The sequence below is a fragment of the Balearica regulorum genome, chromosome 2 (genome assembly GCF_011004875.1).
Source record: "Balearica regulorum gibbericeps isolate bBalReg1 chromosome 2, bBalReg1.pri, whole genome shotgun sequence".
In the NCBI taxonomy this organism is placed as follows: domain Eukaryota; kingdom Metazoa; phylum Chordata; class Aves; order Gruiformes; family Gruidae; genus Balearica; species Balearica regulorum.
This window is the reverse complement of record NC_046185.1, coordinates 45,020,356-45,597,071: the sequence shown is the minus strand read 5'-3', so window position 1 is coordinate 45,597,071 and position 576,716 is coordinate 45,020,356. Positions and strand designations below refer to the sequence as shown.

Genomic DNA, 576,716 nt, shown 5'->3' with positions numbered 1-576,716 from the left:
GTGAGTGTGGTATGGGAGCGCACAAACCGTTTCATTTGGATGAAACTCAACTGGAAGCTACATTCCAGCCATTAGTGGGTGTTCAGTTCATTAGTTTTGGACTAGTCCAGTGCTAGTCTTTAGTAGAAACATTTGAAGCACATTTAATGTGGTTATATTCTCAGCACATCTGTTTCATGCTACAGACGTGCTCCTGGGTAATATTTGTCCATGCAGATGTAGCCATATGATGCCTAGATTTCTACTTGTATTGTGTCTGAATTGTCCAGAATATAGTTAAGCTCGACCAGATGGAGGATCTCAGTCCTTGTATCTAGAAAGTCTTTTGTTTCTTACACATTGTTATTTCATGTAAGAAAATCCTGGAATGTAATGATATAATGCCAAAGGGCATAGAATATGAAGACATATGTTTTAACTGAGTTTATTGATTTAATGTGAAAACATGAATCAGATTTGTTAGATCTGTTTAAAGTACAAGTTCTATTTCAGCAGTAGGAAAAAAAAAAAAAAAAAAAACAAACCCCAAAACAAACCAAAAAACGCCAAACCCACAAATAAACCAAAACCCAAAACAAAAACCCAGTCCTACTTTCTGTTTTGATGAAAGTTGACCTGCAAAGGAAAACAATCTAAGTTTGTGACCTCTCTTTTTTCACCACAATGTAGTCAGGGAGGGAGTATAGGGAGAGAGGACATAGTGTGTTTAAATTGTATTTGTTGCTTAAATCTGAGGTTTTACCTTAAAATCTGCAAAAGGAAAAAATGTCATTTCCTCTATTTTTTCTATAAGCCTCTCAGAAATATAAAGAACAGTTCTAGGGGTTTTTAGGTCCATAAGTGAAAGGGCCAGGAACTGAATAAGAAAGAGGGAAATGTCTTTCCCCTATGTCCTGGTTTCCAGCTGGGATAAAGTTAATTTTCACAAGAAGCTGGGAGGGAACGCAGCCAGGACAGCTGACCCAAACTAGCCGAAGGGGTATTCCATACCATACGATGTCAGGCTTAGTACATAAAGGGGAAGGGGGCTGGCTGGGGAGGAGGAGTTGCTGCTCAGGGACAGGCTGGGCATTGGGTTCTGGGCAGTGAGCAAATTGCATTGTGTATCATCCACTCTGTATATTCTAACTATTGTTATTTCCCTCTCCCTTTGCTGTCCCAGTAAGCTGTCCTTATCCCAACCCACGAGTTTTACCTTTTTCTCCTGATTCTCCTTAAGTGGCCATGTGGGGCTTTGCTGCAGACTGGGGCTAAACCATGATACCCTATCAATTAGGCAAGTATTCAGATTAAGCAACATTAACAAAACCAAATAAATTATAAGGTTTAAATAGTCACACTAGCGTTATCCCTCAATTTTCTGTTTTCATTGCTTCACTGCAGATATACACTTCAGGAAAATGAACTTCATCACATTTGAATTTCTTCAGTTTTGAAGGGTTGAATCTTCCCTTTGCTACTGTACCAGTTGTCCAAGCTTCCAAGAAAGACTAGGAAAATAATTGTTCATAGAATCATAGAATGGTTTGGGTTGGAAGGGACCTTAAAGACCATCTAGTTCCAACCCCCCTGCCATGGGGACAGGGACACCCTCCACGAGACCAGGTTGCCCAAAGCCCCATCCAACCTGGTCTTAAACACTTCCAGGGAGGGGGCATCCACAACCTCTCTGGGCAACCTGTTCCAGTGCCTCACCACCCTCACAGTAAAGAATTTCTTTCTAACATCTAATCTAAATCGACCCTCTTTCAGCTTAAATATCTATGGTAAAACAAGACGAAAAGCCCAACACATAATTTAGATAGGCTTTATGTACCAGAGGCATGTAGAAGTAGTAGAACTCGATTCTGGCCCTCTCCCTAAATTCCAGTTGAAGATTAAAAATCTTTTTTAAGCCACTGATTTGTTTTCCTTTACAACTGTGAGGTTTCCTTTCTTTGTGCACAACAAAATAAGATTGCTGCTTGAATAAGAGATTATGTTGGATTCATCTGTTGGGAGAGATGGAAGAAAAAACTTCTGAAAAGCAAAAGGACTTAGTATCTTAAATATTTCTAATAGTAGATGTTCCTTCTGTCTGTGATTATGAAAAAATTCTACTTTGTCTCCCAGTTGCATATGATAGAAAACTACAAAATAAAACTGTACACTTACTGGATTTTAAACTCAATAAAAAATCCACCGAAATATGTGTTTTAGGAATGTCTGAGCCTTAGAGATCAAAGTGAGGGATGAGGCAGTATGCACAGGCAACTGCATTCTAACACCTTGAAATGAAAGGGACTCTGACCTAATCACAAGTCTTATTAGGAAGGCATAACTAAAGAAGGGGCTGCTCAGTTCCTACTGAGAGAATGGTGCAGACCCCAGTTCAGGCTTCTTTTCATCCCCTCTCTGTCCAACCATGCAGGTAAACACAAAAGGGATCACATAGCACTACCATCCTGATTTGTGTGAAGTCTCTCTCCACTGCACAGGCACTTTATGGCAGTGATTTTTTCACGCTATTATAAGCATTTTGTAGTAGTAGGCTTGATCTGTGCTAGCAATAGTAAGAATAAAACCTAAGACATTTTTCAAATTAAACCCAAACTTTTTAAAACTTTTTTTTTTTTTTTTAAAAGATTGCTGTTGTCCACTGGTATGTTTGCAATTTCCAATTGGTTGCCAGATCTACGAATATTTTACCTCAAAGTGCCCTAATTCAATTCCAACATTGGCCATTTAATGTTATGGAAAACCTGACTGAACTCCACTCTGCATTTGTTATCTAATTGTGTGGCTAGGAACATTAACTGTAGCTTGACCTAGCCTTTACTGATTGCCCAACATGCATAAGCAGTCTCTGTACAAATAACTTCCTAAGATCCACCCATATAATGAAGCTTTAACATCTAACTGTACATGAAGTTGAAAAACAATATTCTGCTTTCTTTAAATCCACGTTCTGTGTAACTGTTTTGTGTTTGCTTGTCATGAATAATGCAGTCAGTTGCAGCTGTCTTCAGGTTCCACCAAGCTTTCATTTACTCAGCTATAAGTTCAATCAAGATTCTAAGCTCTTTTGTAGTAGCTCTTTTTGTAGTTTTAATTTAGAAATGTTTCTTCTATAAAAAGGTTTGCTTTTGCCAGTTGGATATGAATGACTTCTTTTCTTCTATTTATATTAAAAATCAAACATACAAACAAACAAACAAACAAAAAGCCAACCCCAAAAAACCCCAACCACAGAAAAAAGAAAAAGAAGTATACCCAAAGAGATGCAGGAAAACTGGTATTTACGTACTACATGAAACAATTCAATGAGTAAAGGGGCTCAGTAGTATAATTTTTAGGATGAAGCCAATAGACAAGGAGGTGCAAATGAATGGTTTGTAAACTCTCTTGAGTGTGAATCAAATATTTAGAGAAAGATTATCCTATGAATCATTACTTTGACACATATTGATTCACCAATCACCGTACATTCTTTCAGAGCACTTTATTTATGAATCACTCTAGTACACTTTCACTGTTGTTAAAGTGTCATTTAAGTTTGATTTGTAGTTAAAAGGAGTAATTTAAGAAGTAGAGGACACAGCTACAATGACTGAAGCTAATAATGTGAAATTTACCTTTTAGTAATGAAAACTAAATGCATTCTGATTTTCATAAATTGACCTGGATTCCACTGTAATTACAATTAAACCTATTGAACAAAAAATAAGCTTTCTTATATTGAAGGAAAAATCCAAACAACCAAACAACCCCAGGCTTTATAGAAGTCCCATACATGAAGATATGGAATGGACACAGAAAACACGGCAATTTCTGTGAGATTACTCAAGCTCCCAACCCAGCCCACAGAAATATTCAGCTAGAGAGTGCTTTGACCTATCATGGCTCAGAGCCCTGAATCAGGTCAGTTCCTCTTTCTCCAGCTCTAGCCAGGTAGCTCTTGCTCTCCTGGTTAAGCACACAACCCACCTCAAGGCTTCTCACCTCCATTCCGTCTGCAACAGTCCCTCTTCCCCAGGAATTTAATTCCTGCAGAATCTCTTGCCAATTCCAGCCAAATTTTCCTAAACCCATAGCCCATTTTACACCTTCATCTATCCGCTGGCATTGTACTCTTGGCAAATGCAGGTTTTCTTCTTGACTACTTGTTAGATTTTAATACAAATTGAATTTCTGTTTCAAGTGGTTTACATTACTTCTACTTATATCTTAAAGTCATTCAGCTTTAAAATAATGTAAATAGCCTTTAAAGAAAGTATTCTTTGTTTTAACAGTCCTACAAAATGTAGTTCTGTATTTCTGAGCTTAGCAAAAGGGTTTTCTAAACCACTGCCAGATGCTTAATATATTTTTCAATTGTTATAAACATTCTGAATTCACATGGCTGCTTATGTTACTATAGAGTTATAATAAGGTCATTCAATTCCACATCTGTTCATAAAATAGCTCACTACTCATGTAGCAATAGCATCAGTATATTAGAATTTTTTTATATAGACTTATGATGCAAACCAAAACCATCACAAAATGGGTTTATACCCTACTAAGCATGTAAGAATAAATCCTTTTTCTCCTTTGAGAGGAAGCTCAATTTACAAACCCATCAGTTATTTGAAATACAAGAATAATCCATTGAGACATTTAATGGTTAGAATAGTGGGCTCATCCAAATGTTTAGAACCAGATTGTATGAAATATTTAAGAAAAAAAAAAAAAAAAAACAACAACCACTTTACTGTCTAGAGCATGAAGGTTCTACAAACTATTTTTTCTGAAGGAGGAATTGTCCCTTAACCTTGCTTAGGAAAAACCTCAATTTCCTTAGAAATTTTGTGAACATGATAAGAAACATTTATATATTTTGCATTGCTCTCACTATGCTGAACTACATTTTCCATGATATATCACTGGTATTTTATACATATATATATATACACACACACACGTGTGTGTGTGTGTGTGTGTATAATTGGACATTTTATGGGTTAAAATTAGACTTTAAAGATCAGAATTTTAAAGGAGAGATTCTTTGGTCATTATCTCAGTTGGTTGAGAAAATCAATATAAAAATTAATTCTCCATCTCCAAAGCAGTGAGCCATTTACCTTATTTTCTAATATTGACACCAAGTGTCCAAATAGAATAGAATTGAATCACTTCAGTGTTTTTATTATATTTCACTTTTTACAACACCATTTTCTGGTAAGAACTTACAGCTTATACTAAAAGTAGAAGGGTTTTTGGAAAAGTGAGGGGAGTGTATGTGCTTTATCAGATTGCGAACAAAACATTTTATTACTTTGCTATATTTATGGGTATTACTTCAATATGATGTATGAAGATTCACTAATGGAAAAAGAACGAGTAACTTTTGTGAATTTGATTATAAGTCACAAAATTAGTCCCTTACACCTGCTTTGAGTATGTTGGTAACCTATTCCTGAAATAGAGCCACAGACCAGGACACAGGGAACACAGGTTTTTCTGCCATGCAGAATCCTTCACTCCTCCTGATCCAAACTCTTGCTTCTCTGGAAAGAATTGTAAGCTATGCCTGTAATGTTCCATGGGTTTGGCCCATTTTTTCATAATTACTCTTCATTAAGTATTAGTTTCTGCCTTCCCCTTCCTGTTTAGTTACTCTTCTTGTCAGTTTATTTATCTGTGATCTTATTCTGAAATAACCCCTCCTGTTACTGGAACATTTGGTCAACCTCCCATGAATAAGAAGGCTTTCCTGTAATTTATGGAGAGTTTGTTCAGATATTTATATAGACCAAGAAAGAAATTTCATTTGGATTCTACTGGTTGGTACTGAGTGATAGAATGGAAGTGTCTAATTAAACTTTGGTTTGGATTTATGTGTAAAGTTCTACCACAACCCCCGCCCCCCCCCCCCCCCCCCATAGGTGGGTACCTGAATCGTCGGGGAGAGGGGGGGCAGGGATGCCCAGATGTAATGCTGACCACATTGTTCTTGTGTGCTGCTGACCAGAGAAACTGTTGTGACAACAGTATTAGTTCAGTGTACCCATGGAACAGACCTGTAATTATTACTATTATTTTCTGTATTTTTATTGGTGCACCTCAGAGTACTGTCAGCTGTTAAGAAAGTTAAATACAAAGCTTGCAATTATGTTCTTGGTTGAGGAATGAGCATGAGGATCACCATGCCACATACTTTTGAGTTTATTTGGCTTCCATTCATGTAGAATCTTAAACACTGAGAGAATAATTTACTAATTCTACGATGGCTGCTGTTTTGGCTAACATACAGGTGAGCAAATGGAAGTGCCTGAGGTAAAATGCAGGTCTGCTGCTGAATGAAAAAAGCAAGCTTTCATTCTGTGTTCAAGCACTGATACAACAACAGGAAAGGAGTCTTTAGCCTGTCCTTTGCCATTAGCACTGGCTGTTGAAATACTGGTATGAAGCCTGCTGTAGAATGGATTCTACAGATCTTTATGCTGCCTTTATGAATGATCACAGCTTCAGACTATTTGTGGAGGAGGCATGGTAGAAACATATAGGATATACACAAACTGACAAGTTGCTCATATGTACCTTTTGAAAAGAGAAAACGTGTAATGCACTAAAGGACAAAATACTTAAATTCTGGGCAAGCTTTTAATAGTACAAGTCATCGCTGAGGAATAACCTGAATGATAGGTCAACATGACTTTAATTAAGAACTTATGATTCAACTATAGGGGTCATGACAGTTGCTTTCTCTGTGGACTATGCAGAGATTTGGCTACAGAAGAACCAATGATGGGTAGATTATACTGGCAATAACTTCTAACATAATTTACCTTTTATTTTCCGCATATTTCCTCATATTTACCATGTATTTTCCTGAATCAGAAGGCTGAGTCAGTCACAGAAAGTGAGGTAAGTGGGAAAATTACCCAGAAAACTAGCAGCTTGTTTAACATATAGCACAAATCAAGTCTGAGGGGTTTTGGACTGTTACCTGCAGAGATAAACATGTGGAAAAGAGCAAAGTCAGTTCATGTGTTGGGTTTGCGTGGCAAGATTTTGGTAGTGGGGGGGCTACAGGGGTGGCTTCTGCGAGAAGCTTCTAGAAGCTTCCCCTGTGTCTGACAGAGCCAATGCCAGCCAGCTCCAAGACGGACCTGCAGTGGCCAAGGCCAAGCCAATCAGCGCCTCTGTGATAACATATTTAAGAAGGAAAAAAAAAACAGCTAGAGAGAGCTTTTGCAGCCGGAGAGAGGAGTGAGAAGACGTAAGAAACTCTGCAGACACCCAGGTCAGTGCAGAAGGAGGGGCAGGAGGTGCTCCAGGCGCCGGAGCAGAGATCCCCCTGCAGCCCGTGGTGAAGTCCATGGTGAAGCAGGCTGTCCCCCTGCAGCCCATGGAGGAAGGATGAGGGGGTTTTGAGATTCCACCTGCAGCCTGTGGAGGACCCCACGCCGGAGCCGGTGGAGGCACCTGAAGGAGGCTGTGGCCCCGTGGGAAGCCCACGCTGGAGCAAGCTCCTGGCAGGACCTGTGGCCCCGTGGAGAGAGGAGCCCACGCCAGAGCAGGTTTGCTGGCAGGACTTGTGACCCCGTGGGGGACCCACGCTGGAGCAGTTTGCTCCTGAAGGTCTGCACCCTGTGGGAAGGACTCACGTTGGAGCAGTTCGTGAAGGACTGTCTCCCGTGAGAGGGACCCCATGCTGGAGCAGGGGAACGATGAGAGGAGTCCTTCCCCTGAGGATGAAGAAGCGGCAGAAACACCGTGTGATGAACTGACCGTAACCCCCATTCCCCATCCCCCTGTGCCGCTGAGGGGGGTGGAGGTTGAAGCTGGAAGTGAAGTTGAGCCCGGGAAGATGGGAGGGGTGGGGGGAGGTGTTTTAAGAGTTTATTTTATTTCTCATTCCTCTACTCTGCTTTGCTTAGTAATAAATTAGATGAATTCCCTCTCTAAGTTCAGTCTGTTTTGCTCATGATGATAATTAGTGAGTGATCTCTCCCTGTCCTTATCTCGACCCACAAGCGTTTCGTTGTACTTTTTCTCCCTGTCTGGTGAATGAGGGGAGTGACAGAGCGGCTCTGGTGGGCACCTGGCCCTCAGCCAGGGTCAACCCACCACAGTTTAGTAAAAGGAGGAGCTTGAGATACGGACAACATTTCATGAAATGGACATGAATATGTTTAAATTAGAAATAAGAAGAAAGTAAAGTACGTTAAGTCAGTAAGGTTACAGGATAACCTTCCAATGGGAAGAGCACAGGGCAAACCTAAATAATTTTAAGCTAAAAATTGATACTTTTGTGAAGAAGTTGCATATGGCAAGGCTGCAAGAAAATTACCACAAAGTTCTGTTCTAGTTGTGCGCACCAAAAAGAATACCTTTTCTCTTATTCTTGGTACAAGGAGCTGGGCTTCTGACTTTTAGTTTAAGGCTTTTTCCATTACTGTGAAGTGTATTGCTATTAGGTTATGCTATCAAAACACCTGCTGGCTTCTTGTGGGTTTTTTTGGTTTTGTTTTTGGGGTTTTTTTTGGGGGGGGTTGTTGTTGGGTTTTTTTCTGTTACAAAAAAAGTAATTAGTATTTAATCAGACCAAAGAGGGGAAAAAAAAATTAAAAAGAAGGGAAATAGGGACAGCTGATCAGAACTTGTCATAAGCAGCTGGAAAATTGAAAAAGTAATTTAACAAAAACAGTGGAAAAATTAAACCCCTTAGTCTTAGCATACACTCACAAAATTTCAATAAATTTAAGCAGAAACAGATCAAAACATTGGGATTTCTGATAAGAATGCTGTACGTCAGTATACCTGCAAGCTATTTTGAATTACTGACAGGAATATTAACATTCGTGATCTTCCAGTTTATAATTGAAGAACTAAATGGGTATACTACATTAACCTGAGAGAGAGTACATTGATTGTGGAGATTTAGGACAATTACAAGGTGTTTAAAACATCAGAAACATAGAAACTTTTGTTATTGGAGAAGAATTGTGACGAGATATGCCAGCTCACAGCTACAAAATTACTTTTTAATGTAAAGTAGTGTTAAACAGATTCTATTTTGCAAGAGAGGAACCTGAGGAAAAAAACAATTTAGTAATAGAAGACCATGTCTTATTTCTTATTTCTCAATATATGCTAAGAATTTAGAATATCATAAAGACCTGGAGCTGATAAACTAACTTCACATCTGTTGAAAACATACTCAGGAATAAAATCTAATTGAAAATCATATTCCATGATTTTATAAAATAGTTACATGACTTACTTACTTTCTCTTGTAATTTGTTTGCAATCTGGCTTGTGTTTTATGGCCCAGTCATGTTGTCTTTTTCACCAAACTACAAGAGTAGTGCTTTTATTTTTCAGTGAGATAAGATGAAGAGTTCAGCAGTTCATTGGCAGGATGAAATAATGGATTACTAAGTGATTTCTGTATGAAATATTCAGATTAGGTTATGTCTGTTTCAGTAGGCACTGTGTAGAAGATCTGAACATGGAATTATTTTCTATTACTTTCTTTCTCTCTGAATTATGCATGAGGTCATACACTCAAAGTAAAAGCATGAAACAAAGAAAAAGCTGTCTTTTCTCTCACTGATAACACTATGGGCTAAATACTTGACTCAGTGCTGGCTTCATGCTAGAGATCTGTGCTTCCCCTATGCTGCAAAAAACTGTTTTCTAGACCTCCAGAAAACAGTTTTTGTTTTCCACACAATGTTCAGCAGGTCCTGTGAAGACTGGTGTTCCCCAGTAACTTAACCTAGGTGGAATAAAAAGAGCTGTGGGGAGGGAGAAAAAATGGAAGGGGGAAAGCCAGGAACTTTTCCCCATGTTAAAGGACGCTCACAGAAATGGGAGAATTTTGTTTACATACAGCTTTTGGAGGGACCTTGGAAGATGTGGTGGGTTGACCCTGGCTGGGGGCCAGGTGCCCACCAGAGCCGCTCTATCACTCGCCTCCTCAGCAAGGCAGGGAGGGGAGAAAGGAAGATGGAGAAAAAACAATCCCAAACTCGTGGGTCGAGATAAAGGCAGTTTAATGTAGCTAAAGCAAAAAGCCGCGCGCGGAAGCAAAGCAAAAAGCAAAGATTATTCTCTACTTCCCATCAGCAGGCGATGTCCGGCCACTTCCTGGGAAGTAGGGCTTCAGTAAGTGTGCCCCTTACTCCGGAAGACAAACATTGTAAAAAAAAAAACAACGAATGCCCCCGCCCTGTTCCTCCCCCTATTCTCAGTTTCTTACTGCTGAGCATGACATCATATGGTATGGAATATCCCTTTGGTCAGTTTGGGTCAGCTGTCCTAGCTGTGTCCCCTCCCAAGATCTTGCCCACCCCCAGCCTGCTGCTGGGGAAAAAGAAATGTTGGAAAGCCTTGATGTGTGCTGGCACTGCTCAGTAGTAGCCAAAACACTGGTGTGTTATCAACAGTTTGCTAGCTACCAATACACAGCACAGCACTATGAGGGCTGCTGTGGGGAGAATTAACTCCATCACAGCCAGACCCAATACAGAAGAAAAGCAGACTTATCACTTGAAAGAGATGATGGTCACGTGGATGATTCAGAACTGTGGATATCTGCAGCAACCAGAAGTATTTTTTTTAATTTTTTTTAATAAATCTTATCTTATACATAGGATAGGGAAGTTTAACTGTAGTGAATATATTCTATGAAGATATTCAGGGGAAATGTTTAATAGGGAAGGTAGAGATCAGAAATACACCTGAGAGAAATAATAGCTACTTATTTTAAGCATAGCCTGGTGAGCTGTTTACAAATGTCATGTGTCCCAAAGTGATATAATAACAAGCAACACTGTCAAATGACTCAATGAGTGCTCTTAAGTACAATCATTTTTTGTACATGTTTAAACAGCAAGGTTCAAAAAAAATTTATTGCAAACATTTTAATTTATAACACAGAAATCACAAAAAAAATGGCCTGGGTTTTTTTTGGATTAGATTCAGTGGGAGAATGCCATGAAACACCACTTGGAATAATATTTCATTACTCATGATGCATACATTCTGCTCTTCATGTATGTTTAAAGAGATCATTATATTTTCACACAACAGTTTAAAATATATGTTGTATACATAAATGCAATCATGTTTGAAATCCATTTCAATAAAGCCTGATTTGGGTCTGTGCAAGTAAACCGCTGAGAAACAGAATGCTTACACTTTTCTTTATGTAAAAATCTTTACTGTGACAGTTCTGTCCATTAGGAGCAATAATGGATTGGAGTATTCAGATGGGAAAAGACTAACTCTCCTCTGTCTGTACAGTTGTGTATGCTTGTTTCTGGCTTATGTCAATACAGATGTTAGCCAGACCAAATCACCTCCATTTGCTCATGCTTCATTACCGTATATGTATTACAACCTTCATCCACACTGCTGCTTCTGTGCTGTACGAATATGAGATCTGGATTTTAAGGACTTTCTCTGATTTCTTATTTTTGCAACAGGTTATGTCTTTCTAGAAACAGTGTTATGCTTATTGTTGGATAATTTGTCCATCCTTTATGACTCTAAGTAATGACAATATTTTAGAAGCTATGACATGGGATTGAAGCTATGACCTCTTGCACAAATATGTCTATGGAATTCCATGCAAGAATGGAATTCTTCCAGTACCTGAAGGGCACCAACAGGAAATCTGGAGAGGGACTGTTTATCAGGGAGTGTAGTGACAGGACAAGGGGTAATGGGTTTAACCTGAAAGAGAGTGGATTTAGATTAGATGTTAGAAAGAAATTCTTTACTGTGAGGGTGGTGAGGCACTGGAACAGGTTGCCCAGAGAAGCTGTGGATTCCCCCATCCCTGGAAATGTTTAAGACCAGGTTGGATGGGGCTTTGGGCAACGTGGTCTAGTGGAGGGTGTCCCTGCCCATGGCAGAGGGGTTGGAACTAGATGATCTTTGAGGTTCCTTCCAACCCAAACCATTCTATGATTCTGTGATTCTATGATTCTGTGATTCTGTGATTCTATGATTCTGTGATTCTAATTCTATGATTCTATGAAATGTGACAGCAACCAGGACTGCCTACAAAAGTAACACCTGATTAAACTAACAAGTATCATAAGAAAGCAAAAACTGTGTATTCAGAAAAGCTGCGTGCTAACAATTGTTGCAAATTTTCATGCTTTTGTGATTTTGTGCTTTTTGAATATAATTGGAGACACTGGCTGGAAAAGTTAAATAGAGAGAGGGATAAGCAGTTTCAACTTCTTAAAATAACCCTTAGTGTAATCACATTTATTGCCTGTGGTGCTCCACTTTTTTTCCTTCCCCTTCCACTGGATGCATCACATGTTCTACATGATTACTTTACAGATGAAAAGAACACACAGGACATGGTGACCATAAAAATAAAAATCAGTTGGTTTTGAAATGGACATTGCATTTCTATTCAAAAGCAAATATGGAATTCTAGCTTAGCTTGTTCTGTAATAGGTGGTCTGTAATAGTTGGTTCTCACAGGAGGAGGACAAGAGAGCCCCTAAACAGTGGGAATAGCAATTCTGCCTTACCATGACGCTTCAAACTATAAAGAGAATGACAAAATGAACATGTGATTTTATTGTCAAGAACTACAGTATATATATATACACATATGTCAAATTGGCTCTATATCTGTAACAGAGAAGCAGTTATCTTCTGCTGAGATTTGATGATTTGATTGAGATTTGATCAGATTTTAAGTGTTGCCATAGGAGTGTCTGACTTCTCATGGTGCTTCTTTTGCCCTGGTGGTGTTCTTCAATTTTGTTAGATCAGGACTTCCTTTTGATTAAATTTTTCACTGCTCTCAATCCTCATAATTCACTTTTCTGAGGCTTATAGATGCTCTGCAGATCTCATTGAGTCAGGGGTTTTATCACTTCATTTTATCACATTTCCCACAGACAGCCAACAGTCACTTGATGTTTCCTCCTACTTGTTCCAGACTTCAGACCATTTCAGTGTGGGTTTTTTTTGTTTTGGGTTTTTTTTTTTTTTAACTAGTATTATAATCACTGAATTGGATCAGATGTGAGTATTTAATTCTTTATTACAAGGTCAAATAGTTTTTTTTTTTTTTTTTCCATTTCTTTGTGGGTTTTGGTAATTTTCCTGACTGGGTTTTGATGGGATCTAAAATGATGTCTGAATAACAATTCTTTCCACTGATTATGTAAAACAGATTGCAACTGGTGATGTGTTGCAAAAGATTTCAGGAAAAACTGTCTTCATTCTAGCATTGTAGTACTGCTACATAAGGTCTTTGATTCATTTTAAGCTCTGGAGGCTAGTTTGTTGCCCAGTCCAACATATAGCTGATCTAGTTCTTCATTCTCTATATAAAATTATGGTATGTGAACATGTCCTCCAGATGTTCCTCCCTCTAGCCGCCTGCTGTGAATATTTGTGTTACTTGACAGAGCAAGGGTTAGTTATATTTTCAGAGCTGAGGGCAGCGCAGAGTGAAATGAACAAATAATATAAGGTACTATGCATTTTACAAACTGAATGGTACTATGCATTTTACAAACATGGGAGCCTTGTTACCTCCAGCAACATTTCAGAACAATCCACAGAATCATAAAGTTGTGAAAACTCTAATGTAATCTGCAGAAATTCAAGAAACAAATACAAGGAAATACTAAACCACGAATTCAGAAAAAGGTTTATGATATTCATACTGGAAAGAATCCAGCAAAGGCCCATGAAGATGATTAAGGGAATGGAGCACCTTTCCTATGAAGAAAGACTGAGAGAGGTGGGACTACTTAGCCTAGAGAAGACTCAGGGGGAATATCATCAAAGCGTATAAATACCTGAAGAGAGGTTGCAAAGAAGGCACAGCCAGACTCTTTTCAGTGGTACCCATTGACAGGACAAGAGGCAATAGGCACAAACAGAAAAAAAACAAAATAAGATGGTCCCTCTGAACATCAGAAAACACTCTTTGACTGTGAGGTTGACCAAGCACTGGCACAGGTTTCCCAGAGAAGCTGTGGAAGCTCCCTACTTGGAGATATTCAGAAGCTGTCTGAACATGGTCCTGGACAAGAAGTGCTAGGTGGCCCTGCTAGATCAAAGGAGTTGAACCATATGCTCTCAAGAAGTCCCTTCCAGCCTCAACCATGCTGCTTTTTTGATTCTACTTCTAAAATATTTTTTCTTTTATCATTCATTCAGTATCAATATGCATACATTGTCAATATCTTCTATTGAACTTCTATTCTGCCTTTTATTTGTGAATCTCAGCAGACAGATGACAGGCATTGATTGACCTTGCTCACAATTCCTTTTAGAGTTTTTTTAAGTATCCTGATAAAGAGCTGAAACACCACAAGGTAGAAACTGAGGGACTTGACTTACAGATCCGTATGCAGTATATTTGTTAGAGCTCGGTGCACATGCCCTGACCCTCTGTCTGTGCTGTAACCACAAAGGGATGATCTATTATCATGATTGCTTTTCCTTTCAAACTAGCAGCATAAGAGGCTGACATTCTTTTCTTCAGTTCCCTTTCTGTCTTCAACCTGGTGAACTTTATAAGGTACAGACCAGTAGAAATGTTGCTATTTTATGAGCAGAGGTATTTTTAAACTACTAATTTGTTATGTCATTTTTTATAGTGTCAAGGTGCTAGAGGGAGGCTACCACATTCTTCATTTCCCTTCTCCCAGTCTGGGAGATAGGGGAGATATAAATAGAATTTCAGACTTGTTTTCATGGCAGCTTTAGGTTATATCTCCAAATGATCTTTTCTGTTATTCATTTGTTCATTTTTTTTCCCCACCGCTACTTAAAAGGGAACCTCCACACTTCTTGCATTTCCATGTACATCCAATGGGAGATGGGGTATTTTTATTTCAGGCAGATGTTACTTTTCTGTCATTACACAAAATGGCTCAAAAGCATTTACCTCCCAAAATTTGTTGACAAGAGCAGTTTTCTTAGCTAATTGTCTATTTTCCATATCAGTGCCGGTAACTATATGGTCTACAATATGTTTGAAGTCATGGCCCTTGCAGAAGACACTGTAGTGGTATGGGGTGCATCTGATGCAAAGGCTGCAGCAAGCACAGTTTTTGACATTTCCTTTTTGTCCCTAATTGACTGGTAGTCTTTAAAGCAGGCAAAGGCAGCCTCTGAAAATGAGGCAGCAGTGATTGGTGTTATGTGGCTGCTGCTGAAGCTTCAGAGATCCTCCTCAATAAACATTTTACTTCCTGATCTTTCTGTATTTTTAGGGAAGATATTCCCTTCAGATGGAATGAAAAAGTCTTTTACACATAAAGCTAATGTTTCCTCTCTCACATTACTGCACTCATGTTTCTTCATTCTTCACAATGAGCAAAACTGTAGACAGCTGTAGGGTCTTTCAGAATTTACTGGTCTCTCTTGCTCCTTTTCCCCAGATTCTTTGTATGTGTTACCAACAGGAAAGAAAAGAGTGCTGCCAGTAACTGCTGCCTTTTATCTGAGAGGCTTCACAGAACTTCCACAAAATGTTGGTACTCTCCAGGGGCAGCTTTGACTTCTTCTGGCAAAGAGAGTCTAGTGCAATGTAGTGGCATTTGAACTCCACTGTACAGAATGTGTGAGGAAAATTAATGTGTAGTTTATAAAAGTAAGGCTGTTCTTTATATTTTTCCCTTTCCTTAGTTATTGGCCTTGTTCCTGAACTAAGATGAAAAAATAAATCAAAGTATAAATTCATCACAAGGAGAAAAGTGTGTTGCTGTTGCAGTTCAAGTTTTTGAGTTGTGCCAGCAAAAAAAGTGTCATATAAATATAGAGATGTCGGTATTAAAAAGGTGTTGCGATACAACTGCAAAGACCTTACTAATTTTTTGTAAACAGAAGTGGAGGGATGCAAGCCAGATGAAAACTTTTGCAGAAGAAAAAATTAAATTACTTTTTTTGTATGAAAATACAAGACTTATAAACAGTAATGCATACTTCCTCTCAGAAGATCCAATGCTATTGAACTGAATTTTTTTTAAGTATAAAAGTACATTTTGAGGCAAATTATAACAATTTTTGAGCTCGACCATCTGCAGCATGCAATCCAGGTGTTAGAAAATAAGTATGTGGTGGAGTTATTTGTACTCCAAGTAGGAAAAACGTTCATAACACAATGCCCGCGAAAGAAGCAATAGTCTTCAGTGTTGCCAGAATCAGCAGTATTTACTACACAGGGCGAAAGAGATGGAGTTATCCTGTTGGCTGTATGAGATGTGTATCTTATTCAGGGTTAAATGTTTGTCCTCAGAGTCACAGATATTGCCATATTACAGCAGAACTTGGTAGCGCTGCAGGTCCAGCCAGTAACAGTTCCATGGTCAACAGATGAATTCACCTTCAGTGTTGCCAGAGCCACGCACTGGCACTGCCTACAGCTTTTGTTCTAGGGTAAAAGTTTTCTACAAGTTTTTCATTTTTTTTTTAAAATAATGCATAAGATGAAGTCAAATCCTTCAGATAACTTGAAGGAAATGAAAGCAGAGTAAAGACTAAAAAGTACAAATTAAATAAGCCACATGCTGGCAAAATTGAAAAAAGAAGCTTTGGGAAAATGAGACGTTGAAGATGGAAATTCAGACTTCTGCATTTACATTCTAAGAATGTAACAGTCTGTCAGACTGACTGTTTAAAGAAAATTCTCTTGAGTGAATGGAACCTGGAAAAAGTCTGCTCCACTGGCAGCCCGACATTAGGACTTAGAGACTGTGAAGACTTACTCTAACTGTTATATATATGCCCATAAATTATAAATCATTATATGCTCAGGGAGGGCATATAATCCTTACCTTAACTGCCAGAGCAAGTAAGTAGCCCTGAAATTCTGCAAGACTGACAAAAATGAAATGTAGAGGAAATACACTTGCATCTAAAGGCATCTTTTCCACCTCATATACTGGATTCAGAGATAATTAATGCAATGGGAAAACTCCTGCTGTAAAATAGTAATACTGTAGTGAGAAACACCATAAATTCGAATCAGGTTTTAACACATTAATTTTTCATTCTCTTACTAGTATAATCTTTTTGAAACTCAGTGTGAAATTTCAATGTCAGGTCTTGTCCTGTTTTATACCACTTGTTTGCATATGCATCTGGAAAAGGCATTGTCACATTCTCTAACCTGCTGATTTCATCAAGCAGTAAAGGAGAACTGTGTTCACTGCTCCGAAAGCCACATACTCTTTGCTCTCCAGGAAAGAGACACTTTACTCGGTTCCCCATTAGCAACTGACTACCACTGTGCAAATTAGATTATTTCATATTGTCTCACTCAATAATCTCTCTTTAAAAACTTTTGATTCGTTTCTTACCTTTTAAGTCACAGATTTTGCATCCACTGCTACCTGAACTAAAGGTGGGATTTATCTGCTAAATTGCATCTGCTAATATGCAGTGTGAGCACCTAGTCTATTCCCTTTATACTAAGTGGAGTAGGTGCTTATAAAGCATAATTCATACAATCTCTTTTAGATTACCACTTTGGAATAAAATGAAGGGCCTTCTAGCAATATCAGTTTGGCCTTCATTGGCTCTCAAAAGAGTATAGACATCTAACCAGAATGTAAGTGTTGGAACTTAGGCAAGATGAGTTCCATCTTTATTTCAAATATAATTTATGCTCATACACATACATACATGCATGTTAACTTCTAAAATGAAAAAAAAAAAAAAGAAAAAAAAAGAGAATTCTTTCTTCCAGTTTGCTGTCAAACAAGAAATGAAGCTTTTAGTTGCATATACAACTGAGCCCCATGTGCAAGTAATCATTATCATTAATGATTACATTGCAAGTAATCGTTAGTTATTTCTGTCTTTCCTTGTATCCAGTATGAAAAGAATAGGCTAGAAGTTTGAGAATGGATAAATGTTTTCTTTAAGACATTCTCTTCATTCCAACATGATTTTCTTTGAGAACTGTAAAACGTAATTAAAAGATTTATGTGGTCATTGAACTTTCCAAGATGGTGAAATTTCATCTTATCAGAAGGAAAAGGATGCTCAAACAGCAGAACATAATGAGGTGTTTCTGCTTTTGTTTATGCAATTTTGGTCTGGACATGAAGAGTTACTTTGTAGAACTTCTAGTTTGTTTTCTCTTTCATTCTTTTTGCAATGTCATTTGGCTTTAGTAGCTACCCCAGTGATTCTGCTCCTTGATTAATATTTTACTAATGCATATGGTACTGTGTTCTTTTAATTTACTATAACTTCTGATATCCTTTTGTACAATTATTTTACTAGTGATTGTACCCCAACCCTCTCTATTGTGGTTAATGTCATTGATGTCTTTCCTAAGACAGTTGCAAGAAGTTTTTTATTTGAAAATATTCTGACCAGAATGTATTCTGTTTTAATGGTGGAATGACTTCTGGTTTCTTACATGCATCCTATGTCTTTCCACTGTTATAACTTTGCAGATCAATGTTTCATTTCTTATTTGTATCCAGCATTGTTCTTTGCACACAGTACAAACTCATATTTAAATCACTGCCATATAATGTATAAATACTGTTAATCAGCATAACATGATTGCAATTTTTTGCTCTTAGGTATTCAGTTATGTGGAAAAAAAAATAATCCAAAAGTGTTTCTATAAATGGTATAAAAGAAAAAAGTTATTCTCTGCTATCCCATCAGAGGTATGTCATGTCTAGATCATTGTTTCTGAGATTTTAGTTTCCAACTATTCCATGTACAACCTAACTTGTCTGTTTAAAAGCTTGGACAATTAAAATCCTCTTCATAAAAGAGCCAGAAGATTGATTCAAGAACCTCATTGTTAAATACATATATGCACACATATACTTATAAAAATACTCAATATTTTTTCATATCTATATCATGCTACAAATATCAGTGTTTACTAAGATTTGCCTTTTTTTAATATTAAAAAACTTTCTTTAGGCTTTATAAAGTTTGGTAACTCTGGGTATATAATAGGAACTAAAGATCCTTCTGTAGGCAAAATTTCTGTACAGGGAACTGCTTGAGAATAAGTCTTACTGACAGTGCTGTGACACTTCTGCTTAATTCATTTCATTTTTAAATAGCACTCTTAGAAGTCAGCATGGAAATTTACTTGCTATTCACCAATCTACAACTTCCTAAGCTGTTATCCATAGCTGAATCAAGGAAGGATTTAGAAACAAGACCACAACTTTAGTTTTCAAATGGCTGCTTGTTTACACCTATATTATCTAATTAGCGAGGACATTGTTCATGGTTTGTTTTTTCCACATCCTCCCTGTTCAGTTACTACTTCATATACATATGTCTTGGTTTCAGCTGAGATGATAGAGTTAATTTTCTTTCTAGTAGCTGGTATACTGGTAGTACTGGTTTGGGATTTAGTATGAGAATAATGTTGATAACACACTGATGTTGTTTGTTAGTTGTTGCTAGGTAGTTGTAGTCCCTACACTAAGTCAAGGCCTTTTCAGGTTCCCACGCCCGGCCAGGTGCACCAGAAGCTGGGAGAGCACAGCCAGGACAGCTGGCTCAGACTGGGCAAAGGCATATTCCCTGCTGTATAACATCGTGCTCCCTATGGAACTGGGGAAGCGAGCTGGGAGGCAGATTCGCTGCTCAGAAACAGACTGGGCATTGTGTTGCTTTTTTCCCCTTCTGCATGTGTTGAGTGATTGCACTTGTGCATCACTTATTATTATTATTGTTGTTATTATTGTTATAATTGTTATTATTATTCTCTTTCTTCGTTATACTATTAAACTGTCTTTATCTCAACCCACAAGTTGTTTTTTCCATTCTCCTCCCCATACTTATGGTGGGGAGAGGGGTGAGTGGGCAGCTACGTGGTGCTCAGTTACCGTCTGGGGTTAAACCACGACAACATCATTCGCTTGAATAGCGATTGATTGGAAGACTATTACTGTGTGAATCAGAATGCCTTTCTCATTTGTCAGATGACAACAAACAGAAATTGTGTCGTCTATTCCACTCTTTGATTCTTTTTTAATATAGCAATTTTTCTACCAAAGTGTAGTACAAAACAGTATCTCGGTTCCAATGTTCTAAGTGGTTTTTCTTCATATATTTAGGATAAGATTTATTATAAGCAATCTTTTAGCTGTCTACTGGTTATCCATTGGAAGTCTCCAACAAGAGTCCTTTTTGATCCTTAGCATCCTTCATTCCTTGGTACTGGAAAGATGTGACAGTAAATATGCTTCTATAGCCCTTCAATTCTTTGACTCTTCTATTTATTTCTCTTTGCTGTTTATGGCAAGCGTTGTTGCAACAACTGATGGAAACCCTGAGAGCTTGGAGGATGTAGCAGCATTTTTAATGCTGGATTTTTGTTTGCTGTGCTCATTGTTGACTCTGGGGCTGTACGAATGTGGCTCCAGTGTGACATTGTTTCCCCAGTCATCGCATGGCAAACTGCTTTCTCTCTGAAGAGAGTAAATGGAGTAGTCTGGCTGTCTGGGCTGTGTGTGTGCTGTTGTCTTTAAGATGTTTTCTCACGACCTACTATCTATTGCTTGGTTTCCTTTACCCTGGGTCTGGAGGGACTTCCTGGTGTTTTATTTCTGACAGCATTTCTTAATCCTTGTGCTCCCTAGCCGTTTCTTGTCAAAAGGATTGAATCTCCCTTTATGTCTCTCATAATCATTGTGAGATTGGAAAAGAGTGTCGTACATGAGCTGGCAGGGGGGCACATACGGAGCACTCTCTTACTGACTGCTAAGCTTTGTTTTCCTCTTGACTTGGCGATTTGCATCCTTTATGAAAAAATTCTTAAAGATGCTCCAGCTAGTGGGAAGCTCAGAAAAGACTAATTTTTCTTTGACAATGCATGACATTGTTTTTAATAGACTGCTGATCAATTTGTAGGAGTGGCAATAGGGTCAATTCTTTCACTTGCCATTTCATTACAGTGTGTACTGTTGCACTGTATCCATTGCAATATTACACTTTGCAAAAGGGCCTAAATGACTTTATTTCCTAAATGTAAATATCTTCTAGGTTTCATCATGACGTCTAAAATTGCAGCATAGTCAGAGAAGAGCAATCAGAGTTCGTATTTCCCCAATTACACCAAAGCAACACTTGCTCATTGGAAATGTGGCTTATTGCTAAACTTTTAGGTTGTAATTGTTAGGTAACACCTTACCTATTTCTGAAATTTGTCAGATCAGAGACTCTTTGTATATTTAATTATTCTGGAAAAATTTCCTTGCTTTTAGACAAAATATCAGCCAGTTATCTGAGGACAAAAAATTTCAGAAATTCTCTTTTCTTGCCTCTTTTGGGGAACTTATACAGAGAATTGCTGGCTCCCAACACTCATCAGCCTTGCCAACTTTATATATAGGATTCATTTTCAGTAGCATTAAGTAAAGCAGAGGAAGTAATGTGGGTACCTGCAACAACAAAGAATATAAAGTTGGTCTCTTCTGGTTTTCAGTTCCTAAGTCCCACCAAAGATGAAATAGTTTCCACTTCCAATGCGGTGATCATGGTTGAAGGGAATCACAGGATCGACAATGAATTTCTGAATCACAGTGAAATTACAAATTGTTCTTTGTTCACTTTGTTACTTAAATTGAGTATTTTTGGTATTTTTGTCTTCTTTGTCATAAAATGAGCCTTGGTCTCTGAAGAGACAACAGTCCCTGAGAGGAACCTTTCCATGGGCCTGTGTCTGAGGACTGCTTGTTAACCTCCATGGGGCTAAGGACAATTCACACTACGAAGAGAGTAAGAAATGCACATAATGGAGGTGTAACTGTTTATATATCTATAAGGAAGTAATGACTTCCTGTGTCATTTGCAACATCACTGTATCTCTGTCCACAGTCATTTGGGAGTGTTTATCTTCCAGATTGTATTTTCTTCCAGAACGACGCAGAAGACTGAAGGTACCATCAGAGGCTACCTGAGGGATGGGCAGCCAAGAGCCCAGCACCGTAACAGCTCAGCCAGGAGCAGGGCAGTTGGGGAGGGGGCAGCCACAGGTACTGGGCACCTCCTCGGGGATGGACTGAGGTTGGGCCAGGACATGGGCTAGCGTGATGGGGCCCATGGTTTGGCAGGGCAGGGCTGTGTGGAGCTGGAGACCAGCACCTCTGCAGCATTGCTGGCTGGGGCAGGGACTGACAGCACTGGGGGCTGCAATGGGGTCCTGGGACCTGGGCAGTGTTGGGGGGAGCCTCAGGGGGGTTGGGCGGGTACAAGAAGGCCATTCTTTCATGAATTTGGTCTAGTCCTTTTGTAAACCTGATTGGTCTGGATTCTGTCTGTCATGAGTCTAATTAGGCTGTACCTTTCCAAAGAGAGGGGGACTTACAACTTACTGAAACCTTCTGTGGTTTCCAGTGAAGGGGATGTGGATTCTTCCATGTCTTGACAAAACCTGAATTTGTTTCTTTGATTATTTGGAGTTGTTATAGGCTTTTATAGGATTCACAATACAAGGATTCTAGATTCAATGTAATTCCAATAATATTTGGCAAATTCTTTTCTCATTTCTGGCCATCTAGCAGCAATAATGATGTTCCATTGATATCAATGGAGAAGTTGTATCATTCATGTCATTATTCATGTCAGTGTAAAGTCTCACTGTCTGGATTTTAGTGGTAATGGAGCTACCATAAATAACATATGTGTCTGTTACAGTAAGCTGATGATAAGGCCAATTGAAGCTGAACTTCTGTCAAATAATGAAGTGATTACTTATGGTCAGTAAGGTACTTGTTCTACTTAATTCCTTATACAATTAACAAGATCCATTCTTCTCTAAATTTCTTATGCTGAGTCAGGTAATGATTACTGGCAACAGCTAGACAGCGGTCTAGGTTATTGCCTGAGTCACAACTTAATATGTGCTACAGAGGAAATAGGAGGAAAACTATCACTGTAAAGTCTATAGCATCTCAAATGTTCTGTTTCTTATATTGCTGAATCCAGTAATTATTTCCTAATGAAACCAGTTTTGTAGTCATAACCAACCAACCACCACCAACCAAAAGACCCCACACTAGAAAAACATAGAGTGCATTTAAAAAGTTTTTTTAATTTTTTATTTTCGCATTCTTGCTGAAATCTGTACCTGCTTAATAATGGTGCCTGTGCCCGCAATATATTTTGTTAGCTCTTTCTTTATTTTAAGGGAGTTAAATCCTTCTGCATTGTATTAGGTACAAAGATATTGTGCACCTAAAGGCTTATTTAAAACAGAAATGCCATGAAATGTTATAAATATGCATTAATTGCCTGCATTACAGTGTAGGGAAACCTCATAAAGCAGAAGAGTCCATAGAAACATGATATAAATTTAAAATTAGGAGGTGGGTTTATGAAACTGGTAGAACTGTAGCTCTATAAGCTCTCTATTACATATGTGTATGTATATATGTGTGTGTGTATGAATTCTAAATATAAAAATCATATGTGTAAATTATCCTTGTAATAGTGTTATGACTTTATGAAATGCCTGTGCATTGCTTATTAAATTTACTAATACAGGTTTATCTGTGTCATGTTAATGTCTCTCCCATTTACATGATGTTTTCTTCTTGCAAGTTAAAGATTGCATGCTTAATTAATTTTTATAATAGCTATGATAAAAATGACAGGGTTTTTAAATCAATGTGTTAATCACAATACCTTTGACAAAATGTCATTGGGCACACTTTCACTTACAAAACAGAAATGTGAATCACTTTTTCTACATGTCCTTTCTCTGTACTGAATTCAAAGAAAGTTTTAAAGTCTTTGTACTGCCTTATCTCTAATCGTGGAAGCAAGTATGACTTCACAGAAAAGATTCTTTAGCATTGGTAGCACAAAGACTGGTCCCAAAGTGTTTTAAAAGGTGCTCTATTACTATTTTGTGGGAGGTAGTCTTGTCCTAAATAATGCTTGTCAAGGTTTTTTATTTCTTTGTAATTGCTGTTGAGGTCTCATGGTTACTCAGACTCTGTGAACACGAAACATCTTTCTGGATGTATTTGTTTAGGCTTCCAGAATGAAAGGATAGTTCATAAACCAAAGCTAATATACTTTTCTGCTCTTATTTTCTATGCCTAGCAGGAATGAGCTGGAGATATAAGCAGCGGTTTCCCAATTAGTTACGAAGAAAATACATCCTTTACCCAGTAACACTTCATTTCTTAATACTTGCTCAAATTCTTGATTTAATAATTTCCACTGTTGTAAAGAGCAAGAAACAGAAAACAGTAGGCATGCAAAAGGTCTGGTTCTTACATTCATTTCACTCTTGGTATTGAAAAATTTGAATAACATTATTGACATGTATTTTATGAATCATCATCATACCTAGGAACCTATTGTTTAATAAATTAAGATTAAATATTGATTAAAAATGTGTAAGTTCTTTAAAAGTCTTTTTAAAAAGTCTAAAAATAACTAACAAACAGGTTAAATGTAGTGTGATGATTTATGTTAGCTTATACTCCTCATTTTTCAAAGACATCATAGGAGGAGAAAAGTTTCAAGCTGATTCTGAAAGCTGACAATATTCTCGTGTAGTCGAGGTTTGCAGAGAATTCTTCCCAAGCCAAAGGCAGCCAGGGAGAAAGCAGGAGAATGCTTGTTTGAGAGTTAACATTTGGGCAATTAAGTTTGGCAAATGTGGTAAGCAGAGCAAGAGTTAGCATTATGACTATGAATGAGAGATATTGTATAAAACGGGTTGTACCACCGAGGATGGCAAGTGACCAACAGTAATGTAGTAGAGAAGGAGAAATCAGTGGGGTAAGGCAAAAGAACTGACATCGTCAGCAGAGTTCTGGACTGGGATAATGACTTTTGCATCAGCATTCTGAGCTAAAATGATTTGGGCAAAAGGTATGAATGCAAGGGCAGCAGTCCAAGATTTCACAAAAGAGAAGATATTATTTAAATCACTATAGGCAGCTGTATTAAATAGAAAACTCAGCAGAATAGAACTCCTAACATGGATCTTTAATCACTGCCCTGTACCTCATGAGGGTATAAATTTCATCAAACTTCATGAGGAAAATGCTTTAACTAATTGCTTGTTCTTTTAGTATATTTACTGATAGGTGTTTTTTGTGGTTTTAGGAGGAATCTGTACCTAATTAAGTACTTTGGAATAAAATACATAATACTAGAATAAAAATGCAGCATTTTGCATTACATAAACTACTTCTGAAGCTGCATTTTTTGTAACAGCAACACTGTAACTGACAAGGAAGCTGTACCACAGGAGAAATTGCTTGTATTATTTACATTATCTGTGTGCATTAGAATACATTGGTCCAGTATGCCTGTCCATCATCACTCAACAGCTGAATGGAAATTGCATTATTCCTAGCAACTTAAAATAGATAGTTAAAGACCTGAAACACACACACATATATAAATAATTGGAGTATGAAACTCTGCAAAAGGTCAAATCTTGACTGGATAATGCTTTCTGAAATACTTCAAGGGAAAGAAACATCAGTAAAAGAACCACCCTGATAAAAGTTATAAGCACATTTCCCTTGACCTGCAGTGTAAGCGCTACTGAAATATTTAGTGGCAGAGACGATCCTTTCACACCAGAAGCTGTCTGATGGACTTCTTATATCTGATCTTGGAACATCAACTGATGACGGATTCTGAAATGAAATGGAGTAGTCACAAAAGCCTTTTACAGCAAGATCTCTTGATAGCACGTCCACTCCCTCAAGTCGAGCAACCATAAGTGAACACAATAAGTAGCACAATTTTTATCCATGATCCTTCCCAAAAGGAAAGTTTGACACTCCTGTATATATTTGCATAGATCAATAAATTAAACCTAGTAATACCCACTTCTAATGTTTATTTCCACTATCAGATATTCCATTTAGAGATTCAAATGTGTGTTTTAGAACCCAGAGGCTGGCAATCACTGCTGCTAAGAAAAAAGCTGGGGTTTTCATGGCATTGTAATTGTGAAGAATGTACATGAATAGTTTCATGCCATTTTTCCCAGGACTGCTAAAGGAAAACTACACTAAATAGAAGATTATTCTTTCTGAAACCCCATTTTATTTTTCGTTAATGTCTCCAAAAGGCACTCTCTCCTCGGACCCCAGCAAGAGTACTAGCATGTAGCTGGTAATTCTGTCCCCAGCCCCCAAATATGTTTTTTGTAGCATTTCAGGCATGGAGATGCATTCAACTTACTCTTAAGCAACACTGCCTCATTTGGCATCAACAGCCAAACCTGATGCTTCGTCTGTTCAGGTGTGGAAAACAGGCTAAAAAAATCAGTGTGTTTCCTTGGTTTCTTGCTGAATGAAAGCTTCCAGCTTCTGTTACCTTTTTTATTTGGCAGCTTTGAAGATCCAGTGAAATGTGTACAGCGTTTCCTAACAAAAATAGAACAACGTTATTGACATAAAGCATATGTCAATAGTCATGGTGGCATAAATAGATGACAAAGATGTAAAAAAAGCCCTTTTCCATCTTACTTTACACAGTCGTCATGGCAAGATTGGATCTATTCGTTTTATGGTTGAGATTCTCAGTTGCAGAATCTGGAGGGCACTGTGACTAAACTCTGTAAAGGAATATGCAATTATGACTGAAAATGAGGACAAAACTAAAGATTACAGGTAAAAAAATACTATGGCTCTAAAGATTATTCCAAATCTGGTATCATTACTTTGCTTTCCTCTGATTTCTTTGTTGGTTTTTGTTTGTTTGTTTGTTTGTTTGTTTTGTTTGTTTGTTTGTTTGTTTCTGGTCTTTTTTTTTTTTTTTTTCCCCCTGGTCCTGCCAAGACCCTTACTAAAGCATTATTGAAAGCTTCAAAAGATTTGCACTTGCAAAGTAAGTCTAGCATCTGCATTTGCAATGAAGGGTACTTTCTGCAGCTGGACTTTCATGGTTCAGCATCAGTCAGTTTCTAATTAGGTAGTGAGATAAACCAATCTTGCCTTAAAAGAGAGTACTGTTAGGGCTAAACCCACTTTTGGATGACATTTTCTTAGTGGTTGGAGCTTTTTCCTTTTTTTTTTTTTCTTTCTTTTTTTTTTTTTTTCTCCTTATACATGTTCAGAATTAAGGTAAATTTGTATTATTTTGAAATTTGTTAGTTGAGGATTTTGGGAAGACAGATAATTTAATAAAGTGTAAGTGATTAAAGTACCAAAGGACTGAGAAATCTAGAAATAATAAAGAACAACAGTCACCAAAATGCTTTTAGGGAATTTTAGGGATTCATAGACATGAAAGGTGATGGTAATTTACAGTCTCTCTCTGATACATATATTTATGACTATTTACCAGTCACCACATATGGTATTATGACCAGCCACAATATTAATAAGGTTACTGTTCTCCTTGGAAATTGTAGACTAACCATATCCATGTAAAATAAGGAATAACATATTAAGTACTTCGCATGACCTAAAAGCTAGATCTTACTTTTGGACACAATTTTGGGAGACTTTTAAAGACAGTCATCTTCACAAATAATATTTAAATCACTAGCATGGCCATTTAAATATGAGAATATAGGATTCAGTTGAAAACATAAAAGTTACATTTCTAATACAAAGTGAGGATACAAAAGAAGACTGGATCTATTCAATGAATGGAAGAGGGAACTGATTCTCACACTTGAACTCCTTTCTTGACACTTTTGCCTCCACATGGAACCTGCTGAGAGGTGGGAATCGTGACATTCCTATATTTCTTGTGCTTCCATTAATCACCTTTCTTCCATGTTCTTTTAGTAAATGAGGATACTATAGATGCAGTATTCCTATTGCTTAGCTACCTCCCTTTCTCTTACCTTTTTGAAACTTTTGAAATGAGACTTTATGTCTATCTGATATCCGCTTCGTAGGAGAGAATTATAGCAAAAACCATCAGCTTTTTCTTCAGCCTAAAATATGCCTAAGTCTGCCTATACAAGACTGAGTTCTTTAACTGTCCACACTGAGTGGCTGTGTATTGTGAGATGCTCCTAGAGCGGGATGCTTTTTCCTCCATGGCATCTCGTTCCCTCCGTTGTTTGCTTGCATAGTTTTTCTGCACACTATAACAGTGACTCAGTATCTACTAAAGAGCAAAAGCGCTTCTGGTAACTTCTGCTTTTTTAATAAAGTAGAAAGCTGTCTGTAACACATTCTTTATCACTGCTCCTGTCTCAAAAAGTCTATAAAAGAGGGTATCCTGAACCATTTTGCCAAGTGGAAGTGCAAAAGCTTTGAAGTGTTACAGAAGCTTTGAAGTGTTACAGCATTCCGTCAAAACAACAGTATATTATTCTGCTCAAGAGACTTAGAATATCTTCTTTTCTCAATCTCTTCAAAGCTGTGAAGTAGAAAATATACTTAGATGTTCTTTAAAATACTTGTGTTGACTTTGTGCAACCTGTACAACAGAGATGTTTCAGAGAAATAAGAACAGTACTGACATAATGAATTAAACACAGGAGATCATCCTTTGTGTGGCCAATAATGAAGAATCATATATTTAGAAATTTAAAGTTTCTTTGACATTCTGAGGTTATGTAACAGATAGATAGAAAATCAGTGAAGCATATATCGTTATCAAGTTGTGGAAAATGTTACCAATACAGAAAAAATACAACAAAACATTAAGAGCTAACTTCATAGGTTAGGCTGTGGTGGACCAGACATTTTACAGCAAAACCACAGGTACCATCATTTAGAAAGCTTCTACAGAATGGCTTTTTATGGATTTGACATATGAAATAAAAAGTCAAGTGAGTCCAACTAAGCTGAAGAGCATTCAGTATGACTGTGGGGGAAAAAAACCACAAAAACGCAGTCTTAAAGATTCAACAAGGGAGGACAAAACATGGGGTAGAGGAGGATGTTGGAATTTAATACATTCATAATCTACCTTGCAGCCATGAAACCAAAATTGTTTTGTCTATGTATTCTACACAAATATTTGCTTATTCAAACTACCTGGAATGCTCACAATAGTATATTAAAATCACTAGAGTGAGTAAAAGTACAAAGATGCTGATGCAATTTCATTATCGTACAGACATTATTTGGAAGAAAAAAGACAAGCTTTCCGCATTTAAGCTAATGGTCCTCTTTAATGGCAAGGATAATGGGACTGCAAACCTACTGATACAGCCATTGCCAATAGGTACTTGCTATATAGCTCAGATGCTCTCTGATACAATAGGTGCCAGTATATATTGCTGAAGGATTAATTGCAGGGTTTATATGTAATTGTTAGTGGAAAACATATCATGCCAGATCTGATAGCATGAGAGAGGTGAGGCTGCTGCAGTCCCATGCCATCAGGTTCAACCAATAGCAACACTGAAGATGTATTCCTCATAGGCATATGCACACAGATACACCATGTGTATACGTGTATACATATATACATGACCTGCCACGCAGATCACAGGCAGACACACAGGGCACTCATGCAAACACAGACAGCACCAATGACCTCATTCTGCTCCCCTTTCTGGCTAAGCAGGGGGGAGGTCTCCTAGTAAGAATATGTATAATGTACGTGTACACACACATATGTATAAGTACATAATATATATATTTATGCATGTTCAGTGTGGATGCCTCCAGGAGCTGGGCTCAGACACTGCGGCAGTCTGCTCAGCAGCTGTCCCTGGATCCCAGTCTCCCCAGTTGCTGTCACCTGGGCACACAAGCCCCTGAAGTTGCAGCCCTACTCCAGCTGCTGGTACAGAGCATCTCACTGATCTGTACCAGCGCACACACACATGTGTGCGCACACACGCACAGAGAACTGGGCAGGATTCCCCAAGTCCCATAGCCAACCCATAGCTGGTTCTCTACATTAAATTTATAGTCCTAAGCCACATCAGGATACTACATTCTGCTGACTGGCATAGATAAAAGGTGGCTTGATATATCGCAGATAATTTTAAAACTATTGAAATTATTGCTGGAGAGAAATGACCTCATGCCTTTTGACAACAAAAAAATAATTAAAACTTATTGTTCTGAACTTTTGATTATGTTGCTTATCCTCTTCTTAAAACTCTGAATAATGACACATATCATGCTGTAAATTTAACAGAAATTTCCCTGAACAGTCATTCTGGCTGCATTCGTATTCACATTATCTTGATCTGTGTTCTTTATATTTTCATGCAAACTTTCCTTACTTGTATTGCTGTTGCAGCAGATCAATGCCTTGTGATGCCTTTTGTTGCATAGCTGCAGTTTCTTATTAATGAAAATATGAAATGAAACTGCTCTCAATCCATATAGACATCCATGTTGTTAACTTGAAGAATACTGAAATTCCAGTTTGCCCAAATGCCAATTGTGTGCTTCACAAACAGGCATAATGGCTGCATTGCTGCAAGGGGAAGGCTTGCAGGTTGGAGATCAATTGCTTTTATGGTGCTTGCTTGCTCTGGACAGGGAGATGGAAGGACACAGGGTGACTTATCTCTTGTAGATCTTTCAGATATTGCAGATCTGTAGGCTGGCATGTAAGGTAAGATGGAACTCTGAACCCAGAGTTTCACTCTCAGTCCTTCCTCATCATTCCTTGACCAGAGAAAAAATGCTGTATAGCTGCATGGCACTCTAATCCTCTTCTTCTTATAACATCTGTGCAACATCAGGAGGATGGACTGGGGACTCAGCAAGTTTAGATTTAAGACAGAACTAAAGTGTCTGGTTCCCTTCTCCTTCTCACCAGACATTTCCTGACAGAATATGTAGGTTCTCAAATCCTGTGACACATTTCCAGCCAATCAATCACCCAAACCTTTCCTCTTTAACCTCTATTTAGGATTCAGGTCCCATCTTTTTATTTCTTTTATTGGCACAGTTCGTACCAGTCACCATGTAGCCCTTGAAGTCATAACTTGAACTCCTTCCTGAAATAATCACGTGGTATCGGTGTCCTGGCTCACTCTGTTTTAGCTTTGAGTTCAAAACCAGCTTGGATTGTATGAAGGTGATAAGACAATTAAAGTTGGCAAGACCAATCACATAGACAAGTCTCCTAGTGCAGGAAGTGTGCAGGGACCAGCTATTCCAGTCTCTTCTTGGTTTTGATTAGGCATTGAATGTGTGCAGGCAACTTCTTCAACATTGCATTTCTTTTTCTTCTGTTGAAGCCAGACTGATTATTCTGTAATTCTGCATATAGCCTACAACTAAGAACAGACTTAAAGGAACATCATGCAAGTGGGATGCAGTGTAGTATCCTGCTGCTCAAAAGGAAGAAGTAGGAGGCAATCAGCCCTGAGAGGAAAGCAGTTCGTCCCAGTGCAGAGGGAAACATTTATCGTCCTGCACTTTGTAGTGGAATGCCTTGTATTTTACCTGCTCCGTTCCTTTCAATCTCCCTATGTAGGCTGTGCCTACTGAGAGTGGTGTTGCCTCTGCATGTCTGACTACAATAAAGACCATAACTCTGCCTTGCCATTATGCTGGTAATACACACACGCACAAGGCAAATCATCTGTGTGTGCTGAATTAGGAGCTTGAATCCTTCATTCCACTCTTTCACCACCCAGATTGCCCGAGCAGAAGGGAACTGGAGCCTCATCTTTACCTTGTGAAACCAGTACGCTGCATTGCTTCTGTGACCTAAGGGAGGATCTGAGGGCCCACCAATCCTTACAAGGAAATCAACATGCAAGAGCTGCCATAATCTGTACAGCTACTGCTTATTATTTCCTTTATTTTCATCTTTTCCACTGGGCTCATATTTCCTACCAACAGAAATTCTCTCCACAGATTAATACTAGTACAGCATACTTAAACTGTTGCATCAAACACCTGCAATCCGTTGTCACCCCGAAGTGTTTTCTGGCATGCAGTAAGATACTGAAAAACACACAGCACTTGAACCCTGAAAAGCACAAGGAACATGCCGCAAATACTTTTGCACAAAATCAAGAGCAAACGTAGTATTTCTGGATAGAGAAGTGAATTTTTCTATGTTCAGCTAAAATCTTTAACGTATCTACCCGATCAGCAGCAAAAAATTGAAACATACCCTGTCTGACCAGTCACAATCAAACACTACAGAATTTAGATATTCATAATCTGAAAAAAGAAGTAAAATAAATTGAAAAAAAAGCCAAAATATTTAATAATATAAATACAGCAAACTACATGCTGCTAATGTTTTTCTTATATTTACATTGTCATAAAACTGTATGTGCAATCTTGTTTTCATTTGAAGCAATGTGAGTGTATTTGGTCTCATAAGGTCACTGGGAAGGTGTATGAGCAGATACCTTGAAAAATTATGTTGCTATCCAGGAAATTTATCAATAAAGAATTTAGAAGCTATCCTGGAACAAACAGCAAACATTTTTTGTCTGCATTCAAGTCTCAAACACTAGTGAATACTGGAGCTGACCATGCTTGTATGCAAGCCTAAATTTGTGTTTGCCAATATTAAGATCATAACGTCTTTTGTGAATGTGCTGTGCTGATCAAGAGTATCATGTTTATAATATGATTTTAGCTTAGATATGAGTAATTTTATTATGCTTTATTTTTTCTTTTTTTTTTAAATTTTTTGTGATACTAGTGATCGTTATTTTACATCTCAATATATTCTTTCATTTCTTTTCCCTTACCACTTTCCTTCCCTTCCCCTTCCCCCCTCTGTTTCACTTTGCTTTCTATGCTGAAAAAAGACATCGTGGATTCAACATTCAAACATGGACTCAATATTTAAACATATACCCAATGTAAAATGAGATGGCCAAACAATGCACTGTACAATCTTCTTCCTTTCCAGGAGTAGAAAACTGGCAATGACGCTCAGTTGTTGAGAACCAATTTCTCAAGAAAAAGTGGTGAGCAAATTATCTGCCTCAATATTCTTCTACATATTCTCAATACTCTTCCTACATAGAATGCTGCATATTTCCATAGCCTATGTGCATAAGAATGCTCATATATTCAAAAATATGTGGAATATCACATCTAAGTTATGAGAGTTTGATGCATATCACATCATAACCGATGCTAAGTTCAGTAAATAAAAGCAACTGTTCTCCATGCAGATATTAAAAAAGTAAACTTCTGCACAAAGATGAACTATTGTGATTGCAGTTTGAAGCAGTCATTCACAAAAGGACTCACAGTCACTTTCTTATAAGTGTAGCTAAGCTTTCTTGAATTAGGTTTTGCTCAGTCTGTATATTCATAACTATCCCAAAACCAAAGTTGCAGAAAGCGATTTCTGCATAATTTATATGTAAAACACCCACACTTTTATATCTATTAGATATATGTATGTCTGTGTGTATAGATATGTATGTTGTTATGTGTGGATAGGTGCATATATTCACATTATCAGGCTATTTATCATATATATATATAATGAAAATATTTAATTAATAAATGTTATTAAATTGTTGGAATGATTTTACTTAACAGCTGCTTTTCTAATGATTTTTTTGTTTTGATTAAACTGTGCTGGAAATCTTCATAAGATTGTGGAAAATTTTTCCAAATGCCTGTAAATTTTCAGTCATGATCTTTACTTTGTAGTGAAGTATACTTATTTACAAGAATAAATAGTCATGACTGCATGGCTTTCAGAAAGCTTCGGGCTCTAAAATTGGCTATTTCCACCTGAGGACACAAATGAGCAAGGAATGATGCCAGTAAAGAAAAGCGAGTTGCAGCTGAACAGAAATAGATACCAAAATGCCTCGTAAGCATTAGCTGTGGAGCCATGCTGCTACCATCCTCAAGCAGAGCAGTTGTTTATCATCTTCAAGAGGGAGATCTGAGAGTGGGTTTACTTGCCCACGTCAGACACTTCAGAGAACTTTCTAATGGAGTCTTGAGATACCATCCAGCAGACCAACTTCATGGCAACAGAACATTTCAAACATTTTCTGACAATGTCATCTGAGAAGGAGAACTCCCTTTGCTCAGGATCACAAAGGAAAAAAATGAACACAAACATTTGAATTCGAATAGTGCCCCATATTTGTTCAATATAGAGATATGTAGTATTTCATATCTCTTCAGCAGCATATTTTCTCTGAGAATTGCAGTGCAAATTGTCTAAATATGATTTTAGATTTTCTATTCTGTCTTTACAGTTATTTGCAATAAATGCAAAATCTACTAACAAACATTTCATCATTACTGATGCACTGCAGCTTTTACTAATGGAATAAAAACTATAATCATCTGATGAAAAACACCTCCCATGTGAAGCTAATTCATCCTTATTTTGAGGAGTCCAAGGGGAGAAATCATGCAAAATCGTAGGACAGGAAGATGTAAAATGTTTTCATGATGGAATTTTTTAAAGTTAATTCTGTCACGAGAACAGGAAATTTCCACCTCCAAAATAAAGCTTGTTTATATTGCCAAGCTCCAGTAATTTCACTCTGCACTTTTTTCTGACCTCCTCTTGCCTTAATCAGCGGTAGTTCTCTGCAACATAAACAGTGGTCTTTTCTTCATGTCCTTTTTTAACACAGTTTTAACACTCCAAATCTCCCCTCATTTATAGATATGATTTATCTAGCTATTATTTATGTAAGCGGACAATCAAATACTCTGTAGATAGACAAAAAGGAAATATTTGTGTTTATTTGGTACTTGTTTTCTTAAATGTGTTTTTTCTTGACTAGCCAAGACTGGGGATGGGTTGAACTTTTTAAAAAATTTTCCCCCAAAATATTATCAATGAACACAGAGTATAAAACAAATCACCTGTGTAAGGAAGGGAAGGCACATCATTTGCATATTGCTACTTAATAATTCATCATATGGAGATGACTAATGAACAAGAGTTAACTTTTATTTGTTGCTGTATGAACACAAAGAGATTACTGTCCAAGTGATAGATAAGAAATAATAGGATAAGGCAAACCGAGTGAGGAGCACACAGACACTCCTTATTGTTGATTGTACCTTCCATAGATTTAATAGACTATGAAGTGCACTGGGGATGAAAATTTTGGGAAGTCTAATGGATATAGAGTAGCTGCTTTTATTATTTTTATTATTTATTTTTTTACATTATCTTAATTCCAGGACCTTAAAGCTATGTTGATAAAGATTCTGAGTACAGACAAAAAAAAAAAAAAAAAAAAAAGGCAGCGGTTCTCCATAGAGCTCTCTGACCCATTCCCAGGGAAAAAAAAAATAGATAGAAGGCCAGGTACATTATAAAGAATGTATCACTCTATACAAATTACTTAAATTAAATTTCCATTAAAGTTAACTGTGTGAGACAGCTGCAGCTATAAGGTAAAGATAAGTTCAATCCCTTTAGGCATCCTTTAAGCAAATGTTTCCAGTGACTCAGGGTTTTTAATATTGTAAATTTGGACTACCTCCAAAACAAAGGAATTTTCTATATTTCTCACATGATCCTACAGGTGCATCCACAGAATAATATGGGGGGTGGGGGAATCAAGGTTTTTTTCTAGAGGCCAAAATGAATATGCTACCTGTTCATGCCTCACATCAAGTCACATTGAGATGATTATAGAGTGTTATAAAAATGAGCCAAAATTACATGCACAAACTGTATGCATGTTTGCACAGGCATATAAGCATTATAAAATAGTATGTGTTTGTAATTAAAATACTTCCTATTAGCAAAAGTAGCATCATTGCTCTGCTCTGCTGAGCAGATAAAAGGATTTGCCACTAATCCCCCAATTCCCTACCCTATTTATCCATTCACCCACTTGATACTACAAAGTGCTTTCACCTGAATCTGCTGGGATAATGCGCTGGCCAAGGAGCAAAAGGAATACCATGTTCTGCAACAGGTACCCTCAGTCTTTTTGTACCGCTCACTTATCCACCATCCCTTCTGCTGAAAGTTGCCCTTAGTTTTCCTTCAGACAACTTTCTAGCCAACTTTTCTAACATTACTGAAGAAGAGGAAAGCGTCTGACTTACTTAGAAACTATGTTTGAGGTGCCTAGTTTATGGTTTAATAACAGAGGGGAAAAGTGAACTAGATGGGTCTCACACCATGACAAATGCATTAAGCAGTATATTTTAAAACTCTTCATAGTAATGTCTATTGAAGAAGAGAAAAAATAAGAAGGGTTTTCTCCTCATCATCATTTTTCAATTAAAAAATGTATTCAATAGACTGTATGTACCAAGTTTTGGGAAGCACCCAGCTCTCCTCAAGACTTACAACTTCACTACCTTAAGGTAACTCTGAGAAATTAAAGCTAGCTGTGCTAATCATTAGAGCTGTGTTTTATTTAAAACCAGCAGGTATTAATAAGTTTGATTTGCTTAACAGGTGAATCTCATTAACATAGCATGTGGGAGCAATTTCATCTACTACTTTTTTTCCTGCATTTAGGGTTTTAGCTATAAAGGCTGGTTTTCCTATTTATTTATGTATAGCGCATAGGTAACCTAGATGTTGCTGCTGCAGCCTATATTATAAAAGTGTACTTTCTAATGAGTCAGTATTATGTATTTCTAGTGTGATTATTTCTATAAACAACTGAAAAAGAGCATGTTAGAGAGGTTGTTTTTTTTTTTTAAATGCAGAGGAATCTGGTACAGCCTGAGGATAGAACTTGTGCCATTCAAATAAAGTGATTCAAGGAAATATTGATAATTAACTACAGTAAGTTCAAAGGGCTGCTGATCTAATTTGATGGTTTTATATCTTTTTTGTAGCATTTGAAATCATTATATAAGATAAAATATATTTGGGAACTGGGCTGAGTACATAGTCCCCTTCTAGCTCTTTTGAAACATGAATAGTTTTATTTGGCACAATTTTCTACATCAATGAGCTCATTTAACATGCATTTACAAAGGCAAGTAATGGTTTTGTTGATTTATTTTGGTTTTATACTCTTCAGGAAAAGTATAATTGTTATTCTTTCATTCTTTATAAATTTGGGGAGAGTGACTGGTGTCACACAGACATTCTGGAAAGATTAACAAAACCATACACTTATACAAATGCTTTAGTAGATTTAGTATTAGAGATGAAAACACAAAAAAATATTATGCCTGAAGAACTAAATCAGGGGCAAATGAGGCAGTGTAAATGTTCATCTTGTTTTCATATCTCCACATTGAAATGAAGGAGAAACACTTGCAAGAAGTTGGGAATGAAAAGAGGATCTTTAAAACCAGATATTTCAGTAGGGCAAACTGCTTCTTCCTAGTTCAAGTTTGTGGCATTCTTAGACGTAGGGGCTGACAAGCATTGTCCATTCAGACTGGAAGACCTTGAGAACTTAAACTGGATTAAGTTTATCAGTATACAGTGTAAGGTCAGGCTGTTTTGGAATAATAACATTTCTTGTGACTTGGAAATTTAATTGCTGAATATGTTTTCTGTCATATAGCAAGGTAAAGCTGAGTGACCGTGTTTGCTGTACATAATATAACAGAGAAAAGATCTACTGAAATTAAACAAATTCAGGTGCCTCAAATAAGGTAATCTCATGCAATTATATTAATTTGTGAGCAGTAGTGCCAGCCTTGGCACCGACAAATTTGGTTTGGACCCAAGAGTGGTTTATAAATATAATTTTAAGTAAATAATCAGCTGGGCAACAAGTACCAGTAACTGTTAAGACTTGATTTTATTCTCCTCTCACCTGCGGTAATACTTATAGCTTCTGAAGATTATATGTGGCCAAACATTTTGACTAGCTCTATGGGAATAATTTTAACATATCTGACATAACATACCAGTATGAGAATGTCCTGTCCTTTGTTTATCTAATATTCATTTGTCTAAATGAGAAGCAACTGTTTCTGCTGCAGTTCAAGTCTTGAATTTATAGGTTAAAAACTTCCTTTACTGACTACAGTGCAAGTGGCTCTAAGTGTAAATGTTTCTTTTTTCTTTTTTTTTTTTTTGAGTTATCAGAGATGTAAAGTTAATACCAAAGGATTGAATCAGGAATAGTGTGAAGAAGGGTAGGAGTTCATATGCATTATGTTCATATGCATTGATATACATTATGTGCCTAATACTGTGCTATAAAGCTTTCTGTCACAGTGACCTTCACATTCTGTCATACCAAAGGGAATTATTAGGCATAAGGCAATGGCATTTCTTTCTCAGTTTCCTCCAGTCTGTCACATTCAGAACACTTTTCTAAACTTCTTGATTCTGAATCAGATTATTGATGAATATTTGAATAAATCTTTTTGAAGTTAGCTCTTCAGTATCTAAATCTGTGGGGTTTGTCTCCTTTCTAGCTGTGATGGTGCTGGACAGAATTTGTATTCTTGTGTGCACTTAGGGACTGTAGCATTAGTTGCCTATAAAAACATTTTGCCTCAAACATCTTATGTGAGATGGTGGCCTTGAATTAAATGTTTCTGGGGAAAGCTTCACCAAAATTGGTTCTGTTTTTTTTCTGTGAACTGGATCATCTGAGGAAAGTATTACGGTTCTCCAGGCACTGGGAAGATGTAGAGGATTTACACTTTGGACCAAGGATTTGAAACAAGTAAGATTCAGCTTATCGACTTACTACTGAAAATACGAATTCTAAGACTGAAAGAAAATTCCTGTTGTATGTGATGGTTCGAGTTTGACAGCAAAACTTGCAAAACTCCAACTGATGTTAAATATATTCTGTTCAGATGGTTCTGGATGAATAGCCCCTTTCCTACATTTGGTGCCCCTCATTATACTCAGAAACTTTCATGAGTGAAGAGGAAACAACTTTGAAAGGACAAAAGATCTGGTCTCTGATAAGGAAAAAATTATCTGAATGCCACCACAAAGGATAGGGTTCCTTACCTGCATATAATGCTGGAAAAGCCTTCTGTATGTCATCACCTGTTTTCTGCAGTTCACAGCCTGTTGGCCTCGTGGGCTTGTGGAAATTTTTTAGGCTTATAGCTGTGCAGATAAAATCAGTGCTTAACCTTTTATCCTTGTGTTATATCATCTCACAAAAGCACTTGATTGGGAATTTGGGGGTTTTTTGAGCATGATTTAACAACAGAGAGTAATAAGATCTGAGGCTTGCAAATTGAAGAAGGAGAAAAATCAGTAAATTTGTTTATTAACTGAGCACTATCCTTTTTGTGTACTGGACTACTGTGGTTATGGGAAAAAATTTGCATCCTAATGCTTATGCAGAAGTGAATGAGATCAAGACTGTACTCTGAGTAGTTACTTCAGAGAACACAAAGTTTGTAAATTAATATCGTACGTAACTATATACATAGCATAGGATGAAGTCTACAGATATGGATAAGTATGTGCACTTGGTTCAAGCTTCTTTTGTACTGCTTACTTGAAATACCTAAATGTGGAACAAGAGGAATATTATCTAGACAGCTAAAATTACTACAGTAGAAAGTTTACTTGCAGTTGACAAGAGTAGCTTAGAAACAGTGTATTTGAATTCTTGATAGATGAAATAGCTTAGTTTGCGTGATACCTTATGATCTATTATATTTTTTAAAAGTTCCGATTACCATAATATTTTTAATATACACAATATTTCTTCTTTGTTAAGTAATGAAAAAGATAAAAATTGAGCCCTAGACAAAGTTATGATTAGTGCATTCAAAATTCTTTAATAAAGCAAATGTACTTTTCAAACAGTTAAGGATAAAATGTATTCAGTGAAAACATTCTTCACAATAAAATGAATTACACTTTGGTTTGAGTTCCAATTCAGCCTCTTTATATCCACTATTAATAACAGAACTTGCTAATGTCTTTGCATTCATAAAGCTCTATCTCTCTCTAAGCCTTGCCTAATTGTATATGTAATGACTGTCATGATCAAAACACAATTTAACTGGATAAGAAACATTTGTAGATGTTAACTGTATTTATTTTCCTTTTTTTGGCAAGCTCCCTTTTTAATAAGGCAAAGTATTAAAGGGCTCTTATCTGTGGATATTATTGTCCTTTAAAATAAAAATCCATCATAGAACTGAAACACTCCATCTTAAAATGCAGTTCACTATAAAGAACAGTAACTTATGAAACAGAGTCCTTGAGGACTTTGATTGAGTTTTAAATACTTAGTGAAGTTTCTTCTCCATCTGCCCTGAAGACCTAAGACGTACGCTAACACCCATCTAATCCCATTTTCGTGGACTGTCATATTCTAAATTATTCTCTTCTTTGATATAAAAAAGGTAAATGTTGACTCATTACAATTTATTGCTATTCCTGACTGAATTCTGAGTTTGAATTACAGAAATAGAAACTATTAGAACTACCAAAAGTATTAGGTGATATATTACCATCATGGATTCCTAATTTCATAGCACTGACACTAAGTTTGCCTATTCTTCAGGCAGCCATGGTAGCAAAAGCAGCTTTCACAGTGCAGAAGGTTGGGGACCATGGAATATCTAGTATTTTTCTTTGTGGGGTGGGATCCAAGGACGTTCAAGGCTCAGAGGTAGCTCTGCTTTCTTTTGCTGTACTTGGAAAAAGGGAATTTAATTGGCATGGGTAATTTTTATCAGCATGTACACTAGAACCACCAAAATTTTCAGTAAATAAAATTCAACTATACTTTTTAGACTGAAAGAAAATGTGTAAAATCAAATCCTACCCTGCCCATTATCTTTCCAGAGTGCAGGCTTTCTTCTGAGTTTACTCCCACTCTAACAAGCTTATCTAGCTTAGTAACCTCCTGGTTATATGACATTGTTTTTGACAATATTACTTTTAGAAAGGCAGTCAGTACTGGTGCGATGAGCAGACAGCTTGCAGGTAGCCCTGACATTGATTGAACCTGTGAACAGTGACACATTTGCAGCTGGGGCCTCTCCAAATGACCATATGGGTTTAATGGAGCTGAGCAAGGAGCGTGCTTGTCCTTTTTGGCACTGCTGTATGAAGTCACTGTAGAGGAACCAGAGATGGTTTAAAACAGTCCTGCTGATACCCTCAGCTACCTCTAATGAGGCAAATGAATTCTAATCTCATAAAACTTAAACTTTTTCTGTCCTTTCATTGATTCTATAAAAACTTTAGCAATCAATCATCCTATTCTGCCTTCACTCAGCTTCCAATATTGAATTAAAATAATAGATTGGTTAATTGAGGGCATAATGACTAATTTTATCTCTTTCCTTAAGAAAACTTAATTCTCCTGGGCATCCAACATAGAAATAGCTCTGCTGTAGTAATCTTTTGTTTACATCTGCTAACGTACTGCCTTTAGAGGCTATTCAGACAGTCCAACATTACTGCTATAAATCCCCACTATCCTTCTTACTTTCCCACAGAAATGTCTAAGAAAAAATAGCACACTAGTAAATTACATACTTAGCATAACAGTGATTAAGGCTAACTTCACTTTCATCATTCTTCTCCATGGACCTATATCAATCAGGAGAATTTCCTGTCTTGTCTACAGTCTTGTAGATACAGAAGGTGAGTCAGGTAAACATTTATGTAACTAAAATATATGACTTCTTAAGCCAGAACATTCTGAGTCTGACCTTTATAGTATATTTGCTTGAATATATTTTAAAAAATATGTCTCTTATTTTTTCTTATAGGTAAATGTGTAAAAGCTGATCAAAGTATATTTAGCCTTCTTGTTATTTTTCTATAAAATATTTCCTTTTCTTCTGGCTTTTTGGAGTCTGGCTGTTAATATGTGTCAGGGTAGCTCTGACAAATAAAACTTGTCTTACTACAAAAGAATATATTTTTCCCTTCTATAATTTAAAAAAAAACAACCAAAAAACCCAAACCCCACAAAGTTCTCTGGAGACAATGAAACCTAAGTAAAACACGTGTTCTGGATACTGTTAATATCTGCAGTGATACTTGGAAAAAACCAAGTTGGAATAGCTTAGCGCCCCCCTCCCCTTTTTTAAAAAAAACAACAAGTGCTGAAATGAGAAGAGCTCTTATCCACAAAAGCCAGATTTTATTAGAACAGAAACAGGCATGAGTAATACTTCTAAGCAACTCACTTTTAAAATACCTATGAAAAGAGAACTCAAGGTGAAACAGAGCAGGAATAAAAGATTTTGTAAATAAATCTCTCCCAGCTGTGTCATCCTTTGGTGCACGTTCCTTCTTATGGGTTTATTCCCAGTCTTAGTGACTTATGACTTGCAACAAACATCAGTTCCTTATATCCCAATGAACCGTTTCTTTCTGCCTGCTGCTTTGCTGTACGCAGGAAGGCTTCTTCCCTAGGGAGTAAGTGACCACGAGGGGAAGAAGGTCATTCTCGCCTGCTGCTCTATGGAGCGTGCTGCTCGACACAGGGTGCGGGAAAGCTGGCTGCCCGTCCACGCCACTTACACAACCTAAGGTGACTGCAAATAAAATAACAAATTGTTACTGTTCATCACAAGGTTAAACTGAAACACCTCTGATTTTCTTTTAAATCATCACAGAAATATTACCCCTGGAAAAAAAAAAATCCTTCTGATTTCTGCTTCTCAAATCTACACCTAACTGAAAGGAAATATAACAAATTGCTGCAAAGACCAAATCGCTTTAGGTGCATTGCTTACAGCTAACATTGAAGCTGCTGAGAAATTGATATTAAAATTTTCACTTCCCTGGCATTTGCTTTGCTATCTTCAGTACAGACAAATCTTGCAGTGGAACATCTATATTAATGTAATTTATTTCAAATGCTATTAGATTTATTATTTTTTTAAGGATAATGATTTTTAACACTTCAAACAAATTATCAAGGTATTTTAGATGAGAGTCAAATCCTTTACATGTTTTTTACAATAATAGGAAACTGTTGGTATGATTAATTTATGTCTACCCCTGCTTCTGTTTCTGCCAGTATTTGAAGATTCAGCTCAATGAATGCATGATTCTCTGTGACTCTTAGGAGTCCTACCAAAGATGATGATGATGGTAATTTGAGCTACTTCACGCTGTAAAACAGCCTGACAGTTTTTCCCTTTTTCTTCTCTTAGTTTGTCATCAGTAAAACCTTGCAAGGGAAAACAGTGATAGCTGACAAAATCCTTGAAGAGGTTTTTTTTTCCCAATGTGCAAAATTTAAATTTATTTTAAACAAGTGATTTAACTAACTAAATAGAGAACCCTTAGCTTTCACTGATCCTACCATAAATCTAAAAATTTAGGAATTTTTTCCCAAGATGGTTGGAAACCAAGCCCCATTAGCCACTTTACTGTGCCTTTTCATGCAATCATTTCTCTGTCCCTTTGAGTGACACACAGAAAAGGCAATTATATATCATACCCATACTTTTCAGTGTCTCAAAATTGTACTCAGTTTGGAGCTTCTCTTTGTTGCTTACCTGTCTAAGTATGATGAATCCCCAAAACATGACTCTAATTACAGCTTTGGTTTTAGATATTCTGAAAATAAATAATTTTGAAGATAATTAAGTGTCTGGATGCTATTGTCAAACTAAACATCCCCTGCTAATCTGTAAGTAAAATAATGTAAGAAAGATGTGTATACCAGATCATATTTCACTGGAGTGTTTGGAAAGGAAGTTTGCTCCCTATTTTAGTAATAATAAGTGGTAAAGTACATGCTTCAAGATTTTTGTGAAAAAACAACCAATAGCTCGTTTACAATCCCTTTCCATTACCAGTTCCTGGACTTCCTCTCTACCAGTAGACTTCCACAGGCCATTTAAAAATAACTCTTTAAAACATATTACATATAAAAATAATAATTAAAATACTTTTAATAAAAAAATAACTTATTGCTTAACTTTTCCATATTTATTGTAAGAAATTAGCACGTTGCCACTTCAAAATATACAGAACATTTTTGTAAAATTGTGAGCAATATTTTTTTATGAGCTGCACCATGACAGAAAGTGCCATGCTCTTCTCTCAGTAAATACCAAACACAAGAAGATCTCCAATACTGAAATGGGGGAGTAGACAATAATCTAGAAAAACTGTAGAGGTTTTTTGACAAATTTGACATAATTTTTTATCTTTGATCTATTTATATATCATATATTGTTATATAACATACTCTGAAATACTGCAAACCTCAACTCCTTTTTCTGTGTGTTTGCTTAGTAGATAAAACTTGATATATAATATTTTTAAATTGGTTATGTATTCTACAGAAGATTATCTGTTTGAAATGACTACTTCTAAAGTTTGTTAAATACCCAGAATTGGCTAGATTTCCTTCACTGAGGTTACTTAGAAGTAATGTAGTTCTGAAAGTCTTTCCCTAAGCTGATTATCCCTCACAGAGAAAAACCACTTCTCTTGATTATTACAAAAACCACCACTGACATCCTACTGCTTCCCCTTTTTTGTATTAAAATGTGTTGGACTAAAGAACCTAAGAAATGTACTTGCAACAAAGGCCATTCTGTAACTTGGATTTTCATTTCCTGTTATTCATGTTGATCAGTAATTATGAGAATGAATAGGTGAGCTTAAAAGCCTGTGCTAAAATTGTTCACTTCCTTAGTCTACCTATACAAAAAAACCACAGCAGGAACAAGTGAAGGAAGTTATAAGAACCATCAAGTTAACAGCTTCTACTCTGGCCTTTCTGCTGTGTACAGGAGTAGCTCCATTAATGCTGATTTACAACGATGTAAATAAAAGTCTTCCTGATTGTAATCAGGCTCCTTATGTTGACAGAAAAAAACATTTAAAACTGTACTTTCAAAAAAACTATGCTTTTATGATTTTCCTCTACATCCTCTATAAAAATAAAAATTTCTGATTTTGTGTTAGTAATGTTACGCGCTTTAGTCCTTTACTAAACTGTAAGTCACCATCCAAATCTGCTAGAGTAGCTTGGGGATTTCATAGAAATCATTTAGGCAAAATAGTTTAGTTGTATCAGAAAAGCTGTGCTCAGGCAGAAATAGCAGCCTTCCAGTCCCTTAAGAGGGGCTACAAGAAATCTGGAGAGGGACTGTTTACAAGGGTATGGAGTGACAGGACAAGGGGTAATGGGTTTAAACTGAAAGACGGTGGATTTAGATTAGATGTTGGAAATATAAATTCTTCACTGTGAGGGTGGTGAGGCACTGGAACAGTTTGCCCAGAGAAGTTGTGGATGCCCCATCCCTGGAAGTGTTTAAGACCAGGTTGGATGGGGCTTTGGGCAACGTGGTCTAGTGGAGGGTGTCCCTGCCCATGGCAGGGGGGTTGGAACTAGATGATCTTTAAGGTCCTTTCCAACCCAAACCAGTCTGTGGGTCTAAAGAGGGATTAATAGGTAGCAGAAAAAGAAGAGTCTAAGGAGGACATAAATGCATCATTGTCTTTGACAAAACTTGATGACCTTTTAATCATTTGACAAGCACAACTTAACTGTCCTGATAATAGCTTTTCTAGCTCATGCAGGTTAGCTTTCCCCTGTAAAGGCAGAGTTAGTGTACAACATGCTTCATTTTCTTCAGCCATCAACACTGATTTGATAATATTTAATACTGAAGTTGACAGCTTTCAGAGTCAGACAACTCCACGGCTTTTGTAAAATGTTGCTCAAGAACAGATGAAAGCAACGCATAATGTATCTAGAGACTTTAAAAATAATTATAAATATGATACCCTACAGTCATTAATTTGGGATATTCTATAACCTTGTCTCTGAATTGCAAGACCTGTCAGTCATATGCAGGAATAAACCTTAACTCTTCCCAACTGATGTGTAGGTAGCAGATGAGGAAAAATACCACACTAGCAAGAAAATAAAAGTAAACTTACTGTTTCAAAATTTGTTTTAATCTTCGAGCAGGTCCTTCTTAACTCAAGTTGGACTGCTGTGGCAAAGCAGTCAGAACAGTCATTTGCTTGGTCTCAGAGATCAAAGCCGTAGAGGTAAACACACTGTTAACTTGTTACAGCTTAATCAATCACTGTAAATAGTAAACCCTTGAGTAATAAATTATGTAAGTACATTAAGCATGTGATGTTCTTCAAGTTCTGTTGTTTAAGTGCCAAGAACTTGTTAGTCTGTGCCTGGAAGAAATGACAGGTTGAAAACCTGGTTGTCATGTACATAATGTAAATTGAGTCAATGTCGGTGCAAAATACCATATGGCAGAAACTCTGGAAGTTCAAATCTGAAAAGCAAAACATATGCATTCATAATTTTTAAATTTCTTTCAGCCTCTCTCCCCTAATACCAGCAGTGATTAAGTTGCTTGCCCAGTACCTCAGATATTAGGTAATGTTTGATTACCTGCAAATTAACTCAAGCATGCTTTTAATGAAATTTGCACTGTTTTGAGCATTCAGGCTCAACCCATTTGTTCATAGGAAACATGAGCATGTCCCATGCCTTTGAGAAGGATCGGACTCTTCTCTGGTATTATTGCATATCTTACCTTATTGTTGCATACTGGATCGTTAAGTAGTAATGCTAAGTGAAAGCCCATGGTACAGTGCATATCTTTACTCCAGTGTGAATCCCACACATTCTACATGACAATACTTTACTTTTTTACTTCTTATTGTTTTCCTACAATAAAGGTGGTACCTGATGCAATACACTTGTTCTTCATGACCCAGGTTTTTGCCAGTTGGTTTTCTACCTTTGAAAGAAGACTGTCTCCTGCGGTCTAGTTAGAATAACAAACATGTGTGCAAGATACTTCTTTCAGTCTTTGGAGAAAGGGGGGATGGGGGGCACATTCCCTATAATGAAAGAAAGCAACAGACAATCTTGCAAGAACTGTCTTGGCATGATTGTGTTTTAGAATTGCCTGTTTGGGAGGGAAAGGTGAGGAAATTGTTTCTCAGCATTGTCTTCATTGCTGGATATTGTCTTCAATCCCCATTCACCTTCTATTATTGCTATATCTGCAGCTACGGTAACTGTTACTTGACTCATTTAGGTGAGATTGTACCTGTATGCACATACACAGTTATTTGTCTCTTTCAGGTTTTTGGTTTATAGTCTTTAATTTTTGGTCATTAATCCACTAATATTTTTTCATTAACTGCAATATAGTTCTTAAAACAACATAGAGCAGCCACATATTACATTTCTTTTTGTTCTGAATTATCAAAATTCCTTGAGTGCAGCTTAACAATATTTCAGTGCACTGTATTTTATTTTACTTTGTGTATACATTTTGTACAATAAGTGAAGCAGTGCAAAATTTGTGGATGAAAATTATATTAATGAAAGAATGAACATTCATTTTGACCAAAACCACTAGATAAACCCCCAATGAAAAATATGGCTGGAAAAAAAAAATCAGAAACAAAAATATTTGAAAAGTTTTACTTCTCAGGAAAAATAAACAAACAAACAATGTTTTGGAACTAGGATTTTATTGTGTTAACAATCAAAATCTGTTAAGAGCTCAGCATTACTTGTAAGACATTGACCTGTCTTGCTTTCACTTTTCTGTGGTTTCATCTTTTCCCCATGTAAATATCTTTGCACTTGCCACACTTGAGATTCAGAGAATAAACTACAGAGATAGAGACATTTATCCTCTACCTGTTTTTACCATCTTTCTAGTAGGAATATCTAGACGTAAGATCAAGGATATCTATTCTAGACTTGATGTATGTGCATAACTCCTGTAAGGTTTAATAGGAATTATGTACATACTAAGTGAAACTTACCCCTGTGGGGTAATAAAAAGGAGTTTGGTAAGCTCAGAGGAGAGGGAAAAGTCAGTTTCTTACATTTGAAGAGATCTGAATTATCTGGAAAAAAATATCTCTCCTTAAAGAATATTGTGAATTTCCACATTAATGAACCCCATGTTTTCCTCCTTTAGCAATGATTTCCTTATAATGGCTTTTCTCTGCAACTTCTCTGAAGGAGGTAATTTGTATTTTGACTTTACATCTGCATTCCCACATCACATAAAATGGGGCCATGAATTGTTCAGTGCCATCAATTTCATGTGTATTCTACTTCTGTGGAGGACTGTTGCTTTCTAGTCTCCAGTAAGTCACTTAACAGAATAGCAGCAGTAATAAAAATCATAGGTTTTTATTCTTTTATCCTCATGTTACATTCTGAAGGCAAACTATGTCACTGAGTACTGTGGTTTGAAAAGTTCAACTTCACCATTTGTCAGAGCTTAAAATTTCATTAAAGAAAGCTTGAATTAAAACTCGGAAAAATTTTTTAATAAATACAAATTCTGGGTCATATGTTGTTTTCCAGTGGAAATATATCATTGGTTTCTTTTACTTTGGGGCTTTTTTTTTCTTTTTCCAACTGCCTGCTAAAGAATAGCTTACAGTAATATATGAGACACTGTTTTACAAGGTATTTATTTTCTTTTGTCATTCTAGCCTCATATTCTAGATTATTATTGTCTCTTTTTGATATTTTTTGCATAATTCAACAGTACAGTCTGTGTTGGGTGAACTATATTTCAGCAACTTTCCAAAGAAAGAGAACATCCAAATCCCCCTGCTCAGGGATGGTTTACAAGAACTAAATGGCAGGTTGTGTTCTGTATGTTAGATTTCAGGGACTGAAGAGCAATGAAGAATGGTGATGGTAAAGTAGATCTAAATTACCTGTTCCCACTGCATCAGAGCCTCATGTAGTCAGTGTTGTCCATGCTGCTTTGGACAGTTCATGTGACAAAACTTCTGTACATGCGTAGCTCTTCCAAAGTTCTCAACTGAAACTTCCATATAGCCATTATCTGTTTGGTTCAACAAAGTCACAGCAGATATTTTGTAGATGTTTGTTTGCAAGATAACTATGCTTCTGATGCTGCCCATTTGGGAGAGACACTGAGGTGTATTCGTAATGTACCAATATGTGCCAAGACCCTTGTCCCTTTTCACAAATTGGGCATCTTTTTGTAACGTACATCTGTTAATGAAGAGATAATAAGAAAGATGACCCAGCAGCAACCTGGATTTCTTATGCTAGTGACTTTCTTTGGGAGGGGATAAATACATACCTCTTTGGAAGAGAACCAGAGAGAACTTATAAATTCAGTAATGTTCTGAATTTTTACCCATCCTATGCTAAACTTTCCATAGTATTTGCTTAGTCTAAGATGAAAATACACAGAGATTTGAAAGATGATTCCTCAAGGATGCAGTCGAGGTACAGACTCAATCCTCATGAGTCAGGCAGCTGAGGACACAGCAGATTACTGTCAAGGCGCAGCAAGGGCAGGCTGCTCCAGAGAGCAAGGTGAGCCAGCAGCTGAGGACGACGATGAGGCAGGCAAGGATGGTGACAGGCCTGCCAAGCTCTGTCCCCACAGTTCCCTCACCTGTACGTGGTAAGCAAGGCAGGTCTGATGTCAGCACCTGGGTTTACCCGGGAGATCAGAGCACTGCACAAGTCTGTAGCAGAGACGTACCAGCACCACTGTGGCACCACTTGGCCAGGACAAGGGACAAGTAGCCCAGCTAAACGCAGATTCAGAGCAAGGGGGATGCAGGCCCCAGTTCTCTTGGGTCTTTCTCACAAAGCTCTTTCATCACAGCTGTTTGAACTGAGGTCACACATCTGCACCAAAATCTAGACCAAAGCCCTGGCAGCCAAACCCCAGGGGGAGTGAAGGAAGAAGTTGTACTCATGGCTTAAGGACATTTGGATTTCAAAAGTTACAAAAGGATTTAATCTCACTCATGTTGGTAGATACTGAAAACAGAACTAAAGCGAATGTATCTTGTCCTTCAGTCTTTATGCAACTGCATAACTCCAACTTTATACAACCTGAAGGTGCTGACAATTTTAGGTATTTTGTAGTTCTTGTTACCAAGAGATGACGGTAAATGGTGTGAGGTGGAAGATGTGTGGCTATATTTTTGAAGTGCAGAAGGAAGAATATTTTTGTGAAGTCACCTCTGCAAGTCAAGCCTGAAAATTCTTATATAATGATTAGAGAAAGAGGAAATGCAAAATTTAACAAGTTAGTAATTAAATTAATCTGTTATGAGGAAATCTAGCTTGTCAAATTGTATAATCAGGACACAACCATACATTGTTGTTGCATATTTTTCATGCTTCAAACAAATAGGTATAAAGGAATCGCAATACTTGTTAAAGATGCTGATAACTGTGATCAAACACAGGTTCAGAATGGGATATTTTGCACAGTTTGTCTAAAATACGAATTCAGATTGGATTCACTGACTCAGTGAAATAGGATGATCTCTTCAGGACTGCTGGCATATGTACCACTTTAATGTGTGACACTTGACATTTTTCAGGCTAGAGAAAGATGAGAAATCATATGTATTGTCTTTGCAAATCAACAGACTTATTTTCAAAAAAATGGGGGAGCTTTTGCCAGAGCTATTCTAAAGGACCGTTGTAATTCAAGTCATCTGCATACCTGTATAAAAGGAACAGCTGATATCATTGAATGTGGTTTTCAACTGGTCTGCATCAAAGGATGAAACTGATTCCAGCCAGCTTCAGCCATGGACTCAGCTATGTACTGAATGCAAATTCCCAAGCAGAGGTTTCGAGAACATTCGTGCAATATGAACCTGGTGTTCACAGTCCAGTAAATTTATTGCTGAATAACAGATGCTAAAAGTAAATTTAGGCATTGGGGTCCAAGACTGGATTATCAGCTCCCAAAACTGATCTGGGCTTCAAGAAATGCAACGGCGTTCCTGCCAAGTCAGTGAATGTATGATATGCATTTGGCGTCTGCTCAAGTCTTTCTATGTGAAAGCCAACAATCTGTGTCAATCAAAAGACTGATGAATAGCAAAATGGTGTGCAAATTTAATTTGATGAAAAGTTGAAGATGAATTTTGATGTCTGAAGTATACATTTACTGTATTAAGGCAATGTAACACCAAACATGAGAGCATTAGAAAGAAAAATATGAAGGTTTTCAGGTTATGGTATACTGAGATAATTAACAATGCTGGACTTCTATTAATATCTTTATGAGCAATAATGAAAGGAAATGTGCTATCATGCAAAAGTATATTCATACCCAGACTGGGAGGGAAGGGGGATGCTGTCACTAAAAATACAGCTAACGCTACTAAGCTTCCCATCATTAACATTTTCATAGTAGGCACAGAGTTTTGTTTAGGTACTACTACATTTGAAAATTATTGCCATAATTTGTCACTTCAAGCGGCAGATTCTGATGCCTTTATCCAATGACTACTTTTATGTACCTTTATTGTATAGCAACAATAGAAAGAATTTTGCCTCCCCTGATGCACTTTTCTACTAGTAGTTCTCTTCTTGCTGTCCTCCAGATTGCCTCCTCTGGGATTTATTGCCCAGAGATTTTGATTGGGAATACATATTCCATGCTGTCTTAGCTACTTCCATTAGTGATATGGGGTCATAACAGGGAAAAATGACCCCAAAAATTGTAGGTATTCTCACTTTCTACTGTGGAAAGTTGATTTTTCGAGATTTGCAGACAAAGGCAATTTTAAGTAAAATATTTCTATTTCTGGTTATGTATAGAGGCTTAACTATGAATCTGTGGATTCTTTCACTCAACTTGTGTATCATAAAAAGTGCTAACAGGTGACTGCATACTGCAGCAAGTAGGTTTTTGGCAGTGGGGAGGCAGGGAGGAGGCAAAGAGTTATGGTCCTGAAGGTGTGGAGAAGAGAAGAAATACATTGGGGAATGTAATCTTTTATCATCTCAGTTGTTTTGTAATTATTGTAATAAGCAAAAAAGCCAAATTGCATTACAGTATCTTGCAAGTATCTTCTTATGCAAAAAAGTTCAATTTTAACTATACAAGCAGCAGTCCTGCTGAAAACATTTGATAGCAGATTTATCAGCGGTTTCAGAAAGACGTTAGGTATCCCTGCTTTGGCTTCTCTTTTCTGCTGGTTCAGCAACAAACCAATTATCAATCACAACTTTGCTAACTCACACTCCCATATATACAGGATAGGAGTATATAGGATAAGAACGTTTTAGGATGGCTCCAGCCTAACTTAACTATACTGATGTAAACAGTAATGTATTTGCATTTTTCTAAGCTAACCATCATTCGGTGCAGGCACCAAGTAATTAAACTCATCTGTTATGCTGTGTTCTTGTTGCTGTGTTTCTGAAACAGCCCCAGCTGAAATGTGTTAATCTCCTAAAGAGGTGCTCACCTATCATTGATGGAATTATTGCTCTTGGTGTATTTTAGGGCAAAATCTAATTGAGTAGTTTGAGCTATCTACAGTCCTTGTTTAAATTAAGCACGTTCAGATATTTGCTTTGTTTTGAACTGGAACCTGACTAGAGTTAGAATGCAGCTGGGAGGGTGTAAATTACAGCTGACTGCTGTTATGCCCTCAAAAACCCATAACAATTGAGATACTTTAATCCCAGTCTCCTGTATGTGACGGTGACAGTCCAGATAAATAGTGTACAATTTGCTGCCTAATTGTGGAGCTTGACTAGAGAATTTTAAATACAAAATATGTTAGGAATTTTGTAATGAAATTAATGAAAATACTCATAAAATCTCATGCAAGAAACCAAACCACCCCATAAAGTATTTGAAAAGGTACTGCTCAGCCTCTCATCAACATAGGAAAAAAACCCCAAACAAACAGTTTGCTTTAAAATCTGCTTCTTGTTATACCATCATTTTGTATGTGCATATACTTCTGTAAAGGTATGCTCAAACTTTTTTACTATACGTACACAAAATTACCTTCTGTGTGGGTACTTTGTTACTAGTTTTCACGTGCCAACTGTGCAATAGCTTTTCTAAATCGAAACTACGTGTGAGTATCTTTTGTAAAATCATGTCTCCAAGTGCTCAGATGATAAAGGATTTAGAGAACAGCATGAGTGGTTTGTTTAAAGAAAGACTCTTGCATGTAGCCTCTTGGTGTAACGATCGAAAGATGTCCATCTGGGTCAGGAATCAGCTCCTACAATTCTAAAGACGTTGCTGCTCTTGTTGCCAAGACAAAATGTAGTCTAGTCAGGCTTTAAAAGTGTTTTGTTGAAGAGATATAATGTTATTGGCTGAAAATGCCTCAGATGGACCCAATTCCTCAGTCAGTTAAATTCTAAAATGGAAAAAGAAATGTTATACCACACTCAGAAGGACATGCCATATCAATTTGATCTGCCTGAGATAAGAAGATTGTTAGAAAAATAGTAAAAAAAAAAAAAAAAAAAAAGAATAAAACCAAAACCATACCCAAACAAACTTGCTCAGTGTAGAAACTATAAATTTAAACTTCCATGTCCTATTTAAATGCACAATGTAATTTTAATTTCCTGGAAGGAAACCATACTCTTTATATGTACTTGATACTAACATAACATTACACTAGAAACCAACTAATTGCAAATGGATTATGAGCTATGATGAGTTCTTTTATTGGAAAATTAGGTGCAGCATGTACTGAGGTACATTGAAGACAGTCTGAGAAAGAGAACAGTATCACCTATTAATTTCTGTAAGGGAATGTGTTCTTTTTTGAAGGTTTCCTGTGTGAAATTAAGAAAAAGGAAAAAAAAATCCCAGGAACCTACCATTTAGCTTAGTGCAGTATATCAGTCATCATTAGCAGACTGTATTTTGTAGCATGATTTTGTCGAACCTTTTTCATTAGCTTTCCTTACCGTGGGATTATACAACTAATCTTCAGGTAATTAACCTCTATTTACCTTTGTAAAGTTCTCTGTGGAACTCATCCAAAGGAGTTGCAGATATTATCTATCTCTAATCACAGAGTATCAGTGGATGAGCTATTGTACAATAAGTATTAGTTGCAGAAGGTATGCTGACTTAATTTAAGAGCTGTGTCATCAGAAACACTAGTAGAAAGTCAAGCTTTCAAAGAAGTCTGCCCAGAGTTATTAAAAGGAGCAGAATCACAAACCCAGATTTTTGAAAGAGTCAGTTCTTTATGAACAATCCTGAAACTGTGAACTAACAAAGCCAGAGCTTTTGGAGGAGTTTAAATCATATCAGTGGGGCTGTACGAAGCCAAACATGTGACAGCCTGGAACTGTTTAGAGATTATAGGCCAGATTCACTAATAAGATATCTCTGTGCCACTCAGATGGTTATCAGTAGGTGAGATGCAGATACAAACTGTAAGCTAAGATCCCTGACATAATACAAACTACCTGTGCCTCCAGGACCTCCAGGAGTGGTGTAGTGTGCACGTGAGGGGGTGAATTGTGCAGTGTTTCTGTGCTGGTTTTGGCTGGGATAGAGTTAATTTTCTTCACAGTAGCTAGTATGGGGCTGTGTTTTGGATTTGTGCTGACAACAGTGTTGATAACACAGGGGTGGTTTCATTACTGCTGAGCCGTGCTCACACAGAGCCAAGGCCTTTGCTGCTCCTCACCCCACCCCACCAGCGAGCAGGCTGGGGGTGCACAAGGAGTTGGGAGGGGACACAGTCGAGACAGCTTTGTTTGCACACGCAGCTTTTACTTTACCTATTAAACTGTCTTTATCTCAACCCACGAGTTTTTTCACTATTACTCTTCTGAGTCTTTCCTTCATCCCACTGGGGAGAGGGAGAAAGCGAGCAGCTGCATGGTGCTTAGTTGCTGGCTGGGGTTAAACCACGAGAGTTTCTCAACCCTTCTTAGCACTGGGAATCTGTCAGTCAGATGATAAAGGGTCCATTAAGGATCTTGCAATGCTCTATGAGCAAAGCTACTAAATAAGAGCAATAAATGGTGCATAATCACAGAGGCAGAACTTGTTTCTGGATGTCCCACTGAGCTTGGAGCACAGGCAAGTGTCATATTAGAATTCAGTAGTTAATACTCTTTGTGGCTTAACCACATTGGACATTGCATTACTCTCTCACCATGAATTCTAGCTGATCAGCTGCTAATGTTTATTCTTGACACTTCAGTAGAATATGCTGTGCCTCAAAACATCTGGGATATAATGTATTACTCTTTTATTGAATAGGTAAAAGCTTTTTAGAGCTTCCCAATATCTCAGTGAATGTAGTAACCCATGTTTTTTTGTGCTTTTGAATGCTTTTTCCCCCTCCTCCAATGCAGGAGAAGAGGAAGAGAAATGGCAGAAGATGGATGCTGTTACTTCAGTCTATGAGAACTAGAGGCGATTCTTTCCTTGCACAGGCTTCCTTGCACCACTCCGTCAGGAAAGCAGAGGACACTGGTATCAGAGCTGATGCTATTACAACATCAGTTATTTCTCCTTTTTAATTTTTTTAATTTTTAATTGCCTGTGGCTGTGAATCCTGAATCTGACTTGATTTTTATCTCACAGTGCTGAAACCCTATGAGTTACTGTGAGTTTCAAGCATCTTTACTTCACCTTGACCATACATGGAAGCCATAATAGCTTGATAATAAGACATTTTAAAATAATTTTGTTAAAAACCTGCAAAGCCCTGGGGTAGTTTAAGAAAGATTTACAATATTGTTTTCAACTGGAATTAAACTAAATGATATTGATATGACCTAGATATAGATTGAATCACAATGTCCATACAAGGTTTTGTTGTGGTTTAACAGTGCATTACTAACCTAATATAAAAAGTAAAATAATTTAGCTTTAATCATACCAGAAATATGGTTTAAAGCCATATATGCTCTGAAATTTAGATTAGGTGCCTGGATTCTTTACTGGTTTTCAGTTCACACTTTCCTCAGTCTATATACCAGCATATTCCTTAAACTGTCTGCTTTACAAATGAACATTGTGTAAATACTTCACTAACAAGTCTTAGAAATAATTACAGGCAAAGAGGTGATTTAGAAAGGAAGCCATAGAGTTAGAATTCTGGAGAACATGGTAAGAAAGTTAAGAATGTTAATGGTTTGCCAAACAAATTATTTCATAAACCTCTATAGTTGGAAAATTAATTCCTTTTTGTCATTTCTCTCTTTCATGGAAATATATTAAATTCTACAGAAAAATAATCAGCCAGCTAAAAATACTGAATTGAATATTTCCATTAGGGAAAAAATATCTTAATGATTTACAGTGTTTAACACTTAATGAAGAATTAGCAACACTATTTATCTTGCAGCACCTTTAGGTCATTTACAGTTCTAACAATTCTAAGATTATTTGGCTGTGTTTCACAGTTTTATCTCCAGCTTCCATTTAAAATCAGAAACTGATTTTTTTATACATTTTTAAATTAAGCTATTCTTGTTCTAAAATAGTTATCCATGAAGATTAAAACAAACAAACTAACCTCCAGAATTAACATACACTGAATGCCTAACTGCTGTAACTTAAAAATAAAAAAGAATAAATTTACATGTTAAGAAATCCTTGTGAATGTGAATCCTTACAAATATTTATAAAAGACAATATAGGTTGGGTTCCTTAGACTGGAGTTCACCAAGAACTCCTCATATGGAGGAAGGAGCACCAGCAGTGCTGGCAGAGGGGAAAAAAAAAGAAGTATAAGGTGAAACAACAGTGAAGCAACATCCAGAGAAAGCTCATACACAGATTAGAGCTGGCAGGGCTTCTAACATGCCTGCACTGCCTTGGAGAAAACCAGGCAGAGCCTCGAAGGTCAAAGCTAAAGCCTCGGAGGTCAAAGCTAGAGCCTTGAAGGTCAAAGCTAGAGCCTTGAGGTGAACTTGCTGCATCTGTGGGTTCCCTGCTGCACACCTGGACGCCAGGTCTCTAGTGCTTACACTTTTAAGCCCCCCCCTCTGTGGAAAGGAAAATCTTTGTTCTGGTGAGGCTGCCCAAGCTTTTTATATGGTGATTACAATTCTACAAGACGATGATCCTTTGGGAAGTCCCTATGTTAGGACTGCTCCAAGGGTAAGTACAGCTTGTCAGGAAGCTGCCTTGTGCTGTAGGAGTCTTCAGTCTTACTTGTGTTCTTCAGCGTTGTATGGTACAAAACCAGTTCTTTTGGGGTCTCATGTTATAAAACAAGTTCATTATTGTAAGGCGGTTGATTTTTCCTTTCCTTAATCTTCAGCCCCATCTGAACAAATAATTTAAATGTAAAAGAAGAGTATATAACATTACTACCAGCAGGTAGAATTATATGGTATCCCTGATTCAGGGATAAGATCTTACCTGCAGGCTATAATAAAGAAAGGGTAGCTGCATTCCTGTGATGTAATGATATTTAATTGTTGACCTTTGAAGCACATTAGCTGTTACATCACTATTTCTTTGGCTGAATCTGTTCTTTCCTGGTTGAGGAACAGAGGAGGGCAGGGGTACGTAAACGCAGAATCTCAATCTTCCAAGAAATAGCGAGGCTGCAGGAGCATGGAGTGCTGTTGTGAATATCACGCCCCTTCAGTCAGAATAATATAGCGTGAAAGCAGTAAAGCCATTTTTACTGCATGGAGGCTGGGTGAGTAGGAAAAGATGATCTCACTGGGAAAATTACTATTCTGGAAGTAATTTCTCTATGAGGAGGCAGCCACCTTCAGAAATGAATTATTGTCATCATAGTCGACATAAAAATAATACCTGATTCAGAATGTATTACTGGCATTAATGACAATTCTGAGAATTTAAAGGTAGTAAACTCATAAATCCTATACAATGGTGATTGCACAATGGTCACCTACTGTCAGTGTAATGGCTGTTATCTAATCAGATACATAATTTGTTTGAGTATACTAGGCCATTCTAAATCCATTAGGTTTATTGTGATTGCCTATAATCTAATTAACCTATAACTTGTCTCTTAACCTAGAAATTAAGAGTAATTTGTGCAGTGTAGTATAAATCTACTATATTAAATAAGCATCTATTTGAAACAAAGTCTCTAAAACCAGAATAACTGAAAATGGATACATTTCTGCTGTTGGAAATTACTACATCTTACTTCTAGAGACAAGTACTGTACAGGATTTGTTCTGGACATGGTGTAAATAGGAAACCTAACTGAAACCTAGGTGTCCGGAAATTCTTAAACTGAGCAATTACTTAGTACACTGTGCAGGGGGATGCAGTTCTCATAAATTCATTCCTTTTAGCTGAGAGCTAACCTGTAACAGGACTGCATCTTTTGTTTTATCATATCTGTCTTTTTTGCATTCCCAAATTTCATAACATTTTAATCTGGGAAAAGATGAGTTTCCTTCCTAAAATCTTTCCTGTGGGCTCAGCTGGGTGCAGCATTAAATAGAAATTTCCTTTCCGTATTAGTGCATAATGCTCTCTGCATTTAAACTGCTGTGTTCTAGCTGTAACCACATGCCAGTATGAGTGAAGTAATTTTTTTTCAAGAAACTTCCTTTTAGCAGTAAAATAAAATAACAGCAGGCCATCTCATCCTGGTAATTAATGTTCTCCTTATATTTCCACTGCTGAATAACTGCTACATATCTGAAAAACATCTTGAAAGTAAAAAGTTCTCTGTCCTCTTTTTTTTTTTTTTGTAATATAATTTTCCCATTTTCTCCAGTATGCTCTATTTTTCAAGGGATACCCAGGCAACAGTTGCAGCTCACTTTCACAGACTGATACTAATTATAGTTGCAACTAAACCTATTGATTATCTTAAAGAACAGAAATCTCTACAAATAAGGAAAAACACTCAACTGCAGCAGTGTGAAAAGACAGATTGTGCTGCAGTAGATTGGATAGTAAAAAACTACAAAATACATATGTGAAAGGAGTTGATGGGTATCAAAAAATGTGTAAACTACTGGTCTTTGTCCATGTAAAGACATACATTAGAAGGTGTATCTTTGCACAGTCTTATTGCGATTTATCACTAACTGAGTCATCTACACTAAAGCTAAATTCTGGCTATTCTCCGTACAACATAGCTTGGTGATAGTAATGTTTGGCTAAGCTTTGGCTTCAACCAAAGCTATGCGAGGCTTTCAAGTTCTGCCAGTTGCTTCTTTTAACTAGGAATTTGTTTGTAGTCTTGTTTTCTGCCAGCAGCCTAAATAATGACCTTTTCTTGCAGTCACTCTTCAGATAAAAGGTTAATGATATTTCACATCTTCTCTCCTAATGTAAGTTGATCAGAAAAGAGGGCAGGAACTCCTTCAATAGCGGTCCTGCTCTTCTAACGTTGCTGTATGGAACCTAACTCAGTAACTTCTGTGAGCTTGATACCGATGGCAAACGAGCTCATGTCTGAAGCTGATCATCAGTAATTGTTTCCACCTGGTCTGAATCATGAAAGATCCTTGAAATTACAAACTTTCTCATTATATCTCCTAGCTCAAAATTCTTGAACGGGTTCACCAGTGTCTTGCTAAAGTATTGAGAAGTTAATCACCCTTAGATACTTATAAATCACTGACAAGGATGTATATCTCTGGTATATGTAGGCTTTTCCTGTGATTTCAGGATGTCTGAATTGTGGGGTTTTTTTCTTTCTTTCCCCCCACCCCAATGGATTCACTAGACATAATTGTGTCATATAGAAGTATATTGAACTTTTATCTTGTGCCTACATTTCTTCACTGTTTGTATTAAAGAATTTGTTATACTATCAAAATTTCTGTCCTCTTATTATACCTCATTGACTTTCTTTCACTGTCTAAAGGAAATTCAAGAATCCTTGTCACTGTTTAAATCTTAGATTCTTCCAAGTATAGCATTTCATTGAACCAAAGTGAAAGGACAGCTCTATTTTTGATAGCACAGTAAATACATTGCCTTAAAAAGACTGTATAAAAAGTATGCAAGAAATTAAAGCAGAGGTCCTTTTTAGAAGTTGTTGGGGTTTTTTCAAACTACCATTCAGTTAGCCAAAAAGAGAATATCCATGTCTGTTCCTGTGCAAGTGGAGAGGGGCAGAACTGACTGAAACTCTTAACAGTGGTATTCTGTATGTAAGCCATTCCATGCTATGCAGTAGCTTACACACAACAAACACAGTACTTGGGTGCAAGTCATTGCTGTGCAATTTGTGGTTAAAGGTACATAAACCAACAGAAAAGGAAACTGGGTAATTTTTGTACTTGGGAGATGAAAGACCCCTCATCTTTCAGCAGAAGCTTGGAACTTGAAGATGTCCTTGACAATACCTTAGTCTGACTGCCCCTTGCAAGTAACTGAATGCCTCACTTATTACAGCTGAAAAGCATTTTTTTTAGTAGTTTAAAACAATGAAAAAGCCTTGCCTATTTGTGAAAGCTGAATGCCTCTCCCTCCACCCCCCCCACCCCCCCCAAGAAAGATATCTGCTCAATGAGAGGTGACCCAGTGTACTTAAACTAGTACTCTAGTATATATCTTACATGTTAGGCTAAAAGAAATTCAGGCTCAAGAATGAGACTGGGAACCATCTGCTCTCATTTGAAATGTCTGCAATAAACTGATCATATAAACTGCCTTTATACTCAGTGGAACAAAATGAGCACCCTAAGAGAGCTATTATTCCTGAAAGATTTTACACATTACTTTTGGGATGCTATGAACCTCTTCCTGCAAGTTTCTCTAATTTCCCTGATGAGACCAATGTGACTCTCATCAGCAGATACAGCCTTTCTCCCCATGTCGCCTGTGTAGGACATACTGTCATTAGACTGTATGAAACACTTGGAGCATGCACTCGCTGCGTGGAAGAGTGAACTCTGAAACAACATTTATGATTCTGGATGAAGAGCTGAGCTGTAAGGGCACCACATCAGCCTGTCCTGTACCAGCACTGAACACTCTGTTTTCTTAAAAATTAATCAGGGAAAAAAAAAAAAAATCTTCTTCCCCTTTTCTATAAATAACAAAAAGGTATTAACAGATTTTAAGGCAGAATGAAATTAATAAGTAATTTGAATGGTCAGTAGTGAATGTCTTAGACTTCTAAAAATTTCACTATTTAAAAATTACTTTGAATAACTTGAGGTGTAACTGTGAAGTCAAATACATTTTTTATAGGATGAATCTGGTTCTGTATTCATGGCCTTTTTTCTCAGGTGTCAGTGAAGTCAACAGTTAAGCAATAAAGAATTCTGCCATGCCTTTTCTCGTTCTTTCCTCTGGCGAGTATTTTGCCATGAATTGAATAACTTAGGCAAAATGAATGGGAGAAAGAAGGATTCTGCATTCTGGTTGCTGGTAAATGCAAATGGCCTTTACTTAAAGGAGTATCTTACTATTTATACAGAATGTAATGTTGTGAAGAGACGAGATTGGGAGCATCCACATAAGCTCCAGAGTTTCCAGTCTGAGTATGACACTCATGAGACGTGTAAACCATGTGTTTACATACTCATAAAGAAGGGAAAAATTAATTTTCTGTCTTCTACACAGGTACTCTTGTGCACTGAACTCTCAAATGAAAAGGAAGGAAAACACTCCAATCTTGGGAAAAATTTTCCTCACAAAAACTATTTGGTAAACATTAACCAAATTCACAGTCCTGTGATTAGTAAAGCAATGTTTTTCAACAAAGCTATTATTTAGCTTCTCTGAAATTAACCTACCTGTAATAATAAGTCTTGTAAGTAGTACCGTGCCACTCAGAGAAAACTTGATGGCAGTGAAGTTGGTCGTAAACACAAGTAGACATTGAACAGTATAATTGTTATCCAAAGTATGTAGCATGCATTATAGAAAATGTACAAAATAGTGATATGTTAGCTGCAATAAATATTATTTAAGATTATTGGTTTAGATTTAAGCATTAAGATTTTAGTAAGTTATTCAAGAAATTTTATTATAGTGTCTTTCTAAAGGCATATTTGAATGGTATTTTATTACAGTAATAAAACATTATGTAAAAGCAATATACACAGCTAGAACATAAACAGGATTTTGCCAATTAGGTGGGCATATGATAACAATATACATAAGGTTTCAATTGCTCATCTAAGTTTAGCATCAGCAAATAATTAACATCTGTGCTAGACTCTGTCAGATATTTCATAACGATATTTTTTTGGCTAAAACCTTGAATTTCTAATGTTGCTTATGACCAAACTTTACACTATTACTTATGCATAATATTTTTTTTTATCGATGTAAATCAGAATCTTTATAGGTCGCTTCCACTAAGCTGCAAATTTGTGAATAACCTATTTCAGAATTCTCTTCCTGTAAACTTTAGAATGGTTTCTGCATGAATGGGAATAAAAGTTTTCTAAACTTCCTTTATGAAATAATTACTAACAAAAGAAATTTTTTTAAACATTAGCACCCAATATTTCTGTTATTAAATAAGCTCTCCAGATAATGGTACTGGTCTGTGATATCAAGATGGTTTCCTGTTTAGCTGGGAAGTTCACTGGGATCACTGGGTATGTGTCTCTGAAAAGAGAGGGCTGGCTGGCTGTTTTCAAGGCAAGATCTGTGGGATCCCTAGTCCACTGCCAAGGAGGTCTGTCACAGAAATCCTCATAACGGTGGGGATTCTGCCTGTGAGAGAGGAGAAGAACTGTAACAACCGATAAAGGTTTCTCTTGAAGTCCTGCTTTCGCTGTGGCAGGTATCTGAGTTTTGATGAATATTCCAGCCATAATGTACTCTTCTTCCCAGAGTTAACCAGTGCTGACTGCTGTTTCAATGTTGTACCATCTTTGGATGAGCTAGTGCCTTTCAGATGAGTTCTTGCTTGGAAAAACCTAAGCAACATATTTAACTGACCTAGTGCCCATGTATGGCAAAGAAGTTTCATTCAAGTGCCCTGAGATTTTTATTCTTAACTAGATCTCCATGTGGTGCTTTCTGTTTGTTATAAGATACCAATATTCTGTAACAGGAACTTCACAAGTTTTCATAAAATCACATGGGGAATTTAGTACCTTGGGATTTATAATGTGTTATTTATTTTAATTATTAGATCATGAATAAAAAAAGGAGGGGGAGTGACATGGAATGAGCTGTTTCAATTGTCCATCCTGGAAAAGTATGACCGGTGATCAGCAATCGCTGATAGTGTAAGTACTATTTGATGAAATATCCTGTGATCATTCAAAAATCATTCATCCCAGATCTTCTGTTTGAAGATATATGTGCCAGTTCATTTGTAAAGTGAGGATGCTGGTACTCCCTTGCAATTCAAGTGAAACTAACATAAATATAATAACTATGTCAGAGCATGTTAGCTGCTTCAATAATTTCATCTTTATTTGGAGATGAGGACATATACGTGACATTGTAGATATAATGAATCAAGGTAGATATGATTAAAATAATGTTATATCTGATAATTTATTCATTCAGTGTTGTATCTTATGACTAATTTTAAAAAAGGCACTGGTTCCAGCTGTCACCTACATCTGCAAGGTTTAAAGGCCCCTCTTTAAAGATCCTTTTTTCTGCTGTTCAAAATTCTGCCAATGCAACCAGCAGTTGTGCAATTGTGGTTTGTTTTTTTTTTTTTTTTTTTTTTAATACTGATCAGAGTAGTTCTCTGAGGGTTAAAGAAGGATGAGATCCTGCAAATGGCATTTTTTTTGTTCATTGGCTCCATAATTCTAAAATGAAGACCATAATCAAATACCTCCCTTTTTGTATATCATAAATATATAGTAATCATAAAAATAAAATTTGTAGTCAAATAGCTTTATGAAGATATTAATTTGCAACTACAGCAAAGAATATTTGAAGGTTGGATTGTTGCAGTTGTCTCCATACTTTCTCCTTGCTTGATCATAAGTCTGCTGCTATCACCCAAGTTTTGCGTGCATTTCTTGGTATAAACAAAATTAATCACATTATGACAGCAGTTGTAAATACATTTGATCATTTATTACAATAACTTAAGGAAGTATATTTGCTGTTCTCCATAACATAGTTTTTCATGTTTAAAAAGGAACATTGTTATTTATATACATTTTTGGCATCTATAAATCAATGTTACTTACCTTTTTTTTTAAATCAGAAACAATTCTTAAGGTCTGACTCCCTTCTTTTTAATGCGACTTTTCTTGTTCATAATTTTATTGAGTAAAATAAAATTTGCTGAATGTCAGTAATGTACTGTCTCAACTGTGTGTTAATAAATCATCAATCTTTGATCTAACAGATGAATACCAATTTATATATTTTTCCATAACAACTGTCTAATGTAAAATACAAAGAACCCCCAAAGTTTAGCTGTGAAAGCTCTTCAGCAGCCTGTGTTAGTGATAATAGGCCAGTTTTCAGTCACACCTCTAATCTATTGTAGTTTTCTTATTCATAATGAATTTAACCTTTAATAGCTGAAAAATTCAAGCTACTTATAGCAGGTAAAATAATGGATTTTCCACAAAGTAATTTTTAGTTCCTAATATCAAATTCACTACTTCCGCTTTTAAAATGCAAGTTATTTTGGAAGAAAATTATATGAGATGACTCATTGCTAAATTTTATCTTCTGTGAGGTGGAGCGCTTTCAAAAAAAGTAGCTGATAAGGTGTAATCACACATACTTTATTTTTAACCCATTTTCTCCTAATTTCTTTGCCCACACTTCTGTGCTCTGAGTAAGCATTGTCACTTTTACACCATAAAGGACAGTAGAATTACTAAGGGTTACATTGTGCTAACTTTTTGTTTTGTTAGAAATCATTTATAACTTTAATCTTTCAGGATCTAAATATTAGACTATTTAACATGGGGACTTAGAAAAAAATTCTTAAACAAAACCTCTGTGAACACTAAGGGTGCATGCTACCTTTCATTGCCCAAATGTTAGCATTGTATCCACTTGTTTAAAGCCTCTGGTAGTAAGCTTTATTTAAATGTCTGTTCTAACACGTTTGAGACATTATAGAAAAGAGCTATTAAGACTTGCATAGAAAATAGTACATGGTGAGTCTGTAAATTTAAAGATAATTCCAGGTTGGGGGGGGGGTGTGTATCAAATGTTCTTTTGATGGTTTATGGTTTCTTTCATATGCATCTTCTTGTCATTCATCTTTCGTCTTCTGTTTTCACTAATTTGAAGAGCACCAATGCTTTTGAAAGGCTGCTATACCTCTATGCACAGGTAACAGTGCAAAAATGCAAAATTTCAACCTAAATATGAATAAGCTTGGCTGAGGGAAGTGTTTACTGCTGCACTTTTATGAATACAATTGATCTAAACTTAGCTATGTCTTACAGAAGAGCTAACATTGCCAAATGAGAGGTTTCTCCTCGACGGACCTTCTAGTAAAATCTTACCAACTACTATTATCTATCAGTAATAATATGGGAAATATTTGCAGGTCCTCAGATGGTAAATTTTTATCTTCCTCCAAAGATCTGGTAGGACATTAACTACCTCTAGTGAAAAGAAAAGTAGTGATGATTCAATGAATCAATCCTTGTCTTGATTTTTAATTTTTTAAGACTGGGCCATGAGATAATTGCAATAAAGCAACTTTGGAATTTTCTAGTTATTTCTGCTTTTCTTGACCATTTGATTTCCTAAATAATGCTACTTGTGTTGATAATGTTGTGCTTTCAAAGGATTTCCCACTGTCTTTAATACCACATTGCTCCTGATACAGGTGTGATTCCTAACCGGTGTGATTAAAGAAGTACTTTTCTGGGTCACCTTTCAGTTATCCCTGAGTATAATTTTAGCAAATTATTTTGTATCTCTGGGAGAACTTCTCAAATCAGATGAGACCCAAAATCTCTCTAATAACCTGCTACAATGATATGTGCTTTTACATGATAACTAGTTAAGTACAGCTGCTGAAGTAGTTAACCAGACTGCACCTAAATCACCGTCCCTCAAGAAATGGTATCTTTGTGGTTATGTAAACTTCAACAGCTGTAGCAAGTAAATCTTGGCATTTCACTAGATCCAACATTGCCGATGAAGTGTACACATCTCCCCTTCCTACTGTACTTGCTAAACACCACATTGTCTTTTCTTACTTGGTGCAGATCTACTCATAATTATTCAGGCTGATGGCACCACAAAGTTAGACTACTGAAACCCATTCGATTGTGGGCCCTGTTTTGACACCATTTGAAAACAGCAGTGGTTTCAGGGTGATAATGTGATTTCTATTCTACCTCATCCTGGAGAAAGCATGCAATACTGTTCCACACTGTTCCTTATTTGTTTCAGATAGCTACCTGTGATTTCAGCAGCATGGAAAACCTCACATAATTTCATTCATTTCAACAACTCATTTAAATAAACATTGACTGATAGAAATCTGTTAGATATTAAGAAACTGCCCACTTTGCTGATTGTTGTTAGCTTGTACCTGAAGCTTGATGATTGTCTTCAGTATGGGTGAAGCTATTAAAGGCAACAGATATTAAAGATATTAAAAATGTTACTGTTCATTCCCACTATCCATGTTTTTGGCTGCTTATCAATCAGAATCAATTCGTCCAAAATCCTGGTTCTTATGTAGAAAGCATTACATGGTTGGAGACGTTATTTTTTTTCTTCTTTTATTAGAAAGGCTGTTTTTCTATAAATGTACATGACTTAGAGCTGATAATACTTGATGAAATGTTAATGTGGCAAGCATGCATCTGGCTGGATCCCCCTAAAGGCCACAAAATTTTGTACACCTTAAGCATTGCTCTGTTTGTTGAAATATATGCTTCTAACTTCACACAAAATTCCTGTCTAAATGTTCACGACACGTTATTAAAAAAAAAAAAGTAAAGTTGTATATCAAAGCCACTAATTCCTGACCATTCTGAGAACATCACCATGCAGATCATTTGTAAAGGAATATACTCTGTCTCTCTGATGCTTTTCAGCAAGGTATATTGTAAAATCAGCAATAGGAATCAAGTTCATGATTCCCAAAATAGTTGTTCTCAGAGATTGCTCTCTGGTTTACGAGTACTTCACAAACCTCTTTGTGGATGTGTGTAGAGTGGAATACTTTGAAAAACCACCATTAAAAGCAAGGGCTGAGAAGGGACATCAGATATATAAATTCTTTTTCATTGAGTGAGCTATACCATAAGGGGAAAGGAAAGAGTTCAATAATGAAACACTCTGTTCTTGAAGCTCCTGTACCTTGATTTCTTTAGTGTAGTTCATTACTGTTTGCATCTGGCCAGACATCACAAGCTCATGCCAATAATACAATGATCATTAGCTTTCTTGAGTTGCTGGCTAGAAGGAGGTAATAGTATTACAAAAGTCACAAAAAAAAAACCAGGAAAAAATTGATCTCTCTGAGATACTTACTGCCTGTCCTGGTTTTGGCTGAGATAGAGTTAATTTTCTTTCTAGTAGCTGGTATAGTGCTGTGTTTTGGATTTAGTGTGAGAAGAATGTTGATAACACACTGATGTTTTCAGTTATTGCCAGGTAGTTGTAGTGTCCACACTAAGTCAAGGACTTTCAGCTTCCCATGCCCTGCCAGATGCGCAAGAAGCTGGGAGAGCACAGCCAGGGCAGATGGCCCAGACTGGCCAAAGGGATATTCCCTGCCATATGATGACATGCTCCATATATAATTCTGGAAGCGAGCTGGGAGGCGGGATTGCTGCTCAGAAACAGACTGGGCATCAGGGTTTTTTCTGCATGTAGTAAGCAATTGCATTTGTATGTCACTTGTTTTATTAGTATAGTAATAATGATGATGATCATGATGATGATGATGATGATCATCTGCTCTTCCTTTTTTACCCTATTAAACTGTCTTTATCTCAACTGACAAGGTTTTTTTCTATTCTCCTCCCCATCCTCTTGGCGGGAGGAAGGGTGAGTGAGCAGCTGCATGATGCTTAGTCACCAGCTGGGGTTAAACCATGACACTGCCTTATATAGGGAATCTATTGATTGTATTATTTAAGTTCATGCTTGAGAAAAATTTGTTGCAGCAAATGCAAATTCCTTCTAAATTTCCTCAAATTAGTGATCTCACAGTCTTTTGTTGTATGCACAGAAGGACTCTTTTACCCAACTTTAATTTTATTTTAGTATCTTCATGCTACGTAAAAGCTTGTGTTCATGTGTGCGCATGTCAGTTTTGTAACTCTGAATTTGCTCTTGGGATTTCAGTCAGTATGCTATAGGAAAAAAAAGGGATGTCTTTTTTGTCCATTCTTTTGGAAAGACATAGACTTTCCATCTTTAGTATAATGCCATGCTTGTTATCATCAATACAGACTATAAACAGCTGTTTGTTACTGCTTTCTTTGGTGGTGTTTCCAAAGTTTGCCATCCTTTTAATTTCACCTTGTTCTCAGTCAAGGTTTCTGTTTCTTAATATTTTTAATGTATTTTTAATTAGTGAGTTTTTATTGTATAATTATATAGCAATGCGTGGTGGAGGGTTCACGGGCAATTACTCCTGAACTCTCTTATTTTGAAAAGTGGTGCTTGTTCAATACCTCCAAAGTCTTTAGTCTAGGAGTCATCTTTGGTTCACTACCCACTCCCCCTACTGTCTTCTGCTGGAATAGTTAGAAATACTCCCTTGGAAAATATGCTATTTTCCCCCTCCATACAGCATTTCTAAAATGTCTTATTCTTCTTTTCCTCTTTCCTGACCATAATACTAAACTCCCTTCCCACCTCTAATCTCGATTTTTCCATTATGTGTAGATGTCACGCTCAGGGACATGGTTTAGTGGTGGACTTGGCAGTGCTAGGTTAATGGTTGGGCTTGATGTTCTTAAAGGTGTTTTCCAACCTAAACGATTCTGTGATTCTGTGATTCTGTTTTGCCCTTCTTTTGGAATTTGAAATAGGTATATTTAACCTGTAAAATTCTGTGGTATGGGTGGGTATACAGGTGTATTGTTTAAACAAACATGTTGGGGTTTGTTTTTTCCTTCCTTGCTGCTGGCTCTAAACTCTACCAAATATTACCTTAAAACCTCTCTCAAGTGTTTATGATTTCAGGGTTGAAATTCTTCTGCATAATTTTGTGACCAGCTGAACTCGGCTTCCCTGTCCTTCTGTCTCCCCAATGGTTCTTGGCATGCCATCATCAATATTTCCAGTCTCCCGTGGCCAGCCTTGTTGCTTGCCTCTTTCATCTCTTCTGCAGCCATTAGGATGTTTCCTTCCCTAATTTTCTGCATCGATGAGCTGCCCATTTCTGCCTCACTAGCACAAAAAAACCCCAAAAATAAAACAAACATAAAAACCCCACCAAAAAGCCAAGTGGCTGTCCCTTTTCTCCTGTGTACCTACACAGAGAGCAGAAAGATAAACTATTTGCTTCCAAAAAAAAAGAAAATAGTGGGTTATTTGAACGGATTTTCATACACTGAAATACAAACTAAATTATCAGTGTGCTTGAATGACTCAGTACAAACATGGAAACTACCTCTTAAATTCCTGCTATACCTTTTCACATCGATAGAAATACAGTATGAAGTACTTGTAACAATTGCTGATGCAAGTATCTTAATTCCTCTTGGGGAAATTGTTGTGTGGAGGTTTTTTTCCCAATGTTTTAGAACTTGTGAAGAATAGATGAATAAACCGAAAAAATAGCTTGACAATCTCTAATGATGTTTTTATATTACAGATACTTGAAACAATTCATATAATATTCAATAAAAATGGGTTCTCATATTTTCTTACAGTTGTGGTGTTTATTTTCTTGGGGTTTTTTTCCCTGTTGATTATGGAACATAGCTCATGTTTTGGATTTGTGCATGTAAACCTTGACAGCAAGGAAAGATAATTGTACGTGTTAAAAATAAAGCAGATTTGAGTGCCATGCTTTCTCAGTTAAAGCTTCCCTTGCAGAGAAAGAAGTTATAGCTTCACTTTCCGCAATATTCTAGGTTCTATTTAGTTTGGGAGGTTTAAATGGAAGGATGTAAATTAATGAAAATGGAAGAATGTGCTGCTTCTTCGCAGGGGTTATTTTTGTCATCTTTTTCAGTTGGTAGTGGTATGATTTAATGACTTAAATTTGAGTTAGGGAAATGGAGATTTCAACTGATAGGTAACGACTTGCGAAACTGACTTGAACAAAACTTTTATGATGTCCCCATGACAATTCTTGGCTTTAACTAAGGGTAAAATTAACAAGTGCTTTGAAAAGGCTTCTTTAGATTACTGACTGTGGCTGGGAAGGAAATTTGGTAGACTTAACTTTACAGCTCTTTCTCTACTTATTGACTGCTGGTCACAAGACTGGCTCAGACATAAAAAAGTCCATAAGGAAGTGGTCAAGAACAGTAGTAATTCTACCTTTCCATTATTCCTGTGAACATTACGGTCACCAAAGTTGGTACAAAGACAAAATGCATCCCTGGTCTGAACAGTGGAACTTGCAGACATGCTGTCCTATCACCTGCTGAGTAATGCAACTATGGGATATGAACTACAGTCCATTTCTATTGCCTTTTGTCATGGTTTTACCCCAGCCAGCAGCTGAGCACCACGCAGCCGCTTGCTCACTCCTCCCCATCAGGATGGGGGAGAGAATTGAAAGTGGAAAAGTGAGGAAACTCATGCGTTGAGATAAAAGCAGTTTAGTAGGTAAAGCAAAAGCCACACGCACAAGCAAAGCAAAACAAGGAATTCATTCACCACTTCCCATGGGCAGGCAGGTGTTCAGCCATCTCCAGGAGAGCAGGGCTCCATCACTTGTAACGATGACTTGGGAAGACAAATTCCATCACTCCAAATGCCACCACGCCCCACCTTCCTCTTCCCCAAACCCCTTATAAAATGAGCATGACATCATCTGGTATAGAATGTTCCTTTGGTCAGTTGGAGTCAGCTGTCCCAGCTGAGTCCCCTCCCAACTCCTTGTGCACCCCCACCCCACCCCCTGGCAGGGCAGCGTGAGAAGCAGCAATGGCCTTGGCTCTGTGTAAGCACTGCTCAGCAACGACAGGTCCATATAACAAAAACATCTCTATATTATCAACACTATTTCCAGCACAAATCCAAAACAGAGCCCCATACTAGCTACCATAAAGAAAATCAACTGTCTCTCAGCTGAACCCGGGACATTATCCACCCCTTTTTGGTGGCCCATATGGTGATCGAACTGCATGTGTGGCTTCTGTTCTAGCTCTTCAGTTGTGGGGATGGATAGCACTGAAATGGAATCCTGATGTTAGACTGGTAAGGAAAATTGTCTTTTTCATGTAGTCTGCATTCCATGTTCTCATGTTATAAATCCCTGATTTTTCACTTGAAAGTGTTCATAGTACAAGCCTTCTATAATTTTACATTTGTGTCTTGGTCTGCAGCAGTACTGAAAAAATCACTATTCTAGAATTAACAGTTTTCCTTGGTGGCACACTTTAACAGCTTGGTTCTTTTGTAGGCAAAAGTTTCTCATGTATGAACAACATGTAATTCTAGGTGAGTCATTACTCAGTTGAATGAATCACAGAATCACAGAATGGTAGGGGTTGGAACAGACTTTTGGAGATCATCTAGCCCAACCCCCCTGCTAGAGCTAATGAAGCTCACAATTATGTGGAATACTGAATGGCACATCTCTTTGAGAATAATTTTTCTGGAAATGCATTTTGTCTTGAGCTCCCCAGCCAACAAGAAATAAGATTTCACTGGTTTGCAGTGACCGTGACCAGTTTAGAACATGGGTCTTATTTTCAGCTATGATATAACCAATGTTTTGAGAAGTTACTAGGAATACCTGTTAAACTATTACTATACTGGAGGGAAGGAACCTTAAAGTGTCAAAACATGGTTAATACAAAATATAGTCTTGCATTTGTCCAAAATTAATATGTGAAGAGAAGAAAAATGAACAACTGGTGGTCAGAATTTCTTAGGCCGCACCAGTCTGGGCTGGTAAAGTCCTGCAGTGCATATGAAAGAGGATGTACTGCTTCTGAGTCCAAACTGCTGCACCAGCTCAGGTGTTTCTGCAGCAGCTGGGCAAGAACGGTGCACTGAATGCCGAGGTGGAACTGGGGAATGCTTGAATGGAGGAATAGGGATGTGCTTTCTCTTTTCTTTCTCAAGTGACGTGTTAAGGAAGACCTCCGTTAGCATTTATATTTCACACTCGCCAAATATACAATAGAGCACTTTGAGAGCCAAAGTGGTTAACATTCTTCAATGTCATAGTTTTAGGACAAGAGTTTCAGTGAAATCTATAGCAATGAAAACTAAGCCCAGGCTGATATGCCTTGTTGGAGTGATGGAGAGGCATGTGTTGGGAGGATGTATCCTAGACTGTCTGAAGAAAAGCTGTGTGCTTTCAATGAGAAGAAATGCCAAGGCTATGAATGGAGCTTCTGTGTCCATCTGACACTTCCAAGTACTGTGTTCAAAAGCACATTTAAGAATTTCACAGTAGGTAGAAAAAAAATGCTTTAGCAAATGGGAAATAATTAATCCTTTGGAAAATGTACAACCTATGCCAGCATTGAAGATGGTTATAATTTGCCGCTTTAATAATTTTTATTATATTTGCCTCAATCATTATATGAAGAGAGGAAGTTAATTCTGGATTCCAGGAAACAACTATTGGAATAACTCAGACATATTTTTACCTGAAACATTAAAAGCACAAGGTTTTTCAGTGTGGGTAATTTTCAATTTAGCTTAAAAAAACTACAATTTTAATAATTAGGTTTATAACTGATAGTGTGGAAAGGATTTTGATAGGAAATTTGAAAACTGAATAAGAAATTATGATCACCTTTTGCAAAGTCCTTTATATGCAAATCCTTACCTATATGCAACATTATATGCTTGCTCAGACTTTTAGGCTTTGGCTTTTGAAATCACCAATCTGGAAACGTGATAGTGAGTTTTCCTAAGACTTTTAGATATTCCATGCATTTCTGATAATGTTGTAAGTCTTTCTAGAGAAATGGATAAATAAATAATCCATCTGTCTCCTGACCTTGTTCCTGGTCATAAATTCCTTAAAAAAAGAAAAACAGATTTTCACTTTCTTGCAATAGTGATGAATTTATATGGTGCGACAGAATGTCCCTTTTAGTCCTGTGGTTCAGTACTGCTTTTGTAGTTGACCTCTGCTTTTTCTGCCTGGGTCACTTCCATGTAAGAATGATTTCTGCTCTGTGAAAATGTTTCTTATAGGCTAAATTCAGTTTAGACTCAATATTCTGCAGCTGTTTTATTCCTTATAGACTTTTCTAAACAATAGTTTAGCAAATGCTGTATACTTAATGTTTAATATGTTCTTCATTTTTAGTTGCTTCAAATTAGAATGTATATTACTATATATTCTACATGCACAGTAAGGGTAAACAGGGAGGAACTAACCCATCATATTTTATTGAAAACACACAGAAACACATGCATAGAAGACTGGAAGCAGAATTTTACAATAAATAGTTTTTGATAGACTTCAGCTCTTTCTGAGGATCTTGAATGCCAGTGCTGTTGAAAACTGATAATCCTGTTGAACTAGTCTTTTCACTTTGCTTAGGAAATAGCCTAAAATTTGTGAACAGAATGGTCTGCTTCTGTCTAAAACATGTTTCAGTGAGGCATTTTGAGAATGTGATGCATGTATACTTGGGAGGGGTTTTTTGTTTGTTTAGACCGTAGATAGTGAAAATGAAGCAATTATCTGGAGATGATCTTCCTGTCTTTAGTATAGGAGAACTACCAGCTAATAACCTCTGTTTTTGAAGTAAAGAGGCTTGAAAGAAAAGGAGGAACTTATCCTGGAAACTTGAGTTCTTGAGGGAAGGTAGCAAAATGGATACAATCTAAAAAAGGAGAGAGAAAGACAAAGATGTGGCTATTGATAGATAGGGATTTTCTGAAGAATCTAACTGTAAAATTGAGCCTACAAAATGTGAATTTTAAAAGTTTAAGAAAGGGGAATTTTCTTCCATTCTCCAGAAGAAATAATGCTTACTTCTAATTGGTATAATAGAAACGGCTTAATCGTTCATCTCAACTTTCCATTCCAGTTAGGTTAGACCAAGAGCACACATTCTTTCTCTCTCTCAAACTAATATTATGTTGTTTTTAAAAATGCGATAATCTGGAATCCTTGTAACCCATATATTTGGGTTCACACAGGGAGTTATGAACCATGCAGATGAGCTGGCAGGAAAAAACACATGCCCTTTGTTCTGCTGGAGGATTTGATGAAAAGGAGTCACCACTCTGAAAAGTTGCAGTTCTGATAAATCACCATCTTCTCACTTTCCAAGTTTTCCACGTGACATAAATAGGATGCTCTTGTCAGCACAACTGGGCAGAAGCCTATGCCACTGCGTGATCCTTTTCCCTTGTCTTAAGTGCAATCAATAAAGAGCTTGTAGAAATGGCTGGGGATAGAAGCGTGAAAGGAGATTATCAATCTCTTTCTGAATATAATGGCTCAATATTGTGAGAAATTAAGTACAGTAAACCCAACAATTATTTGAATTAACATGTTTCTCATTGGTTCTTAATATTAGATTAATCTTTCAATACAATACGAACATCATGCAAACTACAATGCAAATACCTAAAGGTATATTTATTTAAATATATCTTTTCCTCTAGAATTTCCACTGACATCTATTGAACAAATAAGTTATTATTTTTCATACAAGCAGCAGGTATGAATTGTCTGGGAATATCGTGATAACATCCATAGATGCCTCCAGGAATTGTACTCAAATTTTTTCTGTTTAACTGTCTGCTAAGAAGCCTTTCAAGTTCCCTGCACCTTGTGGTTCTTGTGGAATAGTATGTATTTTGGGCATGTGTTTTGGACCAGGAGGTGCTGCAAAGAATCATTTAAAGTAGTAGTTCTTCCAGCTAACATGATAAAGAGAGAATAGTAGAGATAATTTTGCATCCCTTCAGATACTAGGAACTCTGAGTTATGCAGCATTGAATGGTCTCGCTACCCACCCTGTAGACTCCATCCATAGGAAGGGTTACCCAGTGTTGGTCATTTGAGCTATGATAGGATTTTCTTACAAAAACCAACCCTGCTCATCATTTCTACTGTCAAACAGAAATGATGTTCATATACGAACTTCTTGCTGCAATTTTTAGACAAAGGCAAGGACATGCAGGTGGCATAATTGTTTGTACCAAGTGGGAGCTACCTGCAGGCTCCTTTTGCAAAGAGCTGCCCAAGCTCATCCTGTAGACAGGGGATATGGACTGACTGCACATCACAACCTGAAGGCTAGGGACAATGCAGCCCAGCACAGACCGAGGGGTACTCAGTTAATACCTGTGTGGGTGATTAACTCCTTGATGTACGATGGTCTCTCATTTAGGATCACTGCAACATGATAGATGGAATTATCACATCCACACAGAAGAAGTCACATGAATGAAAAAGAGATTTGTGTTGAAGGTAAAGGAATTCCACTGTGGTGAAGAATTATGGGAATTAGATCAGTTCTGTGATAAGCAAATTGTCTAGTTGTTAGACCAGAATTTACCAGGGAGGAATTGAAAAAAAAATAAATTTCAAAATCTGTTTCATTCTAATATCAGTTTGTGAATTCCTCTGAAAGTACGACTTCCTGGCATGCCCCTATCCTTAAGTACGGGTGATTCTGTTGCCCTATATTATGTAAATAGCTATTGTATTGTAGTAGAGTGTGAAATAAGATGTGAGTGCAGCACGAATGGCAAAACTTATAAGGGATCACGATAACCTTAGGCTATCATTGTAGTCAGAAGGGGATAAAACGGGACATAAACATCGGGATGTTTAGCTTCATAGCCTAATAGTCTGCTGTATATGAGAGGTATAGCTCAATAATAAGGTTCTGAAGAATAAAGATTCTTTCCTACAAATGCTGGTAAGCTGGTTTGGCTTTGGAAAGCTTATGTTTTGTTTCAAGTTCCTGTTCACAAACTTTAGTCTTCTCCAGCAAAGCTCTTACTGCAGTCTCTTTAAGAGCTAAGTCTGTGTCCACTTTAAAATGTTAAAATTTCTTGTAAGCAGTTTCAGGTTGTGTAAGCACTTGCACAATTTTCGCTTAAGGTGTGCAACGTAGCTTGTGATTTAAAATGCAATAAATGGTCTTATTGCATGAACAATTTGTTAAATAAGTATCAAGATATAACTATGTTGAATTAAAAAAAAACCAAACAAACCCAAACACTCCATAAACAAACAACAGTTTTGTTCTACTCCTTATTATCACATTTAATTAAAATGTGATAGTTTCCTACTGAAGTACTTAACTCTGAGGAACAACTGCAAACAGCTGCAAGCAGTAATGCATAAACTTAAGAGTCATACAATCTACTAGTAAACTACCAAATTACTTCTGAAATTAAAATCCAATATATGGAATTTCAAATAAACCAAATAAGACTTAATGTTTATCATCTGTCAGTCATTGCTGTTAAAATAGTGACAACTCCAGGTAATTTGTGAGGGAATTTTTGAAAGAAATTATAAAGCAATTAATATTTCATTGTCCACGTAAATATTGAGGGGAACAGATGACAAAAGGAAAGCATTTAAATAAGCATCTCCAATTCATCTTTCCTGCTACAATCATGCATATCACAATATAGTTTTGGAAGTGAGATTTCTCTTGCTACGTCTGATATGAGTAAACTACAAAACCAGCCAAGTAAATAGAAAAGAAAGTCTTGAGGAGAGCTGGTGAGAAAAGGAAGGTACTGCAAACACTTGACTAACAAGCATCTTAGTATGCAACTCAATGTGATAGTTCTCTCCATCTGAGGCTTCCTAGAGAATATCAGTGCAGAGGAAACTTCTCCTTCAGCTTCATCATGGACCTTCCTCTCATGATTTTTATGAATGCTAAAGGCTGCATGGAAGAATCAGATGTCAGTTATGTTAGAATAAACCCCAAGTAATGGAAAGTTTTTTTCAGTTTTATATATGTGAAACTTTATTTTGTATGTTTTTATTTGCTGCCTTTTGTAAAAGCTTGCTTGAGTAACCAAAGATGTGTAAGGACATAAAGCCTATAAAGAATGCAGCAAATATTAGGCTAACTCTAAAACTGTTTAAGTAATTTGAGAAATGAGTTCAGATTTGAGGGAATGACAGTGTATTATTATTATATTATTATTATAATATATTACAGTAACAATAATACATAGAGGATTTTATATCTTAAACTACCTAATAATTTGATAGGAAAAAAGGCATTCAGTTATCCTTTCTTTATACATGGTATCCACAATATATAGCATAGCCTCCATTTGTAACCTTCTACACTTTCCAGATAGAGAGGAATATAAACATTGGTGGAAAGATCACAACATGGATTTAGTGCAGTAGCTGGAGTGAGCAAGGGTGCAAACAATGTGAAATGGTAGAACAAGCAAAAGGCCCTGTTCTCCAAAGTACAATGTTCTTTCCTACTGCAGAAGCAACCTGAGGAAGAATCACTTGCTTAACCAGAAAGGCAGTCTTTTTATATTTTGTATGTGCAATAGGAAGGGATTGCATATAAGGCATGGAATAACTACAGTATACTAATGCTTATCTCTAGCAATTGCTCACAGAGCTTTGTAAACACTTCAAATAAAAAGAAAATGGATTATAAAGACTTGGGAGAGTTTGGGAGAAGGCAGGAATTAGAAATTCTGGGAATTAATTCATAAGAACACCATTAATCCAGTTGAAATGGGGGAAGATAGAGTAGAGGCAAATACACGTTCAGAACAAATAGCCTCAAAGAGTATTCAAAGAAGTACTATAGAACAATCTTCACAGTATTCAAGTTTAAACTTGTAATTAGATAATTGCTATAAAGTGAAAAAAATATCTAGACTTTCAAATTTTTAACTGCAATGACGTCTTTTGCACAAATTCTACTACAGCAGCATATTGGTTCTTATTTTCTTAAATTAATTGCAAGTTCTTAACACTGCGTATATTAGCTAAGTATTTAGAAAACAACAAGGTCTACAGAAACTTGATGACAATTTTATACTACCTAGCTTAATAACTTAAGTCTTTGGGACCTGAAGTTGTCCCTGATGTAAAATTTTCTGATTGTCCTTTTGTATTGGGTCTGGCTGGGATGGGGTTGATTCTCCCCACAGCAGCCCCCACAGAGCCATGCTGTGTATCGGTACCAGCCAGGTGTTGGTAACACCCCGGTGCTGTGGCTGCTGCTGAGCAGTGCTGGCACAGCACCCAGGCTGTCTCTCTCCAACATCCCCCTCAGCAGCAGGCTGCGCCTGGGCAAGATCTTGGGAGGGGACGCAGCTGGGACAGCTGACCCCAGCTGACCAAAGGGATGTTCCATACCATATGACATCATGCTCAGCATACAAATCTGGGGGAAGAAGAAGGAAGGGGGGATGTTGGGAGTGATGATATTTTTCTTCCCAAGTAACCATCACGTGTGATGGAGCCCTGCTTTCCTGGGGATGGCTGAACACCTGCCTGCCCATGGGTGACTGAATTTTCTGTTTTGCTTTGCTTGTGTGCACGACATTTGCTTTCCCTATCAAACTGTCTTTATCGCAGCCCACGAGTTTTCTCACTCTTCTGATTCTCTCCCTCATGCTGCAGGGGAGAGTGAGTGAGCGGCTGTGTGGTGCTTAGCTGCCAGCTGGGGCAAAACCACGACATATTCAAAACATGGTGACTTTCGTGACTTCCTCTAAACTTATTTTTGCTAAATCCCAAATCATGTGCAGAAATTCCTTGAAGAGTGCTAGTTCATGTAGGTAAAAACTATGTCTGGTGCAATCCTAACTATAGTATAGATGATTAAGTCCCAATGCCTCGAAATGTTCCCTGCAACATTAATTTACTGATCTAGGCAAAACTTTATATTATTCAGCTGCAGGTGCACTGAGGGAACAATTCCGTACTATTGTTCTGACTCTTATGCAGCTATTTTGAGGCTGACTCTTTATTTCTCAGGGTTAATAGTGGGGACATAGTTAAATGGCGCTGAGAACACAAAGAGAGATGGCATCAGCAAGTCATAGTGGGTGTGAGAAGCACACTGTATCAGAGGGCAGAGCATGGCTTTCCATCACACTGCTGGTCTTCTAGTTCTGCTGGAATTGGGGCAATGAGGATATTAAGGACCTCCTATGAGACGTTTAGCTTCATGAAAGATCTGGTCTTTAAATCGTATGCATGACTGCCATCGTAACAAATATTGTTGATGTTTTTATTTTATTTTGATCAAAAGTTCCCTTCAAACAACAGAAGACTGACCTGGCTTTTCTTTTTTAACTCTTTTTCTAGTTTGCATTATGCCTATGACCAAGTCTATCCATTTTTTTTCTGTTTCTTCATTCTTTATTTTGTCTTGTTACAAAACATTCCTTTTTGGACAGATTCCTCCCTGATATCTGCACATAAAGTGTCTATTATTTTAAGATTCTGATTTTGAGGGAGATATTAAGACATTGAGGTGGTCGTTAAATAATGCAGTGTGGAGGATAGCCCAAAGAATGGTGACTTGCGTCAGAAAAATGACTATTTGTCAAAAAAAAGGGATGCTAGATAATGTTCAGAAGCATGCTTAGTTATGCAGTGATGGCACTCGCCTGTGTCTGATGTCTTCAGGCTCTTGATTCAAGCTATGCTACAGTACGACAGTTGGTGTGGAGGGGGAAGATCTGTGATACATGTGAACAGGAAATGCAAAAATATATACAGCTAGATATATTATACAGCATTCAATCCTTTCTTTTATGTAATAGTCACTGACAGAAATGGTGACACAACACTAGATAAATTAATGGTATGCTATAGTATGGCGGTTCTCCAATTTGACACTTTGTTCCTTTCCCCTTCCTTTACATAGTGCAATCTACAGGGAAATGAAATCTCTCCAGTCCCGCCCATGCATTTCTTTCCCTCATGGGAAACTGGGCCCTTGCAATGGCTCTGCTCCCATAAGTGATCCTAAATACGCATAGGCAGCCATTGCTCTGCTCTGTAAAAGCCACTGGCTGATTCATTTCCTTGGTTGTGTAACTACTGATTGGCATTTGTTGCAAAACCCTTTTAGCCTAGCCTTTTTCCTCTGGTGTATGATTTGGCCCAAAGAAAAAATAGCCTAGTTTAGCACTGACCTACTTGTAATTAAATTGAGAGCTTGCTCTTTGCATAGGCTTCCTCGTTAAAATTAAAGAGTGCCCTTAAGTCACCAAGATTTGAACTAACCCCTAAAGCTGTCTCAATATCATTTATGGAATTACAGGGCAATTGCAGATATATAGCATTTCTAAAGTATTTTGTAGGAGAGCAAACTGTAGCCAACTCAAAAAGCTAATAAGCATATCATAAATATTAATAAAGGAGCAATTCTCTATGGAAGAATATTTTCTGTAAGAACATCAATATAAAATATGTTATAATCTTTCTTTTAAATGCAAAGTTAGAAAATATCCTTAATTAACATGGATGATTTTTCTCCTAGTAACGGTGACTCTGAGAGTTTTTATAGTACTGTTTTCCATAATCAAAATTACTCATTTTTTTAATCTAATTTTTGTTTTCATCTTGCTTCAAAAAATATAAAATATGATGATTTTCATATTTTAATTGTTTACTTGTAGGGTTTTTTAATTGCTATTGACAGAGAAAATAAAAAGAGATTCCTCCCATCTAGTTACTTCTTTCTTGTGTAGTAGCAATGCTTTATTTTTTGTTTCTTTTTTTTGTTTGTTTCTTTCTTTTTTCTCTTCAGCAACCTCTCTGCAGGAAAATTTAATGACAAAAGAAAACTGAACGCATAAACAAAAAGCAGCGTATAATGACCAGGTGATATAGTGTAAGCATATTCTTCTTGTATGCCTGGATTTTGCACTGCATAAGTCAGAGGATTTTTGAATGCAGACTGATTGGCATGATATTTCCTTTAGTGAGCTCAACCCTTTTTATTAGTTTTATCCTATAATTCACTGTTAACAGTGACATATTCATTCTGTCAAATAGCAAGAAAAAAGCCTTTCCTTTGTGATTTTTTTTTTTTAAAGACTCACTGTCTCAGCTAAAGTTGAGTTCTGAGGTGTCTCAGTTACTAAGCAGAGAGAAACTTTCTTTTTTGGATACCTATCACACCACCTTATTGTCTGACCTCTTTCCAGGAATATGTTAAGCTGTGTAAGTGTGTATTGTCTATATGTTTGTTCCTTTATGCTCTTCTGTAGAAAAGATAAAGTACCGTGTCCAGTTCTAGAAGCAAGGGTTTCCTTTGCAGATATTTCAGTAAATTTAGCTAGGAGAAGGAAGGAGGAGAGATGTTCTGCCCTGGAAGTGATGAGGTTTTATGGTTCTTAATTTCTAGGTAGGTTAGTTAATTAGTCTTGCACTCAGAAAACCAAGAAATTCTTCTTTTACTTGTTAACAAAGTATTCTTGTTATGAAGAGTCTCATGGTGCCAGGGAAACACAGAGGTTAAATTATTTATTTTTTTTAGAGCACTCAAGGGTCTTTTGGGTAGTCATCTGGATTTAGGTGTTGCTAAATTGTAATTCCTGCTCTGGCCATCTCTTAAAAGGATCAGTAAGGAGCAGGACACGTACTAGCATTGTGCTACACTAGCTGAGGAAGGTTCCTTACTGATGCAGAGAAGATGGCCTGATGTGTATTTTTAGTTAGAGAGAATGAAAACTTGTCGGTGTCCTGTATGGTTGTGCCTCCTTGTTGCTGTAATGAATAGAAGAGCAGGAATTAGCAGGCAGAGACACTGCTACGCTTTACCTTATGGAGGGACCAGAGGGAGTGGAAGAAAAAGCAGCTTAAAGCCCACCCTAGAAGGAATCAGGAACATTTTAGCTTTTAAGAAGCTCCAACTATAACTGCAGTGATGAGAAGCGTATTGATGGGGTGTCTCTCAGCCAGTTAAGAAAAGGAATTTGTAGGTTTTGAGTTGAGGCAAAAAGGGGTTTGTTTCTAATCTTTTGGTTCTTTTAACTTCTAATCACGTATTGATGACAGTAGTACCAGAAGCCAAGAAGGATATTGCTGCTACTCTGCTTCTAGAGTACTAAACTATAAGCGGCTTCAGAAATATTTATAGCATTGATTTTGTTTTTCCTAACAAATTCCATTTCCTCTAAGTTTTGAGAGTAAGGAAATGGTTCTCTCTTTATTGTGCCATCTGTTCATGACAAGGGACAGGAAGGGTTTGAGAATGCTGAGCTTTTGTTGTAAATGTCAACCTAATGCTACCTTAGGGAAAAATAATTTGAAACTGTCCTTGAAGTTACCATGATGGATTAGAATTGTAACAAGGGGAAGGTTACATGAGAGAGCTGACAGGCTGCTGACCTGCTTTGCTGAAATAACAATGATCAGAGAAGCTATTTTCAGTGGTTAAGTTTTCTGACAAGTATGAAGTATACATGTTGGATAGTCTAAGGTCAAATTCTGCTAAAAAGCTCTGATATGCTGCTTGTGTCCAGAGATCTAGCAGCAATTCTAGTGGAGGGTGACCCTGCCCGCGGCAGGGGGGTTGGAACTAGATGATCTTTAAGGTCCCTTCTAACCCAAACCATTCTATGGTTCTATGATTCTATGAATTAGAGATCAAAGTCTAATGTCTTTCTCTCTAATTGACAACAGTCTCACACTAATGAAATTCCACTTATTTTCTAAACTTATTCCAGATTTACACCTCATACTTGTAGAACCAGTCATCTAAGTAGGTACAGAAGTTTGCTGCATTATACTGTTACAATATCACTAAAGTCCCATCTTCTCACTGAAAGAAAAGTAATGTTATTCCTATTGCTTCACATCTCCACTATTCAAAAACTATTAAAAATATTTTTTTTTCTTGTTTATTTCATAAATTCACTTTCTCTGATAATTTTTTTTTTTCTTCCCTGAAGGATGGTATGGGAAGAGTTCCTATTGACATTTGTGAGGGTTTGGTGGTGGTGTTTTTTCATTTTTTGTATACCATACTTTCATCTTTGCATATCATCCTACTGAGCAGAGTCAGACGCAGAACTTTGCAATCAGATTGGCTTCATGGACATTCAGGAACCTAATCCTTTCTTCTAGTCATTTCTTTCCTCTCTTTCCTGTCATCTGTTTATTCTTGTTTCCAGGTCCAGCTTTGATTGTGTAGCCTCTCTTATCCTAAGATTCCTTTGTTTATCAAAATCAACCTAAACTTTCAGATTAATTTGCTGAAAATTTTTCATTTGGAATTTTTAATGTTACATTTGAAAGGAGGAGGTAACAGTGTTATCACCCTTTATTTACAAAACTCTTCCTTTGTTGGAGATAAAGAAATATACCTGAGAAGATCCTAATCATCATCATCCATCAGCAAAGCTGTAAGTACTGTGAATTCAGTTTTTCTCAATCTCTCCTCTTGGGTTTCATTTCAAAGAAAACCTTGAGATCTAAACCTTAAAGACCTATGTGTTGCATCTTTCTATTTTTTCTTCTTTTGTTAGTTATGCTAGTTTTTTATTTCACTGCAATTTTAACCAACTCCAGGTGTTATTTAAGAGGTATCATATTTCATGAAATAATTGGACATTACGATGCAGCTGAATTTAGGCAAATATGTATTGCCTATTTCTATTTTCCTTTCTCTAACTTGTTCATTAGCAAGATCCTGACCAGTTTTGTAAAACTACTTGAAGACCAGAAAATGCCATGTAATTTTATTCAGCTTTAAATCTAAGCTCAAGAGATGCTGCTCAAGTTTCCAAGATAATTCTCCTCATTAAAAACATTTTAAAAAGAAGGAATAAAAATTTGTGTGGGAAATAAGTTGTTTTGTGAATAGTGAAAAATTACAAAAGTCTGTGTGGACTAGAGAAGCAGACTCTACTCTCTTGTTTTTCTTCATACCCACACATTTTAATATACATACATATATATGTTTATTTATAACAATTTGACATAGGCTATGTTTCAATTTAATTTTTTTTCCTTCTTTCAGCATTTTCCAGGCCACTTCACATGTACCTGCACATAGATGAAAGAGAGACAGAGCTCATGCTTAGGAGAAGATTAGAAGGTAGAAAAAAAGTCTCCCTATCATCCTATATCTGGTATGTATTTCATTCTTGTGAAACACAGGCTTTAGGCATGGATGCCAGAGAAACTTGGGCTTTTCTGCCCCTTCCCTTTTTTCCTGTATTTGACCCCAAATTGTAAATTCCAACTTGAGGCTGCAAAGACATTTACAGATGAATGCCCAGAGATATGTTATTAGCACTCCAGTCTTCAGTTTATGTATTACATGAGAATTATTGTAGCTTATATTGAGTCAGTACTGAACACTCAGAGAAAGCTGCATTGGTAAGCTGCCTCAAGCCTGCAGAAATGTGAAAATAAATTCGGTTTCAAATACAATTATTTTTTTTAGGTAACAAACAACTAGCTCTAAGCCTTTGCTTCTGAAGTTGATTTTGCTTTTTTTGCACTGGTTCAACTCTGTCAAGCCAAGTAAGCTTCTTTTCTCTTGGAAGGAAGATTGTGCTGCAGGGTTCAATTACAGAACATCTTTGAGTTTCTAATTAAATTGTCTCTATTATAATTATATGACTTTTGAAAATAAATCTTCCAAATGTCTTTGAACATCTGTGAAAAGTTCAACATTTTATTAGGAGTTTAGCTGCAAATTATTAGAGATTCCTAACATTAGGAATTACACATGGCTTATAAAAGAGCAGGCTAAATGAGTAGTGCCATGCTATACTTGATACAGCGTTAGTAAGAACACTGCAGTATGATGTTTTTCTTTTTCATTCATTTCATTGTCAAGATGGTTCATTTCAGAGGTGACTTTATTGCAGTTTATCGTGTGGGCAGAAGGTAGCTGTGACTTGGGACACCTTAATGTAACAGAAGCACGCGTACTGCATCTGCAGTAATACTCAGTGGCTAACTGTCACAAACTAAAAGTTCTTGAAACAGTAAAAAACCCAAACAAACCAAAAGCCAAGCCCGTACGCATTGGATCAGAACATGACCATCTAGCCTACTGTCCTGCCACTGCCCCAGTTCATACTCAATGTGTTTTGAAACACCCTGTGAGCATGTAGTGGAACTTTTCCATTTTCTGGTAATTAGGGCTGGAGAGCTTCATCAACAGATAATTCTTTGTATTTGGTAGCCTTCGAAGCTTCCTCCTCCTCATTTTTTTTTTTTTTTTTTAATAAAAAATTAATCTGGTTGAACTTTTAAACATGTGTGTGCATTAAATTTCAGCGCATTTGGTAATGGACTGTGCCCCATTAACCACTCTGCAATTCTCTTGTTCCAAGGCATTTTAGTGTGAATTTTACACTCCACAAATAGCTATTTCATTTCTGGTCTGGTCAAGAACTCTTTACTGAATACCTTCTAGCCCTAGTGTTTTGTTGCTGTTCATTTTATAAGTTTGCTTAAAGCCTTTTCTACTTACATTTCAATCTGACAGAGAACTGTTCAGCACCCCTCCTGGAAATAAAAGTTTCTGGCATGGGAATCTCTCCAAACTTCAGCACAGCAAACAGGGAGACAAATATTTCCCTTAGTCTTCTGGTGTAGCCTTACCTCCTCTGAATGTTGTCTTTACACTTTGATAATCTATTGGCCGTCCAGACTCTGCTAGACTTTCTTCTCCCAGTGCATTTAGAAAAGAATTTATCATTTCCTTTCTTAGAGGCTGTTCCTCAGTCCTCTTTTTTTTTTTCTTTATTCTATCTTACTTATGTTAATGTATAAGCTACCAGTGTCTGATTGTCTTTTTCTTGTTGGAATGGCGGGAGAGGGAAGAGTATGCATATTTTGCCTATACACGTGTATATTTTCTGTATATGTGTGTGTGTGTAGCTATATATACATATAAAAATATTTCCCCCCAAGGATGTTTTATCATTTCTAATATGCTTCCTTATCTCTCTTATTAATGACAATGACAGTTTTTGGTGTGAAGTCTTTTTCTCAGGCATGTGGTATGTTTGCTGAGAGATTCCACCATCTGGGCATTCATCTGTAAATATCTTTGAATTGTACATTGTACAATGTACAATTTGGGGTCAGATCCAGTAACAAGGTGACTTCATCGAGCAACTAGTCAGAAAACCTGCAGAGTAGTAACAACTCTTTCACCGATTTTTCAAAAAATACAATTAATTCAAACTACTCTGAAGCAATTACAGGGTGCTTCTTCAGGAACAATGACATGTAGGCTCAACATGCTTTCAAGAGTCAGAAAAGTTGCTTCAGCAGTGCTTATTTTGAAGACAGGGAACTACATAAGATTGAAAAACCCTTCAGGAAGGAGGAAGCAGACACAAGGATAAAGTCCTGCCAATCTGCTGGGATGCTGTTTCAAAATGGTTTATGCTATTTATTGTACTAGTAGCATAACATAGTTGTATGAAGTTGTTGATTTGTGAAGAAATTAGATACATTCTACCCTTAGACAGATGGTTGACATGATAGGTTGTTGCTTACCAGGCATAAATGCCTGAAAAGTTGTAGAACACAATAATGGGTAATCCCTGTTTGAGTCCAGTGAGAACCTGTCTCCTTGTCAAGACATGCCTTTGTCTGTAGACAGATAGAAGATATACGTCTATAAATATTGTGTGTGTGTGTATGTAGTCATGCACCAATAATAATTTCAACAATTGCAACCCTCTTACCTCTTACAAACAGAATGGTTTGTAAATTAAACAAGAAATTAGAATATCCCCTTAGTTTATACTGTCTATGGAAATCAAACACAATGACTCCTGAAGTACTTTACTGCCTGGGTGAAAAAGGAAATAATATTCTTGGATATGTAAATGTCTTCAATTAAACAGTAATGACACTGAAGAGATATTTTTTTATTACTATTTATTTCAGTTATAGTTTATTATAGAGGCATAACTTAAAAGCTTGAGTAACATACAATAGATTTAAAGCTATATTTCAAGACAGAAACTCATTCTATTTTTAATGATATTTAATAGATGCTATCTAATCAGAATGGGGAAGAATTACTTGAATAATAAGCAGATACTTCATAACATTATTCAATGCATAACAATGCTAAATTACTGTATAAATAATACCATCAACTTAGCCAGTGAATGGCACTCAACTACTTTTTAATATGGACTCTCTAGTATAATTGCCTTTCTGATTGGTAATGGTCTCTAGATTAATTACCATTTACTCATGTCACACTGACAGTCTGTGCAGTGGTTCTTCCTCTATTATCTAGTACCTCTTAGATTATAGATTTGCCAAAAGGCTCCCTTCTGCAAGTATTTCTACATTGTAATATGTCCTATACAAAAATTCTGTCGTTGCTATAAAGTCACTTTTACCAATATATTACAAATATACTTCAGGTCTTTATAAATTGCTTTTCTTACTGCATCTGACATGTTTAGGTATAAGATTACTTTGGGGTTTTTTAAATATAGATTTTTTGCTGGTTTTCTTTTTTTTATTTTGTTTTGTTTTGTTTTGTTTTTCTCATAAAGCAGATTTTAAAACAAATATATTATTTATAAGAAATAAACATTTATTACTAAAGGTGTGACAGAAAACATTGGTCTTGTAGAAACAAGCTTACTTTCTTATTTTCCTACTCTTCATTCAATTTCAGCCATTGTCATTTGGTAACCAATTTAACATTGCAAAGAAGATATTACTCAGTAATCAGAATGTAATGTTTTTAATTTACTAAGTAGAAAATAGAAGTATGAAAAGAAAACATAAAACATTGCTAGCTGAGTTTTTCACAGTGAAGAGAGTGTTATTCTGCTAGTTTTGGTGTGAAGTATTCCTGGGTTAGTGTAGGTTTTTCCACAGAGGCAATGCAAGTTTGAAACTTTTCTGAAATGGGCATGCATTCTTGTTGCCCTTTACTTAGATTACAAAAAGAGAAAATATTTGTTTGGGGTTTTTTTGGAAAAGATGATGAAGTCACTGAAAATCTATTTCATGCAGAACACAAGGCAGGAAGTGTGCTATTAAATACTGTTATAACTGTGTGGGGGGTTTTTGCGTTTTGGGTGGGTTGGGTTTTTTTGTTGTTGTTTTGTTTTGTTTTGTTTTGCTAATGTGCTAACTGTAGATGTAAGTTGAGGCAATGAGTTCTTCAGCCTAGTGAATTCTGTTTTGAGTTCTCCCTGGTTTGACTGGTTATTTTTTTGGTGTTCCCGAATATGGCGTGGTTTTGTCTAACGAGTTTGTGAAAAAAATAAAATAATCTTGTTCACAATGACTGGACTGTTTCTCAAGTTGTAGTGAATTCTAAGGTTTTAGGTGGTTTCAGAAAGGACTGGGCAAATAAATGGAAGGAAAAATTCACCAAAACCTATTTAGCCAAAAGTCATTACATAGTTTATGTGCTGATTGAGACACACATCACTGGATGCAGAGGGGGAGAATTGCTTATTTGTATTTTACACACTTTACAAATCTGCTGTTTGTGATCTGTAGAGATAGGAAAGTTTGCTGACTGGACCTTTCTTCTATTAGGATTTGTATGTTTGTTTGTTGATAGTAATAATTTAGATACTTTTGTGAAAATGTTTTTGAATTCCCATTATCTGGGAGGTTTGTATTTAAAGTTGATATCTGGTTCTTTATTTCTTTTGTGTCATATTTATTTTAGCTGACTGAAAATGTGGATATAGACATAAAAACCAAACCAGTTTACAGTTGCTATTTCCACTTTTTTCATAGTCTGTAGGAATAGTAATCATAGAAATATCTCAGATTCCTGCTGCTGGTGTAACATAGGAATATAGTACTTTAAAAGAAACAAGTTATGGGGAGAGCAAAATATCAGAAATAATTATTGCTTTGAAAATGTAATCACCCCACTTTCCCTCTTTAGTACAACCAAGACACTTCGCGTCTTGTATCTCCATTGACTTTAAATTTTCTTTGTTGTTTTTTTTTTCCTAACTCTAATATTAATTTGAATTTCACAAGAATTGCAGAACTAAATTAATCTTTATTCTTTACACCCAGATCCTATGCCTGATTCCAGGTTCCCAATGCAAGTTCAGAGCTGACGTAAAATACTTGAAAAATTTTGATCAAAGCATTGCCATGCTCTCTTCCCTTCAATCCTCGTTCATTCATATGTACTAGGTCCTAGACATATAGGGACATACTTAAAGTGCTTTATCTCAGTTGGAAATTTTCAAGAACTGCTTTTTTTTAATTTTCAGTGTGGAGAATGAGGATAATCTTTGAAGGTGGGGGTTTTTTTTGGTTGGTTGGGGTTTTTTACCAAGTATATATTTATTTTCTGCTGTAAATTATACTTAAAAAGGGGCATCTGTCCTAAAAAGGGTAGTGGAAATTTTGAGAGCATAAAGAATATCTTATCAGTATGAGAACAGGACAGGAAGAATTTAGCGTCAGAATTCCTGATTTTCTAGCCTGTAGAACGAAAAAGAGGACAAAAAAACTATCATCTCAGTCAAAAGAAGTACTCTAACAGAAAAACTCCTCCAATCTGCCATTGCTTTGTACTTCTTTTTCTTCTTCTCTAATTTCAAAATTATATCAAATAGACTAGTCCATTACTTAGCTTAGTCACAAATATTTGTTGAAAGTTCAGGACTACTTTGTGTTCAAAGACATGTCTAATCACACTCTTACCCATAACTCCACAGATGTCTATGGAGATATCTGTATACTTGCTAATTATCTTTGGAAAAAATGACCTAATGGTTCAATTCCTTACTTTAATTGGCTTGGTTTTATATCCTACTGACTGTTATAATTTGAAGTACCTACTGCTCTAATCTTCCTCTAAAATGGAACTGTATTTTAAAGCTTCAATAGTTGATAATTTTTTTATCAGCTACATGCCCTGCTGTAACTGGTAAAATGATCCCCTCATTCTGATGCAGAGGGATGATACAAACTCTCTTCAAAACATTTCAAGAATTAATGTCAACACCTGGCTTGGAATTGCAGAAAAGGATTTTGAGCACAGCAACTGACCAGCAAAGAATGTCAGGGACCCTCAAAATACTAAAATTCTTCAAAAGTGTTTCTTTATTAACACCGTGATGTTTTAATCAGCAGTGAAGCATCTGAATATGGTATAATTACAAGCAACAAAAACATAGCTTTGAAAACCTTAACTCCAGCTTTAAACTTCATAATCTAAACTGAATAACTCTTTGTAATGACTCAAAGTCATATATTCCGTTGAAATATGAAAATATTATCCTGTTTATATAGGATATAAACAGGTTGTTTATGGGCTTGATATTGTTTGTTAGGTTTTTTTCTATATAATGCTTTAGTGATTTATTGGAATCTGTGTCTCTGAAGTAATCTATATAAAAGTATATTTGTTAAATTTATTAGTATCATCCAATGAATTCTGCTAAGTGCTTACACTGTATTTTGAACAACGTTGCGATAACTACTCCACAGTTTTCTGGTCCAGTGCTCTTTTCCATATACTTAACAAAAGCAGTGTATACGTAATGAAAAGCTGATCACAGCCACATTTGATTTGGACCTTCACAAATATTTTCATGTGAAGATGGACAAAAAAATGTCAGCCAGGTGATTTTGTGGCCATGCTCTTAGTGTCTTTGACCAATTAGGTCATTGATTCTAGCTTATTTATTATATAATATTCAGGTAGGTCAGGTTTGTGTATGCATAAACTACTTGTACATGGTACATGCTGCCTGCTCCAACTGTGTGATGTTGAACATCTGGGCAGTCACTTTGTGTTAGTCTGTTGCACAACACATTCAGGAATGTTAAGTAGCAAATAAGCTCTGCCTCAGGATAGTGTTGCTGATGTTGATTATATTGGTGTGCCCAAAGGAATTAGCACGCTTTCTTAGACTCTGGTCCAACATGTTTTTATTCATGTGAGTAAAATTTTCTCGCTGGAGTATTCCTATGGTAATCAACAAACCTTCTCAGGGCAGTAAAAAAAATAACAAAATAACAAAACCATCTAGCTATTCACCAGAAAAAAATCCTTCCATTTAGAATTCCCATAGTCAAGAAATGTTTTTTAATGTGGCTCCCTGAGGAGAGGGAGATAAGGCTTATACAATTGTGCTTTCTCTTTCTGCCTGTGTCTCCAGGTATCTTCTTCCTTATAGTTTTGAGTACATTCACTATGTTGGTTGAAATTAGCAAGAAGGGCAAGAGGTTCCTGAGTATCACATGCTTTATAACTATAATCAGCCCAGGAGAAAAGAAATTAATGAGGCTGAGCTCATACCAAAACCTTCATTTCAATAAGCACTAACAATCTACATGGGCAGGACACAGAGAATGACCTATCATCAAGAAAAGCCTTACTTGGTATCTACTTAACAGCCATGTACAATCTAAAAAAAATTATTCCTAATGTGGGAAACCAGTCATCATTATTTCTGTTGCTCACTGAACTACTCTGGCTGAAAAATGGGCACTATGTGAAATAAATTGTATACTTCTAACTAGGAATATACTGAAAGAAATTTCATGTGTTTCAATTTTGTCAAAATGATAAATATTCTTTACGTTCTTGCTAGTAGCTGCTGGCAGGTTCCTGGGAACTTCTGAATATCCCAGTGGAGAACAGGACTCACAATCAAAAAAAAAAAAAAGCCAGACAATCTTTACATTTGTATTAAATCAGTCAGATTTAGTACGTGAACTGCAACTGTAGAGCCCTACAAAGTTAGGTGAAAGGAGGGAAAAGGAATTGAGCAAAGGTTCTCTATTCCTCCTGGATATGTGGGACTATCTTGTGGTCCCAGTTATATATGAGATGTGTGTCTATGTCACCTGATGTTATCATGCTATCTGGTTTAGCAGAAAATACAGTGCCTAAAAAAAAAAAGCCACAGAATTAGTGGGCAATTTGTTCATTCTCATTAAATTTAAATGATTGGGTATTCCTTTTATATATATATACACACACTACTTCAGTTTAATTTAGTCTTCATCTAATTTCAATTTTTCTTTGTACTGCTTTCTTACATTTCCCACTTCTCACTCAGCCCTTTACTTTCCATGTGTTATAGAAGTCAAATAGCTCTTGGCTCTAAAAACCTGTTGAGCAGTTTTTGAAATATGCAGTTTCGGAAAAGAGTTCTTGGAGGGTGATGGTGAGAGAGAGAGAAAGCAAATAACTTCTAGTCCTCTGATCTTGTATCATGAAAAAAAAACCTAGTAGCAGTTTTTTGCAGCCAGAGAGAGGAGTGAGAAGATGTGAGAAACTCTGCAGACACCAAGGTCAGTGAAGAATGAGAGGGAGGAGGTGCTCCAGGTGAGGGAGCAGATTCACCTGCAGCCCGTGGAGAAGACCATGGTGAGGCAGGCCGTCCCACTGCAGCCCATGGAGGATGATGGTGGAGCAGATTTCCACTGGCAGCCCAAGGAGGACCTCATGCCGGAGCAGGTGGATGCACCCGAAGGAGTCTGTGACCCTGTGGGAAGCCCACGCTGGAGCAAGCTCCTGGCAGGACCTGTGGACCCGTGGAGAGAAGAGCCCACACTGGAGCAGGTTTGCTGGCAGGACTTGTGACCCCATGGGGGACCCACGCTGGAGCAGTCTGCTCCTGAAGGTCTGCACCCTGCGGAAGGGACCCATGCTGGAGCAGTTCATGAAGAGCTGCAGCCTGTGGGAAGGACTCATATTGGAGAAGCTGGTGGAGAACTGTCTCCCGTGGGAGGGATCCCACACTGGAACTTCCCGCCCAAGGAGGAAGGAGTGCCAGAGACAACGTGTGATGAACTGACCACAACCCCCAATCCCCATCCCCCTGTGCTGCTTGGGGGGAGGAGGTAGAGAAATTGGGAGTGAAGTTAAGCCCAGGAAGAAGGGAGGGATGGGAGAAAGGTGTATTTAAGATTTGATTTTATTTCTCATTCCTCTACTCTATTTTGCTTGGTAATAAATTAGATGAATTTTTTCTAAGTTCAGTCTGTTTTGCTCGTGATGATAATTGGTGTTATATTTTCTCTCCCATGGCCAGCTGAGGAGGTGACTGATAGATCGGCTTTGGCGGGCACCTGGCCTCCAGCCAGGGTCAAGCCACCACAGGGAGTTTGACTTTTCCCTTTAGAATGAGATTTACGCAAACCGGCCAATTCTGTGTATTTTGTTTCTGTTTATTTTTTCCTAATTCCACTTCATTTGGCTTAGTTGCTCTAAGTTAAGCTACACTATGCTTATACAGGACAGCAGGTAACCACTTGGAGCTAGCTGAAACTTGTTTTTACATCTGCTTTAATGGTAATGAAAGCTGGAGAGGGACTGTTTACAAGGACATTTAGTAATAGGATGAGGGGTAATGGCTTTAAACTGAAAGAGGGCGGATTTAGGTTAAATATTAGGAAGAAATTCCTTACTGTGAGGGTGGTGAGGCACTGGAACAGGTTGCCCAGAGAGGTTGTGGCTGCCCCCTCCCTGGAAGTGTTTAAGACCAGGTTGGATGGGGCTTTGGGCAACCTGGTCTAGTGGAGGGTGTCCCTGCCCATGGCACGGGGGTTGGAACTAGATGATCTTTAAGGTCCCTCCTAATCTAAACCATTCTATGATTCCATGATTCTGTGATTATTTTTTTTTTAGTGCAGAATAGGAGTCTGTATATATTTTTTAATTGCCCTCATAGCACTTAAAATTTTCGTGAGAGGCTGAAACAATGTCTTTTGGAAATAAATTTAGCAGCTACTGGAATTTTTTTGTTCATACTCCATTATGATGTTCATTCTAAAAAACATTTTTTGTTGCTTTTATTCACAGTGGGCATGCAGTATCTCATTATACCTAAGAATAACTATTTGCTGTCCATATTTCTTAGCATTTGGATTGCAAAAAGATTGAATTTTGCTTTTAATCCTTATTTCCAAAAGATTTAGGAGAAGAAAAGAAAGGACATAACTCCGTCCTTGGATTGACAGCGATCATAGGGAAATTAGGCAGACATTTTATATGTAAAGGAGAGATTCTATTTAGCCTTGCAGCTTAATTTCCCTTCTCTCAAAAAGAAAGAACAAAATAAAAACTACTAAAAACAAAAAAAGAAGAAAAACACAAAAAAAGGAACATCATTAACACAGTACAATAGTTTTAAAAAGACCTTGAGAAGACCACTTCCCACTTCAGGGACATGTCCTTCTGGCCTGTTTATGTCCATGAGCCATCTTTTTACCAGCTCGTCCTATTCTTTCACTTCCCATAATGCTGTCAGTGGTCAGGAGTTTAGATTGCTGTCCATCTCCCTTCAATACGTAGGGTCTTTATTTGACCTAAGAAATAATTTATATGAAGTGGAAAAGAAACATTGTACATGTGACTCAGTGCCCGATCTCACATTTTTTTGTGCTCATTGACTGGGAACTACTGAACAGGAGTGCAATCATGGGCAGTTCCTCTGACTTAGAGTTTTGAGATATTTGCTCTACAGAGCCTTTTGGAAATCTGTTTACTTTGCTGTTTTTGGTTTGTTGGTTTTTTGTTGGGTTTTTTGGGTTTTTTTTTTGAATCTCAGTTTTCTCTTCTACTACTTCCTATTTATTCTTCTCACTGGAAGGATTCCATCTTTCCTTTTACTATTTTTCATTTTGTCCTTTTCCATTATTGCTGCAGCACTTCACTGTCTGAAGTTGTTGGTTTTTTTTTTCTCCTCAGTCTAAATCTTCATCTCTCAGAATTCATTCCATCTTCGATTCAAATCCATGTCTCTTACAATGAGTGTCATAATTACAGATAAGACTAATGAATTTTAGGTAAATCAAAACTTCTGCAAAGAACCACCTCTTTTGCAGCATTAGGAGATATCTATCTATCTATCAGGAGTTTCATGGTTTTGGAGAAAAAAGTACTTACTCTGCTGTCTCAGCTAGGCTTAATTTCACACTGTTTCAATTGCTTTATGTACAATAATAACTCAGTAGTTCATCTTTTTGCCGCTTCTTTCTTTCTGATATCCCACTATATCCATGCTTGAATCTATGCAGGGCATCCAGTGAATTTTGCCTGTGAAATGGCTTTAGCTGCTCCTGTTTTCTCACTATCAACATTATTTTTCCCAAACCTCACTTTTTTTTTTGTAATTTATTTCCCAAGTATCTCTGTGGATACCACCTTTTACAGAACATGATTTTAGCTAGGCCTCCTGCAAGAAGAGATTTATTAGCAAGGCAACTGCCTATCTGAATTCAGTTATTGGTTGCAGCTCCCAGCATATTCCCAGCATCGCTAGGAGAGGATCTTACCAGTTCTGTTAAAAAGACTATACTGTATTCTTCAAAATGTCATGGGCCAATTGTAAGCCCCTCAAATAGGGACAGTCTCTTTCTGCACTTCAGTCCTTCATCTAGAAACCACATGTGAATCTTATTTAAGCTCTATGTATGTTCCTGTCATGTAATTATGCCAGAAGAGTTGAAAAGTTTAAGAAACTATATATAACCCAAGAGAGATTTTCTTTTACAGTAAGCCCTACAACACCTATGAAGAATAGAATAATGAGTTTATTATGGTGATAAACATGTAATTAATGCAAACTAGACTTTCAGCAGATGTGGATGCAGGATACAAAGGCAGAGATTCTGACACCTTAATATCTTTGACTCTGTATGCAATTTCCGATTCTAACTGCACTGTCTCTAGTGTGTAGGTGCTTGTATGCCATGAAGCGCTGAAGCAACAGCCAGTGATACCCAAGCTCTACATTTTTTTCAATCTGGAGAATCCACAGCCAGCTGTGGATGCAACAGTACAGTGGGGCCAGTGCTAGACATACATAGATTGTATGTATACTTGAAATTCAGCTAATTATGTGTGATTATTAAGCCTTACTATACATGTATGGAGGAGTACTACACAGTGAGTGCAATGTTTAGGCAAACGAGAAGTGTCCAGGTAATCCTGGATTCTGGAGACATCTCTGAGTAGTACTTACAAGTACAGTTCTGAGAGCTGAGTGTTGTAAATCACGTACCAAAAGAAAGTGCTTGCAAAAGAAAATTTCATAACTGTATCCATGGCTTGGCTACATTTTAATGCCTTTTCACTATTAAAAAGCATCTTCTTCAGAAAACAAAGTGGGAGTGGGTGGGAGGGGATTGGGGGTGTGTTGGGGAGACTGTGCTTTACTACAGTGTGTCACTCATGCAAGGCTTCAAAATAAACAAACCATAGAAAAACAACTGGTATTTACACTGTTTTCTACTCTTGCTTGTCCTAAAAACAAATCCTGATAATTTTGGCGCTCTGTTTAGACTCTAATTCTCTTTTACTCCTTTGAGAGCAGGATACAGACAAAGAAGTGGAAAAGAGGGGTAGATTCATAGAATCAGAGAATGGTTTGGGTTGGAAGGGATCTTAAAGATCATCTAGTTCCAACCCCCGTGCCATGGGCAGGGACACCCTCCACTAGACCAGGTTGCCCAAAGCCCCATCCAACCTGGTCTTAAACACTTCCAGGGAGGGGGCAGCCACAACCTCTCTGGGCAACCTGTTCCAGTGCCTCACCACCCTCACAGTAAGGAATTTCTTCCTAACATCTAATCTAAATCAACCCTCCTTTAGCTTGAACCCATTACTCCTTGTCCTGTCACTACACTCCCTGATAAACAGTCCCTCACCAGCTTTCCTGTAGGCCCCCTTCAGGTACTGGTAAGCCACAATTAGATCTCCCCGGAGCCTTCTTTTCTCCAGGCTGAACAACCCCAACTCTCTCAGCCTGTCCTCATAGGAGAGGTGCTCCAGCCCTCTGATCAGCTTTGTGGCCCTCCTCTGGACTCGCTCCAACAGCTCCATGTCTCTCTTGTACTGGGGCCCCCAGAGCTGGACACAGTACTCCAGGTGGGGTCTCACAAGAGTGGAGTAGAGGGGCAGGATCACCTCCCTCGACCTGCTGGTCACGCCTCTTTTGATGCAGCCCAGGACATGGTTGGCTTTCTGGGCTGCAAGCGCACACTGCCGGCTCATGTTGAGCTTCTCATCAATCAAAACCCCCAAGTCGTTCTCCTCGGGGCTGCTCTCAATCCATTCCTCGCCCAGCCTATAGTCGTGCTTAGGATTGCGCCAACCCACGTGCAGGACCTTGCACTTGGCCTTGTTGAACTTTGGTTCACACGGGCCCACCTCTCCAGCCTGTCAAGGTCCCTCTGGATGGCATCCCTTCCCTCCAGCATGTCGACCACACCACACAGCTTGGTGTCATCGACAAACTTGCTGAGGGTGCACTCGATCCCACTGTCCATGTTGCCGACAAAGATGTTGAACAGTGCTGGTCCCAGTACTGACCCCTGAGGAACACCACTCGTCACCATTCTCCACTTGGACATTGAGCCGTTGACCACAACTTCATAGAAGACAAGGTTTGCTTGTCTTATTGTAGTACCAGAAAAGTACTCTTGTACAGAATTTGGTGTCCCACTGGTGTGTATAAGAAGACAAAAAGGAGCAATAATGGATTTTGATATTTATTATTGTGTATTTTGAGTTCCATTGTCATTGGACCAGAGGCTTTGCTATTTTTCAGTATCTGTAGACTTGTAGAAGGAGCACAGAAAATGCACACATTATGCATATTTATAGGTTTTCTTTTACAACTAGCACGAATATTTCATTAGCTAACTAGCTTAATTTTGTAAAGAAAAGTGATTTTTTTTTTTTAATGGCAAATGAAAGAAAAATGCAGAGAGAACTTTCTTCCTGTTTTGATTCTTGAGTTTTCCCATATATGAAAATATTGTTTCTGAAAATGATTGCTGAATAAATAGGAAACCAAGATTAAATCTCAAATTACTTATCCAAGTGTCAGTTGAAAAAAAAAAATCATGAAAATGATCCGTGTGAACCAGCTGAAGTGCTGAGAGAAGTGAACCAAGAGAATGAAACTCTTTCATTGAACACTTTACAGCAAAATCAGACCAACTTCCTCGTCATTCTAGTAACATTTATATTTCAGTATCTTGATAGTTTGCTCTATTGCCGAGGAATTCAAGTATGACATTTTTCACTCACAATATTTATTTTTCAGAGAGCGTTATTAATCTTTTATTACATTAATATTTCTGTGTGTTTAATGTATTCATGTAATTTTAAAAAAACCTTCAAAAGAGTGGAATTGATTTAGCTGGTTTAAAGCATTTAGGGAAAAAACAAAGATAAAATCCCTTTAGCAGCCAGAACTCATTTGAATTCATATATCTCAAGTTGGAAAGGACCAGTAAGAATCATTGAGTCCAACTCCCTGCTCCTCGCAGTACCACCTAAAAATAACCAGATGACTAAGAGCATCGTCCAGACACCTCTTGAACTCTGACAGGCTTGGTGCTGTGACCACTTTTCTGGAGAGCCTGTTCCAGTCACCGACCACCCTCTCAGTGAAGAACCTTTTCCTAATGACCAACCTGAACTTCTCCTGATGCAGCTTCATCCCATTTCCTCGTGCCGTATTGCTGGTCATCAGAGAGAAGAGATCAGCACCTCCCCCTCCACTGCCCCCCTTAGGAAGTTGTAGACTGCGATGAGGTCACCTCTCAGCCTTCTCTTCTTCAAGCTGAAAAACCCAAGTGACCACAGCTGCTTCTTTCAAGTCTTGCCCTCAAGACCTCTCACCATCTTGGTCTCCCTCCTCTGGACACACTCTAGTAGCATGATGTCTGTCCTGGCACCATGTTGAGGCAGCCAAAAATGCACAATCACCTATGTCAACCAGGTAGCTATTCCAGTGTGCATAGACAACATGACTCAGTGTTGGTTTTCGAATTGCATTATATTACTTTTAAAATAAATGCAATGCCAGTAGAAGTCCTGCAGAGAAGTAAGTTACTGTGTAGACTTTAACTCTCAATTTTCCTGACTAAAAATCTGTTACAATTCTGAGGTTTTTTCTTCTGTAGTCCTCAATATTCTTATTCTCACTTATAATGATACACAAGAAAAATGAATTGTATGTGTTTAAAGTACGGTGGTTTTTTTTTCTTGCAGCCATAAACAAATAATTTGGTTTATTAGGGTAACCCCAACTTAATTTCACAGGTCATTACTGAAATTCTGCTCCTTTTAATAACAAACCTCTCTTAAATCGCATGCACTTTTTTATTTAGATTTGAGATGGTGTTTTCCATCTTCTACAGCTACTTAATGTGCTAGTGAGAGGAAGAGAGCTGCTGTCCTTCATTTCTTTCTAGAGACAATATAAAGAAAATAATAGACTCAAATTTTAGGAACTTGGTTTGTAGAAAGATAAACATTCCTTTACTTCTGTGCCATTTTTCAGTGTTTTATGGGCAGCAAGACTAACTTCTTCCTACATGTCTGACAAGCATAAGATGTGGTGGGTTGACCCTGGCTGAGGGCCAGGTGCCCACCAGAGCCGCTCTATCACTCCCCTCCTTCACTAGACAGGGGAGAAAAGGTGCAATGAAAGAAAACTTACGGGTCGAGATAAGGACAGGGAGAGATCATTCTCTAATTATCATCACGAGCAAAACAGACCGAACTTAGAGAGGGAATTAATCTAATTTATTACTAAGCAAAACAGACTAGAGGAATGAGAAATAAAACCAACTCTTAAAACACCTCCCCCCACCCCTCCCATCTTCCCGGGCTCAACTTCACTCCCGGCTTCAACCTCCGACCCCCTCAGTGGCACAGGGGGATGGGGAATGGGGGTTACGGTCAGTTCATCACACGTTGTTTCTGCCGCTTCTACATCCTCAGGGGGAGGACTCCTCTCACCGTTCCCCTGCTCCAGCGTGGGGTCCCTCTCACGGGAGACAGTCCTTCATGAACTTCTCCAATGTGAGGCCTTCCCACGGGCTACAGTCCTTCGTGAACTGCTCCAACGTGAGTCTCCTCCATGGGGTGCAGACCTTCAGGAGCAGACTGCTCCAGCATGGGGTCCCCCATGGCATCACAAGTCCTGCCAGCAAACCTGCTCTGGCGTGGGCTCCTCTCTCCACGGATCCACAGGTCCTGCCAGGAACTTGCTCCAGCGCAGGCTTCCCACAGGGTCACAGCCTCCTTCAGGTGTCTCCACCTGCTCCGACGTGGGGTCCTCCACAGGCTGCAGGTGGAATCTCTACACCCCCTCATCCTCCCTCCATGGGCTGCAGGGGGACAGCCTGCCTCACCATGGTCTTCACCGCGGGCTGCAGGGGGATCTCTGCTCCAGCGCCTGGAGCACCTCCTGCCCCTCCTTCTGCACTGACCTGGGTGTCTGCAGAGTTTCTTACATCTTCTCCCTCCTCTCTCCAGCTGCAAAAGCTCTCAGTCTAACTGTTTTTTCACTTGAACATGTTATCACAGAGGCACTGATTGGCTTGGCCTTGGCCAGCGGCGTGTCCATCTTGGAGCCGGCTGGCATTGGCTCTATCAGACACAGGGGAAGCTTCTAGCAGCTTCTCACAGAAGCCACCCCTGTAGCCCCGCCCCGCTACTGAAACCTTGCCACACAAAACCAACACAAAAAGGAGCGAAGGGTTGTGGAAAAGGCTGGTGAAGAGTGGTAAGACAGGCTCAGAAGGCAGTGGGGTGGCTGCTGGTAAAGGACTGCCTCGGAGCAATGGTAGCGTATTCCCCCTGCCAACCCCTCTGTCCCTCCCTCACCTGACTCTGGCAGTACTTAGAGTGAGACACACAGTACTTTTACTGCGAGACACACAAAAAGCAGAAAAAGTAGTATCGTGGTTTAACCCGCCTGGAAGATAAATCATCCACACAGCCGTGTGCTCAAGCTCCAGTGAGACTGGGAATACCGGAATTAAGGTTGTTTGTGCAGTCTTATGACTCATAATTTCTTCTTTCATACTTAATCTAGGTCTCTCCTCCAGTCCTTTCCCCCCCCCCCCCCCTTTTTTAATACAGGGGGGTGGTGGGAAATCTTATTAATTATTAAATCTGTCTGTATGGATCATTACTCTGGTATCCAAGCATTTCAAAACCATTATTTATCTTTATTGTCTCTTTTCACAAGGGGCTCGTATTATTTATATCATTTACAACAGGAATGCTTAATCACTAAAAAAAGAAAAATGTAAAATATGTTTATGATTTTCAGTGCCATATGCAGTTTCACATATACTCTGCAAAATGAACACTTTATCTAGCACTTTATTTATTCTAGCATGGCTTCTGTTGAGTGTTATTGCAGGCAGTGGTGTAGTGCTCAGCAGTTGTGTTAATTTGGTATTTGAGACTTGCAGTGGGCAGGAAGCAAGTGTGGAACATAAAATTGACAAAGATAAAAAGCCCAATGGTAAGTCTAGCAAGTTTCCTATTCTATTTTATTGGTACTTCCAAGATATGAAAAGAAAAAGGAAGTTGAAATGAAATTAAAATAGACATTGAATTGAATTGAATTGACAATGACTTTTTCAGAATGTAGTACTTTCCATGAGGTTATTACAACTCTTTCTTATGCTTTAAGGTATTACTGGTATGGGGTCTTTTAATATTCAAAATGTAAAAAAATATTAATTTTTTTTAGAAAAGTATTTCAATTGAGACATTTTTCTTAGAATTTCCAATATTTCAAAAAATAAATACTGACATGCACACACAAAAGTCTAGTTTTCAGAGTTAGGTGTAGTGAGTTCTTCACAAAGAAGTTCAATCTTGACATGTTCAGAAACAGCCTCTGACGTGGCTTTGATATTTTATGCACACAAAAGATGGGAAGTGTAAATATGTCCTCAGGTCTGAGCAATGGATATTAATAAATTTCTATTGCTCTCTCTGGTAGAGCAATAATCTAGGAAATCAGCAAGAAAGAGTTAAGAAAGGTATTTTAGTGCTAGTTCACAGTGGTTCTTGTTTCATATGTTGAACAGTGATAAAGATTCATACCAGGGCTCCCTTTGTCCATGGCTGCGGGGACCTTCCAGTTGCCAGGGAGACCTTGAAATCAAACAGAAACAGTGGGGGGTTCAGAGATCCCTTTGCCTGCAGCTGCAGGGATCTTCCTGCTGCCTGTGAGACCATGACAGGTTTCAGAGGCTGTGGATGGTGCAGCACTTCCTTTGTCCGTGGCTGTAGGAACCTGTGAAGACCATGACAGGTTACCAAGGTGGTGAATAGTTCAGAGCTCTCTTTGCCTGGGAACCTTCCAGTTGCCTGTGAAGACCATGAGACCATGACAGGTTACAGAGATGGTCAGTGGTGCAGAGCTCCATTTGTCCAGTGCTGTGGGAGCTATCCAGCTGCCAGAGAGACTATGACAGGTTACAGAGAGGGTGGGTGATGCAAAGCTATCTTTGTCAACAGCTGTAGGGACCTTCCAGTTCTGGAGACCATGACTGGCTACAGAGACGGTGGGTTGTGCAGAACACCCTTTGTCCATGGCTGTATGGACCTTCCAGTTCCCCGTGAAGACCATGAGACCATGACAGGTTACAGACATGGTGGGTGGTTCAGAGCTCCCTTTGCCTACAGCTACAGGAACCTTCCTGTTGCCAGGGAGACTTCAACAGGTTACAGACATGGTGAGTAGTTCGAGTCTCTCTTTGTCCACAGCTCTGAGGGATCTTCCAGTTCCTGTGAGACTATGAGACAATGACAGGTTATAAGGAAGGAAGGTCATGCAGAGCTCCCTTTGTCCACACTGTGGGGACAACCCACACGCGTATAGGACCATGACATGGTACGGACTGAGGCTGTGTGTTTTCTTTGATTAAGGTCAATATCCTTGTACAAAGTTACGACACTCTCTGTCTGACTGGCAGAGGGGGAGGTCAGGAGCATGTCATGATCTGGTCGTGTTCCTGTCCACAGCTGAGTCTGTCAAAAACAGGAGAATCAGTAACCAGAGCTGATACTCTCTGTCACCACAAACAAACCCTTCCTCCCTGCTCAGGATTCTTTCATCTTCAGGCTGATGTCCATCCCACATCTCCCAGACAGGCAGGAGATACCCATCCTGAGCCAACCACCGACCCCACTGGGACACAGGCCACCTCAAGTGTTCTGCAAGTTGTGACATGGCCATAGCATCACTAAGGTTTGTGCCAGGAGCTCATGCAGAGCCCATCCCTCCCTTGGCCACCAAGGGAAAAAGGTTGTGAGCTCCCTTTGCCCATGGAACTTCCAGCTCCCTGCAAGATCATTACAGGGTACAGGCTGGGGCTGTCTTACCTGTCCAATAGAGCAAAGTCCTCTCTTTGGCTGAGTTTTGGAGGAGGTAGAGGACAGGAGCATGTTGTGAACTGATTATGTCCCTATGAAGGCATCCAGCTGTAATACACAGAATAAGGAAGAAAAGAGGAGCAGCCTGTCTCCCCGCCTTCGTTCACGTGCATACTGTCCTGTCAGCCTTGCCTGGTGCAGCCTTTTTTATACCTATCCTGGGCTGGCCATGTTACCAATCCTCACTGTGACATGGCCACCACCAACATTCTGCCCATTGTGATATGTCCAGAGCTAGTGCTAGGAGCTGGTGGCAGCCCTCTGTGACATGGCAATGACCCTCTGAACATCAGGAAAAACTATTTTGCTGTGAGGGTGACTGAGCACTGGTACAGGTTGCCCAGAGAGGTTGTGGAGTCTCCATCCCCAGACATATTCAAAGGCCATCTAGACATGGTCTTGGGCAACCAGCTTTAAGTGGCCCTGCTTGAGCAGGGGGGTTGGACCAGGTGACCCCCAGAGGTCCCTTCCAGCCTCAACCATTGTGTGATTGCTTGAAAACCCAGAAAATAGTTAACTAATGATTTCCCTCCACACTGCTACTCTCTTGACGTTGGTCTTGAAAAAAAAAAAAAAACTATTTTAATGACTTAACACAAGAATTCTCTAGTAGAATCAAAGACATGCTCTCTGGATGCTCAAAATGCTTGAAATGGAAGAGACGTCTCTTTTTTCTGTTGGTTTGGGTTTTTTTCTTTTCATTTTTTTCCCCTGCCCATAACGAATTTGTCTTACCCACTACCTGCCCTTTCAATCTGAGGACCAAAGAAAGTTCTGCAGACAACAATATTTATTATAAAGGATTTTGATTCATCTTCTAAGGAGAGTCCATACTGTGCAGTGAATTTGATCTTGGAGAGATATAATATGTGAGCACTTCACCTAAAGCTTGAATGAGGAAAATCCGCATTAAAGCTTGCTTTCTTTAACAACTTATTTGCTCAATGTCGTTTAAGTGCAGTCCTTGAGCATTACGCAGATTCCCAGCTTTAAAACAAAATGCATCTTATCACGTGACATCATATTGATACACAGATGGATCCTGAGCATGGATTGATGATTTTGCATTCACTGCAACAAGGCTTCTGTCACCTGAACTGAAAGAGTAGTGACTAGTAGTACAGGTAATCATTCTCTGATACATCAGTGTTAGCAAAAATTGCATACCTATATTGGACTGCAAAAGTTACTGCTAGCCAGAGAGCAATAGGGACAATGATCAGGGAAACCACTGTTGCTGTTGAGAACTACTCACTCTTGAGCATAAAGTACTCTTGTGAGAAAAGTACTCTTTGCTGCATCATCCTTTCTACCTCTCCTAGCAAAGCTTTTTTCCTTGTCCTTTGCCTCTCCTATCTCTCTCCATCAATCATCATTTCCAAACTGACAGTGTAAATCTCTGTGTGTGACCTCTTTCTAGGCTCTCCCCCCTGCCAAACACAATGTTCTTTCAAATCAAATCTCTCTAGCTTCTTTCTTGACTTGTGCTCTATCTTGACTTTACTGTGCACTGACTGTTCATTTTCCCTGGCTTTCCATTCAGTTACTCCTTTTCTGGTGCCAGTCTCCTTTAATTGTGTAGGTAACTCCAGTTCTTCCTGTACAGTTGTCTTTCCTTACCCTGATTTCAGTCCCCTCTATTTCCTCATCTCCCATCCCACCTCTCAAACAGATTTTTTATTTCTTCCCTCTCAATCTCATTCTGAAGTCGTTAGTACAAACTGACCCTCCTGTGATACAGTGTCAGTCTTCTTTGATCTTTTATTTTTTTTCCTTAATTCTACCTGGGTACTAAAATACGAATCTGTGAATACAAGTAGAAGGTGGCTCTTGGTCTGACTTTTTTTTCTTTTTCTTTTTCTTTTTCTTTTTCTTTTTTTTTTTTTTTTTTTTTTTTTAAGAGGCAGAATTAAGCAACTTTTCAAGGTAACTCAAGGTTTGCCACTCTAACACTGTAATAAGTAATTTACATCTAGGGATTTGTGAATGTGCAATTTGGTCAATTGCACAAACCTCAGGTCAGAGGTTTGAGAATCCTTAGTGAGAATAAAATGTTTGGTGACTTTTTTTTTTTTTTAATGTGAAATTATAGCAACTTTGCATTGATTATGCGTGAAACTGGATTCCCCAAGACCCTACCAAGATTTATCACACAGCTAAGTTTGGCCAGATTATTAAAAGGAACGTGCCCTGATTCACAGTCCCCTAATTCAAAGTACAAAATACCTTGATCATTTTGAAATAAATTTGCTTGGATTTGTTTTACATGGGCTTACATCTTCCAGCTTCATTAATAGGAGAAGGGCAGAGGTAACTGCAAAGTGGTATTTTAGAAAGATGACTGTTATCCAGCCTTAATTCTAGGCAACTCTAGCAAACTCTCTTATGATAATGTGAAGGACACAAGGAATATATCTATGTAGCCATTCACTAACAGGTCCACACTAGCTTTGACAATGGTCCCAAGAGAGACCAGTCTCTTGGGACCCAAGAGAGAGGTGAGACCACTCCAATCCGAAATATGTATAGCGGCTTGAGCGTGACACTACCCTTACTGTTCACCCAACCTAGCCCATTGATAAGGCTTTTTAACACATTATCAGATGGCTATCCTACATTGCAGGAGTGTTATGTTCCTGGCCAGCTTGGATCATGGGCAAAGCAAGCTGGGGTCTTTTAATGCAGACTGGTTCAACTTCACAAGGATTGTGGCAATGATATAATAAAAAGTACAACTCGTTCTGAAGAACCAGCGCTCTTGTTAGATGAGGATCAAAGGGCAAGAACCAACTAACACACGTACTCTTAACTCAAGTGCTGTTTTACAGTCTTACAAAATGGGTTTTTTTGTCAAATGCCAAAGTTTACCCAGGTGCTCTCAAAGCAAATGAAAAAGTAGGCCATTTTGGGAAGCTTAAACTGAAACATTTTGCATACTTCAAGCTGCTTAATCATGCACTCACCAGTGAGCATGTGCCATCACTGAAATGTAGTATTTGCTGAGAGACTTCCTTTTTTTGAAAATCTAAAATACAAATATGCATCTAGGGAAGAACGCCTTGGAATGAAAATCAGGGAAGCTAAATGTGAATTTTATTGTTTCCATAGATCTTTATGTTGACTCATGCAATGTAAAGTGTCTTTTGCATTCATAATATGCTTGCCAACTCTTTGCCTCTATCTTGCAAATAACTTTAGTGGTAAAAATTAGAGAGGATAAAAAGTGGCTTTCCTGTCAAGAATATATTCAATAACTGTTATCCAATACACCAGCTATCATTTGCCATAACAGTGCAGGATTTTTGTCCATGTAAGAAGCAGATACAACTCTGTGTCCCTGAAAATACATTTGTTGGTGCCCTCTTATTACTCTAGTTACTTTTTAGAAATGAACAGTAGAATTGAATTCTTCTTTGAGAAATCTCTCTTGGTATTTTTGAGAGCTATTTTTAGGTGTTGCAGTGCTGCATATGGAAATACCTGCTTAGACCTACTGTGGGACTGTGTACCTTTCTCATTTCTCTTGTGTTGACACATGATTGATATCCTCACTTATCAACACACACACCACTGATACCTTGGAACTTTTAATTTTTCTCAGTCTGAAGATCAAAGAGAATTATTGCCTCAAACTGAACCATGTCAATATATATCAATTAACTGCTAATTTTTAGCTAATTAGCTAATATTATATATAGTTTTATACACACACACACACACACACACTGGTATCTTTAGGTTTTTTGTTACTGTAGTGATAAGGGATAAATAAGATCTTCAAAGAAAAAAAGAGGTGTGGACAGGGAAAGTAAATTGTGAAAGGATTTGGTATTTATTATTTAAATTCTGGCATGGATTACTTTTTCTCTGTGACATACAGTGTCTTTAAATGTATAAATAAAGTAACATCTTTATATGCCAAAGAAAATAATTACTCAGTAGCTAAAGCAAGAAAAATAATAAATATTGGGTGGAAAACAGTTTAAGTCATGTTGATTTTTAAAATATGTGTTATAAAAGTAATTGCTCTTATGCGTAGTTTGTTTTTAATTTAAATTCTTTCTCTTGCCTCTCAATGATATTACCTTTTTTGGACACTATATGTTATTTGTTTCGCCAGTAAAGTGTGAAAAGTTGCTTTGGAAGAACTAGCTGTGGTACATTAGGAGGGCACAGTACAAGTTAAAATGTTTTGAGGAAAGAACATGGCAAAGGAAAGTATTTTTGATCTTTGTACTATATTCTTCACTTCCTTTTCCTGCTGCAGAGGAGTGATCAGTGTAAGAAAAACTCATGACAAAGAAATAGGAAGCACTGGAAGGAAAAGAAGGGGAAGATAAAGAGAAAAGGAGGAATCAAAGAGTATGATGCTTGCCTGAGAAAGCATTATTTCTCAAAGATAGACTATACCATTTATGATCTTCTAAGGTGACAAGGGGTGCAGGTTTCAGCTGGGATCACTAAGAAGTTAGTGATTTTTGGAAGCCCTTTGAATCCAGGAATTTTTCCAAGTTAACGCTGGGGGAACAAGAAGCAGAATAGCTTTTCAGTGATGATTTATTTTATTGCTTAAATTCTACGAATGTCTCTCATAAGAAACACACTGGTATGTTATTTGATCTAAAAGAGAGATATTGGCACTGATAGCGAGCATACAGAGCATCTGAACAAATTAGTAAAGAGGTTACTGCATCCATATGTGTGTTGCTTAAGGGATAAGTTGAATCTATTCAATAAGGCAAATGCCTAGATTTAAATATTCCCCAGATTTGAGCAGATTTGTGGGGAGCTGTCTGTGTTCAGAAAGGGCATTTACTAAAGGAATCAAAACCTGTAATAACCCAGTACATTTTAAATCTGAGTCTGAATGCTTGTTTCAGCAATGTGACTCATCTGCTAACAGTGCCTATTGAGGCAAACAGATGCCATTTTCAAAACTAGTAATTCAATAAGTAATCTCTGAAGATTTGTAACTATCAAAAACTTGCAAATTTTGAATTATTATCTCTAATGACTTTTGTGTCTTTTCAAAAGTTTAGTATATATTAATGCTCTTTTCCATGAATAACAAACAAACAAACGAGAATATTTTTGGTTTTAATTGTCCTTTGTTGGAAAGGCTGATGTTCAAGAAAAATCTCAGAAGAGCATAGAAGTGTTTCCCAGATATTTTGAGTTATAAAGTCCTCTGGTGGGGGATTGTATGCAATAGTTAAGAGATATCTAGGAAGAAGAAGCTGAGGGTATGTCAACATATTCCCTTGTAAAATAAAGCTGATGAATGAATGTCAAGACTAATTGACTAATATTTCCAAAGGGCTGTCCCAGGCCAAATCCTGCCAGGTGCCTATGGACCTCAGCCCAGATGAACTTGATGTTCTGGACATGTTGGTGGTTTGCCCTAAAGGAAGTAGTATTGCTAATGCTAGTCACCGAAAGAAAAGCAATAAAACCTGTGGTTCCGTGTTATCTGTTTCATAATCTGTCATTTAAATTCTTGGAAATTTCACATTTTCCCTTGACTTCCTTCTTTCTTCTTATTTTTAAATTTTACTTTTGTCTTTTCTGTTTCTACATAAATTTTTTTGTGATATTTCAAATTTTTCAAAATTCAAACCATATTCTACTGATATTTTCAGATTTTGTGTTATGACACTTTCAAGAAATAAATGAAAATCCCTTCATTTGTATAAGTCCCTTCAGGAATTAGACTGGGTGTTGACTTTGAAGTTTTTATAGGTACAAAAAATTTTACCCATTTTCAATGATGTTAGAGAACTGGATGCTGCTGAAAAAAACCCTAGAAACTGAAAGTGTTAGTGTAAAATGGGTCAGCTCAATGAACACAAAATCAAATTCTGAATTTTAAAACTTGTAGGTAGGATTATAGGATGTAAATCAGTGCTAATGGCAATCACCTGAATAACATAATCTGAGGGTCTTTAAGAATTAGCCAAGCATAACAAAAGGTGATGCATTCATGGTAATTTTAACTATTTGTGTCTGAAATTCATAGAATCATAGAATGGTTTGGGTTGGAAGGGACCTTAAAGACCATCTAGTTCCAACCCCCTTGCTGCGGGTAGGGACACCCTCCACTAGACCACGTTGCCCAAAGCCCCATCCAGCCTGGTCTTAAACACTTCCAGGGATGGGGCATCCACAACCTCTCTGGGCAACCTGTTCCAGTGCCTCACCACCCTCACAGTAAAGAATTTCTTTCTAACATCTAATCTATACCGACCCTCCTTCAGCTTAAACCCATTACCCCTTGTCATGTCACTACACTCCTTGATAAACAGTCCCTCACCATCTTTCCTGTAGGCCCCTTCAGGTACTGGTAAGCCACAATTAGATCTCCCCGGAGCCTTCTTTTCTCCAGGCTGAACAACCCCAACTCTCTGTGATTAGTTTGCCTCATTTTATTAATTTCTAATTCATAAATGGAATAGAAAACATTTTTATATGCTTATATGATTTTAATCTGCGTAGGTTACAAACAACAGAGCTCTTACAGCAAGGCCACTGTCAGTTGATTTAATACTTAGACCCCACTAGAAAGTAGTCAGAAGACCAGCCATTACTGTATGACTTACTTCACATTGCAGATATAGTGAACTACTGCAGACGTGCACATTAGAACTCCAGTTGTCACTAACTTGTGACTGATCATATAAGATGGCTAAATGATTAACTTGATGTTTGCATGCATTGAAAACAGATAACTATGAAATCTGACAGTATATTGAAGGCAACACACATAAAATACACTAACGTGGCATTTAAATTGGTAAAAACTGTCACCGTTACAAGGGAATGCTTTTCCATGTCTTCTACATCCTGCCATAACTAAAAGTTTCAAGGTCTTATTTTTCACTGTGTGATCAAAGATCACTGACTTAGTGATTGACTTAGAGTAGCATAAAGATTTCAGGTGCTCAGTGCTCTGCACTGTGGCTAAACAGGAGGGAGGAGGGTTTTACTTAAGAGAACTTTATTTTGCCCACCAATGCTGCAGCAATGCTGTGAAAGTAACCATAACTCCACCTGAACTCAATCTCAAGCTATGAAGCTGACATTAAGAAAAGCTAAAACTCTTTGGCAAGGACTGTGTGCTTTACATCTTGCATTTTCTGGTGATGTCATGCAGAGAAAGAAGACATCACAGCAAAGTACTTCAACTTCAGTGTGTGGTGGACCATGTCGTGGTCCTCCTATGTACATGTTAAATAAAGCTGAAATTACATCCCTGATTTAGGTGGCAGAACCAGGGAGTAGAACCAGAGTGTTTCTATGGGAGGTGAGCAGTCCTTTCCCAACATATTGTTGGGAAATATTCTTGGCCAATACCACCAAACACTGGAAATGCACAGCTGGTGATCAGGACAGCACAAGTGTCATCAAATATGAAAGTTTTGGGGGTTGTTTTTTTGTGGTTTTGTTTGTGTTTTTTTTTCTTTGTATTTCCCAACATCGAGTTGAGATAATACACTTCTGACAAAATGGCAATACTGTATTTTAACATTCATTTAAAAAAAAAAAACAAAAAAATAATCCTGGTTAATGATCATAGTTATATTTGTAAATTCTTCAATATCACTTATAAAAATATGGCAGCATCTGAAGAAATATGTATTTTATGTAATTTACTTTTTAAAAAGATTATAGGCTTTTCTTTCTGGACCCCCTTATTGATTATACTATCTGGTAGGGAGATTGCACCTTCCCTCTGTGTTTATGTATCAAAGGACCAGATTTTCACATACTTCGGGAGAACTGGTTAAAACATTGATTCTTACTAATGGTAATCATGTTTTAAAATATTAAGGTATAGCCTGGCTCTGTTGGTGTACGGAGATGAAAATTATCAGACACCTTCAGCAACTGTTATGCCATGGCAATACTAAACTTTCTAGAAGAGGGAAGTGCCCTTTTTAAAGATTTGGGGCTGACAGGTTGCACATTATAGCGTGAAGCAATATTTTGATTCTGACAGTATGGACACATTTTTCTTTGTCCTGGAGTACAGATATCAGAGGGGTTCATTTTTTGTTTCTGGTTAGCTAAGTTAATAAATTTGCAGTGCAAAATCTCTGCCCAAACCTTTCCTTTATTTTAATTGTCTGAAGACAATGGTGTAATATGGGTGTAAAGAGAAGAGCAAGAAGGTATTAAATAGTGTATCTTTTTTTTGTTAACCTTGTGTTGTCACAATTTGACTACTCTCTAAGTTGACATTTAACAAGGGAATAACGTTTCAAGATTTGATCTCTGAAATTAATTCTGAAAATTTCTGCTAGAAACTTAAAGGTGGATAACTAATAGTTGTTGACTAAAGAGTTATACTTTAACTAAGTGGAATAGATTGCACTTACAGTGATTATAACAGCACTGTGAAACTTTAGTGGAAAACTGAAGGTTGTTTTTTGGTTTTGTTTTTTTTTTTTTTTTTTAAATTTGGTTTGGTTTGGCTTGGTGTTGTTTGTTGGTGTGTGTGGGTTTTTAAGAGACCTTCTTTATTCCATTAACTGGGTTTTGTTTGGTTGATTTTTTAAAAGAAAGTTCTTCAAGGTAGGACATGCTTGCATTTCATTTGAGGTTTTCTCATAGAAAGAACATAACAAATTCTCATGAATTTGAAATCTATGCAACTTAGTAGAAAATAATGGCACTTACTGGGACTTGAAATCCATGCAATTTAGTAAAAAAAGTAGTGGAACTCTCTGAGAGAAAAGGAAACAGTAAGATTTAGTATGGAGATCCCTTGAAGTATTTAACCTAACAATATTTTCATATAATGTAACTGTCCTCGTGTTTGAAACAATGTCTCAATTAATTGCAAAAGAATTATAGTAAAGATGAATTTTAGTGTTTATGGGAGTGGATTCAATAACCTTTACACTTATGTATCATATGTTGTTCCTACCTCGATGATTTTTTTCTCATTTATAAACCTAAGAAATCTTTTTAGTTGAGCTTTGCTCCATGCCCAATGAAAGCTTCAGGGTTACCAATATGTTTAATGAAACTATTGCCAATTTACAAGATATATTAGAGGATTTTGCTGCTGTTATTTCACTCTTTAATCTTGTTTAGCCATGGAAAAGCCTTAGAACAGAAAGGGCCTTTTTCCAGTCGTAGCCTGTTTTTTTCCTTTTTTTTTTTTTTTTTTTTTCCCCCAAATAGAATTCTCAGTCATTATCTCAAATCACTCAAAAAATCACTTGCAGTCACACTATTCCCTGAGGAGGGGTTTGTTGTTTTTTACTTATTTTCTTTTAGTTTCTGAGAATACTGGCAAGAGTTTTGATTACAGTAATGAGTGGTTCCAGACTACCTACTGCTTGCTTTTGGTCTCAAGGGAGCATTCAAAGTTTTGAAAGCTACTTTTTTGTTTTAATCTCTACAGGTTTCATCATTAACCATCCTTTCAAGTCTCTCAGTACACACTATGATCTGGATTTTCAAAGAAGCCCGAATGCCTCTAAAGATTCAGCAGCTAGTTCCTTTTAACATCCTTTGAAAGACTCTATATGAATCTGGTTTTATTTCACTAGTTACTTGGTTACTTTGAGGGACTTTCAACTTTCAATCTTTCATTAACTATCCAACTATCCATACAGAGCTGCCTTTTCTTGCAACTTGCCTAGAGACACCTTCGTTTTATTCCTCCATCACTTTGGTGTTTCATACCTCACTCCTCAGATAAACTCCATCTGTGCCTTTTTTTTTTTTCCATCCTCATTTTTTCCCTCCCTTTATGATGTCATTAGAAGATTGTTTGTCATAAATTTTGATATTATTTACAAGAATTATACAATTACAGATGTGAGTTTATGAAAATGAAATTTCTATAGCTAGCGATGTCATTTAGAATTAGGCAACAAAATGCCTTTAGGTTTTATTCTGCCAAACTATATTTAAGGTTGGGTTTTTTTAAGGTAGCCATATTTTTACTTGAATCCACATTAGAAGTATAGCTCCAGTCCTTAGTCTCTTCCAGGATGTGTACAGCATCCTGGAAAAGATCACTGGGGGCTTCCTGGGGTCCTTGTATCTGTTATCACATGGGGTATGAGTTAGCGATGGTTTGTGTCTGCCAGCAAGCTGAGATGACCAGCTTAATGTGGGGGGCTGCCTCATTCCTGATCTTGCTAAATACCGCGTCTTTCTCTGCACTGCAATGTGAGAGCTAAGGCAATGTAAGAATGATGACAAAGTGGCTCAAGTTCTCACATGGAAGCCCTCCCTGGGCTGGTTTTGCTCGCCATAGGGTCTTTTCCATTATCAAGTTGATGAAAATGGCTTAGTTTAAATATATTTTATTTTGCTAATAAATGCTTGGACTAGTGTATAATTTTTTTTGTTTTGTTTTGTTTTTGCCATCTGACTAATTTTTTAAAGCCGTTAAAGATTGTAATGCAGGTGAAGAGTTGAAAACAACTGAAAAAATACTCTTTACAGTCTTAACTAATTCCTAACTCATTTAAGCCTTGCGTTCTGGCTAGGTACATCTTTATATTCTGCTCAAATGTTGTAAGTGTGATGAGAAGTGGACCAGGAGGTATTTATTCAGATTTCAGCAATTTCTTAGAGGTTCATTCCTTTATTTTCCACCACTGTGGAGAGCTGGTGTTGCTGCAAAGAGACAACCGTAGGAGTCGCAGAGGTAGAGCTCTGCAGAGAACGCAGGAGCGATGCTGAGAGACGGCATCAGCAGCCGGTGACGTCCTTGGGAAGCTGCCGCAGCTTGGCAGCTCCTTCCTTTGGCAGTCTGGAGGAGCACTTAGCCAGAGTCCCTGTGGGCTGCAGGATGGTTAGGCAGAGTGGGCACATGGGGAGATAATCACAAGGGTCAGAAAAAAGCTGTCAGGAAAAGAGTTCAAGATGAATAGACACAGGCAGTTTGGTCTGCCTGCAATAGTTGCTGGTCTGGTTTATGTATCTTCCTTCAGGGAAAGATGCCTTCTTTAGAATTATTAGACCAGAAAACCAGATATATTAGTTCCAGGTAGAGGTTTCTGACTCCCACTCTTAAAATACACTCTAAACCAAATTCTAGTTGTATGTATGCTTTTATTTACCCATGAATCTTTCTTTGGACTTCAGTGCCACCAACACAGAGTTTACTTTTTCCCTCATTTATATTGATGTACTTCAGATATTTCTTCCTCTATATTAAATCCTACACTTATCCTAGATAGTTTTGATTTTCTTGCTGCCTTCAGGCTTCTGTCAGACAACACAGCAAATAATGATGAATAAATATGATTGATTGATACTGAACATAACATAAAATATCACCTTTGTACTCTGGCATGGAAACTGAGCACTGCAAACACTACAAATAGATGTTCAGCAAAGGCACTCTTTGTAATGGGATACTAGCTTTGTCATAAATTTGTTAAATGCAATACCACTAAAACAAAGTAACTATCATCTTCAGCAATCTTCAGGGTTCTGATTTTGTGCATTGTAGACTTATGGGTCTGATTAAAAAATCAAATTACCTTCTGGTATATGTATTTAATAAATAGCAAATGTTTGTTTCTGCTAGCAAAATTGCTAGCAAATGACTATAATGTGTACATATTTTGTTTATTAATATTTTCTCACTTGTCTGCACAGACAACTTGTAACCCAAGGAGTATTTAGAAGTTTTGCTTTGGATATTTATGACTTATTTGGTATGTAAATTGTAGGCATTGTTTCTATACTTGTGCTCATGATTTAAACATTTAAAAGAAGATAAAACAATGATGATTGATTGTTTTTATCAGTGGCAAAAGACAAAATCTGAGCCAGATACTAATTCTTTTCAAATTTCTCAGAAAATTGGATGCAGTGGGCACACCTCCGTAGGGCCACAGCTTCCGCAACAATGATCTCTGTGTGCACACACACAATCAGAGCTCCCAAAGGGACACACAGTCAAACATCTGTCAAATCAACCAGAGCATTGGATGTGGAGTTCATGGAAGTGTACTGTTAGGGATGAGAGAGCAAATGGTATCTGATCTGACATGAAGTTAGAGTTGCAAAGGCAATATCTAATCCAGCATCAAGCATGTCAGAAAAAAGTTAAAATCATTTTCAACATTTGAAGCAGCTCGGAGGAGGGGACTGATGCAAACCCAGTGCTTTGTGTCTTAGGATTCAGCATTTCTGACCTAGTACTAGAAGACTTAAGGCTGTATTTGCTATATTATTGAACCATACTTCCAGTCAAATTCAGGGACAATATAAACACAGGGACAATATAAGACACTACTTATCCCAACGAGTTTAAATCCTAAAGAACAGAGCAAACAAGTATGCACAGCAGGACACAAAGGAAACAACTTTCATGACAGGGATGGGCTATCGAAGAGCCACATGATGATGTAGGTTGGATAGTTGATAGGTACACAACCTGACCCTCCAAATTTCATTCCTGCGTGGATTAGTTGCAAGGCAAGTGATTGGGTAGCTACATGCTTATCAGTGGAATGGGAATTCCCAGCCACTAGAAGTATTTCCTGAACCTACATCTCAGTAAGATTTGGATGTGCCTAATCTGCTTCAGCAGTTTATCTTAATTAGGAAGTAGGACCCCAGGGTCCACTGTACAAACCCCCAACAAGCTGGTTAGATACAGGCTTTGTGTGATTTTGGAAACTGAAGTGGAGTCTCCTCTGAAAGGTTACTGCTCATCATCACTCACTGACAAAACGTCAGTGTCTGGAACATCTAATATGATTAGGGTTTGAGGACCAAGGATAATTTCTGTTACACCCCATAATGCACTTGGAAACATCTTTGAAATGGAGAAAAAGAGTTTTCCCCATATGTATTGGAAAATATCTATAGTAGTGTGACATGAAAAGGTATTTAGTGTATCTGCCTGATTTTTTTCTTATTCCTTCTTAAGAAAAATCTTGTGTGTTCTATTTTCTACCAATAGCTGAGGTTTGGTGACTCATTATTTCCTTTCTGAAACTTTCCACATGACATGATCTGCTACTGTCAAGAATATGGGCCCTGTAATTCTGACTGTCTCTAACAAAGAATTTTCTTGTTTGTCTCCAAAAATGTAATGCCTAGTTAAAATTCAGCATCCTCCTCACCAGGTCTCATTAACGGTTCAAATTTAAGCTATCCTCCTCCAAACTGGCACTCAACATTTTTTTGTTTGTTTGTTTGGGTTTTTTGTTTGTTTTGTTTTCCTTCTTCCATGATCTTCAGGCTTATAGCAAGAAAGTCCTCTGATAGATGATCATCAGAATCAGGAAAAATCTGCAAAAAAGATATAGTATCTAGTATGGGGATATATCATATGGCTTTTTTTTTTTTTTCCTAAGTCCATGTACTTTAGTTTGTCTTAATTGACATTACATATAACAGTTACGAATATTTTTCAGAACTCCCTTTATAATACACTTATTATAATAAGTGAGCGCTTTTACAGAGGAAGAATTCATCTGATAAGTATATCAAGTACTACAGAATGTGTTATTTAAGCTAGACTGCTAGATAGACAGTGTAGCAGCTGAATCAGGAATTTTAGTCTCTTCCAAACCTTCATCCAGAAAAGCATTCCTATTACAGAAATCCTTATGCACATGGTAAAATTATATGATGTACCAAGGATGAAAATGACACAGTGTACTGGTTTTGGTTGGGATAGAATTAATTTTCTTCACAATAGCTAGTATGGGGCTGTGTTTTGGACTTGTGCTGAAAACAGTGTTGATAACACAGGGATGTTTTTGTTACTGCTGAGCAGTGCTTGCACAGAGCCAAGGCCTTTGCTGCTCCTCACCCCACCCCACCAGCGGGTAGGCAGGGGGTGCACAAGAAATTTGGAGGGGACACAGCTGGCACAGCTGACCCCAACTGACCAAAGAGATATTCCATACCATTATGACTTCATGCTCAGCAATAAAAGCTGGGACAAGAAGGAGTTATGGCATTTGTCTTCCCAAGTAACCGTTACATGTGATGGAGCCCTGCTGTCCTAGAGATGGCTGAACAACTGCCTGCCCATGGGAAGTGGTGAATGAATTCCTTGTTTTGCTTTGCTTGTGTGTGCAGCTTTTGCTTCACATATTAAACAATCTTTATGTCAACCTGTGAATTTTCTCACTTTTATCCTTTTGGTTCTGTCCCGCATCCCACAACAGGTGGCTGTGCAGGGCTTCGCTGCCTACCGGGGTTAACTCACAACAGACAGGAAACGATGGTGTCTTTTATTGGACCAGCTGAAATACCTGGAAGAATCATATAGTCCTACAGGACTTCAAACTTATACTTGCATCTGAAATATTTTTTTTTTCTTTTTTGGGTTTTCTCAACTGTGTTGTTACTTCAGGCGACATCAGAAGCAGTTAAAATGCTCCTACGGGCTCTATTAGTCTCCCAATCCACAGCAAATGGTATCTAAAGGACTTCCTGCAGCTGAGATTAAGCCTTTGATTACTATATTTTTCTAATAGATTTTTCTTCTATAAACTTCTCTCACAGCTTTTTAAACTTCTGTAAAGCTTTATGATCCACATCCCCTCATGTCAGAGTTCCACAGATTAGCTATGAGCTATGAAGCATTTCTATTTTGTTTGGTGGGTCATTTTTAGCTAGATTACTTTGACATCCCTAGTCTTTATTGGACTAGTCCTCCCTTTTTTATCTTCTGAATGTCACATATGACTTTACAGGGGATTTTTTTACCCCTTATTAGTTGTTTCTTATCCCAGGCTGAGTAACTCTTGTGACTTTCCTTGATTATTCTCTCTAATTTTTCCCTGCTTCCTGTTTGAGATGGGGGTGGATAGTAGGAACTGCAGAGAACACCCAGGATAGCGCTGTACAGTATCATAATATTTGCTGTATTGTTTTCCTTTTCCTTTTTTAGGCTTTTTTTTTTTTTCTTTTTTACTGCTCCTGAGTATTGAGCTGACATTTTCATTGAACTATTTATTACAGGACCATTCTAAAGATCTCATTCCCGTGTGGCAAAAGTAATCTCAGAGCTCATCACCTTGTATGTAAAATTAGGATTGTTTTTCCTCATGTGCATCACTGTGCATTTACCTACACTGATTTCATCTGCCATTTCATTATCACTTTATTTCTTCTGCAGTTCAGTTGCCCTTGTTTTTATTACCTTGAATAACTATCACCAGCAAATTTTGTCTCCTTGCGGCTTCCTCCTCCCTTTTTCCAGATGATTTATGAAAGTGTTGAACAGTCTTGAAACAGCAAAGATCCTGCATGACTCCACTTTATTTATTAGCTAAATTAAGTTAAAGTTCAACCACTGAAACTATATTAGACTATTTATGTATTTTCTTGTTGAATTTTCCCCCTTCCAACCATATAGGTGCTGAATTTTATTTAGGTGGACATGTATTTCTTAAATACCAACTTTTTTAACAACTTTGAGCAGATATGATCAGTCAAGGCTATAATTTGACAGACTTCCTTGAACCATGTGAGAATTTTTTTTGTTCAGCTAGACTCTCAGTATTTTTTACAGGGACAGTTGTAGTCTCATGATTTTATTGATAAGATATAATATGATATGAAACAGTTATCAACAATGTAAATTTAGAAGTACATGTAAATAGATAGTACTAACATTCATTACGTGTTCAGTTGTCATATTGTGTGGTTGTGAACCACGTTTGTGTAGGTAAGTTGATCCTAAAGTTCCATGAAACCAACAACTTGAATGATCTTGATCTCAGAAACATAATGGTACTTTATAGAAGAAAATGAGAAAATGTCTCCCAATCTAGAGGTGTTAACCAATTAGATGGAATTAGGAAATCTTTCCAGACAATTTACAATTTTAGATTCAATTGCCAAATTGTTTGTCTAAAAATTGTTACATCAAGGGATGCATTTATATACACATTTTTGCTGATAAATCTTGTAGTATGTCATAACTATAATTAATAGCACAAAGACAGTTTACTTACCTGTTGATTACTATATTTGACTGGGTAATTTTGAAAACTCTGTAGCTAAGACAAATGATGAAGGGCACTTGGAAGGATCCTTAGAAGAATCCTTAAAAGGAAGAGTCAGTGAAAACCCCAGGAAACTTTGGGAAAGAAGTGGAAAAAGATAGTGGGGGAGTAGAAGAGCTTAACTGAAGGACTTTCCAAGGTCAGGGAAGTAAGTTGGAAAGATGCAATCGCTGAGAAAGTGGGGAAAGAGAGCATGAGGAAAAGGCCCTTCCATCACACCAGGGGATCTGAACTCAGCCCTAAGATCACTCTGGTAAAGTTACCAAGGACATTGGAGCGGCCTTTGAAACCCTGCTCAATAAATGTGTGTACATGGGTGTGTGATATGTGTGTACTATGCCACACACATATCTATTTCTATTCTGAAATTTAGCCTGTCATTGAGGGTGAGCAGTGTGGCAGACAGACTGCAACACACCATTTCCATTAAGGGGTCAGGGACTGTGAATATAAAATGAAACCGAGGGTCCGAGGGAAGAAGTGCTGCAGGATGGTGAGATGCAAGGAGTCTGAAAATACATGGCATTCTGGAAATGTGGCCTGTGCCTAAATATGCAGATCTTGAACAAATCTGAGACAAAACATTATCTGAAAAGTCTTTGTTAGAAGTACTTAGTTTTACTGTTTTCCTGTAGGCAAGAGTATGGAACAGGGCATATAATGACAATTTCAGCTAGTTTGGATCACAGCTCAACACTACTGCTGTATTTCTGGATGACAGATGATTCATGTTCTATAATTTTTTAGCATTTATACATCTGGTTTTCAACACAGTATTTGGCACTTTTGATTGCACCAGATTAGACTGTTACATTATAGTTTGACTCCAAATGTTATTTTAAATATATATATGTATTACATTCATTGAATCTGGCAGGTTCCCAAACCTTTACATTAACTCTCTCTCTCTTGTAAGATTTTTCTGTTTGCAAGTTGAACATGTCAGATAATAGCTGCAGATGAAGACTTAAGGTGGTCATAATCTTATTTGAACAATATAAATAATCACATCAGGCCAACACTCTAAGGTTCATACTTTCAATCACTTTTAATACTTTTCTGAAGCGTGCTTTATCACTGAGGGGAAGTGAGAATGCATTTAGTGAAGGAAAAAAAAAAGGAATCTGAAGATTCAAGTCTTTTTTGTTTCTATTGTCATTGATCAAAATTAATTTTAAGGTCACTGGAGTTTGCCCAAGCAATTATTTTTAAAATCAATCATCAAGGACATTGATGTCTGTTGTTAACACTTTTACAACAACAACAAACCAGACAAACATAAAAATTTTATGTCAATGAAAATATTTTCATTAAGATTGAAACATCCTACAGGAACATGCTGAATTCATCAAAATTTCAGAGAGGAAAGGTCACTATCTTTTTTGTTTCTATATGACATTAAATGACTACATTTAAAACTGCATGCATATTGCTGGTGCTGATGTATGTTGCATCTTGTCCTTGCTTTATTTTTATGCTATCAAAACAAAGTAGTTTTTCAGTATCAAAATGAAATAATCTGTTGCTTTGAAGTAGAATTATTTTTAAATAATCATTATGCAATGACTATTTTAAAATCATTGAACTGACACACATCTGATTTGCACTGGTTTTTACACAGTGTTTCATTTTTTAGGTTTCAGGGGGGTTTTAAGCTGTTGGAGTATGTTGCATGTGCTTCATAGAATATAAACTATTTTCTGCTCAGTTCTATGTGGACAAAAATGAACATTCAAAATATTTTTTACACTATAAATTTCATAGTATACTTAAAATTAGAATGTGCAGAAAAAGACTTATAGTCCCAGATCAGAATAACACTCTAAAATTGCTACCTGTTATAGAGAAACTCAGAGAATTAAGTCCCCAGGACTTTCAGAAAGTATCCCTAAGATTTTTTAAAGTTTTAAAACACAGGGTTTTCTCTGTACTTACATATCTGCTGGTTTTGCTTACCAAGCCAAACAACATCTGTGTGGCTGAGACATTTGTTCCATGAAGGCATCCTGTGTTGGCTTGAAGGCATAAAGATTAGAAAAATTCAGAATTCTTGTATCACTGGCACTTTGTTTTGATAGCTGGCCATATCGCCTGTTAGAAATTTGTGTGTCATTTGCCATTAGAATTGGCCATCAGCTTCTAAACACTCATTCTTGTCATGCCTTTTTCTACTAGACTGAACAGCCTTTTAATACCTCACGTTGTTAGTACCTGATGTCTGAGATATTTATACATTGCAATCATAGCACCTCTTAATATCCTTTTTGATAATTTAAGCGGACTGAGCTGTAGATGTCCTCTGCAGAAATGCATTTCTCTATACCTCAGGTAATATATGTGACTCTCCTGTTTTCTCTTCGTTTTCAATCTCTTTTTTTAAAATGTGGACTACAGAACTTATATTATTCTGATATGTCTCACTAATGTCACATACATCTAACCACCATTCCCTTTTCTGTGCAGCTGCAGATCATGTTGTCACTTTTTGCAGCAGAATTGCATTGATAGGTTATGTCAAATTGCCTATATGCTGTACACGTGCTCTTTTTAGGGTACAGTTTTAATTCTGCTAATTACAGACTCTTTTCCTCAGTATGTAAATTTTCATTTTGCAAAGCTAAATTAATTTAGTTTGAATCACTTCAATCCAGATCACTATTTTCTCCTATTCCAGTCATTTTGTCTTCGGAGGGTTTTAGGGTGTAAATAAGATTCTGGTACAGAAAACTGTATATTTTAAAGATCAGCTTTTTCAGAAATAAAACTAAATTAAGTACTTTTGCGAATCCTATTCTGTTATTCTAAGGTTCAAAAAGTACCTTCACATAGTTTTGAATCACAAAGTTATGGAAATCTTCAGGTTTCCACGTGAATCTTCTCGTTCCCATAGTCAGCCTAACACACAGAGGCACACTAGGAAAAAAACCCCACAAAACCCAAAACCCAAACAAAAAAGAAGCAGTAAGTAAATAGGAAAATAAATTTAATGTCAAACTTGTTTTTACAATGAAGTAATTGACCATGGCTTTAAAATACTTTGTGCATCTCTTGTATTTTTTCACTAACCTTTGGTAAACATAACAATAAAATGAGAACTGTCCCTTTTTTCCAATTTTTGCTTCACTGTATTGCTATTTGTTGCATCACTAAGTGACAGTAGCAAAGGAAAAAATAAAAATGGTGCATAAGTTGAGTTTTCTCATACATGTGAAAAAATGATCATTTATTACAACCACTACGGTTGCAATGTTTATTTTAAACTTTAAATCTTGTGTAATTTTTTTAAAGCTTCTAATTTTGGTGGAAAAATAAAAGATAGACTCTTAAAATGAGATCTAACTTCAGCCAATTTGACCAGATACCATGTCTGGAGCAATGATGAGCATTAGATAAATTTGAAGGGAGTAGCTTTGGTCCCCTTACCTGATAAACCTCTATCTGTATAATGCATTGGTTCAAAAACCTGCTCTATTTTATTCCTCCTTCACTTGTCTCTATATCCTCTATTTAGCTACCACTTTTATCAAAGTGTCTCCATGCACTTTACATAATGATTTTGCTTAGCCTCAGATCTAGTCCTTTTTCCCTATATATAAGCACAAGAAGTGAGAAACATTTCCTAAATCAGTGCATCTGTTGTGGACTATCATGATTTTGCCTGTATAATTTTTTGAATTCTCAATGAGATACTGTGGATGCCCTATCCACCTGTTTCAACTTTCATCTCCCTTAAAAATATGCCCTCCTTTATCCAGTCAGTTACAGTTTTTCTCAGAGTAAGAGTTATCCCAGGAGGTCTCTTGGTGTGACATTAAATGAAGACGGGATTTTATTCACATACAAGCATCCAGGACAAAAGGTAGCTTATAAGGACAGAAATTCTTAGCTATTAAATTGTCTACAGGAGTCTCTGAGTACCTGAGTAAACTGACCTGGGCCGTACTTTACAAATAATATAATACAGAAGGGTTTTTACTATAATTATTGAGCAGAGCTTCTCTTTGTTCATGATAAAGGAAGATACTTCATAAGCTTGGGTAAATTTTGCCTCCCAAAATGCATGGAGCCAAACCCTAAACATGAACTAAGAAAGAAAGTTATATTAGTTTGTTTTCCTAACGATCCATTTGCTCAGTTTTACTTTTAAGTAAAGAGTAATATTGTATCAAAAAATATTGTGCAGAGTCTATGCATCCAGAATTTTTCTTCCTTGCAAAGCGATGAAGTGGACAACTGAAAGCCTGTGCTCTCTGGAGGTGCCAGGGACCAGCATGGGCAAGAGAGTAAAGCTGAGCAATTATAAGATTTCAGCTCACTGGAGCAGAAGACTACACAAATAGCCTGCACAGTAAGTGACAGTGTCTGCACTCTACTCAGACTCCATTATCTAAAAGAACAAGATGAATCCAAGCAGAGGACCTGCTGGCAGGAGTCTCGGTGTCTCGATGAAGTATTACCAGACTCTGCCACACTAAGTGACAGCAGAACCCAGGCTTAATATTTCTGTGTCTTAACTGCAAGAGAATCATTATATTTACTGTTTGAAATCTGATTTTCTTTTTATTAGCTGAATTGTTGACACCATACATGTAACAACATATGTTGACAAGCATATATGGTTGTGGTCTTTTAATGACCAAACTAAGTTATTTCCAGCTATTTACTTAGCCTCTCCTGCTTTGCAGAGTGGCTGCAGTTCCCATGCTGCATTCTTGGTGATGAACCTGACAAAAGCATTTTGCAGGCAGGCAACTGACAAGTCACCTTTCTGAGTAGTGCTTAAGGAGATGTTTTCTTTTATGTGAAGTCTTCACACAGTGACATCAGTGGGGGGTTTTTTGTTCTTTTTTTGCCTTTGTATTTTGGAAACTTCAAAATGGTTTATTTAAAATGCTAAATTTTTTTTTTGATGTTAGGTTGAAGTTTCATGGAGGACTTCTGGGTGGTTGCTTTTTTGGTGGGTCTTAGCCGACTTCATGCTGCAATAGTCGAAAGTCTGCCTAAATGAGGAAAGCATTGAAATTCCACTGAAATAGAATTGGTGAATAATGTTTTAATTAAAAAAAAAAAAAAAGCTAGATGTTGTTAATCGGAATGGGCAAACAGTTATATTTTGTAATTTTTCATCTGTGCATATTACATAACACTATATTTGTTATAACTATTTTTATTGTCTTGAAAAGATGAAGACCTCAGTTGACAATTACAGCAGTTGATAAGTCAAAGCTTGCCAAATAAAAAGCAGACATTTTGAAATTTCTTTTAGAACATCAGGTTTATCCTTCTGCTGTGTGTTTTAAAGACATTGAAAGGGTTTCTTGAAGCACTTAATGCAAGTCCATGGTGATTCCTTTGCCTTTAAACAGCAATCTGTTCTCTTCTAGGTTCATCTTCAAATATAGAATCCCACATGTCTACCTTGTCAGAATGATAAAATGCAAAGTATGCACAAATTGCATTAGACCTAAGCATAAAACAATTCTATTGCCTTCTATAAAACCAGCTGTTGGGTAATATTTCCTGTGGTGTGACAATCTAATGTAATTTAAGGGACACTTTTCTTTTAGAATAAAATATCAAGAAAGAACTTAAGAACACACCAAGAAAGAACTTTTGGTACATTTAGTAGGCATTACTAGTCAATTATTTAAATAGACACAATGTTTCTCAAATTAAAATAGTCATTATTTTAAAGTTAGAATTGGGCTGGCATAGATTTTTTGCAGTACAACACTTACTTAGAAATAAAACACCGTTTATGAATAAATGTTTGTTATTACCCTGCTTTGTATCAAAATTTCTTTGACTTTTGAACAACCTCTGTGAAATTTTTGCTGAAGCCAACATGTATTAACTAGAATTTTATACATATATATATATACACAAATATGAATAAACAATCAGCCTACCCTAGAACGCAGCTTCATTCTGAGGTGTCCTTTGAAGGTCATAAAAAGGTGAGTTTATTTAATTTAGGACATTCTGTCCTCACGTGTCCAAGAAGTACACAATTATTTTCTGTATAGAATTTAACCAGTAATGATGAAATTAAAGGAATTAGATAGATCATGTGAAGATAAGCATATCTAGAGATGCTTACTTAAAGTGCCAGTTAAATTAGTGTCTGCGTTTCTGTCTGCAGTTAGTTACCCTAATTCTATTTTCTCTTTTCTTTTTCTCCCTCTACACATTTCTAACTTGGAAGCTGGAGTATGAAGTTATTGCATTCCATACAAGCACGAGACCAAAGGATGAATATTGATTAAAACTATTAATTATTATAAAACCAGTACTTTTCTGCAACAGGTGATACTAGGAAAAATCTGCCAATACTTTTTGCAATGTTTCACTTAGAAGCAAAAAATATGCAACTGAATTGGGATCTCCAATTTGACGATCTTTAATTGCTTTTGCCTTCAGGATGTGCTGGAAGATATAATACCTAAGGTGGCCAGTCTTAGAGGTACTCTTTTCCTTACTCATTGCAGATGCTAAGAGGTTTTTTTTCATTAAAGAAAAAAAGAAAGGAAATGTAAGATTTTTTTTAAAAATAATATTCAAAATCTGATCATCAACATTCATAAGTTTTCCTAAAAACAACATGTTGCAGTATTTATGTTCATTTTTTATCTGGTTGCTTGTAAAAAATGACCCATGCTTCATATCAAGAAAGAAGTTTCCAAGACTTTTGTAGTAAAGGACTGACAACATAACTTTGTAACAAGCAAGACCCTATTTATGAAATGTCTCTCTTCTTCCCTGCTTATTTTTAAGACTTGATTGAACACTGACTTAAAATGAATTATCAAATCATTGAACAAAAGTTACTGTTATCTCTTGAATAATTCAATTGATAGTATTCAACCAGCTATAAAATTAGTCAATCAGTAAAACATTTGTCAATCTGCTCAACCATAAAGTACTTTTATTCTAATCTTAAGTAGTATGCAAGAATTTTTCTTCTGTTTTAAATGTATTGGTATGCAGATGAAAGGAGCGTTTAATAAAAAAGTACGTATGTGCTTGCTGATTGAACAGTTCCTTTTAACATTAAAATGGCTCAGGGTACTAATATTTCTCTGTTCAAATGTAATCAGTTTGAATAAAAATAATATATTCTGTTACAGTAGAACTCTAAGTAAAATATGCTAACCTGCAGAAATGCATTAGTTGGTACAAACTATGCTGTAAACTTTCATCCAAACTTTTGAATACTAGTAGCTCTTTAGAGTTCATTGTAAGGTGAAAAGTATTATAAATATTGTTTGGGATAAGGACTGTAAAATACTTATTGTAATACCTAGACATTGTGTGATGCCTTTAAAGATAACAATAAGAGTGGTGGATTCTTGTCCTCACTAATGGACCTAGCATTTGAGATTTCCTGCTCAGGGAATTTTGGTACACATGTGAAAAGTCCTGTATATTTTGGGTCAGATTTCTTTCATATGTGAATGGTAATGGATATTCATGCAAGCCAGCTGAATCCTCATGCCCTCTGTGTTTATATATTAGGTGTAAAATAATCTTGCCATTGCTACAGTAAGATCTGTATCAAGATCTAGGTTTTCTTTAGTCTGTTGTCTGTACCTGGTACTTGATCCAGCCTTAACTAACCATCCCACATGCCAGTAATTGTCAGCATATGCCAGCATATTTTTGTAAGCCCAATGTATGGCTGCATATCTATATATAAAGACAAGGGCATTTGATTTGATCACAACATTAAGCCTCAGTTTCCTTTGGGAAATACTGTAAATATATATACTACCTTTCCTGACTTCAAGAAATATTTTGTTTCACTTGTGCACAATGTAGCCTTAAAAACTGGGTTTTGTAGAGAGTGCAGGATAGAAATTATTCATGTTTCTATGAAAATAGATGCTTCTGACTAATAAGGGCCAGAAGGAACTGTGAACTGCTTCATCCTTTCTCTACATGCTTCATTGCTTTTCTTATAAAGTGAGAATAATGATTTCCTACCTTTGCTCTTCATAAGAGTTTCACAGAACTGAGTACTTGCAATCCTGGACTATACCAGACACTACGGTGATAAAGTCCATGTACTGGACCTTTCTCATAACTCAAGATTACCAATACTAGAATCATAGTCCATGTTTACTTTGTATGAAGGTACATGCTGCAGTAAGATTTAAAATCCAAGTCTGTTAACCACCCACTCAAGGGAAGCATACTAACAATCCCTCTCAGCCTGATTTATTCTAAGAAGTGAGACATTGGAGTGGGGGAGCTGGGCTGGATTCAGCACCCAAACCCAATTCCTGCAGGTCGGGCATAGCCAAGAAGTCCTAGAACGAGTAGGACTAGCTCATACCCAGCCCTGCAACAGAAGCACAGGGACAGGAAAAGCATGCTTATTATAGTTCCAGATAAACTTTAACTTATCCAGTTTAATGTCAGTGATGATCTCTTCAGTAGTCCTCTCCCTAGTTATTCTGTAGTCTAACCAAATGGGCTTATAAACAGAAAATAACGATTTGTGGGACTGACGCACATTTGTCTGCTAGTCACCAGCTCCACTCATGTACATTTCAAAAGCCTTGTCTGACCAGTGCTGACATATGGAGTTGCTCAGGGATGAATCACGAAGGAAACATATGGATTAAACATTTATGGCATTAAGATTCTTACTGAAGCAGAAGGTGGCCTGTGTAGGCCTATAGGGATGATTCACAGATAGTCACCCCTATGTTTTCTTGAGGGCGAAAGGAAATTTTGTTCTATTGAATGTCTTATTTGCAAGTTCATCACAGCTTTTGTATATGTTTAAAAATCTTCGTGATAAAATTGATTGGAGAAAGGCAGTGTGACCTGGTAATTAAGGTGCAGGATTAGCTTGTTTAGCTGATGGCACTCCTTCAAACCACACTGATCAAACCTCCCGTCTTTCCAGATGCAGAGCTACCAAAGCAATTTTATGCACAGCAAGGCTACAGATTTATGCACCTTCCCTAGGCTGTATTCTTATTACCAAAGTCATCCAGACTCTGGCTGTTCAATTTTTTCAAAAAGCCTGCTTAATGTCTGACATTTTTTAAAAAAAAGTTATGCAAGAAATCTGACTGGAAAACGAGTTGAGGACTCTGCCTTCCACTTTCCTTTCTGCTATTGAAAGCTGCTAAGTTAAACCAACGAAAACTCTCGTAATTAAAGCCAGTGCTTTTTTACACAGCTAGCAATCTACAAAGCCCACTTGCTCCTGCTGTGGTGCAATAGGCTGAAACAAGGGCAGTGATGAATATGCTGTCTGTACTTGCCGGTCCTCCCATCTACTCCCTGCCTTCCTGTTGCTGTGGGGATGAAATGGCAGGCCCTGTGAGAATGGCTTTCAAGTAGCTCTGAACTGAAATTGTTATTTCTTCAGCAAACTAAGCAACTTCTGACAAGGCAGCTATTGGCATTTGACATTTTTGTAGCAAGAATGCATAAATTCAAAAGCCATTTCTTTTCACCTTTGAGGAAAATCATAGTTGACCATGACAAACTGGTGTAACAGATGTATTATAAATAGGAATACAACACACTTGACTAATTCTTAGCTAGAAATTTCATGAAACTTCTTTTATATTGCTGTATATGCATATATGTGCACATAAGCTATATATAGTTCATACTGTATATGTATATATGCATCTAATTCAGATGTACTGCTCATAATTCAGTCACATAACATGATGCACATTCATTATATATGCTGTGAAGGTATGTGATGATCATAATCATCTTAATTTAGCTTCTATTTTTCTTTCAGATCCTTTCTTGTTGATTTCTTTCAACAAAAATAAATTCCCTGAAAAGTTTAGGGATGAATAATGTAAGCAAAACTTCAGATTAATTTTTAGTTAATTCATTAGTCTAAAAAAAGACAAAGAGATTTTTATAATTAATTGACTTAAAAATGTTTCTGGCAAGATTTGGTTTTAGTGCTTTAAGTTTGGCTTCCTTTTAAAAAAAAAAAAGGAATTTAAACACATACACACACACTCCAGATAGCCACAAAATTATTTTAGCTTGTCTGTAACAAATTGTTTCTCTCAATTTTTACCATCACCTCAAAATTCAGTTTTCTAGGCAACTCAGGAGGACTACAATGATGTTGTGAGGTTACACAGCGAGAAAATTAGAAGGGCCAAAGCCCAGCTAGAACTTTATCTGGTTACTGCCATACAAGACAATAAAAAATATTTCTATAAATATATTAACAATAAAAGAAGGGCTTAGGAGAATCTCCATCCTTTATTGGATGTGGTGGGAAACATAGTGACAAAGGATGAGGAAAAGGATGAGGTACTTAATGCCTTCTTTCCTCAGCCTTTAATAGTAAGATCAGTTGTTCTTGGGGTACCCAGCCCCCTGAGCTGGCAGACAGGGACAGGGAGCAGAATGAAGCCCCCATGATCCAAGGGGAAATGTTTAGCATCCTGCTACACCACTTAGACACACACAAGTCTATGGGGCTGGATGGGATCCACCCAAGGGTGCTGAGGGAGCTGGCAGAAGTGCTCACCAAGCCACTTTCCATCACTTATCAGCAGTCCTGGCTAACTGGGGAGGTCCCAGTAGACTGGAGGTTAGCCAAGGTGACAACCATCTACAAGAAGGGCCAGAAGGAGGATCTGGGGAACTACAGGACTGTCAGTTTGACCTCAGTGCTGGGGAAGGTTATGGAGCCGACCATCTTGAGTGCCATCATGCAGCGTGTACAGGACAGCCAGGTGGTCAGGCCCAGGCAGCATGGGTTTATGAAAGGCAGGTCCTGCTTGATTAACCTGAGCTGCTTCTATGACAATGTCACCCACTTAGTGAATAGTGGAAAGACTGTGGATGTTGTCTACCCAGACTTTATTAAAGCCTTTGACACTGTTTCCCACAGCATTTTTCTGGAGAAACTGGCTACTCACGGCTTGGATGGGTGTACTCTTTGAAGGTAGAGAGGCTCTACAGAGGGATCTGGACAGGCTGGATTGATGGGTCGAGGCCAGCTGTATGAGGTTCAACAAGGCTCAGTGCCGAGTCCTGCACTTGGGGAAGAGTGGCTGGAAAGCTGCTCAGCAGAAAAGGACCTGGGGGTGTTGGTTGACAGCTGGTTGAATGTGAGCCAGCAGTGTGCTCAGGTGGCCAAGAAGGCCAACAGCATCCTGGCTTGTAGCAGAAACAGTGTGGCCAGCAGGACTAGGGAATTTTGCTTATAGAGATGAGAAAGTCCATTTGATTTAAAACCAGTTGAACTTTGTTTGTGTAGGTGAATAGATACCTTCCTGTCCAGGGAGACTAACAGCAATGTGTTATGGCCACTCCTGGGCTGGAGGTGGTCATCTAGGAAAGGAAGCTGTTCTACTTAAGGAGAGGGAATAATAAAACAGTGGAGAGGACAGAAACATTTTCCTAGCTATAGTCCTCCAAACAAGCTCTCACCAGTTTTTTTCTGCCACAACTTCTTGGTCTCTTCCAGCTCTCCAACATAGCTCTTCAGAAATGAGCCATAATTCTCCTCTCTGCTTTTGCCTCCTTTGTTCTTCTGCAGTTACAGTAGAAGCAAATTTCACCTGTGTAGCTCCAACACCTTAAGGTAGCTCTAGATCTACTGACCAAATAAGCAATACCTGCTGTCTTAGGCAAGTGATGCATGTTTCTGCTTTGCATCCTGAAGTACTGCATGCTAGACAATGGTTGTTGCAATTAACTCTTACTTTCATGCTTCAAATTGTAAGTCACTGAGTTTGTGGTCAAAGCAGATTCCAGTTGCACCCATAGAATGGAAGCAGGCTAAGCAAGATATAATTAATATGTGTTTGCCTTGAACCCAGACATAAGCATACTAAATACCAGAACCAGGGTAGGTGTGTTAGTATGTTGTAATCTAACACTATTAGTAGTATTTTGTAACAGTTAAGCATAAACATATAAATAATAGTCATAACTGCAGAGGAGCAAATGGACATTTGTAGTAAAACTGCAAAAATGAGGTGCTGGAACACATGTGTAAGTAGTAAACTAAGGAAGTAGATCAGACATGAAAGATATCTAATAAAAGAGAAATAATCTTGCAGAGCAGGCAGGAAGTTAACTTGGTGGAAATAATCCTGGAGAATAAGTGAGACACATCCTTGATGAAACTGAAAAAAACAGAAAGGTTCAGCTATATCAGGTGTATATGAAATTGCCCCTTTTTCCTTTGGGGAACAGAGAACACAAAATAGCAATCTTGAGCAAGGAAAAAATGGAGAAGAAAGAAGTCATCTGCATCAGTTCCATCTTTCCTTCTCAAAGACCTCTAAGCACTGGCCACTTTGAACTTGGGCTCCGAGGCAATCAAGGACCACATCCATCACTGGCATCAATTTAATGATATTGTATACTCAGCTAATTTAGGATAAACTTGTTCAGGACTAATTGTTTGAATATATGTAGAAATAATTGATAACAAGTAAGAACCAACCATTAGCAATGTGCATTGCCAATGCACATCAGTCTAGTAAAATATAGTTTCCAAGTTTGAAACCAGCCAAATTTGTCAGTATTTAGACACTGCTATCAGTGATCTCTAATTCTCTTTACTGAGATGTATATATTTACATACATCTATGTATAATCAGTTGCAATAAGTTCAAGACAACTGTGATTATGAATTATGGTAGTAAACATTGCTAAGAAACAGGGTGTGCAAGACTGAGCTTAAAACTCCGCTAATGATGTAGCTCCTGGTTAATTAGGAAAGCAGGCAAAGTGCACATAGGTCTGCTTGTGTAAGACTGCATAAATACACTGCAGGAATGGTGCACTTTCCGAGACAGTATGCCTCCAATCCCAGTGTCCTGGTTTCAGCAGGGATAGAGTTAATTTTCTGCCTAGCAGCTAGTATAGTGCTGTGCTTTGGATTTAGGATGAGAACAATGTTGGTAACACACTGATGTTTTTAGGTGTTGCCAAGCAGTCAAGGACTTTTCAGCTTCTCATACTGGTTTGCCAATGAGAAGGTGGAGGGCACCCAACAGGCTGGGAGGGGGCACAGCCAGGACAGCTGACCCAAAATGGCCAAAGGGATGTTCCATACCATGTGATGTCATGCTCTGTATAGAGCTGGGGGGTGGGCCAGGAGGCGGAAGAACTCGGAATCTTGCTGAACATTGACTTCGGGTTGTGAGAAATTGTGCTGTTCATCACTTCTTGTTGTTATTACTATCAATCATAATCATCATCTTCTTTTTCTGTCCTATTAACCCGTCTTTATCTCAACCCATGGGTTTTACTTTTTTTTTTAATTTCATTTTCCATTCTCTCCCCTATCCTACTGGGAGGGAGGAGTGAGCGAATGCCTGTGTGGTTGTTTTAGCTCCCTAATGGGTTAAACCATGATACCCTGACATAACAAAAAAATACTGATTCAATACAAATCTTTGTACACCAATAAAAGTGTTATAAATAACCATCAAATAGACAGGATTTAAATATAGCTTGTGATTTCTGTTTGTCTGATTAAGATATTGGACTGGGAAATCTTTCAAAAGAAGCAAAACCAACAGAAATCTACCGAATCATATATTTAACATGATCCCTTTTGATAAAACCAGGTTTGTTCTTTAATTGGGTTCAATCTTCTGAATAGATACTTAGCAAATATTTATGACGTATATAAAATAATATTATTGTGCAATAAAAGTAACCATTTATATCTTGAATCCTCTTCCTTACAATCCCAATAAATTTCTCTTGGTCCTGTACCTTTTGGTTTAGACACAACGTGAATATGAGCTGTTAGAGCTCTTTTTGGAAAACAGCTTCTTTTTCCATCTCTATATGTTATCTAATTCACAGAAATATTTTTAAATTATTACTATTGGTGATATAATGTTCTTCATAGTGCATTATTTTCTTCTAATAGTTAATGTAATGGCAGGGCATTTTTTAATATTATTGAATTATCAAATTTGTAGTACAGTAAAAAAATTACCTTTGCAAGCATCTAGGAAAATGCAGCAGCTCAGCTTCAGTGGCCTGTGGGTTTCTCTGTAAATAAGCAAGTGGCAATCACATAATGGCATTTAGCAAAGTTTGAAAAAAGGAAATAAGGCAACAATACTTTACACTTTAAACAACTTTATTAATATAGTCAACAAGTCCTTTATGCAAAGTTTTTAGTTAAGTATAGTTTGGAAGAAGAAAAGTTAGGAAAATTGTGGGATTGTTGGAAAATAGTTCAAAGCTCTTAATACATAGTTAAGCAATTAGGTCTGCATTTACTTGGAAAATCCACATGTATAAAATCAGTGTGACTGTGTCCATAATATCAGAGATTTCAGTAACTCTGACTAGTTATCAGACATTTAAAATTAAATCACTGAGCTGTAGATGATGACAAAACTACATAAGTAGGGCTAGGTAACTTTTTATTATATAAAACTATACAAACTTTTTAATTTATGTAAGTTCATAAACTTTGTTACTTTATAAAAGCATCTTACATCTCATCACGTTTTCTCTCTATATTAAGAGAGGAACTCTTTCTAAGTCCAGAAATGACAGATCAAAAAAGTGTCAATAATAGGATCAAAGTCTCTGAGTTATGAATTGCAGAAACTGTTCTCATGCTTTTCCCTATGTGTCCATTCTTAACCACTGCTGCAGATAGGATGTCAGGACAGGTGAATCTTTGTTCTGATTCTTCTTTTCTACTAACAGCTATTATCTCCTGACTTGCATATAACTAGTCTTATATTTCTGCTTTTCAGTGCCTTCTAGTAAAGGAACGTTTACTACATGGTTGTTTTTGGGGTTTTTTTATTCATTATGAACATCCATTTGAAAAATTTAAACTGTTGTTGTACAATTGTTTATAAACTCACAAAAGCAGTCATAGTTTGGGGATTACTCCCAAAGAAGTAAAAAAAAAAAAAAAAAGAGGTTATTATATGACTGACTAGGTATTCTCTTTAGGAAATGTGATCATATTGATAAGAATATATTCACTCTGATTCTGTTCTACTTTTCCACATATATGAAAGGCCCCATCAGAACATGACGCATATACAACATTGTCAAAATGTTACAGGGCTAGCCACATGACCTATACTTGTTTATGAAATCCAAGTCATAATTTAGTTCTCTATAGATAAAAAGAATAAGAACTGTCAAGAATACGTTTATTTTGGTGTGATTTTATCACTCTTGTTGATCAAAATACAAGAATTCAGTTCTCCTTCTAGAAGGTCATGTCAACAATAATTGCAGTTCTAAACCATGTTGTTCTAATGCACTTCTGCAATTATAAATGAAAATTTATGTTCTCTGACTGGCATAATCATAAAAAGTCAGTACCTAGCATAACAATAATAAAATAATGGATGAGGATATAAAACTAGGAGTGCACTAAACATAGTGAATTATTTTTCAGTTTGTTGACTGTAAAAAAATCTCTCTGTATCTTTCATTAAATATTACATCTATTTATAAAATAATTTTAAAGAACTAATATGAATAGTATATTTTAGAAATATTTTCATGTGACAGTCTATTTGGTTGCATGCTACATTGATTTTCATGTTCAAAATGAAAACAAAAACAGAACCATAAGGAGCAGTAAACTATTAAAACTAAGTAATCTGAGGGAACATAGCCAGCCATCAAGAACTGTATGTACAGATGCTGATTGTATGAATGCATGAACACATTTTTCATCATTAAATGAGCACTTTTATGTGAAAAGACACAAACTAACTAGCTGGTGTTACTTCTATTCTCTCTCCAGCTACTAGTTATATTGAGCAATGAGGGTGGCAGAGACACGTGTTGCACACTACCCGTCCTTAGTCACCTGTCATCTTCCCATTTAAAGTAATCTTACATTCTTTTTCAAACTATTACAACTGGACTGAAAAATAATGTAAGACATGATTTCTCTCAGATTATTTGAAATTGTGAATAGTGTAATTCAGTGTTTTCTGAAATGTATATTTTATAAGAGAATACAGTGGCTAACCAGTGGGCTCCTTATTAGTGTTTTGCAGTATTGCTTTAGAGTTTGTTGGGTTTTTCTAATGTTCAGGGATACATAACAGCATTCAGCTCATTCCAGAATACACCTGGCAATTCACAGGACTTGTCGTTATAATGGACTAGTGTTTTGATTGTGCATATTCCTCACTCAGTAGTAGTACTGGTGAAATTTGGGGTTTGATTGATTATTGTAATATGGTTGACTGATTTTGCAATGGAATTGTGTAAAGCAGGTTGCATTAAGTTGGCCAGTGTGGCCTTGAAAAGAAACTGACTGCTGGTCTCTTTATTTCCTCCTGTATTCTATGTTCAGATTATTATTTTTTCCTGTGCATATCTATTAATACTGTAAAATACTCTGATTCTATAGGGATGAATGCCAAGCTTTAAACAATTTAGCCTTGTATAAATAAAAAGTGAATGAAAAGTGAAATGTTATCAACTGTTCATATCCTAGTTTAATTTGTTAGCTCAGAGTACATACACTAAAATCCTCTGGAATTAAAAGCCTAATACTTCTGCTACTTAGTATAACAAATAGGCTGTTATTTTATATAGGTGGCAGTACACCTCAAGCCCATAACTGGAGATCAAAAATAAAGAGCTAATCTCTTCTTTGAAAGGTTTATCGTCTAAATACAATTTTTAGATGAGAAGAATTCTAAGTGACATACAGGTGTCTTCTTCCAGTCTCTTGGCTGCCCCAGAAGAGCTTAACTCCACCAGGACCCTCAAGCAAACTTTCTCCTACATAAATTCTTACTTTTTGTTCTTTGAACCATCCAAACATCTATGTTTGTCTTCATCTCCCCAGTCTCCTGAAATTTCAATACCAAATTACATATACCTTATAGCACCTATCTAAGTGCTTCCATTCTGGCTTCCTGACTTTTCACTGTGAAGTTGCATCCTCTCCAATGAGAAGTCTGTACCTTCAAGAGTGAGGAATTTGCTGTCTTACCATACTTACCGAAGTTCAGGTCTGTAATTCCAAGGGACATTGTAGGCTACAACCTTACTGGTCTACTGAGGCACTTATAAATCAATGCATTTCATCACTGTTAAAACAAAATTTAAATTGTCCTTTGGCTGAAAATCCTGTCTGCCCATGTGGGAACAAGTCCTAAAGTTAATTTATAATTCTTTCCCCCATCCCCTCCAAAAAGAGATGTATAATGGAAACGTAAACAAATCATGCACGTTTTTTGCTGTGTACTGTGCTTCAGCCAGAATGGCCAAATGAAAACCAGACCTCATTGCAAAACTCTGGGTGAGAATGGCTTTCCAAAGTAACGAAATAGATAGTGAAACATTTATTTATTGAAAAGGAGTCATCGTGTGTTTAGTGTGTGATCAATAACCGAGATACGATTGGGACCAATGGAAGAGGTTTGCAGTCCTAGTTTACCAGAGATAAGGTATGATTTGCAACAAGAGAGACAGAAAGACAGGACAAGTATGCAGGCCTAGGAGAGTGTCTGAGCTCTGGGGCTCTTATTTATTGAGATCCTGAGAAGGAGAATCCATGGCTCTGTATATTGGGAGGAAGGTAAAACTTGAAGCTAGTGCTCTTTCTTGAAGAAGAGGCATATACATCATCAAGTGTGCTAGGAAAAGAAATACAGTTTTGCTTTTCTTATTTCAAAAACCCACAGTCCTGAAAACCTAAAATGCCAGTCATACAGAAGTCATGGATGGTAAATTAGAGGCAAAACTGTCACCCAAGCCTCCCTTTCAAAGCTCAGAAGCCTACAGCCTTGGGCTGCTCGACAGATCAATCCGCTGCTGTTAGGACAGATTTCCTCCTTCTCAGGAAGTGAATAACTAAGAGTCCTGAAGGCTCAGCCATTCTTGAGGAACTTCTCTCTTCTTCCCAACTTTGCAAAACTGCTGAGGGCTGCAGCCCTGGCAGGCTGTCTGAGAGAAAGCTATTACAAATTAGGAAGACTACAGTCAAATGAGATTCAATCAGCTCTTTTGTGCCTCCACAGGGGAGCCTGGGTTCTTTTTCTCTTGTTTCTTTTCTAGTGTTGTTCCTTAATGCTGTTAGGGTAGGACCTGGTTTTGGAGCCACTCTGTGTTTCGTGCTGTCAGGCGCCTGATGGCACAAACTCTCTTGCCCTCAGGGGCCTGGCTGCTTGTGATGGAGGCCAGCTCTGAGGCAGTGCAGCCATGGGACCTGGGACCAGGTGAGAAGGAGCAGAGAGCAGCCCTGTGGGGCATCCCTGCTTCAGCCACGACCTGCATTCATGCCTGGCCCTGGATCTCCTAGTGACCTTCTCCAGATCTGTTTGGTTCTTCTTGTCTGGGCACTGTGGGACTGCACCCATGTCAGTGAGGACACTGACACCCTTGCCTCTGTCAGCCTTCCCCTGCGGAGCTGCCGGGGCTGCCGCTCCCTGACTTGTTTCAGCCTTCAGACTTTTTCAGTGCATATTTTATTATCATTGAGCTGTGTTAAATGTGATTTGTTTGTTACCAGAGAGACAGGGCTTTTTCTCTGCATTTTCTGGAAACTTTCCCAACTGGATTGTTTTGGGACCTACAATACTGGCTGAATAGCAGTGCCTTCCATTGATCCTGTGAAATGTGCTGCAGCTTGTGGTGTGCTGCAAAAGGCTTTTGGGGAATCTTTATCCAGCAGCAGTTCCCAGCTCTTGAACTTCTGGACTTTCACATGTCATGCTATTATTGAAGCTATCTTTGAAGATGGTCCAAGCTGTTCTTGGAAGACTTTACCTCAGAACTTCCACATGCTGAATTTAATAAGCAATTGCTTTAGTCAGTCCCACACGCAGACTACAAGCACAAGGAACGGTGCTTCTCAACATTTCTGAAGGCCACTCAAGACCTAATCATTCACTAGAGTCATTCATCTGTCAGACACAGGCAAGAAAGGCACAGGCAGCTGACCCTGCTGTGACTAAGTCTGCAAGTAGAGAAGGTGGGAATTAGAAGAGTGTTGGGACAGGGAATTGATGGGGATGGAATAGGCACATGAAAGCTCTGAGTTCCTTCTCTGATACTGCCAGACAAGGGTTGAGATCAGAGCCATCCAGGAAGCCAAACCTGCCAAAAAGCCAGAGGCAGAACTGGGATATTCCTTAGAAATCTTCCAGCACTGGAAGGTGACGCATCCTGTGAGAGACCTGTGGGTTTCTCACTTTGTTTACCAGCTAGGCACCTGTCATACACAGCTAGGCTTGTACAGAAAAGCTGTATCATATCATACATACCATACATATGCATTTCATGTGGGCAGTCCTTGCATGAAAGACTAATACTTTACTATATACAGAAAACATAATATCACCTCTAAATAAAGTTACTGATATATTGTTATTCTACAAGAGTCTGCGAACTTTTGTGTCTGGAAATCTAATTTTTCATTCTGTTCTTAGAGCAAGAATGATTGTTTTGTTCAGTTGTTTAAATGCTATTATGTGTTTTGTTTTACAATTTCAGTTGAAAATGGTGAGCTTTTTTTTCCCCACATGGACTGTATGGTGGTGGTGGGGAGGGGAATAAATGACTTTCCTACAGTAAGATTTGTGTGATTGAGTGGGGAGAAGCAGGCCACTATAATTGCTGTTCTTTACTGGCTGTAGCATTAAATAGCAGTGAGTGCTTTCCTTTCTTTATACTTTATTGAGTGGATGAGATTCATTGATCTGCTTTCCCTCCTGATTTGCCATGTGCTCATATTACATCCCCTTCTATTTGCCTTCTTTGTGGAGAGTTCAGTTTCACTTTATGTTCAGAGATTACTTTTTCATGACTTCCAAAGTTTAGTGAGGTCACTAGTCAGGTTCCATCTGCTATTGCATTCTCTGGAAAAGCACATTTCTCAATTTTCTCTTTGTATCTACTCTCAGGTTTTATTCTGTATTGAGGATAGCTTTTGGAAATGTCTTGTATTTATTTCAAACGTGTCTGGTGATAGGGAAAGCTTTCAGGGGTTTACAGGTATCAATGGCCTTGTACTTGGACCACTGTTGTCTTGTATACTGGACTGTGCCAGTCCAATGCCTGAACAAAAAAACCCTCAAATGTTGTCCAATAATATGTCCTCTTGAAGAGAGGAGTATTCTGAATGAAATACAGTCATTTGCTAAACCTAGAGACAAGGGTGAAGAGAACAAGTTTGCTTTCGGGTTAGAAAATATGTACTCCTGTCACAGAAAAAATTACCTCGTGTAGCAAATGTCACAAAACAGACTGCTACTAACAGACCTGTGGCTACAAATAAAGGAACTGTAGGCTTCAGAAGTTTGTGAAATAATGTATGTAAGATTCCCACTGTGAAATTCAAACAGTATTTTCAGTCTGAGTGCACATGCTTTGATTCATATTTTCTGATGTTCTGCATGGTGCCTGGTGTGAAATCTAACATACATGTATTAAAATGTATCATTCTCTATGCAGTCCTAGTTCTTTTCAAGTAAATAACAACTTAAGGTGGAGTTCTTAGGAAATTCATGATGAAGCTAGAGTCGGAGTTACGCTCCATGCCTCTTGTTCCCAGCCAACTGTTACACATAACACACTGATGTTGTTGCCTGCTGAAAAAATTAATTGTCTCAAAAAGGGATTTTTTGGGGTGAAAGCAAGGTATATAAAAAGAAGAAAAACAAAATAAATGGTTAGTGATAGTGATAATAGTATATCTTCTAAAAGTTCATATTTTTTGTTAAACATATTCTTTAGTTCTCCTGTGTTCTTGTAAAGTCTTTATCATTTACCTTTAAAATGTTTAAAAATCCAAAAATAGTAAATACATCTGATGGAAGAAGGACAAGAAAATATGGCAGTGGGTGTGAGACAAGAAAAAGGCTAGAGCAAGTTAGAGATACAAAGCATAAGCGTTCTGAAGATAGATTTCTGAAAATGCTTTTCCTCAAACAACGCCTCTTCTGCTGTTTGGAGGAAAAATAGGTGATTGTGTAAATAGAGTAAAGCTATTTTCATAATTACAGATTACTTGACATTGCACATCTCAGCAAGTAGCAAGTTTTCTTGCTGTACAAGTTTAATTTCATGTGTGGTAACAGCAGAATGGCTCTCAGGCACATCAAAATAAACTAGCAATAGAAATCTGAAATAGGCTAGTTCTATTGCACCATGACATTATTGTGTTGTATATCTTCATAAGTGACTTAAAGTATAAAACTGAAACTCAAAAACATTTTTACTATAGAGAGGTTGGTAACTCCTTTGAGTGATCATGCAAGTTGTGAGTGTACGGATTTGGAAAGCCTATTACTCCAGGAAACAACTATTTTTGTGAACAATGTCACCAAAAAAATATTGATTAGAATTTCAATGATTAGTGAAAATCTGAAACCTCATTTGATCTTGCTTGTTTTCAATGCAAAAGCAATATAATCAAAGGTTATTTTAAAATCTTACTATGTGACTTGAGCAATTAATAATAATTAATCGTGTTGAGGTGTAGATCTACATTAGTCTTGTTACTTATAGATGGTCTCCTTGTTCCTCAACAAGGAACTTTTTTCCTTGTTGAGACTAAAAGCACAAATTCCAAGTCCTTATATCATTACATTAGCTACGTTTGTTTTAGGCGTGGAAATGCATGGCCAGATATACTCCACCAGTTCCACTTCTGCATCCCATTCAGGCCTGTTCCCTCATGGCCCTCAGGAGGAATGTGCTGGTTGTCCTCCCTCCAGAGACCTGCGAGTTCTGCTAATTCAGCACAGTGGTCTTTCCAGTTTTCCACGTTTCATTTCAGGGCTCACCCCTTTGCCAGTCTTCCAGCTACCTTTACTGTATTTGGCTACTGACTGCTGAGCCCTTTAAAATCACATGCCCTGGTATATGTAAAAGATCACTTGCGGGATGTAAAAAGGAAAATTCACTAAGATTAGTCAATACACAATTTTTGCTCCACATCACATTACCAGTATGAGTTAAAAATAATTTTTGAGCTAAAAATACTTTTTGAGCTTCAGATCAGGCAGGCCCTCATTGGTTTGGCTGAAATCGATGACTGTCTACTTAGCTACAGAAGACTTTTACGTTTCCTCTTTTGTTGATCACCTTCATTTTTCTGTGAATGGAAAATAATAAGCAAATAGAACTGAAAGAAGGAAGGCAATGATAGGTTCTGACTCACAGAATAGCCACAAAATCCAGCACTGTTTTCCTAATATTATTTAAAAAACTTTAGCAAAGTGATTACTTTTTAAAGTTAATTTCAGAGGCACCTATTTCACCCAATTTACTTTAAATTTTTCAATAGACAGGAAAACTGACTCTTTGGCTGGATAGCAACTTGTAGTCTTTCACATGACAGCACATGACTATTTACAGCGCAAGTTTAATTATCAAACATCTGGTTTCCATAGCAACAGGAGGACATTTACTATACAAAAATAAATTGCACATACGTTTCAAGGCTAAAGCATATCTAATTAAGGTGCAAGCTCCCAAAGCTTGGACTAAATCAAATCAAAGTTGTAGTGATGAAGTACTATATTTGAATATAATGTCACCCCCAAACCATCTAAAAAGCGGTAACATTTTCATGTTTGTTTTTAGTAAGGATTTTCCTGATTTTAAATCAAAAGGCAGGATAAATAAATGTGCAGATAGAGAAAGTTTCTTAAACTTCTCTTTTTGGTTGCCTGATGGACAATTACCTGTGCATGAGAATTTGTGAGTTGTTTTCTAATTATCAGTCCTCTGTGGGGTACAAAAACTCAGGGAAAACCTTCATTTAAAGTCATATGTTAACTTTAGGCTGTCATTATCCAAGCAAAATTACTGTTAAAGTATTTTTATTCAGGGTTATTTTTTTGAGACTGGAGATTCAGTGTCTGAATTGCTACTTTGCAGTGGCTTTACATCAGTGATTGCTGTAGGGTGTATAGCCATAGAATACATTAAATGCAAATTCAGCAATTCTAAATTCAGTAATTCTAAGCTCAGAAAAAGAATAACACAGACTTGAACTGCCCAGGCTATTCCACTGGCATTAACTATTATTTTGTAATACTAGATGATTAAAAATGAGGAATTTAGTCCAAATGAACAAATTTCTCTGGTTTACACTGTGTAGGAGGTCATATTACATAACCAGAATGGTCAGATCTGATCTTAAAATTCTATTAAGATAAATAGTATATTTCCATTATGCAAACAAAAACTCGCCTTGGTCAGAATGGCATCAGTTAGTTGTAACGATTGTATTTAGGATTTCAGCACTTGGACTCGTGTTTATATCTAATAAATTTCTCTTCCTTTTTGAGTAATACAAGTCAGTTTTGGTGGCAGTACTGTAGCAACCATGAAACTCCACTTTCTCTTCCGCCCTTCCATGTTACCCTTTTCTCAGCCTAGAAAAAGTGTCAGGTTTTGAAATCTGCTCTGATGTTCAACACATCCACACTCTAATGATCAAAGTAGAAAAATTAATTGTAGATTTCGTTCCTTTCATGGAGAAAGCTCAGTTGGCTGCCATCTCCTCTTCAAGCTTTCGTGTGTGCATGGTGTGTGTGTGCATGGGAGGGCAGGGGTTTGAAGTGAAATGTTTCCACTTTGCATCAACAGCTTCAGATAATTTCAGCTGGTGAAAGTTGAATGGAAGGGAAATGGTAATAAAGGTCTAAAACATTTAGTACTTTGTAGGCTAAAAGCAATACCTTGAAAGGCATCCAGAAGCTAACTGGAAATGAAACTGTAGGCAGTAGAGTAGAATATTCTCCTTGCATTGCAAAAGGACAGCCATCTTTCACACCTAGTGAAATGGGTGGCAAAGGTCTAGTACTACAGGGTCCATAAGCAGTTTTTACAAATTCATGTTGGAAGGAGGAAAAATGTACTTTATGTAGCAGGAATTGCAGCTAAAAAAAGAACAATGGTGGTTTCTTTACTAAATGGAAATACACCTTACAGTGGAATACTGAGATGAATCATAATTCAAAAAACTGTGAGTAAAAACTTTGCCACTTAAAGTTTTGAATTCATTCAGAAACAGTATTTTGCTGAACAATGTTACAATAATTCTCTTCACAACAAAAAGACAAGGAAAATGTGGAATCCGAGCACCATGTAATGTATCCATCCATCCATCCATCCATCACGGCAGCCAATATCTCTGCCAGTCTCTTCTGGTGTCTCTTCTGAACAGTACCAGTGCCTGGCCCTGGCTGGGCTGAGTCTCAGGCAGTCATGTTCAACCTGGCTGCAGTCTTCACTGGGTAGGGGTGAGCTGACAGTCCTCACTGCCTTTTCCAATGAAATAAAGTTGTAGAGCTGAGTGTCAGTCTCCTCGCTCCCACAGCTGGTGACAAAGATCGGAAGGGACAAGTAGCAAAAATAGAGATTATTTAAAAGGTTGAAGCGTCCAGCAAACTGTTTTCTTTCAGAGATACTCCAGACATTTAAAATTCAGAAGCCTCAATCTCTCCAAAGAGAATGAGGCAAACTGAAAATGGTACAGAATTGATTTGTTCTCATGACAACAGTTTTAATGGAAATGGAAAAGGAAATTAACTTAACCCATTCCTCTCATGACATGAAGATTGTAATCAATGTATTAACTTCAAAATGCTGAAGCTTTTAAGTCAACCAGATTGAACTGGAAAGGGAAGTAAGGTGATTATGCTTTTGTTTATACACTTCACACATTCTTTTTGAGACCAGCATGACATTTATAGCATGCTATTTTGCACTAGTTAATGGCATGCTATTTACAATGGGTTGTTCTTTTGTATGATGCATAACAATTGGACAAATCTGTAGTTAATGTTTTCCCCTTTCCATAAATATTTCATTAAAATTGCTGTATTAGGGTTATACTCTTGCTCAGTTGGGTTGTTCCTTACACTACAAGTCTCCCCACTGTTTCCCCTGTAACAGACAGAATCTGCCCTGTAACTGTTTTGTAAGGATGAAGTGAGACACTAAAAATTTGATTTCCATCCCTCTTGCATAATCAGTTCTCCAGGTCCCATTTTATAGCATGAATATTTTTTCTGTCACTAATTTCTACTAGATATCAAAGCTTCTTTTTAATTTACTGATCCTAGCTTAAATCTCTCTTTTTCTTGTTTTTGTTGTTGTTTCTAATGAACTTGATGCCGCTAAGATTAAAAGAAGCTTGAAAAAAACCAGCTTTAAAACAGCTTTGATCTCCTAAGGTGAAGCATATTTTTGTGCAATAGTTTTTCCTCTGAGGCATGATAACAGTTGAATTGATCTGGAGGGAAAAGAAAAAAGAAGAAGGTGGGTGAGAAAATGAAGAGGAAAGAAATGTGGGAAATTATAATGAAAATTAGACCTGCTTACATTCGGTTTGCATTAACAGTGTTTTCCTACATTTTATTTAAAACATATAAAAAATTCAGGACTCCATTGTCGTGAATTTTCTGAAGAAAAGTAGCTGATTTCCCGAGCACTGGAATAAGAATTTGGCATGCCAAAGCTTTTTCTTCTCTTTGATATAAGAAAATGCTCTTTTAATTGGGTTATTCTCAAGATTACAAATTAATTAAAAATTAAGAGAAAGGGAAGAAATCTTACATTGTATACATGTCCAAATAATATCCTGCTTTGTCAGAGGGTAGTTAAATGCTTTAAATGGTTTAAGTCTGTTAATGCCACGTGGCAACCTAAATCTAGGAATGGGACATGTCATTCTAGCTATGTGTAAATGTGTACTAGGATTACTTTCTATCCTAAAGAGCTTACTACCAAAATTTAGCCAAGGAACAGAAGACAAAGTCAAACAAAAAAACCTGAGTGGTAACCTGGCAGGGCCAGTGAACTATCAGGTTTAGTATAAGGAGAAGCATGAGTCACAACATTCCTGTTTCAAAGCCATTGTCATCGTGTGTTTGCAATTTTGGGAAAAGCAAGATTTGAGAAAGTATTTTTTAAAAGTCATTATATGCCAGTCCTGGGGACTCGGGTTGTTGAGTTTTTTCCTTGCTTGTTTGCTTTGCTTTCTGAGGGAATTCTCCTGCTGAGAAGGAGGTGACAATGTTTTATTTGCTTAAAAGGATAGAAAGACTTGGGATGATGTTCATCACATATCACAGCTTTACTTTCAGTGTAGATGATAATTATTTATAAAGGCGTAAATGGAATTAGACATCTGACTGTCCTTTGTGCCTTTGAAAATCTCACCTTTCATACATAATTTAGGGCATACCAATTAATTTTTCTCAGTTTGGTTTAGAGATATTGAAATAAAACTGCATCAGGAGGAAAGGTCTGATAGGTTTTTTTATTCTTTTCCCTTTTTGTCAGAGATTAAAATCATATTTTACTTTCCTTACAGTGGATAAATATATATATTTTTTAAATTTTAGCTCTGTGGCAAATAGTGCTGTGTTAATATAATACCATTGCATTCTCCTCCTCAAGGTTTTCTTTACAAAGCTTGGACCTGGAACATAAACACAGCCTCAATGCATCTCACAGTGAAAGGGGAATCTACTCCCAGCCTGTATTTAGAGCTAGTAATAAATGGGGTTTAGGCTTCTCCCGTTGTATTTTGCTAGGGTAGAGTTGCTCATGCTCTTTTCAAATGACACAGTCCTTGTCAAGTTTCAAAGTCCTCTTAATTTAGATTGGGAAATTGTCCAAGCTTGACCAGCTCTGGATGAAACAAGGAAAGAGGAGGCAGACGACTGAGAAGGACCATCATCTCCTGTTATTGCATGAACATGGAGGAAGTCTCTTCATTTGTCAGGAGGATCTGCATTTGGAACCTGGTGTGTACTACTCACAGCAAGGGGAGCAAAAGGCTCTGGCTTTTCCCTTCCTAAGGTACAGAAGTGTCTCAGGAAATTTCTTTTTATGGAGATTCTGCTGATTAGAGCTGTGTGTCAATGCAGTGTTCAGCTGGGCTCATGCCATCTCAATTTCTCTAATTAAAAGAAGGTTGCATTATGAGCAAAGAATTAATTTCTGACAAAAGTTAAGACCAAGTTAAAGAAAGAAACAGAAGAATCAGACAAGTTATTAGAGATGAGAATACAGATACAGGTTATGTCAGAAAGCTCAAAGACTGAGGGATCTTTAAATGTAAAATTCTGGAAACGTGATTCCTTGCCTGACAATGCCTTAACTGAGAATTGCTCATCTATCAGAGGGGCAAGCAGTTATGTTTTAGCTTTATAGGTGAATAAACATTTCTTTATCTCTCTTAATCCAAATAAAAGCATAATTTAAAGATGAATCAAGGAAATACATCGAGGAACTTTTATGCAACTGCCAAGTAGCAATTTAATTTTATAACAACCAGCAGAGAGCAGTGCTACTTTGCTGTCCAAATATGATCACATTACAATGTTGAAAGCCTTTTCAGCAGAAACTTAGCAAAATTCTATGTAGACCTTTTGTAAATATACGTCTTTGTACAAGTTATGATCTTATGTCAGTTATGAACTTTTACAAGTTTCCCTCTGAAATTAAGCAGGAGTAACTGGAAGCATTCTAGCAAATATGGAAAAGGAAACAGGGGAAAGAAATTTTATTTCTGTTTCTAGAATTCTTTTTGCATAACTCTTATATTCAAATTTTCACTTTATTCATTTAAATGTTATATTAAACTGCTATAGGAAGATTTAAAAAAAAAAAATCAACTGTCAATTTGAATTAAGCAGTAAATAAGTAGAGCAGATCTAATACATGATTACTAGCACTGATAGTGAGGTCTCCTAATTTCTTACTGCCCCCCATTGCTTGGATGCAGTGAGGATGTCTGATGTTAAATCATGAAATGGGGAGAATTTTGACAAGTGGAAGAAGAACAAAACGTTTAGGAAAAAAGAGAATACTCATGGAAAGCTTTTTTCCCCTCATTTTTGTGGCTTGCTATAGTGAAAGCAGATATGGTTCATTAGACATCCATGTTACAACATAGCTTCTTTGAGATATGTCAGTTGAGAAAGTTATGGATTATCTGAACAAAGTTGTTCAAGGCGAAGACCAGCAGATTTGATCTTCACAGGGTACTGCATACAGAATCTAAACCTGAAGTAGTACCATAATTCTAGCCAGCATAAATGGCCGTAAAGAACAGATTGCCAAAGTAATCTGACTGAGCAGATTAAACACACTACATGTACTTAAAACTGAATGCAAGTGGTGTTATTAATCATGTCTACTTCTTGGGAGGTAAAATTCCCAACTGCATATTGGAGTCGTCTTCTTTTTCTTTTTTATCTTTTTTCTTTTTTCTTTCTTTTTTCTTTTTTCTTTCTTTCTTTTTTTTTTTTTTTTTTTTTTTTTTAACCTCGGGCCCAATTTACAAAACTTGAAGTAGATTAAAGCTTTTGAAGAGTGGGTTAGAGTTTTTTTAAATTTTTCTAAGAATGCTTTTAAAACATTTGTTTAATCATTAACTTGCCATCATACATTATTATTCATTGGACTCATTAACTTTTGTGCTTATTTTCTTCTTGGGCCATCCTGAGGTACCTAGGAGACTCTTCATCCCAAAACTAAGAGTAGACTGAATTTTTTTATAGATTCCCAGTGACATTGTAATAAATTAAATAAAAAAAAAAAACCTAAAAGAAAAAGAAAAAAAAGGGGAAAAAAAAAGAAAAAAGCATAAGATGTCAAATTTGTGTTGCAGCTCCTGCAACAATCTGACTCCTGACTGTGAAAGAGCAATGGAGAATCCTTTAGGCATGAAAGGAGGTACCCTAAGTAGGCTGAAATCATCATTACCACTTGTCACATTCAAACTTATATGACTGCAGCATTCAAGTCAGTGTTGTGAACACACCAAAAATCCAATGATTTCTCATTCTTTTGCTCGACCTTAAAACATGGTAATTTGTGGCATCCAGTGCAGCAAAAGAGGATATGCAGATGGCCATAGAAACATAGCCCCAAAGGATTATCAAGCTATAAATTAACTATGTGGCATCCCCACTGTAAAAGGAAGGTTAAAACACCATTAAAATGGAGGCTGGACTATAAATCATGCCTCTTACTGGGTTAGCTAATATAAACTTAAAGATCTCTGAGTTCAGATCAGAGGTTCTTTTATGCACCTGGCTATAATTTAACTCGTTTGCAAAGGCATACTCTCACAGCTGAATCTTGCAGGCAGTAAATGTAAAATTATAGCATATTTGCCATTACTAATGGATGCAGAACTAGGCTCTTAGGGGACTACCTGCACATACAAAGAGGACCTCTGTATGAATGAATATAAAGCCTGTAATATTTTGTTTTTATATTGTTATGTGGTTAACAGTAAATACTTCCTATCTTATTAAGCACAAACATTCTTTAAGAATCGAAAAGTACTTCAGGGAGGTGCATGTTTCCATGCAATAGCAGCAGCTTTATTCGGTAAACAAGGCTGAATAATACAGGTTGGAATAGTGAAAAAAAAGAATTGTACTGGTAAAAGAACATCTGGCAAGTATCTGATATAAAATGTGTTAATACACTGTAGACAGAGAGTGGGCAAACAAGGTATTTCTGCGCAGATGATTCATTAAACTTATCAGTGGTACTGATGTGGTAACAGTTAAAAAGTACAACTGTGAAGTACTTCAAAGAGAAACACACAACATTTGGGTAGATGCCTATTGCCTGACAGTATGTGATCTTAAGTGCAACCAGAGAGTTCAAAGCTTTGAACGGAGGAACTGTTAAATCATTTGCCATGTGAACTGTTTTGTGAATTGACTTGCTGATGCAAAGTTGTATAACTCACCTTTATATCTTAAATTTTCTCTGATACATTGATGTTAATGTTTTATTTTTTGAATATAGCTATATATAATACAGTTCTGAACTGGATTATGAAATGAAATACAAGTAATGATGGGAGCAGGAAGACAGTGGTCCGGAGAGAGGGTAAGCCAAGGTCAGTTGTAGTCACTGCCCTGCCGCTGTAAACCTTTTCAGATAGGGAATGGATCAAGGAAGGTGATGAGTCATAAAGCTGTAAGAAAAGAAAAAGAAACATCCTTGGGCATATAGACTCTGGTGCTACAAGCTTTTCAGTGAAATTTAGGCTGCATTCTGCAGCCTGACCCAGGTGTTAGACTGGAATCCACTCTGCCAACAAAGTGGGCACAAATGCCCTACAGATGCCTTCTTCAAGCATTCGAAATGTCCTGCAAACATAAACCAAATGACATTTGTCCTCCTGACACATCTGCTTTAACCGTGAGTGTATAGTTTTGATGATCCTCCTTTTTGTTGTAAAACAAAATTCTCAGCAAGACTATTAACTTAATCACGTCCCAGAACTTGCAGTGTGTCATTTTCTGTGTGAGCTGGTCAGAGAAGTGTGCTCCATGTTTCTGTAATGTCTGTGATGCTGGCATGGATCTGCATCTGCTATGCTGCAGAAGTCACAGGGTAACTGCACAACACGAGCTGTTTCATTTCCCAGTTGTTTGGCCTTGTGGTCAATTACCATTCAAAACTTAAAAGCTATTTCAACCCTTCCAACACTTTCTGATGGCAATTTCTGTGACCTTAGTGGAAAGACTGTACTTTTAAAATTTCCCTGGTGTGGTAAGGCAAACAAGGTCTGTGCTAGGTCAGAAATTACTTTGAGCATGTCTTACACTGCTGAATTTGGTTTTGTGTTTAACTGCATTGAGTCTCTGCTGAAATTTTTTTAATTGGATGTAAAGGACTTTGTGAGAATCTTACCACACACAAAACATGGCATATGTCAATAAACAAACGGCTCCCAGCTCCTCCTAACGAGAAGAGGAAGCAGCAAGGATTTGTAATGGCTACTGTAGCTCAATTGTAACTCAATTAAATTGAGGAAACCATCATCCTGGTCAAATTCTCTAGGAATTCCTGCAGAAGGGCAATGAAATCAGAAGCTGGCTGAAAAAGTAGCCAGGAAGTAAACCAGAAGATGATTTCCTCCGATTTATTGGCAGACAATCTGAGGAAACCACCACTCTCTAATTCAATTTTTCTGTGGTAGTATATGTCGACAAAAAAACAGCAAGGCAAAAAATCATTTGACGGTGGTGGAGGTGAAGAAGGGGAGTTTTTCAGTGGTTTTCTAATTTTAAATTTTTAAAGCAAATTTTAGGACTTGGCTTCTCTAGAATTACTTTATGAGATGGGAATGGATTTTCTAAAGAACTTTGACCCTGCAAGTATTAAACCGCATAGCATGTCTCTTATGTGTCCACGGCAATTTAAGTCCAGGCATTCCAGGGAGCTGGAAGGACACGTAGCTTTGCTCAATACTTTTTTCTTGTTATTCAGGCTAAAATTACTAGAGTTCTTGCAATTTTGTAATTTTTTTTTTTTTCTCTTTAGCCCTCTTTTTTCCCAATTGCCTATGGTCTTCTGAAAATTATCTTGTGGGCCTGGAATTTTTCATACTTAAAAGAGATGGAGATGGCTTATTTTGCAAACAGAAGATTGTATTAGGTCAAATGCAAAGGGAATAAATGTGGGGTTTTTTCAGTATGAAGTAAGTCTTCTGAAATGGGTTAGGATGCTGATACAGGCCATGGAAGTGGCCCTCATGTAGTGCAGGAAGTATATGAGTGTATGTATCTCAACTAAGCTAGTTAGTTGTCTCCATTACTTATTTAGCCAAAAGAAAGATGTATACTCTTCCAGAGGGCAGTTCCTCTGATCTGTTTGAGGACACTAGATGAATGATTTAGACTGTTTGCTTACCATTTAGATATCTAAAGTTAGGCAAAGTAAATTCCACTTTTATTCATGCAATGGCAAAAGGAGAGGGAGGACATGGGGCCTGAGCCCTTAGTTCTGTAAGGTGTGCAGGGTTTGATTGAAGCTGAGGTTCTCCCCATATATGGAGGCATCCTAACACTCTTGCTATACAACAACATAATTCCACATTTTGAAGTTCAAAACCATCAAACCATCAATAGAGTTATACATCCTTAAACAGTGATTATTCTTTTATTCATTTTTCTCTTTATATTATAAAAAACCAACATCGACAACTCTTGCAGAAGCATACTAAAATTATGCACAGGTAATAATGCATTACAAATAAATGAAGTATCACAAAGTTGAGTTCTGCACACCTGAGAGGCTTAACTGTTTTGACAGCTTTCTTACATAGAAAGTTTTATTTTGGTTTTGGTTTTTAGGCCTCATAGAAAATGATGCCTGTGTTCAGGTAAACTGACCATCTTGCATGTACATAGGTGTGGTACAGGGCACAATAATTCATAATCAGACTTTTCTAGCTACCCAGAAGAGTATTCATATGCATAAAAGTTTACTGTTGACTACTTTCTCATGATGCTGTGATGAATATCATCTACACAACTTCAGGTGCAAATTTCACATACTTATTTGTTCAGAATGCTGCAGACACAAAATACAGGTTCTTGAAGCCCTTCTTCCCATAATGAATTCAGAGATTGTTACTCCACAGATAATTGCATGTTGTTTCTAGATGAAAACTCATGCAAAAAGCTGTTAGTCTTAGGGGGAAAAAAAAAAGCACAGAAGTTGAAGAGAAAGAAGTGACCCATAGCCTACACAATATGGAAGCAGAATTCCTACAATAGCTGAACTCCTCTTCTGCTGAGAAACTTATAGTTATTTCTTTCTCAATGTACGTTTGTTTATGGCAATGTGAACATAAAATTCAGCTTTGAAACGTGAAGCTGTAACTGAACCCACAGAAACACTCATATCACTCCTGCCTATCTTATTTTGAACAGCATACGAGCACACAACTCGAACACTTCAGTTTTACAAGTGATATTTTCTTACAAATCAGTTTTCCTTAGGGCTTGGGCTGACTTCTTAAGGCAGCATAGATCAATCTAACTAACAAAACTTTTGTTGAATTTGATAAATGTGAGAAATGTAGCACAACAGCTTTAGATTTTTTTTTAAGGCATTTGATACTGTAAATTACACTATACTATCAAATAAATAGTCACTGCAGGGTAGTCATGGACATTATTTGTGCTGGCTGAGGTCTTATCTATCTACTGAGAAACAGACTGTAATATCAAGCTCTCCCACATCAGGTTTTGCTGTGGTGGGAAATTGTAGAACGCTGCCAGGAATGGGACAAACTCTCTGAAGGCAATTTAAGAAGGCAGTGCGCTAGCGTGATCCTACTCCCAGAAGGAATAGATGCATTTTTGTATAGTCTTTTCCTCGTCTGCTGGCCCTAACATTAGGAAAATCCCATTGAGAGGCTTTAGCATTGATTTTTTCACCTGAAAACACATTCGCTTTAGAAAAAAACAAAGCCTGTTGTGAACCTTTGATCTTATTAGATTATTCTGTGTGGATATAATAACATTATTAATCCAACTTTATTTTGTGACCAGTGCTGAAGAACCCTCAACCAGAAGCTGTAGCATTGTACAGGTAAAGAGAACTGCGTAGCCTTTATCACAGCACCAGACGTCCAAAGTAGTTGAAGTTTACTGCGTAATACAACTATCAGAAAGGTTTTATATCACCTGATTAAGCAACAGCCAGAAAAGACGTAAATAGATGTCAGGATGGTGAAAACACTAGGATGAAAAGTCATTTAGACTTCTGTTTATCGTGAACATCCATGTCCATGAAAGCCGAGCCTTCTGGTAGTTGGTGGTAGATTGGGATTCTTGCTCTCTGCCTTTCTCCTGGCCATACTTTTAATTGTTATTAACTCATTTTGTTTTTTTCCTCAGCCTTCTCAGTCCTAAACAAGGTTCCTCTGAACTTGCTCCTGTCCTTTCTCACCTGTACATAGAACTAGAAAAGTCTCTTCTTGAGGGATTGATTCACGTGTATATTCCTGTAGTTTGGGCTGGTGGAGTCAGCTTGATTTCCATCATTGTAGGTTTGCATGGTAATTACAATCCCTTTTGGACTTAGATGTTTCTCCTGTATGATAAAATGCAATAAGGATTTTTTATTTTTTTTTAAATAAAAATACATTTCATCAGAAGATTCTGAAGGGTCCAGTGGGCAGTAATTGATTCAACAAAATATTACAATGTATAAATGGCTAAATCTTGAGTAAGAAATTTGGGAGTTTCTATTTTCAAAACAGTGTTCAACAGAGAATAATTCTTCAGGGTTGTGTGTACTGAATTCATAAGAGAATTTGGCCTTAATTGTTTTCATTTTAGCAGTCAACATATGAAAAATATGTCTTGTCCACATGAGGTAAATAATTAAATTTGGCATGCCAGGAATAGAACTGAGATTACTAAACTACTTGACTCCTATGTTTTATTTAACTACTAAGTCAAACAGCTAATCTCTCGTCTAGTTATGCACTAAAAGTTTTAAATTAAATTCCTGCTGGAATCCCTATTTTGCTAAAAGATGGCTTAAACAAAGCTGTATCTCAAAAGGGGTCGAAAAACATCTCAAAATTATCAGAATGATGTTGACATCTACAAAACACTGTCTCCTTATTTGACTTCCTTTTAATATTTAAGTCATAGTTAAAATTGTTAAAGGCTGAATAATGTTTATTAGAATGATAAAAATTAAATATTTTCATCTAATTAGATTAGAAAGTTCCTATGAATTAAAAATGGGGTGGAATTTTAGATTTTAACTTTTGATCTAATTCAAGTCAGGATTTTTTTGAAATAACTTTTGCTCTACTGTATAACTCTGCTATCTAATTCTACTCATATCCCTATATTAAAGTTCTTCTAGCAATTAAACCGTCATCCCTGTGTAGTGTAGTAGGTATAGTATATTAGGTATGGTACCTAAGTACTATAAATGAAATGTTATCATTAATTTTGTCAGTTCATTCTGTTAATATATCATATATAGAAAAATAAAAAGGCCAAGATTGTTCCTCCTTTGGCATATGGATTAACCATTTCATGGCCCATAGCTGTCCACTTATTGTGTTTTTGAACACAATATGAATTCAGAACAGCTTGTACTTTTGAGCACCAATATTTAATATTTTGCATAAACTCAATCTGCTTAGAACCAAGTAATGTTTAGTATAAATATCTGTATCTAAGGACGTGAACAAGTATTTCAGTTCACCCTTTAATAAATTGTTTTGTCTGTTGCTTACATTTCTTTTCTTATATATAGTTTCCTATAATTAATTCCCCAATTTATCCAAAGGTTCAGTTAGTCTATGATACAATAAAAATTGAAATTACTGGTTGCCACATCACTAGCATGGATTACAGGTCCTCATTTCACATTTATAAAATTACTCCTAATACACCCTTCTCCAGTCCCACATTCTTGGATATATCTCATTTGTTGCTAGTTAGATTAATAATGATAGACTAGTATAAGAGGAGAATTAACTACCTGGCTCTGTATATGTGCATGCCGTGCAAGGAGATCTTGGTTTGGGGATATTGGGTCTGTTCTTTTGAGAAATGTTGAAAACTGATGTCTAAAAGAAAAGGGGAGGTAAACAGATGACACCTACTTATCAGGATGCTTCAGAGTGGGTGCCCATCCACTGTGACAGCTTTGTGCTCCTAAGAAGTCTTGTAGAGAGAGGGTGCCAACCTGGAAATGAAAGATACAATGTCTTGAGGCAAGAGCATCCATCTAGGCAGTGCTATAGCTCTTTGTCCAAGGGCGCTCTAGCAGCAGACTAGTAAAAGAAGCAGGTGATAGTGAGAAAAGTGTGGGTGCATGGGAGGATTCAAGAGTCATGATCTAAGCCAGTACCAGTGACTTGGAGCACTGTATGAATGATGCTCTTGATGACCGTTTGGACTGCCCAATAGAAGATCAAAGTTAGGATTTTCATGGTAGCATTCTCCCAAATGCCGCCAGTTCCAGGGCATGAGGGATGAGAGGCTGGCAAGGATCCAGAGTTGTGATGCACAGGTGAGACCAAGGTGTAGCAAGGATAAGTATTTCAGTACATTAGGAACTGGGAAATATTTTGAGACAAAAGGAACCTGTAAAGGGAGGACAGACTTTATTTTAATCAAGGTGGAGACAGACTGCTGGCTCTGAAAATTAAGAAGGTCATACAGGATTACTCAAACTAGGAACTGGGAAAATGTTGACAAGCATGGAGAAACACCTTGTTCAGATTGATTCAGCTTGGCAGGGTAACCTGGATGATATTCAGTGCACCTCTGAAAAGGCCAGAAGGGAAACAAACAGAAATAGGGAAGGCAAGTTAGTTTGTCTAAAATGGCAGCTGGCTAACATGGCAAAGCTAAACCAAGGGCAAAAGTAACAAATGCTGGCTTCTACACCGATGCTAGAAGCTTAAAAAATGAGATGAGGAAACCAGAATTTTTGGCAACAGCAATCCTGATACAATAGGCATCTCAGAGACCTGGTGAAAGGATAATTAATGGGATATAGTGTTGTCAGGCTACCAGCTTTGAAGGATGATGGAATGAGATGTACAGGTGAGTGCATTGTATGTGAAGGAAAATACAAAATTTAACAACATAAAATATTGTGGGAAAAGAGAAACACTATGGAATTCTGGGTGGAAATCCCATACTCTAATAATAATAAACAAATAGTACTGGGATGATACTCTGGGTTCTTTGATCTGGAGGATGATAGTGCTTAGGTAATGTTGCAAATTTAAGACAGGTTGCAATAGCATGAGATTTTCACTATTCACATGTAGACCGTATGATTGCTGCCTCAGGACAAGAGGTAGAGATAAGACTGTTGTATGCAATAAATGACTGTTTCCTAGAACGCCTAATGTTAGCACTCTCATGAAAAGCTGCCATTTGGGCTTTGGTCCTGAGTAAAGCACAGGACCTAACTCAAATGGTTTTAGTTGAAGAGCACTCTGTAACAGCAATTAGAATAAAATTAGCTTTAATATAGCAGTGGGAAAGAGCAAGCCAAATAAATCCTGCATACAGAGATTTGATTTCAGGAAAGGGAATTACATAAAAATGAGGCAATTAGCAAAAATACCCCTAAAATGAATACTCCAAAAAGCAAGAAGCCTGCAAGCAGCCTTAAGGCTGTTTGAAAATATTGTATTAGAAGCCCAGGTAAACTGCTCAGAAAAAGAAAACATAATGACCCAGTAAAAACCCTGTGTAGCTAAACAGAAAACTTAAGGAAGCTACTGTACAGAAAGGATTGACTTTAAAAAACAGAAAGGTTGTCCAAATGAGGACAGCATTAAAATTATAGCATATCATATGTACACAGGAAATTATAGGAAATGTAAATGAATTTGTAAAAGATACTTAGATTGATAATAAAAAGGTCTTTAAATACCTCAGAAGCTGGAAGCCAGCTCATGAAACAGCTGGACCACCTGATGATAAAGGTGTTAAAGTGGCATTTGAGGATAAGGCCACAGCAGAAAATATGAGATTTTTTTTTGTATAATTTTTTTTTTACAGTCACAGATGTTGGGAAGTTTCGAACATCCAGTACATTTTTTTGTAGCAGATCAGTCAGGAGAGCTATATCAATTTGAGCTAAGTATATGGGTATTATTAGACTGCATAGAATAAGTTAGATGTCAAAAAGTCACCAGGATTGGCCGCCATTCACCCAAGAGCTGTGAAGGAACTCGAATGTGAAATTGCAGAGCTGCTGGCCAAAATGTGTAACCTGTCATTACAAGCAGCCACTGAGCCAGCAACCTGGAAGATTGCCACTGTAAGTCCCAACCACAAACAGGGCTCCAGAGAGATCCTGGAACTGCAGACCACTGAGTCTGTCTTTCATCTGTGGTGAAATGGAAGAGTCTATATTAGAGGATGAGATTACTGAGCACATGAATAAACACAGCCTGTAAAGAAAGAAGCAGCATGGCCTCTGGGAAGGGAAATCCTGCCTCGCTAGCTTGTTCTGGGTACACAGTACATGGATACAGCTGACAGGAAGGGAAACAATGCTGCTCTGACCTGAAAAAAATCCAGGTCCAGGTCATGGGGAAAAGGCAGAGGCTATTGAAGCAGTACCAGAAAATGGACAGGACTGGCAGGATGAAAATGAGCTCATCTTTCCTGAAGGCAAGGACCCACAGTAGACCTGCCCACCTTCAAACCTGCTCTGACGCTCTCGCCTCCATTTTGTCCCAGTTAGGAGTTAGGGAGGGGTTGGTTGCAGAGCTGTAGAGACCAGGTAGAGAAGTGTGTCTGTGCCTTACTAGATGTTGAGCATGGAAGAAGGAGCTCCCCAGCCACCAAGCCAGACCTCTTGACCCGGTTGCCCAGTGAAGACTATCAAGTCGGTGACTTCACAGACTTTCACATCCATCAGGACATCTGGGTTTTTATCCAGCTTTGTGACCACCAACCTTCTCCCCGTAGAAAAGACAAAGATGGCAGGTCAAGAGATAGCCTTGACACTCTCCCTGATGAAAGCCAACAGTCTTGTTCAAGATCCTGCAGAACTTTACCAAGCCTTCTGCAACAGTTTATAGTGCCTCAAGGAACCCCTGCAAACAGGGACTGATATCAATGTATAGGAATCCCTATAGGATAGTTCTGATACCCCATGTCAAATGCTTTCTTCTTGTTGAGGGACGGAAGGCAAATGACAGACCAGGTGAAGGATGTTTTGGACCAGATAGGAGTTGTCAAAGATGCTCTGTCATGGGACCACATAGGCCTGATCTGGTTGAATCACATCCGCCAGCATGGACACCAGTCACAGCAGATGGCCTTCATTACAGTTGTGTGCTGAGAAGAGAAACTGGGAATCTGTGCCTCAGATCTTCAGCAACAGGGCTACTATGGCCCTCCTACACAATAAGGGGAGCATCCCACACATTGAGAGTACATCCCAGATGATGGCATGGTCCAGGCCAAACTTGTTCCAGAACACATAACGGAACTCTGCAGTCAGCCTCTCTGTGTATGGAGAAGAGCAACAAAGAGCTGCTGAGAACATGACCAGAGCACATGTCAGCTCCAGCTGGTCCTGTTTTTTTTCACTGGCCTTTGGGAACCTGTTCTACAGGGTGTGATAACCCATGCAAACAGTAGTGTCTCTAAAGAAGCCTACCTAAACGCCAGTCCTCTTTCATTCCTCTGCTCCAGATCCATAAAAGAGGGTCTCTCCAAGAAGCAAACGATGTGTTTTATGGCACCCCTCTTCTTCCCTGAAGTGTAAAAGTGCCTGCCATGATCTTTGTCTCAGAAGAAATGGATGCCTGAACATATGGCAACACCTCAAATCCAGATGCCTTTCAGGGTCCAGAATTTGTTCCACTTCTCCTGATGTTCACTGAAAGGGTATGGACTGTTGCCATGCATGGCCAGGCACCTCTCCAGCTCTCCAACCCCTTGCTCAGCTGATCATTGTGTCCTTCTGCTGTGGGTAACCTTCTGGTTACCCACGTACAGCTGCAGCAGAACAGCTTGGCATGTACCTTCCCTTCTGCATCTCTGGGCTCAAGTGGCTTGGGAGACATTCACACATTCCCAAAGAGTTTCTCCAATTACCATAGTCCCTGAAAAATACTTTTTGGTCCTTTGATTTTGTGATATCAGCTCTCTGGTATGCAACATCTTTTTAGGTAAACAGTTGGCAAACAGTCTACATGCTATTTGGCTATTTTGGGGAATGTGCTGGGGTGAGACAAAGATTCCCTAGTAATCCACTCTTGTTGTTTACTATGTATGGATGAAAAGTGCCTTGATATTATCCAGTTACCTTGAAATCCCTAATAATTTAAGTCAGGTAAAGTAAAATGCAAATGAGAGTATTTATTTATATCATCCACAACTGACAAAGTCATGAACAGTAATTATGAAATACAAGAGTAAATACATTAAAGAAAACCCATGTATTAATGTATTACAGTGTGGTTAAATTGGAATTACTTCTCTTTCCTCCTCCTCCTCTTCCTCCTCCTCCTCCTCCTCTTCCTCCTCCTCTCTCTTTCTTTTGTTTTTCCTCCTTTCAGATGACTTGCCCTCATTTTTATTAAGACTTCCCTATCAGGTCTTATCTCTCCTTAACCAAAGGTAAAATTCTTCCCACTCTGACTAGCAAGATGATATTCAATAAGATGCATGAGCAATTTGAGGGTCTGCTGACCCAACAAGAAGCAGACTCTTCCCCCTTGAATCATTACTCAATAAAGTGTATATCAAAAAGGTGAATAAAACAGTTTATGTAAACAATTATGAGCAGTAAGAAGTCTCTGATATCTGCCAATTAAGAACAGACAAGTTCTGTTTACCTGTGTCTGCCTGCAGCAATTCAGTTAGTATGAGTTAATGCCTTTTCAAAGGAAGTTTAGAGGAATAGTCACTGCTGTGGGAATTGAACTGAAGGAGGTCCTTGAATTAGTGCAGGCTAGTGCAAAGGTATGGTGGATTGTTTGTTGGAGGAAAAATTTCACTACCATTAGATATTTTGTGGATTAACTGCTTCTTATTAGTTTCACTTTATTTTAATTCTGGTGTTTCTTTCTCATAGCATTTCCACATGAATTTCAGACTTGAACTTTTAATTTCTAAGTATATGCAGGAAAATATTAAAAGATTGGATGTCATATAATGGACAACCTTCTTATACAATTTTTCAGAAACAGAGTAGATCATGCAACTTGAGGAAGAGCGCAAGGTGCTGCATCAAAAGATGGCAGACAGTTTGTGCTCAGGATGAATTTACAGCAGCACAGCATAGAATCATAGAATCATAGAATGGTTTGGATTGGAAGGGACCTTTAAAGGTCATCTAGTCCAACCCCCCTGCAATAAGCAGGGACATCTTCAACTAGATCAGGTTGCTCAGAGCCCCGTCCAGCCTGATCCTGAATGTTTCCAGGCATGGGGCATCTACTATCTCCCTGGGCAACCTTGGCCAATGTTTCACCACTCTCATTGTAAAAAATTTCTTAGTTATAGCTACTCTGAATCTACCCTCTTGAAGTTTAAAACCATTACCCTTTGTCTTATCACACAAACCCTACTAAAAAGCCTGTCCCCATCTTTTTTATAATCCCCCTTTAAGTTCAAAAGGCTGCAATAAGGTCTCCCTGGGGCCTTCTCTTCTCCAGGCTGAACAACCCCAACTCTCTGAGAGGAGATGTGTTCCATCCCTCTGATCATTTTTGTGGCACTCCTCTGGACCCACTCCAACAGGTCCATGTCTTTCCTGTGCTGAGGACTCCAGAGGTGGAAGCAGTACTCCAGGTGAAGTCTCACCAGAGTGGAGTAGGGGGGGGACCATATCCCTTGACCTGCTGGTCACACTTCTTTTGATGCAGCCCAGGATATGGTTGGCTTTCTGGGTTGCGAGTACACATTGCCGGGTCATGTCCAGCTTTTCATCCACTATTATCCCCAATTCCTTCTCTGCAGGGCTGCTCTCAATCCACTCATCGCCCAGCCTGTACCAATACTGGGGGTGGATCTCACCCATGTGCAGGACATTGCACTTGGCCTTGTTGAATCTCATGAGGTTTACATGGGCCCACTTCTCGAGTTAGTCCAGGTCCCTCTGGATGGCATCCTGTCCCTCAGGCATGTTCACTGCATCACCCAGCATGGTTCAGAGATCAATATGTTTCCGTGAATTAAGCATATTTCTGAAAATCAGTGCCAGTTAATACATGACAGACATAACAAAGCAATCACTTGTCTTTCCAGAAAATGATTTTGAAAATCATGGATTTCAAAAGAAGGAGAATTACTCGGATACTGAGGCCTTTCCGGGATATAGAGAAAGTAAGTGATGAAACAATATTCAGAAGACATAAGTTTTTCCTGGGTATCCATTTTGACTCTCACTAGAATCTGATGTTTTGACATGCTGAATACTGGCAGGGGCAGAGATTCTAGGATAAGCCACTCAACTCTCATGAAGCATCCAGAAAATTGTTAGGGGAAAGACCCTGTAAAATGGGATTGCAGAACAATGAAATTAAATTAAATTTAAAATGGAATAAATGTGCTGTGAGAGAAATGAACTTAGCCTTGTGATTATTAGAATTTAAGGGTTTCTCTTTTTATTATAAATGTACCAGAGACAGGATAGAGCTCGTGAAATTGTTCTCTGCAAACTGAACCTTGAAGAATGCAATCTGCAGGCACTCAAAAAGAATGAGTTCACCAGCATCCTTACTTTCTTTATAGGCTTGAGCATAAAATTCCAGACTTGAGCATAAAATTCTGCAAGGTCTGTTTAAACAGGAGCCTTATTAAATTGGCAGTTAATCAGAAACAATACCAGTGAAAGTAAATATAAAAGTTTTATGTACACAATACGCTGTGAGTCCACATACTTCATGGAAAGGAGTTAGAAATGTGTCTGCAGGATATGTGGCAGCAGAAATATTCAGGTAGTAAGAAGGAGCTACAGCAATGTGTAGGTGACTAAGTCAGAAGTTAGAGATATGGGTAAATCTAAGTATTTCTTAATTGCAACAGGAGATAAGTCAAAAAGCTGGAAATCATGCAAGAACAAATATATCTGTAGATCATGTCACAGATTGGCTGAGTAGACTTATTTCTTTCTTAAACTGATTAAATGAAAGTTTTTTTAAAATTGCTACCAAAATGTCTAACCAGTCTTCTGGGAGGGGAAAAAAAAAAAAAAGTTTATAAATGTGGATGAAGAAAGAACAGGAAATACATTCAAAAGCTGTCATTTACTTTGTTGCATGGATACGCTGTGAATCATCAGAAAACTTGGAGACAGGCTTACAAGGGGTAGTACACTGTAAAGCACTTGTCCTTTATTCATGTTAATAACTTATATAAGTTGGTTCCTTTAAATTCTTTTTCTAGTACAGTTATTTAAAGATTGAGCTGCAGCTGGAAATATGATGCAACTGTCTTAATGAAGTTCCCTTTCAGCATGGATTTAGAATTTGAATAGCTACAGAATTTACACAGCTTTGCAGGGCTCTACTGTTAATTTCTATGTTATTCAGGATTATGAGCATTATGCACTTGGTTTGTAATGAATGTGAACTATTCTCAGATAACTTACAGTTATTCCTCTAAAAAATTTCATGGCTACTCTCCAGTAATGAGTGCGTTTAAAATCTTAAGAAACAAAAAAACCCCAAACAAACAAAAAACCACCATAATGTAAACAGATAATAAATATTTTAACCAGTTATATTGCTATAGCAGAAGTGGTTTCACATAATTTAAGTGTTAACATTGCAAAATTTTTCCTTTCATAGGGAATGCTGAAAACAGTGGAGTATCTAATAGGAAGCATTGATGCAAAAGTGATTCCCATTTAGCAGTAAAAAAAGGAATTTTCCCTTAACAACCTATGAAGTAAGACCTGTACCAAGAGCTGTATGCATGCACGTTATCATCAATTTCTGTCAAAACTTTCCATTCAGCCATTGCATGTATGCACACATCCACACAATTACAAGTTCATAGGATAAAATGTTCTGAAATTCCCAAGTTCTAAAACTGTAAGTCCTATGAAGTCAGTGATGTCTAACTTGTGTGATACAAATAATGATCTCATAAGCTTCAGGTACATTACAAAGGGTATATGTCCACAGAGTCTTTTCTTGGGTATTTTTTTGTTTGGTTGGTTTGGGTTTTTAATAAGTTCTGGAAATCACAAGAACTTGTGAATCTTAAGTGCACATCCTTTTGTGAGAAAAACATAACAGATTTTTCATATTCTTTTGAGAATGCTTCAGTAAATCAGATGGAGAATCAGTAAAGGTTTATTCCTGAGTAGAAGGTCAGTTGGAGTAGGATATTTCAGGTCAGTCATCTACCAGTAGCACAAAGGGAAGTGGTATGAGCAGAACTAACATATCTTTTTTCCACTGCCAAGTGAGTATGACCAGATTCATATTTACAGCCAGGTCAACTGATATGAAGCAGTGCAGAGTCAGTCTTGAGAACAATAATAATAGGTTTTATCCACCCTAAAGAAAGGAAAAACAAAAGAGGAGAATATAAAATGAATGCCCAATTTTAATGGCACATTGCTACAGGTGCCCAAATCATAAGCTATGTAAATTACTGTAAACAATTCAGTTCATCAACCTGCAGATTACTGACAAATGAGTTTGTCAGTAATGTCAGGAGCTCGGGTTCACAATTTTCATTGGGGATGGTCTCATATAGTAGTTCTTCCTGGCTAAGAGGAAATGATATATTTATTGTTCTCAGAATGGTTGCCAAAATATCAATTTGTATTCACTTAACCACAGCTAAATTAATTTATATGTTAATTTTAAATGTCAGTTCAAGGAAGCATACCCTGGAATGAAAAGCACATACTTTTGCCACAGAGTCACTAATATTTTATGCTTTATGAATGATGTCATTCTCAGAATTAAAACTTGGAAACTAGAATACAGTCTGGATCCCTGTCATTGTTATGCCCCATCCCTGGAAACACTCATGGTCAGGTTGGACGGGGCTCTGAGCAACCTGATCTAGTTGAAGATGTAATTGCAGGGGCGGTTGGATTAGATGACCTTTAACGGTCCCTTCCAACCCAAACTATTCTATGATTCTATGATTACCATCCTCAAAAAGGAGCAGGAAGGTGTTAGGGAAGGAACCAGGGCAGGGAGAGCCAAGTCTATACCTGATGCTGCTATTCACCTGTCATGTGATAGCATTGATAAATTATTTAATATCTGCTTCTTTTATTCTGTATTATGTCTTCATGGGGTGATATCCTGCAGCACTGTGCTTTGCCCTGGCTGAATCTGTTTCATTTCCTTTGCAGATGGCTTGCTGCCATGGAAGATAATGGAAAAATAAAACTGCCAGGCTTCTACCTCCTGCCAGTTTCAATAGAATTTAGGAAAAAATAGCAGAATTTAATCTTAAAGACTTTCATTATGGTCTTTCAGCGTGATACAAAGTGTAACAATTTATCTCTCAAACAGTTTATTTTAACAAAATGCTAATTATGCTTCACCAAAATTCTCCTTAAATCTTACATTGGTCTTACAATGTGTTCAATGTCTTAATAATGCTATGACATGGGAAAACCTTGATCAGGGTAGGAAAAAGAAGTAATTTGAGAAATAACAGTTGAACACCAGACTTAGATCAATAGGAGGTGTTCACAGCCAGGGAAGAAGGGTAGTAAGGAGGAAAAAGCTGAGATAAGTGGAGACAATTTACATTAAATTTGGCAGATTTAGCTTCTGTTTCACACACACACACACACACAAAAAAAGAATTCATTTTAACATTTTGCGTTAGATCATACTTTAAAGTTTCGAGTTGTTATATCCAAGAGTTTTAATCATAAGAAAGCACATGAAGCAAAATAAAAAAAACGTGTTTGCTCCTTGTTCTTCTGTCATTAGTATGTGTCCTGTGCTTTGGAAATAAGTAATACCAAAGTCCAAAAATTTCAGCTACTTTACAAAGCAATGAAAAAAGCACATTAATATGTGCAAGCCAATCTTCTAGTTATGCATAATTCTATAAATGCAAGCTCAGAAAGATTTGACTTGTATTTTTACAGAAAGTCAACAATTCAATTTGACTTTTATTTTTGTTACCTGCCATTTACTGCCAGTTACAATTTCTTACTGTTTTTTCTTACTGTTTTGCTTTCTTGGCCTTTCCTCCTCCTTCTTTGCTAGCTCTTGGAATGAAGGAGTAGGTTTTGGAGAGAGCCTTGTGGGTTAGAGAAGGCTGAAAATAGTACATTTCATGTTGGTGAAAAGTAGCAATGTGAGAAATAGAACTGTAGAAGCACAGATATTTTACTCTCATGTTTTTGCACTTAAATATTGGGAGTTGCTGGTTTTCCCCTCCTCTTTTTAAATGACTATTTATTGACAAACATTGCTGGAAATAGAATCACTTCCTAGATTTCTATTTTTATTCCTGGTTTTCTGTCTGTTAGATACATACCTCATAGACTTCTGTGGTGACAACCAGTTACAGATAGCTATTCATTTTTGCTTTAAATGTACAGAAAAGTTGAAGTCTGAGCACTTAGTTAGGGTCTAAATTCCACCAGGTAAGAGACATCAAGCTTTGAGGGAGCTAGTAAATTGTTTGAATTGTTAAGTGTTTGTGATTGTATTGGGTTTGCATGGCAAGGTTTTAGTAGTGGGGGGGGGGGCTACGGGGGTGGCTTCTGTGAGAAGCTGCCAGAAGCTTCCCCTGTGTCTTGTGAGGAGCAGCTGAGGGAACTAGCAATCCCAAGCACAACTACAGGCTGGGGGGGAATGGATTGAAAGCAGCCCCGAGGAGAAAGACTTGGGGGTGTTGATGGATGAGAAGCTCAACATGAGCCGGCAGTGTGCGCTCACAGCCCAGAAAGCCAACCGTGTCCTGGGCTGCATCAAAAGAGGCGTGACCAGCAGGTCGAGGGAGGTGATCCTGCCTCTCTACTCCGCTCTTGTGAGACCCCACCTGGAGCACTGCGTCCAGCTCTGGGGGCCCCAGTACAAGAAAGACATGGAGCTGTCGGAGCAGGTCCAGAGGAGTGTCACCAAGCTGATCAGAGGGCTGGAGCACCTCTCCTATGAAGACAGGCTGAGAGAGTTGGGGTTGTTCAGCCTGGAGAAGAGAAGGCTCTGGGGAGACCTTATAGCAGCCTTCCAGTACCTGAAGGGGCCTACAGGAAAGATGGTGAGGGACTGTTTACAAGGGCGTGGAGTGACAGGACAAGGGGTAATGGGTTTAAGCTGAAGACGGGTCGATTTAGATTAGATATTAGGAGGAAATTCTTTACTGTGAGGGTGGTGAGGCACTGGAACAGGTTGCCCAGTGAGGTCGTGGATGCCCCATCCCTGGGATTGCTTAAGGCCAGGTTGCATGGGGGTTGGCAGTGCTAGGTTAACGGTTGGACTTGATCTAAAAAGTCTTTTCCAACCTAAACAATTCTATGATTCTATGATTCTATCCCTGCTCTGTTCCTGCCCTATCACAGTTCTGTGCTTCGTACCACTTCAACTCTGTTAACTTTTTTATCGAACGGTCCTACAGATGGTGAGGAAAGTAGAACTGCATTCCTGTCCCTTTAAAACCAGAAGCACAAGGCTGTGCCCTCTCTTTTCAATAGCCTTGACCAAATGTCTGTGTTCTTATTCTTATCACAGAATGTGATGGAATAATTCCATTATTCATCCACTTTTATAATATCATTTTTATTAGGATGAAAGTTTTGTAGGTAAAACATGTAAAGATGAAAAAAAGTCTATACATATTCCACTTAGTAGGTATTAGCCTTCAACTGTGTAAAGTCCCAGCATTTACAGAGACAAATTCCCGAATTCTTTGTTCCAGTCTGTTTCATATATGTAAATCTCTGATCTAAGCTCAAGGCTTTTAACGGTTTGTTTGACTTGCCTCTTAAACAAATATAAGAGACCATGTACAAAGTCAGGGGTTTTGTTTGGGTTTTGGGGTTTTTTGTTTTGGTTTGGTTTTTTTCCTTCCCTCAAGCTTCTCTAACTTTCTGGGGATTTGCATTAATTGTGTCATCATTCAGTGTGGAAACCAAGAATATAAACTCTCTTAACAATAATAAAAAATGCTTAAATAATATATTTTCCACACGTACAGACCATCAAACTTCTCTCAGTATAACAAAAAGATGCCCATGCATCCAGAATCTCAAATCTGTGACATCCTTCCTAATTCATCAATCTCCTTTCATTACCCTTTCACAATAATTATTTGAACGCTGAAGAAAACTGTCATCCTGCTGTTCACTCAGTGTGTGCACTATTACTTTAGTTTTTTTTACCTCTCAGTCAAACTCTGTATTCTTGCTATTTTGTAAACTGGCTGCCAGATTAGGACTGCCTTCTTGATTGGCTCTTAGGCTTTATGATAATTTTGAATACCATTAATAACTAACAAGGTTATGATCTGTCTATGGTAGAGGTTAACACTTTACTGATATTGCAATCTGAAGTATTTCCTTATTTCAAAGCAATGCTGGGAAAAAGCGAACTCTAACACTTGTTGTCAGTACTGCAAATGTGATTGCTTTGCTAGTATAATATCTTATAGAAATAATAAATAAAAATCTTAAAATACATTGTGCATAACTGGGATTGGAGACAGGATCCAAAATGGTGCTTTTGATTTTCCTAACACAAGTGGAAAAGCTGTAAACCGGATTGATACTCTTTAGCTACATCTCTCCCCATGGCTTCAGAGTTTGTGTTGTTTTATGGCCTGGGGAGCAGTTATTATTCAGGTCTGTAAGGGCGGCCGGACCCCCACCCCCACCCGCCACCATGGCTCTGCAGAACTGACCCGTTGACTGAAGAACTACTGAGCAGCCGAACCAGCCGAGGCAGCCTTTGTGAGCACCAAGCGACTACCTGCAGCGGGCTGGGGAATTCCTCTGTAACGTTTCTGCTACAGCCTACGTCATTCTGTAACGCAGAAATGACAGTACAAAATCCAAATCACCCAGTCCTTGGTAATATCCTGTGACTGAGTTTTATTGAAAATTACTGAAATTTCTAATCATGACTGAGTGATTTCTAGGGTGACTTACAGAAGCCGTGCAAGTTGCCTTGAACTTCCTCTGCTTTGCACCTCTGTTTAACCTTACAGTGAGGATAAGGTAAGGGTTACACAAGCATTTGTGTAGCTGGAAGCAGACACATGAGCCAACTACACTAAAATCAGGAATGCAGAAAAAAACCACTTCAGTATGTTTTTTCTGGCCTCAGAGCTTACAATTTATTCTCTAAAGTTAATAAATAAATAAATAAATAAATTGTAATTTTTTTTTTTTTTTAAAGTTAGTTTAGACTTTGGGTCATAAATAAGCAATAAGCAAAGTTGAAATAAGCAATGGTCAAAGCAGTGCACTCTCAATATTACTGTCACAAGATGAAATTTCTCCTTTTTCTTCCTAAATTATTTTCTTTTATGCAGAAAACATACCATCCTTGACTTTAAACATGATCTGACTTCCAAACATCACTCAAATCTTATTTTATCTCACTAGTCAATAACTGGAAAACATTCAATATCTTTTACTTTGAGTGAATATTCTCAAAATAAATGCCTTGCCTAATGAAATTACTTGTTTTGAGTTCTCCTGGTTCTATCAGGATTTTTTGAAGTTAGTTTAGATTTTGGGTGATGTTTTGAAATAAGCAATAGTCAAAACAGTGCAGAAAAATTCTTCTAATTTTATAGAGATTAATAATTGCTTAAACAGAAATAGCATTTCTGTTTTCTCTATCTCACAACAGAGAAAATAACATGGAGGAATTAGCTTATCCTTGGTTTTGTTATTATTATTTAGCAGCCCAGATTTTTTTTTTTTTTTTTTTTTTTTTTTTTGGCAATAGAGACTCCTAGGTCAAAACTTATCATATGATGACTACTTATCATATAAATCTGAAATCTTTGTCATTTTCTTCCAGAGATACACAATTATTCCTGTGATAAGCCCTCCCTATTTTTTTTTTTTTTCCATGTGTTAGCTGGTTTTGGTGTAGGGTTTTGGGGCTGGTTGTTTTGCTGGGGTTTTTTTTGCTATCCTTCTTAGTGTTTGGTTTTGAACAAGCTACTCTACACAAGAGCTCTTCTGAATAATTTGTCCATTTCTTCTGCTCAGAAATGATCTGTGAAAAAAAATGACATTTCATAAGTGTTATTTGCATTTGTTCAACATACAGTAATTTCAAAAAACATTTTTAGCCAATTTATTTCTTTTCTGTCCTGTGTAGAAAAGAATAATTTTCTCTTACAGAAATGCAAAGGTTTCAAACTGCATTTGCATTTCTTTAAAGCAAGTGAGTCCTTGAAACTGTGTTAGGATATTGGGCTGGATGTGCAGTGCAGCAACCTACATTGTCCTTGACACTGGTTCCAGATTAGAGGATTTACTGGTATGTGTTTTGACTCCCTTTTCTATCCTGCACATTTGTGTTTCCTTCTCACACTGTGAGTTTTGGATTTGTCCTGACATGATATTGTGCTATAATCACCCAGAAAGTTTGGTGAAGTGACATTCCACAGTACATCTCAGATGCCCTAGCCATGGGGCTCTTTGCTCTTCTGCAACTACATTGTCCCTTTTTCTTCCCCATAAAGTCTACCTTAGACTTAAGAAAACACTTGTGCACCAATTCCTGTGAATAAATCTGGTTTTCTCAAAGTGGTTTCTCACAAAACATATGTTATTGAAAAACTCTTGAGCAGAGCTAGTCACCAGTCACATAACATTGCCATTTTCTCACTCTCGAGGGGTAAATCTTCCTTTTGTGTATATGCATCGCTGTTAAAGTTCTTGGTTTATCACTGACTCCATGAAACATTGATATTAATATAAAATTCTTGAAATGGCCATCACTTACCTTCACCATAGGAATAGAACAAATAATTTTTCTTTCAACGCTGGGGTAGCAAAAAATTTTGTGTCTGTAGCAATTGGGAGCCTATGAATTCTTTTCCGAACAGTTTAGAGTTAATATATTTTCAATTTAGGCACCCAATTCTGTTTTTGTAGCTTTCCCCATGAGATCAGAAGCTAAATCTTAGCTCGTATGAATACATATCAAGATCCTTCAGCATTTTGCTTCTGTTTATGAAATTGTTGTCTATTTTGTGAGTGAAGTGCAGTTAGTCCTTGGAGAGAATAGAATTAATGATTTTAGTACAACATGTTTGCGACTAAAACCTTTTTCTTCTTTACTTCCATTCCTCCTTCTCTGCACAGATAATTTTTAATTATATTTTTTCTTAAGATATTAATTGTATTTTTCTTCTTATTGGGATATCTGAAAAAAAGTATAAGCATTCCTTCGGTTTTGTCTAGAAATCAATATGATTTTGAAATGTTATTCACTTCATTTTCTGCTGCCACTTATGTAATTATGCTTCAGCACTCTTTTAAAGAAAAAGCACAAATAAAGAAATATTGGCCAGCTGTATAATATATTCTGAGTACAATTTTCTTGTTACAAATAATTGTAAAAATTTTCAATAGCTTTAATTGCTACTGAAAATGTTGCAATAATTTCTCTCTACAGAATTCAGGCTGGGCCAGCCACCATTTTCAGATCTCTTCTTGTATTTAGACAATTGCACTCCCAGCGAGCACTCACATCTGTGTTTAACATGCAAGGACAAGCCAACAAAGAACTATGCAAATGCCAAGTGCTGTTCCTGTGTCCACTCAGTTTCCTTTTTTTGTTTAATTTACTCAGTGGTTCAATTTTGCCTTCAGGGCTCTATTGGCTAGTCTGAAATATAGGCGTAATTCTAGAAAATGCTACCCGTTGGTGGCTGCCTGCTTTGATATGGAATAAAGAACGATTAAGCTGCCTTACATTGGAGCAACCAGAATATCTCCCTATGGAAGAATTTAATTCTTCACTCCTTCAGCACTGGAAACTTGAGGATGGAGGGGCAATCACTAACAAAGAGGAGATATCTTATTGTGGAAGATGAAAGTGGGAGGGAAGAAAAGGAGATACTGGGCCAGCTGCTGCATGAATTACTCTCAGAAAGTTCATAAACAAAGGGGAGCTGATCTGTTAACAAAGATCATAGAACCATAGAATCATAGAATGGTTTGGGTTGGAAGGGACCTCAAAGATCACCTAGTTCCAACCCCCCTGCCATGGGCAGGGACACCCTCCACTAGACCACGTTGCCCAAAGCCCCATCCAACCTGGTCTTGAACACTTCCAGGGATGGGGCATCCACAGCTTCTCTGGGCAACCTGTTCCAGTGCCTCACCACCCTCACAGTAAAGAATTTCTTTCTAACATCTAATCTAAATCGACCCTCCTTCAGCTTAAGGCCATTACCCCTTGTCCTGTCACTACACTCCCTAATATCTTTCTCACCTGCTCTCTGTTCATCCACAATCTTTGTGATGGCTAATACTTACAATGAGAATTTGAGAAGCAAACCTGGATTTAATACTAATGCCACTTTTATTCACAAGTTTCACAGTGTGAAATTGTGTTTTCCTTGTGTGAGCACAATACAAACAAATAGGGAAAAGAGAAAAAGAAGGATGTTATAGCAAGGGATCCAATGCCTATCATCAAGTACTGTCCTTCTATGAATGTCATCCCCCCCTTCAAAGCAGATTTGGGGTGTCCGGTGGATAAATACCCTTCTTACTGTTTTCCCACATTCAAGCTTTCAAATATGTGATTCTTTTTCAGGGATAGGTATGGCAGTTTTCTAGGAATCTTAGGATTAACACCCCCCCCCTTTTTTTTTTCCTAGCTCGATGAGAACAATGGAATAAAAAATAAATATTATCCTAACTTAATTTATTCCTCTATTTTAGTATCGTATAATGATTCAATACATTTGAAACTTTCTCTGAATTTCTAAATCGTCTCTGAAAAGCCACATTCTTGTACCTTTTTTTTCCTCTTTTTTTTTTTTTTCTATTTGAAGTTTAACTTATAACCATAAAGATAGCTTTTATTTCTGTGGTTCTTCATAAGGAAGCCATAAGATATAAATGGTGTTGAAGCAAAATACCATAGACTAGAACTATTTCTTCACCGACTTGAGAACAATGATAAAAGACATTATTAATAGATAATTGCTTTTTAAATCAAAATAAAGGTGGCAAGAAAACCATCTAGCAAGGTGACATTAGAAAAGGTGTAAATTATAATGATGCAATAAAAGAGGCACTATATTTCTGACAATGTTGTAGTTAATGGGAAAGTATCACTGATTTGTTTAGGATACAGTTACATATGAAAAAGTAATTTTGAATCACTGGATTGAATTATTTTCTTACCACTACATTTTTACAGCTACTTTTGCCACATTCAATTGCTTTTCAAGACACTGCAAATGACGAAACGCTTACAAAACAAGTTAGTAGAGCAACAGTGCAGCTGAATGGCTGGACAACCTTCTGACTAAGGTAATGTAAATATCTGGCCAAGTTGTCACTGAATGGAAGGAATTTTTAGACTTACCTTCTGTCATCCCAGCATAGCTAAGATAACATGACTGCTGGTTTCCTGCAGATTCAAGGCAAATATCTGAGGCAAGATCAGAGAGGCCAGGAACCATGTCACATAGAAAAATCCATCTTTCACAGTTCCACCTAAGCTGGTACTCCTTATGCATCATCTGGGCAGCTCCTACTGTCATGTCTGATCTGTACTAAGAGAGTATTCAGAAGCCTGAGTCACAGATGAGGGCATTACTGTCAAAAACATGTAACAGCAAGATAGTGTCTATTCCAAAGACATGTGTCTAAATTCACGGTGCTCCTCCATGGAATTTAAGGCATTTGAACATAATGTTAAAAAAAAAAACAAACACACACACACAAAACTGGAAATGATTGACAGAGTAAAACAAAGGACATTCGTGCACAATATATCAAATGATTGTCATTGGGCTGTTTCCAGCTCAGTCTATCTCACTCTACTGTTGTACAGAATAGTAATATTTGCCAAAAATGAAAGACTGTCATGAAGCAACTTGCAGCAGATCTGACTGCCAACCTGGAAAAAAGCAAAATCCAGTACCCATACTGTACTTTTCTAGCATCCAGGTCAGGAGAAATAATAGATCAAAGACTTACAAAGTGTACAACTAAGGAAACCATATGGCCTTTCCTCAAGAAGCTCACACTATTCCCATGTGTTGCATTACATTCTGAATAATTCCTCACTCTAGCATAGAAAGATGGATAATCTAAAGCCAAATCAGTATATGGGAGGAAGAAGAATGATGAAAGACAAAGCTTGGAGGAAGGCTTAATATGCTGTCTTTCTGTTCCTGTTCAGCAAGGACACAGAAAAAATCCTTAAGAAAAGAAAGGCTTCGGTGATGATCCAGCTAATACTAAATTTCCCACTCAGATACATTAGAGTGGGACTGGTGGTTCATTATAACTGTTCATTGTTGATTAGAAACAGTAATATCAGCAGGAGTTACAGCTACTGCATAATGCAGAGGACTCAGACATTAACCTACCGTGCTACTTCATCACCTGGGGTGGCGTTCATCTCACCCAACATTAGCCACCTAAATATTAGCTGCCTAATCTGTGCTGGTGATGTGGGTTCCTTCAATGGAGATAAATGAATCTCTTCAGTGTGATTCCTCTCATCCCTATGTAGGTATTCACAGTGCATAAGATGAATTGTCCTTTGGAGATGCCTCACTCTCTGTGTATTTATCTGCATGATTATGATAGATCAGGTACCTACATGTTAGGTGGATAAAATTGGATATGACAAAATTCATGCTTATGCATTTGATAGTAATGGCATGTCTTCACTGCACAGCACAAATCTATGAAGGCACTTCTCAACTGTCTTAGCAAAAGGCATCTTGGGAACAAAAGCAGGGAAATTTGTGAGGAATAATTTAGCCTGAGAAGGAGACTGATTTGCTCCAGAAAAGGAGCTAAGCAGCCATTGATACAAAAAATCTCCATAACCTCTGAAAGTCACAGCAGTTATAAAAGAACAGGACCAAAACCTACTACCTGGGAGGTTTAATATCCTCAAAAGTTCTTCTATATAAAAGTTATTACAGAAAAACCTAATGCAGAATACTGGCATATTTAAGGAAGCTCATCTTATTATTACTGTTCTTTTTATCTCCTCTCTGGAAAAAATAGGTGGTCAAAATTTTTAGAACAGTATCCTATTCCTGTGACACATAAACTGTCATTTTTCACTTGCTTAACAATGAAAACTTACCTTTTGCAATAATAATTTACAGACAGTAATTTAAATACAGTCTAGAAGGTATCCACTTTGAACAAATTTGAGATGCCAGTTTTGCCCAGTTGCAAACAGTGTTAAAATTTGATTTTTTTTTCTCCTTCAACAATTCAGAATCGAACTGTTTCTCCATAAATGATGTCTACTCTGTGTACTTACATGCACACCTGAACCCAGGGGACTGTGCTCTCTTAACGTTTTTAGACCGTTATCCTTTCATTTTAAACATAAAGCAATAGATTACTTTTAAAGAAAACTGTTTAAGTCGATACTGATATAAGAGAATAAGAATCTCACAATGATGTAGGAATAGAATATATCACATAAAGCCAATACAATAAGGAAGCTGTGGATATTATTTACTCTGCACAATAACAGAAAGAAGATACATTCCATAAAATCATAGTTTGTTTTAAAGTACTTAAGAAAATTTCATATAAAGAATGATAACCAAATGTTGGCCACACAGAGCAATTTTAAAATGGATTATTTTTACACGTATTTTTAGAAATATATAACTTTGATCAAATTATATGTCAGTGTGACATGAGCAGAAAATCTTTTGTAGTTTTTTTTAGCACTATTGTTTAAAGAAATCTTGAAAATTGTCTTGTGATTGAAAGTTCAGTAGAAAGGCTCTCTTCCTCTCCATTTACCTACTTCATGGTGTTTTGACAGATCTTATATGCTCAGCTGTAGTACTGACTAAAATAAAGCTGCAATTTTATAAGCAGTATTTTATCCAAAAAGGCAGCACTACAAAGGAATTTATCCCCCCCCCCCCCTTTTTTTTTTTTTTCCGGTGAATTAAATAGTCTCTGCATTAGGATGTTGCAGTTTTGGCTTTCTCTTGTAATACCATTGCATTTGTACATACTTCTAGAAAAGCAAAGCTGCATTTTTAAAAATGTGAAAGATTATTTGGACAATAATGTGATCTTAAAGTTATCTTACAATTTAGCTTTTATTTCTGTGATATTCCCGAGGCTACTTTCAGCAGCCTGATAAATTCTGAGGTCAAGTATCTTTGGGGAAACATCTATTTCAATGAATTAATTTAAAAGGTAGCCTTGGTAGAAGAAAGATCATAAGTTTCTTTTTTTACTTTGTCAGTACACTTTTGATGGACAGAGGTGGAAAATAGGCACAGTTTTAAAAAGGTTTCTATACAGACAAACTGTGATAAGACAAAAGGTTTGTAATGATTAGGACAAAAGCATATGTCACTGTGACTTTTGTTCTTCAGCTGGCATGACTTCAAAGCAGTTCCAGAGCTAAGACTCGTCATTACTCTCGTCTGCAGGTTATTAAGTATCACAGTTGCTAGAATTCATGATGGTCAAAACATTTTCAAATACGGAGAGGAGAGGAGAGGAGAGGAGAGGAGAGGAGAGGAGAGGAGAGGAGCGGAGATGATTTTTGAACTGCTATTCTTGGCAATGTCTAAAAGGTCTTAAAAATGGATTTAACTCTTGGAACCAACTCTTTTAGCAAACTTGGAAAATGTGTTCCCTGTCTGTCCTAAATGCATCACAAGAAATAATAGTACTGATGCCTGGAAAACTGAGCAGCTGCTGTGGCTGCCCTTAATGGCATGAAGACCGTATTCCAAGGTGGAGAGTTTTCATGTCAGTTAGGCACTGCTGCATTAGAACATGCAATTTTAAGTTTCAAGCCGTGGTTCAAGAGAAGACCTTATTTTAGGACAGTGCTTAAATTTATGCACTTGTCTATCAATTCTTTTTTAGCTGAACTGAAGAAAATTAAGGGGTAGACTGTTAGGATGACCAGAAAAAGATATTCACTTTAACAGCTGTTTAAATTACAATCAATTGGCATTTACTTCCTCATTATCTGAGCCAAACCTATGGAATTTAGACCCTCGATGCTTCTGATGAATTAGTGCTGACTGTTTAATGGATTTTTACAGTGGAAACTCCAAATGTGTCATCTTAGAACTATTAATAAAGATAAACATTTACAAGTGGTAACTTTTTTACTTGATGTAGAACATGTGGCATTCAGCACTCTAATGAACTTTAATGGTTGGCTGAAAATCTGGGAATAATTGAAAAATTAAATGTCTAAAATTAATCTCCTCTGAGGGGACTTTTCCACTAAAGCTTTTTGACAAGAGTAGCAGAAGAGTAGCTCTTGATTCGTTGTTTTGTATACATCCACATTGTCCTCAAATTGAAATAAAATTATCTTACACAAATGCAGTGCTTGTTATGAGGTAATGTACTAGACGTAATTACCATCACAGGAGCTTTGTTCAGAGCATTATAATTTTTTTAATGTCATCTTGTTCATCATTTAAGCAGACAGCTAAAATACATATTTATATAACCATCAATATTTAATTAAGCAAAATACTTATCTATCTCTATCCTAGCATAGCTTGAAAACAAGGAAGCTCTAGGAAGATAGTTTGCTTTCCTCCTTGATATCTCACTCTAGTCCACAAATAGCTGCTTTCTTCTTTTGCAGAACGTCACAGCTCTCCCTTTTTTTCCATGAAAGTCAAATTACGTACGTGCATTTATTTTTTCCATTAACGAAATATGTTTATGACATCCAGATATACATCTCATGGCACTCTGCCTTCAAATCCCCAGATACTTCATCCCTCAAAGGATTATATGTGCAAGACAAAGGGAAGTTAAGGAGTAGGATTGACAACCATATTCAGTTTCAACAATTTACTTTCATGGACTTATTCCTGTAACAGAGTTAAAAATCTGGTCCCATAGACACACAGAATCTGGCAGGGATTATATGGAGATTTCCTGTTCTTGAGCATTTAATGAATTCAATGGAGCTGATTGATAGTTTTCTTCTCTGGTTTTCTGAATATTCTGCTTTACCCTTAGAGATAAGAGATGATCTCTTTTTGCATCATTCCTAGAAATACCATTTGTTATTTTTATCTATGGATTTATTAATAGACATAGACACAAATTTGGAAGCCTTTCACATTTTGAAATTTCACCTCTGTTCTTCATTTCAGTCTGTCACGCAGTGAATTCATCAGTGTCATTTATGTCTTGTAGTCATGAATTTTTATCAAAGCCTTGGGCATTACCATAGTGAGTCCAATTGAAATATGTTCAACATATTTTGCAAAGTTGACTATGCTGCAGTTAAAAGTGTGAATTACTCTGATTCACCTGAAGCTTTTAATAATTTATGTTTTAAAAGGGGTTGTTGATGTAGTCTATTGAGTTTGACATTAATGTATTTGATAAAAAATCATTTTGAGGATAAGGCTTAAGTTTTCAAAAGTTTCATCTGATTGTAAGTGTATAAATTAAACGGAAGTGGCTAAATACCTAGGTCAGCCAAGAACTCACAGCTCTGAACTGCAGCTATTCCTCACCTGTGACAATCAGGTCAAACCATGAAAAGGCAGCCCCATAAACTTAGACTAACAATTACACAAAACAAAAACCACAACAAAACAGAAACCTGTGTTTCAAAATATGGGACGCAACTGAGACTTGGAACTATTGCTTAGAATTTACTGGTTGTTAGGATTTATCCTGCATTATTGGGCATTGAGGTGAATAATGAGTAGTAAGGTGAATAGACAGGGTGCTCGATAGTCTCATCTAGGCTCCCCTTCCCATCAAAGCTTGGACCTGATGATCTTTTGAGGTCCCTTCCAACCTGGACTGTCCTATGATTCCATGAATAGTAGACTACCAGAGGTAGCTGTAGACTTCAGGAAAGTCCAGCCACACTCATGATGGACTCTACACCATCTGCTATGCAATAGTACATAATTGGGGCCTAAAATCATGATATTATGAACATTATGTGGGGGATCAAAGACTAGTGAAAAATTTATGCTACTAAAGTGTCCTAATATTTTTTGCTTTAATACAGAGTTGTCTGAATAGGAACAAGCATATATTCAGCTGCCTCAGTGAAATACTTAAATAAAATCATACTTTTTGAGGAAAGTGATTCAATGGTCTGGATCCTGAATATACATTATTCTTGTCATAGTGAAATCTGTGGAAGAGAACAGCCTGCCAAAAGAATAAAACACTCTTTGAAGACTGAGGCTTAAGTCTACTTGGGACTCTTCGGCCTAGTATGTATACCCTGCCCAGAAATAAAGGGAAGAAAACCCAATATATTTATTATTACCATTATTATCATCATCATTATCATCATCATCATCATCGTCATCGTCATCATCATCATCATTTAACATGCTACCTTTAAAAGCCTCAGAGCTGTACAATATACTGGTTTGTGATCTAAATAATGGGTAATAGAGCTGTTGATAATATTTTTACAGAGGCCACTAGGGCATATAGTGGCCTATCTTTTGAAGCCACATCCTAAAGAGCATGCATATCCATGCAGCCTCTTCAGGAGCAGATCCTTAGTCAAGCTGTGCGGACTGGGAGTTGCACTTCGACTATGAAAAGCTTGGTGGTGGGTCCTCTATGAGCTTCACGGACTACCACTGTCATCCTTAGACACAGTTCTCCTTATTTGTGTGTTTGTTTGGTTTTTTCCCCAGCCTGAAATGTGCCAAACAACGCAAGGCCTGTGGTACCTTCAGCAGCAGCGGGGTTTTTATGCTGTCAGCCCGAAGGGTACCCACATGGCCAGTGCTGCAAAGGTGCAGCCGGGCACTGGAGCATGCAGGACTGTGGGGACGCCCAGCCCGCTGGCATCATGTGGGACAACAGCATAGGGCCACCGCAGCTGGACTTGAGCCACTGTTTTCCAAATTGCAGACTGGAAGATACCTCCTGAATGAACCGTGTCCAGGCTTTGTTGGGGTTTTTCTGTTTGTTTTGGTAGGACCTGTCACTTCGTATCAAAAGGGAGCCTGGGAGTGAACTAATGCTCATGTATTGTGAATAGTCTTGGGACCAGGACCCAAAAAAAGAGCTGGAGAGCTGAATAACTTGTAGCACACATGTACCTTAGGCTGCTGGAAACAGTGGAGATGATACAAAATGTGCCTTTTCTCACTGTTCACTGGCATTAAGCCACTGCTTAAAAATAAAGAGGAGGAACTATTGCAGCAATCTATTCTGCAGCAATAAAAGGAAACTTGAAAGAAGACCATGTCTCAGTTATTAGTCCCTCCAGAGTTCTTAGGCTCTGACATTGTACCAATATAATGGGATGCTTTATTTTAAAGTCTAATATTTAATACAAAGATTAGCACAAAATATACAGCCTCTATTCAGGCTGCAGATGAAAAAAGAACCTAGAAATACCTTCATGCAAAATTCTGGTGTCTCCTGTCCTGCTGCTAGCTCTACAGATAGGACAAAACAGCATTTCTGCTTGTTCTTGCTGGTTTTGTTAGGTAGGAAGGTGTCTTACAGAATACTGTCATTTCAAAATCTAAGATGAGATGACATACAAAATTTGTAACATGAAATAAAGGAAAAAGTTGCATTTTAAAATGTGGATGTTAGCTGCCAGAGCCCAACCCAGGCTCACTGGAGTTCAGCTGACTCCAATTTCTTTAGAACATGCCCTTCCATTACGTGGCAATTAGTAACTTTCTGTAAAGAGGGAAAAAAACCTATGTATATTAATTTTTAAATTTCAATGTTTTCCTTCATTTTTGTCACTGTCATAAGCAAAAAAGAAAATTGTGCAATGGGTCAAAGACTCATCTGAGACCAGGTGGTCTCATATGAAACACCTCAAGGAGAAAAAAAAGATCACAAAAAGACGAATAAGGAATGTGGAAATAAACAAAATGAGAAACATAGGTATAAAATGAGTTATGTGGTGTATTATCAAAACTACCAGTCCTCATGGCTGCTTTTTGCTTGTATGGACTATTGCTATATAGCTGTGTGACTGACTGATCAATTATTCCTGCTTTTCATTCTATGGCATTTTCAACAGCACGTTACCTTGCATCATCTTCTCAGCCAGATTGGCTCTCATTTCTGATACATATGTTAGGTACAGAAGCAGATTCATGTTTAAATTCTTCAGAGAGTGCTTTACTTCTGCTCTTTCCCCCCCCATCCTTTCTACAAACAAAAGCTCTTCTTGTCTTTCCTGGATAGCATGACTTTGTGCTAAAATTAAGACCAATGACTCAACCTATTTCCTGTTTGCTTTCTTGTAGAAATCAAATTTTCTAGTCAATCTGTTTGCTTACGACTATTTTCAAGACACCTATTACCTCCATATCTAAACACTTTTATCTGAGCATCTATACACAGCAGTAGATCAAATCCATACTTGCCAACAGAATTTCAAAATCCTCATGTGATAGAAATGCAAACTAGTTATGTGACAAGCATTCCTAAATGTTTCTGGAAAAAGTACTGATTTCCACAACTTCAGCATTTTTGTTAATTTGATTGGAAGACCATGATAAATGTGAGCTATTTGCATTGTTAGGAGACAGTAACATGGAATATTATGCAGATGATCACAATGAAATTGAGTTTTCCAGCAGTTAGCACATAAAATATAACTGAGAATGCTACAAAAAAAGGAGAAAAAAATCCATTGAAGAGAGATTTTTACGGTATGACTACAATAGTGGTTGGCAAGCTTTCATGTTTGAATGCCTTTGATACAAGGACAATCACTATAATGTTACCACACAGAGATGTGTAAGTTGCCACAATTAATTGCTTTTGTACATACGGGGGTTGTCTATGAAAGACTGTGTGGTATTTCATACTCTATGATGCCTTCATTCTGGAAAACACTGATGTTCCATGTGCAGCCCAGATGCTTTAGCTAAATATAATATTCCAACCCAGGATAACATATCTTGCATAGGGACTCATTATCTTGACAGTTTAGTAAAATTACTGACTGATGTGGAGAACGGGCCATAACCTAAACCATGTTCAGATGCTGCCTCCTACACCTCGCTGTCGTCAGATTTTGTCTTTCGTTCTGAAAGCCAATACTAGCTTGAGACATATTCATCCTAGCCTCCTCAGCGAATGTGTGGACTCCCTGGTACAGAGGGGATCGTGGGCAGAAGCGAGATGAGAGCACCTGCATCCTGCAGACTGTGTTCCACCCTGGTAGCCGCCAGCTCCATGCTGAACACCCATTATCACCAGAGTAGCTGGTTCACTGGAGTCAGACAGGTGTAGCCTGACACTCTGTTATGCCTTTTGTAGTCCTAATTGCTAGTTTCTGGAAAGAACAAACAAGATACTTATAGTTAAATAAATATGTATGGAAATCCCTTTACGGCTTTAGATGACAAACTGAATAAAATTCTCTTCCACAGATTAGTAACATCCATAGATACAAGCTGGAATTTTGTTTTTCAGCATAACTGTCATGGGACTGAGCCTGTTATTTCTAACATCTCGATGAACTGGTTTCTTATACTGGTGTGAAACTCACTGTGCATTCACAACCCTCTATTTTCATAGCTGTCAAGGGAAAAATAAAGAAAACCTAGGTTTGAATTCACAGTGGTTTATTTTTACAAAGTCTCAGTTTATCAGACCTTCTCAGATCACATCCCCATCACGGTCCAAAGTTTTTCAGATTTGAGATGGTACTTCAGTTCTGAGAAGGTCCCTGAATATAGTCAGCCACTTCTCAATGAGGGTTACCCTCTGCAATGTGCGACATCAAGTAACTCATCTTGCACTAAGGTTTTTCACATCCTTAGGCAATGTGAAAAATTAAGCTTTTTCCTATGCTTTAGATTTTGGAAACACAGGAAAAAATCTTTTCTGCTTTGCTTTAATTATATTTGCCCATCCTTCCAAAGAGGGCCTTCAAGGACTTTGTTTAAAAATGACTGCAAAATTAATTGATATGTTTAATAGTATAACAATATGTTTATTTGTGTTCCATTTGTAATATAAGCCCAAAGCAAAGAAATGGGAGGTGGGCTTCTATGGTCTAGTGAATAGTAGTGCCATTTATAGTTGTTAAAACAGAGATCCAAATCTTGCATGGAAAAGAGTGAGTTACCTTTCCTGAATTAATGAAGAAAATTGTTAACAGAGCCTACTGCTGAGGTATTTTACTTTCAAAGTTAGGGATGTGAAATGTAACTGCAGTTGAAAGTAATCTGGCTTTTACTGTCAGGTAATTACTGCTCACCTAACCTTCTCACCACTTTTGAGAAATAATGCTATCTATCTCCTACAATAATGGGATGATTTAGGTTTTTTTCTCCTTCTTGGGTATTAAAGTTCTTACTGGTCTTGCTATCAACCTCTGTTATGATCTGCTAACTATGTATATGTGCAAAAATTTAAAAGGATGTTGGCAGGATGGAATGCTGTAAGGAATGTTTTTTCACATTGTAGGCACTTACGCATATTTAATCCAACTTTGTGTATGTATTTCTGGGTTTACTTCATGCCAGAAATTCCAGTGAGTAACTGTGAGATAATTATATTCTGCTTTGAAAGTGAACCATTTTGTACCTGAAGCAGGATTCAATCTGATAGCAGTTTGCCATTTTTACTAGAAGCAAAGCAGCCATTGTAGTTCCAAATCCTACAAATCTTGGGGTTTGTTCTTACCTTAATGATGTAAACAACCACGGTTCAGAAATGAAGTCAATTTTATTGTGTCTGTTGACAAGGACTTGTAGGATTGTTCTTGGTAGGTCTTCATAAAAATCCAAAGGAAGAAAATCCTATGGAAATTCATACCATAGGCAATCATGCATTCCCATTCACCTGACTCCACTTGGTACCTGCTATCTTGTGATTTCTTCCATCCTCGTGCAAAGAAGCTTATAGCCACTTATGACTAATGCCATCTACTTCTCTTTGCACACGTATTGGTTATTCAGCATCTGCAGAAAAACTTAACTTCCTGTCTTGAAGTTGAATTCTTAATCATTCATTTATCTGACACTTCTAGTGTCGGCTGTAATACAAGTATTGACAAGTCCCCAAGGAAGAAACATACTATTCATCTTTTAACTTCCACCACCACTTTCCCAGAGGCAATAGGTTCAAATCAAATCTTCCTTCTTCTCCCTTTACCTTTAATCTGAAATACTCTCAGGCTGAGTATGACTGTACAGGGATCAGAATCAAGATACAGCAGTCATTTGCTGGATTCTAATTATTAACAATTTCCACAGCTGTCATACAGTACCTCCGTTTTAATTGGTTGTACTAATAAAACCAGTAGTTCTATGCACTGAGATGCAGACTATCCTCGTGTAATTTAGGCAGCCTGCCGTAAGCAGCCTTATGGGTAAGTACTTAGTGATTGCTACTTACTACAAAAGGCTTCCCCTAAATTAAAATAGTGCATTTGAAATTAAAATAGTGCATGTGTTGCATTAATAAAGTCATAAACCATGCTCAGTCAAGCTGCTCTAAGTCACAGGAGAAGTTTTAATCAATCAGATTGTGTTCTCTTTTTAATATTGTTCCATTTGGAATTGTTCAGAGACCTGTCCTGAAACAGAAGATCATTAATTATTTTTTTTGTTTTAAATATTGTGATGGGTTGACCCTGGCTGGAGGCCAGGTTCCCACCAAAGCCACTCTATCACTGCCCTCCTCAGCTGGACAGGGGACAGAAAATACAACAAAAGGCTCGTGGGTCGAGATAAGGACCGGGAGAGATCACTCACCAATGACCCTCACGGGCAAAACAGACTCTACTTGGGAAAATTAATCTAATTTATTACCAAGCAAATCAGAGCAGGAGAATGAGAAATAAAATAAAATCTTAAAAACACCTTCCCCCCACCCCTCCCTTCTTCCTGGACTCAACTTCACTCCCAATTTTGCTACCTCCTCCCCTCAAGCAGCACAGGGGGACGGGGAATGGGGGTTACGGTCAGTTCATCACACGGTGTTTCTGCCGCTCCTTCCTCCTCAGGGGGAGGACTCCTCACACTCTTCCCCTGCTCCAGCATGGGGTCCTACCCACAGGAGACAATCCTCCATGAACTTCTCCAATGTGAGTCCTTCCCACAGGCTGCAGTTCTTCATGAACTGCTCCAGAGTGGGTCCCTTCCACGGGGTCACATGTCCTGCCAGCAAACCTGCTCTGGCGTGGGCTCCTCTCTCCACGGGGCCACAGGTCCTGCCAGGAGCCTGCTCCAGCGTGGACTTCCCACAGGGTCACAGACTCCTTCGGGTGCCTCCACCTGCTCCGGCGTGGGGTCCTCCATGGGCTGCAGGTGGATATCTGCTCCACCATTATCCTCCATGGGCTGCAGAGGGACAGCCTGCCCCATCATGGTCTTCTCCAGGGGCTGCAGGGGAATCTTGCTCCGGTGCCTGGAGCACCTCCTGCCCCTCCTTCTGCACTGACCTTGGTGTCTGCAGAGTTGTTCCTCTCATATATTCTCACTCCTCTCTCTGGGTGAAAATTCTCCCTTCTTAACTCTGTTACCCCAGAGGTGCTACCACCGTTGCTGATTGGCTCGGCCTTGGCCAGCAGCGGGTCCATCTTGGAGCCGGCTGGCATTGGCTCTGTCAGACACAGGGGAAGCTTCTGGCAGCTTCTCACAGAAGCCACCCCTGTAGCCTCCCTGCTACCAAAACCTTGCCATGCAAACCCAATACAAAATTATTGAACATGAATGGTCACAGCAATTGCAGATTTTGCAGAACTAATAAACTGAGAAAAAGATCTCTTCCGGGTTTAACATTTCCTTCTATTTGACTATTTGATTCCTTAAAAGAGATGGAATGAGGCAGTAGTGTGATAGCTTGAGACCCCTGTATATCAGTTATCAAATCAAGTCGTCACACAAAACATTAAATATAGTAAGTAAGTACTGTTTATAAAGATGTGGCCTAAATCTAGAAAAGATGTTGCATCAGTTGGGAGGTATTTTGACTTTTAAGTTTTAAGTACCTATCTAGACAGAACGAACTGCGTAAATTCTGACCAAAATCCCATATATATTACTGACCTCTGGAAGCTCTGAAAATAAATTATTTTGGCATTTTTTAACACATTAAGCAATATACAGACTCTTCTGAGCCCTGTTGGGATTTGATAGTATATAAATTACTAATTTTCATTCAGGAATGAGCCTATCATCCACTCTATTGGCTGCATAAAAATAAATGTACTGATAGTAAGAAAAGCTTTTTGATGGAACAAAATTCCATATGAAATTTGTAATCTGGTGAAATTGAACTGTACTGTGAGTACTGTGTGAGTACGACCTGCATATTTCAAGTTTTGTCCTGGCTGATGTTTCCAAGTCCAAGCTTTAGCTTGTCGTAAATAGTCAAAATCAAAAGACCTGTGGAAATATTACAAAATTTAATATATATAACATAACGAATACAAATCTTAGTTTTAAACCAGTGTGACAATTCTCAGAGCCTAAGGCAATGTAAGTACTTGTGGTTTATCATAAGTATACTTTTTGTCAGTTAAACATTGTTAGTGTTTTTCTTTTTATAAACTCTACTGTCATACGGAGAATTCAAGGTAGGCGTTTACTTGAAAAAGTCCCACTGACTTCAGTGGGCATTAGGAGAGTCTTCAAGACTATATTTGCACTGCAGGACCCCCAGAGAATATCTATATCAGAGCCAGACCCAGAAGTGCACCATCACCTTATTCTCCTTCTGTCCCTCCCCTACGTCCTCATCTCCATGTGTAAGAAAGTGGGTGATCAGGGCAGGGGGAGCAGCGTCACGCAACTGTGATCGGGAGGTCAGAGGATTGGGACACCAGGCATGCCAGGATGCTCATCTGCAGTGCCGTCTAGACATAGCCTAAGCTACGTAGCACTTGCCCTTGCCACAGCACTCTGACAGCAGTACTGCAGAGACATTTTTCTTTCTTTAAAGAAATGGAAACAGTAAAACCTTGTAAATGCAACATCCATTTTACAAGGTTAAAATAAAAGGCAGTAAAAGCAAGAGTCAAGGGGTTTGGTTCATCTCATTTTCTGTCAGTGTACCTTCAGGATAATTCAGACATCTTCCAAGAATAATGGTACATGGAATATTTTTTTTCAAGGACCAAAAAGGTTTTATACATGTGTAGGGTTAATATGTAATTCATATGCTTTTTGCATCTATGGGCATGAACATTAAGCGTAGACCTGCACCCGTGTGTATGGCTGTCTGTGTATATATGTATGTGTGTGTGCATCTTGACTGGCTTTCATAATGAGAGAGATAAATATTACTCATTAGAAAAAAGAATGTTTTCTGATGGCACACATATTGCTTACAGCTGTGGGCAAAATGCATAATAAAAAAAAGCACATTTTTCTCCTGGTGATATTATTTATTTATTGCTCTACAGATACTGAATTATTTGTTTCATTATCTCTATATACTTTCCAATACTGAAAATCCTTATCTACAGAGAGGTTTCAATTGTATTCAAATTCTTTCTAAAAAGACTTGTAACATATGGGCTATTTTCTCATTCGTTGGACAACAGATATCATTGATGACCTCTGTATTAAAATTACTCTTTTAGGCAAAACAGTGAAACAGCTTTAATTTTGTCAAAATTTTGAAGCAAGTAAATCAAGAGGTGAGAACATTTATAGTGTGTATTAAACAGAACATGAAAATATAATTCTAGAGTGTTCTGCACATACAATTCCTTTACCTAAGGATGAACACTGACACTATTACTGTCTTACAGGTTTTGAAATTGAATAACAAGGCAGTTTTGACTCTGTTACTATCACAATGTTAGCAGTAATTTTCCAGTTTCCTGCTATAGCCATTTACATTCCTTTCTCTGTGCCTGTCAAGTATCAAATTAATAAATGCGCAATGATGATCATCAACAAGAAATTAGTACTTACTATACTTTCCAGTGTGTGATCGGGGAGTACCTCATCTTCTAAATTTAAGGAATCGCTGCAGTGATTACATTATGTACCAAAAAATAACAATCACCACGTTCACCATCATAGGTGACTCATTCATGTATGTATGTATGTATGTGTGGATAGCTAAGACACACAAATGGTTTTCAGATCCTTAAGAATGAAAAGTGTTACAAAATGCTAGACATCTCTCAGTAATTCCCACACCGAAGTCAATGAGCTAGGCCAGTAAATTACAGGAATGGTTACAGTGGCTGCCAACCTGGCTGGAAGATAACTGGAAGCTCTGTCCCATTCTGAAAGAGGAAGGGTACTCCTGCCTTTCACAAACAGTTCCAAATCAGAGCTGGATAGGCTTTTGTTTTGTTTTACATTGTTTTCAGTAGAGTTTTAGAAAACAACATTGGGAGCTGGAAGATAACAGTGGTGCTGTGGACTTCATGATTTGCCATTAGATAGATATATTTATAAAATACATTTTTCTAGAAGAAAATAGATATTCAGTTATTATTTTTCCCCTACTTGTTTTCCTTTTGTGTTCTCTTTTCCAGTCATCTACTGCAAAGTATAGCACAGCTTACTGGTAGAAGGAGAACTTCAACAGTGATATTTTACTGTTCTGGCTACTAACTCCATAGTCTGATCTAGGTCACTGATGCACAGGGCTTTCCATTTTCATTTTTGTCCTCTGCTCATGGGAGAGACATAAAGAGATTAAAGGGATAATGGGTCTGATCCAAGGCCCTCTGTGGGTAATAGCAGAGCTGACAACAATTCCGTTTCACAGCAGCTTCTGAGATTTGGGGATTTGTTTTCATTCCACTTCGGAACAAGTGGACATTTTTGCTAATTGAAATTCTTTTGAAACATTCATGTTGACTATAAAATGTGATCTTTTTGAAACAGGCAGAAGTTTGCTGCTTGGTAATCAGAGAAATGATATGAGAGGTGAGGGTTTCATGTTAATCCTCTCTTCCTTGTAACATGGGACCAGGTTTTTCATCCCCAAACTAAAGAGATCAGTATATTAATACCACACTTATCCAAACCATCAGGCAATTATGTAGAAGTAGAAAATAATTTCCATTGATTCTAGTGGTCTTTGAATAATCATAGAAACATAGAAACAAATATGGGCTTTCCTCTTAATTTTTAGCATGTGAAAAAAAATTAATGCAGAAATTTTTACATTCTAATCCACACATAGTAATGGAACAGTTTCTTTTCTATACTCAGTCTTAAGTGCTGTTACACTAAAACCACACTGAGTATTGTTTCTTTTTGTACAGCTTTTACTACAAGGAACTCGCTAATAAACTGTAAAATCCCTAATTGATAAAAAGACTTTCACAGCACTGACATAGAGGAACAGTAGAAATTGTGATTTTTCATGAGTTTCAATATTTTTTCTGTGATGGACTTGGTGGGATTGATTTATGAACTACACAGTAAAAATGTTGAGCGCAAAATGAATATCCAGTCTGTAATCAGAAAGAATTAATTCTCATCTAAGACACAACTATATGGAACTATATCAGTGTCATGCATGATGAGCAGATATTGCTTTCAAAAGCTGTTTTATAAATATAAATATTTTCTTAGAAACACTTAAGAAACTTATAATTGGAAGTTTCAAAAGAATGAGTATTGTCTCTTTTCTTTCTTTTTATTTTGCTAAGTCTTAAATTAGAGAAGTTTCAATCCTGAGATTACGCAATAAAGTGTATTCCTTACAGATATTGGGGGCTGCCTACCAGACCTTGCAGGCAGGATTGCCCTCATTGGTAAAGAATGCGCCCGTAAGAGCACATAAGTCTTGTATTTCTGCTTTTTACTTTTTTAAGACTACATATTTTATCACAAACCCACATATTCTCAATGTTTCCAACTTGATTTGTTCTATGTGGCATTTCAATTTTTTGAAAGGTATTTGTGCACAGATTTAAAATACATAGATTGCATTAATTGATGCTGGGGCTGTGATCCTTAAAACACTTACAAAAATCTCTTCTTCAGATCTCTAACATTCTTTATGTTTTCTACATTCTTTTAAGTAATGGTTTTATGTATTATTTACATGTGAATTAAAGATACCTAGTGAGAACAACACTAAAAATTTAGCATTCAGTACTTCACAGTTCTTTTACAACTACAATGTTTTGCTGTATTCAGAACATTAGAGCCCTGAATGCTGATTTTCAGGGACTCATACTGTGTATGTGCATGCATGCACACAGCTCTCCATTACCCTCATCATCTGCCATTAAAAATTATTACTAGTATTATTCCCAGTTCTGTGAAGAGTTCTCTATTGTACTATTGCTCTTTCCTTCTTGGAGTCTCAGGCATAGCTGGGTAGAACGTGTAAATAAATGTTCACCTTTCCACACTCTGAACAAGCAACAGTGGACAGGAGAGATTCACTGACTACGATATCAAAAGAAATCAGATTGAAGACAGCATCTGAGCTGTTAACACTTGAGCAATATGCAGCTTAGTGAAGCCTGTAACATGGGAACAGCTCACGGCTGAGAGATCTCAGGGTGGTTTGAGACTTTAAGCCCCATTATCTAAGAGCTAGTGATATTAAGGAGGCTTGGGGGAAGTCAGTTTCATGAAAGATCTTGGATTATTGCCCAGACTAGACTATCAAGTTCAGGAGGGTCAATGGGAATAAATCTGAATTTGCCAGACAGATGTAAGAGGTTTTCTAAGATCTTTTTCAGCTCCAAATGTCAGTCTTCGTAGTGTCTCCACAGGATCTTCACGTCTGGGTTGTAGTTTTAATAGAGTACTTAATCACAAGAGACTACGGAGTATCTCCTAAGTGATTCTTCTCTGTGATCCAGGAGCATTAAACCATTTTGTGACCAGAGGAAGCCACAAGCAAAAACCGTAATTTAGACAAGGGAACCATAAAAGCCAGACAGAATCGTTTGCCTGATGTACCAGGAAGAATACAAAGAATACGTTACGTATGTGGCAGTTCCTTGAACCCCCCTCTTTTATCAGAAAGAAGCTTTGTAACGAGAATTGCCATATTCCAGCTTTGACTTTTTTTTCCCCTCAGTATTCCAGTTTGTCAGAATCTGTCTCTTTGTCCATGAAATGGCTGCAGGTTAATAGTCTTTTCTCTCTGCAGAGAGGGAGCCAGCATGCTAATGCAAAACCTCTAGGAAGTAGCCAGCACAGGTGTTGAAAGTAAATGATTTATCTATTGGCAGCTGTACATCAACTTCTGTACAGGAGCTGCTGCAAGTGATTGTTCCAGCCTTCAGTGTGATACAAGGGCACAGAGAAGCTTCGATATATATCAGCACCCATCAATACTAGCTTGGATTCAGATGCCAATCAGTCAAAACAGCTTGCATGAGCGGTACATACACTGGTACATACACTTTCTGTTATAAATAGAATTAGTATTAGTCCTTTTTTTTTCTTTTTTTTTTTTTTTTTTGGCAGAATGTTTCTGTTGCAGAAAAGCCAATTTATCAAAAGCGTTTTGGTGAGGAGCCAAAGTGGCACCAAGTCAGCTTTACAGAATTGTGTTTTGAAGTAAGCATCAAAATAAACTGATATTATCATAAGAGAAAATACATATATTTTTCTGGTTTGGAATTACCTCTAATTTCACTATACTGAATAAAAGAAGAAAACATTGTAAAGGTTGTGACCGATGTGAAAGGAGCTTTTCTGAATTCTTTATTTCTCTGGAAAATTTTGAAATATTTTATCAACAACACAGCATTTCCTACCAAATAAAAGTGAACTTTCTCCCCATTTCTGGTCTAACCGATAAATTTCACAATGATTTAATTCCTAAAATGCATGTATTGCATATGTTTAAAACTCTGCTTATCAAGCCTTAGGTAAATTCCAGGGGGTTATATTTGTTTCTTTTAGGAGCTATTAATCAACAATGAAAAACGAATGTTAAGCCCAAAAGTTAACTCAATATTTTCTTTTAAAAATTAAGCAAAGTACAGAGGTAACATTTCTTTCAAGCACTCATAGTAGTATTGGCATAAAATCTGACTCACTGGTTAGTGCCACTTGGAAGAAACACCAGGAATTTATATTCATTTCATAGCCATGCAACCCTACGTGTGATGGGTTTTGCTAAGGATTTCATAAGTTTGTGATAGATCTGTGACCCAGTTATACTTAGTCTCCCCGTAACATCTGCAGTGATAAATAAGATTGCTTTGAGATGCATGTCTACTTTCTCTTTCCCTTTTTTTTAAAAGAGGCCCATGTTGAAGTCTAATTAACCTGTAAGAACTGCAGCGTCCAACTATTGCATACTGACAAGTGGTTTGTTTTCATCAGGAAAAAGCTGCAATTAATATTTGATTTCATATTAAATTATGACTATTTTAATCACATCTACAGATAATATCAGATCATTTTTGAGAGTTATTACTAAAGGAGAAATAGAATCAGAATATACTTAAGAGTCAATTTATTCTTCTGAAAACAATAAATAATTTAATTTGGTGTATTTAAATACTAAATTTTTTCCTCAGTCAGCCTTTCATCATGATAACACAAAGTCTACTAAAATAATCAAATATGTACTGAAGAGAATAAATTAATTATTTTTATACAAATATTTGTAACAAATGAAAGAAAAGTGTCTTTATGAGCTAATAAATAACTAATGGGCATAAAACAGGAAACATTACAGAAGTCAGCCAACTGAAATTCCAAGGGAAGCTAATCATCTGAACTCAACTTCCAAGTCACCCATGGCAGAAAATAGGATACATGTTTTTTCTAGATAAAATGGAGTATTAAATGCAGTATCAAGATTCTGAGGCTAGCACTCTGCATCACTCTTCTCGCTGTTATTTTCCCCCCACAGAAATAATTATTAAGGAATCACTAAAATGATTGGTTAAATTTATATGTAAGACATTCATCTTGTTTCTTCTCAGTTTGTAAGTGTGGCTAAAGCTTTCCCACAGGTGCTGGGTCAGCGGAGTTCCCTCCAGGAAAGGGGAGGATAATGCAGGCAGCAAGACCAGAGCACTGATCTGGGACTAAGACGATGCAGATGTCATTCTTATTTTTAGCAGGTCTCATCTATAACTTGAAAAAAACCCCACCAGGTTTATTCCATCCTTCATTTTACTTCTGTGAAAAAAATATTTCAGAAATATATCATATTTATAGAGAGGTAATACTTGGAAGACAGATTAGTACTGTGAAAGACAAGTAGAGGTGGATAGTCCAAATTCATTCCGTGAATTAAGGTTTCCTTGTTGCTGATTGCATCTCAGAAGGAACACTTCAAAGGTACCATGTCAAAATGCTTTTCCTTGTATAAAAATTAGAAACATTTTGTGCAAGTGTTTCTTATACTAATGAAAAAAATACCCATTTCTTGATTTCTGAATGAGATACTGTGGGTGGTTTTTTTTTATATCTGTGAGCAAAACAGGGCTGGAATGGCAGGAGGTCTTGCTTTGCCCTGGCATCAACAGTTCTTGGGAAAAGCTGTATCTGAGCTGGAGCTTCAGCTTGGTACCTTCTTGTTTCTATAATGAGCGATAATCCGGTACAGGCATTTGCAGCACAGAAAACCTTTGCAGTAGGAATGTCCTGGAGTAGGTTTACTTCAGAAAAGCGGCAGGCCCTGCTTCACTGCAGTTACAGGTGAAGAGTATTTTCTATTTTTATCAACTTTGAGGGCCCCGAGGGCACTTCCAGTCCTTACTGTCCCCACCCAGCCTCCCCTGGACCTCCGCCCCTGTCCATGGGACCAGGACCACATTTCAGCTCCACCTGGGGCCATCGGTCCCTGCTGTAGGACACAGGCACACGTTGTAGGTTTGCCTGCCTGCAGTTCTCTCATAACCATGCCTGCGCCCAGCCATGGACCTTGCTGAATTGGACCCTAATCTGTGCGTTGTCTTCCCAGTTTGACCTTGGACCTGCCTTTGTCACTATACCCGCCTGGATCCCAGAGAGCCATCGACCCTTGCAGCACCCTGACACCCGCCAGGAAAGGTGCATGTCCTACAGAGCCCTCAGCAGCAACCTGCTCAGAAAAGCCATTCTGGAGCAGCAAATTGAGGCAGAGGAGCCCCCGAGTGTGCTCCTTCCAAGGTATGGATAAGGGAACCATATGACGCTCTGCTAGTTATGTCATCTTTATCAGACTGGAGCAGAGAAGTAGCAGACAGCATTGGATTCTGTGGGACATCAGCAGCAGACTAGCTTAGCAGATATATCTGACTAAAAGTAGCCTGTTTGAACAAACAAACAAACAAACAAAAAACCCCAGAAGTGTGCTTTTAATTGCATTTCTGCTGTTTTCCTTCATCTCCATTTTGATCCTTGGCCAAGCCATGGAAAAGCACCCAGGTGGCAAACAATGTCTTTTCTGACAGACAGAAGTAAAATGAAGGATGGAATAAACCTGGTGGTGGTTTTTTTTTTCAAGTTATACATGAGATCTGCTAAAAATAAGAATGACATCTGCATCGTCTTAGTCCCAGATCAGTGCTCTGGTCTTGCTGACCAAGATGGCCAAAGGCAGGGACAGGAGGTGCTGAGAAGAAAGGGCTGTGACATATTAGGTGGAGACTGAGCAAAGACCAGAGTCACAGAGCTCTAGTGAACTGGACTATTGGGAGTGGTGTGAGTAAGAACCATGTTCATGTTCAGTAGATGGCACCAAAGTGTGGTGGAAGAAGCACACAGTGATGTTGGGAACTATTTCACAGCTGTGAGCTGTTAATCCATGGCTAGGGGAGGGGGAAAGAAAACCAACCCAAAACTTCACGATTGTCTACATGATGGAAGAGCAATGCTGATTATTCAGTAGCTAAGGATCTGGGGGTTTTGACTCATTAATGCAGAAATGCTGTGGGTCACACAGCTCTGAGCTGGGGTCAGTTTCTTCAAGAAAAATCAGCAAATGGTGCAGTTCCTACAGCCCAGATGGTTTTCCCTAGGGTTAGACATAGGTCGTGCATGCAAACCACATGCATCGTGGCAGAAAACTGCTTAGATTTTACAATATGTTCAAACTAGGCCAGTTTTTTTTTCTTCCTCATGTGCACTGAGCATCAGCACACAGTGTTCAGCCTACATACACCTATCATGTTGCTCACACCAAGAGACATCTACATCCCCTTCTCTGCAGTGAAGGAGTCATTCTTTGCATTTACAGCAAACACTGAATTTATTCACAGAGCACCACGTTGCTGTTATGGAACTGAGGAGGGAAATCTGAGCTAAAGCAGCTGCCCTTTCTACCGAAGATTCAGAGGGATGCCATGGTGAGTCCAGGCAGGAAGGCTTGTCTCATTCATCCATAGACAGAATCACCTCTCCATTTCTTTGGCAGTCACAGAAGCAGCTCCTTTTTATCACCTCTCCCTGACTGGGAGCTATGAGTGTGAAAAAAAGTATTGAGCCATCTGAAAGCATTTGCTGATTAAATAGCCATTGCTCTCTTCATCCTCACGCAGGCAGACACTTGGGCCAGGTTGAAGATGCTGGGCAGACCATGTCCTAATATGCATCTGTCAGGGATTATCTGGAATGGGTGTAATTTTGTACCTAAGACTTAATACCTCTTTGCAGGGTGGTTTCAACTTTTGGGCAAAACTGTGACTTTTATTCCATCTGCAAAAATTTTCTCGAGTATATATTAATGATCTTTAATACCAGGTTGGATGGGGCTTTGGGCAGCCTGGTCTAGTGGAGGGTGTCCCTGCCCATGGCAGGGGGGTTGGAACTAGATGATCTTTTAGGTCCCTTCCAACCCAAACCATTCTGTGGTTCTATGATTATCATAGAATCATAGAATCATAGATTCTATGAACATAGTAATGATTTTATAAACTGTGGCTGTATCCATATATATTTCAAAATGGTTTAATTAATTAAATTATTTGGAGATTACATCCCATGTTTGAATTCCACTGTCTCATTTTTTAACTGCCACTTCAAAAATTGTGAAACTAACAGAAATAAATTCTTTCACATCCTTAATAATCTTTTATCTTTTTAGTTTTCTTATGGAGACTTATAAATATTACAGAGTGTAAGTAAGTTAGTAATTTTTAAATGATACTTGTCTTTTATCAGTTATTTGTCTTCCAAAGGAAAAAAAACCCTACAGTTTTGAACTTGGCAATGTGTTAAATTGATTTTTAAATGCACAGAGGGCAATTTTATCTTATTTTGGTGAAGAAATAGGATAATTTTGATAATGCAAAGATAAGTTTTTTATTGAGGATAATACAGAAGAAAGTACTTGATAATTTTCTTAGATCCTACTGCTTGTAGCCTATGATTTGTTACTTGCCCTTTCTAATTTGTGATAATTGATTTTAATAAATTAATTGCTCAGGCAGACAACACAGATAATTTCCCTGAAACTAGTTAAAATCCTTTGTTATAATTTTATCCAAATTCTCTTATAAGTTAAAAATACCCATTAATGAGATGCAAGCCAATTATAGACTGGCATAAATAATAACAGTACTGAACATGGTGTACAGGCTGTGTGCAAAATTTGGGATTACGGAATAAATTTAAGACTATGAACTTCACGGTTTGGCTTCTTTGAGGTTCTCTGCTGTTTCGTTTCAATGTATACGTGTTTAAATTCTCCAAGCTTTGAGATGATTTGAAAAAGCTCAGAATTTCAAAGTAAAATTCACATAGAATTTATAGAATTGCTAATATCCTGTTTACATGTGAAAAGAGGGATTTTAATGTATAAGCATATTCAGTTCCAGTCTGAACAAACCCCCGTGTCTCTCTTTGGGTCTATGCAAGTGTGAGTTTTAAATGGATTGACAAGAGCTCTTGAGAAACAAATCACAGCAGCAAGGAATATTATGGAATATAGCTGCAGCTTTTTTGGCCACCCACAGACTGTAAAAGGTTATTTTGGTCTCCATCATTTCCCCAGTCAGATTTTCAGATTACAAACCATGGTGACAAATGACACATTATTTTATATAAGTGTGCCAGATACTGGTAAATCAAGTATTTTCTCTAAGTTTAGTTTAGACTAGTTGTGGGAAAACAAGAGGGAATATGTTCATAGACTTTTCTAGACTCAGTTGTGTGGCTTATTAGCAGTCTGTGAAAGGAAATGAAAAACAATGCAAAGTCATCAGAAATTGGGAATGTGCTCTGCATTTGTAACTCAATATAAGGAGTACCAAGGTGCTTATAGATGACCTTGTGACTTACTTATCATAAAGCATGTAATACTTGTTCTTGAGGGAGTTACATTTGCTATTCTGATTGTTATCTTTTCCAAAAGTGGATATTGAAAATAGATTAATTCTATTCTCATAGAATGAAAAACCCATCAGTGCTATACGTTACACTTCATTTTCTTTGATATTCTGCTTAAAAATATCTTCTTACAGGTTGATAATGTCTTTTTATTGAGCATTTTTATGTGAATAAATAAGACCTGATACTTTGTAAGAATTAAAACTGCACCTAGAGGTCTATTAAAGGAATTTTGTCATTGAAAAAAAGTGCTTGTAAATGAACATCAGCCATGCTTGGTTTTAGGTACTGATTTTCATATTCAAAATAGGAGTATACTTGCCTTCATTTGCAGACTGAAGTGTGTTTCATATTGCTTATGGCCTAAAATTGATAAAGAGCAAGGTTCTGTCAAGGAAAGAATAGGTAACAGAATAGATAACAGTGGAGAGCCATGATGTGTTCCCAGAGATGCTAGGACCTGCTACATGAGTGGAAAACCCACTGTTGCAGTGATACTGGATAAAAAGGCTCTCCCATCTGCTCCCCAAAGCACCTGTAATATTTTTCTCCTATATTCATCTCACTTGTCCACTACTACAGGTTGTTTCTTTCCCCATGCACTTTTTCAAAGCCTTAATTTTCAGCTCTCCATTTCCCAGCACTTTAACAGTGAGGCTTATGTGTGACAGACGTATGCACCAGTGTTTGGCTGCCAAATGTCAGAATCACTGTCCACAGTGTTCTAAGTGAACTATACTTTAACTAGAAAAAAAGAGATTGGGTGATGTAATAATTTTGCTAAGGGAAAAGAAGACAAATGACCTCTTGCAGATAGATAGTCAATACAGTTTTACAAAGGATGTCACTCGCTTCCTTGTTGGGTGACATTCTTCCTTTCATCCCCATCTTTTTTAAGCAATGCCATTTTTATCTTCCTGCTTAGCCTCTATTTCTTCAATTTTTTTATGCTATTACTCCTCTGTCACTCCATCCTTGTTGGTGACTTGCATGGTGTCAGTCTACTGAAGCTGCAGAACCTACAACAGAAGCCAAACTAACATCAGCTTATTATGTGAAATTTCTTGATTAGTATTGCCCATACTACACAAAAACAATTGTGGGTCACCCAATCTGACTTTAAATGTTCATTCACATTCTTGACTACATCCTAAGCTTACCTGAAATATGATTTCTCTATATGTAAGAATCCTATGTTGTGTTTGTGCTGTCCGAAGCACAACACAAAATTAACCTTATAATCATGTGTAAAACTGGGAGTCATGCTTATTTCATATAATCATGTGGCATCAGTTTGATAATGATTAAAAATATCGCACACTCTTTTCACCTGGTTTGGTAGAGTTCATCTCCAGCATATTCTTACTGCCAATGAAGTCCCTGTTGGAAGTTGAGTGTGGGATTGGCTCTAGCCAGGGTAGTTACAAGATCATAAAAGAGTATTTGTTTCCACTTTGTTTAAAATCTGTGCTCTCAAAGTTTGAGTGTCATCCTTGTGAGCAGGGCATGAGCAAGGAGGGTTACAGTTCTGCTTTACTTCTGTGTTTGAATAGTTTTTGGTTCATTACATTTCACTTATTTCAATTCTCAGACATGTATTTTAATCATCCTAGTCCTAATATATGTACAGTTGTAATAATTTATTTTTTCTGTCTTGTCAGGAGAACCGCCGGTTCAAGCCATTCAATCTTTCAGTAGAACCACAATAGGGCAGATAACTTGGTTAGCTTGTAGCTATCAAGAACTCTGTTAACATCAATCAGTATTAAGAAACAGGGAAAAATAAGGATCTGTATCTCTAGATGAGAACTGAAGTACAAATCTGTTCAATTAGGCATGAAACCTATCACTGCATATTCTCATGCATTTATCAACTCAACACTTAACTATACTCTTCAGAGCAACTCTATTATCTTTGCATTTAGCTTGCATGAAGCCATCTTTTTAAATCCTCTTCCTCCCTAATGGCTCACCGCACATTATTGAAGTTAATATTTATAAAGGAATTCATAATGAACAGAAACATTTTTGTTTGCATCAGCTTGGTGGAAGAAGACTCCTTAACTGTAAGATGCATGTGAAAACTACTTCTCATTCCAAGAAGCCTAAACGAGTTGAGAGAAAAAGGGTTGGCAGAGGAGGAACAGAAAAGAAAAGCTCAATCTTCTTTTTTTAGCCTTTTAATTTTGACCATCCTCCGTGATATCCTCAGCTTGACTACAGAAGAAATATTTTCAAGAGCTAAAACGGGGCCCAGAGGATGCTGCTCCCCCCACACCCAGTCTAGCCAGAGCACCGTGACGGGCCGGCTCTGCCCCAAACCGCCCTCGAGCAGAGGCTCCGTCTCCCTGCCGCCACAGCCGCGGGATTTCCGCGCCCGCGCCCGCAGCTCCCTGCAGCCTCGGCGGGCGTCGGGGAGGCCGCTCCGTGCCCGCTGCGGCCGAGCCCGGCTCCCGGCACCCGCCGCGGGGGAGCCCGGGCGCTCGCTGCTCCGCGCAGCCAGCGCGGGGGAGCGGCTTGCTGAGGGGCGGCTCCGTCGGCGGCTCCCCCCGGGCTCCCTCTCTCTCCTCTTTCCTCCTGCGCTAATTCTCCTCCTCCTCCCCCGCAGCTTTCGCGGAGGCGGGTCGGTGCCCGTCCCGAGGGGAGATCCGGCTCCTTCGAGGCGGCCGCCCCTCACCGACCTGTGCGTGTGGGGTGTGTGTACATATATATATGTATGTATTACATATATGGGTGTGCGTGTATATCTCACTGGTCTGCTACGTTATACCGTATCATTTCAACGCTGCCCGACGGGGAGGGAGATGCCTGCGGGGTGATCTCCAGCGGGGCGCCGTGCGCCGCTGTTACAGGCACGGTCGTGCGGAGGAGGATGGCGAGGACCACGCAGGAGCTTTAGGGAGGCACAGGGGATCATCATCCCCCTCCCCGCCTTTGCTCCGTTTGCACTCCCTCTTTGTCCGAGGCAGCCCGGGAGAGCGGGGCTCGCTGTGCTCCGGTGCGGGGTAGGGGCCGCAGAGCCGCGGCCCCTGTTAGGGGCTGGGAGACGGGAAGGGAAGGTCGCGCTCGAACCGCCGGCGCCGCTGCCGCGCCAAGTCAGCCTGGCAAAGTGATAAAACCGGCACCAGTCAGCGTGGCAAAGTGATAAAACCGGCACCAAATTTCCTCCAGACATGGGGGTCGATGTAGGTTCTCTCTGGCGAGCGGTCAGTCTGGACCCAGCCACGCAGCCAGGAGAAACGGCAGCCGGGGAAGCTGAGCAGCACCGGAGGCTCACTGAGGCAGGAGCGGGGGGCGGACAACTTTCCCGGGCACGGGGGACACCCGACAGCCGCAGTTCCCGTGGACTGGGGAGGGCTCCGCGGGCTCCAGGCGAGCGGGCTCCCCCGCGGCCTGGAGGCGGGGGGGGCTGGGGGGGGGGGGGAGCGGTCACCGCCGCCCCTCGGCGGGCCGGCAGCTCCAGCGGCGCTGGCAGCGCCGAGGCCGGGATCACCAGCCGCCGCGGCGGGACGGGCCGGGACAGGCGCGGCGGGAGGGCGGCTCTCCCTGCCCGGCTGAGCCTCCCGCCGCCCGCCGGAGACGTTCCCCCGTGCGGCGCGGTGCGGCGCGGGGCCCCGCCTAACCGCCCGCTCGCCCCGCTGCGCCAGGGGGGCCGGCCGGGGGGAGGGCTGCGCGTCACCGGATCTAGTGGCGCCGGCAGCGGGGTGGCGTTACGGAGCGCCCCGGGAGCGGCGGGGGGGCGGGCGGGGGTCCCGGGCGGGGCCGGCATCGCCGCGGCTGGCTGCGGCCGCGGTGGCGGCGGCGCGCCGCCTCGCCTCCCCTCGCCTCCCCTTGCCTCGCCTCGCCTCGCCTGGCCGCTCGCCGCCGCGGAGGGGCGGCGCTGCCTCCCCGCACTCCCCCGCCCGGCGCCCCCGCTCCGTCTCCGGGAAGGGCGCGGGGAGCCCCTCGCTCCCTCTCGGCGCGGCGGCGGAGTTTGAGCCGGCGGCGGCGGCGGTGGCGGCTTGGGTGCGATGCCCTGTTGTTAGCCGGCGGCCCGCCCCCGAGGTATCGCCGGCGGGAAGGGGTGCGCGTTGCCGGGGCTGTGGCTGGCACCATGGGCACCGGGCTGGGGGGCGCGGCGGCCGGGCTCTTTGCGCGCTCCGGCTGAGCCCGGCGATGTGCCGGCGCCCTGTGGAAATATTTTGGAAATAGCGCGGAGCGGACCGAGGAGGACGAGCGGCACAGCGTTTCACCAGCTGAGAGGAGGTCGCCCGGCGGTGGTGTATAGGCAAGTCAGCGCTCCTTTTCTGCCGTCTTTTCGCGGCGTTACCTTCGTCTCGAGTGACTTTTTTTTTTTTTTTTGCAGCTGTTGGTCGCCCGCTCCTGGTTTAGAGGCAGGATGGTCGGCGGGGCCAGCGGCAGTTTTCAGGCGTTTAGGTGCGGGAGGTTTGTGGTTGGGATTGCGGGGGAGCCCAGCTCCAACTCTGCCGGAGTCCGCGGCGGGCATCCCGCCGGTGCGGTGCTCCGGCGTGGGAGCCGGGAGGGAAGCACGGTGTCCCAGTGCTTCCCACTTCTGCAGCTGTAAGAGATGATGCCTTCTTAGAGGCGTTAATATAAAATGCCGCCTTCTTCGTGCTGAGCTGTAACTAAATTGTAGGAGTCTTTTAATTGCTTCTTGTAGGAAAGAGGCAGGGTGCGTGTTAACCTTTCAGGCCCACTTACAGATTAAGATAGTGAACCCAGAGTTTTGATTTTTATGCTTTTAACTTTATTGTGCCCTACCTAGTGAGTTTCTTTGAGATGCTCTTGCTGTGAGGGTATGGTTTGCCCAGCTTTGCTTGTTTGCTTACTTTTAGCCTGTAGATATTTATTGCTCTACTTGACATTGCCATGGAACAAAAAGTTGACTGTAATTTATTTCAGTATATGGAGCACGGGTTGCAGGCAAGGGACTAATTCTGTTCTCAGAGGAACTCCAGTTCAAAGGAGGAGGCCCATGAGGCTGTAATCTCTTGCTAAAAACTCAAAGAGCTCAGAGCAGACTTGTCACACTGCAAAGACTGAATTCTCCTGTTCACCTTTCAGCACTGATAGCTCATAAGCTAAGCAGCCTGACTTTCCGTATCTATGAAACACCTGTCTCTGAAATGCAGGGGATAGAGATGTGAATTCTGGGCAGGTTTGGGAGAAGACAGAACTTCAGATAGTGTTTAATTAAGTTTGCTCTTATTGATTTCCTTGGTGCCTTCTCTGTGAGCCTGAAAACTACAATCTTTTACAGTGACCTTGATGTACGTTGTGTTCTAACACGAAAGAAGCACAAAATAAAAGCATTTACACAGATTTATAGCTAAGCTTTGACATTTCACTGAGAGCTCAGTCAGTTCCAGCGAACGCGGTAGTTTCAGCAGGGGCACTGGGCATGGTATATGTATAGGAAATAACTTGGGGAAATAACTTGCTAATAGTGATGAAAGTATAAGTTGCAATGTTGGCAGCATATGCTCCTGCAGAAATGTCACTGTGCGTGAAATGTTTGTTAAGTTTTTGGATATTTTGTTTTCTAATCAGTGAGATCTCTAGCAAAAGGGGTGTGTGGGTGTGCGTGGCAATTGCAGAGCTTCCCGGGTTAATGCACTTTGATTTGTCAGCAGCAAGAGAACATTTTATGCACCGAAATACACATTTTTACATAGATGCAATATTGACATAATAAGATTAAAAGATGTTGGGATGTCAGTACGGTGAACATGTAACTAACTCAAGTTTATAGCAGAAAGATAAAGTAAGCCTTTCCCGTAATGGTGGCTGGAGATCACTGTGGGTAAGCCAGCTGAGGGGAGTGTCATTTGTTCCAGTGCAGTTTATGGGGAGTGTTCCTGTGGTTCATAATTCTGACTCTCTGAAGATACTGTGAAACACAATTAGAATAACTATTGCTAGACAGTGGGACGCAAACCTATCCATTACTTAAAATACTCAGCTTCTTCTGTGTCATATAAAAAAAGTATAGTTTTTAGCAAAGTCTGCCTATGGTTTTATTGTAGCAATTCCATCCTCTGTTGCAGAGTGGCAGGCTTTCACTAGGCGTGTGCAAGGGAGATCATAAAACACTGAAGCATGCACTGATCTGGAATTCATTTGGGCTATATATTACATTTGAGGATCCCACAATTATCATAAGTAACTGCTTATCCCTCATTATATAAATAAATGAGGTTTAAAAATTGTATATCAGCTTCGTCACTTCTGATGCATGTTCCAGAGCCCTTTTCTTCCTTTTCTTTTTAATCCTTCAAACTAATCTAATGCTATACTCGCTCTTTGCCTGGAGAGGAAGAAAACATAATTTAATGATGTATCATTTGGCTTTTGCAGTATCTTGTCCCATAGTTATGACATGATCTAATGAAGGTCCCTATCACTGAATTAAAGAACATGGTGCTCTAGACTTTCACTTACAGCCAGGTTCACTCTGTTACATGGTCAAAGAACCGAGTTTTCACAGGGTCTGATAGACAGAAAGAAACATTTATTTTTCTGTAGACACTTGAAAGGGGAAGGTAAGACCTGAGGTCTTTCAGGATATTATTAAAATCAACAACTTCTAAGATATTAATGAAACCCTTTATCTTCACATATTTTCTTTATCTTTTACTTGGTACTTGTCAGAAAGCCTTTCTGCATATTTATACTTCAGTTTAAAACAGGTATAGTTCTTAATTTTAAAAATTCAGGAGTAGCCATCATACAGTTCATTATAAGGCTATTCTAGTATCCTCTTTAATGTTCTGTATCCCAGTTTGCTTATATCCTTTGGATCAGAGATTTCCAAACTACAATACATTCAACTTTATAGCATGCATTTTTATTTTAATACTATGCAAATCTCTTTAATAGAGAAGATGTTGACTTGATTCAGAAATTTCAGGGCAAGCTTGGAGATTATGTTTCTTTCCTGATTTTTTCATATTTGCTCAGACATGCTGTTTGGCTTGTCAGCCATAACTTTCATGAACTGACAGAAAGACCTGTAAGCAAAATTAAACATATCAACAGTTAAGCATGGTTTTTCTAGTCGGCCCAACTGAGCTGAGTGTGTCATTTCCATTTATTCATCTTAAATTGAAAAGTAAGACAAACAAACAAGAGCTGTAGTCTGCTCTCAGTTCTTCCTTCTGAAGTGCTCAGATAAGTACCATTTCTTCATGCCTGTGATTTAGCACCGGTCCTTGTGCCCGAGCTACTAGGAAAACTGTGATACTGTCAGTATTTCTTACCGGTAGTCATTGCCAGGTCTGCTTGCATGCATTGTTAAAAAGGTAAGGATTTGTAGTGAATGATAAGAAATGTCAAATGGATTTAATGTGTAGTCTTTCTTGGCCCTTCTCATGCCTGTTCTTTCAGTTCAGGTTTCCAGGGAGGGGACTGAATGTGGGTGGGTTGAATCCCAATTTGAGTCTGCTGCATGAACATGTACCTCTGGCAGTACGCTGTGATATTGGCTCAGCATGATTACACAGCCGACCTTCTGTATTTGCCCTGAGTTTTACATACCATAACTGGAAGAGTCAGAAAGCCTTACTGTCGTTGTGGCCAACCTAAATTTTCTGCATTCCTGTTGCAAATCAGATGAAGGAAAGAAAGCATGCATTAAAAAAACCCAAACTAGAACAAATCATGCCTCAAAGATACAGTTCCAATCAACACCAGGGAATGCAGTGGAGACACAGCCAGTGAAATTCACATATAAAATTAATTATCCAAGGAAAAAAATTATTATCCATCTTGAGAGATTGGTTTAGTAGGTGATGTGTCTACTCCTTATGAAGAAAAGAGCTACGTGATATGGAAACAAAGTTTTTTTCTATTGCACACTTCAGTTGTGGCTGTCACTGTCATTTGGGACTCCGAGCCTTATCTTCAGTAATTAGCTCGAGCTGGCCAAAAGAGGTGGAACGCTTAGTTGTGTGATGAGTCTCGTGGTGCAGGAGCCAAGGGCTGGGCTGTTTCCTGGGGACTTGCTCTCTTCAATTTATTAAAGTAATGATTAGAGGGAAACTAATCAAGAAGAGTGTTTGCGATGAGATTAATTTTGTGTTCTCCAGTTTGCTCTGGGTAGTGTTGGACAAATCCCTAAAAGTTCTTCACTGTGATACTAATATGAGAGTAACAGTAGATTTGAGTTACATATGTATAATCGTTCTAGAAGATGGGGTTGGGGTTTTGCACGTGAGGCCAAAACATGGATAAATGATACCGCTGGACAAGGTTTGCTGTCCCACTCAGGTATTCAGAATGACTTTAGCGATAAGGCGTGGATGGTTTGTAGAAAGCTGTGCTGTACCTTCCACTGTGAAAAGCAGGAGGACCCCCATGCCGGGAGCTGAACACAGCTGAACACTGTCTTCCCCTGAGGGTAGAAGTGGATGTTCCCAGAGTGGAACAAGCCCTGGAACAGTGCAGAAGTCCTGCACTGGTGCTAGCAGGGTGCTTTTCAACAGCCACTGAAATTCCTGTGTGAGATGTGGTTGAGGTAAAGGCACTGATGTTTTACTGCTTTAATACTGGCACTGATACTGAGTCTGTGAAAGAACTCATGGTTTCAGAGATGCAATGAGTGCAATTGATCGTTGGCTCAGTTGATTATTCTGCAGATAGTTATAATCTAGATCTCATCTCAAGAATGTTAGATTATTTATTTTTTTCCTGTGAAGTATTTGTTACTTGCTGTTGCATTTGGGTGTTCCTTCCCTGGTCGGGTGAGATTTTGGTTCAAAGGTGTGCTTTTAAAGCTGATGACATCAAGCACTTCTGAAGTTCATTGCTTGGAGCTTCTGAGATAATGTTATCGCAGGAGGAACAGTTTATTCATTGGATTATTCTAAAGTTTGGGTTTATTATATTTTTTGTTCAGTCTCAATGTATTTTTTCAAATAGTGGACAGTGTACTGGCTTTATTGTTGAAGATGTTAGAAATTTTAAGTAAATTTTATATTGCTTTTGGTCAACTTATTTAAATAGAATTACATTTAACTGCGAGCAAGGGCTGTTTGAATAAAACAAAATTGCCTTTTCCCCCTCCACCTGTTGTATTAAATTTATTTAAAAGAATACAGCTGTCCATAAAGAAATAAGAATGGGAGTGCTGTTGATGACATTCATTTTTCTTCCTCTTTCTGTCAAAAACTGAAGGGACTTTGACATCATCCTGTACAGATGACAGAATCTGATGAGTGGTAGTAGTCCTACCCTCTGATTCTTTCTTGGTATAAAGACTATTTTGCTATACTTATTGAACATAGTGTAAAAATGTCATGGATTTCAACAGATATAATACTAAGTTCTTGGAAATTTTTTCAAAGTTTGATCTTCATAAATAATGTAGTTGTTAATATTTGTCTTACCATATAGCATTGATTCTTAATTACAGAGTTGCTTCTGAAATTCTTTTTATGAAATGGTTTGCTATTTCTAAATATATATTCATTCAAAATTATGTGAGAGAGCTTTTTCTCGTTGCTCCACATGGCAAAATGTTTTGATTGACTATTTTAACAGTTGTGAATAATGAACTGTATGTTTCAGCTTCTGCAACACAAATGGACATTGATTTTCCTTGGCTTGCTTTTGACCCCTAAGGAAGTAAAGCAACTAGAATTATGCTTGTAAGAGAAGTCTCTTCTCTCTCTCCTATCATTTTATATATATATAGCCTTTGAGAACTGATCTATGCTAATCAGGTTTTTTTCAAGTGAAAGAGGAGGGGAGAATCATCAGCTTTACAGTTGTCTTGCAGCTCTAGGTTTCATCACACACAGCTGTATCCATTATCGGTTGGTATCGCAGCTGTACGTTCCCGAATGCTGCAGAATTCACACACAGTTCTTTGCACAACTGTTTTCATCAGGTATTAAATGGCAAACATTTATGTGGCAATAAAAGGGTTTGGTCCATGCAGAGCAGTTGTTCTCATGTAACAAAACACACACCGATGAATTCATAAAACTCTTCACTAAAGACAGATTATAAATAAAACTCAGCATCAGGCCTGTGTTCTATGGGTTTTAACATTTGGAGTGCCTTTGTTCTCCTTCTGTGGGTTATGTCTTTTGCTTTTTTTTATGAAACAGCTTTATGAACACAGAGTGTAATATATAATAAAAAGTAGACTTTTCAAAATCAGAGTTAGGCTTTAGGAACACGGAGGAATGGATGTAAAGCAAACCGGGGTTACAGTTCCGAGGAGCCGGAGCAGTTAACACGTTATGAATGGGGCACGATTGGCCACTGCCAGGGGTGCAGTTAGTGCCAGGCCTCCCTGTCGGCAAACTAAGCAACTCTATTAATGTAACTGCAAAAATAGCTACTCTATTGCTTTTTCAGCTGGAGCAACTTCTCAGTCAAATACAGTGACATTTGTGAAGGAATTTTACTGGAGGAAGGCTGCTATAACTCTGCTAGACCTTTCTGAGCAAAGTATATAGAAATCATGACAACATCTGATGATTATCACTTCTCCTTTAGCTCACTGAGAGTCGTAGAATCATAGAATCGTTTAGGTTAGAAAAGACCTTTAAGATTATCAAGTCCAACTGTTAACCCAGCACTGCCAATTCCACCACTAAACCATGTCCCTGAGCACCACATCTACACATCTTTTAAATACCTCCAGGGATGGTGACTCAACCACTTCCCTGGGCAGCCTGTTCCAGGGCTTCATAACCCTTTCGGTGAAGAAGTTTTTCCTCATATCCAATCTAAACCTCCCCTGGCACAACTTGAGGCCATTTCCTCTCATCCTATGGCTTGTTACTTGGGAGACCGACACCCACCTGGCCACAACCTCCTTTCAGGGAGCTGTAGAGAGCAATAAGGTCTCCCCTCAGCCTCCTTTTCTCCAGGCTAAACATCCCCAGTTCTCTCAGCTGCTCCTCATAAGACTTGTGCTCTAGACCCTTCACCAGCTTCGTTGCCCTTCTCTGGACACGCTCCAGCCCCTCAATGTCTTTCTTGTAGTGAGGGGCCCAAAACTGAACCCAGCACTCAAGGTGCGGCCTCACCAGTGCCAAGTACGGGGGGACGATCACTTCCCTAGTCCTGCTGGCCACACTAGTGCTGATACAAGTATTTCTGATACAAAACATTTCTGAGATTAGGAAGGACCTTCCTGGATAATTGAATGCATCTTCCTGGATAATTGAATGCATGTTTCTGTCTAGACCATGTCATGTTAGTCTTCAGCTAGTTAATTCTTAAGCATCTCTAGTAATGGTTGATCATATGCTTCTTTTTCACAACTTACTCTCTTATGCAGTTGTGAGGTTGTCTGGGATATTTTCTTGGGATGTCTTAATTAAAATTGCTTAAATTTCAGTTTTTTAATCTGTTTAATACAGCAGCTTTCCTTTTCACTACATTAAATAATGTGTTTAACCTACTAAGGGGGAGCTGATCTTACTGCTCAGTGATTATAGATTCTTTTTGCTGTATTATTATCCATGTTCTTAATGCTATTTATGTTTGCAAAGTTTTCTTGTTAGTTTAAAAAAAACCCTAAACCTTCCTATTTTTGGGAGATGAACTATATGAGTATTTGTTGCATGCTTTGATTAATGGAGAAATCTAGATGTTAACAGTGATTTGATGTTGCCATTTATTGCTATGCTCCTGCATAACATGCCCTTTCATGTACCTCTTATTGCCTCTCTTTTAACCTCTTCATGATATTACAATACTTCCTCCTGAAATGAAAATCTCAGGGTCAATCTCAAGCATTATTTTCCTCATGTAGTTGTCCTGGTATCGGCAGGGATAGAGTTAATTTTCTTTCTAGCAGCTGGTATAGTGCTGTGTTTTGGATTTAGGATGAGAGTAATGTTGGTAACACACTGATGTTTTTGTTGTTGCCAAGCAGTCAAGGACTTTTCAGCTTCTCATACTGCCCTGCCAACGAGAAGGTGGGGGGTCCCCAAGAAGCTGGGAGGGGACACAGCCAGGGCAGCTGACCCAAACTGACCAAAGGGATATTCCGTACCACATGACGTCATGTTCTATATATAACTGGAAGGGTGGGCCAGGAGGCAGGTCAGCTCGGGGTCTTGTGGAGCATTGACTTCAAATGGTGAGAAATTGTGCTGTTCATCACTTGTTTTGTATTTTTTATTATTGTTACTATTATCTTCCTTTTTTGTGTTTTGTCTTATTAAATTGTCTTTATATCAATCCACAAGTTTATTTTTTTCCTTTTCCATTTTCAATTCTCTCCCCCATCCCACTGGGGATGAGTGAACGGCTGTGTGGTTGTTTTAGCTGCCTGCTGGGTTAAACCACAACAGTAGTACATTTTGCATCCACTTGAATGTTTTCTCAAGTCTGAGATTCTGTAGTTTTTTGTGCTCTGCTTCTGTGTGTCTATGTACAATTCTTTACCAAGATTAATATATTAATGTTTACATACTCTGTGTTTACAGGACTGAGTCCATGACTTTTCCTCTTTGAAATCAGACTTGATTTTTGCTTTTATCATTGACTCATTGTTATTATATATTAGCTACAGTTGTCTAACTACAGCAAAGACATGTTTTTTTATGAAAAAGCATTTTGGGAAATGGAAAAAAAAAATATTTGGGGACCAATTCCCTTTTGGCAAATTACAAGAATATCATCCAGCATCCACTGAAATTAATTGGACCTTTCCTGTTAAGTTCATACATTGTATATGCACCCATTTTTTTCAGTATTGAACAAGATTACTTAGGTCTTATTACTCTTAAGTATATTTTCAGGTTTCAGCCCTGAACTAACTAATTTCTGCCTAAAAAATGATAATTTGGCATGATATAATTTTATTGTTTTCTGCAAGGAAAAAAAGGATTGAGGATATAGTTTGGATATATAGAAAAATTATATTTAGGGTAGAGACTATGACACTGTAGACTTTATTATGTCACATTTGGGGAGGAGCGGAAAGCCTGCTTGGTTCAGTCAGTTACCCTATCATAGAATCATAGAACCATGGAATGGTTGGGATTGGAAGGGACCTTAAAGATCATCAAGTTCCAACCCCCCTGCTGCGGGCAGGGACACCCTCCGCTACACTAGGATGCCCAAAGCCCCATCCAACCTAGCCTTGAACACTTCCAGGGAGGCGACATCCACAACCTCTCTGGGCAACCTGTTCCAGCGCCTCACCAGCCTCACAGTGAAGGATTTCTTGCTGGTGTCTAATGTATATCCACACTCTTTTAGTTTAAAGCAATTACCCCTTGTCCTGTCCCTACATGCCCTTATAAACAGTCCCTCTCCAGCTTTCCTGTAGGCCCCTTCAGGTACTGGAAGGCTGCTATAAGGTCTCCTCGGAGCCTTCTTTTCTCCAGGCTGAACAACCCCAACTCTCTCAGCCTGTCTTCATAGGAGAGGTGCTCCAGCCCTCTGATCAGCTTCGTGGCCCTCCTCTGGACTCGCTCCAACAGCACATGTCTCTCCTGTACTGGGGCCCCCAGAGCTGGACACAGTACTCCAGGTGGGGTCTCACAAGAGCAGAGTGGAGGGGCAGAATGACCTCCCTCGACCTGCTGGTCACGCATCTTTTGATACAGCCCAGGATATGGTTAGCTTTCTGGGTTCGCATATTGCTGGCTCATACTCAGTTTTTCTTCCACCAATATCCCCAATTCCTTCTCTGCAGGGCTGCTCTCAATCCACTCATCGCCCAGCCTGTACCCATGTTTAGGATTGCTCCGACCCATGTGCAGGACTTTGCACTTGGCCTTGTTGAACTTCATGAGGTTTGCACTGTTGTGTTGTTGCTGTATTGAATATTGTCTCTAAAAAAGCTGATAATGTGCCAAAGATCATAATCTTAAAATAATTGCTGTATGACTACTGCTTTTATCAAAAGTAAGATGGGAAATTCTGCAAAGCAGGAAAGATAGATACTAACATGTGGATTGGTTGATATCTCTGGTTTAGGAAGAAGTCTAAAGACTTCAGAGAGAGAGATGCTTCAGATTCCTGTTAGACAGGTAAAGGGAGTTAGAGGCTGATGGTAAAACTCAGGAATGTTTTACATATTAAAGGATATGATCCTTGAATAAATGCTTTGTTAAAATGCAGTGAAAAGAGGAGTCCAGTGTGTTTTAATGGCTGAATGGAAGCCCATCGAGTTCTGAGAAGGTCATGAAGCAACGGACCTGAGTCTCTGCTCCCTCAGCCTCCAAGCTTGGCGGCTGAAACGTTTGTAAGAAAGTAGGGGATGTCAGTATTGGAGCAGTGGAGAAGGACTCTTGTGGCATTTTGTGTTAGTTTTCAGACTTGTGAAACCAGTAGATTCAAGACAACCTGTTTTTTGTATAGGTAGTGAATCCAACTAGAATGATCTGGACAAGCTCCTGTGAAGCTCTTGCATGTAGGAGAATGGATTTAAGGAATTTGCAGACTGGTACAGCTTCCTACTAAGCTCCTGACACTTAATGGGGTTTAGGATTGCATGATGCTGTGTTTTAGGGGAAGAGTTTTTCTCCAGTCGATACAGAGCAACACTTTTGCAGCAGGCAGTCCTCAGAATATGGCACCTGTTTCACCGCATTAAATTATTTTCTAACAAACTTTTCTTGCAAGAGTGTTTGCTGCAGTAGATTCAAACTTTTGATGCCTTTTGATGGTTTTATTCTGTGTTCAGTTTCAGGAGATGTTTATATTCTTACACATTATGAAGAAACGTGATGCCTGCCTATCCTAAAACAGTGTATCAGAGAAGAATCAAATATGTTTTCTACTGGGTAGCAGTAGGGAAAGATTAAGACCTGATCTGAAGTGCCTATTTGAGAACTATCCCCAGACTTAGTGGGTGCCCTCCAGTACTGAAGGGGACAAGCTACAATAACTTGTTGTCACAGAAAATCAGTCAGGAACCTGCATACGCAGGTGAACATATCTACATGTGCTTTCTCAGGAGAAGAAGATGCAGTGCAGCTGCTGACCTTAGACATTCTCTTTGTGCAGGGAGAGACTGTACCCTCACCCTAACTATGCATACTGTGGTAGAGCCAGGAGGTAGTCTCTGCATCTCAACACTGAAACTGTAAAGAATCCTATAAGCATCTTTTTCCTACTTCTTTATTAAAGAAATTAATTTAAATAAAGCTTTCCTTATGTCAGTGAAATGTTTACCAAGTAGAGCAGAAGCTTTTAATGCCTTACAACGTGTTATGAAGGGCATTAGTAATGACCATTCAGTAGACAGAACGACAAACTCTTCCAAGTGTTATAAGATGTAGATAAGATGTTCATTCACATACAGCTGTTCCTTAGAGAGAATGATAGTTGGTGTTTAAGAATACTGATAGAGAACTCTGCTGGTTTTCACTCTGGATTTCTTTTTTGCCACCTTTTACTCTCAGAAGCATAAAATGACATAATGCTTTCCCTGCTAGCTACTGCATGGTAGTACTGATCGCTGTGTGTATACAGCACTATGCCTTCTATACAGTTCTTTGACGGCCACAGAAGCCTGCGATCACCAGTAGCTGGGGTCATAAACATCTAATTCGACTGTATGAAAGAAGGCAGAAAAATACAGTGGGTTTGCTTTTGCATTCTTTATGTTGTGATAGAGAGAGGATAAGTATGACCCTTGAAAAGAGGAAAAGGTAAATAGCTGCATTTCTAGACAAAGCAGAGAGAGAACTGCAAGAATGGAAGCAAGTTGTTTGATGAGGGGGCTGCTGTCCATGTCCTTGAGGGGAGAGTGATGCTTCCCAAGACTGCAATTGTTCAGTAATATTCAGAATTACATCCTTGAAGTATGGACCTGCTAGTCATGCAGAAGAGTTCCGCCAGAAGCATATTCCATGTCCATATTAGAAATGTCTGGGAAAGACTGTATCTGTGTCATTGTTCTCCAAAAGTCCCTTAAGTTCCCTGTATTTGAAGTAGGGCCTCATGCAAAGGAATTTGGTTGTATCCTTAGACAGACCACTCACTTCTGCAGGTCCGTTTGGGGATGTAGTTGAGATGCTCTAGTCCTTCAGGCTACCTGAGATTGGTCTCTTAGTGCACAAAAAGCAAAATGGAAATTGGTGAGGTCCTCAGGTTATCTCATATTAGGAGAGATGCAAGAGTGGCATTATCAGGATTTATCTTCCTTTTTGCCCTGCCATACGTGTATATACATATATCTCTGCCTCAAGATAAATGCTTCAATAAATTGGGCTTCATACACACACTTGTTCTTATAATAGACTCTACAGTGCTAAGAAGCCTGTGGAGACTAAGTGAAGTTATGGATCTCATTTCACAATTCTAATTGCCTTAGGAAAATTGTCTGGGCACCTTCCTTTCCAAAAAGTAGAGCTGGAACAAATAGCTGGAACCACCTCTAAAGGCAACTGTAAAAGTGTAAAATTAAGATTGTGAGCTTTCTAAATACTAATTTAGATTTTTTTAGTATTTAGAGTATTTAGAGCTTTCTAAATACTAATTTCTCTACAGAGAAAGTAGATGAGAAGGAGGCTGCTTTCATGGATCAAGTGTCAATATTACTCCTGTTACAAAGCGATACACAAGATTAGCTTACATTCCTCATTTTATGGCAGCAGAATTGTCTTTTCTGGATGGTGAGAAGTATTTTAGATCTTCCTACATATAGAATCTCTCTCTGCAGGCATTTAAAGTGCTGGAAAAACCTCCGCACAAAACCTCACAAAAACCATGCAGTACTTTGAAGTCTTGCAATTACAGCTAAATGTCACTTTCTGCAGGTTTATGGCATGTAAATAGCTGCAGATGCTACTGCAGGGAAAGCTAGTCCTTTATTTTTAAAAATATACATCTGTAGCAGTAACCTGTATTTATGAGTGTATAAACTGTCCTGCTGTGTGTTCAAAACCTATAGTTTTGCCCAGAACACCCGTCTGTCTGTTCATGAAAGCTTTTTGTTAGCTTAAAAAAAAAAGGTATAATTACATAAATACCATCTTTTATTTGAAAGATTTTTTTTTAACACCATCCATCTGAAATGCACTCTTGTATTTAGAAATTATGAGAAACAACCTGAGAACGTGCTTTTAAGTGCCACAGAATAATGCTAGACACCAAAATTATGGTTGCTTTTACAAGCCAATTGTTTTCACAGTACTGAGGCATGTTTGGGATGCAGATTAGGGGCAGTGTTTGACCTTTGAGTTTTTCACTATGCAAACAAATACAATACAGTGAGTGCACATGCGAGATGCTCTGAATTGGGAATAGTTGTATATACCACTAACACCTCTCTATGCAGCCTTTGATTTAGGATGAGGGTCCCTCTAGAGTCTGCAAGTCAAATCTCCAGAGTGATGTTTAAAACTCTAAAATGAAGGTAAGTAAAAATCCATAAAGAAGTAATTTATAAAAATAATTACTGTAGACAAAGTCACAGATCAGTGTAATATGCAGCCATAGGCTGGCTTGGGGAACTGACATAGCCAGGTTCTTGTTCCCAAATGTGCAGAGAGGCCTAGCCATGATTTACTGATTAATGCTAATTGAGAAGGGACAGTTAACTTCTCATTTGTCCCACTGTTTTTTCTCTCCCTAATAGATCCATACCTCAGGGTGAATTTAAGCTCTGGACCTAGAGTCTCTGGATCTAACATTTAAATATTCACAGTGATGCTATATGACAGTGGTTCCAGTAATACCTTACTTGTGTGTACTGGGGGAACAGGAGGTTGACCAAAAAGTGGTCTTCCTCTAAACTCCAGTATTTATTTTTTTTTTAGAGATGATTTCTCATGGTTATAGTTCCTAGACTGTGAAAATTCATATTTTAAGTAAATAATGATTTTTCATCTGCCTGTGTATACTGCATTATTTGTGCAATGATAATTGTGATTTTTCATCTGCTTCTGTGTATTTCATTATTTGTGCAGTGTTGTTTAACACAGTCAAGAAGAAAACTGAGCAGAGCCAGAGTTAGATTTTATGCCAAAGTCTGAGGTCCAGGAAAGAAGCCTGCATATTTAGCCAAAACAAAGTTGTTGTTATGGGTCATAAAATACAATGTTTTATTTTTGTTTTTTAAGATGTAAAACTTGCTGTGTTACATGCAGCAGATATCTAAAGTGAACATACTGCTGCTCTAAACAGAAAGCTCCTCAGAACTGTAGCTGCTGGGAAGGAGACACTATGTGTTATTCTCTGTATACAGAAGTGGTTCTTGGGATAATCCTCATGGCAGTCGTACTGCTCATTTCCCTAGCAGCCTGCATGCACTTGCTTGGAACAAGAGTGCAGGTGTTTTGTAAGAGCAAGACAGGCATGATGGGTGATTGAATCAGCTCTATCTTCCTCAACCAGAGAGAGGATGTTCTTCTACCGCAAGCTCAGTTTTCATCAGTCTGGGAAGCCTTTGATTTACTGAAATACGCAGAGCAACTTCTGAAATGTGAAATGATTTATATGACAGTCTTTTCCATCTGAGTGGCTACCTGGTATCCGTGGCCTTGCTGGAGTGCTCCTGTTGAAACAAGATAGAAGATGCATATTGGAGAGTTCTGTATCAGCACCCTTTTTATTTACAAATACTGGACATAATATTTCTGTTACAGGTCAGTAAACACTCTGCAGATAGTTGCTTGTGGCAAAAAACAGCCTTGGGGTAAGTGTTGTGCTTGGGCTCTGGTTTTTTTTTTCACAACCAGGACTGACATGTCTCTCTCTGTCTCACTTCTTGCATGTTGTGGCCCATCAAGCCTTTAGCTCCCATGTTTATGATTAGTCAGCACCAGGAGGGCCACGTATTAGGTTCTTCCTGGCCATCTTGGGTGGTAGCTTACAGGAGAGCATCCGATTAGTCATGGTTATTTATGAGATTCATAGTTCTGAGACTTACTTCCTGGAAACCCATGAGATCTTCAGAATAATCCCATAATGGCATGATATAATGATAGAAAACTACATAATTCAAAGACGAAATAGTAAGTGGAGAATGTTTCTTTGTTGTTCACGTGTACAACAGTGAGCGTAGATGGTACTTCTTCAAGGTACAAGGTACCATCATGATAGAAGTAAAAGTGACTTGAGTTACAAAGACTGTCGTCTTTGCAAAGACGACAATCTGCAAAACTTCAGTTATAATGTTTGTTTCTATTTCTGGTTACTGACGCATATATACAGAGAATATATTTCTCTTTAATTGCAGTAAGGTTTAATTTTGCTTTTTGGCCAACTTTTCCCTGCAGGGATAACAAAATTAGTAATTTGAGAGCAGTTCATTTTAGTATTTTTGAGGATGGTCTCTAGTTACAGCTTCACATTTATGATTTCCCCCCCTCAGTACTTCTGTTGGATGCTTATAGGCTTATCAATTGACAGTGTATGTTTCTAACATAAATATGTGTATACATGTATTTGTAATAGACATGTCTATATATCTGTATTAAATATGATATACTAAGTGCTTGTCAGTCTTGATAGCCCTGGAATTTGGAGATCTATAATAAACCCATCTTTGATCATGACAGTGGCCACATTACGTGGCAGGATGTTCTTGTGGTTTCTTTTAGACCTACATAAAGTACACAGTGGCCTGTGCTTGTACAGGGATTGACCCTCTTTCAGATAATCTTTCTCATGCTGTGTACCCTCTTCGAATCTGTTCAGAACCACAAGTGAGGATCATCTTCTTGGCCTGTTAAATCTCTTTACATGCCTTTGCTGGTTCATCCTCCCTCACATCAAGCTGAAGCTCTCCATTTGTTTTCAAGGGTTTTGCTTAGTAAAGCTGAGCATTAAGCGCTGTATTTAGCAGCTTACTGAGATTTTTGTTCTTACCTGTGGTCCACCACTGTCTGAATTGTCTATTCTGTCCCTTGAAATTTCCATAATACATATTTTTCTATCCCATATGAAAGTAAAAATGCTCTACTTGAAAATCTGCTTTTATAATGTTCAATTGTCATCTTAACTTCTACTAGGATGCTTGCAGATGGTTTCCATCTGGAACTGATTTCAAGCAGAAACAAGAAGATTTTTCAGTGGTTCATTTTTTATAGTTTTATACGAATAGTTTTATATAATTCAGTGAGATCTTAATGCCTAATTTTTGAGTAACTGAAATTCTGCCTTTTTTTCATTTTTGTCCAGCTAATCCAATAATAGAATCTTCTTAATGTATACTGCTGTGTATTAAAATATCCTGGCACAGAGTATGAAAATAGTATTTCTTGTTTCAATAATTATGCTTGAATATTTAATTTAAAGCTATTTAATATACATTTATTCAGTGAAATTGCAGGTGCTTGATGTGAATGTTTTTAGACATCTGCCTTTAGGCAGACAAGGGCAGATTACCTGGAAATTTACTTTCAGCTTAATAAAACATCCCTGTTTTGTTTATGGATGAGTCTTCAGGATTTGACGGCAGTCGTGGCAGTAGTTGGTGTTAGATTCCTTGGACTTAAACTGTTTTTCATTTGTTCAGCAACAGAAAATTCAAAGTGTCAAGAGTTTAGTTGTAAAATACAGGAAAAGGACTTAAGAACAAACAGCTTGAACAAGTGAAATTACACATATCAGTTTGAATGCACAGTGAATGAAAAAAAACCAGTGAATTAGTGAAGAGAAATTTTACTCTTGAATCCAGACTGTGAAGATGTGAAGTGTGGGCAGACCCAAAAAGAAGACGTGGATCCTGGTGTATGCTGCACTGGCTTCTGCCCGAGTCCCCATCGTGCTCATGAAACGCTGGTGTGGGCAACGAGCACTCGAGTGGGCAGAGCTGGACAGCTGCAAAGCTGACCTGCCTCCTCCCTTCAAAAACAGATCTCGTTGTTTTCTGGTTTTTTTTTTTTTTTTTTTTTTTATACTACATACTCTTTTCGTCAGAGTTTGTCATCCAAAAATAATGTAGCAAATGAGCATACTGCTGGAAGAAAGGAGTGGTGAACCCTTCTTAACTAAACAGAACCTGGGCTGGGAGACGGGTTAATGGGTGGGTTTTGTGGACTGGTAAGAAGATGTGTGAATAACTGATACTTAAACTGGCCTGTTAGGCTATTTTTTTTCAAATTGTCTTATCTGTAATTTAGATGAATTTTACCCCAAACTTTTCTATGTGTAATATTTTTTGTTACTGATGTTTAAGTAAATTTCAAAACTGTAAACTGTTTTAATTTAAACCTAGTTATTTCAGTTTGGCAATGTCAAGTCTACTGAGAAGAGCAAGATCTCAACAAGGAACTGGGACTTCAGAATTAGATTTACTCTGTGATCACTACATAGACTTGAGCAAGTTGCATGAATTTCTTTGGCTCATTTATCCCATTTAGCTTAAATTCATACTTGATGGACACATGGGTTAGTACTTTGAGACTTCATTAATGAATGGTTACCTAAAGGTTTATTTCCAGTAGTTAGAGACAGTAGAGGCATATAGCGTGTTAGATATCAATTTACATGTGTTTTTAGTTTCTAAGAGTATTTTGCATGATCTAGTAGCAAATTTCTCTATACTTGAAGTCATTGCTTCCTCTGATGTATTACACCTTTTGGAAGAACGTTACGTAAACCTGGAAAATAATTTGATTTGTTTTACGAGCATTTAAAATGGATTTGTCTAAATCTATTCTTGACATAAATTAAATTTGATATGAAGTCATATTTGCTTATTTTCCAGTCCCTGTATTAATTGACACATTGTAAGGGAGAACATTTAGAGGTCTTAGAATTCATGTGCTATAAGAAGCACTTGAAGGAATCTCCCTGGAAGCATTTTGTCTGTGAATAGAACCACAACTGCTAAATTTATTATTTTTCTAATACAGCACTGTAAAAGGAAATATTAGACTGTTATTTAGAGAGCTATAAATTCCCAAAATAAATTGCATTTTGTTTGTATTTAAACAAACAGCTGAACATGTGGGATAGTAACCTGTGCTGCTGCTTAAGTTCTGACTTAAAAAAAATGTCCTTTCCCTACATTAGTGTTTAGTTTCAAAACTGCTATAATTCCGCGGGCAAATCTGGATATGGATTTGATATGATGTTACACTTTTCCTGTTATGGGAAAGAATTGAAATAAAAATGAAATCTAAGAGTAATTTGAATGAAAGCGGAAAGATAGCTTAATATGAAGCCAGCTAGAAAACACTGTCAAACCAACGATTAACACTTGGTTCAGCCTTGCTGTAGGCAGACTTAGGCCAGTACAAGTCTCTGGCTTTAGCATTGGCCAACACACAGAGTTCCAGATCATGCACCCTTGTGCAACGTAAACTCTTGAATTCCTGCTTTGCTATTGTTTACAGCTGTAGGTAGTTTTTTTGCTGAGGCATAAGATTTTGGGGGAATTACAGTAGTTTACAGAAATGAAATGATTGTTAATAAGAATCAGATGTTTTGATAAGAAACCAGAAGGGGGCTACGATGACTTCACCATCTTACCAAATATTCATGTTCTGGCAAGGCCTCTAATGTATTAGGCATCTACGTGTAGAATTGATGATAATTACTGTGTAAATAGCATAGTAGCAACAGTGTAAGAGAGTCATCCCCTTAAAAAAGAGAGAGAAGAATGAGAGAGAAGAACCATCCATTGCGATCCCATCTGTCCCACAGCACCTTGTCAGTGACTCATACTGTAGGGCAAATCAGTGAGCAGGTGTATTAGCTGCTGATGTGAGACATTAAACCACTTACAACTTATGTTTTGCTATCCTTGCACAAAATATATGCTCATTAGCAAAGATTTCTAGTGCCATTGCCTTTCTCTTCCACAGCTGTCTTGTTATCATAAAGCAACAGCTGTAGTTGATACACAGACTGCCTCACCGTTAGGGCCATGCTTTGCTTAATAGGAGTTATCTTTTCAATACAGTATTTTGGCATAGAGTTGGGGATTGTGTAATGTTTTCTCTTTAAATTGGATAATCCACTGTGGTCTTGCATGTATTACATTTATGTAAATAGATCTGTGGTCCCACCGCCGTAGGATCTCAGTTGCTCCACAGCAGTTAGTAATTCTGCAAGCAGTGCTTTCATTTATCTTCACCTTATTTTGAGGAGGTAGGTTATCTATCAAGAATAAAAGCTCACATCCCTGGTGGATGTGTTAATTGCCAGTAGAATTAATAACAGAGAGTCTGTTTTATACAGCTATGTGTTTGCACGAAACCTTTAGGAACTTTTATTGTCAGTACCACAGCCTCTATGACCCATTTTGCTGAAACTGAGTATGGGGAAGAGACTGCAAACTCATAAATGCCTTTGGAGATGTTCAGACATGCAGATATTTCTCACACGTTCACCCTTGTGTGGGCATATACATGCAGCATGATAACGCAAACTTCATTTCTTCAGGCAATCAAATTAAAAAATAATGACAACTATGCCAACATGTCCTTTGGTTTTCTGTTACTCTCCGGATGTTTTGCATAATATGTTGTGTATCATAGAGCAGAACACTTGTGTATTTATAGAAAATGTATTGTGAGTCCTAGTTAAAGCTTATCATGACCAAATTAGTAATTATGGTACAACTGGGGAATGCAGTTTATTAACATAGTGGGGGATATGAGACATAGGCTTCCATTAATTTGTCTGAGTACTTTTAAAATTATGGCCGGAGGACTGTGAAATTTACTTTAGTATTCAACAAATGGGCTAAGAGAAGCCATGATCAGTGGCAGTAGGCATTTTGCAAGGAAACTGGATGGATGAAAGGCTAAAAAGCTTCTGCCACATAATTCTGGGCTCCGCAGTTCATCATTATCCAGTCAGAAACATTAAAACAATTTAGAGCTTAGAAGCTGTAAACCAAGACCTGCCCAACAAAATGTCCAAAGGCACAGGGGAGCCCTAAAACCTGATTCAAATGCACAGGGATAAACTTCCAGAACCCCTCTTTGCGTTTAAATATTTATTACCATTTTAACTTTTTATTTTCCTCTGACATATGTCTCTCTCCCACACCAGATTTCCAGTCTTTCAAAGAATAGTAAACACTTCTCTCTCACAGAAAGAAGACGACACACTTTGTATTCTTTCATTCCTGTGGCAGTGACACACAGGATTACGTAGTGAATTTTTTTTTGCTTACTGATTGGAAATGCAATTTTTTCCACTTCTGAGTTTTACTGTTTTTGTTTGTTTGTTTGTTTGTTTGGGTTTTTTGTGATATCTAACACATTGCAAGGAACTTTAGACAAATTATAAAGTTTCTTTATTGCTACTGCACTTTTAGGGAGAAGTTTTTCCTAGAGTTATTCAGATCTTCCAATATTCATGCAATGCTCTTGAAAATTAGATGTAGTATTCAGACTTGCATTTTTAAACTGTGTTAAACAAATTACCTCTAGAACTGAGGGAAAAATGTCCCACTGCTAGCAAAACTGGCACAATTTGTAAATTGGTTTCGTGCTTTCTGTTGATTTCTGTTCAAATGAAAGGCATAAAGTGCTCTTGTCTAGCTGAGTGTATTTTCTGTAAAAAGACTAAAATTTAACAATGGTAAATTCTAGTAAAATTGTGCTTCTGGCAAAATATTAGTGCATATATGCTATGGATCCATGTGAAACTGAAAGCCTTATGCTGGAATCAGTCTTGGGAATGCTGGAAAACATTTGTTCACAGGAATTTTTGGAAGTGCAAAAACAAGTGTGCCAGTATGGCATGTGCTTCAGAGGCTTTTCATAAACACTGCAAAGAAGGGAAATACCAAAATACATCTTATAGGTCGGGTAAAGAGCACAAAGAAGTCTGAAAGATTTACTTTGGCTGTTTGAGCGCTGTGTAAGAACTGAACGCAAATGTGTAGCCGGAAATGTGAAAGGTGAGGAATGTGGTCACATGCAATCTTTTCATACATTCTAAGACTGCTAATCTTAAAGGCTAGTTCTGAACAAATAGCAAGATCAGTACACAGATAATCTTGTAAGCACATCCATGTCATTTAAAAAACAGTGGTTTTTTTTAGCAGGAAGACTTTTTTTTCATGTGCAGTACTAAAACACACTGGGAGATTTACATTCCTTTTAGGTCTTCACATGTGAGTAATCTGTTTTGCTGAATATATTTCTCTTTCTTACATTTTTCATCCTCTTCTAGCCACTCAGTGTGCTTTATACTCAACTAGAAAAAGTAATAATTGTACTTTATCTGGTAGCATCAACCAAGCGAGTAAGAACTGTTATTCTATGCTAAAGTAACTTTCATTTACATAGGGTTGACAAATCACTACTTTAGAGTTGGGAAACAGGTCAGACAAGTTTATATCACAAATGAAAATAGTGAGGTGTGTCTAATAAATTTGCAGCTCAATGGAAAAAGATAAACTAAGTTCACTGGGTCTGAAGCCAAGAGAATTGCTGGAGGGAATGTATAATGTGCTGTGATATCATTTCCAGTGGTAGCTTTGTGAATAAGAGGATAGGACATATTAACAATTATGCCGATGGCTAGGACTAAATTGAATTATAACTGTATTAACTGTTGTAACAGTTTTACCCTTTTACTTTTCCTTGCAATTATTAGGAAATTATTTTCTTTGAAAAGAAAATAAAGCAGAATATTACAAAGTGAGCATATTGTTCCATCTTTGACTATAATGAACATTCATTGGTTGATCTTTTTAGAAAATACAGATTTATTCAGTGAAATCTAGCCTGGGGTGTAAAAGAACTGAAATGCAAGTATGAAGTTGAGCAATGATGACATTGGTCATTTTAAAAAAATCCATCGTAAAAGAGATTAAGGTTGATCAAAACCCTTCGGGTTGTTTTTTGTCCTCCATTAAAGGAATTTAGTAGGATTCCTCTTAGGAGTTCCTGAGCATTAATTAATACAGAAAACAATGCCTTTATTAAGTGGCATTAAGATACCAGACCAGAATAGTAGTACTTAGAACCCACCTGCGCACACTTTTTTGTTCCTATGATATCAGATGCACTGGTCTGCACTATGGACCATTATGAACTGCACTCAAGAACAATCTGAATTACATCCATGACCAAAGTTATCACAGAATCATGGAACGGCCCAGGTTGGGAGGAACCTCCAAAGATCATCTGGTCCAGCCTTTCAAGAAGTCATAATTTGTTTCATCCCTGCTGTCAATTTCCTTGTAGGGACTGATAAAATATATTCTTGATAGATCTCATGACAGATGAGGTTGATTAAGCTTCTGTAATTGAGGAATGAAGCCTAAACTATGAAAATGTCACCTAAAGCACTGGAACAAGAAGTATGGATAAGCTCAATTAGCTTCTTATAGTGAAATTGGTACTTGCACTGTCAGTGCAAAACTGTAAAAGGGTTCTTGCACCTGACCATTGCTTTCTGAACTGAAATCTTTAAGCGTGTGCAATTATTCATGAATAGTTTTAGATGTCCTGGAGTACTTACATTATAATTGTTGATGTTTGTTAAAGAAAATAAAAAGCTACTTTTTACTTCTAGTAATGCTTAAAGTGTCATCATTTTCTGAGTCTTGCAATTTCCCTCCTGTGCTGCTAATTTTATCAATACCTAGTTTATCTATAGAATCATAGAATGGTTTGGGTTGGAAGGGCCCTTAAAGATCATCTAGTTCCAACCCCCCTGCCATGGGCAGGGACATCTTCCACTAGACCAGGTTGCCCAAAGCCTCATCCAACCTGGCCTTGAACACTTCTAATGATGGAGAATCCACAACTTCTCTGGGCAGCCTGTTCCAGCCTTATCACCCTCATAGAGAAGAATTTCTTCCTAATGTCTAATCTAAGTCTACCCTCTTTTAGTTTAAAACCATTACCCCTTCTTCTGTCACTACACTGCCTGATACAGTGTCCCTCTCCAGCTTTCCTGTAGGCCCCTTCAGGTACTGGAAGGCTGCTGTAGGGTCTCCCTGGAGCCTTCTCTTCTCCAGGCTGAACAATCCCAACCCTTTCCGTCTGTCTGCATAGGAGAGATGCTCCAGCCCTCTGATCATCTTCATGGCCCTCCTCTGGATTCACTCCAACAGCTCCATGTCCTTCTTATGTTGGGGCCCCCAGAGCTGGACACAGTACTCCAGCTGGGGTCTCACAAGAGCAGAGTAGAGGGGCAGGGTCACCTCCCTTGACCTGCTGGTCACACCTCTTTTGATGCAGCCCAGGATATGGTTGGCTTTCTGGGCTGCAGGTGCACTTTGCTTGGTCATGTTGAGCTTTTCATCAATCAACACCCCAATTCCTTCTCTGGAGGGCTGCTCTCAATCCATTCTCCGCCCAGCCTGTATTTGTGCCCTGACCCACTTGCAGGACCCTGCATTTGGCCTTGTTGAACTTCATGTGGTTCTCACGGGCCCACCTCTCAAGCCTGTCGAGGTCCCTCTGGATGGCATCCCTTCCCTCCAGCACCACACAGCTTGGTGTTGTCGACAAACTTGCTGACAGTGCACTCAGTCCTGCTGTCCATGTTGCCAACAAAGATGTGCAGTGCCGGACCCAATTCTGACTGCTGAGGAACACCACTCGTCACTGTTCTCCACTTGGACATTGAGCCATTGACCACAACTCTTTGACTGTGATCATACAGCCAATTCCTTATCCACCGAGTGGTCCATCCATCAAATTCACATCTCTCCAATTTAGAGACCAGGATGCCATGCGGGACAGTGTCAAATGCCTTGCACAAGTCCAGGTAGATGATGTCAGTTGCTCTTCCCTTATCCACCAATTCTGTAACCCCATTGTAGAAGGCCACCAAATTTGTCAGACACGATATGCCCCTAATGAAGTCATGTTGGGTGTCAGCAATCACCTCCTCATTTTCCCCGTGCCTTAGTATAGTTTCCATAGTTTTACATTCTGTTGCAATATCTCACCAAGAAGGGCTTCAGCCCTATTTATTCAGTTCAATTAGTTACAATAGTATTTTTTTACTGATTTGACATTCATGGCATACGTAATCACAGAAGGTCAGTGTGAGTACTAACTGTCATAAGGGAAGTGGGACATAAAGCTGACACCAGAAGGATACTGTTTTACGTAGGAGCTGGTATGCGGAGGAGGTGGCGGTGGCTGCGTTACTCTGAGTTTGCAGGCACGAGCAGCAGTGATACCAGGAGAGCAGCGTGTGCTGCCACTGTCCTTCTTCCCTCCCAGCCACATCGTGCGAAGGAGGGGGAAGCCATCTGGTGGGAGCTGTGTCGGGGACACCGAAGGCATTTGTGCCTGTGGTGACTCTGCCAGCTGTGCTGCCCTCCGCATCCAGCCAGCTCGAGCACAGCATGGAAGGCATCGGAGGAAATAGCTGGTCCTGACTTGCTGCTGTCTGCCTGGCTTCCTTCCTCACTCGAGGTGGCTGTCTGTAACGACCGACTCCTGCATACATTCCTACACACCATTAATTACTTAAGTGATTGCACTGGAGTATAAATCAGTGGCGGTCGTGTGGCCTCTTTGTACAGTAAGCTAATACTATCCATAACTCAAAATTAACAGGTCTTTCTTGTGCTCTTATTTTCCAGATTTCCTGGTGATACTGTAAATGTTCCTTTTAAAATCTTTTGCCAACCCTACTAAAACACAGATGATAAATTGTCTAACAACTTTTTGTGTACTGCATGACATTCTGTTCTTCTAAATAATCTATTAGCAGAGAAATTGCAATAAAAGTGTGACTCTGGCTTCTTTGAAATGTTCGTCTTGAAAATTTATGATCTTGCACAAAATATTTATCTTGTGTCCAAGAACAAAAATGAACCAAGAGACAAATTTTGATATTGCATCAGTGAGCTCATGCCACTCTTAGATGTTTCTCAGTAAAAAGATATTTGAATCCCACCTCATCAAAGTTGAATCAGCTCAGATGAAATGTTAGGATGCCTTCAGTTCTGAAGACAGCACGAAAGAGCTGGAGTGCAGAGTAGGTGAGGAAAGTTACCACTGAAGCGGTCTGGAAATGTTACAAAGACTACACGGTGTAACCTGTTTCATGTCTGTCCCTGTTACTTCAATGTCTCAATTAGAATTAGATTGTGAATCTTTATCAGTCACTTTGAACACTTTGACAGTCATTTTGGTTTCTACAAAGCAATGTAAAAAGATTAAGTTGTGATTTCTTTGAAAGATATTTTTGGATAATCAATTTATTTCCATGTTGCAAATAAATAGATATTCACATTCTGCTGGTTGACAAAGAGGCAAGTTATCCTGCTAACCCCCTTTACATTACTGTGTCTTTATGTATAATACACATCAATAACAGCTGTTTTCATTTTTGGTTTGGGTTTTTTTTAAAAAAAACCCCACAGACTCTTAAACTGAATTTTCATTCTATAGTTTGGCTTCATCAAAATCAGGAGCTTGCTTTTGGAATCACTGCCTTCCCTGGTTTTAGAGTTACAGGTGAAAAACGGAAGCCGATTCTGCACATAATTCACACCCACTGAAATAGGTGTTTTAACATTACATTCATTAAGCTGATGCAAAGTTCTCCGTTGTGTTAGCAGTAAACGTTGAGGTGCACGCTGAATGATTCTTAAGCTGCTTTGTGTCTACATGAAACTGTCTGTGCAGGAATTAACATTAATCTTAAGCCAGGTTTTAAACTATTGCAGCCTTGGTGTGAGGTTGGTGATGATTCTCAGCTGCTTAGCTTTCGGGGTGCTGGTTTACACCTTTGCTAAAAAGAGCATCATTTGCTGCCTTTCAGAGTGCTGTCATACCGTACTGGTGGCAGTCACAGTTCACTTGAGCTAGTCAACAGATGTTAAACAGATCTCTTCCCCACGTTAGCTGGTGAATGAATGCAGAAGTTAAATAAGCTAACACCTCATAGTTTTATCCTGGAAAATCCTCTCAAATTCCAGCATTGTATGGAATTATAACCTTGCCTGGATGTAGCATGAGATCATGGGTCATCTGATTGCCGCTGATAAGCTCAACAGCGAGTCGTCGAATCAGGACACCAAGCTGTGTTAGCTAAAAGGGCTGCCTTAGTGATACCAGCACGGTTTTATTCGCAGGTACCGAGGACATGCAGAGCAGGACTTTGACCCAGACAGTTTTCACTGCTGTACCTTTCCAGATCTCCTTAGCATGCTGTCTTTAAGCTTTCTTTCCTTTCTCCTCCTTTTCTCCCACCCTCAGGTTCTTGCTCCGCTCACACAGTGCAGGAACAGGTTGAATTTTTGAATGCTTTGCTCAGCCAGACAAAATGTCCCCAAGGCCTCTTCAAGGACTGCTGCTGCTTGTCCTTTATGCCAGAGGGTTTTGTGATGTGTCAGTTTGTCTAGCGTAGAAAATAAGGTAAAGCACCTTTAAAAAATGGAGCCGTTTTAAAAAAAGAAAACTATGTTAGCTTTAACAATGACCAAGCAGTACATAAAGAAACGTTTGCACCTCCTGTAAACTCAGATAACTTCAGGAATGAAATGAAATACTGAAATTATTTTTTCTCTGTGAAAAACCTGTACCTTGACACACCCTTACACCTTTCGTATTTCCATTTTTCCTCCTTTTAAATTTACACCAAAGCCCATTTCTAAACAAAAAGCATTTTATTGTCATTCTCCAAAAAGTTTTACCCAGCTGTAGCCACCCATCAGTTCTCCTGTGCATGCCTTGTCAGGGGCTGCCCTCCCTCTCACTGCAGAGAAACCACCTTCTGAGGTTTGTATTTCAGATAAACTTCATTCTTCCGTGATCAGTCTTTCCCTGGTTGCTCACTGAAGCTGATCCCCACACCTGTCCGCTTACAAGATTTGTCCTCAAACATTCAATGGTAATGTTGCAAAGAAGCAAACGCTAAGAGTAAGACTGAAAGAGGTACAACAGCTGCTAATGAAGTGGCCTTCAAGAAATCCTGCTAATGTTAATAAAACAAGTTCTTTATAGATTTCCACTCTTCTGAGCAATTACTGCCAGCAGAAGATACATCCTAAGGAAGAGAAAAAAAAAAAAAAGGAAAGAGTACAAAAGCCCTCAAACCCTTTATAGGTCCATAATCTTCCTCTGTTTCTGTTCCAGCTGGCTGAATTTGACTATCTCCAGATCCCAGGATTTTCCTTCTGGGAGAATTAGTTTATTAGTCCAGTTTGCAGGTAGGATTGTTGAAGTTCCTCATTCTGTTTGTTTCTATTCATAGCCAAGAATAAGTTCCCAGGTTTTTCTGTTCAGATATCCACGTTTGCACAGCACAGATCAGCAGAGTTTGTGGTGTGGATCGAACCGCGGTTTGTCTGCGGGTAAGAAGCCCATGGAGCAAAGCTGAGTGTTTCTGGCATCTGAGGGACTTGCGAGACCACATTCCAGTAATCACGAGAGACAGATTCTCTGTGCACATAAATCATGTGTGTTCAACAAGAAAATTACTATTAACATTTCAGTTTCCAAATAAGTCTCTCCTAATAATTTTATAGCATATCTGTAGTTCCCACAGTATTGTGTTGGTTTCTTTCTAAGCTTTGAAGCTATGCATTGATAATAAACCTTGAAATTATATACATTTCTTTTTGTTTCCAGTAATGTTTTAATGAGAAAAGGGCAGAGCATGCTCTATTTAAGCATTCAGTGCTTTGATTTTTGTTCCTCTCTCATAATCAGTATTCATCTGAATACAGGACCAGAAGGGGAGACAAATATTAAAGAACTTTTTCTTTTCATTACAGTACTTTGAAAAGAAATAAAAATAACCCTTCACACTCATTTCAAAACCTCAAGATTTTTTTTTTGTATTTGTTGAAAATTTCTTCAAATATATTCCATAATCAAAACTGACATATGAATTTATTTTAATTTTCTTTTGCTTTTGAAATATTACAATTTTTAGAAACCTTTTATCTATCTTTTGGGTGAAACTTAGCTCTGATGATGATAACAATTTTTTTCACTTCACATTTTTTTCCTATTGATGGTAGGCATTTTCATGTTTCTCCAACCATGAAATGTGTATTAGCACTGCTTCTGACACCTGGGAAGTCAGATTATGGTTTTTTGGGTGGTAGGAAAAGCAGACAAAAATGATGGTTCTTGTTCACAAACCTGTCCCAGAAAGTGCAGTGCCCCTTCCAATTGCTTTTGTCTATGTAGTCGAAAAGAAGTGTGATGAAACAAAAGTTTTGGCTACCTTCCTTCTATTACTATTTGCCAGAAGCAAGGATATGTGGGATTTTCTTTTCTTTTGTGGATGGACTTTTGCAGTACACCTGTGATCATGCACCCTGTTCTTTAGTTGTTGAAGGATTTGGGTAGGGCAAGAAGTGGTTTATCAGCTTTAGGTTTTGTTTTTTTTTTAAAATTCTCTCTCTTTTTTTTTGTAGTGAAAAGATAAAGTTATTAAGATTGCAACTTCAGGTGTTAAAACCAGTAAGTATATCTGTTTCTCCACTTTGGCCTTATGTATCATGAGACAGTCCAATAACATGACATACCTATATTCGCTGGCTGTTGCAGCATTCACTGAATAGGATAAAGCGTAATAACAAACGAATTAGGATTCTCATATATTTGCAACAGGATGAGTTGCAGCATTGCTCATGGCTGGTAAAATAAGGCATGGAGTCACAGAGTGAATGGAAACAGTGACATGAAATAGTGAACATTGGTTGCACACCCCGCACAAATACTGATCTGAATGTCCCTTGGTGAAAAAATAACATCTGACTTTTTGATTCTAAAGTACATTTGAGTTAGTTTTTCTTCTGTGATACTTGCATACAAAATGTGGGTGCATCTTATAGACCTGTTTCATATACACCTGTTTCATTTGGTTTGATATGGGACATAAAATTGACTTCTTTATAACTGGCTGACATTTGTATGCTTTTTGCACACTTTTTATAGGGAATGGAATAATTCAGATAAATACTTTTGTATTAAAATGAGTTTGACCTGATTATGGTGGTTGACCCTGGCTGGACGCAAGGTGCCCACCACACTGCTCTATCACTCCCCTCCTCAGCAGGTCAGGGAGGGGAGAAAAATAAGCTGGAAAAAAACTTGTGTGTCAAGATAAAGGCAATTTAATAAAGCAAAAGCAAAAAGGCTGCACGTGGAAGCAAAGGAAAGAAAAAAAGATTTATTCTTTACTCCCCATCAGCAGGTGACGTCCGGCCACTTCCCGGAAAGCAGGGCGTCTGGAAAACCCATGTCGTAAATGACGAATGCCCCCCTGCCCTTCCTACTTCTTTCTCTGAGCTGTTATTGCTGATCAGACATCATGTGGTATGGAACATCCCTTTGGTCAGTTGGGGTCAGCTGTCCCAGCTGTGTCCCCTCCCAAGATCTTGCCCAGGCCCAGCCTGCTGCTGAGGGGGATGTTGGAGAGAGACAGCCTGGGTGCTGTGCCAGCACTGCTCAGCAGCAGCCACAGCACCGGGGTGTTACCAACACCTGGCTGGTACCGATACACAGCACGGCTCTGTGGGGGCTGATGTGGGGAGAATCAACTCCATCCCAGTCAGACCCAATACACCTGATACATGCCAAGACCTCCTTATTTTGATACCATCTAGAAACTGAAAATACAACTTAGCATCTCTCAAGTGAGCTAAACGTTCTGGACTTCTTTTTTAATCCTTTATTGAACAGATAGACGGTTTTGCTCATCTGTCCTCATTTTTAGTACGTTATGGACAGTTTTTCAGTGTGAGCGCAAAATGCTTTTTTTTACTTTTTCAGGTTTTTTTAGGAAATACCTGATAGTATCTGGTACTGGGAAACAGACAATTTAGGATTAAAGAACTGAAAATGAATCATAAACTCTATATGTGCAGTATTGCCTTTTAACCAAATGATAAGAAAATGTGCTGTAGGATTTCTGCTACACAAGATGCCTACTGTAGTAAACACTGTCCTCTTTAAAGTATTGGAGCAAGTTGAAATGAAAAAAAAAAAAGAGATCAGAACACCTAATGCAATCTAAGGCAATAAATACTTATTTGGAAAGAAACAAACTTGTGAAATGGACCATGGTTTAATGTACTACAAATCTGAAGTATAACTCAAGAGTACACTGGGATCTTTTCATTGTGTGAACAAGATGAGCTAAGTCTATTTCAGATTCTCTGACCAAGACAAACAGGAGAGCTGAAACTGCTCTGAGTAGTCATTTATTACTACATGAACAGGTTTGGGTTTTTTAAATTATTATTTTTTGTGGATGAATGAACTTGATTCAGGGGGCCTTTTCCAGCATTCAGAAGTTGCTTCGCTATTTTCTTCTGAATATTGGAACTGAACAGTTCTATTTGTCATGCTAGATTAACTTCAGATATTCTCTTCCTCTCTCAGCTTCCCTGTCTCCCAGTTATGCAGAAAAAACCCTGAAAGTGAGAACAATGCCCAGGGTTAGTTGCTGGAGCCTGGCATGAATATTAAATATTCTAGCTGCAGCTAGAAACAAAAGTGAAAAATCTGGGCAGGATGGGTCAGTGTCTGGACAATGAAACAGTAAGAGATACACGCAGCAGGGAAGGATCCTGCATCGGGGCTGGGTGAGACGGGGAGAACAAGGATGAGTCTGGCGGAGTTCAGCAAGCAAGAGGACTGAACCGGGAGCTGCTGCCTAAACATACGTCCGCAGTAATGAGGGAGGAGAACTGGGTTTTTGTGAAATGGACTGGGTTTTTGTGATTGATTTAATAGTTAATCTGTCTCAGCTCCCTCCACTCTAAAATATTGACAGGTACCCTTAATTACTTCACACAAGTAGTAATTAGTCTCAGTTTGTTTCGGTGAAGGTTCCTGAGGTATTTACTGCACATGAATGTACTGTAAAGTCAGGTGAATTAAAAATAGGGATGCTCCGTTTTGCTGTGATATAGATGGCTTTGTATATATATTTAGTTCAGTATATGTTTTCTATTTTAAATATATTTCTTTACTTAAATTCTGATAATAAAAGCTGAAAAAGAGATTTTTTTTTTAAACTTAATGAAACCACACAGTTATACTAGTTTTTCCCCATATCATTCTGAAATGAAAGCATTGTAATAACTAAAATTATTCCAGAATTGTGCTTTATAGAGAACAATGGTTTAATATCCATTTAGAAGACCTTCGAGTTACAGTAAATGACTGAAGCTGGGACTTGTCTTGTTTCAGGCCAGTACATGGAGACTAGCAATCTTGTTCAGAGATCCCCTGGAAAGTAATGTGCCAATTCAGGAAATAGAAATCAAATATACCTCTCCACCAATGGAGTTCTTTGTAGTCGTGAATTGATTTTAACGTCAGGTCCAATTTGTTCTTAGATTTTTGACGCATTTCCCAACAGACAGGGCTTCAGTGATATATTTTTTGTTGTGAACAGAAGTGCTCAGTTTTTCCTGGGTAAAAGTTATTCACCGCTCTTGAGATTTGTTTCCTACTGTTTTGAAGCACGTCCTGTCTTTTGCTTTGGCCAGAAATGTTGCTTAGTTGACTGGTGATTTTCTCTGGGAGAAAACGAGGAGAGAGGAACGTAGGATGGCCTTTCTGAAGTCTTGCAAACCTGTTGCACAGAGGTCAGCAGGGGGACTATCTCTGGCCAGAGGAGGCTTCTCTGGAAATACTTTTGTGTACCTGTAGGTTTTACAGTTGATTTTACTATTTACTTTGCAAAAGTTTCTTAGTTTCTTTCTAGAGTCACGCTTGTTCTTTTTGCTTCCAGTAAATACTTAACCCTCATAGAAATAAGTATACTTCATGACACATTTGTAATATTTTATTAATTTAATGTTCAGAAACTACAATAAATATTTACACTTCTCTGCCTTACTAGGTTATTTATTTTAATAAGTAATTTCTTAAATATAACTTAACCTTCCCTGTTTTAAATTGGACATGTAGCTCTTTGCTTTTGCAGCAGAGAATTATTTTCTCTCATCTCCTTCATTAAATAATTGTTGGGAACCCTCAGTTTATAGACATTCAATTAAGTCATTGGTTTCTCATAATTAAGTAATGATCCACAGCCACTGACCAAGTAAACACCCTCAGAAATGATGCCCTCAGAAATTTTATCATGAGCCTGACACCAATTCAATAACTGTATCTCAGGTAATCAAGCCAACTTATTACATTGGATAATTTGATCATAAATTTGATCAGTCCAATCCAGTCAAGGATAATAATGCTTTGTTGACAATGATTTGCTGCTAGAATAGCTTAATTGTGATGACATATGTTGTCATTAAGGCTCTGTTGGTCAACCATGGTTATCAAAGGCACTGCTTATCTTAAAGCCATTAATGTCTTTATTGTAATCATATTCCCAGAATGACAATACAATAAACTGGCCTTCTCCTGGTTCCATGAGATGTCATAGAAACTTAATCTGTATTTCAGGAAGGAAGGATGAAAAACCAGACTCAGTTCCCATCTAAATGAATTTGTATTGCCTGCTGCCCGTGTTTAGTTAATCCTGAATACATTTCCAGCAAAGTAGCAAACATTCGAGTTCAGCATTGTGTTGTAGCAAAAAAAGATAGGCCTGTAACGAAGGCCTACTTATATGTGATAAGAAACTATTCATTATTACTTTAGGTAGAAGGCTAACGATTCTTAGAATGAGCACCTGCTACAGATCATGATAAAAAAGGAGGAGCTACAAGACACTTCAAGGTCCTTATGTACATACTTTTCAGAAAGGGAGGACACTAATTGCCTCCAGGAGCATCCTTATCTTCCTGAGGCATATAGCAAACAATTACCAACACCAAAGTATTGAGAAACTAGGGGAAAGGTAATTTGGGCCAGGGTCCCCATGACCACTGACCCATAAGCCCCCTACCCAAATTATACCACCTACTCAAAAGATAGAGGCAGAGAAAGAAACTGAGCATGCATTCTAGTTTGCATACTAGGTGAAGAAATATGAACCAATTATTGTAACGGGGAGTGTACCACATTGTAATCTTTGTAACAGTTGTGTGTAAATATGACAAGAGAACCAGCGTTAGGTGTGCCTGATTAGAGGAACTACCCTCCCGACACCCAGCGCTGCAATAAAAGGAAATGCCTGCTTCTTAATGCTAAATTGGTGTTAAGGAGTTTTCTTTTATTCCCGAATTTCGGTGACAGTGTTGCTGTGTAAACATTCTCATGCCCATGAATTATTGGAATAAATTGAATGAGGTTTCTGGGTGGAAAGTATCAGGGGAAGGGCAATTTCTTTCAGAGTGAAGACTCTTACTCATCATTGGAGTGCTTAAAGCTTCCCTTTAATACAAAATGCTGTTGCCACCTCTCTTCCCAGATCTCAGTTGTTCTGCTCCGGCGCAGCTGCACAGTGGAGGGGGTCATCTTCGCTGTTAGGAGAAAGTGCTCTTGTTGCTTCACTGCTGAATGAGATTTCATCAGCATTTTTTTATTTTGTGAGAAAGTTTGAAAGGAGTGAGGTGGAGCCATGACCTTCATTCTGCAGAGCTTCTCTGGGTAGGAAAGGAAATGGGACCTGTACTGCATGAAAATAAACGTAGAGGTGCTGCCTTCCAGGCTGGCTTGAGTTTGTCCTTATTGCTTTGCCTGTTCCTGTGACGAGGACAGGGCCAGGCTCAATCTGGCCTTTCACTATCTTCATTTTTTCACATGCTTTGTAAGAATCCTGGCTATTATTACATCTATTTGAAAGGCTTACATCTTCAGACTGTTCCATTTTTGGGAGCTTTGCAAATAAGCTTCTAAACCTATAGAAACAGATTGCAGCTTGTATATAATTACTTCTTCCTATCCCACTCCACTCTCCACAACAGACTTACTAAAAGATAAGATGAGCATTACTTTCAAGCTTAGCTTTACTGGTTTGGCAAACAGCTGTTTTGAAAGTGCGTTATACTTCAAAGGAGCATAATGTTATTTGAAATGTGCATTGTGAAATAGGTATGAAACAAAACCTCATGTTTCCTGTGTATTTAAGGAATATAGCACTTCTAACTACCAAAAAATGTTAGGAACGCATTGTAATGCAGACAGTATTAGAAGTTTTTAGGGAGATATTTTGACTATTGCAGAATGCGAGGCATGTCCGTTGAGTACAAGATTACAGAGGAGCATTACCATTATTTAGTATGTAGTTGAAAGCAGATGACACTCTGATTCAAGGGTGATGAAACACCCATGAGACCATTGATGAGATTATGCTTTGAAAAGAGATTTTGTAATGCTTTCAGTTTATAACTGGATTATGTTGCAAGATTCAGTGGTACATAAGATCTTCTAGGAAAGCTGTAACAGTCATATCTTCTCCAAAAAGACAGAGATAATGATGATAAAATACTGTTAGTGTAGGGTGAATGTGCTTTTTGTTTTATTTACTGCCATCTGTGCAGTGATGCAACAGGTAAGATTTTTGAGTCACCTGTGAAAGCTTTTACCCGCAGTGTTTTGTGAGAACATTTGAAGAAAACACCTTGCTCCATGTTTCTGCAAGCAGTACTCTGAATAATGAATTAATTTAATGAGATTCATTTAGATATATGCTAAAGTGGAATTGTATGATTATCGGTCATTTATACTTTAGTAATGTTTTAAAATTATCTGGTTTTGCTGATAAAAGATTATTTTGGGTTGGTTTTGATCAAATAGAAAAACCTTTCTGAAATAATTTGCTGATTTTCATTGACTCTATGTAAAAATCTGTTGTTGTATGCTTCATATTTGTAGTGAAATAATTTATTTTCTTACTAAAGAAAAAAAATATTTTGAAGCAAATTGTACATAAAAAATGGCTTACAGACTGTCTTAGAAAGCTTTAAAACTAATTTTAAAATTATCCTAGTGGAATAGTATTTTTCTTGTCATGTTTGCTGAGAATAAGATGATAACTGACATTTATTATTCAGTAGGACTGACAAATAACGATCAATCTGTGATTTTCTTTGATACATTTTTATAATGTTCAGAGCAGGAATCTTGCTCAATGGCTGTAGCTACAATTTAATCAGTAAAGAATATAAATTTGCTGCTTTGACAGCCTAATGGTGTAGAAAACTCTGAGGAAGAAATGGTCAATAAAGAGGTAAATGCTTACTGATCATATCCTTTTTCAAAGGAAAATCTTACCTCTACTGTGTTAGGTAGGTTCTGATTTTAGTAGCAAAACTTGTCCATTAAAAAAAAAGCAAGTTTAAGCAGGTAAACAAGGTTTTACTTCATATAATATGTATAATCCTAGAGAATGTCTATACCACTTGAATTGTCAGTGATGTAGGCCAAATGTTCTATTACTCATCAGTCTAATCTGTGACATGAAAAATAAAAGTATACGATAAAGATACTTTTTTTTTCTTCTTTTTTTTATTTAAATGAAAAAGTAGTTTTTCCCAGTTTGCAGGTGTTGTAAGTATCTGTCTAATGAATCTAATATAAAATGAGTTAGTGGTGGTAGCTTACAGACAGTGTAGCAAAGACTAGGTGAAAGTGAAGTTAGTATGCCTATTGCAAGAAAGAAGGAATTATAGCAAATTTATGTCTAAGTATCTTCCTGTATTTGAGCCCCTAAGAAGAAATGTTTGTTAGCAAGGGAAATAGTTAACATCTTATATTGCAACAGTTGTTTCTAATAGGAATATATCTGAGAAGACTAAGTTGACAAAGTCCAGTTGGTTTATTGATTATAGCAATCTATGTAATGTGTATGTTGTACCAGTCCTGGTAAGCTCTGCATCCCACCACTCTTACTGGAGACCAGCTGAGAATAGAGTCGCATACACTACTCACTTTGCTGAAAGGGTAAATCAATGAAGGATTTAGTCAGTATCCTTTTTGTTGGCTTGTCAAGAAACATACACAATATATGCAGTATTTGTGTCAAATTGTCCTGGTTTCAGCTGAGATGATAATTTTTTTCATAGTAGCTAGTATGGGGCTGTGTTCTGGATTTGTGCTGAAAACAGTGTTGATAATACAGAGATGTTTTGTTATATAGAGATCATAGAATCATAGAATGATTTGGGTTGGAAGGGACCTCAAAGATCACCTAGTTCCAACCCCCCTGCCGTGGGCAGGGACACCCTCCACTAGACCAGGTTGCCCAAAGCCCCATCCAACCTGGCCTTGAACACTTCCAGGGAGGGGGCATCCACAACCTCTCTGGGCTACCTGTTCCAGTGCCTCATCACCCTCACAGTGAAGAATTTCTTCCTAACATCTAATCTAAATCTACAATGTTTTGTTGTTGTTGAGCAGTGTTTACACAGAGCCAAGGCCTTTTCTGCTTCTCGTACTGCCACACCAGTGGGATGGCTGGGGGTGCACAAGATGTTGGGAGGCGACACAGCTGGGACAGCTGACCCAAACTGACAAAAGGGATATTCCATACCATATGACATCATGCTCAGAATATAAGGGGCTTGGGGAAGAGGAAGGAAAGGGGTGGCAGCATTCAGAGTGATGGCGTTTGTCTCCCCAAATAACTGTTAGGCATGATGGACCCTGCTTTCCTGGAGATGGCTGAACACCTGCCTGCCCACAGGAAGTGGTGAATGAATTCCTTGTTTTGCTTTGCTTGTGCACGCAGCTTTTGCTTTACTTATTAAACTGCCTTTATCTCAACCCATGAGTTTTCTCACTTTCACTCTTGCAATTTTCTCCCTCATCCCACCTGGGCAGGGAGTGAGTGAGTGGCTGCATGGAGTGCTTAGCTGCCAGCTGGGGTAAAACCATGTCACAAATACAAAACCCAAAACATATTTGTAGGCATTTTGTTTTAGGCACCATCTGGACTGTATGTGACTTTAGCATTGCATTAACAGTACTTGGGATTTTGCAACCAGAGAATCACGGAAATCTAATTCACAATTTAAGATAAGGCAGGAAAGAGGCCTTTGCTCTGTCAGAAGCAACATAATGTATTAATTGTCACTTAGCTAAATTTGTTACTGCTTCAGAAATTGTACAATTTTCTACCACAAATACTTTTGTATGTAGTATTAAAAGTATAAACTTGATAACATTTTTTTTTTAACATTACTTACTGTGACTTTGGTGGGTATTTAGATGCCTAGATCAAGACCACTTCTCAGACTTAGTGTACAATAAGTGTAGGCTTCTGTAGGAGGGCAATTCAGAGCACCTAAATTTAACTCATCCTTAATAAACTCTGAAAAAGTCTCTCTATATCTGTTACTTTTATAAAGATGCTTGCAGATGGTAGTGATCTTGCTTAAGCATGTTGTATACTTAATGTTTGGTGATGTGAATACTCTTGATATGTTTTCTTGTGAGTATGCTTCTAAACTAATCCAACATACCAGATTATGGTTTGATACCTGAAGATAAATTTGGAACTTGAATAGGCTAGAAACCTATCTGTTCATCTTGTTTCTAGAGTTTGTTCCATAATAAACACTTTTTCTTTAAAGTACACTGCAATTTCATGTATCACAACAATTCAGGGATTTTATATTAGGATAAAGTAAATGTCATTACAACTGTTCTTTGACATTAAATAGTCTGTAAATGAAATCAATAAAAACTATATTAGAAAGGACATAATAGCAACATGGGTAAAATTTAAAAAAAAGGTGAAAAACAGAAGGGGGAAAACCAGCCATATATAATTTTTTTTTTTTCCCTGTTTGAAAAGCAATGTACTGGTACTTAGCACAAGCTTAAAAGTGTTTGGAGCAAGTCTTGTTTTTAATACAGCCCAAGAAGAATGGCACTAGGAACAACGGGAAATTGGAGGCAGAATAAAAGGATGAATGGAAGCCTGCAAGAGTAGAGGACACACTGATGTGGTTCGTTGAATAAGCAATAGCTGGATAATGTCATGTCAATTGTCAGTGTTCCAATGTGTCAATCTGTGAATAGGATCTCTGCAGGAATCGTACAGAATAATTAAAATTTGGGAAATACCATGTTTCAGTCCACACCTTCTTAAATAGTGATAACTAATTTGGGAAGGTGCTCAACCCACAAATTTGAATACATCCATTTTTTTTAGAACAATAGTGCTAAACTGTAAATCCAATTAAAAACCACAAAACAAAAAAAAAGAAAAAACAGAAAATATTTTTTTACATTTGCATGAACAACTGTACATATGTATGACAGATTCAGTTTGGTTGTGCTGAACAAGTTAATGATAATATTACTGCTATTGAGAAAAAGTTAAACTCTGGTCTGTCTGCCTATCTTGCAAATTGCTCGCTCCTTAATAATGCCAGTGACATTTCTGGTGCTACTATACGAAGAAATTAAATTTCCTGAAATATTTTGATGACAGAATCTGTAACTTCTTGGAACTCCATTAACTCTGAAAATCCTCTGCCTGTGTTTTACACGCAGTACCTCAAGGGCAGCAGAAGCCCTTGCTGCGCATGCTCATGTGGATTGCTGGAAGGATATTGTCATAAACACAGCGCTGAAGGACTTGCCATGCTTCCTCTTCAGTATTTTACCTCTAGCGTGTATGGTAGAGTATTTTTAGAAACATCTGACAATTCAAAATTAAATCTGGATTACTTCCTCCTAATGCATAACGGAAAACAGTTCACACCTAGTATTTCTTAGCTCTTTGAACCTATGATTGGCTGGGCAGAATCGGACTAGGCTATCCAAGCAAATTCAGCCTTCTTCCCCCTGGATATTGGTACTCTGGCAAAGTCCATGTGTGTCAAGTCCTTTTATGCATTTGCAATTGAAAACTAATCAGTTTTATGTGCTCCCAATCTGTGAGAATCAGGTATATAATGTACCCTGTCATACCTGCCAACTCCCATTCAATTGTGTGAGCACAAGGGTTCTCAAATGTTTATACGGTTGATCACATTTCCATCCAGACTGCTGTGTGGGCCACCTGCCCCTTCTTTGCAAACATATTCCATGAGAATTAGAGCAACTGACTCCTGAGGGATGTCTTTACTCTAGTTTATGGAGTTTTTAGTGAAGGTTAGCAGCTGGAAATAAGGAAGAAAGAGCAAATCAGCATAATCTTATTTACCTGTCTGTGAAGCACAGAGAGATGAATCGCATGTGGTCACATGGACTTGACCCACCAGGCAAGAAAACCTCTGACCATTCCCCAGCAGTGTAATTGCGCTGAATGTTCTATTCTTCATACATAGGCAAAAAAAAGGAAGCAGAGATGATGTGCTGATGCTTATGCAGAGATTTGTTAATGACTAGGAAGAGAAAGCTCTTGCCTTTAGAGCAGTTCAGGGCCAAGACTGGAGCACCCAAGTTGGTGAGATATTGCTGTTAGATAGACAACCCTGTGAGATGTACACAGGGTCACTCTGCCTCCCCTGCTTCCACCACATGTGCCAGCAATAGCCTCTATTTGATTGAGTTGCCAGCTGAAAGGCATTTTTGTTGACTAGTTGAAACTGCTTCTGTGGCTGGACGTGGTTTAGGACTGGTGACCATCCTTGTTCAGGAAGATGGACTGTTCTTAACAGGAAGCATTGTGAAATGTTCAAAACTAAGACCTTTCTTATCAAGTGTTCCTACAGGGCACTTTTCTGTTGAGGAAATGTTCTGATTAATTTGTTATTTGTTTTTCAGTGAGGATATTTCCATAATGTATTTCCACAGAAAGGATTCTTTGGAAGTCCTTTCATGCTCAGTTGGACATCGAGGCAGGCACTTGGCTTTACATGTGGAAAAACTTATACTGAATTACTGATTGATAATTTTTGTTACTGAGATCTTAACAGAAGATAGGTTTGTGAAAATGCTGTGCTCAGATTTAGAGCAAGTCTGTACTTGCAAAATACTGTTAAAATTAAATATTCATTAAATTAATAAAATTACATGTTAAATTTTTAATACTAATCAATATTAAATAATAGATTAATAATCTCTCTCACATAGTTACGTTTTGTCCTTCAAAGTTTGTTTTCATTTAATACACTTGAGGCTTGCTAGGTACAAAGTTTGATTGTGGTGACTTGAAAGAGTATCTTCTAAAGATGCTCACTTGAGTTTGTGGGTTCCCTGTGGTCGTGGTTTAAATTAGACTTTTATGTTCATCAGTGTGATAGGAGGACATGGAAAAAGATTGTTTTGCAAAGACTTGTGAGATTGGTTCTGAGTGACAGAATTGATTTGGGGTGGGAGGATTCAAGGAAATGAGACTAGGAGAGAGGAGCATTTTTCCTTTCAGTTAAGGAACAAAGAACAATTTGGCTAAAACCCAACCAACCAATGAAGAAATAAAAAATATTACACAATCTCCTAGGTTTCCATAGGGGAAGCTGTACATTAGGAGCCCATGCAGATTTATTTATACTTATATACTGATTTTGTGGAGTTCAATGAGTAGATAGGCTCATACTCTAGACATTCTGATCAGTTGGTTATGGTATATAGATCCTTGCATTTATAGTTTCTTTTCCTTGTGTTTACCTAGATTTATTTCCTATTATGTTGACTAGTTTTCACTGTAATTTTGTACAAATGATTTGATATCCACATTCCTCACTTTCTTGACTGATTTCAAGTTAGAATAATGTTATTTCCCTGTTTTACAAGCTATTCAGGGTTAAATACTTTAAAGAATGTGACAGATTCAAATCTTGTGGTTATTGTGGTCATATGTTACAGCTATACTACATGTTATAGCTATACTACAGATGAAAATATGAGAATATTTTGATATTTCCTGTATTTCCGGATTGAAAAATAATGCATTTAAAGTCAGAGCAATGGAAATTGACACAAGACTTAATTTTATGTGTTAGTAATCTTTACCTAATGCCTTTGCTTGCCTGTCTCAGAAAAACAGAATTTTCAGGAAAAGCCATAGAGATATTTCTGCAGTCTTGACAGTGTGTCAAGTATTTTTGTTCTATGCTGTCTTTGCTTAATAAACATGTATTATTTTGTGCATGCAATTCTGTATGTATAGATGCTTATATAAATATAATTTTAAATATGTGGCAAAATATGTATTTACAAATACACTTTTGTAACAAAAAAGTATTTAAACATATTTAACATGTATTCTAGTCAGTGAAAACATTCTAAATTGTACAGCAAGTACCAAGTAGGATTAATTTTCAAATTACTATGCTCTTTGCATTTTAAGAAACGTTTTTCAAACTCCTTTTTAGGTTCTTTCATGTTTTAGAATTGTAGATCAGTGCTTATAGCCATGTTATATTTAGCATTCTTTGTTCTTGGTGCTCACTTTTATGTAAGAAAGCAACTGTGTCAACTTAGGTTCACTGAGCCTTACTCTTTATTAAATATTACCATTACTGAGGAACAGCTTGCTTTCCCATCAAAGTTTGAAATACAATTTCACGCTCTCTTTTTTATTCTGTTTTACTTTACTTTTAAATACCTGAAGGACTGAAGATATTTTAGGTACACACTGTATTGTACTGTACTTTATTGTAATCCAAGATTAGATTCAGTAGAATAGGGCTATAAGTGCCTTCCATATTTCTGATTTAATTCGCTCTTCTCTGAACTAATTTTACTTGGTTTTGTAGTTGTTTGGTTTTGGTGGTGGTGATGTTGTTGGTTGGAGTTTGTTTTCTTTTGTTTTTCCTGGCACCTCTTTAACCTTTGGCACACAGCTGCAGCCTGTGGCTTGTGGGCTTGGAGGCTTTTTGCCGAAGCCCTTCATAGCTAACTTGTGGTAGCCTTGTCACCACAGATTTGATGTTCTCTGACCCTGGAGGGTGACTGAAGCCTGGGAAAACTTCTTTAGTTTGCCGTTTACTGGAGAAAAGTTTTTTTATTCCTTGTAATTCACTTCTACATTTTGAACACAGAACTTATGTTAAGGTAGGTGCTATCTTTGGGCTGATCTCAAGTGACCTGTTCAAGTAGAGGAGTTTATTCCATGTTTGTTATTAAGTGTAGAGGAAGCCTCTACTGCAATGATGGTTGGTGGCTGTAAGTCAAATTAAAATGATAGACTAGAAGGTCTTACTTGTCTGTTACTAGGTCTGACTTAGCAGTTCCATTGCTTCAGAGTTGTCTCATCCACCATGCATGTTGTACAGTCCTTAAAGGAAATAGGTGATAGAATAAAGGTACATGTTAAAAGAGAAAGTGTCTTTTAAACAAGGGTTTGTTCTGGGAGCACAAGTACTAATATCTAATTCAAAATAATACTGTTACTGCCAGATGACGTACAGGTTAACATTAAAGTTGTTCGTATGCCTGGCGTGTTTATTGGCATGCATTCTTTTAAATCACTTTGAGTGCCTATTTGCAATCGTTGAGTGGGACGTTATCATTGCCTGTGCAGAACACTTGCAAGATTCTCAGTCATAACCATGGTGGATGTCATAGGAGACTCTGATGGGGCTTCTAGAGTTAAATTGGTAGATCTACACTTGGTTTGTTACCTTCTGTTTCAGATTTAAGTGCTTAGTTCATTTTCAGTAGGCATGCTCAGAGCTGTAACAAAGACATCAGTATATGTGGTCTCCCATACTAATATTAAATAAATATTTGCAGAGTCACTCCTACATTGGTAAGCTTCTTGTATGAGGTCCCTTCTGGTGTTTTGGCAGTGTTACAGCAGCTATTCATCACTCTCTTTAGGACTGCCATTTTTATTCTACTGAAATGCATTAACATTTTGCTATGATATCCAGTAATTTCAAGTGTTGACAGTGTTTCTAAATTATATGGTCCTGTTTTGTTTGAGATATCTGGACTTGAAGAAACACCACACCATGTGCAGTTATTACCTATCAGGTAGACAGGCTGAAGACTTAATTTGTAGAGTTATCTATTAAATTTATATAATTCAATAATTTAAATACTTATTTATTATTTACAAATGTTGCATTCCTAAATAAATAATACACGAGTGAACAATAAATTATTGTTACTAAATAAAATTAATTATTAATTGTTAATATATACTTATGTAATAATTTAAATATTCATATTAAAATAATGCCTCCATTTAAGTATATTAGTACTTTTATTGACTCAGTAGCTTCAGTGCTGGTGGTGTGTATGGCCTCTGACTAACTTTATATCACAGCCAGCTATGCTTTGATGACTAGATTTGGTTAAATATTTTTGGGTAGAAATGCTTTCACTGAAAATATCATTTTCAGAAATGTATAAATTTATTATTTGAAACTGTCATCAGAACTGCTTTAGAGAATATGCAAAAAGATTATTTTCTGTAAGAGAAAAAATGCACTAAAACTTTTGAGTATAATTTTTAATATAATAATATATATAAGATATGTCTTATATAAAATTGTAGATATTTTTTACAGAAATGACATGGTCTGTAAGTAGAAACTGCTTCAAAATTACTTTCCTGTTTTGTTTTCCTTTGTCTTTGAGATTTTTTGTTTGTTTTTAATACTAATTCTAGTTAACTTGTCTTAGCCCTTGATCTAACCTCACTGCTATGTGTATTCACAAGGCATGCAACATTCAGTGGCATCAACAGGACAGATATGTGCCCATCATTAAATTGTTTGGAGGCAAGTAGTACCTTGTATACATTTTTTTAAAGTCCCAATGTCCTAGTTTCATCTGGAATAAAGTGAATTTTCTCTCTAGTAGCTGGTATAGTGCTGTTTTAGATTTAGTCTAAGAATAATGTTGATAACACACTGATGTTGTTTGTTAGTTGTTGCTAGGTAGTTGTAGTCCCTACACTAAGTCAAGGCCTTTTCAGGTTCCCACGCCCGGCCAGGTGCACCAGAAGCTGGGAGAGCACAGCCAGGACAGCTGGCCCAGACTGGGCAAAGGGATATTCCCTGCTGTATAACATCGTGCTCCCTATGGAACTGGGGAAGTGAGCTGGGAGGCAGATTGCTGCTTGGACACAGACTGGGCATCAGGGTATTTTTTCTGCATGTGGTGAGCAGTTGCATTTGTGCATCGCTTGTTTTTTATATATTTATTATTATTGTTATTGTTGATGTTGTTGTTTTTATTGTTATTATCTTCCTTTGTTACCCTATTGTTATCCTATTAAACTGTCTTTATCTCCACCCAAAAGGTTTTTTTTTTCATTCTCCTCCCCATCCCACTGGGAAGGAAGGGGTGAGGGAGCAGCTGCGTGGTGCTTAGTTACTGCCTGGGGTTAAACCAGGACACCCAGTAGCACAGCTCCAGTGCACGGCACGTGTTCATATGCAGTACTGCAATTAAATAAAAATGAATGAGAATTATGATTTTGTTTTCACTCTGATTCTTTTTTTCTTAATTATTAGTGACATAGATAAATCCCCAGATAGTGAGTCCTTTGAAAGTTTGGAGATGCGTTTTCTGTAAGTAATCTAAAAAAAATAGTCAGAATTTACAAATAATAAACAAAAAATATTTTTCTGGAAAGATAAATTAAGCAAATCATGGATTAGGTACTAAGAAGAAAGACAAGGCTTCAGAATCCCAGTTCATGTCAGGGTACATCAGCAATTCAGAAATTGCAGGAGTTTTAAACTGTTATGGAAGAAATGATCCATCTAGTGTAACAGACCTTGGATACTAATGTTTGAGTTTCTATCGAAGCTACATGAAACTCGGCAACAGAAAAGCTCTTATAGGGCAAGTTGTTGCTTAGGTAATATCAACACATCATTAGTCAATTACAGCCATCCACTGAGGATAAAAATGCAGGAGTACTTTATAGCTGCTGCGTTATATTGACTGAGGATGAGGTGATTTCATGAGTAATGATCCAGCTAATGGGATGGAACAGCATCGTTGCAGAATGAATACTTTTAGTTATTAATCAGTAGCCTTTTACACATATTGTGCTAAAATATTCTGTAGTAAAAACAGTCTTCATTAGCAATGCCACAGTGGATTGAAATGTTACCATATTCTTCTGGGCACTGGTTGAACTGAATGTTTGAATGCCTGCCTTTAACCTCATAATTAAGCCTATTTTTTGCTTGCAAAACACATAAACAAGTTCTTACTTTGCATGGGCTTAAATCCCATTGCATTTCGTGGCATTTCAGAGGAAATTTGTACTCTTTCCAACCCAGCAGTAGACAGGGTACTAGTCTTTTCAGTAGTTGATTTCAAGAGTAGAAAATAATATATAACTGTAATGGCCATTTAGTTTAAGATAAGCGAAAGAGATATTACTGTTTTTCATGCATATTAATTGATCTGAAAACAAAGTGCAAAGCTACAAGATGAATTTGATCAGTAACTATTAAAAACAACTAAATTCAAGAATAAAACTGACCCCCTGACATATTATGAATAATAACTATAATATCAAATTTATGTTAAGAAATAATTCCCAAGATTGGTAAAACTTCAGTGAATTAAATGTACAAGAAGCAATACATTTTTCCAGACATAAGCACCCTGCGTAATTTGCAAATTTGTTAATTAGGTGTGCATGTAGAACAATGTTTTAGTAAACTGGTAATAAAAAGTTGTGTATGGAAATAAACTGCCTGTAATACATGCATATGAACTAATGAATTATATTCTCTGCTGTGTAAATCATCTTACACTAAGTGTTAGTGGAGGATCTAGTCAAAGATATTTAAGAGCAACATTAGAGGATAGAGAGGGGTCTGTCATAAAAAAACCCACATAGCACAAAATTGTGCTTCATATCAACTATCTCTATTTCAAAAATCCAGTTTTAAATAATGGTTACAATTCAGATATATGGGTGAAATACCATGGGCAATTAGTATTCTAAAATCAGATGATTTTATATTCACTGAATCAGTGTGTCGGCACAGTCATCTGGCTGAAGCTAGCCTATTAGCAACACTCCTTTTTTCATAGATCATATAGGAAGTCTTGACATATAGCATTTTAGCACTGTTTATGTTTTGAGGGAAAAAAATTGCCTTTGTTTTGGGAAAAAGAAATATTCAAGTTAGTTATGTTCTGGAACTGAGTGAAAACAAATACTAATGCACATTTCTCAGAGAAACAATATTACAGAACAAAAGCACAAAGAGCTTGAAAACCACAATAAAAACTTCTAGAGATTATTTATGATAAATAAGGAAATGATTACTCAAACATAATTGCTAATAAGTGATTAATTAGTGGACTGTGTACAGCCAATGTAGATGTACACTGCAGAAAGACAGCCTGATAGATGAGCTTTGATGTACTCCTCAGTTAATATCTGTAGGAGTAAGTGATAATTAGAAGCACTCCGCATAAATAGAAAATATGGAAGGTGGCTTTTCACCAGAGAATTTAGTCTGTCAACTGTTGCTGGATTTGCTGGATTTCTCAGAGCTAAATGTTGATTCTGTCAAGTAAGATGTAATAAGTAAGATCATCCCACTTTGCAGGAACTCTTGCAAACACCTCCTACTTTAGATGATAGGAAAATATTGCCTCTACTGTGTTATGATTTCTTTTACTATATGATGAGTTTTATTGACATGTAATAGGAAAAAAAGATACATGGAAGTATACTATACAATTTAAAGGGACTATTGTACAGAAAACAAAGAGTAAAGATGTTGACGGAAATTTGTTCTTATTTATCCATTACTGACAAGTCATTTTAAAAATAATATATATACACAAATATATTTTGAATATATATATATTTTTGAATATATATATACAAAAATATATTTTGTTACTTGCATTGAATTTACAAAATATGTAAAAGTAGCTACTATACATCTACCAAGGTATTGCAGCGACATTCATGAAAAAATATGTAGTTCTGTACAAATTTATATGATTATCTGCTATAGAAAATCACTATTAAGACGTGCATGCAATACAATACCCATCCAACTTTGAGAAGCTATAAAGTCCATATTGTTTCTACCAGACACATCTGATAAGACTTGCATGTTTTGAAAGTGCTTATAGTTTCTCCCAGCAAAGCTTGATAATATTTAATAAATTTGTCTTACATTTAAAAATGTAAATTACATTCATTTCTTGGTAATGCACTTTATACTCAATTCTATTTGATCTTTTAAAATAGTTTTTATTTTCCTGTGTATTTCCCGTGTGTTAATTATTAGCTAGTTCATTTGCTCAACTGTAAATTTCTTTTATGATTTGTTTTTAACAAGGCCTGCCTTACATATCTCACTAATGTATGGGTTTAAAAAAAATCAGTTCTGAGTTGCAAATGTAAATAGCACATAAGAGTATTTCCAATTACCTTCCAATGACTTTGCAAACAGGTTCAGTTTCTGTAAATATGTTTACCAAGCTGTACCAAGATGTACAGTGAGAAGAACTGCGTATTCTGAGTTATGATACCCAGAATACTGCCTGCAGCTGAGAACGTGTGTTTTATATCTGTGTACATGCGTGGGGAAAAGGACTTGCTTTTCCCTTTGTACTCTTACAAAGTCATGGATACTTCTGAATCAAGGAAGAAGGATTGGTTTGGGTTTTTTAATCTAGAAAATGGCCACATTACAGCAAGTCATTGCTTTGCCAGATCCAGTATTGTGTTTATGAAATTCATCAGTGCTACAAGCTTGAGGTACAGTGGCAAAACTTTAAAGTCACATAAACATGGTTCAATTTTCCCAATCCAAATGTCATTCTTCATCTTGAGAGAAAACTTCTTCACTCTGAGGGTGACCGAGCACTGGCACAGGCTGCCCAGGGAGGCTGTGCAGTCTCCTGCTCTGGAGATATTCAAAACCCACCTGGACGCGATCCTGTGCAACCTGCTGCAGGTGATCCTGCTTTAGCAGGAGGGTTGGACTAGATGATCTCCAGAGGTCCCTTCCAACCCCTACCATCCTGTGATTCTGTGATCTTCTAGATGTTTGTTTGGGTTTTTAACTTTTTTTTTATTATTATTTAGCCAATGAAACCTTTATTTAGAGTCATAGAAATATATCACTGTGTTTGCACTTAAAAAAAAAAAGTACAGAGAGTTTTAAACTGTTGCATGCCTCACAAAAGGTTGGTATTGTGGCTGCTTTGTAATCATAGGGCATTTCTAAGAATAATTGCTCCTTTCTGCTTCTTTCTTACTTCTTTCCAAGTGGACAAATTTCAGTGTCCTTTGAGAACTACACAGATCCTGTAGAGGCTTTTATTATGGACCACGGTGTTGAAAGGATTAATATGAGATGACCATACTTAGTTGTGCAGTCGAGATGTGATTTGATGGCTGTTATGCTGGGAATGACTACATTCTCTGACGTCTGTCTGTGAAATAACAGGACAGGAGCTGGGTGAAGATCTAGTTGTGGTTCCTCAGCTTTGCCTGGAGTCCTCATACTGCCCTTGATGAGCACTGGCAGATGGGGATGGCTGGCTCTGAACTCCATCATAGCCCTTAGGCTACATCTCCCCCTTCTTTTCTCCTCTGTTGCTCATCCTCCACTCTCCTTTTGTGTGCATACCAGAAGACATTCACTATTCAAGGTCTGAGAGGAGATACAGAAACTTCCATTGCTGGTCCTGTGCTAGGTGGGGCTTCTCCTTGCAGGTCTGTCCTCAGCACCACAAATGAAACAGAGCGTGCAGGGGACAGCTGCTACAACTGATCGAAGCAATGTGGTGAAAGACACTGGTGCCAAGTAAGAGAGGCATGATGAGTTGTTCGGGAAACTTGGACACAGTGGGAAGTCCCTTAGAGAAAATGTATTTTCCTTTAGCAGAAAATTTTGAGTGTCTGTAAGTATGCATGTGTATTACACATATGCATTTCTATTTCATATAGTCTTTTATGGCTCCCAACTACTCAAAAGAGTGGCCAACAGACTTCCGTGGAATGTAGGCAGAATTAAAATGGGCTAAGGAGCATGACATCTTTCTCTGAGTTAGTTTTTTTAAGGGAGAATCATGTATCATAAAATTTTTAGTTGCATGGAATAATGAAAAAAGTCCAGGTTGGAAGACAGCTCTGAAGCTCATCTTGTTCAACTTTTTGCTGAAAGCAGGGCTTTAGATTAATTTATTAATGGCCCTGTCAAGCTGAGTCTGACTATTTCCAGTGAGGGAGATTGTTCCCCTTTTCTGGCAATATGTTTCCAATGTTCGGTGGTCCTCATAGTGGGGATTTTTTTTTTCTTATATCAAGTTTGTATTTCCACTGTTTCTACCTGCTGCTTCTGGTTGTGTCATTGTGCATCCTTATATAGAGTGTACCTCCACTTTCTCTGTCAACTACCTTTTAAGTATTAGAAACCATCTTTTCTGTAGGCTGAACAAAGCCAACTACTTCAACTGTCTTTATTATGTCATGTTCTTCAATGCTTTACTCATCTTGGAGACCCTCCACTTTTGTGGAGGACACTTAGTGGCCTGTCTAGTTTTTTTCATTGTCTCTCTTGAACTGAGATTACCAAATTTAAGCTAATGGAACTTAGTGAAAATGTAGACTACTAAATGCTGAAGAAAAGCTGGGGTAGGATGAGGAGAATTAACTTACAATGTGGTATTAATGATACTGCAAAATACGTACTACTTTTCTGTTGTGTCTTTGTGTTTTGGACACAGTGCTCCTTGTCCTCTTTCAGCTGATGTGTAAATTACTGGGGTTCTTTTCTATGCTTTTTAAGGATTCTGGTTAGGAAGGGCTTTTTCTCAGCTTTTCATGAAACCAGTATTTGCAGATCCATTCCTACAGAGAATGGTGATCTTTCTGTCCTTAAAACTGTATGAGTCATGGTGTTTTATTAACCTAGCAATCATGCATTATTCAAAGAAGCATGGCCCCATGTCACCAGAATGTGTGATTCATCTTACTGATATTGCCTGAGGAGTCTTGAAGGACAGTGCATTGGAAGTCCAGTTCTTTCCATTGTTCTTGGAGGACTCTGCCCTTGGACTTCTTGGTACACATGAATCTGTACTTGTTCAGACAAATTAAGTGAAATGGCTTTTAGGCAGGACAGAAAGCAGTATCTACAACCAAGTTTGCCTAATATGATATGGAACAAGGTGCAAAGATGACTAAGCAAGCTGGCAGTAAGATGAAGTGTAGGTATGGCAAGAAGGCATAGAAATGAGAATGAAAAAAATGAAGACACTTAGTCCTCCTGGTTGGCAATGAATAGATCATAGGTTACTCACAGGGTTATATTGCTTCTCATTGCAACGCTTTTATTTCCCCTTTGTGGCACTCTGTGTTCTCAGAGTGCACCCGCTTGCTTTGTAGTAGCCTCTTCACACAATTTGGATGGTATTAAGACCTGGAAAACTACCAGAAAGTAAAATATCAATAATTCTAGGATCACCACCTGCCATTGCTCTAGATATCTGTGCTTTGGTGGTGTATTGAAAGTCAAGTATGTCATCCTAAACTTTTCCTCTCTTTTGAGGTGAAACACACAGTTCTGCATTGGGGCTGCAGTGTAGTGTGTGGTCTTTTGAATCTGCAGCCTACGTTTGGGTGCCGATGCTTTTTCAATTGCTAGTGGCTTATTCCGTGGCATACTTAAAATGCAACCACTCATAGTCTTTAATAACAAGTTACTTTTCAGAGGGAAAGAATTATAATAAAATAGTCTAAATATTTTTATTAGCACCCTGCTAATAGAAATAATTATGGTGATTTGTTTCCTTCAGAAACCTTAGTCTGTGTGTACTGTCATCTCATCTTCTTTTGCTTGAAATGCTCTCAATGTCTTTGTCAGCTCCACCGCCTATTTATTGTTTGTAGGTAGTCCCTAAGAAAAAAACCCAACATTTTGTCAAACACTGTTTCTAAATCTTTGGTCAGTGTACTTACTATTCATTGACAATGGGACATGACAGATGTTAGATGAACTTTTTATGGTTAAAACAAACCAAAAAGCACACTCCCCTTATGCAAGCAGGGAAACCAACAGAAGAGAAGAACTGAAATAATAAATGAACAGTCAAAGTTCCAATTTTTTAGTCTGCTCTAGATTAGTGAAGTGTTTTGTTCTAAATGAAAACTGTTATGGAAATAATACACTAGCATTTATTCCTTTGTCATTTTTTTTCTCATAAAATATCTAGACAGTACTTGTCTTCTTGATTGTTTTAGGTTTGCTTTCTTTGTTTATAATGATAGGTGAAAAAGGCTGAGCCACATCAGCAGTGTAAGACTTCAGGTCCAGGTGATGAGCCTCTCTGGAACAGAAGGCCTGAGCTCCCTCTTCCGTGTTGTGAACTTTGCAAAGGTTGCTTTCCAGAAACATACTGATCTAATTCCACAGTAAATGTTTTCATTTGAGTAAGAAAAATGCAGAGAATATTTTCCAGGCTACCTCTGGATCCATCATAATATAGCAGAACATCCAATCTTTAAATATCTTCCCTATCCAATATGACTGCTTGTTTGTTTAGATAAGTTTGCCTGCCATCAGGATGCAATACCATGTGAAAAAAAAACCAACCAAGCCTTGTGTCACCTTAATGTAATTGGAAATTCCCAAAACACTAATGGATATGCTGAACAGCAACTTAGTTCTTGGGAGGGATCAGACATGAAAGTAGAGGGTAAGAGTAATCCCTGGTCCTTCAGGCTGGGGGGAGGAACAGTTGGTTAATTTATTTGTGCTGTTCTTCCTAGTCCAATAGAACATTTAGTCCTAGAAAAATTATTGTAAAGTTAGACATGCACATAAACTCACCAGCATGTCATTGTTCCCATGTCCAAACTATTGTACCTAGAAGTGGTACCCATCTCTCATACCCTGAAGTACACCCCTGTTTGTGACCTTCCAGCTGTGTGGTGGGACAAGTTCTGGGTATGCATTGTGTTTTTCTCATGTGTTAGGATTCCCTTTGAAGACTGGCATGCATAAAGCAGGGAGGAAGCTAACAGGTGTAACGCAGGTACCAGGGTTATGTGGTGCTTCTGCACCACAGTTTAACTGTAGATAGTATTTGTAATCTACTGTATGGTAAGGCTGTTGTGGAACACAACAACAATTACATGGGACCCCAAGGAACTAGGGATCTTTGAAATTCATTTGTGCTCTTGGCAAGGTTGCATGGTAGATGAAGGATATGGATTCGGAAAGAGGCAGTTTGTGATGGGCAGGGAAGGCATAATCTGACAACATTTAGGGCTAGAAGCAGTCCCACTGTGAAAAAAACTAGACTAAAATTAAGATAAACTTCGGGAGCATTTTCAACTTCTGCTGTTGTCAGGCAAGTCAATGGAGCTAATATGAACGAGGTTTTCATGTAGTGAGCACTATGCTCTTGTTGAGACTCCTCTAGGCACTTTGGTGTGGGTTCCACTGCTCTGAATACATACACACATAAATTTTCTGCAGTCTGAATAGGGTGTGGCAGTAACTTTTGTCTGTGCCTTTTGACTGGCATTTGGGTCTGTGGTTTCCTTTTGTTACCGCTTTTCACTAGAGACTAGGTCCAACAGCATAGCTGTCCTGGGTCTCTAAGACAAGGGCTGGCACTCTGGTTCCCCAGAGATGTATCCTTACCAAAAGCTCTATCTCTACAAGAGATGGATGGTTGCAAACAAAGTTATTTCTACTCAAATCAGTTTGATAATTTGGTCTGTGTGGCATCTACTATTTATTATTACTACAACTGCTACAAAAGAGCAGTCTTTGAGATCACTGTTGAGTAGGAAGTTAGAGCAGAATCATCACATGTAGCGAGCAAAAGTGCCCTGAAACTGACTGGAATTTATAAGTTTCCGTACTGTAAATATTGAGTATGATGATTTTAATTGGTTTCTATTTATTTGTTAATTCTTAAAACCCCCCAAAATTTGCAATCAAAATAGGTACATCTGCCTTACCTGCAACTTTTTCTGATTACTTCTGAGCTCTGTTTCTGTACCTCTTTAAGCTGTTTCAGTCTGTAAGATCCATATGGACTTCAGTGATGGATGTATTTACCATGTACTTATTTAGATTTCTGGTATACACATGAGGTAGGCTATTATTGCATGGCTTTCTTACTCAGTGATGATAACTTCACCTCATGTTGTTTTTCCAATTATTTTTCTGTGATACTTTGCTTGCACAGCGAGTCTATTTATTTTATGAAGTTTGGGAAATCAACCCACAACATTTTCAGAATTTATCTGTTCCATTTTTTGATAGTCACCAGTAATCTTGTGGGTAGCTATGATTGCTGTTTGTGGTGTGTGGCAGGGTCTTGCTGAGTATAATGCCCAGGGACTTTTTCATTTTACCTGAGCCTTGTAAGTAGATAAAAGAAATGAAAGAGGGATAGAGATCAACTATATATATTTAAAAACCCCAACACCAAACATAGATTGCTTTATAATGTCGATGTATTTTAAAATGATCTACAAGTGGTATCTTGAATAAAGATATATAATTATTCGGATACCTGCTGTCTCACTGTCCTTGGGTACAGTTGCATTCACCTTTTTCTGTATATTTAGGGGAAGAAAAAAAAAAAAAAGGTGCAATTTTTCCAGAAATATTATTCCTAAATCAACATTTCTGGAAGTAATATATAATAATTTCCTCGTAGACAGGCACAATCAAGCACTGAAATGCATACACTGTGTGAAATAATTCAAAGTCACAGACTCCATCTCAAAATCATTGAGTAAACTAATGAAGCTACACAACTCTCTATTTCTTAGACCATCCTCTTTATCCGAACTCAAACAAAGAAGAGTTAATATAAATATGAAGATAACTCATTGCAGTAGGACTACTGAAGGAGTTGGGATCAGATTCATAAGAGACAAGGGAAAACCACTGAATAAAGATGACTTGGGAATATCTATGCTATACTGAATTGTCAGTCTCTATTCACTTCAGTCTATATGCAGGAAACACATTGCTCCTGAGTGAAGGTGTCAGCGTGCATGTGACAAACAGCTGAATGTATGTGCTTCCATATAGCTGTATCGGGAAGTACTGCCATATTAAAAAAAAAAAAAAAAAAGTGTCTACATTTTGTCCATATTTGAAAGGGATGCAGAGTAACTTTTGTAGTAAAGACCTTCATCCTGCTGAATTGATACTTTTTCAATTCAATAGAATTTGGGGGCAAAAAACCCCCAACAAAACCAAACCACCCACAAAGCCAGGAAAAATTTGCTCATGGTTGTAGGATTTATTAAATGAGATAATGATATGTAATTTACACACTTATAAACTGAAGGAATAAATAACCACAGTTCTTAGTAATTGTATAGACTGTGGGTCTATGTGGTACATGCCTTTACGTGATTGCATTCCTAATTCATTGCTCACTGAATATAATCACTTATTTGATGATTTTTTGTTACAAGAATGTTAGTGCCAAGGTGCCATTTAGAGCAACGTCCTCTCCTTGACTGCAGCTAATCATATATATTGAAATGGAAAATGCAGGAAAATCTCTAATGGACTTTCATGGCATAAAAATCCAAAGGTAAAAATACCAAATAGAAATCTTAGCTTTGTAAGTTACTGACTTAAGCCCTAAGGCTTAAGGGGTTTTTAGAGGGTTATGAGGATTTAGAGATCTCTGCTATTATGTCCTCATTTTATGTAATGTGGCTATAATTTATGAAATCTTGGGAGTTAACAAGAACATATCTTTAATTCCATTTTGTTACTTTTCTTTACATTCCTTCCAATACAGCAATATTCCTTTGCTGCTGGAATGCCTGTTATTTACTGATATAATTGATTTTTATCAGCCCTGGTTCTATTACTCAGTAGCTGTAGCCGTGGATCCCTAATTGATACCATATTGAGCTTAAAAGGCCTGACTGATTTAATAAACTATTTTCCTTTCCATACAGTAGTGCTGTGCATGAGTAGTCTGAAGACGTTTTTGTTTCGAGCATGAAGCTGTGTCATCTTTCTTCTTTTATTTTTAGGGATGTTTTAGTTTACAAGTGACCAGTATTAAAAATAGGTTGGATTTATCCTAGCAGAAACACAGTCTACAGAAGGGAGAAAAAATAATTAGTGGTGTATACAATCCCATCACATAGGATAAGCATCAGAACAATATTGGTTAAAGTGGGTCCATTACCTTCTCTGAGACAGAACGGATAAAAGCACCCTTGTGTCTCATTGTCTCTGCTTATGGTCATGCTTGCTTTGCTCCTTTAATATTTCATTAGTTGCTTTGTTTTTGTAGTGTGTTGTTTTTAACTGTAAGGCATATCAATTGTTCAGCCCACTGAGCACCTCATGGGAAAGTGTGGGACAAACTGAGTTGTTTGCTATTATCACGCTGTACTCAAACAAAGCAAGTTAAACACATTGTGGCATAGAAATTACACAGCAGAAACAAATATGTAAGGAGTACAAGACATTTAGATCTGTGCTTTGGCTACCTAGTTATTCCTTTAGGCGTCTTGTTACTAAATCTAGCTGCTCTTAAGTTTTGTAACCCTAGTTACAAAGGGTTACTTTAGTAACCAACTTCAAGTCATATGAACAGATGTATTGCAAGTCATTAAGCATGAATGTTTTCAGGGGCCTTTGCATAACTTCTTAAGCGAATCAGATTGTCCTACTGGAATCTGAGACAGGTATCTATTTTTCTGGAGTTTCATCTGGGATATGTACTCCCCAAGTGTGCTGTTGTAGACCGCAGCTAGGCATTTCAGGGGGAGGACTTGATCCTTTACACCTTTGTTAGCAGTCAGGTTCAGTCTCCAGTGGTGACAAGGATTTTTCTATTACAATATCCTTAACAAACAGCTCCTTTGTGTGTAGTTGATTTCTGCTCTGGGAAAATGTAGGCTAAAATATGTGTTGCTTAGTGCTGTCCAGTATTCATTTCAGAGACATAACAAAACAAACAAACAAACAAAAAAGACAAAAAAAAAAAAAAAAAAAAAAGACCACAAATCATTTCTAGCTATAACCAGAGTTCCTAAAGTGACCTTGCCCTACCATATTTGCTGGTAGTGGCAGCTGCTCCCTGTATCTACCATCTGGCCTTTGCTGCCATCACCTGCTTGTAATCCACTCAAGCATCGTTTCTTCTTGAAAAGAAGAGCTTGTGCTGGAACCGGAGTCAGGTTATTCTGGGCAGGAAACCAGGGCTGAGGAAGGGATAGAGTTTCCATATTCAGGATGACCAGGGCAGTGTAGCTTAGGAGTGAAAATAGGCTTAGCCAGGACTTGTCCCTGATGTCAAACAGAGAACAGGCAGGTCCCCAGATTTTCCTGCCAGACCATGAAGGGGCTTGGTGATGAGAGGAGGAGCAGGAAGCATTTTATCAAACTTTCCCAGTTTCTTTTCTCTCTTCTAATAGCTTGGATTGGTGTGTGGAGTCTTTTTGGTGGGGTTTTTTGGGGTTTTTGTTTGTTTGTTTTGGGGGGTGTTTGTGTTTATTGTTTCTTTTATCCTGAATCCTTTGTGTTTTCTTGAATGTATCTGCCTGTAGAAAATAAAGATTCTTCACTTTATTGGCAGGGTCTGAATGAGGCTGCAGAATCTCCATAAGATGTGGCAAAACATTATCTAATTACAGATCAATATGACCCCAGTAACTAATGAAATTTTATGGAACAAAATTGTACTAAAACCTCATTATCCTTAGACTTGACGTAAGTAATTGAATATCCTGATTTGCTTTTGTGAGGGTCATGCACTGCAGGTAGGAGAAACTGTCAGTCTGCTCTAGAAAGGAATACTTGTAATCTGAAATGTGCATAAAGTGGTTTAACTATTCTTACATCATCTGCACTTCCATTTCCCATTCTGTGAAATAAAAGAGAATCAGGTTGCCATTTTAAAATACGTATTTTTAGAAATGTCTTAAAAGGATACAGGTTTTTAATGAAACTTTTAAAAGCCATTTATTAACCTATTTACATTTGTTTGCTATGACCTGGCTTCAAACAATTTCTGTTCTGCCTTATGTTTCTTGTTTGCCTTTGTGAGCATCTTGAAATTATAAGGCATTTTAGACCACCTTTATAGTGGACCCACAGATGGCACATCACTCTGCTACACGGAAATTGTCAAAGGGACAGATAGATACATTTATTGATAAGGAAGATCTACCTGTCCAGAAGGTACGAAAACCCCACCTGTTAGTTTCCATTTTCCAAACAAACAAGCTTTGTTAATAGCTGTTCCCACTGGAGGTAATTCAAGAATTTAAAAAAGTTTGGAGAATGGGTCAAGAAAAGTGGTAGTCTCTGGGGATTTGCAGCTGCATATGCTTCCTAGACACCTGGTAGCCTTATCAGGTTCTTAATCCAGGAAAGTATTTATTGGCCACTCTGGTTTTTATCTCAACTACTTTGCTATGTGCATAGTATTACTCATAGCCCTACGCCAACAGGATTGCATGACTGTGTTATACCCATCCTCTTGTGTGTTCTCTACTGTCAGTGATATTAATGCAAGACAATAATAGGCTGCATGCCAAAACTGAAGATGCCTCAAAAGTAATGTCTTGGCAGAAGGATCTTTCCATTTGTTGGTCTACAAATGAAGATAAATATCAATAAGGTGTATCAGCCAGTGGAAGAGGTGGCAGACATTACAGATTAACTTCCATCTGAATTGCCTCAAGAGCTCAATTCTCTTTCCACAGAGGAGCAACTAAAGGCTAAACCATCCCTCCAGATGGCATTGTCTTGAGGTTTATGAAAGATTTACTTGTTCAGAAGGAAAGGTGTTTCATACGAAAATAGATGTGATTTTACTCGTAGTGAAGGAAAGGTGTTTCATACTAAAATAGACGTGATTTTACATTCACTGTGAGACTTCACATTTATCCTTAGACCTGATGGTCGTTACATTAATGAGTAAACATTGGAAAGGCTGAGAGAGCTGGGTCTGTTTAGCCTGGAGAAGAGAGGACTGAGAGGGGATCTTATTAATGCTTACAAATATCTAAAGGGTGGATGTCTAGAGGAAGGGGCCAGACTCTTCTCAATGGTGCCCAGTGACAGGACAAGGGGCAATGGGCACAAACTGGAACACAGGAAGTTCCATCTCAATATGAGGAAAAACTTCTTCACTTTGAGGGTGACCGAGCCACTGGCGCAGGCTGCCCAGAGAGGTTGTGGAGTCTCCTTCTCTGGAGATATTCAAAACCCACCTGGACGTGATGTTGTGCAACATGCTCTAAGTGATCCTGCTCTAGCGGGGGGGTTGACTAGGTGATCTCTAGAGGTCCCTTCCAACCCCTACCAATCTGTGAATGTGTGAAATGTTTGGCCTCCCTTCTTTTGTCTCAGATTTATTACAATACACACACAGGCCTTCAGAAGAATCCCATAAGGAGGGCAGATTGCAGAAAAGAGGAATTTTCTTTCCGAGATGCTTGCAGCTTGCTGGCATCCTTGATGAGAATGTAGAGCTGATACCACATTGCTGTTTTGTTGCCTCTTTTTTCCAAGGTATGGCTTGAGATTACAGTATGTCAGCATGTCCTGTGGATGGATCACAAGGGAGCCTTACTCCCTTGTGTTTCGTCATTCATAGGCCCCTTCAGAGGACACTGATGTCAAGTGAGTCGTTCCACGTAAACATGGCCAATGCAAAATATTACACTGGTCTATGTTAAGGACATATGTTGGAAGATTCTTAAAGAAGCATAGCTAGTTCAAAATAAGTAGCTGTCTTGGTAGCTGTCATAGCAGCCTGCATGTTGTTTGCTAAAGTATCTTCTTCCTCTTTTTTTTGCAGTCATATAAATCTAGACATTTTAACTTAGGAAAGGAACAATTTTACAGTTTTTTCCATGTTTTGGCTCCTGCTAAATATAAAGACATTTCAAGTTAATTTAATTCTTTTTCAGCTTATATTTTCTGCATCATATTATTTGTTAGGCAGACAGGCTTTCTGTAAGAAGTTATGATTTTTTTTATCTCATTCCTCTTAGTTTAAAACTAGTATTTATACAATGGAGGACATTTCTGGTCTCATTCATCTTAATTTTTTGTAATATAGCTAAGGTCCATTTAGCTCTCTTCACTTATGAAATGTACTAGGAAACTTTTATGGTGCCTCAAATACGACGTCAGATACCTGAGAGTTATCTCATACTATAGGTTTCTCTGACTGCTGACCTCTTGGGAGATCCTCACGCCCATGAGGCAGGTCACAACTTCATCATGCTGACTTCTGTGTTCTCCCATTATGTAAAACATCTGCCTAATACGGTGTTTTCAGTCTCCCAATGATGCCCTTTTTCTATGTTCCTAGTTGGAAGGACAGCCCTTGGTAGGCAAAGGAATGTAGTGCAAAGCAGAGAAGAGCAGGAGGACCTGCAATCTCATGTGAGCTTGAGCTCTGTGACAGCAAATGTGCAGTGATCAATAGCTCACATACTTGCTCACTTTATTTCTTTAAAAGTTTTCCTACTTAAAATAAGGTCTGAATAAGTTTCCTTCGTGTTCTCAGGCGGGTTATTGAAACTCATGCTGCACCACTGGTAAGGAAGCTGCCTTGAAGCAATTATAAGCCAAATTTGGCTTTAGCCAGTTTGTGTACTTAGACAGGTGTTAAACTGTAATTCAGTTGTCTATTGCGATGAGAAGGTGTGTCACAGGAGGTGGTTTTTGAAAGCCAGAGATAAAATGTTATTGCCATATCTCAATAAACACAGGATTGGCTTAATCTGCTAAATACAAGAAAAATTCTATATTCATAAAAAACTAGTAGGTAGTCTTGAATTGACTCTTGCTACCTAGCAGACGTACAGCATAAAATTATCATGCTTTTATAATCTTTCAAAAAATTTGTGGAGTCCATCTAAGGATATATGTCAGCAGCTTAAGTACATAAAAGCAAAGTTCTTGCTTTATCTACCTGACTTTTGTTTCATCTTCTATATGTGCCTGAAGTTTTTTATAGGTACTGTCCAAATTCTTTTCCATTTTAAAATATACTACAATTTGCATTTCACAATTTTCAGATCTACTCTTCCTTTTTTTCTCTATTGCATTTATCATATTATGTGAAAAGGACATTATTAATAAGCTTTAAATAAATACTGAAGAAAAGATGATACTGTGGTTGTCTTTTCCAGGCAATGCAGTAAATATGGTTTATAGTAGTTAAGTTTTTGATCCAAGCTATCAATTAGTATGAAAATTGTCAACTGTAAACCCATTTTTGCTCTAGAAATATTAATCCTATTTCTAGGATTTTGCCTCTGCCTCTGCCTTTAAATAAAGGTGACACAGAGCTAGTGGAAAGCATGCTGCTCACTGCCTATTGGGTTAGACTTACCTCTAAAGGATACAGAACTATGAAGATGTATGCTGAAGGCTCTCATTTTGAGTGTCAAGATGCGAGATACTTTTCAGTACCTAAGCTGAATTTTCTCTTTGCTTCATTTTCAGCTTTTGCAGGACTTCTTTAATGCACTTGTACTGCCAGTTCCATAACTATTTAATATTTCAATTTATATCAGTATGATATAGAATTTATCCTTTCATTATCCAGCACTCATAGTTGTGATGACATGCTTTATTTCCATAGGAAGGGTAAACAGTGTGCTGAAACTCCTTTTGGTCATGACAGAAATGTACAGGTCTTACTGCATGAGTGGAAATGGTTCTGTATATGCTTTAAAACGTGCAAGAGTGCTTGAAATTTATTTTGTGTGCACACTGTCTCGTTTCACAGTCCAGTTTGTTTTCATTTCGGGTAAATAATTTTTTGTTTGATGATAGCACTGTCTTATGCTACCGATCATTCCACACAGCATTGGATTCCAAGGATAAAACACCCTGTGATTTCTCAACTGAAAATACTAAACAGGGATGGGCTGTCCTAAGATTATACACACAATGGGAAGTTCTTCTGATATTAAACTTCTGCTTCATCACCCTTTATTGTCTGTGTTTTTCAAAACTGTGTTTAAAAGTACAACTTCAGAAATATTTTTCTGTCCAGGGACTCTCATTCAGCTTCATAGGGATCGTGCACATTCAGTTTTCTTATGGCAGTGATGGACTTTCAATGTTCAGGTCCTTTGTAATAAAGGAGTGTTGCTGAATGCGAGCAGTTACACTTCTGCTTTTAATAGCTTTTATAGTTAGGACATTGAACGTTTTATGTGTATTACAGATTATATTAGATGGCACAAACTCACTAATTCCTCAAATATATGTTTATAGAAGAGAATACTTTTAAAAAAATATTTTAGAGTAGGTATTCTATATATAGAAATGCTGGTCCATCTATTAGTAAGAATTTGATTTTTATTCAATTTCAAGGGTGAAATACCCCTTGCTAAATATTTGTGCAGTTTCTTAAACAGTATTTTCTCTGTTGTGTAGGTCCTGGCAACCAACAAGATAAATTATGGATGGAGAGAAAATGTATTTTTATCCATTTGGTTAAACGGAAATTCTGCTTAGCTGGTTTACTTAAGGCGTCCAGCATGGCAATAGACCTACTTACATGACGTAGATGGGTGTATGTAAAGTCTGTCTCATAAAATGTGTGTTATGGGGAGAAAAGGGAAGAGAGGGCAAAAATGCAGATTCTAAATGCATGTGCTGAGGTCCCATGCACAGAGTGGGGACAGTCTGACAGGCTTTATGTAATCCACATCAATTAATTTGTTGTTTGCTTAGAAACTTTCTATGATAAAATATGAGCAAACCTTTTATTTTGGTGGGGTATTTTGTTGTTGGGTTGGGTTTTTTTTCCCTTAAAGTTCCTAAGATGCATTTAATGTTATCTTTGAACCAGTTTTCTTAGACAGATTAAAACTGCATTGCATAGTACTTGTTTGTGTCTATAAAATGTCTTGCCAACATTTGCCAGTGTATAAATAATAGCCATAGAAATCTATCTATTTAAGAAAAGTTTGATTTTTATGAATTCATCCTGTTTCTGCTGTTTTTATAAATATATATATATACACACACACACTTTTTTTTTAAAAATGCAACTATTAACTACATTTCTGGTAAGATTCCTTGATTGCTATTTTGTGTAACATTACTTTTTCTTGGAACTGATATTTTTGAAAAAAAATGGCTCCTTCAATTAGAGGTTTGCCTGGGATTGGAAGCCCCAAGACCTGCAACACTCAGGATAAGTTAACTGTATGTGGTGGGTTGACCCTGGCTGGGGGCCAGGTGCCCACCAGAGCCGCTCTATCACTCCCCTCCTTCACCAGACAGGGGAGAAAAAGTATAACGAAAAGCTTGTGGATCGAGATAAGGACAGGGAGAGATCACTCACTCATTATCGTCACGAGTAAAACAGACTGAACTTAGAGAGGGAATTAATCTAATTTATTACTAAGCAAAACAGAGTAGAGGAATGAGAAATAAAATCAACTCTTAAAACACCTCCCCCCACCCCTCCCATCTTCCCGGGCTCAACTTCACTCCCGGCTTCAACCTCCGCCCTCCCCAGTGGCACAGGGGGACGGGGAATGGGGGTTACGGTCAGTTCATCACACGGTGTTTCTGCTGCTTCTTCATCCTCAGGGGGAGGACTCCTCTCACCGTTCCCCTGCTCCAGCGTGGAGTCCCTCTCACAGGAGACAGTCCTTCATGAACTTCTCCAACATGAGTCTCTCCCACGGGCTACAGTCCTTCACGAACTGCTCCAGCGTGGTCTCTTCCATGGGGTGCAGACCTTCATGAGCAAACTGCTCCAGCGTGGGTCCGCCACGGGGTCACAAGTCCTATCAGCAAACCTGCTCTGGCGTGGGGTCCTCTCTCTTCAGGTGGAATCTACACCCCCTCATCCTTCCTCCATGGGCTGCAGGGGGACAGCCTGCCTCACCATGGTCTTCACCATGGGCTGCAGGGGGATCTCTGCTCCGGCGCCTGGAGCACCTCCTGCCCCTTCTTCTGCACTGACCTTGGTGTCTGCCGATGTTCTTACATCTTCTCACTCCTCTCTCTGGCTGCAAAAGCTCTCTCTAACTGGTTTTCTCCTTCTTAAATATGTTATCACAGAGGCGCTGATTGGCTCAGCCTTGGCCAGCGGCATGTCTATCTTGGAGCCTGCTGGCATTGGCTCTGTCAGACACAGGGGAAGCTTCTAGCAGCTTCTCACAGAAGCCACCCCTGTAGCCCCCCCACTACCAAAACCTTGCCATGCAAACCCAACACACTGTATCATCAGAATGTGATCCAGGAACTGTGACAAAGTAGTTTCCTTTGAACCACCTTTCATTCTTGTTGGCTTTAGTGAAAATTTTGGGCAAGCTACAGCTTTTTTGCTATTCTGGAACTGGAATAGAAAATTCAAGCATGAAACAAAAACATCTGTTCAGTCTTTAAAGGATTAATTTACATTATGTAATTTGTACTTAAAGGAAGAATGACTGTAGGTACTTCAGTGTCCATAGTCCAGTGTAAAGAGTCATCTATGTTTGAAGAATAAAGAATTAATATCAGGAACTTCCCCATTAAATACAGATTTTTTTAATATCACTGTATCCATATGACAGACATAGTGATGCTATTTTCAGACATTTTAAGAACTGCAAGGATCACCACTGGTCATTTGTTTCACTTCACCCTGACAGTGGATGGCATTTTTAGCCAATAATTCCTGCATCAAAGAAGTAATGGCAGGTCAGTAAGGAGTGCACATTTCGGAAAGACATCAAATCTTGCTTCCAAGACTTAGAATGAAGACTGTATTGCACTCTTGACAAGTTGATTGTTACTTTCACAGTCCAACATGTACAGCCTCATTTTTTGTTTGACTTCCGTGTCCAGGCATTGGACGTTATAACTTCATTGGTTATCAGATGATAATTATTTTCCATTTAGAAAGTAAATTAATCTCAATTGCATAGTTACTGGATGCACCTTATCTGCCTTCAGATGGTGCAGTGTTGCATTATGAAAGGGAGATAAAGATTGTTATACACAAATCACAATTCTGTAGTTTGCATGTTGTGACCTTAAAATGTGCAATCACTTTGTGTGGCTGCTGTTTAGGAACAGCTGTTTGCGACCAATTCAATTTCTTTAAGAGAGATAGATTACAGAAACAGCTGGCTATCACATTATTAGAGATTAAGTCTTAAAGACACTGCAATTAAAATAATTATGTTATTGGGATTTCTTTCTGGTTACAGAAATGCTGCTGGGGCTGTGGAGATTAGTCTTGTCCACAATGACTCTATATTCAGAAATGACTGACTTTTTTAAATGGAAAAAGAAAAATATGTGACTCCAGTATAGATTTTATAATATAGTCATTACCTTAAATATTTTTTTTTTCTTTGTTTGCCATTCCAGTGAGGAGGCTTCCCACCCCTGGGTGCACCTTTAGAAGTCTGCTGGGGGCAGGTGTAGAGCCATTGAGAACTGTTGTTCAGGAAGCGTTGCCTCCTCTCTGCTGCCACTAAAGTGAGTGGAATGCAGTGCAGAATTTGGACAACATCAAGAGGTTGTTAGTGTTATCTTCACCATCACATTGATTTTTCATTGATGGCAGACCCCAGGCATTTTCACTAAGATGACTGTATCATGCAGAAACTTATCTTTAAGCTTACATAATCATGCAGCCACCGTCCTCTTTTGTGCTACTTCTAAGGGTTGAGTCATCCCCCAAAAATAACCCCAAAGAGATCATGTATCTTGCATCCTCAATATTCTTTGGGACAGCTGTGTCGCTTGTTTTCCAGTTTAACTGAAAAATTTAGACACACACCTCTCAATGTGAAGAGAGGCTGCTTTCTGTCCAGGGCCAGGCTATTTTCATTTCCCCTAGGAACCTTGTCTTCAGTGCTACCTCTCGTTTTATTTTCGGTACAGCCCAGGACATTCTGGAGTGTTTTTTTTGGAGAGAGAAGGTGCAGGAAGAGTGTGATTTTGTTGTTTTTTTTTTTTTCCTCCCTGGTTCCAGATCGTGAATAAATGATTTGATTGTTCCCTGGAGAGCAAAGCAGTGTGGCCTGCCAGTGAGCTTCAAGTTGCCCGCAGGACCTTAGGGGTGAGACCAGATGGGCTGGGAACCTGCCCAAGCCCTGGCTCCTGTGCGCCGGCTGCTCCCCGGCAGCCTGCCCGCTCTGCCCTGTGCTCCATCAAAGCAAATCCTGTGAGGGTTGTGCTCTGAGGACGGGCCCTAAAGCAAGCCAGCGTTCAAACCTATTTCTGACAGGCTAACTAGGCCCTTGGGTCTTACAGCCATGCTTAGCGCTCTCTGGAACAATAAGAGAGAGATAAACTGTCCATGGAGGTGAAAACTGCTGCTTCTCTAGGCTGATGGGAGAGGCTGGTTCTGAATTCAGTATAGCAGGCTCTCTTCAGTCACAAACGATGCTGAAAAGTGCTAAAATGACATGATTTCCCGTCGTTCTGAATTCTAGTGTAAGTATCTTATTAGCTAGTCTAGAGGGGGAAAAAAAAAAAAGTAACAAGGACAAAAAAATTAATCTTGCCTGTAAAAGAGATGGCAAAGGCATTCTGAAGAGCCATCATATGATTTTGCAGTTGCAGAATGTCAACCTTCATCGTGGCTATGTTACCAGAAATACTTCAGCAGAGCTTCAGCTTGACTGTTTAGATTAGAGAGTGTTTGTTTGTAACTCTGAACCGTGGCAGAAATATGTGATCAATACTTAGCTAGTGGAACTGTAATTTCTCATCTGATGAAAGTAAAATGACAGGTAATGAAAAATATTTTACTACCCAAAACTTTTCTTCCTTGCCATGCTAAAAATCGGTCTTCTCCCAAGGCCCTTCTCAAAGGGCTCCTTGATGTGACCTCTGGTTGCACCTGAGTTATTGAGTTGCTTTTGTTAAGATGGTGATGTTGGCATGTACAGTGATGAATATGCAGAGAGCAGTGGGAAACGTGCCTTCCTCAGAAGGCCGCTGTGGGCTGGAGATGCATATCATGTAGTCTGGTTACTCATGTCTCATTACCCAGGTGTTTCATTCCCACAGCAAACAAACTTTTGAAGATGGTGTATGCAAAATAGGTAAAACAACAATTTAAATAACTGTGACACAAAGTCAAATGATTGAACAACCAAAATTTCAGACAGTGCAGTCAAAAAGAGTAGAGGCAGTATGTAATGATGGGGTCAAAGCGTATGGGATATAAATGCATGTTCCAAGACTCTCAACAAAGTTATAAGGGGATGCAGTGGTAGAGCTGTTTTTAGAATTCTGCTTCTGTTTCTGGAGATAAGGAACACTTTTGCTCCAATTACGCTTAAATGAAGGAGATGCTTAAGATTGTATGGTGAAAACAGTGGATGTGTTGTGTAATTATCCAAGGACAGTCATGTTTAATAATTATTGAAATAAACTGTGGAAAATATTTGGAGTGCTCTTATGCAAGAAGCCACATAACATATGGTAGTCATCACCAAAGCACGCTGGAGTGATTGTAGGAGGACTGTGAACAACACATTTTGTGTCCTTCTAGGATATTATATTTTCTTTATACATACTCAGTCCTTTGGGTGTTTTTATGAAACTTGGAGCTTGAATATCAAATGTGGAGTGAGCAGTGAAAAGTCTTAGAGGGAGAAGGGTACAGGGACATCATTTGCCATTAGATGTTCAAAGGTTTGTTCGTAGCACCAACATGGATAAGCTGAAGTATAGCACATCTGTGCTGTACAGTGGGTTCATAGTGGAGAAACCCTGGAGTTACTGCAACCCCCAACTGATATATCATCATGTTAAAGCACAGAAAAAAATTAGCCTGAACATGGCATTGCCCTGCTGTGGCCAAGGATACTGTAAGTTGGTTGTGTGTCATTTCCGCTGTACTACACTATGCAGTAGCATGGAGAAGCATTCTAGTAAAGAAATTATTTGTAAGAAAGAAATTATTTCTGTAAGAAAGTTAGACATACCAGGATCCTCAAAAGAGCACAGGTATCCATTGTATAAACTAGATAGGTATTTATTGCTTCAATATTACTGCACATATTGTATCTGCTTGCTGATATGTTTTTGTTTTTAAGGTTAATAAGTGTATGATATTTACCTGAATACAGAAGTACTTTGAGTATAAACAGATAATTGACAACAATGTCAAAAGATTGACATGAAATATAATGGGGTTCTATGACTTCTCTCTTTACACCAGTCTACCTCCTTCTCCAATGCTCCCAGTAGATTTACAGTCATATGTCATCCACTATTTACCCATCTCAACTGCTCACCCACCTCTGTAATCCTGCTTCAAATCCCAACCTGCTGTGCCCTCACTCCCTCTCCAGGCAGGTGCCCAGCTCCTGCTAAGGGGTTGTCCTGGTGGATCACCTCCACAGTGATGTCTTGTCTCTGTGAGCAGTGTCTCCTGTCTGCATTTCAGTTTCTGAATAAACCAAAGCTCAGGTACGAACCTGAGCATATTTTTAGGTCAAAAAAATCTTATGACAAAAATTTCCATTTTATCTTATATGTAGATACTTTTTAAAAAGAAATTATGCCACTGCTGTTAAACACAGCCTGTTTCTGCAGGGAACATAGATGCAGGGGTCTGAAGAAAAGCTCTTTTTGATTATATGGTAGTCTTTTGTGACACATGGAGGACTTGGTTTCAAAATGGGAATCATATCATCCCATCAAAAGAAAAAAAAAGCATGAACTGAAGTACGAGGGAGTAGCACTGCAGTTAACCTAAAAAAGTCCTCTCTTGTTGGGTTCACCTGGTTACAGACTTTGAGTTTATAGTCACTTTCATTTGTATTAGTTACTTTGGAAGTACACCTTTTATGTATTACTTTCCTTTTAGACAGAAGTCTTTTCTCCACCATGTAAAACTTTTTTTTTTTTTTTTTTTTTTTTTTTGCAAATACAGACAAGATAGGAAGTAGTTCCTATTCGGGTGAGCTATTTTGCTGTAGATGTTTGTCTTTATCCATGACTTCATGGTGTTCTTGCAAACCTGAAATATTATTCTAGAGTATGTTTATGTTAAAGGAAGGATTGCTTGGAACTGTTCCTGCAAAGACCTGTTGTCTTTGGCAAGCCTCATTGAAAAGGGCTGTGAAAGCCTTTTGTTGAGAGACTCTCTCTTCTTTCAAACTAACATGTTAATCACTTGGTACTGCAAGATGTGATACTATTAATTTTTTGGTAGAACTCTCATTAGATGGTCCTGGGGTTGACAGGGTTTTCCTGCTTTAATACTTTGAAGGGTTTGAAGGTTTTTCTCATCTCAGGTAGATGGAATGTCAGACATGATATTTTTTTTTTTTTACAAAGTAGTTGAAAAAAAGATCAGATTAGATTAAAAAATCTCATTTTGTTTTCAAAATTTATTTTTTAACTGTTATATAAACTGAAATATGTAAATCAAACTGTTTTCAAATTAAAATTAACTTTTTGGTTTAACTATTTAAGCAGAACATTTTAACAAAATTGTTTCCCTTCCCTTGAAGTCTAAAGGTTGATCGTAACAGACAGAACGGGATTCTCAAGAAGAGTTTCAGTTTAGACTGGCTGATTTAGAGTAGCTTATGCAGAAAATTTCTAGTGGTGTGATACTAAGCAAGGCATAAGTAATTCTAGGTCGCCAGGTGCGGCAGTATGACTCATGATGTGTGGCAGTGATTTCAAAGAAGGCTTCTCAGGACGTGTCTCTGGAACCCCAGCACAAGCCATATAATTGCTTATTCCTTGCTTAGGAATAATACTTTAGGATAGTGGTCAAGCAATAAAGGACAGTTGAACTCTCAGGTACATTACAGCTAGAAAGCTTGTTTCGATTCCATGTTGTAGGTTTACTTTTTACAACTTAAGGGAGAATACTGTCAAGCAAAAATAAATAAAAAACCCAAAAGTCTTTTAAAAAATAGACTTATAGTAGTTATTGCTGAGCAGTCTCTGAACCACTACAGACAATTTAACAATATGAACACAAAAGTAAATTCTATTAAAATCTTTCTACTGTAGCATTTAGTAACCATAGTAATGATCAGAAAATAAATTCCCTCATAATCATAATAGACTTATACTGGCAGATCCTTGATAGTAGATGTTGACAGCTGCTGTTCAAACACGCTGTAGATAAGCAGGGAGCTGGTGAAGGTCAGTTATTCTATAACTAATAAAATTGCCAAGTCACCAAGTTTTGTGGTATGACTCATGATGTATGGCAATGATTTCAGAGAAGGCTTTTCAGCCTCCTCAAGATGTGTCTCTGGAACCATAGCACAAGCCAAGTAGACACAGAAGCAGCATATGTCCAAGAGGGAGGCAGCGGGTTGCTATAGTGAATGTAAATGTTGAACTGGGGTTTATCTACCACTAAGCTGCTTTAATGTTTTTATTCAATATGGAAGTTCTAAATGTCTTTCCATAACCAATTGCAACACAGTTGTTCTTTGTTGTCTTATTAAATCAGATTTTAAGGACTCTATATTCTATGGTTTTCGACCATTCTTTTGTATTGGGATGACTTATTGGTGTATTTTTTTTCACTGACTGGGCTGTGTGATTTCCAGCATAGTTAATGATGCAGATCTTTAGTCCTGATAGAAAAGAACATGGAACAGCTGTCAGTACACAGCTGGATCTGCACTCCCTGGTTCCTGGCAACATCAGAAGAAAAAAACTGCTGAATTTATGCCTGTTACTAGTGACCCAGAGGAGGTTAAAAGTGTTACCAGTTATTGTGCTAGTAGCAGGGAGCTGGGATGGTAAAGGAGTTGTCATAGAAACTCTAAGAGATGAAATTTTTAACTTTGTTTTTCATACTGAAATTTAAATTTCTGAATTGGGTTTCTGTTTTGACTTGGCCTTTGGAACGGCGTCTCTCTCGCCATTATACTGTACAGGGGAGTTGTACCTATATGTTTTTCATATTCTGTAAGCATGTTTCACCTTTGAATTGTGGGTAGTCTGATGTGTACTGCTTTCAAGGTTCTCCGAAATCTTCACAAACAAAAGGAAGAAAAATAACTTGACTAGTGACTGGTGCCTGCACATGCTGCCTTATTACCTTTTCATCATCTTTGTGTCTCAGTGACTGTTGAGGTGTTTTACATAAAAATATTTGTGAGAATTCTTAACTATTGGACTAGGATAAGAGTAGAACACCACCTTTTTTCCATTGTTTTCTAAATCTAGTAATTGGTGTCTTCTGCTTTTCTAATGTGAAGTATTGGGGTGCAGGGGAAAAGAGGTTTATAGCAAGAGAAACAGAAATACCACTTCAGCTCTGAAATATTTGGTGTGCATCAGCTTCAGTTGCTTTTACAGCCTCATATCCATCTGCATGGAAACTGCTAACCATTCAAATTAAACACAAATACCGATTCTGTTCTTTTAAGAATTCTGTTCTTTTAAGAATTAATCTTTAATTATTAATTTTGCTATTATTTATTATGCTATTATTTATTTTGCTATTATTTTACTCTTCATTAAGTCTCTCCTCTTTTTTCAGTGGTTCTGTTTCAAGTTGGGTGTTTTGTTGTCTATTTGGTTTTGGGCGGTTTTTGTTGTTTGGTTTTTTTTTTTGTTTGTTTGTTTTTTTAAAATCTTTAACCTTCTTTGTTCTGTTCAAGAGCAAATCTAAATAATTTATTCTTGAGGCACTTGTCTGACAGGACATTCATGTCCCACTTTTTTAGTGGACTGTCTTAAAACCTTACCCCCAAAGAATCCAAATATTACCTACAGTTAGACTTACTTTGTTTTGTTCTGGTGTGGTCCTAAAGGCTTTCTGCTTTGAGGGATTTGTCAGGTTAAATATAGGACACGTGCTTGTTTTTCAGGCATCATGTTGCACTACTTCTGAAGACATTGTACGGATGGTTTTATTTGTCAGCTTTGTAACTGCTTTTGAAATCTCTCTTCACATTGGCCTTGAGCAGCTACAGTGATAGGATGGAATGAGATAAACCACATTCAGATGAGATATTGGAGAGGTAGAATATTGGAAGCAAGAATGAATTTAAAGAAAAATCTCAATGTCTTTTGGGATAATGTTCACCTTTTAAAATTTTACTTCAGTTTTGTCACTTAAAACTGGTTGAATGTGCTGGCCACAAAAACTTCCAGTCCTGGTGAAATCATCTGAGAGTGCTAGCTTAAAGAACTTAAGAAAATGAATGACCATCTGCAGGTGGTCAAAGAGATTTTGTGATGCAGACTTTCTTTTTTCACTGCCTTTCACTGTTGTCTCTGCTATATTTTAAGGGAAATACACAGATGATAAAGAAGTTTTGCTCTTTAGTGAACATCATTGGGCTATCTTCAGACTTTCAGGGAAATGGAAATCTCTGCTTTTAGTACAAGGATGTTTGATGCTGTGAATGCAAGTGGGAGTCTTCAACATTACTGATGGGAATCTTTTGTGAATAACACATATTTTATGTAGATAACCTAGACATGAGCTAAGTCACATACCCTTAAAACTGGAGCTTGACATAGATTCTCAGATGAATGTGCACATAACTGCGTGAAATGAGTGGAAGAGAAAGACCATACTAGGGTGGAGAAAGCAGACTATGGTGGAAGTAGAGGTGTTAGAATGGTTAAAATCACCTCAGTGCTTTACATCCTTCAGGCTCTTAATAAATACAGTGGCAAAAGAGAAGTACCAAAAATCTTAGTACTATAGATGGCACTGTATAGATGAAACCTAGAAATCATTCTCCATTTAGTCTCAAATAAATTGTGAAATCTCCTGCATTAATCCAAAGCAACAAAATATTCTGAGTTAGCCAACCTCTGCTGAAGATCTCTCTATAGCAATTTGTCTCACAAGCCTTTTGTTTTCTCTTGATCCCACTAAAGCTGAAAATGGGATGAGAACAGCTGTTATTTTGTATTTAAGCTTTTCATTTGTAGTCCCTAAGTGCAAAGGAAGATATGAATTAAAAAAAGGAAGAGATTGAGACTTCCCAGGAGATTTGTTTGAGCTTTGGGATTTGCTGATTTGTAGATATAAACATAGTGGAAACTGTCAGCTGTGTCAACTGATATTTTTAATATCCATTACGAGGCCCTTAAATTAACACTACATTTTTCATATGAGCAGCTTTGTACATAAACATATCTGCCCATATTTACAGTCTAATTTTTATAGCACTATTTAAGCTTCACAGTCCAGACTAAAAAATTTTGAATTTTCTTTTCTCCTCTGTTGAATGCTTATTTTACTGATATTCTGCAATTAGATCAGTTCATGGCCCTTTTTTTTTCAGAAGAAACTCATCTGTAGAATCTCTTACCACTGTGTTTTATTCAGAGATTCTATCCTTATTTTTTAATAAAAACATTTTCTCTGTCTCACTGATCCCCAAATCCTTTCAAAACAAACCAAAGCTTACTTGAGTACTGAACAGTTTCTTCCATTTTTCAAATGTGCTTTTCTTTGGAAACTCTAGCAGTAAGGGTAAAACTTGTATCAAGGTCATCATAAGTACAACTTTTGCATTTCTCCTACTATTTATTAATTCCTTCTTGGAATAGCTTTGCCATAATGATATATTAATTTTTGGTAGCAAATTCAGGGTTTGTGGAAGTTGCTTTTTCCAGTCCAGCAGGCAACCAGCTCTGCTCTGTTCCTTTCAGTGTTAGAGAAAGGTAGAATGGATCAAAAGTTAGCATGTAGAATATTTTAATTCTGTAAAAAGTTGAACATTTAGAATACAATTTCATTTGGTTTTGAGCAATTGTTTTATGTTTCGTGTCATGAATTTCTGTCATGCCTAAAATTCTTCCTTGAGGTTTTTTTAATTGTAATTAGCTTGCTTTTCTGGCCAACCCTGAAAAAATAAATGAGTCAGATGAGTGTGCAAGTGCTGATGAGTCAAGATTACTGTCTGGAACACAGGCCCAAGAGAACAAGGAGGATAGTGGTGATTTCAAAATGGCTATTAATATGTTAGTGAGTGAGCAAAACTCACAAGTCATTCCCCCTAAATCAAGAAAGAGCTGTCAGATAGTAATGCATTTTTGGTTTTATGTGACTTGGGCAGAATCTACTTAAACATATTAGTAGCAGTGCGCTCTTTATGCTTCCACTATTTCTTTTAAGATATTTCATTCTTTACAGACAAGTGAAAATTGAAAACAAAAATGTTACATGTTGCTACAAATGATTGATTCCTCTGTTGTGACAACCCAGAAGTGATCATTTGTCAAATTCTATGACTCAAAGTGAAAAAGTAGCTGAATTTGCAAGGTGTATTTTAATATAGCTGCCATTTTGTATGGAGCTCAGGCCTCTTTAGATAATGCCTCTCCTTTTGGTATTGACTGCAAGATTCCAGTAACTTCTATATTTACAAAGTAAATAAATAAATGAATGTATACTTATGAACATCTGAGTGAATATAATTGTGAGCTTCAGTTCCTTTCAGTTACCTTTATTAAAGATGCCATGTAATTTGTGTAGCAGCATTTTTTTAATAAGCAAATAAGAATGCAGATGGATTTCTGTTATTTATTTATCAGTCCTATGAAAGAGGCAATTTTGAAATTTTGGATTATATGAACAGATAGTTTATATGTCCTGTATTAATACAAGGTCTGCAATTAATCCACACACGTTGAATTTCACTTTGCAGTAAAGACTGGTGCGTGTAAATGTAATGAATATTTTCTTCTTCCTAAAGTTGGTAGCAGGAAAGCAAATTTTCTTTTTTAAAAAGACAATTTAGAAAGACATACATCTTTTTCTATATTGATAAACTCAATAGGAAAATATATTCTAACAGCTATGTATGTTTTGATATGTAGAAGTAGTTTTGCTTTTACTTGCTGGACTGGAGATGTGGAATTTACATGCTTAGAGATAGTCAAAACTTGACTGAAGAAGGCTCTGAGCAAATTGGTTTAATTTTTAAGTTGCATCCAACATCATATTTGTCCCTGCTTTGAGTGAGGGTTATACCAGACCTCCAGAGTCTCCTTTCCAACCTACATCTTTCCAGGATTCTGTTTAAAAAAAAAAAAAAAAAAAAAAAAAAGCTTATAAAAAGCTTGAAATGTTTCCCCATGTGTACATACAAGATATTTTTTGCTTCTTTCATGCTTTTTTTTGACAAATAAACAAATCCTTAGGTTTAAAATGTACTGTAGAGGGAAATGAGTACTACATTTTAAGTCCATTATTTTGTGATAGTTTTCTAAGAAAGTAAGTCTTACCCTTGACACTGGGTAAACTTAATCTCTTTGTAGCAAATTAATCCTTGAAATTAAATCGCACTGGATTGCCATTTATGCAGCCATCCAAGATACCATGTAGCAACCTGTGTTGCACTATCTCAGTGTTTGACTTATCCCTATTTCTGTGATAATATACTAGAAATAAAACTCTGAAAGAGTGTGATTTGTCTAGGTAATATAGGAAGGCTCTGAAGAACAACTGTATATTTTATCTCAGTAAAATATTCTTCATGGAGAATTAGTGATCAAACATGCTACATAAAAACAGAATATATTGAGAATGTTTTCTAATATTTTTGTGATTAAAAAAAACGTATAATGCAGTCCCAACATATAACTGGGACTGTATAAGACATTTTTGGAGTCCAACATTGCAATGACTTCAAAAGATGTGGACTCAGGTGGCTGTGGACAAGTGGTGGGAGACATACAACATGTTTTTATTCTTTAAAAACTGTAGGGGAGCAGGAAAGTACCTTGATAAAGGCAGTTCAGAAAAAAAAACACAACAGGAGAGATAACAAAGCCAAAACTCTTTTGTTGAATCAAGTGGTGAAGGAAGCACATTCTGTGAGAAAACATCATCTGAGTGCCTATTGTAGTGGACAACCTGTGTCTATTTTGAATCTGGATCTTGGAGAACTGAACAGATCTAAGTTTCTTTTCTGTGTCATCTGAAGTAGATAAATGAGCCTCTGATGCGAGGAAGTAAGTGTGCCTGAGAGATGGGAGCCATGGAGGCAGAGATCCTGCAAAGGGTGATCTTCACCTGACCCTGCTGGAAGTAGCTGTGATGACAAAGGAAGACAGCAGATATATTGGAGGTATTCTGGTATAGTGGAAAACTGAATTACTAGAGGCAGAAACTCATTTTTCTCCAGCTTGAGTTGGAGACATGAACTTACACATAATGTCACAATTTCCAAGCTCACTTGAACTGTCAGCAAAGGTCAGCAGATAGCTGCATATGCTTTCAACCGCAATGCTGTTTTAGTAATCGTTCTATAAAACTGATTCCAACTGATATGAAGAGGTGGACTGAAGAGGTAGGAGTGTTCTTATAATGTGTATGTCTAGCCAGTGCCATAAGAATTCTGAAGTAGCTTGGATCCTGTGCACCAGTAACACCAGATAGTATAAGATAGAAAGAAATGAAATTTGAGTAAAGAGGGCAGAAAAATGGTATTAATAAGTCCATTTAATTAGGCCATGTAAGAAGACATACATCTCAAACCAAGTAGTATAGTACTTCTATACAGATTATAGAAAAGTATGTACTCAAATGAGGGTTCCCTTATGACCACTGTACACATAGTATAGAATAGTCCAACTCCGGGTTTTAGAAAAGAAAAGGTGGAGCCAAATGTGTTGATTACAAATGACTGACTATGTCAGTACATGCCATTGAATACCCGTGGGTGAAATTCCAGGTCTAAAGAGAAAGGAGAAAAATATTAAGATAAAAAAAATTATGAACCAGGACTTCAGGAGAGCAGACTTGAGCCTCTTCAAAGATCTGCTTTGTAGACTACCATGGGACAAAGCCCTGGAGGGAAGAGGGGTCCAAGAAAGCAGGTGAGTCTTCACAGATCACCTCCTCCAAGCTCCCGAGTGATGCATCCCAACAAAGGGGAAGTCAGGCAAAAATCTCAGGAGGCCTGCATGGATGAACAAACTCAAACACAAAAAGGAAGCCTACAGAGAGTGGAGGCAAGGGCAGGTAGCCTGCGAGGAATACAGAGAAATCGTCCGGGCAGCCAGGGGTCAGGTTAGGAAAGCTAAAGCCCTGATGATAGAATTATATCTGTCCAGGGAGGTCAAGGGCAACAAGGAATGCTTCTGTAGATATGATGTCGGTGATAAAAGGAAGACTAGGGAATATGGGGGCCCTCTTTGGAAGGAAACGGGAGACCTGCTTACCCAGGATATGGAGAAGGCTGAGGTACTCAATGACTTTTTTGCCTCAGTCATCACCAGCAACTGCTCGAGCCACACTGCCCACGTCACAGAAGGCAAAGGCAGGGACTGGGAGAATGAAGAACCACCCACTATGGGAGAAGGTCACGTTCGAGAACATCTAAGGAACCTGAATGTGCACAAGTCCATGGGACCTGATGAGATGCATCCACAAGTCCTGAGGGAACTGGCAGATGAAGTTCCTAAGCCGCTATCCATCATATTTGAAAAGTCATGGCAGCCCAGTGAAATTCCCACTGACTGGAAAAGGGGAAACATAGCCCCCTTTTCTAAGAAGGGAAAAAAGGAAGACCCAGGCAACTACAGGCCGGTCAGTCTCACCTCTGTGCCCGGCAAGATCATGGAGCAGATCCTCCTGGAAACTATGCTCAGGCACATGGAAAATAAGGAGGTGATTGATGACAGCCAGCGTGGCTTCACTAAAGGCAAATCGTACCTGACAAACTTGGTGGCCTTCTATGATGGGGTTACAGCGTTGGTGGATAAGCAAAGAGCAACTGACATCATCTACCTGCACTTGTGCAAGGCATTTGACACTGTCCCACATGACATCCTTGTCTCTAAATTGGAGAGACGTGGATTTGATGGATGGACCACTCAGTGGATAAGGAATTGGCTGTATGATCACAGTCAAAGAGTTGCAGTCAACAGCTCGGTGTGCAAGTGGAGACCAGTGACAAGTGACGTTCCTCAGGGGTCGGTACTGGGACCGGCACTGTTCAACATCTTTGTCGGTGACATGGACAGTGGGATCGAGTGCACCCTCAGCAAGTTTGCCAGCGACACCAAGCTGTGTGGTGCGGTCGACACGCTGGAGGGAAGGGATGCCATCCAGAGGAACCTTGACAGGCTGGAGAGGTGGGCCCGTGTGAACCACGTGAAGTTCAACAAGGCCAAGTGCAAGGTCCTGCACGTGGATCGGGGCAATCCCAAGCACAACTACAGGCTGGGAAGAGCATGGATTGAGCGTAGCCCCGAGGAGAAGGCCTTGGGGTTGCTGGTGGTGGATGAGAAGCTCAACATGAGCTGGCAGTGTGCGCTTGCGTCTGAGAAAGCCAATTGTATGCTGGGCTGCATCAAAAAAAAGTGTCACCAGCAGGTCGAGGGAGGTGATTCTGCCCCTCTATGCCGCTCTCATGAGACCCCACCTGGAGTACTGTGTCCAGTTCTGGGGGCCCCGGTACAAGAAAGACACGGACCTGTTGGAGCAAGTCCAGAGGAGGGCCACGAAGATGACCAGAGGGCTGGAGCACCTCTCCTATGAAAACAGGCCGAGAGAGTTGTGGTTGTTCAGCCAGGAGAAGGCTCTGGGGAGACCTTAGAGCAGCCTTCCAGTATGTGAAGGGGGCCTACAGGAAAGCTGGAGAGGGACTGTTTACAAGGGCATGTAGGGACAGGACAAGGGGTAATGGGTTTAAGCTGAAGGAGGGTCGATTTAGATTAGATATTCAGAAGAAATTCTTTACTGTGAGGGTGGTGAGGCACTGGAACAGGTTGCCCAGAGAAGTTGTGGATTCCCCATCCGTGGCAATGTTCAAGGCCAGGTTGGATGGGGCTTCGGGCAACCTGGTCAGGTAGAGGGTGTCCCTGCCTGCAGCACAGGGGTGGAACTAGATCTTTAAGGTCCCTTCCAACCCAAACCATTCTATGATTGTATGATTCTATGATGAAGATGGTTACAGGAACTGAGAAACAGTAATGGAGGGAAACTTTGGGATAGTGAATTCAGCAATAATAGTTTAATTTCCTGTATATGAACTAGGTGAATATCATGATGTGGAATGAGATGGAGATGGAAGTGTTGTTCACTGTAAGTGATTGAAGTAATATTCATAGAATTCACAATAGTCTTGCTGTAGTACTGAACCACTATATAAATTTAAGATATAACAGTTGAAGAATCACTTTGAAGCAATGGCTGTAATGAAAAGTTGTTGTACCTTGATGTCAAAATGGCTTTGACAAATTTCCTTAACAAATGCTTTTAATTAAACTGATCTAAATTGGAATTAACATGAAAAGCTTCTTACAGATTAATAACTAGTTAAAAGATAGCAATTGAAGGTGAGGAATAATGGGTATTTTTCCGCAATGGAAGGAAACAGACAATCCTCCAAGCCATCTCTCACAGGCTTTGGATATGATCATGTTATATGCAGTGAAATTGGGAAGTATAATAGGGCAGTATTTTGTGCTGTTCTTATTATGTGAGTTTAGAAGTAAATGGTATATTTTTGCATTGAGTGCATAACATCATTGTTGATGTTATGTAGCATAAGTGAGCTCAAAACCATCAGGACATGGCAGAAAATTCCATGTGGGAATATTAAACACATCTGACTTAGTTTGGAATAAACTGACAAATTGCAGGTAGCTGGGACATAAATCAAGGATAGACTTGTCTGTGTTTTATATGCTTTTCTGTATGTACTACAGATTGTTCATTATGTGTATTATATGACTACAGATTGTTCATTATGTATATTATATGCTGCATGTTTATGCATTTTTAGCATATCTGATTGTCGCAGACTTGGAAAGTCTAGAATTATAGGAACTGCAATATTTGCATTTTATTTCTGAATAATATTCTCTTTGTGTCTGCAATTTGTGCATTTAATTACATTTGTGCAGTTATTGACATTAGCGCAAAATGGAAACAAAATCATCCATTCCAATTTTGTTGTATATTAACCCTATTTTACACTAATTCAAATAACTGTACAAAATGAGGGGCAAGAGGAAATTAGGGCCAATAAATTCAGCTTGACCTTTGTGAACAGAAATCTCATACCATTAAGGAATTGTTTTTGCCATTGGTAATCCCAACAGCACAGATAATGCAATTTTGATAGAAATGTCTTAGAATCACAGAAAGTATGTGCACAAAGAAAATGCTGGGTGTTATTATTGATGTGTCCACAGCTATCAGTTATCTGCAGTAATTATGAGATGCCATTAATGTCAACTAAATTATGATTCCATATATGATATCCCTTCTCTGAGTCACTTGTTCCTGAACCACAACAAACAAGCTCTGCAGTCTTCCAGGAAGAGAACATTTTTAGTTAGATAAAGAACCATGACCATAGTCATTTAAGGTTATTAAAATGGTCTTTAGTAAGGGTATGAATGCAGGTTCAAAGTAAAACTGAAAATAAGCTATTGCGTTCCAATGAAGTGTCTCTATCTTAACCAAAGCCTTTCCTATTAAAGAAAGTAATCTTGTTGAAATCAGTGACCTGTGATTGCTGTTCCTGTCTTTCATCCTAAAATTGCCATCAATGTAGTTGTGGTTAACTGCTGCCACATAACTTCAAAATTCTCCTCTTTTCAGTAGGTATCAGACAATTTTAAAATGTGATATTTGAGTTTGGACAGTGAAGTTAATGAGGTTGCCATATACCTATGCTTCTTGTTTAGACTTCCTCTAAGTTTTGTGGAGAAGTTGCTTTATGCCTTTTTAGCAGTGTTGCCAGTGATGCAGTGGGAATTATGTGTATGCCTGGGGATGTGTGGAAACAACCCCCTATGGGAGGGGGACATGGTTTCATCTCCGTGCAGCACAGCAGAATGATAAATTCAGGATGTGTTGAGCTGCAACCTGCAGAAATCCCTGGGGAACGGGGATTTCTCATGGAGGACAAGCAGATCTAGCTTTAACAGGTCAGATAATCTGAAGAACACAATCTTCTCTTATCAGTAATTACATACTGTAACATTGTTTTCATGATTGACCAGCTTTAAAAACAGAAGTAGTAAAGAGAACTGTAGCTCAGACTTAGTTGTGTAGTTCAGCTACACAAGAAGTAAGAAGGGAGGAGGGTGGGCAGGGAGCTGTTTGTACATAGGCTGCTGAGGCTTGCTTCAGGTCTGGGCTGATGTTAGGTGTCTCTCATGCTTTCTCTCTCTGCTTCTGATATTTACCAATATATATTTCATCTTGGAAGCCATGGGCAGGTGGTGGTACCAGCTGCAAAGGGCTGAAGCAGATTCCCTAGATCATGAGGAGGCTTGGGAGGTGTACGTCTGAAATGTTTCTTAGATTCTCTGAACATAGATCAATCTAGCTGTCCTTTTGCCCTTCAGCCATTTCTTCTGACTTGTTAACTATGATAATAATTATTATATCATTTGGGTGTGATATGCTTGCATAATTATTGTCCTTACAGTCAACTAAACTATGATGTGAATTATATATTTTGTAATAATTTATATTAATCTGACGTGTAATGCTAGTGTCATAAGGCCATCTTGCATCATTGGATTTAAAATCATCAATATTTTGTGGTGGACATATTAGATATGTCTAATACAAACTTTTAATACAGAATCACAGAATAGTAAGGGTTGGAAGGGACCCCTGGAGATCATCTCGTCCAACCACCCTGCTCAAGCAGGATCACTTAGAGCAGGTTGCACAGCATCAAGTCCAGGTGGGTTTTGAATATCTCCAGAGCAGGAGACTCCACAACCTCTCTGGGCAGCCTGTGCCAGTGCTTGGTCACTCTCAAGGTGAAGAAGTTTTTCCTCATGTTCAGATGGAATTTCCTGTGTTCCAGTTTGTGCCTGTTGCCCCTTGTCCTGTCGCTGGGCACCATAGAGAAGAGTCTGGCCCCTTCCTCTAGACATCCATCCTTTAAATATTTATAAGCACTGATGGATCCCCTCTCAGTCTTCTCCAGACTAAACAGACCCAGCTCTCTCAGCCTTTCCTCATATGAGAGATGCTCCAGTTCCCTCATCATGCTCGTAGCCCTCCACTGGACTCTCTCCAGTAGCTGTCTACAGATTCATGCGAATGTACAAGTAAGCATACTAATACCAACAATTCAATGTTTGTAAATGGTTTATTTTAAAAATATAGAAGATGTTGATTGGGAAGCTTTTAGTATTTCAGTGATGAAAGGAAACAAGTTGCATGCTACATTTAGGCAAAATGAAGAGTCAGCACAAGGTCTGATTCAATTGAAGCCACTTTCCTTCCGTCAGTGCCCACATTTAAGGCTGTGGTACAAGGTAGCTGTCTGTGCATATTGTCTCTGTGGTACAATTCTTAAAAAAGCTTTCTGTTAATGAAAATTTGCAAGCTTCTGATTCAGCATTTCACTTTCTCCTTAAAAAGTCAATTAAAGAATAATTAGTGGAAATGTCTTTGTGAACACTGAGAAATAAAGAATTAGAGTGTCCATTTGTTACTGTGTATGTACTTCTTGATGAAGATATGTGCTCAAGTTCTAACTTAGAAGGAGAATCCTTGAAATGCAAGAAAAGTGATGATGCAACACAGATACAGTGTATATGTGTAATGGAGATACCAAAACTATATTCAAGAGATGTTGTCCTTTAATGTAAAACTCTATTCATTCATGGGTTGAAGTCATTAATTCATATTAAATGAATTGGGTTGTACCCACTTCACTGAGCAAGAGGCAAAATTACAGAAAAAGGTAATTGTGAAAGTGGGTCAATGGAGCCTTATGAAGCTTAAAAATGAACAATAGAGCTGAATTAAGAAGAGCCTTAGTACTTAGTTTCAGATTCTGGTATTTGCATCTTAATTTCAAATTCAGATCCTCATTTCTGACTACCTGATGACAGGAATGAAGAGATGCAAAGATATCTGAAGAGAAAGATTTCTGAAATAACTTAGACGTCCCTGAAAAGCAAGGAGAGCATGATTTAAAAAAAACCCCACCTATCTTGAAACAACTGAGATTTTAATAGTGTTTTTAACTTTAGAAGCTGTTAATCATAGTGGACTAAATGCTGGAATGGGAAAAATAACCTGAACGTGTTTCAGCGGTAGAGGTAATTAGGAGTGGAATTACCGAAACAGCAAAGGCAGTGAGTTACCTGCTGCTTTCTCTGCAGTCAGATTTTTGTGCCAGAGTGCGGCTGCCCGTCTGTCCAGCACACACATCTCATTTTACCAATTCTTCACTGATATTTAGGAAAACAGATACAGGCAGGTAAAAACTAAGTAAAAGAACAGACTTCCATAAAAACGAAGGTGGCGTTTCATTAGATGAGACCCGAGAGGCTGTTTCTGCCGTGAGTCAGCGCTCAGGGTCGGGCAGCTCTGCCTGCTCCCACCCAGCAGCACCCAGATGGCACCCAGGGGCTGCGCTGTGTCCAGTCAGCTCTGTAGCATAGGCACTGAACTTTTTTTGGGGATATCTGTGTCAAGTACAGCTCTGAGGTTAGCGAGGTTGCCTGCTCAGGGCTCTGTGCTCATATTGGAGTGCAGATGGGTCAGGAGCTGCTTACTGGGTTTGCTATTCTGCATTTTGGTAGGATCTCTCTTTAAAAATGTATCACATAACTCCAGGGAAGCAGGATTTGAACAAACCAATTTTGACACAAGAAAAAAATGATTGCAAACTTAGGAGGTAAAAAATAAGAAAAGAATGGGGCTAAAAATAAGTGGAAGAATGTGGTTCTGAAACAGTATTTTAATGAGGGAAGGTACAAAAACTCCAGCTTTTGAGGTGGTGCCTAAGATAGTAAGAAACTGGACTTGATCTCACAGTGGCTCCCTTCCAGCCCGGTGACCTTCACAACCTATTTGTGATGACACATTATGCACAATGAACCCTGGAGCGACCAAGCTGATAAAATAAGTCATTAGTATTTCACTGCCCCTGCAGTGGCTGGAGAGCGTTTGTGCCAGAGGATAGCTGAGCTGCAGAGTGCAGCAGTACTTCTCCATGCTCCTGCCCAATGGTGGTCCTGAAGGCACCCAAAAGTGGTCTACAAAAGGACAGGCAGGTTTCACTTGAGAATGATTTTGTGCAAGGAGGTGTAACCCTGACCGCAGAAGTGAGAGGCCTTCTTAATTCATCCTTGTTTGAAACATTTCTGACTGAAACAATAGATTATGATTTTGTAAAACAATCATATTTTGTTCACCTAAATGCTAAATATTTTACCTCTTTGCTATCTCTTGCACCTACCTGCCAGATAAGATGCTCAGTGGGTTATGGGTTTCATTGTTTCTTCTCCAAAAGATGGTGACACTTAGGGATATGGTTTAGTGGTGGCCTTGATAGTGTTACGTTAGTGGTTGGATTTGATGATCTTAAAGGTCTTTTCAAAACTAAATGCTTCTATGATTCTATGGTGAAGTGCTAGTTTATTGGGAGGTAGATGTTGGAGCCATTGGAACTGCCATCTGAAGAGATCGTGGCAGCAGTACTAACGCTGAGAACGTGTGAAAGAAAGAGCATCTTCTGGGATATTTTTCTGCCTTAGAGAAGATTGTAGGGCATGACTGGTTCGTTTTCTATTAACAAAGCTATGCTTTAGCTTCTTGTATTTTGCTGTGCCTATTGTCCTGGACAACAATACACATTTTAAAATTTAATGAGCACTAAAACTCCTGCCAGTTTTGTTTAAAAGAAAATCTTGAAAATACATTTCATGTAAGAAGTGCAGGTTCAATATGAGTCATTTTATGTTTACGAACTTTTCTCTTTCAGTGTGGATGGGTAAACTTTTTATGCATTTAGCTCTTCACTATTTCAATATAAGTTTTCTTCTTCAATTTTCTTATTGAAGAAAGTTCTCACTTTTTCTTTTTTTTTTTTTTTTTTCCTGGCCTTGAACACTGCCACGGATGGGGAATCCACAACTTCTCTGGAAAACCTGTTCCAGTGCCTCACCACCCTCACAGTAAAGAATTTCTTCTGAATATCTAATCTAAATCGACCCTCCTTCAGCTTAAAGCCATTACCCCTTGTCCTGTCTCTACATGCCTTCCCTCCAGCGTGTCGACCACACCACACAGCTTGGTGTCGCTGGCAAACTTGCTGAGGGTGCACTCGATCCCACTGTCCATGTCACCGACAAAGATGTTGAACAGTGCCGGTCCCAGTACCGACCCCTGAGGAACGTCACTTGTCACTGGTCTCCACTTGCACACCGAGCTGTTGACTGCAACTCTTTGACTGTGATCATACAGCCAATTCCTTATCCACTGAGTGGTCCATCCATCAAATCCACGTCTCTCCAATTTAGAGACAAGGATGTCATGTGGGACAGTGTCAAATGCCTTGCACAAGTGCAGGTAGATGATGTCAGTTGCTCTTTGCTTATCCACCAACGCTGTAACCCCATCATAGAAGGCCACCAAGTTTGTCAGGCACGATTTGCCTTTAGTGAAGCCACGCTGGCTGTCATCAATCACCTCCTTATTTTCCATGTGCCTGAGCATAGTTTCCAGGAGGATCTGCTCCATGATCTTGCCGGGCACAGAGGTGAGACTGACCGGCCTGTAGTTGCCTGGGTCTTCCTTTTTTCCCTTCTTAGAAAAGGGGGCTATGTTTCCCCTTTTCCAGTCAGTGGGAATTTCACTGGGCTGCCATGACTTTTCAAATATGATGGATAGCGGCTTAGGAACTTCATCTGCCAGTTCCCTCAGGACTTGTGGATGCATCTCATCAGGTCCCATGGACTTGTGCACATTCAGGTTCCTTAGATGTTCTCGAACGTAACCTTCTCCCATAGTGGGCGGTTCTTCATTCTCCCAGTCCCTGCCTTTGCCTTCTGTGACGTGGGCAGTGTGGCTCGAGCAGTTGCTGGTGATGACTGAGGCAAAAAAGTCATTGAGTACCTCAGCCTTCTCCATATCCCGGGTAAGCAGGTCTCCCGTTTCCTTCCAAAGAGGGCCCCCATATTCCCTAGTCTTCCTTTTATCACCGACATACCTACAGAAGCGTTCCTTGTTGCCCTTGACCTCCCTGGACAGATATAATTCTATCATCAGGGCTTTAGCTTTCCTAACCTGACCCCTGGCTGCCCGGACGATTTCTCTGTATTCCTCGCAGGCTACCTGCCCTTGCCTCCACTCTCTGTAGGCTTCCTTTTTGTGTTTGAGTTTGTTCATCCATGCAGGCCTCCTGAGATTTTTGCCTGACTTCCCCTTTGTTGGGATGCATCACTCGGGAGCTTGGAGGAGGTGATCTGTGAAGACTCACCTGCTTTCTTGGACCCCTCTTCCCTCCAGGGCTTTGTCCCATGGTAGTCTACGAAGCAGATCCCTGAAGAGGCTCAAGTCTGCTCTCCTGATGTCCAGGGCAGTGAGCTTGCTGTGCAAGCTCCTCGCTGCCCTGAGGATCTTGAACTCCACCATTTCATGGTCACTGCATCCAAGGCTGCCCTTGCACTTCACATTCCCCTCCAGCCCGTCCTTGTTGATGAGAACAAGGTCCAGCATGGCACTGCCTCTCCTTGGCTCCCCTGTCACTTGGAGAAGGAAGTTATCATTGATGCATTCTTGGAACCTCGTGTCTTGCTTATGCCCTAATGTGTTGAACCTCCAACAGATTTAAACAATTCAACAGGGTGGCTGAAGTCACTCATGAGGACCAGGACTTGTGAACTTGAGGCTGCTCCTATCTGTCTATAGAGGGCCTCATGCACTTGGTCTTCCTGGTTGGGTGGCCTGTAGCAAACCCCGCTATAATGTCTCCTGTCCCTGCCCTCTCTTTAATCCTGACCCATAAGCTCTCAGTTGGCTCCTCGCCCATCCCCAGGTGGAGCTCTGTACACTCCAGCTGGTCATTGACATAGAGGGCGACAGCTTCTCCTCATGTCCCCTGCCTGTCCTTTCTAAAGAGCCTGTATCCTTCCATTCCAATGCTCCAATCATAGAAGTCATCCGTCAAGTCTCCATGATGCCTATAAGATCATGGCCCTACAGGCATATGCAGGTCTCTAATTCCTCTTGTTTACTCCCCATGCTACGTGCATTTGTATAGAGGCATTTAAGCTGGGCCCCTGATGAAGCTGACTTACTGGCTGGAGTTGCTGGAATTCCTTTGTGCTGGATTGCAGGTGCTCTCCTGCTGACCTGTGATCCTTCTCCAGGCTCTGGGCATCTATTGCTGGCACTGACATCAAACTGGTAGGAGTGGGATGCACTGAGGTTCCCCTTCCCCAGCAACTCTAGTTTAAAGCCCTCGTCACCAGCTTGGCAAGTCTATGACCAAAGATGCTCTTCCCCTTCTCTGACAGATGGACTCCATCAGCCCCCAGTAGACCAGGTTTCTCAAAGCAAGCCCCATGATCTAAGTAGCCAAACTCCTGGCTGTGGCACCAGTCCCGTAACCATTTGTTGACTTGCCAGATTTGACTGGTCCTTTCAAACCCCTTCCCTTTGACCAGGAGGACTGATGAACAAACTACCTGCACACTAGATGGAAGATGTGTACAATAACTTTATAAATTAATTATTTGGAGTATTATGGTGCGTAGCCATGAATACATATTATACATTCTTCTATGTTTCAAGAGAGGAAAAATGAATTTTTAGGATGTTATGATGTTCCTTACATACAAAGTAGGTAGGTCTCCTCAACCTGTTTAGATAATGCTGTTATGATAATCTGATCATCAGGCTGCCAAGGGAAAAGAATCTTACAGAACCACATTATGTGGCATCTAACAAGTGAGAAACTTTGGGGGATTGAATTGCTTTTACAATTACGGGTAATTATAATGAATTAATTAATTACAATTAATTAGCTACATCATTGAGATTCACGGACATGACAGTAATATGGTTATTTGTAAAAGAAGCACACAAAGCAATGTTCTCTCAGAATCCATTTTGGATTCTGGAAATTATTTAGTTGGTATTATTAACATTATATCCAGGTTCGATTTCTAACTTTAATCTCCAGTGTCCTCAGAGTATTAGAGGCTTATTGAGACACTGTGACCTCCCACAGTATAAGATTAGATAAAGCCATCATGCTCATTTATTATCTATATAAGGCCACACGTGCTCAAAGTTAGGTGAATATTTCCTTGTTTCTAGAAATTCTTTCATGAGGTTAGATAATAAACTCCAGAGATACAGGATAGACATCTCTGTACCACCAATAATACATTTGAACTGGCTAGAATAATTACAATGGAATAATCTGTTGGGTTTTTAACTGTAAAAGGACTAAGGCTAAAGTATTCAAACTGAGGTCATTAGATTTTAGCCCTGCTATATGTAGAGATAAAATGAACAGAGCTCCGTTACAAAGGTGTTGAATTTGATATCTTACTGAGTTCACTAGAAGATTTTGCAAGAGGGGAATCATCCCTTAGTTGAGATTTTATGAAACCTTTCAGAATATCAGAAAACTAAAATATCAGAGAAATGGAAAATGAGAGACCTTTGGATGGAATGATGTGGACAAAATCAGGTCAGAAGTCAAAAAAACCTTTTTCTGTTCAATATCTGATTTCTAAATAGTTTATCTTTTTAAATTCAATTAGAAAGGAGTTAGTGTTTTCGTAAATGTGTCTCCTGTGACTGCAGTATTTACAACATTCTCCATAGCTATGTGTAAGGCGCTGTCATGTTATTGCAGTGTTGTACAAAACTCCATAGTGGCTTTATAAATCTAAACCCATTTCTTACCAGAATAATTCTGCAGTTTCCAAATACAATACCAACAGCATTTAATGCCTACTGCTACTGCTTAGTTGCACCAAAGTAATAACTAAATACCAAATGAGACCTTCAGCATATTGAATTTACCTATTGATCCTATCAACAGGATATAAAAATTTACTGTAAAATTAAAATATAGTGTTGGCTAAGTAACTTTTTGAACAAATTCCTATCTTGTACTGTTGATGAATATCTGATGGTCTTTTAATAATAGATCACTGGATTATTAATGGCAATCATTTTTCATCCAGATCTTTTTCTTTGTCATAGAATCATAGAACCATAGAATGGTTTGGGTTGGAAGGGACCTTTAGAGATCATCTGGGCCATCTGCCCTGCCATGGGCAGGGACATCTTTCACTAGACCAGGTTGCCAAAAACCCCATCCAACCTGGTCTTGAACACTTCCAGGGATGGGGCCTCCACAACTTCTCCGGGCAACCTGTTCCAGTGCCTCACCACCCTCACCGCAAAAAATTTCTTCCCTATGTCCAGTCTAACCCTACCACCCTTTGTCCACCCTTATGTCCAGTCTAACGCTACCACCCTTCATCGTGTGGGTTACTTGCATCAGTCAGCTCAAGGTTGAATTCAGGCTTTCCTTCTCCTTGCACAGCCTCTCCCGTGAGACCTGCTGCCTGCTCCCTCCACACACACAGCTCAAGGGTGCTGGGCGCCAGAAACCCCCTCAGACCCCCCCCAGGGACCTTTCAAGCCTCACAATCCCTGCAGCACGCAGCAACTGCTGCCGCTGCTGCTATTGCTGGCATAGGCTTCCTGCTGTTTGTCAGACTAGTGCTTTTCTCTGCTAACTGTATTGAACAGTGGGAAGTTTATAATAAGATCCAGTTAAAAGAATGTAACTTCTAAAGTCAGCAGTAATATGACATTGTTATTAATAACAACTCATTCCCGTAGGTATTCCTGCCCCTTTTCCAATTACTTAAGCCAAGTGTTTTACAAAGAAAAGAGAACTCTCAAAATATATATTTATTTCCAGAGTTATCAAGCAAAATCTTAATCATAATTGTACGCTGTTCTCATTTGCTTAAAAGAAAAATTCTTCATCCTCGTGAGAAAGAATAACTGACCATAAATAATAGTATCTTTTCTATTGAAGGATATCAGGTATTTTATGCTTTTATATTTGCTGGCTCCCATCACCATAAATAATGAGTCATTTCTAGAGGGAAATAATTGTATTTAGGATATCCTGTTGTGATGATTTTAAAGGATTTTAGTATTTCTCTTTTTTATTGTAAGAATACAGTAAGAAGATTGTTAAGCAGCAACCAGTTTCTCAGGAGTCTGCAATGTGAAACTCTAATATTATGTAGACATATGTCAGCTGAGGATTGTAATCTTTGTGTACGTCAGAGTGCATTTTTTCCTGTGTATATTACATTTTTTCCTTCCATTAAATCAATCTCTCTAGGCTGAGATGAAATGTATTAAATACTACAAGGTGAAGAATATGCATCTATACTAAGCATACAGTACCTGAAAAAAAGTGAAATTTCTGTGTTTACATCTACAGTGAATACTCTATGATATGCCACAAGAAACTAATTTCAATACTTAGTTATTTTATCTTGCCTCTGGGAGCTTGGTTTGTGGTCCACTGTGCTCATTATTTTCTGATACTTGCACAGTTTCTTCAGCTCAGTGGAGCTTAGTGGTCCAGAAGCGCTTTATGAAATACTGCCTTTGTTGTTGAAAAGCCAAACTTCTGATTGCGTATTAAAAAAATAATGAAGCAGGGTAGTAATAGAAGCAGGATATGAAAATAATGATGTATCTTTAGCTATGATATTATTATTATTTGTATAAAAATATTTTTAGCATTTATATGTAATGCTCTGAAAAAGAGAGAAACAAAACTTGTAAGTTAAATATAAACAAATGGCTCACAATTGACGTTATAGCAGTTTTAGATTTTAAATTATGGATTTCTCATTTTTTTCATGTTTAGATTTGTCCGTGTAGAGAAAATTGCTGCAAGGTCATCCAGCTGTTTTCCATAAATGAACGAATTTAAATCCTTCCCATTTGTTGAGCAGATGTAGAATTTACAGAGATCTGGGCTTGTTTAACAGTGTATGTAAATCTGAAAAGAACTATTTTGATTTCTACTGTCTGAGAAATCTTTTTTATTCGTATAAACAGAAACGTTTTCTGTTCATATAACAGTTCTGTGGCAATCCAATCTTTAGTATACTTATCCTAAGTTATAGTTCACAGGGGTTGTTTAATTGGGAAGAGATAAAAAGGGATTTGCTGAAGATCACATAGGAAGTTTGTGGAGGAGCAAGAAATGGAAAGCCCATCTCTGGAATTAAACTCCTTGAGCCATGGGGTAACCCTTTCTCTTTGTGTAAGAATGAGGGATAGCAGAAGGGATCTAGTGCCTACAGAAAATGCAAATTAATTGGTGTGTTAAAGAAAATACTGGTCCCAGAAAACAAGACATAATATTTCTCTCTGCAAAGGTTATCTTTGGTATTTTCCCCCCATTGTTAGACTCTCATTTACTATGCTCATAGCATCCAGCATTACCTACTGAAGATTTTATCCCATGATCTCAGCAGTACTTGTCTCATGTTTTAAAGATTAACCAACTCAAATCCCTGAATATATGGAGCTTGTTAATTTTTTTGAGCCATGTAAAATTGCTTAATTTTGCTCCAGGTATTTTTTCAAAGAATTTTGTCAAAATGTAGGAAGACATGAATTCTCCTTTTTTTCCTTCAAAGAAAGACCATTTTCTTATGTTGTAATTCTAGGCCAATGTTGTATGAATAGGATTGTTTAAAAAGAAAATTAGACTGTTACAGTCTTTCAGATGTTAATTCTATAAAAGCTGCTGCTTTTGAAGTTTTCCCTGAGTGAAATCTCACCTCTTCCTAACACACTGTTTCTTTTAAGAGAAAAGTAATTTCATATCAAGCAGGCTAAATGTGAAATTCTTTGTTCTTTTTAATGGCCAAGTTTGTTTAGGTCCTTTTCCATACTAGAAAAGTTTCTAACCTTAAGGCAATACAGGGACAAATACCTTTGAATGAATAAGTAGGGACAGAGAGTTAAATGTGCTTGTATGATCCTGTCAAGTGTATAACCACAAGCAGTTAGATAAGTCTGGGGGCTTTGAGGAAACATTAGTTTATGGTAAATGTTAAGCTGATGCTGTAGCTCCAAAACATCTTCCTGGGCCAGGTGCCCGAAGGAGAGGGAGCTGTGGTGTGGCAGCAGGCTTTGCAGAGGGAGCCCCGTGGTCACCCCGGTGCAGGCTCTAGGCTCGTGCCTAAAGCAGGCGCTGCTGCATTTGGGGTTTTAGCGGGGCGCTTGTGAAGCCGGATGGATTTGGCTTCACAGCTGAAGAGCCTCTCACTCGTCAGGTAATGCTAATAGACAGTCTGACAAGATCTTAGATCTTACTTCTGTGAGTGAAGGAGGCTCTTGCTCTTGCCAAGCTCAGGCTCAGCAGGAGCTGCTCTGTTCAAGGGTCTATCAGGGAGCGAGGCACTTTGCTTGTTCAACGATAGGTGTGTTTTTCATGTGTAAGAGGCAGCAGTTAGGAGATCCTAATGAGCTGGGAGCTCAGCAAGAGATTGTGTGAATCAAGAGCTCTTGTTTGTCGCAGCGGCAGATGTTGCTTCTGTGAGCAGCAGGCATGATTGCTGTCTGGATGGGCTTAAGATGTGACAAGTGTTATCTGGCTGGAAATTTGTCATGCTTGACCCCAAGCAAAGACAGAATGAAGCTTGTCAACATAGAGATAGCCTACAGATACGTCAGCCTGCTTACCATCCAAAATCACTGTGAGGGTTTTTTTTAATAAAATAGAGAAGAATGAGAAGCAGTTCAGTGGGTTTAAATCTGAAATGCTCAGTCAGGCTTAATTGCCTTCTAATAACGCCGTGGAAGAAATGGGAGTTTTAGGAATATACTTCCATGTTTATTTATGAGAAAGGGATTTTTATTAGTTGGATTGACAAAATGAAAAAAGTTACAAATTCATCAAAGCTCACCTGACTGTTTAGTTGAGGTTTACATTCTTCATCACTTTTCCTCCTCCTTCCCTTTTTTTAGAGTCTCTTGAGAAGTAATATTTTTCAACATATTACTTTTTACTGGGAAAAAACCCCATACCTAGCTCTAACTACAATTAGATTAATGAGGGAAACACCATATCTTCCAGGTGGTGTTGAAGATTTTAGACACATATTTGAAGAAGCTGGTTGAGATACAACAGATGCACCTATTGTTTCTGGTTACATACTCATACCTGGAAGACAAAAATAATGGAAGAGTACAGCAAAGACAATGCACCATTTCTGTTATTCCTTCTAACTGTCACTGATAACTTTACTGTAGGAGAAGTTCAGGAGTGGCACACCATTTTGTCAACTACTCTGACACCTGGTGAGCTTTCATGGACAATCGGATGTTCAGTTCTCTTCAGTTGTTCCTGTGGTCCTGATCTCCTAGTAGTCATATGGAGGACACAAAGTCAAGTAAGCTGTTTCTTTTAAACAAACAAAAAAAAACCCCCAAATGAAAGCCAGAAAGGGCACAGGGATGGAGAAGGGAGATAGGTTAAGCAAAAAAGGATGAGGAGCTTGCATAATAATGAGTGATGCAGTTCAAATCCTGCATTTCAAAGCTGGTAAAATGATAGTTCTCTTTGATTCCTCCTCTTTAGCCTGTAACAGCCAGACTGAGATGAAGATCCCATGTTTCCAGGAAAGCAGTAGATGCTGTGTTTTCAAGGCAGATTGCTCAGCTCCATCAAGCCATGTCACAATATTATATTTTCTGTGTCACCTCAAAGTCTTCTTGTAAAATTTCCAAAAGCTCTATTGAAGGGAATAGGCTCTGTACTAAGAGTTGGTTCGGGCTAGTGGTGTTCCCTGTACTTCTGATTAGGTTTTCCTCTTGTTTTCAAAGATTCTTTTAACATAGATCTTTGGTGGCAATATCAGAACTTTTATTTGACTATTTGAGTTTGCCCTCTAGACAGGCTTTTTATTCTGGACCTGTTTTATCTTTGTACAACGTATATGATTTGCACAGGACATCTCTCCTCCTAGTGATCTGAGCAGTAAGGAGGAAAAGTGACAATCTCTTGTCATCGGAACATTGGAATAACAAATCTCAGTGTTGTTTCTGAAGTATTTATATTTTATGTTGGAGAGAGATCTGAATGCATTCCAAAACTGATGTCAGAATGTGAAGAATCCTTGTTTTCTGGTTATACAGACAATTTCATGTCATATTACATATACATCAAGATGATGAAAGCTGATGAAAGAAAGTCAGTGACTTACCTTACTGTTGCCCAAATTAGCAGTTAGTCCTGCACGATATCTAAAAAAATCTCCTGAAATTAATCTCAAGATACCTAGTTAAAGATAGATTTTTAAAAATTAACAGACTACTGGAAAATACATGAAAGACATGAGTCATTAGAGATAGTACTGCAGTACATATTCAAGTTGATATCTTATGTGGCTACTGCCTTTTATATGTGAAGGAACAAAAATACATTTTCTTTGTATGTAATAGTGGGAATAACTAAACCAGCTGTCCAGTGATGCCACTGCTAGAGGAAATAAGTTATTTTGTGATGCTTGTCACAATTAACAGCAAGTGAATTACTGTGCACAAAAGCTAAAATTAACTTCTTCAGGTGTAATAAAAATGAAGAAATGTCAGACTCTCCATTTTTAGTAATGGTTGAATCTCAAAAGACTCAGAGTATTAGGTTTGTTTTGGGTTTTTTGGGGTTGTTTTTTTAAATCCTTTTAATTTATTGAGCTTCCCTGAACTTACCTGAATGTGTCAAATTAACATACATATTTCACACACAAATATATGTGTTGGATTGATGAAAATAGTACAATTGATGAAAGACAGAATGAAAAAAAAGAAAAAAAGGCTTCTCATAGCGTGAGAAGAAAGATCTAGGAAGGGAAGAAGAGGCTTCTTATTGAATATGTTTGCCTATATTTATGTCAACCACAGAGGCAGTAATAATAAATTGCTGTATCGCATATTAAAAGGGAAGGTGATGGTTCTGTGTGGAATAGAACCATCCAAGACAAAAGCAGGACAAATTCTCTCTATTTCTGTTTTGAGAGCTCTAGACAGAATGGTGGAATGTTGGAATTGCCTGTAACGTTTAGTAGAACATCTTTTTTTATGTAACAAAAAAGGTAATTTTTCCCCATCTATTTGTTTCATATATCACAAGAATCTTGGAGAGGTGCAGACATGTATGACTCCCATACTGCATTCAGCTTTATATAGAAACATGAATTGAAATCGTTATGCTGTATTAAATGTATTACAGTCTTGAGCAATTTCTCAATGTATCTGTAGGTTATGAGAGTGGTGTATAATTAAGCAACTGCCTAGGAGACTGAAAAAAGGTATGGTTTTTGTTGTAAAGGCTTCTTGTAATGGAGCTTCTGTAATACAATATTCACACTTAACATAAGACACATCAAAATAAAAAACAAAACCCAAACCCAAACCACTAGGCTAAGGCATTCAAACATCTCTCGAGCACTGTCCCAGGATTTCAGTGTGGCACATACATACACTTAACCAGTGTGATTTCCTTCTGCAAACCCAACCAGAGATACTATAATTGTTCAGAGAACATTGCTGACCAAAAAGATGAGAGGTCTCAGAGGCCGATGTCTTAGAAGAACAGTGTTTTAGAGCAAATTGAAGCTTCTTGACAAGAGCCTTAGGCTTTCTATTTCTGCAATACACAAAGTCTGTAAACATCTTACATATGCCACTTGCTTGGTGCCAGATGCTTGCAGCCAGGTTAGTTAAGTCTTTAGAAGCTTTAGGGAAGAAAATGTATCCTGATTTTTTTTATTTTTATTTTTAATGGAATTTTATTTTTCACAATGTTGTTGGAAGCCTTAAAAAAGGATTAGTCCATGTGAAGGTTATAAAAGAACACCAGCATGATCCATTAGACCTTGTTTCCTTTGCTGTTTTCCATAACAAAGAAACAAATTCTGAAAAAAGTCATACTCTGCCTTATAAATCGGGAAAAGTGCCTATTATGATGGTGTGGTAGGCTTTGAAAAATAAACATATACATTTGTAGTTTGCTGTGATTCTCTTCACAGCCTAATGGTAGAGCACAAACTGATGATGCTACTGTTTGTCAGAATTTGACCTACATTAACCCATAGTTATCTTTTGAAAAACTTTGTTTTTTTTCCTGAAATGGAAAAAAGTGTATCCCATGACTACTCAATGGTGCTTTCATTTGTTCACTTGTGAACTTGCCAACAAAATAGACTCTGCTGTAGACTGCATAGAAGAGTGCATAAAAGGTTGTACTTGAAAAGCACTTACTACATGTGTCAAGGCAATACTTGACATCTCATCAACGTGAAATATACTTATTTCCTTGCAGCCTTTTCATGTTAAGTTTTAGTAATTCACTTTGCTGCGAGAATATATATTAGTTAGAAGGCGTAAGGTTTAGAAGAGTTATTGATAAATAAACAACTTCTAGCCTTAAATCCAGATTGTGCTTAGCACTTGCATCGCCATAAAGAAATAAGCAACTGTCTTCCTCCTGTGCCTTATGACAGCCTTGTGAGCCATCTGTGAAATCTGCTGGAAGTTAACTGAGACATGTCTTCCCTTGCATCAGTCCTAAAGACAGTCACTTCTAAAAAGTGGTTGTCTTTAAAGATCATTTATGTAATACAACTCAGCTTACTAAAATGTGTTTGAAATATGAAAAAGTCTGATGCATCATAGATTTGTAATTAAAATGGTGCCCAAATTAAGCCTCGCATAAGCTAATTAGGCATCTTTTATGTAGTGACACTATATGTTTGACAACTTAAAAAATTAAGAACAAATACCAGTCTCGCAAAGTTAAGAATGTAAATGAAACTTGTAATTTAGAGGTGTGGGGGAGTGAGGGGGAGAAGGTGAGGCAAGGGGAGTCCCTAAGAAATTATAGATCTTTCTTAAGGAGAATCATAGAATCGTAGAACATCCTGAGTTGGAAGGGACCCATAAGGATCATCGAGTCCGACTCCTGGCTCCACACAGGACCAGCCAAATCAGAGCAAGTAAAATGTTACAATGGCATCAAAACTTTTTGAAGTTCAGTTTCTTATATCTTTTTCCTTCTAATATATGGTTGATCTGCAAGCTCTGTAAATGACTGTGACTGATGACAGATCTGCTGTGGATCTGGCGTGTGCTATTGCATCGGTTCTGGGTTATGATATTGTGCATTTATGGGAGAAAGGGCATAACTCTGATTCTCTTGCTCTTGAACCGTCTCATACTTGGAATATCTCTGGTCTGTTTGCTTTATCTGAAAAGATTTCTTTTACTTCAAAAGCAAAATATTATCCTCATTTTACCTGCAGGGTGGTATGAACGAGAGAATGCTGACGTCAGTATGACCTGGTGAATCCATGTGGTGAATCAAGTATTATTCTCACCTCCATCTCCCATTTTGTTGACTGAATCTGTACTTTGTCTGCTCACACTATGACAGGAATTATTTCTGAAACTGTTAAGAATTACAGCTTGAAAGGCAAAAATTTGAAGCAATAACTTTTTTTTCCTTGTTAAAATTTTATATTTTGGCTTTCATGAATTTCGCACATTATTCCAGTGATTATGAAATTCAGGAAATATGCACGATTCTTTAGGATCTTATGAGTCAATAAAGAGTGAGGCATTTTGCAAAGAAAGATAAATAGATTATTCAGTGCTGTTGGAGAGGAGCTAGTGGTCCCACACCCAAAGGCTCCCTGCACTGCCTGACTAGACCTGTCATGGTCTGCTTTCAGGATTCATCCTAACTTTTTTGTCAGAAGATTACCTTAGTATTCAAGAGGGTAAGTTATGTTATCAGGACTTTGTTTTAGGTCTTAGTGGACTATAGGGTTTTGGGAAGCATTTTGTGGCATGCGGTGTGCCAATGGAGATGGAGTAATGCAGTTGGGGCTAAGGGGTGCGCCTCTGTGTGTATGTACAGAAATGTATGCCATTCACATAGTTTTATCTGTGGGGAAACTGACCAACTTTATTTAGTAAAATGAAAAAAAAGTTAAGAACTTAAAGCAGGCAGCTATTCTTATTTTCTATTTTAAAATGAGTGGAATGTCTTCTCCCAAGGTGTCCTCTCAGGTCTAGCATAGCAAAGGCATGTAGGAGGCATGGCTGGTGCCACCTGCGACTCTGTGCTGTTCCTTAGGAAGTTCCTCGTGTTTGAGGACAAAGGGACAAAGTGTGTCAGGTACTGAACTGCTCTGATTGAGGATGGCTACAGACACGGAGAACTACGACTGACGTTAAAAGTCAAGGAACATGTAAAGCTTCACCTTTAACTTAGAGGTAATTAATTTAGAAAATTGCCATACTACCTTGTGTAGTTTGTTTTTCCCTGATGGTTGTACTAATGTATGGATTTACTGTTCATGTGTTCACATAAACCCTTCTCAAATGCTGATGCTGGTTAACTTATACTGATTTTCTGGTCTTTATTTGTAAGAGTGAAACATCTTAAAATAGAATGACGTTTTTGCAGATATTCTCACAGTATCACCTGTGAAGATAAAAAAATTGTTACAGAGTAAGAATAATGAATAATCTATTGGAAGCACTATCTTTTTTAAAAAAAAAGCATTTGAGGTTATTAACTGTATTCAGTACTTTCAAAACTAGTAAGTTACCCATTCCAAACTATGAATATTCATGATTCAATTGTTTTATAGCTTATTTTCCATGCATTTTAATATTAGAGAAATTCATGATGTGAATTAATTTTTTGCCGTTGTCACGGTTTTTCTCATTGTTTTTGCAAATTGCAGATTGTAATGTTTCAAAAAAGTCATGGCAATAGAAGCAAAGAAGACAAGGAGTTTGATTACTCATACAATGAAACTTGATACATTTACAGACAAGATTGCATGCTGACGCTGCTTGCAGTTGCTGGAATTTATATTCAGTAGCTGAGGAGGGCTCTTTCAACCTTATATCCTATAATCTGGTGAGGCCAATACACAGTTCTGGATACCACACTGCTTGAAAGACAGACTGCTTGTTTATGTGATCAATGGTAACACTGGTTTTGGGGGAGGTTTCTTTTCGTTTTTCAATCCTTCCTGAAAAGATTAGCAGCAGAGGCCTCAGAGATGTGTTGTAGGCTATAGTAAAATTTTGGTGATTATATACTCTGTCAAGTACCTGCTTCTGTGCCTTCGCCTTCACTAAGTGCCATTCTACATTTCAGAAGGGTTCCTCCTCAAACTTACTTTCTTAGCCATTGCTGTCTTTTTCTTTTAATTTCCTTTATTGCTTGGGCCACAGTCCGCTGTCAGGAATTGTGGTGGTTTTTTGTTTGTTTGTTGTTTTTTTTTTTTTTTTAGGAAAAAACCAACCAAAAATGAACAAACAAAATCCCTGAGGTATATATTGATACTGAGGGGAAATAGTTGTGGTTCAGGGACCTTGGGTCATAGTAGACTGTGGAGTTTTGTGTCATGTGTTGTCTGAGGATACAGAGCATATATGTTCACTTGATCCTTTTGGACTAAGCAGCTTTTGCAAAATTTGTTGAGATTGCAAGAGGCTTGAGTTAGATGATCAAGACTGCCAATGTCAATCCTCTGCTCCTAAATTTAGGATTTGAAAAATTGCAGCTTTGGCATAATGTCTAGTGTCCATATGGAACAGGATATTATATTCAACAGATTGCCCTCAGAAATTGTCTTAACCAGCCTACATTTTGCAGTATTGTCACTTAAATAAGAAATTAGGAACATGGATAAAAAATTTTTTTAGATTTATGGGTACTGGATGCATATGATCTTGGATAATTCATATTCCTACACATGGAAACCTAAAGAAGAGCTTAATTTATGGTTGTCACTGTATTACAAGATACTGTGTTTTATAAAAGAACCACTGCTGCTTGAAACTATTATTTTTGGATGAATGGAGAATATACCCTCCTTTAGACTTCATCAGACTCTTACAGTATTAAGGCATGAATTAACCTGAACAAAGCTTTTGTGACATTTTTGTAAGAGTGGTTTTAATTCAAAATTTCTGAACATTCCTGAAAGTGTATTTATAATCCTTCTAATCACTCCATCACTGCATCAAGTATCTGAAAAAATTAAAAGGTGATGCTTTTACACTCCTTTCCTGTCAACAGTAGTAAATCAACCTGAAAGCAAAGTAATTATAGTTCACAATATGTACAAATTATTAGGCTTATTAAAATGCATGAATTCTATAAGAGAACTATGGGGGGAAAATAATCCAGCTAACACTCAGTACTTTGATGTTTGTCAGATTTACATTTGTTACTTTTTTAACATTCATGTGCAATTTCAGGTTGCTTTGTGTTCAGTGACCTAGAGGTGGGGCCTCCATAACCTTGGATTCAGATATCTCCCAAATAAATTTCAAGTGCTATATTTCACTTGTCATTGCAATCAAAGGAGAAAGGTTTTCCTAATGTTACAGCAAGAGTCGACAACCCCTGCCTTAATATGTTCCTTGCTTCTCTACGTGACAGAAATGTTTTATCAAGGTTTGCCATGTTTCTGGTGTATGTCTGTGGAGGTGTACACTGGTAGCTGATAGGAAAAGGGAACTCTTTTTATTCCTTGTACTTCGTTACCCTCCACCATAAAAGGCTAACTGAAAGCTTGAGCTCGATTTCCAGGTTAAAAAAAAGAAAAGAAAAAATGCAGCTTTAATGTACGTATTTACATCCAAATTCAACAGTCCTGTGTGAAGAAATCTTAGATATTCTAACCAAGGAAGTATGTTACCATTTTTAAAAATGTAAAATGCAAGCATCTTTTTTTAAGAGGCAATGGCCTGCTTTTTAGAGGTAAGATAGCAAGAAATGAGACAAAATAGAATAATAGCTTGCTTGCTTCACTGCCATTCTCTAGGCTGTGAAGTCCACCTTACATTTCCCAACTGCTTGTCTTTGGTCTCATGTGTTCTATTCCTGTGTTAGGCTAGACTGTGCATTTTGGTCTCCCACTCAAAGGACCAAGTAGGTCCCTGCTGTAGGGTTGTCGTCGCTGAAATTCTGCTTCAGATGATAGCTAAATGAAAATGTGACCTTAAACCTCTGTTTGAAGAGTGGACCTTAGAAAGCAATGTGATTGCCACCTCCTAGAACATTTACATTTTTATCAGTTTTGCAAATATTGTGTGTTATCTGCCCTTAGTTGCTACATATTTTGTGTTACCACAGGCAAAATCTCCTTTTCCAGATTTTCAACTTATTGTATATTTACTTACAGCTGGATAGATATTTTCACTTGGAATCAGCAGTCATACAAAAGTAGAATAAAAACACTTAGTTCTCTGAGTGAATGGGTGAAAGAAGAATTTATGACCTTCGGTCTTTATTTGACAGAAATCAATCTGTGAGATTTGACATGTGTACATTCAGTTTGTAATGGTCTCATGTGCCAGGAGTTAGGGTCAGTATTCCATTTACAATGGGATGAGGCTTCAAATGTGAGCTTGTATTAGGAAGCTGAAAGAAAGCATTGGTTTTCAATGTGTAGAGATTACACATGCCAAGTATAACATACAGAAATAGGAAGTGCAGTAGAAGCTTTAGCTTGACAGAGCTAATAATGACAGAGGAAAATTTGTGAGCTAAATGTTCTGTGAAATATTGTGCATTTCACATTTAAAAAGTCTAAAGAATTCAATTTACTTTGTATATTAATGTAAATAAATATTTTTATTAGACCAGTAAGTACTGTTGGAAAAAACAGCATGCCTTGAGGCACATGGTCTTTCTCTCTAAGAAAAATGCAGTAAATTTCTAGCAAAAACATGTTAAAAACAATGGTTGTTATTTTAGTCCAACTATGTTAGTAGTTGGATAGCTTAAAGGAAGTAGTGGTTATGATCTAGAGATATGTTAGCTGGAGATGGAGGTAACCATGCCTTTGACTCACTGGGACAGAAACAGAAATAGTACTCAGTAGGGTCAGCAGGGATATAAGACATGAAAAATCCATTTTGCTGTAGAATCAACGTCAAGACTTGTGTCAACAGCAAAAATAGAACCCTACAAACACTAGCAGAGACCAAAACAAGGCCACCATAGCCTTCCATCCTATGTTGGAATCTAGGTAGAGAAATCATTAAACAATTACAGCTTATAGGAAAGATAAGCATGCCTTCAAATAAATTTTCCTAGTTCCATTTACTGTATATTTCATATAAATGTAGAGTGTTCAATACTTTTCTTCACAAAAGGGGACTCACTAGTTGTGAATTATTTTTAAAAGTTCTTTTATTTAGCTGCCATAGAAGTTGTTCCATGGAAAACTGAACTGTATAAAAATTTAAGAGAATGTAGAGTAATATAGGCTACTGAGCCAACTGGTGATGTATTGTGCTGAGTAAGGATACAGAATCCTTCCTTGTCTGAGTTCCCTCTTTGTATTACATCGCGTGCATATACTTCTGGAATAGATGGTACCTGGAATGCATATTAAAGCATCTAGAGAGAGCAATCCAATTTCCCAGTATTCTTACAGAATATGGTAGCAGCTAGAAATAATTTGATCATCTATTAGATGTGAGTTTATGGTGCCAGAACTACTGTTCTTCTGTATCTGTGGTTAAAAAGATATAAAGATCCTTAGCCAACTGCTAGTATGTTAATCTATGTTACTACACTAGTAATCAAGTGATAATAAATACAAGCAACATATGCCTTCAGGATGTCATTATTTTCACTTGGTTTTTTTCCAACTGACGCTTTTTGTTTTATTAATAGCATGTTTAAAATTTTTTTGTTCCTTTGATTTCGGTAAACTGTAGTTGGTGTAAAAAAGGTGTGAGCAAAAGGGGGAAAATAACTCAATCAATGTTGAAATTAAGTTCACAGAAGTACTGACATAAAATGCAAGTTTCAGGTTTTAAAATGTTTTGTGTTGGCTTAATTATTTTAATATCGCAGTAGTTATATTAATTGCTATATATTGCTATATAGTAATTGCTTTAAAATATAATAATTACAAAATGTTTAAATGCAAGGATATCTTTGCTGAAAGGTCATAGCACTTCTTGCAGTTCCCAAGACTGTTAAATTTCCAGGTTATATTTTACATTTTATAACCAGTGATTTTTATGATGAGAGCAATGTATTATATCCCAAGGTGTTTAAGAGGCTATTGTTTTGTACTTTAGAAGATGCTGGACTTACAAGCTATGTATAGTAGCAAACAGGGCTAGAGCTGTTCAGTGTTGGCATGTTGCCTAAAATGCTTGGGCTTATGCAATTAACACTTTCTCAAACAGTATTTTAGGACAATTTAGGGACTAGCATAAGTCAATGACAGTTCCTGACAACTAGCGTAGATAAGGCCTCTCTGTTCTGAAATAGAAGAGATTTTAACATCTTGCATGCAAGCCACGCCACTTGCTCACAGTGCCATGCAACAGGCTTTGGCACATTTAATTTACCAGAATTCATGCAACCACAGAGTCCTAAGCTGAAATGCTTCTGGAATTACCTGTGTGGTCTTAGAAGAAGTTGAAAAAAATCAATGACTAGAATTCACCATACCACCACTGTAAGGCTCTGATAACAAGTGAATGTCGCAAACACCCGTCTTGACGCGGGCAGGGATGGGCTGATGACGAGGGAGTGTTGACCAAGAACGGAACCTGCAGAAGCAGGATAACGTCTTGTGAGCCCGCTCCTCTATTCCTGAAACATGCAAAGACCATCTGTGTCCTGTGCGCTGTGTGCTTGTGAAAGATCACCACTCACTTGGTCAGCCCCAAAGGGGGTAGGGGGGCAGTGAGACACACACCCCCCCCAGGACCCCCACAACCCACCGACTCATTTCTAGAACATTTCTGAACATTCCTGAGCACATACTGTGCCTGCTCAGTGATGACAGACCCCCGCCTATGGGGCAGGCGCATCAGGTTATAAAAAGGGGAAACATAAGGTTTTGGCGTGCGCCCACCACCCGAAGACTACAGCTACGAGCAGAGAACATCGCTGGATCCAAGGGGGGTGATATCTTCTCTTTTCTCTCTCTCTCCCTCTCTGTCTCTCTCTTTCTTTTTCTTTTCCTCTCTCTGTCTCTAACTTCTTTTTTGGCACATTAGGGTAATACTGTCACAAGGTTTGTTGAACCATTACCTTTTGTAGTTCTGCTAAGTTTTAGGTATTGTTATACCTTTTGCCAAGCCTCTATCTTTTGTAGTTCCACTGAGTTTTAAGTAAATTTGTGATTCGTTTGAACCTCTAGAGTAATTGTCGTTACTCCTGATTACCATGCAAAGAATTCAAAAGTTAACCTCACCCTAACCCACTGAGTGGGACAAGACAACCACTTTTCCAGATTTACCTGCTAAATTGTAATGATCTACAAAGTGAATACTTTGTGAAAGAAAAATGTTAAAGTAAAAAAAAAAAAAAATTATGATTACTTGAACTATTTTTTTTCCGTCATAATCATAAACCAGAGATTTCAAAGAAGGAACTAGAACTGGTTTCAAAAACCTAAGCAGTTTAATTGGTGGAAGTCTGCAGCAGATGAGCCATTATGGGAATTTATTTTTTAAGAATCTTCATTGTTTTAGTGAGACCGAACACTTTAAAGATTGTTCACATGACTTTCCATATGCAGCAGTATATTCCAGTTCAAATTAATATGAAAGGTGGTATGAAGAAATAGTAATAAAGAATAAAGAAATAAAGCTTTGCAGTAAAGCAAAGCAGTAAAAGCAGAAGAAAAAAGATTAAATTAAACAGGATTGCCCAAGGATATTACTTTGTTGCTTTTCTTTTTCTGCACTCAGAAAACTTTTAATCATTATGAATTAAGTATTGTTTTTTGCCCTTATTATTGGTAAAAAAGTACTATTTGATTTGAAGCTCTGCAAAGGTAAGAAAACTGAAGACTTCCTACCATTTGACATATCTTAGCCAGGTTGCCTTTCTTCATGCTAGGTTTGAATTTGGACCATTGGTTAGCTTTTTCTACTCTGTAATATAAAGCTCTTTATTTGACTGACTGAAGTGTTTTGTAAATAACAGTAGATTGCTTAAATAAAGGAATATGACCAAAGCTTTAATATTTTTTCAAATAATATCTTCAGGAAAGGGAGTGTTGGAGACTGATGATAATATATAATAATTCCATTAATACTTCTGGCATAAACTAACATTCAAATAAAAATAAGTAGTAAAGTTGCAAGAGTAACAAATAAAACCTGTGAGTATAAATAAAACCCCCAATTTATTTTTGCACCTATTGCTTTTCCCTGGCAGGATTGCAGAGTTAAAATCCTCATCAACTGCAGTTCACAATTCGCAAAGAGGGATTCTGTGGGGGTAGAATTTAACCAGGAGACAAAACTACCATTGACCTTACACATATAATAGCTAATGTTATTGGCTAAGAAGAGATATGAGCTATTCTCATCTCAAGAACATCATGAAATTTCCTTTCCTTCCTATTGTTCACACCTGAGCCTATGCAAGGAGAGATTTACAGTGAGCATGAGAGCTGGCTTGAAGGGGAGATCCAGCTCATGTTTATGATTTTGCAGGGTCTCATCTGTCAGGCCGTAAGTGGGTTTGCATATGTTCACTCGCAGCCCACATCCACTGGTCCTAGAAAATAGTTATCCCAGCCCCAGCAGCCAGTGATACAGACAGAGAACTCATTACTAATGAAATTAATTTTGCTTATTCCATTTTCAGTCTTGCAACATAATTTAGGATTTAACCTGGTATCACTGATCAAACCCATTCAGTAAATAATTAGAAAGAAGAAATGAAGGTTTAGTTTTGTTAGTTTTTTGATTGTTTGTTTGTTTTAGGGTTTTTGTTTGTTTGGAGGTTTTTGGATTGGTTTTTTGTTTTGTTTTTTGTTTTGGTTTTTTTTTTTTTAGCAGAAAGCTTCAATAATCTGTATTCATCACAACCTTAACTGGTGAAGTACCGAGACAGAGATGTATAAAATAAAGAACATGTTGAACTGAGTGAATACTTTGTAAAGGAAAAATGTTAAATATTTATGCTGAATTGGATTGAACATAGGCTCCAAACATTAATTAAAGTTGTTTAACAAATTGATTATTACTTGTGAAAGGGACTAAGTTAATAATTTAAGAATTCAGCTTTATTCTATTCCAGAGTGCCAAAGTGAAGGAAAAAAAATCTTTCATACCAGATGAAAATAGCAGATTTTTGTTTTTGTAGTGAAATGTTTGGAAACCATCTATGTTTAAATGTGTTAAATTTCTCACTTCTGTGAACTCCTTATAACTCAATTAAAAAAGGTATCTTTAATAAAAATTGAAAAATAATGTCACCTTAAGGACAGGAAACTTGAATGTCAAGATCTACACAGTATACTTACTATCTCTAAATTGAAGCTAAGGTATACACAGCTAAAGTACTTATATTCTGTTTATGGGGCCTGATTGATTTTTAAAAAAAAAAAAAATCATAACCAAATATACTGGACTTCAGAGAAAGAAATCACCTAGTCTTTAAGTTAAACAAATAAAGTAAATAATATTGCCAAGAGATAAAACTGCAATAAAAACCTGGGAAGTTATATTTCTCCTCTACTTCCTCTCCATAATGATGCTACAGTGGAAAATCTTTTTTCTTTGTCCGTCTCTGTTCACACAACCCAAGCACAAACCCGATGCATAGAGGAGAGTAGAGATATTACAGAAGAGATATTCCTTCTTTTTTGTATCCTCAAGTCTAGATATGCAAGATCTGAGGTCTATCCAGTTTCATTTGGGGGGGCAGGGGGAGGGGGAAGAAAAAAAGGGGGAATTCTAATTTCACAAAAGGAAGAAGGCTTCATTTATGAAAATGGACAGCTAGCTTCTGCTACTCAAATCAAAATGATAACTTGCCAGGGAAATGAGCTACCCTGTGTTGACCAAAGTGTAATTTTGATCCGTTCAAGAGAAACAGTTGTTGGTTGTATACTACACGAATCTAGGTGTTGAACAACTTGTTAGACCTTCCTCTTATTGTCTAGTATCCACTGCATTTGTTATATCCTTCATGTCTTGATGTATCAGATAAAACACTCAGCCACTACATGCTGTTGCCTTATGGTTGATACCTGTGAATGGTTAATACAATAAGCTGGACACAAGTGAATATGCAGAATAATCAAAAATATTTTTTTCCTTTTTGCTCCAAAAACTTTTAGCAGAGAAAGGGAGCAACTTAGATTGTTTCCCATTAGCTTCTTCACTTCTCATCTTTAAGATTAAGCCTTAAATATAAGCTTTTAAGAATCTAACACCGGAAAATCAAATTAGGAGTACTGCAAGAAATACAAGCATAATGCAAGTCTGATCTTTTTATAATCATGCAGACTGAATAGGCTAAGAAAGAAATAAGCCGGCACTGTGAATAAAGCAAGCACTATCTGCTAGCTTTGTTTATTATGATTGATTTAGATGCCTAAGCATTTTTAACTGTGTTTGTACCTCTTAAAGGATATAACTTAAATGTCTTCCTCTTGTGTTACCTGAATCTTAACATGATTAGCACCTTGTACACAGTAAAAATCTCAGGGTCTGAGATATCAAATAAAGAGTTTAGCCATTGAAAGCATCTGTTCCCACAGAAGAAGCATTTCTGGTACACTTAAAATGAATTGCTTGATGAACAATTCACAGTGTGAAGACACAGATACAAAGGGCCACTGCTCCAGGGCTTCATCATATGCCATGCATTGCATGGTGTACAAAAAGACAAGGCTAAAATACTGAGCTTGCAAACATATGTGTACTTAAAATTAAGCATTTGAGTAATTCTATTGAGCTTCAGGAATCTACCACATTCTTAAAGCTAAGCATGAAAGCATTGGAAGAGGAAAACAGACTCTTAGAAAAGAATAAATTAATATGATAAAATAGCTATCTATCTGAGAAGTATTGGATTTGAATTGTGAAATTGTTTCATATGTGTGTTTCACTACATAATACTTGACTGATCCATGATGTTTCCTGAAAGTTTCCTGATTATGCTGAATTTGCATAAGCAAATTAATGGCATACTGTAAATCAAGTTGCAATAAATAGTTTGGCCTTTCTGTTTGCCATTTATAAATGTCTGGTTTGCATTTGCTACAAGAATCATAGATTATAACCCAGGGCACAAAAAGAATTAATGGAATCAAAACTTACTTGTGTTGTGGAATCTCACTGTCATGTTCCTTGCGTTAGTTCTTGCTTACTGCTGGGTGCTGTGCATGTTTTCTTAGCAGGTGGAAAAAGTCTTGCCCTATAAGTGAGACTATTAATAGAGCAGATGGAATTTTAGGGTAGAGCATGAATGTAGGGAAAGTTTACAAATTCAAATGATCAGCTGTGCCACCTCTTTGAAATTGTCACAGTGAAGGGAAGGTGCATTATCATGGGATTTTTAAGAGCAAGAGGAATTAGAATTTACATATAATTTTGCATCTGTTTAGAAAGTTAGATAATAAGTAGAAACATTTAAGTGAGTACAACTACTGTGCAATCTAAACTACACAAAAGTACCTTTATGGACAACTGGAACCCATTTGTTCAGTGTGATAGCGATAGTGGGTCCATCTTGCTTTTGTGGATTTTCAGAGTTTATTTCTCTGAGCAAAATCTCTGTTTTACAAAGCCCGGTATTAGATCTTGGTTACTATGATAAAGGCCACAATGTAAAGACCTAAATGAATCATGCAAATTGTATTTCTCTAGAACAGAGAAAAAGAAGAATGAAGTTTAAGACTCCTGAGGTTTCCTGTAGGAAAGGAATGACTTGGAAGTAATATGTTACTGCTGGTTTTGTTACTACTCTTCTCACCTGATCCCTACTGAGCAGAATTCTTTGCTTAAAGTGCCATTTGCTCCAAGGATTCATTCACTTGGTTATTGAAAGACTTTAGCTTTTTTATTTTTTTTAATGTCACCTTTTCATTTTAAAACCTTCCACCTGTCTAAAACCCTCTCAGCATGTGCTGCCAGTGTCCTAGTATGACAGACATGGCTACAGGCGAGGGTAAGATAACTACACAATCGTGGAGTAGAGGCATTATAGACTCTCCAAAGTCATTAGAAACTCTTCAGGAAAAAACACCACAAGTCACAAATAGTGTAGTAAGTCTTGATTCAGAAGTGGGCTCAGAATCTTCTGGTATTTTCATCTTGTAGCTGCTGTTTATTATCTTGTGGTGTTGCCTGCCCAGCTTCTGCAAATGAGAGTATTTGTTTTATCTTACTGCCATGTAAAACAAAGGTTTTGGATTTCAGTACACCAATTCCCACGTTTAACTCATGTCAGCGCTATGTTTTTCTTGGGATTGCGGGAAGCACTGTGACTTGAGCACTTTGACTGTGATCATGTACTTGACAGCGCTCCCCTTTTCACTCATCAACTGTGGTCAGAACTAGTGTATGCAACTTGCTGTTTGTTCCTTCTGCTGAGCTTTCTCCTGTTTTGAAATTGTAATCCCTCTGGACATCCTATGAAGCATAAGTCTAATTCATCTGCTGGAGAGTTGTCTCTTGATTTTGCAATTTGTACTGGACAGCTACATTTTTGAAGTTGAGTGAAAATACACATGCCACATCATTGGCTCATCTTAATCTTAGTTTGAGATTCATTTGGCTTGAGGTCATGTGTCTTTCAGAAGGAAAAAACCTACCCACATCATCAATGGTTAGTCTACAGTATGGAAGCTTGGAATGTGGAAGTCTTTGTAAAGTGGCTCTTTAATGCCTATGATAATTTCAAAGATAATTATCTTGGTTTTACAATGAAATAATATCCTGTAGGAATTTTGAGCCTAAGCCTTAAGACTGAAGGAAAATCATATATTTCCAGTTTAGGTAATGAGAATGATTAAACAGTGATCTCAAAAATACCAAGGTTGCTTGTCAAATAATACAGAAAGAGTTGAACTGCTTAAGTTCAAAGAATTTTAAGAATCTATTGACTCCACAGGTTTTATTACATAAGTAACTCAGCATAGTCTTTCCAGTAAAATGAAGATAGAACCAATTCCTGAAGACTGAAATGGTGTGAAATGAATTTTCTGATTGTGGAAATATAAAAAAGAAAAATACTGTTTTATGAAATACCAGCATCTGTGTGAGTTTGATTAGGCTACTTGTAGAAATTTTATGAGAGAAATATGGTAAGTAATGACAGAATCAATTCTTCTGACTTTATTAAATGAGTTTAAGGTAGTTTTTTTCACTTAAATGTTGCCAGGTTTAACAGTGAAGTTGATGAGAGTATCTGAACTATACCTGGAAATTTTTCTGGATCTACAGAATTCAATGGCAATACTTAAATCGATCTAGCAAGAATTCAGAATTTCATTTTACAAATAGGATAAATGTACGTAAATCCCATATTCAAATTATGCTTTCCCCACTTCACATGGAATTCAGTTGTTTTTAAGAATGTTTTAATTCCTAACTTGTACAAAGAATAAGAAGTGTCCCTACAAGTACCTCCAGGAGGTATTTTTGTTCCTTAGACTCATATCCCTTTATTTCTTGCCCTAGTTAACCTTACTCCCTTCACCAGTGATGTCAGTTGTCATATTTTCTTCCTCCTTGTCCTTGCAAACAGACTAATTTATAACAATATGTACGCTAAGGCTTTCCACAAAATTGTTTTCTCCTTTAAAATGCTCATGGACATTTACTGTAATAAGAATGTGAAGTGCACCTCACTGAACTCCTGTTGGGTATGTCATCTTCAAAATCACTACATGAAATACTGGTCTTATAAGAGACCACTCGTTCTTAGTGGAGGAAGAAACTCTAATGCTGTGAAGGAAACAGAGAATGATACAAACAAAAACTAGGACAAGGATTGCTTTGTGACAGATGGAGGTGAAAATAATGTGTTTAATTCAAAGCCAAAATAAATAAATATGTGAAAGCAACATGTGGCCAAATGTTAAATCAGTCTGTGCTACTGGAAGCTCTTCTGCAGTTCTAGACCTTTTTTTGCTCTTTCTTCTACTTTATATCACGTCTATATGTTTATATCTTTATATTTTGCACTAAGAATCACCTTTTTATAGATTTATAAATCACATGTTATATGTCACATACTGTCATAATCTGGATGATATATCTTTGTTGTGTCTTTAAATTTTCTTTAAATGCAATTAAGAATTGACAAATGGAGTTAGAACCTCTACAGAGCTTTTAAATAAATTAGTTTAATAATCTGGAAAATATTCTTATGTTTGGTGAATCACAACTCAAATTGTGGAATAAATGCTGTAAAATATAAAAAATGCTATAAATTACAGCCTGCGTCAGCACACAGTAAAATGTGGACATTATTAAAATTATTTTTAATTCTTTTCTTAAAAAATAAAAAATAAAAAAAACAACCCACATTATTACTGGAAGGTGGAGAGAACCTAAATTATATGCTAATTCTGTGCAAGAATGTTCTCCAAATGCTTGTTTTTGCAATAAGCTATTGTTTCATCTTTCTAATTTGATTTTGCTTTGCTCCTTTGTTTCTATGCTGTCCTCATTTGCCTCAATACTTTATTCTTTTTGTTCTGTGTTTGCTTTTTATTCTTCTCTATAAAGTAAACAGCATGGGATATAGAAAACAAACTGGAGAAAAATGAATACTCTAAACATTTGTCTTGAAATATTGAGGAGCATGAAATTATACTGTCATTCATTTGCTTATTAAGAACTGAACAGAGAAGAGTCTCATGTTCTCATATTTCTGATCAGCCCCAGACTGTGCACCTGTGTTGCAGCTTATACACAGAAGGAAATCATTCACAACTTCTGTGCACAGACTTTTCTCCTTTTACTTTATTTCAGTACCTTGATCTTTTATGTCTTTTAGGTTCATGTTATGGCAACACTTTACCCCAGGGGCTTGAATATACATGTGGCTGATGATAAGGTTGTATTAAAGGATGTCATCCTTACTTGTGGCTATATAGATCAGATACATGGTCTAGCTTTCATTAGGGTACTGAACATGTCAGCTTTGTAGGACCCTTGGGATCACTTGAAAATGAGAAAGCCAAAATTTATGTTGTCAAGATAGGAAATTTCATGTCGTAACTGCCATTGCTGACTGTGAAATATTCCTGAAACATTGTGGAAACCCTTCTGTGACTCTAGTGTCATGAAAAAAAACCCAACAAAAACAACAAAACAAAGCAAGCAACCAACCAAAACCTATAAAAGCAGGATCTTCAAGTATGTGAGGGTTATGAGAAATGACTGCCATGACTATATTATGCCATTAGGTTAAGATTTAGTATCTTTTCCCAGAGTATTTTACTAACTAAAATTATAATAGTAGCCCACAAACCAAACTGAAACAAAAGAGTGGATTTCTATCCTTCTACTCTGAATATATTTCACTTTTGTAAATCTTTTCTCATGTATATATTCATAGTACATATGAGTAGCTGCATATACGTACATTATCTATCTATCTACACACACACAGACCCAAGAACAATTGCTGAATAGCTACTTAGTAATTAACACCCATTTGTATATGAAGAATTCACAGTTAGTTCGGTTGCATGCTGTACAATTTACAACACTGGTCACTCTCCAATGCCTCTTAAATGGCTTTGGTCCAGTAATGCTCGAAAGATGTTGTCGAAAAGTATTCATTTCTGCATAAAGAAGGTATCTAAGCTAGGTAGAATGAATCACCCTTGGAGATGTTGATGCTTTTCTCTCAACTAAAGGGGAAACTAATGCTAGATGCCTACCATTTAGTGGTTGAAGTACGCTCAATATATCCCACCATAAATGCCCTGTATCAGTTTTCTTGCTGTCATTCTACTGACTATCTTCTGATTAAAGACTAATTGTACATTTGTTTATTTTGATCACTGAAATATAAAAATACCACTTCATCTTCCAAGGAGGAAGCGTGACTTGTTTGTTAAGCGGGAGAGGCAGCACTGTCACAGAAATGACTGAAATCTTCAGAAGGGAACCTGCTGGTGAAGAATTAAACAGCTGAGATGATGGCAGTTGGGCATTTTGTCCTTCTGACTTAAGGAAAACATTGGAAGATCATGAGGAATGACAGACCACTGTCAGTAGCGAATTGCTCTGAAAGAGCAGAAGAGACATATTCTTATTTATCATGATTTTCATTACTAGAAAGAATATGTCATGAAAGAAAATCCTTAAAACTACGAACATTTCTCTGTTCCTTGATTTTCTAAAGTGTTTTATTTAAATACAATATTCTGCAGTACAGAAGTTTTGTGGTAGAAAAGGATCATTCTTTATTTGAGAAATAAATTTTGGTCTTTTTAAAAGTCTGCATTTTCTCCTTGAGATTGTCACTGGAGAACCTTTCCCTGTAGCTATGAGTGATGGGCAGAATTTGATATATTTTTTGATACATTTAGATATTTTTGGATGAGTAAAGACATTTTATTTCTTTGAAGTCATTCACTAGTTATTTTCATTACTTGATGTGGATATAGAAGGTGTGTATATTACAAGGGAATCATTCAGTGATGTAGATAGCAGTTGTTTCTTGAAATGAATCTCAAAACTTCATAATTTAGCAGCGTTTGCTTACGTCTTTAGGAAAATAAATAGCTTCCTTATGTCTTATCTGAGCATATCTGTTAACATTTCCATTGAATATAGTTATTTTATAAATATAATATAATCATATAGTTCTATATATTTCATAGAACTATATATATTTTATATATATAGAACTATATTCGGCCAACAGGTCGAGGGAGGTTGTCCTCCCCCTCTACTCTGCCCTGGTGAGGCCTCATCTGGAATATTGTGTCCAGTTCTGGGCTCCCCAGTTCAAGAAAGACAGGGAACTACTGGAGAGAGTCCAGCGGAGGGTTACGAGGATGATGAGGGGACTGGAGCATCTCTGATATGGGGAAAGGCTGAGAGAGCTGGGTCTGTTTAGTCTGGAGAAGAGAAGACTGAGAGGGGATCTCATCAATGCTTATAAATATCTAAAGGGTGGATGTCTAGAGGATGGGCCCAGACTCTTCTCAGTGGTGCCCAGTGACAGGACAAGGGGCAATGGGCACAAACTGGAACACAGGAAGTTCCATCTGAACATGAGGAAAAACTTCTTCACTGTGAGAGTGACCGAGCACTGGCACAGGCTGCCCAGAGAGGTTGTGGAGTCTTCTGCTCTGGAGAGATTCAAAACCTGCTCTAGGTGATCCTGCTTTATCGGGGGGTTGGACTAGATGATCTCCAGAAGTCCCCTTCCAACCCCTACCATTCTGTGATTCTGTGATTCTAACACTCTGAAAATGCTGAGTGTACTGTATTTATCTTGCAGTAGACTTATTAATCTGCAGTAAATCATCTAGTGTTCTTCTGCCCCTGATGTAGGATTATGATGAAAGTCTACTCTCCTTGCTGTAAAACCAATAACAAAACCACTGTTGATTATATTGCATTTGTATTTATGCCTTCTGGGAACCATCCATATTGTACTACCTATCAGGTAATGCATATGGTTGTATTTTCATCTGAGTTATTCATTCATTCCAAACTACATGTTTTTCCTTTCAGCTTTAACAGTCTAGTTATCTATGTTTTACAGCCATGGTCAAGATAATTACTTTGAGTCCCTGCCACAAAGGGAAATAGCCCTGTGCACTGAGGTGACCGTGCTTGTATTCATGCATAAAGAGAGGGTGTAGACTTTTCTGACATATTTGCTGATAATGTGACATTTAAAGACATTTCAATGTATTGCTGTTATAAGGAGAGGTTTTCCCCATCTCTTTCTTCTGAATTCAGTGTCCATTTTCTTTCGCCTTTAAGCACTGCGCAGGAAATTACAGAAGCTTTTCTCAGGCAGATCCATCCACTCTGTTAAACTCATTAACGATGATACAATTAAAACAAGAATTCTAATGCAGAGTGAATGAAAGAGAATAGCAAAACACTGAGGCCTGAATTAATCCTCTCTAATGCTAGATGTTTGAATGTGGTGTGTCTGATGTACAGCCAACTGTTCCAGTCTTCCCTGCAATGGATGGAGAGAGAGCATCCTCTGGGGCAGTGAAGGTTTGGATGGGCGTGACTGTGCTGTAGAAGTTCTTGTCCCTCCACCAACTGTAAAGAGACCAGAAGGCAACATTCCTGTTATCCTGTAAGGCTGTGTGCCCTATAGAGTTTACGTGTATAACCCTTGCAAACAGAATTCATAGCAAAACATAGCTTTAGTGGCCTTCTATTGAGTCCATCTTCAAAACATATCTGCTATTCCTTTTCCATAACTAATACACCTGTGAATCTGGGTTCCTAAGTCAAGATAGCATTCATCACCATTGCTTTATCATAAGAGATATCAGTGCCATCAAGTTAGTGGTGACAGAGATAACGTGAAACAAATCCGTCTTATAGGAGCCAAGCTAATTATGAAGACCAGCAGTACTGTGTTCATGGTGATCAGCAGTATTAGTGGAATAGTCTGCATTCCTAACAGCAAAGTATTATTGAAAATCAAGTGTTCAAAAAGCCCGAAGGAAAAAAAAAGTCAACTAGCATAACCTGCTCGAACATCCAAACTACACACTTTTAGCACAATGAGTCAGTTATGGTTATCCCATCTTGATAATGAAATCTGAAATACCACAGAAAATACTGTTCTACACTCAACTAGTTAGTCCTGCACAGCGTTCTCATCATTGCTAACCTTATTGCCTTATGTTTACTATAGATGTGTATTAACCTGGTTTTATTCCTGGCTGCTTCAATAGCAACAAAGACATCGATGCTGGCCTTGTAAAATCATTTACAAATAGTGTAAAATAAACCTTTAAAATAATGCAAAATATTTTTTTTCTCTTTCCCTTAACAAATATCTTACTAAATGAGGGAATTCCTGCTCACTAGGGTAAATCAGGTGTTTTATGCATTAGTTGTGCAACCAGGCCATGACAGAAGCATATTAACCTTGGGCACTAGACCAGAGTTATCCTGAAGGAAAATGCAACATATGGGAAGACAGAAGAAAATGTGTGTTGTGGGAGGTTCTTTTTATGAAATATGGAGTCTTTGTGAAAGCTGTCCAGAAGATTAGAAAATTGGAATTGATCCAAACACAAATAGATTAATAGACACACTTCAACTAGCAAGAGAGTTGACAGACAAATTACCACATAGATGCTACAATAAAAGATACAGCACCCGAATCTCATCTTGTACATTGCAACTGGCATACAATTGTTTGAAAAATTGCTTCATAAAATTAAATTGGGCTGTACAGGTCTTGTATCTAGTTTAAATTCATTTCGATGGCCACATGAATCCAAGTAGAAAGTCGGTCCATGTTTTTTTTTCTGCTTAAACTTTAAAAATTTTGCCTGTTGCTATGGTGTCTTCCTTTATTTGTACATCTATTCCCTAGGTATTTTTCTGATATCCCACATATCCTACAGCTATCTAGCTACTAATTTCTACTTAAAATAGATTTAAATTAGTAACAGGATTTAAAGTTCTGAAACAATTATCTAGCAATCTCTTCTAAAATGTAGAAAGTAAAATCTTGTTTCTCTTGAGTTGGTAGTAGTCTTCTGCTAAACAAATTGAATGGACATGTGTAGGTAGAGTTGCCTTGTGTTCACATGGTCCAGGATACAGGATGCTAGGAAACTGTTACTTGTTTGGGACCACAGTTACAGACCAAAATGGTTACTTAAATACTGTTTGTAAAATTTGGTGAACTTAAGGAGACTTTTCCAGATGAAGTATCTTCTCTGTGAGGAAGACTACATTATATGAGGAGAGTTTGAGTCAGTATGAGTAAAGATCTTTTGCCCTGGAACATTTATATGAAAGAAAAGTACTTTGGTCAAATCAGATTCAGAATTCAGGCCTAATATTAAAGGACTAATAAAGGTATTATGGAAGATCATGTCTGTTTTATGAAACCAATATAATTTACAAAAGAATATCACAAATCAAAATGGGAAATATAAAGTGTTACTAGTAAGCAAAAAATTATGTATCAGGAACTTGTTCTATTGTGAAGTCAAATGAAGTAAGATGAGTGCAGAGATACAAGACATCATTTTTGCCATGCACCTCTGGTTTTTTTTTTTTTCAGAAATCTTCTGTGTACCAGGCCTGGCTGAGATAGAGTTAATTTTCTTCAAAGAAGCTGGTATGGCACTGTGTTTTAGATTTGTGACCAAAACAGCACTGACAACATGCTGATGTTTTAGCTATTGCTGAACAGCATCAAGGCCGCCTGTCTTTCTCACTCTGCCTCCCCCAGTGAATAGACAGAGTTTGGTCTAGAGGTTGGGAGAACACATGACTAGTCGCATGACCCAAACTAACCAATGACATATTCCATGCCGTATAGCATCATGCTCACCAAAAAAAAAGGGAAAAGAGGGGACTTAGGTTAGCCATCTTTGAATAGGAACTGCCTAGGCACCAGTCTACCCATGGGAGGTGGTGAGCAATTGCCTTTGCATCACTTGTTTCATTTTGTATTATTTCTCTCTTCTTCAGCTTCTACTTGTTAAACAGTTTTTATCTCGATCCCCAAGTTTTCTTGCTTTTACCGTTCCTTTCTTCTTCCTCCATTCCATTGGGGGTGGGAGTGAGCAAGTGGCTGTGTGGTGGTTAGCTGCTTGATGGGGTTAACCCGCAACATCTTGCTAGTCTAATAATTTGCTTGCCTGTCCCCTATCCCACATGCTGTTAAGACCTAGGAACCATAGGGTTCAAAGTACTGTATGATATGTATAATATTCATTAAAACTTGGCAAAATATGTATATTATTTCTTACTCCGATGTCTTGGGTTTCTGTGGCAAGGTTTTGGTAGCTGTGGGGGGGGGACACACTGCAGGGGTGGCTTCTGCGAGAAGCTGACAGAAGCTTCTCCTGTGTCTGACAGAGCCAATGCCAGCCAGCTCCAAGATGGACCTGCCACTGGCCAAGGCCAAGCCAATCAGCACCTCTGTGATAACATATTCAAGTGCAAAAACAGTTAGACTGAGAGCTTTTGCAGCCGGAGAGAGGAGTGAGAAGATGTAAGAAACTCTGCAGACACCCAGGTCAGTGCAGAAGGAGGGGCAGGAGGTGCTCCAGGCACCGGAGCAAGATTCCCCTGCAGCCCGTGGTGAAAACCATGGTGAAACAGGCTGTCCCCCTGCAGCCCATGGAGGGAGGATGAGGGGGTGTAGAGATTCCACCTGCAGCCCGTGGAGGACCCCAGGCCGGAGCAGGTGGAGGCACCTGAAGGAGGCAGTGGCCCGTGGGAAGCCCACGCTGGAGCAAGCTCCTGGCAGGACCTGTGGTCCCGTGGAGAGAGGAGCCCATGCCAGAGCAGGTTTGCTGGCAGGACTTGTGACCCCGTGGGAGACCCACGCTGGAGCAGTCTGCTCCGGAAGGTCTGCACCCCGTAGGAGAGACTCATGTTGGAGCAGTTCGTAAAGGACTGCAGCCTGTGGGAAGGACGCACATTGGAGAAGTTCGTGAAGGACTGTCTCCCGTGAGAGGGACTCCTTGCTGGAGCAGGGGAATGATGAGAGGAGTCCTCCCCCTGAGGATGAAGAAGCGGCAGAGACAACGTGTGATGAACTGACTGTAACCCCCACTCCCCGTCCCCCTGTGCCGCTGGAGGGGGTGGAGGTTGAAGCCAGGAGTGAAGTTGAGCCCAGAAAGATGGGAGGGGTTGGGGAAGGTGTTTTAAGATTTGATTTTATTTCTCATTGCTCTACTCTGTTTTGCTTGGTAATAAATTAGATGAATTTTTCTTTAAGTTCAGTCTGTTTTGCTCATGACGATAATTAGTGAGTGATCTCTCCCTGTCCTTATCTCGACCCACAAGCGTTTCGTTGTACTTTTTCTCCCCTGTCTAATGAACGAGGGGACTGATAGAGCGGCTCTGGTGGGCACCTGGCCTCTGGCCAGGGTCAACCCACCACATCAGATTATGCATTATGTATCACTTGGTTTAATTGTTTACTGCGTGCTTGAATTCAAAGGGCTAAGCTGGGAATTGGCATGTGCAGTAGCCAAAAGATGGCTAAGATTTAAGAAAGCATTTTTCTTTTCAAGATAACTTTTTTGCACTAGCTGGAGATTGGGTTGTTCAGAGCATTGAAAACAGATCACTGGCAAAATGAGGAGAGAAGGTCCACAAACAGCAGAGGACCTTTCTGTACATTGCCTGCAACAACTGATAAGGCTGTAAGTTCCCTGTACAGCAGTTCTGTCATGGTAGGCAGTTGGGGAATGTCAGCACATCAGTAAATGTTCTTCTTGTCCATTTCTTTGTAAGAGAAACTCATTTTGCTTAGAGCAGACTGCATGCACTGTGTTCAGAAATAAATGATACTTCTGTTGAAGGCTCTGTTTCCATGCATTTACCACCAGCAGTTATCTACTGGAAGACCTGGCAGAGGCCAAGTTACTTAGATCAGCTGGTAATCCTTGGATTAAAACCTAGAGGACTGAAATAAGCTCAGGGTCTGATACCAAAAAAGAATAGGCAAATGCCTGGGAAGAGGTCTGGGGAAGTCAGAAGAGCATATTGCAAGACACTACTCATGTATGGATATTGACTACGTACAAGACATATATAGAACAACTATCAGCTCCTCTTCCAGAGGAAGTCAGGTAAACTGGTGAGAGTTTGCAATACTTGTCTCTGTATTGACATTTCAGGTAATACATCCAGACAACAAAAAGCTTTAGGCCATTTTCTCATGGGACTGACATTTGTAGTTAAGATTGGCAACTGATTTTGTGTTCTTGCTTTAAGGGAATACCCACAGAATATTAGGTATTGCAGTGTTTAGAATAAAGAAATGCTAATTTTTGAATGTGTGGTGTGCTGTGTCATTTTACGTCTTCTAAGAAAATAACAAATTAAATACTCATACCCTCAGATTTTGAAAAATACCTTTTTTTCATCACTAACAAGTTCACAGATTTCACATAGATATTTACAAACATATCTCACTTTCTTCTGTGCCCTTCATAGGCTGTGAGTGCAGACAGACCCATATAGAAGCTCTGTAGATGGATCTTCAATATTTAATGCTTCTGCTATTGCATACAGGAATGCTGGTGGGAAGGTGTTTGGCCCTTTTTGTGTTTGCCTGCCACCAAATTAATAAATAGGCATTTGACTGGTTCTGCAATCTCTGTATGTTGTTTGAATCAAAGCTTTGGCAGAAAACTTTGGTTGGATTTACTGTAGGTATTAGGATATTAACTTCCATATACTCCAAAAAGTCTAAATGTCATTACAAATCTCTTTACCTCAATTCTCTCAGTGGTGACATTTAAGCATGTAATTATTTTGCTTATTTTTAAAATATGCAATGGATATTGAGAGGCTTGCATGTACACAAAATCAGCTCCCAGAGAAGTTTTGCTATTTCAGAAACATGAAAGCAGTAATATATTTTCTCAAGATTAGTTTAAAATTATATTAAAGAACAAAACTTGGTGTATCTTTAACTACCTGCAGTTAATTGCTTACTAACAATGCTGGTTGTCCTCAGAAGTTTTCTGAAGGTGATGTTCAGATTTATAAGCCATGCTTCATTATAGTTTGTGAGACCTTAACACATGTCTTCCTTTATAAGAAAGGAAGGAACAATTAATTTTATAATATATTTCATTCGCAGATTATTTTTTTTAGTGGACTCCCTATTAATCTGTCATAAAATATTTGTATACTAGTTTCATTAATAGTAGTTGTATTAATGAAGACACCTGCAGGTTAATCCCTGAATACAGTCTTAGTTTATATACTGCTAGCAGTGATGTTCGTTTCCTAAATATCTTTTCCTGTTCTATATTTCCTCTGTTACACTGACAGACACCACCTGTAACTTTCACAATGTTTCTTTAACTACCTAACTGCCTTGGCCATCAAGGCATCTCTAAAGTCAAAAACTGAAATAGCCTTTGTTTTTCCTGTGATTTTCTTGCTTCCGCATTTGGGTGTGCTGGAACTCACAGCATCTTGTGAATAAGAAACAGAGTAAGGACATCAAAGCTAAAGATTGTTCATGGAAAGAATATGGAAGACAGATACCTATTTTTCTGGTCTTTACCCTTTCCTTACACAAATGCTAAATGCATGAAAAAGTGACAGGTTCATATGTATATGTAAAAGTCTTATAAGGCAAGTTTTGCACCAAAGAAGGAGTAAAATGGGAGGAACATAATTTTATATTTATACTAGTTATGAAACTTTAGGATCTTCTTCTGTTATTTCCAGCATCTTTGGATCCCAAGAACCTGAGGGTTGTCCAGCTTTTGGACAGATACATCTCTCTGTCTCTCTCTCTCTGCTCCCTCCTGTATCTCCTCTTTAGCGTGAATAGTTCTGGACTTGTATCTGAAGCTGCTGTCTTTGAAAAAAATTTATAGGTCAAATAGCTTATTATTTGCTTAATGGTAATGCAAATTGCGTCTAAGACTACTTGGGATGACAGCAGGTTATAAGTTAGCATTAGGTTTCCCCTGAGGTCTTTGAAATGATCATGCTTTTGCTTTCTTTATATGATTAATCATGGAGTTTATGTCTTCTGGCTGGAAGGGCGTGAGCAGCGCCTACTATACATTCCTTTGTGTTCTGCCTTGATTTGTGCTGCATGCCATTGCTTTTTTGTCCTTCTTGTGAATTAGACATGTATTCTCTCAGAATTGAGAGAGGAGCCAGTCCAAGCTGTAGATAGATATTCACATAAATGGCACAGGAGAAAAAAAAGCTTTGAAGATGAAATTCAGAAATCCTTTTGGTCTGTGACAGATATGAGATGTTCACCAGTCCTTCTCTCATAGTTTGCTATTTGTATACAAAGAACAAATGTTTAGTTATCTCAAAGGTCCAGAGAAGGAAGCAGGGTGCTTATGATAAGTAAAATTGGATTTGGTGTAAAGATTAATAGCACATGAGACATGCAGTGGAGCTTATTAGGCCAGAAGCTTACCCAGACAGATGGGTTCTGAGTTTCTACTGAAAGGATACAAATTGTATAAAACTCAACTAATTTTTTAAAAAGAAAATAATACTCTAGACCTCAAATGTCACCACATCAAGAGCTCTGTCAAGGTTTCTTTACTTTCATTTATTAAAAGTGAAAAGTTTGAACCTCAGTGTAACTTGCACCATTTATTTATTTACCATTAGACCCCTGATTTGTTGGACATCCCATTAGAGATATTTTTTTAGTATTCTAGAAAGATTTTGGAGAATTTATTTTAATGAGAAAAATATTTTTTCTGAAGTATTGTCAGGACAGAACATTTTCTTGGTCTAAATATAATTTATAATTTTCTAGCTTTTATTCCAAGTGCTTTTTTCTTCTTCTTTTTTTTTTTTTTATACATGGATAAAATGTTGACTAGAGATCAGTAACATTTTGAGAATGCTTATTTTCAAGGAAGACTGGGGCAGCTATATCAAGATTCACATAGATGAAATAATTAGTTCAATGTCTTGCAGTTACAAGAGCGATAAAGACCCGTGGACCTTTAAATACTGTCATAGTTTTAATAGAGGGTTACTGTCCAATCCAGAATATGTTGTTATGATAAAGGAATAAGAGAAAGTTCACTTCAGTTTTTATTGCCTTGTAATTGCTTTCCAGGAATGTGAAGAGCATTTTGCCCTAGTTTTTCAATTCCACTGTTCTCAATAATTTTATATAGTGAATATATCCACAGTTACACTGTTGGAACTGAACAGAACTGTTTTAAAAAGATGGATGAACACACAAGCAAATTGGATTCTATATTTGTTCTTGCTAAATTGTCAATGGTAATTAAGGAAGTACACTAACATTTCACTTCTTTATAAAAACATCTCTTTTGGCTTCTGTGGAGGACTTATTTACTCATATTTTTACCAAAAAAAGTGTCAATGTACACAGTGGAGTATTTGGAATAAAGAATGTTTTCCTGTAAAAAAGATCTAACAGCTATTAACTATATTATGTTCACTACCAGCTCAAAGGCGTATTTCGACAATTCTGTGTCAAACCTGCGTACAACTGGAAATTGATGCAATTCCCACCTAAATAAGTAGAGATTTCACTGATTTTTGTGAATTGATTGCTTATTTTTTTCTACAATTCTTGTCCAAAATTCCAGATTTGAGAACAGACATAATTCCATTTAAATAGGCACAGGTAATGTTTTTTGTCCTGTGTGCGCCAAAAATTTCTAAAAGCCTGCTTCCACCCACTGATTATTTCAAAGGTCTAATTTATTGTATTGTGTTGTATTTTATTAGTGTTTTTCAAACACACCAGGTAAAGAAAATTGAAGTTTTTGTCTTGATAAAAAAAAAAAAAAGCAAATAATTAAGTACACAAGCCTCTGCATTGTTGCTGTAGCTGTGACAGTGGGAAGAACACTGTTTTCTGTCATGCGAACAAGCTCATCAAACACCTTTTATTTTTCCTGCAGTCTTTATGTCCTTTCCTACTAGTAGAGGTGGCTCATTTATTCTATAGCTGTGTTTTCCTAATGCTAAATTAATTTTTGTGAGGAAGGTAAGTGCCTGTTCTGATTCATCATGACTCCTATCAAACAGCGACATCTGAATTTGTTTGAAATTACTGACAGTCCATAACCTTAAAAAGATTCATTAATATTACCAATTTTTAAAGTATCTGTTATGTTTAGATACTTTAAGGCAAGTCATTTATTCAGGAGAAGAATTCATGAAACTACAGACCAATACTTAAATCTGTTGCAGATATTCTAATATGTCTGTACCGTAAGATAAGTATCTGCCACTTGTAGTCAGCTTATACAGTTCACATTTGTCAAACATATATTATACAGCATTACAGTTCTAATTATTTTCCCCAAAGGTCTGTACAGCACTTTCTTTTACTACTTCTTTAATGCATATTCTACTGTCATATCTTCACTCTCCCATTAAATTAATATTTGGCTATTATTCAACAGCACACTAATTTTCTGATGGTAGATCAGGTTTGTTAGCAGTGTCTTAGAGTTCAGGAGTGTAATCATAGAACCATAAAATGGTTTGGGTTGGAAGGGATCTCCTACCTAGTCCAACCTCCCTGCTGTGGGCAGCGACACGTTTCACTAGATCAGGCTGCTCAAAGCTCCAGCTGTCAATGTGGTTTCTTCATATAAATGTGGTTTCTTCATATGAATAATCTTGTAAATTTTGCTGTTTAAATTTGATATCCAGAAAGATTCTTTCATCCTCCCATACCTTTTATTATGTCCCCTAGCCTTTACCTTCATCTGTTTTCTGTTAACCCACTCTTTATGTCTTCATAAGCCCTCAATCTATGCTGTTCCTCTTTCTCACTTCCTTTCTTATTCTCTTTCCTTCCTTTGCTTTGCATTTTTTATCTTTTTTATTTATATTAAGAAATATATATTTATATTAAGAATTTATATTTCATATATTCTTTTTTTACTTTTTTCCTGTAAGGATATTATCCATGGTCTTTAGCTAATTAAAAAAAAAAAAATCTTTCTTTTGGGTTTGTTTTGGTTTTGGTTTTTTTTTTCTGTTCACATACTAACTTCATTCTCCCTCTTTGGATTTGAATTTTTTTGGTGTAAGTAAAGGGTGCCTACACTGTTCCTCCATCAACCCTGTTCTAGGATATCTGCAATCTGGCCTCTCTGTATTTTGCTTTGTAAAAAACAGTCTTACTGTTATTCTCTATTATTTCCTTATGCCTTTTCTGCTGTCTCAGGCATCTTTGTCACAGTACATCATTCTCATTCCTCATCCAGTTCCTTCCTTCCTGAGTTTATCAACTCTCCGCTTCTTTCCTGGTTATAGATTTTTTTGTTGTTTGGTTGTGTTTTTTTTCCCCCAACTGTTTTTTCAGTTAGTCCCTTCATTTCTATCCATCCTCTCTTCTCTGCTCCTCTATCCATTCTGAGAGTTTCAGCTCCCCAGTCTAACAACTATACCGCTATCGAAAGTCACGTTCTTCTAACCACATCATTTCTCTCTTTAAATCTTTGTGTTCTGTTTTTTACCTTCAGAGTCAAGTTTCTTCTCTTTCCCTTCCAAACCATGCTGTACTTTCTGATCTGCTGACCTCAGTGTCACGCTCCAAATATCTCCTAATTATATGTTGCTTTGCTTTTGGTTTAGCTCCCTCTGTTAGCCTAAGGTTTCATCTCCATCAATTCTGCCAGTCATAACAGTGCCCCATTTCCTCTCGGCTACGGGCTTTCCTGTTTTCTGAGCACCTATTTTCAACCTCTGAAAAACATCTCTCCTCAAATAATACTTCATCACAGAATACTTCCTAATTTGTTCATCTCCCCAGTGATAACTGTGTGCTTTCTTTACTGAAGATTTATGCCATACCTGATCTTGTGAAAGATGCTCTGAAGACCTGATTGTAAAGTGCCATGTAAAAATGCAGTGTTATATAAAGGATGCTTAATATTATTGTGAATTAATATTATTTCAGACAAATTTAGAAATCCTTCTAAGATACTTACACTTTGTGCTTTCCATCTCATCATTTTTGGCTCTCACCTTGTAATGTACTTTCCGCTTCACTAAAAGTATGATAATGAGGCATGCATAATTGAAATGAAAATCTCTTCAGAACCCCTTCTGATTGAATATGTTGAGAATCGTAATCAAGCACTCCCCAAGTTACAGAAAACTATGCATATTGATGCACAGCAAAAGTCTGGGCTCTGCATGAGTCGCTTAGTTGGCTGACATACTGTCCTTTGAATTATTGTAATTACAAAAAAGTATCAGGGACACACTAATGGGCAGTAAAAGAAATCAATAATCTTGCATATGCACAAGAAAAGAGCTCTCTATATGAAGTAATTAAATGCCAGTGGTAGTTACGGGATGCATCTTGTGTACAGAAATGGTCTCTAAAGGAGGAGAAAATCCACAAGAACAAGAAATCTTTATGTCTCTGATTGATACACCCACAATTTTCTGTCCAGATGTGTTTTCCCCTGTTGTTGTAAATACTTATGCACGTAGCTTGCATCTTGAAGCTATTATTTCCTGACTTTTGGGATAGTGATGCATGACCCCAAACATTTCAGTTCTGATTACGAGCATCGTTCTGTAATCTTTCTTCTGACAAGTTTCTTTTGTTTAGGAAGATGCTCATGAACAGCCCATTTCTTTCTCTGAATTATGGATATTGCTAAGTTCTATAATATATGCCATGCTTTGAATGAATAATCACCTATGTAGATAATGTGACATAGAGATGTGTTTAAAATATTAATGCAAGAATACCAGAGCCTGAGAAGTTAAGAAATGGCAGCAGTAAGATTCTGTGTGCAACCTTAATGCATTTCTGATCCATATTCAGGTGGAGAAAATTTGTAATCAATGCATAAGGTAGACAGTACTGACAAAAGATATAGTAATGCAACTTATCCTTTTCATGTAGTGTCAGGGTGCCATATTTATTTTGAACCAGCAAGATTCCTTTTTGTGGAATATTGTCATTAGCTGTTTTCTTCTGTGATAGTTTCAGGATGCTTTATTATATTAATAGATTTCTTTTTTATAATGTATTTGTTATGTATATTCCCCTTTATGTACATGTAAAAGTCACACAGAAAAAGATTAAGGCCAAAACTATCAAATTTGTCAGCTCATTATTTTAGACTATTTTGCATGCTGTAATACATTATTTATTCAAAACAGGCCTCCATTACTGGTTAAGTAAACAAAGCACTTGCAGGATCCCAGGGGTTGAATCATATTATGAGAATATTATGATAACACTAGAAACATATTGAAGCTGCAGGTGACACCTGTGATTTATGTTTCTTGTCCATCACCGTGCAGGGACTGCATGGTCGTGTCAAGAAAAAAGTCCATTATTTCAGAGAAGCATATAACTGACTTAACTACTGCACTACCCATTGCTGCTTTGCGATGCTCAGCTGTGACGGAGAAATTCGTCCTGAGGGCACAGTCTGGCCAGTGCAATGAGTGAAGCAGAAGTTCTGTGGGGAGAAAAATGGTATATGAAAACACACAATTAAACACATGTTAATATATGTATACCAGGAACTTGAAGTAATCTGTCATGGATGACTCAGTGTTCCTGTTCACTGACTCTGGAATATTTGACTGCAGTTGTAATTTATGTGCTTTTTATGTGTTTGGGTTGGTTTGGGTTTTGTCTTCTTTTAACGTGCTTTTAATGTGCTTTATTTCTAGTGTTTTGGTTTTTTTTTTTCTTTAGTTTTTTTTTTCTCTGAAGAAGCTGAAAAAATAGAAATTGAATCAAGCATTCCTATTCCCAGTTTGGTTTAAGAATTTTTATTTGGACACTTCAAATATTTCACAGCACAGCCCTCAGTGGCTGAAGGTAGTGGTATAGCGTGTCTTGGGTTTTGGCTGGGATAGAGTTAATTTTCACAAGAAGCTGGAAGGGAACAGAGCCAGGACAGCTGACCCAAACTAGCCAAAGGGGTATTCAATAACATATAGCATCATGTTCAGTATATAAAGGAGGCTGGCTGGGAAAGAGGGATTGCTGCTCAGGGACAGGCTGGGCATTGTATTTCGGGGCGGTGAGCAAATTGCATTGTGTATCACCTGCTTTGTATATTCTGTTAATGTTGTATTATTGTTGTTATTTTCTTTTTCCTTTGCTGTCCTAGTAAACTATTGCTATCCCAACCCATGAGTATTACCTTTTTCTTCTGATTCTCCTCCCCATCCCACCAGGAGGGGAGGCGTGAGCGAGCAGCTGTGTGGTGCTTAGCTGCCAGCTGGGGCTAAACCACGATAAAATAGAACAGGTGTAAGCCTTTTTTCTCTATATAGAGACTTGCCTCTGGTCAAGAGCAGAGGCATACTTTTCCCATTGATTTTGCAGCTTTTTGCTAGATAGCATAGGACAATGAAGACTCAACACTGGTTGATTTTAAGCCTGTTGAAGCACATCCACAATTGGCTACAGATTTTTTTTTGTCTATTCTTCACTGCTATTTTGTTCCATCTTTTCCTATCACCACCTGCCTAGATCACATCTTTTCATCCAAGCACTTTGGGCAGCAGCAGAATAAGTATAAAAAGGAAGAGCATTTAAGTGTGCCTGTCTGTGTCTGTTTATCTATCTATTTATCTATCATACTGCAGTGGATCAAGAAGCTTTAAGAAATAATTCTAGACACAAATCTAACACCACCTATAGCCATAGGATGCTGTTCTCAGGTACATAATAAGTCTAGCAACATGAAAAAGCTGTAATGGATTTACCATGCACTATAAAGCTGAAATCTTCAAAGATTAGAAGAGCAGTGAAGCTGGTGAAGGGTCTGGAGCACAAGTCTTATGAGGGGCGGTTGAAGGAACTGGGGTGGTTTAGCCTGGAGAAAAGGAGGCTGAGGGGAGACCTGATCATGCTCTACAACTCCTTGAAAGGAGTAGTAGTGAGGTGGGTGTCAGTCTCTTCTCCCAAGTAACAAGTGATAGGGCAAGAGGAAATGGCTTCAAGTTGTACCAGGGGAGGTTTAGTTTGGATATTAGGAAAAATTTCTTCACCAAAAGGGTTGTCAATCGTTGGAACAGGCTGCCTGGGGAAGCAGTTGAGTCACCATCCCTGGAGGTATTTAAAAGATGTGTAGATGTGGTGCTTAGGGACATGGTTTAGTGGTTGGACTTGGCAGTGCTAGGTTAACGGCTGGACTCCATGATCTTAAAGGTCTTTTCCAACCTAAATGATTCTATAATTCTATGATTCTGAGTCAAAGTTTTAAAAGCCTATATGCAATGTACATCTGCTAAAATAAATTGAAGGCCTCTACCCTGCCTAATTAGGTTCATTTTTCTATGGAAATGTCTGAAAAAAAATATTTCTGATGTAAAAGCTTATTTCCTGCTTAATTCCCTATGTTCCTGGAGGTTATGATGCAAGATCTCAGTTTCTAAGAAAGTATTTTTAACATGGGGGAAATAATTTTCTTTCCTCAGTTTCACTCTTAGGAAGAATGAAATTTTTTATAGCTGAAACTTTCCAATAGAAAAAAACAAGGGATATAAAAAAAATCCCACTACGTTATCTGTCTGCAGTATTCTCTCTGTTAAAATGAGTGCAGAATGCTCTGCATTAAAATGGTATTCTGGGTTAACTTGGATTTAATATAGATCCTTCTGTTATAGGCAGACTTTTAAGCAAAGGGCTGCAGCTCTGGACATCATCCAGCTTTTGCAGTTAATTTTGGCTGTAGACAGCATTCTAAATTTTGAATCTCAGTCATATCTGTGGTGCCGCTTCTTCAGCGTCTAAAAGAGGTTTGGCTATTAATGGAAGTCTGTTGGCTGAGATTCCATCCAAAAAGCCTGAAATTATATCCATGAGCTGAAGGATTAATTTAAAGAAATGGAGGACTATTGAGTCTGTTCCTCCAACATAACATTGTGTACTATCTTTTTTCCAGGAAGGGATTTTTCTTGTATTTTTCATCATTACAGAAAGGCCCTTGGTATCTTTTCCATGTAAGGCCAGTCCTAAGAATGTCAGCTTTCCCTAAGCTACTGTTTTTGTGCTGTTCATTACACTTTTGTCATGTTTATTAATGTTTTCTGGAAATTTTAATTTTAAAGGTTGTAATGGTTATGACCAGAGGTAGTTGTAAAAATTGACAAAAACTACATGCCATACATCTCTTGGCTTCTTTTTCAGTTCAGTTCAGAGTCCTTAAGGATAATTCTTACACCACCACCCGTTGGAGGAGCTATCTTCCCTTTTTGACTTCTCACATTTAGGCACACCATACTGTTTTCTGTGTCAGACCCTGGGATGTTTTTAGCTGTCCCTCTCAGCCTCTGAGCTTCTTTCAGTCTTTATAAGAGTCATTGTTTGATAAATCATTCCCCATACATTTAATGTTCAATTATGCTTTTAAATTAACATTCATCTGACTTTTTTTTTTGGTCCAAGCTTTTTTATATAGATGGCATAACACTGTGTAATATTTAATAGTATATTAAGGTATTTGCTAACCTTTGTAGTTAAGTTTTACATAAAGGAATATTCATTATGAAGAAATAATTAAAAATCATAAAATCAGGTATGGAAAAAAATCATAAAATAGTGATATGAGGAAACATGCAATACCGCCAATGTGCCTTCTTAAGTGTGTCTGATACAGAAATGGAAGTTCAAAAGCATGTCTATTAAAATAACTGTCAGAAACTTTTAACCATGAAAATATAAATTTTTTGACTACTCTACCTACAGTACAGTGTTCTACCTGTTAAATATTAAACCATCGTAGAGTTTTGCTATACTCAGTGCTTGTTAGTAGTGCTCAATTACCTATGCAATTCACTCCTACCAGCAAATGATTGTTGTTTCCAGCTGAGGCAAAGGATCTTGCCTTTCAGGCTGGACTCCTCTCCAGCCTTAGAAATTTTCACCTACAGTGATTGCAGGACTTTAGTGTCTTTTAGTTTCTATTGGTCTTTATTGTGTATTTGGTACTAGTTTTGTTTTACTTATGATTATCTAAAGTTATGATAGAGACAAGTTTTTAAGGAGAAATACTGTAAGCCATGATTTTATTTGAAAAAGAACCTAAAAGGTCAGCAGATGACTATGGAGCAAATAAAGAATTCCCATTTTCCTCTCAAATACCCTTCAATACTAAGACTACTGTAGTTTCCAGGTCCAGATTGTGACTAATTTAATTAAAATTAATTGTGAGGAGATAGAAGGAGAATGTGAGCCATAATCACCGCAGAAGCACAACTCAGGAAGATTAGTTGCAAGACAAATGGGTTAAATTAAACTATTACATTTTGTGTGAAAGGAAAAGATGTTGGAAGTGGAAAGATATATCTGATGGAGTTCAAAGACCGGTAGCTCTTGGGGTAAAATACTACAAAAGCTGAAAACAAAGGCTGAAGTGTGAGCATTCAGAAAATTAAAGATATTATTAAGGATAAAAGCATATAAGGAGTATAAGGAGGAAGAATGTTGATAATTGTTACCTTGAAAAAAAAGGTAACTTCAGGAAAGTCAAAACATAAAGCCCTTTGTGTCCATTATGGTTTTGCCCTGCTGTAATGGACCTCCTGAACTAAGGGCTTCTGATCTGTGTCTGTCTCCTCAGTCAAGGCAAGAAAAAATGTTTGAGAAATGGTTATATATAAAACTGTTGAGACACAGACATAGTGGCAAATAGAGAGGAATAAATAGCATACCTATAATTAAGGTTACACAAATCTTTCAGGGATTTGTCTACACTAGGAAAATCAGAGCTATACGTTTTGTGACAAATTCATAAGTTTTGTTGCAAGTTTAGTCATAATGATTTTTTTCAACATTTAATTGAGCTGCTGGATCCCAAGAGTAGACTAAAAGAAACTACAGTCTTCAATGCTGTTGAGCCTTGCCTTTATGCCAACACGAGCCTTTGCCATGTTGGTCTGCAAGGTGTATGTGATTGGCTAAAAAGGCCATTGCTGCACTGTAGGACTTAATGTGGAAAGGCCCTGATGGTTCTGCTTATTTCCATGCCATCCATCTTTAGTCTTAGGAAGGATTAACAAAATAAATCAAAACAATACGCTGGAAACCTCTATATAAGCTAATGGAGCTCACATGGAAAAAGGGATTAGTCCAGTAAGTGACTGCTTGCCAGGCATGGAATCCTAATGTTGTGCCTATACAATGTTTTATTTACATTTGTTTGTTTGTCTGTTTGTTTGTGTTGTTGAATTTTGCTTTGTGGGTTTTGTTGTTGTTGTTGTTTAGTTTTTATTTTGTTCTTAGTTGGTTGGTTTGGTTTGGTTTGGTTTACTTTGGTTTGATTTTGGTTTTGTTTGTTGTTTTTTTTTTATTTAACTCTAATAGGTTAGAAAGGACTTGATGAGTAAGATCTTGGACTTAGCATTTCTTTTATGTCTGTAAAATAACTATATATTGATGTAGTTGATGTTGGGTAGGTATGTGGGATGTAGAGAAAGATGAAGATAAAACGTGACCTTTTGGGAGTACATGGGTAGAAAATAAAAAAATAAAAAGGTTGTCTTTTTCAGTTGATGATGCCAACCAAGTAAATGACAGCTATCCTGAGATAAACAATAATTTCTGCTCTTAGAAAAGACTACTGTCAATGCCTTGTAACTGATTCTTTCCACGTACTCTGTAGCAGGTAATGCCCAATGATAAAGAAAAGTGAAAACTAAATATCATATTACAAGGTAATATAGTTTCCTTTGAATCAATAAAATAATTGAAACCATTGGGGTTAAAGTTTTCTGAAGCAAAGTTTATAGAAACCTTTCTGAGCTATTTAAGCAGAAAATCATTCTACTGACATCTTGGTTCTTTCCCTTTTCCTCTGGGGTCTCATGCTTTGTTCCACTTTATCTCCTTAATGCTGCTGTCTTTGTCTGCATTTCCCACTTAGTTCCTTCCTTTTGATTTGCTTCTTATGTCTTTAGCAGAACTCTCATCTCATGTCCTAAGTTTTCACCTAAAATCTCCTTCAAAACTCACAGCTTTTGAGCTTACGCTAAGCTCCTGAGTTGACTGGACTGAGCAAAAGAACCTCTAGTGCATAAGCTAGAAATTGCTTGGAGGACAATGGCTGCAACTATCCAATATCTGCCCAACTGAAAAAAATACACAAACCTAAAAATTTTCATAAAGCAGCAGCCTTGGAAGAAATTCAGATTGCAAGGCAGGAGCCAAGTAAAGATATAGCACTGTAACAAGACAGTGAGTTTGAGGAAAATGATTCCCAGGATTAACAAGCTGCAGAATTTATGCTTACTGAACTGTTAAAAACCAGTGAAGGAGGAAAATGAGAGCTATCAACAGCTGCAGAGCATAAGAAGTATGAGAAAATAAGAGGTGCAGGTAAACAGGATGGCTAAAACAATGACATTTTAGAGTGGAAAAGATTGGAAACATTCTTTTTAATTTTTTAATTAGACAAACTCTGATTTGAAAATTGAAATAAAGCAATCAATAAAAACTGTGAAAGTCTGTTGTCTTCTGAAAAGTCTATTTAAAAATCCTGTAGCTAATGTGCCAAACTTGCCATATTCCTTGCTAAACAGAGACCCTTAAAATGTTACCTAGATGACTAGTTTTATCATGATCCCTATGTCTAGACCAGGACAAGAAGTTTGGCAAGGGAAGAAGTGCTTATGTGTGAAATGGGGCAGTTACTTTATAGTCCACTCCAAATTCATTTGCAATTAAATAAAACAAAATCCCATTCAAGAAGTGAAGTGAAAATGAACTGCATTAGCAAATGGTGACCTACGCAGTACTTCAGGGGCTTTACAAATCTCATCAAGGAGCGCTTTCGTAGTTGTGTTGACTCTTAAAAGCCAAGCGATTATAAATATGCAATCTATGATACCCTCTTGCCACACATTAATAGTTGGAGCAAGTGATTGTGGACGTGTTGGTGAATACTTTGTATTTTGGTTCTATTTATTGTATTCGAGTAGTTTAATTAGCAAAAGAAGGTCTGTCTTCTGAGAAAATGTGTGATGAGCCTTGCTATATTGATGAAAGCATTTTGAACTCATTAAATATCTTAATTGTTTTGATTCTTATTTTCTTTCCTATCACATTGTCTTTAAAAAATGGAAAGTTGTTAACACCAGTGCAGTAGTTATCACTTTCTACATAAGTTAATTTTAATACTGAAAAAATCAATGGAAGTTTGGAAGTGATATTGACACTACGTAACTCGTTTTTCGCGCTGTTGGTTCACCACATTACCAACCAAAGTTTCTGGACAGAAATGTGCTCATGTATGCTGGACAGTGAATATGTTTTCATTTGATTAATTCTGAACATTTTGTTCTCACTACAAACATCCTGTACAGAAGACCTTAGGACTGAATTCACTGAAATAAACTGTACAGTTGTTAGAACCTTGCATGTTAGCCTTTGAGAGTGAGTAACTTTTGTTGCTGTTTGTAATAGCTGTCCAGCAACCCCTGAAAGATGACCTGAATTTTCCAGCTTCCAGCAAGAAAAAAGAATATGCAAAACAATATTAAGTGCTTTACTGGAAACAGAAAGTGCTGCAGAGAATTAGTGACTCCAAGACGAAAAGAAGCAAGGGCTTCTCAAAAGCTTCATAAAACTTCACAAATGGAACATAGTAGAGAAAAGGGAGAAATGGCAATGAGAGTGACTGAATGAGTGTCATCTGTGAGGCAAGGCAAAATAAATCTCTGTGGCAGCATATACTGTTAGGACAATCATTTTGAAGTGGATTCAGGTATTGATGCGTAGCTGCTAATGAAATGGACATATTCATCAAAGAACCATGGCCAAAATGTAGAAGGCAATCTCTAAAAAGACTTGCTATAAATCCAGTGGTTTCAGGTATATGCAATGAAAATTAGGGAAGTTTTTACTGCAAATGTTCTAATTATCTATTGCTATGTAGGTGGACGTTTAAATTGCACTATATAGCACTCAGCTATGTAGTTATTGGTACAATTTGTACAGTAGTCTGTCTAAATCTTTCACAATGCAGAAAAGTTGAGATAATGTCTGAGACCAAATTTAAATATCTGCTTTGAGCTTCAGATTCTTAAGTTCTGCAAGATTAAACAAGATTCAGGAGTACCATAACAAAGCAAATTGCAAGATTAAATGCAGAAATTAACTTGAAGCATGAATAAAGATTCAAACATAGGAAAGATAAAAATAAAACTAAACTCCATTTGCACTTCAAAATTAGTCTGAGTTGGATAAAGGAGAGGTTAGAAGAGAATAAAACCAAGCCTGATTTAAGTGGAATTATTGCAATTTACACTGAAAAAGATCTTGTGTAACTCGTTACAGTCTTTGCAAAAGTAATTGCAATGTCTAAATTAAAGTCATTAATCAAAGATTAATTATCATATAGTCTGCTGCTACAAGTATATGAATTTATTGTTCAGCATGGGTTCTTGCCAAAACATCTTTCCTTTTGTTGCCTTATAACATAGCTGAAAAGTTGTGGTTTGTTGATGGAGAATTCCTGCAATTTAAATGCTTTTTGGTTTACATCCTAGACAAACATTTTTAATTGTTTAACCATCTAATACATATGTAAGTGTGAGAATTAGAATATATTCTAGAACTTTTTAAACAAATTTAGGATTTTGCTTTGGTTTGAATTTTTTTTTGCAGGGGGAAGTTGTTCGAAAAAAGGAAACAACCAGTAGCTGAAGTTTTGAGTATTGTTTTTGATATGTATTTCATTCACTATAATTTGAATTTTCTCTCTGTTTGCCCATTCAATCTTCTTGCGTTCTTGCAGGTGAGTGGAAAAAAAAGCATACATTAAATTTCACCAGTAGGCTACTCATTGCTAGTTACATATTCTGCTGAATTTTGATCTCCTTCTATTTATTAGCAAGGCTAGGAACATCACTGGTGCTATGGAAGACTGACATTTCCTATGTATGTTAAGACTTTGTCTTCTATTCCTCAGAAACTAATATTGCAAAACTTAAGTATGTAACTATATAATTAAAAACTGTATCACAAAGCATTTGCAAAAGACTGCATTGTGATAACGCACACAGTCTCAGCTCTAACACTTCTGCATTTTTGAGGAATGGTTCTGAAACCTCAATAGCATTCTTCTTCTTCTAGTTTTGTTAAGCTGCTTAACTATAAAATACATGTTGGCGATCAATATTAACTTCGCATAAATGCTCCAAGTTGGCATCCTGTCCTTCATTTACAAAGAAAAAAAGTGACCACTTGCAGAGAGAGGATAAGTGACTAGTCTCTCCCATACCTACACCTGAGCTCACACATATGTATAAATTCGTAATATAAAAAATAATCATGTGTAGAGATGCATGTGCATGTTTGTATGCATTCACCTTTTCTTTTTTTGTTTCCTTACCTTGTTTTCATTATTGTTAACAGATTGGGACATTTGTGCCATAAACTCTGTTATGTAGTATGTAAGATTTTAATGATCAATGTCTATGCGGATATGTTAGATGACTGTGAAAAAAATGTTTCATATTCTTCATACTGTCTCCCATCAGCATACTTTAACCGTCTGAACTGATCTGGCAGATATGATGAAGATTTTATGTGTCTTTGCTGTGTTTTCCTTGTAATATTAAGTGATGTCCCCCCTTTTTTTTTTAGTAGACTAGTCAGTGTTGCTTTTCAGAATTAGTGTATATCAACACTATTAATGTGCTGCTATTGACTACCACTTAAAATGCATTATTATGTCTATTATCATTTTAATCTTCACTTAGAATCTCAGTCACGTACTGTAAAATAATTGGCATTCACTTTCCTCATGTTTAGCCTCTACTGCAGGAAGAATTTTGTATCTCCATTTAAAATATATCGATCAGTGGGAACTACATTATTTCCACTGACTCTTTGGGTTGCGTGTTAGGATCTAAACATTCTTCCTTTAAGGTGTACAGGACTGAAGTAAAATAAATCCTGCTTCAAAAAGGAGAATAGTGTATTGCCTGTAGAGTGCATTGCTGAAAATAACAATAATAATTTAAAAAAGCATTCATATAAAACCCCAATCATTTGAAGCCAAATGAAGTTAAAGGAATTGACCAAGTTCTATTTATTCAGTGTTTGAAATGGAAGAGCTCAACTCTGCATAAACAATGTAAACTAACATTCAGGAGAAAATATATATAACGCTGTTTCATCTTGATAGCTTTTGCAAGCCTATCAGCCAGGTCATATATGTTCATTTATCAAGTGAAAGGCCTGAAGTTTCCTTTGTGGCACCATATCAAGACCTGCTGCTCTGGGCCACAGCCAGCCCGAGCTTCCCAGCTCTGGTGAAATGGCTTCTTGACAGCTCTCTTTTTTGGAGGATTTGGTGAAGTTGTTGACTGTCCATTTGCATTATGAATTTCTGTCCCTTGAAGATGCCAAAAATTTAGCAGCACGGGGTTATTTTGGTAACATAATGTTAGTAACTTAAAAAAGGGGAGAGGGGAAAGTGGTTTATGTCTTCCTCATTGAGGGCGAAGTAGACCCAGTGGCTAGGATCTAAATTTGGCATTTGTTCTTCTACAAGTTTCTTGTATGGCAAAAAAAAAAAAAAAAAAAAAAATCACAGTGCCTATCTAGTTATTCTGTATATGTCTGTATTTCTATATTTTATAATGTATTTATATTTTGTATTTTAAATTCAAGCAACAGTCCATGTTTAATCCCATTTTACATTCAATCATTCAGCAGATGTGGTGAAAATCGTGGGTAGAAAAAAAAAGTTTAAAGGTGGAGTCCAAATTATTCCTTAGTGCAGGCTGAAGTGTAGAATCATAGAACAATAGAATGGTTTGGATTGGAAGGGACCTGTAAAGATCATCTAGTTCGAACCCACCTGCTGTCTACAAGGACATGTTTCACTAGATCAGGCTGCTCAAAGCCCCATCCAACCTGACTTTGAACTCTTCCAGGGATGGGACATCCACAATTTCTCTGGGCAGCCTGTTCCAGTGTCTCACTGCCTTAATCGTAAAGAATTTCCTCCTTACATGTAATCAAATCTACACTCTTTCAATCCATTACCCCTTGTCATATCACTACAGGCCATGGTAAAAAGCCTCTCTCCAGTTCTATAGAACTGACTCCACTGTAGATGAGCTAAGCCGAAGACCTTTTATCACATACTCCCTTGGAGATACATCCTATGGTTGACAAGAGGAGGGTTGATTGGGTTACTTCCTAGAGCGACCCAACATCATAGAAGATGAAATATGCCGAGGCTTCAGGCATCCTGTAGGGTATCCAGTCATCCTGGGGATTCACTGTTATCTTTTAAGCATGTTTAAGGCTGAATCTTCACTGAGCAGTAGCAGAGAATTGCTAATGTTCTTCACTGTTGTTCTTCAATAGTGTTTTTTCACTACTCCCTTACTTTGAAGTGCATTGCAAATTGCAAAATACTTACCTTTGGTGATGTTGCACAACATCAGTAAGTAATGCGCATATGCAGCAAGAATGAACTTTCTTGTACCTACCCACTATAGGTTGCATTTTTTTCATTTCTTCTGAAATGTCTTATACCAGTCACTTTTAGGAACACTGTACTGATCTAATGTGGCAATTTCTGTTTCTAATTTCCTAATGTATCCAATGACAGAGATCTGTGGAACGGAAGATTTCTGGAAGAAAGGAGCTTAAAAAAAGACTCTTGAAACCTCTGGTGTGATGGTCATGCATTCTAAATTGCTGATTTCTTGAGTCATTTCACAGTGGTTGGGAATGCTTCTGACTATGCTGTTGGGTTAAGGGAATGCATCAGACAGCTTTCTCTTGCAATATACAAAAAGCTAACATCCAAACAAAAATTCTTCCTGACAAAAGCTGTGGCTTGTGTCAGAAGTGAAAATTAAATGCAAGATGGATGATTCAATCCAAAATGGCACTTTAGCCTTGAGGACACAGTACAATTTTTTATTGTGCAATCTGTAATTAAAAGCCAGACAATATCTCAATGTCCCAGAAGAAAAATCAAAATACAAAATATGTGTGTTTTATAAGCAAGTGGTAATTTCATTTTCAAATCACAATTTTTTGGTAAGGTCAGGAAAGGAGAAAAGATGAGAGTCACAAGCCCTGATTATCAGAATTATAACTGGGCATAATGTTCATTCTTGAATTTATTTAATGAATTAGGAAAGTAGGGCAGTAGAGAAAGCAGAGACATACTACTGTATGTGAAATGAAGACATGATAAGAAATAGTTAAATCATGAGTTGAAAAGTTTTATTAATTTTCATACATTAAGAACAGTTCCAGTTTAACTGAATGCAATTTAAATAAAAAAATCAAACAAGTATTTAGTTAGTCTCAGATATTTCCAACTCACTGTTGTTAAACACAGGGTTGAACCAAAGGCTTATCTTAATACAAATAAATATTCTATTTCATGTTAAAATAAGTATTAAATGTTTTAACTTTCTGTTAAAAATTAAGCAGTACTGTATTCTTTTCCAGAGAGGTGTTAGCAAAAGAAGAGCAGGAGCAATGCATCTAACATAAGCAGAAACAGTTAATTCATGGCAAGATATATAAATGCATATAGGAATTGTCTTATTTTTCCTTTCTGAAGAAACAACCTTTTAAAAATCACCAATTAATCTCAAATGATTCTAGTACTTAAAACTCTATTCACATATCTATTTACTTACATAAAATGTCCATGTGTAAAGAAAATTATCAGAACAGTACACAAACTGTACTTTGTTGGGGTTTTGTTGTGTTGGTTTTTTTTTTCTTTTTTTTTTAAGACCACTATGCCTAAATCATTATTATTCTCAGATTTGTGTGAAAACTCAGATGCTGGGCTTTTAATCATACGGTTTTGAACTCTAATGCAGCTGTAAACCATCCACAAAGACAGCTGCTCTAACAGTTCTAGACTGAAGCAATATCAGGGTTACACAGCAGTCTTTTCCTATAAGGAGAGTCATTCTATATACCCCATTTAAAGAAATCTCAAAGTGAGTTTATTAAGAAATTGTAAGTAAATCTTATGTAAGATCATAAAACTCTGTCTCATATGTGAGAACATCAACTGTTAGTGCGGTAACAAGCTGTTACACTTAATGGTACAGCAAAACTGTATGCGCTAACCTATATGTACAAGAAATATGAAATATATTACATTTCCAGTTCTCCATGCATCAATATACTCAGTTCTCAGTATCACATAGAACAAGGAAAGTAGAGTATTGTTCACAAGGCTCATGTAAAACTTGGCACATTACTGGACACAGATTTTTTTTCTTTTACTCATAAAGGAGAGAAAGAAATGTCAAAATGGGGTAATTTAAACTGTTCCTTTCCCTATCTCTTTGTATGGTGTTTAAATAATGTTTATTTTTTGCATGTGTGGGACACTCTTCATTAAATATAGACTAACACATTTTCATTTTTGATTGTAGTGGTGTGGAGACAAGCATAATGAAAAGGATGACTGGTGTGTTAAGGATAATGGGGCTAGGTTGGACCCATGTTTTCCAGGTCTTTTTTTAGGCTGGACTTGCAAAAATGATCAGCAGTTAATAGTAACAGTGGCTGCCAGGAACTCCAGAGATTTTAAAATTCCACAGCTAAAACTCTGTATTTACAGTATTTCCTACTCCTAATAAAATAGCTGAGAAAGCAGTGATATATGCTGTTTTGAGTTCCCCAGAGCTTTCCTAGCACAGCATTTTTTTCAGTCTTCTACTCTTTTTCTCAAAACTATCTTATATTCCACACATATACATAGTCTGTATAAACATTGACTGTAGAATAGTTTTGATGGGAATGTCCTTTCCCTTTTAATTATTTTCATTATTTGTAGGTGTGCATGTGAACAGTACAAGGAACTGTCATATCCAAAGTAGTACATTATTTCTTCTATCGTCTTTTTGGCTATTCTGGCTCGATAACCTTAGTTTTCATTTTCTGTGCATAAATCTGTCAAGTATTAAATTTAGCTATTTAATTATTAAATGCTGAATTATGCAAGCCATGCAAGTTTGGTTTGCAGATGTTGACAGTGGGCCAAATCTAAAGCTAGAACAGAAGGCTGGATTCAGGCCAAAATCTCTGCCATAGCTTATTGAAATCTGAACTGAAGCCTTCCTTCTACTTGTTTGGAGCTTCATTGCAGATAGCCAAACAACCTACGTGAATAAATTCAACAGTATCCTACCAAGTAGAATGGAATCTAGTAAAATATGCACTTAGTACATAAAGAAGCAGCAATCAATACAGCCTCATTAGCCTCACACCTACTTTATACGATTAGTGTTACTAGCTCAGTGTTTGCCATCAGTGATTAAAATGCTGTATGCTATGTTATAGACTGTTTGGCTCAAGCTTCTCTAGTGCTGGTCTCCTTGTGACAAACAGTGGTCACCATCTTAAAATGGGATGAGCAAAACTTCCTTACTTCTTAGGTACATTGTCAAAATGATAAACACACCTAAAAAGATCACAGCTTCAACATGCTGTGGTAAAATAAATAGAGATAGAGCTCCCTCATCCTAAAAGTAATCTGTTGATTTTGTTGTTATGACTTTCAGTGATTTTACCACTAAAAAGGACCTCTGAGTCCATCAGTCATAAAATGGTGCAAACCTTTTAATTTCATGTAGCGGAAATTTTGCACAAAGTCTCTGCGACTGGTCATAGATGAATGTCAAGAATTGTTTAGTAAATTACCTGAAAGACACCCATGGCAAATAAAAGTCCTCTTGGACTTTTTTTTTTTTTTAAAAAAAAAAGACTTATTTTTCCCCCTAAGTGATTATGTTCTTTAAAAAATATAAACATTTTGAATAGACAAGTGAAAATCAGAATTATTTCTTCTGAGTAAAGCACATTGAATGAAATCATATCCAATACAAAGTGATGAAAAGTGCCCTACTGTAGTTTGTGGCTTCATTTTTGTATTTGTACTATTTAGTAATGTTGTTCTTAAAACTTATGGTCATTGTATGTTGGCTGCATTTGCAGTATTCCTTCTGTGGATTAGATACAGAGAGATGCATTTAATTTGGGGAAAAATTATATATTTAAAGATTAGAGAAAAAGTTTTGTCAAGGTTCTGGTTTTATTTCTATCCTTGTGTCTTATTGCTATTCCACAAGACAGTGTTTTCTACACTTACTAGTATTTGTAGATTCTTTAATAAACATCATGGTCGAAGGCAACACACTGTATTCCTTAGTCTCTCTATTCTTTCTCAATTTTTCACAGATTACAATTTATTATAGCTAGTACTCTCATTTTTATCTACCTGTATATATTTAATGCCTAGACAATAAATGTGCAAGATATACCAATTATCTATAGGCATCCATGCTTTCATTTTTATTCCTGTGCTTAGATTTTAGACATAACTTGTACATCAAAAGGCATTTGCGAATGGTAAAAATTCTCATTGGCTTTTACTTCAGTTCTTTATTTTCGTCATAAAACAGTGTTGGTGAGAATTATGCTGTTACTAAAAAAAGTGTAAGAAGATACAATGGCCTAGTCTCCTTACAATTGTATGCTCTGTGTCTCAGATTTTCATGCAACTTTAACTATGCTATGAAGCCAAAAAAACAGATTTTGTTTCTCTTAGCTATAGCTTTCCCACTTGCATTTCCCAGACCTGTTGCAGAAGTTGTATAAGAGTTTTGATGTCATGATATATAGTGCCATGATGTTTAATGGTTAGGTGGCCAGCTGACAGACTGAGCTTCAAGATGTTTGGGCATCCATAGGGTAGCTAGCCTGAGATAGTCATGCATAAGAAAGCCACTTTAGTGCTTAAGTCCCTTTTATGAAAAGTTGAATGCCTAAGCAGTCAGGAAGTCATTTGGTGCCTGAGAGATTCTTTATAAGCATAACCAAAAATACAAGCATGTGGGTCATGCCTGTAAAGACTTGGGGTTCTTTGTTTCATGTTCTCTTTTTCACTAAGAAACAAGTTAATGGGTTTCTATTGCACTGCTTCCTTTTGTTTCTCTTATTTAAGCAAAGTACCTTAAAATTCTTTTCTAGGAATAGAGTTTATACCCTTCATCAGTGGATTTATTCATCCAGAAAGGTACTAGTGAATGAAGAAGTATCTCTTGTACTGGATGATTTTCCTTAGGAAAGACACTAGAAATAGGCCCTATGGAAGCAGCAGTAATACATTCAAAACAAAGCATCTGAGCGGATTCAGGCAGCTTCAGTGGGTATGTGTAAAACTACAACATTCACAAATTAGATCTCCGTGTTTCAATATTATTATGTCATGTATTGTAAGGAAAATGATTGCACTGCCTTTATTAGTTTAGTTTTTGATTATTTAAACCGAAAATCCAATTTTCTTCTCACTGTTTTGTAGTTTGATTTTTACACTTATTTGTTTTAATAGATTAAAGTCTGTAGCTGGTTTCACAATCAGACTGAGATTGTTAAATGACATCGTGCAGTTGAATTGTACAGGACTTAAGCCTCTGAAATCCCCTAAGAAAATTTTAAATGAGCTCAGTACTACATGTGAATGTTTGAATTTTCAATACTGCAGGAGAATGCTTGTTTATTTAAGAACAGTTTTAATTAGATTTTTAAAATACTACAATTACACTGTGATTGATTTGAAAAAAATCCACATTTTGGGCCAATGCAAAATTCAGAGAGTTCCTTCAGTTTAATCACTTCTATTTCTACAAAATTAAGTTATCATTATGTTGAATGCTTATTGGCCTTGGTTATCTCGACTACATTTCAAACTAACCTAGCCCAGACAGTATTTAAGTCACAAAGGATTTATGTCATTGAATTTATAGGAAAATACCTCATGAACCACATGCTGGTTTTCTCTACTAAGGACTGGCTATAGGTGCCAGTCATTCTTTGCATTTACTTCCCAGTGATACATTTCATTATTACCTGATAAATGGTCTGAGAAGATGTCTCAAAAGTGGTAATGGACATGTCTTGCAAGCTTTGGAATTTCACTGCAAATGAATGCCAAATAATGCTCAACTTTTTGGGAAGCAGATGTAGGTACATTGTGGGAAGCTTTACTGTATAGTGTTTCAGCAGGGGACTGAAAGCCCCTTGAAAGCTCACTTTATGCACTACAAGGAAAGCTTAGTGAAGAAAACCTGAACATTTTGCTCAAAATTCTATCTAAGCAACATGCATGTGAAAATTACTATTCCAGATACTGAAGTTTTATTAGGAATTGAAGTAGTCCCAAATACACTGTAGATGGAAGAAAGTGCAGTGTTATGTTTGTGTTGTACAAGCTGAGCAGCCACAGGCTGTAGAGTTAATGCCGGATGCTGTTTTGGCAGTCTCTGTAGTTCATTGAACTGTTTTCCTTTTATACTTCAGAGGTTAAATCTACATTTACTGATTGTGATTGCTATGTCTGGAGAGCTATCCTACAAGTAAATACGACTTTTGATATACCTTCGGTAATCTGCTTAGTTCTCTACTCTGCTTACACTGGTACTGGGCCAAATGTTACTAAAGAAGCAAACACTAGAAAGTGTGCTTTAACAACCAAATTACTTGATTTTCTGTTAACTAATAATGTAACTAAGTGTTGTGCTAAGTACTAGCATAACAGAAAGTTATTCTTATATTAGCATAGTGATTGGAATAAAATAAGGCATGTAATTTTGTAATATTTGTGCTGGACAACAGAGGACATATAAAGAGGAAATCAAAGACTTTCCTGAATGGGTTCCCTTCCCTTTGAGTGGTTAGCTCAGAATTCTCCCCAGATTCCCTAGGCTGTTTCCTGTTGCTATGCTGTACCACTCTCATTCTTTTGCACCTCTGGATAAATACCTTAAAACCTATATTCACCATTTCTACTTGCATGTGCAACAATCTTCTGGTCTTTCTCTGCTTTAAATCCCTAAGGAAACTTTTTCTTCAGTTCTTGTCTTAATAGTTTCTCATGACCACAGTTCAACTCCCCCTCCTCATTTGGAAATGTTTTAAGCCCACTCCCTGGGCCAGGGCACTTTGAGTCCAGGTAGGTTCCAGCAGCTCTCTCTGGCACCTGTCTCTCTGATAAAACTCAGGGCACAAAGCAATATTAAAATGGAAATCTGACATGGAAACAAACATTGAGCTCAAAATCAGAGTCTAGAAAAATAAAAATTAAACAAAAGAATCACTATGTGGAGCTGCACATGCTGTGGTGAGTGCAAGCCATAGTAGTGTGTCTGAAAGCCAAAGCATTTGGAAGAAGCAGCAGGAACCCCCGTGGCTTACGTGACTTCCTGAGAGCTTGCAACCAGTAGCAGAATGTGCACAGCATGAGCAAGCAGGAGGACTAGTTCAAGAGAGTTATCTCAGAAGGAATGAACAACTTTGCAGGAGACACTGAGTGCTTACAAGGAACTTGGGAGGTTTGTTAGTTCCACTTCTGAAACAGGTGCATGAAACAATGTGGTGCCAGCAACAGTGACATTAGTGTCAAAAAAATCAGTAACATCAGCAGTTAGGTGAAGGCAGGACTTCAGGGACAATCTCATTCACGCTGACTATTCAGATTAAATACCTTTGTCTGTCGATGTCCAGTGAGCTGGCTAGCTATCCATTCCTACTGTGCAACAGAAAGTTGCCATGTGTTATATAGGGGGAGAATATCCATTGTTTGATTAAAGTGAATCACTTCATCTATGTTACATATGTTCCCCTGCTAAGGAGAAGTAATTATTGGAAGAACTTGGAGTGAACACATAATAGTATGTAAAAACACCATCCTTCAAGAGAAGGGAAAGCTCTTAAGAGAGCAGTGAACAGAAATGTGAAAGTGTCTGGTTGATTGAGGGTCAGGATCCAAAAATGTTCCTTGGCCCTAAGAGATTTAAAAAGGGATGAATTTACTAACTGCTCCGGGAAATATAGAGAGACCAGAAGAACTCATCACTTAGTATTCTAAAGGAATTAAATTGCTGCGTAAAAGAGAACCTTTTCATTATTTGTGTGAAACTGCAATATTTTCAGAAACAGCAGGTGATATTTTTCTATACTTGGTAAATAGGATTCTGGCAGTTGGTCATAGAAAACCAGGGCAGAGGTTTATGATCATTGATGACTCCTTGTGGGAGTGAGATCTGGGCTATGTTTTTCATCTTGGGCATTTCACTTCAATGTTGTGATGACTGTGGAGGTATGGAAGTTCATCTAGATGGTGTTTTGGTCTGGGGAGAAATAGGAGACAAATAGGACTGGTGACCCTAACTGGCTTTAGAAAAAAACAGAACCTGCAAAAGAACATGTTGTTGAGGAAACTAAGTTTCTAAAAAACCCAGAGAGAAATCAGGCTTTCTTTGCTGTCTGCTGTTGTCCTTTCTTTCAAAATGCAGGCAGAAGAGGTAGAAGTGACAATACGGATGAGTTAAATGGCATTGATCAGTCTATGACTGGCTTTTCCACGCTATATAGGTCCAAATTATTGTCTCAGTCAGAGATGCTTATTAAACAGCCAGTTCATTACGCATTCACCCCTTCAAGCTAAATCCAGCTTTCATAGATCAGGACCTCCTGGTTTGCAATCAGATAGACAATCTAAACCATTCACAGATGAGGATAGGATGGCCTAAACTTTTAATTGTTTTCTGTAGGATATAATTCCTCACCATCTAACTTTGAAATTCCTGTTTACTTCTTCATAACTCTTTTGACCAGATCCTCTGTAAGGTCTTTCTATTAATGTGCCTGAAGGAGAGCCAAAAAAGAGACTGTGTGAACTCTCAGTCCCAAAACTTTATTTTCCTATCCTTTTCTTTGATGTTTGGAATGTTTTAATTTTAGAGACATTAGGATCTGAAATGTTTAGAGTCATGCGCAAAACAGCCCTATATATTGCCTGGTTGTATATATCTTTTCTTGTGACTCTTGCCTTTGTGTGATGGGTTGGTGTACATGACAGCCAGTGGAGATTTTACATGTCAGCAAGATACCCAAGTGCAGAATGCGGCAAATCACCCTTCATTGTTCATCAACCATCTTGTACTTCATCTGTACAGTAACTGACAGCTGTGATGTTCTTACTGCAGCCTAGACTCACAAATCCCCCCAAACTAGCTAGACTTTGTCTCCACAGAAGTTATTTAGGCAGAGAAGACTTCTCTTCTATAGCTTTTGTTTGTTTATGCTTTAATCCATACCTGCCTCTCATGTTATTAGCCTGGTAACGACCTTTTCATGTATTTGCCTCTGCAATTCCCTTGACCTTTGTTCCAGCTTAGAGACTGTTTTTCAGCATAGGCAGAAGTGCTCTTTTGTTTGCTGATGTATGGTCACAGACTAGTAGTAAAAATTCATCTAAGCAATACATAAATAAAGCAGATCTATTGGAAACAGCAGAATTTGTCATGGCATGAGATGGCAGTGAAGCCTTCATATTATGTTGGTTTACCATATCTGCAAACTTTCTGGTTGAATTTCATAAAGGTTTTATGAACTTTTTCACTAAAAAAAACCCCCAAATTGTAATACATTTGCTTTTTAAGTAAATTACAGAAAATTTACATAGTTTCTTAGTCTGCCTTCTAATTATTGAAGACACATAGCCTTCCTAGTTCACCTTTTGTTCCTTCTTCAACTTCCTGTGAAGTTATGAATGTTAGTTTAATCACTTCCTTGCCTTTCCATCTGTTAAGATGTAGTAAGCACAATCTGATTGCAGTTTGAGCAAGATCACATTTTTTGCTGAGTATCTAAGGACATAGACGGGACAAAGGTGGTAAGTAATATGCATAGTTAAAGTAACTAGGAGAATTCCTAGGCATACAATCCTCTTTTCATTTAAGCTGAAAAAGTAGAAATATAGCTGAAAGCAGGGGGGGAAAAAAATCAATAACCCTGGTTATCTTCAGTCATAAAGTAGGATCATGGGATCATGGGATCATAGGATATCCTGAACTGGAAGGAACCCATAAGGATCATCGAGTCCAACTCCGGGCTCCACACAGGACCAGGCGAATCAGAGCATATGACTGAGAGCGTTGTCCAGACGCTTCTTGAACTCAGTCAAGCTCGGTGCTGCGACCACTTCCCTGGGGAGCCTGTTCCAGTGCCCGACCACCCTCTCAGTGAAGAACCTTTTCCTGATATCCAACCTATACCTCCCCCGTCACAGCTTCATGCTGTTCCCTCGTGTTCTATCACTGGTCACCAGAGGAAGGAGATCAGCGCCTGCCCCTTCACTCCCTGTCGTAAGGAAGCTGTAGGCCACGATGAGGTCTCCCCTCAGTCTCCTCCTCTCTAGCCTGAACAAACCAAGGGATTTCAGCCTCTCCTTACATGTCTTCCCCTCTAGACCCTTCACCATCTTTGTTGCCCTCCTTTGGACACTCTCCAAAAGTTTTATGTCCTTTTTGTACTGTGGCGCCCAAAACTGCATGCAGTACTCGAGGTGAGGCCACACCAGCGCAGTGTAGCGTGGGACGATCACTTCCCTAGACCGGCTAGCAATGCCGTGCTTGATGCACCCCAGGATACGGTTGGCCCTCCTGGCAGCCTGGGCACACTGTTGACTCATGTTCAACTTGTTGTCGACCAAGACCCCGCAGTCCTTTTCAGCATGGCTGGTGTCCAGCGTCTCATCGCCCAGTCTGTATGTATAGCCAGGGTTGCCCCTTCCCAGGTGCAGAATCCAGCACTTGCCCTTGTTAAACTGCATGCGGTTGGTGATTGCCCAGTTGTCCAATCTGTCCAGATCTCTCTGCAAGGACTCTCCACCCTTGACGGAATCAAGAGCTCCTCCCAATTTGGTGTCATCTGCAAACTTGCTCACAACACCTTCTAGTCCAACATCTAAGGCATTTATGAAAACATTAAAAAGAACTGGTCCTAAAATGGAACCCTGGGGAACACTTCTAGTGACTGACCGCCAGCCTGATGTAGCCCCGTTTACCATAACTCTTTGGGCCCGACCCGTCAGCCAGTTGTATCAGGCATAGGATTTGGTGAAAGTGGTTATCGCTTTCTAAAATTTGTTTGTTGCATCACAGTAGCATCAGAATACCTTTTTGTTGTGTGTCAAATCATATATTGTTTGTTCTCCTGTCTTCTCTCTGCAGTGGAGTAGGACTTTTCTGCTTGAAGCTTTTTCTTTATAGTATATGCATGTTGCTGTACATTTATGCCAGAAAAAGTCTAAACCCCATTGTGCTTAATTCCCCATGCTGGGGCATGCCAGTGCTGTCAAAAGCTTTATATTGGCATCATGGGCAAAGATTACATTTCTCCAAAGAGAATTATTTTGTCTTAGAAGGCAAAGTAATCAGTTTCAGTCCTTATTTGGTGCTTTAGGAAATGCCAGTTGTTCTGAATCTCAGCGTGGAGATCCCAATGTAAAGATGAGAACAGAGAACTTGAGTTTCATACTATACACTGGAAAATCAGTATATAAAACCTACATTTTATAAGGTAGCTTAATCAAGCTTCACATGTAATTCTGTTGTAGCTTTCTGTATTTATTAGGGAGTTTCCTAGGTACTCAAGTACTTCCAGGTTTACTGCAATTCTGTAACAGAACTATGGAAAGACAAAGAGGTGAATAAGAGATAAGATTCTTATAAATGAGAAAAAAATCTCTTAGTCAAGAGGGAGCACAAATCACTTTAAAAGTAATATGTAAAAGCTGAGCTCTAGCAAAAAATTCAAAGATACATTTGAACTAAGGACCGAATACCATTTGTCGCTATGATCTTTTAACTCAAGGAAATTTTACTGTGGGGTGGGTTGGGGTTTTTTGGGGGGGGGAGGGAGGTGGAGGAGGAGATTTAATTTCTGTTGTCAGTTTTGGACGATTATTCTTCACCTGTGGCCTGATTTTCTTCAAAGCACTTGGACCAGTTTGGTGGCACCATAGTAGTTGTATTGAGCAGGCAGGAGAGTGTTATTTGCATGTCATTAATATGTTATTAGTACTTGAAACTGTACTATTACAGCACTTCTTCTGCAAGCAGCCTTTAATTTTTGAAAAGGATGAAAAAATAGTTGCATATGAGGGGGATCACAAATAAGAGGCCTTTTAAGCAGTTCCCCTGGAACCTTGCTGTACCCATCACGCAGTACAACCTTACCTTATGGTCAGCTTCACTGAAGCCTGCAGAGAGGAATGGAGCAAGAGGATGGCCATTTGCCCTTTATTCACTAAAAAGAGAATGTCCCTGAAGAATCTGAAATTCACTTTTAGCTACCTCTGACCTAATGTACCATCTCTATCATATAAAATTTTCTGCCAGCCCCAGGTATGTGCATGTCTCCAAATGATTCTTCATCAGCTGTGCACACATGCTGAACTTTTACCCTGCACAGCCTTTCTAAAAACTTTTGAAATCTTACATTCCAAGTGAATGTAAAAAATATATCTTGCCATTAGCAGTCTAAGATTTCAAACTGTGCCTGCCACAAGCACTTGTATCTGACTTTTGAAGACTATAATTTGAAAGTTTCAGTGAAACTTTTCCTATTTACAGAAACTCTAAATCAAGTTGCACTTTCCCATTTAAAACCTCAACAAAACAAAAGAGAATTTATAACATAAATTGCTACTTTCTAAAGGTTCCATTTAATACTAATAATTTCATTCTAAAGCCTGTCCAACTCAGCTAAAGAGAAGCTATTTACTGCATACTGCTGTGATCATGGTGACAAGATCCCATTGAGAGATGTGTTTGCACATTTTCCAAAGTCCCAGTTTTGTTCTGTTTCCACAATGCAATTTTTTCCAGTCCTAAATTCTTTCTAACAAAAAGAATGATGATTTAGTGTAAGAGTAATAAATTACACAGTAGAAAATGATGCTCTGCAGTAAGGTTAAAGAGTGGGTCTGACTGTGTACACCATCTCTGTACTACAAATTGGCGTTTTTATTGAATGGAATTATGTGATCTAGAGAGATAAGAGTTGACTTACATTTGCTGGAAATTTAGCAGAGTCTGTGTTTAAACTGATTTCATTTATAATTATATAAAAACTTAGATGGCCTACAGAGCTTCACAGTGTGTTTATGTGATCTTTGACTTTACCAGAGTTTCTTGAAGGTGTTCAGTTAATATATCTACCAAGAGCTTTTTCCTCTGCTTCAAATACAGCTGGGTCTTTCTTTAATTTGAAACATGGGCCAAAAGTACTCGGCTGCATGTGTAGTAAGGTCCATTTCTACAGTTCTCGAGCACATTATCCCAGAAGGAAGACACCCATTGCCTTCCACAAGCTGTAGGAAAGGCTGCTAAATCAGCAAAGATTTAATGGTCACATGGCTCAAAAAGACAAGGGTTGTTTTGGGAATCAGTGTTTTCTTGACTACTTGAGGTACTTTGCACTGCCCTATTTGAGAAATGTGCAGTTGGGTCAGCAATTTGGCATCTTCACTATGGTGGGAAACAGTGAGTAGTAATCCTGCTTGGAAATTTTGAATTTTGAGTGAAATAGAAAGGAATTTTATGTTTTGTTTGTTTGGGGTTTTTTTGGTTTGGTTTGGGTTGGGTTTTTTTTGATCACAGCATATAATTTTGCATCTGTCTTGCAAAAGGTCAGACATAAATTAAATACTCTCCAATAACAGAGGGTAGAAGTCTTAGCTTGAGGTAAGACAGCAACAATGTTGAATACCAGTTCCTACATATATGCATGTATACATATATGATATATTTTAAAGATGAGAACAAATTTATTTTGTGTAGTTGGTAGTAAAGTCGCTTAAAGAAAAACAATCAGCTTCTGCCACAATCAGCTTCTACCACATCCTTTCTTTAGGATTTCCCTTTCTCTGAAGACCCCTTCCTCTTATCTCCTCATGCTCTGTTAGCCCTGTTGGTCCTGCTAGCACTTCAGCTTCAGGGGGCTGAAGATCCCGTATCCCCATAGCAGTAGAAGAGCCTGAGAAACCCTCCAGAAAAAGGCAGCCTTGCTGTGTGAGAGGAAATCTGGATCTAATGAGTTACTCAAATTCCAGTCATGGTGCCTTCAGGCCATGACACTCCTCTTTCTTGGGACAGTTGCCTACATCTCCTGAGACCCCAGAGCTGCCTGCGGAGGTCAGCAGTGATGACGCCTGATGGAAAAGGAGGGCAAAGCTGCAGCTATCAGGGTACCCTCAACAGAGCGAACAGTTTCTCCTTGAAGGGCTCTCCAGCTGGATAGCCTGCACATGGAGCAATCTGCACGCCTCTGGCTGTGCTCTGTCCTCCCACGTACCCACTTCACAGCCGTGGAGTGTGGGAGAGCAGCAGGGAGGTGACCTCACTTACAAGGTAGGTGTGAGCACAATAGCAGGTAACTAGGAGAGACAAAACTAAGCCTGGAGCTGTGTGGTAAAGGGTGATGGGGAGGGTTTTTGTGTGTTTTAAAACCTACCTGGAAATGGGTTCCTAAGAAGTGACTTACATTTTAAAGACTGTAGCTGCAAGGTGAAGAACTGGACACTTAAGTGGACACTTTCATTATGGAAGGACTAATATTACTGAGAGGTTCCTGTGCATAGATTTCATCGATCCCTCTTCTTTTTCTAAGAAATAGGTATAAGCTAATGAGGAAAAAAATATCTCAAGTGACAAATAGGATTGTTTATTTGCCAGATATTTCAGATGTTTGATTGTATATTGATCTTTACTTTAAGTCTGATCATTCTTCAACGTTGAGTAAATTGTAAATACTTTTTAAAAATAGCAAGGAAGATGCTTATTGTTTTGGGAACCCACATTTTATTACACTGATAAAAGAATGTGTCCTGAGTAGGCATAATATACCAGAAGAAATATTGGCCTATTTTATTTTATATGTTGCTGTATATGTTTATGTTGCTATTTAATTGCTTGGATGGGAAGATAATAAATCCTTGTGCATACACAATGTTTCTGTTGTAATCATTTGTAATTTGCATTAGAACAAGCTAGTAGAGAGGTACATAGGAAGCCCTGAAAATATTTACACATCCTTCACTTTAAAAGTTTTAAATCAAGCAGAATATTTGCAGTTCATTAATAGCCTTAATAACAGGATTAGTCAATACCTCCAAAGAGATTCTAGAATTAATATCTTCTTGAATCCAGTGTGATCATCTGGCTTTTATTTTCTGACTAGTCCATCCTTTGTAAACTAAATTATTATAACAAACAGATATTGTGCCTTACAGAGAATATAATTCACCTACATTAATTTTATCACCTGAAATGACCAAAAGAGCTTGTTCCTGTCCTCTGATATCAAAGGCACCTTAGAGTACAGAGACTGGCCAGGTTAAAGGTAACCTTTGTGTAGATGTCAGCTCTGGAATGAACAGAATATATCACATGTAAAAGAAAAATCTGAAAAATGAGATGATGAATGTGATTTCTGTAATCAACTGTTAGTACCACAGAGTGTTTTGACAATTTTGCAATTAATTTTCCTTGCCTAGTGCAATATTTTGTAATTTTCAAAATTAATTCTGAAGTATCTAGGAACTGGTTTGTGGTTTGTCTAAATTAAAGCTAAGGTGATTGTGAAAAAATGCATATCACCTACTATTGTAAAGAGACAAACATTCACTGTTTTTTTCTTAATTTACAGTTTTTAGCAAGACTGATAGTCATAAAGAAAATGATCCATTAGACCAAATATGGCTTTTCTGAGACAAAACAGACTTCAAATTGTATCAGGGCTATACTTGGGTGTTGTTTTTTTTTACCTTGGACATTTTCTTAATAAATATCTGTGTGCTCATCTGGCTTTGCTATGAGAGTCTGACTGTGTTAAAAAGTTTTTTAAACTGAGTTTAAGGTAAGGATGTGCCCAGCTTGCTAACAGCCTGTTGGCTCTGCTCTTGGGGTGACAACATAGCTTGGTATACGCCATGCTTTGGGCAGGGAGATGGGGGGTGTGTGTGTGTGTACACAGATACAGATATTTGTGTGTGTGTGTAGAGATATATATGTGTGTGTGTATGTGTGTGTGTATATACATATAAAACCTAGGGTAGACATATGGCTTGATTCATTGTTTTCTCAATTACCATCACAAGTGCAAGGCTACTGAAAGGTGGAAATAAGACATGTTTGCATGAATACTATATTTAAAAGCCAACAGCACCATTTATGTGGAAAATGAGAATTGATATTTATGCAATAACATGCCTGTCAAATAAAATTGTTAATGGAGCATTTCTTTCACCATCTATAGGTATAAGTTTAAAATTTAAATCATACCTGTAGGAAAGTAAAATTTATTTACCTTTAGTCTGAACATTGAAAATTTCTTAGAAGAAGGGTCAGTACATATTTGTAATGTTTGGTATCCTTTTGGGTTAATTTATTCTGTTTAATTTAAATGTCTTATTTTCCTGCCACATTGTCTGGTTTCCATGGATCCTGATTATTTTCTTCTTTGTGAAGGAGAATGACAGTGTAGTAGAGGGTCATCTAACTTTGCCTATGCTTGTTAATTGACGACTTTCATGAAAATCTGCAAATAAAAAACCCTGAAGATGCTGGAATAAAACTATGCTTTTCTTCTGATTGGCTATATGCATGTATTAGCCTTCTAGATATTCATATTGATTGTGCATGAGCAAAGTGTAGGATAGAATTTTTGTTGGTAGTGTATGTCTAACTGATCAGCTAACTGATATCAGCTTTCTGTGGTTATTAATAAAACAGCTAGAGAATACTCTTCCAGAGAAGTTTATCTGCATTGCACATTATTTCTATAATTCCAAAACATGAAGCAAGAGACATTATCTACTATAGGGGAAAAAATATGTAATATTGATGAAATAAAGTGTTTTACTTGTTCTATACTTCTGGATTGCATCTGTGCTTAATAATCTGTTGTTTGCATTAACTTAGCAGCAGCAGGGCATAATGACTATACTGGCAAGGTTTATTTGAGGATCTTTCCAAATGTCTTTTCCAGAGTGGCTTGACATCCTCTATTTAATTAACAGGTAAAAATAATGAAACAGTAGGCCAGTGTGAAAACCATTTCATTTTTGATCAATCTCATTTATTCAAAATAGTCACTGGACCAATACTGAAGAGTGGGCATAGCTTCCATCTCGTAGCTGCCTACATGATGTGGGCACCCCGTAGAGCTGGGTACTCATGAAATGGAGAGGAGCAGCCAGGCGAAAGTGGTTAGGCCTACCCCATTTGCAGACTAATTGCATTCTTTGTGGGGTGCTTTGGGTTCTTTCCAGATGATTAAACCCACAGCTGGGTATTGTTGTAGGAATCTTCTCTATATTTTCAGGAGAAATAAGAATTAGATATTTTCTTTTTTCCAAAAAGTATATTTGCATCACTACTGTTACAGATATTCTCCATATGCAGAACTGCTGATGCTGTTATCTGTGCACTTCATCATTCAGAAATGTCTTAGCAGACAGGCAGTGATCTGCCACATTCAGTATCTAAAGTGTAAGGTCTTGGCTTTGTGTATCATAGGTTTGGCTATGTCCTAGTGATGTGCTCCTACTGTATTTTTTTAGGATTTTTTTGTTGTTGTTTTTACTTTTTCAGTATGTCATAAAAAATACAGTGGTTAAAAATCCCATTTAAAATATAGATACAGGATTTTGAAAACAGGGAACCAGCCAACATTCTGCCTCAGTTCTGTCAGTATCTGAGGCTCCTTTTCAAATTGCCTTCTGACATGTGCTGTGCTGGCATGTACTTTGCTCCTCTAGTCCCTGGATAGCAGCACCTCTTTAGAGTGAAATACAGTCAGATGTCCTTTGCATGAAAACATAGGTTCAGAGTGAAAGGGGGAAGATGGAAGGAGAGGAGTATCTGCCTCTACTGAGGAACTGGGAGCTGGTCAGGATACATGTCTGGGATCGCCCATCACCTTAAGTAGGACTCACTGGCTATGAAATCTCAAGCAGGAGAGATTGTTGCCAACCTATGGGCTGATAAACAAGGTGAAGAATAGGCTGAGTGATCAGAATACATGTTTTGTCCGATGTTAAGTTCTTGATCATCATTGATTTTAAAGAGGTTAGCATATACATCATGTATATTTAGAGTGTCAGACATTTTAAAATGTATCTCTGCAACCAGTTAGCCCATATTAATATTCCATTATGAGAAATTTTTTTGTGGATGAAGACAAAAATCTTTCTTTGTTGGATTAGCTTAACCAAACATTTATCTTCCCCAAATAAAATAAACATATTACACCAGATAATTGAGGCTAAAATTTTATTCTGCTTTAAATTTTTAAGTGCTTATAGTCTTCAGTTTTAGAATCACAGAATCATAGAATGGTTTGAGTTTGAAGGGACCTCAAAGATCACCTAGTTCCAACCCCCTGCCATGGGCAGGAACACCCTCCACTAGACCAGGTTGCCCAAAGCCCCATCCAACCTGGCCTTGAACACTTCCAGGGATGGGGCATCCACAGCTTCTCTGGGCAACCTGTTCCAGTGCCTCACCACCCTCACAGTGAAGAATTTTTTCCTAATATGTAATCTAGATCTACCCTCTTTTAGTTTAAAGCCATTACCCCTTGTCCTATCACTGTACTCCCTGATAAACAGTCCTCTCCATCTTTCCTGTAGGCGCCCTGATTCTTCCTTTGATTCTGCTCTTGCCAGAGGACTGTGACAATAATTTCCTAAAAAGTATTTGTGAATAATATGTCTATCATTGTAGTTTGAGATAGGAATATTTTAAAATATTTATGACTTTGGACAGAGAATATATTGAAGAAATGGCATGCTTAAGGTGCATGTTCAGGTGAATGAAGCAGCTGAGTCAAAAGTTATTTTGGAAGACTGGCTCCCCCCTATCCCTCCTCTCATACTACACACTAATGGAATTCCACGTCCACTGTATTACATCTTCCTGTTTCAGTCTGGGCTTCTAAACCCCTGAGCCTGTGTTTGTTACAAATAGACACTTCTGTAGTTTCAGTCCTTTCTTAATTGTGTTATGTTAGTAAGATCTCCTCAGCTAGAAATGTGAATCTTTTCTTTATCCATTATCATGAGCTAAGATCCCTAACTTACTTTATTATTCTAACGACCTTCTTCTGTACCATTTCCTACCTATTGAAATGACAAAGATCATGTGTAGAGTTTGAAAGCAACTTGGATAATTCTTTTTAAAGTGTGAGCATTATTATCGCTGAAACAGAATATAGTTAGAATTTAAACAGAATAGTGTTCTTTTTCTATAGTTTCACTTTATAATATATTTCATTCATAACCAGTTCCAGATTTTTTACTAACTGTAATTACTGCTTTTTCAATATATAAATGCTGAGCATTTATTACATTTTAAAGAATATTATACTTATAGTACTAACATGCGATACATTTATACACATTATGCACTTTTGTCTTTCTTGGGAATTCATATCTACTGATGTTTATTATCAAGTAATTTTATTATTTACATGATATTACTCTTAAGTTATTCATACAGAAGGGAATTATTTAATTTCCATTAAATTGTTACTAACTTCAAAGGGAGCAGAATAATTTCCAAAGCAAGGAAAACACTCACTCATCCTAGACATACTTAGTCCCTCACAGATTCCCCACACATCTGCAGAGAGTTGTACAGATTCCCCACACATCCCCACATATCTCACACATACTGTTTCAAAACTGAAAATGGTTCTAAATACTGTGATACTTCAAGTCCTCACAGAGACAAGTACTGAAATTACTTGTGTATAACTGCTGTCTTTTTCTTTCCTGTCCTCTGTTTCTCTAAATGCAAGGAAGTATATTTAGTTTCACACATTTTTTTTTTTAATACTCAGCCACTTTATTTACCATGTTTTATTTGCCCAGTATATGCTTCCATTAATAAACAGTTGTGTTCCTGATGATGGAAAGAAATATCTCTGGCAGGTGTTTCAGAGGGTCTAAATGTGTCTGCTGCTGTCTTTTTTGTTGACAATAGAGGGAGAAGAGCCTACCATGATTAGATACCTGATCTGAGTATCCAAAGCTAGGAATACTGAAGCCAAGGATTTTTGCCAAGAATTTACATTGAAAATGCACACATAAATTCACTCATACATTTCTGTTTTACTTCAGAATTGCATGCCTACCAGAAAATGGGTATTTTGTGCATGTTTCCTACATTTATTGGGCTGTAGTTCAGCACTTTTTGTTTCCCAAGGTTGTTTTGTTTTCTTTAAATTTCCCCTTATGTCCAAGTAGGTCTTGGTGGTTGATTTTACAGCTCTTCATCTCATCTCCCAGTTACAGACTTTCTCATTGCAAAGTTACTCAAGATTATTTTGGTTTTGCCTTTTTATTAGTATGTTACATTATTAGAATTTTTTGTAGGGCATTTTTTTATGACTTCACTTGATATTCTGTTCTGGTTTATATTTAATACATATAAATATAATCCAATTTGCAATTAATTCTTTCCTAATCCATATTATGTTAATTATTTACTAATTATTTGGATCTTCCATAATAACTTCCTATTGTCTTTTTTCTTGATTATCAAAGTATTATAATTCTCCATAATTTGAATTTCTTTCACATTCTCCTATGAAAATTAATTTCTCTTTTTCAAGATAGTAGTAAAGCATTTTTTCATTCTTTGTTCTTTCTGATCTTTCTAAATTACCTGTGCCTCACAGTATTCAGATCTCATTTTATCCTCTCTTGTTTGCACGCAATTGTCATGATAGTTAAAACCTGTCTTTAGTTTCACATACTGATGGATTTTACCTTAAAAATTACTCTTCTTCTCAAGAATCTCCATTGTGCTTCAGTTGATTAAATCAGAAAATATTTTCCTAGGCTAGCTGTCACTCTTTTTACTGACACCTAATGTGTCTTTCTTTTACCATTTTTTAAATGTCCACAGTCATTTTAAGTCTTTCTACAAGCTCTCTGTAGTGCAGACAAAACTAAGACTATTAAGGCTTTGCTGCAATTCATTGTATCTATTCTAAAACCTCATTCTTCCCATATAAACCAAATTTAAATGCCCTTCACAAGCTTAGCTTGAAATCTCCCAAATTTGGAATATACTTATTTTTTCTACCAAGGAAATATGTTACAGTTTGGAAATGACAATAGTTGTCTATAAGCAAGTCTGATTTTTAAGAGTAAAAGGAAAAAAGCTTCTCACAATACAGGGTAGATTTTGCAGCTGAGTTATAAAAGTCTGTCTGTGTAGATAGTGTTATCCTGACTTACAGAGTCTGCACAGGTAGCTGTCTTCTGAGAACTACTGTCTGACTGGGTCTTGCAAGCAATCCTACTTGCTGAGTTCAAAAGGGTCATGGATATGAGCTCGGAGACTATTTGCTCATCCCGGTTAAAATAGGGCAACCTGAGTGCAGAACTTGAGGAAGCAACGGGGCACTGAAAGAACCGCCCAGACAGAAGGCTGGGCATCTTATACCTGCTTCTGCTGGCAGAGTTTGGAGTTAGCTGAAGATGTATTTTGGGTATCATCTTGTTATAAACTTAGATCTAAAGGTTTTCATTTAAAGCACAATGTAAGTTTGTATCAAATAAGAAACTAAAGTGGCCCTTCTGAGCCTATATCTAGTTCTAAACCCAGTGGCCTATCTTTTTTTTTTTCCTTATTAGTGGAATAAATAATCAGATAACTTAAGTGTAACACATGGGCGAGAGCATGTCCACGTGATCTTTTGCAAGAAGGCCCAGTGTAACACCGGCAAGTTGACTGGCATGAGCCATCTGTAGACTGGGAACTGTGCAGCTTTGCTCATGGTGGTGTTCTGCAAAGCACAGCATCAGATCTTCCTGTCTGTGGCCAGGCCACATCTGGCTGCCTCAGATACAGAAGTGCTGCTGTCCTGTCCAGCTGAATTGCAGACACAACCCCTCAAACAAGACACAATTTCCTTCCCAGAGACTTTATTTTTGCTTGTCAAGAGCTAATGTTTTGGCCTGGTATTTGTCTTCCTGTTTCTACAAAAACACAATCACACTTTTCATCTCCCTTATGTATTACTCCTGAGATTAAAATTGAGGAAAGAACCTTATAGAATGTATCAATACAAGAAATATTTGCACTACTATCAAAATCTATGGTCCATACATCTACACTGAAACTGATCTGGCTATAAATGCTAGAGCTTCCTCACCAATGTCTAAATGATATAACTGAGAGCTGTGAAGACGGAGAAATCAGAGAGAAAAGCAGCACTTGGCACCTGCTGGACCAGGTAAACAGCTCACAGTTATTTGTTCCACTATGGAATGATATTTATCCACTATTTACTTAGACATACTTCTTTCTTCAGAGATTAATGGAGCTTCACTGTCAGCACCTCAGTCCCTCTTTAAGACTATTTCTCACTCCATCTCCACTTTACGGAAAATAGATGGGCTGTTCATTTTATCCAGATTATACTAATAAGAAGACAATAAACAGCTTTTCAGCATCCCTCAAAATGCTGCTATTCCACTCCTCTCCCTTCATTCCTTCACGTTGGGAAGTAGCAGTATAGTGCAACCGTTCTCTTTGTGAGCTATCTTCTGTGCTTTTGTCCTTTGAGGATTCACTTGATTTTGTTTTTATGGTTGAACTCTGATGATTTCAGAGACCAGAAGGACAAGAAGGTGGTCGGTGTCTTATCTAATGATGACATTGTGGATTGCTCATAAGCAGCAAACTTTGTTACCCAAATGCCTGTTTTTGAAATGTGCATCTTTCCTGGCATGTGAAAGCAGCAGTCCCCATTTTCTGGCCTTGTAGCTTGCACTTCATTAGTCTACTCTTAAAGGTGATTTACTTCATTTGGGATCTTCTGTTATGTAAACTGCTCATAAGTTCCCCTCTTTCCCTTTTATCAAAGGATAAGAAGATCAAAGAAAGAAGCTGTAATACTTCCCTGGCCAATGCAGTCCTTTCCTCTGGCACACTTGCATGTTTGTGGGTACAGGTAGATCACTGTGGATCTTTTTTGTATACATTTGAATGCCTACCTACAAGATTCTTCAGCACATCTCTATAGACTCCTTCCCTTTAACTGCTGCTATGAAAAAAAAGAAAAGGTTTGTCTACTAAGTCAGAAGCAACTTCTGTAATACTACTAGTAGTAGTAGTAGTAATAATAATAATAATTTCAGCTGCAGATCTGAAATATCTGTAATAGCCTGCCAGCGACATAGGATTCCTCTTTATTTTCTTATATATGCTGTTTTCTTTTCCTCTTTTTAAATATATGGAAATTCCTAGTTATAAAGGGTGAGCCAAAGCTTCCCATTGCATGGAGGCAACAGGAAAAAAAGCAGGTATCCCTGAAGATGTCCAGAAAATTATTTCATCTACTTTAGTAGAATTAAACTCTATTAAGTATATAGGAAGTGAAGACTGCCAGAATTTAGGTGGATTGGGTTGTGTCCCCAAGGTTTTTATGATCAGACAGGTAGTGGGATTCAGACCTATCTGTGCCAAGCTCCCTGTCATTCTTCCCGACAGTCAACAGCAAAATTGCTCTGAAACAACGAAGAGTCATTTGAATGGGCGAGCTGTATTGAGTAAAGCAGATTAATATTAAAATGCCTGCAATTCAGTTTGCTTTCAGACTAATGTTTTCCCTGAGGATATTTTCAACCTTAAGGGCAATAAAATCATAAGCTTAGATTTGACAGCTTGAAAATTACATAGAAGATAAGATGACTCCTTTTAGAGGAGTCTGGTTTTTTAACTAACAAATCACACAAGTTTGCCTGTAGGTTGCTGTCTAGATCTAGAAACTCAGAATCTGCCATTTCTTTTACCTGCAGCATTTTGTTCTTTAACTCATTGGTATGAATTTGCCTCAACCCCTGACGGTGTGCTTACCATTTGGTCTGCCTTGCCTGCAAAAATCCTGTTCACCCTCCATCTTCTGAACATGGAATCTCAGATCCAGGCAGCTGCTCAAAAGGGTGATCGTGAAACAGTGCCAGATTCCTTTTCTTCTTTCTTTCTTTCTTTTTCTCAGCCCTGCTTTTGACTCTTTGCACTGTACTTAAAAAAGGGAGATAGTAGGGAGAGATGGGTGAGTTCAAAGAATGAAATTTGTGTGAGTGATAGAATAGCTAAATAAGTTGGCAGTCACCCTGATGACAGACGCTTAGCAAATACTACTTCCGAGATCTACCTGACAACAAAATAATGACTCATTAATGATATGTGAAGTATAGCTTTATATGTCACTGATGATTTTTGTATTGTAAGGGTATTCATCTATTTAAATTCCCAAATCTTGTCCAAGATGGACTGATAATAGTGGATATTAGTATAGATTATATGTAAGGGAGATACATCCTTGTTTGTTTGAAAGATGCAGAGGAGACTGTTGGTCAGTCTCAGTTATAGTACAAATCCAGTGGAGTCTGTGTATCTGGATCGCTTTGTCTGCTGTATTTTGTAAGCTCTCACTCAGGAACATACACCTCTATTTCCTTGTCTGTCCAGAGAATTTCTTGCATTTTTTTTCTGTATGAATTACTGCATATGCTGGAAAGGGATATACTATGGATTTTTATACACACTATGTTGAAAATACTCCTGAGTTTTCCATTTCCTTCAGTTTGTGAAACATGCCCACTTCAGAGTGCTTTCCTAATTCGTATTTCTTTCTTGTTTTCCATCTGTCTCTGCACACTGGTACAGCTTCAGATCAAACTGCTTACTTCTGCCTCTACTGATTTAGATACATTTATGGTAAAGAAACTACCCAAAACTTCTTACTCTTATGGAGTGGAGAGAAACAGCTTTCTGCTTCAGCAACTGCTTATGCATATTTATTGAATAGCTTCTTTGAGGATGTTATGATGAGCTTGCTTATCAGTGAAAATGACTTGAAGTAGTCTCAGATCTCAATATCTGTGATTCCAATTAGGAATTTAATAAATGCTGAAACCTTTTAAATCTTTCATTTATTCATAATGTAGCATGACAATAAACAGCTGATGACAGTAGAGGAATTCAACAGGAATCTACTGTCTAGATTAATTTCTTTTTTTTTTTCTTTTTGTTCGATTGCAGAGCCTGCATCTGTGACCATGACATGCTTAACTTCAGAGAACTCATTATTACTTCCATTGTGCTCTAGCAGTTTTCATCTTTCACAGTCAGAGGTGGGCAACTGAATTTAAAGAATTTCCATGCTCAAGGGAGGGATAAACGCTTTTTAATTGCTACATGCCCCAATAGGACAGCCAGGTCTTCTTAAACAGAAAAATAAAAATACGACAGCATTAGAGATACACATTTACCAGTATTTTATTTTACCTTCCTACAGAAAGAGAAAATAAGTGTTTTCTTACTTTGAAGACAAAATACGTGACTGACTAACCTTGGAAATGTATGTTATTAAAAAGTTTGGCAATGAATTTTAAGAAATATGGACTTTAGTTTTGTATCGGGACTTCTCAAAATGAACTGGTAACTAAATTCTTTCACTTTTCTATATGGCTCTGCTGGCTCGTGTTACTGACCAGTGTTAGCCTCTGACAAGCGTGAAAGGAATTGGTTGCTCCAAGCCAGCTGGTATCTGAGGGACAGTTGATAGATATTTTTATAGCTTATTCTTGAGAAATATCTATAGCATACCAGCTGTCACTTATGTAGTTAGTATATGTAATACAGTTTCTGGTGTTCTAAGTAAAAAGGTAGGCATTCAAAGGTGTTTAGAGTGAACCAGCTTCTCACTGTAAATAAACAGTGCAATGTACTTGTGAGAGTAGGAGAGGATATTCTTACCTTTTCATCATATGTCTCCTATAGATTCATATCTGATACAGTTGGCTAAGTACTTTGTATGTTCACACAGCTGCCATTCTTGGGAGATTTCTCAGGCAGCCTTCTTGCAATATCTAAGGTGAGTTTTGCAGATCTGTCACAACTCCTGAGACCTACTGAGTAGTACTATTAGAAGGACTGCTGCGTATCAGAAAATTGCAGCAATTCCTGCACTGCATGCTTCCTAGGCTTGCACTGCCCAGTTCTGGCATTCCAGGCAGCGCTTCATTTCAAGGAGGTACAGACTTGCAGAACAAACGGGTATGAGTAGTGTATGCATACGTGCTGCTGAGGTTGAGGCTTCCAGATCACCCAGTTGCTGGGTGTGTTTAAGACATCCGAGACATTAAATTTACCATACGTGAACAAAATGTCTTTGCAGGAAATGTGGAATTTTTGTAACCCAACTGTTACACTGTGTATTTGCATATAATTCTGTCTGAAGAAAGATGGTGATTGTTGACATTCAAGTCAACTAAAACTGCTTAGATAACTATATACCATCTCCAGTAAATGTGTCCTCAATAAAATAATTTATTTCTGTTTGGCAGTCTATTTTGCCCTAGGAAACAAACAGGAAATTGTAACTTTTCTTTTTTTATTTTTCCCCAATAGGTGGGAACTGATAGCAAACTAGATCATTATCAGAATTATAGACGTTAGATGGATGTTTACTGAATCACTTTTTAATGAGAGTGGGAGATTAAGTAGAAATCACCTTGATCTGAAATGTGCAAAAAATTAAATCAAATTTCTGTCCTGTTTACAAACGATTTACATTTTTTGTCAATGACAGAAGAAGTCAACTTTGGACACGGCATGTGAGGACTGGAACTAATAAAATAAAGTTACAGATGGAACCACACATCATGCTGCGTTGTCCTGTAAACTTCTGCATCATGGGTCCTGTCTTTTCAGGCTTGTTAATTGCCAGCCGTAAGTTCTTCTTTCCTGAGAGTTGCTTCATGGAAAGATCTGATTCCAGATAGTTGTAGACTTCTGTAGCTTTGAAGCACTCCATACATCATATAGGCCAAAATATTATGGTGCTTAACTTGATGTATATTAAAAAAAAAAAAAAAGTGTGTTATTGATGCTTAAAGATCAATGAATTTCTGCACTCTAATTTTCTCAATTAAAATGCTGTTTTCAGAGTATAAGATTTAATGTACTTGTAATCATTTGGCCAATGATAGACTTTTCCTTACTGGACTTCTGCCATTCATTAAAAAAAAAAAAAAAAAAAAAAAAAAATTAAATTTTTAATGGAGTAATTGTATTCTTTTTTATGATTTTTTTGTACAGATGCAAGTTTCCAAGAAAAGATCATGACTGGAAATAATCCAGGCATGCTGGTTTTGAAGGTTAAATGTATTCAGAGGAGATCATAATTAGAAATACCAGATTTGTTATTTTATGATTTTGATTTATTTTCCCTTTGAGCACTTCTGTCTTTTTCAGGCTATGGGAACTTTCTATCTAAATCAGTAAATTAGAGAAATTTATGGTGAATGTGGGTTGAGATTCCTATATATCAAAATAAAAATCTGCTCTGTCATCATCACTAATGAAACACTGGTGATGAAACAAATAATTTGTACATTTAGAATGTCTCAGGAAACAATTTTTTTCTGACATAATACACATTTTCTCTTCAGTGCTTTTTTTACCAGTGAATAATTGCCAGCTCCCCAACAAAACTTCTGCAGCTCCAGTAATGGAATTTTTTCTGAATCACAGTAGAATTACCTCTGCTGGAGTTCAGCCCTGATATATTCTGCCAGCACAAGGTCTATGCCCTGTGAAAGTCCTGTTTCAAGGGTGAATTTTACTCTTCTGGATAACATTTACATCTTGCAGCTAGCAAACTACTTGCACTTGAGTACCCTTGCACATCTGAATCAAGGCACTGAGTTTTTGATGGAAACCTACCAATTTATGACAAGTAAGGATTTTGCTAAATGTCACTTTATAATGCTGCGTAAGCAAAAGACAAGAGGCAGAGGTTTAATAAAATGGTTTATCACTGCAAAAATAATTTAAAAACCTATTTCCTACAAGATGAACTGGACCTTAAAAATGCACTTAAGACTTTGCTTTTTGTAGATATCTCACCTTATTTATATGAATGAAGCAACAAAAATGTAATCATCACCATTTATAAATTGTACATAACAGGCATTCATCGCTGTTCTGTGCTTTCCTGTTCTTTGTCAGAATGCTGGACACAAAATGGACACAAATGGAACAAAAAATCAATAAAGCCATCATATCCTCACCAAAAAGAAATACAAAGCATATACGGAAGGTTTAATGTTCAATGCGAACAATTTTATGTTTTCTTTAAAGAGATCGTCAGTGTCAACTTTAAATACTGTCTATAACATCAGTAGTAATAAATAGCCTAAATGAATGATAGCAAATCACCTGACTAGAAACTGAAGTAAAGCCTGTGTTTGTCCTTTTCACACATTCCTGGTTTTGCATATAGTAAATGAAATGGCTTTGAAGTTGGTATCTGTGCTGCACCCAGTTTTGCAGCTTTAATGAACAGAATATAAATATTTTCAAATTGCATTTCAAAATGCTCTGTAACTCCCTAGTTAATTTTTCTTTTTAATTTTCTGTATAAAAGCAACACTTGGGAACATGACTGGTTTGGGGTTTTTTTCTTATGCAGTTCTGGTTTAAATGAAAATAAAAAGTTAATTCTGTTTGCATAACCAGAGTGCATTAATATATGACATGTAGTGAATGTATTGCATAGTCATATTTTTGGGGAATGTAATGATGGATTTGGGGTTTGCAGCTGCAGATAAAAAAACATGTAAGTTGAAATTTAATTTACCTGAAATTTAACTTTTACAAATGGTAATATTCTAGAAAAGAGGGTTGGAATGAACTTGGAGAGATCATCCTGTCCAATTCTTCCCTAGAGTGTGAGATCTGCTCTACTTGAACCATTCCTGGAATATTTTTATTTAATTAATTCTTAGAAAAAAAGAATGAAACGCCTCTAGTGACAGAAGTTCACAGCTTCCTTAGCTAGCTGATTTCTGTGAACTGCTTAAGGGTTTCTACTAAAGGAAAATTCTTCTTAGTGTGTAACCTAAATCTTCCTCACTCTGAATTACTCCCATTACTTCTTGGCCTATGCACATTAAACATGGAGAGCAGTTTGTTTCCATTCTCTCTGGTTTTTTATGTATGCATATATGTATTTATGTGTGTATATATAAAAGCATGTGGCTGTAGGTGTTGCTTTCTCTTAGTCTTCTCTGTTCTGGTCTAGAATGACTTAAATTCTCAGAGTCTATAGGCCATATTTTTTGGATGTGTGATTATTCTTATTGCTGTCCCCTGAACTGTCTCCATCTGCTCCATGTTTGGTTTTTTGATGTATTGTACCCAAAACTATAAACAGTAGACCACAGGAGGCTTTTGTAGTGCTTGAGCAGATTGGATGAAACAAACGGTCCTTTATCTCAAGCCATCCTCTACTGGCAATGTAAGCTACGGAAACCTTATTTCAGCTGCTGATAGAGCCTTCTGTTTCTGAAATTAAAACGAAAACTTTAATAGTAACTTGTGTTGAGGAACATTAGAATCACACTTCAGTCTCTGGAGTAAAGAAGATCTGTACATAGTAACTGACATTAGTGTCAATGATATTTCAGATATTGCAGAGTTCTGAAGGTTACAATGTCAAAGAGAAAAAAAAAACCCCAACATAACAGTTCGGTACAGCACAGTAGGAACAGCTGTTTTTCTGTAAAGTACACTGTCTGTGTTCTCAAAACTAGCGTACTAATCTGGCCAAGCCTACTCTTCATACGTTCTTACAAATTAGTAAGTAGGATGATACAGTGAGATGCTTTTGAAGGTAAGATGCAAGGTAGTGGAAAAGCGTCATCAGCTTTTGACCTTTCCTACTATCTCTTTAGATCAGTTCACCATTGTGGCTAATAATGTCCATTGATTGAGATACTGATTGTGGTGGGTTGACTCTGGCTGGGGGCCAGGTGCCCACCAGAGCCGCTCTATCACTCCCCTCCTTCACTAGACAGGGGAGAAAAAGTATAATGAAAAGCTTGTGGGTCAAGATAAGGACAGGGAGAGATCAGTCACTAAGTATCGTCACAAGCAAAACAGACTGAACTTAGAGAGGGAATTCATCTAATTTATTACCAAGCAAAACAGAGTAGAGGAATGAGAAATAAAACCAAATCTTAAAACACCTCCCCCCACCCCTCCCATCTTCCCGGGCTCAAGTTCACTCCCGGCTTCAATCTCCGCCCCCCTCAGCGGCACAGGGGGATGGGGAATGGGGGTTACGGTCAGTTCATCACACGTTGTTTCTGCCGCTTCTTCATCCTCAGGGGGAGGACTCCTCTCATCGTTCCCCTGCTCCAGCATGGGGTTCCTCTCACGGGAGACAGTCCTTCACGAACTTCTCCAATGTGAGTCCTTCCCACGGGCTACAGTCCTTCATGAACTGCTCCAACGTGAGTCTCCTCCATGGGGTGCAGACCTTCAGCAGCAAACTGCTCCAGCGTGGGTCCCCCACGGGGTCACAAGTCCTGTCAGCAAACCTGCTCTGGCGTGGGCTCCTCTCTCCACGGATCCACAGGTCCTGCCAGGAGCTTGCTCCAGCATGGGCTTCCCACAGGGCCACAGCCTCCTTCGGGTGTCTCCACCTGCTCCGGCCTGGGGTCCTCCACGGGCTGCAGGTGGAATCTCTACACCCCCTCATCCTCCCTCCATGGGCTGCAGGGGGACAGCCTGCTTCACCATGGTCTTCACCACAGGCTGCAGGGGAATCTTGCTCTGGCGCCTGGAGCACCTCCTGCCCCTCCTTCTGCACTGACCTTGGTGTCTGCAGAGTTTCTTACATCTTCTCACTCCTCTCTCTGGCTGCAAAAAGTGCTCTCTAACTGTTTTTCTCCTTCTTAAATATGTTATCACAGAGGCGCTGATGGGCTTGGCCTTGGCCAGCGGCAGGTCCATCTTGGAGCCTGCTGGCATTGGCTCTGTCAGACACAGGGGAAGCTTCTAGCAGCTTCTCACAGAAGCCACCCCTGTAGCCCCTCCACTGCCAAAACCTTGCCACGCAAAACCAACACACTGATACATACAACAATAAGAAATATTTATTCTCCTTTCAGTGAATGGATGGCTTAATCATGGATATGATTATGTGACTGGGAGTGCCCCCTCAGTAACTTTAACACAGAAAGTGCATTTCCCTTTGGCTTTACCTTACATTTGCGTCTCTTTGGTAGGCTTTCTCATATGGATAAATATACTCTGCTGTAAGAACAAACTTCTCTTTTCTTTTCTCAAAGACAAATTATATCATTGAGGAATGTACAACCACGGTGAGATTTTCAGTAAGATGAAGTCTAACATTAAAATTGTGATTTCGAGTCTGTGTTTCTTGCTCTGATTTCTGGAACTTAGAAACCCAGAGCACTAAGCTAAGCTGCAAAAATGCAGTTTCACATGTCCTGCTTATTGAAAAATCTAGATTGCTTTTATATGTCAAATATATTCCAAAATAGGCACATATAATCAAGGTAATGTTTTTTTTCAGTTATAGATGTTTTTTCAGTGGAGCTCTCAAACCTTTGAAAGCTTGCTTCTGAAAAAAATAGTCAGTTACATTCTCTTTCAGTTTTTGCAGAACATCTCATCTTCCATGTCTGTCTTTTAGACACTCATTTAGTGGTTTCTTACACATTGCCAGATTGGTGTTCCTGTTTCATACCCCACTGATTTTGGTGGGACACCATGAAAACAGAGCAGCCTACCAAATATGTAATCAGTGCTGTGGAGAGTTCTAGCTCCCTGAGGCAAAGACTGCCTTGATAGTACATTAAAGAAGATGTTGAGGTATTATTTAAGTTCAGCATGTTATCACAAAAGAACCTTTTTGATATTTATTTAAAGACTAATTCAGTCTTTAAAAATTTGATTGCTTATCTGTATACTTTTGCTGTGTAATTTTTTATTACAGTGGATAACCTGGTATATGATATGTTCTGTTCTAAAGCTAGTATTGAGAAAGACTACAGAATTACCATCCTCTGCTTAGTAGTGATGGCACTTATACATATTGTATGAAGTTGCAGACAGCTACGTTCAAAAAATGAAACATGTAGGAAAGCTAAAACAAAACAAAAAAGAGAACACTTTCAGTTTTAGTTCAGATCTTTAAAAATGACAGGGAATTGTGTATGAAAGCACAAATTGATACTAGCTTAATGCCAGTTATTTCTTAAGTTCTATCAAAAGCTGATGCTCAGTTTGTCAATTGCTTTCAAATAGTGTGAACCAGGTTTGAAGCACTTTGCAGAAACAAGAAGTCTAACAGGAAATTAAATTCTGAGTAAGAAATAAATTAAACATTGGGACTACTATGTTGGTTTCTTTATTCGCTGAGGAAAACCTCAATGAATTCTGATATTACTAACATCTGAATGCAGTGAATGGTAACACCTACATTTTGAGATTGTGTATCTCTTGTTTAATTATTTTTATACCTGCTAAAAGATAAATATAATAAAATTGATAAACTTTTCATACTTAGAATATTTTTGAGCTTTGCCCTGGTAAAAGCTTTCTCCATCAAAAGTGGTTGCAGGTGTGAAGAGGTGTCAGATATTGCTCCCATAATAAGAATTTTAGAAAAGACTGTAGAGGTTCAGCCATGAGCTTGTCCTTATGACTTGGAGAAAGAGGTACCCACTGGAGAGATCAGAAGGAAGTTAATAACCATATTACTTGTAAGTGAGAAATGTGGTTAATGATACCTTCACTGATTTCCTGAAAAATAAAAACAAAACACATCTGGAGTGGGATCCTTTCCTTACAGAAAAATAAAACAAGAGAAAAAGCCTTAGGGAGCTTTCAAAAAGAATACTTCTCAGAAAAAATGGAGGAACTTTCTTGTAAATTTGTAAAGAATGTGGTCCCAGGTAACAAGAACCTTTTTGTAATTAAGAGTGACAGCATGAGATTGTTTAGGGGGCTAGAGCCAGAATATATGCCATTTATCCATCAAATCATTGGGCAGCTGGCGTCATAAAAGTGCCTGTTACATGTAATGCTTTTCTGTACTGACTTTACAAAGTCTAAAGCATTGTTTGCTGATCGAAAGCTTGGTTGAACTAAAATAACTATTTGGTCTCCCAAACTGAAATGGAAAGACAGATAGAAAGAATTTGTTCTTTTCATTAACATTAACATATAAATATAGTTTCATACATGTCTGAGAGATTTCCCTTGTTTGGGTTCCAGGATGAACTTTGTGGTACAGATTATGAAACATAGCTGATAAAAGTAACTTGAACATTTTTTCAATTCACATTTATTTTAAAAAAAATGTTGATAATCACCCTTTAATGAGTTTAGTTTAATAGTAAATTTGGGACTGAAGTAGTTTCCATGAATTTAACAAATAAGTAGAAATCATTCAGTCTCCAAAGAGAAGTATATGTAAGACTATAAATTAAAATAAAAACCTACAACCAACACTGTAGTGAAGCTGAATCATCATTAGAGGCCATAACAATGCAATATATTGTTTTTTCTTCACTTGAGATAATCTATTCATTTGTGCTATATCTTCATTTCATAATCTTAATTTATGGCTATTTAAAAATAATGGTAATTTTTAAGCATTCTGTTTTAATATTGGTACATTTTATCATTATGAGTCATAATGAATGACATTTTCTTTTGAAAATCAGAACTTGTTTTTTCTGCTTAAGCATTTTGGCGAGCAAGGCTCTTTTGATGGGTTGCAACAGATGCCTGTTCAATTACTATGAAAAGAAGTGTCATTACTGTCAATTATATAAGTGAAAACATTAGTTATATTTACCGTGATATGCTTTGTATGAAGGTAGATTGTGGGGCTAGTGGAATGTTGGTCTCCCAATGAAGAACAAATGCAGAAGACTCTTCTCACAACAGTGGTCCCTGTAACATGTTCTTACAACTGATGGTGTAAGTGAAACTGTGGGGCTTTAGTATCATGACTGTACCATTGTGTAAAATGCCACTCTATCTGTCACAGAACCAGAGGTTTTGGGGGAATTCCTTTGTTCTGTCAGTTACTATAGCTTTAAAGCAGTTACTATAGCTTTAAAGAGTCCAATGGGTGCGTGAAAACATAGTGAGACTCAACACCTTGTTTACTAACCAGGAAGGACCTGCTGAGAATTGTGAAGTCCTTAGTGTCTTTGAAGATAACAGCAAAATTTCCACTGAGGTCATCAGAGACAAAGTTTCATCTACAAAACTCTGAACAAGTAAGGCATAACTAGTGATAGTAAAATATTCTTGGTGTCGAGTAGATTTGTGCACAATTCATAAAAAGACAAATTTGAGATCAAATGAAATGTAGGACAAGTTAATTAACAGTTTCCACTTGGAAGTTACCTGGGTTTTCTCTTAGATATCTGATACTTGGCTATAGCTTTTGTCTTCATTGTTTAACTTCATCTGATTTCATAACATGGACAGAAAATTATGAAATGTGGTCATTACCAAAACAATATTCTTTTAAAGCATTAGGTAGCCTACGATGTATAAAACATATCTAATTCATTCCATATTTAGAGTAAATTGTATTACTTATGAAGGTTTGAATATATAAAAATAAATGCCTGCCCAGTCCTCTGAAAATTAGTGTTAGACATTGCAATATAAAACTTTAAAACAGGCCATACTTTCAGCTACAGAAAGACAGAGTGACTTTATTCTTCACACTGAATGCTGTATTTCATACTAAACTTTAACATACAGCATATATTTATAAAACAATATTAACACTGAGGTATGGCTTTACTGTGCTCGGTCATTATTTTCCCTTACCCAGTGAAATTGGTCAGCTCTATTGTTATCTCACATGTAGCTTTTTATTTGTGAAAATATTTTTCTTCATGTGCTTATGCAAAGTTTTTTTAACAGCGGTCATAGAAGTCAACTTTTTCATAGAAACAACTTTTCATCCAGTCACTTGTGCAACAGTTGGCTGTACAATCATTACATTTCAATGAGAAAGTCTCACCCCATTCAGTTGCACAACGCTGAGTCTAAAGAGCGATTATCTTTCACTCCAGGGCGACTGTTTCTGTGGCATCTGAGGAAAAGGGCAATGTACTTGTGTAAATTAATCTGATTGAACATTTGGAGGGGAAATGGAATTATTATGTAGGATTTATATTATGCCATTGCTGAAGGCACTGAGCCATCCTCCATAATTGTAGCCATAATTCCAGCTGCAGCAATATTTTAAATTTTATGGCATATATGACACTCTCAATGAAAAGGAGGACTATTAAAAATATGGTTTTGGAGCAAGCTGTATGATGTATAGCATAGTAAAAAAAAGTATATAAATTTTGTAATTACTAAATACAAATTGTAGTTGTGTATTTTATACCATAGGTACGCTCAACGTCTTACTAGAGGCAAGGCAAGCCTGTATGTATGTACAAGAATGTATGTCTCATAAATGGATTTCTTACTATTTGTGAACATCTTTGAGAGTTGCAGACCTATATATTGTAAAATTAAGATGCACACTCTTCTCCCTTTCACTCCCATTTTCTGTTAGATGTAAATGGCTGCACTCACATGTTCTTTTGAATCCCCGTGCTTCTGTGATGGTGCTTCCACCTGTTGTCCACCACTCTTTCAGAAGACAGTGTTTGGCAGGAGAGCTGGTTGAACAGGCAGTTCATCTTGTCCTCCATAGCCCAAGTCCACAGTTTGATACACTGAAAGGATCCACCATCACTTCCCATGTACCTTAGTGCACTGGAGTGTGGCTCGGTGCTCTGACTGTTGTGGCTGCGTCACTGCCTGTCCCGATCCTGCAACAGAAGTGGCAAGTATCTCACATAAGAGTCTCAGGCACAGCTGATGCTCCTTCTTCCTCCTCTCTCATTCCACTTTGGTTGTCTGATGTGTAGGTCTGAATGACTCCTTTCTCGATATAGATTTATTCCTTAAATGTAAGGTCTCCCTCTTTTTGGCACAGATAATATCTTTGTCTTCATTTTTTATGCTTTCATTTATAAAGACACAATTTTCCTTTTGTGATGAACCAGTGGCTGAGACAAAGGCAGAGCTAAGGCCCCTAGACCAATCTCAGATGGCATCTCATGTCAGATTTCAGTGTCTGTCACCATTTAGCTCAAAACTGATGGATAATTTGAAGTGGAGTTTATTCTGTGAAATAAAGGTTAAATTCTGAAATGGAGACAGGAATACAAAAGTTACATCCACAGCTTGATACAGGTATGTCCTATTCTCTCAAAAAACATCAGCAAAAAAAAAAAGTGCCACGTAACCAACCAGGCAGCCAGCCTCAGCATCTCTCTGACACACTGAAACTCCAAGGAGCTACAGTGAAGAACAAATAAAACACAATGTACTGTGGGTTCAGCTCTCAGCTGTTTTGGTGTAGACTACAAGTGGTGCTGTTATTCTGATAGGCTTGACTTTTAGTTTCGTCATTGCTGTAGATGAGCACATAACTCAGTTCAAAGTCCCATGCGTGCATCTGCACTGTAGTGCTACAAAAGGGTATATCCTCTTACCTTAACAACTGGAAAAGTCAGAGACTTAATTCAATTTTTAACCAACCGAAAGTCTTCAGATAAGCTAAAACTGCCATGGAAAAATACAGCAATTCTAACATCTTGCTGAAGCTATGTTCTACTGTATAGTCACGTTTTGTCCTGATGGCATCACAAGGGCCAGCAGCGCGCTGGGGGCCGGGAGCCACAGGGGCCGCCGGGACAGCAGGGCAGGGCCTGGCAGCCCCAAGCAGGAGCAGGGCAGCTGGGGGGGGGCACCAGGGCAGCCCCCAGCCTGGGACATCGGGCACCACCCTGGGGACAGGGAGGAGCTGAGGTTGGGCCAAGATGTGGGCCCATGCGTGGGCCCAGCTTGACAGGGCCAATGGCCAGGCAGGGCCGGGCTGTGGGCAGATGGAGACTGGCCCTGCTGTGGTGTCACTGGGCAGGGACCAATGGCCCTCGGCGGCTGGAATGGGGTCCTGGGGCCTGGGCAGGGTGGGGTGAGGGGAGCACTGGGAGAGCTGGGCAGGGACAGTCAGGGCTGGCAGTGCTCTCGGGGCCTTGACAATATTTGTATTATCTGTGAAGATGAAATTCGTTAGAACTTTATTTATTTATTTAAGCCTACTACATGGGAGAGTAATTTTATTTTTCTCTATTTGAAAAGAAACACTCTTAAATGAAATGAATGGATTGAAGGTGATGTTTTGGCATGCTATAGCTGTCACTAGGGTTATGAATATATATGACTGGAAAAGAGGTTTTCTATTTTTTTTTTTATTGAGTAAGGAAGGAGTAGATAAGAGTTTACAGTTTCTTATGGGCAGCATAAAGAAAAATTCATTCAATAAAAAAACTGTGTACAAACATACATTTTTATGTAGTCTGCTTGGGTCCTAATACCTGGAATAAAATGGATCTGTCTCTCGAGACTTTCCAGCTCTTGCTCCCTGCTCAGCTGCCTAGGTAGTGTTGATGTGTCCTTCACAGCCAAGAGGAAAGGGACAGCCTCAGTGGGACACAGGACCGGTCTTCTTGTCCTGTGCCTTGGTGTGGCCCTCCGTCATGCCTCTTTAAAACCTTCTTCCACCGTCATACTTTGAACATCTCTGAATTCGGGAGTGTGGAAAGGAGGTGATTGTTGGAGTGGGGCTCAACTTGATATTACGCTCTGGATCACCAGGTATCCTTCATTGTCTGTGAGCTGAGGAGTTAGAGCCAAACAAGGGCCACGATGCCTGTTGTTTGTGGCCATGTTCTCATCCCAGGTTTGCTATTAAAACCCAGCTGAATTAATAGATTTGCATAAATAAAAAGGTGGGCTGAAGCTGAACCAAATGCTACTGCACTTAATTTCCTTTACTGATTCCCTTTTATCTACAACAGTTGAAAGTTAATAGATTATTGTTAATCTTAAATGAGCTATTTGAGTGATAATTGCAGAGCTGGTGGCCTTTTGCTTTTGGTTAGGTGACTGTGAGTTAACATTAGGACACTGAAAGCAACAGTAAATATTCTGTGTTATCTGCCTCTGATATGCATCAAAATGTGTTGCTCATTCTAACATTATTCAGTGCAACTACGTCCTGAGGTACTTCTGCACCTGCTTTTCATGCCTTTTGGCATTTGGATTTTGAAGCTAAATGTTACGTGCAGATAGGAGTTTCTATTTATTGATTTGGAATTTATTTAGTGAATAGAGGACAGAAAAAGGAAGATATTCTTCTATTGCATATTAACTGAGATTAGAGCTTTTCACTCACTGAAACCCGCAGCAGCATCTGCGAAAATGTTTTAAATAATACATTAATTTCCATGTTAAACTGTATATATTGACCTTTTCACTTAAGTTTTCTTTCCATAATCGGCTTTATTATCAAGAGAATCCTTAAGAAAACTCTGATGTTTCTTACTGGCGCTTGCAAAATGCTTTTAATATAAAAGAGCTATATATATATATATTTTTTTTTTAATTCATGTACTATACCTCCCTTTAGGAGGCAGTTTCAGAGTGTCAGAATGTTCTTGCAGCACTTAATTTCAGCCTGAATTGCCAGGGTAAGAGACAGTAAGTAGGTGCCTGCTGAATGTGACTGACATCACTTGTTCTTTTCACCTGAGGATCAGGAAGAGGCAGTTAGACCTTGTACTACTTACTGCTGTAGAGCAGAAGTGTGGATCTCTAACATGCTGACATGTTTAACATTTCAGCAGTTCAACTCTTCTCTCTGGAATTCTAATTCTGCTTCAGCAGACTATCCCCGACATGGTTTCATGAAATGTGAAAGGAGAGGTGGTAGAGAAGAAAGGAAGAAGTATTAGTCAGTGCTCTAATTTAATGGCCCTCTGAAATTTAATCTCAAAGTAGCACGTGTTTCTAAGATGCTTTGATCCATATTTTAAAACAGTATCTCTGAAGGTTTCTACCTGGGGGATTACAGAACACAGAGTATAGTGGGGGCAAAGACTCACTTTATTCCTGACTTAACAAGCATGAGTGCAATTTCTCAAACCTGTTGCATTGCCTAAACCACCATCAGCTTACTGCGTCATTTGTCAGTGTAATAGGTGAAGGACAGTTAGCTGCTAATCATTACCAGGTTTATTATGCATCCTTTTCAAAGAAAGATTATAGAAAATTAAGAATTTGGACAAGTGCCTGAATTCAAATAGAGCTAATATAAGCTGATTGCACATTTATTTAAACAATGATGTCATAAAAAAAAAATAAAATATATCTATGAGCAATAGGTTTTATCCAGACAAAGCTCATCCGTCAAATGAGCTGCGTATTGAGAAACATGTTCTTTTAATGACTTTACACAGCAGACTGCAATGTATCACATCTTTCAGTTTTTCTGAAGCAGAACTTTTAAGCATTTTACAAAGCAGTTTTTAAAACTTCTTCCCACTTATATTTGGTCAAACTTAGGTTGCATTGCTCTGTAAGCAATATACTTATTTTTTTTCTTTCTTTAGGATTTGGGAAGGACACTCTGCTATATTATTCCAGTGTCATTTTGTTTTCTAGTTTTGAACTACCTTCTGATTTTGGGAGATGATTCTTGTATCTGGTATATTAAAAGGAAGAAGAAGACAAAAATAAATGTTTAGGCAGCTCTTTGGGTATACTAAATGACCTACAATTGCCCAAAGTTTGATAAATGTGATACTTCAGAATTTAGAAATCTTCAGAATTTAGAAATTAAAAATCTGTAGGACTTAAGGTTGAGCATTATAGCAAATTCTTTCAGTCCAAGCTTTCAAATATTTGTGAATTTGTTATTTCTAATACTGTAATCTAAGAATGGATGCTCTTAAACCTTAACAAATACACTACATGCAGCTTTTTTACATAACTTTCAGTCATAAATAGTAGGCATTTGACTTTAGGAGGAACTCCAGCAGAAATTGAAACCAAGAACTAATATAAATTGTAAAAAGATAAGGAGTGAGACATCAAAATTTAAAAAGGATAAGAAGGATAATATTGGTAGGTTGTGGAGGCAGTAAGATAGCACAAGCAAAAGGATTAGAAATGAAAAGGATACATGAGTGCAGATTTTATGTATTTATTATTTGTCAGCTTCTTGGTATTCTTAGGTCTATGCAAATCAGTGCAACTCATGACTACTTCCATAAGATCAAACTTAATAGAAAACATACTTCAGTCACACATACCAATTACAGTTTCAGATTCATCATGGTCCAAATACCTTGGATGAAAAAATTATCAATTAAAGTACTGTTTGATTTTTATTGTTCTTATTGTTTATTTTTTTAAATGGCCTCTGCTGAAAATGGAAGTCAAGCAAATGAGATAAAAATATATGTCACATGATTAACTTCACTGAAGCCCAAAGGATTTACAGTTTGGAAGCATGTCGTCTTTTACAAAAGCCTCAAAATTACTGCTATCGCTGCAAGTGATCTCACCTAGACCAGTAGAGGCTAGTATGGTATCTCATGACCTGAAATTCATCTTTTTGTTGTTGTTCTATATTCCTTAAAACAAATGATAAGAGAAGAAAACAAAACAGGGAAAAAAAAAAAAAAGGAAAGCATAAAATGTGGTTTCTAGAGAACCACTTTTAAAGCTGTTAAATGTTAGATTTTGAAATATAATTTCTATTCTATCAGTGTGGTTCAGGACCAACTGAGTAACAGCTAAAGCAGTTAGACTAGTTTATATTGCTTTTAAAGTACTTTGTGCAATGTTTATGTACTATGTGTTTTACTATGCAGCCTTATAAATATGAAAGGACCCTCCCTGAGACTTTCCAGTAATTGCTATAATAGTGTATGTCAGGATTTTTACTTGATATTGCTTATGTGGACTATTTCAGATTCCTTAAGTTCCCAGGATTTGCTGTTACTCTACAAAGATGCCATCTGATATATTTATATTATACACTGTAACATTTATTTTTTATGATATGATCAAAATTGTAATTCAAATATTACTGTCAAGTTAAGAAGTCTTATTGAATCTATTACTTCTGGAAGTTAGCTAATCCCAAAATAATTTTAGAATCATAATATTTTTACATATAGGAAGAAGAAAATTCAACTGCAGTCTTAGAAGATGTGAAGTCTTAGTTCAGCAAGATATTTAAATGTGTTTCTAACTTTAGACATGAGTATTTCTAAGTGCTAGTTTCACAAAGTTGTTTCTTGGGATGGAAGGAAGGAAGGAAGGAAGGAAAAGAAAGAAAGAAAGAAAGAAAGAAAGAAAGAAAGAAAGAAAGAACAAATTCCTTTCCTAAATCCTTGACTTAAAAAGTGAACAGAACGTAAGAAAATGTAATGTTGTGAAGCCTTGAAATATTCCATCAGATACTTATTTATGGTTAGATGAAGATGTATTCATTTGCATTACTCTATCTTGGTTAATTCAGTCTCTAAGTTTCTGAATAAGAGACTTGAAATTTGTGGGGCAAATGGAACAATTGGTTACAAGTTTTGATGAAAATGTAAAAGAGTTTTGTCATGTAAACCTTTTGAAAGTCCAAGTGGTCTGTGTATAACTACCTCACATTCTTATTCTCTACAACCTGAATCCTAAGCCTCCATTAAAACCACCAGAAACTATTTTACATGGAAAGAGATCTCAGAATAGAAGTTTTTCTTTTCCTCCTGTGTTTTTGCCCAACCATGACCTAAATGACCTACTGCTGTGCAGAAGTGGTGTTGGGTGAACATATCTGGGGGACACCACAGCTGTCCTCAGGAAATGTTGACCAGAAGCCTTATCAGAGCAGGATTCTAGGTGGAGCGGTGGGAGATATGCACAGGCAGTGAAGGTGAGCTGAGAAGCTTGACAGCCTTACGTGTTTTTGCATTGGCTATTGCAAGGTTGGTATCTTGAAGATTTACAGGGAACTAGTCCAGGGACAAAGGAATTCCTCAGGCAGCTGAGCGTTTTCAAATATACTGACAGAGACTGAAAAATCCCATGATGCTGGAACTCCGTTTGGGAAAAGACTTATTTTTACCCTGTTGTTTAGACTTTGTAATGATGTGTTAATTCTTTGACCAAACATGGCACTGTACTGTGTACACTGATGCTATTATTTTTATTATTAGAGTAATATTTTTTACATTATTATTTATGCTCATATAGAAAGATCCCCAAAAACCAGGCCACAGACATTGTCTTCATCCCTTTTGAAGACAAGCAATACAGTCTAGCTAAGTGTAATTTGGGAACCTAAGAGAGCACATACACTCCAGTGTTCTGTTGGGGAAGGTCTGAAAATACAAGCTTTGTCTTCCTGCCCTGTTCGCATGAAGGAGAACAAAAATGTTAATTGGATCGGCAAATCTTTAACCATTTTTCAGGCACTTTTGAGCACTGCTGCTCTAGGGTCCTCTTAAAAATCTTATGCATAACTGCTCTTAAGCCTGGAGCAGGGCTAGTCTCTTTACAAGTGGGTAAGACCTCCCAATTCTATATGTAATAAATAATTCATTGAAGAAAATTTGCTAAATGTTGTGTTTGTTTACTGAATAGAAGGGTTTAGTAGTAGAATGTGATGATTGTCAAACAGTAGCCTAAATCCTTTGATAAACCCTCCTATACATAAGAAGATGTTGCTGTGTGTTCGTATGACCTCACCTCACTATGAACAATTAGGTGCATCCGGAATGGACGCATAATCCAGAAAGGGAAAAGCCCAGCTCAATGGAAAGGAAAGTTAGAAGAAGTATATGCTTTAGATCCCAGATGATGAAAGGTGGGTTTACAAGGTTTACTCTTTAAAAAGAAAGCCAGATAGGTAGGTAGTTATAGGCTATTCAGGTGTTTTTACCAGAGAATACTGAGCAGAACTGGTTTGCTCAAAACTTAGGACAAAAGAGAGACTGGTTTGGAGTTTTCTTTCCTTCCCCCTTTAATTTTTTTTTTAAACTGAACTTAAAATGATAGTCTATAAAGGAAAAACTCAAGTACTTGGCTGTTTCAGTCTTTGAGAAGACAGTTATCCCAATGCCTGCAGTCAGTTATGCTTTATGAAGAATTCTTTTAAAATATGATCAAGTATCACAGACAAACATAGAACAACACTTCTGAAGCTAGAACCATCACAAAGGATTCCCACTCAATGTTAGTATTTATACTTCACAAATTGTTTTTGTTTGTTTTGGTTTTTTTTCTTATATAGTTTCAAGCTCAGATAAAGCTGCTTGCCCAGGATTTCCTAGACTAACTTGCACTTTGGCATGTTTATTAACTTGCAAAATAACTTGTATTTTGGGGACTCTGGGCAGCAGAGTCCTTGACATTAAGTTTATAGAACTTCTGCTAAGCCATCATTTCACATTGTCCTGTATATGTCTCAGATTTAACTTGTCTGCCGTTTACTCTCACTATGTCCTTGTAGCTTACCCTGATGGCATTGCTGTCACTTAGACTGAAAGTAAGAGGCCAGTCTTCTCCCTGGGCTATGTGGATGTCAACAGTTTCTAAAAATAGTCATGCATTTTGTTCTGCTGCATGATCTTAATTTAGCTGAGCTTCCTGCCTTAATCATTCCTTTGTGACAGGTTTGCCAAATCCCAGATCCTCAAACATGCTGTGCAGCCCCACAACACCCATATCCATTTCCTGCGTCAGTGTGTTGTGCTAACTTTGACTTAATTTGCTTTAATTCACTATGTCACTGGACTTCTGAACAGAGCGTGTTCACTTAACATATCTCTCCTTCACTTGAATATTTCTAAAATGATGAAGCTTTTCAGCAGTTGTGATTCAGATGGTACCCAAAACTGCACTTAAATAATTTGCTTTCAGTAGGCATGTCACAAGCAATTAGCTTTGATATTTCTGGTAATCTTGTGAAAAAAAAATTAAAATACAGCACAGTTACCATATGACTGAAGATGTAAGGAAAGTACTTCTTAATGCATCTCTGACCCTCTCTTCTCAACATTACTGCTTATAGTCAGCTTATACCTAAGATTCACATTACTTCTCTTTCTCCAAGTTTAATCTTTTGTTTCCCAGGTCTGCTTAGGCTAGAGGGGGGAAAGAACCCCCCAAAATGTAAAGAAGTTAAGTTCTTTCATATACGTAAAGCACTTTCCCTTTAGCTCACAAGTCATAGTTAGAATATGGAATACTATTGATGAAAAAAAATAATAAAAAAAATTATGATAGTACATATAGATTTGATCAAGCTGACTTTTGTATAAGAACAGTTTTGAAAAATAATATGTAATGAGGAAAGGCAAATGAGTTTTTAAACAACATGTGTCCATCTTCTCCTCCTTCACATCATTTCCTTGCCCTTATCAACAATCTCTTCCCTCTTCTCTCATGTTTTTCTCTCCCCTTTTTATGCTTTTTCCTCTTTCATCAGTCTTCTCAGACTGGCACTGTATTGCATTTATTAACACACAGACTTTGTGGATAGTTTGGAGAATTTTGTTTCCTACTTGTATTACCTTGGGGGAAAAGTATCCTGAAAAAGAACCCTATACCCCCCTCTAGTTCCATATCCCCACAGGGTGAGGGGATGGAGTCTTTAAACTATAACATTTCTATTCCCTTAAATAGATTTTGAAGTGAATAAAGAAATTGTGATCTGAACTCTGTCCTCTCCCCTACTCTCTTGACCGAGAGTATTGGAAAGTAAAAAGGAAGAGCAAAACTCCTGCTTTGCTTCACTGTGTCTGAAGTGCAGAAGTCTTTGGTACTGTTTAGTGTACCGATATAGATGTACACCTACTATATCTGTGAGCTTTGGAGACATCAATGGAATTTTTTAAACTTCAGTCCCACTTGATTTCAAGACATATTTAAAATCTTTCAAGTAAGTTAAAAGTTAGAAAAAACCTTGAATTAAGCATAGCTATGCAAACTTAAGCCATCATATGTTCACATATACACTGTGACTCAGTTTCAGTTACACAACTGCAATCTAAATTTTCCACTGAAACTCACTTTAAAAAAAGTTCACATAAAAAGTAACCCGAAATGAAGTACCTTCTGGCACTCTCACAGGTAGGCTTGGAAGCTTTAGAGCTGTCATTTGAGCGAGTGTAGCAGTGATTGTAATGTTCTGCCATTTTTTGGTGAGTTTTGATAAGATGAAGCTCCTAGTTTATGTTTATTATTATCAATGAAACTGACTTCACACTGAGGTTGGTTGCATAAGACAGTCTACATCTGTGGTATTTAACCGCACAGGTATCACTGGGTGGCAGCTCAGTTCTCCTGGACCAGCACATTTTATCGCTAGCCAGTGTTTGTCTGAATAAACCTCAGTTTTTAAAAGTGGAGCAGGCTGTAGTTGGTGTTTCATTGCAATTTACTGCTATAACCTTATGGCAGGATTAACAACCTGCAGGAGAGGGCTGTGTGGACAGCTGGGATGACCATTTCACCATCCCAGTCCAATCCAGTCCTGTAGAGAAAGATTTTCAGTGAGGGATGCTTCTCTCAGAGGGATATTTTCTGATTAGCTTTAAGTGTTTCTCGCTGGCTACTTAACTTTGTTTATTTTAATTTTACAGTACTTTAAGTGCTGTGTTTTCCTATGTGGCATATTTTGCATATCTCAAGTTCTCTTTTTATACATTTTGACAATGTACTGCTACAGGAACAGTTTGACAATAAATAAACTTGACTTGATGATCTTACAACAGTACTGCTACAAATTCCTGCTTTCTGCATTTCAGAGGAGTTAAAGAGGCTTTTGTTGCAATCATATAAAAACTCAAGTGGAAGATCTAATTATGTTGATTAATTTTGAGCCAAGTTATTGGTGTTTGTTTTCCATAAGTACCAAATTCTTCTCTACAGAATTATCTGCTCTGAAAAAAGAGAAATGTGGTGAAGACTGTGCAAACCATGACCATGATATCTCTGATGTCTGGAATTTCCTAGTTCATGCACAGTATTATTCCACCTTCCTTCACTGCCAACTATTTGAAATAAGTTACTTTTTTTTTTTTTTCTTTTTTTCCTTAACCTGAGGAAAATGAATGTTTAATGGTAGCCTTTGTAAGTGACTTTGCAGATAAGGCAACACTGTAGCAGCAACTGTAATAAACCTTGGGCGCTCTCTATGCCATAGCTATGCTGTCCCAGAGATGACAAACAAATGCACAGTTTTTGATGGTGACAACTGGAAATGTGCAAATGCTTGTTGTCATAGGAATTCTTCTTAGACAGGAAGGTCACTGTTAACTACAGGACCTGGTAGTAGAAGCCAAGTTGCAGTTCAGACTTCAGTCTAAAGCTGTCAAATAATCACTTAATCAGAATAATTTAAATATTTTATCAATCAGTTTTTCAAATTATTCCTTGTATTTTTTTGTGATTAACTTGGTTATTTATGGAAAATCTGTAAATTCATACTTTAGAAAAGGAAGGGGAAAAAAAGCCATGAAGAAAATCAGTGACATTCAAGGATCAATGACCTGACACACTAAACAGCACAGTTTATCTAAGCTGCAGTACAACACTGAGATGCCTTAGTCCACTTTAAATAAGAAATCTGGGGTCTTGCTCCTATAATCCCCAAATTGTCTTGTTCTGTGATGTTTCACCTAGGTGATTCTGATACCAGAGTTTAGTCTTTTAAAATGTCTTAGCAAAGTGTATTGATTTCAGTAGAATCATCATAGAACCATAGGATGGCCTGGGTTGGAAGGGACCTCAAAGATCATCTAGTTCCAACCCCCCTGCCATGGGCAGAGACACCCTCCACTAGACCAGGTTGCCCAAAGCCCCATCCAACCTGGCCTTGAACACTTCCAGGGAGGGGGCATCCACAGCTTCTCTGGGCAACCTGTTCCAGTGCCTCACCACCCTCACAGTAAAGAATTTCTTCCTTACATCTAACCTAAATCAACCCTCCTTCAGCTTAAACCCATTGCCCCTTGTCCTATCGCTCCATGCCCTTGTAAACAGTCCCTCTGTCTCAAGTATACCTGGTTTCTTCTGTTCTGCCAGCTTGCACTGACTCAGTGCTATCTCACAGCTTCTCAAGCTTCCTCTCTGCCCATCTCCCTGGTTAGCTTCCAGACCTATTCCCCAAACCTTTTTGCCCCTGACAGTCCAATTGCATTTCCAAGTTATCAGCGAGGAAACTGACTAGCACTTTCAAAAACAGTGGTGATGGTAATTAATAAGTAGAAAGCAAGCTCCAATTCAAACATCAATAGGAAAACCAACACTAAATGTGAAATGATACCAGTTTTTTCATTGGGCTGCTTTGATTTGATGGTTGGAGTTGATGATCTTAGAGGTCTTTTCCAACCTTAAAGATTCTATGATTCTATGATTTTTGTTACCATCTCGGTGGAAAGGACTGATAAAGTCCAGTGTCCTTCACTGGTGCATTTGATACCCCATCCCAACAAGATATCGAATTCTATCTGAACCAGTTAGCAGCTTCTGCTACAAATCCAGAACAAGACTTGTATTCACACCTAGAGACAAAAGAGGAAAGCAACTTAAAACACTGCCACTGCTCTATTTCAAACTAATTACAAATTTATTACATTGTGATATATACCTTTGTAATGTAAAATATAACAGTATTTTGATTTTGTGAATGTAGAATAGGAATATTCTGTTTAATAATATGAATCATTTCATCAAAACAAATGATAACATAGAACAAAAATGCTTTGACCTTACTCAACTAATTTCAATCCCATCAAAATGAGGAAAGGTCAAAATCAAACATTGTTTTAGTTACGAAATTTCAAATGAAACTTGAATATTTTTTTGTCCTAGGGCAATTTAAAATGACTTGTCATTTAGTTTTCATTGAAGTTAATGAAACTTCTGAATTTCTCTGAGATTAGATTTTGTCATTTCTTTCAGTTATGCTTATCTTGTTAGTTCAGGCTCTATTAAGACATGCTAGAGTTTGTGATTCAAACTGTAGTATATGAGCAGAAATGCTATCATATCTCTTGCAAAATTCTGGTTTGCATTTTCCTTGATATATGGGAAACATTTCAATCAATTAATGAGATGGAAATATGTGCCACTGGAACATGTGGAAATGGAAATATGTGTAAACTGGAAGTAAAACATTCATATTCCTTTGATTCAGTGAATGTCTTCTGTACTAACTCTGGTATCACGTCACTTCTTCTGGGTAGAAAGGCTCTGCAGAGGGATCTGGACAGGCTGGATCAATGGGCCAAGGCCAGCTGTATGAGGTTCAACAAGGCTCAGTGCCAGGTCCTGCACTTGGGTCACAACTACCCCATGCAACGCTACAGGCTTGGGGAAGAGTGGCTGGAAAAGCACCTGGGGGTGTTGGCTGACAGCCAGCTGAATATGAGCCAGCAGTGGGCCCAGGTGGCCAAGAAGCCAAAATCATCCTGGCTTGTATCAGCACTAGTGTGGCCAGCAGGACTAGGGAAGTGATCGTCCCCCTGGACTCGGCACTGGTGAGGCCGCACCTCGAGCGCTGTGTTCACTGTTGGGCCCCTCACTACCAGAAGGACATTGAGGGGCTGGAGCGTGCCCAGAGAAGGGCAACGAAGCTGGGGAAGGGTCTAGAGCACAAGTCTTATGAGGAGTGGCTGAGGGAATTCGGGTTTGTTTACCCTGGAGAAGAGGAGGCTGAGGGGAGACCTTATTGCTCTCTACAACTCCCTGAAAGGAGGTTGTAGCCAGGTGGATATTGGTCTCTTCTCTCAAGTAACAAGCAACAGGACAAGAGGAAATGGCCTCAAGTTGTGCCAGGGGAGGTTTAGATTGGATATATGGAAGAATTTCATCACTGAAAAGGTTGTCAATCATTGGAACAGGCTGCCCAGGGAAGTGGTTGAGTCACCATCCCTGGAGGTATTTAAAAGACATGTAGATGTGGTGCTTAATGACGTGGTTTAGTGGTTGGACTTGGCAGTGCTAGGTTATTCGTTGGACTTGGTGATCTTAAAGGTTAAAATGATTCTATGATTCATTTAATCTGCTTTTAATTTATTTTTTTTTTAAATTCATTGTACATTATTATTTTGAGGTTTTTAAAGCCACATTTTTACAATGTGTCATCTGGGGGAAATACAGATTTTTCAAATTTCACTGTGAATGATTATTTTTCCATTAAGATCTTCTGCAATTTACTTTGGACCTGACACGTGCATATATACAGGTAGAAATATGTTTGCCAATATATTTGTCTCAAATAAATATGTGATATTATACTATTTCCATTTACTGAATGTCAAAGCATACCAGAATAAAATGATCTTTTTTTTTTTTTTTTTAAATGGTTTGCCATGTTGTTATACTTAGGAATTACAATACTTGTCTTTTACATGACATTATAATACTATTCCATTTTGGGGAATTAAGGGGACAATCATTAATGGCTTACACTGTCCACATGCATGTAATCATTAGTATGTAAAAATGTCCTTTTATACCAAATGGTTACAGGCATTTAAAGAATTTCTGAAAGGATGAGACCTTCTAAGAATTCTTAGAAGTCAATATATTCCTTTTTTTTTTCCATATTTTTTGCTAAAATCCTAAATGCTTTTATGTAAATATCCTGTAACACATACATACAAAACACTGCCCAAAGAACATGGCAGACTAGAGTATCAACAGTCATTAATTTAAAACATTTTTTTTTAAGTCAATAGGGCTACACTTGCCTACAGAAATGGAGGGATAGTACTTATCATTGAGGAAATATAAATTATGTGCTAGTATTGCATTCATGATTTTTTAGTCTGAATCTGGAACAGCAGAGCTAGGATTAGCAGGGATTTTTTGACTGAGTTTTGTGAAAACAGAATCCAGTTCCTAAAGAGATATATTTAGCCCAAACAATTTCACTAAGTGTATTTTAACACTCCCTTATTACATGCTGCGTACATTTGCTTAGTCTGTGGATATATAAAACTCAGAAATATTTTGTACACTTATTTCATTTTGTGGTCATACTGATTTTACACACTTCCCTATTTGTGAATCAGTTTATCTTAGTTTGCATCAATCCAACTTCTTGTGCTCACATAGGAAAATTTTAGAAACTTTTATGATTTTTTAAATATATATAAATGTAGTTAATACCACATGATTCTGAAGTCTAGTTTCTCTGGACCTCACAGGGCTAAATGTGTGTTTTATTATATTAGCTGTAGAATAAATGTCCTACATTGGGGGTAAGGCAAAGACAAAACTTACATTAAACTGTGACCTTGTCATTATTATCTTACCTGCTTGATAATTTGAAAAAGCATGCTCAGTATTTGAAGAAGTTGAAGCATTCCTGTCTTTAGCTCACTTTATTATTCAAGCAATTCCCAAGAATCTAGCAAATTAAAATCTCCGAAGTGTTTATAACTTTACATCCTTTAAAAGATTGGTACAATGTTTGTTTGTTTGTTTGTTTGTTTTTTAACTTAAGTGAAATCAGAAGATGTAATATGATGTGGAATGTCACATTCCAAACTATTAGCATTAGGCGTAATGCGAGAAGCATGACATTTATATTTGACTGGGAAACAATTGCCTTGGCAATGGAATCCCAGTATCTCTTTCATAACGAAATTCTGCATTGAGAGATAATGGAGAGAAAAAACAGACTGCAGTGCCAGATAGAGAAGAACTTCTGTTCGTCTTTGATACAAGACACTGTTATTTAGGCAAAACTGAGAAATGGTTTAAATCATGAAACAGTGCATGGAGCCTCCAGAGCAGTTAAGAATAAGGAAACACTTAATCCCTGCTTGGGCTTTGACATCTGCACTACCTCTCTATGAAATTAATTATGTAATTATATTCACATACTTCTAGTGAATCACCAAAAGGTAACACTGGAAAAGCGAGACATCAGACAGATTTTTTTTTTTTTCCTAGCAACATCCAGGTTTTAACCCAAAGCCAAACTTCCCTGTTCCAGTTTGGCATAGAGCATTTCACATACTGACATGCAGTAGCAGCCCATTGGCACTTAACCTCACTGTTTTCAGATGATTATCGTGTAATACTGCTTTTTCCCTCTGAAAGATTGTGTGTTGCATTGGTTTTGGTTTTTGTTTTTGTTTGGTTTTTTTAATTATTTTTTTAAATTTTATTTTGCCATTTCCGTCAGTTTGCTTTTGCCAAACCAGAACAGACTGGGTTACTTGTTAAGTCATTTTGTGGGTGTTTGTTCTGGTGGGCAGCAGATAATTGTTAGTGCAAACAGTACTGGATAAACAAATAGGAGCCCAAGATACGTTTATTCAGTTAATACTGCCTTGTGGCTCACTGATTCTTGAAAAAATTGATGTTTATACAGTGAATCTTTAATTGAGCTTTCTGATTACAAATGCTTGCAACTGAAATAACAAATTATGACTTGCAGGTAAATATCATTCTTGTTTTAACCAAGGCAAAATGAATTAAACATTAAAAACATTGTTAGCTACTAATTGCCAACTTCAATTCTTTGGAAGCATGAGCTTTGCTAAGAGCTGGACATTTTGTCAAAAAGCTTTGTCAGGTGATTATTTTTGTCACTGCCAAAGAAGTGCACGGCTTTGCTGAGTTCAAAGTTCATGTCAGTCCTTGAACTATCAGGTAGATTGAAGTACGTGCAGCTCAGGGGCCTCCAGCTTTATAAGCATCTTTCAACTTCAATTAATTTATTAAAGCTGTAATTCTGTGCAAGGAATATATAGATCCCCCTTCATGTATTGAACTCTGTGAGGGAAGTATGAGGCTATGTGTTTGGATCTAGAGACTGTTCCCAACACATTCGGAAATTTTTCACCAGATGAGTCCAATATGTTACTATCGTTAATTATTAAAAATCATTATATTAACTGAACATAAGTAACTCAGTGTTCAAACGAAATATAATTCAAGTGTGCTGGAAGACAGCAACTGAATAAGGTTTTATTAATCTGCGGTTACTAAACTGCTCCTTTGAGTTACTGGGCTGTCTGCGTGCCTCTGACCACTCTTCCAGTACTAAACACCTTGTAGCCAGCTGGATGGAATGAGTATGCCTTCATGGAATTTGCATTTAAAGTAATGCCTCTTTACATGTAAGGGTAATTTCTAAGCTTTCTTTCCCTATTTACAATAAAGATGGGTTTGTTGTTTTTTTTTTTTATTATTGCTAAAAAAGAAAAAAGCCCCTGCAGAGTTACAAAGAGTTATGTTTCATTTTGTAACACACACAAAAATGACACCTATGATTTCCTTCAGATATCTTCAAAATGTAAAGTACAAAAGATGATGGGAAGAATGGAGGCATGAGAAGGGCTTGAAAAGGCAAACATGAAGTTTAGTTGTGAACTACTATCACATTTAGTTGCAGATCTTATATTTGTGCCGTTGAAACATGGTTTTAGTCTGTTTCCTACTTAGCAACTCAGTTCTCGGACAATAAGAATTTCTTGTGACTAATCTCCAGCTTGTATAAGAAGTATACAAGCTACAGTGATATCATATGCTAAATCAAATTGCATTTGATAATACATTTCTCCATGAACTTGTTATTTGTGCATACAATGTTGTATTCTTACTTTGCACCAGTAACCTTAAGAACTTACTATTGCTTCAATAGTATTTTATTTAGCTTGTGGTATTCCCACCACTTTACAAATTGTCTCTCATTACTGTTGTGTGCACATGAAATTTTGTTTGCTATCTTATTTTATTAAGTATACTGGAGTATTCAGTCACGGAAGTACTTTGTGAAATTACATCTATTATACTACTGGAATATGACCTGATTTATTATAAGAAGATCAGAGCATAGCTCAAGTGCTCAGTGCATTATCCTAAATGAAGCTTTGTCTCTGAGGGCTGCCATAGCCTTCAACTTTACCATTATGTTTTAGCCATTGATTTCCCTTTAGAACACAAATGCCATAATAATACTGCTCAGTAAATGTTTCTTCAGTATTGAATAACTGCTTGTTCTGTCAAGGGGGTGTCAAATTCTGTTCCCAATCTGTCTCTCATGTGTTACTTCCTTTACATCTATCAGCAGAGATGAGCTAAATAAGTTTGGTAACTCAGTTTTGGAGGAAAGTGCAGATTGCAAATCAAGTCAAAAGGAAAGAAAGTAACTTTTTAAAGCTTGGTTGTTTACATATCTTTGATCACATCGGTTCCCAACCCTTTCAGAGGAAGCCTCGCTGTTGTTCAAGCCATTCTTTCTCTTTGAGTAATGCAAGCTGCTCGTGCGTCCCCCTGCTTGCACACTCTGCTCTGTCCTGGCACTGTGGCTGTTTCCTCTGCACCTCCTCCCTTCAAAGCCACAGGCAGCTCCTTTCTCACCTTCTGGAGCACAGTTTGTCCCAAAGCAAACTAAGGGTGGGGAGGGACAAAAAAAATCAAATATTGAGGCTGAAGGGGGCTTTGGGCTGGTAACCAGGGAGCTGTCTAGGTGAGGCTGAAGGAAGCTCCTAGGAGAGCTGGAAAGGTGCTCGGGTGAAAGTGGCTGTGATTTGGAGATAAGGGGGTTGAAGATGTTAGCCAGAGGCTGATTTGGGCTGTCAGCAGTGGGTTTCACAGTTTATCATTTTATAAATGTTTTATTTTTAAAATTACTTGGTTTTATATTTTCAGCCTTTATTCATGTATTACAGGAGGAGGCAATTACTAATCATTGGGACATTTTTCCAGCATAAGATCATAAAATTTCAATATGATGCATGATATGTATTCCTGTAATGTAATCATCTAGAGTGTTTATTCAGGGTGTAAATACTGGAAACAATGATATTTCTGAGTTGATTTATGAGGTACTGCACTTTGTAACCAAACCTTCTATGTACTGTTTCTGAAATACCAAGTGTTATAAAATTGCTGATAGTCGGAAAAAGAACACTGATAATCGGCTTAAATTCTCTGTGTGCAGCTGCGGATGAGAATCGATAGGAAATAGAGGGACAGAGAAGTGGTGGCAGCTGTATTGCAAAGATTAGTAACTGAGTTGTTGAATGCCTGAGAAACAGGTACGCTCATAGCAATGAGTATGATTTTGTGTTGAGAATTATGTAGTTTCAGGTTTACATTTTAGACAATACTTTAATGGTAAAAGCTCTTGTCACAGATCATGAAAAATTGCCTCTAACCAGCTTTCCCAGAGGAAACTCTGTGTGTAATCTTTCTGTGGGAACCAGAGAAGTTATTTTGGTAGGACATGGATGTCAGGAGAGTATTCGTTATGTATTTTATTTTGCCTATTTGTAATTTAGCACGTAGGGGAAAAAGGAAGTATCACTAAGGTGATTGGCAGGTTGATTCATCAAGTATCAACAGGTAGTGGGAGGCAATATTTATAGTTTGAGGACTGTCTCTCTGAAGCTCAAGGGCACTGTTTGACATGACAGCCCTCAAGACATAGGACAGAGAACTATGGCTCCTGCCTTTCAAAATAATTTTAAGCATGCTAGAGTTAATGGCAGTGGTGTTTAAAATGGGGCTTTTTTAAAGGGTTTTTTAAAAAAGGGATTTTAAAAAGGGCTTTAAAGGGCTTTTTCAATAAAGAATTTGGTATTAATATGAAGCTTCATACTTCTAAGATTGCTAAATTATTATCTGAGCAGAATTAGAAGTTATTTTAGCTCATGAGCTGTATGTCCAATCAGCTATGATGCTGCAAAGCCTAGTTCTTCTTGACTGTTCTTCTATGTGGTAATACAAATATTTCTGAAGTAAGTAAATAAATGCATAATACATAAAAACAACAAAAATAAGAAAATGGAGGAATACTGAGTTGTGGAAATGACCTGGATTTGATAGGATTTACATCAAACAGTAGCTAGAGAAGAATTGTCATTGACTGTGGAAGCAAAGTTGCCCAAACTCAAACTTTGCAGAAATTTTATTAATAAGGCAGAACATAAGTGAAAACACTTTTGACTGTAATAGCAATTACTGACCTGACACAATCAGGGCCCAAGAAAGGAGAGCACTGTGCAGTACTTCAGTTCATATTTTAAAGATACATACATTTATAGTTCCAGAAGGCTAAAAAGTTCTCAGAATACTTTGCTAAGGTGAGTAAAGCCTCTTTCCTGCTTCAGCTTACTCAGCACCTGGAAAGAGAATTCATAAAAATTACAAGGAAACATGTTCCATTGCGCAATGTCTGTCCCACCAGAGAGAACAGTCTTCAAGATTGTAATAGTGACCTTGTTTTTTATGAGCACTTTGAGAGCAGAATTACAGATATAGTTCTTTATTGGATCTTGGCGCACTTGTAAAGCTGATAAAGAAGGAATGATGATGGGTTCCTTTTAAATTCCTGCGTTGTAACATAGCCAACCTAGCCTAGCTCTGCTGGAAATTGGTCTAGAGCACAGGCTGTGAACCAGGCAGAGCTCAGTAAATTAACCTCATGTGTGCGTGTGCTTGGGTTTAATAAAACTGCATCCAGGGCAGCAAAACAAATTAAGAGACTTAATTAAGAGATTAAGAGGTTTTATTATTATTATTAGGACTTATATTTTTGTATGATGGGAACTATAGTTTTTTAGTTCTAAATTTAGGCTAATGGGGCAAATTTTGTGTTGGAGTTTTGAGTACTGTATATATACAAATAACTGTAAGCACATAATTAATAAAGAATAGCAATAAAATACTCGATTGAGAAGATTTGGTTACAGGTTTTGTTCCTCCAGCCATTGAAGGAAATGACTGTTTTTTCCTGGAAGTGTTATTGCATGTTATGATGCATGGATATTTCTATTGGAGAACCAGCAGCAGGACACTGTTATTATCCTTTGATAACAGCATGTTCCAGTGGCTTTATCTCATAAATAGATGAATGCATAAGTGTGCATTGGGATGAATACACTCTAGGTAAAGGCCAGGCAAAGTAATAATCATAGGATTTGGTGTGACATTTTGCCAGTATTCACACATATTCCTGACTTTTCTAACATTTTGTTTTTTTCAACTCATGAATATTTCTGCAAAGTAGGCACACTGTTAAATGACACTGGCTTTCTTGGAGAGATTACGTATGTTAATAAAATGTGAGATAAAAGGTATTGATGCATGATGAGTTTTAATTAGAGGAGAAAAGAAAAAAAAAAGTCTTTTAGAAGAGAGAGGGCACTCTGAAGAGCAACACTTGTCTCCATCTGAAGTGTTACTTTCCAGTATACCCTACTTTTGAAAAAAACCCACCAATGAAAACAACAAAAAAAATACCAAAACAACCATTAAGAAAAGTAAGTTTGAATGTCCCGTGGGAGGAGGTTGTGGGAACATAAGCATTCCTTTGATTATACTCAATGAAAATGGGTCATGTGTTTTATAAGAAACAGGAACAACTTGTAACACCTTGCACTTCCTAATCCTGTTGCAACTTTGATAATTTCTCTTTTTAAGCAATGACTATAATGGACCTTTCAAAGAGAAGTGCAATTGCTCAGCTCAGACAGATAACTTTTATGTTTTGCAATATCTTTTTCATTCTAATGAAATCTTTCTCTCCATTTTAGACAAATATCACTTGCTGTGTCATAGCACATGGATTTCAGGACCGCCTGTGAAGAGGTAAGATCAGATATTCTTCTTTTCAAACAACAGTAGAATCAAAATCAATGAACTATTAATCCTTTTTATATGCAAAATCCCCTTTTTACCCTTTTTTTCAGAAATGAGAGGAATTATATAATCAGATATAAGTTATTCAGCTGATCGCTTTATGGTGGCAGACAGACTTTGTAGTAGAAGATGAAAGAATTTGCCCAGGTGTATTCATCACTAGCCCTCACCTCTGTCCATTCCAATTTACCTCTTTAGGCACAATGTAGATGCAGGTAGCTATGTTTTGTGTGGGCTTTGCTCTTAGTGAAGTGTTTATGTCTGAAAGCCTGTACATGAAGAAAAACCTCAACGGAGCCAGAAATCTGCCTCGTGCTGTTCAGCAAAATCATGGGGGAAATGTAGCAGTATGGGGAAAGGGCAGGGAAAGAAGGGAGGCTGTGAAGATGACCAAAATGAAAAGTAATTCAATTCTGATTTGATGAAGTAAGAGTGTTATTTTCACTTAAAATAGGTATAGTTTCATAATGTCAATGCAAAGTACTTCAGTCCCCCTCCACTAGAGATGGGGGCAGTGCTTTGCTTTCTGTGTTCTTACTACATGAAAGAAAGTAAATGAGATGTATTTGTAGATGTTAAAAGCAGCATCATATTTACTCAATGATTGTGTAGGAATGAATTGTTTTAATGCGTTTTCACAACTTTAGCGACTGAGACTCAGAACTATTTACACCAAATTACATAGGGATGTCAATGCATTATTATGATTAAAAAGTCATGACAATTACCTGTACAGTGAGAATCACAAGCAATGTTTAGGAAGTTATGACTGGGAACAAGAAAACTGGCCATATCGTTAAGTGTGACCATGATCCCATGAAAAAAATAGAAGCAGAGGGATGGAAACAGCAGTAGAACCAAGAACTAACTGCAGCTAAAACCAGTTTTGACCTGAGAATCAATTGGTATAAATAAGGGGAGAAGAGAAAATAAGCAGGCTAAAGAACATTAAATCATGACAGCATTTTGAAAGGAGTGGTAGGGTCAAAAACTAAAGTGGAATTAAAAATCAAAAGTGAAACTTGCCTTTGGGAAAGGATACTCTAATGGCTGTCCAGGATGCTATGTAACACGCTTTAATACCTCAGAAGATCCATGCCCAGTCTAAATTCTATAATACAGTATATCTCAGGTTATTTGCCTGGAAAAAGCATTCTTGTTAGTTTTAAGATTTGGTTTTTGGTTTTGTTTCTTTTTTAAATATCTTTTTTTAGTGCACTTATTGAGCAAAAGAGGCAGATACATACTATTTTCATAGGATTTTTATGTTATTATTTAAACTGCATGCTAGTATAGACTATTTAGTGGCGATGAACTTCACTTTGTGCCCATAAGCATTAACAAGAGCAGCCTCAGAAAGACAGCCTGGCATATGGGTCCTGTCTTAGCCTTTACAGTGCAAGTACGTTGACAGATCTGTTTCATTCTGTATCTAGCTTCTAATGGGGGCATTGATATCAAATATAGCTCTTTAAAAATCAGCTGCTTTGTTGCAGTTTCCATGATAGTCACGGAGGGGATGGCTCCTCCAATCCTAAAAATGCTCTGTAATCTGGAGACCATGAAGAAGCTCCTTTAGCTTTCAGATTAATAAAATTAAATGAGGTGAATTCAACTCCAGTTTATCATCTGCTTCATGTAAAATGAGCTTTGTGCCAGAGTCAATGGTGTCAGTTCTGAGAAATTCTGAAAACTATGATCTACATCTGTCCTCCCAAGGCAATCAAAGTTAATAAAATATAGACTTTCAACCTACTTTTATCAAATGCCTATGTCTAAATAAATCATCAGTAGCCTTATGCTTACACATAGTGTAATTTTTAACTAAAATCTCAGCACTATCATTGTAAGACATCATCTACTTTGTTTTTTGTTTGAGGGAAAATATATTGAGCTGAATCTGAAAGCCCAAGAGAGGAGAGGCTGCTGCAGCTCCATGCCCCCCAGTCCAACCATTAGAGAGGGTGAAGACGTATCCCCAATAGGCATATGCACACAGACCACACATATACGCTACATGTATCCATATATATGTATTTACTTATGTACATAGCGAGCCATGCAGATCACATACAGACACACAGAGCAGTCACACAAACACAGACAGCTTCAACAGCGTCATCCTGCTCCCCTGTACAGCTGAGCAGGATGGAGGTCCACTATTGAGAATATATGCATATGTCTGTACAGTGTGGATGCCTTCAGCAGCTGGGCTTAGGTACTCAGTTTGCCCAGCAGCTGCCCATGGATCCCAGTCTTCCCAGTTGTTGGCAGCTGGGCATACCAGCCCTTGAGGCCTCAACCCCTCTCCAGCTTTTGGTACAGACATACACACACTCACATCCCCCCAGCATCCCCAGGGTCCCTCACCCAGGAAAAGAGTTAGAAAGGAATTTAATAAGAGGATGAGACAGACTGTGCTGATGAGGGTCAGGGCATGGCCCGACAAGCATACCGACCAGAAAACTGTTTACATATGACCAACCCCTTTTTATCCCCTTAATCTTCTATTTTCCCCTACTTGTTCCTCCACAAATCACTGAAACCCCTCCCTTCCCCTGCCTTTGATTTCTCCCCTAAACATCCCATAATAAGTCCGGTGCAATCCAGGATATCCCATAATGTGTCTCACACCCACAGGCAGTGACCCCCACTCAGTCCTAAAGCTGCTCTGGCATTGACTGATGGTGATGAGTTTCACACCTGGACACTGGGGCTGAGGCTGTCCAGGGACAGCCCTGGCAGGGGACCAGACCGGGTGTCCCTTACTCTGAGTCCCTAATTTGGGTTCCCGTCTGCCATTGTGCTCCTGTGCCCCTCTGGGCTTGTGGTGATGGGCCTTCAGTAGGCTGATGTCCCCTTTGATAGAACTGGGCAGGGTGTTATTTGGACTCCCTCCATCTGCCATAGTCTGTGTAAACTCCTTTGTGTGTGTGCAGACAAGATTTTATTACGTAACCTAACAGTTGTGGGTTTTATCTACTTCTTGGCTTCCAGAAGGGTTCATTTTTGTTTCTCCACTCAGGTGGACACTGTCCTTTGAATTGCACCATCCAAGTATTAAGTAATTACTTAACATGATTGTTCACTTGAATTCAGTATGAGGTGTAATCATCCATTCTCTCAGGTATTTCAATTCCCAATATATACCTATTGCTTTTAATGCAGTTTCCTTAATATCTTAAAATTCTCCCGACTTGACAGCAAAACCTCATCTAGTACTTGAGCTTCTTATGAAAGTGACAATAGCGACTAAAGAAAATACCGTTGTGGCACTACCTCTTTAATTAATTTGTGGTTCTGTTCCATTGGCACATCTTCAGCAACAGTTTCGTCACTCCAAGCCACAGAAGTTTTGGTATTATTTTATTTATTTCAACTATTGACATGAAATGTAAAGTAGCTGTAGACTTTGCTCCATGTACTTTTTTTTGTTTTAATTGGTTACCTAGTCAGTACATTTACAACTTTCAGCCTTCTTTCCCCTCCATCCCCTATTGTATCATATTCTCAATCATACTTTGTATCTGGGAAAAATAGTCTCTGGTCTTCTATGCCAAAATAGCGACTAGGCAGTTTTTAATAATGGCAATAAAGTTGTCATGAGGTATCTTGGTTATTTGGTCTTCCTCTTCTTTCACTCTCTGTTTCCTTTCTTCTGAATATCTTATCGTCCTTCTTTCTCCACACTCCAGTGCTGTAACCACCACCACTGTAGAAGATCACTCTCCCAAAATGAGGACTGGGGCTCAGACTCATTGGTACTTCCATCCTCATCCTTGCTAATGGCAGTAAATGGTTTGTACTGAGTTTCAGTTAGGATTAAACCAAAGTATTCCACATAGATTCACTGAGGCTAAAGCACATTTTTCATAGTGAGACAGTCTTGCAAAGTTGAAACAGATAGAAAGTTTATTAAAGCAACAGATATAAAGAGTTCAGAATTGCCAATGATGACGCACTTAATACAATAGCGCTAATATATGATTATAATCCAAGCAAAATGCCATCCCAGGTATTCTTCACCAAAAGGTAAAGTTGCAATGCTTACCAAGAAGGCATCCCTATCTTGGGTGGAGGAGAAGGAGCACAGCCCATTAACTGCCTCTTCTGGGTCTTCAATCTCTTCTCTCCCCCCTGGGGGTAACTTCCTCAATATCCTTTATTCCCTAACCTTAGCTGTTCCTTGCCGGGGGTGACATTTAACATGATTTGGGTGGAGAGTTGAGTACTGTAGTCATATATGTTCAGCATGTACTTCTTTTAGCTCATTATCATACTTAAGGGTGTCAACTTTAATATTCATTTCACGGATAATTAAGCAAAAGATCTCACTCCGGGCACAGTGGCCTTCAAGATTCTGTGTAGAAACCGTTTATCTGTTTATTCCACATTCTTTAGCCAAAACAGGGCTGTTTTGCTGCCATAAGACTCCCTCCTTCGTCTACTTCTCATGCCAACCTTGCGGATCTCCATCCACAATGTTTGCATAAGAGATAAGCGGACATCAGTGATTTTAACCTCTTATGTGCAATTCTCACAATGAAATATTAGGGTTTTTTTGCCTTAAACTACTCTTTTCATTCTAAATAATTGTTGCTCTAAATAACTGCACAGAGATATCTAGTGCATTGGGTATCTCAGAGGGAACGTTAGTTCTTTCATAGTACTGATGCTTTCATGCATCCCTTATTTTTTCTAGTGTTTACTAGTGGGATTTGGTTTGAGATTTGAACACTGAAATGGTCTTGTCTACTTGTAGGTACCTGCACTTTGTGCCTGAGTTCCTACTGCAGATCTGAATAGTACAGTCAGTGGAGCCTAGTGAGTAATTCAGTTCCCACCAAACCTGCTGATCATCTGAATTGCTCTCTACTCTTTGTTGCCTATAATGAGAACTTCTCCATTGATTATAATGAGAGCTTAGACACTTATATGTAGACAGATACAGTTCGATGTCAATCTCAGGATGATTCCTATGATCCTAATGATTACTTTCTCCCCTTATCTGTAGACTGTGCTGCCTTTCAAAGCATGTTAAAGTGGTTTTATATTGCAAGAAGATACCTTGTGCTAAACAATTGAAATTGTACTACAAAAAGATGAGGTCTTACACACATACACGTGTTGTTTGGTTTTTTTTTTTTTCTACGGGAAACTATCTGGTATCTGATGATGAGAAAGTTATAGTTATTTTTTTCTCGTGGCTTCTCCACTTGCTAGTTGTGGGAAATTTTCCATTGTTTCATATTTAATTATTCTGGATTCCATGCTCTTTTCCTTCACTGATCAGCAAATGTATCCATTGTACTGGTTCATGTACTTATTTAACAATTTCCAAGCCATAAGGCTATCCAGCTCCTTTTTTAGACTTTATCCTGAGCTTTCTGAACTTTACAAGAGCATAAATCATAGAGTCACTGGGTTCTTTAAACGCTCTCCTGTACTCATTTGACCTTATTCTATATTCTGAAAACTATCTCTCGGAAGATAACCTCAGTCTCTGACATAAGACTGTCCTCTGTATGGAAAGTACCCTTCCGATGAAATTGAAGACTTGGGATGATTATAATGCATTAGAACATTTTCCCCTTAGATACTTTTTTTTTTCCTTAAGTTGGTATTTTCCATCTACTTCATGAACAAGCTGTGTGAGCAGCTTTCTAACTTATCCAACTTTCTAACTCTTGAAATCTCATTCTTTACTTCTATTAGCTTGGCTTTTTTTTTTTTTTTTTCCGAATGTAATTTCAAAAGTATTTAAATTAGCAAATATCCCATTCATTTTCACGCATATAATCTAGCAGTCTGTTTTTACAGTAGTCTCCATTGTTTCTTTGAAGGATTAGTTTGAATTGGAAAACTGTTGTTTGTCCTCTGCTTTATGAATCCTATGGATATTCTTGTAGACTTCAGAAACTTTATAATTTGATATATTCTGTTGTCCAGATGTCTAGTGACCTCTATTTCAACATCCATTTTGTTGGTTTTTTTTTACCTTCCATAGAATGTATTTTGACTTCCTCGGGACTTTCTTTCATAAATCTTGTTATATACTATTTTGGACTGTTTCTAGTCGCCTTTATGCCATTTTCTGATTTACACATTTCAGCCTAAGCTGATGATTTCCTTTGTTTATAAATACTATCAAATGGCAATGCTGGGATTTCTAATACCTTGGGTTTGTGGGGTTTTTATCTTAAATCCAGCTTCAATTCATAATTTAATCCCAAAATCACAAGATGGAAAATGACTGGCAACTTAAAATGCTTGTAAGAATGTCATGTAATAGGTGGATTAAATTTGAAGAAACATGCATGTTCTCGCAATAGCCTTCAGTTTTATGTTAGCTTATCTTTTGGCCTCAACTGTAATAATATAATCTAGTCACAGTAAGCTGATTGGCAATTCAGACATCAAAAATTGTTTGCTTATAGTATCAGAAAATGAAAGTTTTTTTACTCTAAAAAAATACCTTAGTTAAGCAAGAAGCTCATATATCTGTATTTCCTTATATATTTATATAAGTATATATATTTTTTCCAAATATCTAATTTACATATTCAATTAATCAGACTGTGTGTAACAAGGAAATTCTCTGGAAGACTTTATTTTGAGAAAATCACTTATGAAGAATGCTATAGCCAAATACTCAAACTTGGCAAATCAAATAAAAAGATCAAGTCCAAATTCAACATTTGCCTATGGGTTTTTTCAGGTTAGAGTGTATAATTCATGTGTAGGATTGGAAAATGTTGGTACCTGATAGACCAGGCTCCAAATGACAAGCTGAACACATCCCTGTGTATCTGGGCTGCATTCCAATTTTTGACAATATAAGCACTTTTCACTTACGCTAGCAACACCTCCCCAGAATGAGTAACCAGATCATTTAAGAAACATCCTTTATGTGGTTCTGACACATATTCCAACCTCTTGTATTTATTGCCATTACCAACGTCTGCCTCTCATTCAATTTCCTTTTTTATTATTATACTTGCGATTATAAAGCAGTGACAGGCATATGTCCAAATAGTCAGAGGTCAGCTTCAGTTCAAATAAGCATCCAATAGTGCAGATATTCATCTGATGTGAACTACCCACATATTAAGGCAGTTTCTGCAGCCCATTCTCTTTACTGGTTGTTGATGGTAAAATCAAATTTCAGGGCTTAAAAATAAATTGCAGAGGTTTCATTTATTTCAGGATGTACTAGCCAAAGCAGCAACTAAAATTCCAGGCCACCTGGCATAGAAAGTGTGTTGTGAGACTTTTTTTCTTTTCCTTTCTTCCACTGGTTCATGGACTGAACTATTCTGGGTTACCTGTTGAAGTCTTCCTGCTGTTGTGAAGCTAGAAGAAGCAAAGCTATCCAAAATGTCATATTACCATAAGGCAAAAGTAATAGATAAAATAGAATAAACAAAATGAAATAGAAATCTCTTGAGAATTAATGAAGAATATTTAAAATTGCCTGAAATACTAAGTCCTTCAGAACAAAACATCGAACAAGTTTTAGAATTTTCTTTTCTTATCATAAATGACAAGGAAAACAAAAAATAGGGAAAATGTAAACAAAAAAAATTCTTGAACAGAAAACCTGCCAGCAGCCTTATTTTCAGCCAGATAAATTAAAAAATATTTATGCTGGAAGTCCTGCAGGAAACTGACTTCGAAATCAATAGGCAACTTTAAGGATGTTTCTCAAATAGTATTAATTTTGGTTTATGTCTCGTAGAGACTTTGCTGCTAGCATAAGTGTATAAATTGTAGTTTTCATGTATATTTCCTCTGAAATTAATTCTTAAATATTTGTGAGGGCCATATGTATTACACCAAGCTGTTTATGGTACGCAAGCATTTCTAAGTTCCTTTTAGGAAATGTCCTGGGGCCAGATCCTATACGCAGCCAATACAGGCAATGTGGTGTTAGGGTATAATGGAAAAAAAAAATTTAAATGAACTTTTTGTACGGCCTTGTTGCTAATAATGATCTGAGTGTGACCATATGCGTTGTAGAAGCAGTCTGCCTTGTGGGCTCTGCTAGCCTACGCTGTTCTCCGATAGTGATCTGAAGCGGGAAGTTCAGCACAGACTGGTGTGGCAAAGCAAAGAGGGATCAGTTTTCAGCCCCTCTTGTAGTTAGTTCAGGAACAGTGAGCAGTTTCTAAACTCCTGCCAAGGACATCAGCTCTTGCCACATCAGCGTTCCTGTCTAACTCAGCTTAAAGAGGGGTAGAATGAGATGACAGAGGCAGTACCTTGCAGTACATTCACCGGATCTGTCACTTGGGTAGTGCTACCTTCCTTCATCACGGCTTTTGCTTGAAGTCACCGACTCCTCTCCCATGTGGAAACTCATTCTTTCACCACTGTATATTGCTTCTCTATCCATTTCTCAGCCTACCTCATCCACTTCATAAACATGTGCAACTTTACTCACTCTTCTTGCCCTCTTTGCAACAGGTACCAAGCTCTAGAAATAGGCTGAAGAAAGTAGGATGTATAAATGTAAGCAGGGTAATATTCCTGGTGATTTTGTTCACACATAGTCAAGGTGTATTTCCTTAAGAAACTGTTATCAGCTGCACTATGCTTCTCTATCCATGTCTGTTGCAAGGTGATGCAGTTTATCATGCATTTGAGCACAAGAGGATGCCTTGCATGACCTCACACTGACAGTTACAGTAGCTCGGCTGATGTGCTATATGCTGTTTTATTGCTGTAAGTCAGGTGTAGGGCAGAGCCCTCTGCCAGTGAAGTGTAGAAGGCTTGAAGGGAAAATTTTAGCACACCTTCTCATGGAATCTCTTAAAAATTAGTAATGGGAACAAAAGCTAACATGAGCCACAACCCCACACCCCCAAACGCCATCCACATGCACACCATCTAAGCTCTTCAAATGTAAGAGATGGCAACGGTATAGTCTAGACAGATGATCTCCTTCCATCAAGAATAATTTTACTGGGGCCACATGGATGAAAAATGTTGATGTGCACAGTAATTTACATGAAAGCATATATACAGGATGTCTTTCCTAAGTTCCAGCTCTGGGTAAGGATGCAGGAGCTCATATCTTTATTTGATTAAGTTTATGGAGTGCTTTGAAGGGGACGGGGGAGAGAAGAAAAGAGAAATTTCAGCAGATAGAAATGTAAAATAATTAAATAATTACATTCCAGTCTTTGTTCTCAAGGACTTCTCTTGACCTTATCTAATGAAACTGAACTACATTCTTATTGTTTACATGGTTGTTGTTAATACTGGTCTCAGGTAAGAGAAGGAGGGGGCAGTATAACTGAAGATTTCCTTTTTAACTGTATCATAATCCAGCTTTTATAAAGCCCAACAACAGTAAAGTGGTTCATTACATTTTAGAGTGGCTGATGTAAATAAGATCCCCGAGTGTGTGCAATCAATCTTGCCAAGGGCCAAAATGTTTTGCTGTTCTCAAGCTTGGTTTCCTTGTTAAGACTGAATAAGCTCAGCCCATATGCATTTAGAAACAAACTTGAAATTTAATTTTATTCTAATGGCTAATTGTGTCTGCTATGGTTATATGCCTGTAATTCCCACAAAGAAGCCCCTCAGCTTTTGCAGAAAGACACTTCGGAGATTTTATAGGGTTATTGACTAAATCAGAAATGTGCAATCAAGTAAGGCAGACTTACTATAGTCAGCATATCTGAGACAGAATTTATTCCATTGCCAATTATCCAGGGAGGAGGAAAGGCACATCTGCAAACTTTTCTGCAGGAGAAAGGCATTTTATAAGTGGTAGATGTTTGTAGGCTAGCCCCTTTTATTTGACCATAGGTATTTACAGCCTGCTTTGTTCAAATTCCATTGTCACTGCTTACTTCATAACTCCATGGAAAGAGGAGTCATCTTAGTCTGTAAAGCAGAATTTTTAAGGAGACAACATGGGGAATTTAACTATTTTACATTCTCTTTATTTTAATGTCATAATATTTTATGTATGATATGAGAGGGAATTTTTCAATGGTACTGAAAACCTAACTCCTTTTGTGATCCATTTATTTGATTTGTCTGTCAATCTCAATCCATTTCTATCTCATCCTGTTAAAAAAAAAGACACGTAAATGTTAGAGCAAGGCTGTGTGATGTCTTCTGACCAGAGCTTCCACTGACCTCAATGTGAGTTCAGTGTGTGTAACTTAGTTTAAAAACTTAGTTTAAAAAGAATAAATAGTTCTTACTTAGTTTAAAAAGAATAAAAACAACGTCAGAGCACTTTCGAAGTTATAACTGAGTTACACAGATTTTCTGCTGGTGTCAAAGGGAAAACAGTGTCCTAAGTTTGAGTGTTGAGTATGGAGCAGAAGTGACAGAAGAGTTTGTCAGTGGAGAACATTATATAGAACTATTTAAAGGTTGTCCTCGACCTCTCCACCTCTTTTAAAGCCTCTTGAGAGCAATTTAAACTTTTCTTCTGCCCGTTGCCTATTGTCAGTTCCATATTTGTGTTTGTTCTCTCCATGCTATGGATGTGAGCTTTCAGAGCACATTATGGGGAGATCTTCCAAATCCTCTTTTAAACTCTTGTCTGAGAAAGAGCCCTCAGATTTAGCCAGGTCAACCTTGGCAGTTAAAGTTCACAGCAAGACTTTTGTTTCCTTGATCTCCTCTACAGCCAACTTTTTACAGAGCGTGGATTGAAATCTAACCTAAATGAAGACAATGGAAGTTTTATTATTGACACTGATGAGTCCATGATTTTAAACTTTTTATATAGGAGCTTTCTTCTGAGATACGTACATGCATGCATATATATATCTGTTTCTATGCAAATAGGTATAGGTATCTAATAATGGTCAATTATATGTTCTATGGCTAAATTTTTAGACTGTTTGTAAGCATATTTGTCATACCAAAAATGCTCTACCAATATGACTTTTCTCCATCTATGAAGTGTAATAAAGAGTACTTTTCAACTCAGCCTTCAGGGAACAATTATTAAATACTACAGGTGCTTACACATGCAGACTTTTTCACTGCTCAAACCTCTTATGCATAATGCCAAAAAAAGTAGCACAAATAGGTACTGCCACAAAGACACTGTTAAATTGTTGGAAAGTTATTTACTGTATATTGAAGAATCCTAGGGAATTCCTGATCTCTAACAGTAAACATAAAATACAGAAGTGCAGCAAGAAGTAAGCTGCTAGAGGCAGTTGCATTCTTTGATCTCTTGTCTCTTATTCTTCACTTCAGCATCCTCATTTGAAAAGCAGAAGAAAAGCATAAGTCAGTGTTATACTCACAGATCAGGAGAAGCCCACAACAGATTCATGTAGGCTGTCACTGCTTACACCTGGCTAGTTTGGAGGTGTTATTTTATGTATTTCTCTGTGAAAATTGGTGTAATATGTGGAACATCAGCTTTTATTTCATGTCCAAGTGAGGTATCATCATTTAATACAAAGATGGAAAGTAGGGACACTCTGCTCTGAAGCAATTTGGAAGGAGTTTCACAAATTCATCATGGGCAAAATAGCACCCTATTATTGCAAATCTGCTTTCGTAACCATCGTTCTCTTGTAGTCTCAGCACACTAAATACAGTGATCACTGGTAATAGTTTGGGGTATTTGTTGACATATTTATGGTAACTGTACCTATTTCAGCTATTTTGTTTCAAAATACTGCTTCTAGCAATGCAAAGTGCTAACTGAGAAAACTTTTTTTCTTTATGCCTTCCTTTGAAGACAAAGACAGGGATTTGTTTGCTGCAGGATGGTAACCAGGAGCCTTTCAAAGTACGACTGCACTTAGCCAAAGATATTTTGATGATCCAGGAGCAGGATGTGATCTGTGTGTCTGGTGAGCCTTTCTATTCTGGTGTAAGTAGTTTTTCTTTTTTTCTTTAAGATGTACTTTATACAAAGCAAAAATACTCTCTGTGTATGTGTGTGTGCATGCGCACGCACATACATATGTATGCATTTACTCCCGCAGTTTGATATTTCATTTTATACTGTTAACACTAAGTGTATTTTAATATATGATCTTTTGAGAACAAATCTGCGCAATACTCATGTAAGCAGCAGCAGTAAGATAATAAGTTATACGCCTGACTACAGTATTGTTCTCTGCTCCCTTGAATACTGGAGCCGCTGAATGTGATAGGAATGACACAAGCAGTGATTTTAGCAGTGAATCCAGTTACATCAATGTACTTAGATATCTGAGTATTGTCTGTGGAGCTGCTAAGACAGTTGATGGTTAACTGTTATGGCAGGGCTTTGCTGGTAGAAGAATTATCTGCTATCCTCTGTTGCTTTGGTTGCTTCGTATGGTAGCACATCATGCATGTTGCCAGTCCATGCTGCGAGTATCACTAGTTTTACCAGCACATCATGTTGATAAAGATGGACTTCAGCTGGAACAGCGTAATAGTGTGATTTATGTATTACTGGGTTTACATGAAGTGTCAGATTTCTTATTTAAGCATCATATTGAATTTTGTGGATAAGAAACTGAGCTTTGTAGACAATTATTTGGAAGATCAGAAAAATTGTATATTGTAGATTTTGGAACTATTGTAATGCTAAGTTTTTATTTAATTCTAGAAGATAGCTAAGAAAAGTAATAGAAACCATTTACGATTCATTTATATAGACATTTCCATAGATACTGTAATTATATTTTGTAGAGATTTTTTTAAGATTCATAAACATTCTGCTCTGCCTTTGAGCTAAATAAAATTATCATAGGATTTCATGTTAAATCATGTGAGGTATAGTAGTGTAGTATCTGATTATGCAAATGTTGTGTGACTGCTATTATGTCTGTCTGTTTTATTAATTAATTGCTGCTGTTGCCACATCCCTGTATCTCTACATACAAGTATAATAAAAAGACACAAAGCAGAAACCAGAAATAAATTGGTATAATATTAGCAGTGCTAACAATGTGGAAGACTAATGGAAAATGTATAGGAGAATCCGTCTCACTGTCACGAACATCTCAAGGTGAATGGTTCTGAGTTTTTCTCTGAAACAAGAGGAGCACACTGCCTACACTGTCTCCATACTGGCTAGGTTTATTTGCCTGGCAAATCTGACATTAGCTTTTGACAGTTCCATGCTTTACAAGTACAATTTACTAATACAGGTCTGTATGTTGTATGTGGAATATAGATGCTCCTTTTACCAATCAGACTGTACTGTTCCTCAGCATACAGGACATCTAGCAGCCCAGAGAGAAAGAGATTATGAATTCAAGCTCACTCTATACTTGTTCAATTAGCAACACACACTGTGGCACCATTACTTCACCAACCCCATTCTGGCATTATGTATTAAAAGATTTTATCACTCAAAAATACGAATTTCATTATTGTGCTGTAACATCTATTACTTCTGCTGAGCTTGTTATTTGAATGTCTTCATGAAATGCATATTTTATTTTTTTTCCATTTCACAGCAAGGCTTTCTCTTACAGTTTTGCCCTCTAGTTTTGCAATGGCACTCTAGGAAACAATGGAAGATTTTCTTCACCAATTACACTCCCCCTATCTTATTTGCATATTCAATGCATAACTCATTAACTGATTGATATTAGTGTGGTGATGAGGAGTTTCTTTTCTCTTGGAGGTGTCATTGTTAGGCTACTGACTTTTGAGCACTGTACTCTCATTTCCTGTGGAATTAAGACTAGGTCTTGAATCGGTAGGTTCATTCCAGCTGGCATTCACAGACCGCTGACTGTCCTTTTGTCACAGGTCATTTACATCATCTGGAATCATATGCTTTGATTGTATAGCATGATCAGACAAGTCCCACAGGATTCCTATTTTTTGCATTTTTTTCCTCATTTTTATTCCTGATCTACTAGGTTTCTGTTTTCTGTTTGATTGATTGTTTTTCTTATCTTTTACTTTGCTTGGTTGATTTTGTTTTGTTCTTTCTGTCATTCTAGATGACGGACCACATCTATTTTTCTTTACATGCATTCTGCAGAGCAACAGCAAGTATTTTCATTAGCAACTGACATTGAATGCCTCATAGAATAAACTCTAAAGAACAAAATTAAAATTTGTAACTGAGGAACAATAGCATTGTTAAATTTTACATACAAGTAGCTACAGTAAATGTTCTTTTTAATCCGTTTTAATAAATAATCTTCAAATAATTTGATTATAAGGTTTTACTTAATCACTTCTCCACTGTTAAGGAACCAAAGGCTATTACTATGTTTCTAGTTCAGAACAGTGTTTCTTCTGTTTGTTGGGTCTGAATCAATTTGCGTGCTCCTTTGTGTAGGACAGACTTTAAACAGACACTTAACGTTCCAGCAGTATCCTGATCTCCATCCTGCGGAATAATCTAAATGAAAGCAATGGCTCCTTAGGAATGAGGTGCTGCTTAACGTTGAGTACATAGGATAAGGACCTAGTTCTTAATTTAGAACACTTCCTTTTTGGTGGAAAACACTTCTAGTTTCCCAAAATTAAAGAGGTGCAAAGGAACCTTGTTTCTTCTTTCATTGTATACAGTTTGGAGTAAGAAAATAAAATACATAAAAGATTATAAGCAACATAAACAGTGTTAAATACTAAAAAGGAAAGCATCTGTTTCTTTAGTAGGCTGAACAAAATGATAGTGTTAGTGAAGGTCCTGCAGAAATTGTACCTGTAGCAATTCCTAAATAAATAAAGCTTCAAAGATCATTCAACCAATCATGGGTTAGATCTAAATTTGAGCATCAGTTGCATCAGCAATTATTACAGAGATTTCTTCATGAGTGCAAGAAGAAAAACTTGCTTTCCAAGAGATAGAAACCTAGTGGGTACTACATCATGCTACTAGTGGATATCTGATGTAGACTTGAAATCCAGTGTGAATGACCAAAAGTGAGAGTAGAACATTTTGTGAAATTCAAAGCCTAGAAGGCAGTGTCTTTACTAATCCCAATTAAATCCTTGACTGTAGAAGGGCTTTAGGATATGGCAAGTGCGTGCCTGAGTCAGAACACATTGTGTTCTGAAGATATCCATGAGTCTGTGGGAAAATTGGGAGGTAAGACCGGTGCCTGTTAGGTCAGGGACACGTTTTTCTCCCCTAAAGTACTGGACCCTCACAAAATATTTTTTCTTAATTGTGGTATTACCAACAGACAGCTTTCTTATAATAATCATAAATCCCCATGACAGTTACTTGTGGTACAATACAGTTAGGATTTTTACTCTTCATCTGAAAAAGAAGTGCACTGGAAACAACTGAATTAAACCATGTAGGGACTTCATCAGTATCGATGGCAGAAGTATAGAAGATTTTTATTTTATATTTTATTTTAAACATATTTCTTCAATTACATGAAATTATACTCACAAAATTTGCTATATGGTGTTCCAGAGGACAATGTGCAATAAGGCAACTCCGAGTCTTTTTAGACGTGTATACCGATAGCCTGGACTAACAAGGATAGCCTAATACTGACCTTGCTGAAAATTATGATGGGAGGAGGGATAAGCTAAGATATGGTGTGTCTGATCAGAAACATGATGCTTCAGTAGATGTATTCCTAGGAAAGGTTTTAATCTTTGTAATTCTGGAATAAAAAATTTTATTGTAGAGTTAATCCTCACAATTTCTATCACCTTTCATGAACATCTGAAATTCAAGTAAAAGGATTATTGTGTTTTATCAAGAAAAGTAGTTTATCTGTCTAGGGAGACTTTTTTTTTTCTTTGATAGATTTTATTTGTTTGCTAATCATACTCAGAAATTTTTCTAATAGAGTATACGTACGTTTGAGATCCATAAACCAAGGATATGACAATGTACCATCTGACAAGATGGATGATTGAATTAGCTACTGATTTTTTAAAAGACTGAAAATAAACTGTGAGCAGCTGGCAATTTGCTAAGTTCAGCTACCAGGACAGTTTGAATTTTAATGTAATTTTCTTAAAGGTTCTGTTAAAGAGTCAGATTTTCCTAAATACTGTTAACTCACCTGATGATAAGATACAGATGATTCTCATTTCTTTTGAATGTAATTCTATGCTGCTATGTAGCAATGCATTACTTAATTAAGCATTAATAATTTCTTTTAGCGTTTTTTTTTTTAATTAAGGATCTTTTGGGGAGATTGATGTGAAGATCATTCATAATTTCAATACTATTAAAGGTGAATGCACATTTTTGTGAATTTATAGAGCAACAACTCTTGGAGTAGTATGGCATTTGTCCAAGCATTTAACTGAGGTTGATGATACAAATATATCTGAATGTAACCTATGGACCGTAATTGGATTTTTGATAGATAAAAAGCCTTCATCAATAAGCACCTTTTACAATGTCAGAAAGCAACACTGACTTAAATTGTTGATCTATAGCCAGATCTGATTTCTGACATTATTAATTGCACACTAATTCTTCTTTTTCTTGTAAAGATAAGAACATATTATATCTCACTTTAAAAATCGTCCTTTTGTGTGAAATCAACTGTGTTGAAAGGTTTATAACTCTATACAAAGCCCACATGGTATTAGAAAACAGATAAGTTGCATTAATGATAGTTTTTCAACTTAAAAACTTTGTGCAATAGCATGTTTTTCATGATGTTTTTATTTAAATTATAAAGGAATTGTTAATTTTTAACTATATGTTTAAATTCAGAACATATCACTTAACTGTGACTTGCCTCAGCAGTCAGAAGCAGTTATTACATTATCCTTACTTGCACATTTTAGAGTTTTGGAGACTTCCTAAGAGTGAATTTTAAATCTGTTACCTTGGGTCATTCTTATTGTGAGTTTAAAATTTTCTTTTCATATATTTTAGTGTATGTAAAACAAGTTCAATTAACATTAGTAATGTTAATGAGTAAAAAAATGGGTGAAGAAAAAAGTTAAAAGCTTAAAATAGTAAACAAGTTTTTGATTCTTTTTCTGTATTGTATTTATTTTGATATTTATTTACTATTTTGATTCTGATGTGTGATTGCATAGTATGAACGGTGCCAAAGTGAAACTCCCTGTCCTGGAGAGAATTGCAAATATGTGAACAGATAGGTCACCTTTCAAGCACTTTCCATTCTTGGTACCATCACAAAGCTACCAGTAAGAACGGTGATTTTTTTTTTTTTATCATGTTGGTATCTGTCAGCTATTCAGTGGAGTGAATCCATTTCTTCACAGAAGTTGTCAAATATCTATCAGATGGTGGTAACTTTTTTTCCCCGCTGCCAATCTGGACAGCTTTTAAGTGACAACCTAGAACTGACAGATGTAAATATGATTATTTAGGGACAACCTAAGCCAGCTACTATAATATAAAAAGCATAGAAATCTACTGAGGTTCAAACACAGGACTGAATGGAATACACTGTGGTTTGTAAAGCCAAATTTGGCTTCTTCTCATTGGAAGAAGTTTTTTTTCCCCCACAGAAAAGAAAAATCTTGCAAACCAGAATACACTTGGAGAACCCAAAGCATTGATTCATGGCAGTGTATGATGTGAGACAGTAGCTGGAAACTACGGCTGTCACAGAACTACAGAGAGTGTTCGTTACCAAGCCTGGTGGGAATTCAGATCTATACTGACTTTGGGTTTGTGGGTTTTTTCTCTTTTATTTCTATGTTAAGAAATGCAGTACTTTTGAAATAAATCAATCCTAGGAGTAAAATTTTTATAAGTAGATATTTAGGCAAATTTTTCTGCTTTTAGGCATATGCTGTAGGACTGGGAACATTTTGAAGTGAGAACAAATGAAGGGTGGAGCGCTCTTGCTCGTTCCAGTCAGTGATAACAGTCTACACAACACAGCTGTGTTGACTGTCCTCAGTCTCCAGCACGGCTGCAGAAGAACGGGGATTCCCAGTTGACCAGGCATTCTGCCACCATCCCTTACTGCCGACCTTCTCCAGTGGTATGAGAACTGAATAAGGAGGCAAGCTTTGAATGTCACACGACAGAAGTTGTTAGCAGATGAGCAAGTCTGCTGGCAAACCTTGTTAACACTATTAATTCAAATTGGAAACGTGACTGACCTGTGTCCTGTGTCCTTTACACTCAGAATGAGTGTAAGGTTTGACTGCTCATGTCAATTAACCTAAAGAAATGCCAGTAAGAGAGAGCAAAGCATTACCAAAAAGGGGATATAAAGTCTCCCTTCTTGAAAATGTATGAAATAATTCAATGGGAATTATATATGGAATTTATTGCATTTTCCCATTTCAGAATGTAGTGGGATTACTAATAGCTGATAAACTACATGAAAGCATGTTCTCAAAGATATTATGGCATCAAATGTCAACAGGTTAATCTATGAAGTTGCTGCCAATGTGTCGATTATATCTTTATAGTTCATTATTACATTTTAAAAATTATATACTTACATTTTCCTCCTTTTTTTCCCTCCATTTTTCCATGTCACTGTGCCATTGTAGATTCCTCTCTGTGTCTATTCCTCTTTTCCCACCTACTGTTTTGTTCTGCACCCATTCAGCTTCTTTCCATGTTCTTCCGTATGTACATTTCCTTAGTGTTTGTTCTATCCAGTGTGAAAAGAGAGGTCTTGTTTTCTGTCTGGACTTGGATTAATTCTTCGTACCTTTACTCTTGTAAGATGAATAACCAGACACACCAGTGTCACAAACTGAAAATGTAATATTTATATCCTAGTGAAAAAGGTTGAGTAACGGAATATTGAAGTTTCACATGCTTTTCACTCAGTTTTATTGAGAGTTTTGAAGTTTCTTTGTCCTTTTGTTCAACTATTATTTGACTACTTTTAGAGAGACAGATCATTAGATCACATTTACTGGTTTATATTATACAGAATAAATAATATGCAAGTATTACTAATTAATTGTTATTGTTAAGAGTCAGTTAAGCAATTACAAACTTTCTTTTACATCACATACCAGTGAGTAGGTAATATTTGAATCTTTACTGTGCTCTAAGATTTAACTGTTAAAAATAACAGTTAATGATTACATAGGATTCTGTGTTTTCCTTTTCTGACTATTTGTTGTGGCTATGTGCGCAAAAGGTCATTCTTCACTTCTAATCTCATTTAAGATGATGTCCATGATCTCAAGAAGATCATATGGATTTTAATACCTTGTTAATGAAAGCCTAAAAAACAGCTTCTGTTTCACTGCGTAGCTCTGAGGAAGAATATTTTTGGCAAAACGCTTACCTCTCCTTTCCAGTCAATGAACATATGTGTGGATGAGGAATTTTGTGACTTAGAGGCATGGAAAATGCTGACAGCTTGGCAGCAGCTTTGAGTTCTTCAATAAAATGATAACTATTTTTGTTCTGATCCAGGAAGCAGCATCTAAAACACTGCTCTGAATCTTGCATTTAAAGATCCTAAGAGCTCTAACTTTCCCTTTGTTTGGTGTAATGTATATAACAAATGTGACAATGTAATTACAAGCTCACAGGACATTTTGTGTAGTCTGCAACTTTAACCTGGAACAGAATAAATCGTCAATCAAGCTACTTAGAGCACGTCTTTACTGGTACAAAATGTGTTACCTTCTAGAGTTGTCACCATATTTTATCTATTAGACCAGTGAAAAGCATTTTATTATTGTTGTTCATTTGAAATGCTAATTAAAGGCATCAGAACAAAATAATTTGCTTCAGTTTGCTAGTCAAACTTCTTAATTAATATATAAAATATTATTTTACATAAAAATATAGTACTTTGCAGACAAGATGTATTCAGTTCACCTCGGTTGAAGATGGCACTGAAGATGAAGCTTTGTTTGGGTTTTTTGTGAGTTACATACAAAAAGTCACATACAAAAATACTAGAATGTATAGACTAGAGTGTACAAGTCAAGATTCTCTTCTTAACTAGATGGTCAACACAAGCTGGAGATGGAAATGAGGTGGAGTTAACAGGAAAAATACAGCTACCAGTGAAACCACAGCTGAGTTTTTCATGTTCATTTATGTCATCTCAGCTTAGACCACACATCAGAGTGTGGCCTATATTGGTTTATCCTGAATATATTGTCTGCAGCGTTACCTGTGGCTGAAATCTCCTGGCAGACAAAAGGTTTTCTAAGTGCAGTTTGTGGCCTAAAGTGAAATAACTTTGTGGACTGTAACCAAGTTTCTGGGAACTTCATTAAGAAAGTTGCTTCCTAGAAGGTGTGAGTTGAGAGCAGAGAAGGCTCTTCTGGTCCCTCTGAACAGTGCAGAAGCACATGTGGGAAACAGGATAGCCATATATTCCTCTACTACTGTGCTACACATTCATTCGTGGGTTACAATTATGAGTTGGTTTTTTTTTTCCAAGCATTTCAAATGTTAAAAAAAAAAGAAACTGAAACATTTGGCCATTTAGCAGCAAAATTATATACCTCTTTATTAAATTAAACATTTACAAGCATTAGCCAAATTAAATAAATGGCAAGTCTCGTTTTAGGCAATCCACTTTGTCTTGCAATCCAAAACATAGAACTAGTTTATGCTTGCTCTTTCTGCAGTTACAGAATTTATATTTGTCACAAATGTGAAAAGAATGCAACTGGATTTTCCCCTGAAATTCAGGAATATCAGTTTTCCAGAATTCTTATGTGGTAGCCCTACATCCTTTCTTTTCCTTTGTGTATATGAAAAAATAGCTCTGTAGAGATTTCATCTTCTGTCACTGGTATGTGTCTGATGAGAGACTTATTTGAATCTGACTGACACTGGCAATCTATGCTGCTTGTGCTGAAATATATGAACATATATAGATAAAATATATATGCAGACTTATGCTATGCAATATATATATAATGAAATGAGTATAAAATCTAGACCACATGTAGAGGGCATTAAAAACCTGTAAGTTCCATGTATTTGTATCTGGGCATATGATATATCTGCTACTAAGATTTTTTACTGCTAACCAAATTGACTAATACTAAATGATCTTTGGGAATAAAGTCAACAAGACAGACTAGGAAAAAAAGTCTTTTTTGTAAATTTTCATGTCTAAGACAGATACTAGCCTACAGTTTTTACAGAAGAAAATTTAGGATGAGCAATAAAAGGAAAAAAACAGGCAGCTTTAACTAATTCCATCTGTAACAACACCCTTTAACTCATTGATTACTATTTTAAAACCATAGCTCTGAGGTCAACAGGGGCTGTGTTTGTATTAGTTTTTTATTTTGAATCATGTCTGTGCTTTGAAATGAATTTCTGGATCATGTGCACTTATCATGCTTTGGTTCACATCACTGAGTGGTCTTGGAGTAGACAAGTTGTATTGCTTTTGGATGAAACTAAATTGGAAAATGTGCTACAGGAGTGCAGTTTATGTACTTCAGCATGTAGTGCTCAGTCTCCAGATGGGACCAATTTAGGACTAGTCCAAGTTAAGACCTCTGAAATGCATGTGTTGTGGACTAACTGTTAAACCCTGCAGTTCTGTTCTTATTGCATTGCCGTACCTGCTAGTGTACGTATAGCCAGTATGGTATGAATTGAACAAATGAATTTTTGTCTAAGACAGGACCTCTGCTTTTCTTCCAGACTGTCTTTTTCCCTTGCAGCATAGGTTTCATGGGATTTTCACATTCAGGAACTCACCAGTTTATTAAAACAAGAAAAATCAATGTAGGATGGTAGCACAGAAACAACTTATTGAAGTATGAATATAGATGTTATGGCAGAAAACATTAAATCTTACAAAACTTGATTTTTTTTTTGCCCCCCCTCCAGGAAAGAACGGTAACAATTAGAAGACAGACTGTAGGAGGATTTGGATTAAGTATAAAGGTAGGATGATTTTTTTTGTCTATTATTCCATGTTAAACAAAAAGTGTCCTTGTATATTTAATATTACTTTTAATGAGGAAAAACTATATTTTAGAGGACTAGAAACAATAAAGCAAACATGTTCTAGGATGTTAGATAGTGTCACGATGGGCAACCAGCAACTACAATGCCCTGTGGAATGGAAGGCAATGGAAAGATCATCCCCTTAAGATTCAAGCTGAGCGATATTGTAATAAGGTTTGATATAAAAGTTGAAAAGTGCAACTGCACAGACTCTACTTTTGTTCAACAGCACTCTTATTTAAGTGGTTGTTAACGAATGCTAAATTACAGTGGCAGGCACATGGAACAGCCAATAAGTTAATCATCAATTCTCCTTCAAAGAATATCACATTAATTCACTGCAATTCATTAGTAGGACAGAAAGTGTTATTGCTTTATCATATTGTTTGTTTTGCTGTAGATCAAGCAATGACAGCAATTTATCATCTTACCATATTTTTGCTTTCTTCAGTAAGATTTAAGAACATATGTAAATGTATGTGATCCTTTTTGAGGGAGGAACAGATGAGGGAGGAAAAAGGTTTAATCATTGTTGTCATCATAGCCTTTCTATAAATCTATATTGCTATGATCTTGAAAACCTTACCTTTGCTTTGAATCTCGGTGTAGACAACACAACTTTAACTTCTAAACACAGCAGTCCTCAACTTCAAGATGGCAATGGAAAAAGTGAAGTGTACTTCACATGAATGCAAAGAGGCTTAAATTATGCATATAAAGTGAGAGTATAGACTTTCCTGTGAACATCTGCTACTACTGACCTTATAAGTAGTGACTCAGAAGAGGGATTAATGTGCATTTGTGTTGTCATTGATAAGACTATTGCTGAATAGAAATACTAGTTTTTAAAATATGTCTTGGTACACTTGCTGTTATCTTGTTGACCCACTAAAGGCCTTTATTCAAGGAAAACTAATTACTATTTTGTGGCTAAAGTTTCTCATTAGTTTAGTCACAAGTTATTTAGTTTAGCCCACAAGTTATTTTCCTGCAATGTCATTATAGGTTACAGTTCACTGAATAACAATGAAGTAAGGTATGTCAGTGTAAAATCAAGTATATGGGTGAATGAGGTTTTGTTTAGCTGGTGCTAAGAAATAACTGGTTACAGTAAGGACTTTTGAGGTTTGGAAAGCAAATCTCATATAAAGTCATTAAAATTTATTTTTTAGTTATATGTTTTAATGGATGACATGGTTTTGCCGCAGCCGGCAGCTGAGCACCCCGCGGCCGCTCTCTCACCCCTCCCCGGCGGGATGGGGAGGAGAACAGGCAGACAAAGGCAAAGCCCGCGGGCTGGGGTACGGACCGGTTACTGGGACAGCAAAGGGAGAGGGAAACAGTCAACAGCAGTACTGATAATGGAATATACACAACGGGTGATAACAGAAAGCAATTTACTGATCCCACGACCAACTGACCAGATGCCCAGCCCATCCCAGAGCCACACTGTATCCGCCCCTGCCTGACTAGCCCCCTTTTATGGGAGCATGACGTCACATGGTATGGAACAGCCCCCTGGCCAGCTTGGCTCACCTGTCCTGGCTCCTTGGGAAATTAACTCTATCCTCGCCAGAACCAGGACAACAGGTTATCTTTTAGAATTAGAATTGCTGACAAGATCAAGATTACATTATTTAAGTATAAGTATTTAAGTATCATTATGTAAGTACATTGTATTGAAAAATATCATTGAGAAATATGAATTAAATACTGAATGTGCAGATGGTCTTTCTTAAATTAGTAGAGCAAGATATTAATTTTTTTGAGCAAGATATCCATTGTTCTGAAAAAAATTCTTGGAAGTTGCAAAAGTATTTAAAAGTGCCAAAACAAATTGTGAATTCAGCCTGGAAGGGAAATTATCTTTTTTTTTTTTTTTTTTTTAAATAAGGTCAACTATATCAAGTGTATTAGAAGCAACTGCAATTGAATTTACAAATAAATAAAGGCTTTAAATTAAACTTTTGTTTAAAAATATTTTCTTGGTTTATTTCATTGCATAGATATTTTGATAAAAATTAATCTAAGTAGTTGAAAGGTGAGGCTACATAAATTCAGGCATGGATAGACAATTTCATTTTTAATTTTTTGGAATAACTAACAATCAGATGATGGAATCCCTTCAACAGATGTCATTTAATACAAAAGAGATCTCTTTCAACAAAGGAAACTCAAACTTACTTGGACGGTATAGATTAGATAATGAAAATGGTGAGCAGAATTCTATGGTCTGGGATATTCTGTTGATGTGTATCAGGCTATATGATTTATTTTAAAAAAAATATTTATTTTTAAAAAAAATCAATGAACCTTGGACCTATTTTACTCAATCCCTTTATTAGTAATCCTGCATTCTCAAGAAGAAAGATTGACAAGCAACTGGATAGCCAAGACAATCTAAAACAAATTAGTAATTAATATAATCTGCTATTATAATTTTAAGCTAGTAGTAAGAAACAACTTAGAACTGGTACTTAAAGTAATGCTTTTTGCAGTTCTTTAGGCAAAGTTTATGAAGACTCCTGGAAATGGATTTTTTAGGTGTTCCTTGAAATCTCAATGTCAGTTCCAAATATTCTGAAAAGTGCCAGATTTCTGTTTTAAAAGGTACTATTCAGTCATGGTATGCTTCCTCTTGCAGATGAATAACAGTTCATTACTTTTTTTTTTACTTTTTGTTTTGTTTTGGAAGATTCCTGTACTTTAATAAAGGACTTATTATTATTTTTAAATAGAAAAGTCATTATTTTGTAATAATGCCTTAGAGATCCACATGTCACTCTGTAGGAGTTCCTCCTTGTTTCAGTAACTCTATCTCCCACAACCCCACGTGCTGCAGTAGTTCCTGTTCTCTTGCTACTCTCAGATTATTTAAAGATGAGGGTTATCTGAAGACTTATTTCTGATAGTGGTGTATGTCAGAGTATGCAGTTTATCTAGGATGTGAAGTTATACCAGTACATTGATTAATGAACCTTACTTTAAAATATTTGCTGCTGCTTTGATGTTAATTTTTCTAGATTTGACATTGAGCTCTAGGGTATTATCATGCCTTTTTTTTCCCCTGCTAATTAAAACACCCATTAGTTATCAGAAATCTCACATGATCAAGTCACCTTTTAACTGTCTCTGGAGTAAATTTGGGAAGTGTCTTATCCCACCTTAAGTATTCTGGACCATTGGATTTTTTTCCCTCCCCGACGAGCAGAAGGTCAAAATGTTAATAATTCTGAAATGAAACTGTCCAGTTATCTTTTGGTGACTTGTTTATGAACAGAACTCATCTTTTCTGTTATAACTCAGATGCTCCAACTGTATTTATAAAAATCAGAGATTCAGCTAAAAGTGCTTTAAAAAACTGCTTATGGGATTGATTTTTGCACAAGATCCCAACTTAAACTCTTCAAAAAATTGCTTATAATCCACTCTTTGCAGGTTTGAAAGAACAAAAACTATCTGTTTTGTATTTTGCTATACTTCATTTTACTGAAGTTAATGGTAAAAGTGTGATTAAATTTGAAGCAAAACTGATCTGCTTTACACTCTTCAGAAGGAATTATTTTCTAATTTCTGAATCCTCTTTAGAATCCTAAGTAATAAACCTCTGTGTGTGAAGGAATAGCCATGGAGTTAGATGTAGAAATTGATAAGTGTGGTGTAATATTTCAGTCATTTATCAAATCTCTGACAAGTTTGAGATGCAGAGATTTGACACAAGAAGCTGCTAAGCTATGACTTCTGAAAGAACATCATGTTTCTCAATAATTGGAGTGTAGTGTTCTTGTGGAGATGGGCAATAAAATTGATAGTTCATTAAATAAATTAAGGATTGCAGTTACAGTCTGACTCCTGGCTACCAGAACTTGGTACAGTGCCGTTTTCCTGCCAGAACTTGGTACAGTGCCGTTTTCCTGCCTCTGTTTTGATCATTCTTTTTAAATCATGAACAGCATCACAGATCTGCTGAGATTCAGTTTGACTTTTCAAAGTTTGACTCAATCAAAAAATCTGTAAAGCAAGCATGTGCACCTGTCCTGCTCACACTTATGCACATACTTAGATGATTCTCTTCCTCTTCATGCATTCTTTGATATTTTTTTATTAACACATTTTCTCTGTGTTTAAAATTGAAACAATAAAAAATAAAGTTAAAAGGCTATAAAGTTTTCATTAATACATGAATCATCTTGCTTTTAGTTTAAAAAAATTATATTTTCATCTTTAAAGGCTTGTGTGCTTCTGGAAATTGTTGAGTGCATTTTGGTAGTGGCATTTTGGTTTGAAGTATGCTATTCTATTGAAAAAAAAAAGTGTAAAAGTACCAATTAACATTGGCACAATTTTGTCCATATTGTTTAATTGCTAGCATGATTCTTGGCACAATTTTGGCTTACACCAACTAGTCTTCTTTAAGACAGTCCGTGATCACAGTTCAGAGCTTTACATGGACTGCTTCCAATAGACATGTATAAAGTCACCCTTTATCAGTTGGGAAGATAGTTTATCCTCATAGACATGAACCATATTATGCCAGTAGACCTTAAAGCTAAAACAAACAAATAGGCCCATTTTTGTTAGTGAAATAAATGTTGGCTTTTAGTATGAAATAAAAATGTCCCCTATGTTGTCTAAGTCTGAGGATGCTAAAGTCCAACAATTGCTCTAATTTTTATAGACTCTCTCTGTCTATCTAGAAAAGCAAAATAATAATTTTCTTACTATACTTGGAGCCAAACACAAAATGAGCATTTGTCAATAAAAGTTACTAGTTTCAGTTGCCCTATTTTTCATATGACTAAAACTTCAAAAAAAAACCCCTCGTACATAAAACCTGGGATAATAAAAAAAATCTTTAGAACTCTATCATGCGTCACTTTGAAAGGAGGTGTGGGTGACCTCCCACCAGTAAGGGCCAACATTCAGGACAGTGAGCTTCAAACAGCTGCCAGGGATTAGAACTTCCTCTGCCTCTTCTAGCAGGACCACCTCTGCAGATGGGCAGCTCTCTTTATTCCAGGCTCATCCTTACCTCCTTAAGGAAAAAGGACAAAGAAAATTTTACAAAGATGGTGTTACACTCTGGTAGAGGTCTGAGCCCTTAAGAATTCAACACCATTACTTGACATGTTTTTGTTCCCTTCTCTGGTCTGAGGTTATAACTACGTGTCCACAGCAGAGGGAGGGAAATTTTAAAACAATGGAAAAATGGCCATTGTTCCCAGAGGTTTCTCAACTAGAGTATCTCCTGAGCCTATAAAAACAGAATTTAGACATGCATACGCATTTTCTTCTACAGGACAGAGAATCAAGCATGGAGAGTGCAGGATGTAAGGCTGCAGTGTCAATCTGAAGTAGTATTCAAATGGTTCTTGCAAGAATATATAGAGCTTTTTTAGCTTGCTGCAAATTGTTAATGATGACTGGGTATAGATAGGTGGTCAACTATTTTCTTTTTCCCATATTGAATTTTTGTTTCTTAGAATATCAGGGAACACCTCCTACGACTAATTAAAAAGGAATCCTTTATACTGGGCAGACTGGGATGCAGTGAGAGGAAGTAATTTTCTTCAGTAGGATGTTTCTTCAAGTCTGCAGTGTAAATGGCTGTAGATAGATATAGTGAGTGAGAGAGGAATAATCATTGTGTGTGCATTGCAGGCTGGTGTAGTAATAACAGTAATTTCCTTCTCTACTGGAGAGCTAAGGAGGGAGGGAGGCCATTTTATTGAGAGAAAAGGACCTGTGGTAGCTATGCTGAACTTTAAACCCTGCACTCCTTTGCTGAGCTTCAAATGTCCTGGATAGTGCAATCTCTGAGTAACATTGGAGACTTAGGAAAGGAACTGACACAATTGCTTTTCTGTTTGATTTAAAAACTTGGAAGAAAATAAATGTGCATATGACTAAGGAAAAATCTGGAGGGTGTAGGTTAAGTCTTATAAATTTAGTGAGTTTGAACTGATTATCTTAAGTGAAGCCAACTTTTACTGTTGCTGTTCCTCTGGTGAAAATCATTGAAAGATATTAAACAGATTTTAATAGTACAATTCATTTAGTCTAAATAAATCTCTAACCCTGACTGAAGTCAAGGTAGCCTTATGGTCTTTGTGGAGCAAATACTCAGTGCATGCTACAGATATCAATTCTGTGCATGAAGATGCTCATCTCACGCAATGCCAATAGAACTTTTCTTGTAGACATATAATTGTTGTAATCTTCCTGAGATCCTTGTTAACTCAATGTTTTTAGGACCATTTGCATCAATAGCCACTAGCAGAAGGAATTTTAATCTTATTTAAAATTCTATGGTTTCACAGGAAATTAATCTTTATTCCATGACAGCAACAGCTGTTGAGTGCAGGAGTCTGTTCAGTTTCAAACAATTGGTTATTGCATGAAGAAGGGATATGTACTGTTCCTTAGACCATCAAAATACCCATGTCAATCCTTTCCACACTTTGACACTGGATGCCTGGACCTAAGAAAGCCATTGTTCCCAAAGAAAAATCTGGCTGCTGAAGAGTAAGCAAATCCTTAACCAGGATTCTTAGTGAAAATGACAGTGTGGCAGACTGTAATTTCTGATTATCTGAATTTGTACAGGTTACATACATGCTTACACTTTGATGCTCTCTACAGAGGAAAAAAATATTTGTGTCTCTGTGTACATTTGCCTTTCTCTTCCTTTGAGTTTCCTTTTTATTTAAGGTTTCTTTTTAATACTTTATTCTTAAGCACCATGAAAGTTTCCAGTCCCAATAGGATAAATCAAATGAAGCAACAGCATTGAATTGCTGTCGAACTGTTGAATTACTGTCCATCTTTCCTTTATTGCCCCTATTTATTGAACACCTACCGTTCCATTTCTTAAAGTTTCTTTTTCTGTTTCTTGTTACTTATCCCACTGCTTTGTTCACTCTTTGTGCTTGTGTGGCAGAGACGGAAACAAATAAAGGCTGCTTTTAAGATGAAAAGTCCAAACTTGCTTTTCTTGGGCTTTTGTTTACTTGTTTCCTACCAGCATGAAAACTACGTGGTCACAGTGTGGCTGCCATTGTAGCGTGATGGCCATTTTGCTTTTGTAAGACACAGTTTCATACGTTAAGCTCTCTAGAATTCACAGAAACGGATGTCAATTTTCTTCAAGTCTTGAGCTGATCATGGCAACTGAGAACTCCTTTATGAGAGACAATAAGGAATTAATCCCAATCAACTATTTATTAAAAAAAAAAAAGAGGAAATGTGCGATCAGTTATTTTCTGTGTCTGTCTGAAAACTGCAGTTAGAGCAAGGGTAAAATATAATTTTAAGTAAAAACATATTTCCAGTGACTGACGAGATTGCCATTTATTCTGTTTTCAGGGTGGAGCAGAACATAATATTCCAGTGGTCATTTCTAAGATTTCCAAAGAACAAAGAGGTGGGTGTCAGAGTAATACACTGTGTTTTGACATGCTCCTTAAAGCAAGGTGTGTTAAACCTTGACATTCTTCAGGAAGGGTTAAATAAATACTATTGGTGTACCATTTCTCTCTCCATGCCACGATCGATCTCTCTTGTCCTCAGAAAAAGGACATTTTTCTCTGAAAAAATACAGAACACATATTTGGAATATTTTGTAAACACTAACATATTTTTTTTTAAGTTCTTGTAAAACATTATTTTTAAGGAGAGAAGTAGGAAGATATTTAGAGAATGAAAATATTTTTAAAAATTAACAAAATTTAATGATTTTGTGTCTTTTATTTTCAAATGGTTATTGCCAGGAAACTGTAGCAGATCAAATGTTTGGCCATTAAAACATCGTAATACAAGAAGAGAACGCGTGTCTTTTTATACTGATTAGTAGGGTAGTGCTCAGACAGGGGTGAGTAATGGCAGAACCTTGGTAATACATCTGTGTTATTTCAGCATTAGATGCTGTGCTGTGTAAGCCTTTGCAGCAGCTCATACACAGCAAAACTGATACTGCATAAGGTCTTAACCATACTTATTTTTAGTGCATGCAGAGCTGGTGCTGAATCCCTGTATTGTTTTTAACTGGCAAAGTTTCTAAATAACTGGAATGATATAATATGTGCTAGGAAGATGGATAATGGTTAAACAGCTCATGAAGTGCGCAATGATGAGAGATGAAGGCTGTGAATCAATAGCAGTACAGTGTATTTAATATCTCTGTGTATACTTGTGTACGTTTGTGTAAGGTCAGAAACAAACTTGGAAGCATTTCCCTCTATCTGTAATGCCATAGTTCTAGGATGCTGCTTTGCACAACGAAAATATGACAGCATAAAAAAATCTCCTATTCACCCACACAGATAAAGAAAGGTACAGAGGAATCAGTGTATTGAGAACTGAAAGCCAACTCTGAAAGGTAGATGTGAAAGTTGCGTGTAGGCAGGCTATAAGGTAGCATGGAATGAGCCCCTAAGGAAGGCAGTAAGTTTAAACTTAAGCTATACTTGTGACTCCATTCATTTCAGTGTACATATAAGTATGTAATACATAATAATGTGACATAGATTACCTACACTAGCTATTAAAATGCTATTAAGCACCGCTGGAAAAATAAGAAATGTAGATTTAACTTTAACTGAGCACACAAAAGTGCACACTGTTTTATTTTATTTTTGTTGTTATTTTTTCGCTGCAGTAGCTGATGCATTATTTCTGACCTCAATACGTAGCTGAGATATAATCTACGTTACTGCTTTCACTAAAAATACTGCTGCTTTTTAGAGAGCTAGTTTTGAGGGAAATCTCTTGTGTAGGAGCCTACTGTCTTGTGGTGTAGAAAGTGTCGTGCCATGTGTCTGTACTAGGGATCTTTGATACAGAAAATGCTGTTTGACCCAGAGCCTGTACCTCAAAGCTCTGCAGGCTTGCTTCTGCCGTCCTCCCAATTGACTCCAGCTCTTTCTTCGGACCTTTAAAGAAGAATGTGACATTTAATGCAATATTTAAAACCAGTGATGCACACAAGGTGCTTAGGCTAGCACATTCAGTCGTATATGAAGTGTTAGAAGAAGAATATTGATATGCATTTATTTCAGAAAAAAAGTAATAAATCAGAATGTTTATCCTCCAATAATTTAAGCAACCTTTGTTACATCTAGATAGTAACAGTCCTTCAAACACGTACTTGAGTATCAGAATTTATGTCAGTATTGATTCCAGTTTTACAACTCATGCAAATAAGTAGTTTTGGGATCAAGTCCAATTCTAGTCTTTTCTAGACAGTGTCTACTGTGATGTTTTGGAATACTATAGATAAATAATCCCATATAGTCTGTTAACATTCCTTAGTTCTCATGTTAGGGATTATTTATTTCTTTGTGGACACTTAAATAATCTTTGTTATATTTCTTGTGTATTGATAAAGTGTATTATTTGCATTAGACAGCTCTGTAACACAACACAATATTTAAAAATTTCAATTGTAGAATTAAATTTTGTGATTTATAGATTTGTTTTAGAAATCAAATTCAGTTTGGCTGGTGATTTTCTACAATATATTGATTGTCTGGCTCTTCAGCATGTGAAGTGTTATTCAGCATAAATATTCCACTGATCTTGTCAAAGATGCATGATTTAAAGTATCTTTGATAAAAGCTTACAAGTTAAATTTGTTCTTCATAAGTAGCTCTGGAGCCTCCATGTTGCTTTTTCCTCAGGGTTTGTAAGCAATGATCTCTCACAGCCAAATAGGACCTAGTCCTGCAGTCATATTCTGTTCAGAAAAGTATGCCATACTTCACCATAATGGCCTGAAAGGTACTAGTGACTGATGGAAGATGTTTCATACTCTTCTACCTGGGCTGGGTAGACTCTTTCATGGGAACACGGATATGCTGGTATTTGGGGATTTAAAAAAAAAAAAAAAAATCCGTATCATTTATCTGGAAGTTTTGTGTTGGGGGTTTTTATTAGGGTTCTGTTTAAATTTTTAAAAGATTGTATAAAAAATTAAGTTAAATAGGAATACATGTACAAGAAATCTAGGATGTTATATACAGAATGAGTGAAAAATATGCTTTCATTTTTCAGCGGAACTTTCAGGTTTGCTCTTTATAGGAGATGCAATTCTACAGGTGAGTAAAATTGCAAGTACTTTTGTTTATATTTTTGTAGAAAAGTGAAATGAAATCTATACTTATGAAATGTAGAGTAAGTCTTCTCTTTATCTTTTTAATAACAGATTAATGGAATTAATGTGAGAAAATGCAGGCATGAAGAAGTGGTGAGCTTTTCTGTTTTTTAGTCTACTTTTTGTCTTTCGTAGTTATTGAGATGATAATGTACGCTGATACCAATGTGCTGGCATCAGTTGTATTATTGTTATTCCTAAACAAGTGTGTCTGTACCTTCTAGCATGGCAAGCAACTCAGATCTTTGTGCAATCGCTTCTTCGTAAGTTTGGTGTAATTGCTGTTCTTAGACAGGCTTTTCTGTATTACAGGTGATGATTATTTATTTATTCTGTGGTTTTTAGTTGTACATGTTCTGACTTTTCTTCTGGCTTATAGCTATCAAATTTCTGCAGTGCTACACCTTTCTGGCTGTGTGAGGTCATTTTAATGTCAAAAGCTGTAATTTGCACTATGTTGGAGATGTGTTGTTTGATTGGATTTAATTCTATTTAAAAATTGAAACAAAACTATTCATCTGTCTTTCATTCTCTGGCTGTTACTCCTGAGGGTGCTCTCCTCCTTCAGTTAAGCTGTTACCAGTACAGGTTTAAAACAACAGTGTAGTAAGGAGATTCCTTCTAGAGAAGCCATATGTATCTGAGAGCTCTATAGTAGGCCAGTTCCCTTGGAAGTCGGCTTTGCTAAAAGTATCACGTACTTTTGCTATATTTGACTTTTTGACTCTTTTTAAGTACTTTGAGAAGTAGGAAACCCTTTACTTAAGAAAAGAATGCCAGAAATAAGATTACCAAATAAATTATCTTTAAATCCTGTGTGGCTCCATAGATTTTTTTACCTGTATTTTTAAAATAATATAGCAATGTTATATCTGAAAGTTTACTTTTTAAAACTTTTGCCAATTCAAAGACGGTCTGTATTTCATACTGCATTCTGTTGTGTGATAGGTCATTGAACATATGCCATGCAGGTATAGAAAGCAAATAAGGATGAAGTTCTGATGAACAAGTTAGTGCAGGCTGAAAGATTAGATCACTGCACTATTCCTTCTCTCAGAGTGCTTTTGTGCACTGGTTTTGTGTTGGAAATTTGTGCTGCAAATCATGCTTCATTCTTCAGAGCCTTCGTCATACCACCTTCTGTATACACAGATTAATAGTCATATTTATAGCACTTTTAAGCTTTGGCTGTGCAGCAGTGGTTAAATATGTTTGGTTTAATATACATGAATATGGTAGATCAGATCTCTCTATGGGATTTAAATAGGCTATTGGACTTTCAAGACGCTAAAACTGGTAAGAACACCAGAATTTATTTTTTTTATGAGACAATCTCTTAACCACTACAATTATACATAAATCTGTTGGCTATTTATGATCAGGTTTAAATAGTTTCATGGGAAAAAAGAGGTTTTGGAAAAGCTGAAATATACAGATTGACATAGAGTAGCAAGTGTTATCATGTTAAATTTTGTTTTATACCTTGTTTGTCCAACATAACCTGTGTCTCAAACTCCTTATAGATAATCCTATCTGAATTAAAAAAAAAAAAAAGTGTATCTTACCAGTTTTGAATGTGCATTTGTGTATGTGCAAGTGTTGTAGGAGTTTTAAGAAGCAGAAAAATTTTAAATTTAAATCTTTATTTATTTAAATTAAATCTTTATCCTAACTAAGAATAATTCTTAAAAATTAATAGTACATACTGAGCAATATTTAAATAAGATAAATTGTCCATATTACATTTTATAAATTAAAATATGCAGAGGAGTTATAAAAATAAAATAAAAATCAAAGTAAATGAACTCTGATCTATTTTTTCAGAAACATTCGCTATCATACATTGTATATTTGTGGAGTAAATTTATTGTAAAGCCTGCTATAGTGATGATAGATATGGTTATGCATTGTGCATTAATCTGTGATTTTAGGCATAGTCCTGAGTAAAGGACAAGTACATCAGTTGGTCTGCCAGCAGGAGTTATAGGTGGGATTTTGTCTGCAGCATGCCCTTTGCAGTTTGAGTTGTTCTAACACTTCTCTCTTGCAGGGTCTTTATCAAATACACGATCTGTAGCTCTAATCTCAAGGTAATAGAGAAAATAGGAAGTATGTTGTTCACAGCAGGGAGCCGAAAAGTGGTGGAAAATTTTCAATCCTCATTGCATATAGGTACTTTTCAAATGGCTATGCAAGGTACATGAGCTCAGAGCTCGGTTTCTTTCTGATTTTTTTCTGTAACTAATTAGGACTTAGCAGTTATCATATTATGTGAGAATGTGTTAGTGTTTGGGGTTGTCTTAATGTCTTAGAAAATATTCATTGTAAACAGAGTGGAATTTTTTTCAGTGTGTAAAGCTGAAGATGCCCATAGAAAATTCAGACCTATATCTGCACTGTGCATCCTGTGAGTGTTCATTCTTTTTCTAGATCCAAAACTTCTTGCTGCTTGCAGAAACATTTTAAGCATATGTCATATCTTCATAGCTCTGCATTGAAAAGACCTGTGGCATAATAACTGCAGCTTATTGTACCATATTTATGATTAGTTAGCCCTGGTATTTCACCGTGCTTTACTGATAACTATACTATGCATATAAAATTATTTGAATTTCAAAATTAAGTAGTTTTATTAAATTAGTGCCATCTTTCATAGTAGGAAGAATCTTTCCTCAATATATAGTGAACTTAGTGGGCAGTCTGTTGTCTTTATTGATTTCCATTAGTTATTAGATCACGTGATATAGAATTCAGCGATGCACAGATCCTGTTACCCAAGAAATACACTATAATCTGAAGCCTGAATCTGACAAATAGGTAGGTAGGTAGGTAGGTAGGTAAGACTCTTACAAGGCTGGATAGGAAGGTTTAGTCAGTTCTTAGTGTACCTCAATAGAGGTGTCTACACAGTTCCTTTCTGGGTTTTTTTTTGTTTTTTGGTTTTTTTTTTTTTTCATTTTTATTTTTAGCTTTAGGTGAATCCCTTAATTTTGAGCTTAGTTGTCTGCTCATAGAAGGTGAGAATATTATTCAAATCATTAAAGCACATCATGAGTTTCTATCAGAGGCTGAATGTCAGCTTGTTGTTTGTCTTGGGTTGTAAAGACTCCCATCTGAGTACAGAATAACATTGCTTTGGTCTTAGTGCTCTCTTATGGTAAAATAAATACGTGCTCTCTGTAGTGAAATATCACCATTGGAGGAGGTTGAGGGAAAAAAATAATCTAGTAATTCTCTTAAAAAATATCTCTCAGCATGATACTGGCAATTTTACTCAAAAAATGCAATATGAACTTGAATGTAGAGGTAAGGACAGTCCATTATATCTGTTAATTTACGTGAGTTTGCACTCTTTCTGCTCTGTATTTATTAACTATTCTTTTTCCAGTAGACTCTCCTTTACATTTTACAACAAGACTTTTTAAAGGCTGAAATTAAGATTATGCATAGACAGACCTATGAGTTTTGGCTTCTGTCTAATTATTATGGTCCAAAAATGCATAACTTGTCAATCCACATGCCTAGTCTCACCCTGGATATGATTATTCATAAGGCTGGAAACTATATATTTGCAATTTGGAAGCTAATGTATTTGTAGCCCTTACTTCCATTTATTGTCCAAACATAAAACAAAGATAGATAGGCAATCACCAATGTAATGCTGTTCGTGTAGAACACGTGGACAGTTTTGGTGGTTCTGGGTCTAGCCACTATACCACTAACAATGGACAAAATTTTGGGAGAGAATGAGAGGCCCTGCCATGAGCTCCTTCCCTTGAACTACTATTGAGTGTCTCAGAGTAGGAGAGTATGAGTCAACTCAGTTGCATACTACCAAAAATCTTGTGTTGTATCTACTGTTCTTACTGTTTCCAGGGTTATGGTGCACCAAAGCATCTGGGGCCCATGGAGAAGGAGGAATGTCAGTCAAATGAACACTGATATGTTTAAGATTATGTCTCTGTTCTTAACGTTGTGAATAAAGCATCTCAGGTAGTATCAACAACTATGGTTACATATCACTGGGGTTTCCTTGGATCTTTACATCTGTTTTTCATTTAGGAAATAAAAATAGAAATAAATTAATATGGATAATTTCCTTTTTCTTATATTTAGGGAAAGTTCAGGGAATGTTTCTAACGAACAATGATAGTTTGTATGTGCCAGTTAGCATGGCATTCGTGCATTCTTTGAAAAGCAAGAGGAAAAGCTTATGTAGAGATAGGTGGGTATCAAGACAGCATGGATAGTTAGGCTTTGATGGATTTTATGTAGAGCTAGCTACAGTATGTAGCACCATGTTTCAATTCAGCCATCAGCTGTGTTTTGCCCAAGATAACTTTTTCCAGCAGAATGACCTGACATGGGATGCACCGCATTGGATCTTTTGCTTCCCCCTTTTCTCTGTATTCATATCAGGGCTGTAACTGTGCTAGTTGTCCATGAGTCATGTATGCTATAGGAAACTGACAGTATAGGGGTTGTAATTGCTTAACTGCAATCACATGCAGCAGATGAAACTCTTAACCTGTTTGTTTTGTCGGGTTTTTTTTGGTTTTAAACCTGTGGTTTCATTCAAACTGATTTTTAAATGTTTTTGTAACGTTTTTTGTAAATATTTTCAAGCAGAACAATGAGCATATTGTATTTGTAAGACAGGACTGGAAACCAAGCGGTCTGAATCTCACTCAATCTTGACTTTGCAGATGTGTCTTTTGGTAAATTATGTTTTTATGTTATCTTTGTTTTCTTAACTGTGAAACAAAGAACTAGACTGTTATCAGGTTTAGCTCACTGAATTATGTGAAGTACTTCAGAATATAGAAAAGGATTCTATAGAAAAGTACTATAGAAAAGGATCTCTACATTAATGTTGTGCTGTTTGGTGATAGTGATAACAGCAACCTGCAAATACAGATTACCACCTTCTCATATTATGTGGCAGAGATCCTGTACTGTATAACTCATAGCACAGCCGTTTAATCCTTTCCCTTTTAGACTGAATGGTGACTTTAATATTGAAGCTGCATAGTCAGCGCTTCTCAGAGAAGACCATAATCCATCTGCAATTTGTAACTTTTAAATTTAAAAGTTAAATGTAAACTTTTTGGAAATGCAATATTTTCTTTGTAAGAAGAGGCCAAGTTATTACTTTTTCCATACTGCTGCTGTTTTCTATTTGAGATTTAGGTGATAAAAAATGTGCTAACATCACCTTAGCTACCCTGGTGTAATTAATGAAAACATCTCTTACAATGTATTTACAATGTCCTTATTGTTCATGAAATTTGGAGCTAATGATAATCTGTCAAATATTTCAGCCTTGATTTGAAGTAAGTGTACATCAAGTGGAAAAGAAACTAGCAGATGTAAATAGTTTACTTTTTTTTTCTGTGTGATGAAAATTCCTCAGATTAGGATACATCCTTGCACAGTCTTCTTAACATGTGTTCAGCTGCTTTCCTATTCTGGATTTAGCTATGGGTTTTTTAGTGTTTAAATAATTAAATTTTGTGCCAAACTCAGTAAAGGCTTGAATTTATTCAAGCAGTATGATGTTAGACTTTTGTAATATGTTAATGTGTTTCTTGTCTTCCTAATTTATACTTTAATTTCTTTTTCTGAAGATACCTGTAGATATATTAGTCATTTTATTAAGATTTCATCTTTTAAAACTAATCGTCTGTACTAACAAATTTTAATAGACAGGAATAGAATATGCCAGCATGACTAATACCAAGTCAATATGATTAATATTGTTATTTCCTTATTACATAGCTACAGTCCTCAAAGCAAAAATCCATTAACATTTAGTGGAATAGAGTGACCGATTTAATCACCAGTTACAGTGCAACATCCTTCAAATAACTGCCATTGGTTCTTCCTTTGCCATGCAGCTCTATTAATGCCAAAAGCCTGAGCTGCAAAGAAAAGAGACAATTGAGCAGCAGATTAAAAGTGTGTACCATGACACCTGCTTTATTTTTGGCCTTGTTTACATTGATATTTTACTGTAAAGACTTGCGCTTCTTGGCTTCCTTAGGAAGTACACAGATGTATTTTCATGATTGTATGTGTGTGTGTTTTACCCTCCAGAAGACTTTTTGAAAGATTCATTTTTCACAGCATCTTCCAGTTGTGGAGCTATACCTCTGTTTGACTTTGGTACAGGGACTCCATTTTTTCTTTGCTGTGCATATATGTAATACTGTACAATAATTAAAAAAATAAGAAAATGGGACTGGTTCTCTCACAGACCACCAGAGTCCCAATTATTTTAAACCTGTTTCTGTGTGGTTTATATTTGAAAAGGGATAGTCCACTTCAGCTAGGTGTTCTGAGTTTTTTGTTTTACATGGACTAACTACTCCATAATAATCTAGTGAGACAAGATTAGCATAGAGCATCAAAAGTCTTCAAAAGGCAGAAGAAATAAACATATACAAATCACTCAAATTTAATATAGGAGAAATGAAACCTTCTATAGACATGAAAATTATCTTCCTTGGTCACTATTAAAAAAATTTAACTACACACACGGACTAGAAAATACAGTCTGAGGGGCAACAACAGTGTTTTCTTTAAACAGGTAACAACCATGTGGTATATAGACTGAAAGCAAATGTTCACATCTAAAAGGCAACCTCTATATTTCTTATGGTTTGACCTGAGCCCAAGAGAGCACATTGGACAAAATAGAGCATGTGTACTGATTTAGCTAGCATGAAGGAGTCATAAATAAGAGGTGTGCTCAAGGAAGTGTAAATGTGCACACACATAGCGTCTTCTGACATTTTTCCAGCAGTTACAATACCTGATTTAACTCTTCAGAATCGTCATTGTTCTGGCTATAGTAATATCAGATTGATGCCAGGAATAAAGTTTTTATCCAGGGGTTATCTAACACCTCTACATATTTTTAGATTTTTTTTTTTTCTCTACAATGGGTCTTTGTCTTTTGACAGTTTGTTCGGTGGAGGAGGAAGAGGAAAGGAGAATGGACTCTGTATATTTTTCAGTAGTATCCAATGTTGGACTGTTCCAGCCAGATACATGGAGGTTTCCAGATGGCCCACCCCATACTTCTCAACCATTAGTATGGTACAGTATGGTACTGGTGTTTTGGTGTCTGTTTGTCAGCACTGGGCCTATTTCTAGATGGTTTTTTTTTTTCTTAGTGTTGGCCTCATAGTACTGGTGTCTTTCTGCAAGTTCAATTTGGTACTACCTGTTTCTCGTTAGCTGGTTAAAACAGCTTGCACTAGTAAGAGGTTCAGAGATCACAAGAAAAACTTTAGTGCAGGTGTGGTTGCAGAGGGAAGAAACTCTTCATTAAAAATTACAAAGGTTACCTGTTCTTTTTCTTTTAGTGCAGAGACCTGCAGGAGTTGTTGCCTCCCTGTGCTGTTAGGACTTTACTGAGCGAAATGGGAAATGATGCTCTGGCTGAAATGGCATTACTAGGATAATGACACGTATTTTTAAATGAGGTCTAGCAAATGCACATAGCTCTATTCCACTTCACGTGCCCTTGTCAAGCCAGTACTGATTCAGAGTATTTCAAAGGTCCTAATTATGCTGACCCATTAAAAGGAAAGTTCAAGGGAATGTTCTACATCAAAAACCTCCCATATTTTAACATGTTGGTGTGCAACAGAAAGTACTGAGGATATTTCTAGATTCCCTGAAATACTGAAATGCCTTCCCTTCTTATACTATTCTGAGTATAATGTATTTACATATTAAATGGCTAGACAGACGTGTTTCACAAAATCTTCACTATATCTCGGTTGTCTTAAGGGGTTTTTGACATCTTTTGTTCAGGTATATTTACATGAAAAATCTTATACAAACCACGTTCAAAATCCCATGTGCACTTCAGATCATAATGTACTGTTTCTGATTCACTGATTGCAGAGAGAAATGTTGGTGAGAGCACCATAATGAATTCTAACAGATAAGATATTTTGTTTAAAATTCTTTCACCCTGAAAGATTACAAGGTTTTACAAACTGTATAAAGCATCTTTTCATCAATTAATAAGTGAAGTTTTAGAGTAAATCACCTGCACAACAATGGCAACAACAAATCTGTTAGACTTTTTTTTTTTTTTCCAATTAAAACATTGGCAGCTTTGGAATTTGGCAATACCAAGACATTTAAATTTTTACTTTTACTCCTACTACAGCTTTTAATATCCCAGAAGATGTCAAAACCAAAATCATTATATCTCAACAGGAAAGTGTTATCTAAATGGGAGTGTGCTTTTTTGAATCATCTTTCTGTATAGATGTTCCTTAGATAGTTTTGAGTTATGTAGCATCAGCATTGTTTTACTTTTTTTTCAATTTTCGTAGAAACTAATAGCAGAATTATTAAGGTTTGAGGAGCCTAGACTTTCTAAAAGTGAGGCCTGTAGTTTATGCATTCATTTGTCATATTCTGACATATTCACCTATCTGCAATATAACAGAATTTTACAAAGCTTTTTTTTTCTTTTATTGTTGATGTTGCAATTTTTGCTTCAGAAAACACATCCACTCTATATAACAGTCTCTAAATTCTGGTTTTTATAAGATTTTATAGTCTCAAATGGTAATTAACTGCTGGCAAGAATGGATTTCCATGGGGTTATTGCCTAATTAGGAAAATAAGAAAAGGTAAAATAAGGATTGCAATGGAATAAATAGCCTGATCATTTTGGATGAATATATCAGATTTAAGCTTAACTTTGAAAGTCATGAAGACATCATGCTATAAACTGATTAAACCTGTAATTCAGCACATTTTCATCATTATGCTGAAATACAAATTAGCTTTTTTACTTCTTTGGAATTATATGCTAATCTCTTTTCTTTCCAAAATATATATGTAAGCATCCTTCAGTTAATTAATATCCAGTATGAGTACCTCCAAACTCAGTTTTTCCAAGATTCTTAAAATTAAGATGCTAATGAAAATGATCTTAAAAATGTTGAGGTAATATTATTCATATTACAGGATAACTATGTTGGTTCCCAGTCCAGAAAAATATGTATGTATTTGCCTAAAAGTATGAATTTAAGTATTTTACTAAATTTGGGACTTCATTTTTCACAAATATTTATGAAGAACAAAGTCATTTTCTCAACTTCAGCTAGATGCAGTACAATTATTCTGGAGCAGAAAGACTGTCATTGCATTAAAGGACATGAAAGTATGTTCTTATGTGTTTTCTCAGCTGAAAACTTTGACCACTGAGCACAGTCCCTGAAGTACTAAAATATCTTTCCTAGAGATTAGATCCTGAGCTGCCGAGAAGCTTAGCAGAGTTAACTGCATATATTGATATAAAACATTACTTCAAATACAAATTTGTCCAAGAATTATTCTCCATGTCATTGTGAAGTTGATAGCATTTAGAACTGAACAAATAGGAGTAGGCTTGTACATTAATATTTATTCAAATTTAGAATTAAAATTTGATTTCAAACTCTTTAAGGCCATTTTGTATTCATTTTTCATGAGCATTTATATGCTGGTGCTTGATTAGTGTGACTATTCATGAAAAAGTAAATGTTAAGGTCATATTTGCCAACAGCACATTTTATATTGAATATGTAAATGTGAAATTTGCCACTAGCTGTGTGTTTGACCCCAGCCTTGCAATGAGATTAGTGTTAGCAAACTCTTTTTCTGGGACTGATCTTTCTTTTATCCCCCAGAACTGGGGCTCAGACAAAATATTCAAGCCATGTTTTCAACAATCTTAGACCTATCTCTGTTCATAAAAAAATTTAAAAAATTAAGAATGTACTTCAAAATGCTGTGTCAACGTGATGACTTTCACTCTCCAAGCAATAAGAACAGGAACAATAGGTGACGTTATGTAGTTTAGTAATGTGTAGGCATTTTGAATATTACTAATGATCTTTTCACAAATTGCACACAAATTACACTATATAGTAAATTTTTTAGAAATTTCATACAGAACTCAACTGTGAGAGCACTTATTCTGGTAAACTTGAAGTGAGGGAATAGTTTGACTGAAGGAGCAGGAGATTCTTATATATTTAATAGATAAGCAAGCAGCTTCATTGTTTTGTTAACAATCAGGGCTAGAAAACTCAGACCCTTCAAGTACATTGCTATAATGAAAAAAAAAAAAAAAGTGCAGTATGATCAACTGTGATAAGAACGAACTCCAAATCCTTTAAAATGAATACTTTGATTGGAATTATTTCCTCTTATTGAGGAGCACGTATTACCTGCAAAATTTGAAGAAGACCTTAATTCCAGGTTATTTTCCAGTTTCTGCTACAGCTTACTAGAAAAAAAAAAAAAAATTCCACTTTCAACTTCATTTTGGTTTTTACTCTTACTTTTTTAAAAAAAAGTTGTTGAAAAAGCAAAAACTTCTATATCTGAAGCTTTTTGGCTTTAGCATAATGTCTTCTAGCAAAAGAAAAATATGTATCCATTCATAAAAGGATTTCTGGTGATCTTTATTCCAATTGTAGCTGGGTACTGTAGGAATCATGCAGATAAATATAGAACAATTTGGTCTATTCTGTAAATATAGCTGATGTTATTTTTTTTCTTCATGTAACATGAATAATGTCTATTCTTTTTTATTCATATTTTATTACGGATATTTATGCGACTTTTGTATAGGGGATGGAGACTCCTAAGTGACTGAGTCATTCTTCTAAGGTTTTCCTGGCTAATTGCTGAAATATGGCTATTGGTTTTGAGAGGCCATACACAACATTTTTCTTCCATTCAGCTTATGATTATCTGCTGGAATCTACTGTGTTTTCATACACTGTTGGATAGCTCATACACTATACTTACTGTTTTTCTACAATAGTGAATGCATTATCATGCACTGTATGCCATAATACCTGCAGAACACAAGTAAAATATTAATATTCTCTATAAGAGATACTGATATTATTACCTGTTTTGTTGGTTTTCACATTTAGTTTGTTAGTAATTTCATGACTGAAACTCTGGCCTATATTCAACACTGAGTGTTTTTGTGGCAGCTCTTATTACCAGAAAGTGTCATTTGAGTATAACCTGTCTTTTTGCAGATTACTGGATGGTAATCAAAAACTTGTGTAAAGATGTGTCAGGGAAATCTGTGATGGAATATTTAGTATGGTGTATATTATAGTATACTAAACCCTAAATAATCTTCATTTTTTCAGTCCAAGAGAATTTCTCTTAGTAAATGCTTTCATTTAAAGATGGTTTTATCCATCTTTTACTATCTGAAATTCTTGTTAGTGAATAGCAATACCAAGAATTGGTTGGTAGCCTACAGAGAATTAGTAAGTTATGGGTCTGGCTCATTCTTACTGTTTGATATTATATTTGACTAAAACCCACTAAAATGGTACTATTTGCATGAGTAATAAAGATATTTCACAAGAATGTTGTGCAGATATGATGTGTAGGATGAATTTCCACATATTATCTGTGCATTAAAATATGGCCTAGATTTTCCTTAAAAGAAAAAAAATAAATTTTGAATTTTCATGTCATGGATCCTTGAAGGTAGATGTGCAAAGGCTTTGAGGGTTGGTTAATGTTCTACAGGTGTGGACAGCTTTTTTTGAATATCCTCCATAACTTGTAGTTGAAAGGAAGAAAAAAACCACACCACAATCTCAGCATAGCCTACTGTCACAGTTGGTTTCTGATTATTATGAAGTCCAAAAACCTTCTGTCTTAAATAAGAAATCCTCTGTAGGCTGATGGGATAGGCTATTGTTCATCTGGCTGTACACACCAGTGCACACAGGATGCTGTGCAACCTTTTGGCAAAGCTGTGTAGAAATCAGTAGATGCTATTATAAGAGTGGTATAAATGCTTCTTCCATTTCAGTAGGAGTTCTGTTTTCTTTATTAAGAGGATCACACATTTCTCCCAAAGTGACTTTAGTCAATATTTGATTTGGACAGGGTCAAGGAAATTGATCCCAGACAAAATCTGGTTCCTGTGTAGATTTTTGAGCCATTGATACCAACAAGAGATTTACCCAAATATATATAACCGTAATGAAAGTGTGTAGTATTGGTAGATGTGGTGGGTTGACCCTGGCTGGGGGCCAGGTGCCCACCAGAGCTGCTCTGTCACTCCCCTCATTCACCAGACAGGGGAGAAAAGGTATAACGAAAAGCTTGTGGGTCGAGATAAGGACAGGGAGAGATCACTCACTAATTCTCATCACGAGCAAAACAGACTGAACTTAGAGAGGGAATTCATCTAATTTATTACTAAGCAAAACAGAGTAGAGGAATGAGAAATAAAATCAAATCTTAAAACACCTCCCCCCACCCCTCCCATCTTCCCGGGCTCAACTTCACTCCCGGCTTCAACCTCCGCGCCCTCCCAGCGGCACAGGGGGACGGGGAATGGGGGTTACGGTCAGTTCATCACGTGGTGTTTCTGCCGCTTCTTCATCCTCAGGGGGAGGACTCCTCTCACCGTTCCCCTGCTCCAGCATGGAGTCCCTCTCACGGGAGACAGTCCTTCATGAACTGCTCCAACGTGAGTCTCCTCCACGGGGTGCAGACCTTCAGGAGCAGACTGCTCCCACGAGGGGTCCCCCACGGGGTCACAAGTCCCGTCAGCAAACCTGCTCTGGCGTGGGCTCCTCTCTCCACAGGGCCACAGGTCCTGCCAGGAGCTTGCTCCAGCATGGGCTTCCCACAGGGCCACAGCCTCCTTCGGGTGTCTCCACCTGCTCCAGCGTGGGGTCCTCCACGGGCTGCAGGTGGAATCTCTACACCCCCTCATCCTCCCTCCATGGGCTGCAGGGGGACAGCCTGCTTCACCATGGACTTCACCACGGGCTGCAGGGGAATCTTGCTCCGGTGCCTGGAGCACCTCCTGCCCCTCCTTCTGCACTGACCTGGGTGTCTGCAGAGTTTCTTACACCTTCTCACTCCTCTCTCCAGCTGCAAAAGCTCTCTCTCTGACTGTTTTTCTCCTTCTTAAATATGTTATCACAGAGGCTCTGATTGGCTTGGCCTTGGCCAGTGGCAGGTCCATCTTGGAGCCGGCTGGCATTGGCTCTGTCAGACACAGGGGAAGCTTCTAGCAGCTTCTCACAGAAGCCACCCCTGTAGCCCCCCCGCTACCAAAACCTCGCCACGCAAACCCAACACAGTAGAAGATGAAATATACATGTTAATACAACTAGTTGAAACCAGAATTAGATTTATGAATTTCTAATGTTTGACTGATGGTGAGGTTGAGTAGTTTACCTAAATACATAATGGTGATTTTATCAGTCTCATAGAGTTGTAATTTGCAATTAGAAAACTATCTTCAAGTTTTGAGTTGTCCAAAATAATTCAAGTTTCCTATTTCATATCTTTAAAAAAATGTGGAATAAATGGTGTTTAGTTTCAACCACACCAGCAACAGTTCTACTGGTATTTCTAACATTTTCAGTATTATTAAGGGATTTGTCTTGTTAGTGAGTTGTTTTGGAACTCTCATATATTTATATGAGCAATATATAATTACAAAAATATGTGTTCATGAATTAGCTCAGAAAGATAGTAGGAGCTGAATATGTAATAAAATTCAAAATGTAGAACAAAATGTGAGAGTTTAAAGTAGACGACTTCTTAAGACACACATCATTTAGTGTAGCTGAGTAATCCTGGAGAAGTAGAGTCATACATGGAGAAGGCAACGTGAAAACAAAGATAGACAATTCTAAACTCTGGCATGTACTCACTACACTGAAAAAGCTTCTGAAACTTGGAAAGAGTTTGGGTTGTAGTCTTCTGGTTCTTTGGATTTTTTTGTGTTTTGATAGGTATTTTCTTGTCATGAGTAACTGCATATCAGGTAGAGCTGAATGACTAATAAATTGTATTGGGTCTGGCTGAGATGGAGTTAATTCTCCCCACAGCAGCCCCCACAGAGCCGTGCTGTGTATCGGTACCAGCCAGGTGTTGGTAACACCCCGGTGCTGTGGCTGCTGCTGAGCAGTGCTGGCACAGCACCCAGGCTGTCTCTCTCCAACATTCCCCCTCAGCAGCAGGCTGGGCCTGGGCAAGATCTTGGGAGGGGACACAGCCAGGACAGCTGACCCCAACTGACCAAAGGGATATTCCATACCATATGACGTCTGCCCAGCAATAAGAAGCTGTGAGATAGGGGGAGGAACTGGGGGCATTTGTTTTTTTTACATTTGTCTTCTGGAGCAACCACTAAGCGCACTGAAGCCTTGCTTCCTGGGAAGTGGCTGGACATCACCTGCTGATGGGAAGTAGAGAATAATCTTTTGGTTTTGCTTTGCTTCCATGCACAGCCTTTTGCTTTGCTGTATTTAACTCCCTTTACCTTGACCCATGAGTTTGGGGTAGTTTTTTCCATCTTATTTTTCTCCCCTTCCTATCCTGCTGAGAAGGGGAGTGATAGAGCTGCTTGGTGGACACCTGGCATCCAGCCAAGGTTAAACCACCACAGAAATGCATCTTTGTGTACTTATTTCTTCTATGGACCACAGTCCCAGACCAATAGTAGTCCATGGAATAGAAGTTGGGAAACATTAACAAGACCTATTGTCTGGAATTAGAATCAACATTTTCATTAGAATCAACAGTCTGAAGCTCACCTGGGATGACTCAAAGAATATACTGATAGATCACAGTAAATAATGTATTAGAGTTGAAATTTATATAGGGAATTAATATTTTTCATTTTTCAGAATATGGTATAAAATGTTTTAGTTCAGGGACCTATGATGTCCCCTGTGACCTACGGTCAGGGACTCCAGGGTATGGTGTTCCCAGTTTTGATAGACTTAAAATTTTAACAAGTTCTAATTCCTTGCTTTTCATAGTTTCTGTATTGGAGTAATGGCCTTCTAATGATTTAATATGAACTGTGATGACCAGTAAATGCAGTCTTTAGTGAAAAAGAATTCAAAATTAGGGTACATGACCTAAGAATGCAAATTAAGCACTTGTAGCAATATTTTTTATGGGTGATATTTATTAATGATGCTAAGATTAATGAAAGAACGGGAAAATGCTGCAGACTTTTCCTGGCAGAAGTTTACTTTTCTTTTTTTTTTTCTTCAGGTTTTTGCATTGTTATATTTTGCTGAGGTACTCCTATACTACTGTTGAAAGGATAAACATACAACTAAGCATTAATTGCACTCTATTGCTATTCTAATTGAAAGATTACTAAACATTACTTGCCATCTATTGCTATTCTGATTGAAAGATTACTAAACATATTTGTGTTGCTTATGGAGCATAAGAAAGTTTAAAGGTTTCCAGAAAGCTGTCATCAGATCTTTTAGACAAACTTGTAAGTACTCCACTCCACAAGTGTTAGACTTAAAAGTTTAAAAACAGATTCTTTTTTCTGATTGTAAATATATCACTGAAGCGACAATACTCTCTTTGTACCTTGGAACTGCGTTGAAGAAAGAACTGGCAGGAGTCTGTGTCCTCTGTGTGACCTATATTTGGTCCTCTATTGCCTGACATTTTTTTTGGTGACGGTTAATTATATTTCTAATAAATTATTTGTGAAATTAATGTCTTTCTCCTACCTCCTCATTACACTTATTCATGTTGCTTACATCTGATTATTTTAGTCATTTTCTATGAAGGAAACTCTGTAGATGTCTCAATGTCAGCTAATATAAATGGCCTACTTCGCATGTAGGCTTCAAACGTGATAAAGTATATCTATTTTTAAAGGTGGATCACTTATTTATTTACTAATGCTTTACACAGGAGTCCTGAGGTTGCATGTTCTGGTACCTCTGTGTCTAAAGCCCATGAGCCTGTGAAAACAGGCAGGGCAAGGATCAATGAATGAAACCTGAGTATAGCTATAAGATGACTGGTATGACACTGGCCATCTGACAAACCACATGATGGTCTAGCTTAAATGAGTGCTTTCACTTGGAATCAAAAATAATTTTGTTTCTAAGTGGTTAGTCTGATGGGACCTGAATCTCAGGGTATGTTGCTCTGAAATGATCTTTTGTATAGTGTCTTAGTAGCTGGAGCATTCATTGAGTAAGTTCTACCTTGATTCAATTCCTGTGTCATCTCAAGAAGCCATAAACCTTTATCTGCCACTTTTCAGAATAATTACTTAGGGGTAGGCTCAGTAGAGTATCTTTGCTGTAACTACTAATTTTACTGCATCCCCCTGCACTTTCGTAAAACAGTGCCAGTAGCAAGATACATGCAGAAGAGGGTTCTGAATAGAAGGGCACGTCTTCCTCCATCCTGGGCACATGCACCGTTCTGCCCTGCGTTTTCTTTTGCCTTGCTTCAGTACGCTCCCAGGACTAGTGTGCAGCCCATTTGGGTTTGTATCTAAATATCTAACACAGGTTCTGGAACCAGACAGCAAGAAATTAAAACCTACAACTATGGTAGTGTCAAACTATGGTCGGAAGTATACTTTGAGTTGTGCGACCTGAGTTGGAACTGCTGTTATAAAATGGTATTCTAGTTTGCTCCATATATCAGTAAGAGAAATTTTCTGAAGGAAAAAAAAAAAAAAAAAGCTTTGATAGTTTTTACTATTATATTTGTTGATTAACATTAACTTTCATTGTTGGCAAATACTGTGATAAATATTAGATCATAGGAATTAAGACCTCCTCATATGTTGATGTGTTTTTAATGCAAATATTCTGTACTAACTACATGGCTTTTACTGAACAAAAGAGTTGATTTTTTAAATAAACATAATTCAAGACAGTTGTGTGCATGCATTGAGCCTTTTAGCTGCAGGCCTTTATGTGATTGTACCAGAATGCATGATGTGGTATCTGCTGACAGATTTGAACTAGTGCCTTGTGTAGCTCTGCACAGAGGCTAGAATGTGTCGTTTCCTTTTCCTTTTTTTTTTTTTTCCTTTCCCAGATGTTTATAATTCAAGGTATGCATCAAAGAACTGAATTTTCCTTTAAAGCACACTGAAGAATGGAATTTGCTCCAGTTCAGGAGAACACAGATCTTAGGGACTATAAGTCTTTTGTTTTAAATCTTTACCACTTCATTGGTGGGTAAATTTCATTGGTAATTTAAGAAAGGATTTACAGTCTTATTCAGGAAAGAATATTTAATAAAGTTTGAGAGACTTCATGCTTCAGTGCTTTCCTGAATATATTGAGAGAGACTTCAGCATATGGTCAAATGTTTTCTTGAACTGGGACTTTAAAAGGTTTTATAAAATTAAAAGGCAGTATCATTGCAGACATTATTAAAAATTCAGACTACTGTTATTATTATGTAGAGATTTTATTCAGCAATATCACACATCACTGTAAAATTCACTTCTTCAAATGGCCCCCTTGCAGTCATTACAGTAATTTCATGGAAATATAGACACTGTCGCTCCAGAAATACTGACTCTTCTAATTTCACTATTTTACACAGCTACTGGTTCAGACAAGCACAACTGTTATTTTTGCCTGTCTCACTTCACTCATCAATATCCTAACTTTATATAGGGCTATTTGTGGTAGAAGCAAATTAATTTTTGATCCCACTTGTAGTAAGCTTATGAGTTGCATAAGAAAGTTTATTGACAGTATTTAATGTTTCTGCTTGTGTAGTTCTTTTCACATCAACTCATTCTACATTAAATATATATATGATTTCTCAAGCAGCAGTAGGAATTTAATATATAGTCATAATGTTGATGAAGAAATGTTAAGACTTTTCTGTGTCATAGCTTCTTCCTGTTACAGGGATGACTTCATTAGACACTGCACACCAACAAATCAATAGCTATAAATGAAATAAAAAAAATAAAACTAAATCAAGTAGCAACAGCAATACTAAATAACTTTTCACTATTTAATCCATATAACATCTGTATCAACACATTAAATGTTACTACTATTCATATTTAACTATTAAAATAAAAACCTAAGATAGGTGAATTAATATGCCTGAAATCTAGAGCTTTGTAGAAAATCTTGAAAATATTAAAAATTTAGGGCTTTATAAAAAACCACCATACATCTTGAATAGTCAGTACAGCCTCTGGAAATAGAATCTTACCTTTTAATGATACAGAGAATGAGCAAATCTGTTTAATGGTGTCTGGACATGCTTTTTCTGCAATCTGGGATGCAGTGCTTTAGAAATTGTCAGGTGACATGCATAGACATACAGATCTCTTCCAAAGGGCATTGGTCCACAGTTTATGGTAGGGAGATGTAATCTTGTTAGACTTTGGAAATGTTAGGTTTACTACTCAATTAAATTTTTGTCAGGAAAATATTCCATGCATTTAGCACTATGAATTTATCTCACCTTCACAAAACTCTTCATGGTAAAAAAATCTTAGGAAGTTAGTGCATTCTTGTTTTGAATTTTTTTGAAATAATGTTTCTGTATTTATTCAAAATTAGTGTTCCTTGCAAAAATATGTTTCTTTTTCACTTTTTAGAATTTGGGTCCATTTGTATCTTTTCACATACCAGGGTAAATGTTTTAAATATTTTTATTTGATGTAAATTTAGAAATGCCTTTTCTATTAGTAATAATGAACTGAAAATCTCTTACTTATACAGCTACTTTTCATTAATATTGAAAAATCCTTTTACCATTTATACACAGTGGGGATAAGGCTCTAATTCTATTCCAGGACTGATAAGAAATGTTATTTGTGGCCGGCATTGTCTTTTGTAATTTGATTGTAGAGTTATTATAGGAGCATTGTTTATTAAAATAGCCACTTTTTATTTTAAAAGAAAGCAATTAATTGTGGACTAGTCGCTCCTCAAGTAAACAGCTAATTTTAATGAGACGCTAAATGTTAGTTGTATTCTACCCAATGTTGGAATATTTTTGCAAGGGAATGGGATCATCATGGAAATCAGTGATCAATCAGCAATTGTATGCAGTATCCCTAGTAAAAATTATTTTGGGAAGGTTGAGACACAGTTCTATAGAATAAGAAATGGGGGTGGAATAAAATTAACATACTTTTTCCAGTGACCTGTTGTTTTTTTTAATCTACGGATAAAATGTGGTACTACATTAATGCCACTGTTTAACCTTCAGTGAAATAAGATCTCCACAGTTCTCTGTTTTTCCTGTTTAAAATACACCTCAGCCTTGAATGCTGGAAAAAATCCAAAGCAAACCCCACTTTTTTCTATTTTGTGGACTAACGTATCAGGTATTTAAGGACTTTAACATATCAAAATATGGAAGTAGACATTGCAAAATGAGAAAAATCCTGAAAGTCTTCTAAATGACTGCAAACTCTTAAGAGAGCTTCATTGTTTGCAGTAAGCAGAAAATAGTCCTTAGCTTTTTTTTATCTTCAGTAATTTTTATCATGCATACAATATGTAATGATGCTGGCAAAAAAAGTCTGGAGTTACTCTCATCAACCTAGCTTTAAGGTTTCCTTATAGATCAGAAAATATACTATAACTCTGAAAAAGATGTATAAAGGATTTAGATAGTCTACTTCCCTCTTGTATTTGAAAGTAACCTTGAAAAATTTCTTGAATTATCACTGCCAGAAATAGCCAACAACACATACGTTGTCAGTGATAGTGCTTGATTGACAAGATATTGGCAATCTATATACAATAAATGTGAGGGAGCTTCCTTCTATGTAAGAGAGCAGGATGGCTGAGCAGATATCTATCTATTTCTTTATCTAAAAATTACATAATAATTGACAACTGGTTTCTTTAGTACGTTCATGAATTAAGTGGTAAAAGCTCATTGCTGCTTTGTTAGTGGAATAATATGCTACCAATTCTTCAGGTCCACACGGATATACTTGTGCAGATACATTCATTTTTCATGAATGTACATTTTACAAGCCTGAACAAGCAATACATTTAGCTGCACACAGTTCTCTTTTTACCAAAATAGCTCTATAAAGTTTTGAGCTAAACTGATGTTAGGCAATGAGGAAGAGAGAAGTGATTAATATGCCAGTATCTCTCACTATTGGTAGAATTCCACTCATGTCTGTAAAACTCTAGAAATTCGTACTGTATTGTATCTTCCAGACAAACTGTTTTACTTGTGTTTTCAAGTATTTTCTTCCATAGACATAACTGTCCATAACAATTAGGCACATTACTTTTGGCTGTTATCTTTTTTTATAGAAGTTATCAATTAATTTTCCATTAATGAACATGATGTGTTCTGGTATACCACTAAAAACATTCCTCAGTAAGAGTGGGTTCCCTGTCGTACCTCATTCTCCTTCTGCATGGAGGAACGGCAGTATGGGATGGTGTACACCCTGAATGAGAACACAAAGAAAATCAATCCTGTAAGGCATACTTGATTTAAAACAGTTCAGTAATTGTTCATTACTTATGTAAAATAAAGACAAAAAATTGTAAAATAACAGTAAAGCTTTCAACTGAAAGCTACAAAAAGACAATAAATTTAATTAAAAATCCCATTTTCTTCAGCTAACCTTATTTCACAGAATGGCTTTGTAATGACTAGAAAGTAAGTGAAATGGGATCGACAGCTCGTCTCTTCTTTGTTGTAATCATTACTTAGTAGTTTTCTTTTTCTAACCTTTTATCTCTCTTTAGTCTTTATTCTGCATGTCAAAATCTAGTCACTTTCAGTATTATATGTTTCATACACTCCAAAATACGCTTCAGTGAAATAAGTACTGCTGATTTCGACTAAATTATGTACCAGCTTAAATTCTTCATTCTATAAGATAGAGGCTTGAGAGAGAGAAAGAGAGAGAGAGGTTATAGAGGAAGGTCACAGTAGACTACTTATGGCAACTTCTAGCCTTTACAGAACAATATATTATCAATTTAAATCATGTAGACTCGTGGCTTGTTTTACTCTTGGAAGAAGAAAGATTCAAGGGCAGAGTTTACTGTCTCAGCTTCTTTCACAAATGATATCTACTTATTCTTAGGTATCTTCAAAGGTGACTTTATAAATTAAAGTTTGTAATGCTGTAACTTCTCCACTTATTTCTTCCCTATTCCTGAGTAAAAAGAAATATTTTTTAAAAGGCAGAGGGTAGCTGTCTATCCACATCTGTCCTTTCAATAGAGAATACATGCCTGCAAGTTTCTGCTTTGGCTATGACTATTCTGAACTGTGTGACTGCTACATAAGAGAGGAGAAGGATGAATTTTCTATGAAGGCGGAAGATACAGTATGGTTTCTCTGATGGAAGTGAGGAATTCGGAGTCTTGACCTGCTGTTCCACAGATTACAAGTCATCTTCTTTCTATGAAATAAGTACTGCTTATGAATTACAAAGTATAAAACATATCAGAACTGGGAAGTGCTCATTGAAGAGGCTCATGTTACAGATGAAGTTTTTGGCGTGCAGTTTAAGTTGATGAAATTTGCTGTGATGTGTGTGATATATGTATTGCACGCATACATATAAATACACACTACACTGCAAATTCTGCCTTGACAACCACTGTGCTATTTTAAACAATAAAGAGCTTAAAATTTCAGAGTAGATTTCAGATACTAAATAAAATATTCTGTCATCATATTGTTACTCATCTGTAGCAGCCAGTGTGGAGTAGGAAGTATTGTGTTTAAAGACAAAGTGGACATTTTTTCTTGAAGAATTGCTTTAAGTTAACTTAATATAATGCGGTGATACCACATGGAAGCATCCCTGCATATAGTTATGTACATGCGTGTAACTAAATCTGTAGGATAGATTGTTGATAGGCATAGATTAAAGAATAGCAATCCTCCATAAATTGTTTACAAGGCTTTCTCACAAGCATCAGCATAATAGAAGGGTTATCTGTGTGTTATCCAGCTACCATGAAAACCCAGCAGAAAGGGAGCAGATATATGCTAGTTTAAAATGGTTGTTTAATACGTCACTGTGTAGCAGCTCTCCGAACACTGCTCCCAGCGAGCTTGCTCTCTGCTCTGTATGAGTGCGGTCACTCAGATAGAGGCATAGTGCAATCTTCTGTCTTCGGAAGCCCAAATTAAATCAACCCTTGAGGAATTTTGAAGTTTTAGAGCCAGAAGAACAGGAAATGGTTGTTCTCTGAAACAGAGTTGTGTGAACTGATGCTTCTTGGCTCTCATGTTATAAACCAATTCAAATGTTATTGCTCCACTGTTAAGTGCATCATTTTCCTTACTTGCTTTTGTGCCTCCTTTGTGCCACTCTGGGGAGGTGCCTGGGGTTCCCTTTCTCTGCTGTGTATCTTGAGGTGTCTATCAGCCATACTGCGCAAAAGCTAAAGGCATGAACAAGAGCCGCAGGAGAAATTGTGGGAGAGTACGGGAAGGCTAAAAGCATTCACAGGTGGACAGGTGATTTACCCATTCCTGTGTCCGAATTACAAGCTGCCCTTTGGCAAAACTCAAGCTTGCGCTTATCTAAGATTTAAGGCTTAAAATAGGTACTTTTCCTCTGTGGGTCTAAGGAAGATTAGGTCTCTCATCCATGCTGGAGTGCTTTGGCTAAATTTAACTCTATTGGGAAAGACTTACTCATAGGATTATGGCACATCTGTGGCAACTACTGCTATTGTTTTGGTTGGAGATTTACAAGACAACCTCAGGGGAAAAAAAACCCCAACAACCTTATTTTTTTTAATACATACATGCTGGTGTGGATGATGCCAGATCTGAAAGGAGGTGCACAGCTGAAGTGTCAGGGAGCAAGTTGTGCAATAGCACAATGCAAAGCCAGTGGAGGCCAATGCCCCACCCAGGTCTACACGTGCCTAGAAAAACAACGGACAAGCATATAGCAAGCTTTACATCTTGCTTTCTTTAAAAAAAAAATGTCATTGCTGAGCAGTTATGTTCTGGTATGTGAAAGATGTGTGACATCATTGCTTACATTTGCTGATGTCTTTTGGTCATACATTTATTTCAAGGTGTCCTGTCTGTATTTCTCTTCCAGGTTCAGGTCCTTCGCAATGCAGGGGAAGAAGTGACCCTAACTGTGTCCTTTCTGAAAAGAGCACCTGCTTTTCTGAAACTACCACTGAATGAAGATTGCGCATGTAAGCCTTTATTACTTGGCCAAAAGGAAAATCAATTCAATGCTCATGAATGCTTGCAGCTTCCGAACCTACTGTGCATTGAGGGTGATTGACAGCAGCTTCTTCAGTCAGCATTGCTGCCTAAATGTGAGCTGCTCATATTGCCAGGTCTTGTAATAACAGTCACCTCAAGCAAAAAATGGCTATCTTTCATTGAAAAACAGATCACTAGGCATTTGACTGGTGTGAATCAGTAAAATTACAGGTAAAACAGTGGAATTACATTAGTTTACAGTAGCTCGCATCCTGATGCAGAGTATTTAAAAGCAGTTTTTCAGGCAGCATCAGATAACATTTTAGTCTGAAAGAGTTTTGTCTTGCAAATGTGAAAATGAGATTTTGTGTGTGTGTATATTTAGAGGGCTTAACTTTACCATTTAAAATTCAGAGGCTTTGGTAGAGGTGTCTGTCTACCTAAAAATAAATTACTTTGGGATGATTAGTATTTTGTTTAAGTCCAGCCGAGTTTTAGTCAACTAGCCCCATGAGAGACATATGGAGACAGCTGTCTTACTTTAATTATATTAAATTGTAAGTGTGTGGGCATAATTATAGACAATTGCAGCATATCTAAGCATATTTATATGTCAGCCTGTGCCTTTTTTTACTGCTGCTTTCCTCCTGCTTCTTGCTCCTAAGAGGGTAGAATGAATTTCTTATTTTTTAAGCAACAAAACAATAAATATTTTACTTCAATACTTTTAGCCTTTGATTTTAAGTTAGTAGGAATTAAATAAATAAATTATGAAATCATATTTTATATAATCATTTGTTGAAATACAGTCTTGATCTTTCACCTAAGTAAGTACTAAATTTTAGTAAGACAAGAAAAAATTTAGAACACCATATTCTTAAATAGAAATATATCCCATTACATTTGTCCCTTTTATGAAAGGTTGTGGTACTACAGAATACCCTGAGTAATGCACACAAACATGCATTTGCATTGATCCTATCATGTTACTTCTGAGGTGTAGCACTGTAATTTCCTAAACTGTTACAAGAACAGTAGAACTGTAACGTTCATCAAGAGTACCGAAAGCATTATTTGATTAGTGAAAACCAAACAAGGAGGTACACACTTGCCTTTTATTATAAAATTTGCAAAAACCTTTGGGTTTTTTTTTTCTTACTAAACAGATTATTAACTGTTTTAAGCAAAGCACCGGGGAGGAATTCTTGAGCCTTCACTGAGCTTAAAAAGGGTCTCCACTCAAACCAGATGACATACAGGCTGAATGGAGAAAGTAAATGAATGTTAGGCATGACAAAACTAGTAAGGAGGGGAGAATATATACATACAGACACACACAAATTTGAATTATAGCATTATAGATTAATGAAGGTTTTTTGATGTATTCATGTTTGTATTAGGTGCCCCCAGTGACCAAAGCAGTGGCACATCCTCTCCCCTCTGTGACAGTGGTTTGCATCTCAACTACCATCCCAACAACACGGTAAGAGCTTATATTTCTTTGATGGAATTACACAGAAGAATAATAATGCTAAAATAGCTACGTGGAAGTAACTAATAACGGACAGTAACATGGGAGAAGCTCTAATTAACATTGGAGATTGACAGTTCCATAGGGGGCGAAAAGAGTTGCTGATTTCCAGTCGGTTGCAAATTAAACTATGACAAGTTATACCAGCTAAAATTGTGCCTTGATAGATGTGATTACTATTTTTATCTGGGCAATAGGGATTTTGCAAAAGTTTTTTTCTTCTAGATTATTTCCACAGCATAGGAATTCAAATTCTTCAAATGAAAATATATCTACTTAAAGGTAGAAAACTTTTTTCAGAATATTTTTCCATTATTTTTATTCCATTTTATTTTTATTTGATTTATTATCTAAAACTTTATGCAAAGATGATTTAGGTACATGTTTTTTAAGGTGAGAGCATTTTATTTCTAGGAACTTAAAATCTTACTGAAGAATGATAGCATTATGGAGCAAGGTCTATTTAGGATGAAATACTACAGATGTCTGATCAGATTTTTGGTAAAAGATGTCTCTGAAGTACAACAGGGGGCATTAAATAATTTTTTTAGCCAGGAAATGCAAAATTTCCATAATTTTTATAGTTCTAAAGGGGTTTTTGCTGTGTATTTGGCTTTCTGATAGGTGAAAATACTCAGATAAAATTAAAAGCACTGAATAAATAAACCGACAAACAGGATAATTATTACAGATGTAGTAAAAAACCCAAACAAACAAACAAACACACACCCCAAAAACAGAAATGTAAGCACTGTTTAGTAGACTTTTGTGTTGGGTTTGCATGGCAAGATTTCGGTAGCAGAGGGGGCTACAGGGGTGGTTTCTGCGAGAAGCTGCCAGAAGCTTCCCCTGTGTCTGACAGAGCCAATGCCAGCCGGCTCCAAGATGGACCCGCCACTGGCCAAGGCCAAGCCAATCAGCGCCTCTGTGATAACATATTTAAGAAGGAGAAAAACAGTCAGAGAGAGAGCTTTTGCAGCTGGAGAGAGGAGTGAGAAGATGTAAGAAACTCTGCAGACACCCAGGTCAGTGCAGAAGGAGGGGCAGGAGGTGCTCCAGGCGCCGGAGCAAGATCCCCCTGCAGCCCGTGGTGAAGACCATGGTGAGGCAGGCTGTCCCCCTGCAGCCCATGGAGGGAGGATGAGGGGGTGTAGAGATTCCATCTGCAGCCCGTGGAGGACCCCACGCTGGAGCAGGTGGAGGCACCTGAAGGAGGCTGTGGCCCTGTGGGAAGCCCATGCTGGAGCAAGCTCCTGGCAGGACCTGTGGCCCCGTGGAGAGAGGAGCCCATGCCAGAGCAGGTTTGCTGGCAGGACTTGTGACCCCGTGGGAGACCCACGCTGGAGCAGTTTGCTCCTGAAGGTCTGCACCCTGTAGGAGAGACCCTCGCTGGAGCAGTTCGTGAAGGACTGTCTCCCGTGAGAGGGACCCCATGCTGGAGCAGGGGAACGGTGAGAGGAGTCCTCCCCCTGAGGATGAAGAAGCGGCAGAAACACCGCGTGATGAACTGACCGTAACCCCCACTCCCCGTCCCCCTGTGCCGCTGGGAGGGCGCGGAGGTTGAAGCCGGGAGTGAAGCTGAGCCCGGGAAGATGGGAGGGGTGGGGGGAGGTGTTTTAAGAGTTGATTTTATTTCTCATTCCTCTACTCTGTTTTGCTTAGTAATAAATTAGATGAATTCCCTCTCTAAGTTCAGTCTGTTTTGCTTGTGATGAGAATTAGTGAGTGATCTCTCCCTGTCCTTATCTCGACCCACAAACTTTTCATTATACTTTTTCTCCCCTGTCTGGTGAAGGAGGGGAGTGATAGAGCGGCTCTGGTGGGCACCTGACCCTCAGCCAGGGTCAACCCACCACAGTCTCTTTGGCACCCAACGTGGGGGCATGAGAAAATCCAGATAAGGATAGTAATTGGAAGAGATAACGGGCAAAACATGGACTGAACGTAGGCAGAGAGTGAAATAGTGGTGAAGGGACGAGAGGTAGATCTGTGTGTAGATTTTCCACTCTTGTTTGGTGTTATGATGGTGGTGTTTTGATTTTGGTGTGGGGAATTCTTTTATTTTTTTTCTTTTTCCTTGTTGATGTTTGTGAAGTTTTTGTGTTGAGTGTATATTTTAATTTTAATATATTAATTCTTAAATATGTGATTCACAGAGGCAAGGGGTGGAACAACCTCCTCCCCTTCATGAACTTCTCCAATGTGAGAGGGACTCCATGTTGGAGCAGGGGAATCATGAGAACTTTGCTGGGTTTAGTTTCTTGCTTGTTTTATTGTTCTTTCATACTTCAGTGGTAAAGTTTTAAATAGGAGGCCAGAGACCTAAAATTCAGTAGCACAGATTTTAAGCCTGATTATAATATGAAAAATGTTTAAGTTTTATACACTTTTATGGCAGCTGAAATTCATAAAAATGGGATAAAACCAATAAAATTGGTGTCTTAATGCAGGTCAAATAATAAATATATATAAATACACATATACATATATAACTAGTGCAACACCATCAGAATCACACTTATTTCAACAGTCTATATATGTAAGCATGTAGAAAGCCTGTTGTAGCAGATCCTAAACTTGTTTTGCTAGCCACTTCATTTCTAACTTTGCTTTTAGGATAAAAACTATGGTTCCATTTGTGAATCCAATTTCTGCAGGTGTTGAAACTGATCTAAATAAGCTACAGTTTCCTTTTGAACTGATAATAATTTACTGAAATCAAGTCTTTTTCTCTCAGTGTAAATAATATAATCAGGCATCACAAGTCTGTAATTCACCCTAAATTAAATCCTTCTGCTGAAGACCAAGATGTGGTTCTTATCTCAGATGTTCTCTTGTAATGGCAATAGAATGCTTCATAAAACCAAATGACACCTCTGTATGAATTCCTACATTATGCAAAACTCTTATGTCATGGTCCTTCCTTTTTCTCAGAATATTCTCTAGCATGCATTATGACTTATGGCCATAGCCTATTTCTTAATTTATAGCCTTGGAGATTCGCATGAAGGAGACTTCTGACTCAGAGTTTGGAGTAGACAGGACTAGTTTTGGTCTTTTGTCAACAATTCAGAGTTATGCAGGCTAAAGGTAGGGTTAACAGTTCTGTTGCAGCCAGATCTAGGCCTACAGTTTGCAGCTAATCTTTTTGCTGCATTTCAGCTTTTTCCTCAAGTTTAATCACAGCTGAAAAAAGGTTCCTGAAACCAGGCAGGAAATTTAAAAATTCAGGACAATCTTCAAAACAACATCCTAGCTTTGTCTTCCTAGCCAATCATTTATTTATTTGGATGGATCTATGGAATGTTTCACCAGAGATTCAATGTTTTAAATAAGTGAATCTAATTATGAAAAGCCTGCTGTTCAGCTAAATTGATGTTCATAGTGGTATTTTAGGAACACGTATGTAAAAGTAAAGTTCAAGTTGGCAAAGCTTTATAATTCCATAGATCTTACACAAAAATGACAATCACAAAAATACAAGGTGTGCTTAATTTTTATAGCACTTATTTTACAGAAGATACGGGTAAGAAAAAATAGGAAATCTGAGATTAAAAAATTGTAAGTTATGCAGGATCAGCAGGTACAATTTTACTGATATACTAGAAGTACTACATACATTTCAGTAAGAATCATGCTTATTCAGAAAAATAACATTACTAGCACTGTTTTGTAAAGCATTTTATAAAGAAAGAAAGAGGTGTTGGATTTTTAAAAACAAATGTTGATCATTTCATTTCTTTTTATAAGCATTTCTCATTTAAATCTATATTCTGTAAAAATACTGTTGAAATTTGATGGAAAATATTTAAATACTCATCGTTGAAGTCTATCTCTCTCTTTCTAAATCTGCTGAGTACTTATAATGAAGCCTGAAACTGAGAAGGGCTTTTTAATGTTTTTCAGGATACATTATCATGTTCCTCATGGCCAGCATCCCCAGGACTTAGGTGGGAAAAAAGGTGGTGTGATCTCCGATTAATTCCACTTCTTCATTCACGGTTTTCCCAGTACCTTCCAGGATCAGATTTGTGCAGGTAAAGAAGTTCAGAAAGTTGAAATTTGACTTCTTGGTTAACAGATACAAGCCTTAGGGAGTTGTCTTGTTAAAGGAATGGCATTATTAATTCCACCGCAGCTGTCAGAGACATGAAACATAGGAGCTTTCATAATGGTCTATCTACATTCTCCTCGGCCCATATTCTGCTCTGACATAAGCCACGACCAGGTATGTGGAGAAGATGTGATCTTCCCACTTGCACCTAGTGGTCAGCATGTTTCTCAGTTTCAGATTGCATGTAGGTCATCATATTTAATAACTCCTAATACTCCTGCCCTGAAAAGCTTCTTTCTAAGCTGCTTTTTTTATACCTTTGTTTTTTGTTACGCGCTGTGGCTATGAGCTATGCAATGTAATTATGTTTTTAAAATGTACTTCCTTTTGTTTGTGTTAAATCTCTCACCTGATAACTTCATTGGGTGAAATAATCTTCTTGTTCAGGAGAAGCAAGGGGCTGGCTGCTCCATGGGGAAGGCAAGCCTAGAGCAGAGGGTGGCAGCAAGGCTGGATGAGGCAGCGTCCATGCAGACAAGGGCCCCGTCCCACTATCTCCAGTGGAGGAGCAGAGCAGGCCTAGGAGTGGTCTTCACATGGGTCTATCATGGTGAGGTGGGGCTCGGATCAGGCTGGGAAGTCAGCCCACAGGTCAGGTCTGAATCAGTGGGGTACATGTCTAGGCACAGGCATAGCTGCAACCAAACTCAGGCAGGACCAAGGGCAAGAGCCTGAGCTGATATGTAGCTCCCGAGAGAAGCAGGGCACAGGCCCCCCACTCAAGCTCTTCCACAGCAGACTGATCCCACAGCCATGCCATAGCAGAGCTGTCCTCAAGCACAGGCAGCTGGGCACCCAGGAAAAGGGTGAACTCTGACCCTTGCATGAAGGGAAATGCTAAGTAAGCATTCTTCATTTATGTTTTTATAACTTCAGATTAATGTCTTCTGTTTTCCAGTTTGAAGAATCTCTATTGTTATCTCCTTTTAGGGAAACCCTTCCATATCTCTGATTATCTTTGTTATTCTCTCTGTTTCTTTTGTAATTCTATTCACCTTGTCTCATATCTTCTATGAGACAAGGTGATCAGGACTGCAAAGAGGACCCCTCTTGATTTATATTAAGACCTAATTATGTTTTCCATGGTTTTCTCTGTTCTTGTCTAATACCTCATAATAACCTTTTGACTGTCACTGAGCACTGAGATGATGGTTTTCAGAGAATTGTTTGTAGTAACCCTTGCACTTCTTACCTCAATGTTTATAGCTGCAGTAAGCTGCTTCATTGCTTACATATAACTAATGTTATTTTTTTTCCCATATGTGTTACTTTGCATTTATTAACATTGAATTTCATTGCTATTTTGTCTCCCAATCACTGGAGAAGCTGTCCGAAGCTCATAGTCAGGTTTAAATTTATTGCATCATATAGACCTACAACTTGTCATTGTTTAATTTAATATTATACAAGTAAATCAGAAGAAATCAGAAAGGAAGATAAGAATATTCTGGAATGATTACTGTTTTTCAAATGTTATGCATTTAAATACAAAAGAAAGTATCTACAAAATCCAGCAAGGCATAGTGTAAAAATAAAATCATACTTGTCAAAAGGTTTAAATACCTAGGTGTTGTGTGGATTAATTTATCATCTGTATATATGAGAATGAAGTTCTAATACTAAAAAATTCTTTGAGTTCCAGCATGTAAGTCATTAACTGGAGGACAGCTGTCTACAGTTATAGAGCGTGTTTTGCCAGTACTACTTCTTCTAACCCATCAGAAACATTAACCCTTAAAATAAGAACAAAGGACTTACCATTTGTGAGGCTGTTAGGCCTTACTAACTGAAATAAACTCTGGCTTTCCTGTGTAGCCACCTTGTCTGCTAACTGAGATGCGTGAGTCTGGGAATAGTGTGTGTTACACTATACCCTGATGGTTGTCCAGGTTCTCTCCTGTTCCTCCATGCAAACAAATGTAAAATTACCCAATTAATTAATACTGAAAAGCTTCATTAATATTTCTGGAAAGACTGTTTTGTGAAAGAACCTCCCAAGTATCTTTTCTCTGTTGTTATGCTCACCCTTCTAGCGTTTCTATGGGTCCTACAGTCAAGTGAAACCATCTGCCCCCAGGGGAGGGTTTATGATCTCTCCTAGAAACTAGGGGAAGAGGAGTGTTCTTCAACCTCTGTTTGGGGTTTGCATGCAGTGAATTTTATTGTTTGATATCACAGCCTGCTTCCTTCTCATTGATTCTCAGCAAACATTTGAAAGTTGCACAAAAGCCTCCTGTGGCCTCAGTTAATTCTAAGGGGTTTTGTTCTTAGAAGTACACTACCGAAGTCTGCCAGCCATTTTCCTATTCTGAAATTAAAGCAGATTAGGCAATAGTCATTTCACCACTAGATAACTGTGAAGTTAAAAACAGCCTGCAGCTTTTGACTGGTAATAGCAAAATCATATTTACTTGGTTGCATGATCCTTGTTCTATTGAGGAACAATGGCTGGCCCAGGGACTCAAGGTGTAAAGTGCAAAAGCAAAAGCTACAATGGCTCATTGGCTGAACTGAAAGGGAACAGGATATAGTCACCTCAGAGGCAGGAGTTTTTTTATTAAATTCTGTGAAAACCTGCAGCTCAATGTTTAACAATGGTTGAAATAGAAATAATTAAGAGCATGAAGCATAAAGGCCCCAAAACCATAACAGTCAAATTTGAGATCTGTTCTACTGTGTACTTCACATAAGATGTTGAATTGAATAGAACTACTCACATGGAAAATTAGGACATATTCAACTATTCATAGATCTAGGGTTTTAAAATTCAGTCTTCTGCATCAATAAAACACAAGTTTAAAGTGCACGTTATAGAACTTGCACATTATGGAGAAAGATTTTAGGTAGTAATGATATTCCTGACATTTAGAATTTCCAGAAAATAAATTTAAAAGTATATTCATATAAACCAAAATACTGGAATTCATACCCAAACCTGTCCTTCTATGCTGTCTAACATGAGGAAGCAAGAGTACTTAAAGGAATCAAAAATGTAGTATAAATATGAGAAGTGGGGGTTTCTTCAAAAAAGAAGAACATTCTGTGTTGCTAGCGAGACAGTTTATAAGTCTTTTAAATTAGTGTAAATATCTTAAAATGTGACTCCCTATCAATATTTGTTATGAGAGAAAGGTAGATATTTTTTAAGAGAGTGCTATAAAGAGCAACATTAAGGAAAGGATATTGAAAATAATATAAGAAAGCAACATTAAATGGAATTTAATTCATTACATTTTTGTAGTTAATATTTATAAGGCTGTTTTCACTAATAACATTTTATGTTTCAGAGTTTGAAAAGACTGGCACAGAAATACATCATATTGTTATCACATACACTATTACGCCTCATAATCGTATTCTAGCTTTTCTAGTGGGATGCTTGAGATGCATGAATTTACAGAGGGTATTCATATAAAAATCCAGAGGACATTCAGGTTAATCTTGGAAAGCTTATTAATTTCAAATATAACTCTTGAGTTCCAGAAGGCACAGAACCTAAGATGTGTAGTTGAATAAGAATTCATCTGATATTATTATAAAGTGATTAATCTACTATTTGTTCTATTTAATACAAAACATGTATTTAATACATTATATTTTCAGGTTGTGTGGTAGTATGGACTTTGGTTGGTAAACTAATTCAAGAAAATACTATTACAATAATCTAAGGCTATCTACTGCCCAGACACATTCAGAAGTAATTTATTAGGTAGCCGTGCATCTTATAGTCTGTGCTTATTGATACTTGGCAAGAACATTCTGGATGACTGTTTTTGTATGTGCACAGAACTGTAGGAACAGTCTGATCTAGGAACTGTAGGAACAGTCTGATGCCCTGAATGTATCAGATTCACTGTGTTTGGAGAGTAAAGGAAATTTGTGCATCAGGACTGAATCTGGAACATACTGGGTTTTCTTTGCTTGTGCAGATTAGTGTCACACATTAATAGGTCCCTTGGATTCCTACTTTGGTTTACAATAGGTTGAGTAGAAAGAAAGGGAGTCCTAAAAATAATCCTGTTTTCCTTGAAAGAGATAATCAACAAATTTGTCTGAGCATGTCTTTACGTAAGGACTTATTTAGAATTTTATTCTGGAAGAATTTATTATTTATACTTATAGCCACATAAAATAAAGGATATAGTAAGCAAATGTTAAGTACATTACCTGAAGATGCTTTAAATAAATCATTTTCAAAAACTTTACTTGAATTATTGTGAAATGAGTCATTGAAAGAAGTAGCGCTCAGTTTGTACCTTTGGATTTTAAGAAAAAATCACTACTCATGTGAAAAGGCAACTAAACTCAAATTAGCTGATGGATTTAAATAAACCACTGGCCTCTGCATGATCATGTATAAGCATTATGATCATGTAAGAGCTAATTCTCATGATGGGACTCTCAAAGCAAAGGCATGGCTGTAGTTCATTTTTAATGCTTCTCCTAAATGAAGGAAAAGCCTACACTTGACACGGATGCAGCAAAGACCTTTATGGTAGAGATAGGTATTAGCTCAACATTCTACACTACTAAAATATAATTTCAAGAGGGAAAAAAAAAAAAATTTGCAAAATGAGTATCTGTCTTGAGATGTCAGAAACTGTCTTCAGTGACATTCAGTTTTACACTGAAGATAACCCTCGCTTTGTCTGAGCCATTCTCAAAGAATCTGAATGTTGTACTTAATTTTAAACCATGAATCAGTCATTAATGGATGGGTTTGTAGCAGAATGCCAGCAGTGGAACTTGGTATTCTCTGTATGTTTTGTAATGTCTTACTCTGGGATATGGATTAATATTGAGAGTTTTTGGTTCTGAAGCCAGAGACCTGTGAGTCTTCCACGGCTGTTAGCCAAGAAGGCTATTAGTTTTAGAAGAAATTATTAGAAGAAATTAGTTTTGCTACTGCTTTAGCATCTGAAAGTTTTCTCTTGTTCTATAATTACTCAGTACTCAGCTGTAGAAAGTCAGTCTATAATGCATGCCAGATTATTATGTAGGTGCCCAGATTGGTATGCTGGGATAGAGACACCCAGGTGGCCCCTGCTTTTATCATTGGGTGTCTCTTGGCATTCCAGTGTATTTTGCTAATGATACTATATTCAGAAATGCAACTGGAAAAATCATGATTTATTTGAATTCGCCAGCTTTTGTATCACTTGTTTAGAAGAGAATCAAAATTCTATAACCAAGAACAGCCAACAGGGGGTATCTAGACAGGAATCTTACTGCATTTAAACAATATATTAGAAAAATGAAACAAACATTATTGAGAAAAAGGTACGGTATTCTCAAATGATTGCTTGCAGTGTCCAGTGCACACTTTCCTTCTCTGTGATCTGCAGTATTATGGTATTAACTCTTTGGAATGCATCAGCTATTTCATTTGTTTAGCTTCTGAAGTCACGTAGTGTTGGTCAAGGTTGCGTGGAGCTTGTCTATGGAATTTTTTTATAGCTTTATGGAAACTTAATATAGTCTGAGTTGACCTTTTAGCATGATCTTTTTAATATGTCAGGTATTTATAAAACAGGAAAACCAGCAATTTATCAGTGTCCAGTAGCTGACCTTCGTTGCAGTTGGGAAAAAAAAGCATTTCTACAAGTATTGTTAAGATGATATGCTACAACAGATGAAATTTTCTTCTGACCTGATCTGTTATGACATGTCTATAGGCAAAATGCGTTCCAAGTAATTGCTGTGGATGGGGTTTGCAGTGGAATAATTCAGTGTGTCTCTGCTGAAGACTGTATTGACTGGCTACAAGCAATAGCAAGTAACATTTCCAACCTCACAAAGCACAATGTAAGTATGGATCCAAGTAAGCCAGAAGGTTTCCCAATCATATTTGATTATAACTGTCATAAAAGCCTAATGGGTTCACACACAGAATTATCTGCATATAAACAATGCTTGAGGCTGTATGAGAGAAGTCAACTCAAGTTTGTCATCAAATCAGACTTTGTGAGAAATCATTGAATGGGAAAATATTCTCCCCTACAGTCATATAGTTCACTTCATTGCTATCAGAGTTATTTGCTTCTTAGCAATACCAGCTAGCATTAGAAACAAAGACCAGACACACAGGAGAGCACCAGGTGTGATGGGTAAGCACATATAAAAGTAAAAAAATTCTGTACTTTCCTGATAGTTTGAGACAGCACATCTATATAAAGACTGGTATAATCAGATCTGAATTAGATATTAGGTCTGTTTAGGTATCATTTAACACCAGGAGAATGGCAAGGTGTTTCTGTGGTATAGATACAGATGTTTATTATCAGCAAAGATTAAATACATTTATGCTTCATGCACTGTACTTTTATGATCTGATATTGTTTGATAGATATCTGTTTTTATTGAAGCAAGAATAAATGTTATGCAAAAGTTTTGCCAAACTACTAGCAAGTTTGATTGAAAGGTCTTCTGGACCTGTCTAGAATGTATTTTGCATTTGATAGATGACATGTAGTTTTTCTTGTCTAAGTCTATATGATACCTTTTTTGTTTTTCCTCAAAAAATACAGAACACACAGGTAACTCCATTATTTTGAATTGAGTTACAACAAGGAAGCCCTTGAGGATATAATTTATATTCTCTCAGATTTCCTTAAATCTGCTTTAGTGTCCCAGACCTGCCTCTGAATTTGCTTTTGTTTCAAATACAGGCAATACATTGCAAGAAGTTGTATTTCTTGGAGATTTATATTCAAGATGCAAAATTATGTTCCATCTGGCAGCAATATGTAAAAGTCATTGTATTATAAAAACGTGACAGACATGAATTCATCTACCATCTGCAAGCTTCCATGCAATACAAGCCAACTTTATGGCTATTTATTCATCCTTACAATGCTGTTGCTGTACAGAAACTTCCTTGTCTCACTAGGTATCCTGACAAATGAGAATGCTGATTTTTTCTCTTGCCATCTTTAGTTCAGACTATTAATGATTCTTGCTACCTGAAGTACTGTATCTGTTTACTTATAACAATAGATAGATGCACCTAAATTTTGTCTGATAATGCTTTATGTAGCTCTGATGAGACTATAATTATGGTTGCTTAGTGTAACTTATTTTGGTAATGCACTGTTTTTATATGATATATTTTCAGTGTTTTAAAAATGAGTACACTTTATAATTCTACACTAGTTTCCATAAAATCCAGAAACAAGGTATCTGATGTTTTAAAAGATAGAAATAGTAAATTATACAACTAGTATGCCAATCTTTGTATTTATTTTATCCCAAAGACATCCTGTAAAGTAACTGTGAGAGTTAGGGCTTATGACAATTGTCCATGAATGTATTTTTAGAGTCCTAATTCTTCATAGCCTATATGAGTTTAAGGAAACCAGCGAGGCTGCCTTTTCTGTAATATACTTTTAAATTGTCAGTTGCCAGAAAGAATTAGTTATTTGACAGCGTATGTGATAAGTGAATATAAGAAACATTAGAAACACAGAGGGGAAAAAACCCAAACTGTTGCTCGGAACAATGATTAGATGTGATTAGAGGTCCCTATATTTTCTTTCTTTACGAGATGGTTATTGACATATACATACTGTTGATGTTAGCATTTTTCCTCTGAGAGAGGCATTTACTCACAGTCATTCTCCTTTACTGTGGCATCCAGTACCAAAGAAACAAAGAGGGTATAGGACTTTATTTGAACTTTTGGACAAATTGGCTGATTTTTAGTTTCAGCTAAGTTTCTACTTCTGTCTAGGGGTTATGGAAAATAATTTGTTTCATTTAAATACCATGTAGCTCATAGAAATGTTAACTTACATGTGCTTTCTCACATCTACCTTTTGAAAAAGAAGGAAGCAGATGAAATCAAGAAAGACTATAAAACCTAAATTGTTTCTGAAAGCATTTCTTTATGTCTTCATGTCTTAAATCAGAGTGTCTGAAGACTGATCCTTATGATTTACTTTCGACATCTATTTTATGACGAGATTAATTCCCTCAGGACATGTCTTTCTTTCCTTTGACTGGTAAGGGACCCTAGGGTGGTGAATTCAGACTTCAGTACTGAAGAAGATATGTATATCCTGTCACTGGTGTCTTTGAGGGGCCAGAGAGGGTTTCTCTGAATAAATCTGCCAAAGAAATGCCTGGATATTTTGACAAAAAGCATACTTGTCTCAACCAGAAAACCTGAATTATTTTACTTTTTCACACACAAGCTGGCTGAAAAAAATCATCTGATGGTTCAAACCCCACAAATGTTTATGAGAAGATCATGGGTTTCCTTCCCTGTGTTCCCATATATATCTTGCAGTTGTGAAATGTGAGTCCCTGGCTCCAAAATCTCATGTTTTAAGTCTATAGTTCAATTAAATTTTTTATAATGATAATGTCAAAATCTCTTCTGTCGTGATCTAATATGTCCACATCTGACACAAAGGTGGTGTGACTCAATTGCAGAATCATCTTTGTAGGCAGTACCTACCAAAAAGCAAGAAGATAACAAAAAGGCAGGAGTAGAAACAAAAGCAAAATGTTTTGACATCCTTATGTTTGAAAGGCAGTGTAGATAACTGAATGTACATAATGGAGGCTGGAAGATGGTGTCTGCAGGCAAACACATTTTACCTGCAGTGGTTAGACTACCAATCATTGTACAGTGTGAGATAAAACTTGTATTATTATGCAATAGGATAGTTACAGTTTTAATGCAGAGATACAGAAAATTACATTCTATTACAGAAGAGATTTAAAAAAATCAGTATGCTAACTAATCTAGTTGATTTCATTTCAAATTTTCATCAAAAGACAGACTTCAGGTATGCACTTTATATTCAGTAAATTAGTATCTTCCAGTGTTTGTAGAACACTGAGAATGATACCTCTAATTTTCATTTCTTTAGCTCCCCAGAAACCATGGAAAGATTACATATGAGGTGAAACACATCACTTTAAAATTACAAAATATGAATTGATTTGTATGTTGGTATGCAACCGAAATGCAAACTATAGAAATGCATTGTTGAAAGTGAATTAATATCACATTATAATTGATGATGTGATGAATCGATAAAGACCATTCGTTTCTGAAGGTGGGTTCCTCTCCAACTTGAGCCACTTGAGCTGCATCTGTGTTAAAAATTCATCAGTATTAGCATAGCCTCAAAAAACATATTGGTTATCCCAAGCACAAACACAGACTGGGTGGAGAATGGAATGAGAGCAGCCCTGAGGAGAACGTGCACCTGCAGCCCAGAAAGCCAACCACATCCTAGGCTGCATCAAAAGAGGCGTGACCAGCAGGTCGAGGGAGGTGATTCTGCTCCGTTCTTGCAAGACCCCACCTGGAGTACTGTGTCCAGCTCTGGGGTCCCTGGTACAAGAAAGACATGGAGCTGTTGGAGCGAGTCCAGAGGAAGGCCACAGAGATGATCAGAGGGCTGGAGCACCTCCCCTGTGAAGACAGGCTGAGAGAGTTGGGGTTGTTCAGCCTGGAGGGAGAGAAGGCTCTGGGGAGACCTTATAGCAGCCTTCCAGTACCTAAAGGAGGCCTACAGGAAAGCTGGTGAGGGACTGTTTATCAGGGAGTGTAGTGATAGGACAAGGGGTAATGGGTTTAAGCTGAAGGAGGGTAGATTTAGATTGGATGTAAGGAAGACATTTTTCACAGTGAGGTTGGTGGTGAGGCACTGGAACAGGTTGCCCAGAGAAGCTGTGGATGCCCCATCCCTGGAAGTGTTCAGGGCCAGGTTGGATGGGGCTTTAGGCAACCTGGTCTAGTGGAGGGTGTCCCTGCCCGCAGCAGGAGGGTTGGAACTAGGTGATCTTTAAGGTCCCTTCCAATCTAATCTGTTCTATGATTCTACATTATATTAAACCCAAAGTTTAGTCTAAGCAATCCTGAAACTGAAGTTCATGTGCTGAAACTTCATACATTAAATTGAACCTAGACTTTGGAACTCTAATTCCTCTATGAACTGATGAAGTAGAAAAGGGTTCTGTAGTAATTAATACTGATATATATTCTTCACCATCTATTTTGTTAAAGAATTTTATGATGACAGTATCCAATAGGTCACATAACTTTTTAAAAAAAACTATGAAAGAATCTAAGAAAATACTGCAAAATCATGTGGTTTATAAAGATCCAACTGTTGCCAATACATCCCTAATTGGTGCAATTTTCAAGGGAGTCGAAGGCAAATTTTTTTATGACTTTAGCAGTGATGAGGTTTTACCACCAAGGTTTTCAAACTTGGTTCAATTGAAAATTATTTCAGTGCCACAATATTCTATTCAAGTACTGCCAAAATAAATTAAAAAAAAAAAAGGAGAAAAAACAAAAAATTACAGAAGCTTTAGGTCTTCCTAACAAAAGAATAATAAAAAAATAGATTGTAGTTAACATCTAGGATATAGCTTAATAGAGTCTTCAGGGATTTATCCTCCCAACTATTTGTCACATGAACTTCACCAGACAGAAATGACAGGCAACTGAGGCAAGGTTGCTAAGCAGGAGGTGACAAAAAGTTTTAAATTTATCTTGAGAATGCCCATTTTGTATCTTGCAAGATTTAGTTCACAGTAACTTTGCTTTATTACATCATGGTACATTTTCTGGGTAAAATAACGTGTAACTGTGAAATTAATGAGACATATATGTGTTGATGGTGGAAGCATGGCAGCAGCGTGTAAGCAGTAGGATTAAGAGGTCTACAAACTAAGTATGAGTTTGGCACAATGTATGTGTTTTCCTGAACTTAAGCATTTATTTTGAACACAGTTCAAAGTTGACTTGAAATCATGGCTTTAATCATACTCTTAACATGTAATGCGTAGTGAAAGAAACTGCTACTAAAAGGACAGTCCTCACTTTGACTGGAGAAAAGAGAACAATAATACCTTATCTTTACAATGCTGAAGTTTGGGTAGTGTTCAGGAATTCTATAAGTCACTAGGTGGAGGAAAAAAGTACAAAACGGGAGGGAATAAAAAAAATAGAATAATACGATCTGTTCCACTTGTGGGAAGAATAAAATATCACAGGACTACATTCAGTGTTTAGTTATTGAAATAAATTAGTAGTACATGTCTCATTTTTCTGGTGGATGCTGCCACCAGTAAGAACATACTGTGGAATGTTATATCATATGAATAAATCAATGTCACTTATATGAAGTGAACAGATTTCACATTTCAATTTTGTAGTTGAAATACCATGGCAGACTATCAGGATACTCTGGTGTTAGTAATTTCGGAGTTTTCAGGGATTTTATGCTCTGAGATTCCCTGTGAATTGTGTATTACAATAATATTTAACTTTTTGTTGGTTACTAAGCTATGCATGTTTGGACCAAATCCAAAAAGATCAACATGAGTATCAAAGCTTATGCAGTAGTATATTCTATGGTAGAGCAAAAGACAACTACTGTCTGTAGTTTAGAAGTTGTAAACCTTGTAACATCAAGACCAAAACAACAGGTTTTTTTGTTTGTTTGTTTGGGGTTTTTTATATATGATTTACTTTTCCCAAGACAAAACTACTCAGATAAATTGGGCATTATCAAATAAATATATGTTCAACTGGTTTTTAAGCAGTATTAGGCATCCAGGTATTTACAGAGCTCTGACACTTCAATATTTTTGTTCTGCATTCTAGACCTTGTAAAGGGAAGCCTATAGAGGTAGTCATTCCAATACTGATATTTAGGTCTCTGTAGGAACATTTAAAACTCAAAATTGGATATGCTTGTAACATACTCCTGCGATTTTTTCCCCTATATATGGTTCTCTTAAGGCACATAGAGCTAATTGAGTAAATGTAGTCAATGCAGCATCAAAATTACATGAATCAAATCTCTCCTATTTTTCCTCCCTTTTTTAATGTGGGATGTTACCAGTCTGATATTTAAAACCACATCTGTTTCTCTGTCACTGTTAACAAGTGTTACATATGGCCTTGTCTTGTATTTACTTAGATTTGGGGCAATTTGCTGCATGTCTTATTTTACTAACTTGTTGCCTGTACCTTATTGACTGAAGAACAGGGGGATATTTTATATCCTCTTGGGTGTACTGATTTGATTTAGCTGCAAAGAAAAGTTAAGTCTTGCCAAACAGTATTGCTGTTGCTCCAGTGGATTTTGGCTGCACTTATTATAACATACCTTGAGTTTAAAGGACAATGTCTAGCATGTGAAATGTCAAGAAAATAGTGCAAGAAAAGAATATTTCTTTGAGAAATATTTATTCCAGAATAGTCACCTTATCTGGGAAACTTAGAGCAAGAAACTTCTGTCTTCGTAGTTGGAACATGTGTTATGACACATTCTGATTATGGTGACAGCACTCATCATGCAGTCTTCCAGTCTTGATTTGGAATACACATTATAAACTTCAATTAGTCATGATAGCTTTTCAAATGAAATAAAATTGTCTTTCTATACCAAACTTCTTCCAAATGTTAAATCTCTTAATGCTATTTTTAATAATATCTTTCTAGTTTTGCTGTACATAGTATCACAAGTCGTACAGCGGTCAATAATGTCTAATAAAAATATTGTCATCTGTATTAATACACATTACCACTCTGCAGCTCTAAGATACAATTTAAGAGAAACAATGTCCTTAGAGACAAGAAAATTGAAAGCAGTTCTTTTTAAATATTCTTCAAAGAGAAGAACCACAATTTACCTGTTAAATGTTAGCCTTTAAAAAAGAAAGACACATTATTGCAGAGAATATCTTTGCTGTTTTATATATGATGCTGTCACACAGCAATGAATCTGTGCACTGTAACGGAATCATCCAATTTTGTCTGGAGTCAAATTAATTTGTAGCCTTGTACTAGTATTTAAATAAAAGCAAAACATCAGAATATTCAACGCGTTCCTTAATCTATGAAGGATTTATATTAAGCCCTGAGACTCTTTTCCTTCGTTCCATTATTACTGAAGGCTTAAGTTGACATGCTATAATAAAGACTATAATCTATTTAGTTACAAGACACTTTGGAAGGATGTCATACTTGCTCTCAACATCCCACCCCGGTGAAAGGTAGCAAGTAACCTGTAATTTAAAAAAAACCTGTAAAAAACCCAAGCAACTCTTTATTGATTTAAAGCAGCAAACAAAAGATGACAAGATTAAAGAAAGTAGGAGCTGTCTGAATGAGAATGCAGGTAAGCCGCTTGGGTTTTTTTGCAGGGAGGTAGCACATGGAAGAAGAAAGTACTTATAATAAGTTGGCCTTTCCTGCCAAAATGCCAAGCTGCCCTTTCAGTAGCAGTTGGAGACTTCCAGCTACTTTAACCTAGTTTTTGTTGTGCAGTAAACTGTTCAATATTCCACAATTGGTTTATTTTAAGCAAGAGTATGTTGAAAGTGGCTGTTGAATCACAAACTGCTGTTGATAAAAGGCAACTGGGAGGCTAGGCAGTAATAACCTTTCCTTTTGTATCCCTCCTCTTTGCTGTCTTAAAAAAAACCCCAAACGTGAATATCATTATTTGTATTTTAAAGCAAAGTTAGCTTGTTTTCACATCCCTGTCCTCTTATTCACTTTTAAAATATATTTCCAAAAGGTAGTTACACCAAAAGTTTTTCCTTTCTTCCATAACCAATTAAAAAAAAAAAAAAAAAAAAGAATTAAAAGAAATTGAAATGCACTCAAAAAGCGATAAAACACCTCAGGGAATACATTATTAGTAGGCTAATGTGTTGAAAGCACTTTCTCCATTTGCTTGTCTTGCTTCATAAAGTGCCATAGACATCCAGCGCATTCAAGCAATGCACTGCTTATATTCGCCTGAGGAAGAGAATGGACTTGGAGGAGGAGGCAGAGGGGCTGGGGAGAAGACAGGAATTTCAGTCATTCTAGAACAGTTTCAAGAGTTTGGGGCAAACAAGCCCAGCTGTTTTTGGGGAAATGGCAAAACAACAAATAACCACTAGGCAGAATGTGCTGCAGAGGAAATGAGCCCCAAATCCTTTCGACTTGCCATTTCTCTGCCAGCAAAAGGTGTTACGTGACAAGTTTCTTATCTCCTAAAAATACCTTGCTTAGTTTTAAGCAGGCAGTGGCAGGCATCTGTGGGGAAAGTCTGAGAAGTCTGAAATTATAGCTGCGCTGGTCACCTGCGTGGGGATCAACATGATTGCAGGGTTGTTTTGGTGTTTTGTTTTGTTTTGTTTTGTTTTTCACAAGGTTGTTTATTTCAGAAAATGAAGTAATTGCATACAAAACTTACTTCAAAGACTATCATTGAGGTCATGAAATCAAGCTTGAAAAATTAAGAATGAAGCATCTTGTTTCATTCTCATTTTCTAATGCATGGTACTTTGTGACTTACTGCACTACAGAATATCCTTTGGAGATTTTACCTTTTTGAGCTGTTTATAATGACCATATGAGAGGTTTCTGCTTTCTTCCCTTTTTTTAGTCATTTCAGTTTATTTTTTTTTTTAATTCTACAGGCTGAAAAAAGGTATTTTCCTAGTTGTACCAATCAGGAACTGTTGTACAGTGAAATGAAGGAAAATTTTCTTTACTGCGTTTATGGAATCAGTTGAGACAACTTTGGTCTTAAATAAACCTAACTTAGAAAGTAACATGAAGTACTGCTTCCATTGACTTCTTTGCAATTGCCTGATTTTCCACCCTTTCTGATAGTGTTTCAGGTTAGGAATCCCATAACTGTTATTGCTCATGAATGACAATATTTAGTTTAAATAGTTTTCTTGAATTAATTTATGAACTTAGTGGCAAAGAGTGGATAAAGATAGATTCGTTGGGGAATGTGGCTGCCTTAAACATGAAGAGCTTTTTGCTTTTCTGGATTTGTCCTGATTATTTAATACAAATAACTTTGAACTTTGCTAATAAGTGAAGCAGAAGTCCCAAAAAGATGCAGTGTTCTTCATAGAATCCTGAATTTCATCAGGGTTATTTCACCCTGGGGAAGGAACAGTATGAGATAATAAAATTAAACCCTATTATTAAGACTAAGGGAAAAAAAAGAAGTAAACTGCTTTAATCTTCTGCGTGTGTGTGTATATATGTACATATACATACAAATATATACACAGAGAATAAGATTTAATAGGTGTTAAATGTTAAGAAGGAAAAATATTATAAATTTATAAAAATATATAAACCAGGTTTTTGTTCCTTCATGTCTTTCTGAAATCAACTCTGCAATCCTTTGCTATATGGAATAATGTCTCAGAACATATTAATCACAGATATTTGATAGATATTAAAATGACAATACATTTTTATATTTGATGCGGATAACCAGTTCTTTATTCCACTATTTTGGTTTTTAATGAGCTAATTATAAGTTATGCCTGGGTAGTCTGTCAAAAGAGCACTTTATGACTAAAGTGTACATACTGGGTTGCTAAATTCTATTTTGATATGAGATCTCCTGTGATAAGAAAGGTAGTCACTAATTTTTAGATACAGAGAATGAGGAAATCATAAAACACTTCTGGAAAGGAGGCAACCGGGTAGTTAAAGAATGCCTGTTCATCTCACCTGTGACTACTTAATGGTTCAGTATCATAAAATACAACATAAAATGCAACCGAGGAAGGACTTGATGCCCATTAATCCTTACACTTACTTTTACCTATATTAGCAGAATGGTGATGTAAGGTCAATGCAGATACACAATTTAGCTCGTTAACATGATAAATTCCAGTTTTATTCATGAGACTACTTTTTGAATGTCATAAGATAAACTTTATTTCCATTTCAAATTACAGATAGGTATTCTACTACTGCAGTGTCATGCACTGAAACCACATAGAAGATCAGTAAAAAGTATTTTTGTAGCCCATGGTTCAATAATGCACTGACCATTTAAATAACAGGATAAAGGGATTTTTTTTCTTTAGATCAGATTATTCAGAGGTAGATTTAAATATGTGCAAATAATCTATGTAGAGGTGGTTTGTTTGCATGTTTCATAGGTTTCCTGTTTGTACAGACAAGAAGTCTTGATAAAAAAGCAGATTAAAATAGTATATGTTCAGATTCCAAAAATGTTTATAAGTCTATCGGTGAATGACTTATGACAGCTTTCTCCAGGGAAGAATCTGTTACCTGCCTAGCAGAAAATATTGTTTTCATTGTGTTTATTTCCTAGGGTAATTTTGTAAGGTAATAAAAAGGATGAAAAACTTCCTACGGTGTGTCAACATGCTGTGGCTTCTTACATAATTCAGCTGATTTAACATTGTCGTAGGAGTTTTAGCAGTTCTTTTCTGGTATCCGATTGCCCAAGAACTAGACTTCTCTTTTTGTACCTACTTTTTTGTAAAGACATAGGAATTCAATCTAGTTTAGCTAAATTAAGCGATCTCATAGAAATGTTAGGTGTTTTTACCTGAGAAGGCAAGATCCTCTCCACCCACACTCCCTATATACTCAATGGATAGAAGAAAATGTCTTTAAGACTTGAAGAAAATGAACCAGTCCTCCTAACTTAGGCACTTACTTCTATCACATTAACTATATTAAGAATGCAGACATCTCCAGCGGGTAATTAAATCTCCTTGAATTAAGTATGTGCCTCTCCCACTTGTAACAGGAAATGGCAAGAGGGAACTTTAGCGTAACAGCCCACAGGTAGGAAGAGTCACCCTGATGTAAGAGACAGGAGCTCTGGTGCTACTCAGCCTGCAGGGCTGGTGCCATCTGTCTCACACCTGGCCAAAGGATGCCTGGAGGCAGAGCAAGGCTGAGGCTCTGCTCCCCCTTCCACAGTGTTCTCCGCTGTCCATTGAGCCAGATGGAAAATTCATGCCAATGCTGGTTAGCAGAAGGCAGGGCTCTCATCAAGGCTATCAGGTGGGATTCATCCAGTAGGAGTACTGACTAAGTGCAGCAGACACATATTTATCTCTGGCAGCCTGAGTACTGTATGTCCCATATCATGGGTGGGTGCTCTGGTATTACCTACCATGACCAAATTGAACATATAATCATAGAATCATAGAATGGTTTGGGTTGGAAGGGACCTCAAAGATCATCTAGTTCCAACCCCCCTGCTGTGGGCAGAGACACCCTCCACTAGACCAGGTTGCCCAAAGCCCCATCCAACCTGGTCTTAAACACTTCCAGGGAGGGGGCTTCCACAGCTTCTCTGGGCAACCTGTTCCAGTGCCTCACCATTCTAACAATAAAGAATTTCTTTCTAACATCTAATCTAAATCGACCCTCCTTCAGCTTAAACCCATTACCCCTTGTCCTGTCACTACACTCCCTGATAAACAGTCCCTCTCCAGCTTTCCTGGAGGTCCCCTTCAGGTACTGGAAAGCCGCAATTAGATCTCCCTGGAGCCTTGTCTCCTCCAGGCTGAACAACCCCAACTCTCTCAGCCTGTCCTCATAGCAGAGGTGCTCCAGCCCTCTGATCAGCTTCGTGACCCTCCTCTGGACTCGCTCCAACAGGTCCGTGTCTCTCCTGTACTGGGGCCCCCCAGAGCTGGACGCAGTACTCCAGGTGGGGTCTCAGGAGAGCAGAGCAGAGGGGCAGGATCACCTCCCTCGACCTGCTGGTCACGCCTCTTTTGATGCAGCCCAGGACACGGTTGGCTTTCTGGGCTGCAAGCGCACACTGCCGGCTCATGTTGAGCTTCTCATCAATCAATACCCCCAAGTCCTTCTCAGGGCTGCTTTCAATCCATTCCTTCCCCAGCCGATAGTCGTGCTTGGGATTGCGCCGACTCACGTGCAGGACCTTGCACTTGGCCTTGTTGAACTTCATGCGGTTCGCACGGGCCCACCTCTCCAGCCTGTCAAGGTCCCTCTGGATGGCATCCCTTCCCTCCAGCGTGTCGACTACACCACACAGCTTGGTGTCATCAGCAAACTTGCTGAGGGTGCACTCGATCCCACTGTCCACGTTGCCAACAAAGATGTTGAACAGTGCCGGTCCCAGTACCGACCCCTGAGGAACGTCACTCATCACTGTTCTCCAGCAGTGTCTCCAGCATAGACACTTCACTCCTTATGCTACTGGGCAGCTTTTACTTTTGCAGATTTTTTAACCCAGCTCGGTTCACTATCTCATAAACAGTGCAATCCCCCAAATGGTTGTTTTAGCACAATTAAGAGGCTGGGAACATAGGGTGGATATACAAGCAGGAAGAGGAAAGTCAGCACAAGCTTCTGCAGCCAAGTATGCCATGAGAGAGAAAGATCAGCAAAACCAGGCCTCAGATAGATGTCTTCTGAGCAACTGGGTATTTTCTATATTTGTGAATTTTTTAGTCAGATAAACCTTTGTTACCCTTTTCCCTTCTTCTGCCTGCTTAGATCTTCCTTTGCAATGCACAAAAGTTTTAAAAACTAACAAGAATGTCTCAGGTTTTGAGAACAAATTAAAATCTGTGCTTCTTGAGATGCTCTCACATCATAGGAGGTGTTCTCCACCATTTTGGAGTTCTGAGGCTTCTTAATTTGTGTCATAATATTACTACAAAACTAGCCCACATCACTTTGGAGAAGGCAGGTTGATGTAAAATTTTTTTTTTCTGTATGATCAACAGACTCGGTCATTGCTGAATAAAGGGTATAAATGAAAATATTTGATGTGTTCCTTTTCCTGTTTGCCTTCCCATTCATTGTGGCTGCTGCTTTCCCTTCCCAAGTGTAGATGTACCTGGGAAAAGTAATAGCATTATTATTGTATAAGGAAAATACAAGTTTTACTGGACATTTGTAGATATGTATTTGCTTAATATTTCTTCACTGGAATACCAACCTACAGTTGCTGTGTAGATTTAGAAGAACTAGCATCCATTGTGTTGCTTTACTATTCTATTCAGAAAGAAGAAAATATTCCTTTTCTCATACGTACATTATGGGAAGGATAAACTGAGGGTTCCCACTCATGGAAGAGGAGGGAGGTAATTAAAACATTATGGAAGCAAACTGATCAAATAATCTAAACTCACTCTAGAAGGGAGAATGAATGAAAAGTTTAATCCTACAAACCTTTAGTAAAGTTGATTTTATTGGAAAATATCCGTGGATTTGTGAGTATCATTTTAGTCAGGACCTTTCACGAAGAAAGGTACTGCCAAAGAGATAAAAGAAATTGATATTCAGACACTTGTTTTACCATTTCAGATTCCCTTTTTACTAATGTTATTAGTTACTTCCATGAGGTATTGTGAGCTGTCACAAAGATTTTTCTCCTCTAAGTTTTCCTGAGATACTCCAGACGTCTGAAAAGAAACTCTTGAAGTTTATTATTGTAAGAGGAGTCACAGAAATGCAAATGAAAATATGAAGCAAATCTTGAAGGACATTAACTTTATAATTACTGAATATTATACAAGTGAACAATGACTACATAGATGTTTGGGCTTTCAGCAGTGAGCAGTGTCATTCAACTCTACATACTTTATATGATGCACTTGTTAGAGGCAGTGAATATATTATTTTACTGCTTGTTTTGTTCTTTGCCAGGCACAAAAACACAGGCTGCTCATAAACTTATATTTTAATATTCTGTGCATCCTATTTAAATTTTTGCCTCATTTTGTATTAGTAGCAATATTGATTTTAAAGGTTAGGTTTTTTACAACATAAATAGGGTGTTTCACAAGAAGCAATATGTCCTTAGACTGACACAACCCCTATGGAGTTGTGGAGCTGAACATTCTTTTTCAGTTTTTCTTTAAATAATTGATAAATTATAGTCTGTATGCATGTTTAACATCAGAATTATTTCCTTTTGCACCAGATTAGCATAAATGGATCTTGATATTGCTGTATAAACATAATTTATAAATTTTAAAATACTATAGCAAACAAAATTCTAAAAGGCTCTTCACGAGCAGTTTTAAACAGATAATTTTAAAATTATTTGCCTAATGAGATAGTATACCTCTCCTGACTATTTAGCAAAGTATGCCTGCACCTTAATTAAGCTAGCTACTCTTGCTGCAGCGGTGTGGAGATTAGCACATTTATTTACCAAACAGTAACCATAAATAGCATTTTCATCTCAAAATGTAATGAGCAGAAGTCAGGAAAATATAGTATGTAATTTGAATAAAAAAAGAATAATCCCTAGGTTTAGATAACAGCTAGAACTCTCTGAAGCTTGCAGATGGTTCTACCAGTAAATTAAGTTGCCATTTACGTAGCTGGATATGCTGCAGAGCAAACCCAGCTTAAAGCAATTATAGCTGTCTGACCTCTATTTAGTCTTCTGATCCAAACCCCACTTAGCATTACCTTTGTAAATTCATAGAACAAATCACAACAAATCACAGCTTACGCATTTTATGGTTACATTTTTTTTTTTTAACCCTAAAGACAGACTCACAGAAACTTTCCACTTGCTCCTGGTTGTAATACCATTCATTCTTTACAATGGAGTGACTTCAGAAGGCAGTTGGCATCTTGTCCAAGTCATCAGCAAATAATAAAAAAATCAACTGGCCGCATTACTGGTCTGTGTAGCTCCACTGGCCATGTTGTTTTTATCTGATCAGAACTACAGCTCTGAGGCATGGGTTTTTGTTTTGTATTTGAAAAGACAAGAAACCTTTAGCTCCAGAAACATTAACCTTTCAGCTTAAAAAAAAAATCATACATTTTTGCATAATGGTGTCTTTTATCCCAAGCAGTAGAGGACAAGATAAGTTAATACTAAAAATGGGATTATTTTCAACAGCACCACTCTTTTTATCAGTGTGTCATCAGCATCTTAGCAGTTGATATCGTTTGTTTCTGTTGTTCTGTTTACTACTATATTTTCAGTAGTAGTAGAGCACAGGGGAGTTTACCAGTACAGTGTTACCAGTACTGAAGAACGTTTTTTACATTTTCACATATGCATATTTGTATAATCAAAAATCAATAGATAGTCATATTTTCTGTAAGATCCATACTCTACTAGTCTACTGGAAAGAAGAGAAAGTGTAAGAAGGAACACGGTTAAATGATGAAGTCTTCATTAACCTCAAACAAAGGAAAGATAGCAGAGTAGAATTTGTTACTAACAGTGGGCTTAGGAAGTATCGCATGAGTATGTAAAACCAGAAAGGTGGTAGGACTAGATGTGATTTCCTCAGCTGGGAAGCAGTAAGGGTGAAAAGAAGAAGTTTTGCCATACACCAGTGATAACAGAGAAGCCAAGTTGGTTCACTGCATATTGAAAAGAAACTTACTGGTAGATGATAACAAGAAAGTCAGAGTACTGAATGCTCTTTTGGATCAGAATTTACTGAAAGGGTCAGTTGTAAACAGATGATTGTCACCATTTATAAGTGTGACACAATCTTGAATAATGTCAGAACATGTTAGAAACCAGTCAGAGGACTAGTTACACATTAATGAGAAGAGTTTTAAATATACACATTCTCTATAATTCCAACTGTGTGCTAATTACATTACTCATAAGCTACAAAAGATTGAACTTCTGGTCTAAATCCATTTGCTGAGTACAGAAATTTTCTAGATGAAATAAACAATTTTAAAGTAGAAATTATAAACTTTGTGTGGCTTAGAACACCCAATGAATATGGTTTCAGGGTAAAAACTGTTTTTATATAGCTATGACTTAATTTCATTACTATATTTTTCAGTCATGACCAGTTCAAAATTCAATCTTTTGCAAATTGTATCACCTAATTACCACTAAGAGCAGTTAGCACTCATAGTGAAAGAGTAATTCTATATTTGATATAGGATTTGCTGCCTTCATTCATTTTTGGGATTTTTTTCTTCTTGGGCTTTGAGCTTATGATCTCACAGTAGCCTATGCTTTATGAATATGCATGATATTCAGATATTTAATTGCTTTGTTTAGTTCTAAATTCTCCAAATAACACACCATTCTGATATATATTACTGTTTTAAGTGTTATTATAATAATGTAAGTTTGTACAGCTAATTCTCACATTGTGACAATATATAACAATGTAACCACATATCATTTTATTCATTATACATCTTCTGTTTTGACTGCAGCTTGACATATGCATTTCACTTGTAAATTACAGCTTTTGTGTTCTTCTACTCATGCGCTGTCTTCATGGTTCATTATATCTTTGATGAATAATGTGTTTCCTGTTTTTTGTTTTAACTATAGTGCTGTAGCAATTTTGTGAGCATGCGTGTGCAATGCCTTTTTCTTTCAGGAAAGATAATGTCCATGATTGATAACAAAAACTTCACTAATAACTAGAGAAGGCATTATGTAAAAATAAATCATTTGTTTAATTTATTCAGATAATTTAAATGTCATAAGGATGATTCTTCCTTTGATATTGTTTTTTATTGTTGAAACTTAGAGAAGTCGACACATGTTGATATCTGGAAAAGATGAAATGCTATTATTTGCATTTATTAACTTATGACATCATGTTTTCCTTTGGACTACAAGAACTATTGATATAACAAAAATCTATATTTTTGACAAAACAATCTCTTTTACTGTTGAAATGCAATTAGTGAGTTGCTGTTCTGAAATCTGTTGACACAGATGCACTTTCAATAAAAGATCTTTAAAATGTTTCTTGAACTTTAGATACCATCTGACAACTCTCACTCATGCAGAAATATGTCATTTTAAATGGATTTGAAATTTGTTTTACTTTTTTTTTCTGTTAAAAAATGATTTTCAGAGATGATATTTAGCCTAGTACAACGCAGTGAAATTCAATAAAAGTTCATAGTTTTCTCATAGGCAAGTCTGAAATGCACATTAAAGCAAAAGTAATCTTTAAATTTACTCGTAGTATCCTCAGTGCTTGCCTTAGTCATTCTTAATGCCAAGAAATTGGTAATTGATGAGAGGTTTCGGAACATTCTATTAATTCTTACTTATTCAAAACTTTCCTGTTTAAGAACTACAAGGTCATATCCAAGGCATGAAAAATATACCATCTACTACTACTTTAGATTAGATGTTAGAAAGAAATTCTTCACTGTGAGGGTGGTGAGGCACTGGAACAGGTTGCCCAGAGAGGTTGTGGATGCCCCCTCCCTGGAAGTGTTTAAGACCAGGTTGGTTGAGGGTTTGGGCAACCTGGTCTAGTGGAGGGTGTCCCTGCCCACAGCAGGGGGGTAGGAACTAGATGATCTTTGAGGTCCCTTCCAGCCCAAACTAGTCTATGATTCTATGATTCTATGATTCTACTATTACTATGTCAATTTAACATTATTGTTGCCAAAATGGAAACAGTCCTCAAATGTAGTTCAGTATTTAACACACTTCTAAAAAACAAACAAACAAACAAAAAAAAGTTTAAGCTTGAAAATTAATCAGTTTCAGCAAATAATTATACCCTACCCTTTTTGGTACTTTGACATATTCTGCCCCTTGGCCTGCCTTTCAGCCATGGTTCCACAGATACACAGCTTTTTACACTTGTATATGACCATACTGCTCAGTATATGAGCATTACTTTTCATAAATACCAGAAGATACTTGAGAAAATCCATATTTATAAGGAATTTTGCTTAGTATTTTATAATAAATTCTTAGTTATGAGGTGAATTTAGAGATAAGTAAAAGGAACTGCATTCTCTAGAAGGGAACTAAATTCAAGACTTTTCAAGCTAATGGCTCAGTAGCTTGAGAGAAAGAAGGTTAAGGAGAGTCTGGTCTTGCCTACTTATGGCAGTGCAGAAGCTTTATTGCAAAAGTTTCTCATTGAAAACCAGCTCAGAATATAACTGAATACAGTGCTAGAGTGAGTCTGTGATTAATCTGAATGCAGAGTACATTGTGTGTAAGGAGGAGGGACCAGAAGTATTTTACAAAATATGAGGATGTGACTTTTAAACATAAAAGTACTACAAAGTACTTCTGTAGTGTTTCAAGTGAAATTTAAAACTATTACTTATACAGATGAATGGTGAGCTTTCAGCAGAAACAAGTACTGAAAAACTAAGTTTTTTATACCTCACAGTGACATGAAAATATTTAATTTTTTATTTTTAGTATCAGCCTTTAGCAATTGTATTAATACCTAGTTCATTACCATGTGAACCTAATGTCTCAGAAGCTATTTCATATTATGTCAACCAAATTATTTAATTAATGCAATACCAGGTGATTTTTTGAGCTTGCTCACCAGCAGTTTGTTATCTGGTGCTGTCAGCCAAATTGTCTCATAAATATTGCTGTTCTTCCTGAGAGCTCCAAGAGAATAAAAGTGTAATTCTTTTAGACAGAAAAAGTGAAATGTGACACAATACAATGAAGACTAGGCATTCCTATAATTTTATTTTTAATCCACTCAAATTAAACAAAGTTGGGTTGGTGGTGGGATGGTGGAAGATATAATACTTGTAAAGACTACAGAAAGCTTCTTTAGCTTCATTGCCTCAGGTAAAGGTGTTTGTCTATGCCACTGGCAACTGGCTAATTTATTGAACTTTGCCAGCAGGAATTCATTTAGACTGATATGCTATAGTATAAGTAGTAAAAGTATTTTAAAAATCACTAGCTACATTTCTACAAGGCATTAGGTTCTGTCAAGCGGGTTAATTGTCTCATGTATTATATATAATTGTGTAAAAATACCCATTTCTTCTGCCATTTTACTACCCACTTTGTCTTATTAAATGCCAGAGTGTGAACTGCAAATGTTGTTATCGCTACCAAAGTGAGGAGTTCTGAAATAATGCAAACCTTGGCAAACTGTGAACTCTTCACGGGCAAGGTCAGAAGCCTGCTCATAGACTGAGCGTAGGAACAAAACAGGTTTAGCTGGAGTCTTCAACAAACTGTCTTATTCTCTTTCAGCCAAGTCAAAGTGAAAAGACCAGGTTGGCAAGAGGGACCTAAAAGGCAAGAAGTCTTAGGACTGAGTAAAGACACTCAAAAGCTGTGAATAGGACTTTTAGGGGAAGGAAAACGAGGAAAGTAATGAGCTTCAACAAGTATACCATATACAAAGCAAACTGATGACGAGAATATAAATTCTGTTATGAGGTAATTTTTTTCCAGCACCTGCTAATGGTGCCAATAGAGACTTTAGATGGGAACCAAAACTATAGATGTCTCAATCCAAATCTTAAACTGAATTTGTAAGAGTTATGGTTTGCAGTTCCTTTCCCAAAGAAGGCTGAAGAGGGAAGAGGATGCCTCAATTGGAACATACCTGCTAGTGAAATCTCTTAAGTAGGTAGAGAAATTACATAAGAAAGCTGCCAAACTTAGTGAAATGTGGAATCTGAGAGTGTGGATAAGATGATTTGCCACAGGCCAGGAAGATCTACAATAGCACCTACTGTGAATGAGGAAAACCTCGCTAACAAGAGGTTTCTACTCACAGGTCATCTTCATAGGGAAATGGTCCCTTCTCAGGCAGTGATGCATTGCAACACTGCCTGCAGTAACTGAAATTTCAAGCCTAATGAGAGAGTGGAGAAAAAATAAAATGAAAACGTGGCAGGCTGGAAAAGCTGTGAGATTAATGATCACCCTTCCCATGAGGAAGAGATGTATTGGTCATGAGTGACTCACTCCTGTGGTGATGAAAAATTCGGTCTAGTGACCTAACTGGACCTAACATTGTAGGAAGCCTTCTGTCTCCCAGGAGCTTAAATCTGAGGGATGTTGCCGAAGCCATCTAGCCAAATGACAATTAACTGGGACTGCTCATTCATGTGGGCATGACCAATTTCACTGTGACTCTAAGCAGATCAAAAGTGACTACGAGACCCTTGGAGGGAGACTGAAGGGTCAGAGCTGTTGTAACGTGCTAGTCAATCCTTCTGGTCATGCAGGAAAAATGTGTCCTACAATGCTCATATGCAGAAGCAGTGTGACCAAAGAGGACTTTGGCTTCTTTGACAATAGCATGAACTTGCAAGTAAAATGGAACTGCTTAGCCTGAAGAAAAGAATAATGTTTCAACTTTAGAAAAACTACACAAAGAGCAGGCAGTTTCTTCTTTGTTTCTGTGATGGATTACATGAGAAGTAATGGGCTTAAACTGCAACCAGAAAGAGTCTGCTTTGATATAAAGAAAACTTCCGATGCTAAGTAGAGCTGTACTTGCTAATAGATTGACTCATAAAGCATTGAGCGTGCCATCATGGCAGGACTGTACAAATGGGTTGGGCAGAGAACTTTGATCTACTGAGTTGTTTTTCAGCCATATATTTCTATTCATTTGTATTATCATAGAATGAACATATTCATATCAGTGCTTGCAACTACATTCAGAAATACTAGAGTAAGACAAACTATGGCTACCATTAGACTAAACTGTTTCCTCCATTGCTTTGGCACTGTGTGAAAACTTCTAAAGGTAAATACTATATACTAGATATTGTATTGTCTAAATGTTATGTTGTAATTAAATTGTAAGTGAAAAGTAAAATTGATATTGGAGTTATCTACATTATTTAATTTCCTTGAGAAATCAGAAAGCATGAAATCTGATGTTTTAAACCAGGACAGACTTACAGACAATTTTTTAACAATTTAATAATCTGGTTTCTGCTAGAAGAATGACATGGGGTTGCTTATTCTGCAGTAATAACTGGTGGACGGAGGGGCTAAGAGCTGCAGACCTGTTAATCAATCATCTAAACCAGATAATCAACCATTTGATTGATTATCCGAGGTTAGATAATTATTCCCATTTAAACCCATCCTTGTTAAATACCAATCGCATCACCTCAAGTGCTGTCACTCTTACACTAGGTACATACAGTACATATTCATTTTTTTGATTTTTCCTTCATGACTCTAACTCCCTTATTAGCTGCTATGAAGTACCAAAATTATAACAAAAATGCTTTCCAAATGACAAAAACACAGAGCCTTGTTTTATTTCTATATGTGTACTTTCTTGTTTGTCATCATCCAAGTTGCATAACAAGCACAAAAATTATATGCATTAAATAAACATCAGTCTTGTGTACTACATTTACCCTTGTAAACTATATATCAGCTTTGAAAAAAATTATTCCACTTCCAAAAAAAAAAGTGAATAAATAAATGGCATTTCTTAATCATATCTAGCACACTTGTTAATAAGATTATTTTCCTCTTCAATAGTTTGTATATTCAAGCATTTCTCATGGGTTATTGTACAGACAGATGTGTATTACTGCCATGATTTGGTGAAGGAGAGTTAGCCAGGGTTTTCTTCACTATGTTCATACTTCAAAATCTGGTTCTTTTCTTTACTTTAACCTCTTTCTTTTGACAACTGTAAATATCTTGAAGCTCCAGGGTGTTGGTGTTTTGATCTAGAAGCATTTTGAGAATGGAATTGCTTCTTTTGCATTTTGTCATCTACTAAACCAGTCATTATGACTTGCTACTCCTACCATATTCTGAACTTTAAATATTATTTTGCTGTGTTCTCAGTCAAACTAAACTAAAGTGTAATCACTCAAGCATATTATTTTAAACTAACTCATGTAGTGAAGTTTGGAAATTTAGGATCCCACAGTAAGTCAATGATAGTCTGTGGAAACGAATAGTAGATTTCTAGTGCCAAACATTACCTTCCAACTATTAAACTTATTTCCCTGTTGTATCTTTCTTTTAACAGTGAGAGTTCTGAAATTTTAGAATTTCTTTTATTTCATTTTGAACATAAGTCCTAATCACTATTGCATAGAGAAATGTATATAGCAACAGCTAAGTAAAACATTATTGAAAAAATTCAACAAAACTTTCCTTGAATGTTGAGAATTCAGAGACAGATAATAAAAAATGTATTCTGGAGGCCTCTGAAAACTTCTAGAATCTAGTTTCCAGCTATAGAACACATATAAGGTTTATATTTAAAGTATTTTGAATACAAGTGACTTAGAATTCATAATTTTGAAAATATTAGCTAAGGTAATCTGCAATAGTTATATTTCAGATGGAAGTCCTTGATATCTTCAAAGGAAGACTGGATTGATAGTTGCTAGGTACACTACATCTTTACTCAGTAATCTAGGTATGTTTTCTTAACAAGAAATAAAATGGATTTGAATACCTATGAAGCATTTAGATGGATTTCCATTGCAAACTGTTTTTCTTTAGTGGATAGTAAAATTGTTTTAAATTGCAAATGAAAGAGGAACTCAAGAGGAATATATTTCACTATTTTGTGAGTAGATGTTTTACTGATGATTACCTATACCAGCTTTTTTATTCTTAGTGTGATTGATACTGCAGTAATGAGCAACCACTATTATAATGTAAACACAATTATCCAGTTGCATTTCATTATCTGAAGCAATGCTTCTTATATCTCCTTCTGGGTCATTTCTTTTCATATTTTTTCAATTTTTATTGTTCACAGTCTTTCTAGTAAATCTTCATTAGACAGACGTATGTTTCTCACTTTCAGATGGGACCGTAAAAGCTTTTTCAGGCACTGGCTTTCAGTTGTTACCATTGTCTCTTTAATAATATGCATGTTGCTGATGATATTTTAATTATGGAGATTCACTGTTGTGAAACTGTGTTGTTTGTAACACAAGTACCTTCTTTAAAGAAGCACAAGAGCAATATTATCATTAAGGTAATGTCCAAACTTAGGAATAGGTGTTAAATATTGCAGGACTAAATGAAGTCACTCATCTGCTAAATGAACCTTTTTTTAAATTTTAATTTAAGGAAAAGTAATTGCAGTCCTACTATTTGAACATCACAGATGTGAGATGACTAGGTTTTGTGCTTTTGTCCTTAGGGCTCCCACTATAATTCCATGTAATAGGCACAAATCTGGTATTTCTTTGTAATATCCATCTGTTACTGCTGTGCTAGTAGTGTTCAATGCATCACTGAATCCTTCGAGAAAGTATATGAAAGAAGTTTGATGGTATATAGGTTTGTGATCATAGTTCATATGGCCATTTGTCCTTCAATAGTGCTCTTACATGCCAAAAAATAAGAACTCTCAATATACAAATCTTTTTTTTCCATATATCGGTTCAAGACATCTGTTAGGAATTATTTGTATTCAACTATTTTGGTTTTTGGGGGAGCATTCCTGATTCCTACTAGCCATCCTTTGTTGTCTCCAAAATTATTTCTCAAATATAGAATCATAGAATAGAATCATAGAATTATTTTGGTTGGAAAATACCTTTAAGATCATCAAGTCCAACCGTTAATCCAGCACTGCCAAGCCCACCACTAAACCATGCACCACATCTATGGGCCTTTTAAATAACTCCAGTGACTCAACCACTTCCCTGGGCAACCTGTTCCAATGACTGAGAACCCTTTCGGTAGAGAAATTTTTCCTAATATCCAATCTAAACCTCCCCTGGCACAACTTGAGGCCATTTCCTCTTGTCCTGTTGCTTGTTACTTGAGAGAAGAGACCAACACCCCCCTGGCTACAACCTCCTTTCAGGAAGTTGTAGAGAGCAATAAGGTCTCCCCTCAGCCTCCTTTTCTCCAGGCTAAACAACCCCAGTTCCCTCAGCCGCTCCTACTAATATTTGTGCTCTAGACCTGTCCCCAGCTTCATTGCCCTTCTTTGGACACACTTCCAGCTCTTCAATGTCCTTCTTGTAGTGAGGGGCCCAAAACTGAACCCAGCACTCGAGGTGCGGCCTCACCAGTGCCGAGCCCAGGGGGACGATCACTTGCCTAGTCTTGCTGGCCACACTGTTTCTGATACAAGCCAGGATGCTCTTGGCCTTCTTGGCCACCTGGGCACACTGCTGGCTCATATTCAGCTGGCTGTCAGCCAACACCCCCAGGTGCTTTTCCAGCCACTCTTCCCCAAGCCTGTAGCGTTGCATGGGGTTGTTGTGACCTAAGTGCAGGACCTGGCACTGAGCCTTGTTGAACCTCATACAGTTGGCCTCAGGTCATCAATCCAGCCTGTCCAGATCACTCTGTAGAGCCTTCCTACCCTCAAGCAGATCAGCACTCCTGCACAACTTGGTGTTGTCTGCAAACTTACTGAGGGTGCACTCGATCCCCTTGTCCAGATCATTGATGAAGATATTAAAGAGAACTGGCCCCAGTACTAAGCCCTGGGGAACACCACTTGTGACCAGCCACCAACTTGATTTAATTCTATTCACCACAACTCTTTGGGCCCAGCCATCCAGCCAGTTTTTCACCCAGTGAAGCATATGCCCATCCAAGCCATGAGCAGCCAGCTTCTCCAGGAGAATGCTGTGGGGAACAGTGTCAAAGGCTTTACTAAAGTCCAGATAGACAACATCCACAGCCTTTCCCTCATCCACTAAGCAAGTCACCTTCTCACAGAAGGAGATCAGGTTAGTCAAGCAGGACCTGCCTTTCATAAATCCATGCTTCCTGGGCCTGATCACCTGGTTGTCCTGTATGTGCTGCATGATAATACTCAAGATAATCTGCACCGAGATCAGACTGACAGGCCTGTAGTTCCCCAGATCCTCCTTCTGGCCCTTCCTGAAGATGGGCATCACATTGGCTAACCTCCAGTCAACTGGGACCTCCCCAGTTAGCCAGGACTGCTGATACGTGATGGGAATTGGCTTGGTGAGCACTTCTGCCAGCTCCCTCAGCACCCTTGGGTGGATCCCATCCAGCCCCATAGATCTGTGTGTGTCTAACTGGTGTAGCAGGTCACTAAACATTTCCCATTGGATTATGGGGGCTTCATTCTGCTCCCTGTCCCTGTCTGCCAGCTCAGGGGGCTGGGTACCTAGACAACAACTGGTCTTACTGCTAAAGACTGAGGCAAAGAAGGCATTAAGTACCTCAGCCTTTTCCTCATCCTTTGTCACTATTTCCCCCTGCATCCAATAAAGGATGGAGATTTTCCTTAGTCCTCCTTTTGTTGTTAATGTATTTATAGAATAATTTTTTATTGTCTTTAACTGCAGTAGCCAGATTAAGTATCTGCATGTACGGAAGCTCACCAAAACATGCAAGCTCTCTGTATACTTCCTACAATGGGCTAATACAAAGGTAGTCAGAACAAGAATTTGAAAAGAAGTTTGTAGAATTGTAGGACTACTTTCCAGATGAGACCTCAATACTATCTCAGGCCTTTCTTTCTCTACCTATATGTAGGATTCAAAGGAAAACTTTTAGTTTCCAGATGGATTAAGTACTTCTTATGTACTAATACAAGAAGTATAAGTCCTAATATTGAACCAGAACAATGATCCATCTAGTCCTGTGTCTGGCAATAGCAAAAGTATAGTTATATTTCCCTTTGTCTTTCCAGTCAGCTGCTACTTTGGAACTTCTTCAGTCAGCTGATAAGGGACTGAATTATGACTACTGTGTCTTAGATCTTTTTTCCTAATCTGCATTCATGGAAGTTGAACCAGAATAGAATTTCACCCCTCAGCACCTGTTTTTTTGGAACATGAAGTAGGTAGTTCCTACTAGCTTCAATTCAGCTTTCATAATGCTTCTTGCATCTTTGCCTTCAGAACAGAATTTGTTTACTAGCTTCTTCTTTTGTCTCCTTTTGTGATACTCCTGATTTTTTATTGCTCTGGATAAACACATCTTTCCAAAGAATGTTCACAGAGTGCCTGCCTGCCTTTCTTACTGTAGTATCTGCCGGTATATTTTATTTAAAAATGTTATGTGCATATATGTTTTCAGTGTATCCTGCTGGTGTCCTCTGACGAAAACAAATGTTATTCATTTGCATCAGTAACATAGTGTTGTGTGCTGTGATTGCACTTAATAAATAATAATATTACAATAAGTTCAGTAATGTTATGGAAGACGGAAGGAACATTTATCTTTTAGATAATCTATCAAGTAAGAGAAGATTATTTTTTTTTCTCTTCATTTGTGAAAAATGTTTACATTTAGATTTTGATTCTTAAGGATTGGTGGATCTGCATAATCTGTAGATTAAATTTTACTCAGTGTATTTTGTAACATGCTGGGAAGAACAATGTCGGCTAACATTTTTCTTTCCATATTCTCAAGACAGTGTCTCATAATCTTCAAGATCAGTGACTTCTGCTGCCTAATTTTAGAACTTCTTTGGGTTTTATGTAACGTCCAATATTTATGCATGTGAATGATAAACATTTAGGGTGTTCCTAAAACCAATAAATCACACTTAACAATTTTTAGGTAGAACTGAACACCTATGATGCAGTTTGCAAACTATGATGTAATTAAAAATAATGCATTTCAATAAATCATCACCATATTACCTGACAGATAAACATGAGTGTTTTAATTCATCGAAGTTACAACAGTTAAAACAACTGTGCAATGCAGGTGCTTAGATTGTACTTTAAAAATGACCTGAAAATTTGTGACTGAGAAAATGATGTTTGAATCATTTATTTACATTTCCCAAGAACATTTAAAAGTACACAAGGCTCCTAATGTACTTTATTTCTGTTAAAAAAATCAATCTCTCTATATGAAGTAAACAAAAATACAAAATATTTAATATGTAATTGTAAATTGCCTCTAAAGAGATATTTTCAGTATTTTGTTTAAAATAGTAAAATCTCTTTTTCTTAACAATGTTCTTTCATAACTTAAATTTTTCACAGTGTTAACTGTAATCTTTGCTTAAACTGGAAGGAAATACACAGTTTTGACAAGGATTTTAATAGCCCTTACTAACACAATGATTTATCATACTGGTGTATTTCATGTCAGATTTAGGAATAAATCTCAAAGATCTTGATATCTCTGTTTTTCTGTCAAAAACCTGTGTTTTTTGTCCATCTCTTCTTTTAAGAAATCATGTAAGGTCATTGGTATCTTATAAAGTATGGGTTCATTATATTTTAATACTTTGTCCACCAAATGTCCTAGCTCCTCTAATGCTTCCCTTTAACTTACATTGAAGAAACGAGGAAACTGAAGCTGATGCACATCCAAGAAGGGAAGGTGCAAATGTTCTTCTGACCCTTTTGATTCATGATACATTTGAAAACCAACTGAAATTGTTTGCCAGCATGTTCTTGACAATGAGAATTATTGATAGCGAAACTGTGGGATGTCAGTGACAGACTTCCAGACTTGCTTAGTATTTGCATGAAGAATGCAAAGAGGTTACCACTGCAGCAAACAGTCTGTTCTTAAAGTCTGAAAAACACAGTGCCGCTCACATCTCTGTGTGTAGCTGTTTAGAGATGATACTGTAAATAGATATCATACCTTTAGTTGAAGCAGTGTAAATGTTACATTGTGGTTTCAGGACTATACAATTGATTCCCAGTTGACGATGTCTTTAATTTAAAGATGTGTTTTACTCATCTACCCACAGCTACAAAAACGATTGTGAAAAGTTAACATAAGAGAGCAAAAAATATATTCTAGGTATTAAGTACCTGTCATGAATGCACGTGCTAGATTTACTAGGTTTGCTCAAAAGCTTTCAGAGCATATGCTTTAAACAAAAAAAGAACATTTTTATTCTACTAATGACAAGAATGGGTAAGATCCATGCTGAATTCTTCTTGTATTGGACACTTTTGTGTCAGAAAGCTCCCTTTACTGCAGGATCTTTTCTTCTTTTCTTTTCTTTTCTTTTCTTTTCTTTTCTTTTCTTTTCTTTTCTTTTCTTTTCTTTTCTTTTCTTTTCTTTTCTTTTCTTTTCTTTTCTTTTCAAGTGTCTAATATATGTCTCTAAAATCAATGTTGTGGGTTTTTTTCTTCTAATGACTGAGTATTAATCTATCTCTTTATTTATTTTTATAGATTAAAAAAATCAACAGGAATTTTCCCGTAAACCAGCAGGTAAGAAAAAGAAAATTTGAGGGTTTTTTCATTTATAATTCTCATTTCAACTGCATTTAATTGTATGGTAGCTGTGCATTATTCTAGCTTAAGAATTCTCACTTGATTTTCTTTCAAGAGTACTTTACAGGATCAAAATGGGTATTTTTTTCTAAAGTCTAAGGGAACTGGAGTGTTTGGTCAAGTAAGACCATGCCTAATGTTTTCAAATGAACCTGTTTAATGCATATATATATAAGTTTTCTTCAGATTGCATCTTACCCATTTTACTATAAAATGGGGAATTGGATTGTTATGCTTTACAGAATTAGCCAATATCCATCAATGTTCTAAAATTTTAAAAATATATAAATTCTATTGTCCAAATGAAGGCATAGCAAAATAATATTTGCACAATTTTATGGAGCAGGCTGGTAGCAGAATTTGGAACAAACTGCATCATCTGTTTCCAAGTTCATCCATTGGCAGTCTCATATTACTGGAAGGCACTGCAATGTCTTAATAAAAGGGGAGGTAGATTCCTTGAATAGAGATGGTTTCTTGCACAGTTGCTGCTCTTCTCTGCAGCTGTGTATCAGGTTATTGGATCCATGGGACTAAGGGATAGAGCTGTGTGTCTTGAGAAATCTGTTCTTTCCATTTTTATTTTTAAAGAAGCAAACCTACGGAGAGTTCAAAGTTAAGGGCTGAAATTCTGAAGTTCTAGTTGCCGGAGACCATAGCGAAAATGGACAACAGCCATACCTCCTCAAAAGGATCAGCATATATTTTAGAAAACTATGTAAGAAAAGAATAAATAAAAATATTCAGGATAAAGCTCAGTACTCTGTAAAGAATAATTTGGAAAATAGTCTATTCCCATACTACAGCAATGCCATTAATTGTTCTGTGATATAGCACAACAGTTGAAAAATGTGACCATTTTGTGGTGGGCAGAGTGGATGTCTAGTAAATTTAACCAGTAACTTAAGTATGCATGTGCTGTGTATCACAACAATTACATAATGGAGATTTATTTTTAAGAAATTTAGAGTAAGAGGAAACACAGAAATCTGATTCATTGTGAGAACAATTTACTTTCTTGTAGAAGGAGAGAAATACGTACAGGACTGAGCTGTAAACTTGCCTTCAAAAGGACAGATTTGAGGAAGAAAAGTGCTTTCACCTCCCTTACAACCAGCTTCAGTCAGTCAATATATTTTTCAGTTCTCTATCTCTGGTCCAACATTATTAATATGGAATTATTAATATGGAATTGTGCTGAGTGTAAACCACAAGGGAGAGGTTATTACTATTTTGTTTGCTGCTTTCTTAATGAGAAGGTCCACAATTCATTATAAATGAATGATAATAATAATAACAACAAAACCAACAACAACTATATAGGTATATATAAATGAAGTTAGAATAAATAAAACATACTAAACAATTAGATACATTTTTATTTGCCCTTAGTTCACATTTCTTTGTCAGCACTACAATTACTCAGATTTTGAGATACTTTCATCTCTTGTCTCCTGAAGTCACAGAAAGGAAGTGGTTTGTCACATTCAGCAATTGAAGATAACACTTGTATTTGGGCATTTTCAGAGCAGTTTCTATAACATCAGTTGCTGGCAGTGGCAAAGAAATGCTCCTATCTCAAAAGAAGGAAGGACAAAATGCCTAGTAAACAAAAAATAATTAACTAGCTCCATTTCACTATGATTTATTCTGAGCTTTTCTCTTTTACTGAAAAAAAAAAACCAAAAAGATAACAACAATATAAACAACAGTTATAACGTCCCACCAGGCTAACATATTGATTCAGTGATCTCTGCTAGTTTGGAACTCTTGGTATGTATGGTCATTAAGGCATTTTCCTCTTCCATAGAATTGCAGTGGAAAGCAAAAATAACTTTCTTGGCTTGAACGGCTTGTTGGTCACGTTATCTGTTAGGGCAGCCTACAATTAGTGCGTTCTTCTCTCATCAACATCAATCACTACATTCCAAAAGAATTACCATGGACCACTTCAAGAAAGTCAGCCAAAAGATCAAACTGAAAAGAGAGAGGCTGATTTGATGAGCAGTGAGACTGATAAGGTCTCACTGCCATCAAATATTGGAAAAGAAAAAGGTTTACTGATCTGTGGATGTCTTGAAATTTAAGGGAACATTAATTTCAAAAACAGACTCCCTTTTGTGTTTACATTATGTAAAGAAGGTTGCATTTTTTTATTGTAGAAGGAGCTAGGAATTATCACCAAAATATAAGTTAAATAAGGTATTTCTGAGAAAAGTCTGAAAAGACTACACAGATGTAAGGTTAATTTCTATCTTGTGATATGCAGCAGACATTAACATGATATGCAGGGAAGGAACAAGCCTTTTTACTTGTTACATTAACACATCATTATTTATTGGAACATTAAATTATCATTTGGAATACTTTTGTCATCTATACATTTATTTTAATAAAATAGACTTTTGTCTAAGAGGTTAAATAGCTAGTTTTAACTTCTTTCTGCAAGCACATCACGACCCTGAACTCTGAAACCAATCTGACTGGGATTTTACTTCTAGATTTTTTTCTTACCATGTATTTTGCCTAAAATGATTGGTACAAGCTACAAGCATGTTATCTGTTTAGATGGAAATGCCTCTATGTCTTATTGTACACCCTATGCATCTTGTTCAATAAAAAAACAGTAGTAAGACAAACTCTGACAGTTTCTAAGCACCTATAATGAAACATTTTCAAACTTAGTTCTTTGAAAAATATCTATTGACAAAGAATTTTTAGAGTACCATCTTTAATTAATATAGGTGGAAAAGGTTTGTAAGATCATGTGGCTTTTCAGTTCTTCCTCAGTGACAAAATTTCTACAGTATATTTTACATTTCTTCTTTGTATATCTAAAAGATTCCTGATAAACACCAATAAATTTAAGTATTTAACATTTCCTCTCAAATATCATCCTTTTGCTAAACATCCAGTTACTAAAGGGATTAAAATCTTTCTCACACTTAGATATTACTAGTATCAAAATTGCATGTGGAGGTTTGGGTTTTATACCTTTGTCTATCTAAGTAAAATTTTCCACAGAATTTTCCATCAACAGTGGCAACATTGCAAGTTAATCTTTTAGCTACAGTCTTCATCTTATTATGCTTAAAAAAAAAACAGACAAGCATACTTAATTTCGCTTAACAAATACCCATGGGGCTTTTTATAAGCACTAGCAGGGTAATTGAAGGTTATTTTCACTTGGAATTTTTTTATCTATGTGTGCATATATATACATATATATATAAAATGAATATGTATGTATGTATCAGTATGTACATATATACATGTGGATTTCAATTAGTTGTTAAAGGTAAAAAGGGGAAGGCAGTTGTCAGACTAGAGTCAAGGAACCAATTCAGTTAGAATTCATTTATGAATATATTCTTGATTTGAAGAAGAAAATATTGGCACAGCCAGGTCCATTGGTATTACAATGAGGAAACAAATGAACCTATATAGATGTGCAAGCTCGTGGAACACTGACAGTGTTATCCAAATGTCTCAGTGTTGCAATAAGTTAAAAAGAGAAAAGAAAAAGTGATTAGAAAAGACTGTACACAATGTAGCAGCTTTCCTTTAAGGCAGTAATTGTGAAAGTAGGTTTGTCTGGAAAATTATTAGAAAGAAAAGATACATTTATTGGAAATTAAAAGTTCAAAGGTGATGAGTATTGATAAGAAAGTGAGAATTATATGGACAGCATGAAGCAATAAGAAGTTTTGAGAATCATAGAATGGTTTGGGTTGGAAGGGACCTCAAAGATCATCTAGTTCCTACCCCCCTGCTGCGGGCAGTGACACCCTCCACTAGACCACGTTGCCCAAAGCCCCATCCAACCTGGCCTTGAACACTTCCATCCACAACTTCTCCGGGTAACCTGTTCCAGTGCCTCACCACCCACGCAGTGAAGAATTTCTTCTTAATATTTTTCAGCTTCAACCCATTACCCCTTGCCCTGTCCCTACACTCCCTCATAAACAGTCCCTCACCATCTTTCCTGTAGGCCCCTTCAGCTACAGGAAGGCTGCTATAAGGTCTCCCCAGAGCCTTCTCTTCTCCAGGCTGAACAACCCCAACTCTCTCAGCCTGTCCTCATAGGGGAGGTGCTCCAGCCCTCTGATCATCAAATGGTGTTAATGCCTTTAATAGGGGTGGAAAGATGTTGAAAAAATGCTGGAAGAGTACCACACAGACAAAATGTTGTTGAAGAAGATTGTAGGAGAAGATGGAAATAAAGTTCCCCCTTTCTGAGCTGGCAATGATGAAAAGAACACTTGAAAGTGTTAAAAAATTAGTAAATTGGTTGTATTTCCTATACACTGTATGCACTGTATGCACAGGCTACATATAGTACCTTCTAAGAGAATATCAGCAAGTAGTTGAGAAAAAAAATATGAAAACATAATGCATATTTTAAATTTGCACTAAAAATAATACTATGTCATAGATAAAATTTCCATAATTCCAGAGCAAATAAAATAAAGACCTCATAGCAGAGAGGCACAAAGAATAGAATATTTCAAGGTTTCAGCCAGAGGCTTCTCTATTTGATCAGCCAAGATGGGAGAAGAAACACAGGCATGTTTCCTTTTCTTGGAGCTCATCACTGCTCTTCAGCTGTTATACTGATTACAGCAAATGTCAGCTCCTGTGAGAGCCATCATTTGGCAGGTGAGTTCTGAAAGGTGGCATCGACTTCCCTGCTAACCCTTTCCAAATGATGGGAAAATACACCCTACTTTAATAAACTGTGCTGTTGTGTTGAGGACAAGCACTGCCCATTCCTTTTCAATTCCCAGTCTTTCCGTTAGCCCCCATGAGTTTGTGAATGTGCTGATCTCAGCTGAAAATGTATTTGATAGCATCTAGGGAAAGCACCATTAGATAGTCTTTCTTAGAAAATCTGATCCTTCTCAGGGGGGAAACCAAATGTATTGCCTCCAGCTACTGGAGATTTTACTACACATTATAACCTTCATTTGCTTTTTTGGGTTTTACTGGGATTTGGCACTTACTGATTGCCATGCCAGGAGGATGAATTAGTTACATCTGTTTTAGGTACGCAGTGGAATTCAAGGTTTAAATCTAAATCTTAGTCTGGCCTTCAGTTCACTTCCTCCTGTCCCTACATGTACAAGTAACTACAATGTTTATAAATTGCAGTTCGGAAAGTGGTCACTTTCTGATTGCACTTTTAACTTGTTTTACTCAACAAGCTAGTGGTACAAAGCAGATTCCCTGGCAAACCCAGGGAGCTGATTTTCCATTTTATTGGGTTCTGGCTGTTCACATACACGTTCACAAATGCAATAAATAGCCTCTTGCTTCTTTACTACACAAAGTCAAGTCTCAAGGTTTCACTGAAACAGATAATAGAATATCTTAGCAGAGCAATGTATTTAAAACTTTCTTTTCCCATGCTGTATGTCTCATCTCTATTAAGATGAATTCAAAGGCTATAACCCTCCACCTTTCATCAAGGCTGAATTCACTAAAAAAGGATAATGGGGAAGAATGCGATAATCCTTTAAATTGAACACTATTTCTTTTCTATCCACAGGCAGCATGAGCATTTTTGAAAGATTTGTCTTGTCTCTGTAGAAGATAAGCTATTCTCGTTAAATAATTTTAATTTTCATTTTTGAGAAGAATCTTTCCCTCTAGAATTTTCCTGCATTTATGGGAAAAGAATTGGTAGATGTCCTGTTCAAAGTTAACAGTTTATAATGAAAATTATATGAGAATGAGACAGAGAGTGTTTCCATCTCCACAACTGTGTTTAACTCAGTTTTATAACATCATGGCATAATGAACTGATGCCCCACTTAGGCAAGAAACTGGGGTATAGGTGTGCATGTCAGATTCTGCAGCATTCAGTTGTCATGAATCCATTGTTTTACAGGCATATTTACATTCTTGATGACATTCACAAATATGCATAGATATGCCCACTTTCTCTTGCTTTTGATATAATTTAATAAAAACAACTACATGCAGCTGTACTAGATCAGCTATGTAATGTCACTTCATATTCTGGCTTAACAGGGTGCTGTTCAGCTTGATTAAAGTTTTGCAGTTAGAACAAACTCATTTAAAATCACTTCTAAAAATTCAGCTCAGTGAGTTTATTTAATAAAACCTAACTTATAAACGCTCTAGGAAGGTGAATACACGCAAATGTCACAGTGGTTGGCTTGCCTGTCACTCAAGGCAATGTCCTTTGCTGCAGATGCGTTGCATCTCTATTACACTTAAATAGGTGAATTGCATTGCTCAGCTGGACTGATAGGACACATCTGTTCTAGTGATAAACATCTCTATGAAACACAACACACACCATTTTATTTTATTTTTTTAATTGCAGAATAATAACCTCCAAGATAACATTGCTATGGTATTAATATTTTAAAAATTGAATGATTAAACAGAGTGTTCTACTGAAAGGTGACATGTCCTCAAAATAAATCAAGTCATTACTCTAGAAGTACATTAAGGACAGTGTTTTTGTTCCCCTTCCTTGGGTGTATGTTTTTTCTTTTTTTATTATTATTTTTTCTTCTTGATTTTGCATGACTGTTGAATTAATTATTTTTCAAAATGTCATTACTGTAGTTTCTCAGAGTAGCCATTCTGCAGCTCTTGACTGACAGTTATTGAACTTTCAGGTCCTATGGTACATCTGCTCTATCACCATCTGTTGTCACAGGAAGGATTTGATCAAGCTTATTTTGAAGCAAAATCTCTAGAATGAAGCTTCTATTGTTAAATGTTTATAGAAACACACAGGGGGAGCTGAGTTCTTGCTGTTAAATTAAGCAGAAGTGCACGATAGGGTGTAAATTATGCCGTGCTAATTCCCTGCATTGTATTGTCAGGCATCTATGGCACTCAGCATGGCTTATTACTCCATAACATAAAACCTTGAAAGGCTTATGTTGCTTATTTATACTTTATTGAGCTTTGTGTAAAATACAAGGAATATCTATATCTATATCTAAAAACATGTTAGTTTGGTTTACATGAAATACTTTTCATTGAATAGTTTCTTTGTTTTAGATGCTTCTGAGGCATTCTCTATTATAAAAACTATGCTTCCTCTGTCCAAGAAAAGGTTTTTCTTCCCTTTACATTGTACTCCAGAGTAGCTTTTGAACTTCAGGACTTAAAAAGTTTTAGAAGGGCAATACACACTATAGTTAGAGATTTTAGGCTGAGGAAACCATGTTGACTTTTGAGAGGAAGGTCAGACTGCTTCCTGAAGATAGTGGATTACCTGATGAGCTAGAAAACATTCATGTTGTGAGTCACTTGTTGCAGTTATTGAATAGCAATGCTTATATCCTAGGGCTGCATACCCTATAGCTCATGAGAGGATGGAAGTAATTTGGACACTCGCTGGAAATTTAGATAATAGAAAAGATTAGATCAAGTTCTTATTTAAATCTCAAACTATAAGTCTCAAGCTGTGTATCAAATAATTTCTGCATGTCCAGCAAATTGAATTTTGCCTTGAGTATAGATTTCATCCTCATTTACATTTTTTTCTCATTTATCTTCTCTTTTTTTTCCTAGTACTAACTCATTAGTATAACAAGTATTAGCTAATTTTTTTCTCTGCAATATTAATATCAGTCCTTGAAAATTGCTTTCCGTAAGGGTAAGTTTTGCATGACCAAATTTAGTGACCACATCTGTGTTAGATCTGTGTTCAGATTTTAGTCAATATCAGGATGAATGTACTGTATTCTCCATTAAAAGCTTAAATAGAGCAGATGAATGAAGGGAGTCTAAACACCTTGCTCTACTGTAGACATTTAAAATTGAGGGAAATAAACAGATATGTCCCACAACCAGATGTTATTAAGTGGAATCCTAAATTAATAAACAAATAAACAAATGTTACTTATCTTCTGGTTCTGGAAGAAGACTTAGTTATTGTATGTATCTTAGTGACATTTCAAGGGTGAGGACTTAGGAATCTGCAGGGAAGTGATGTGATGCCTAGCTGTTACCCATTTGGTTCCTGAAGAATGGAGAACCACTGGGGTAAGATCCAAACCAGCTGGGGTGTAGCTTTACCTCGGGCAGCTCTCAGGGACAAATCTGATAGCCCTTCTCTCTTTGTGGCTTGGGGGTCTGAGTCAAAGCTTCATTCGGGTCAAGTTCAAAGCTCTGAATGCTTCCACAGAGACTCTTTCTAAGAAATTACTGGAAGTTCCTCCTCTAAATAAATACATAAATAGATGAATAGATAAATACATATACTTTACAACATAATATAGTTATGCCTATTTTAGGTGACAACTGTGGTTTAAAAGTATTCAGCTGGTGAGTGGACAGCTCGATCCACTGCTTTCCAGATTAAGTGTTCTTACCAAATCTTTCACCTTGCTTTACACTCCTCTCAGGTGTGAAAACAGACTCTTTCTGATCCCACAGGTTGTGCGTGTCTTTCTTTGTAGTGCCATAGCTTCCACAGGAGCTGCATACCTCAGCCTTTAGCTTGATGGTTGGGTTAGAAGGTGAAAGACACAGTTTTGACACACTGACTTTGCAAGTGCTGTAATGTCTAGATTGCCGTAATAAGGGTTTTCCCTTCACATGCTACTTTTTACAACAATATGATCTTAACATGTTTTAATAAACCTGACCCTGCCTGTATGCATCCAAGGTTCTTCCAAATCAGACCTCCCCCAGCAGATTTAGGCAGAGGAATCATTGCTTCCTGATTTGTCATAGAGCTTTAACAGGGACAAATACTTGCAGTTCTTCCCAGAAGTATAATTCTGTATCTACAATGAAGTCACAGTGAGAAACCACCAAATTTAAATAGTAATCAAAGGGATTGCTTTTGTTGCATCATTTCATCCCTGTGTTCTATTTATAAGCATGACATAATTAAATCCTGCTTTAAGTCTTTAAACATATTTGGATCTGATATTTTGCAACTTACACAAGAAATGGTATATGTAAGATAAATAGGACAGTGAAAGGGATACCTGAAATTTAAAAGAGATATTTTGGGGGGAAATTGGATATTTATGTTGTCTGAGACTAGAAACATAAGTAGGAAATATTAAACCAAGAAAGAGGCATTTTTTGTTCTAGTAGAATAAATGCTTACATCTTTTTCATGCATTTTATTGTTGGACAGGATTTTTAGCTACTATCCAAACAGGCCAACAAAGCAGGAGGGCAGCAAACAAATTTCAACATCCTTGTTTAGAAATAGATGCCTTGAATGATGCATATGTCCTGTACCTCTCTGCTCTCTGCCAAGGAAATACAAAAAGAAGAGAGAACTTGAGTCACCATATCCACAAAAGATATAGGTCATCTTTTTTTTTTTTACAGTTATACTTAGAAAGATTAAGCATGGAGAATTCCCCCCCCCCCCCCCCCCCCCCTTAAATCAGGAATTGTTAATATCCATAGCTTACCAGATATGAGTTTGTTCAGTCTGGCCATTTCGAATGTCTTGTCATTGGAGGCTGAGGCTAGAAATTAAAACATTGCAATGCTTTATTGTAGTGTCTCTTTTACTGCATCAAGTGAACGTAAAAGTTCCCAAGAATGACATTAATTTTAGTAGATTAGTCTGAAGGTGTTCAGTAAGCTTATACACACATTATTCCTTGGGGAACTGTATCATCTAAATAAATTAATTGGAATCAATGAAGCATATACTTTAAGTGTAGATCTTCTATTGAAGGAGCACATGGGACTCAAAAGGCTTAAAAAAAGTATTTTTAATTACAGTTTACTTCAAGAGAAGAGCGGACTGAACATTTCATTTTTTCTCATTCACTTATTTTACATTTTTGCAGATGATTGGTGCTTCATATCATGCCCTGTAAAAGGAAAAATACGTAATCTCTTGAACTTCTAAGAACAGAATTCTGTAGACCACAGATGGTCATTGATCTTTTCCCTTTCATCACAGTAATAGTGTGTGGTACCTGTGATACAGTTGCTACCTGAATTTCGGAAAATGGTTGATGTGTAAAATAGTACAAAGCAATTGACAATGTAATGAAGAAGGAAAAAAAAACCCACCCAAGAAGTGTTAATCACTGAAAATGTCTGAAGGAAAACTGACAATAAAATTAATGGAAAATGTTAAAAATTGTAATTAATTACAGATGCAGAAACATCCCCTAGAAATTCATGATGACAATTTTTTGTCCTTTTAAACAGATATATTTTCTGGAAAGGAGACACTGTTTAGTGAGCAATATCTGTTATATGTTTAGCATATTAGAGAACTTTTGCTTTCAGTCTTACTATTTTGGGAAACAAAACTTATTAAGTCCATCCTATTTTATGACACAGCAAATAGAAATGTAATAGCTGCAAATAGATAACCTATTCTCAGGAGCTGACAACTGAAAAAAAATAAAATTATTTATTTATAAGAAGAAGTATTTTCCTTATTGGAATATCTCTCAGTGACACTGGGTTTAGTACCAAAAAAAGTCCACCTTTATGTATGAAGAATGATTCTGGAAAATGGTGCAATTCTGGAGAGTTGAAAAGGCCTGAAGCAGTGGTTAAACAATGCTCAGGCTGCGAACTTCCGACCAAGGTCCAGACAGACATCTGCCTTCTTTCTCTAAAACAGGTCTGTACCTGATGGCTCTGGTGGTGTGTAAGTGCTGAGTGTTGTGTCACTCAATCCAACTGGCATGCTCAGAGTACCCCCGAAGTCCAGCAGGATCAAGATACAACAGTATGCAGTTTCTAGCTGCTTTCTTTAAATATACAGCCAGAAATTATGCTGCTTCCCATTATTTGTTTAACAGCCTACTGTTTACGGTACTTGCTAAACAGAAGCAATAGTCACTCATCACTCCAACTTATTGCTCCCACCAGCCTGCCCTAACTGCGGTAGGTGAGATAATACGGCAGCTTCTCCTTCCCCACCTGATGAAGTAGGCTGCCGTCCAAAACCAACCCCAGACAGTGGGAAAGGAGAGCATGCAAAAAGGATCCAGACATCTGACACTATGCAAAAAGGCCTTGAAGAAAAGATGCTCTCTGTGAGAGGAGAGACTTCTGGTTACGTACTAATTGTGAGTTTACATCCATCAAGTGTTTAATAAAGTTCCTGTAGGTCACTGTCTGCTCTTCAGAGGGCCTTGAACTATTCAGTCAGGATCTCTCCTTCAGCCACACAGATGGCACCCACAGTGGATTTTTTATGGTGTCTTCTCTGTGAGTGAAGGAGCCTTCCTGTCTCTCTGTAGAGCTCTCTGTGGATACAGACCCTCAGTGTCTAACACTGAAGTTACAGCTTCATTCAGGACCCAGTCTTAATTTCGGGGCAGTTACATCCTTTATGTGTTGTATCCCTGGGTTGTTCATGATGGTGGGACAGCTTGCATTAAAAAAAAAAAAAGAAAAAAAAAAAAGAAAAAAAAAAAGAAAAAAAAAAAGAGTGGAGGAAAGCTCTGATATTGCAAAATAATTGTTACCCAGTATTCCTTAAAGATTGAGCTTTTCTAGCAAAACTACAAAATCCATGGAAATACTGAGATGTCAGAAACAAGTCAACTATTGACAGGCATCACCCCATTGTTGAAAAATAAAGTGCAACATGAGTTCAATAAATGTTATGAACTCTACTGCTAACTCCCTGTCAGAGGCCATTGGCAAATGACCAGTGAACGTTCCTTAGGATAGCCTGGTTTCAATCTAAACACCAGACAAATTAAATCAGGCTTTATTCTAACAAATAAATAAATAAATAAATATTTTAAAAATAGTAGATTCTTGTTAAAAATTAAGTTATGAAGATAGACATGAAAACAATATTATGTAGAAGCTACTGAATATCATGTTCTTGATCTAGTCATCCCCTAAGGTTTTTCTCAGCTCCTAGAGGAGCTATTTTAGCAGTCATTTTCTTCTAACATGTTGTCTTTCAGAATGGAATTGCATTCTGGTTCTGTTTCTCAACATACTTATATTTGAATACAACTGTTTGAAAATTAATATTTAAAGTGGTTCCAGAGTAGCCCCACTTCTCTTTCTTTCTTAGTAATTAATTTAGGAATATTTTTATTTACTTTCAGAATGTGTAAGAATGCAAGTTATACGTCATTACTTTAGTCTTTTACCCACTAGCTTTTCCATTCTGTTTAGAGTCAATTGAATTTCAAGTAATTTCAAGATATTTAGCATCTCTGTTCTCATCTGACTTCTCACCTCTTCTTTCCCTTCCTCTTCAATCTTTATAGAATATCAGAGTCCTTCACAAATCATAACCATTCCCCCCAGCCCCATTAACAAGTGAGAAGGGATAATAGGATTCTTCTTTCATTTCTCAATAGCTGTTTATGAGCAATAGAACAGTCTTACTGTCTTCGGTATCAAGGGGGTCTTACCTGCAAGCAGTCTGTACTAAAAATTCCTTTCCGGAGTGTATTTTAAGGACGAAAGTCTGAAGTGAGAAGTTTGATACACTACCCCACTGAAAATGAAGGTAGATATAAAATTGATGAATTCGGAAAAACTTGGACAGCTACAAATGGATTATGAAATGTGAACTACTACATTTGGTATGTACTACTGTGTGTGCTACCGAAGAATAATGTGGCACCGCAATAAAAATGCTGAAGCTGGTTTGCTAATAGTAAGTCAGGACTATTTTAAAACAGATTCCAAGAAAGGTATTATTGCTTTGAGATCAAAGACTCATAGAATAACAGAATTATTTAGATTAGATGAGTTGTTGTAGGTCATCTGGTCAAAACCCGGCTCAGCTCAGAGAATGACCAACATAAATCAAGTTGCTCTGGACTTTGCCCAGTCAAGTTCTGAAAGTATTTAAGAATGGAGATTTCATAACATCTCACACTAAGAGACATAATTCAAAATTTTCTGCATTCTAAGTATTAAAGACATCAAAGGTGTTTTGATATACAATTTCTTTGCCATAGTGCCACAAGATAGTGAATAAATCCCTTTCCGTAGATCTAGCAAGGTACACACTGTGGATTTCAATTGCAGAATATTTATTTGTTTGTATAAAAATAATTAGTTTATTTTTCAGACTGTTGTGATGGAAAGTTCAGACTCTCAAGGCAGGTGAAAGAGAAAAGCAGTGACCCATAATGTTGTCTCTATTTAGCTGTAGTGGAAGATGAATACTCTTTGCAACCAATTTGTTAAAATCATAGAATCACAGAATGGTTTGGGTTGGAAGGGACCTCAAAGATCATCTAGTTCCAACCCCCCTGCTGTGGGCAGGGACACCCTCCACGAGACCAGGTTGCCCAAAGCCCCATCCAACCTGGTCTTAAACACTTCCAGGGAGGGGGCATCCACAACCTCTCTGGGCAACCTGTTCCAGTGCCTCACCACTCTAACAGTAAAGAATTTCTTTCTAACATCTAATCTAAATCGACCCTCCTTCAGCTTAAACCCATTACCTCGGCAAGTTTTATCCATTCAGCTATAACAGTTTCAAAAGTAGTCTTCATGAGCCATTCAAAATACACTGAAAATCTCTTTAAAAGAAAAAAAAAATTGAAAAGTCTATAGCTTTCAAAATTCTCTGATAGATGATATGTGGCTCGTAAGTATGAAATAAGCATAAATAGAATCTTGATTTCCTAATGATATTCAGCTCATTAGATTGACATGCAGAAATATTTGAAACAGAAAGGAAAGATCTGACTAGGTGTTTCTGTACCAAATATGTTGCTGATGACATTTTAGAGGTATTTTTTTAAACTTTTTTTTTCATTTAGTGATTTTTTTATGTGTGATAAATTTGGTGGTTGTCTAGAATTTTTATTTTAAATTAATTTTATGCTGTCAAAAGCAAAATCTTATTTGTCAGATTTTAATCAGGATAATGATTAAAAAGGAAAATGTCAGTCACTCCTATTGATGTTGTGAAGTTAGTAATAAGAAGTGACCAATGTGACAGTGAGAATGTCTCGCTTTCAGAATTCTGTTCCTCCTACTTATGATAGTTTCTTTTTATATATCTTTGAAGTGCACTTTGACTTAAAAGAACTTTAGAGGATAAGTGTTGTCTGATGTTTCTGATAAGGAAGGAATCACATTGTTATCAATATATGTAAAATTTATGGATTAGTTTAGTTTCTTATTACATGATATGAATTGAAATATAAACTGAAGTTTTACTGCATTGATCATATTTATAGATCAAGAAGAATATTTATCACTGGCTATTTAGAAATTAAGCTTAATTAGAGCTGTTGCTTAATGATCTCAAAAACTGTGCATTCATTAGACAAAAGATCATTTGGTATAGCTAAACAAATGATGAAATTACCTTAGGGAGTATTCTTTATTGATTAGAACATTAATTTTTTATACTACCTGTTTCTTTTGCCTGTTATTAACTGACACCAGTAATGTTGGTTCACTGAAGAAACTGCAGATCCATCAAATACTTCTCATCTGTAGATTTTCATGTTCTGTAGGAGAGCTGTGTGGCCTTCAGTTGTTTCTGAGTAATTCATCAGAAGATAAGACTTCATCATTATTTCCATTGTCTTAGGATACTTTGCTACTATGCACTGATTGGCAGTTGCTGGAGACACTGATGCTCAGAAAGTTTAAGAAGAAAATTCAATACTTAACATTGCTTAAAAGAGACATCTGTATCCATTAATAGTTGGAAAGATATGCTGACTACACCATACCCAACAGTGTTGCATATCACTTGCCATCATGTTTCTGACTGCAGTAGTTGTTAATCTTTGAAGGAATATTTTTTTATTATTATTATTATTATTATTATTATTGAATTGGCTCTAATAGTTGCTTCATTATGTGCATTTCTGTGAAGGTAAAACGTGGTTTCAAAATGTGTTTTAGCTTGTTGCAATAATACAGTCCTTCCCTTGATGCTGTAAGTTCTTAAAATTTAGCAACTTTCCTTGAACCTTTATAAATTTTTTTCATAATTAAAAAAAGTTACCAAACCACCAGATGACCTCTCATAGACTTTCTTTCTCACAGCAAAATAAAGGTGCTGGTAAGGAAGAAAAAAACCCCATGTCACTACTTCTTCTGTCACATTCTTTTCTTTCAAAACAATTCATTAACTGAACATGGATCATGAAAGCTGAAAACCAGTGGAGTAATGCAGAAAACTGGGTACTGTTTGTACTTTTGAAAATAAACTTTCACCTCTTGATGTCTTTTTCTTTTTTCAGTTACCTGCATTGAATTCTTCAAAAAAAAGAATGAGTTGCTAAAAGGCAATGTAATTCTAGTCTAAATTTATTCACTTATTTTTGGAGATTTTGTTTATACTTATTTTTCTGGGACTATATAAGTAGTAATTGTGTGCTCTGAGAGCTCTGAGAGAGCCTTAAGAACACTTCAAGCTTGTAGAAGTCTTCTTTTGATAATCAGATAGGACAGAAAATAATTGTTTCTCAGTATAAATAGCAAAAGATGTTTTTCAAACATTAATGGCTAATTTTATCAGTTTGTAAGTATTGCTATTTAAATGACTAAGAATGGAAAGTGAAAATTTGTTTGCCTAATAATTTTCATCCAGTAGCCATGAATAGCATTGTTTCATGAAATTTTGATTTTGGTTTCATCAGAGGATGAAGCATTTAAATATATTTTTTTAAGTCTAAACAGGCTTTTGTATACTTACAGATATATCTGCACTACTGATTTTGTGAATAGTTCAAACTTCAATCTCGCAAAACTATAAAAATATTTCTAAAAGTCAGGTCCTGTGAAGTCATTGTTACCAAAAAAGGGACTTCTGTCAAATATGTCTATTTTGCTATGCAAGCAACAACACCAGAGACTGAAAAGATAGTTTCAGGTATACACTGAGTATTTGCAGTTTTATTCTGGCTCTGTGAGCACTTTGAAATGTAAACATCTAATTCTGTAGGACCATAATTTTAATGTTATTCAAACTCAAAACATAATTTACTAAATGAATTTCAAGGAAGTCCAACCTATTATCCATCATCTGTATTTTCTATATATTCAGGCATTTGGGGTTCTCAAACTTTTATGGTTACCTTCCCCTTTGGATGATGCAGAAATCTAGCAGGCTTTCAGGATGTGAGCAAAGCAGCTACATGAGTAGTATGATCTCACAGAAACATCCGGATAGTCTAATTTGTACTAGTCCTGTCCAAGTTCTGCTTACCCGTCCTTTTTGGAGAAACAGAAAGTGGAAATCAAAACAGTATCTGGAACCAGTCATTGAAATCTAATTGAAAACTGCTCCTGGAGCGAGTTAAGAACGATAATAAATGTTTCCATCAGTGATTCACTCATACTGGCAGCGGAGAAAGATAAATATGTCAGCTGTTTGCTCCGTGGCACCATCAAAAGTCTGAAAGACACTGTCTTGTGACTTGTAATATTCTGATCTTTTTCTTCATTCAGCACGTTTCAGTAGACTAACCTGAGATGACAAAGATGAATGTGACACATTGTTCATCAGAAAGGAGAGGCTGTGCCCTCCAGCTTGATTATCTGAAATAGGTTTTTTGTCTGACCCATTTATATTTTTGAGCTTCAAAAATATATTACATTTATACTGTGTACATTTAGAAGAGGAAAAAAAAAAGTCATTAATCAAAAGGTAAGTCCTAAACACAGTCAAGCTACTAGGCTTTAGAACAGATGATGTTTACTTTCTTGCCACCTGAATGTTGAGCTTTTTGTATTACACTGTTACCTGTTTAAACCCTAAAAAAAAAAAAGCCCAGAAATTTTATCTTGGATTAAAATTTACAGCCCTCCTGGTTTCTGCTTACAAATTCAGTAGGTGAAAAATGGACAGGCAGGAATTCAAATATGACCATATATCAAAGATGTTTTTCCCCATTGAAAAAACCCCAAACAGAATCCTACTGGTTGCAGTTACACACCAGCAAAAGGAGAGGAAATGATGACAGTGTGATTTATAGTAATTTTTTTAGTCAGGATGTGTGTGAGACCTGCTCATTATCAAAGAGTTTGCTGAGAACTGCTCTGCTGAGAGTGTCAGAGTGTCAGAGAAGGTCTGAAGCTTCTCTGGTGGGCTCTAAAATGCCTGTGATGACAGCGGGACTGAGCGTCCTCAGTGATAAATGTGGCAGCCAAATTAACCTGCTCAGGGATGTGCTAAATTGCTCCACAGGTGAGTTATGTGGCAGGTAAACAAGAGAAGTCTCTACAAGAAGAAAGGAGACTCATTCAAGTAAGGAAGGCAGATTGCTTTAGATAACACAAGGTATATTTTTTTCATTATCTAGCTACCATACCTATTAACAAGGAAAACGTTTAACTTATCCCATGTAAAATGCACACATCCCTTGTGCAGTTCAGGGGGTTTACCATATGCTGCCTTGCTACTCTCGTTGATGATTTTTTTTCTAAATTACCCAGTCAATATCCTGCAAGCCAGGACTAGCATGACCTGGTTTTGTACTGATTCCTTCTAGTAATTTCACACACCTACACGTGTACACACCCCCACCCCCACCCCCCAAATTAATATAGACTGGTATCTAATACTGCAATTTACATCCATATCTATCTTCGTAAAAACAACTGCATAAGGTCTTTCTTGGAAAAAGTCTTAACACAGGAATGCTGTACTTTCTAAATGCTAATCACCTCTATTAAAATGAACAAAGTCAAATTGTAATGAATTTTAATACATGTAATTGTTCGTTGACTTGAATAATTTAAGGGAGGCAAAAAACCCCCGACTTTTAATGTTGACATTTTGACAAAGGCACACAGTTGCCCAATTAATGTTCAAATTAACTTTGTCTTTAGAAGAATTTATTTTAATGAATAGATACTTAGAAGTCTTAAATAAGTAAAATGAGTACTTTGAAATAAACTGTAGCTATTAACATGTAACATTGGATGAAAGACTGAATGGATGAGACAAAATGTTGCTCTGGATTAGTAGATTATAACAAGAAGAAGATTGTGAGAAACCTGGTAAAGCAAAGTATAGATCTTTACCTGTTCAGAAAGCTGTCCTGTCTCCACATGTAGCCATCACTTTTTAAATCTGTGAAGGGAGTGAAGGCATGAAGCAGTCAATATAGTCCTGATTTCCAGCAAGATCTGGCTGATCTCATCAAGCAGGTGCTAAGATTTCTCATGGGATGGTTTTGGATGTAACGTACACTGTAATGCACATTTTTCAAACAGTGCTGTTAATGTTGGACAGATGTCTGCAGGGGTCCAGGCAAGTTTTTTTACCTGCAACAACTGTCTTCACTCTGATTGTGATATTGTATGCTAAGAAAGAAAATATATTCTGTTTTCAGTCTTTGATATCAGTTTTCAGTTGTCTGGCGTGTAAGGGAGAAATCATCTTCCGTAACTAAGAAGTATTTTCTGCTTTCTCTGGTACTGTTTACTTTAAGACTCCTAAATATTTCCTTAATTTCTGTATGATCATTTAAAAAATGGAACAGGACAAAACCAAATGGAAAACCTATACTCAGCCTTGGTCTGACATGATGAGATATGACAACATGAGTTCTTACCCAGAGGGAAATTAAGCTATATGAGATGATACAATAAATGTGTAATCTTATTATCTCCCATAATAATTTTATAATCTCCAATAACAAGTTAAATTATTAGAGACTGAATAACAATAATATTAGTAGGTAGGTGCTTCAAAAATATGAAGGTGATTTTTGTCAAAGGTAGTTCTAAAGCACATAGGATAGAAAGGAGGAGATAGAGGAGAACTGAAGGGGGAAATATTTTGCAAGCAATCTTTTTCTGGTTTTATACATTGAATTTTTTTTTTTTTATTTCATGGAATCACAGAATAGTTGAGGTCATAAGGAACCTCTGGAGGACCATGTCCATCCAAACTTCAAACCAAAAATAGTTCATTTCTAAATTTTGAAGTTCAGAAATAAAAGGGTATATTTGCCAAAGCTGTTCCTTTGCTATTAATAATTTCATGGCATAATTTTCTAGAAAATACTGACCATTACTGATGTATATTGGTCACTAATCATAATGAAGCAAATGAGGCTTTAAATTATTTTAAATCCAATCTGAAACATATGTAAAATATTTTTTCATTGCCATTTGTCTTCTGTTTCTTTGAGATTATTTTTCATATGCAGTCTGCCTTTTTTTGGGGGACTTTGTAGAGAAGATAGAAAATAATTCACAGGAATTTTTTAAAAAAATGTTTATGGAAAGATTACCAGGCTTTTCACAAACCTGAAAAATACAATAGGAGATATTTTGACTATATTTGCAGTAGAGTAAAATTTTTCTAGCATTCATTCAAAATTGTATATGATTAGTTCTTCTGTTGACTTTGAAAAAAAAATTCTTACTCAGCATCAAAATCCCAAACCTTTTAAATGTAGCACTGTTTTTGCCAATGATTGCATTACGATCACACTTTTTGTTCCATTTTAGTGTGGTTTTATTACTTTTTCTGTTAACAATTTACTATAATGAATTTTGAGACTACCATACAGAGAAAATTATGTTAAAACCAGGGTAGAGAGCATTATCTGAGTTCTTCATCCCGCATAGTTTTTCCCCTGTGTTGTCTGACATATTAATTTGTCTTTTGACTCTATGATTATCCTGTTGCCCTACAGCACTGTTTCACATAATATGAGTATGAAGATGAGGCTTCCAAGATAAAAAGCTGTCAGTGCATCTGTTCTGATCTTTGAGTTGCCTCACTCATTTAATATCACATACATTTCATTTTGGGGAAATTTTGTTGTATTTTTGTCTTACTGTTATTCCTAAAATATAATAAAATTTGTGTAAAAACTCTGGAGAAGTCTCTCTGAAAGTCAAGGTTATTTAAGTCCTTTTGGAAATATGTTGGATTGATATGAAATATGGCAATTTATGACAATTTATCTTTCTTGATTAGGATGTCTGTGTGATGTAAGTACATACTAAATTAGGAGATTATGGATTTTTGACTGAAGAAAGTGTCCTGTTTCATTTATCATTTAGATATAGATTTTTTTTAAAACTGTACATGATTTAACTCATAAACCGTAATAACTTATTGAATCTTTGTTACTGAACCAGCAGCCACTAGGTTAACTAATTTGTGTCACCATTTGATTTTGAAGAATGAGCTGCTTCAGGTAAGTTAGAAACCAGGACCACAGAAATAATCTTTTAAGTGGAATGTTATCACAAATAAAATCTATTTCCCCAAAACCCACACACCATTGTTGATAACACTGAGCAGTTTATAGGGATGCAAAAATTTTTTCTGAGATTAAAGACTAATCTTTTTTAAAAAAACAAAAACAAACAAAAAAAAAAAAAACAACAAAAAACAAAACCCCAAAACCTATAAAGGGGCATGCTATGCACTGTCTATTTGTGATTCACATTTATTTCCATTCATCATATGTCTGTGGTTCTAAATATTTCTTTTCAGATAGAATCTCATGAAATTCCATATTTTGGGACTAGTCCACATGTACAGCATGAAGATATGTTCCAAAACTCATAAGTCAAATTTCATATCCATCCAGTATTTCAATACATATATACACAGGAACTACTCATTTGGAAAGTTAAGATCCCTTTCCGAATAAATAATTTTCTTGAAGTAAGTTGTTCATAGCAAAGTTTTTTTTAGAAGTCAAAATGTTTACCAGTAACATAAATGCCTCAGGAACGTGGCCTCTATTTTATCTGATAAGTGAAAAATTTTCAACAGATTCTCAGCTTCACTATATAAAAATTACAATATTTTTTCTAACTTCACATGTTCACGGTGTTTAGATAAACTGAGACCACTTTAGGAACTTATTGGTAAAATAATTATCATCAGGTACGTATTTTTTCAGTTTTGCCCTGTTTTTCAGAATCCAGTCCATGCTATTTTAATCCACACGTGAATATGCACATGCACTCAAACAACTTTATACATGTTCCTACTTATAATCATGCAGCCTTTACTTAACAGTTCTTCTGTATGTTTAATAGTAGGTATTTAGTCTGAAGAAGAAATGCCTTTTTGTTAATAAAACCTTGGTACAGCAGGTTGTCTGAAAAATCAATCTAATTTCTCCTCATGATCTGCAAAGGCAAGGGAGAAATATCTAAAGGAGCAATTGCCTTAAATTCTATGGCTGCTTTAGTATTAAGGCAATCAAATGTGAAATATCAATACATCTGCACGGCATGAATGACTGTATCCTGTTATTCTGATGAATAGTAGAAGTAGAAATGAGCAATGTGAAAAACACTAACTGAAAACAGATTACATACAGTGCTACAGTGATATTAAATATCAGGCAAGATGATGTGTTACTGTGTGTCCAATTTTAATGAAACAAATCAAGTTAGAACCAAATCAATTCAGTTTAATTAATTTAAAATCATAGATGTCTCAATTCTGGAAATCAGAGATCAATCATTTTCTTCAGTTACAGAGAGGAAAATGCGCCAAAGTTCTGCACATGGTAGTACAATTTTTTATGCTAATTTTACTCTTCTGTGTAGGCCCTCTCAGTCACTGAGCTCTACAGATTCCTACCAAGTCAGAGGGATGGGTACCCATACTTACCCTATATTGGATAACATACAAAACAGCAGAAATGAGGGAAATCTGAATAAACATCGAACTGAAATAATTCAAAACTTCTCTTACTGTACCTGTCAGGGTTTGGGGGTTTTTTTGGGGGGTGGGGGGTTAGTGGTTGTTTTTTTTTCTTTCCCCTGACTATTTCTTCATTCAGGAATGAATGAGATTTCAGAAAATGTGACTTTTTAGTTATCGCGTGACAATATAGTTTTGACCGCTCTGCTTCATTCTTGAGTATTGTGGTATAGCTCTGTCTTCTTTTAGAATTTTATAAACTTGTTTAATCACCAAACCAGCAGATACTTAAACACACATTTTTTATCGGACATGAGAATATATACAGTATTAGTGTTTGCTATTGGCAAAAGAATTAAATGTTGAGGTTTCACTGTAAGTTTTAGAGGAATGGATCTTCTCCCTGTCTCTGTTTATAGACCATAAAATATCTAATAAACGTGATGGAGAGTAGTACTGTAGATTTCATACATGGGGATTTGAAAAAGCCATTAATTTCCAGTGTGTTACAATACAATCCAAAGGAAAAAAAGGGAAAAAAACCCACCACCCCACAATAATTAATGTATACTCTATGAAGAACTGTTGATGAGAATCCTCTTCTCAACAATAATGAAATAAACTTGTTGAAATCACTTTTTAAAAGTACATGACATACAAAAACTCCAAGGATAAAACATGCAGTATAAACATTCATTTTAGGTATATTTATAACATCGGTAAACTGAATAACTCGTTGGATGTTAATATGATTGTAGTTATTTTTCCTAAACTGTTTTCTTTACACATTCATTACTGACATTTAAGACAGAGAATGCCCCATGCCTAGTTAATGTGGAAATCACTTTCATAAAGAGATTTAAAAATAGATCTATTCCATTAACAATACTATATGCAATATGGGTTGATCTATCTTCCATAGCAGTAGTCTTCCAGTGCACTCTGGAATTGTATTTTATTACTAATGGCATGGTTATAAATCAAAAGTTGCATGATGTGTCTACTCCCTCTTCAGATGTTCTCCAGAAGCTGGCATAGTGGTGACTCATACTCTGTTATTCTTTAAGGATTTGATATTGAATTATTCAAATTTAATAGATGGATAGGTAGGGAATTAGATCCTAAAACAAGTTTAAATAAGTTCTAGTTCATACATCTCTGTTGGAAGATCTGCAAGTAGTGGCAAGAGTCAACAGCATTCTGGTTACTTCTTAGCTGTAGATGAAATCTGTTCAAAATAGTGTCTGAAAACAGTCTGTAAATTTGCTATTCCTAAGCAAGGAGGTTCAAAACTCCCCAATAGAGATTTTCAGAGGGGAAAAAAAAAAGCTTGCCATTATTTGGAAATAAAATTTGTAAGATCGTATTGTTTAATGCATAACTGTGAACCTGTATGTGGAGACTGTATCTACATTGCAGTGTAGCAACAATTGATTTTGTATTCCTGCCTAGTGGTTCCTTACACTTCACTTACTTACATTAAATTTCTGTGACGTGATCTGTCAGCAAATATGTAGAATTACTTCAGGGAGCTTTTAATGAGATAATAGACCTTTAACATCCACTAAATATGTGGTTTAGCTCTTTTGTTGTTGCTAGTACAATAAATATTTGTTCTGATGTTTTTGGATTGTCACAACAGGCATCCTTTTTACAAGTACATGATTGTAAATGAACTGCCAATACACCATATAGAGACAGTGGTTCAAGGTTTGTAGCTATGTAAAATTTGACAGACATTAGCTTACTTGCATGAATTATTTGCAATTCATTTGAAGAAAGTGTCTGAGGAGTTTTTCAACACTATTGATTTTTCTGTCAGATAGTCTACATGGGCTGGACGGAAGAACGGGAACAAGACTCCCTTCAGGATCGAATGTACACACCAAAGTTTCTAGCACTGAGGGGATCTTCCCTGTATAAATTTATAGCACCTCCAGTAAGTATATTTCTCATGCTTAGTGGGAATATATGTTATGAAGTAAAATAATTTTGTGTAATATGTACAAGGTTTTCATAATGAGACATAGAATCATAGAATCATTTTGGTTGGAAAAGACCTTTAAGATCATCAAGTTCAACTGTTAACCTAGCACTGCCAAGCCCAACCACTATACCATGTCCCTGACCACCACATTTAGATGTCCTTTAAATACCTTCAGGGATGGTGACTCAACCACTTCCCTGGGCAGCCTGTTCCAATGATTGACAAACCTTTTGGTGAAGAAGTTTTTCCTAATATCCAACCTAAACCTCCCCTGGCACAACTTGAGGCCATTTCCTCTCATCCTATGGCTTGTTACTTAGGAGAAGAGACCAACACCCACCTCGCTACAACCTTCTTTCAGGGAGTTGTAGAGAGCGATCAGGTCTCCCCTCAGCCTCCTTTTCTCCAGGCTAAACCACCCCAGTTCCCTCAGCCGCTCCTCATAATATTTGTGCTCTAGACCCTTTCCCAGCTTCGTTGCCCTTCTCTGGACACGCTCCAGCCCCTCAATGTCTTTCTTGTAGTGAGGGGCCCAAAACTGAACACAGTACTCGAGGTGTGGCCTCACCAGTGCCAAGTACGGGGGGACAATCACTTCCCTAGTCCTGCTGGCCACACTGTTTCTGATACAAACCAGGAAGCTGTTGGCCTTCTTGGCCACCTGGGCACACTGCCGGCTCCTCTTCAGCCGGCTATCAACTAACACCCTCAGGTCCTTTTCCACCAGGCAGCTTTCCATCCACTCTTCCCCAAGCCTGTAGCATTGCATGGGGTTGTTGTGACCCAAGTGCAGGACCCATCACTCACATCACTCATTGAGCTAACAGGACTGCAACTTACAGCACTGAAAAGTTTCAGAGTATGTGGTATAGAAGTGACAGAAAACAGCTGTTTATCAGATGATTTGGCATCTAACAAGAATTTCTTTTCCCCCACTTACCTGAGCACATGGAAAAATACAAGAGAAATCTGCTTGTGCTAAAAGGGGGCTTTTCATTTCCCTTTGGCAGACAAAACAAGCCTGAAGCAAGATGGTTAGATTTAAACTGAACTATCGTTATAGTCAAACTGCTGAGATTTGGGGAAATATCAAAGCTTTTTGCATGCTGTGGAAATGGCAATATCTCTGTATTTAGATTTCATCCTGAATGTAACTTTTATGCTGTTTGAGAGCTCCAAAAGGAAGGCAGGGAAGCAAATGAAATTGTTTAGGTTAAATATATTAATTGGAATCTGACTGGCAACACTGGGCAAAACTTTAGCTGTTGTCTCATACTCAGACATTTAATTTCACAGTTTTATGGTACATCTGAACTGCAGTAAACAGAGATATCCTCTAGCTATCTTTTAAGCCAGTAGCTAAGGAGCTAGTAGCAGTCCCACACCAGCAACAGGGAGAGTAGTGTGGATTCATTTGTTCTGTCTATTGAGTGACCTTTCTGACTGCTGCTGAACCCTGTGTTGCTAGATCCAGGCTGTAGCTCGTTACTGCCTGAGGTAGTTCAAAGCCATCTTGCCAGTCTTTACATCATTCATCAGTCACTATTCATGCTTGTTTAGCAAAATGCTTAAGATCGTTTTGAAGATATGAAGAATGGAAGTAAGTATAAACTGAAAACTTTGTGTGTTCGATGTCAGTACGCTAGTTCACCGGTATGGGAGTCTGGCTCTCCCATGGCTAGTAAGGGGAGTTTGGCTTTTGTTGGTGGATATTTTTCAGGATCAGATTAAAATGTCAGATTATGCTGCCAAGCACCTTAATTCAAAAGCAGCTCTCTTGGCTTTGGCAGACCTGCCTGAGCATTTGCTACCTGTCAAATAAAGCGACCTCCATTCTAGACACAGGATAGAAGCAGAAACAATGCTGAGAACTCCTGTTCAATACAAAAGAGGAAGATTATTCTTATGTAAGCAGTATGGAAGGAACGACAAGCCTCTTTTTACTGAGGATGCAGTCATAAGTTTCCAGGAGTAATATACTGCTGGTGGGTAAATGGGTAATGGGTGATGATTAATGGGCGTGGTAGGAACATCTTCATAATAGGGCTGTGAAATGCAGTGATGTGAGTTAGGACAATTTGGACAAGCTGCTGCTGTAGGAGACAAGCCACCGATCCTTGAAGTCTTTATATTTCTTTTGCCAGATTCTAGTTCTTATTCTAAAATAGAAAGACAGTTCAAATGTAGAGCAGAATATTTTCTCTCCAGAGGAGGAGGGAAGCAGAATGAGAAACATGTTCTTTAAGGGGCAGAAGAAGAGCTCCTACCTTAAAAACATGTAATGTATGTAGTAACTGCGCACTTGTATGCAACAAAATTATCTTCTTATCAAAGACTTTTAAAAGGACTTCTAAAATCCTATTTTGTATATGCAAACATTTACACACACAGTTATGTTTGCTATTCTGCAGGTATATGTGTTCATCTCTTCCAGGGATTACGAAAGATTAAGAACAAACTTTACATGCCATAGTTTCAGAGCTTCTAGTTATGAGATGCATAAAGTGTTGTTATAAGAAGAAAAACAGTTTTAATTATATTTGCAGTGTAAACTCCTTGGATTAAGTTGTTTTCTGAACAGAGATGTGCCGCCAACTTTTTAACCAGAAAATCAAATGAAAGTATTTCCCTGGTCTCTGCCAAAGTCTAACACTTTAGGGAAGCATATGTTTAAACTGTGTATCAGCAGCCTCTCCCTGCCTCTTTTTTATCTGTTTGATCAAAAGTACTTCTACTTTCCGTGCTTGGATAGATGAGCAATTCTAATGTATCTTATTTGCATTTTGAAAGCTTTAAACAAAATTGCTTCTTTTCTTTTTTTTTCTTTTTCTTTTTCTGTTATTTCCCAGTACATTTTCTGCTTTAGAATTATTAAGTGTGTCAAGTCTGCTGGTTTTCACTTTCTTACAGTTTATAGTTGGAAATCTCAAAGAGAATGGACTGTAATTGAGAAAGAGCTGCTAACACCTTTTCTATTGCTACTCAAGCTTTTAAATTAAAATATTAAAAGTGAACAGGGCAAGCAATTTCTATGAATGTTGTAATTCTACAGTTGCTTTTGCTTTGCACGTATCTTGATACAGGAAGAGTTTTGTTTTGACCTGAAAAGAAGTTCCTTTATACATACAAACAAAAGCAGGAAACTAGGGGAGAAGGAGGAGCTCTGATATTTTTCCCCAAAGTATGGAGCCTTCAGTAAGCTTTTAAACACAGCTCCAAATGGCTTTGTGCTTCAGCAGCAATAGTAGCTATTCCTGATGGGGCAATACGACTTCTGTTTGTGTGGCTGGTGTTTGGGGTTCAGTGGAGCTGTAGCAAGACTCCTTCCTCATTTCTCTCTTCATGGTGAGAAAGTTCATTTTTTGTCCATAGTAGAAAGAACAGCTACTTTTTTTTTCCCTTTCCTTTCCTTTCCTTTCCTTTCCTTTCCTTTCCTTTCCTTTCCTTTCCTTTCCTTTCCTTTCCTTTCCTTTCCTTTTTCTTTTCTTTCCCTGACAAAAGCATTTTGCGTATCATTCATCACATCTCTGAATAGCTTCTTAAAACTCAGGCATAAAGACTGTATATTTCCAATATTTCTTTACTTCCTCATTCTGTACCAAATGATTTGTGAACTCTCAGTATTTAGTCACTCCCTTCCTTAGAAATCTGGTTTAATACCCATGCTTCAGTAAGATAGTGAAAACTGAGTTTGAGGATGACTGCAAATAAATTTCTAATGGAAGAGGAACTATGACACTGTATTTTTGAACTTTCTGTTCCTGACTGTGATTTCCTCAAAGGGCTTTCAATTACAATAATGTTTATATCTAAAAATTAGTTAGGGATAGAATTTTCTCATACAACACCAAAACAATTTTGATCAAGAAACTTTTATACCAAGGCATTAAAACCCCACAAGTGCTTCTCAGCTATGTTGTGTCTATTCATGATGGTTTTCTCTTTAGATAAAAGATAAATTGGTCTTATATAATATTTTCTTTATATGCTGTGGATACAATTTAATGATACATTTTTCAAAGAACTTTATATTCTTGAACCTTGAAAATGAAAAAACCTTCTGTCTTCATCAGCCTCTTCATCTTGCCTAACAATCGTAATGATACAACTGTCTTCCTTTGGAGCCAGGCCACTGTTCAATACCTCTTACCATTAAGATTTTTTTTTTTTTTTTCCATATATAACCTCAATTTTCATTCTGTTTTGTGTGTTCTTCTGTCTTTTGAGACTGTGAATAATTCTCATCTTTCCTCTTGCAGTTTCCTTGGACAGTTATTTATAGATTGCTGTGATATCCGCTTGACTCTTCCCTTACTGAATGTATTCATCCATCCCTTTCTGTCTTATTTAAGTCTTAAGCCTTTTATTGAACTCTTTCATCTATATAATTTTTTTGTGTAAAATAGTTTATTACTGTTAAAAGCAATTGTCAGTTCCTAAGACAAAGAAGAAAAGTAGACTATTCTTCAAATCTTAGTTTGTTAGAATTTAGGAGTAGATTAATCTTAGTGAGAAAAAAAAGAAAATGTATATTTGCCTCTGTTGTTTCTTGTTAGTTTTTCTCCTGGATTTCAAGGTGTTTGGGGTGTCTAGGACATTGCAAGGTTGGAGACTTTGGTGTTATGGATTTGCAAACAATGTGAGTGACTGGGAGGAAATTGTGGCATGCAGTTGCAAGGAGGGAATTGGTGAGAATCATGCCCTCTTATAGTCCAGACTCTGTGAGAGAAATACAAGGGCTGCATCCTCTCAGGATCTCCATGCAACCCCCACCAATGTGGGCAGGAGGCTCCCTGGGGAAGCCTCATGGTTCAGCATTGAGCAGCCTGCATGCAAAGGCACTTTGCTGTAAGCACAAGCAGACAGGCAGGACGTCTCCTAAGTACTGCCAGGATGGAACAGTCTGCTCCCTGGTAGTTATTGCTCTGAGGCAATGTTTGGTCATACTGAAGGGTAGAAAGTTTTAGGGACAGATTTTAATTTTAAGTAAAATTAATTCTTGAAATAAACAAAAATAACTTACTTTCTTTTCCTGTTTGTTTTTTTTTTTTATTTTTTGTTGTTGTTGTGTTTTTTTTCCAAGGTCACAACCTGGGATTGGACACGAGCTGAGAAAACATTTTCTGTTTATGAGATAATGTGCAAAATTCTCAAGGTATGATGAGAAAGTATAAAATAAATTACCACTTTGTCACACTAGTTGACAAGCCAGAGCACAGCACTGCAACCGGAAACCTCTTGCAGAAAGAGATCAGTTTTTTTCCCTTTGAAGTCAATATCAGAAGTCCTGGTGTCAGTAGATACTGAGCCAAACTCTAGAAGGAATGTTTTCAAAAGGCATGGCAAAATTGGAAATAAACTGATTTTGACTAGGAAACTATTTTATTTCTCCATAATGCAGTATGGGGTTTATAGCTTTACTTTAGTGGCACATTTAACCAGTATAACATTTATTTTTCTAACTGAGGTGCTAAAGAAATAAGGATCAATTCCGTTGCTTTGAAATATGTTGATGCAACTAACAATGGCTGCAATGTAAGATTTCATTGAGACTGCAAACAGAGTCCTTAAAGTACGCATTCACATTCTGAAAACTTTTGTCTTATTTTTTCCAATTTCTTCAGTTTGCCTTAACTATAATGCACAGGAAGAGATACTGAAATATGTTTAGAAAGCTAAAGCTATGAGTAGCAAATTGCATAGGGCAATTATTGTACATTCTATTTCAATTTTAATTCTGAATTCATTCAGAATTAATCTATATGCTCTTCTCTCTGTTTTAAAAACAGAGAAAAACAGTTTTCCAGATGCTCAGCATTTCCCAATCTAAAACATGAAGAGAGGAAAAGGAGATGAAAAAGAGATGAAAAAAAAAATGTCTCTTTCCATTATTCTGAAGTGCTTTCCTTTGTATGTTAGTTTTGGGGTTTTTAGGTCAAAATTATGTAAAAGGTGATTTAGTCTGTTCTGAAGTTTTATCTAGGCTGAGATAGACTAGTATCAAAGGGAAATATGAAAAATCATATTTAATAAAATTGTTTCCCATTGGGAAGACCTCGTACCAGCATACATGGCACATTTCCTAGTTTTTGTAGGTCACATAGGTGCACTATACTGTCCTTTAGGAGGCAGATTACAGATGGAACAGCTCAACAAAATTCAGAGACTTTTTACATCAGAGACTTAAATAAGAAACCAAATTTATAGTCTGAAAAAAACCCAACCCTCTCTGCTAGCAATCTGGAACAGAAAAGTGAAAGGAGTTATTTTACTACTACCTTGGCTGTGAGGTCTGGAGTCTTCATCAAGGAGTAGAATGTCCCAAATGCAACAAGTCCCATCACTGTGGTATGTCCTTTAACTACCAAGTGTGCGCTAACATTGACTTTTTTTGTAGTAGTAGTCATGTAGGCAGAGAATTAACAAAAAAGCTAGTCAATCTGTGAAGACATTGCACTTTTAGAGCACAGTCAGGCTTTGAAAGAGATGACAAATCTTACTTGTGGCATGCCTTTAGTATTTTTTTTTCTGGTAACCTCTGATTACTTCAGGCCTCGAGCCTGGAAAACAGTAAGCACCTAGGTAGCTCTTCTCTGATAAGTAAGTCTGTTGGTTCCAGGATGATTCTTCCTTGTGATTTGTCCAAAGATTTTATTATACTATTTGAATAGAAATATACAGAGACTATGCCATATAGCTTTCTGGAATTTAAAAGTCCTTTTCCTTTCTTCCACTATTTTCCTTTCTTGATACCCTTCTTGTTCATTTTTCTTTTTTCCCCTTCTCCTTTATCCCCTGTTCTTGTATAGCAATGCAGGGAATTTTTCTTTCTTTTCAGCCCTGTAGCAGAGGTTATTTACAGCTAAGGAGTGGGGCCACAAAGCAGTAAACCCTGAACCAATGCCTTCCTGGCACTGTTATGTGGAAGCACAGAAAAGAGAACAAACATGCTATTTTTTCTTATCACCCTGTTCTCCAGACTATCCAGGAAGAGGTGTAGATCCTCCGTTCTCAGTCTGTATTAAGAGAGGACATCCCAGCAGAGAGGCAGTTCCAGTTTAAGTGAAATAGGAATGTCATGTATATGATTCTTTGTCACATTATTCATATTCAGTTATGCCTTTATTGTCTGTAAACATGATCAAGCTTATAAAGTGTTGAAAAGTTTCAAACAGGTACTTTAGCTGACTAAAACCTGTAAATAATAAAAAATGGAAGTAGAAAAATCATTGCAATGAAATTACAGCTTCTGACGTTGGTGTATTAGTCTTCACCATATTCTGTTTTTCTACAGCAGGTACTATAGGACTTAATCATGGTTTCACTACATATAAAAGCAAGTAAACCCAAGAAAAACAGCTTCCCGTTACTACTACTACATTGAACCTCTGTAGAGACTCAAGGTTTTGTTCAGCTTTTATGCCAGCATCATAAATGTCTCCATTTTAGCAGTGCGTTTCTAGACACATTTGTATAAGCCCCATGGATATTACTGAAGCAGAAGAAACTAAAAGTGATTCTGGTGCTTTGTGATCACCTTCAAACTTCTTCCCTTCTATAGTACCTCACATGCTACTTTCATTATAAATTTGTTTTCCTTGGAGAATGAGTTGAATGGCAAAAGGGCAGGCTAACAGAATTTGAAGCAATTATATTCTCAGAGATTGATAGATAGCATGATAGCTCAGGAAACCTAATGAAAAAATGAAGAAAAGAAGCCTGGGCTCTGCTACTGCAGTGTTCCCTCTTCTGCACTTCCCATTCTTCCATGGCAGAGACTGAGTTCATGCCATTCTTTTCAGGAAATTTGAGGCAATGTAATTATTCTGTATTTCTGCTTCAGAAAAGACATTCACATGTCATTGGACAGAGATAAATCCAGGAAGATATTAATGCCTGTTTGCAGGACAATATCATCACTCAGTGTCTCTTAAGTGGGTTTAATTCCATATTCTCATCTAAACTCAAATTGTTCAATCTACACATTTACCAGAAGTAAATATCTTAGAACATTCCCAGATGGTGGAACACCATCATCTATTTTGTTAATTTATCTTAGCATGATCACTACCATGGATTTTGGGCCAAATGGACCATCTAGCACTCTCCCAAAAAATTCCTGGCATAGCTTGAGAGTTATCGTGGGTGAAGAAGCATTTCTAATGAGCTGTTGCATGTGAGCAACCGGTTTTAGGGGCATAAAGAGTTTCATAGTATAGATGTGGTCTGGTCCTTGCCAGCTGGCTATAGTGTCAACAAAAATTCGTATATATGCTTAATTTATAAGTATAGATATAGCTTCTGTGGCTACTATTCACTTTAAGTAGAAGGACTTGCAAGTGGTCTGTGTTAACCTTTGTACAAATTTCCCAGGATTGAGTAGTGCTTTAGAATTAATGTTTCCAAAGCATATTTCCTTCTATATTGATCAGCCTGTTGGGCATACTGAGAAGGAGCAGTAGATACATCATCTGCATTCAGGACTGAGTGTGTTGGTCAGGACTGCCACAACACCTCTGTAGAGCCAGAATGAGCGTGGGTCTTGGGTTACGTCTTCTTTGTCAAAGTGAATTACTAAATGTTGTCACAACACTTACTAATTAAAATGTATCTGCATTACATGTCTTGCTTAAATTGGAATGAGATGTTTAAAAAAAAAATTCCACATTTGGGCTTAAAATGATTAGAAGCTAGATGCAACTTTGACCGAAGCATGCTGGTATTTTCTCCTGCTGTCTACCGGCAACTTCAATTCCTGTCCCTCATGCCACAAGGACAGGACTTACTACTAAATCTGTATGTAAGCATTTTTTCTCCTTCTTCCACTCCTTAATTCTGACTAAAATTCTGATGAACTTCCCGAGAGTAGTTTTGATTAGAGAGGCATACTATCTTAAGTTTGTCTTTTTAAATGGAATTGTAGTTTTCCTCTGTTAGAAAGATTTTTCGAAGTTTCTCTTCATGATATAAGCACTACAGTGGAGAATATGAACTGCCAGATCCTACTGAATAGAAATTAATATTTCAGTGTTTTAATATGAGAGAATACTACCACTTCTGGTGACAGTAAAAATATTAAAACACTAAATAAATATTAATGTCTACACCCAGCAGAGGACTTCACTGATTTAATTGTCAGAAAGGGAATATACTACAAACTTTAAACAAAACTCAGAACTCAGCTGCCACCATAGCCTATGCTTTCTTCATAATTGCTTGCATCTGTGGAGTGTCCTTTCTCCTTTAGCATCCATTCCAAGGGCTCTGGCTCTTCTCATGAACCATGTAGGAAACTGGGATGCCATTTTCAATTTTTAGAGTTCTCTCAGCCTCAAAACGCCTAAAAGGCAGGATCTTCTGCAACTTGATCAGAGGTTATTATGTGATTTTTAACTAGCGGATTCATATTTATAATAGTCCTCTAGTAAATCACTATTATGTTGTTGCTGTATTCTTTCTTTTAATTCTGCCCCCCCCCCCCATCAGATTATAAGAAAAAGAAAGAGGAAACATTTGCCTTAAGCAAGGCAATAAGTCACTATTCCTAATGTGATTAGGACCTTCTAAATAATCAGAAAAAAATTACAATTTGAAGCATAAAAGCTTTAAAAACCTCTCTTTCGACTGTATGGAAAACAGTTTTATTGACATAAATTCAGCCAAGGAGCACTGATCCTCTAATTCAATATTTAAAATTTTAGATAGTAAAAAAAATATAAAAACCCCCAAACCCTGGCAGTCACATTCATACACTACCAAAACAATAGTGGATTATAAAAAAAGGTTCTCTAGAAAGTTTTGGAATTACTATGTATGTAAAAATATATATCTCATAAGTATAAAGCTCTTCATTGTCAAGATTTTTGGGTTGAAGTAATAATTTTTGACCTGCAAAATAAGTAAAGCAGGCTGAGTACAAAAATCACATTTTAATTATATTGGATTAAATTATGCATTGTGAAATAATGGCAAAGAGCAGTGCACTATGTTTGATGGAAAAGGATCATTTATAGAGATGCAAATAACTTAAGACCCAGAGGTGAGGGGGAATGCATAAATTGATAAGCATAGGGAGTAATTTATTAGAAATGCAATAAGTCTGTTGATTATGGGGTAGAAGTACCTTAACAAAGAGAAAATACAAGGCACTGAAGAACTGTTTAATCCTAAAAAGAAACAGAAAGGGTGAGTAGAAATTGAAGCTAGGCAAGTTCAAATTGGGAAGACGTTAGAAATTGTAAAAGTTCTGATGATTAATCAGTGGAAGAAACTGGTAAGAGAAGTTGATAGCTTTTAAACCACTTCCTTTTTGTACCACCAGTTTTATTCAAACCATTGCTACTAGGACAGCAACATTAGCATGTGGATGAAAATCTGTGATCCATATTAAGCAATTTGACAGGCAAGATAATCTAAGGATACCACTTCTGACATTAAAGTGTATCCATGAGTCACTATTGACAGAATTGGTGGTACAATTTGCTATGAATTAATATTTCTAATTTGTTCTGGAAGAATCTTGTTTCACCCTATCCTCTATTTTGAGAGGTAAAAACCCATTAGCAGCCAATTAATTCCAATGTTAGGATTAATCAAATCTTCAGTGCTCCAGAAAAGCAAGTACTTATATCGCTAGCTTCAGAAACAGGCAGATGGCCTTCTCCTGTTCAGTACTTCAAAGGTGGTTGAACTTTATATGGCTTTTTGGTGCCTCCTATGTTTTTGATATGCAGTTTTAATGTGCGTGTTTTGAATGTGTGTGCATGTGCATGCATGTGTAAGTGTGTATATTTCAACAAGATTTATGTATCTTTGATAAATCGGTAAATAACTTAATTTCTTAAGCATTTTTTTTCCATATGGGGGTAAAATAAAGTTAGTTAAAATTTTCAGATAAATTATGGAGAATAATATAAAAGATTGCACTTCTCTGCCAGGAAGTTTGCCTTGTTTCCTTGAGTTACTAATATTCTTCAGCTTCATCCAAGCATCTCCTTTTAATTGTGAGAAATTTTTTTCTATAGCTGAGCCAGCTGCCTTCTCTCTTCAATGTGTCCTGTAAAAATATTTTCAGATTCACGATAAGAAGCAAGTATGGGAAACTACTGAAAATTTTTATGTATTTTAAAATTAATGACAACAGACACATAAACATATAGAGTGAAGGTACAGAACATATTTTGAGGTATATCATTAATATAGTTTGATCAATGGCCAAGACTTGCATCCTGATGTGATTCCACTCCAAATTGCTTAGGAGGCGTAAGTAAGGAATCCCTTTTATGAATAAGTTAATGCTGCATCCAGGGAAAATTAGATTTTCAGCCAGGGTTTATCCAGGTGCCAGCTCTTGGAAAAAGTACTAAACTGTTGAGTGTTTCAGTTCTAAACAGTTGAAGTAATTTTCAGTCTTTGGTTTGCCTTCTGTTCTAAATTTAAGAATATTTAATGTTTTGAAGAAAAGAGGATCTGTTCCCACTCTAACTAGAATTACAGTTGTCTTATAAGATGAGAAAAATAGTAAAAGTCATCAATGATCTCCGTGTCCACTGGCATTAAGACCATCATTAAGTTGACTTCAGTTATACAATAAAGAAAAACTTCTCAGGTGCTACTGTCATTCAGTACTGAAATAGAGCTCCTGATGAGGCCATTGAATTTCCATCACTGGATCCTTATAAGCAAAAGCTACCCAGAGATGTGAGTAGATGACCGCATCATCCATATTTTCTGTGATTCTGTATGAGGTCATTTTATTTCTCTTCAACATGTACATAGTGATAAAATCCCTAACCTGTGGTGGAAGAAATAACAAGATAAACACAGAGAGGAAAAGAAAAAGCATAACAGATACAGAAAATATATGGTTAAATGACTTCTGCAACCTCTCTGCTGGTTAAAGGAATCAGCTCTTCCTTTTTCTAAGAAATTGTGTTTTGCTGCCTGTCTAGTTATGAGACCTACAGTGGTGTTGCAACATCCTTGAAAGGCAAAGCCAAATTCAGCTTTTAACATAAGGCAAGAGGAATGATGAAAAAGAACAGAAATAAAGTGTGGAATGGAAATACTGAATGAGGATACTCGGGAAAGACACGTATGTGTATTACATCCCAAATGTTCAAGACATCCAAAATTTGAGAAGGTTTCGTTGACTTAGTCTAATCAGGACATTTCTCAAGATTGGAGTGATGCATTATTTCAGTATTATTTTATCCACTAATATGTTCTGATACATCAATTTTAGTAGATTTTTGTGTAGCATTTTCCTCTAACTTATCCATTTTCTCATATTTTCTAATCACATTCTTTAATTATTTTGGGGCTTTTCCTGTCTTTCTGACTATTGCAATAATTAAATTTAGCATAAGATGTTCCAGTTTTATTGCATAAAGAATTTAGGACTATAGGCTTTCATGCAACAGGGATCACGCTGTATTTTTTCACTGGATCAGTCCCCCATTCCTTCTATGAAATAAATTGTTCCTGTCTCAGGGACAACTATTCAAAATTTCACTTCATGCATTCTCTTCACAGTGGAAGTATACATATTACATACTGTCAACAGCCAGAGCAAACACTGAAAAAAGACATATTAAATTCCTAACAAATTTTTATTTTGTAGTTTTATGATAGGATCTTCTTTTCCATAGACACTTTTGAATTTTTTTTTCAGAGCACTATTAGCAAGTACATGAAAAATATCATTTTTACACATGTGCTGATACGAATTTGTTGACATATTAATATCCAACACAAATGCTTTCACTATGCTACCCTAATCTATTCTGTTTTGACAAGCTATTTGAGTAAGTAAGGAATTCTGTTGAAAAAAAGAAAAGAGGAAAAAAAAAACAAAACAGTATAGAGTCATGTAAGTAATGGTTTTATTATAACGAATAGTCAATTAGATGAGTAATTTTCCAGCTTTTTGTTTAATCAGATTTAATTCTTATCCTTCCAATATTTGTGTCCTGCATGAGGAAGACCTTTAAAAGACCATTTCTTACTTTTAAACCAAATGCATCTGAAGTTGGGGAAAAAAAAAAAAAAAAAGAACAAAAACCCCACAGAAATTTCACCATGTAAGAATTATAAGGACTTTTCTTCCACATAATTTCTCCGTCCATTTCTGGTTTTGAGTCAGGTGCTTGATTTCTCTTCTTGAAGAGGTATGTAGCCTCCTGAAGGAGAGATAATCTATCCTGTTCTCATTTCCCACGGTTACTAGCGTAACATCCCCTAACAGCTGGGAAAAGTAGGGAAGGTTCTTCTCTTCCTGTACACCATGGGGATGGAGCATGTTCAGAATAAAATCTTCAAAATGATTACAGACAAGTTTTGCCCAGAACATGTAAATTTTTCAGGAGATCTTAACTTTTTTTTTTTTTTTTTCCAATAGCAGCAAAAGTTTTCTCCTGTCCTTGAAGCAGTTGTTCCCATTCCAAAGAACGGAGGCCCCAGAGCAGCCCAAAAAGCAGTTTCAGGGAGTGGTTCTGCCTGTCTGTTTGTTTCTTTGTTTTTAATATGGACAAACCAATTTAATTCCTTTCTCTAATTTGTTTCACAGAACTGAGTCAGCTCTTTTAACTATAATGTGAAAATAAAAAATATCCTCAGGCAGGCAACTAAATTAAAAAAAAAAAAAAGTAAAAAAATCCAGCTACAATTATTTAAATTTGAGATAGTTGTAAACAAGGGCTAAGAATGAAAAGATCAGATCACTCTTTAGCATTGCTATCTATTATCATTATGTTTACTCTTCTGGGATCTGCTCTTAAACTTAATTTCCAGCAAATAGTGCCTCAAAGTTTGGAGAGATACAAAACCATAATATCTCTCCAAAGAGGTGATCAGCATGTTTTTTAATCTCTGTTTGTAATTACATTAGTCTCTGATTTCTCTTTAGCAGAAAATAACCACCAATGCTTCTCTGGAAAATATTAGAATATTTTTTTCCCCAAAAGATTAGTCTGTATTATGAAAATATGGCATTAAAATAAACATATTTCTGAGTGGAGGTCATTAAGAAATAGCACGATCCATAGAATCATAGAATCATAGAATCATAGAATCATAGAACAGTTTGGATTGGAAAGGACCTAAAAGATCATCTAGTTCCAACCCCCCTGCTGCGGGCAGGGACACCCTCCACTAGACCACGTTGCCCAAAGCCCCATCCAACCTGGTCTTGAACACTTCCGGGGATGGGGCATCCACAGCTTCACTAGACAACCCGTTCCAGTGCCTCACCACCCACACAGTGAACAATTTCTTCCTAATATCTAATCTAAATCTACACTCTTTCAGCTTAAGGCCATTACCCCTTGTCCCATCACTCCATACCCTTGTAAACAGTCCATCCCCAGCTTTCCCATAGCCACCCTTCAGGTACTGGAAGGCTGCTATAAGGTCTCCCTGGAGCCTTCTTTTCTCCAGGCTGAACAACCCCAACTCTCTCAGCCTGTCCTCACAGGAGAGGTGCTCCAGCCCTCTGATCAGCTTCGTGACCCTTCCCTGGACTCGCTCCAACAGCTCCATGTCTCTCCTGTAGTGGGGCCCCCAGAGCTGGACACAGTACTCCAGGTGGGGTCTCACAAGAGCAGAGTAGAGGAGCAGAATCACTCAACCTGCTGGTCACACTTCATTTGATGCAGCCCAGGACATGGTTGGCTTTCTGGGTTGTAAGCACACATTGCTAGGTCGTGTTTAGCTTCTTGTCCACCAACACCCCCAAGTTCTTTTCCTCAGGGCTGCTCTCAATCCAATTATGGCACTGGATCAGGAAAAACCTATGTTCAGCCTCTTGCTCTGATTCAAATGAGGGTCTCTGAGACTGCATCATCTTTTAATCAGGCAGAATAGGAAATTAATTTGCCTATTCAGGCAGAATAGGAAAGTAATTCAAGCTTACTGTTGTACCTAATAGGTTACAGGGAATGAACATTTCTATTTCTCTCAAGGAATCAGACAGATCCTTCTAATGGAAATTTAATTGAAACTAAAATTTATCCTGTAATTATTTTTCCCCTTGAGAAAACATATTTTCATAAAATTTGGCCATTGAAAAATATTCTGTCCAGTTTTAGTTTAGCTGGCATTCTGTGTTTATTTAAATGCATATATATATACACACAAACAATTTCAACATTTTTCTTACATTTTTTAAGATTAAAATTCAGAAGAGTCCAAATAAGATGAGATATGTACAAACACGTGTATGTCTGCATGGATCGTTTTTTCTTTATTTGATTAATGAGGATATGTTGAAGAAGCAGCATCTTTTTTTCACTCTGGGGTGAATCTGTTCCCTGCTGCCTGTAAATGCTATTAGAACCATCTCCATAGCAACTAATGGTGATGCTCAAGAAAAGTGTTCCCAAAGTTTTAGATAAAGTAGATCATTAGAATCCCTTGGAAAGAAGGATGTATGTTTATGTAGATGGAGCTGATAAGTGAAAGGAGACACAAACAGTAAAATAATCAGGGCACGGATGCCAACAAGTGTAAAGGCATGATGTGATTAGTTTTTACAGTCGCCTTGGAGTTATTGCACTCTTGAACTAATGGGAGAATGCTTTTTATCTTCGGAGAATTTATGTCCTAGGTTTGAATCTTGGTTATGACAGGGCAGATTTCTTTTTGCAGGATTGTCTAAACTAGTCAACAAAGAAAGCAGGTTTTGTTTGTTTTCTCATCTGTGCATTATTAAGAGTTATTATAATTAATATCACAAACATTAATATTTAACTCATTTTAATAGCTGAAATAAAATTATCTCAATGGTTTTGAACATCTTACGTGAATTGTTGTTCAGGTCAAAAACTGCTCACCAGCATCACCAATATTTACAATTGAATCACCAAATTACTCTGTATATTGCATATAACCTTACAGGTAAACCAGACATCCAGACAGTTCTTGAGCACCTCCTCGGTAAAAATCATGTCATGAGCATGAAACTGGTTGACATAGCTTTGTTTTCTATTTCACAGACCTTTGTAGAGTAGAAAAACTCAACTCTCCCTGAGTGTAGTAAAAGTTGAGGGTCTCTTGCACCTTAGCGGATTTAAATAACAGTCAAAATATGAGTATTTAATGCATTCTTCATACATAAAATGAAAAGACACAAGTAATCAAAAAGGAACAGTGCTGCTTCTGGAGAGGGCAGTCTTTCAAAAGAGAAAAGATTACCTCTGCAGAAGGGAAGGCGATGTCACTACTCAGTGATAAAGAAGCATTCTGCCTTAATTTGAAAGGACCTGCCTAATGAGCCATACTTGGTTCCCTTAGACAAATTTATTACTCTCACTTAACATGGACATCATTATTAATTAGGCAAGCAGGAGTCATACCATCCTGTCAGAAGAGATGCTGGATTACCCTGAAGCTGGGTGTAAGCCAAGGACTTTCCTCACAGCCCATCCTTCAGCAGGACTGCTTTCCTTCCTGTAGGGAATTAGCATACTGCTACAAGTTTTGTGACTGTTCCTCTTCAGAGAATCTGCATTAATTCACATTGAGAACATGAGGGGCAAATGGTACAGCTAATCATTAACAGTATGAAAGAGTTCTTAAAAAATCAACATTAAATTGGCTCATGTCCATCATTGACTAGTAAGTGATTATAAAAATACAAGGTCATAGCATATTCTTAAATGGGTAGAATGACATTTTGTATTTTAGCCGAAATAACCATTTGGTAAAAGTTAATTAATGAAGATTCCTACTTAATCCAGACGCATTTCTGAGACTCCTGACAAGTTTATCTTAAATATGCAGAGACATTTGACAATTATCAGTTGGATTCCTAAGGAAAAATTTTGCTTTAAATTTCTACATTTACAAGGACATTTGGATAGCTATCTTTTATCTTTGCCTACATGTTGTTTCCTGCCATTGTACAAATGGAAACGGTTAGATCTATGAATTTGTAATACAGATTTCACTTTTTAAATGCCTGAGAACAAATGAAAAATGATCTTGCAGCAAAAAGGAGCAGAAGTAATACTAAAGGGAGCCTTGCACCAAATTATTTTTACAAGTAGAATAAAATACCACTAAGAAGGAAAGAAATACTTCACATGTATGTCAGCAATTTTTTTTAAAACATAAGTACAACATTTAAATATATTCGACTGGAACTTTTCTTGCCATGGCCTTAACCATAGACATGGATGTCAAAATCAAAAGTACGTACATTAGAACGAGCCAAAAAATGAAATTATTATTCTGTGGAAAATTATTATTTCTGTGGAAATGTTGAAGTCTGTTTTCATTCCAAATAGGAATTTCACAAAATGTCAATTCCAATAATAAATGAGTACATTATGTGTGGTGTTTGTCAAAATATAATGCAGTAGTTGAAATATTCTAAAATGTTATATGTAAACTGCTGAGGGGAAATGCTCCCTAGTATTCATTAGATCTTTTCTAAATCAAACAATGTTCTCTTTTTCATATATAAATAGCAAAAAACATGGATTAATATTGTAGATCCCATTTAGCTCTTCTTTCTCTTCTTATCCTCTAGGTTTAATGTAATGCTTATAAAAACCTAGTACAAATACACAAATTTTTATTTAATCACTTCAAAGACTTTTCTGAGATTTTTGTATTTTTCAAACACATTTTAACAGAGATTAATCTCAGTAAAACTTTTAACATTTCATTTTTCACAATCTACATCAGAAATCATCCCTTTTTCACAGCCAGCATATTCTTCTCAATAGAAAAAAGGCCTGTAAGAATGGAACAGTCTAACAATGTAATTTAAAAGCATCAAATATTGACTGTGCCCAGCTAAATAGAGATATGCATTCTGGAACCGAGCACTACACTAAACTTCCTCCCATTTAAAAACAGGGGCCGTTACTTCAATTGCTTTAATGACAGTGATTCCCATGATCCCACATAGGGCCATAGTCTTGTTTCAAACAAGGTTTAAGAGTTTGCATTAGTAATAACTCATTGTTCTCTACTGACTGCTGTCAATAATAGGTGAAGATGAGCTCAAAATATTTTTAGCTTCTTCTCAGGTTGTAGCTATGAAGAACTAAAACCTTCCCTGGGAAAGATATGTACCTTACACATGAGTTTTGTCAGACTCTGTCTTGAATACGTCCATTTGGTTATGGACCAACAGGCCCATTCAATCAGGTGTAGCTCTGGGAGCGTAATGAGTTCAAGACCCCACTTAAGACCTGTTAGACAAGAAGTGTTGTTATACTATATAAAGTAGCTTTTCTTCCCTGGAGGAGTGAGGGTCGGCCAGCGCTTTTACTCATCCAGTTCCTGTTGATGAGGTTTGTATAGTCAGGTTCTATATGATATATTTTATGTTGCTACACATATCCACAAGATTAAACATTTGTCACAGTGCTGCTGCTCTGTGCACTTTGAGGCTGAGCGTGCAGTAGAGCATAGGGGTCATTAACAATAACCTAAACATTATGACTTCTTTTCTGAAAGCAGGTCAAAACAGACTGTGAGCAAAATTGACATTTTAATTTTAGCAGAAGGGCCAAAGTTTACTAGTTCTAACTAGTTCAACAACACAGCCCTCTGAACACCTGGAAGACAAATCCATGAGAATAGTAATTTTTTTGGAAATGCTGTTTTTAAGATCTAGCAGGCTATGTTCATTCTGATTTTTCCATCCATGACTTAATGCTATTGAGATACTAAGCTTAGGACGTGATGGAAATAAGGAAGGAAATTCCACAGTGACTGGTCATTTTAAAGCCTGAGCAACTTGGTTTTGTCATGGTGGTTGCAAAGAGAGGGTATGTTAGCTCCTTAGCTGATTCTTCTAGAAACTGTAAAGCAGTTTTGAACCAGTAGTGTTCATGAATGCATGCTGTACTGGCTTTCTTGAACAGGTCTGACATGTGTCTACTAAATGAAAAGATAGAGGAAAATAGTGCTTACTCTACCATTGCCTATTTATCTGCCTGAGAGTAATAGTTTCGTACAGATTTCTGTTTTACATATTTCTATTCTTGGTGAGCTTTAGGTTCCTGGTCCTCTGCCCCAGAGAGAGATGACTTGAACAATGTAAGGTGCTCTTCCAGCTTGTATCAGCTGGTTATGGTCCCCTTGGTCTATTCAAGCTGTGTATAACCAGAAGGCAATACTGTCCTGTGAATCTCCTTTACAGATCTCAACTGTGCCCTCTGGTATGGGGTAGCATTGCAGAAATTGCACCCAAGTTACATATACCCAAATTTCCAGATGTGTTTGCAAGGACAGCTGGTGAGCTGGTGGCTTGTGACAGCTGCTTTGCCATAGCAGGGACAAAATGAATTAAAAATTTTTCTGCAAGTGTATTTTTCACAAGGACCAATTGCATGCCAGAATTTTAGCATAAAGCATCCTGTATTGAAAAAAAAAAAAAAAAAAGTTATTAATTTCCTGATTAACTCGTTTATTCTTTGATTTACTGCAAATTACAAATGCTAGCAATCATTAAATATTATGTATTTATAACCTGATATCCATTGCATGGTGTTGTGTTGAAAGCAAAACCAAAAGTAACTCACTCCTCCAGGTCCAAAGCCAGTAACCTAATCACTGACAACCACTATAGTCTCTACTTGGCAGTATGTAGCTATAGATAAATTTTATGTTGGATTTTGTAAGTCACCACAAATCTGAACTTGTTTTTTCTAGACTCTATAGGGAAAATAGAACAGATGGACTTTTCATACTGCTTAAATAAATCTCTTGCTTCCTTTGGCCAGCCTTCTGAAATAGGGTGGGTGAGTCAAATAGGTCAGACAAGCTGATATTTGGCTTCCTCTCATGTGAATAGAAAGTGGACACCTTTTATAAAATTTATCTAATTTAAAAGTGTATAGCTGATAACATTTTTGAGAAGTGATTTGTTAAAATATTGGAAGTTATGCCAGATATGCTATGTTGTTCTGTACCATTCCGAATGTAGGTGTCCTGTTTAAAATTCATTGAAATGTTGACTTTTAGACAAAACCCCTAATTTTCAATTCCTCAGCTCTCAGTAGTTACTACAATGTTATATCATTAAAAATGCCATTTAAAAATGCTAGGTTTGAGGCATAGATATTTGCAATTAAAATATTAATTGATGTATGCCAGATTATATAACTTCAGGTTTTCATCAGGACAGTGATCTACTGGACCGGCGGAAACACTGCTTCAGTGTCCAGTCTGAATCTGGAGAAGATCTTTACTTTTCTGTGGAACTAGAGTCTGACCTAACACTATGGGAAAAAGCCTTCCAAACAGCAACTTTTTTAGAAGTTGAACGGATACAGGTGAGAACAACTGCCTTGATGATTACCTTTTGGTACATTAACAAATTAGGTCTATATGAAATAATGATGCAATTTAAGAAATTCTCTAACCTCCTGCAGCTCTCAAATTATTACTGGTTTATGTATGTAATTGCATAAAAACAGCTTGCCATCTAACATTCAGAAGAAATCACCTCAAATACAGTCTTTGAGTTATGACTATGTGATACATATTTGTTAACTAAAGTTCCTGGACAGAAGAGGACAAAAAATTTATAGATTAGGGACAAAAACAACTGTTCAGATATGCTTACATACTATCTTTCATGCTACTTTATTTGTTATTGGATAACATAAGAGAACCTTGCGGGAACTAAATTGTCCTTGTGATAATCAGGGATGAGAGTACACTGAGTGAGAGTACTTACCGGATGCAAGCAAGAACAAAATTGTACCTCAGATAAATATTCATTTTTCATACATTTCTTATGTCTTGTGTATTTACTCAATTGTCAGATGACAGAGCGGAGATGGATGACATTCAGGTACAGATTACTAGTGAATTTTTATAGTCAAATTACATATCAGAGTGTTTAAAGATGACTCTGTTTTTCTCACATGACCAAAAAGTCATAGTTTTTCTTATTTAAAATAGGAGAAAAAAAAATATCTACCACAATTATAATACACCTAATCCTAGTTGTTATACTGATGTTCTAATCATGAAAAGTACATGTGGTTGGAACAGCTTTAGTTGATGTTGCCATGAGTTATTCTGTATACACACCTACAAAAGTCATATTAGCATATTAGCCTTTGCAAGTATTGGCTAATGCTCACTTTCCCTGCACTCATTTTCTGCATCCTCCTGGGAAGGCAAACACTGACAGCTTTTTATTTAGACAAATTGTTAGTTAGTTATATATTAGCCCTCTTCTGACCTATAAACCAACACATGCAGATGGACTGAATTAGTATATACTAATGATGATCCATTTTGCCAAAACTGTACTGCTGTCAGTTTTAATGCATATCACCTTTGTTGGAGGAGGAGTCGAAGAAGGTTCAACTTTTATCGTGCACTCTGTCATGCTGAAAAATGTAAGTGTGGTTCTTCTGTATAAAAAATGCAACAATATATATCCTCTGCTACCAAATATTTGAGATGCTTTGTCTTTCTCACATAACTGACTGCAACGTTGTTTGTAGAAGCACTACTGTGCCATCAGTAAAAGAATATACGGCAGTTTTCTTGAATAACTTTTAGCCCAGAAGCCACTTCATATTTGTTCTGCTCTAGTATTCATTCATCCTGCAGCATTCCTAGTTTCGATTTGTCTTTTTAGTTTTAGAGTTACATTTATTCAAAATTACTCCCATGTTTCACAAAAAGAATTTCCCTGATAATCTTAACCTCAGATTAATCTTAACCTTTCCACCTTTATTTTCATTCTACTGATGTTTAGAGTAGCAGTGATCTAGTCAAAGTAATGATTTCCTGAGAATGATTGATTATGGTAAATTTGTGAAGGTGGACAAACAGGCTTGTCATGATAGATTATTATTGTGGAACTCACATTTATGATTTCTTTATTTTCTTGCCTCTCTATATCTCAGTTTGGAAAAAAACAGAATACTAATTTTTAATATAACTGGTGTTGGCCTCCTCATTTTTCTTTCAGCAATCCATTACTGCTTTCATTCACCAATTTGCAGATTAAGATGAAATCTGGTTTGACTAAGCAGTGGTATAATTTGTCTCCAACAAGTTCTTTCATTTCTCTATGAGAAAAAAGGGTGACAGGTTCAAAACAGAGATATAAACTGTACATTTTTACTAAAATTGTGTTTTATGCAATCATATTCATACGAATACTCATATTTCATGTGAATTATAATCTAGCTATGTGCAGGTTTGTGTTACTATGAAATCATATAATTTTGAAAATATAACTGCATTTTAAACTGCCATTTAAAATTATTCAAATGTATTCTGTACTATTCCATAATCATACAAATAATAATAATTACTTAGCGAGTATAAATTGGCATTAACCTCCACAAGAGGTTAATTAGGGCCCTATTCTGATGTAATTCTAAAGAATATATCACAAATGAAAATATTTTTTAAATGCCCCGCTATAAATATGTAAAAAAATATCTTTAAGCCTAATTCATAGCTTCTGCCAGAGGTATATCTAAAACACAAATTAGGTAGGATTTTTTTTTGTTTGTTTTTTTTTAAAGAAATGTATTAGAGGTTAGTCAAGTTGATAATAGTTTAGCAATAATATGTGGTACGATGTTATAGTAATGCCATTGTGGAGGGTTACAGTCACTAGTTAGTTTTCTTTAGAAAAAAAATTGGTTGAAATGGAGATCTTTTTTTCCTTACTATATGTCCTGGTTTCAGCTGAGAGGATTGATTTTTCTTCATAGTAGCTAGTGTGGGGATACGTTTTGGATTTGTGGTGGAGACAGCATTGATAATATAGAGATGTTTTTGTTCTATGGACTTATTGTTGAGCAGTGCTTACACGGGGCCAAGGCCTTTTCTGCTTCTTGCACTGCCCTGCCAGCGGGATGGCTGGGGGTGCACAAGAAGTTGGGAGGAGACACAGACAGGACAGGTGACCCAAACTGACCAAAGGGGTATTCCATGCTATATGACGTCATGCTCAGTTTATAAGGAGCTTGGAGGAAGGGGGGGGGCGCAGCGTTCGGAGCAATGGCGTTTGTCTTCCCAAGTAACCATTATCCATGATGGACCCTGCTTTCCTGGAGATGGCTGAACACCTGCCTGCCCATGGGAAGTGGTGAATGAATTCCTTGCTTTGCTTTGCTTGTGCGCGCGGCTTTTGCTTTACCTATTAAACTGTTTTTATCTCAACCCACGAGTTTTCTCACTTTAACTCTTCCAATTCTCTTCCCCATCCCGATGCGGGGGAGTGAACGAGCGGCTGCGTGGTACTCAGCTGCCGGCTGGGGTAAAACCATGACACTATATCACAGCATTGTTATATGAAGACTCTGAGACTACTGTAGCTTGCATGATGATGTGCAGTTATATATGATTGTCAGGTTGCCTTTGTGTTCCTGCTACTTTATGCTAAAATTTTCACCACTTCCATCATTATATTTTTTCTTGCTGTCCTTATTTGCATTGTAGTTATTTGTTTCCTAATATAAGGATTATTGTGTAAACTAGTTTCTGTTACAGTACTTTAATGTAGAGTACTTCAACTTCTCCAATGAAGTTGAAACTGAGTTTGAAAGTCTGAATTAAATCTTGGGCTTATAGTATGGTTTCCCTTAGCTTCTGAGACAGCTTAATACTAGGTTTCCAACATATAATTCCTCCCGTAATTTAAACTGTGTGTATCGAGGGAGTAGAATCTAAGGAATAACTTTGGGTTGTCTCCTTCAGCCCTGCCTGACCCACTGAATTATTCATAAACTCAATTTAAGATTCAGTATTCTGTGAGAGAACAAGAAATATGTGTTGAAATATCTTCTGCTTCTTTTTGGAGGGAGATGCTTCAGTTCTGATAAGGTTTTCATGAGCTCTGTGTGAGAAATCAGCAACTAAAGCCAAACATCCACAGTATATATTATTAATAGTCACTGATTTAGTGATTTAAAGTGTATGTTAAATGTATAAGAAATTTTAAATTATCAAGTCTCCTGGGAAGGGTTTCTGCATTTTTGTTTTCTCCAAATCTGACTTAAAAGACAAATTAAAGAAAATAAAGGTGAGAAAAAAGTTAACAGTTAACAAGTGTCTGAAAGTTCACATTCTTACTCTGGCCTGTGACCAGAATCATGTGCAAGTGTGTACAACACATGCATAAAGCAAGGGACATTCTTCCCCAAAGAAATTAAAATCTCACTGTCCAGAGATCCTTTTGTTATTCTCACATTTTTGTTTCTCTGAATTGTTTTGAACATCATGGAATACATAGTCTGAGGGCATAGACTGGTCTTAGGTGTAAGTAAAGAATAAGTAAAGAATCAGCTACTACTGGTGGTCTGCACCTTATAATGCAGTTTCTTCATACCGATAACCACGTTGACCTGAACTAGATGATATTTCACCGCAAACTGTGCACTGCCTTTTGTAGAAAGAACCTGCAGTCTGGGAAGCAGGTTTCTTTTTCTGTGCAGCATTGAACCAAGACTGATATGTCCTGTTTCTCATAAATCTTAATTTCTCAATGAGACTAATTAACCCAGGCACAGTGCTGTGCTTAAGCAGAGGTAGCTGTGCCAGCTCAGCATGGTGCTACAATGCACATTGTAGGTTGACCTCTTGTGTTGAGGTAGGAGGTCAGATGAGTTAGAGAGCAATACATATTTTAAATTTGATATACTGTCCCCTTGCCAAATTTTAATTCTCAGTAAAGGTTCTATGTCTGTTCTAGATATCTTGGAGGTGTACAAATAAAAATGTAGTTTGCATCTTGTAGGAAGTTAGCAAGGTTAATTCAACAAAACTGTACATTTTTTTGCTTTGCATGCAAAACCTGAAAATTTTGGCATATGTGAATTCATTAAGTAGTAAGTCACTTTGAAATGTATTACTTTACTCTCTTTTCTTCTACTAATGATATGTTGCCAGAGGCAATATCCTCTCCTTTTCTAACAACACTGATTTACGATCAAAGTTTACATATTCATAGCAGTTTTATGGTGTAGCCGCTCAAAAAAAAAAGCCACTTTTATTTGCCAACATAAACAGAAATACCATATGACTGCAACACTGCAGAGATGAATCATTGATTTTGTAATTTAAAATTTTGGGGTTTTATACATTAAGAGTTATAATGACCAATTGTACCTCTGTACTGTATGAATTCAGATTTTATACATATAGTGAAGTACATAAAGTTCTTTCAGTGTTGGAAGCTATAAGAATAGACCAATTGCTGTTTTCCACCTCAACAGCAACAGTAGGAAACTTTTCATTTACTGACGGGCAGTTACAGCTCTTGAGCACCTTTGGTGGATCACTCAGTAACAAGTGATTTACCGTTCCTCAGTAATAACACAAAACCATCTTGTAAGGTATGTGTCATGGATTGATTTTACTTCTGAGTTGTAGCTGGCCATGCTTTGTCTATAGACTGCTTAAACACTGCACTTGTGCCCCACTGACAACTAACAGAGTGTCCTTCAGCTTCAGTGATGGATATCACTGCATTTGAAACCTGGATACTAGAGCTTTTTGTGTGCACAGAGATTAACCAACAACTGTTTGTACGTAGTTGAGACGTAATTTGATCAATGAAAGTAATTCACTCAAATATTTCAGTTCCAGAAAACAAATCTATATTGAAGTGTAAGAAAGTCAAATTTAAAATAACCGAAGGATCTATATAGGTATGAACTTTCTATTTTCCTTCATTACAATATCTATTTCAACTCTTAGAAGCTGTTAATGAGCATTTCAGCTTCTTGTGTTCTGGGGAAGACCATTTAAAATCCAAAGAGCCCACCCAAAGAATATATAAGTAAAGGCATGTGATTTATCCCTAATAATCAAAATGACAACAATAATACATATTTTTGTAACATTGATAATTTAGTAACTTACATTGTTCTCATGTTTACAATTTATATTTTGGTTCTTTGACACATTATAGATCATGGAAGTCTTTGTTCTCATTTTGTATATTTAGTGGCTACAGCAACATTTGAAGAATGTAACTATATTTCATTTAATATGGAGGATGAAATTTCTATAAAATAAAAATAGTTTCTTTAAAGAATTTACATCAGATTTTGAAATGTTTTAATTTTTTAACATATTTTGTGATGAAAAATACAAGTTTGTAATTCTGTACCTGAAGTCAGCCTTTGTATATTGGTCCACCAGCTGAAGCAAAAACAGTATTTCATACGATTAAGTCAATTACTACATTGTATGCAATACTACCTTTTTCACTGAGATTTAGGCCAACACAAAAGCACAATAAACAGCATACCAAAGGGATATTTTACAAATGCATTTATTTTTTTCTTAAAATGCTAAAAGGAATATATTAATGTTAGAGGAAGATACTAGGTACCAAAACAAATAAAAGTGTTCAAAAATAATGAAATTTCCCTTTTAGCAGTTGTCATTGGTAAACCACTGAGGCAATTCTGATTCTGATTTATTTTTTCCCTAATGGAAGCAAAGTCTCTTTTTACAATACTTAGAAAATGTCATCGCTGATATAAATCCTTTGATTTGAAATACACTGGCAATAAATTGACCTATTTACACACAAATGCCTTATTTATGATAGTAATTTTGAGATATATAAACATTAGAATAAAGACAGAAATACTGGTCCTAGAAAGAATTTGAAGAAATGTGTTCTGTGGTAACAACCTTCTCTGATTTTTCTTTTACAGTGCAAGACGTATGCCTGTGTTTTGGAGAGTCATCTTATGGGACTTACCATCGACTTTAGCATGGGCTTTGTCTGTTTTGATGCTGCCACAAAGGTAAACTTCTAAGACTTGTTTCCATTACATTATCATTATTCCTTGTTATTTCTTATATTTTGTGGTAAGTAGTACATCCTTAAAATGTACTTCTTTTTGTTATTGCAACAGATCATCCCTTGTCAAAACTCTCGTGTTTTAGTTTAAACTCAGGAGTGATTTCTAAATGATGTGAGAAGTTGTATTCTGCTATGTGCTTGATATTGAAAAGTCAATAGCAATATCAAACTGAAACAAGCATCAAGTCTTCATTCTGTAATTTCACATGAAAACCCAGACTGATTCAGATTGATGTTTCTTTTGCTGGTGCATTCTTGGTTTTGAGAGGAAAATAATCTTCTTGGTTTCAAGCTGATCTGTGAGCTTTGAAAAGAACCTGCCTTGCTTTTCTCCTGTTTCATGGGTGGGAGTGTGTGTTATTACAGCAAATCTCAGTTTGTGTTTTAGATATTTCTGTTCAGGTGTCTGTAAAAAAGAGGAATCAGCCATGGTCTCTATGCCTCACGCTTTTCTCATGAGCCCTAAAAAAGCTCAGTACAACTGATTAAATAGTTCCCCATATCAAGTGAATAATACGGGATTGTGGTGGTTTAACCTTGGCTGGACAACTGGAGTGAAGCTTTGATGACTTCATGACAAAATTAAGAAAGCCAACATGGAATTTTCCGTCTTCCAGGTCTCCCAAGCTTGAGAAGGCTCATAAAGCATTGTAAGAGTATGAGGCAATTTTACTTTTCCCTCTTCCCTTCATCTCTAAAGCCACGAAACCATGGAATGAACCTGTTCCTTCTGGGGTGGCATCTAGCCTCAGCATCCAAAAAGTTCTGAAATCTTAAGTCAAGCATTGACCATAACTGAGTGTGTATGGATCTTGAGGGTCTAAATACTGATGAAAGAGGGCACGTTTACAGGATCTGAAAGAGACTTCATCAAAGTATGAAAGGGCAGCAGATGTGTGAAGGGATTTCCTTCGGGAAGGGAAGGCCTTCAAAGGCATTATGTGGACAGAACCTTCAAAGGCATTATGTGGACAGGAGGCTGCTCCTCCTCCTTCTCTCCTGCCAGCCTTGCAGTGGGTAGCAGTTCACAAAACAATTAGCGAACCCAGACCAGCCTTAGAAATCTGTCGGTACCACTCATTCTCCACCCTTACATACAGCCTGCAAGGAAGAGCAGGGTCTCCTGCTGATCTGTCAAATCTGCCACCAACCCCCTACTGTGTTGCTCTGGTCCTCAAAGCTCCTGACACTACCCAGGAGCTGCATGCTGTGGCAGAAGTGATTCCCCCTGAAAAAATACTCTATCCCATTTTTCAGTGCTAAACTTATCTCCTACTTTCCCTTCCACCTTTTCCACTGTATTTCTTGCACTTTGTGTGATTTCATTTTAGAGTCATAAAATCAGTTTTGACTTAATGCTTGCCGACTTTTCTTTTAAAAGTGGGTTTTATTTTCCTGAATGGAAAGAGGGACCATGCTGGTAAAGCTCAGGAGTCAGTACATGGAGAATCCTGGAGGTTTCAGTGTTTGTTTCATTTTTCTTTGACACAAAAAGACAGGTAAGCAGAGAGTACAGTTTAAGACACTGTGTTAAAAATGCCTGATTTCTTAGATAGCATGCATACCAGAGATATGCCACATTCAATAGCCATGGAGAACCTGTACGCTGGAAATTCAAGAAAATAAAAGCACAGCAATAATTGACATTATTAAATTCATTGCAGACTTATAATATGAAGAGTTCAAGACCTTTTCTTTTTCTCACTTACAAATCCAGACCTCCCAAAATGGAGCCTTCAAAGCAAAAACTCCACAAGAATCATAAATATTTTAGTTCTATAAGTAATACGCAAAAGCTTCTTGGAGACTGCTCTTCTGATAATTGTCATTAAAAACTGTGTGTCATGTGCTAGTCATACTGTCTTACAGGTCCTCCTGTCACTGTTCACCAATCCTTGGGAAAACCCCTTCATTAATCTCACAAATATTTTATGAAACATATAATGCAATTCTTTTGGTGCCCCAAAACTCATTATATTCTTCTGTTACGATTTAAAACGCACATCATCTAGAAATAAAAAAAAAGTCTAACAAAACCAACAAAAACTACTCAGCTCCCTTCAAATTTAAGGTTTCGTACACACAAATACAGATACACATTTTTGTGCCTTGAGTGCAAGTTTTACATAATCAAATGAGAAAGTTCCCAAGTTTTCTAATCAGATAGAACAGTATTTATGCTGTCAACAGATTCCTTAAAAAATGGTTTCAGGATTCTGATATATAGTCACTTAAATAAATTGTGTAAGCATAAGGAAACTAGTGTGTAACTGTAAAAAATACTTTACATAGAAAAAGTTTACATATAAAAGCAGTAAAAATATTAACTTTTAAGCAGATTGTGTTGCCTTAAAACTTTCAGTGTTGTAAGCAGAATTCAGTTAATATCCTCAGAAACCTACCTTCAGTGTTGCACCTTAATTAGTTTATATGTTAAAGTATAGCACCGTGGATAAAAAAGCGGACATACTGTTTTGTCAGGTAATGAGGCATTATGCAGTGTGAGATGACAGGGATGGCTCCAGTGCAATTGCATTAGAAAAGAAGAGAAACAATACTGTATAATGCTACATAATCTGTTGCCAAGTGACTGCTACAGTTGAAATTGTAAAAAAAGCCATAGGATGAAAACTTGTCTCAAATCTACCCTAAGTGTGTCAACCACATTTTAATGAGTACCTAAATAGCAAAACCATTACCCACTCTCCATCATTTATGGAAAGATAAAGGTTTTGATTCTCTCAGCCAGAAATTTATTCAGATATCTTCATTATGATGAATGTGTAGGTTGTGTCTGTGCTGGTAAAGTTCTTCAACAGTATTGCTATACTCACATAAACTGAAACAAAAACTAGTAGTGTTTAGTCACATGAGCTAAAAGTATTATTTCGCCACCTAATGAAGGAGTTCACATGAAGCAGGAGTTCAAAATCTCTTTTACAAGAAAGAACTGAGACAAGAATGAAAAATGAAAAATGGAAAATAGTTACAGGACCAGGAAAACATGAATACAATTTAATTATCTCTATCTTATTAATATTCACATATACACTTGTGCATTAAGACTGTACAAAAGTCCCAGCAACTTTCACATGAATTAACAAACTCAGTATTAAAGACAAAAATGCTATTTAAAATGTCATACTGTTAATGAAAAAAAAAAATACATCTAATTCTTTATAAATTGAATTTTTATAATCGCTATTTGAAAAATCAGTACAAATCATTATCTTTCCACTTCCAATGACGGGACACCCACAATTTCTCAAGGCAACCTGTTTCAGTGTCTCACCAGCCTCATCATAACAACTTTCTTCCTTATGTCCAATTGAAACCTAGCGTCTTTTAGTGTAAAAACGTTGTCGCTCTTCCTGTCAGTATAGGCCTTGGTAAAAAGTCTTTCTCTGTCTTTCTGCTAAGCCATCTTTAAGTATTGAAAGGCTGAAATATGTCTCCCTAGAGCCTTCTCTTCTCAATGCTGAAGAACCTCAACTCTCTCAGCCTTTCTTCACGGGAGAGGTATTCCATCCCTCTGATCATTTTGTGATCGTCTTCCAAACCTTCTCTAACAAGTCCATGTCTGTCTTGTACATGTTCACTTCTATTATTTTGCCACTACTCCTACCACATTCCACTACTCTTTTTTAGGTGAAGCTTAACTTGAAGCCATATTCTATAGACTTCAGAGTTCAATGTCAGATAATTCATTCAGTCCATCTCTCACTTCTCCCAGAATAACACTGCAGATGATAGATACAAAAATTTTTAATGAATTCAAAGGGAGTCTTGGACAAGTATTTGGAGGACAGATCTAAAGGATATAACTGAATATTTTTTATTACTATTTATTTGTCACATTTTCACATTTCCCAGAAAACAAACCTCAAGTGGTAGGTCCTGAGGACACCTGAGAAATCCCATGATGCAGTAGGATCTTCAGTAAATCTTCAGGCTAAAATTTCTATTTTACACTTAACACTGTGCTCATGGTATTTTAAATTTTCTTTCTTAATCACTACTGAATTGACTGTGAACTATTTTTAATAGTGAATAATCGCTAATAAACTGAAGTGAAGCCAAGTTCTTTCAACTCATGACTTTAACAGTTGTTCAGCTATTCCAATATTCAAGTTATTTAAGCAATGAAACAATATTTAAATTGTTTGTTCCCTCTTACATTTCAAGTTAATAGATTTTTTTCCAACATGCCTGACAAATTGCAGTCAAAATTTCATAAATGTTCTAAAACCCAAACTCGCTACCAATGCTCATGAATGAGTTTATAGAGGTAATGACTCTCATTACGCTTACAGTTTCCAGACAAAAGATATACAACGCTGTGTGGCTTGTTTCCTTGTTTACTGTAATTTAATCTTTATATAATACTTTGTTATGTAAGTTGAAATCAGTGGTTAAAAGCTGTCGTCTGTGCTAAATGTATTTCTAGTCAAACAGATCATAGTTCGATAAAAACATTGTTTCCATGTCTGCACAGGCCTATGATAAATATGAGTACACAAAGTATTAAACAGAGTTCTTCAGAACAAGTCTGTACTGTGATGTGATTATAACAGCACTGGCATAAATCATAGCTGTTTCTGCTGCATATCCCCTGCTTTCTCTTACGCATTTTCTGACTGATAGCTCATAGACCCAACAGTAGTTTATCATTTAGAGCATTTGGTATGTCGCTTTATAACAAACTATTGTGATCTCCTGAAAGGAGAATGAACAGTTTTTAAGAACTGCACCATATAGCGCAAGCAGACATTGGCAACTGTTTGAGTAAGATTAATTTCCATTATGTATTAACTTCTATTCATATTCAGTAGTGATGTACCTGGAGTGACAAGGCCACCTGCCTCCTGTGTTGGCATACATCGAAGTTTAAATCTGATCATTAGTGAGTGTCACCACTGCATCTCTTCCACTGGGGACTTCAAAAAATGTCCACGAGCTTTAATGCAATTTCATTTGGATTATTTGAAATAAAGATGTCAAATAACATCCTCTTATTGAACTTCTCCCTTTCTTCCTTACTTCACTTCCTAAAAGTGAATTTAATTAATCTTTGTGAATACCATTTAGATACTCTCCTTTCTCTTGGCTGCTGTTGTGGTTTATCCCAGCAGGCAGCTAAACACCACACAGCTGTTCACTCACTCCCCTGCCCCCAGGGGGGGTGAGTGAGAAAAAAAATTGGAAAAAAAAGATAAAACTTGCTGGTTAAGATAAAGACAGTTTAATAGGACAGAAAAGGAAGGGAATTATTATTATTATTATTATTATTATTATTATTATTATTTACACAAACAGGTGATGCACAATGCAAATGCTCATCACCTGCTGACTGATGCCCAGCCAGTTCCCAAGCAGCAACCACTGCCCCCCCTGGCCAAATGCTCTCTTTTTTTTTTTTTTTTTTAATTTTGTTCAGCATGACATCACATGATATGGAATACCCCTTTGGCAATTTTGAGTTGGCTGTCTTGGCCATGCCCCATCCCAGCTTCTCATGCACTTGCAGCCTCCTCACTGGTAGCACAGTCTGAGAAGCTGAAAAGTCCTTGACTTAGTGTAAGCACTGCTCAGCAACAATTAAAACATCAGTGTGTTATCAACATTATTCTCATACTAGATCCAAAGCACAGCAATATACCAACTACTAGGAAGAAAATTAACTCTATCCCAGCTGAAACCAGAACAGCTGCCTAATCAAGTTTTCCAGATTCTGTTTAGTTACTCCTTGCATTACAAGGTGTCTTAGTATACAGCATCTACTCCAGGCATAATTTTTTTTTGAGATGTTTTAGATGCTAAATGGTTTTTTTTTTGTTTGTTTTTGGTGGTTGGTTTTTTTTAATTAAGAAAATTCTAAATGGATTTAAAAAGTTCTGTTGCAGGTGTTAGAAGTTATAAACCAAATTTTACCTTGGTCACTTTTGCAGCATTGTGTATCAATGTCTACTGGGCAAAACGTTTCTCCCAGCTCCTGCAGAATGACAGCACTTCAATTCAGGTCCTACATTTGTCTAACATCAGCTAGTGTATAGATGTCAATGTTTTAATGAGCTATATATGATATAGCTCATTAGAAATATGAATTAATAAATGATAATAATAATAATATAACTCTTGTGGATGATATGTTAGGTATGGACATACACAGATATTATGATAAGCATTTATGTATAATGTTTTGCAGCCAGTGTAGGCACCTTAAGAATTAAGGATGAAGATGAGAGATTAAAAAGTGTAACAAGACGTATACAGAAGTTCATCTAACTGCTATTCTGAAAATGATCTAATGTATAAAACTACTTACTCAAGTGGCATTCAATAGCCTATTTTAACATGCTTCTAACAAAAAACTTCTAACAAAATACTCTTCAAGTGTATGCGTGTATATACATAGACATATGTATGTTATACATGTTTCTGTTTCTACTGACATTGATTAAAATTGTTTTCTATAATCTGCATATTTGCATCATAGCTTGTACAAATAATATATGTATGTGTTTGTGTGAGTGTACATTGCAATATACCTACCTGTGCAAAGTGCTATGTCTGTACTCCATCACGTTTACTGTTCATTAAAGCAGGAGTCAAATATGTATATTTGTCAGATGAGAAAAAGATCAGCCTTTATAGTACTGAAAATAAAGTGCTGCTGAATTATATGGTGATGCTAGAACAAAGTAACAAAAGGCTCTGTAATGGCCCATGAGGTGCATATGAACAAAGCTCAATGTACCAGTCATCTCTTCTCTTGCAGACACTTTGTGCACTTCATCAAAAAAGAAAATACATTGTAAACAATAAATAGCATTGCAACTATCTTTAATTTGTTTTTCATACCAAAGGACTGCTAAATAATGCAGAACAGAATTTCTCTTAATTTCTTTTGGAATAAACGCCATGTTTTCTGGGGATACATACCTTAAGGTCTGTCTCTTCACGCAGCTAATACACATAGAGCATATTGAAATAAAACAGCATGTAAAAACCCCTTGATATCCAAAGTTCAGTAATAGAGAAGGCAGATGGAAACCAGGCTCACTTCAAAGTGGAGATTTAATAAAGTAACTCTTGTGAACAAATATTTATTTCATGCTTAGAAATTGAAACGATGAACAAACAACTACTATAACTTTAATATAAGCTATCAAGCATGGTTCATACAGTCTTACGTACTGCAGCTAGAAACAAGCAAATGTTGGTAGATCATCCACCAGTACTAAGCAAATAAACTGTAGTCTTTTAACATTCAATGTAACTTCAATAATGGACAAGAAGAGTTATTTTATTAGGGCTGACTTTCTTGCTTTTTTCCTTTGTCTCATTTTTGTTCTTTATCCTCTGCGTCCTCCTCTGTCTTTCCCTTTACAGTTATAAAACCATAGCAGTTGACAAAGGAAATTGCCTTGGACCATATTTCTTTTGTAGTAAAACACTCTCCAGAGATCAGGAACACAATAGAGCTGAGCATGAACAAGATCTTAATCCTACTCCGTTCCCTACTGCTGCTATCAGTATGGACAAAGTGTCACTTTGTAAGAATGCAATCTTTCTCAATTAGGTATGAGACAGCCAAATTAAGGTGTATCCCCAATGCCTGAAGACCCAACTACTTTTATTCTTGAAAATAAGGACCTGTAAGGCATCTACTCTTGATTTAGTTTGACTTGTAGAAGTATCACTTATTTTAGTCAGATGACAAAAAAAAATTAGCTTGAAAGGTGCCCATTGAAATTTAGCATAATTCTGTAATATACATTGTATAAAAAATTGCTTTAAAAAGCTAAGCAGAAGAATGATTTAATCAGTCAGAGTATCAAGAAAAAAACAGGAGGCAGTGTTGGAAAAGTACGGCTACAGCTTTTTGAGGATGTGATGGAAAAGGCAACAAAGGGATTTGCTGAAAGTAATATTTGAAAAGTGACATCCTTTCCTTAATAAAGATGGTTTCTTTATTTACTCTATCATTTGCAGGTGGTCTGAGATGTAGCTAGCTAATCATTATACAACACTGACCAACTCTCTCAAGTTTTTTCCAAACATTCTATTGAAAGCCAAACTTCTTTCGCTATTACATAATAAAACCTGTGTGATTCATGTCAATGGAACATATAGCGAAAACCTGTATTTGATGATGTGCACTGGCAGGTGAAATGATGTCATTACAGTATGTGGTGCAAACACTGTTTCACAAGTGTGTTAAGTGTAAGTGGCCTTTTTGCAAGAATAGAATTCGTCCACAGTGCATAATCCAATATAAAAGAGGCAAGACAGTTAAATAATAAATCGAACGTAATTCATCACTGAAGCCATAGGACACAAATTAATTCTGTTCTGTCTGGAGATTCTCATGCTGACAAAATACAGCTTTTCTTTCCTAGTGCCAATGCAAAACACCCTGTATATCCTTGGTAAATCATAGAGCTATCACAGAGCCATGGACTAGTCAGGTACTCATATTTCTATGCAAGTTCCTTAGAGTATGGTAAGTAAAAATACAGAGACACCTATTTATTATGTGTTTAATAATCTAATCTCAGTTTAGGGTAAATCAAGCTCCTTGACCCTGTGGTGGGTTGACCCTGGCTGAGGGCCAGGTGCCCACCAGAGCCGCTCTATCACTCCCCTCCTTCACCAGACAGGGGAGAAAAGGTACAATGAAAAAAAAACTTACGGGTCGAGATAAGGACAGGGAGAGATCATTCTCTAATTATCATCACGAGCAAAACAGACCGAACTTAGAGAGGGAATTCATCTTATTTATTACTAAGCAAAACAGAGTAGAGGAATGAGAAATAAAACCAAATCTTAAAAACACCTCCCCCCACCCCTCCCATCTTCCCGGGCTCAACTTCACTCCCGGCTTCAACCTCCTCCCCCCTCAGCAGCACAGGGGGACGGGGAGTGGGGGTTACGGTCAGTTCATCACGCGGTGTTTCTGCTGCTTCTTCATCCTCAGGGGGAGGACTCCTCTCACCGTTCCCCTGCTCCAGCGTGGGGTCCTCCACGGGCTGCAGGTGGAATCTCTACACCCCCTCATCCTCCCTCCATGGGCTGCAGGGGGACAGCCTGCCTCACCATGGTCTTCACCACGGGCTGCAGGGGAATCTCTGCTCCGGCGCCTGGAGCACCTCCTGCCCCTCCTTCTGCACTGACCTGGGTGTCTGCAGATGTTCTTACATCTTCTCACTCCTCTCTCTGGCTGCAAAAGCGCTCTCTAACTGTTTTTCTCTTTCTTAAATATGTTATCACAGAGGCGCTGATGGGCTCGGCCTTGGCCAGCGGCAGGTCCATCTTGGAGCCGGCTGGCATTGGCTCTGTCAGACACAGTGGAAGCTTCTAGCAGCTTCTCACAGAAGCCACCCCTGTAGCCCCCCCAGCTACCAAAACCTTGCCACGCAAAACCAACACAGACCCATAGCAAAACAAAAACCCTAACCAACACTCCCAATCATACCCTAAACTAAGATAATTATGATGCATTCCCACTTTTCTGATATCATTAGCTAGATCAAAAGTTATTTTGTTTCGTGACATCACATCAAAATTGTATGTAGTTTAGTCCAGGATTCTGAAATGATGGGAATAAGTAGCAAACTGACATGTGATATGAATGTGAAAATATTTTCTGAGGTTCCTTACAGAATATGTGTTCTAGATTTAGGACTGGTGCTAAGAATAGAAACAATATAATTTTCTTCATTTGTGTGACTGTGGGGAACGTCAGCAAAGTATTACAGATACTGAAATCAATAACTTTTCTTCCATGTGCCATTTATTTATTGAATTTATGTCCCATCTATAAAATAAAAATATGCAGGCAGAGAGAATCCTTGGGTAATTATAGCAAAATAACAACAGCAGAAGATACTAGGCAGTAATTTGGTTACAAAGACTAGAACAAATGAGTCCTAGATAATTACTTATAAATAAAATATTTCTCATTAAAAAGTATTGGTGGAGAACCTTGGTCCTAGATATGTCAAATGGAAAAAATCCTATTAATTTCCGTTAAGACAGGATTTCACTTTTTGATGATTTTGTATTACAATAATTTAATAGCATCTCAAGAGAAGTCTTAAATCTAATTTGTCAGCTTGTCTGCACTGCTTATTTGTTTGCATTGCATTCTGATATTCTTTGAAGTTAATTTCATTAAATGGTATAAAATGTAAAAAGCAGTGTAAATGATCTCTGAATAATAATTGGTTGTTTTTAATGTTATACATGATACATACAGTATTTGTTCAATGAGATGGTCTTCTTACAGTGCATTTCTCAAAACATGAATTAACTATGTCAGATTTTCCATGATTGCACTAGACTGTATGCAACTTGTGAAGCTGGTGGTATTTTCAGTATATGCTATTACCTTCGTCCCCAGTTTCTAAATTGGACTGCTTGCTGTTATTCACAAGTTCTGTCTCTACTCATGGATTGAGAGTTCCCTTTTAAAGGCAATAAATAGTGCACAATGACTTGTCATCTTGGTCTTCCATCAAGGCATGATAAAGTTGTGTGCCTCTACTTGAGAAGTGGCTCAGGGTCCTCATGAGCAGCTGATGCCAGAATCTTTTTGAATTTGGTTGGGATTTATGCTGTAAAGGAATTTTAAGGAATTGCCACCAGTCCACCTGTCAAATCTGTTTTAGAATAAATGAAAATTTACCTCTTTCTGTAAAATATTCTCAGTGATGCAAGTTACACACAGTTACTGAGGATTATACAAGGAAAGCACTTGAAGAAAACAGGCTGCTTTTATTAACTAAAAGAAGCCCTGTCAGAATGTATTATAGAGTGTTGAGCTCAGTAACACTGCACCTTCAAACCAGTAATACTTCTGCTTATATTTGGTAATTCATAAAAAGTGATTTAGGAATAATTTATATGACACATGTTTAGTTTTTTGGCAATTTGTGAAAAAGCCAACATGCTTTACAAAAGTACTTATTGCTTAGAAGTCAATGTATACATAAATATATATGTATTTCCACAAAATTATGTCCTATCCATATTATCTCTTAACTCTCTGAGGCAAGCATTCAACAAATGGTTCTGAGGAACTGTGAGGTTCAAAAACATGAACAAATCATTTAACAGTGTGACGTGGTTCAGCCCCAGCCCCAGCTGAGCACCTCGTGGCCACTCGCTCACCCCTCCCCGGCAGGATGGGGAGGAGAACAGGCAGACAAAGGCAAAGCCCGGGGGCTGGGATACGGACCCGTTACTGGGACAGCAAAGGGAGAGGGAAACAGTCAACAGCAGTACTGATAATGGAATATACACAGCGGGTGATAACAGAAAACAATTTACTGACCCGATGACAGACTGGATGCTCAGCCCGTCCCGGAGCCACGCCAAACCCGTCCCTCCCCGACTAGCCCCCTTTTATGGGAGCATGACTTCACATGGTATGGAACAGCCCCCTGGCCAGCTTGGCTCACCTGTCCTGGCTCCTTGTGAAAATTAACTCTATCCTCGCCAGAACCAGGACACAGTGGTATAGATCAGTATCCTCAAGGGTGCCTACTCTTAGTGCAGGAGAATTAGCCTTTAAAATTAGAATTCAGAACAGGCACCACAATGAGCACTGTGACACTGAAGTCAGCCCACTGGACCATGAAAGATAACAATATGTGAAACTCTGTCTCTCATGTTTATGTCACTGCTGTAGCTACACATCTCTGTGAAACTGGGTGCTTAGGTGAGTAGGTTTTGCTTCTCCTTTCTACTTTGGCCCTATGAGGTAGTCATTGAGAAAGGATAGGTGTGGTCCCTGTTCACTGCTTATGCATTTGGCAGTAATGAAAATGAAAAGAAAAAAAACCCCAAACACCCAAAACATATGAAATCACAAGAGGAAGTAACCCAGTGATCCCCAAGATACTGTATTTTAAGAGAGCGATCTGACTGCTGGTCATAGCATTCTGCATCATCTTGTGCATCTGCTACAAATGCAAAAAGTGCAGTTCTGGCTATACAGGGCAGCACTTTAGCTTCTTTCATGGGAGACAAGGAATTAAATGGGTCTTTACTGGGCATTCACCCAATTCACCCAATCTTAGCTATCTAGAATTTGGACATCTACTTTAAGCTAGTTGTTACACTTCTAATGTAGTGTGGTACATTGAGGCGTAGGCACGTCGTCCAGAGAGTATCAGAGTGAACTAGCATACATCCCAGTTCAAACAAGGATGAAGGAACTGTTATTCAGAAATTCTCTAGAACAAAAGAAGTAGCTAGGATAACTAGCTTGAATGTTTGAAATACTTCATGTTTCTGACTTAATAACTTAAAACTCACTACATTTCCCCACTCTTATTTTTACAAAAAGAGCTCTTCTTCATGTGGATATCTTTGGGAAAAAAAATGTGTGCAATTTGTTGAAGATCACTCAAAAGAAACAGATAGTTCTTTCATTTGGCAATCATTTAAAGCATTGTCAATGCCATTTTTATTCCTTACACTTTAGATGAGAGTGTTAAATAGTCTCTGTGAAGTATGCTGTTGAACTGTCAGTTCTAGGAACTTGTTTTGATATCCTGATGGAACAAGTGCAGTCTTCTTGTGATTAGACTCAAGAAGGATTTTGTCCCCTCCACATGATAGACTTGATTTCGCAATGTATTTAAGTAAGAGCCACTGCTAAGCAGGGCTCTCCAAAACCAATGTTATGCAGAAACTGAAGTGTGTTCTTGAATCATGCATGTGGTGTGGTGCGACTGTCATTCTCTTTCCTCTGAGTGGGAATGAAGTGAGTGGCAAAGCTGCATGGGAAATACCAAAGTACTGCAATTCTGTATATCCTTCATCTTCACTCAAACTTAATCTGATTGGGAATAAGGCCAGGTACCCTGGGATTCTACCTGCCTGCCCAGGGGTCCTTGTTACTGCTGCATCTCTCCTGGCATCCCCATACGTTGTCAGAGAAGAGAAAGATGATAGGTCATTTCTTTGATTGTTGTTTTTCTGGGATAAAGAGACCATCAATGCTCTTTACATTTCTCATCTAGAAAATAGCATGCTTAAATAGATTGGCTGTGATTTGTTGTTCCTGCAGAAAGGCAATGGTCTTGATCTTCTGACAAGATTTGTTGAGTTACATAGGTCTGTAAAAAAAGGAGATTACAATGTAGGTGGGAAGTATGGCCACCTGAATGGTATACTAGGTTGGTTTGGTTTGTTTTTTAACTCACTATCTACAGAACATAAGTAAACATCATTGATCAAACAAGGTGAAAGGAATTGCACACGCTGAGAGATGAGGGAAGCTATTCTATTTTCTGTAGCACAGATTGGTGTGCTCAGGAGGACAGCATTTGAAACAAATATGATATAGTTTCACACAAATTGCCAAATTCCTCTAGTTTATCTGAAACAGAATGTCCTTAACTCTGTTTATGGCAAATGGGAGCTTGTCTGTCACACACACACAGAATGAAAGTGGTGCTGAGCTTAGGATTTTTTATGTGGAAGGGGCAAACATATAGAGAATTTTTATTATATACAATTACAAACTTGAATTAAACTACTGGAAAATAATTCTAGCACTAGCTTTTTGTGCTGGGCACAGTTAAGATAGTGTCCTTTTCTTCTTCTTCTTCTTCTTCTTCTTCAAGTTACTACAATGATTACAAACACAGCTAAATTTATTTAGCTTAGAGCAGGTTAGAAATTTCTGCCAGCTCATTAATATAAATAAATCAACACATCCTGAAGCAAAAGGACCTGCCTATATGTAGGACAGTTAAAAATTTGACCTCCCTCATATTCTGTTTAATTTCAACTACATTCTGAATCATTCATAGATATAAATGAAAGGCACAGATGGAACTGTCATCCTAAGCCACTGAGAGAAATTAATTTACAAGTGCTTCGGCAAAAAAAAAAATGGAACAGCACTTCTTGCCTTAAGTTCCATGTTGTCTGATGCAGGTGAAATTAATGTCTCCTCAAAGTAACAACACAATGTGAGTGAGGATGACCTTATAATAATGTGAAATACTATGGAAATCACAATGAAAATTATTAGTGCTTCAAAATATTGGGGGGTGGGGTGGGGGAGGGGAGATATCTTTAAATGAGGCTGAAGTCTTAGAAAAAAAAAATAGCTCTTTTCCACTTTTAAGCAAAGTAGTTTGAAATGCATTTTTGCTACATAAATCCACATTAGATATAAAAACTAGATTTTTTCTAGCCAGCTGTAAATTTCTTAATTGCATGTTTATTCTGTAGAACAATCTTTTTTTTTTTTTCAACAAGACACAATATAATTCATACTATAATTATTTGAATGGCCACTGATAAGCTTACAATTAATGATCTGCTCAAATTCCTGATTAGAACTCTCATAAATAAACTCAAATAAGTTCTCATTACAGGGTTCCCTTTTATTATTTTATTGTATTTGTTTTTAATTTGATATGTCCTTTATGTTAATACAAATATATTTTTTAATGTGGAAAGAAAAAGAGAAGACTTCTATGACAGGTTATCACTTCGGATGGAATAGGGAATCCACAGATCATCAGTGGAAAAAATTCTTTGGTTTTTGGCATGACAATGAATTTAACTAATCCTATCTTTTTTTCTCTAATCAGGATTAAATATACATAAAGAGATTTCAGAGAAAATTTCACAAATGTAGTCTCACTGATCTGAATCAAACACTGCCAAAGTATAATATATCCATGTGATCAAGGGGACATCAGACCACATAACACTAGATTGATTTAATTATGTACCATAGAGGGGTTAAAAATTCCCTTGGAAAGGGATCAGCTATTTCTAATACAATTTTCAATAATAGCTACACTGACTTGCTTGTGTAGATTTCTTTATAATTCTTTTTTTTTTTTTTTTTTTTCTCTAGGCTGTACTTTGGAGGTACAAGTTTTCGCAGCTCAAAGGTTCTTCAGATGATGGGAAGAGCAAAATCAAATTTTTGTTCCAAAACCAAGATACTAAACAAATTGAAGCAAAGGTAAAAACAATACATTGTTTTAGAAATGCAATGTACATTAAAAGCAACTATCAAAGCAGCTAGGAGAACGGGGCTGTAAATTAAACTAAAATACTTAGAAAAATTAGATCAATGCACAAAGTCAAAGAATGCAGAGAAAATCAAGGAAATTGCAAGAAAAGAAAACTGAATCAATTGCTTGGATTTTTACTAGTTTAAAGTTTTTTAAAAGGTGTAATTACATTAAAAAATAATAAAAAACCAGACTCGCTATATATGGTTTTAGCCACATTTGCTAACCCTTCTCTTTATCATTTTGATGAAGCTGGCTGAGAGTTTAAATAACCTGTTTTTCTCCCTATACTTGTATCATGAAGAAATGTTGCAAAATATATCCTCAAGTCAACCTGGGGACAAAACCCAGCAAAGGTCTAAAATCTGTTTTTATTTCTCAGGGCAAAAAAGTGTGGATTAAACACATATTCTCTTACAAGACTGAAGCTTTTCATCTCTATCTAATTCAAAATCAGAGAAGTTGTATTTTTCGTTGAGCTTTTGATTCAAGAGTTAATTTGTGAAAACAGTAACCCTAAGAGATTTATGCTTAGTTTGATTCATGTCTTTTGAGAATGAGGCATTTACCGTCTCAATGTGCATGAGGAGAAGTGATCTCCCAGGATCTTTGGTAACTGGAACTGCCTTAGAGTCTGAATCAAAGGTCTTTTTGACTAGAATCTCAGTTTTTGTGAAAACGTAAATACTATTTTCTTGGCCATCCTTAAGCCTTGCTTTTGAAGCATTTGCAATACCATTTTTCCTCACCATTTCAGAGAGAAAATTGCTGAATGATTGTGATGATAACAATATGGTTCCATTAGCAGAAAGGAACTAGTTAAATAAATTGTTGTCTAAAAGGGCTAAATATGCACAGCATGTGCACAGTATGTAAAGAAAAAAAGCATTATATCGGGGCAGTCGTGAGTTTAAGTGCAAATAACTACATTAAGCAGCTATTGTCCCTTCCTGCATGGCTCTTTAAGTTTGGCATTCATTATTTTCTACCTAACAGCTATTTACTTGATTTTGAATGTTGTACTCAATACAATAAAGGTACGTAAAAGCTCCCATTAAATCAAAAGCAATGAAATATGGCGGACTGTGGCTTTCAATACCTTCACATTCTACTACATCTCAAAGATAAATATTTTCTTGCTTTTGATTTGTTTCAGAAATTATTTTAATAGTACAAAATTTCTTCACATCTCTCATAAGAAAACGTAACAACCTAATGTCATGAGGATGATTTTCTCTTAAGCAAATAATTGGAAACTTTTACCTTGCTCCTAAATATAGCTGAAGGATTAAAGTCATTATTTTTATATCTGTCTGCTATTGCCATTATATTAATACATGATTTTAGGACTAAAGAAATTTCATAGAATCCAAGAAAGGGACAGTGTCAGATTTTTTTTTTTTTTTTACAGTAAAACTAGAATATATGTTTTATACTTAATTAAAGTAAAAACAGAGTATGACTTCTAGACTTTGAAGAAGAAAAATAGTTTTCATCAAAATGTTTTCATGTTTTAAATTAAATCTGTCATGAAAATCACTTTATAAGCCTTGGAGATTTCCTGGTACCTTTATCACACCTATTGTTATTCTGACTCAAACTGAATAGAGCTTTATTTCTAGGAAATTTAATCTTTCTACCTTTTATCAAGGTAGAAATTCTACCTTCTACCTTGTGAAGATGGAACATTATACAAACTTGCTAGCATGCTTATTAATATGCTGCCATGTTCCGTGATTGCTTCTCTTTATAATAAATTTAAACTTTCACATTGATCAATTTGGAAATCAAAATTTGTTACTTTTAATTTATTTTCTTGGTGATCAAAGCATACAAATTATATCCTGATTAAAAAATGTCACATTATGGAATTGTCTTTGTAAGGTACTATGGCATTTGTAGTGAGTACTTCTGTCCATTCCAATTTGTTTACATATGAAGTAAGTTGCTTAGTCTAAGACATATAGATAAATGTGGCTATAAGATGAATGTGAAGATTCTTGGGTCATTTTTTTTTCAACTTTGGTTAATTTAAAATACTATGGGTAGGCTCCTTCAGTATTCTTTAATCCTTTCATGGATTTAAAGCACTATTCAGAACAAGAACAGGTGGAACAATCTAGCCTCTATTTTTTGAACTTCACAAGCATTACAGAGTTAGAGGTATAGCTATTTGGGGAAATCTCTAGTCATTAGGAAATGTTAATCAGATTTTCAGAAATGCTTGTAATGCTGAGTTTCATGCATACTGTGTGCAGTCTTCATTTGGAATCAGATGATGAGAATTTTGTAAAACATCTGTTAAAAGTTGTGATGAATATTCATGGCCACAGCTATCATCACCTGTTAAATGCAACTCTCTGCTTCACATGGCCTGGAGACCCACTGTTGTAAGGGGAAATACAGCATAACATTTTCTTTACATAAAGAAATTTTTTTTTTGCCAGTTATATTACACGAAGAATAATCAGAATACAGTGCAATGACAACTCTCAGCTGAGAACAAAACCAAAAATCTGAGACGCCATTGTGTCAACATAATAGGGTTCTTCACTTCTTCATTCCCAAGCAGTAATGAGGAAGCAGGGCATGGCAGGAAACTTTGACAGCTTAAGACATTCACCAGAACCGAGAATGCTTTTTTTCCCCTTCGTCATTAACACTAACACACTCTATGCAGAGCCTTCTATGGCATGTACATACCTCATCTAAGACTTGTGCTTTTCTTGCCTCTGAGACCCACTTTTCTCCATCTGTGAGTTTCAGCTATAGCACTGAGGGAATGTTGTGGTAGTTTAACCCGTCAGGAAGCTAAAACAACCGCTCAGCCATTCATTCACCTTCCCCATCCCAGTGCGATGGAGGAGAGAATTGAAAAGAAAAAGGTTAAACTGATGAGTTGAGATAAAGACATTTTAATAGGACAGAAAGAAAAGATAATAATAACAACAATAATAGTAATAACAACAACAACAATAATAATATACAAAACAATTGCTCACCACCTGGAAGCAATAGTTAGCTAGTTTCTGAGACACTCACCTCCACTAGTTAGCTAGTTCCTGAGTTGCTAACTCCCTTAGTTATATACTGAGCATGATATCATATAGTATGGAATATCTCTTTAGCTAGTTTAAATCACCTTTTTTGGTTATGGTTGTTTTAATGTATTTAATGCACTATAATTCAGTTACTCCTTGCAAATGTCAGGTGGTCTGTCCATAGGTTGTGGGGTTTTTTGCTGTTGTTGTTGGTTTTGGTTTTTTTTCATAATATTGCTTTCATAATGGTCGACAACCAGCTGAATATGAGCTCGCAGTGTGGCCAGGTGGCCAAGAAGGCCAACAGCATCCTGGCTTGCTGTGGCCAGCAAGACCAAGCAAGTGATCGTCCCCCCGTGCTTGGCACTGGTGAGGCTGCACCTCGAGTGCTGTGTTCAGTTTTGGGCCCCTCACTACCAGAAGGACATTGAGGGGCTGGAGCGTGTTCAGAGAAGGGCAACAAAGCTGGGGAAGGGTCTGGAGCACAAGTGTTATGAGGAGCGGCTGAGGGAACTGGGGTTGTTCAGTCTGGAGAAAAGGAGGCTGAGGGGAGACCTTATTGCTCTCTACAACTCCCTGAAAGGAGGTTGTGGCCAGGTGGGTGTTGGTCTCTTCTCCCAAGAAACAAGTGATAGGATGAGAGGAAATGGCCTCAAGTTGTGCCAGGGGAGGTTTAGATTGCATATTAGGAAAAAATTCTTCACTGGAAGGGTTGTCAATCATTGGAACAGGCTGCCCAGGGAGGTGGTCGAGTCACCACCCCTGGAGGTATTTGAAAGACGTGTAGGTGTGGTGCTTAGGGACATGGTTTAGTGGCAGACTCAGCAATGTTAGCTTTATGGTTGGACTTGATGATCTAAAAGGTGTTCTCCAACCTAAATGATTCTATTATTCTATATAATTCCTTCCTGTAAAAATATGAGTTATCAAAATCCAAATGCTTAATGTCTTCCTTCAATTACAATGCTGCACATTTTGTGTATCTCATGCTATCCCATATGTGTGTGATTATGGCATGTTGTATCTGTGTGATAATATCCATTAGTTTTAGAACACTTATTCATTATCTAGAGAATTAAGAGTATCAGAGTGCTTAGCTATTGACTTTTGATCCAAATTTTAGATAAATTTGTTATTATTCTAGAAATATATGCAGACATTTAGATGGACATTGCTTGAAAAAAAATAATTATGCAGCAGCATTTTAAGTTTTAGCCATACTGTCATGTAATGTTCCAGTATCTCCTCTATATTCTAGTGGAATATATGTTAGAAGAATGCAGGAAAAGTACTTTTTGAGAAAAAATGCAGAACCTTATGCATTCTCTAGTCAGCTTTTTTTTTTTTTTTTTTTTTTAATAAACACTCTTGCAACCACAGTTTATATTTCTAAGTGATAGAAAGTCCTTCATGGACACCAAATAACTAATATTTTATAATGATGTCAAAATTTTTTACAGTGCACTTCATGGCTGACTTAAAAAAATTCAAAATGGCATGCTTTGAGACACAAAACATGTGCTATGGATTTAGTTACAATTTAACCAGGTATACTTGTTTTCAGGCTGAATATAATTTAAGATATTCAAACATATCCATTATTCTCTCTGATACTGCCTTTTTTCAGTAGACTTTGTACTGATGCTTTTGGTTTTGGCTTCTCTGTAAGTAGTATAGTGTTACTATAGAGATATATAACATAATATAAAAGAAGTGTTTCCTCATAGAATTAAGCGATTCCAGTCTGAAAAATCTGAACAGTAATTACCATAGGTCACACCAGTGCATCCATGGCAGAGTGCCTGGATGCAAACACCTAACTTTGAAGGTCTCTAAGGCAAGGTGTAAGTGGTTTCTGAGAAGAAAACCACTTAGGGGCAACGTTAATCACCGATACCCCTTAGACATTCCAATCTGTAGGTTATTTCCCAGCTGTCACTCAGCAGGAGATATAGCACAAGTTTGCACAGTCAGACAGAATTTTTCTGACTGAGAGCTACAAAATAGAGCTGTCGGCTCGGCAGAACATGGAGCCTACGTGTCCCTCTCCTTCATTCTTACTGAGCTGTTGGGGATGGGTTGAAAAAACCAAGCACAGAAGGGCAAAGCTTTCTCCTTGTCTATAAGACACAAAGGGATTCATTTAGGCACCTTCCTATCTAGTTATCTATCTGTTTACCTATTTGTTTAGCTATAGTTTAATGATCCATTAGTGTCTCTCCAGTACCACAGCAACTTCCAGAGGCTAACACTGTCTTAGGACTGTAATAAACTCAGAGTGCTGTGCTCTTCAGTTGTACCTGGCTAAGTACTGGACAGCTGCAATAGAAACTGCTTTATATTTTTCTGAAAAAAAATGAAGAGTATCTTAAATCTATGAGATATCCTGTTTCTGTGTGTGTGTGTGTGTGTATATATATATATATCTGGTCCCAAACATAGGAGTATGTAATGTATATAAAAATCAGCATCAGTGCTGTTTTTCTTACTACATGTAATTTCCATTTGAATTTTGTAAGTAAACGCACCAATCAGTAATTTCTGTGAACTGAGAGTTTCTGTGCCTTTTAAAACATATGTATAACTCAAAAGATACAATTCGGTTTGTGCTTTGACCTTTATTGACTAGCAGGGCTTTTTTGCAGCTCAACAGTTATGTCAGAAAAACTCAGGAGAGTTTGCACAACTGTGCTGCATCAGGTTAGCTTTTGTTCACAGACTAGCTGAACCCCTAAACTGAGTGTTACAAAACCAAAGTGAATACAAAAATCAGCACGTCATGATCAAAATCCAGTCAATTACCTTTGCCTATTTGAATATGGAGAACAGAAGAGGACAGAAATATGGTATCAGCAAAGGAAGGAGTGTAACTTCAAAGATTTAGCATTAATACTTATTAATTAATTAATTACTAATACCTTAATAGCAATTAATACCAATTAATTTGTATACTTGAAGTTATCTTGTATAGAAATCAAATCTAAAATAAGACAAATAACCTTAATTAGCGCTGATGTAGTGTGAACAAAATGCTCATTTTCAAGTGTTGCAAGGTGCCTTGATAAATGCTTGCACCATTTTCCAGACTGACATTTCTGATTATTTCAAGTATATTCTCCAAAATATAATTTTAAATTAATCCCTGTTAGCCTTGATGGTTTCTCTGTGAGCATCACAGTGTTCTTCAAATTTAGAATAGCATCTTTAAATGGGGTTTAAGTACACATCCTTAGGATTTTTAGAGTGATTGCTCAATAGCAGTGACTGCATTCTGAGCTCAGATTTCTGACCCGTGTAGGTTTGTGTGATTCGATTTTTAATTTCTCCATGTCTTGTATATGGATTATCTGTTTAATATCTATTTGAGGTCAGATTCTATGCTAATGTAGAGGGACCATATAACATCACATTTGATGAAAGAACAAGTATCTTCTCCTATCAACAGTTTATATATGGATGAAAGAAAAGATATCATCAATACTTACAAACTCACAGTTGCTTGATTTGGTAGATATATCGTTTGTGTAGTTGTATCATTAATATAATGCAATAGCGGGGGTTTTGTTTGGTTTTGTTGTTGTTGTTTTTTCATCTGGGAGCCCTCTCTTTCTGTTTTCTCTTTCCATTTCTTTCCTTTCAATCCAGAATTTCTTTGTGAAAGGTTACTAGAATTCCCATACACTTCTGACCATGCTCAGTGACTGCATCTTTCTCGCATACCTTTCTGCTCACTTGCATTGTCCTCAGCAGAAACTGTGAATGTTCAGATTAATAATCCAGAAATGTCTGGTATAATGACAACAATGTAGGGTGAGAGTAGTTTGATCAAGAGATAGCTTAGAACGACAATTTGAAGACCAGAGAGTACACTGATATTCCTAGGAGAGCAGGGTCTTAGCTGAGGTATACAGACAACAGTCTGGAAATTGGAACAATAGTCAGTTGTGTACTTGCGCATGGACAAACAGATGTGGCTTAAGTTTGGATTTCTTTGCTTTTTGGGGATTCAGAGCATTTGCTTTTCCCTACTGGTAGCAACTTTAATGGTTTCACTACATATTTCTTCAGGTTTCTTAGGGTTTGCCTGTTTGTTTATTTGAAACTTCATCTGAACATGGGTGTGCAATACACAATACCTTGCTAGATGAAAGTGTATTCAGACAAGAGGATGACTGATGACAAACTATGTGTGAAAACAGCCAGGGTGGCTGGGTATGCACAAAAGCTTGTGGGTTCCTCTCCATCTGCTAGCAGTACAGACCTGTGGGCAGCTAAAAGTGCAAGTTCTCAGCAGAAGTGAGGGAATGTTTTATCTGTCAGTAGCTCCACATGAAGCCTTATCTGTTCATTAAGCTTCCTTGCAACTAGGCTAATCTGCCAGAAAAGTGGTGTTCCTGACGGATCCCATTCCCATCAATCAGGCTCCTACGATTTGAGCTGCTGCCATTAATCAGGCCTGTATGTACGCACTGCATACCAATTGGCCTACTGTGTTTCACATTGCTTTAATTTCTAGTTAAATATGCATGCCTACATTGAAATAGGAAAAATGTTTCACAGCAAATAATAATCTAGCACTTGCTGACTTCTTAGTGCTTGTCTTTGCATTCAAAGTAATTTCTGTATTGCGTCATTACTGACAGTAACAATAAACCAATGGGACCTTCAGAGGCTGTTCTGTTGCTTCACCCATTTTTCTTGAAGGTCCATTGAGCAATGGATCTTCCCAATGTGTTACTGTTGCAGAAACACCTGTGATAACTGCTGGTAATAATTATATTAATACAGTGTGAAAATTCAGTGTCCAGGAGTCACAATTATGATAGTAATAACTTTCAGCTGGTAGGATTACCTAATTGACTTGAACAATTCTCAGACTGTAATATTTGACAATATTCTCAGACTGTAATAGGCTTGTCCTGTTCAGACATAGAGGGAAATGTAGCTTTTCTACAGAAAACACACAAAATTGATAGCACAAATATTTCAGTTTTCTACTAAATATGTATTCTCTCATCTTAAACTTCAGTTTTATTTTTATAGCACCAGAAGGATAAATAATATTATATTAATAAAAAGGGGTTAAAATAAAAGCAACTTAATTTGAATGATTGATAGTTCTTATTCTGAAATATCTTCCATAATTCCTTTTTTCCTCACCTTTGAAATTCCATCGTTTTCCTATCCATGAAGCATTTACTTATTTTGAAATTTGAGGGGGAAAAAAACCCTTTGTCATAGCGATAAAATTGCCCTTCTCCCAGTGTTTAAGAATGAAAATGTCTCTAAACAGATTTCTTTAAATGGACACAGATGGCAGGTTTGTGAAACTTGGTATAAACTTTATTTTCTTCATTGAGAATTGGTAGCTAGGGGAGTTTAAAGGAGCTCTGGGGATATTAAAAATTCATTCCTGAGCATGTCCGAAGGACATCTGGTCAGGTTTTAAGAGAGCTGAACAAAGCTCCCCGCAATCAGTACATCACTGGACACTCTGCACACGCAGCTGTCTGCTTTCAGGCAGTTGTTCCCCCTCACACATGAGGGATTTGTGAATGTCTCCATGAATTACGTGAAGCAATATCTTCCAGGAAATCTCAAGATGCAGAAAATTGCAGGTTAATATAATTTGGAGAGATTTAGCAATTTTTGTTGAATATACAACATTATCAATATTCTTCTAAACAAAAAAGCAAAACCCTTGGTAGTACATAGTCTGGAAATACCAGTGCTGGAAAGAAAGACAAATAGAATATACCGCAGATATCTGTTACCGGCTTCATATTACACTGAAGAAATCTGTATAGGCAGTGAATCAGAGCAGAATGATGGCAACTCTGCACCACCATCCTACACTTACAAGTGTTCAAATACCTCAGTATTTGCTTTCAAATACAACAGATATTTATTGATCAAATGCCAACTCCAAAAACACATGCTGAAGATTACCGAAAAAAGATTGATCAGCTAAAGTCAATTAGACACAAAGTAACAAATTTATATATGTAAAAAAATGTAGTTTTTATTTATTTCCTCTGTAGTGGTGTCTAAAAGAGTCCCAACTAGTCTAATCAGGAATATGCTGAGGAGCTATAAAGAAATGTAAATTAAAGTAGAAAAAGGACTTTGTTTAATATTGCTAATGAGTTTAAAACATGGAGTCTGTTCCTTTTTTTGGTCCAATAACAGTAAACCTCTCAATGGAAACAGATCCAGGATATCACCGTGTGATAGTAGCACTTTTTGAAAATGCTTTTTTTTTTTTTTTATTAAAGAATCAGCACAGATCAGACAATAGCTACCAGTGTGAGCTGATGTGATGAACAAATATAACATATGTGGAACTAGATGTTATTGATCTTTGTGGGTATATTGGGTATACGGTAGCAGTCCAGAGATGTGTAGACTGTTATAGTGCAGTCATCCAATTTCTATCAAAATTAACCTGCAAAAGTGCCAGATTTGTATTAACCTGAGGGAAAAAAAGTATTAAATGGTGTCATATATTTCTATGGAGGCACTTAACTCAGAAATTTGTCCATTTTAGCCTCCAAACAATTATTTACTGAATGGGGATAGCTCAATGTCTAAGTCCCTGTAATGGAGAATTGTCAGGCACATAGCAGAATTACATCAAATTATTAAAATTATTTCTACTTGAATAGCAGTTCATTCCTGGGTGTATGTTTGTGAGGTGTTTTGTTTCATGTTTAATCTTTTTGTTTTCACTTCCAGGAGCTGGAGTTTTCCAACTTGTTTGCAGTCCTTCACTGTATCCACTCATTCTTTGCAGCCAAAGTGGCTTGTTTGGACCCTTTGTATGTAGGCAGTCAAGCCACAGCTTCTGCAGTTCCCACAACTTCTGGTACTGGCAAATTAAAGTATACTACTTGACATCTCACATTGCAGCACTGCCACTTAACAGCAAGACATAACAATGTATAAATATTCATAGGATGTAGACCTTTGGTGAACCATATATATGGAAACCAACCTGGAGGCAAGACATCTTGCAGCATCAGCAGATAAATGGTCACGTGGGATCATAAATTCATCTGTTCTGCAAGACATCAGTAAATAATCCTAGTCGAAACCCCAGAATAGGATGGATATGCTTTTAGTATGATCTATTTGTACTTACATAGTGCTTTAAGCAACACTGGAAGCAAAGGAATAAATGACGAAGCACTTCAGTATTTAATAAAATTTTCAAATTGCTGTAATAATACACAAATAGAATTGTCATTTTCCTGTTTTCAGATGTTTTTTATGACAATATACTAAACTCTGAGTATGAAATTAATAACCTATCATTATATTATAAATGACATAAGAGCAAGCAACAAGCATATAGTACATGGTGACAAGGAGATAAGCATGAAAAGGCATTTGTGTAAGCATCTCCTCAAATAAGGAAGCACTTTAAGCACTGTTGTAAATCCATACTTGTGTCCATACATGGAGTCATGCTATTTTTTCTATTTTGATCCTTTAATCTAAAAAAACCAACAATGAAGATATAGCCATATTGGACTGATACCTTAAAAAAAAAAAAAAAAAAGCCACAAAAAGCAAAACAGCTTCCCATGAGTAAGTCCCTCTTCTTCAAGTAAATATAATGTTATATTTATTTAATTTTAAACACAAATTAAGTGCAAGTGCATACTTCCTTCTTTTTTTTTTTTTTTTTTGGTCAAGAGTTAAATTATGTAAATCTAATAGTCTTTGTTCACAACACTTAGCTGTTGAGTTTGTTTCAGAGACAACCTACCTAATACAGTTTTTTCCATGTTTAACCTTGATTTCACATCATAAGTAGAACTTCTGTGCCACTCAGCCTCTCAACAAAATAGACATTCTACATTATGCTTGAAAAATGAGTCCACCCTTTGAATTCTTAATAGTTTCTTTTTTTGTTATATATTGTTAGTAAAAGACAGGAATAAGTTAAATAACCTGTAAAGAATAGATGACAGAATGCATAATGTCTTCGTATGTTAAGAATATTACATCACTCTGGACCACATACTAGTTCCAGAGTATAATTTAATGATGAAATTTGAGGGAGTTGTGCATTTAAAATTAATAACTTTATTGAAATACAATTTTTCAAAATGTTTTAATTTTGTGCTATTACGCACATCAGTGAAGATGGAAAAATGGTGGGAGCATGTGGGGGATATATCTGGAACAATAGAAAAGGTGAGGGGGTGGGGTTTTTGCCAGACAGGATAAGACAACCTAAAAATCCACAGAAAGAACAGCTAGCGCAGCTACAGCGTGTGCATAACATTTTAAATAGTACTTTGTGGCTTTCTGTTTATTATATTGAAATCAAAACTATCTTTTTTTTTTCCCCACTTAGACTTGTTATAGAAGCACATAGCAGGTAAGGGTTATGGACACAATCTGCCTTGTTTAGCAGAAAGACTAATTCTGTCACATCCGTTTCTATGTATTAAGATAATTAAAGCTTCAAAAGTGAAGCCAGAGGAAAGCTTTTTCAAAATGGGAGCAATTAAAAATGCAAGGCAGGGACAAAAGATGAATGAAATATAGGGGTAAATCATGTCTCTCTTTTTTTGCTTTGCATGAGAAATATTTGGATTTATGTGTGTGAAAGTATCCTTGCTTTGAAGTATAGCTGATCTCACTTGATAATAGTTCCAAATAATCTGAAAATATATTTTCTGAGGACTCTTTTATCACTTTAAAATGACTTTCAGTACATGCTTACTTCTTATTAGTACACCTCCAAGGGTTACACATTTATTTTCCATGCTAAATACAATGGAATGATGTTGTAATCCAGCTATTAAATGCTTTAAGTGTCATCAAAATCCAACATCTTCATAGTCATCCTTGTGTGTTTGTTTATATGAATTGTCCCTAAATAAGGAGGTCACGTGTCTCTGAACGACACATAAAACTACCATGGCTGTCCATGGGATCTCGCATTTGTCCCTGGGAGAGTACAAACCCTGGATATTTTGAATCCAAAGCTACAACAGTCTAAGGGGTTTAACGACGGTAACTCAGGCATGGTCCTTGTCAAGAAAGCATATACTGGAAACACGAATTTTGACAGAGCACTGACAACGCTGAAAACAGAAGCCTGATATCTCTTAATGACAGTTCTCCTCCTCTGTGCTCCCGAATCATCTCCTTCCTTTTGGTGCGCTGCTGTGGCATTCGGCTATCACAGTGTCGGCGTGTGCTAACGCCTCAGTAAGTGCTCTGCTGCTAACAGCAGAATCTAAAACTAATCATCTGCTAGTTGAATGGTTTTCCTTCACACATTCATGTTGTATGCACAGTTGTACCACTGAAACTGAGAGTCATTTAAGGGACGTTGTTTAATGTCCTTAAATGAACATAACATTTACTCAAACTAGCAGAAAGTATGTCATGGCAAATTGCTGCAGATTAAGGGATTCCATGATACGAAAGCCCTGAAAAAAATTTAAAAAGAAAATGTTCCTCGTACAGAGCTGAGCTAATGACATGAACTTTTGGGACTCCACCAGGTTATCCCGACAGAGAGATCTCTGTCAAGTATTCTGTTTGTAGAGCTGCTGTATTCATCAATGAGGCTTTTGTAAATGGGCATTAAATACACAACATTTAAGAGACAACAGTAGTTTGTAAATTGATTTTGGTTTTTTGTTTTTCTAAACCCCTATATTTTGAAGAGCTAAACTGGTGGGGCTTAATCAACACTTTCATTTTCATGAAGATAAAAGTGATGTTTTGAGCATATAAAATACGGTAGGCTTGACTGCAAGTCAGTGTTGTTTTTTTAAATGCAGCAAAGGTTTGTGCACTGAACTCACAGAATATTCAGAGGTGACTCTACATCCTGGCTTGCCCTTTTAGAGCAAGTTCGTTGGAAATTCAACCTTGAACCAAAGAGGGAAAATTTTAAACTCTGTGTTATAACTAATCCTGAAATAGCAAAATATAATTTACAAACATATTTAATGGTTTTATATTTCATTTAAATACCTACAGTAGTTTCCCATTTAAAGGAGAGTGAACTTCATACACACATGTCAAAACCCAGGCTTTATTTGCAGACTCTCATTTCACACATAAGATATAATGAATACAAGTATTTTGTAAGTCAACACAGCCCACTGACAATGAAAAAACATAATTATAATGAACTATCAGCTTTTGCTTTAAATCTGTATGCAAGTGAAAGCCAATATTTCAACAAAAAAGAGCAAACCAACCAACCCATAGCATAAAATGTAATTTGTTCTCTTTATGTCATGATATTCTTTAATAAGTTTAATAAAAAAATTCTTTATGGTACTGTGCCTATTGAAGTGTTGTTATATAGTATACCAAAAATATGTACTCTTAAGTATAGCTAAATATATATTTGGTTCAATTTGCTTTGCTTTATGATGGAAGTTTTAGATGATCTGACCTTTGCAGAACTAACCATATGCTAGGTTATCGTGTTAGCCTAATTTTATTATGAAAGTGTCACTGATTTGAATACATGCTGTTCTGGATTTCATCAGTGAATGAATACATTTCATTTCCTACATCTGTTTAAAAATACAGTTCCAGATTTTCAAAAGAGCTTTGCATTCCAGTAGCATAAAGGCACCTTTGAAATAAAAATCAGGATATTTTTAAATGTTGGCCATTTTGTTTTGTTAATTAAGTGCAGCAAGAAATTTGTGGAGACAAACTAGTTGTAAGTGGGTTATTTTTTAAAATGAGCAATTGGAAGTTTTGTCTATTCAAACTAGAATTCACAAGCATGCAAACCAATAATATACAGTATCAATATGCTTTGAGATGAAAATCATGAAAAATATTATTTTCCAAATTAGCCCTTGATTCCACAAAAATATTTTTATTTACTTTGTGTGCATAGACTTTATCAGAACACATCAAAGTTGACAGTTAAACACGAGTAGGTAGTTGTCGATACCTCACCCTATTACTTTAAATGTGATTTGCTTTATTCCATGCCTTAAGATGTTTCTTACATCAAACAAAATATTAAAAAACCTGAAGATCTTGTGAATGTACAGTTACTGCCCTTAAAAATTCAGGAGCATTGCTGCATATTGTCTAAGTACCGTCAAGTATTCCCTATGCCAAAAAGAAAGACCAGTTTTCATTCTGGTATGGCAATTGCAAGGAACCTTTTGGAAAATGTAGTTTTATTAATACTAAACACTAATCCTTGTATTGCACTTTCCATTTCTTTGCAGGGTCTGGTCTCTGAAAAAGTGTAGAGTCTGAAAAAAAGTTTAAGCTGATTTTAAAATGTTCGACCTCAGGCAATTATGAGTCCGTACTTTGGACTCGCACCTCTTACCAGTTCTGCATGATGAGAAACGTGAGAGACACACTCAAGCTCCCAAAATTTAAAGTACTTGTCTTAGATACCTAAGGTAGAACTTCAGGCTCTCAAGAGGGAAGTACAAGGCAGGAAGGTGCTTAGGATCTCTGAAGGTGCGTGCGTGTGCCTCTAAGGAGTTCGAGGTGCTTCTATGTGTCTGTATTCATTTTATCAGGAATGTGCTTTTGAAGCCAGGCTCCTGCCTGCTGCCACTCACTGTGCTGGTCTTCATATCACAGAGCTGTCTTTAAGCACATGAACTGGGTTTTTAGGATGAAACTAAATAAGCATCACACCTATATGAGTTCCACATCCTGATGGGCTTTCAGACCATGCGGCCCAAGTGAAATGAGTCCAGAGGAAAAAAAACCCTCTGAGATGCTAACAGCAAGGCTGCCAGCTCCTGGTGCCAGCTGTTTCTGTCTCTGCAGTGGCTGTTGCTCGTGCACCGTGCGTGCCTGAAGGACTGTGGAAAGCTGAGCTTCACAGTGTAGCCCGCCAGAGCTTAGTGCCTGAAGAGGGATGCTGTGCTGTGGCGAGGGGCAGGATGAAGCTGAAGAAGGCTGATGGGTGCCCAGGGCAGGTTATTCTGCAACACGTTTTTCCCTCACCACACCGGGACAGTATTGAGTGCAAGCAGGCTGCCCTGTGCTGGTCAGCCCCCTCCCTGCTGCATCTTTCTCCCATCTACAGCAAATACACACCTGAATATTTGCTCTGAGGTCCCCAAGCACATTTCCTTGTCTGCTCACCCCGTTCCTCAGACAAATGGCTAACCTGTAGTCTCAGCTACGTAACAGAGCCTCTAAACCTCGTATACAGTCGGAGGACAGCATTAAGGATTAAGGCAAGGGCATCTGTGTACCAGTAAGAGTGCTTGAGTGTGCGAGTAACAGTCAGGTTAAAGCAAATAAAGTCACATCTGAGCTTAAGAGCTTTCCTGTCTTGGAGAGTTCTGAAGTGCAATTTTAGTATTTCCTGGAATAAGGTCTTTCATGTCAGCACATTTCTACTTGCTTGGCTGAATTTTCAGGAAGTTAACAGAGATAGTGGTTCACATTCTCTTGGAATCATAGAGAAAAGCATAGGGACACTGGAATAAAAAGAGATTTCTGTTTGGATTCTGTATATTATTACAGCATATTACATAATCTATTAAAAAAAAAAGGAACAATGTAAAACTAAATGCTTTCATTTACATAACCTAGTCAGTTTTCACTATGGTATACATGCCTTCCACTTTCAACAACTTTCTCCACAAGAATCCCAACTATATATTATAGAAATTCTTTTATTATTCAGTATATACTAATATATAATGCATAGTGTGTGTGTGTATGTGTGTGTGTGTGTATGTATATATTAGTATATACTAATGGAAGATATTCAGTATATATATTAATGGAAGTTACATATTAGGCACAAGTATAAAACAGAAGCATAAATCCGTGAAGCTTTACGTCTTATAATACTATAAAGAAAAATATGTATATTAGTTGAAGAAATGGCTATTTTTGCAGGATATGCACAATCTGGATACACAATAATAAACTGATAAACATTAACCAATTTACGATTTCATACCTCCAGGAACTTTGGGTTTTTAATTATTCTTATCCCTCTAACATATTTGCAATATATGTCATAAGTTTTAATTTGTTATGGATAAAAATGACTGAAAAAATGTAATAGAAAGTGCTATATATTTTATAAATATTAAAAATTTAAGAAAAAACTTAAAATTATTTATTTAATTTTTAGTTATGGTTTTGTGGTTGTTTGTAATATGTATTTGTGACAGACATAAGTCATCTAGTTGTTTAAGCTCATTAATGTACAACTAATAAAATGCTATCTTCTGTTTATGTTTTGTTTATGTTTTGTTTTGTTTCTTTTTGTAATGGAACATAACAAAAAAAAATAGAAAATAAATACTTTTTTAACTAATCTTTTGCATTCAGTCATATAGTGTATGAGTTTTATATTGTTGAAAGCCAAGTCTGAGAGATCAAGAAAATACTTGAAGAATCTGGGGTGGTAAAGTTATTTCCCAACACCATGTTCAACTGTTTATTTAATAGAAACAATGACGATTCCCTACTTGTAAGATCATTTCCACAAGGCATGCCACCCTCTTAAAGTCTGACTAGGATTTTGGAGATAGCCGCCTCTCCTCTTGGCTATGAAGCTCACCTACAACCAGATGATTATTTTACCATTGACATTTAATTGCTTAGTGTTGGTTGGAATGAACATGGACCTGACATTGCGGTGCTTGAAAGTATTTTATGGTACGTGTTTGCAATCAAACATTCAAATAGTGCTGCAACTACTAGAACAAAACCAACTTTGATGAGTTCAATTTTTTTTTCCCCTGTCTGAGGGAAGAGATGCTGTATGAAAGGGAAGCCCCTGCTTATATTTGGGCACGTTCGTACCTTTTCAACAATTTAGGGTGAGAGTCTGCAGTGCACATCTTGCAGGCACATTTTTGATGTCTTTCTGGTGCTCCCAGTGCAGAGAAGCCAGATAAGCTGCCTTGTGACAGTGGTGCTGTCACCTTTCCTGCCCCCTCCAGAAGCAGCCACCAGAGCTTTCTTGTACCTCAGTTCGGGATTGCCTTCCTCAGTTCTGTACCCAAGGAAATCTCCCTTGCTGGCTGTAGCCCTTTCAGCATCTTGAAGAGAAGGAAAAAAATATGAAGATTGTTGTAAGTAATAGTGTGATGAACACTTTGTGCTGAAAAAATCCTTAGTCCTCATTCCCAGATGTGATTCAGCTGTGGGTTAGCAATCATACGTATCTCAGTCACATCACTTCAGTTAGTTTTGTGTGTCTCAAGTTTATTTTTACACTACATTTAAGTGGAAGGCCAGAGGAAAAAAAAAAAAAAAACCAAAAAAAAAACAAAAGAAGAGGGAAGAGGTCTTTAAAAAAAGAGGTGAAGAAAATTATAATATATTACAAATTTAGGAAAATCTTGGAAGTAAGTATATTCCAAATGTACGGGAATCCTTTTACAGCTACCATTTCCATTTGTCCTTTAAATAGGAACTATATTTTATATTGGGAACATAAACTCACATAGAACTGAAAGGTTTATTTATTCTGGAAATACCTATTTTCTTCTGAATTATCATTTTTAATATAGCATTTTTTCATGGTACTCATGTTCCACAGCTAACATACTTTTCTCCAAGCCCTACAACATTTTATGTTGCAACATTTAAAATAAGTTGTGATCTATTTACTTGTGCAGTTGATCAATAAAAGTTAGCACAGTACAATACTCACATTTTATCAATGATTAAGTTGTATAATTCCTCGTGTTTCTTTTTCAGTATTTTAACATTAGCTATTCTTACATTTGCTTATGAATTAGTAACATTTTCTTTTTTTAAGTATTCTTCAAACACAATTCCCTTTACAAATAGAAAACTATGTCCCTTAATTTCCTGATCAGAAAAAAATATTTTATTCTCTGTAGTGCTATAGTTAATGTTGCTCTGCAATTGTTCCAGAAAAGAGGGGGCTTTACCATACAGTGACTATTGGGGATTGTTTGTAATGTCCTTTATGTACTTCACCTGCATACTCTTTTCCTATCTCCGAGCAGAATTTCTTCTCAGCCTTTTCCTTCTTTGCCATGTCTGGCACAGGTGCTTGCCACCAGAGCTGGATCCAAACTCCTTAGCACTGTGAACAAAATTTTATTAGTCAAAAAATGCTGGAGGAGGAAGGTTTAATCTGGTCACAAGAAGAGAAAGAACGAGACCTCTGCTGATGGGAATTGTTATTTCTACTGGGAGGAAGAGCCAGCCCCCTTCCAGTACCCCAGCTGCAACCCTTCTCCCTCTGCTCCTTCCCCGTCACAGCGTCACCTTCCTCTGTTGGCCTGACTTCTCAGGAACCCAACATGTGCAAAGTAGGGTGTTGGTATGGCACATTTACCGCCCTGACCCTCCAACACTGTTACTAAGTTCAACAAGGAGCTTAAAATATAAGGAAAATCTTAAATGGCTGAGTACAGAGGAATCCAGTCTGTATTCTCCCTTCAAACAAACTACAGAACATTTATAAAAATGTTACCAGCGTATTAGTGACAGTTACTTTCTTTTGCTTATTTTAACCACTCGGTGAATTCATTTATGGCACTAGAGTAACTGCCCACTTTAGACTTTCACCCTTCTCTTTTGAACAGGTACAAAATCCTTTTCGCTACGTGCCATCTTTTTCTTTTTTCTTTTTCTTTTTCTTTTTCTTTTTCTTTTTCTTTTTCTTTTTCTTTTTCTTTTTCTTTTTCTTTTTCTTTTTCTTTTTCTTTTTCTTTTTCTTTTTCTTTTTCTTTTTCTTTTTCTTTTTCTTTTTCTTTTTCTTTTTCTTTTTCTTTTTCTTTTTCTCTTTCTTTTCTTTTTCTTTTTCTTTTTCTTTCTTTTTCTCTTTTTCTTTTTCTTTTTCTTTTTCTTTTTCTTTTTCTTTTTCTTTTTCTTTTTCTTTTTCTTTTTCTTTTTCTTTTTCTTTTTCTTTTTCTTTTTCTTTTTCTTTTTCTTTTTCTTTTTCTTTTCTTTTTCTTTTTCTCGTTTACTTTTACTTTTACTTTTCTTTCTCTTTCTCTTCTTCTTCTTCTTCTTTTTCTTCTTCTCTTGCCTCAAGAGGCTAGTGAGGGAAGACAAAGGGTCTCAGAAAGATCAAATCCCTTCACTGAAGCAAGGAAGAGAGATAATAGGGTGGTTGGCTGTGGTCTCTGCACTGCAATACTACTGAGTGCAGAAAAGGATCAGATCAGGGCAACATCACAAACAACTTAAGTTCTGTTCACATCAGAAGAGAAATATTTGCAAGAAGTGTGAAGTTAAGGCCTTCCATCATTTCAGAAGAAACAGGAGCTCAGGCTATGGTTAACATGGGAACTCAAAGGTGAGAGGAACTCGTATCTGGGTGGTTCAAGTGGCTGGGAGCAGTTTATGAGAAGTATGCATGGGGATCTTCTCTCATAGGGAGGTCAAGGCCCCCAGTGTTGGGGTAGTTTAAGAGAGTTATGAGTTGCCTGAAGAGATTAGGTGAACCTGGTGACCTACTGTGAAGGACCAAGGGGCTTGTGAGATGGTAGGAAAATGTTCAGAGGAATATAAATTTAGGAAGAACAGCCTGAGTCACTAAATCTTATCAAACTTGCTCAGGCAGTCATGTCATATAACACCTCTCACAAATGTTTAAACTTCATCTTAAAAGTAATTAGGCTTTTTGGCCCTCTTCCTCTCTTTGAAACGCTTTCCAGAATCTCACTGCTCTGATGGTTTGAAACCGTCTTCTAATTTCCAGCCTAAACCTATTTGTAACTAGTTTATATCTATTTGATTTTGTGCCAGCATTATCCCCTAATTTAAATAGTTCTTTTCCAGCCCTGGTGTCAGTCCCCCCTTTCCCCTCCTCTCCTCGATATATTTATAGCAAGCAATCATATGCCCTGACAGCTTTCATTTTGCCTGAATGCACAAGCCAAGCTCATACAGAAGATGTCTATGCAGTGCAGTGCAATTTGGTGCAGAGATTCCTGAGCTATTGCTGACTCCAGCTGATATGTCTACCTGTTGTGCTGCAGCAATGCCAGCTCAGGGCCAGAAGCAGTTCATCCACTTTAATGCAGTTTAAGATAATAAATACAGCCCATCAGCACCACACTGTGATATACTGCTTCCAGAGCAGATAAAGTCCATGGCAGCTCAGGGCTCTCTGCACTGCTCTTCATTGCTCAGTGCAGACATTCGCTAATCAGGTTCCCTGGCTTGTTTCCATACCATCCTAATGGGATGCAGTCTTGCTCTAAATCTGTTCCAATTTGACTTTTTTCCCTGACTGTGACTACTTCTGCACCTTAAACCATGTTCCAGATATGATCTCCCTTATGTCCTGCCCTATGGCCATAATGTTTGTGGACTGTCTGCAAAGACTGTGACTGGTTGCATGAGTTATTTGCATGGCTACATCACAGCGGTGACTCACAGGCATCTTGTGAAAAGCTAGTATATCATGGACCTACTTGTTCTTCCAATCGTGTGATCAGCTCTCAGCTCATCAGTAATGGGGATGGGGTATAGGAACAGGTCAGTTTATCACCTGGAAGATAAACTAGGAGTTTTTCCTCTTTCTTCCCCCTACATTAAGGGGAAGGGGAGGCAGAGAGAAATGAGCCATCATTTTAAGAGTTAGTTTTCAGTGAGAGAGCTCCAAGGGGTGTCAGGGTAAAGATGCAGATTTGGATGCAAATCTTTTTTTTCCAGGAGGCAGGTTAGAGGATTTATATGCTAGTCCTCCATTTTCCACATCTTTTGGCTTCCAACCACGACTGAATAGAAGCAAATAAAAAGCCATGTAAAGGGCAAAGGAGAAAGAATGAAAGGCTCATAGGAAACCTTTTCTTTATGGTCTTCCAGAGGTAAAATATCTCTAGCATTTATCAAGTCTTGTTCCATCTTTTCAATCAGACAGTTTATTTCTGAGTGATTAATCTTTTACTATTTAATCCTTGTAGTTGGATTATATTCAGGCAGCCTTGGTTGGAACAGAACTCCAATGACAAAATCAGCACTATATTCCATATGCTTCTTTCTCTTTGGGCCAGAGACATCACATTTTTCAAAGCCCATTCCTACTTTAGGTGAGCAGAGGTTTTGGAACACAACTAACACAATAAAGGACTGTAAAAAATTCAATGGATGGGATATGCTTTTTTTGTTGTTTTGTTTCATTTTGTTTTCCTTTTAAACATGAACAGGTGGAGTTCAGTGAATCAAGGGCATTACCTTTTTTTTCCTGTGCATAAACGAACTACTGTGCAGTCATTTATTTTGACTACTGTGTGATCACTCTCAAGGACTTTTTAAAACAGAAGTGCAAATTAATACAAAATCAACAAAAAACTGATTTGCAAGGTTTAACCTCAGCTAGGAGTCTTAATAGCTTCTGTAAAACAGCATTTGTTTTAATGAACAGGAACATTACATTTTAAATTTATATATATTTATATTCAGTGTTAACTTTAAAGTATGAGTTATGAGCTGTTTCTATAGAAAGAAAGATAACTTCTGATACATGATATGTCAGACTACCTCATAGTAAATACATAAATTTGACTAAACCTAAATCAATACAGCGTGGTGACTGTATTGTAAAATGATAGTTGGCTGTTTAAAGCAGTGTTACACCCCTGCCATTTGGCTGCTGAGAGGTATTGCTGCTGAGCTCATGAGCAGACTCATGACAAGTCTCTTGAGTCCATTGGCACAAGCTAGCATCATCACCTTCTCAGAGTAAGGCTGTGCTGTTCCTGTGTCCTTCACAAAAAGACCTGTGTCAATCTGATCCTTTCTAATCTCAGTGAGGAAGACTTCTGGTCTTCCCTTCTGTTATTTTACAGGAAGAAACACTGGCCTCACAAAACTGAGCAAAGATAAGAGACAATTGCAGTGTCATAGGCTAGTTTAGGAAGGCATCTACTCCAAACTCCCATGCCTCCAGATGAGAAGATGTTAGAGCATTACATTCAATATTTTTCTAATCCTCAAGTTATTTTTGTAATTTTCCAGCTTTATGATAGATAGCACCTACCCTTGGTTTTAGAAACATTAGCAATCTTCAGTCCATTCCTGCAGAAGAGGGACAGAAAAGAGGGTCTTCTTATAAATTCTTTGCTCTTAAATAATGAACTTGAATAATATGATTTCTATCTCTATGATGTGAATAAGATATTCTGTGTTTTATTATATACTAATGTTTTAATTAGAATAATTTCATTTATTATATTACTATCATGATTCTTGTAGCTTTTGCCCTCATGTATCTGCCCACTTCCACTTCTAAAAAACAGTTTTTATGGGAATGTCTCATTGCAGGAACTGACTTCCCAGCTGCTTCCATTCCTCTCCTACTTAGTTTAGTTATAGTAGCTTCTGGATTTTTAGTATTTCCATTCACCTTTATGAGAAGGTGTTTCATTCAGCTTAGATTGGTTTAATTACACACCGTTATATTCTGAATAGTGTTTGAAAAGGGGAGGGGGGAAAGATAAGGTGTATTTTATTAAGAACAGATAAAATTATTGCTGTTCTTTGTGAAATTATAAATCATATTTCTTGATGTTTTTACTTTAGGTAAAATAAAAAAAGATTGTCAATGGAACTCTATTTGCTTTTATGAGCTCTGAGCCTTTTTCTATATGTTAAGATAATAAATGTGATTTTTTTTCTCAGGGCTACAGATGTGTTTTCAGTTAATTAGGTTGGATCAATCCTACCTGTAAGGTATTGACCTTTATGTGCACTTTACTGAGGCTGAAGTATTATTCTGGGACCATGCATGATGGCCTGGGAATAAATGAAGCCACAAAATTATTGTTATTCACCTTATATACTGCTTGATTTTTTTCAGTTATTAAATTCTGTGTGAACATGTGATCAGAAAAATGTATATGGGATGTAAAAAAAAATTTAAAATTATCTATTCCAAAAGCTGTGCACTTTTCACATGTTTTGTTGAATTCCAGTACTGCAATGGCCAGATGAAGCTCTCAAGTTCCATAAGAGAAAATGCTACAAATCTCTTGCTTTCAGAATCTCTTCAGGCAATCTCTCTGGTTTGCATTGTACTCTCTCAAATAGTCCCTGGGCCCTGGCAGCTAAGTTATGTTATTTTCATTAAACCATTTTCCTACAGCTGTTTATGCTGATGACACCATTTGCTAGGGTTTTTTTCAGAAATAACTCTACCTGGAGCATGAACTTCTCTTGGCATTTTTTTTTTTTTTTCCTAATGTGTTGCTCTTTTCAACAGATTCCTTATTAATGGATTGAAATTTCTTACCCAGGGATCCCAGGACAGATACCCATTTCCACTGGAAAGAGACTGCTTAAAATAGTTAATATGTGGGTGATGTGTCGTCAGCTTATACTCTAAAATCCTCTACTTAATCCTATTCGTGTGTTTAGAACTGATCTGTCAAGTACCTTTCAGACAACAGAAAAAAGTTTCCAGACTTATTTCAGATAAAGGCCTCTAGTCTTTTCATGACGAAAATCACTCCAGAAGCAAGAGACTAAAATATTCATTTTACCTTGTATTTTAGCTTGTTTAAACCCAGTAGACAAAGCCATTTTGTACAAGAAATGCTTCACTTTAAAACAGTAAAAAAATCCTGTTTTCTGTTGGTGTAGTTGTTTTTTTGTTTGTTTTGTTGTTGTTGTTGTTGTTGTTGTTGTGTTTGGTTTTTGTTTTTTTTGGTTTTTTTTTTTTAGTTCTGTGAAAATTACATTTAAAAATAAACCTTTTGCTAACAGTTTTCCCTACATATCAATAAACTATTATTTTGAGACCCTAACTCTATGGCATCTATTGACAACTGATGACTTTTTTTAATGAACATTTATATTAATTTAACCCATTTTATCCTTGCATATCGTCAGGGAGTGATGAGCTCTGGTAGGATGCTTTGTGCAAAGCCTCTCTGAAGTTCCTTATTTCTGTATTTTTTACTTTCACCTTCTTTCTTTTCTTCATTTGTTGTTATCTGTGACTGTTGGCTTTTTGCTGATCTCTTTTCCCTTAGCCTTTACCCCTTCTCAAGGAGGGCTTTGAGTTTTTTATCAGTCAGACACCCAGTCCTAAAGGAAAAATCTGTAAGGATGGGAAATAAGAGATGATATTTAGCAATACTTCATGCTTCTGCACCATCCAGAAATGCTGTATTGGTGATGATGGAAGACACATCCATGCCTTGCCTCTTTTTAGACCTGTTGTCCATGAAGTTCCCTAACCCCTTTTAAATTTGGCATTATTTTCTACTCCCACATACTTTTGTGACATTAAATTCCAGAAGCTCATTATATGAAGCATTACCTTATTCCGTATGTTTTAAACCAACCTAACATTAGTTTGACCTAAAGCCTGTGTTACAGCCCAGTTGGATTTGGTGTTGAAATGACCTTGTCCATCACCTCTATGATTTTGTAAACCTCAGTCATATTTCCCACCCAGCCTCCTCCTTTCCAAATTGAAGAGTCACAGCCTCTTCAGTGTCTCCTTAGACAGAGGCTGCTCTATCCCCCTCATTGTTTTAGGCATTCTCCTCTATATCTTATCTAACTTGACAACACTATGGTCTGGGACAGCAGAACTTCATTTAATAGCAAAATAACACCCTCTGTCGTCCTCTCAGTATCCATCCTGACCATTCTCCATTCTGGTACCTTTTATTTCTGCTGCTGTTGGTGCAGCCAATTATCTAGCAAACTTTCAACCTTCACTCTTTCTTAAGTTCCAGTCCCTAATTCAGCTTCACAAAGCCACAATTTAGACTATTTTCCCTTAGATAAATTACTTCATATACTCATGTCCACTGAGGCTCAACCACAACCCTTTATTTAGTCCCAGCATTTATTTGATGAGTTCTTTTTCAGTCCTTTGTCACTAGTATGGCATTTGACTACTTGCAAGAGGTTAATATGACCTGCAAACTTGTAGATGCACTGCATAGCCCCTTCTCCATGGCCTGAAAAGTGGAATAAGACTGGTCACTGGAGGAATCCACTGCTGACTCTTCTCCAGCCAGGAAAAAATAATTATTAAGTCTTGCCTTTGCTTCCTGTCTTTAAAACATTCTGTTCTTCAACCTGGTGAGAGCTCAGTTTCTTTAACAGACTTTGGGGTGGAACATCAGTTATATAATTTCCATGCTCTCTCCTTTATCCATGGGCTAAGAGACACACTTATAGAAATACAGCATGTCAGTGATGCAGCATTTCCCTTCTCAGAAGATTTTGTCTCTTCCTCAGCGTACTTTTTTATGCATATACTCAGTAAAGTCATTTTTTATTACAGAGTCATCTGCCTTAGCAGTGAGTGAGACTCAGTGGTCTGCAGCTCCCAGGGTCCCCTCCAGAGCCCTTTTTTGCAGATGCAAACCTGGGAAACTAGAGATGAGCTAAGTGCTGGTATTTGTCTGAGTGGCAGTTTGTAAGGGTATCCACCTTTGCTGTAGACCTTCAGTTTTACAGCTGAGTTCCTTGGGTGAT

At 37.3% G+C, this 576,716-nt stretch overlaps 1 protein-coding gene across 6 annotated transcripts; it reads left to right on the top strand.

Annotated features, from left to right (window-relative positions):
• Nucleotides 1–198,998: 198,998 nt before the first annotated feature.
• SNTG1 (syntrophin gamma 1) lies at nucleotides 198,999–564,933 on the top strand. 6 transcript variants are annotated; one of them, XM_075744109.1, is made up of 18 exons: nucleotides 198,999–199,560; nucleotides 391,327–391,381; nucleotides 403,161–403,295; nucleotides 413,139–413,195; nucleotides 420,624–420,681; nucleotides 423,309–423,352; nucleotides 423,460–423,501; nucleotides 446,321–446,423; nucleotides 447,837–447,919; nucleotides 451,874–452,004; nucleotides 457,757–457,886; nucleotides 485,696–485,734; nucleotides 509,200–509,316; nucleotides 514,448–514,519; nucleotides 529,503–529,655; nucleotides 536,034–536,126; nucleotides 551,079–551,189; nucleotides 561,018–564,933. In XM_075744109.1, exons 2-18 carry the CDS (start codon nucleotides 391,355–391,357, stop codon nucleotides 561,174–561,176), a joined length of 1,554 nt encoding a protein of 517 aa, XP_075600224.1. In that variant the 5' UTR covers nucleotides 198,999–199,560; nucleotides 391,327–391,354; the 3' UTR covers nucleotides 561,177–564,933. The 6 variants fall into 6 exon arrangements, with proteins under 6 accessions (XP_075600224.1, XP_075600226.1, XP_075600227.1 ...); XM_075744111.1 differs by having other exon boundaries at nucleotides 198,999–199,564; XM_075744112.1 differs by lacking the exon at nucleotides 198,999–199,560 and adding an exon at nucleotides 360,052–360,129.
• Nucleotides 564,934–576,716: the final 11,783 nt, after the last annotated feature.

What these genes read in the sequence shown, in the direction of transcription:
- SNTG1 (XM_075744109.1), top strand. Translation starts at nt 391,355, where the DNA reads ATGGATTTCAGGACCGCCTGTGAAGAG. An exon ending in GATTTGGATTAAGTATAAAG is followed by an intron (nt 413,196 to 420,623) that starts GTAGGATGATTT and finishes TTCTGTTTTCAG; the next exon opens with GGTGGAGCAGAACATAATAT. An exon ending in ATAAATTTATAGCACCTCCA is followed by an intron (nt 509,317 to 514,447) that starts GTAAGTATATTT and finishes TTTTTTTCCAAG; the next exon opens with GTCACAACCTGGGATTGGAC.